Source organism: Folsomia candida, unplaced genomic scaffold (genome assembly GCF_002217175.1).
Source record: "Folsomia candida strain VU population unplaced genomic scaffold, ASM221717v1 Fcan01_Sc006, whole genome shotgun sequence".
In the NCBI taxonomy this organism is placed as follows: Eukaryota; Metazoa; Arthropoda; class Collembola; order Entomobryomorpha; family Isotomidae; genus Folsomia; species Folsomia candida.
This window is the reverse complement of record NW_019091198.1, coordinates 6,725,376-7,213,956: the sequence shown is the minus strand read 5'-3', so window position 1 is coordinate 7,213,956 and position 488,581 is coordinate 6,725,376. Positions and strand designations below refer to the sequence as shown.

Below are 488,581 nucleotides of genomic sequence, written 5' to 3'. Positions count from 1 at the left end.
AGTTGGTCTAATTGCTTTTAAATGTTTTACTCAATAATTCATGGAAAGAGACCCAAAACTCCATGTTTCCACTCGTAATTACTCACCAGCAGGCATGCCAACTTTCCCTCACATTTACGTACAGAAAACGATGATTTACTTTGAGACTAAAATATCTCGTCACATAATGTCTAAATTTAATTTTGATTTTGAAAATAAAGGTAGAAATATTATGTACACAACTTGAACTTCAAAGATATGTGTGCATACACTCGAATGATGCAGTAAACGATTGAGCAGAACACTGTCAATAATTATGCATACATGCAAATTCTTCTCCTACGTATTTCTCAAACGCAAACATTAATCAACTATTAGTACCGTCTGGTTTTGCCTTTTGTGCGTAATTTCTCTACAACTCTTACGTATTAATACTTGGAAGAAAACAATGAGGACGTCTTGCAGATGAAGGGACGAGAATAGAAATTGTGTGTAGTTACTAAAAGTAGAATTCCCTCCGAGCGAGTGTAGGGTCGTTCGTGGCGTGGTAAGTTTTCCAGGCATAAAATTCTCGTAAATCGTGAAGTTGGGTGACGTTTAACATAACAAATGGTGAAGCTGTGACTCTTCACTTATTTTTATGACTCTTTGAACACGATGATGACCGAATGGTTTGCACAGTGCGGACATAAATGCGTGGTTCCTTCTGGCATCTCGGGATTTCTCCTCATGTCACAACTCACTCGTGGACATTATTTAGCTCATTAAGGGAAGTAACTTTTTCACTTGATGAGTGACAGTGCCAATACTGCATTTCACTTGTTTGTTTGCTACTGGGATCAAGACAGGGAGAGGTCAACTGAGATATCAAAGTCTGGAGATAGAGATATGTACTTATCACAGTTCACGATCACTTACTGCATGCATCGCTTGATAACACTAAATGTGCACGTGTTGAAAAAGTGAAGGACAGAACCATAAGTGGATTGGGTTGTTAGTTTGATTGTTGCCAAGATTTGTTGAAAGAAAAAAAATATCATGTTGAAAATCGTCAGATTCTTGAGTGCAGATGCACTTTCTAATTTGATTGTTTCAGAAAATACTATGCGAAATTTCACTCCAATTTTCTGACACGACCCAAACCGCTGACAGATATTGGCATACAAATTAATGAGGCGATCCCGGTTTGATGGATACAAATATGAATACACGAGTCAAGTACTTTCTAATAACCCGTCTCGTTTGTACTTGTTGGTTGGTAATTGGGCACGACGAGGGTAGAGCAGGGAGCCTGAGAGAGTACGAGCAGCATATCGTGAGAATGGTACCTGAGGCGGACTTGAACAAAAGTCAAAGCATGCCAAAGCCAGAAATCAAAAGTAGACGGACGTCAGAAGGAGTAGAAAGTTGAAACGATATTCTCTGGACCACCACCACCACCACCACCGCTTCCACTTACCTTTGTTAGCCCGTCAACCAACCTGCCTCTCGCCCTGCTGTCTATATGTCCTAGGCGAATTAAAGTGGGAGTCAGGTCAAAGTTGAAAAGTTGGTCAATACTGAACTGGGTAAATAAATGTTTGGAGAAATTTGTTTTTATGAAGCAAGACGAGGAAGTGGATGAAAGGACTTTGTTCGTTAGGACCTCCAGCTCCAGCTCCGTGTTGTTGGTCCAATGCTCCTTTATTCGCTGACAGGGAGCGAAAAGCCGTTTAAAGTTTCTAAAGATGACTAAAAATGGGGAAAATCTGACGGAGAATGCGTTCCATGTTGAAACGTAAACTGGTGTCTTGGGGGCAGTCTCATCCGAAAGCTCTCATTCTCACAATGTATACCAACCATGTCGTAATACTTACTACCAACCAGCAGCAGCAGTGGTGGCAGTGTCACAGCCCTTACACCACTTCCTGTGTCCCTTGTTTTCCATGCCAGGCACCCTCCACCATGAGACAATGCCCGGCTCTCCGGCTGCCTTCGCTCATTTCGTCACCACGCCATTAATCCTTCAACTTGTTGGGGGAATTATCAGTCTTGGCGTTTGGCATTGACACCCACGAGAAAATGCATTTCTTCAAAACTCATATTTTACAAGGCTTGACTCCCCCCACCCAAGAAAGAAAATTGTGATGTGGCCACCGTTCATAAATGAACACACGCGCATCCTCCCCGTTTGGTAGCGGACAAAGCAAGTTGTGCTGCTTTTTTCAAGTATGCAGTAGAGAGTGAAAAGTGGGAAATTTCTACTCAGGCTTTTGTCACGATTTCCGCATTACAACTCTTTTCTCTCGTGCTCAGTGGGCGACATATGGACAAATCTGTTGACATGTTGGTCTCCTCTCGTTGATGCTTGCACCCAAAATCTGACTTCAGATGAAGGTTCTGATTTACTTTGAAATACATTCATCTCCTCCTTGGCTTCACACTCAGGATAAATAACGGCTGGTTCTAATTGAGCGTGAATTTTGCTTGTTTTTCACCCCGAATGCGGTTTGCCTTGTTTATATATTTACAAAAATTTAATACGTATATTGTGTGGCAAGTGGATAAATACAAGTATTCACGAGAAATAAATATGAGACGTAGTGACACATGTGACTTATCTCTTGAGGAATAACGTTTTAATAATCGTCTTGTTGTCGAATTCTTGATTTCATTCTTATCTAGATATAAACATTCATTTGCAGAATTGGCTACTCGGAATTTTGACATGAAGCGATCATCAATTTTAATTACAGATATTGTTTTCTCAAAAATGATTGCCCCCGTCTATCAACAACAACGATTATTAAAACTGTAAAAACACGTACTCAGATTGTCCTTGGACTTGAATTTATCCATTTTAACATGCCAAAGAATTGTATTTACTTAGAAGTAGATATTCTTTGAAGCCATTGAAGCACATGCACGCCTGACACCGCTTTCCATGTATGCATGTGACATTAATTGTATCTCCTGGAATTTTCCTCTCCACCTGTCAAGGATTCTAAATAATTGCTACCATTAAGTTATTAAAGTCGACCAGTTTGGGAAACAAGTTGGCGTATGGGCCACCACCCGTTCCACGAGTCGTCCAATGTGCAATGCGCACATACATGCATGGACATCACACAATTGGTAATCCTATCGTACGATGCAATGACTGGCCTCTCGGTTTAAAATCCTTCAAACACTGGAGTGACAAGAGCAGTTCATCACAGTAATAAATTATGACATTAAAGAATCGATATAATTGAATGGAGAAAGTTGGCTGGGACAACTTTCTCTTTTTGGCAAATACGTTAGTTTTGTGCCAAATTCTCTAAATGCATGTATGCAAAAAGGACTATGTATATTGTAATCGAGGCGCTGTTTGTTTAAATTTTCCTACTATTCGAATTTGTGTATTTTTAGGTTTTTCCATAGAATTGGATTAGAAGGCTAAAATTGGGTTATTACTATTGATGTTAATACCAAACTAAAATTTAAATGTAACCATTTTGGGTTTTGGATCGAGTATTTGTAGATTCTTTACTTTGTATCTACGACGAAGGGGTCATTGCAAAGTGAAACATTTGACAAGGTCAATTTCTTAATAAAAATACAAAAACCTTGCAGAATCGTCCTGCTGCATCTTTCATGGTGAGAAGAATACTTCACGTTTCAGAGAAGACATGTAGAGCTAAACTCTGTCTAGAACAAATATTCAATGAAATAAGAACACTGTATGTGGACACTTGCTAAACGACCTCCTGAGGACTGAACTCTCCCCGATGTGGATCCCTATATGCACACATCCGTACAACAGCAACGGTCCAGATATTGCTTTCTCTCCCCATTTTGCACCACGTTACACAATTTTCTCATTAGAAAAAAACTCCTTTGAAACAAATGTGCAGCAGCAAATATTTTTGCTGCTTCTATATATTTCACTGCAAGGAGAAGCTCACACGTTTAAAAGGAAGTGCAGAAATACGTTACTTTCTCCAAGCCTCATGGACACATAGTTGTGACATTGAGTCAGAGGACGATGGAAAGTAACGTTTTAGGTGACAAAAAAATGACATCCCGACAAACAATTTTGAAAACTTGGCCCAAACGACGGTTTGTCCACTGATCCAAGCTGGATAAAATCATCATCTATCCAGCTACAGACCATACACAAGTTTTCTGCCGCGGACAAACGCTAAAATTGGTCTTAACCATCGTTTGGACCAAGTTTAGCGTAAGTTATGTAGCATGCCAGCTTTGGGCCAGTTTTAGCCTAGCCGTGTTTACCGGGAGGAAGAGAAGGAGCGGTGGCAGTGGGGACAAAGTGAGTGTGGACGTGTTGATCATTGATATGAGGAAGGAGTTTATATGATGCATGAGTCTTCAGGTGACCATTCTGCTAAGCCTTAAGCCATCTAATGTCCTCCGTTATGGTCTTTGTCCGTGATCTTCTCCACAGAGAGATATTTCGAGGCCTAGGAACTTTTATGGTCATCCATCCATTGTTCCACACTTTGTTTCTGCACCTCCTCCCCGCGTCCCTCTTTGATTTATTGATTGACTTGCCACTGTATCAGCGAGGACGCCAAGTTTCATAGTTTATAATGTTTTATTTGCACTGGGGCCCATTTTACAAACCGTTATTGCTCTCTCCTCGCTGTTTGAGGAAAGCATAAAGAAAGAGACAGATGAACTCTGTGATTATGGACTACAACGAGCTGGTCGTGTTGTAGATGCGAAAATCTGACGCTTTCTAACATTCTACTGACAAGTGCAGCAGGCATATATTTAACCGAATGAATAAACCAGACCTTATTGTTCTTTGACATTCAACAACGAGGAGCAGGCAAACTTGATGCCTTATGCACAACCTTAATTGCATTTTGATACATGATGAAAGTACATAAAAGGAAAAAATGCATCGCACCATGATTAACCACCACCACCTCTTCACGAGCTCATTATAGATAAATCGTCGCCATTTTGACATTGTGAAAGTGAAATGTAAAAAGCCCAGGTAACTAACCGTCTACATGATGAAACATCACAGAGTTCCTACTCCGACCAGGAAACCCGTTTGTTATTAAGTTATAATGTAACCTTCCCCAAAACATTTTACTACTAAACACTGTAGGCTCACTACTTGGGGTGAAAGTCTTCTTGGTGAGTGGGGAAAGTGAATCAGGCGAAATAATAAGAAGGAGAGAATGCGATCCGGCTGCTGGGTGGTGGGTCCGTATTATGTAGTGGTGGTGGGGCTTAATTTATGATTTTTAACATCTTTCCCAACAGCAGCCAGCAGACTCCTGGGGATTTATCCATCTTACTTTTCAAAAAGGCACTTGCCCTCTCACACAACAACGCAGCTGGTCTCCGGAACACCACCTTCCACTTTCACCTTCTTTCTCTCCAAGATTCCCAAGACACCGGGGACATGGATGGTTTCAAACACATGGCCAGCCACCACACGTCGTATGCATAGTCTTTCACGTCCCCCTCCCCACTCGGCCAAAGCTAAGCTCGCCATTGTTAATATTTTAGTAATAAAACTGATTACAAAGTTGTTTCAGTTTAAGCATACATGAGCTGACATGAGGTGAGTTGGGTTACGTTGATCGGTGGCTTTAAGATATTCCAAATGGGATTGAGTTGTACGAGGTACGTAGCTGTGTGTATAAGGAGATTGAGTGATGATCCCGATCGACGAGGCCTTTTGGTATGTGGTGGGAAAGTGAGCCAGTAGTGGTGCTGGTGACTCTTTGTGCCTCTCTTTTCACTGTTTGAACCTCAAAGGAGAGAGTTCTGAACTTATCGCTTTCTCCCGTGTGTACCAGCTTTGTCCTCTTTCTTGTCTCTTCTCATTCTTGGTGTAAGCACTTCCCTTTTCTCAGCGGCAGTAAGCCAGCCACCACCAAAACCAAACGTCGGCATCTCATCGTCGCCCTTTCCTCCCAAGTCAATCCTCTCCCTTTTCTGGTAGACTTCAATTTTTTAGCGGATTAAGAAGACTCGGGTTTTGTGCATGCTTATCAAATTCAATGGTAATTTATTTTTTAAGGAAGATCTCCACACCAAATAGGCTAATACAGACACGTTTCCCTTTTATTAAGTAATGTGTATGAGAGAGTTGTGATACATAATTGTGTACTTCAACATTTTGAACTTTCCGTATACATATTTACATACGAGGCTTGTGAAGTCAGTTGCATTCAAACTATATGCAGCCAATTTGATAGAATAATTATATGCACCACTTAATAAAGTGAATTGATATGACTCCGTACCTACGCGAAATATAGTGAATTTATGCACGAGATGAGATTCTGTGTAGAGGGTTGTTTGTTACAAAGACATTTTTGTCTAGGGCTAACGTAAAAATATGGAAAACTTGGACGTTAGTGGGCAAAAAGTTGGTTGAATGGAGTCATCTGTTTAATTCAAAGGGAAAGTTGGTGAGAAGAAGATGAAACACTAAAACAAAATTAGAAGCATTTGCATTTCATGCATATAAAGAGAGTATGCATAGCAGCGTGGCAGGTTGGCTGCTCATCTTGTTTCATTCATTCAGCAGTTAATACATACTTCATAATTTTGATTAGGCCAAAGCAAACCCACTACTTTCCCCCTTTCCTCGCCGCCACCGCCTCCTCCTTTTGTGGTCAACACGAAGTGGTGCCCAAAGCTGTTGAGATTTGACTACCTGTGAGACGCTTAGTTTTCGCCGGTCGTTTCATAATCTGCTCAAGAACAACTTCTGTTCTGGGTCAGATTACGGCGAGATGATAAAAAAGGTGGTCCAATAAGTCGCCCTAAGTTTGCCTTAGTTCTTGGTGCTTAGTTTCTGGGTGACAATTTCTCCCTTCACAATTATCTCAAGGAGTGAAGAAATCTCTGTCTACCTTCATATTCTCACCTTGCCTTTCCAGTTTTAATTCTTGACCCACATAATAAACGTGGGCTGACTAAAGTAGCATATTTTACAATAAAGAATTAATTATGAATTTATCATCACACTAGAACTTTTAACATTATGAGCTCTAAACCTTTAACAAGAGTAGTTTCTTTTATGCAACGGTTAAGTTGGCAAGTTGGACTGAAGAACGTTCAGCACTTATTATCAGCACTGATAGAGCAAAAGCAGCATAGACGACATGTATTAATAATGGTGTAAAGGTTTGTACTTTGGTGAAAGTTTTGTTGTAAAATCTAAACACTGTGGAATACATTTGATCCTGCAGACTCTGGATCGGTACGAGTTTAGGATTTTTGAGAGGCAAGAAGAACAAGAAGAAGAACTGCATCAATAGTTCATACATACAACAAAATATTCGAGTTCTCAAAAACGGGCAGTTCGACGAACCTCGTTTGCCCCAACCTTCACTTGAAATTTATATAAATTCAATCTATTTCCCATTATGAAAATCACCCCCCATTCTTTGCAGCATCTCGAAAGAGCAGGGGAATCTAAGTGGCAGTGGATTATGTAGCTCTCCTCCGCCCGACATCTCCAAATACGCGTTCTCCATTATTAAATTGAATTCTTTTATGTTTTAAGAATACAAAAATTACAATTCAAACTCCAATTTATAAAAATGATGATATTTGTTGGTTTTCAATCTAGTCTCTCATTCTCCGTTTGTGAAGGAGTAACATGATCACAAGGGTCGTAGGTATTTGGGCCTTCTTGAGAACCTCTCGTACATATTGGAGTAATAACAATCTTTCCTCCTCCTCCTCCTCCTTATTTTTCATTCCCATTGAAATTTAGAGAATTGCTACTTTTTGCGCTATTACCTCAATAAAAGATGAAAGAGAGGGGAGGAGAGTGGCTTGATTTGGGCGAAATTGAAACTACTCCTGCTTTTTCATCTCATCTCATCCCCTCCTCACCTCAACAACGACGACGACGATGACGGCCACCACCACTCGAAAAATAATAGAGCAGCAGCCCGTCCTGTCAAAATGTTTGTGGAAATATTGAACATCGTTCTGGATTGGGTTTTAAAAAAGCCAATTATTTGCCCAATTCCTTGTCTAATCCGCTTAATTATAAATATAGAAAGGGAAACGAAATGGTATAAGGAGGGAATACTTATTATTGCTATATTTTTTTAAGTAATTAGCGGTTTCTGCTGCAATTCGAGTATAGTTGTAAACATTTTCGTCATTCATTCATGAAACTGCGGGGGAGAGAAAGGCAGACAGAACTAAAATGGATTAAGAAAATCCTTCCCTCCCTTTGATGAGGTCCACTTTGTCCATTCATAGAAATCAAAGGAAATCCATTAACTAGTGGAACTCGTATGAATAGACAACCACAGAAAGAAGACAAGCCAGCTCCTGGGAAAAACAACGGTGGTGGTCCACGCACCACCCACTGGTCACCACCGTACCGTAAATGTGCTCACTTTCTCCCTCCTTAACCAGCACTATACGATTACGATGGGAACTGAGAAGGTTATCATAATAGGCTCCATTATCTCAGGATGCGTATTACACAATATTGACAATCGTCACCACTCTCTCAATAAACTATAATTACTTCAGTTTATGAATCCCTTCTTGTTATTTCTTCTTCCTAGCCACGTCAGAGTTGTTTGGTTATTGGTTAAAAAAAGCCTGGATATCGCGTCACCCAAAAATTGACGCAATCCAAAATATGCTACCACACACAAAAAGTATATTGCTTACAAACCTGTTTGACAAAAGTGTCAATTGGTTTCTGATTATTTATCGGGGAGAGGAAGAGAAGGGATCTTTCTCTGGGAGAAAGTTGGCGAGGGGAAGAGGAGAAAGAATTGAAACAGATTACAAAAGCAGCTGTTTTTGGAGACACGACTGCCCAAGTGGATTGGTTCGTATTGTCACCAAAAGTTGCTTTACGTACACCGACGACGACGACGACAGCATGCCCCAAGGGAGAGGTTTCTCCTTTCTCAATGCACTCTTGATTAGCCACATCCCCTCGACGATGACGCGCTCCCCAGTTTTTTTTTATTGAAAACATTGTTGAAACCAATATATATTTGATTTCATGTAATTCTACACTTCACGATAATTCGTCATCTATCGAGTCGGATGGAGAGACTATTGAAATTCAAACCTGTTCGTGCGTCGTCTACATATTCATTCTGCATCTGAGGATCTGGATCTGTGTGGGATGCTACATGTTCTAAATTTGATTGGGCAGGGGTGAAACTAATTGCCAGAAAGATGGGAAACGCAGTGAGGTGGAGTGGCGGTGACCGTCAATGTGTAAAATCTTGTGCTTTTCTTGATTCAATCAATTCTGCGAGGGGCATGAGGAGGCTCACGGGTGAGGAGCTGGAGCTTTTGGAGAGAGAAGATTTCATTTGAAAAGGCCATTTGGATTGGAGCAAGTGATGCGAGTGTGAGACAACGCTTTGTAAGTAATGGACCCTACGTGCCTGCTTTCTCTCCACTTTCCACCCTGCTTTCTTTCTCCACCACGGCAGAAAGTCACCATCATCGGCAGCTAGCAGCACGGCAAGAAGGAGGAGATTTCTCACTCAAGTGGATACAATTGCGTGGGAACGAGACAAAAAGGTGCGAGTCAAGTGGAGTGAGGATTAGCCAGCTCAAAAATGTCCACTCCTCGAGGACGACAAGAAGACCGGGGTAATGGCAAAGGACAAAAAATAAAGTTTTACGGGACAAATGAATGGCCAAGCAGGGTGGGTCGCATTGTTGTCAGGTACAACAATGCTGTGTGGGATTAATATTTCGAAAATTTTGACAATATGCCCATGGTCAACATGAGATTTGCAGTTTTGATGAACTCGTAACCAGACTATCTCGCAGAGCTAATGTCATGAATCGTCACAAAGGTATAACCCAATTTGGATTTCACTTCTAGTCCCAAAAATCTAATTTTTTTAATAACTTAAATTATTACTTTTATATGTTATTAAGTAGCGTCAGCTACTTATTGTGATCGTTTTGTCCGTCCGTCTGTCCGTAAGCAGGATATCTCCAGAACGAGTCAAGATAATCAGACCCCGTTTTCGCCATTGTGCTTCTAATTTTTAGTTCTCGGTCGAGTTAAAAAATGGGGTCAATCGGACCACACCCCACTGCGCTAGGAGGTGTGGTCCAAATTAAATTTAACTTTAATTTTTAAGTGGGGTGTCATTTTAAAGGAAATTGGACCACGAATTCAATGGCGTCAATATTTTTGACCTCGTGACCGTGTCGACGAGGTCAGAGGTCAGAAAACATATAATTTTCATATGGGGTGTCATTTTAAAGGAAATTCCACCGCGAATTCGAAGACGATAGAATTTTTGACCTTATGACCTTAAGGACGAGGTCAAGGGTAAAAATATACATAATTGTCATATGGGGTGTCATTTTAAAGGAAAATTGACTGCGATTTCAAGGACGTTAATATTTTTGACCTCACGACCGTTAGGACGAGGTCATATACTGGAAAACGTTAAAGGAAACTTGAATCGCTCTGACGCTATTTATTTACATTCATTTGGAGGGTTTATCATTATTATTATATATTATTATATACTATATATTATTATTATTCTATATTATTATTAATGCACTGTTATTAAAATTACATTGCAAAATTAAAAATTTTTAGAAATGTCTATTTTTAGACTTATCTATTTTTAGACATATCTATTTTTAGAAATGTCTATTTTTTGACATATCTATTTTTAGAAATGTCTATTTTTAGACATATCTATTTTTAGACATATCTATTTTTAGACTTATCTATTTTTAGACTTATCTATTTTTAGAAATGTCTATTTTTAGACATATCTATTTTTAGACTTATCTATTTTTAGAAATGTCTATTTTTTGACATATCTATTTTTAGACGTATCTATTTTTAGACTTATCTATTTTTAGACTTATCTATTTTTAGAAATGTCTATTTTTAGACTTATCTATTTTTGGAAATGTCTATTTTTAGACATATCTATTTTTAGACGTATCTATTTTTAGACGTATCTATTTTTAGAAATGTCTATTTTTAGACATATCTATTTTTAGACGTGTCTATTTTTAGACATCTATTTTTAGACATATCTATTTTTAGACGTATCTATTTTTAGACTTATCTATTTTTAGACTTATCTATTTTTAGAAATGTCTATTTTTAGACTTATCTATTTTTGGAAATGTCTATTTTTAGAGGTATCTATTTTTAGACTTATCTATTTTTAGACTTATCTATTTTTAGAAATGTCTATTTTTAGACATATCTATTTTTAGACGTGTCTATTTTTAGACATCTATTTTTAGACGTGTCTATTTTTAGAAATGTCTATTTTTAGACTTATCTATTTTTGGAAATGTCTATTTTTAGAGGTATCTATTTTTAGACTTATCTATTTTTAGACTTATTCTATTCTTTTAGAATTCTTCATGTACAGAAAATTACGAAAATTTTAAGACCTCGAACTCGAAAATCGTTAGGGCGCGAAAAAAACGCTATAGGTATCTATCTTAATAAATATTGAGGCAATTCACGCCCTCCTTCGTAACTACGTAAACAGCGTAAAATCCGTAAACTTACAAACGTTTACAAACTTTTACAAAAATTGCCAAGGAAAACCAGTTTACAAACTTTTGTAAACTTACGCAGCTCACAGGCGTCTTTTAATTTTGTAAAGTATTTTGTAAACTCAATTTGGGGAAGAAAAAAAATTGTTCGATGCAGAAACTTGGCAATATATGTTGCTAGTGACTCCTAATCAAAGAATACGAAGTGAAATTGGAAAATTTTTCAAGCAGAGGTACCCGAGGGGGTGACCCATACCGGACTTTCAAAATCATCCAATCGAGCTGAAATTTCGTATAGAAGCTGCTAAAGGCCTCTAATGGAAGAATATGAAGTGAAATCGGTAAAATTTTCACATCCGGGACCCGTTGGGAGTGACCCATACCGATTTTCATAACTTGTCTCAAAAAGCTGAAATTCGGAACGGTGATACTTAATAGCTTCTCATCAAAGAATATGAAGTCAAAGATGAACAAAAAATAACCAGATGGACAATAAGGAAGGGGTACCCATACCGATTTCTAAGAAGTTATATATTCAGCTAAGATTTAGTGAGGAGTCGAAAAATAACTTAGGATTAGAATTTAGGAGGGTTGAAATTTTTATAGGAACAGCCTCCACTGTTCGTGGTATATATTATATCAATAAATGCAGCTCCACAAATTTCTTCCATTAATTTCCGTTTTCTGGAAATGATCGGCATTTTGTTTCAATTATCAGATAAATTTTTACGAAAATAATTGCAAAAGTGAATTCACGGGAAGCCGTTTGTAAACGTTTGTAAGTTTACGGATTTTACGCGGTTTACGTAGTTACCAAGGGTGCGTGAATACCCTCATTATCGGTTACATGTTTAGAAAAGAAATCAAGTGCAACTCACAAATCGAAAGTAACGTTGCCCCTTCTGTCCATAAATATGAATGGAACCTAGGAACATGTAGGAATGAGGAACATATGTAACAATGTTTCCGAAATTTTTTCAGGTATTGTGGGTGGTAATCCCACTCTCCACGATCTTCACTGGTCCAAGTGATGATATTTTTTAAAAAATGACAGCTTTAACACTATTTCAGCAATAAACTAATATTATTAACAGCGAATCTTGACCTAATAATTGTACCCTGTCCAAAATTGGGGACCTTTGAGAAAATCCCCACCACCTCAAGAAACTTAAAAACAGATAACCTCAAGAATTATTTCTCACAAACAAGCATCTTCATCTTATCGGAGAAAGAAGGCACAAGTCCAGTCATAGATAGATGATTCGACTTGTTCATATAAATGCAAGCACACGTAGCACGTAGGTAGGTAAACCAGTTTTCGTTTTCACTTTTACAAGGGAAATTGCTCGGAAGTTTTTCTTCCCATAACTACTTTTGCACCCGACTGAGAAAAAAAACGAAAAGGGTGCCTAATCTTCACCAATGAATATGGCAGCCTCACGCTTGTCCCTTCTTTCTCTTCTACCTGACAAAAATTTAAATTGTTTGCCTCATTTATATTTACCTCAGAAACACCCTCATAGAAATTGTTTGTAGGTATTCCCTCTGAAACCTTTGCCAAAAGTCACAGTTTAAAGTACCATGAAATAATTGTGTCTGTTTCGCATGATGATACACATCTCAAAGAGATGTTCTCTTGCTTGATCCAAACAAAAAAATGATGCATACCTTGACAAGTTATCAGTTGAGTTAACCATATCAGCTTAAGATAAGCGCTATATATGTAAGTACTTACCCCAATCATGCTACAGTACTCATCAATCACGAACCAATTTATTGATAAATTGCCCAAGCTGGTTCTTCGTGATGAAGCAAATAATCCGTAAATTTCGAAATTATCAACAATACGAGTTTATTAAGAAGATGATAAAGGAGTCAAATGGGGGGTGATCGGAAGAGGGTGGAGGTGGCGAGTTGTGGGGTGAAACTTTCAATCAGAATTAGAGGAGAGAGAAAGTTGTTAGAAATAAGGAGGAGGATTACCCTGACGGGTTGAATAGTTGAATAGACTTGTAATCCATCTTACTCCAGTAACGCTCATTCATCCTATTGCACGCCATTTCTCAAAAACTTTCTCCCCGAGTACAATGCAATATAAGTTTGCATTCTCGCTATTAATGTAGAAAATATAGAAAAAGTGGTCTGTCTTAAAAATGTAGAGACAATAATAACTTGTAAATTCTTATTACTGTAATTGTATTAATTACGTGAGTGTAGATATTTTTCGTACTTTCTCCCAGCAAATTCGCAAGCTACATTAAAAAATAGGTAATCCGTTCAATTCAGACAGACAGCATTTAAATTAAGCATACTTAAGCAAATTTAGCCACATTCATCATGAATCACGAAACTATAGTTTTTCACATAAATATACAATTCACACTACAAAAAACTGTATACGCCTAAAGTATATTGACGCCCTACGTAGAAGCATCGCATGCCGTATAAGTTTACATCAGTAGATCATCAGCAGTGTAGATCATCATCCAACATTGGATTCCATGAATGAGAAGAGAAGTTGTATATTTATTTCTGAAAGTCCTTTGAACGTAACTTTGATTCTGTTGGGCAAATTGGGAATTTAATTTGAGTCCATCCCTGCTGCCCTTGTGTTCCGTTGTCCAAGCAAAATAAACCTTTGGCAATCAGTTCATATTGGAGCAGAGAGAAGGCACATTCCGTTTAAAAACAACTTAGTTAGCTCATTACAAAACGATCTGGCACTGTGTTTACTCTCCACTTCCTTCTGAACTTTCCCCTCCTCTGCATATGATTAAATGTTTACTTTCAGGTCCAATGCAAACACTTGAGCTTAAACACAAAACTCTAAACACAAGGCTGACAGACAACTCTCGGGACATATCCCAAACGTAGATCGAGAGCAGTTCTTCACATATTATTCGATGGAACAACTCACCACCACAACACCCGCATAATAAGTACATATCCGTCCGTCCTAGGACCCCATATTTAGTCCCCCACGGCGACAGTTCCTCTCTCTCTCTCTTTGCAAACCACCACCACAATGTTTCTGCAAACGTATATACAACTCGAGGTGGATCTCTCTCTTGTGTCTGTTTGTAAGTTCAAATAACTTCAAATAATGTTCCAATTTCAGAATCTCACAAAGAGAGACGAGACTCAGCGAGCGTATAAGTAATCAGTCAGAAACTACCAAATATTGAATGTTATCTTTGCATCTTGTCACTCAATTGTCATGACGTGACTGCCAACTCTGTCATACATACGACAAGGTCTATTAAAACTTGAAAATTTGCGAGTTGCAAGCCTGACTAGAGAGTGAAAGCAAAGGAAATATATTTATAATAATATTTCCGGATTGACAAGTGGAAAGTGAATGTCCTGGAGGGAAGAAACTGGTTCTCGAGTGCACATCACTTACTTTCTCTGAAATTATACTCAATCCTAATCTCAGCTCATTCTCAATACATATTCAGCTAAAACTGGTCTAGAATCAGAAAAGGGAAGCCAAATCTCAAAAGCGGCCTTTTAATAACTTTCTTCCTGCGTTTCAGAACATTCAGAACGGGATGAGACGACGACACCTGAGAAATTATGCACGTGTTGAGAGCAGGATTAGAATTTGAACCTGTGATTCGTTCATTCATTCAGCCACTCTCTCACCCCCTCGCTCTCTCTCTCTGGCACTTTCTTTTCTACATTTAAATACTTAATGCAGTTCCATATACCCGACGTTGGAGGAGTATGACAGGACAATGCTCACTCTCCACGGCGTATTAAATACACCGAGAGATCTTGCGTAAATGTATCACATTTTTGGTTTCGCAATCTAATTACTGTACGAAATTCTAATCTAAATATTTCTTGACATACTAACATACTTTACATGTTCTGGAGCGCGTGTAGGAGGAGGAAGCAAGGCGTTTAATCTCGAATCTTTTGCATACTTTAGCTATCTTTAGCCAACTTTGGACTTTTGTGCTAAATACGTCCTAAATTTATGTACAACTCTTATTCTGTGCTGGTTAAGAAACGGTTGGACAACTAACTGCTAGTCTGCATAGTTTGTTGTGTTATGCATAGAACTACATGACAGTTGTGTCATGAGATTCAGGGGATTTTAGATTGTGTGGAATAAGTGGGAGAAAGTGTCATATGTGACAGACGAGTGACAAAGTCAGCAAAGAAATGTTGCAAAATTTTCATACTTGATTCTTATCTACCATTTTCGTGGTTTTGTATATTTTTAAGAAATTATTTTTCGTATGATGATACCAATATCTGCATAAATGCCTAATTACTGATTATGATCCCTCGATAAGATGATGATGTCTAGATTTTTCTGCAGATAATCAACATTTCATCCTCGGTATTCTTCCTTACCACTACATTTTTTTCTCAGAAAATATGACATATACTAATGTTGATGCAGTTTTTTCGTACGTGGTTTTCTTTTCCGGTATTTTTTTTGTCTCACATACTTCCACCACGGCACTTATTATTATGCTATACCGTGTGTATCTCTCTATCCAAAAATACAATTGAAATAATGGCTCAACTAACACAACCAACTGCCAAGACTGAGCCTTTCCCGTCCGGAATGAGAAAGGAGGAGGAAAACTGATCTAAATTCAACTCGCAAATAAAAAACGGAAATGCTGCTAACTCCAAGGCCCTTCATCATTTATTTCCTTTGGCCAACACACCACCACATACGCCAACATATATCCCCCAAAACTTATCCGACACAAAGTCTCTTTTGCTCCCTTGAATGCTCATACTCAGACATACACGCTGTCGGCAGAGTTCCGACTTTTACTTTGCAAGGGGAGAAAGTGTTCATGGGAAGTGCAATGTTTTCACTACTGGAGGCGAACTGGAGGTACTTTCTCTCGAGGTATGTACGTATAAGGTATTGCGCATATTGGGAAAAAACTGTGTTTATGTTGTTCGTGCGTGTACTTCGTCTCATCCAGAAGTGAATAGTTCTTTTGAAAAATGCTGAAATGAGTTTCCAATTCTTTTCGCTGTTCCTACATATACCGGATTTTATACCAGCCGACAGAGCCGTATTTATTTTATCCATTATATATCCCAGACTGAAGAAAGTATGTTGCAGAGAAAGAAATAAACACCCATAATTGCCACACCGATCTGATTTAAGAAACCACGATCAGAATTTTTAATGAATCTTTATTACTATCTACGGCACGATGAGGATATGCTCACCAAGTAATCTGTGAGTATGCCATGCAATAATTCAGCCTAATAAATGTTGTTCATTACATGTTTACAAATACTTTCTCATTCCGACAGGATGGAGCATGAATCCAAAATATTTCCTTGTTTTGCACCTTATTCACTAGTGTTTTTTTTTTTAAATAGTGCAGAAACTAGGTGTTAATTATTATTGAAAGTAGAACATACTTGCCAACTCACATATTTAGTCCAACATATAGGAGCCGGACGGTATGAACTCGTGCGAAATGTCGTGTCGTGTAGTCCGACCAGCACCAGCGTGTAAATAATGAACCAAACGCATGTCTTAGGACTTAGTTGGGTGGTAAGTTTTGTGGAGAGAATAAGTCTCTTTGTGTCAATAATAGACTAAAGCAGGAATCCACAAATTATGAGTGCTGCTCATGCTCACCACGATATTTTTCATTAAATACTTTTCCAAATATTTCTTCTTTTTTCTGAATCGTGAGTGGAATTCTGTTTCGCTCGGCTTTCTCCAAATGTGTTACTGAGGAGATTCAGAGCCATTCTGAGTCCATAATGATTCACCGTCTTCTTCTTCTCCTAATGATAATCCACTCCTTAACGTTATTATTCTTCTCCTCCTTCTCCTCTCCAAATTATTTACTCAAAGGAATGTTCTGATTTAATTTGAGGCTGCATTACCACACCAAATGGAACTCGTTTGGCTGACCAAGACTACGTAGGTACATACGTAGAACGGATGCTGCCCATTTCCTAGTAGTCTATACATTGTACAAGTTTGGATAGTCATCTTTTTGAGCTGAAAAATGGATCGGTATGATATTTGGATGTCATTAATCCCGTATCATGAAATGGTGTTGATTACCCTTGTTTCAATTAATCTGCATGTTTCTCATATTGACAGAATTGATCAGAATAGCAACCAGAGTTTATTTATTGTTACGACATCACCACGAAGGAAAGAAAACATTTCCGAATGCCAATACCTCTCATACCGAATAAATTCGATTCGTAGGCTTGGCGTGAAATTTTATGAGGGTGAAAACATCCCTGGTGAAGAAGAAGAAGTTGGACATTTAATACAACGAGGTATCAAAAAGACGAGGAAAGTGAAGATGCCTTAAACCAAACTCTGGAACGGAACGGGGATGGATGGATGGCAACACAAAGTGATTTTGAATTTCCACACTTCAAACGTAATACTAAGTGATAAATTTATTGACCTTTGAAAGAAGATTTTCCACTTGCTTTCACTTTACAAAAACTAACATGGATACATACGCACAAATACATAGAAATGTATAAGACTTATATCGTGAGGGTTGAAGAAGGGTCGTTGAAATTGCCTAAAATAAAATAAGAGAATCAGCAAGATTTCGTTCGCCAAGTCATCATGACTCGTCTCAAAGTCGTAAAAATATTCCGACCGAGTCGTAACTGATCAAGTCAAGAAGGTCAAGCTGACAATTTTCCAAAAAATTAGACAATCGTTCTCATCCAAAAGTTTTTCACAACAAGAAAAGTTCAAGAGGGCAAAAGTTTTTAGGAAGTAGTAGAAAATGCATTCAACCAAACAGTTTTAAAGTGAAATAGACACGAGTAGTTTTTTTTAGCACTAACAGCACAACCAACAACGAACGAGTCGACGACGACTTGTTTCCCAAAATCAGAACACTTTTGTCCTGTATTATTCTTATCCGACGCTATGTATATACAAATGTACGTAGGTACATTACCATACATCCGCCGAGAGAGCGAGAGAGTCCACAGGCAATGACTTTGTACTTTGTAAGAGAAAAATTAGGGTCATGAAATTTCAGATCTGGACAAAAAACTTTTTTTCGCGAAGCTGTAAAAAGCAGTTTGAAAGGAAGCTGAAGCTGTTTGATGTTGATGGGAGACAAAATGGGATGACATCCCATCTCAGGGGTTGTAAAGTTGTCTCTCCGGATGGAAGGAAAACTATATTCTTGCTCAAAACGATCTTAATTTCGTGTCTCATAGTAAGGCTAACAAACAGTTTCACCCTCTTGCATAACGCTGTTTTACCCCGTACTGGAATATGCTGTTTATACAGTAGATGCTGTTTATACAGTAGATGTATAAAATGTGACTAAAAACATTGCAACTTTTCCACGCATAATAATACTGGATTATTAAAAGACACTCGAGTCTTGTTGGGAATCTGAGATTTGTTTGTAAATAATGAACTGTCCACGTCATAATATTTTATCGTTTTACTACCAACATATTTTAGCTGAAAACTCATCTCGACGAAATCCATCCCTTAATTTGAGTGTACTATAAAATTAAGTGCTTTCCCCTTTAAATGTGGCTAAATCTGAGATGAGACGTTAATATTGACACCACCACTATTTTTTTCCGTTTACAATAATGATTTCCGAAATTATTCACATTATTCAATCCTTCAAGTTAAACTTCAAGATGAAAACCTATTTACTAGGTCTTTCAGCTTTTTTCCATATTTTTCTTATATTATTGTTCCCTACACATGAGAAGGAGGGTTTGAATAGGATCACTTCATCAGATTAGCATATGAACAGGCTCCTCCAGTGCGGCTGCTGGGTGAATAGGGATAGAAATATGGTGAGAAGAAGACGTCGTCGTTTTCTTAAAGACAATCCTCTCCTCTCGAGAGTGAGAGAGAGTGTCATTGATTAATGGGCGTCGATGTGAGCCCAGAAGCTGCCCAAGCAAGTGACAGGAAACAGGTCATAACAAATGGGCTAATGAGATAAGATTTAACGCAGGAAAACGAGCCCATGGCGATGATTGAATATTTTACAGAAAGGTTCGGGCAAAAGTGGGCTGCTTCCTATGGCTTCGATGACCCAGCCTCTGCTCTCGTCGATGTCACACGCACAATGATTTTATACCAACGTCAATGAAAAATCGGGGAAAAAATGATCTCAAAATCGGTGAACTTGAGACGCGTGGGGTGAAAGTGGAGGAACGCATCGAGCGTGCGAGCGGAGTGGGCAAAACTTTCACAATTTTCTTGCAGATGTTGTCATCACTCGGGTTTGGTCATCGCTGATCGATCATCGTTACTAAAAATTGGCTAATATTTTCCTATTTACTTAATTGTTAACAAATATCATCTAAAATTATTATAAGTTGTGATAAATCATAATAGTTTCAAGTCAACTTACTCAAAAGCTTTACATTTTCCAAGGTTTTACGGTACCGATGTTTATGTGATAATATTTAAATCATCATTCCATTTTGAACGTTAAGAAATTTTAAAGTGTACAAGATTTTTGAGGAAAAGAAGTATCACTTGTAAATTTACTATTGGGCAGAACAGAAATCAACTGTGTGGGCGGAGGTGGGTTGAGCAAGTGAAAGTCTAAATAACTGACTGTTATTGATTTTCTCGTTAATATTGATTATTTGGTTCTAATTAAAGGTATTTTCTATAATTAGGAGAATACGTTTTTAATAAGCTGTCCATGTCTTTGGTGACCCGTTAATCAAAATGAACATGATGAACTTGAACGTGAATATGGACACGGTGATCAACAAGTTGAGGAACACGGTGACTACTGTGACCAGCACCGTTTCCCAGTTGTCGGTCGTCCTCCCAGGAAATCCGGTCACGAGGGAGTACGAGGTCACGCAACATATCGCTAGTGGAGGGCCTGGTACTGAACTATCCTGCGTTTTATGTTTTTAATTGTAATCAATTTTGAAAGTGAACTATAGAATGGTCTTATATCGTTTGTGCCAGGATTATTGTGGAAGATTTATGCTGGTTACAAGAAAAGTACGAAACAAGAAGCGGCCATATTTGTCTTTGAGAAGAAGCAATTGGACAAGTGGAGTCGAAAAGACAGGGATAACATGGTTGATATATTGAAGAAAGGAGTTAACCAGCTGACGAGACTAAAACATCCACGGGTTCTAACGGTTCAGCATCCTTTAGAAGAGTCGAGGTTAGAACTACCAACCATAATTATATTTAAGCCGTTGTGGTAAGGAAGGTGCTACCCTCTTATCGCTGCTCTTCACCAGAGGAGAAAAAATTCCGGGTTTTTGAGTTTTTTCCTAGTTTCAACCTTCTCTCTCGCTTTGCAAAATACATTGCTCGCTATCTCCAAACTTCGCATCGACCTTGTGGGGGGAGAGGGGGAAATCGGGCAAAAAGAGCTTATTAATTGATAAAGATAATTTTTTTGAATTTTTCTACGTTGGTCCCAAATTTTTTCGTCCACGGAGAGTACCTCTGCGTAGATCTTAATAAACACATTGAAGCTTATGCAACTTTAAGATCTACGCAGAGGTACTCTCCGTGGACGAAAAAATTTGGGACCAACGTAGAAAAATTCAAAAAAATTATCTTTATCAATTAATAAGCTCTTTTTGCCCGATTTCCCCCTCTCCCCCCCACAAGGTCGATGCGAAGTTTCGAGATAGGCGAACAATGTATTTTGCAAAGCGAGAGAGAAGGTTGAGACTGGGAAAAAACTCAGCCCCAAATTCTCCTCCTTCTCGTCACACTCCCCGTTAAGAATTTTGTTAGAGACACTAGTAATTAATTGCAAGTCTACTGATTTTATAGAGATAGTTTGGCATTTGCGACGGAACCGGTATTTGCCAGCTTGTCCAATGTCTTGGGGGAGTACACCAACATGCCTGATGACGTAGGGGACGGGTCGATTAGGAAATATAAATTACAAGAAATTGAAATAAAATATGGACTTTTACAGGTGAGGATAGAACCTCGAACTTATCATAGGCTGGTAAAAGCACCCACTAAATACTAAAATTAAATAAAATTGTGCATTTAGATTTGTGAAGGTATCACATTCCTAAATAATGATGCAAAAATTTTACACGGGAACCTTTGTCCCGAGTCGGTAATCATTACAAAACAAAATTCGTGGAAAATATGTGGCCTAGAGTTTTGTATAACTGCGGTAGTATCTGGAGCAGAGGTAATAAATGTATTCATGCTCGCTCTGATTGAGTCTTGTCGTCACCGTCAAGTACAATACATTGTATACTTTTTCTCGTCTCAGATTACTTGGCCTTCGAAATCTTACGACAACGATGCACATCCTCTAACACAGCCTTGTTTGGATTACCTCGCACCGGAAATCACAACGTCAATGTCGTGCTCTCCAGCCAGTGATATGTTTTCTATTGGCATGTTGACATATACATCTTTCAACTCTGGAAAACCAATGTTTGCAAATAGAGGGGACTGGAACCGGCATCGACAGAACATTATTGTGGTAGTTTTTAATTGTCGATTAAACAGATTGTATTGTTGTTTAAACAAATTTAATCTTTTCTTACAGTACAATCAATTGCCTGATTCGAAACTGACTGAAATACCTCCAGAGTTAAAAATATTTGTTCGAAGACTGTTGAATTTCAATTCTGTGGAGAGGCCTGATTCTCATGAGTTTGCAAAGGTACATATAAATGACAATTTACTTTCATAAAAAAATTTCTTGAACTTAAAAAATGTATTCATTTATTCACTTTAGCTTGAATATTTTCATGATGAAGGAGTTAACACCCTCAGATATTTGGATTCATTGTTCCAATGGGATAACTTGCAAAAGAGTAAATTTTATAAAGGACTCTCTGAAATATTGCCCGGCCTACCCCAAAGAGTCCGACTGCTCAGGTACATAAGTGTTTATGTGCATGTGTGTATTTCAATAATTATAATTGTTTACTTTCTTACAGAGTTATTCCTTGTCTATCACAAGAGTTTGTTAACCCTTCGATGGTTCCGTTTGTCCTTCCAAACGTGCTAAAAATAGCAGAGTGGTCGACAAATGAAGAATTTGTGGATCATGTTTTACCATACTTAAGAGATGTGATGAAACTCAGAGAACCTGTTCAGGTATCTATAAACAAAAACTTAAATTTCAGTATTTTCAGGTTTCGAAATTAATATTTGATGTGTTGATATATTTTTATTTTCTTTTATAGGTGCTATTTATTTTTATGAAATACATGGAAGTTCTACTTCAAAAAACGCCACCAGACATAACGAAATCGGACGTTCTCCCACTGCTTTACGGTTCTCTTGAGTCAGATTCACCCCAAGTGCAAGAGCTGTGCTTATCCATTATTCCAAGTTTTGCTGGGCTAATTGATTACCCGGCAATGAAAAACTCGCTACTTCCTAGAATTAAAAAATTAGTGATTTCAACTCCAAGTTTATCGGTTTGTGATCAATAGTTGCTTTTATAAAAAAACTATAGCCTACAATTTAAACAATGTTTCTGCTATTAGGTGCGTGTAAACTGTTTAGTCTGTCTCGGAAAAATATTGGACCACTTGGACAAATGGATGGTAATCGACTACATTCTTCCATTTTTAACCGAAATTCCATCCAGGGTGAGTAATTATGATAATAATCAATAATTTATTAGAAGACAAACAATGCTTATTAGCAAAAGTTAAACACTTTTTACACCTTTCACCAGTAGGATTTTTATCTTCTTTCTTAATAATTGTATTATTGTATAATTTCATGACCAGGATCCTGCTGTAATAATGGGAATCATAGGTAATGACACATTTTAATTATCTTTCCGGAATATTACTTACTAAAATTGGGGCGTTTTCCATTGTAGGAATCTACAGACTGGCTGTGAACCATCGGAAATTAGGAGTGACAAAAGAAATAATAGCCACTAGAATACTGCCCTTCATATTTCCTCTCAGTATTGAAAACGGATTGACCACCCAACAATTCTCAACTATTATGAACTTTATTTATGATATGATCAAAACAGTAGAAACCGAGCACAAATCAAAGTTGGAGGAATTAGGGGCCATTGCGAAAGAACGAGAACAAATGTAAGTTTCAAATAGTTGGAAGTTCAAGATTACATAGCCACACCCAAGATATTTTAAAAGTATTTCAATGTCATATTAAATGTTGTTACAGGAAAGCAGAGATGAGTAGCCATCCCGTATTCAATAATAACGTGGCAAACTCGTCCAACGACATATTTAACGACTTTAGTATGGCCTCACCAGCTTTTAATTCAACTGGGGATACTGGCTCTTCTCCTAAAAAAGCTTCAATGACGCAATCTACAACGATGCCTCTAATTCCCTCTTCAAACACCAACTCCTCCTCCTCCTCGATGAATACACACACCATGAATACTGATCGAAGGTCTTCGTCGGGGATGCAGCCAGCAAGAAATACTACAAATTCCAGGAACGATCTGATGTCTTCCCTTCTCAGTTCTAATTTAAGTCAAATGGGTGGCGCACCTTCTACTCCCACTCAACCAGCAATGATGATGCCATTTTCGGCTTCGATGCCCATGGGTTTAAGTGGCGCAAACCGAGCCAATGGTTCAGTTCCAGTCATGAATCGAAGTCCTACGATTGGATTGACTGGGATGACACCTTCGTCGGGAACATCTCAACAACAACCGATGCAAAATATGAGCTTTCCCCAACAAACACGACACGCTACTCCCTCAACATTCCCAACTATTCCAGGTGGAAACTCGTCGTTTGGGGTCATGCAGCCAACTTCAAGCTCTTTAAATCCCGTCAAACCTAACGTAAAGTCATTGTCAAAAAGGGATATTGACGATTTACTGAGTTAAATGTCACACTTAAAAAAAATTAACATCACAGACTCACAACACAATACGTTTACTAAATAATTTCATATCATGTCAAATGCATTGTAACTTTCATTTTAATTAATCCCAAATAAAGCATTTATCAAACACTTTTCTAACGAGTCACAATCGCATAATTTATTATTTTTTGTAACGTCATAAGCCATCATCGTTAAAGCTAATACTGAAATGACAACTGGAACACAAAGGGAAGTCGTATATGTATACACACATTAATATATATATATCTTATATATATATATATATAAGCTAGCAATACGGTGGCGGTGGTAATAATAGTGTAAAAAATTAACCGATATAAACTCAGGCTTCAAATTTAGAAAAAAACTAGGACGACATTGGGAAAATTGTTGGATATACCAAAATTAGGGAATTATACGGTAGTGAATAGACGACTGAATTACATATAATATGCCTATTTTTCAAGTGGATATATTATTAGATTCATACTTTTTTAGCGGAATACGATAATGTTGCAAGTCATTGGATTGATGTGGGATATAGTCTATGTGTACACGCCGAACTGAACAAAATGTGTATACAATATACGATAATATTCAATCATAATTAGGAAAACGTGGCGCAATATATGGTATATAATATAACGATATACTATAACAATATAATATAATAGTGATGCATTGGCTTGATCAACTAACATCAATGACTAAGTGACTTTCTGTATTCAGACCCAAACCCCGTGAGGATTTTTGCTCGTGGGTGCCGCATTTTCCAACTGTCGTGGAGATCCGATCATTCGTCGTGTGCTTCCAGACCTGTGGTGCACAAGATCTATAAGGTCTTCTGGAGGTTGGATACTTAAGCTCTGAAGATTCGCTTCTTTCATGGCTGCAATCAGGCGTTCCATCTGCTTCTTCTTCTCATCCAAACTGGTCTCGATAGACTGCACTTCTTTGTCTAAGCTCACGGACAGATCCTTGGCCGTGTCAGTTTCCCTTCTCGCCACATCTAGGTCCTTCCGTAGTCCTTCAATCTCTGCGAGAGTAGCCGCCTCCTTCTCTAACCATTCTTGCTGTCGCTGGTTCATAAGGTGTTGGGTTAAGTGTAATTCTTCCATCAGAACACTAAAGGAGGAAAAATGGTTTAAATATCAAAATAAAAAAGTTGATATGTGGTGGTGAGACTGTAGCATAACTATTATTTACCTAATGCGTTGTTTGCATTGATCAATTTCATCGTCACATTTCTCAAGCTCTGCACGCAAATTGTTGATTTCAGATTTTAAAGCTACCGACTCTCTCTGCGTGTATTCACACTCCTCCTCGAGATGAGCTAGGGACAAGGCTTGACTTTCATGTTGTGCACTGAAAATATATAAACAATAGTAAAGTAAAACAGATATACAATGGAATTCAAAGATTGATGAAAAATTTCGAGTATTTAGGCACTTCAAATATCTCAAATTGCATAAACTAACCTGACGACCTCCAAGCGTGAGATTTCTTTGTTTATAAGATCCATGTGCTTCTGCTGCTCTTTGGACTTCCCCTCCCAGAACATTATCTCTGCGTCGTACTGAAAACCACATTACAGTCAAAAGTTAGAAACATTTTATTAAAGGGTAGTTACATATTAATTACTTTAAATGAATAACATTTAGCATATATAAATACAACAGAGGTAATTATTTGATTACTTGAGTCAGTTCGGCTTGTTGGGATGTCAGTTTTTCTCGTTGAGAATTTACAACTCGTATTAATTCTCGGTAATGAGAGTTAGTGTTAGAGGAGTAAGACTGGGGTGAGACTTTAGGGTTGGACGACCCATTTTGATTAGATGAGCTATCGCCATTCATCAAACTGTGATCCTGCACAGAGCCAAGATAATGACACAATTTTTAATAACATGCTAGGCAGCAATTTAGAAAAAATGACATACAGTGATGCACTTGGATTAATCACATTCAACATTCAACAATCTTTCGTTTCTGTGGTGCTTTACCTTATTTTTCCAGCTTTCTACATCATTTGAACTGACACCAGAGGAAAGAGAGTCTTGTTGCTGTGAACTAGGGGATGCATACTTGACGAAATCATTCTGACTGGGAATACTAAAGCCGTGGACACCACCACCGTTCATCACATTGTTTGCAGACATCATTCCACTATTGTTTCCGTCATTGTACCCTGCATTCGTCCCCAAGGACGACGTGGATGGAGAGTTGCACTTGCTGCTGTTGCTATTGATGTTCTTGACGGCAAAATTGGGGGGACCAGTGAGATTTGGTGGAGGAGGTTCTCTGTACGGAGGTAAGCTTTTCATCCCCACCATGTTCACAGTTTGAGGTGATGCCAATGGCGGGGTTTGATTATTATGGGCCGAGGAGGGACTTGGAGGTTCTCTATACGGTGGTGGACTACTTATACTTGATTTCTCACTCGGTTTGTTCCCATAAAACACGTGGTCAAGTGGTAATCTTTGAGTCGGTGCTCCACCCCTTACACTTCCTGAAGCGGATGGTGGTTGGGATCTTATATCATTAAAAGTTTCCGTATTGGGCAGCATAGTGGCAGAGGATCCATTGGGACCATTTTGACTAAAGGGACTCCACAATCTCGAGTCGTTGGAAGTGTAGGAGGAGGACGATCCGGAATTTTTCTTGGGACCATTTGGTTGAAGAGTTCCACCAATTGGTCCAATTAAGGTACTAGGAGATCCAGTGGTGGTAAATTGGTGGTTAGGTTTTGAGAGAGGCGATGGGGAATGGGATGAACTGTTATCACTGCAACTGCTCTCCACGACCCTTTGCACTTTCTGCAGAGGCACCTGACCAGATCTATTTGAGGCGTTGGTGGCAGATTCCAGTGGAGACCACTGTAGGATAAATTGCATGTCGTTCGAATGTTCGCCCCTACCGCCGTTCAACAGCACCTAGAAAGAAAAGAGACAAGGTAGATAAATGTCACCATTAATGAAGGATCGTTATATTTAATGGATGTCGTCATTCACATATTTGCATTGGCACATAAAGAGCTTCAATTCGTCTTGCCAAAGAACACAACTATATCATACGGACATGTTTTTTACGCAGATATAGAGTTGAAATACAGATTGTCTAGTCAGCCGTAGTACATACGCAGATAGAAGACTCCTCTTAACCAAGTCTTCAAATTCCCATAAAATCCTACAGTAGTTACACCTAAATTCATCTCATGTGTCTCATTTTTCCAAGACCAGCATGTCACTCAAACATGGTTTAGCTCCGGTTCGGTTTGTAGCATGAACGTAATTTGCCAAACCACACAGCACAATATACTTAATTTTGTTTTGAAGGACGTACCTTTAAAGGTTGCTCACTGGGTGCCAGCAGTCGCTCACTGTTACGCCATCGCTCAATTAATGTGAATCGTCCAGTCTTTCCGGTTGCGTGTGCCAGGGCGAACACAACGTCCTATTAAAAACAAATCCCAGTTGTCAATTACAAGTGTTACAAATTGGTAAAAGTAAGAATACTTGTAATTGGTAAATTGACTCCGTACTTGACATGTTGTTTTTTCGTTGACCCCACAAACAATGCGTTGAATCCCTTCAACCCAAACTTTTAGCTCCATTACGAACTGATCAAGTGGTGGCGGTTATTATTGAGATTGTCGCCATCATCATGTAGTTGGCGAGGCAAGAATGTGTGTACTCAGTCTAGAGGTTGTGGATTACTCGAAACTCGTACAATCTGTAATATAAAGTTAACTTATAGATTTATGGGTTAAATATGAATATGATTAATGTGAATCATAACTTATGCATGTATGTACATATGTACAATAGGGAAAATAGGCACATATTTAATTATGCCAAGCCCTTTTTTCTATGTCGACATAAATCTTCGTAATTATGGCTGGATTATTGGTTTGGCTACTCTAAATCCAAAGGAATTCAACTCCAAATATAAATGCAAAAGTCTGCGGCTCGTGCTCAAATTCGTCAAAATTACAATACTTGTTTGGTTCATTTTAAATGGCGTCGGAGCCAGTGATTTTTAGACAACTAGAAGCAGCCTAAAGTGGTAATGGAAAATAAATTTGGCAAATTGCTAATCAGCCAGAAAAACCTGTTGAAATGGGAACAGCGAGAACAAAGTTTTTTTTAAAGTCGGTCACATTACCCAAGGTTATGTTGCTAACATTTGGATTAATCCCACATATATAGTCTAGTCGCACTAATAAATTCCATTAGTCAATTAGTCTGCATATCATGACATCAAAACAGAGTTTGCCTTGCGGAATCCCTACGAATTTCATGTGCATTTTGAAAATCCAAATTCATTCATGCAGCAACAATGTAAAAGAGGAGTCAATAAAGTTGTAGCGTATGCATGGTATTTCGCATGTAAAAGAACAACTCTTCATTTTACCGGTGGTAAAATGTGAATGTAAGTTAATGGAAGAAACGAAATGAAGTCGGCTATAGCTTTATTTAATTTGCAGGAGGAAGAGAAAAGAGAGAATACAATAACAATACGCAAGTACAGGAAAGACGACCATCATCACACAATGTGTCCAAACAGTACAATCTACAAATATCATTGCTCACACAAAAGGACCTACACACCAGCACACAAATGTCGTACAAGTTTCTCGAGAATCAAATTTGCCAACGACAACGACGGCGGCTATCCAAGCCAAAGTAATGCCATCCTTAAGGTGGCATTTATTTTCTTGCTTTCGCATCTCACCGCCCCTATAAAAATAACATTGTTTCGCCCTGTTTCTAAATTTTCCGTCAACCATGTAGGATTAGACGAGTCTTAACTTTGTAAAGGTAAATTTACCGAATCTGCTAAATTGATTAGGTTTGAAAAGAAAATTCCCTCTACTGAACTAGATAAAATTAAAACAATACAAGAAGATCCCCCCAAAAAATTAGTTTCACAAAATTAGTATCCCAATTCCGCCCTATTTTTCCCACAGGATGAATGGAAACTTAAAAAGTATATTATTTTATATAGATTGAACAGCACAGAGAAGGAAAATCCGTCAACCAAAATTCAAGTATACAATGGCCCCTTAAGCCAAAGTAACTGTACTCTTTTACTACTCTCCAAAATCATGCAGGACCAACGACGAGTCAAAAACCTGCTTCAGGCTAAACATTCACTTGCACTTGACTAAACCCAGCACAAAATTAAAAGCAATAACCCTCCTCATCTTCGTAGTAGCAACAGAGTTATGAAGTTTCAGTTTGAAATATAAAAGCAATTCATATGTACAAGTCAATTCGCCAAAAGTCACATATGTTGTTCCTTCTTTTTCTTCTAAAGTTGCGACTAACTCATCTTCCTCTCAATGTCTTTATGAATCTGTACCTTCACACCAGAGCATGTGGCTAGTTTTACGTTACAAGTAGCTGCCACATCGTAAAAAAAAGGCTCAAAAAGATGTTTCTAGTGTTTCTACTTACTTTGCACTTCGCATTTGATGGTAACCGTTTCAGCCTTGGCTTTTTTCAAAATATTGCTCAGCCAACAGGGTACAGAATCTTTTTTTTTATTCGCACTCGTGAAGATGAAGACCGTGGGTCTCAGATGTAACTTTTTGCATACTTCTGACATGCTGCACGTAAAATATTATTCTTACTGGATGAAATGCACAAATTTTCTTTCGGGTGCAATGCAGTGTATTTGTCGCAAAACAAAATTGGGGCATATCTCACTCAGAAATCAACTCGTGTCTGTAATAATATTTACAGTCGTGTCAAAACCCTATCCAACAAACCTATCACAAACAGATATCAAATCGAAATCTCATGCAACCACACGAACTCAAGTGGTAGGATTTTACAGGTATATCATGCATGCATGCAAAATATCAAGGATTTGTTCAGAGCTTGATTACTTTCTGGTATATAGCAGGATGTTTGCATTCTTTAAATTCCAAGTGTGAACCCGAGCTCTCCTATTTACTATGGGGAGAAGAGCCACTAGAGGCATAAAGTGGAAAGTGCATGCATAACTCAAGGTAAGCACATGTCACAAAGGTACAAATTGGATATGACAGAATATCAATTATCTTCCTCTTCGTCTTGTGGGCTACTTCAGCATTACACTAATCTACAGTATCAAACGCTTTCGAGTGGAGCATCAATTATTCGGCATGTAGTTAATAATTCTGTCTCATAAATGCATATATCCGTCCGTATTGCATAATTACATGTTTTTCGTGATCTACACTACAACAGATGTATGCGCGTGAATGTCATTGGCCAGAAAATATAATGCACCTGATTAAACAATTAGCCATTAATGCTTTTTCTCATTCTGCGTCGCCGTTTTACCTTTACCTTCAATACCGTGCACAAATTGCAGACGATAAATGGATTGTTGAATGCAACTCATTCTATTGAATATGCACATAATAGTAAAATAAGGTAGAATAAGTTGTTGGTGGAAATGAAGGTCACTGGAATCAACTGAATGATCGACAACAATAGATAAATATGTGTGTACGTGTAATTTTACTAGTTAACAAATTTTCAAACTAGGTCTCAAAATACGACCTCAAAAACCAAACCCACGATAATTAGCTGTACTCCGTGAAGATTAGTTCTTTGAATTGCATCATAAAAATTACATTCACATTCAATACATATTTATGTAGTTACTTTTACACTAATCTTGAGCGCAAGGAATGTTGAATTATATGAATTGAATGATGTAGGTAGATACAAGAAATACCAAATTTTTACTGCTAGTTGTTGTAACAACTTGGTCTTTTTAACGACCATTTTCACGATTCTCACAACAAAGTTACTCACCAAAAGGCAAAAATTTCGAACGCCTTTCATCATCTTGTTTCCAACCAATTTGAGAAAACTGTGTGACATGGCCAAAAATCAACGGTTATGCGCTTTTGAGTGCCTTCAACTTTAACTAACCGATAAAAATTTCGCATTATTTAACAAAGAAAAAGTAATATCTATAAAATCTGATCATATTACGAAAATACCAACAGTAGTTCTGCTCAAGTATTCACCTGTCCTTTCCTTCGCAGGCAGTCGGTTGTGAAGAAATAACTCTTAAAAAGCATGAGCAATGTGGAATTCAGCAGTGTATAAAAGCAACAATAATAAACCAACAGTGACATTTTATTTTGAGCTTTATCCAAAGGACGACGTTGCCTTGTTAGCTAAACAACAACATGATTTTTTAGCCTTATTCTTAAGTATGTAAACTTGGAAATGACACAAAAGTTTTAAAGCGCAAAATGGAACACTTGAAAACCAATGAAACTGTACAGTGGGAATAGTACGTACGAAGAAGTAATAAAAAATAGAATAAAAACACTTGAACATATGTCACACAAAACTTTTCACCCCAGGGAAACGTCCACACGACAGTAGTCGTTATGATATTTACGTTATTGCACTCAAGAATTACACCAGAACGTGGCATTGCTAAATATTAGTAGACGTAATGTACACATATTCAGAAAGTAACTGCTACTGACAAAAGTAAATATTAACCAGAAGCAGCAGTTCAGTAGATTTAAATGCCTCTATTGCTTTCTTGAAAAAAACTTGACACAAAAAGAATATTGTACGGATTTTTAAAATGCTGAAGAAATAAATCGCTTTAAAATGCTCCTGCAGCAGCGTGAGCATTTCTCACTTTTTTAGGATGTCGGGGGGGAGTGAAATCTATTTTATTTTGAACAAGCTTTGAAAGCTGATCCAGTAGACGAATGAATACAAACGTGAACGTGAACTGAGAACACTTTGTTTCTAATTTATGCAACAGTTCAATCAAGAAAACCAAAAAAGCAAGAGGGGTTAAATGTTTAGACTCACTGGATTTTTCAGCCACACACAAAGAGAAACACCACCAGAAGAAGAAAGAGTGAGACTCCTTCATTTTCCTCTTTTTTTTTGGGGGGGGGAGAAAGAATTCATTCAATTACACTTTTAAATCCTCAACTGAGAGATTTCCCTGCTAAACCAAATCTTTGTCCATGAAGCTTAAAATCTAAATTGAGCTGATGTGATACGATTACTTTAGTTCACAACTTTAACACAATTAACATTCATTTCTCGTTTCTACTACTTTTGTCTTTTTTTCCAGGATTTTAACAAAAAAGACTTACAGAGCTGTAAACCCAGTGATGTTCTGTCTCAAAATAGGTATCCTTTATTTTTTGGTGTCTCTTTCTTCTACCAGCCGTCATCTTACGATTAGTTCACTCATCTTTCCCTGATGAAAATTAGATTTAAACTTGGCCAAAATTGTTTCTAAATTGGGAAACCCAACCACACAAAGTAATGGAAACCAAGTGACAACTCCTCAACCCAATTTAACGTGGCTATATATTAGAAACACCGGAATTGATTTTCAAAATAGGCTGAAATATTATTATTCTAAAAATATGAACACATAAAAAGAACCAAAATTGCGTAACGCATTGTCACAAAAGATAAGGACAACAACAGCGCATATCGTGTTCGACTTGAATCAATCGAGCGAAAGTATATTCCCAATTTTAACAGGCGTGAGAACCTACATTAGAGAAAATGATGAAGCAATGTAAACGTGGAGAAGCACAATTGCTTCCTTATACAAAAAACCAAATCGTCAATATCATATGAACATAACAATAATAATATCATTCCCATCAAATGAAACGTCACTTATTTTATTTTATTAATATGAATGGTTTCCTAATATTATCGAGCAATCTTACATGCCTATTAGCAGAAACTGCAAGCCACATTTTCATTGAGATAGTGCTAATAAAAACGTAAGTAATTTAATATTTTCTCCTTTGAACTCTGATTATTTTTTTAAACATATTTGAAACCTTATTAACTCCAAAGGCTACAAGTTTATTTAAAATCGTATCTTGTATTTAATAATTGTTTTTCATATCCCACGATACCGCACAAGAGTGACGAAGTCAACGGCATTATCTCGCTCGTTTTTCGTTACGTTTTGTCTTGTCCTTAAAATAGAAATAGAAAATAGTCCTTGCTCGCTACAATATTACCGACAATAATACAACACCGACCAAAACTAAAGGACAGTTTTTGAGAGACAATAGCATCGCCAAGATTGTAAAGCTTAAAATCGACTCCGTTTGACAATGACACACGAGGAGGAATTGCAACAAAAAGAAATATTGTTCTCACAAACAACGGGTAAATCCTCTTGATCCTTTTTTTCTACTTTTATCATCAACCTAAAACCAACTTGATTCTTCTTTTGTCGCATTACAGCGAAATAGCATTTAATAATATCTTCAAGATATCAACTTTAACTAGTAGTCTGTCATGACGTCCAACATTTGGACACTTAAAATTATGTAATACTCGATGAATAATCTGTGTCCTTTTACAGTGCATGCCAGTGAAATAGCTCATCAATTTAAATCATTTCAATTTCTGGTTCTTGTTCTGGCAGCCGTCCAATATCATTACACTTTACACTTATGCAAACTTCCACTAAGTGCACATTTTAAGATAGGGGAAGAAACAACAGTAAATTTATCAATAAAATGTCGCTAAACGCAAATGTAAAACGAAACCGATCTGGTCAAACCAGCAGATAACATGAAATAATTCAATTTCAACTTTAGTTAGATGACAACGCCTGCATTTTCAGTGCGACATAGGAAGCTTTGACATTTCGCTCATTTCTTGGATTTTGCAACTGTTCATTCAATCGAATGTGTGACAAACTTGCAGGCCTGCGTGAAACTTGAAACGTTCTACATTGAAAATATGTAGTTGAAATTAGCACACAAATATTTTAATTCTTGTGCATGACTAATTATCTTCTAGACTTGAATAGAGAGAGATGTAATCAGGACTATCTGAGCGTGTCACCACCCATTTTTCTCACCACCAACTCAAGTGAGTTACATGAAATGAAATGATGAATTAATTCCGTCAGTCTGCATAAAATCATCGACTAATGGACAATACGCGAATGGCGACGACGACGACAGTCCATTGTTCAGTATTCTCCGATTAAGAATCGATAAAGGATTTCTCAAGGGAGAGAGAGAGAGAGAAAAAAATAAGAATATGAAGAAACCACGACCACACGATAGATAAAATTTTATGCACAAGCTCCGAATTACCCTTAAACTGTTGTGTCGTTAAAACCAATAAAACAGGTGTCCTGTTTCTCAATAAAATAAATGATCAATCGATCCGGTCTTTGGTTTTAGTCGACTACTCGCCATTTGCTGTAATATCTTTCCCTTTCGTTTTATAGCTTATATTACCGTGATCACAGCTAGTTGATGACAATAAAAAATTACTTATCACTCACTCGCCAGCTCAGCAATCCTGCGACGCGAGAAATGTGTATGTAGTCATGAACTTGTTGCTCAATAAATATAATACCGCTGCTATAAATGTAAACAAATCACAATTCGATCCCCACTACGATGAATCACTGATGTGTGGTCAAGCAGCTTTACGACCGTGGTGACGGAATCCAATAAATGTTAAGCTTTTCAAAGTTGACCAAGGCATTCTTTCCTGTCTGAGGAGCTGATTGCCAATAATGTGTTTTTCCTTTTTCCATCATTTGACAAAGATACCAACTACTTGGACCAGAACACTGATAATTTTCCAACCCTCGTATAATACATTACCTGCTGCGACATTACTTAAGCCGGAGTCTTATAATGAATTTCTAAAATAAGTGCGAGTAATAGGCTCAGATGCATATTTCAATTAAATCTTGTAATACGCCTACTTTTATGGAAATTGTGTACCCTCTTATCTGATCATGCCATCCAAGACTAGCAATTCAATCAAAAACGAATCAATGGGGAGATAGCGAGATTGAATACAAAATAATAATAATGCTGTCTATCTCTTCTCTGGTACAAGTCATAAATGTGACAGGGATGGGATACGACATAATGCGCAGCAAAAAATGGTATATAAAATTCTATCCGTTGTTAATCCGTTGACCAAATCTCACCTTGCACTCAATAATAGCCATGTCAATTCCATTCAAATGTATAATTCTATCCTATTAAATCCTATGTATATGTGTAGCCGATAAAACAAACATTGACAAAAAACATAATGCTTCCGGTCAAACTCATTGCTCGACAAAATTTTAACAAAATCTACATACATGACAAATGCCAGATGATAATTTACCCACCACTATGCGTCATTTTCTCTCAACCGCTCAGTAAATAGTTGTAGAGAGAGAGAGATATGATATGGTGCAATGAATACTTCTCATTAAAGTGAGGAAACATGGTTTGCACATGTTATGTTACACCACGTTTAAGCCCACACGAGAAGGATTTCCTATCAGTTTCACTCGCAGGAACTTCCGGCGAGGGAGCATCAAATGTCACATCATGAAATGAAAATGAATGAAGATAACATAGTGATTGAACGAATGAGCGTAAAGTCAAGATAGATATATATATTTGTAATATCCTCATCTTCATTTCATCATGGGAACTATGAACTATTGTCAACAGCAAAATAATAAAAGTTGTCAATAGCAGAGGTTGATAATGCTGTTTACATTGTTTCCTTCCTATTACCACAGATTAACCGTATTCCTTACAATAAAACAGTGTGGACTTGGCTTTAAAGTAACGTTTTGCTAAATTGAAATTTCCGAAATAAATATTAACCTCTACTTACATGCACTTTCGCTCAGTTCGACTCAAAACGAATAACGCCATTCAGCCCATTCATACCAAACCCGCATGCATTTTTATTCGTAATAAATTTTTAAGAGAAAACCGGTAACAAATCCACTTTTAAAGGGAAGATTTAATAATCGCTGAACAAAATAATTTGCATGCAAGCTTTGAAGAAGACCTATCCATATTGTTCAACGAGCAAAAAACGATGACCACTTTTGTCACAAAAAATCTCAAAAACCTGTCTCATGCCTGGCGTACCATACTGGGTGTCACTGACTGGGTGTGGTTATAGACCATTTTATGGATGACAAAATCCGATTAGTTTAGTTCAATGGTTCAATAAAATGGAAACAAATCATGCGAACACACATATTTCGTGTGCATAGGAAAACCATTGAGGAAACTTATTTAGAAATGTGTTGCAATATAATAATCATTATTGGTAGTCTATGTATGTACATATGAATCATAAACAACTGAACATGTTGAATAATATATGTAGCGATGATTAAAAAGTTGATTCTTCCAGGATGCAGTGATTGATAACTTTGACGTGAGACGACATTGGCGCACACCGTATATAGCCATACTTTAAGGCTAGAAAAAAAATTGCCAAAAATTGTCCTTTTAGAGAATCAAGTGCGCAAGTTCTACGTCAGCTAGTTCTACTTGAAGATAAATCTCTTTACGTAGTTCGATACAATTTAATTTTTCAGAAATGACAAAAAATTGTATAGAAAACATCTTGCTCCTTCCATTTTATATAGAGCGGATCAAATTTGGAACTAATAAGATAAATGAACAGTTAAGTCAAATAATCAAATGTGACACTGGAAATTTCAGGGCTTGATAATGACTGATAATAAAATATTTCTTGGATGAGTGATTGCGATAAACAAACAACTGTAATAATACCAAGACTTGGTGAGTTCTTCTGAACGCGATCGGAATACCGTTAATTTAGCAACTCCAATCGTGACGATCAAATGCTTTTCATTAGCTCCAACTTCTAACTTTATACTATTTCAAAAAGATCTGTTTGCTCAATCTCCGTGTAAAAGTGACGTTAGTTAAACTAAATCTCCCCAGAAATTTGAAAATCATCTCTTTTCTCATTCTTAAAGCGCACCAGCGGAAAAAAATAATTATTTGATTATAGAACAAAACATCTTTTGTACACAACAGCAGCCAAATCAACCAAAAATGCCTACATAAATTATTACCACAAATATGAGAATCGTACCAACTGAACCGAAATCAAGACCATCTATGTACATGATACTTTCCAAGCTTGAGATTTTTTTACCCACCCAGCACAATTATCCTATAATAATATACATATGCATATATACTAATAATAAAATTAGCCACAATTTATATTCACGTATTATCAACCACACCACACAAAGTCCTATTGTGAAATCAAATCAAATGAGAAAAATTGTGAGAAAGCCAGAGTGGAAGTTGTTAATTCTCTGGTCGAGTATCTTCCACGCTCCCATTTTAATTTTCAACTCTATAACAATGTCCCTGTATTTGTTTGTCTCTCTATAAAATGATGATGGCAAAATCAGGCTAATTTAATTACGGCTCATTAAGAATCCAACACTCGTATCTGAGCTGACAATGGAATGGAGCAAACTTTCCTTGAGAAAATTAAAATCCATTCTCATCATTTAATATTCATTTCTCGCCACAATAAAAAATAAGTCATGCCAAGAAGAAGAAGTATGAATGAATGAAATGACGCATTGTTTTACCCTTTGGTTGGGATTGGGATGATGATGATGTGTGTGTGCAAAGTATATGTTACCGGAATACCGAGATAAATAATTGGTCATCTTCATCTTCTAGTTCCCATCGGTTGTTGCGATTTTTGAGATGTGATGATGACCGGTAATTTAACAGTCCGTAATTTCACCACGAACGAACAAGATGTATTAAACGGTAACCGCTTCATTAAACCGCTGTTTGTTAGATAGGAAAACATTATGTGGGTTTTCTAGATTTTTGGAAGAAATTGAAAATGCCTACTTCTAACCACATGCATAACGAACGACAGGAAAAATAATATCGATGGGAATTAAGCTTAACAGTTTTTAGCAACTGTACGACACAGTAGTAGAACAACAATAATTCAAAATCTCTGACCTCACAACAGGACAGACCAAAAAGGTCATAACATCCGTATTATTTTATTTCTAAAGGCTTAGATAACAAGTGATCTCACCGACAAACCGTAAATCAAAAGGGTAATGGAACTTAGACAAAATGAAATTTATACACAAACCATAACCATGCAAAAAATGCTTACCTAATTCGAACCGTGATATCTTGTGTGCATACATGAATGTACGTCGCTGCCCAATTGCTCTTCACACTTCCAGGATCAATTCACTTTTATTAACCATCACTCGTTTAAAACAACAAACAACATTAACCAATATTCACCGACCTGCTTGATAATCAATGATAAGGCCTTATCAACAGTAACATAATTACTTAACGGCAGGTTAATGACCGATCTTCGACTTAATCCCCTCTCTCCACTAATCCAGGGAATCGCCTTCTTAAAACAAGTTTATTTAATCGTTTACATCTCTCATATAGGAAATTTTGTCCAGTAATAACGACTAAATTAAAACAGTTTTAACTTTACTTCTTCCCAATTTCGGATCCACCCTTTAAAAATGGAATGAATGATGTATTAAATGTTAATCCTTTGTTATGTTAAAATCACAAAATTTTGGTTATTCGTCCTCCCTAATAGGAGGCTCCTATTCAAATTTACTGTCACCAATGCAAGTTCCACCGAAGCTGGCCATGCAAATTTGTAATCAGTTAATTATGTTGTTGTTGTTGTGATTGAGAATATTTAAATTAGTTGATATTATTTATTTATTTATGTGATGCTGTTGCTGCTGTAAAAGAGGGGCGACAAACAAATGTTCCTGGCTGTGAGCTTCCTTGATCCGTGTGCTGTGAGCAACACCGTCTGTGGTGGAGTGAAGAGAGACTCGCCACCACCACCATCATCATCTCACCAACAATACTCCTCGCTTATAGAAACACTGCTAAAAAACCACCAAGTAATAATAATAAGAACCTTTTGTTATTCTGCTCTGGCATACAATCTCCTTTACGTGGATTTCTTCTGTGTGGGGGATGATCATCAGTGGACACTAGGAAAATGAAATGACAAAGCGCCAGCTACGAACTCTATCGTTTCGATTCTTCCGGGTGTGACACGAGTGAGAAACCTTGTTCAATCTCCTTGATGCGTTTTGGATAAGGTGATGATGACGGCGAAAGGGATGCGAAAGGTGGTTAAAACTTGAAAATGCTTTTGATGACCGTCTTTATATTTATTCAATATTCATTATGGAATGTTCACAGTTTTTATTACGATAATGATAACAAGAAATGTTACAAAGGCGTCAACAATTACATTACAAGGTTGACAAAGTTATTTACGTCTAAATTTGTGATGTGGTAATGAAAATGTTGAATCTGGCGTAATTGTAGTTTTTGAAGTATGTAAAATGTTTTGTTCTTAATTACGATTAAAGCCGCTATCATCCAACCAAGTATTTTCTCCCGTAGAATAACGCCTTCTTTTCAAAAGCTGGACTAACTATGGGGGTGTTTTGTACGTAAAAGGGATTCATACAGTACTGTAATGTAAAGAAATGCACAATAAATACATGTACATTATATATTGAATATAAATTAAAATGAATAATACTCACCTTAATATACATTTCATACAACTCTAGGAAAAAATTTTTGATTCCATCATCATTCTTTTGATCGTGAAGTATCACAAATCGGATTTGTGAAGCGGTGACGAACCCCGAGACAAACCAATCATTAAACTTATCAACTATTTTCAAGTACATGTTGTTAGTTTTCCAAACATGTTCATCTATCAAGTCTAGGGCGGCATGTGCTATAAATTGATTAAGGTAGCTATGGTCCTCCTTCTATATAATAAAAACAAAAACACACCATTAAATCCTCCAATTATTAATAAACCTCTGCCGCTCAATCATTTCTAACACCGATTTAATCACTCACCTTAACATCCTTCGTAGGTGGAGAAAATTCCATCTCGAATAGCGGATTGTCATGATGTCCTACGACGACAAAGTAATAATTTCCCGACATTCTGTAATCCGAACACTTGACTTGACACACGACCACCGACTGACAACTGCTCAGATAATAAGAATATACTTAATCTCTCTCATCACCGGAACCGGAAGTAGTAGTAGAAAGCTTGCATTTTTTTGCTTACCAAGTTCTGCCTCAGGAAGATGTCAGCTGACCTGCTAAACCTTACTTACTCCTCGGTCGTGTTGACATTGACAATGTCGCCTCCTGCCTGCTGGGTGTTGGGGGATTTTATTGATCCGATTTTATTGAATTACTGCTTCTTCTTCTTCAGACAGGACAGGGAAATGGGGTTTTGCTCTCTAATACCGAATTCACCATGCCGAACCACCACCACCACCACCACTGCCAGCAGCAGCCTCACTGTTCTCGTTTCTCAGGGAGAAAGCAAATCCACATCCGCATCAGCTAATACGCTACACACTCCTACTTTCACTTTCACTTTCTCCGCCTTGCAAAATATGCTCTCTAATTTAATTCCAAACTGATTTGCTGACATCAGTCAAAAATAATAGAAAACCATCTGCTCACTTTTGCGGGTGACAAGTAGTGTGGTGAGTCGTCTCATTATTCTCATCTCTTGTTGCATGTAGTTTGGAAGAAAGAACCATTAACTTTGTAAATACGTTTATTTATATACATGACAAATTAGTACTCATTTCAATTGTTAATTTTATTTTCGCTTACAAAAAGTGGAATGAACTCTGAATAGTTACATGCATGTGGATTTAATTTCATAATAACTTGTTGACGTGAAGGTATGGTACATAGTACACAATATAGTGCAGAGTTTCTGGACGAATTGTAATTTTAATTGTAATTACGTTTCGTCTGAAATTTGTTTGCTATGGGATTGTCCATTAATTACGTTTATTTTTGGTATCTCAAGGAAAGGTTGCGAACAAAGGGGACAAAAGGAAAATGTCAAGCGAAATGTCAAATTCTACGGAAGGACGAAGGCTGGGATTCATAGTACACGCAACGACAACGACGATGTGATCCGTGTCGACCAAGCAATCCATTGTAACCTTTTTCCATACACAAATTACTTTCGAGGACTAATCGAATGGCCAGTTGGCTTCGAGCATCTTCTTTGTTACTGCGGCCAGATTTTACTCGTCTGTTCAAAATATCAGCAGCATCAGATTATTAAAACTAAACTACGTAACAGCCTGACCAGAATCAGTATTCATTTTCTGCCTAGTCTTGGTTCGACACACACTTTGCAGCCATTGTCAACTATCCGGCCTACTCTCTCTGTAACAACTTATCGGACCAGTTCTTCTATTTATCTATCAATGATTTACATTGTGTACACTTGAAGACAATTTTTTCATCCGTCGTCGTCGTCTCTTTTTAATGTTAAATATTGTACAAAAGAAAGGACAAACAACACAAGAAAAAAGAAACATTATGGAGACTGAAGAAGATTTTCACGAAGACATGGTGATAATTAGTAACAGTCTCTCTTCTTCCAAGAAAGATAGTCCCGAATCATCCTCCCTCTCGCCTTCCCCACCCCCACTACTAGGATCCAGACCGAGACGAATTGACTCTCTTGGGGACATAAACATCTCCTTGAGTAACCACAAAGTCATTGAAAATAATCATAAGTTTGCAATCAGCAGTATTCAAAATTCGCCAAGGGTGATGAGGGCCGCAGTTATCACGTATGACAGGCCGTATGAAAACAGAAAGTCTTCTGAAGACCTTTTAGCTATTCGGAGTAGTCTTGGAGGAGCTGCTTCCAGATCGCTGGACCCAAATACATGGGCTCAGGTTGCAATTCCAATTGATTTGGAACCATTCCTTCATCCAGAAAAGTTGTTCGTTTATCCTGTCGTGGACTCTCCAAAGTGAGCAACAATTTAATATTAGTTATGGAAAATTGGGACTCATTATGATTGTTCATATTTTTTTCATTGTAGGAAACGCTCTGTAGACTTTTTGCTGGACATTCCCAGGATTTTGCATAATCTAGAACACCATACGCAGTCGTCGGACTGGGATTGTGGCATTTCTTGTGTGGCGATGTGTCTAGGCAAGGAACAAAGGCACCATTTCCTGTCACATCTAAAGTGGTTTTCGTGCAATCCAGAAACAGGCTTTGAAAAAAGGTACAAATAATCTAGAACAGTAATATTTTTGAATTGTCGTAAATTAAGGCGTTTGTTTTCTCTGCAGCACATGGACAATCGATTTAGGTAAGAGAATATTTTTTTTTCACAACTCCTCTATTGGTTGCCAAACAATTGATTCAATGCTAATCACTTACGGTGGAGAAAAAAGCACTCCAACTCGAAGAAATTTAATGACCTCTCATTTTTTCAGCTTACATATTGTCCTATTACGGAGTAAAGCATGAAATGTTCACAATGTGCATGGGAGTCAACCCAGATTTGAAGAACGAACAGTTTTACAAAGGTGCTATTGATAAGGTAATATTAATATAATTATTAATTGTGATGGTCATTGATGATGAACAAATATTGAGATCATACATACATAATACAATATTTATTACTATTATGCACAGGATAAGTCAAGAGTGGTAAATCTTTTTCGAAATCCTGAAAAGTATGGAATCAAGGTCACACAACGATCATTAGCCATCGAAGACATTTTCTACTACCTTGCTAGGAGTGGACCAGTAATCGCCCTTGTCAACGCGAATCTGCTTAACTGTCTATCTTGCAGATGGAACTTTTTTATCGTGTGTCGATACTTGTGCTGTGATCAGTATCAAGGCCACTTCATTGTCTTGGTGGGGTACAGCGTGGAAAAGAAAGTGGTGTACTACCGCAACCCCAGTTTAAGCGATCGTAAGTAGTCTTAATTATTTAAGTTTTTGCGTAAGGGATCTAGTTTGATAAGTGGAGTGAGTGAGCGTGTGTGTTTTATTAATCCCTGTTTTACTTTTCTACTCAGGAATCTGTCAAATATCAGTTTCGGATTTTGAGGAAGCCAGAATGTCCTTTGGAACTGATGAAGACTTGATCGCAATTCGTCTAAAGTCTTAACAATGTACAACATAGATTTCGGAATTTAATAGATTCCCAATGCAAATTTCTATGTTCAACATCCTTCCAATCTTGGTGGCTATCTTTAACCCTCCATTGTATGACGATACATTAATTAATGTATGTACGTAATACCTAAATTTCCATGTAGACCTGCTTGAAAACTCTTCCTTGCTGAAAGGTTCAAATCGTACCAACTGAATGAATTTGATGAGTTAATGATGATCGCATGAATAAGTATATCTACATATATACAAGTATATACATACATATTACTCTATATATTCTACGAATTAGTCCCACAATTAATTCTTCAACTATTCCTTCCATTACGACCCTCTTTTCCCAATAAATTTATGCAAATCCCGTGTCGCGAGTGTCTAAACCAAAACATTGTTGATTGTTAAATAGCGTAAAATTGTTAAAGCTGTACTGCCTGTACCTATTTTCTAAACCTGGTGTGCAAATAGATTAGACCAATTGTATTGAGTATTTTTATTTCCATTATGCTGGAGATAGTTGATAATCGACCTCAGTGTTATATTTAATTGTGATTTATTCTGTGTGGCATTTTGAACAACCTCAGAACTGATATTTAAACGACTATATTAATATTTATTTATTTGATATTCCTTTTACTCGAGACACATACAATAGATAGATGAAGACTCCTAAAACCCTGTGATTTTAAAATTTGTTGATGTTTACTTTTGTCAAAGTAGTGTTACAACCAGACAGTGTATGTGTTTGCTTGAAATTAAATTTGCTTTATAATGAGCAAATTGTGTGAACAATTGTTTCGTGTTTTTTACGCAATCGTACAATAAAGTAGACATATATCCTGATCTTGATCTCTTTAATTATCATGTGCTATCAATAATTAAGTGTTTTTGCGTTGCCCTCCAACGCCACAGAGGTCATTCTTGAAACTAGATGGCTGAATCTTCGCATACATGCCTCAAATACCTCATACCCATATTACTATGTTCAAAATTTGGATTTCAAACTCGTTCCCGAGTTATTAAAGATTAAACGAGCTCACACTTAAAGGAGCCGTTCGCGGATTACTCATAAGATTTGAGACATTACCCAGAATTTAATCTCGCAGAATGTGTGTTTTTATGTATTTTCTATTATTTATTGAGCATCACAAACCTCGTCGTTTGATAGCTGTCTTCATGAGTTGATGACGCCAATTGGAATGGAGACAAGTTTTTTCTGATAAAGAAATTGGGTCATTTATACCATTAACCTGATTCAGCAGCAAAATTTATAGGCTGGTATTAAACTTGTATACAACTTACTTACATAAACGCTACAAACCACTCGTATCACTTTCACCCTTTTGCGGTGTGGTTTTCTTATATTTTAGCTGTATCGCTTCATCATAAGACTCTCGATTATCCATCAAACTAATAGAATTTGTCCCAAAACAGCACACAAAGCTGCTTGATGTTGCTATTCATTCAATATCTTTAACCAGTGCTTTCCCCGCTACCCGATTGTGGTTATTATGACGTTTGAAACGACACATAAAAAGTATATTCCTACTGTTGCACATAAATTTATATAAGTCAGCAGTTTGAGAAAGTGGGATTTGAAATCATTAAACCTCTATTACGATCAAACATCACAATCGGCCACTAAATCTCTCCTCGTCTCAATCTCCTACATATGACATAATACTTACAAATCTATGTAATATTGCATAAATCGAACAATAGGATAGACTCATACGTATGTACGAAAAAGGAAAATTGCGAAATAAAAATGCATACTTGTTAGAATACTTTCCGAGGTTTATCTCTGCGAAAGGCAATTAAATCTGCCTGGTCTGGCCTCATATGTCGTCCTGCTTGTATAAGCAACCTGCCATTGTGCCATCATCCATCCAGGAAAACGAGACTGTTGCCCAATCATGATTTTTTGTTGCAAATCAGCAACATCGTAATAATCTTGGTAAAGGAGACAGATAATGTCATTTCTAGCGTGCCGTTTCCCGCATGAAAAATGATGTTCTTGTCATCCCATACAATCCAAAGATTCTGGCAAACGTACAAAGTAAAATTTCCTGAAATGTTCTGAGCAAGATAAATTTTCCATGATGGATATTATTACTAGAGCAAAAAAATAAGTGATTCCCTTCATTACATGAAACACATTCGCCACCACTTTAGCCGTATTTATGTAAAACTCGTAATGAGGACCAATTACGGGAGAGAAGAAGTATTATTTTTTCAAACAACTATCTACAAACAGTTCTATTTGAAGTACAAACAAACAAGTCGCCTAGTTTTTGGTCCATGAAATGTTTGCGTATGTGTGTTCCGTCCGCGTCTCTGTGTTGTAACGAAACACGGAAAGATTGAGCGATTATGCAAATTGAAAGAAAGGACAATAATAATAGGATAATGTGCAACCCAGCTCTCTCCACGTCATGCTGAGTGCAGTTCTGTTGCATTATTACATGAAAAAATAACAGGGGCGAGGAGGAGGAGGATTTCGTACAAATTCGGTCTTCTTCTTCTTCCTCATTATTTATCCACATCTACATTTCGTTCGTATTCATTCCTGTTGGCAATCTCCATAAATGCAATGTTTATGTGCGTGCGTGTCCTGGTGTGCTCCATTCGCTTGATGGGAAACGACATGACCCACCTAACCAAACCATGCAGCATTTTTCCACAATGTAATTTTTTCATTGTGGTAAGCACACATTATTCTTGGGGGAGACAAAGTAATAGAAGTGGGCAGAACACCACACCACCACCTCAACCACCGTCAGGAGTATGTGTCAAGCCTTTGGTCCCGTGCTTTCTCTCAAGAAGAATACATACACCTGGTTGTGTAAATGTGGTTACTTTTCTTTTCTTTCGAGTAAAATATAGACTGGCAACACAGTCGTCGAGCAGTACAGCGACAACAACACAGTCATTCGCAGAAACACAAAAGTGGAGAGAGAGAGAGAGAAATGAGAGAGAAAGTTGTTGTTGGCTGCTCGCATGGGGAAAGTGACGGAAGAAGAACGGGTTGCCCCAAAACCCGAGAAAGCATAGGAGCACCCGTTAGTTGAACCGCTTGGTTGGTTGGTTGACTGGTGGATGGATCATCGCAGCCCAAGTTCATACCGTTTTTGGTGTAAAGGAGGCAGACAGATTCAGACATGGACTGCTGCTTCTGCTTCTGCTGCTTCTGCTCTTGGTTGTTGAAGGGAAAAGGAAGAATCTGTCGGCCGGGCTCAGATCTGTTCTGATCCTTGCAGGTCGCTCAGCTCAATAATAAGTCTCCGGCAGTCGGCGTTCGTTCGTACTCTGTCAACTCATATTATTCCTGCTCCCTTTGAGAACAAGGGGTTTGAATAGTTAACAATAACACAGTCAGAAACAGTGGGGTGCTCAGACATACATCGCTGTCTACAAATTCTCAATAATATACCGTTCGAAGGAGATGAATATTAGCCAATCTACCGAAATAGCAATCGTTGTGAATTAAACATACTGTAATACTCGTTTACACACATATCGTTTTAAGCCCAACTTGGCTCTTAGTCTAATCCGAGGTGCTGTTAAATTTGTGATTTGTCAATATGGACGGTTAAACTTTGAAGGGAAAAAGTGGAAGTTTTTTTACGTACATGGGAAAATCTGGAAAGGTATGAAAGTAAACTTTAGGGGAATTTGAGACGAGGTGGTGGGCGACGACACTTTCTTACCCAGCAAAACTCTTACATAACGGCAGGTTGTTTCTCAGACCAACAGGTGAGGATTGAAGGTGACGCGGTGGTAAGAAGAAGGTCAAGACACTGTTGGAGTTAAGGTCATCATCAAAGCGACCAAATACCAATGGACTAAACGACCACTCACCATTGTCCTTTAATTCTGACTCGGCCCAACTGCGACACACTCAGCTGAGGACGGATCCTGCCGGAGAAATTAATAATAGCATCATTATGGACGGCGTATCATCGTCTTAGAAAGAAAGAGCAGGTAAGTAAGCGAGAGAAAGTGAGCAGAGACCATACATTACAAATATGTGTGTAGTCACAATGAGACCACCTGAATTATTTACTGACACTTGTAGAACCCAAAAATCCATTCGCTCAATTGACACGCAAATAGGTATTGCTTTGCTGCTATCATTTACTTCCACCACCAAAAAGTATACATGTATTTTATGGCTTCGTGTATGATGGGCGTATATTCAGCAGGAGCGAGGAGGGGAGCGTAGTAGTCAAGAAGAAGCCTCTAACTCTTGTCGAAAAAGGGCAACATATAAATAAACTAGAGCAGGTGGAGACTTTTCCCCTCTGCTACTTTGCCTGTCAGGAGGAGTGCAATGAATTAGTACAGTCCAATACTTTCACCGGATATCAATTTCGATGGTTGTTGATCATCGTTCCCTTATTTATTTAACACACAACGACTTCCACTCACGCCGGAGTGGTGAATTTCTCCTCGATTCATCCAACAAATTCCACTTCTTTTCATACTTTCCATTTCACCAAAAGCAAGATGCATTTGACAAGCATTGTGCCCGTTGGGTTTTGGGGCAATGCGAGCCTGCTTTCACTTTGCCCAGTTTTATTATGTAGAAAGGCAGCAGGGAATGTCGTGAAAGTTTTCTTATTCCCATTACTCATTCTCCGTAGGCGGCCTCAAGTTTAAGGACAAATGGATTCAAAATCGGATTAATTGTTCTCGCCAGACACCTTTCTCTCTCCTCTTGTGTAAAAGTTTGCAAGGTATGCATTGCATTTTGTTCGAATTGCGTGGCTGCATGGGCTGGCAGCTTTGGTTGTATAATTGTATTATGCAATAAATAAATTGTATTGGCCAAGGCAGCGGCAGGAATGCTGCCCTATTCTTCGTATGACAGGAGCTGTTCTTCTAGTTGAAATGTTATCTGAAAGAAACTTGTGATGCATTCCTCCTCGACTGCTCCTGCAACTGCTGGCTCGTTGAAATAACACAGTTTAACTTTTTCTTGTCGTGGGTGGGTGTCGAAATAGTTTAGGAGAAAAGAGAGAAAAATGTCTCATTTTACACCGTGGTGCTGGTCAAAGTTATCAAAGTTGCACACTTGTCGAAAGTATTTTTTTTCTTTTGGTTTTGAGTTTTTTAGCCAATTTGTGGTTATACTTATATAAAATCTTAATGTGAGAGAGTCTGCTGAACGCAGGTAGAATAGTAATTGAGCCCATAAGCGCTTCTACATATACACTTCCCCACTTTCTCTCTAACTGATAAGTGTAGAAGGGATTTTTTATATGTGTCTAATAAACTTTTCTATACATTTTATGACCAAAAATCAATTAAAAACTATGCCTCTGAATAAATTTGAAGTTGCAAGTTTTCCTCTCGTATTTTTTCCTCTGTATTAATAATACTTGGGCAAAAAATGTGAAACCCGATACCGTAGGAAATTAAAACTTTGGACGGATTCTAATTTAACATTAACGTTGGGCTTTAAAAAAAGCGTGATCTTTGTAAGTTTTAAAGAATTCGATGTTTTTTGTTTTTCTCTCTCGAAACTTTTTAAACTTACGAAGCAACTTGTCACTTTCATTCCAACGTATTATTATCCCTCCCACGGAATCTACTATCTGCTATTTTATGCTCCTGTTAAAATGAAATGCTGTGTACTTACGTATGTAAGTTTATGAGCCCACATTTTGGTCGATTGACGTATGTAGCTTGTCCTCCTCCACTATTTTCAAGTTAATCGGCACATGGTTAAATTTTCTTTGAAAGGTGTGGTCAAATTTAAAATTTTATCTCACCGAATCGGGTAGCATGCCGTTGGAGAAGTTTTTGGTATTGGGCAAAAGCGGATGCATGAGATTTTCAAGATTGTGGCATCTCCAAAGCCAAGTATTGAGTATTGATTAGTCACTTTGTTTCCTGTTGCAGAATACAAACGCAAGTGTAGAAATACAGCAAAATATGTAAACATGGTTCGGAGTTAAGTCAAATCCGAAATCCGTTTGTATGCTTTAACATCCAAAATCGGCTTTTCGGTTTCGGATTTATAGTTAAAGTGTACAAAACGGATTTCTGATTTGACATCTGAACTTACGCATCATAAGATGTAATCCATAGATGTTACTTGGGGGGAGGGTTTCTTCCTTGAGCTTCCTCCAAGTTAGGAGAATCCAACAGAAGCGACAGTATCACGACTGAATTGAAGGTAATTTTGCGCATAGTTTTTTATGTAGCAATCAGGATGCTGTCGCCTATTAAAATTTCAACGTCCTGTCGAATGACGGACTTCTCTACTAGTTAGCTACATCCATACTGTATATATGTATATGTATGTATGTATATAGTGCAAGGTTGTTCATACAGATTCGCGTTCTCAGTGGGTGCTTTTATTTCCAATCCCGTTGTCTGCTATTCAGTTCAGTCTCTGAAGCAGTGACAGATTTTATTTCTGCTTTTTCATTATCTTTGTACGCATTAATTATACATATATTTTTGTGACTACTTTGTGTGATTACGAAATATTCTTCGTTGATAAAATATACGAACGTAATGACATGGGGTACACACATGCAATGCTTTTACTTCTGCGAGGAGGAAATAAATGATTTTCGTTAAGAGGAGGAGGAGGATGAGGGAGGTTCGAGATTAGCTCCATTACAATTGACATGATCTGTACATCGTCTTTGATAAGCTCGTCTCGTATCCCTCATTCAATCTTTGTCCTGTAACAAGGTATTCTAAAACCAGGACCATTCGTGGTTTTGCCGTTTGAAAAGAAATGATGCTAGAGTTGGGTAGATGCAGGATATTTGTGGCATAGAAGGATTAATAATGTCACAATGACTCCAACTCCAAATGAGGAAGTATGAATTTCAGATCGAATCGTACATATACTTTCAACTCCCAATTGTGTACCTCACATCACATGGGAATACGTATTAGATAAATAAATCGAGAATCGAGACTGGCGGATTCAATTCCAATTTGCTACATATTTTTCAGACGAGAATATTCCAGGTAGGCAGCCCGACAGAAACCAGCAGTCAGCCAACCAATTCAAGGCATTGCTGGCTTATTACTCGCCTGGGTGGGTCGCAAAAACAAATGCTAAATCCTAAAAGTCGTCCTTGCCACACTGCATACATAGTTTGTTCCGAAATCAGCTAAATCTCTGTAATTATACCTCGTCGCGCTGGGCTATCTTCTTTCTCCAAGGGAGGAGCAGGCCTGCTTCTCTCCATACAAATCGTCCTTCCCGACGAAACTCATTAAACTCAAAATTGTAAACTTGTCCTGCACAGCTCAGCGTGTCCATTGAGTGACACGTTAAATGGTTTCACCAGAGGCAGAACTCATTTCAAAATTTACAGGACAAGTCTTCTTTGTCCCATTTTGAAGTCCAAATCTTTGCACACGAGCGGAATTCCTGTAAATTCAATATCACAAATCAGTAATGTTTTCGCTCTAAATAACAGAGTCCAAAAACTCCTCTCATTATCTCCCCAGTCTCCTGCTGAACTTATTTATGTCCGTAAAAACAAATGAGACTGCCTCTCAATTCCCAAAAACTTACTTGGAGTCGTAGGCAATTACATTAATGAGAAGTAAATAGATAGAGTTGAACAAAGTCTTGTCTCGTCCCATTCGCCAAAGCCATGTTTCCATCCTTATTGAAATTTATTAGTTTATTTGGATAAAATTTATTGTAACATAAAATCATAATATGTTCTACGAAGTATGAGTTTTGAACGCGATCCTATCTCTTGCCCACAATATGTAAATACGTATTTATAAGCTACCCCTGGTTTCGTGCTTCTTTTACAAAGGCGTATTTTACGCGAAACTCGAGTAAGTTGATGACTTTTTATTGATAGAAATAAGAAATCCAGATAAGTTTGATGTGCGTGCAGGAGAGATTACTTTCTCGCAACATAATTTAGATTGCAAGTCCCGTTTCATCTACAAAACGAAGCGTTGTATCACGTCGTCCTCCTAAAGATATCTCTCTTTCTCTCTCGCCTCGCTGTTTTCTTCTTTCTCATTTTTCTCTACTTCTTGCACCTTCACTTCAAGAACGAAACGTCTTCGTCCTCTATTAAATTCGATCTCACGCCAAAGGGAGTAAATGTTAAGGAAATTATTATTGCATTGTCGGCAGCCGAGGCGTCCCATATTTTTGTACACTTGAAGGCTGCCAACTAAATCCATATACATGTTCTCGTACATATATGTATGTATACAGTGCAGGGGAAATATGTACTCGAGAAGGTGGATAGTCGCAGGAGCAGAGAGGACAACATGTGCTGCGACACAAAATTTTCTCTTGGCATCATCATTATCATCGTGACCCATATCAAGTTCACTTTTCTCTGGTGACCAACCTCTCTGAAAGACAATAGGAAAGAAATATAAGGAGCTACGTTGTCGTGCAGATAATTTTTCAGTTGTTGATACCAATACTGGATGATGCGACGACCCACCCACCCACGACTGTGTACTCGCCCTGCTTATTAGATACTGGGCGAGAGAGGTGAGTTGAATAACATAGTTGTTTCGGTGCTGAGACGAGCTTAGGGTACGGCCGCAACTCGGTGTTGGTGGTGGTTTTGTGATGGATTACAACGGGATTAAGTCGGGACACGGTTTTCTCCTATCTTCTACATACCAACGGAACAAAGTCATAACTTGCGAAACTCTTAATGATTTCTTTTTTCGGCGAGAATGTGATGGATGCAACGACGTGGCAAAGTATACTCTTGACTGACTGGATGGATGGGTGGCGTAGGGAAGTAAATATACTTGGTTGGTGATACGATTGGTGAATGATGATGGTGGTCGTCGCCGTCGTGGTTCGTTGGTGGAAGTTTGGGTCGATTATTCAGAAATTTAGGCCGGGATTTCTGCAAGCTGAAGAAAGAAGCGAGTGGACATGGTGAGAATGATTGAATGAGGAGTGTTGTTTGCCCACCACACAGCACGCTATCAGGGTGTCGTGCTTTTGCTTTCTTTCTTCCAGTGGGAAATGTGCACCTTGTATGGCCATGCATATGCTCAATCTATCCTCGCCTGGACTGGGACGGTAGGATTAATTCCATTGTACTACTTTTGTGTTACAGGAGAGCAGCCAAGACATATAAAAGAGAGTGACAGGATGGGCGGCGGAGCCAGTGTTCACAAACGCCGGGATAACAGCTCAGACTCATCCAACGACGCCTCAGCTCGTGGTGGAGGGTCGTCTTCAAGTCAGAAACAGTCAAAGTCCACCGGTTTCAAAATCCGCAGGAGGAAACAGAAAGAAAGCTTGCAAACCTCAGCTCTTCGTCGTTCCCAACAAGGCTCAATGGGCAAACTGGAACGGGGTGAGTTTCGTATATACTTAATCCCCACCACCCCACTTGCTATTTGCATTATATATTTTTTAAAGCATATCACTAATATTACTGCTCACTCACTCACTCCCACGCGACCAAACACTCTCAACAAAAAAATCAACAAACAATGCACACGGCACTCTATCGTTGTTTCGCATTATGGTCAAATGGAGAAAGATATCACTGAACAAGGAGCATATTTCCCTCCTGACACGCAATTCGAGCCTTTTCCTTCTTCTTGTTTAAAAAAGACCAACTTTATCCATTTTTTGTGCCATTAGCAAACCTGAGCAAAACTTGTTTTTTTACACGGGTGCCCAATATTTCTTGTAGTTTATTGTAAAGTTCATCTTCCTAGAAACTTATTCAATTTCCAGATTTTGAGCTAATTGAGAATCCAAGACAGTGGGAGGAAAGAAGATGAAGTTGAGGCGGAAGTAGGAGATGAGATCTTCCTTTGAACTTGTGAATGGTCCAGAATCCCACAGCATGGTGGACATTTGATAAATACATGACGTTAATCTTGCCCGTCGACTCGCTCACTTTCAACGTCACCTAGTTTCATCTTAGACTCACAAAGACTTTAGTTTGAAGTTGCAAATGAACAATTGAATAAGGACGCGAGAAACTAGAACTTGCGAGGACAAAGAGAAAGGCAATCCGGAATTTCGTATCTCAGGTCTTTCTTCCTCTCTCTTGCTTTTCCTTACTCGTCTTTGTGCGAGAGGATGTTGTAACTTTCACCTCTGACAGATAATGAAGGGACTAATTTAAAAAACAAACTTTCTCTCCAGAAATTACCTTTCTGTTCGTAATTGGGAAAATTGCGGCTCAAACTATCTTTTTCCTGTAGTTGCAGCACACAATAGGAAATATCAAAATTTTCTGGGTTTGCTCACCCCATGGAACAGACAGGCGTGTGTAAGAAATGAAATGTTTTCGAATAAAGAAAGCGAATAATTTGGTTCGGATCAACTGCGATCTAAGAAGTCACGTCTTGCACCACACGGAGTAATTAATGAGCATAATTAGTGTCTAACAAGTCAACCTGGGTAAAAACCTTCTCTGCATTCATGTAGCCCGAGATAGTGATGCTCCAAACGTTAACTCTACTCGACAGAAGTCAGGACACCGGATAAATAATTTACTTTCATCAGCCATTGTATATAAGCAACCAACTCGGGCTTACGATTAGCCAAACAGTTTTCAAAAACCATGGATGGTCATTCTACTGTTTTCATCACAACAAAAGTCCACAAATTGACTGCATATTGGACGGAAAATCCACTATGAATAGAAAATGTGACCTTTCTAGAATCAATTATAGAAGAAGTGTGGTATCATTCCGTATACATTTTTGGAAAATTTTTCTTAAATCTGCTCAGTAGTTTGCACTCTTTTGTGTAACGGAGGGACGGATGACATGACGACTGCATAAGCCTTAGATCGGGCCAACAAAAGCAATTATGCTCACTTTCAAGCACCCTCCTCGAAAATGGTAATCTATCGCCATGCACCCACCCACCTACCTGCGTGAAAAGTGAATGAGACAGAATAATATATATTCCCATAATATGGCCGCCCCACGTCTCTGACACTGCTAAACAGTTTGGTTTTAATTTGTATTCATGCCAATGAAATACACGTAGTGGTGAAATGTTGTCCGTCTAACTCCCGTCCGGCCAGCAGCAAAATTTGGTTGTTCCGTCCCTATTTTATTCCGTGGTTGTAATCATAATCGCTCAGAATATAATGGACTTGTTCCTGAGCCAGATTGGAAATGTGGATAGTGAATTTGTATTTTTATTGTGCACTTGCATGTTTACCTGTACTTATTCCCATCTGTCTTGCTCGGTCGAAGGAACACACATTCTTTTTATTGGTTTCCTACCAATTTTTTTGGTAAAAGTTGCACACTTAGATTTTTACTACCACCTTTTTCGTCTTGAGATATTTGAATACTTTTGGTCAAGGGTTTGGCTCAACTTTCTCTCTCTTCACCAACATTTCTTTTCGCATCGCATGATCCCAACCCACACCCACACACATAGAAACACACATGAATGCATTACCCTTAGTCAGCCCAGCAACGGAAGAAGTGTGGCAGCAATGCTTTTTGCCATATCTCAGTTCCAATCACTGTATGAAAGCTACTGTGTTCGGCAGTGGGAAGGACTCAGTCGTGCGTTAGCTGATCCTTCGCACTTGTGGGCGACGTCATCCCATCAGTATGCATCATGCATTATGCATCCTTCACCGACTTTTATAATGTTGAGCAGCTTTGTTGTTCTACAATCTTGATTTCCAGAATGGTAACCTTTCTCCCCTGTTACCATTGCATTACTGCCGGCGTCGTACCTGGCTCTTTCAACTCGGCCAAAGAGAGACGTTACTCGAAATTGAATAGTTTGCTCGTTTGAATTTTTACACAAAGCACGGCATAGCTCGGTTCAAATGTAATTATGAAATGGAAAAAGACCTGGAAAGGAAGAGGATTACAAGCATCTACGGAAGGGAGGGAAATGCAGAAGTATATAAATTGTGAAAAAACGCGACTTTTCCCTCGTCGGTATTATAAATGCAACGAGCTCAAACTTGTAGTAGGACTGCTCGTTTCCAATTCTTTGCCAAATTCAGTGTCGTCCTCGCCGCATAATATTTAAGAGCAGTTGGAAAGTGGAGTCAATGGTGGAAGTGACTGGGAGACTTTCTTTTATCTGGAAAGGAGAGAGAACAGCCATTGTCCACTTACTTAATATTCGTACTTTAAGAGACACAAAATTTTAAAATGGGACGTTTGGGAGTTTTTCAAAGAATTTATGTGACCGGCGAGATATTTACATTTTCATGACATTTTTCTCTCTTTGACTGTCAACTGAAGAAAGAAACATCCCAACGCTGCATTATGCGAGTGTCCACAGACGTAAATATATTTTCATGAAAAAACATTCCTTCTGTCCACCCTCTCAAAGGATGGACGAGAATCTTATAACACGTGTCAATAGTAAATGATTTCTAGGGGAATGGGTTTCTGGAATCCGAATCCATTTATTTTGAATTCTTAAACTAATTTTGATATCCTTTGAATCTCTCCAGGCTAGAATAAAATGTTGATACGATTCGGGATTTGTTGAATATTTGCAGTAATATAAAATCCATACTTTTTTTGAGTGAAAAGGTGCCCCCCTGCATTATTAAAATAGAATAGGAATGAAATACTTTTCGTCCCTACTTCGTGTTGCATTCTCATTAATTTTAGCACCTTGCCAAAAGTTATCCCATAATCCAAGCGTCTATCCAGCAGCCTATGCTGACCACGAAGAATTTTACCCATCGCTGGCCAGCTCATTTCGTCTAAATTTGTCAAGTAAATTGCTGTCAGTGTTCGTCGATCTTGACCACAACGTTCGTCCCTATACCTTCGTTTAGCATGCGACATTATCGCGTGTCAGACCGGAATGTCCCCTAATTAAGAGGCACACTTATATTCCGTATATTCGCTAATGAACACAATTTGCAACAGTACTTTAGCGTATTTACTTTGAAATTAAAAACACCGTATCCGAATTTCCTTTCCCGCTGTGCGAAAAGGACGAGTGGACATTCGAATGGAAAAGCACTCCAACTTCCAACATCTTTTATCAATTCATTCATTTACGAGAAGCTTTGGAGGTGTGGTATGGCCACAAATTCTATTTTATCGCAACTTCATATTCCATTTTCCAGTGCTATCTGGAGCAAGAGCACATTATGCGTTTTGCCCAACACCTTATCAATCACAGGCACCTCGAACGAACATGCACACATACTGTTGTGCTTGCTTGTATAACTTTATGTGTCCAACTTCTAGATTCGAGAGCAATCGTGATCGATACTGTGACAGCAAAATTGAATTATTCAATTATACTAACAGCAGTCGTGTCCCTGCCTCACAATTAGACAGCGAATTAATACTGGGATGTGGAACCATGCACATTCGGAAGAATTTGTTGCATGCTGGTTGTTTCCAAAGTCTCTTAAAATTATGCACTCGTTTTACTTAGGGGACGATGGCCCTCGGTAGAAAATAATCCTTGACAGATATTGATGTGTTAGGTACGAATGTGGATATTACTTTTGCGAAATTGCCACTGAATACATTTTCAAACTCAGCAGAAAAAAATAACATCAAGCTTGCACGTACGTAAATGCTCACATCAATATGATTTAGCCGTTCTTGCAACATTGGTTATGCGATTACTAGAAAATAAAATGCGGAATATTCGGGATGGAAAATCTGAGCTAAATTATATATACTCGACCAAGCAAAACGCTTACCAAAAAAATGCTTCTGAAGTCGTTCTGCGATAAAAATACAATGAATTTAAGTAAATCTGAAACTTGACAGACGTTCTTTGCAGATTTTATTTCGTGTGTGATGCGTTATGTAGTTGCACACTAGGAGAAATTCCATCAGAAAATATGGATTTTTCTTAGGTGATGCGCAAAAAGATTATGGAAGCAAAAAAATTGTTAACTATTAAAAAGGTTCACTTAGGTATACATTTAACCCCTTCTATCTTTTGGTGTGGCATATCTCTTTTTGGAGCTTGGGACACTTAAATTGTTATTGCCAATTTTTTGGGATGATTTTTTGTGCAAAAATAATTGCAATTCGTCAATCCGGAGTCAAGATAGTGAACTTAAATTTTTGCATGTAGTATAACCGTTCTCAAAGTTACCACACCCTTGGCTTGTTACAATACCTGTCACTAAATAACAGAGAAAAAATAATGACAAATAACTTGTTTGTCATTATTTTTAATAGTAATATTGATACAGTAATATTGAAATAACTAAAAATTATACGTGAATCGGCCACGCATGCATTATTTCCGTGAGAATAGAGTTATTTAGAAAGATGCTGATTTTGCTAATTTAAAACCCTGTGTATTTTAAAATCCCCAGAGTAAAATTTAAAATATGTACGTACTTATTTCAACCGTTTGGGAAACATTGAAGGGTTGGTGTTCATGTAGTGTGATGTGAATAAGCATTGCGATGTGGAAAATACTCGCCTGTTGAGCAAAAATTGAAACCAAACTTGAAATTGAAAATTATTTAATAATATTGATTGGTTCAATCAACTTGGACAAAAGCGGCACCATCGGTGATGTAACAGTTCACCGTAATTTTGACCCATGATAAATTTATTCCTCTACTTTTGATTGCTCCAAGTCTCACCTAAGTGACACGACCTTTTCGGGTTTGCATCCTTCGAATTTATTTATATTCTATATTTTCCAACCAAAAGGTTTTGTGCAAAGACGGCAAATACGGATTGAAGCAGATAACTACATACAAACCAACAGACTACAAAAACGACGTGGCATGAGGACATTGCTACTAATGCCGAAAATAGAAGGGGAATTTGCCTTTCTTCTTTTGTTAGAAGATGCAAAAGGGTTGAAACTGATATGGTCCTCAACTGTTTGTGGATGAAAATACATACGCGTTCTCATGGTTTCAAGCTGATAAGCAACTTATACATTAAAGAGACTGGGAGGACAACGTGGAGTGAAAGCATTCTATTTTTGCAGTTATCTTCCCGTGATCCCAAGGAGAAAAAATCCGCCCTTTTCATTCCCATGCTTTGATATAAACAAGCAATTAGTTTCCTGCTGGGATATTCTCATGTGAAAGTTTGGGCTGCAATTAATTAAGACGTACATAGGACTCATGCAGATTTGTGTTTAGCTCTAGAACACGCGAACCAACGAACGAACGAATATTTTGCTAACAAATGTTACAGCTAAATATTCTAGACTCGTGAGTTACTGGGCAATGTAGACACCATAAATTTCGTTTAATTACAAATACAAATTATCGAAATTTTAACCTTATTTTCTCGTGCAATGTCACAAATGTTGTTTATTTTCAAAAGTTACTTCACGGTGATAATCTCGCTTCTGCAAGTCGTCGAATTAAAATGAATCAATATCTTCTTCAAGTCTATTATTAGTTGGCGTGCTTGCTTTGACAGTTTCGACGGCGCATTAAAGCATCCAACCTTTGTATACTATTTCCCTTGCATAATAACAATTTCTCCAAAGTTCACTCACAATCATTAAGCGCTTACGTAAGAATTTTCATACAAATATTGCCAAAAGTACATCTTTTTGCTGCCACTTTTATCACTGTGTCACTACATGTTGAATGATTAAGTCGGATGCTGGTTGCATAACATGCTCATCAATATTTCTCTTACATACATAGCGACTTTACTCGGTCATGTGGTTAGTCTAGACCTTTGACGGCATTTATAATTAGCACAGTTACATAAACAGATATTTATAAATTTCAGTGACAATTACGAAAATCATGATGAGAAAAATGATCTTTTTAAAATACTCGTTTAAATAATACCCTAATTTTTGCTAGATAACACTCAAAAGTAAGTTTATATTCCCCAAGGCCGTCGGTCGTCCCAATCACTTGGCTGCGTAGAGTGGAATACGTGTGAGTAGAATTTATAGCTTTTGGTGAAAAGGATTTCCTCCTCTGCTACCAAAATGTGTATAGATTACTTACTCGCACAAACTTTCTCCACTCAGAACCTTCCTCCCGTTCTTCTTCTTCTTCTTAGCCACATCCGAGTTCTTCTCACACTTATTTCACCACCACCACCACCGCAACATTCTTCCACTTGCATCTCTACCCACCAGCCCACCTTCGGATGGGCATACATAAACTGGAGAGAAAAGAAATAAATCGTGTGATTGAGGCAGGATTCACATTCTATTTTACGTGGTTCCTGCCACCCCTTGAAAACATTCCCCATTCTAAATACTTACATCTCAAGGTATGCATTTTGTCCGTGTGTAACTCTGTTGGGAGAAAGTCTAGTCGTCTCGAATGAGGAACTTGCGTCTGTTCTGGGTCTCATTGTATCGTAAATACTTGTCTTGTGCCAGTCAATTGCACAACTCTGCGCTACGTGATGGTGAAAGTTTCTCTGGTTTTTGAATTGGCTGGAGGAATTCTTGTTAAAAAGTGGAAAGGAATTCAATTCGGCACGATACACTTTTAATAAGCTCAGTTTTTTAATGCGCTCTGATTAACCTGATGATCTATTTGATGCAATTAAATAAGTTAGCTTCATGAGTGAGTCATCTTTCTGGATTAAACGATATGAGATATTCTAAAATTGGATAACTTTCCCCTCCGTCATGAACAGGAGATCTTTAACCCATTTTCAAAATGGGTTGGTAAATACGTAACATGTAGCATAATTGGATAATAGGCTAATGTTGGGCTAATTTCATAATTGCAACACGCCAGCCATCACATTTTGAACAAATTTGACATCCTGAACATTAGAGATGATAGAGGAGCTGGAAGTGCTGAAACTCGGTACTAAATAAATTGAGTGACTGGACTGACTGCACCACCATCAATTTTATCCAAAGTTGGAGAATGGCAGGTTGTTCAAAAATTGCTCTACGTATGTACGGGTATACCTTCTTTGAAGTAAAGTATACACGTCGGAAAATACTTTACTTTGCTGGTACAAATTGTAATTCACTGATGTGTGCGGGTGAAAACGTGAATTTCGATGTTGATCGTGTCCTTTTATGTAGAGAAGTTTTTAGTCCAAGTCAATTTGTAACTTTTAACTTAACTTTCATGCCATGGGTTCTCTTCTGGAGAAACAATTAATGTACGCGACTGATACTTTGTGATTCATTATATCACGTTGATGATGAAGAGCAATTTAACTATTGTTTCGTAGTCTTGAGCAAGTGTGTAACTCTAGCTGCCCTTCCGCATCATGTCTCAAAACAGAGTTTGGATGAGGTTCAGCTTTTGTTTGGACTTATTTATTTGGACAAACGAGTTATTCTCAAAGTGAAAGCAGTAACAAAATAAAACAGGAATTTAGCTGTTTTACTTGAAGCTTTCAACTTCAGAGCAACAATTTAATTAAATATTTTATTTTATTTCTTTACAGCATGTTGCATAATCTTTTAATCTGGAAGGACAAAACTAAATTAACATTTGACGAGCGTGGCGCAAAAATAACTTTTGACAGGATTACTTGCTTAATTTGAGCTTTAATTACACCCTGCAGCGATTTGTGTCATATACCTCTCACTCAAATAACAAAGTGTTTTTGTTGGGTATAAATATAGCCTCTCATTCTATAGTTCTGGGCACTTTATTAAGCGGTGAAAACCACTTTATCTGTTTAGGGTCTGTCCATCCACACACAAGGGAACTAGATGCAAGTTTGCTTTTTAACGCTGCGACAAAGTAACGACAGAGTCAAAAAAGGTCACAACGAGTTTTGAATACGAAATACTTAATGTGATGTATCAATGCTACGAGTAATTTTGAATTTTAAGACGACAAATATTTTGAAGGTTCGGAACATGATAGGGATTACAATGCGATAACATTTATGATCCAACTATGTTTGAGACTATTTTTGCGACCTAGCGACGCGGTTGCAACACGGTCGTAAAAAAGTGGTGGCATTTTCTCTACAAAACATGGCATATGCGATATCAAATTAAAGCTATTCAATAGAGGTATCGTTGGGAGGTACTTTAAACTAGTATTCAACTGCGGATTAAATGAAGTTAAGAAAAATACATATTTGGTTTCGCCACTTTTTTATATTCCGTTTTTACAAGGATTTTATTTGTGCTTGTTTGTTTCTTGAACTTGCACTTTAGCTTGTTCCCAATTTAGCGACATCCGTAAATCTGTGTGGTACATTTCACCATACTTTTCCTTAGTTTGTTGTTCGGCAGTGAACACACAAACCTTGTTAACGCTTGTGTTTCTCTCACTCACTCACATCAACTGAATCGTAGGACGGATTTCTCACCTTGAACAGCAATTTTCGTATCCTAACCTGGTATGTGCATTCTATGTACACTCGCATGTCGTCATCTTCTGGCTTTCTCCTAATTTGGGAAACTGTATGCATAGAATGTAATTAGATTGCAATCACACATTGTACAACACGTCGTCCTTAAACATAAACTACTTATCTTCCCTCAGACCTAATCTTCTCCACCATTTCGTCGTCCACCTATTCGCATCCTTATGCATATTTAATGACCCATTCTTGTGGAAAAAGTGCATCACATTATTTGCAGAATTTTTTCCACTTTGTCTTATCGCCAAGTACACGTGACTGCAATAAAATATTTATTATCTCCGCAGGAGTCGTTTAGTTTAGTGCGGATAGTGAACAAGTTTTGAGTATGTCAGAGCAAAGCAAAGTGGGTTAAACATAAGATAAGCAAATGTCATGACCCTCCAGAAAGAAATATTAAAACTCATGAAAGTATTCCTCTGGAAATATGAGAAGCTGACGACAAACGAACAAAATATTGGATTCCCTGAATTAATTTGAAGATAAAATTCCTATAAATAAGTTCTAAATGGAAAGTTACATCATGCCGGGAATTTGTAGGGTTTAAGGTGCTCCAGTTCCAGTAGGTTGGTACATATTCTTTGAGAATTACATGGCTGCTTATTCATTTCATGTTGCAGCCGCAAAGTCTTGTTTGCAATTTCCGTGATGGAAGATAAGGTTAAAGTTAAATGTCTACTTTACATTGAATTATGGGCAAAAAAGAGACTTGGTATTTATTTCGTGGAAAAATATACATACATGAAAAATATGGAAACGGAAAACTACTTCTCAGAATGTCACATACTGGGTCGTGTCCAATTGGTAAGAATAACATGAAATGTACCCCACACATGCACACAAATTTTAGAAGGTTATCCCCAGGACTCACATTTTATGCCGTGAATCCCAGCAGAAACAATGCACATGATTTATTTTTTGTCACACAGGACGACATCTCTCCTAATTGTTTTTTACTTTTAATTTAATTTCAACCTTAAGATTCCAAATGCATGTCTCCTAATTGTTTTTACCTTTAATTTAATTCCAACCTTTTTAATTTCTCATGGACTAAGATTCCAAATGCTATTTATAAACCCATCATACCCATAAAGGAAAGAAACGAAACTCACTAATTTACAATGTATATAGTTGTTGACCTTTTCTTGGTGGTATTTTTATACCCTTTGCTCTTTCTCTGAACCAAATCAAAGCTGACTTATCATTAGAAGAAGCCAGCACATATTTGGAATCGTGTCTCACTGTGAAAGTGGTTCCTTTTAATGTGTGGCTTGTAGTTCAGCACCGGTTTCATCATCGTCCTCATCGCAGGGTGCGGACTTGAAGAGCTAAAACTAAACTAATCTGAGATAACAAAATCAATCCCAATCAATACTTTTAGACGGAATGAAAAGCGTATCCTTTCCGTCGTCTCGTCGTCGTCTCTTCTGTCGTCTGCTCTACCAATCATACAATACAATGTTTGTTCGATCGAGATATTTGTCTTCTTTTCTTCTGTTACGTCACATTGTTGACTCATCACAGAGAGTGCAGAGTAGCGCCGCGTGGGATGGTTGGTTGGTGGATCGGCTCCGGCACTCTTGTGCAAAAATTTGTCTATTTAATGCTTTGTCTTATTGTTTCGCCAGCCTACTCGAGCGAGATCTCTGCAGATAAACCTGATGACATTTAGCAACGCTGAGTTAGGCAAAAAAAGGGTGAAAGTTAGTGGAGAATGGTTTGCTAGGTAATTAGGTACGACAAACGGACACTTTCTCTTTGTTTCTGCTAAAAGTCATTAAATATGTATGTAATAATTCCTAAACAGATTGCTTATTCGGTCCCAAAGGTAGTCAGTCAGTCAGTCAGAAGGCATCATTATAAATTAATTAGGAGTGCGAACAAGTAAGAGCTGTTTGCCTTTCTAAATGTTTTGTTTTGACACAGTTTTTTTATGGGTCGATTGCTTAAAATCTTAGTAAAAGGAATGTCTCGTATTTCTTTACTTTTCAGCATCTCGAGTCGACATCAAGTTCTCGCTCTTAATCAAAGAAAAAGAATAAAGGGTTGAAGATTAATTAAAGTTGCTGGTTCTATAAATTATGAACTTTGTAAATGGGATACGATTTAGAGACAAAAATATTTAAGTTGCGAAAATAGCTCAGAGTACTTTCCCACCATAAATAAACGATGGAGTAAAGTATGCTCTGAGAAATATCGAAACGTCGAGAGCTTATGTAACTCGTGGATATTTTGGTGAAAGTAAAGTTAGGTTTTCGATGCTGTGATGGATGTATTCGCTGTAAAAATCAGAACCACTTCAAATGTTAAATTCACAATGTGAAGGGATGAGACGTCTGGTTCGGATCTGAGTCTCAGTTAAGCCCGAAAATTGCAATTCCTCGGGTTATTTGTCTAATTCTAACCAATCTCGATAAGAACACATTGGTGGGACTGCAATGCAACGCAACGGCTGACTGTTCGTATCCTAGGGAAAAATCAAATTTTGGTCCACCATTCAATTCACGTCTTCAGTACAAAAAACTATCAATTTGATTTAAGAACGTCATCGTCCAATCCCAATCCTAACTCGGGACGATGAGCTGTCTATGGACATAACGGAACGACTATAGCTTACTGGTTACGTGCAGAATAATGTATGTACTGCACATCAGTCTACCAAGTCACTCGAATTCTTGGCAAACTATGTTCATCGACTTGGCCAACCACGACAAATAAAATCTATAACACTTATTTTTGAACAATGATTTCATTGCGGTGTTTGCTGCTGGGGATGAGTGAAAGTCTGTGGTGCCGGACACTTCATTCCCCACAATTCATATCATCGAATTTAATACCCAACACTTTCACTTCAGTTCATGCTCACCATTCATAAATGCGAAATAATTTGGATAAATAACAGGTCCATCTTGCTTCTCAAAATTAGTAAAAAAAATATTCAATTGAGAAGCAAAGCGGAATTTACTCAACTTATTTCATGTTTATCAACATGAATACGGGGCATGCACTGTGGGAAATGAAATGTGTTAGGCACGATACGCCCTAAAACCGAGTCTGTAATCCTACGTACTTAACAATATTTTGTCACCATTCACAAATTCGAGACACTATTAATAGATAGTAGAGATAAGAGCAATCCGCAAATCATAGGATTTAGAGTCTGCAAATCATTACCATAAATGTAAACTGTTCATGTTGCTGTGCATTGCTGCTACATTTCCCAAGGGAGTAAATTCACCACTTTTTAAACTTCAACAAGAAAACGCCTCATAAAGAGCTGAACGAATACCGTTCAATTTTATAGTAACGATCACGATCCAATTTCCACCGGATGAAATCTCGCATTGATTGGACAGTTTTCTGCGTGTGACGGGTATCCCCCTGTCTTCCATAACTATTAACAACAACAACCAAGTTGTTTCACCTTGTTGTTTCCCTTTCCTCGCTAAATGTTTGCATTTTCGAGCCCTCTGAGAACCACGCCGGCTGAGAAAAATAGGGCATGCTTGCAATTTAATAGCGAAGCATATTTATTTTTAATTATGTTTAAAAATGAATTTTGTATGCCTGCAAATGCCGTGGCTACATCAATAAAACTTTAATAGTTAAGCACATAATTAAGCACACTCCAAAAACCCAGAATTTCTTTTGCAGGTTCTCTGCATATATTGTTTTACTGACATGCATGCCAATCTTAATTCTTCATTATCTTGCCTGCATACGTTGAAAAGTCGTATCTATATTGTTATAATGCAGCCTATCATTAAACTTGAATCGAATTATCAACGAACAATTGGCGAAAGCAAGAAAAAAAAGTTTCTAGAAATTTTTCATGTTCGCAAATTTATCCCCTTGAGTGGACGGATCCATCATTTTTTGATGAAGTTTTTCCTGTTTTTCTCACGAAGTCATTACAGCTTTACATTTATAATCTTTGGTCTCGATCGAGCGATCCACGGACAAGAAAATTTTTGCCAAAGTGTTGCTCACTATCTATACCGGAGCGGATTCCTGATTATCAGACATCATTGAAATACTTATAATGTAGTCCACCATACTTTCGTTAGTTACGACATGAAGGAGAAAAGTGTAGTACGTACGCCTTATTCTGGAGTCTGACATTGTTGATAATAAAGGCTTTATTAAAATGTCAATCACTATTTGCACATTTTCATTCCCTCACAATTTACAAAGCAATCCTACGCTGCCTGTGTCCCATCAGGAGGGAGTGAGTCATAGGAGGAATAAATGTTGTAGAGGAACCTCCATCACCAGAGAGAGAGAATTAGTGAGAGAAAACCCGTTTGTCATTATCTAGCAAAAATATCGTCTTCGCAGAAACACAGTTTTTCACTTTCTCCTCCTTTCTCCTCCAAATCTCGCACTTTCACACAATGCACGACACACCAGTGCTTCAAACTCGGTATGAAGAAATAAATGTTTTTCGATTCAATCCTATCGAATTTTGCAACTTGTCTAATTTACTTTGCCTGAATTACGGTGGTGGGTGAAAAAGTTGAGGGATTGATTGAAATTAAAATAGTTGGCTGTTGAATAAAAGACAGTGCTGAAGCACTTCAAAGTTTCACAGTTTACACGGATATGTCGTCTCATACATGTATTATTATGCTCTTTTAGCCATGAAGGCAGCCATCTTGATCCAGCGATGGTATCGACAATATCTGGCTCGCATGGAGATCCGTCGTCGTTACACGTGGAACATTTTCCAAACTGTTGAGTAATAAAAATATACATATATTCATATATTATGCATTTTATTAAAAGAAATTAAGTCATCCGAATGATTTACAAAATGTGTTCTCTCGACATTATTTTTTTAATTTATGTTAACTGTAGATACGCTGGGGAACAAGATCAAATGAAAGTGAGTGAGACCCTTTTCCCCATTGTTACGATTATTAAGATAGCCTCCCCCCCTGCTTATCAGTACATATTCATGTGACATTTATATATTTTTTTATCACACAGCTGTACAACTTTTTCAACGCGTTACTCACCCACATTCCGCAAAAACCGGTGATGGATAGTTCGTCAGGGAGAGATTCGGTGCTAGAAACGGCTTCCCTGGACTCGTCGGAGAATTCGACTGGAGGTATAAAAATTGTAACATGGCAAAAAATGGTGACTATAAAAAAATTCTATAGAGTTACGTACGACTTACTTATCCATGCCATTTGCCAGTAGCGATGAAAGAAGTGCTTCGTTCACCGTTATCAATTTCAATATACTTGTTGACGTGTGTCATTTTCAATATTGAGAGTGACATGACGAGTGATTTGATCATCAGAGGAATAAATAAAACAACCTGTTTCCGAATCACACAGATGTATCTGGACAAGGAAGCGGATCTCGAGGCAGAATGAAGCTACGAAAACGTAAAATGTTCACTGGGAGCGGAATGGCGGTAGAGTTGGAGGATATCATGGTCGAAAGTGATTACAGAGGACCGCATGTCAAGCTTCCAATGACGGTTCAAAATTTGCAAGAATTAATTGACGGGTTCAAAAGCAAGAAGGTGAGTGCACTTTCATCATGATGAGATTGTAATTTTAAAAATTGGAAATGTTATAAATCGGAAATCTGAATTTTGAAAACCGGTTTATTACGTCATACTTATCTTTGAGACCTACTACGTATTAAGGTCGTCTAACCCACGCAATTTGAACCAAGAAATGCGTTCCACACAATCAATACAAAAATCAAGCCTATCTTTAATACCAAATTCTAGAATATCGGCCAGACTTCAGACCAAAGAGAAAGTTAGTAATCAATTGTTCTTGTCAGGTTGACTGGTAGTTTTCCTCTCACTCTAATTTTAGTCTACGCTCTTCAGTCCAAGGAAACCAGTAGTGGAGCAAGTAACTCTGCACATTTAGTAGTCGTCGTACACGGTATGGATCGGAAATTAAGAATTTTATCCAGTAGACGAAGGAGGGTCATTATTAACCCTTGAAATATATTATTATTGGGGATACATAAACACTTCCCAGTTGACGGTTACGGCTGCGGAAATTATATTTACTCTCGCTCTATTTCAATATAACGGCTCGCATACATACTTATTTTGCAATCTGGTTATCTAGATTTATGTCAAGTTTAAAAATTAATCTTGACAGACAAAGCTTTCTCTACGTGACGATTTATACGTGTTGTTATTCTTGCCTTGTGAACACACAATTATTGCTTTCAGGATTGGAATTGGCATTTATGGAATTACGAATTAGTGCATGAGAGAAAGTGGTGAGTGGAAAGATGATTGAGAGCGATAAAATTATTCAGTGTTCATCAACTCCCGGATACTCCGTGCGACAGGAGAAATGTTGAGGATAAAAGGGCAAGATTAATCAGATTATTGGGCCCAAGTCAAGCTGAACTTGTTTGAAAAGAAACAAAATGGTACCTTGGGCCATGCCTTATGCACTCACTGGGACCGAAAATGTCCAAATAGTCAAGCGTCATTCTGCACAGGGTGCGGCAAGATTATGGTAAATAAAATTGTGTGGTCAATGCCTTTGAGATGGTTCCATCTATTCCAAATACCCCATAATTTCAGACAGATAATCGCGTGGATAAAAATCATTAATAAACTGCATCCCAAAACTTTCAAAAATGTAAAATTACGCTGATGACCATGCAGAAAAGCAGTTTACAATAAGTGAGAATTCTAGGTAGACTTTTGCAAAATTTGCACCATGAGTTCTCGTAAGAAAAGTGAAATCTGTTTCGAAGATTCTTACTTTTTTAAATGAAAGCTGATTATACGTCAATTTTTCATGGAGAACACATACAAATTATCAAAAATGTTATGGTGTGTGTTCTTCAAAATTTCCATTAGATTTTTACCATAATCTCGTTCCACCCTCTGTATTTAATGGTTAATAATTGTAGCAATAGCACGCCTTTGTTTTGCTAATATCTTTAGCAAACATAAAAATTTATCCTTGTTAGTCTCAGCAGAGTAAATTTTTCTCAAAAACGATGAAATATGCGTCATTAATGTATTGAATTGTTACATACTTCAAATGTATACATACAAAAACCGACGTAATAAATGACGTAATAATTTTTTTAGTTATTTACCAAGTGGAAAAAATTCATGTTTTAAAAACATTCTCAGGACTCATGTACCACGGAAAACACTAGCAAACCAGCAAATTTTTCCTTACAAACCGACTCTTATTCTATGCTTCCGAATCATTTACGCAATTCTTGTTTCGCCATGATATTTAATAACAACGTTATCATCACTGGGCCTACACTTTCCTTTACGTGAGCATGCCAGCATACATAGTTTAAAAATTTGTCACTTATTTTTATCACAACGCCCACCATGCCCATATCAACAAAAGTCAGGAAGAGTGGAAAGTAAATATGCAAATCGTTTTATGACTTGGAGGACATTGTGCGATGTGGTAGGTTTGGTTTAAGGGAAGTCGTAAACAAATGGAATCGTGTGCAGCCCCATTTCTTCTTTGGCTGCTTTCTCTCAGAGATGGCTTTTACTTCCATGGCCATTAATCATCATCACATATGAGCGAAGAAAAAGGGGGCGCAGTATTGAGACGGTTTCGTTCGTTGTTGTAGGAAATGCCACAGCCGCGTTGTAAAACTGGCAAATTTATGACTCTGACAAAACTCGGCTTCATTTAATGCTTACATGAATTTATCTTTTTCAAAATCAAACTTCACAATAACCCGAGTCGAGCTGAATTTTCTTGAAAAACATGGTTCATGCAAATGTGGGGATTGGGATCTGTTAAATCACTTGCAAAATCAAGTTTAAATAAAAAAGAACAGAGTAAGTAGTTTACGCAATAGGACTGAATTTCACTCCTCACTTTATTTACTTAATTGTAGTGTGTGTTTTGCCAATTGGTTTTTGCCATAAATTGTGGTTTCTAAAAACTTTGGAGTGGTTGTGGTTGTGGGGCGAATGAGTTTTGGAAGGGGAAGACAGAACAAAAGCTTTTCCATGTTGTCAAAGCAGTTAATCTGAGAGCACCTTTGACCTTGTTGTTCCACAATTCAGAGCCTGACCCATTCTCTGCCGTAGAATTGATCCCGATCCCGGTGGTGTGATGGTGGTGGCGATGGTGGGTGGGTGGGTGTAGGTAAGAGTAGAGGAGTAATAATGTCTGGTGAAAGATTGCTCTCTGATGAGGCTTGCACAGAGACACCATTCGTCACTTTCGAGCCCGGAATATATTTCCCTGAATGCGAGGAACATCAGGAACGTGATACAATGGGAAAGCTCTCCTCTTGTATTCAATCAGTTCAACACAATAACCACTTTCACGATCGTGTGCTGATGTATTTCATAATAATAACTATCACTCATTCTCGGATGAGACTACCACACGGTCTGCCCTGAAACAGTTGAATCTTGAAATTTCCATAATTCCAAGTGCTGGTGGGAGTTGTTGTTGGCATTGAATGATGGGCTGTGTATGTACTTGAATGATGCGACCAAGTTATTATGTATTTCCTCAACAGATACTCCACATCCGCTACGTTGCTCTAATACTTCGTGCTGCTGCTGCTGCTCTGAGGGGACGACCAAACTTCAACCAGCCATCGACAGCCCTTTCCAAGCAAATCACTATCTGTGGAGACCTACATGGCAAATTGGACGACCTTTTGGTCGTATTTTATAAGGTTTGTGTACTTCAAATTCTCACATGGCTATAAATTTAGGGCAAAATCGAGTATAAAATTATCGTGGAAAAATTGCGAAAGGGAAACAATGCAGCAGTGCACACCTACATACGTACACAAATAAACAGGACTGCAGGATTGGACGTATGACTTTCACTTACTGCTCCTAACAGAGAAACTCAAGAAGATTGTAAATATTTGAGTTGTAGGGAAATTGATGGAGTAGACTGATCTCTCAGGAGGGGATCATTTCGGCATTTTATTCCTGTTTTCAAGTCTGGTCAATTTGCAGGACTGGTAAAAAATTGACTTTGATCGCAATATTCAAAGGGCTAACCACTATTTTTATTTGCTCCTTCTCATACATACAATAAATACTTGCTGTGGGTCGCATGTTTGCGTTTCTACTTTTTTTTTTAGCTGAATATGTATGTATACATATTTTTGAATGCTTTGAAAACGATGCTCCTCAAGTCATCAAGTTATTCCCAGCTTTTCTATATTTTCGTTCGCTGCATATGGCATCTTTTCTCCCTTGGGAACCTTATTTGGAAGTCACTTGGTTCTTTGTAACATCATTTTTCTTTCGCAATTTCCTAAATCGTAGTTGTATAACGTATGAAAATTAAGTAGCATAAAGGGAATTTCCACTCAGGAAATAACTTGGAATGTTGTTTTTCCAAGTGCAATAATATATAAGTCATCTGTACATATGTAATGAGCGTACTCACATCAACCTTCTCGAAAATTGAGCATATAAATATAAGTTGCAAAATTTTGCAAAATTTTTGCTGGAATTTTTTTCGTAAATTTATCCGGCAACTGGACGTTTTCATTTCACAAAATTATCTTCAGCGAGAGAAATTACAGAAATCCGTGGAAGCAACATCAAAACACGTGTTTTATAAGTAGCTTGGCGAAATTTATGAAGTCATATTTTGCGAATCCCCTCACGACATAAATTTGTCGAGCTTCATAAATTTTCTAAACCAGTTACGACGCTAAATAAGACGTTATCGTGAGTACGCCCAATATTATGATTTCATTGAAATAAATATTTTCATTTCCAAGACTAATAGGCCACATATTCTTATTATACTTTAAAATGAATTTCGACGATGCCAGTCAGGAACCCAACCACCATCCATTTTTGGAAATATTAGCCTCCAAATCTTGTGCAAACGAGGCAATTGAATTGGAATTTCATGTGAATAGCCTCGTTTAAGGCAGAGGCGCATGAATGAATAAGCAATGCACAGCTTGAAAGAGTTCATTTGCTTCCATTCAAATCCTCCATGTACGAATCATCTTTGTTTAATGAATGAACCAACTGCCCAACTGCCCAAACCACACCGAGCAGTCAATGCGAATATGATGTAATGAAACCACCCAAATAAATATAAATTCTTGATTCCTCGACATGGCCGAGTTCGTTTGATCGCGAGAAACCAGGGGATCCTCGTCGTCCATCCACTTTTACCTACTTTTGCCTCGCCAGCATAATATTATTAAATATTATACAAGTCATTGTTGTCCTATCTCTACGCCCAGGCTCAAAAGGCAAATGTTACCAACATGCTCCAAATGTAAATGTAAATTATCTTCTTTCCCCGTTTCCCACTATTTTACAATCGCTTTCTCTTCATATGATTGATACTTGCATTTTGCATACACGACCCGGCTTGATCATATTTCCGAGCATTTGGCATAAAGTGGGCGTGACACCCATTTCATCCCCGCTTATGTAACTGACAGATATATTAATTTCTATAATTATTTGAAGCAGTTGACATACCAAGTGATTATTAGCTCATGGTTAGTTAGCTCGGGGAATGAGTCTTATCATGTAAATGGAGCAGCTAATCTAGCAAAATATGGTATCTAATCTGACATAAATATATTTGTCCATCCCAATAATTATTTGCAAATTCAATATCTGTGACTCTCCAGCCACACGCAAATGTCACTTTCCATTATATCTGCATTATTATTGCAAAATAAATAAGTGACACTGGGAAAGTCATTTCCTAATAAATGTTGAAAGTATTGGTGAACTTTAGCACATAATTCTCATCAAATGTGACGAACGCAGTTTTTATTGGACTGTCCGATCCGTCATGTAATTTCTAAGCATGCAACCCACGCAGGAGGAGATAATCGATACAATAGAGAAGCTTCGGCTTTGTGTTGTGGGTGCCTTCATTTTGTTTTCGTTGTCTAATGGGTTGGTCGTGTATTCAATATAATGCACATATTTATTAGTGTACTGCTTAGTTGGTTGGTTAGAATTAGGGCCACGTACTAAATATAATATGTATGTATTTACACAGCATTCGACATTTTAATTATACCGTTGTTAAGAATGTCGCTATTAAGTGGTTGTTGTGTTATCAACGCTGTTGGATTATTTTATGACACGAAGCTCATTTTATGACCCTGTAATATCTAGTAATTTGCATAATGGAGTTTACCATTTTTCTCGGCTTATTTATGCACGATATTATTTGGAAGGTTTTATGTTCACATTTCGGCATGCATACATTCCATGGTCTTTACAGGAATGCAGGATTTAATACGTTTGGCCCTTAGAAAACTTGCGATGAATTCGAATATTCGGTGAACAATAATTTGGTGGTAATAAGGAAGCTCCTTTTTAAATAAACCTGACTCACCGTTTAATAAACACCTAATGAAACCAATTCGGCCAAATAGACACGGCTGTTAAATCTCAGATTACGGAGATGAGGTCTCAAAAGGACGAAATCTGCTTTGCATAAGGTTTTCCCTTCGTCTTCTTCTTTTGCTGCTTTACATACTTTCAGGAAACATATTTTTCTTGTGAAGGCGGTGAATATGGCTCCATCGGATTTTAAATGCACGTCGAGGAAACTGTTCGAGTTAAGCAGTATGAATATTTAGTTCTTTTAGAGAAAGTGGTGGTCGTGGTTGGTTGTGGATATCTTTCATTAGAACAAAGCCACTACGACTACCACTTAATTTGCACATTTCCTCTCCAGGATTTCATCACTGGTTTTGTGGGATATAAACGTATTTGTACGAGTGAGAAGACAGTGTTTAATTGTGATTTATGCCTAGGAAGCACTTATCTACGATTAATAGCTAAAATACTACATACCTGGCTTGGCCTAGATTTAGGGGACTAACTCCAGCAGTAAGAAGGCTGCATAAACTCTCGAGGCAACGACGCGCCGGGGGAATTACTGTGGCACCAACCACTTTGGGTTATCTACCTTAGCAGGCTGAATGATGGGTGGTAAAGAATGCAATTTAAATCCAAGTTGTAACTTAATTACCCATAAAAATCTGACATCCTGTTGAGCCATGCTATTGCTGGTGCTGTTTCGTGCTTAATTAAAACTAAAATCTTACCTGGAAGACAATTTAATGTGTGCATTATGCAAATGCGAAATATTCTTGTGGAAGGATTTTATGTATCACACCATAAACGTAGGTATGCATTTCTTGCGGTGTAAACGCAAGGTAATAAGGTTATCAGACTGTGTAATATGCAAGGTTTAGTGCTATCTTTATTCATAGATTGCAAATTGTCTAACCACTGACAATCCTCGCTTTTGCTTAACTTTAATTGGGAATCATTGTATCATCCGCTCATTTTGTGGTGGAAATGTCGATAATTATGTCGGGAGAAAGTACGTAGGCGGTGGAGGTGAGAGTATAAAGTGCACGCGGTGTTATAATCATCTTGCATCATAAGTATTCATAAGCCAGCCTGGAGCTAGAAAGTCTTATAATAATCCTTCATGAGTATTACTTCCACAAGTCCATTGTAAAATAGGGTAAGGATAAGAGGAGAAGATAATGCATAATAATAATGTGTCATGTCCTTAATTTTTGGTGCAGAACGGATTGCCATCACCCGAGAACCCGTACGGTTAGTGGAATTTTTTTTATTTCTCATGGTTTTACTAAGAGTTTTCCACAAGTAAAAAAAACTTGTGTCGTGAAAAAATTGCTGAACGTACGTGTGAAACCTTTGTGAAAATTGCACAGTTTTCAACGGGGACTACGTGGACCGAGGTCGGAGGTCGATGGAAATCTTTCTTATTCTCCTCTCATGCTTTCTTCTCAGCCCTGACGCCGTTTATCTCAACCGTGGCAACCACGAGGATCACATCATGAACATGAGGTAAGGTTTGTGCGGTTATCCTCATTTTCCGCTGGCCTGAGTGACGGGGCTCATTAAAGTCTAATCTTGGACATTGCCACCCACCACCAAACTTTCCACCACGGCTTTCCTCTTCTTACACTTGTAATCTATTAGTTGAGCCTGAATTATTTAAATCCCGTCGGATTCATCTCTTGTACATGTTCTCACGTATATGTTCTTCCGACTTGAACAATTGGTGGAGATGCTTGTTTAAGATTATTGCACGCCTAGAGAAAGTCAAACCTCATGAATGTTATTCCCTATTCGGACCATCAAATGTAAATTATTCCGGAACTCTTGTTCAGTGTCAGCCCAGGGTTAAAATATGAATCCCGAGTCTCTTTTCTCATAATTTTGACAATGTGGAGTGGAGAGGCCAAGTTATTTTATTCTCTTGCCAAAAAGCAGCAAGCAGGAAACTGTCAAGGAGATATGCAATCACATAAAAGTGTGAGGATTTTGATCCTTACTATTTATGTAGCATGTACACATACGATCAATCTTGAAAGAAACCCTCGGTTTGATATCTACCAGCCTTTGATTTGCAATTTCCCATCTCATTCCTCACCCACTCACTCAAAGGATAAAGAACAAAGATCGTGAAAGTTGACTAGTTGGGGGGTTGTTTTCTGTTTGGTGATTACCGAGTATAAAATAAATTCAGTTATTTCCGTCCTTTGTAGATACGGATTCATTCGAGAGGTGCGTCTGAAGTATAAGGTAAGCAGCAAGATTTAATCTTCTAGTCTTTTACCTCTCTGGAAGCAGCAGAGGAAAAGGAGTTGGTTGGTTGGTTGGTTGGTTCACTTCCACTTCAATCACAAACCAACCAATTTTCCCTCTGGTGCAATTGACACAGAAAAAGACAATGGAGCAAATTTGTTGCCGTTGTATTTCCTTTGTTGACTTGAAATAACTAGCAACCCCACAAACCAACGGACCACAAAGAAGTTGCAAATCTCACCGTGATACTGGTGGTGGTTGTCGTTGTGATGTAATTGATAGGTTGTGCATGCATCCAGTAAACTACTTAACGCTTGTCCCCGTTAAGTCGCTCTTTTGTGGCAGGAATAATGCTGGACACATTTTTTAAGAGACAACGACAGATATGACAACGCGTAACTTATTACATATGTATCGAACAAAGTCAATTATCTTTCAGTTTTCCCCAGAATTTTATCAGTCAGAAGCATTATTCTTATTTTGTGCAGCAGAGAAAAGGACAATGTGAGACAATGTGTGTCCCTCTGCCAAATGACTTGAGGGGATGAACGAATTTGATTGCAAGACCAAATAATAGCAGACCAACTGACAATTGTTTCGCTTGAGTGAATTTTGTGTACAACTTCTCTCTTGAGTCAATTGTATCAGCAAATAACTTGAGTTGGAGGAGCTACTTGGCTCCTTGTGTCTCCTATTCAGCTTAAGCGCTGCTGCTGTCCACAAGAAAACATTTCTGGTGGACGACGTGTCGCTTTGGTAAAGTTCCTTCAAGTAAATAACAATTTGCTACAGAAGATTCGAGAGTGCGACATGGCACAAGTTGAACCGAGAGAAGAAAGTGAGAGAAATGGGAAACATTTTCGAACGTTTTCTATCATTTTCAACTTTTGACACTTACCACAATACTCTCACACTCGTTGATTTATCGACCTTGCGACGATTTATCCAACCACGCTGCTGCCGTGCTATGTACGTAAATACATATGTCTCCCTGCTCTGCCTTGACTCACTTTAAAAAAATACATATCCAAAGGAAACGATATTTCCAACTTGAGAAAATTGTGTACGCGAGTGACACAACAATAAATAATTTGTTTCGCTGATTGAACAACTTTTATTACAACAAGCTTTTAGTTTGATTTTATATCCTTTGTCATCCTCTTTGTTCGCTGGATATGTACGTATTCATTCCAAGCCTTCGTTCAAAGAGCATTAAGTTGATGTAATAATAATAAAGAAATGTAAAGAATAAGCTTATGAGGTCTCAATCCAGTTGTTCTCCTTGTTCCGACTTATTGTCCCTCAAGGTAATATTAAAACTTGGCAAATGTCACAACTTACTTCTTGTTCCCGTCATGAAATGGACTAGTGAAAGTAGACAACTGGGAAAATGTTTCTTCAGCTGTCGTATTCTAATTGAGGCCCAGCAGGAGTATTATTATTATTACGAATACTTACTCACTCACTTTGGTTGGAATCAGAAAGTTATTGTCTCTCTCGAGCGAAAGTTGATAACTCGGTTAGGCATAAGTTTACATAAACAACACTCACCGGAAACACAATTAAGTACTTCCCCATTGTCTCACTTATTATGAAGAGGAAGGATGCCCCATTCTCATTAATTTTCAATAAGTTTCTCGTCTTCTTATTACCTTGTTGATAAAATGAAGTGAATTGCTAATGAGAGTTGACGTATAGAGTTTAGGCAAACCACCTTTAAGAAATCCACTTGGAAACTACTTTGCACCGGACTAAATACGTACCTAGGCTACGTAATTCTTACTTCTACTTACCACGACGAGAGAGAGAGTTTAATAAGAAGGCTAAAGCAGCAGCATTGAGAAGTAACTGTAATTTTCAAATTTATGACTTGAAAGGATCTTGTTGTTGTTGTCTTTGGAGTGTCGTAAACTGGGGAAAGTCCTCTCTTGAAACAACACAAGGATTCTCCGACCTTACACATTCAACTGGCTCAGGAGTAATCACGAGTAAATTGATGGTACTGAATTTTCTGGACATTATTACTTACTTATAAGTAATGGGTCTCAAAATGAACTAATTTGGATCTGTCGGGTCGAGTTTGGGATGTTGCCGGGAATGGGGATGGATGTTGCCAATTTGATTAGAGTCGTCGTCTGGACCACTTAACCTTGGATGGCGAGTGGAGGCCTCGAGTTTTAACAAAACTCTTACAAGCCAGCAAAATTAAATTCTTTAGGCATATAGGTCAACCGAATCTAATATTATTACTGGCCCGTCAAGTGTAGGTTAATGTAGTTAGTTTGAAAGTATGTGGTATCTGGAGCATCTGTCAAAAGCTTTTACACAGCATTGAAACTTTTAACCGGAATTTTCTATCAGGGCTGAGTGATTCTTAGTGTTAGTTTGGTTGGATTTAAAAAATTGTACAGTACTGAGACTGACAGCATCAAGCAACCGCTTTTTGATCATCGGGGTTTGTTCTCGGCTAGATTTCCCATTAAAAGTGTTGTTGCGTAAGATTGTCTTTTGGTTCGGGGAGAAAAGAGAGACTTTCACTTCACAGCAAGATCGGAATATAAATGTCAAGTAAACACGGAAGCAAAGTCCTTGACCAGTGCGGCTGGCCGTGGTGGTGGTGGTGCTTAAATACCATATTTTCATTCTCAACCACCAACATGGATTAACTCAACGAACTGCCAAAGACAGGTCAGTCGGGATCATACCCTGGAAAAAGACCATCCACGTTTAAAGCTCATTGGAGCAATTCCGGAAAATGTCAAGCTATTTTCCCACAACGTAGCTCCATGTTGAGCAACTCGAGAAAATTAAACTCGTCTCGCACAGCTAACTCTCAAAAACTCCTCGAGAATCTTCTGCCTCAGTCGACTGCATTACGTATCCTGGAGAGAATTGGTTCTTCTTTCCTCTCCGAGGAGAGGAGAAGAAGTAGGAAAAGGAATTTCATGACCCGATTTGAATGTGTATCGATTGTCATTGTGGAATTTAGTCGCCGTCTTGCTTTAGCTCAGCAAAATATCCAATTTTCTTGGAAAAAGATGCCAAAAGATTACAATAAAGAGTTTGCAGCTGCATGTGACCTTCTCTCACATGATGTATGTATGTATAGGGCATAGGGTAATGGTCGGCATGCCGGTTTGGTTAGCTGGAATTTTATGTGAACCATTTCTAAGTACATATGGTTGTTATCTCTAGAACGACGACAGGTCACAATTCATAACTCATTCTTGCACTGGATATTTGAAGCTGTTAAACAAACCATTATTGTTCACTTGCCGCAATCAACTATCGAAATTGGGTATTTGAAGGAAGAGTTTATCTACTACATAGCCTTGATTTGTAAGCTGCATTTTATTTAGTTTCCTTCCATCTGTCTTGAAATTGAGTCGCTATATCGACGCCGACTTTCTCCCAGTGTTGAAGTAACGAAGCTCTTTTTATTGTTCGCTGTAATTGAGTAAAACGCATTTCCAAAAGAAGATAAAGCCTTTGTAAAACCGAAATCTGGGAAAGTGTTGGATTTTCTCTAGTGGTGGTGGGAGTTTAAGTTGTGTGCCTGGTAATAGGAGAAGCCTATTTCTTCTTGGGTACTTTCTCCAGCTTACCTTACTCCGCGGTTCTCTGTGGTCTCAGACTTTTAAAAGTTTATCCTCAGCATTTACGCCTTTGGCTTAAAGTGAGGAAAACTTTCCCTTCTAGAAACGTACAAAGGTCACATCTTCTCTTATAAAACCATGATTGAACTTTACGCTTGGGAAAAACTCATCGTTAATTAATTAACTCTTGGAGGAGAGATAAGCTTAGTTATTATTATACAAGTATTATCACCGCTGCTGATAATTCCACCCAGTCCCACGGGAATTTTACAAGATCGGGTGTTTCTTCTTCTAGAATTGAAAAAACTTAACCAGCACCGTCATCCTGCCGTTCAAAACTAGGTATTTTCCAACTAATGTGAGAGATGTTGTTTGAACACATAGTTAAGTTTATAAAGCTCACCAACCGTGTCTCGAGTGTAAATGTAGATATTACATAAAATGCAATACCCATTGTACATAATATGTATGTATACTTGTAAAAGTAGAATGAGCACACATTATCTTTCGTGGTTGTGTTGAATTTTGCGATCGTAAAACAGCAGAGCCATTTCCGACTTTCATTGTCATTTCGGGTAGATTGAGACGGTATATTCCCAAGGGAAGTGTATATATATCAGAGGATTTTGCATGGATGAGTCCCGATAACTCCGACAAGGCAGCTTTCTCTCTCCGTCTCTTTCTCTTGCGCTGTTCACCTTTAGCCGAGAATACGAATAAGACAATCTCACAGCAGGCACGAATACAACTTCTTAATTCAACTCAGATTCGCACGTCTCGACCTTTCATTGAAGCATCATTACTTTGCCACGCTCGCGCTGCGGCGGTGGGGGCGAAGAAGGCTCTTCATCTGCTTTTGTTACAGCTTGTTACGTCAGTTGTCGTTTCTGTAATGCTGAGAATGAAAGGTGATGTAAGTAAATTTCAATTTCGATGTTTCAGCAGTTTCTTGAGGATTTCAGTGGGTTAATAAATATCATTTTCGAGAGGGGAAAAAATCCTTGCCTCGTTGGTGTGTTTGTGACGAATAAGGCAATCACATTTGGGACCCAGGCTTATTGACATCATTATTTCGTTTGATATTATTGAGGTTAACTAAGTACTTGATGGATATGGTTGTTGAAAAGTGCATTATTGTGTTCTTATAAGTTATTGGTGCTCATATAATAATAATAACGATAACGATAATATAATGCTTGATATATACGTAGAGATCGGTCCTTTCATAAATGATGATTCTGTTAATAATTGAACTGTTCACTTCCCCCGAGCAGGATTTTTAGTTTAAATGCCCTCCCATGCCCTCTTAAAAATGATGTGTTCCTCCTCTCACTTTCCGCATCGTGGTTTCTTGTACTTCTAGGTTTTCGCCGGAAAAGCGCTGCACCTAATCGACCAGGTTTATCGAAGCTTACCTTTGGGAACAATTATTGACGGTCGTGTTCTTATCGTCCATGGAGGGATATCGGAAACCACGGACCTTAAAATCATTAGTGATATCGATCGATATAAAGTAAGCCTTTCCCCCGCTCGTTGGATTATTACACATGAAACAAAGTGTCACTCCAAGCATTTATAAATTAATGAAGCACGACTAGACGCATGACTTAATTTGCAACTTTGCAATTTTGTGTTTTAAGAAAAACAAACATATTGATTAGTTGACTCCTCGACGAATTGCATAGTCTTTCCTACTCATTATTACACACACCCTCTTGTCAACCTTGTTCAACTTTATTGACGACGACGACGGTGATGAAAACGGACTTTCTCAAAAGGGAGATCCTAAATAAATAATTTCATTAATGGAGAAGAAATTAGCTTGCTTTTGAATTTCATCACTCTGTGTCAATAGATGATTAGCGAATTCATTACAGTTGGGATATTATTCCATAGTTGGAGGACGAGGAGATATGGAAAGTAGCTCAATTCTAGAACTGCATGCATGTAGCGAAACGTCTGTGATTGAGACAGTTGGAGTGGTGAATATTTGAGAGAATCCAGCAGAAGAAGGGTGACAGCAGTTGATATCATGAGAGGTAAGTGGGAATCGTTGCATGTGAAGTAGTCGTAAAATGCGAAATCCATCTCAGGACAGTGTTTCCTCCTCGTCGTCTTTGCCCTTACTGGTTATCGATGCCCGACGAGTAGTTCTTCTCTCCGTGATCTACTACAGACACGACATTTGGTTTTCTCTGTTCTGGGGATTCCTTCCTCGGAGGAGGAAGCACACGGTGTGTTACACGACGACTTTCACTCACTCACTCTCTGCCTAAACCAGATTTAGTGGTGGCTAATATGCCAAATTACAATGCTCCTTCTATACCAGGCTGCCCTATGCGGTATACGTTACATACAAAAGGCGTTAGGACATGGTTTTGACGAATTCATACTTTAATTGCGGGATGGTTTTTAGTCGTAGAGATTTCTAACTTGTTTTATGTGAAAGCCCATGTCTCAAACTATAGGTAAGCATATCTGGCTTCCGATTTTGTGTACTCTGCGAAATGAGGCAAGGTCAAATTTGGAGAGGTGTCCTTTTTTAGTTTTCCAAACCAGTGTTCTTATAAAATGGCGTTGAACTAAATATTTTTTTCTTAGGTCCTGATGCAAAAATCGTCTTTGAGGGTGTTAAGGGTGACGAGGCGGAGTGGCAGAAATGCCGTCCTGCTTACCGTCCACCTGAGTGGGCTGAATGGAGGTGCTGGGTTCAAGTCCTAGTGCCTGCAGTGGGTTTTTCTCGTTTTTCCCCACTGCCAAGCTCAGGTACTCTTCTCCCTCCCTGGGTAATGGCCCATTCGTGGGGTCCAGTGGTTGTAATAAAGGTTTTTTTTTTTTTTTTTGCGACTATTTTTAAGGGACTTAGCATGCTTTTCACTATATAAAACCACGTTTGCCTTATGCGTATCTTTTAAGTCCGTTTTGCAGTCTAATTTCAAACTTGTCTTAATGGAATGCGCTCTTTAACGCAACTCTTCCACTTTTAAGGCCCCCACATTTTACGACTTTGATGCTAAAAATCCCTAACGTGGTTTTTATCCAAGGTACATATAGTATATTGCACTTGAAGTACTTTTGACAAAATTTTGATAAGTGGTTATACCCCACGGACTGAGTTTTCATCAGACCTTATAAAATTTTTGGAAAAGTTCCCGTCGTTTTCGATGTCGAACTTCAGAAATAATTTAACTAACCAAAACGCAATAATTTTATTATTTTGTCACTTGTACCTTGTAGATAAAATAGTTCTGCAGTAGGGGACACAAAAAGATTAGTAAAATTTATTTTCTAAAAAATTTGACCATTAATTTTCCAAATAAGTTCACGAGTTTTTTAGGATTCCGCGACAGCTGATTAGCTAGGGTCGTTCTCCAAAACTGTTTACACAAAATCTTCACTGTTTAATTTAATATTATTTGGGACACTTAGAGCTTTGCCCTCAATCTTCATTTGACCGAGTGGGTCCGCGTTCAAGGTCAGCAGGTCAATTTTCCTGTGCACGGTCCAATTTATCAATTTTCATGAAAAAGTATCAGCGACGATGGAGGCCCAACATTATGTAATTCATGTAGATTCTTTTATTATTACATGCAATGATTATCTAGGGTTGTAATATTAACAATCATTCACCTCTGACCTCTTAGGTTATCATGCTATATGAGTAATTCAGTTTGGAAAGTGTTTTTTTGGCTCCTTCCAACTCTGGGGGCACTGGAGGGGGCATTTATAAAGCTATCGGCCTAAAATTTTAAATATATCTTTTTGAGAGTATTATCTTACAACTGACCAAAAATCAGTTCAAAATTCAACTCCCCGCCAGAGATATTCACCCGCGAATTCGTCAAAACCATGTCCTAACGCCTTTTGTATTACACACATACATCACAAAATCACTTCCCTTTAACCTTATACTAATCTAGCTCCATTCATCACATCCCTCGGCTTATGGAGACTCCGGATACTCCGGAGGTGGATTGACGGGTTGTTATGTGCATACGCGTAGTTGTATGTCAGGCCCTGTTCCTTTAACTGATGATGATATCGGAGATAAGAGTCTGACTTCCGTTTCCTCTGTCTTGCAGTATGTCTCAATTCTAAGACCTCCGATGGATGAAGACGGGAGAATAATTCAACTCTCTGATTTGTATACTTCAACTACGAGCAGCTCCAGCGAGTGGAGACAGGTAATTGTCTCGTCGTCCTTCTTATTAAGGGAAAGGAGGAGGAGGAAGAAGTCTGTGGAAAACAATCGTCACACAAAACACGACGAGCTCATGCATGTAGCAGAAGCAGTCAGAGCCTCTGACAGGCTGACAATCTCGATTTCTTCGTAGGATGAGCTGCCAAGTCATTAAAATGAAAAATTGCAAGTTGTTCATAATTTACAATGAAAAACAAATTGCAACGAGTCATGTAGCCTTGTAAATATATCTGCCTGCAAAGTAATCTGCCTCGATGGTTTGTGTGATGAGCTTTTACAGCCACATTCTTCCACCTCTTTCTCCTTCTCGTATCAAAGTCGTTTCGTTTCATCATTAATGCGTTTAAGGTAGAGGCCTGCCAACTTTTTTCCCTCTTAAAACCCGTGTTTTGTGCTGTGCTTTGATGGGAGAAAACGAATTTATTCGAGGCATGCATCCTTTGATGTGTTACGGGTCTTTTTAGTGGTATCTAAATCAGGGTTATGACACCTAAAACTCCAAACCGTGGCGTCACTTCACATCACAAATAAACGTAGTCAGTCATACAGAACAGGGGCAGATTTATTATAAAGAACAACTCTGAGCAATACATTGGTGATGCTAAATCTAATATAATATTTAACGGTCAGCTTATCAATTTTTTACGATGACTGCTCCAGCTCGATGACAGTTGTTAATTTTGTAAATGTGTCTACAAATTTCGAATGGAGATTTAGTACCCGGATTTAGACCGGGCACTGATTAGATATTATGATATAAATGGAAACATATATATTTTCGTATGGGCAAATTTATAGCGGTCTAGTCGTTAATGTTTATTATCCGTAAAAGGTGCTGGACATTTTGTGGTCCGACCCGTCCAACGGGGTCGGATGTTCACCCAACACTTTTCGAGGTGGGGGATCATATTTTGGAGCTGATGTCACTGACAGGGTGTTAAAAAAGCACGGATTGCAACTTCTCATCCGCTCTCATGAGGTATGGATAACTCGAATGCCAAACAGATCTGCTGGAGCACATAATCATTCGAATGTTGTGTAAAGGAGAGAGATTTTTTTGTATGATTTCAGTGTAAGCCAGAAGGATACGAGTTCATGCATGATAATAAGGTATGAAATTATTATTATGTACCTCGTGCCACTTGTTTCGCTTCTCTAGACATTCTAGTGCCCTCGAAATCAAATCCAGGCAACTGAATATGTATCTGGATGCACAAGAAGAGAAAACTAACTTCAGAAATTTGGATTCTTTCAGAAATTTGGTATTTTAACCGAAAAGCTTGTGTACATAAGTATATGAGATTTTATTTCGTTATTTTTTCCAATACTTCTTGTCGCATCTATGTATGTACAGTGTTGAATTACCATCACAATTTTCCTCCAATATCCGACTTTCCCTCAAAGCTATGCACACGTGCACATATTACATATTATATAAATTTGAATTCTAGTGTCTGACAGTATTCTCTGCGTCAAACTACTACGAAGAGGGGTCAAACAAGGGCGCATATGTTCGGCTCATTGGAGGCCCAACGGAACCTCTGGAACCGTATTTTGTCCAGTTTAATGCTGCAACGCCAAAACTGAGGAACATGACTATTCGCCAACGTGTCGGACTTGTCGAAGCATCAGCAATTCGAGAACTTCGATCTCGAATCTGTGAAAGACAAGATGTTCTAGTTCAAGCTTTCAAAGCGCACGACCCAGAATCAAAGGGTGAGTGTCAAACGTATAACACAATAAAATTTGCATGCCAGGAGAAGAACCAAGTCGTCTGTAGTGTGCAAAAATGCACACCTTTTGAACGGGAGACTTTTTTATGAGATTTTTCCACGATTTCCAAAGATTTCTTATACTAGTTAGTCTGACTGAACGGATTGCTGTCTTATCTGATTTTTCGTTAGAAAAAAGTTCCTTGCCGTTTTTTTCAGGTCTGATCAGCTTGAACGATTGGTGTATCACGATTGAGCAAGCGACGGAGCTGAAACTTCCGTGGAGACTTCTTCGCCCTAGGTGAGTGAAGCTCGAAAATGTTTTTTTTTCTACACCACCGGAGAACTAAATGAACCTATACCGATACGAAAAAAAGAAACAATTTATTGACAGGGTTGCCGAGTTGGACCTACCCACCGGGTTTGTCAAGTATAACTCAACATTTACAGCGGAAACCACTTCAACACAGGTACCCAAATCAAATAAAAACTCATAACGGGAAGTATGAAATGATTGAAAATTCCTGGTATTCATAATTTAAACGCAAATGGATTCCTCACTAGTCGAACTATAGTAAATAGAAGAGCGTGAATAAATTAAAGGCTGCATTCTTTCACATAATATTCATAACTTGTAAGGAGGAAACAGTCAAATGCCAGGGCTAAAATCAAATCCATCCTATTTCCTCGATTGCGTCACACCAAGCATGAAGAAGAAACCGACAATAAATTTGACACAAATTGACTTCCCATTAATATATACGGTTGTACTTGATAGACGTTACGTACGTACGTATGAATCCTCTCTCTGAGTGAGTTTGACTCTGATAATTTGAAAAATGTCACGATGTGCAGGAAAAAAGATTGAATATGGAAATCAAGAGCTTTTGAACGAATTTCACAAAGATTACAATATACGTATACCTCGGCGAAAAGCTTTTCTGGATGCGATACAAGTGGAAATTCCCACGCACCACCGTTTGCCTGGGAGGAAAGCCAAGAGCTCTGTTGCATCCACTCCTCCTGAGTGAGTTGGCTAGCAGTAGTGGTGGTTTCCTTTTCTACTTGTATCACCGTTTGATGCCTTTCACTCCATTGCATACGATGGCACTAAACGGAGAAAGTAGTCGAATTTAGTTCTTCAAAAAAAAAGAATATGAGGAAAGAACAAAAAGGCCAAAGTTCAAAGTTAGAAGACGGTGTTACTCTCTCCTGTATTCCCTGTACATGCATACCTACGTATGGATGTCCCACTATTTGCATACCCTTACACTCCAAACTTCGTTAGTTATTGCATTTTTATCTTGTGTAGCAATTTCCTGAGAAATTGTATTGTTTTCATTCCAGGAGGATGTCACTGTTGTGGACGTTCTGTACAGGAATAAGACGAGTTTGGAATCCATTTTTCGTATCATCGACAAAGACAACTCTGGTAAAGGGTGTACAAGTTGGAAACAAAAAGTTTTATGTTTGAGAGAACTTTTTTTAATTCCACCTTTTATGTGAAACATTCATGATAAAAGTTTAAATTGTCTGCTAAATATTAATGAAAACAAACAGGTTACATATCAATGGAAGAGTTTTCTGATGCGTGTGATCTCCTCGGTCGGCATTTGGCATCGCCAATCCCGCAACAGCAAATGGCCGAAATGGCACGATGCATGGATATGAACAAGGACGGGAAAATTGACCTCAACGAGTTTCTGGAAACATTCCGCATCGTGAGCAGTGATCAAGAGGTTGACGACAGTTTGGAGTATGAAGAGTTGGAGGATTAAAAACAAACAAGACCTGATGCTTTGCTAAATTATGCATCCACTCACCGAATCGTTTTCTTGCCGTTGTTCTGAATTATGGTGTAATTATTATTATTTTTATCACATTATTCCTCAGTTTAGGTTTGTTTGCACGTTTTTTCGCTCTGCTAAATACATGTGTTTTAATAAACAGGACGTGCACAAGGTTGAAAAAATTATTATGGGTTTCGCTTTATCTAGTATTACAAAAAAAAATCTATAGCTTTAATAGGTCGACAATTACCTCAAAGTTCCATTGTAAAAGTTGTAAAATATGTAGGAAAAACAAAACTTTTATTGATTTATTACTTACTTTTAAATAAGAACACTCATATTCCAACCAATATCAATTGTGATCAGTTCGAGTATTATACATAACTTTTATGATGAAGGAAATTATTATAACAAAAAATATTGTGCCCAAGAACCGAGATTATTTCTAATGACTTGCCATTAATTCATGTGTCCAAGATTCGTGTTCTCTTGGGAAGAAATTCCTATTGTTGACCTTTTTAAATGCTAAGGTTTCACTACAAAAACTGACTTGAAAGAGTTTCTCTCAAGTTTTAATGAACATTTCAATGTAAACATATACAAATACCTATCTAGCTAACGTTACAATGTGTGCATAGTTAAATACTGTACCGTGTTATTTGTATACCTGTCCTCCTCCTATTAACCCACAATTAAACATACCTCTGTGCTAATGATTATTATCCCGGCGACGAAGACGATGACTTCATCTACGTAAAATATCATGATATCACTTAATTGACTTGATGAACAGTGTTTGATTAAAGAGACGAAAATGTCCCGTTGATATGTACCTCGTGAACTATATACATGATCCATTCAGTCATATCTATCTAATCCGGATTACCTAAACTACTTATATCTGAAATGATCAAAAATATCTCAACCATAAAATATAAGTTATAAATATATTTATCTCAAATCTCAAAGTTCACAATTTCTTACTGTGCTGAATATTATACAATAATGTTATATCACTTGTGAACTCTGTCTATATACTTAAAAACCTTATATCATTCATTGTATAAAAAAATAGTTGAGTTGCGTACAAAATTTCCCGTGTCAATAAACTTGGTTTGAAAATTTTTGTATTGATTGTGTCCTATTTTTTTAAGAAATGTCATGTCTCAAATTAAACCAAGATTGAGAATCTCAACTTGAGATCATATTTCAGGTTGAGAAATTATATGCAACTGCCTCCCACCGGAGAAAGCGAAAGAGCAGAAAAGAGAATTGGGATTTTAGGTCCGACTTGTGTCGACAGAAGGCAGTGGGCAACTCTGGTTGAAAATTAGAAACTTTCATGAATGCACATTTGAGTCTCACATTGTCTAAAAAATGAAGAAATAGTAATACTTTTGTCTACCGTCCAATTTATTGTTGTACACAGTTTTTAAGATGCGTTTCGTTTTTTATCAAAATTTTGTAAAGTTTGCAAATGTCGATAAATAATTTAAAATGTCATCCGAAATGTGCCCAAACGTCAATCGAGGATGAGAAATATGAATAAATTACGGACAAGATGCATTTTTAGACGTTCCATGGTCATACATATTCGTTAGTATTATACACGTCTATAATTAAATTTGACCAAAAATTCCAGGTGGGTCTACAATGCTGGAGAAATATTGGTATAAATATGCTCCAGTATTGCAACCCTTTATTCCAACTTTTATAACTCAAAGTGCACACATGAGGGCGAGTTAAAAGAGGGAGAATTGTTTATTGGGAGTAATTGTTCTCAAATATTTGACTCGATGGAGGTGGAAATTTGTGTCGGTTTCGTTTGTGTGGAACTAACTGGCTGTTAGTAAATTTAGGTAGTTGGCGAGTGGCGGTTTCAGGTGAGGCCGGACACGGTTGAACATTAATTGCTCATGAGAACACTTCTCGTCGTGTTATGGGCAAAGCATAATAAGACGCTCGGAAATTGGTGGTTGCCAACAAGCTGACCACAACCACCAACAACTGACGCCGGATTAAATAAACACCACGTTCAGCCACATCCGACCGATGCATGCTTCACTTATGTAGCCACGAACAGACATAAGTACATAAATGCGTAACATGAATCGTATATCTACATAATCCCATTTGCAAAATTGTGCTTTTACACAGACCATGATTATCGTTACTTACTTAAATATTTCCTCATTCGAGTACTTTTATTTTCGCACAACTTGAGCAAATTTTGCAAGATAATAATAATTACTTATATCCGATACTGCATAAAGATTATTTCTCCCGTGTTTCACTTACAGCACTCAATTATCCTTCCATTCATACAACTTTTTATTTTAAAAAGATTGCAGATTCTGCCTCGGTTTCGCAAAATTTGCAGAAAAACATGACTCTCGTGAGAATTGGGAAGAGGTGCAGCCTTCCTGTGAATCACTTGTCGGGCTGTGTGTACTAACTAATAAGATTTGTTCGGTGACTGAGGGAGGAGGAGGACCGGCCATCAAATACGCAAGAAGGCCAGGAATTAACCAAACTGTGGTTGCATGATTCCCTCATATTATTAGGCAACGTGTACTTTCCTCCTCCGAGAGACTGTCTCAAACTCTCTCTCTCGTCTTCCATCTCGACGGCCGAGCTAGGGATCAATTACGGTGAGAAGTTCATCCGTGACCAAATCCAATTCAGATCCAGATGGTTATTTTATGTGATTACAATTAAGACGGAAATATTTATTTAAAATTTGGGTACAGATATGTGGAGCCACAGATGAGTGGTTCGTCTTTGCAATACGTAGATACGTACAAATTCTCTCTCTGGTGCTACAGATAAACGGGTTGCATTCGTTTAAGAAGTAATAATGTGTCCAATTTAATTCAACAATGAGGCAGGACTCTCAACTCTCAACTTGTACGATTAGTAGGAGTCGAAGGAGTCGAGAAACTTGGGAAGAATGAAATAAATGATAATAATAATCACAGTGCAGTCGAGACGAGTGTGATTGAGGTAAACGCTGTTTGGATAAATTAAACGGTTATTAAATGAACAGTTTATCGGCGCTTGATTTGATGAGATTATCCATTCGTTGGATTATTCACCAACCAATCCGCCCAGACAGTATCTTACACACGAGGTATCGCTATGTCTCGCTGGAAGATTCCTCTTTTCTTTCTCTTCTTGCAGGGCAATCACATCCAACAAGGAGGCTTATCCTCCAAAATGACACTGCGTACATACTAGCGAGTGAAATACTTTACAGAAACCTAAAATCTCGAAAAGATGCATTTGACACAGGACATAATATGTTTTAATTTAATTCGCATTCATAGCTTAACCAATTTTTGGAAATATCTTCCACAAATTAGTTGAATATGTTGTAGAATGAAGTGTCTTTGTATCTTTGCTGTATTTTTTTCGGTACTGAATAATTTCAGATTGCACCTGAAAATGAAGACATTTACTACTGCACACTGTCTCATGTGCCGAGTAATAAGGGTGTATGGACGAATTGTGAGAATGACAACGATGATGACTATTAAATTAAGAGCAACTGGACCAATGATGCAATTTCCTGCATTTCTCATGTCGTACTCGGTGAACAATGGAGAATAGCGTGATCTTAGGAACTTGTGTCACGAGAAACCATGTTATCAGAAGAAAAACAGAGCAGCCATGAGTACCTGCACCTACCTTATGCATGCATGAGTGATGTTAATTCAATTCACTCCGTGTTTTATGTAAGGAATGAATTTTTATTAAGATTAAGATAAGAATATCTCAATTTTCGTACTATAATGCATTTTAAGGTCAAGTTTCGCATATATTTTTCGAATAATCGCATAAATCTACCCACTGATGAAAGGTCACCTTTAAGATGCAGTAAATCTCCCAATATTACGGAAATTCGAATTACGAATCACTGGAAATTGCCCCGGTTTTTAATAAAGTTCGTAAATCGTGATCAAATCAAATCATCGTTATAGCAGACAAGTCTTGAAATGTCGACATTTCCCAGGATTTCTTGCTTCTGGTTTCACATTTTTGTGCAGTCTCATGACCACGGATTCTGTGCATGATTATAGGGTTGGAGAGAAATGTGCTCATTCACACAGGTCAAAAATGATAACTGTGGTGCTTTATTATTATTTGGTTTAGTGGAATTGGAAATGAATTTCGTTGACTACCTGACCACTGACCGGTCAGAGTTGGAGCTAATCCCCTTAATTTGTTACAACGGGCGGGCAGGTAAATCACTGACTGCCGAGTTGGGCGTAATGATGAGGGGAGGATGATTATTTAACGTGTTGCAAGACCCACTCTTGTCACTCAAACCAAACTCATAATAAGACGCGAGGAAGATGAAATAGAAAAAAAGATGGTGATGAACAGTATCAGAAAATACAATGAGTTTTCTCATTCTTCGCTCTTATGAGAAGACACTCGCTTTTTTCAACAGAGTTTAACAAACGAGTTCAGATGAGCGTTGTCATCATGAACAATAAGGAGCAAAAAGACCTGCGCCGCAATATCGTCTACTACTGCACAAGATATTTACAAAATAGTGAATTTAATAATTTACAAAAGCCGCAACACACGTACGGTTTTACTAATCTTGTCAGTTTGTTCAATTAACTTGTACAAGAAAAATTTGTTAATCTCGTCCCTCTCCTAATACACATACGATTCTTAATTATAGACGAAAATTTCGTCACAAATGGCATTGTGTTGACTGCAGATGTCCACCCGAGTACTCTCGTCACTTTTGTCGTCTTCATAAATAATGCAGAATCCGCATTGCATTTTTACACACCACTCGCAAGCCAAGTTGTTTTGCAGAATTCGTAACAATGTGAGACAATCGAGTTTATGTTCTCGTACATAAGAAGCTCATATAAGAAGCTGATGATTATGATTGGGAGTGATGAAGCTCATCTCTGGGAGTCGTGGTGGACGTGGAGGACGGTGAGAAGGAGCTTGTAATTTGAGTGCGGCTGAGAAATGGAATCAATAAAGGATGATTATGATCATCTTCTTCTTACTTTTGCTACCATTGCTGCCTCTGCATCATCGCAGGCTTTGTGTGCATACCAGAAATTGAGGGGGATGGGAGCAGCAGCAGAGAAATGAGAAGTTGGTTGATATGTGTTTGAAGGTGCTTGAGCCATTGTGTGACCATTCTCTCATTATCCATCAGAGCAATAATGACACAATACAATGGAATAATGTACATTGAACTGTACTGGATTTGATTACTGCTTGCTTGCACTTACACTTTTATTATTTGACTTTGGCTACTTTGCTCAGAGTTGCTTACACCCATTGCTTGCCATTGCTTTTCCTTTGAGAACCTGTTTTTTCACCACACAAGTCCTTTTGTGTGTCCACCAATGCGCTAAACTTGTCGAGAAGAAAAAGAGAAGGATCATCTCATTATTATTACTACAAATTCATTGCTGTGTAATGTAAGGTAATTTAATAGACTTTGTAATCTTTGTATCATTCACCATGCACCAGAATGAGTCGCTATTTTATTTATTCTCCGTCCCATTATCCATCCACCGAGTTAACAAGACAAGCATCTTCACAAAAACCTTTACAGACACACGGTGCATATGGATGGATACCCACTCGGTCCGTTTTTCCGTCCATTTTATAAAATCCTGTTAATATTCTGTTCCTTTCAAGAAATATGATTCTCACTTGTCAATTACATTTCGTCTAAACCAACAGAGTTTTTATTACGAAAAAGTCCATTATATTTACACAGAGAGGAAGAGAGAGTAATTCAACGTACGTAGTGATCCACTGCTAAAATTTACACGCAGCAAAAGAGCAGCTACTTGTAAATTATCAAAATAAATGAGAACTTTCTCATATTATTCAAGCTATTGCACAAATTATGTAAATAATATGTACCCGTGAAAAATAGGTTTCTAAAAATTAAAAATTTTTACGACATTTTAAAAAAATTCAAATCTCTCTCCAATTCTGTAAAGTCTGATGTAACTACACTTTCTGAAAATTTGTTTATTTTCCTATCTTTTTTAAATGAGACTTGGAAATGACGATTCACTTTGCTGACGCTGCTGGTGTAAAGATTGAGTCGGATAGAGTACAAGCATTACACTGCAGGACAAGGAGAGGTGTACTTGAAAAGGGGGATAAAGAGCCGCCTAACCAAATAAGAGCTAATTTTCCTCTTTTATCGCCTCATCTCACTTTTAACTGGGCCGGGCCCTTGATCTTGGAAACCGAAAACCCCACCTCTAATAAATACAAGGGCCATTAAACCACTTTGATGAAAACCTAGTTTCTCCGCTCACTGGTCGCAGGAATGTGTTTTACGGATAATTAGTATGCGATCAAAAAAAACTATCGATTGCGTATCGATACGACTACAAAATTCTACCATTGGCTGTATACATACTTGCACTACAAAAATTAAAATGACTACTGCAAAGTCGAGGTTCAGCAGTGAATTATAAAATGTCAAGTGGTGGACAAAACATGAAAAAGTCAACCTTTAATCTGGTGAATATCTGGATTCCACCATAATAGTCAGCCCATCATCAACCTTTATCAACTCCACCTTTCTTGTTTGCGCTGTAACTGGTCAACTGATTTACGACCCCAGTTTTTACTTGGTCGTACAAACATCCTAAAATGTTTTTGGATGGTAACGTTGTCCACGTACGAAATTAGTAGTATGCTGAGGAGGCAATCATAGGATAGTACTTACGAAGTGGCTATGAAATGCAGATGCTGCACAATTATACCCTTTCATGCGATGCAAACATAATACTTGTTATTTTAGCTTTTAGACATGGCCACTTGGCAGTATTTAATTCAATTGCACAATTTTAATGGACTATACGTACCGATTTGAATACAAGGTAAAAATGGATAACTTTTGACAGGTTGTTCAATCTGCTCGACCATTCGATGAATTTGATTCGTTCCTAATCAAGTAAGAAGTTAAGATTGAATAATTTGCCAAATCTCGTCTCGAGAGATTGTGGACTGGATAATAGAGTGGATCCATTGCCAATGAGGTTGTTCTTTCTTAACCTTTTCATGCATAATGAATATGCATACACGGCTAAATATATGTATGCATCGTGGGCTGTGTAGGTAAATGAATGGACTCAATTGGAGGTAATGTCCAGTCCCACCAACAATACTACGTACAACAACTTGCTGCTCTTGATTCTTCTGCTTTTTCTTGTGCTTTTTCTCTCTGCGTCTGTTATTGATCTGTGGCCCGTTTGTTTTTAAAGAAGACGAACAACTTGCCCCCGACAGTCGACACGCCGAACAAAGTTGAATAAATGCCGTATAAGAGCAAAGTTGCTCATGATGATTACATAGCAATTGGATCGGATGGTCTCAGTGTCTGGACAGGGTTCATTAATGAGTGACTGGGAAAGAAATTGCATCGGACAAACAGAAACAGAGTGAGTGGATTGGTATTGATTGAAGAAAAAGAAGGGACATTAAAACTTGCTGCGTCTGCTGCTGCTGGTTGAGAGGGATTACATTAAGGTGATCTCATCATACCGAATAATAACACGACTACATTCGTATGAATCTGACTCAAAAGGGAACAAGATTTGGATACGAGAGAGTCAGGCAAGATCACGAAACGCTGGGTTTGTAATGATACAGCGGCGCCTTACTCTTCTCCTCTTAGCATGCAATGCTTAATCAACACGCCAACTTAATAGTTTCCCCAGATTTTGTTTCCACTCCTGATCTCAAACTATGTATCTCTCATGGTCGCCCTGTCCCCCTTCTCGAACATGCTCGCATCACTTTCATAAGCTTGAAAGGACACTTGAAAAAAATTGCGAATCTGCACCTTCAGCGTCAATCTTTGTCAAAATTTGAGAGCTACATGAGTTTCCAAATTGATTTTATATACCTTAATATTCACAATAATTGTGTCCTCAATTCGAATGCTATGACGCGCTTTGCAACAAAGTATCCACATTAGAAGTACTTACGTAGGTATGACATGACATTGCATGTTCTGGCTTAAATTGAGCTTGGTGAAACCTATGAGAAACTTCCGCTTCATACAATGTATGCTGCTTCTTATGCCTGCAAGGTTGGTGAAAATGTGTAATGAGCAAGAGATTTTAGACAAATTGTGAAATTATAGAACGTCTTTGAAAGATGAATGACGACGAGGGTTACATCTTTCTTGCGTAGGATGAAATCTTGTGTCGTGTGAGCAGCCGATTAAGTTATTCCGGGCATGCTTTCCGTGTGTCATTTGTTTCCATACCCATTTCTTCTTCACATTTTTGGATGGAATTGACCGTAGTGACGATTTACTTGATGCGATGATGGTGGGGATGAGATGTGAATATGATGCATGTCTTCTGTAATAATAATGTGATGAAAGGATTGCCGTCATGTCATCGCTTGATCTTATCGCACATCACTCCATTCATTTTTCATCCTAAATCTCTTCCCCATCTTCACCAAAGAAAAAGGAAATCATAGTCACTCATTTCTTAGAAGAAGCTGAGCTGCATAAGCTAAAAGCCAAAGCTTTCACCAGGTTGGAAACATCGGCAAAAAACAATGTTGTTTCAAGAGAATTTCTCCCAAGCGGAACCTTTGACACGGTGTTGACCTTACTCAAGAAGACTACTTGATCTAATCGCTCACATCATGAGTACATAACACAGTAGGCAAGCAGGAAGCAAAGGCTACTGACTAAAAACAATGCCCAAGGTGACAAGGGATGAGTCTGATTTAAAATATCAGCTCATTCATCTTGTTATTTGTGCCGTGCTTGCATTCAGTGATTGCCGATAACCAAGAATTGGTTAATAAATACGACTCTTCATTCTTGATATTGTTGATGAATCAATGCTACTTTGCATACATGCGACTTCAAGCAACCTATGAGCTACTACTGATTTCTTCTTAAAATATTATTAACTAGTGATTCACCACTCATAATTTATTTTAGGTTTTTTTTATAAATCAATCGTCATTGAAATTATGTTTGTGACAATGGCTGATGATACCTTATCATACAGATAAGATCACCACATGAGGATCTCATGATGCCAAAAAGGGTTGTTATTGTACCTGCATACGTTATTATGATAACTTAAACATTACCGAAAAAAGTTCAAGATGATATTACGTAACCAAGACGAACAGCACTTTTGACATGGTGAAGGTGAGTGGAGCAACCTTTCCTTTGGCCATCGAGACCGACTTGTCAAATCCATTCAGGTTTCTAATCCATCATCCCAAATTCCACCGAGCTTTGTTTTCCTTCTTGGAGAATGGGAGGTGAGCTGGGGAATATTAACGAGCTTTCGTTCCCCTGTCAGGCTTACCACTCTCGTTCTTTATTTAAAATCCTCCTCTGTAAATGATATGATAATATTACACACACCACCACCGCCGCAATCGGCCCAACAGTGGCCAAAGCTGAATTAAATCCATGTGGTTCATGCATGGCAATAATTCTTATAAATACATTTCTTACTTTACATCAAAGAAACCAAATCTTAAAAAAAAAGTTGCATCACAATGTCCAGTTGGGTCCTAAACTATGTATGGCATTTAAATCTAAAATGGTACCTGTGAGATCATCACAATAATCAAATCACTAATTAGAAACTTATTATCTTTCTATTTTTTATTGTTAAATATTATTTTCCTTTCCATGCAGGTAGAATTGGGTGTTATTGTTCCACAATAAGTAGAATGATGAGACAGGAATCCAGTCTAAAAATAAATAGTTGATGAAACGAGCCTTTTCCTTTATTGTACGAGTTGAGGCTACACATTTTTAGTGGCAAAGAGTCAGCCCAATTTATCAAATATTGTATGAACTAAACGGATTACAAGTAATTTGTTTGCTAAACACCTTTCCACAAAGGTTGTGTACCTGTCAGGGTGAGGACGCTCGCTTGATGGATTTCTTTTTTGGCCCAAGATATTTGTTTGGTGAATGGGCAAAGGCTTTCCTCAAAATGGGAAAATTCGATCAACACTCACTCACTGAGAAATGAATGGGTCCTCCTCGGGTGCAGTTAAACAAAGTGTCATCCATTGTCTTGTAACAATTGATTGAGATCGAAACGGTGGCCAGGCCACGTTTCCTTCCAACCAACCAACTTGTTACAAAAAATTAAATGAAATGTGCCATGCACTCTGATGCAAACAATGTTTGAGGGGAAAAGCAGGTGTCGCGTTCTCATGAACTTATTCAATAGTTAGGTGCCCTCAACAACTAATCAATATTAACAAGTTATTAGGTGGGCTCTTTATTCACACAATCGTATGCATTACCACCCATCAAAAACTTGTTGTATATTAGCTTTCTAAGGGAAACTACGTCTTTAACTTTGTTGCAATTTTTAACCCTTCCTCATATGTTTCAGTATATTAAAATTATTAACTGCCCAAAAGTGTGACCCAGATAAGAACACAATCTTATTCAGCTTGCATTCAGTTCCAGCATCTTTTCTTGAAGGTATCGTTGCAACTGAATTAATTTGAAGTGAGTGGCACCTGCCCTCGAAAGGCACGTGTACCGTACCTGGACTCCACGTCGTCCGTAAATATGTATAAAATTAGGGACACGACCCGTTAAAAAGCAATCTTGAAATTTATTACGGTGAGAATTTATAGCAAGGCAGCATCTTTCTTTTGACAAATATGCTGAGCAAGTATTTAACCAGGCACCTGCCCACCTACTACCTTTCTTTACGTGAAATGTGTTTTCTTGACCGTGTGTAATTTATTTTTCGTCGGTGGGTCGACGAGTGGACAGACAATTAGGCGAGACGAGAGGTGGGACAGATGTAACTTTACATTTTTGTCCGTTTTTCTTCTCCACGAGAGAGATGACAAGAAGCAGCGGTGACTGGACGATTGAATCTCCGGTTGGCTTTTCCTCACCTGCTAATCACCATTTCCTATTGAATGTTTCGCCTCATTGTCTTCCCAATAAATGACTTTTTCTTCGAGATGAGTTTTTAAACATCTTTCCACAACTATTTCTTCTACGCATTTTAGTATTTTTTTTACTCATTGTCAGTATTTTTATGTGGAGAAACTTATTTTTAAAAAATTCGCATTACTTTAAAATCTTGGTGAATTGTTTGTTTTTGCTTAACAAAACAAAATTATGCAATGTTTATAGTGTTCATAAATTTAAATCCATAATGTAACCAGGCAAAGTTGACAAAATTCCAAATTAATCGAGTTTCTTAACACTTGACAATAACCCATGCACATATTATACGACAATATACGTATATATACAAACCGCATAGTTTTTATTCCACAAAGATTGTGTAGTTGTACAACCGTAATTTTTTTATTTGATTATTTAACAGGGATTGTAATGCATCTTGGTGTGGCAGGAACAGTGAACGATTTATGAGATGACAGATAAATTGTCTGAGAAAAGTCTGTGCATTGTGCATTGTCACCACAAAACCTCCACAAAAGCAGCGGACTGAGCCAGCGGTACTTCTTGTTGATGCTCTTTGTATATTATTCAAACGTTTTGAATTCGGTTTTTTGGTTCCAAACACAAAAGTCACAAAGCAAGCACTCATAACAAGGATAATGAGTAGCATGAGCAGCAATGCAATGGCTTTAATTTCATTACGGAACTCGGGGAAATTTGAAACTGGTTGCATAATTGTTTCAATTTGTGTAATTATAAAAAGAAGTTCAATTATGTAAATTGTGATCTATTGCATTGCAACGCAGTTTTGGGTGTATACTCTAAAGCAGCAGAATTCATTTGTGATTGAGGTGTAAGAACAAATATTTAGTAAGTAAACGCTATTCGTGTTTTGGCTACTTTTGAATCTGTTTAAGCTGATGGTCATATATTTCTTACGAATAATATTAAGTAACACACACAAAGTTTAGTTCTTGGCTGACGATCTGATTTCTTCCCACAGCAAATCTGTCCCATTATAAATTACTTGTTGAAAGTGTTTTGTACCCGCCCTTGAGTACAAGTTGTCATGAAATATGAAGATTTACTTACTCCTAATTGCATTACATTTCTCTCTAAAATGCCCTTACGACATGAAGCTCCTTGAATAAATAAACCCGTATAAATTCCGAATCTGGGAGCAAGGAACACCTTACAACGACTCATTTACCACTTTCTCGTAATGCTTAAACCTGTCAATGTTCATGGCATAAAAATGTCTAAAAAAATCTTTACTGCAATTATTTTCCGTCCACTTTTCACTAATTGTTTCAAAAACTTTTTAAACTTTTAAAGTCCACGCCTGCCTTTGAAATTTACAAGATTGGCCAAACCATCAGTTAAATTGGGTACGTTGAATGTATCGAAGAATGAATGGACAGGGGCAAATTAATGAGTTTGAGATGCAAATTAATTGCTAAATTTCTCCAGATTTGGAGCATTATGTGCCGATTACAGCCCCCGCCATGCCCTCAAAAGAGTGACAATTCAGGTAATGGAATTAGTAAATTAATTTGACGGAGGCAGTAAACAGCTTGAAGACAAGAATCTAAATGCAATCGATCGTACAGGCGATAGGTAAGGGCAAGCACTGAAACGATCGAGTGGTGGCAACTTGCATGAGGCTACGCCTGTGTTAATTCCACTTGTTAATGACTCACTTTACTCCATAAGATGAAAATCTTTACCAGACTCCAGTCATAATTAAGTACTTAAGGAGTGTTCGAAAAAAAACTAGTTCAATAATGCCTTGTTAACGCTAGACGCATACCTGTCGATCTTTCAATAAAAGATTCCAAACCCAAACAAAGTATTTCTTCCTTGCATGCTCACGATCAAGGCATTTGCTTCATAAGCATTTCATTTTTGAGAATTATTTCAGAAAGAGATGGATCCGCACAAAATGCAATTATTTAAGTGGTGACCATTCTGCATTGAAATAATTAAAGTGTAATTAATCGTGCAAGTGAAATCTTATATGAAGTCCTACATTATAATTAATTACAGTGTCATGATGATGCGTAATGATTAATGATTACAAGTAATTTTGCAAAATAAAGCAATTATTGCGAACTGCCTAGAGTTCTGTGCCATTTGTGTGAGAACATGTGGATCAGAACGGCCAAGCAATTTCTCCTTGCTGCTGTTAAATTTAGAAATATATTTAGTTTTTCTTCAGTCACGATAAAAATATGGATCATATCGCACGGTGGAAATAAGCATGTTTAATTTGTCACAACGTTTTTACTCTGAGGTTCCAAACGATGGGCATATTTTGTAATTTTTGTAATTTTGATATTATATTATTTTTTTAATATCGAGCGAAATCTTATGTGAAGCATGTAACCCTCAACTTCTGTACAAAAACTGATCCAAGTAAGTAAGAAGCCGTATTGGAGGAATCCGACCTCAATTTCTTCAACAAATGTTGTTAATTGATAAATGCGATCATAAAGGAAAACCTTTATGGGATTTAGATATAAGAAAAACGCAGCCTTCTTATCGTTCATAAGTCCAACAAAGTTTTACAAGATGTTCCTCATTTTGACACGCAAATTGTCAAAGGAGCCGTTAATGGTGGTAGAGGAAGGACTGCATGTGTAGAATTTACTAGTGATCCAATTTACAAGTGGTTATTTTAAAGCCACAATCATCGACCTTGCGACACGAAGAAGAAGAATCTACAAAACGACTACACATGTACACAGGCTTGCTTTACCTCTAATTTTTATCTTTGGCCAAGCCAACCAGCACTTTATTCCGTACAAGACCGACAACTTCAAAATTCATGACATTTTCTAAATTAAGGGAACCAAGCATGCAAAGAACGGTCCTGCTTCCTTGTCGAGTGCGTCTTTAACAACCTCATTTCTATTTGTAGAATTTTATGAAATGATCTCTCTTAACGGAGAACAAGGTGAACGGAAAATGGGAGAATTTTTCCACTTTTTCTAAGAGATCTTATTCCACAAGCACAGCACATGCTATGTACACTTGCCATGCGTTATATTGATATCACCACGATTGAATCAGATTAAGATGGGCCATATGGTAGAAATTATCCAGTGTGAGTTGTACAAATCTAGAATTCAACTCTCGGACGAAAATGAGACACTTATTATCTAGGAAGCTAGCTCTACATTTATTGAGATGACGAGCGGATTTCTCAGACCTGATTACATAGTAGGCACTCACCAGCTATAAGTCTCATTTTTTGATCCTGTCCAGTATCATCACCATTGCTGCTGCTACCTGCTAATCGTAAATACTATCATGTCATGATTATTACTCTCCGACAAACTGCAATGGTGAGAATTTGTAGCAAAGTAAATTTAGTGTTGCCAACAAGCTCTAAATGAGTTGAAGATGAATTGGCCATATATGCACCACCTTCTGCAAAATTGATGTTTTAAGCATTTTTGGACCCCTAGATAAATTTGGGATGAACTGATATAAATTTCAAATAAAACAAAATTTATAATTTTGTTATTTGAGACCAAGCCTTAATGAGCCGTAAACAAGCTGGACCAAAAATTATGAATTTCAAAATCCTTACAATCCAATTTTTCAATAGGTGGTGGTGACTGATTGCACATAAGGCCAACTCATCTCAACTTATTTAAAGCTTGTTGGCAACAAATTTAACTTGTAGCTTTGTAATTAATGCAACTGTTTCTCAAATAGTTCCGTTAAGCATCGATCGTGATCATAACGAAATTAATGTATTGTTAGAGCAGTGGTTTGATGCCACCTAAGCTTCCTGTCTGAAAATGGTCAATCCTACCAAACAAATTATGGCATGTTGAACTCTGCTACAAATACACATCCTGAAAAAATGCTTTGGGCAAGAAGTCCCGGAAACCGTTTAGAATTATGGCACTCTTGCTTCTCATATTGTTCAATGCATCTCCGCATTGGAATGATTTGTTGAAAAATAAACTAGTTATTGAGGAGAACAATCCATTTACGTAAGGTACATATTTAGTTGAGGCTGTGGTGGGAGAGGATGTTTCAAAAGTCATCGAGTGGAAAAAAGCCAAGTATAATTTTATAAAGGGGCAGAATTTAACACAGTACCACCTGGCCACCTACGAGTCAACCCTTTGTTTGCTCCCACAGATCATTATGACAATATTTATGAGTCAATGGTCGAATTTTTGATGACTTTAGAAACGGGCCTCACCCAATATAGCATATTTCTAACAATGGCGCAGTAACTACCTGGCTCCCTGTCTACCTCCTGCGATATGTTTTATATAAGAGACGAACAATACTCTCCCTTCAAATAGAAATTGTTTGCATTAATGCATTAATTACTGTCTGTTAACACAAAGTCTAATTGGGGTGAATTTTATATTATTCAGAATTTTATATTAGTCACTGGCAAACCAGTAATGCATAGATAATTTTTGATTGACAAATTCTTTACACATTTTGTACGAACTATCAGTACATGAATTATCATGATATAATTTTGGAGTCGATTTTTGTAAATACTCATTTCTTTAGAAAAACATACAAATTTTAATTTTTCTACGCCTTGATCCAGAGGAAGTTGTCTTGTTTCCACTATTACTTGGCAGGGCTTAAAAACAGGCATTAGCACGAGTATACATATGAAATGACGATACAATATGGCAGCTGAAAAAAGTCGTCTAGAGACAAAATCCAGATAAATAATTCATGATGTGCAATAATATTATTGGGTTGACGACGACGCTGCCGGATTGGGGACTGAGCAGTCAAGCAGGCAGGCTCCAACCGAAACTGCTTGAACTTGTGTCATCCACTTTGTATTTTAATTTTCTAACAATAAAATGCAAATGGTTTCCAAATGCATTTCGGTATTACATCAGGTTCCCATGTCATCTCCAAATGTCAATTGTTCCCTTTTTGTTTTTGACATGGTATCATCTCTCCTCCTGTCAATTCCCACTCGTTGGAGCGAGTATTTATTGCCCTATGCATCCCATTATGCGGTAATTTGTATCCTTTGTGATCCTCATTTAAATATGTTGAACGCTTTTTGATATTTTTGATGCCAACATCCGGCAGTTTACGGCGCTCAGCTTCAGTCGTCTTGCATTTCATTTTGTGCAGTATAACGATTCTTATTCCAAACATAAAGCAAACACAATTCATTTATTAATCATTATTATTCAGTTTTACTCTCAAAAAAATAAATTTCATTTCAAATGCCATCCGCTCGTAGGTCCTCGACTCTAAATTTATTCCGATTTGATAATACCGAATAAAAAATAACACATCCGTTCGCCACCTACTATCACCTACACCTTCGTCCATTACTATGTGTTAAGCTGTTATTATGACAGTTAGTGTGTGGGACAGTGGCCGAGAAAGCCGTGGGGACATTGCCATTGAAGGATAGGGAGGGAGGGGTTTGTATAACGTGGGGAGATGATAGGGACATCGAACAACCGTGCGGACTTTGTCCCTTTGTCCCCACCCAAGCTTCTGCAGCCACTGTATTTAATGCAATTAACATGACAAGTGACTGAGCATTGTGATAACAAAAATTGCCGTAATTTAGGGTTATCCAATGTTCCCATCCGGGCGAAAGGGTCGATTTGGAAGATACCCTTGGTCGCAGTTGGTGGACTGAAGTGGAGGGATTACCCCAGAGACTATGTGGCCGAGAGGATGCTCATATGCTGCATTATTGCAGGTAATCATGTAAATTAATAAAGGCTATGAAATATTTAGTTACAATGGAGGTCCCCCAGCGTATGCTCTCCGATTTTGAGCAGCAAATTAGCGTAAATCGATGACAAATTTAATTAGTACGAAGTTTGACACGATCTCTCAATGTGCACGTTTGGCAGAGATATTTGCATCTGAAGAAGAGGAAACGCGTCCTAAAGTTGACAAATTTTACACTTTCGAAATTTACTGCGTGTTTTCTCCTCTTCGGATGCAAATATCTCGGCCACACGTGCCCATTGGGAGATCATGTCCTTTACAAATTTCGTCCTAACTAAATTTGTTATCGATTGACACTAGTTTGCTGAAAATCGAGAGCACACGCTGGGATCCCTCCAATTAGTAGCACCGTAACTTTTCCTAAATTAAGCTATTCAGACTCCATCCGCAAGATTTTCCACGAGAGAAGCGTGTCCTGTACAAGGATTATTTGACCTACTGGTTCCCAATTCGTTGAAAGTGGACTACTTTCTCCTCCTATTTTTATATTGGTTATCTATGAGCTACAAAATCTAAAAACATACCAAAATTCATTTACATTTGTAAGTCTCTTCTACGAGCGAAAATAAATTTCAAAACTTACACGTTTCAGTTTAATAGTAGAACAATTTTGTGATTTATTTCACTCTATTTTTTCATAAAAAAATTGACAATAGAAAAAATTCGATGTAAAGATGTACTAAATAAAAAAGCACCACTAAAAGTTTCAATTAATACATCAGTCTTAAAGAACTGGTCGTCCGTCAATTAATCCAGGGTTAAATCGCCGATCAAGTTCTCCTCCCCTTCGTCATCAACTGGGGGCTGGGTTGCTTGATCGCCCGTTTCTGCCGCCTTGGGTGGTTCCTCTTCCTCACCTGGTGCTCCTTCCAGGCGCAATTGATCAGGAACAGGATAGAGGGAATCCCCCACCTTGACGACACCTTGGACAAAGTGCTTCTCAAAGAACTTTTCCCACTCCCGTGGACTCATGTCGTCACATGCGATACTATCCACGTACTGAATCATGTCCATGTACATGTTTGACTCTTCGGTCTGTAAATGACATGAATTTTTGTACAACTTTAATCATATTACCAGTGAATTAATGTAGGACTCGATGATTCGACACCAAAATCGGCACATTTTTAATCATTTCTCGCCTTTAGGAATTTATTTTAAAATTCTGGACGACAAACTTGTAGTCAATGAGTTTATTAATAGAATGGCGATGAGTTTTCAAGCCAGTTTCGAGCAGTTCAAATTTTTCCGAAGGTTTCTTAAACATGAGATCTTCTCCAAAAAGTGTCAAAGTCTGGAGTGTTTATTTGTTAAAAATTAACAGACTTGCTCTACAAATTCATCGTCCAGAATTTTAAAATAAATTCCCATAGCCGAGAAATGACTAAAAATGTGCTGATTTTGACGTTACGCAAAAATTGATCATTTATTATTCACGTACCACTTTTTTCTCTGCTTCCGTCATTTTCTTAATGATATCATCCAATTCGTCCCGTTCGTTCATTAAGCGGCTAATCGTGGTTTCTATGACTTTTAAGTATTCCTTCTTGTTCTCGGAGTGACGGCTTGCCGCGCCTGTTTTCTGCCGTTCATCTCCTGCCTCGGCCTCCGCTTCGCCCCCGTCCGCGCCAAGGTCGCCAATCTCTTCCTCGTAAATGTCAGGCTCGTCGTCTGCACCAGGCAAAAAATCAGCTCAATGCTTAAAATTCTTATAATTTTGCATAAGTATTCTCTCACCACCTGCCCCATCTGGTTTTTCGGCTTCTTCGCCCTCCTGTTTCGGCAACATCGGTCCGAGCAATTTTGCCACAGCAGCGACGGATTCAGCATCCTTGGTCAAATGCATTTTATTCAAAAGAGCCTGATAGACTCCTACGTTCGTGTGGGACGCGATCAGCTCGGTCGGATCAATTGATTCCGCCAGACTTGTGAGGCGATTGGAGCACGCCTAAACAGAATCAGTAGAATTTTTTATTAGCCTTGATAAGTATATTGACAATATAAAAAAATCACGTAAAAATTAAATTAGTAACATACCGCATTCCAGGCGTTAATAGCAGATTCCTCCTGGATTCCGGAAGACGTGCTGGGTTGCGGTTGCTGTTGCTGTTCAGGAGAAGAATCCATTGTTGACACCCACAAAGATAATGAAACGATCTGGCTGGAGGAGGGAAAAAAAGTCAGATTAGACAATTGTACTTTCACACAGTGGTCGCGGAGGCGTGGGGACAACGTCCCCCCGGTTATTCGATGTCCCCATCATCTCCTCATGTTATACAAACCCTTCCCGCCCCTATTCTACAATGTTAATGTCCCCACCGCTTCCGCGGCCACTGCTCTCACACAGCCACCAAATCAAATTTATAGAAATTCTATAAAAAATATCAAAACTTGGATCAAAATCAAACCACTCAGAGTAAAAAATTGCAATTTTAATGGAACCAAGTATTAATGGAGAAAGATATCATTATTAACCCCTAATCAACCCCATACCTCAATCAAAAACCAATTAAATTTCACCCGAATTATAAAAAAAACGAAACGAAAAAAAAATCTAATCCAACTCCAACCAAAAACCATCAAATTTGAGTAAATGAACAATAAAATAGCTATACAAACCTAAACCTCAAATAAAAAGGATACCTAATGACTCTTTTTATAAAAAAACAAATTTCTAACCTTTCAAAATTTCAAAATTTTATGAAACACTCAAAAGTCTGAGGAGCGAAAGGAAGCACGCAACGCACACTACTACCACGAGGCGAGAAAGAAATGCCAACGGCCACTTTTTTGGTGGCATCATCGTGACTAATCGTGAGACACGGGAGATTCTGGGGTGAAGCGAAATTCCTTTCTGGAAATGTTTTATTCTTATCCACGATAACTTTAGAACGGATTCGAATTTTGACATGCGGTGTTCGCCAAAGTGTTTCTAATTTTTGAAGTACGGGCGATGTAGATCATAAGGTCACAGTGCCACGGGGATGAGACCAACGGTCAAACGTGTCGAATTTTTTGTTTCGACCGTTTTAGACGCAGTTGGGGGAAAGAATTTCAGAAATCGACGTAGTTTTGACATATGATGACCTCGTGACCGTGTCGCTTCACTCCTTTGCTATATCGGTTACCTTGCAACGGTTTATTTACCAATGCTAACTGTACACTTTTCCATATTTTTGTGGGCGAGATTCCAGCAGCATAGTTATTATGACTGATAAGTCAACAAAGGTATCAAACTATAATTCATAGTAATTTTCCACGGGAGAAGCGTTTCTTCCATTTTTGAGCATAACGACAAACAAGACTGTTCAAACCCAAACTTCCGATAACTGTTGCTCCATCAAAATCTAACGTCCTAACAACATAAAAATTTCAACCAGGAGAGAATCATCCGCAATGATGAGAACTATACAATCATTAATTCTTACATATTTAGTACGATACGTTTAGTAGTATATAAAAGTGGAATTTACAAACTTTCGTGATAGCCTTTTGTCTTGGGGCTGTCCAACCTAACGATCGCCTAAATGGGCCAATCAGCATCCGTTTAAAATTGCTCAATCTCGGTTGTGCTGCTTACGTAAAAAGTGATCTCAAAGATTACGCTAAACCGAGAGGAGAGGTTGATTAACTCTCAACTACTCCCAAGTCTCAGGCCTTCCTTCCAAGTTGACTCTCAATAATCGACTTTTCAGCCACATCCCAACCAGTCCTTCTGAATAAATTGTATTGTAGTAAATATTATTATGAAAACAAAAAAGGGGTGAAGAAGGCACGCTAATTGCTCCCAACTTTTTTGTCATAGGTGACATAATCCTTGTGCATACGTAATAACCCTTGTTTCTAATTTCTAATTGTACTATCACTTTCTTCAAATTGAGCCGGACAACCTTTTCATCCCAAGTTATGGCACAGAGGGAACATTGTCATTTTCGAGTACTATACCAATTAAAGGCCTACAAGATTGTCAAAGGACGACAATTTCAGAAACATGAATGACACCAGATAGAAAGAGTAGTTCTGGTGGTGGTGAATGCATCAACTTTGTAAATTGTCTCCTATTCAGCAATAATTAAAATCAGATCTTGTCCTCTGAATGAACGGGTCATGATGAATGAAAGAAAGGTATCTCTAACTGCACGCATAATAGGAGTTTCATTCGACACGCTTTTGTCATCAAATTATCTGACTGATAAAATTTCGATTTGCGATGACTGGCCACTCCACGACTTTTGGTGATGAACAATCAAAGAGGAAATTGTAAGGTAGGTGGTGGTGGTTGCCGGTGGGTTGCAGTTGGGTTGGGCTTCAATGAAAATGAAAACAAATTTACACTCAATTAAAAGTTACTTAATCATCGCAGTCTCAACTCCAGCAACAATTCATAATGGAAAGTCTTTGAAAATTGTTAGTCTTTAATTTCTATGATTTACGATGATGTACAAGTTGCGTATGCATGTTGTGGGGCCGAAAGGCAAAGTGTCATCTGACTTGGCAATAAATAACAAATCTGCTTCAAATGCCCGTAAATTATGATGATGCAGGCATTGACACTTTTATGACCATTCTTGCAACGACTTTGGTTAGGTTGGGTATTGTAGAAAGGAAACGCTAAATTACAATGTGCAGGAATTGCAATAGAATAGATTACAGAAGCTGAATAAAAAATACAATTGCTTAATTCTGGCTTATTTCGAAAAAAAATCTGCGTTTCTCTTTGGTTTTAGACCTTTCCCAAAGTGTCCAAGAGTTTGTAGAACGAATAAATAAATTGCGCGACGACGACGACTCATTATCGCAGCACAGCCAAACATCCAGTCAATCAATTCTCTTATCTAAATTCGTGACCAGATTGTGATCGTGAATGCTCAGTTGTACATGAACTTATTTGTTCTCACTGTAAATAATGGATTGCAGATTGTAAAATCTTTGTGTGGATGGTAATTTTCTCAAATTCGATCCGTGTATCGAAATACTTGAGAGATTGATTTCATTTATTACAACAATATCAAACGAATAGGCTCATGATTTGATTCCAACGTCATCTCCGGCTTTGCATATTATTCACCTTTTTTAAGAGGAAAGCTGCTCCATCTCATTATCCTCATTGTTCACAAAAGCTACTGACTTTAGCAGAGTGTTTAATCACGGATTGAGCCCCAAACAGCATGCACCTTTTTATTTCTTCTTTAACAAATCATAAATAGAAAACATTTCTCGTACCTGATTCTCCTGCACGGACTGTAAAAAAGACGGAGGGATGCAGTAGCCAATTGACTCGGTTTTGTACAACTCATCATCTAATTTCCTGCATTATTCTCTCGCATCCTATCCCCAGTTTTTTTTAATTGTGTAAAAAGAATTTAGTGAATATGTCATTGCAGTGATAATGTTCAGCTAAATGATCACATCTGCACAAGCCCCACGTCATCCTTAGTTCGACTTGTAGTTGAAAAATAGTTTCCGATAATGAAACTGAATCAAATTCGAGTAGGATTGATTCAAACAGATATTTAAGAAGTTAATATTTTAACGCTTTTTGTGCTCCGTGTAACCAATTGAAAGAACACTTGACACTCTTTACGTGGACATTTAAGGATCGTGGCTTGTGTCAGGAATCAAATCCATTGAGAGCAAAATTGAATGTCATCATTGTGCTTCGTAATGATGATCACTATTTAGATCAAATGTATCAAATGTAATCCCTGCTACCGGGCTTTGAGATTTTGAAACATTTTCTTTTGTGGATTATTGTAGCTTTGTCCATGAGATTGTATTACATTGTTACGCCAAGCACGCAGTCATGCAACGTCAACGTTAGATCGTCTCAAGATATGGGGCGCTTTGAGACGTAAATGTCTATTAACTTGCTGGATGTCAGATAAATGACATACATATGTATTTATTATTACACGAAACGATTGATTATATATTGGGTAAACAAAGAGTAGAGTTTTAAGAACAAATGCAATCATTATCATCATCCTTCAGACATTTATGTAACCTGCGAGCAGCAGCAGTAGAGAAGGAAATTTGTGAAGTTTTTAATCACCTAATTGTGCACCCTTTGCACTCTAGAATTACCAAGTGCTTATTCGCATATTGAAGCATTATCCTTCTGAAAATATGTTGTTTTTCATCATCCATCCAACACTTACTTGCACCTCGGACGGAATACGTATGTATGTGTAATAGCATTTCATCGCATGATGCGGATGAGGATTAGTAATTAAGACGTCGCGATAGTGACTGTAAACATTTGCAACCGTGTTATTATCTAGCAAACCCAATTTAATTATCAGCATATGGGAGATTTGGCAAAGTAAATAAACCGTGTGCGACATGATGAGAAGGGTGCAATTAATAATAACAGCATAATCACCAGGTGAATCAGTCTTCGAGGTAGCATATTTACAGAGTAATTAGATTAAAATTAAAAATCCATCTCCTTGCACACACTATTTCAATTTAGGGCATGCAGGATTAGTGGAAAAATTGTGGTACAACGTGTTGCATATGGATGGATTCTGCTGCTGCTGTTGCTCGAAATAAACAAGTTGAAGAAGAAGAGGGAGCAATTTGGGACGTCACAAGAGGGGATGCGTCTTATCTTTACCTCTTTCACACAAATGCATAAAATCATGCCGAGCTGGATGGGGCGAGTTTCCCCACAAGAAAGCAGATGAGATGTAAATATACCAAAAGGAGATTTATTTCATGCACCTTAATTAACTTAACGAGAGGTTGAGAAGAAGAAAGACTTGAAAAGTCGAAAGTGATAATGGTGCCCACTTATCGTCGTTTAATTCTTACTGTTTGGAGGAATCATTTCAAATTATTTCAAATTTAAAATGCATCAAATTGACTGCCTGCTTCGAGCCAGGCTCCGAGTGGAAATATATCATCGGTAATTTCACGATGGACTCGATTTTTTATAACTCCCGTCCCTCTTCCTGTGGTGTTTGTGAGTAATTTACGCACACACCCGTAATCAAGTTATAGTCGGCAGTAGACGTCGTCGTCGACCAGAGTTGTACACATTACTGACTGAGGTTGTTGGGGCTGGTGTTCAGCAGCGTGGGCAATAATTGATCGGTGCAATGAGAGAGAGAGAGCCTAACGACGCCATGTTCATTTTGGGTAAAAAATCTGGAAAATAATTTGACTTTAAGTGCAGTAAAAGCACCTCAGCCAACCTTTCAGAGAGCTTCGTGCTCTGGTGTGTCCTTTGTGGTTTGGATTGCGTGAGGTTGGCCGGTTGACTGACTTGGCGTTGGCTCCGGAGAGAGGCTTCTACTTTATAAAAAGACCTGTAAATAGTATCATCATCATGTTCACGACGAACGTCATCAATATTATGTATGTGGTGGGTTACTACGTATTTCGACGCATTTTGGTCTATGATACTCGTTCCTGTTTATCTTGATACGTAACCCTTTTTTCATGAAAAATATATATAATCAAAAGGATGCGCGTTTCCGAGACTCGTGGCAGTTTTTAATTACTCTGATACTATGTATTTTTACGCTCATCTTAATTATATTTAGGTAGATAAAAATTACTTGCATAATAGCAAAAAGCGTTACAGTCTCGAGTGTTAAAAATTAACATGAAGCTGGCGACTCTTCAACGACACAAATAAATTTTTCGGAACTAAATTTGTGCACACGACTCTTTTGAAACTTAATCAGAGATCCAACATGCTGAATGGTTGCAACAAAAAACAGGATATTACAGCAAATATACTAATTTTTTAAGTCGAACAATGTATCGTACCGGTAATCTCCTGTTTTGAAGTTACCTTGGTCATAATGTCATCCTCATGTGATGGCGAAACCAAACCAACTCTGAGGAGTATAATCTATGTATACGTACAACCCAATGTCTCAGCCCGTTTAATCAACTAAATCGGCTTTTAAAGCTGAGCAGATGATAAACAAGATTGATTTCTTGTTTACGAATTTGATAATTGACTGTTGTTGGTGAGTCACAAAACAAAAGCCAACTGTCACCAGAGACAGACTTGTACAATCTGTCATTCTTCTGCTGATTAGTAATACGTACGTGCATACTGCTTCATAAAATGTGTTATTCCACGCTGCATGGTCCATTTTCATGGCACCACAAAGTCCCTTGATCACGTCTTCGGAATATGATGAAAATTGAGCAAGAAATAAAATAAATGCAGCCTGGTAAAGGGAATTCCATGTAATATCAGAATTAATTAAGGCAGTAGAACAGCAATGAAGACATCAACATATCTCTCTCTCGAGGGAATAGAAAGTGATATGGCGTTGATATATAATTACCAGAGTCACCTGAACTGAACAGCGTGGGTTAGTGCCGACCATGGGTCCACTTCGTTCTTATCTTTGGCTCATTGAATTATGGCTCTGCTTTGAGATATTTCCAGATTCTCTCAAAAAATCACTTGGGCCTGCCTGCCTGCCCAACTACTTTTCTTACCAAGTTGCCTCCTTCTCATACCGAAATGTACACCTTGTCCCTTTCTTTTCCGTACTTGCTTCGGGTTTCCTCACCACCGTGTACTTGATCAATCACAAGTTTGATCTGCTTAATGTGACCCGTCTTGAGCGAGCGTCCTAATTTAATGACATAAACGAGGAGCCTCTCTCTCTCTCCGACGACAAGCAAGGTGTCGGACGTTTCTGGTTCCTCTTGGAGCGGGTCCATTGAGAAAAAAACGGGTTAATAGATTTGTCATTGTTTGTGTGCTCTGGCTACATTGTGTATAGACGGGTTGTCGCCCTGTAGCTCATTCAGCTCAGACAAGGAACACTACTTTCCCATCCAATTCTTCTCCAGCAAACTACGGCTTGAACTGTTGCAACCTGAAATTGTCTCGGTTACATATCATTAAGAATCCATTAAGCTTTTAGGGTGAACATTCAATGACCAAGTTGAGTCAGTCGCGGTGCTTTGTGTCGCTCACAATTGTGGGCCCATTAATGAGATTCTTGCTTTGATCCGAATTCCTCTACTCGTTATTAGAGGTACAAAAACAACAACAGCGACACACACACAGGGTCATCATCACGTATCAAAATTGATCAACTTACTTGCTACATAAGAAGAACAACATCCGCGAAACATATTTATGTCTTGAATCTTGCGTCTTTAATCTCAATCAGGATTTTGAACTAATTTCTTTACCCTTCTCATGCTAAATAACTTCTGAAACTGTGGGATCACAACAAGCAGGGGTACCGGTGTACATACATTGTAATAATCCATAATCTTGTTATTGCAGTTCTGTTCAATTGCTGAATGGAGAATCACTTAATGATAATCCATTGATTGTGGTTGTACATATTTCTTGAATGACATTATAAAACGGGGAACCACTGCCTATTTTAATCAAGGGCAATGCTAATTAAATAAGTGGTGGATGGGGTAGATAGATTACGCATTCCATAATTCTAAGCCAACTCTTTGGCACAATTTGGCTTAAACAATCATCGTCAGTCAGTCAGTTAATAATCCTGCATAAGCCAGCACGGGGCCGGGCTTTTATAATCTTATCCTTACTCTCAATTAGTTCCAGATGGAACTGACTTTGTTCTTTGGGACTTAATTATTTGGCATTGGCTGCCACACACAGTTGGTCGGCTCATGGTTGACTTTTATTTAAGAAGGAAATGTGGATCATCACAATCTATTTTTGAACTTTATAAACAAAGTCAATAATATGCAGCCATCAATAATTTAACACCGCAGAAAATAACAGAGTTGTTTTTCTAGTTAGTGTAATATGCCTTATTAAAAATGTCATAATAATAATAATTAAACACCATGCAATAACGTGGTAATAAATAATGCCGAATTGTTAGTCCTCCGTACAATTTTATTACTCAAATGGGGTGATGAGCCGTGAAAAATGTATTTGCCTCAAGTGGCAAAAAGAGAGGAGGAAGTTAAGAAGTAATCTCCAGGCGACTTGATTTCCCATTAAGACCCAATGATGCAAAGGATCAAAATGTCGATTACGCGATACTCCTCTCTCAAACTCTGATGCTGATGCGTTCAGACAGTTCTCCAAGATAAGACACAGAATGAGCATTAAACATACACACGTAGCAAGAAAGAAAGAAAGACGAGCCACCAATATCTCTAGAAATGAGAAGCACCTGAGAATACAGGTAGATTTATCCCACTGCTTCTGCTGGCTCTCTTTGTGCGAGGGAGCTGATTAATAGAGTAAGGAATAAGAAAACGAGTGAATAGATTTGGCTTGGTTTGGAGCGAGCTAGTCAACCAAATTTATCACTTGTCATCCCTTTTATAATTTTTTATCATTTTTTCTCATGCCAAAGCAAAAGCAAATCAAGCCAACTTTCATCAATATAATTATGAGCTCTGACAGTTCCATCGGGATAGACCGTGGCAAACGTGAATTAATTTCATGATACACCTCTTCTCATGCCATTGACACTGATGCCTCCTCCACACGTTTCCTGCCTTCCTTTGCATTATTATTACCACTGAATTACATTATTCGCATCTTGTATATTCACACAGTGTGGTGACTCTTGATGTTGGTGTCATAAAATATTTGTAATAAAGTGCAGTCTGCAGCATCATCGTTGAGAAGCTTTGACACATTTAGGCTCGGTTTTTTATTAATATTCTTTAACTATTGACGAAAGGGATGAAATGTGACTTATCTCGATTATGAATATTGTTAGAATTATACTAAATTGCACAAAGTTACTCCCAAATTAATTTTAAAATCCAAACCTACATTGTCTCATTTTCCCCAAACAATAAACATCCCTCAACTTTACATCTTCATCATTTCGCCCAATTTGCAAGTAATTGTCATCCCCTCATTGCACCTCCCACTTAATATTTCTTATTATAGAATCCACACACCGTGACACAATCAACTGAAATGAGAAAAAAACGGCAACCAATTTCCGCAAAAGCTTGCTTGGAAAAAGTCGTTACCGTGGGTCTCACCTCACTTAAGTATGTACATCGAGGACAATTAGCAAAGTCAGACTTTTGGTCGTGCAGCTGGGCGAGATAGAGATAGCGAAGAGGTACATTTTTAGGAATTGTAATCCAACACTTGTACATAGCTGCTTGGCATTATTTTCATAGCCTGACTGAAAAGGTGTATGAATTTGGTGGGAAAGAGTAATAGTTTGCAGCCAACTTTGATGATAAACGAGGAGAACTTGACTTTTTAAGGAGATGGAAATGGAGAGGCGAAGAGAACTCCTTTGCAAATTGAATTGGTTCAAAGGAATTGTTATTGTTGTCCATTATTTGTTGATTGAAGGATGACAGACGGGGAGTCGTGAACATCTCTTCTTCTTCTCCTTGTAAATGTCTTTTCTACTTGAGTGCTCCGGAGTGCTCCTCTTCCTCCTAGATTATTTTTCCGCACGATTTGCTACCACGGTAGTGACGTGTGTAGTAGTGGCGCTTTCCTATTTTCATCGCTAAACGCCTAACGAACAACAAATCCTGCTCCATTCATTCCTTATCAAATTGAGTTTGGCAAATTGCGTCGTTGAGTCTTTTTTAAAAAAAGTTTCAATTCGACAATAGACAAGTTGATGGTCCAGCCAGGGTGATTATGTGGGATTGATGATTCCAATGGCTTGTGATCGACAAAGAATATCTACACTTAAAATAAAGATTTCAATTTCTGCTGTATTTCTTTTATCAAATTAATACTTTTCAAAATAAACGATTACACGAATACTTATTCCCATCCGTTTCAATAAAAGATGGGATTGACCTATTCAATTTTAGCCTTTTCATTAAATTAAATTTAAACGCGATTGCTATGAAATGCGTGAAAGCTTCCACGCCAAAAGTAATGTTAACAGTGATTCATTATTTATATGGTCCTTATATTTCTGTGTACATTGTTGCGATGAGCGACGGAATGGAGAGCATTTCGTGCAAAACCATCATGTTTTGAGAATTAACAAAGATCTTTGTATCAAACGATCTCTTTTATGCAGTCACTCTTTAGGATTTGCAAAGTTGGCAGAAAAATTGCTAGAAAATTATTGACTTAAAAGAGCTGCTTAGAATTAAACCCAGCCCAATGAGACGAATACAAAAAAAAATTCCCGTACCTGTCTAAATTAATTTAAAGTGCTTTAACGTGAAGGTGCGGTCGCCGTATTCTGCATCACTGAATTTGAATGACCAGGTCATTGTTATCATTTTGTAAATGGTCATCTGCCACAGCTCTTTTCTTCGCATTCTCGCCCTTCTTATCATCCTGGTGCGAATTCTTTCTCATTTCCTGTCAGCTTATCCCGACCCGAATTCCACGAGAAGAAGCACTTAAACTTGGTTGTTTTTTTTTACATTTGCTAGTTTCAGACGAGGTTTCCTTTCCGCTAATCCAAATATATTTAGGTAGCAATACGTAATATGGAGTACGTATTATGTGTGTGTGTATAAACGAGTAACTAAGGATCAGTTTAACACAAGTTGCGCAAAACCCTTAAAAATAATGACCTAAAATCAGCTCTTACACACAAAGTATCCAATGTGTGAGAGGAGGTAGTCGACTTGCGGAAATTTTCAAGCAGGAAAACAGAATAGATTTTTAGAGTAATTGTCCATGCGTTGTTCAAGAAGACTATATTAAATAAGGGAAGAAATGATGATGAAAAGTGGCTAATGAGCAGCATCAAGAGGAATTTCTTCAACTTGTGATAACTCGTATTTAGATAAGTATTTACTTGATTCGATTCAATCCCATTTCCCTTCGTTTGAAGGAACGCAACTTGCCGAGAGGGTCATTTTTTGAGGGTTTTGTTGTGTTGTTGGTGGCATTAAATTGATAGGAGAGAAATGATTTCTGCGATTTCGTGCGTGAAACTTGAGACCACTTGTTTTATGGATTATTAAGTTATTAACGTCGCATCTCGAAAGAGTTGAGTTTTTAAAAGATGAGAACACAACTCACCAAACGAAACTAAATCGTAAGAATGAGACCACACCACAAGAAGAAGAGTGCCCATAAGGCACTCTTTTTTTACTGCTGGCCGACACTGTACTCACCTCGGCTCTAGTGCGTATTTGGAAACAGAAAACAATTTCGTGTAATAAGGTATAATTTTGTCTTTGATTTTCTGAATTTATGTTACGACATGGCAAAGGTTGCCTGTTAAAGTTCTTTTTGAGGCAGTAAAGTAAATATCTAATATATGTGCTGCAAGATTTAATGGTTTTATAACAATGTGTCTACGACTACTTACCTGGAAGAGAGTCGAGCAAGAGCATGTTTTTATATTCTACCATTGCTGACGTGTTTATGATTTAAATCTGATTCCTTAACAAATTTGTGACTAAACGCAAATATAAACATTGCAATTTTCATTAGTTTCATGGTTTCTGTCCATATTTTTGAATTTTCGAATCAAACTTTAATAAAAACTTGGGTTAATTAGGTTTAGTTAGAATTGAGATTGCAACTAAATGACTTAGGGATGGTTTACTCAAAAACTGAAAACGCTGCCGGGACTATTATGTTCATATCATAATTCGTAATGTGTAATTAACGTGCGAGTTGCATATGTACGATGTCAAATTTGTTGGACGCCGACTTTGACAAAGTGATTAAGTAGACTTCTTGCCCCACACGGTATCCTTAAATTTTATTATATTCCTCAAAATATAATTGCATACTTTCTTCACTCTCAGTTAAGTTTTTCATAAAATTTTCAACTAAAAATTTACAACTTCATAAAGTTTCCAGTAATTTTTACAATTGTTTTAATCGTAGCAAAAATTATGTGCAATGCAAACTCTGTTAACCTTGAAGTTTTAGAATCGCTTCGAGATTATACTATGTATTTAGCCAGCCAATAAAAAAGTGCACCCTTTCGTGTCCCAACTCTTTTGCTACAATTAATTTTTAATACTATGCCTAACTCTTAATTTTTTGCATGGATCGTTTCGATCTGGGCGAATTATAAAATGTTGCTGCTGCTGATTTGTTCAGCAATTATGGAAACCAATGGCATGATTAAAACACCCTTTTTATCCATATACTTATTTTAATAGGAATTAACCCTGGTGAAGAATATTTATTTAACTGATGGGGTTTATTATCTACGTCTTTGCTCGACTAGTGACTAGGGTTGTGCGCCTATGACAAACAACAACAACCCCCTCCTGATGCCAAGCCAGCAGTTCTTCTGATCTCTTTACAATCATGTAGCAAAAGTGCATTTGGCATTGTTAGGACGAGTAATTTTTTGGCGACTGGAAGAAGAGGAAGAAAGGGTTGATTTTGACAGTGTGGATGTGGCGGTGGTGGTTGGTGGGAGGGTGGAGCAGATGGGAAGGCTACACCTCCTTTGTGAAGGTTGGGCAACCAATAAGTTGAGTTTACCTGTGCCATGGCTTGATTGGGTTTGGAGGCGCAGGTATGCTCTAACCATCGTTTAATCTGACCAAGGCTGGCTGGCTAAGCTATTGAATCCACTAGCTCACTCACTCAAGATGATGATCACCTTCCTCTCTTCTCTGGACGGTTTTTCACTCTGCTATCAGATTCCCACATCGTATCATCCCCAATAAAAGAGCTCCGGAGAAATTCAGCACCCACTGCCAATTACCTTCTCACTCACAGGAAGACAGCACCACTCCGGCGTCTCCCACTATCTCAACTTTCTCAGGAAAATTCGTCTTATCGTCGCCTCTTATCTCTTTCCGGATTGCTCCCAGTGGTCTTAAAATAAAATAAATCCGAGTGCTTAACTTTTTCTAAACGACTCATTAATTACCAGTGATTACTTGGTCATAAAAAATCATTACCTTCGTTACGAAATGTGCAGTCAACGTGGTGAAAAGTTAGTTATAAAAGTGGAAATGATGTCGCCAACTTTCCACTCTTCTTCTCGTTGATCCTCTTGTTGTGCAGCCGAGTGTTGAGATTTAAGTGAACGCTATAAATGATTATCGAAACCAATCGGAGCCCAAGTAGGCTAGAGTTAAACCAGAAGAAGGGACATTTTTGGGACTCGATGGAATTCCCAGGTCAACTTCCCCCCAGCGCAACCCTACCCACTTCGGCAGGTCGGTACCACAAACATATTTACACGCTTGAATTCAATGACGAGAAAAAGTGAGGTTAATGAATTACTCAGGGTACGATTCATAAGCAAGCATGTTGTAACAATTAACAATGTAACGATTATAAAATGGAGGTAAAAAAATGAGTCTATTAATAATAGCGGTTCATATGCATAGCGCATTATCATATGATGTACAATTCCGACTTTGACACAGTAAACCACATGTTGCCATTGATTGCACTTTTAAATTAAATCTGGAATTTGTAAAAAGTTGTTTTTCATATGATAATCTGCGCATTGTTGTGGTTGCACTCAAACTCAGCGATTTTGAAAGGATTAGAAGGGCTAATCATTCAATACTTAATTATTTGCATGCATTTTATTTACATGGAAAAATAGATCTCGTTCTCTGTGGCTGTGTTTGTGACACCAATTCAGTTTGTAGCTCGTAATAATAACATGTAAATAGTCTAGTCTTGAGGCGACTTGTTGCACCAATTATTAAACTATTATGCATGCTCTGACATTGGCATTGTTTCCAAGTATTTATTAAACATGATATTTATCTCAGGTGACAAGCATACTTGAACAATGATTATTTTCGTGTAGCAGTGCTGACACGGAAAAATGCATGAAAATAATTTAGAGCATATACTCTAATTTTCAGAGTGAGTAATGTCATCGTAGTGCCAATCTTCTTGTTCGACAAGGATAATATAGTTTAGAATATCTTGTGTTTTCCTGGATTGGATACGTGCACATTTCCGTAGCGAATTGTCATGAGTGATGCTCTGGTAGAACAGTCTCCTCGGTTTGATATAATTTTTAAGGAAATGATTATTATGCAAGAGTTTCCATTAAAAGGTAACACACTTTTCCCATTGCGAATATAAATTTAGATTGCAATTATCATTTTACATCAAACAAATGCACTTTCGTTACATGTTTGACTTATCATTATATTCTTGAACATGTGCCTCAATAAAAGCTGCTTTAAGCTGGTCAGCTGTCCTATTCAGCAAATAATAATTGTAACACCACACTGTATACAGATGTGTGTATATATATCGACGTATGTAGTGGTCACACATTCACTCGCCCATTAATACAATGAGCATTTTACACACACACTAGTTTCCACATATGTGTTGTGTTAAAAAGTTGAACAACTGGAGGAAGGGTGAGAGGTTGCATTATTATGTTATGTTAGTGTGGGTCGGATTTCTTATCTTGATTAGTAACGACATATGAACAGAATTTGCAAAATTCTCGTGACAACTCCTTAATGCCGTGCAAGTCGTCATATCCATACGTATTTACGTACGTACTCCCATGGTTATAATGCGTGCAAAATAATGCTTGTTCTCTTGTGGGTACTTTACATTTTCTCATAAGGAAGAAAACTCAATTAATGTACATGTGCACGTTCTGAATGCACATTTTAGCCTGGTCTGGAGTTAATTGAGTTTAGTCGCTCGAGTCAAGAACCATTCACACGGATGTTTGAGTTTAAGCTCGAATTACATTTCTCACATGAATGGCGACGACGACGTGTGTTTATTGAACTGGGACGTACGTAATTTTAGTTTTGGATTATATTTTTAGGTGGAATGACTGCTCACCAACTGAGAGAACTGTACGTGGCGAGTGCGGCTGGAGGTGGGGGTGCGGGAACGCCACAATTTCCTCAAAATGCGGGAGGACATCATCTCCAGTCCTCGCGACTCTTGGACTTGTCACCTGTTGCGCCCCTCCGCTATGGAATTCGACCCTACGACCCCCTCCAAATGCTTCAACAACAAGGTGCAGTCAACAAATTGCTGGGTAAGGTGCTTGTGCCCAACCCTGCATTTTATTTCATTTTTTTTATTCGCATTGGTCAAATTGATGAGACATAAATATTATGACAAGGATTGAGATCTTTCTCCGTTAAGGCGATGATGATACCGTAAAAAAATGCGTTGATTCCAGTCAAAATCTCACCTTAAAATCAAAACTGAGCGGTTGTGATGCCTCAATTTAATTCGAAAAGGATGATGACTACGCCTTCACTTTTTTTACGAGGAGGGTTCCATTACGCTAACAAATGATTTCAATTTATGATTTCTGCTCAATGAGCCTGACCATTTTTGTTCACATTTACTCTCGAAGAATCACTGGAAGCAATCGAAACACGACACGACTAATTCCCTGACCTTCTCTTCACCTTTTTTACAACAACTGAATACAGAGCAAACTTCGTAAACTGGTAATGGGTTACCAGTTACTTATTTAGTGAAGGAAATGATGGTGTGGTTGTTGATAAGATATTTACGTACCCTTTCCTCAGATAAGGGTAATAATAAAGTAGAAACTCATTCACTCACTCACTCTCAGCGAGAGAAAAGTTACGATCGTATATTACACCTGAAGCGCCAAGATAGTCAGTCGTCTGTGACATTGACATCTCCAGTTCGTTCGGTTGGCCTGAGAAAATAAGAGTCGAAAAGTTATTATTGCTCTCAAGTCTCTTCTGGTCGTCGGGAAGTACGCTCCAGTTACGGAGAAGACCAAGCAAGCAAGCGAGTGCACTCAAGGGTCCTCACTCGGTTAGTGTCCATTGTTTGTTTTCAATTGACGTGTAAAGAGCGACATAATGGTCATTAATACAGCTCTTTCGGCTCGACCACTCTCAGAGCTTAAAGTGCTGCAAGACTAACTTCATTAATTTTTTGTCTCCTCCACTTCTCCTCCAGACGTGCCCTTTGAGAATTGAGAGTGTCGGATGGTGGTTATTAAGTAGAGTCGAGGTGACTTTTTCATTCATCGACACTCCTCCAGCTCAGGCATAATTTACGTTACGACGAGAAAAATGAAAATGACCTGGTTGCAAAAATATAAAATGTATTATTGACCAGGAGACATGAGATAGGTTGGTTTTCGGGCTCGTTTAGATTAACTGCCTACTTAGCTTTTATTATATTAGCAATTTAGGGGACTTGTTTTATAGCTTTGCAAAATTTAGACAAGTTCAAAGATTATGTACACATACACACACGCACGTTGTGAGATTGTACTTTGGGCGACATTTTAGACCCCGTTTCTCTTTTTGCCCCCTCCTCCTGGAGCTTGTCTGGACAAACGGGGAGCAGTGCATTGGGTTCGTTTATGTATGTGCATGAGACAGGTTGAGACGACTCTGCGAGAGAGTAATAAGAATTCAGTGTGACCTCTTTACAAGAGAAAATGGACTGATTGAATCGAAATGACAATTAAACTCCTGCGTCCGTGCTCTCTCTCGAACTAATAAAGATAACAGGAAAATACGGAGTTCACCTTTGACTGGAGGATGGAAACCGCACTGGAAACATGAACTTGTCCATACCTGCCCACTTTGTCTTCATTGTGACACTCGATCCTTGATATGTCATCTGAACAATTGAACAATTTTGGTTTTCTTGAGACTTGAAAACTTGTTGGGATAAGAAAGAAGAAACGAAAAATAATGCATTACTTGCCCACAGAGCGGAATTGAATTACTTTTTTTCTCACTTTATGTCCTCCTATTTTTGATGCCTTGCATTATTATTATTTCGTTTTTGCTGTAGACAGGGCACTTTGGCAGCCAGAGTATTTCGAGCATTTGTATGTCGCTTCCTCAATTAATAGTCTTAATGAGATAAGCCGACTATGAAGAACTTTTAATGGTTTTCATTAACCTGGGAACATACTGGACTAGGACGACTGCCGAGGTTGATGATGTTTCCATCTTCCTAAGGAAAGCATTCAGGGTCTCATATTTCCCTGAGGGAGAGGCCAATGGGAAAAGTGAGACCTGTGATGCTGTCTTGTTACATAAAATTATTAACCATATTATCCTCTCGCCAATGTTGTGACGTATCGATCACTTTATGTAAATTCAATAAGTAAGAATCCAACAAATTTTATTCCTGCTGTGAAGATGGATTTGGGAAGTGGAGTACGATGGATTATTGGCTTGACAGAGTGATTAGATAAAAAATGATGGTGTGTTTCGGTTCTGGGATGACTGCATGAGCACAAACTTGTTAATCAGTGTCTACCCACCCTCACTGCGTTAATGGTAATCAATCAATTATTCGAATCTTGTGATATGTGAGGATAGCAGTTTTAAATTAAAATCGTCTCCTGCGATCTTACTCCAGCATCGTAGGAGCACCAGCATTAAGAGAAAAGTCGAGATGGTAGCAGGCACTCTTTCTCGACGACGACTTGGACGATGGTCAGGAAAAAGTTTGCTTGAGGCAGCTCATTTCTTGTCGAGGTCTATTAATTGCAGCCTCGGAGCTTCCCCTTTCACAAAAGAATGGGCTGATGATGCGCTCCTATTTAAAGATAATGAATTTTGACGGCCAATAATTCAGAATTATAAAAAATTATTAAATTGAAATTGAACAATGAATTCGACTGGATTGAAGCAAACAAGCGTGGAGTTTCAGAGTTAATAAAGACTGAGAGATGTAGATTTGAAAGTTATAATAAAGCCTTTTGAAACAAGACTTGAGATAAACGTGACTATTGTTCGTTCAAAGGTAAGCATTTTTTAAACACGGGTTCAATCGTAAGCAGCGTCGTTTTTAAAATTCCATCAATTTCACAGATTTTAATCTCCTCGCTGTGAAATGAGTAAATAAAATTTACAAAACATTACAAAAAGAGTTGAGGGTGAGATATGCTCCCAAAAATGGTCAAGGAAGGAAACAAGCGTAGTAATGACCAAAAATATATAACAAATAACAAAAGTCGTAAATGTGGACTTGTGAGCGGTTTTAAATTTTTAAGTTTGCCGTCTTTCTCCCCAAATTACAAAAGAACTAATGCAAAAGCCCAGCTGACCCAACGATTGCATTTCTTTGTGTTCACCCTTTCTTAATCTGTAGTCCGATTGTATGTATGAAAATGCTGTTGGTGAGTTAGTTGGTGCAGTCCCAGAGTAAATTGGACAAATTCACGTCGTTGTAAAATGGATGGGAACCGGTTTTATCACTCTTTCCTCTCTCCTCCACCAAAATCATTTCAGAGTAATTGTCGACTTTTAAGTAAAAAAGACATTGTTAGGTTGTAAATATTGTTCAAGATAAGCGAATTTTTGCACACACAGACAGAGAGATGATGAATTTATGTGTATATACACTATACAAATCCTACATATATTTGTTCACCGTCCATGCAAAATCTCTTCCACCACACGAACTTAGTATTTCTCCACGTTATTCCGCGTCCATGTACAAGAGTTGTCAAAAATTAGGGATAAGTGGTCATTTCGCGTACAAAGAATAACTTTTCAACAAAACTTGTAAAATAAACATAAAACATTTTGGAAGTTTAATGTCTTTAAAGCTCAAAGGTTACGCAGTAGTTTAATTGCGGGTTCTATATCCCAACAGACTTTGGTTTGAAGAGAGAGAGACAACCCCTGCAATTACCCACCCACTTGAACCCTGCTGCTGATTACAAACCAGCGTCTCTAAAATTTCGAATTTTGAAACAAAATGCTTCTAAATTGCTCCATCTTCTCTTTCATCTTATAATTATGAAGATGCACTACAACATTCAAAGCTAGTGTGTGTACATATGTATATCGCGTACATTGAAAGGTACTAAAATCCTGTTTCTCATCACATGACCAATTTACGCATCCAACTGAAAACTGTAAATATGGAATGACTTGATTCAATTATTGTTATGCGTTAGAAACGAATCAAATAAATAATGTGTCCCATTGTGAACTTGAATGGGGAAAACAATGAAATTATCGTTATCAACATTATCGTTAGTCGCTCTTTCCTTATTCATTCTGCGCACACGGGGACTTTTTTGTTAAGTTGGTACCAAGAAGTTGATGCCTACGTAGATTAGAAGATGCTAGAAAGATCACAGAACTGTCCGGTTTCGCTAGAAAGGAGTATAATTTGGCCCAGTTTGCCAGTCACAAATAAGTGTTATTGCGTGCGAAATGATTTCAATTATTTATTTCAATCCAATTCAGAATTAGAATGGATAAGAAGAAGACTAAATGCCACGTAAAACCAGTAGCGATTGAGCATCAGACAAAAAAGACAGCGCGGAGAGAAGAATGAACAATAACATAATATTCTTCAAGTCAAATGAGAGCACATTCATTTACACGGCGATTACGGGCGATTAGTTAGTTCTCACAGAGTCAAATCTATTTACTCATGCACGAGATGAGCAAATCCAGTTTTCCCTAAATTTTCTTGATTGGATTCATTTTAAATTGTTAGATCAAGACAAAATCAACTCTTTAATATTCCTTTCTGCTCCCCACCGTCAGTCTCCATTAATAAGAGAAGCAAACGAGAGAGGGATTAGAACCGACCAGAAAAATCTCAACGATTGATGTTCAGGAGTCATAGTCAATTAGGAGCCAAGTTTGATGAGCTCATCCATCCATCCACCTTTCATTAATACTCACTCGGAGCAGGAGGATCATTCATGAAAGATGTAATTTCCAAAATATATGCCTAAAATATGTGAAAAGTTGTGTGAATCATGCACTCTGGGAAATGCTGCCTGTCGCATTTGAAGTATTTATATCGACTCCACAGACATCAGATCACTAAATTTCATGTTATCGCGACAATACTAAAAAAAGCTAAAGCCTGACTCCATTATATTTACTACTCCCTTTTAAATCGTAGAAAGAGAGAGATACATAAATTAGTCGACAAGTTTTATCAATGCAAGTTACCTGATGATGATGAGAATGAGCAGGAGGAATAAATATCTAATTAGGTGTAAACAAAGTGCACACATCACTAATGTATGACCAGTTTGGTACATACGGTAAGGTAATGCAATAGATGCTGTTAACTGGCTGCATTTTTAAGTATGGTTTCATCGTCGCATTTTGGAACTGGAAATTTTCAAGTGTGTTTGTTCCTGTCTTTCATAAGTAACTTTTTGGTCGTCGTGTCGTGTTTTTCCTGCGAAATGAAGATATCTCGGCAAGTCGACTCGTTTGTTATTCTTATGAGACCATCTCTCCTCCTCTCCGAATCAAGTCGCACGATTTATTGCTTGATTCAAACATAGCCAAGATAATGCTTAATTGATAAGCTAAAAGTTTTCCTCATAAAATTCCAACCTGTGCATATTTATTTATTTCAACCAGGCCAACTTTCGTGGTTGATACATATGGATGGATGTGCATGCATGTCGTAAGGTTGACTTTTTGGAGAAGAGGAGAAGAAGAAGACGTGTCAATTTACACCTGTTTTTCTCATCTCTTATTGTTACAAGTAGTAGTAGCAGAAGTAGCAGCAGCAGTGGTGGGTTGGTCGGCATAAGCAGTTCTCCATCGTTCTGAGACGGAATAATTTTAGCGATTAAAAAGAAGATTGTCGAGTGGCAGTTGCAAATTGATTTCACATTATTACGGATGTTTCTCTAGTGGTGCCACTGCTACTTACTCGTTCAACCCAACATGCTCATTTATTTTCTGGGTATCTTCACTAAAATCAACAGAATTGAAATGGTCATGACTAATCATGCATTTCTTGCTCACCGTGGTGGTGAAAATTACTTGACAACACAAAGATGGATTGTATTGCAAGTGCAAACTTGAAGGTTGATGCTGCTTGAGAGATTTATTCTCATCTTTGATTACCATCTGTCGTCGTCCCCTCATCTGTACGGAGTCGATTGATTTTTTCATATGATATTCAATGGACAAAGGATGCGCGTTATATAAGTACCTTCGTATTCACATGATCTGAACTCATTATGTTCAAACCGTTTGCACGATTTGATCAAGAAATTAAGGAATTAAAAATTGTACTAATTCCACCGCATGCTTAATTTTAATTTCTTTTTCTTGCCATGAATCCATGTTGTCGTTGAGGTGAGGTGACGTGATGAATGGTTTTAAGTACAACCTGGTGGTGTCAAGTTGCCTCAATAATAAAAGTCGGTAAATATTAAATATGCACGATGGATTTGCAGAAGGGACGTGGAAAGTATTTGGGTCATTTATTTAGGCACACAGAGAGTTTTTTTAAGCCAGCCATACACAAAAAGATGAATGTATTGATCTTTTATAAGTGTGTGTGTGCTTCTTGATACATTTATTGTCATGTGACCATCCCACAATTATTTATGAACGATGGTCTTAAAACGCAAACTAATGTTGTTGTCGATGAAAGAAAAACGCCAATGTGCTGTCCTACCATTAATAGCAATAGAATTATGTAGATGTGCAGGCGGTTGGGGGCAATGAAGGATAAAATTTTGGCTGACGTCGTCTGGTTAGTAAATATGTTGAACAACCGACGACGACGACGACGGTGTGTGTGGTAGAAAAAGTTTACTAATTAATTTGAGTCAGTCTAGTTGAGCAAAGGAAGGAGGTGACAGGCCTTATGACAGGTATTCACACATGAATAAACACTTTTGCGGTGGTCGCTTGTTGAAAGATCGGACATATAAATAATCATTTGTCACGGCGGCCGTCTATTCAGTTGGAGCATTTTATTCAATTAATAAAAGCAATTTGATTATCCATCCCCCTCTTCTGCCCGTTTCTTGATATTACAATTTTTCACCGTCTTCTTCTAAGGTGCTGATTAATATCAGTACAAAGTCCCGTTCAAGTTTATTGGTCGTCGTCATTTGCGGTATCATGGTATCATCATCGCGTGGAATTCATGAGATTATTGTGGTGTATGCATGAAAGAAAATACAAATTATGTTCTTGGCAGTTCAATTTTTTGACCGCATTATTTCTTTTTCTCTTTTAAGGATCCCTCAGACCACCTGGAATCATTGGAGGGAGCAAACCAAAAGTGGCGACGCCAACAGTTGTTGCAAAAATTGAGCAATACAAACGAGAAAATCCGACCATATTTGCCTGGGAAATTAGAGAGCGGTTAATATCTGAAGGTAAGAATTTAACAGGGTACACATGCACTTGTGCATGTAAGCATTGATGTGGATGATGCGCGCCTTGTTCACATATTTATTATTTATGCAATTAATCTATTAGGAATAGAGAAAGATTTATTAGCACGCAGTCATAAAAGTCTACTTTCCAACAACTTCGTTTACACGATTGGGTTTTGTCTCGAATCAAAGAGCAAGCAAAAGTTACGAAGCCACATAAATGTGACGCAGATATGCAGAAATGTCTCATTTTCACTCTGTCCGTATCACCTTGTCCACAATGTTACACACCTAGATTAAGATTTACGCTTCAAGAAGTGACGAATTTCTTTATTCAGAAATTGACTGGATTCCATACACCCAAAAGAAAACATGTTCAATTTAACCAACGATGGCTAAACAGCCAACGCTCTCCTATCTGCTGTCCCCACTTCTGAGAGTTTTAAGGGGAAAATAAGTGGGTTATTTAGCCAAGTGGTGGAGATGATGTTCAGCAAAAGCAGGTTCGGTGTGATGTGTACGTGTAGAATCAGATAAGTGAAGAGACGCGACTTTAATCTGTAAGCATTGGATGTGGCCAATAAATCAGACCAGCAGAGAGACAACTTCACTCGAGCTGGGTGTGGTGGTAGAGGAGCGGCGTCTTCTTCATCGTCGTCGTCTTCTTCACACTACCAACTTTTATTCCATTTTATAGTTCAATGGGTGACCAACAACTGGAAGGAACTAACCAACCGAGGCATACAGTCAACTCTTCTTCGACAACGACGACGACATCTCACTCTCACTAATAATATAATTTAAGCCGTCTTTTAGCTCGTCGTCATCAATCCTTGGTGCACCCTACCAGTTCGCATACGGTGTATCTTTATGCTATTGCATCCCCATTATCGCAGAGTAGATTGAACTTTCGCTGCTGAGAATTTACCTATTTTCGCGTCCAGTCAAACTGTCGCTGTTTTACGAAAAGTGTGATGCATTAATTACCCAGGTCTTTGTTTCCATCAGCGCTTTTCTTCTCTGTGCCTTTGGACTTGATGAAATTAAGCAAATAATGGGCAAATAACAACAGCAGAAGGAATTAGTAGTTGATTCATTATTCTCCGCACAAAGAACAAGGACACCTTTCCTTTCTAATAACAACCCTGTGGCAGTGTGATGTCCGACTTTTGCATATCGTCGGAAAAACAAAAGCAGAGGCTTTGATTTAAGCGTAATAAAATAATGTGCACATAAACGAAGGCATGAGAAAGGAGTTAGAGTTGCATGATTCTTAATTATGCCTTGAATAGAAGTGGTGTTGCGGTTATATTAATAAAATAATGCGCACAACCGAGTTGGTCTGCCGGCTTTGTTATTTCTTGACTGCTTCTTCTTCCTCGTCCCTTGTTTGACCAACTCATTGTTGCCCCACCAGCACCATCGCCGTCATTTCTCCATTATGTTATTCCTCCTCGTCCAAGCTTAATTTAGTTTGAGTCAACGATGTTTATGCTCAATGTTTACGTTACCGCCCAATATTTAAGCTTTCGGCGCAAGAAGAGACTCAAATTGTGCTCACATCTACGTACATGTGTAGAATTGTGGTATGCACGGCGTCGTAATAACAGATGCATACAACGCATGTAAGGGCAATGAATGCGTGGTAATCTTTGGTTGTTGAACTCACCGAGTTTATGAGCATTTGTGGTATTTTCCCCGGCTCACAGGCAGACCAGGTAACAATGAATGGTACACAATTGACGAGGCAAATCAAATCATGTCGAGATTGATTTGTGCTCTTCTATAGCTTCCATTCTCGTATCCTCTGGGCAATGACAACTTATTTTTAAATTTGATTCCTTCGTGTATTGCGATCAATCAGCGCAGCCATCCGTCCGTGGGTAGTAGTAGCAGGCATATATTTATGTATGCATATTTATGTATGTACAGTAGTGGTGGTGAGCAAATTCGATCATGTTACTGTTGCGTCGATCGAGAATGTGTAATTTGTGATGTGGAAGTGAAGCTACATATTTGCGAAGTGAAATATGACATGCACTCGATCTTTAGCATAAGCGAATTTGAGTATATGGCACCATTCCTATCTTTGTAATGAGGGGCTCTGAAAATAGATTATTAAATGTTGAAAATAACAATTGGCAAAGTGGTGCTAAACTTAGAAAGGGTTGAAGCCATAAAAGCTCGAAGGGCTTGCGTCGACCAGAGGAGTGAGTTGGCCAAATTTGCTGGAGGCAAAGGTTTCGAGGAGCGAGGACAGGTGTCTAAAGCCATTAATCAAAATTAATGAGATCCTTTCGTAACACAAAGAAATCTCATTTTGTTCTAACAAAGTTAATCCGATCCATTGAATTAGATTGTAACGCCACCACCACCTCCAATTCCTCCTCTTGTTCAAGAATCAATGGGCTTTTGTTGTTATTTTCGATGAAAAACTAACATCTCGCATTCTCAACGTTTTCCCCATTTTCATTCAAGAACTAGTCAGAATTGTGATGAGTGATGGCCAAAACAAAAATAAAAAGTGAGGTCGAAACAATTTTTTCAAGTACAATTTTCAAACGCACAATGCCAAATAATATCGTTAAATTGATTATTACATTCTCTAATTTTTTTAATTTAGAAAATATTTTTTTTTGTAGAAAATAATCCAACTTCAAAATTTGCATGCATTTTTTATTAGTTACACTATCCAATCGATCTCTTCTTATCTTCCTGAATGAAACTAGATGAACTCGAATGATTGACGATATCTACAAGGAATCTCAAGCATACTCAAGATCTCAAGTTTTTCTGGGTAGAGTTGTGAATGGATTTACTTTCTCTGGATGAATCAGGTTTCCATTTAAACGAAAAATATCCCACATGATAAAATGTATATTTGATACAATATCAGTGGTGACCAAGAGTTGTAACATAGTGGAACCGGTTTTATTGGTATCATGTTGCACTCCAGCAGCAAGGACTTGTGGTCATTTGTCAATTTGCGACTTTCATTCAAACTTTTCAGCATTGAGTAAATAAGATGCACATACGTGTAAAAGAAAGGAAGGTGTGTTTCTGTGATGGCGATGATTTTGAGAGATTGTATACAAATATTTCGCATAAGATGATCTACCTGATCGACCTTTGTGGATGCATTCTTCTTCGTAAATATGGCAATCTTCTCATCCTCCAAAAATAATTGGTTTCTTGCTCATTCGTCAATTAAGCAACGTGAATGCCTGCTTATGCAATATTATTACATAAGCAAATATTGAGAATGTCCTGCACGTATGTATAATTTGAGTAATGAGCGAGACCTCATGATGGGATTATTGTCACTTTTTGTATTTTTTGCATGTTATAGTTTTACCATGTGAAAACGAGTTTTCATTAAAGCCTCGCTCAAATTTGTATAGAAAACATGAAAGAAAAACAATACAAAATGTTGTTGTTGGTCATTGACAGGGGCACCAATTTCACGAGTTTGTCTTCAATTGGGTAGTAATAACCAGTTAATTGTGTGTGTGCAGTTAATTTGTCAGGTGTTGTGGTTAAGTGAGAGGAAGGATGCAATCATAATTTGAAAAAAGAAGCTAAAAATACGCATGCAAAACTTTTGATAATGCTTTTTCTGCTTGCTAAAAGTCCTCCCATTCATTCTCGCGTCGTGTGTGACGTTGTTGTAGAAATGGTGCTGGACTTCACTCCTCTTCACCTTTGGAAATTTATGGTACGGCGCAGGAAGAGAAAAGAAAAGATTGACTGCCTTAAATTTTAACAACGTTGGTTTGTTGTGTTTATAATTCGTAATAACTCGCATCTCATGAATGTCCATGTGGCAAGTGGCTGAAAAGCTGTGAAAGAAAATGCAGAAGCTGATGATAAGTCGTTAAACGGCCGATAATACAAGACCGGGTGGACAGAGGGAATGAAGGATGAGCAATAATCATTGTTTTCTGTAATGGATTTCTATTTTATGACGCACTCTCCCGTTGCCTCGTCTTATGAATTTCCAATCAAACCTTTCCCAACTCTTAAGTTGCAGTCGCATATTTAGCAGAATATTTAAGAAGCACACTTTGCTGCTGCTGCGAGTAAAGTGCCAAAGTATTGCCTGCCAAAGCGGTGGGTGAAAGGTTTTGTTATGCTTGACTCTGCTTACATTACCTTGATTTACAACCTCTTTCACGCTGTAGTGGTTCACAAATTATTTAAATTCAAGTGGTAGCTGGTGCAATTCAATTTGCGTTGGGCAATCTTACGGAGGTGCTACCTACATGTCGTCAACAACATCTGCCAAATTGTATTTGCACATGCATAACAATTGCATTTGGCTCTTATCTAAGAAGAACCCCTTCCTCAACTTGTAGTAATAAAGACGAGGCTTCTTGAAACTAGTACCTTTTTTCCTTATTAATTTGCAAATATTAACTTATAAATATGTAAATATATGTACATTATTGATGGGTTGTAGGTTTATTGTGATGAAGTATGTACAGCATGATTCTGATTAGCATACATTGTACTCATTTCCATGTTACAACAGCTATTAAATCATTTTTCTCAATTTTCACATAGGAGTCTGCACCAACGCCACGGCCCCCAGTGTTTCAAGTATCAATCGGATCCTCCGAAATCGGGCGGCGGAGCGAGCAGCCGCAGAATTTGCGCGTGCTGCCGGCTATGCGGGTTTGTATCATCCTTACGCTTTCCCCTGGCCGGCAGCAGCAGCGGCACATTTGTGGTCACCACTTGGACCCTCGGCGGGAAATCCAGGGGGGTCCCCTCACGCGGCCCTTGCCTCCTTAGCGGCTGCATCCGCCGTCGCCCATCCGCCCACGTCCACAACCGATCTCCCTCATGCGAGCAGCCACTCAGCATCGTCCACGCGACCCTCCTCGTCCGACAATGAGAGTCCCAGCATTCGCAACCACAATGGTAAGAAAAAAATGCATTTCGAATATAACCAAATTTCTTATAGGTAATTAGAATGTGAAATAATGCACTATTTAGAAACCGTAGCACGACTATTCTTCAAAGTCTTTTCACTTTGTGGGGTTTTCCAGAATGCACAGATAATAAATACTCGTTCATCATCACTCCGTGGTGTTAATCATATCTGGGCTACGGTAGCAAAAAATGTGTTTGCTCAAAAGTTGAACATGACAGGACAATTTGAAATTTGAATTCTTATCCAACCGACTTTTACATTTTACATTGGTGTCCGTCCATTATGCTGGGCTTGTTAACACCCTTGTACAAAACCATTATTAGCACAACAAGACTTTTTTAATGGATGCTTGAGGAAAGCGAGCAAGCAAACAAAAGAGTGATTAAAACGAGGTTGATAAATTAAAAAGAGTTTGGGCAACGGGCAAGAGAGAGAGAGATGGCTCGAGTTGGTTGGTGGATGAGTTATCGACAATTAATAAGCAAACGCTATATGTTCAAGAGAAAGACTCGTGTAAAAAATATTTGTTGCTTCTTTATCTCATAATGAGATCTGATGGTTATCTCTTGACCACACTTGACGTGCGTACTACGAAGCACACCACCACTGAAACAGAAAGGTATGCTAATCATAATTATTTTTACGCTGCTGCTCCGATATAATTTTAACTGGGGAAATGAACCAGGAGAAGAGCAATAATAGCATTAGTTAATTCTCTGATGGCAAGGGAGGCATGCAGCAGTTATTATATGGCGATGGACCGTATACACTTTTTCCGGCATTTTTCATCTACACCTTCTGAACTCAAAATCATTTGCATACCACGAGGACGGTTAAAAAATTGACCGGGAAAGATTGACCGGGAAGGAAGGATAAGTGATTAAATAATATCACGTTTATCAATAATGCGTTATCCCATCTCTCGCTCTCTTTCCTCGCCTGTAGAAGTTAAAATATTCACACTTTGTAAATCAATCAGCTTGGAATTTTGATGCGGAATTGCACCTTCGTCCTGATTTGTAAACCAACAAAACATATTTACATTCAAGATGGATATGTGTAATATCTCATAAAATCGAGTAAGTCAATCAGGCTAGTCCTCATGCATAACTTGGGAAGTGTAAGCATGAAGAAATTCCATTACAATATTTCACGGTGGAAAAATAGGTAAGGATTTTATTGAATCGCAGTAGTATTGCTTTGTGATGTGACAACTTGTGAGATTTTATCGGTAATCAAATAATGTGCTGGACCATTACTTGTCCCTGTCACCTCAGTCACAATAATAAAGATATTCTTGAGAGTAGGCGTTAACTGACAAGTCCACATTCACTGATTTTCATGGACTTGACTTCTACACTGCAGTTCTATTAATGTTTACTTTTCGCTGCTTCTGGTGGTACATGGCTACTATGTATTCTTAGTTTCTTCTTGACAAGTATTTGTGTTCTATTGTTGACTCTGTCAACCTCAACTATGTCCATATTGGTACTAAAGGATGTAGCAAAAGTTCGGTCACATTTTTGAAAGGCTGTTAATTCCAGGTTTCTCATGATTATAAGTTTAGTTTTTCTGGGACACCCCTTTGGGTCACCCAGGTCGGTTTTGTCCTTCAATTTCTGAAATTTGTGTAATAAATTTCTATACAGTTATACCGGCACATCCTAATTTATCTGCAATTTCTTTGAATTGATACTTATTTCAAGCTTTCATCCCATTGCTAGGATGCTTGTGATTAGGACATCTTCGGTTCACGGTAAAAATTTCAAGTAAAAATATTCAAAAGTTACAGCTAAATCTAGGCCTCGAGCACAAAAATAAATGGACTGAATTTTTGTTACACACTTTAGATTATTGTATAATAATAATGACATGATGATGATGGACGTGGATATGATGTCACTTGATTTGGTTTGATTAGTGAACCATTATGTTAGCATAATGGTGAGGTGCAAATGCATACGGTGCAGACAACGTTATTTAAAAAAGAAGCATATTTTGATACATAACCAGCCAATTAAAGTAAAATAATTTCTCGGTATTTCAGTTGAGGTTGAGAGCCGCAACTCTGAAGATGCATCCCTCGGAGCAATTAGTGGGACGGACAGCGATGGGGAAGTTCCAAAATTTCGCCGCAATCGGACAACTTTCACTCCTGAGCAACTGCAAGAATTGGAGAAGGAGTTCCAGAAATCTCACTACCCATGCGTTACGACGAGAGAGCGACTCGCCTCCAAAACCAATCTCTCAGAGGCCAGAGTTCAGGTAAACTCCTCTTCCTTATTGTCTCCTGTTTTGTCCAACTCTTGCCGTAGATATTTACGTACAAATTATCGCTTTCTACTCCGAGCAACTTAATTGATTAAGAGAACCGCAGCTCTCACTTTAATCAATTGAACTTGCCGAATTTGTGTGTACAATGAATCAGCTACAGGTACGAAGACCAAGCCGACGAGGTAGCCGTTTATCCAGTGTAATATTATGCACTTTTAGTTGATGAAGATGTACTCGTTGGATTAAAATTGGTGGTGTTTGTCCTTGCATGAGTCATACTCTTGGGTTTGGACATTGATAAAAGGTGACCCTTGGCATGGCAGTTAATTCGATGATTGGGAATTCCAAGGGATTTATTTGAATGTGAAGCAGAGTCCAACAACAGGGACAATCAGTCACATTGGATTGGCTTGTCTAGATAAACATTTTCATCATCGTCAGCATATCACGGATGGGTTTCGTCTCTTCTTCCTCTTCCTCTGTTTATTCGAGAGGAGGAAGAGTTGAGAGAGAGATGGAAATTGATCTCAGCATCATAATCATAATATCACCTTTGAAGGAGTCTCACTAGTGGATTTTTATACGGGGATGAAGGAGGAATTGTGTGCTTCTCCTGACTCCTGTCATTTGTAGGCATTAGACATAGTTAAGCACATTATTCTCTCTCCGAGAGATCCGATCATTTTTCACCCTTTCTTCAATTGCTACATGTGTATACGTACGCCAACATCATGATGTTCCGAAGTCTTTCCTCCCCTATAAAAATCCTACATGGCGTAAGATCACTACGCATACATTATCTGTGCGGCTTTATGGCAGGAGGATCTTATCAGTATCAAACTGATTTATTTCATGACACATTTTCATGCACTTCTCTCGAGTCATTTTTGTGGGTGGGAAATCCATAAAAAGTTTATTTGACGGGTTACAAGTAGAGATTCGCGTAATGACAGGTAATTGTGGGACATGCAGGCAGGGTTGGAGTCCATACCTAAATTAAGTAGTATTTTAGACGGATTAAACTCCTTTCAGCAAACAGACCATGTTTTTTGAAATGTTTAGAGCTGGAATTACTCAAGAGTGTATGTACATAGATAGTTGTACGTACTATGAATTATATTGACCACAATGATGATGATGACGATAAGACTTTTTGCATCAATTATTGGACAGCTTTTTTCAAAGAGTGCATAACGCAGTGTGCTGACTGAGCTTGCTGTGGGAAATCTTTTGAAGCAGGAGAGCTGTTTTATATATACGTCTCCAAGCGTATTACATCAAGGCAAAAGTGGGTAAACATTATTTAATTTGTTGTCACTCTTCTTCTTCTTTTACACGAATAATAAACTCTCTCTTGTCTCGAGATCGGACCTGGCTTTAGTTTGTTTGTTGGAGTCACTAATGAACACTAAGTTGATCAAACGGGCCGCCCACAATGTGCTCACCTCATGAATGATTAGGAGAAAATCTGTAATTTTTCATACCTTAATCCATTTGAACATTGTCCAGCATTTGTGACAAAGGTAAATTCTGTCGAGGTGTGAAATTAAATAATCCAGCGTCCAATGGACCGAATGGTGGACGGAATTGGAAGCAAAGATGGCGATGGTGGTGGTTGAAGGCTGCTTAATTACCTTTGATTCTAGTGATAAATAACAAAACTTTGGTCATCGTATTAGCATCATCCGTCGGCATCCGGCGCACCACATTTGCATAACACCACCACGGCTACCACGTAGTGGAAGGGACCAAGAGACGAGACGACTCTGCTGGGCATGGATAATGAACACTCCGGGTGTCATCAGGAGACTGAACTCGAGGAGTGTCAGCCTGTTAAATTCTTTAATTGGGGGTTGTTAACATGCTCTTACCGCACTCTCTCCATGAGATATTGCCGCTATTTTCATGCATCACATCCCAACTTTGAGATCTATTTTATTACAAATTACGAACCATTGTTGAACGTTTGGTTCTCTGCAGCCTTTCCAAGTTTGTCCTCTGGCTGGAGCAGCAACTTATGTGGAAAAGTTATCTGCTACTATGTACATACGTACTGGTTGGTCTCGCGTGGTGTGGTGGTTGGCTGGAAAAAGGGCTGAGCATGTAGTGTAGGGCATCGTTAGATTGAGATCTGGAAAATTACCAGATATTCGAATTCTCATTAAAACAAACCCTCCTCCTCCTTCGCTATCCAGGAACACCCTCGGCCAGAAACAAAACGTGGTTTAATAAGCGTATATATGTTCGTACATGCACACACTGTTTTAGTTGGAGCTGATGTGTGCATTATTCAGTCGTCATAATTGATACTCGGCACAAAAATGTTGTTCCTCTTTCCGCATGACCAACTCAACAAAGTGTTTAATAAACCATTACTACCATTATTTTACGCGGTTCGTGTCTGTCTGAAGCTGAATTATTGTAAAACGCTAAAATTGTCAAAATGGAGTGTGTATTTACTTTGTACTGTAGCCAACACAGGAAGCGAGCTAGTTGTTGGCTGCATACATAACTAAATATAATATCTGTATAATTGAGACATTGCTGGTATCCTTGGTAAAACTTGTTCCTTTTTCCCCACGAGTCATGACTGGGGGCAGTTTTAATAAGGTTACTCAGAAATGACTCCATGAAACGGTCCACAATTAAGTAAATCCCACACTCCATACGAAGACGACTATCTGCGTAATTAATGCTAGATAGACTACCACTTACTTCTTCGGGATCTGCGAAGAGTTTAGTTTGGGAAACTATTTGTTTGTTCAATTCAGGTTTGGTTTTCCAATAGACGAGCCAAATGGAGAAGACATCAAAGGATGAATTTGCTGAAGCCCTTCACAATGCGTTCTTCGACGTCTCCAAGTGCCGATGGCCAACTTTCCCCGGCGGTTTCTCCTTCCCCACCGCCGCCCTCCTTCAAGAACACCACCACCACTTCCAACAACAACAACAACAACAACCACCATCATCATCACAACCACCACCACAACCACCACTCGGCAAGTCGACGACCGGATTCACCCCACTCTGGCCGTACCCACCATTCCACCTCAAACCCCCACCACCACCACTCCTCCTTCACGCAGAAGCACGGCTCCACCCAACCTCCGTCGACCCTCCATCCACCGGCAAATATCCCCTTGCCACTGGTCATGGGTGGTGAACACAGCGCCTTCATTCGACCCAACTTCCATCATCAAGCCCTCAACCTCAAGCCAAGCTTTAACCAAGCGATGGACAGACTGGTCACGCCCGGCTTCTTCTTTAACCATCATCTTCACAATAACAATCGGCCAGGGTCCCCACAACCCTCGATTCCTAACTCTGAGTCTTCCGAGTTGGTCGACATGAGTGACTGTGAGTCCGAAACGTACGACCTTCGCCAGAAACACTACGTTCACAACAATAACAGTGGGGGAGGACGAGGAGGAGGAGGTAATAACCGTTCTTCCTCGAGACACACTCCGTCCCCAATGTCCAGATCTCCATCACCACCAGTTATCAATAAGGCTTCCAACAATCGGGAACGACTTTCTCCCGAAAAACAACTAGGTTCTCCAGAACAAAACAAGAAGCTGATCCGCAGAAAGAGTACCAATTAATTATCCAGTCTCTCCAGTAGGATTATCCAGTAAGATTATCTAATCTTATGACTTTATCGCTTTATGTATGACGACTTTTATTGGATACCTTTCTCAGAGGAAACGTATAATTTATTATATATGGTTATCAACCAAGTGGGGAATTATCATACCATAAATAATAGTGCAGACATTTGAATGCAAACATATATAAGAGAGGCAAGATAACCAACGATGTGAGAGGCAACTACGTAAATTTGCCATGTAATTCCATATCAAATGATGCAAGCAAGTAGATTTGAAAGGAAACAAAATCATCCGATATTTAGCAACCTCAACATCACTCTCCTGTCCATGAAATAATGGAGACTATCATATTGGTATTTCAACCATTGTTAGTAGCACGCACAAAAACCTTCGTCTTCTTCATTCTTGACTATCATGACTGAGCAGAGTTGCACTTTTGGGATTCTTTTTTCCTGTGTCCATTATGTTTACATCAAATCAAACCCAGCCTTCATTTTCATTTCACGGTTTCAAATGTCATTACCCAACTTTAAGGAAAGGAATAATAATACGTTCGATCGTACAAGCAGGCAGCGCATTCCTTCGTCCATCCGACACCACCACTATTTCGAGTTAATAAGGATGGACACTCATTCAGTCGTTCAATCACTTTTCCGTACTTACGTACGTACCCATTGTGCTTCAAGTATTCGGGTGCATTTATTTATAACGCTGAATTGATTTGATGCTTCATTAATGAAATACTCTCCAACTGAGATAATCAAGTTCAAAGTTTAAACTATAATAATGCAGAATCTGAAGCGTGGCAGGTGGAGATTCATGTGTACTTGGATACAAAATTACATCCTAAATATGCTTCAAATATTTCAAAAAGAAAATTACGATAGATATTCATGCTTCTTGTGCATTTGAGCAGTCAGTTATTTGAGGAATTACCATTTTTGTTTCCAAAACCGAAAGATGCAACTTAAAAGTAAGCACATGCGTGTGTGAACAATGATCAATCATGACTTAATTTAATCAAAGTTTTCCCAACTTGCCCCTATTTTCTGTCGAATGAACAAATTGTCCAATTCCAGCTACTTCTTAATAATTGGTTTATTTCTGTATAACTTAACTACCAACAATTTTGCAACAACATTCTTATTTATTTCTTAATACTGTTCTATTGGAAGAAATGTGTGCACGTAAATTTTGAGCGTGTCAAACTGATTTTTGTCACCCAGCCAGCCACCATTCTTCAGATACCAATTTCATTTCCATTATGTGAATTATAAACGCTTCTTATATAGCTTCGCCAACTGAACTTGCAACTGAACCTATTTTTGTGCATGCTAAGATCTCTCTTCCCATTCGAGTCGAGATACCCCTTTGGAAACAATGAAGTCGAATGATAGCATACATACACACGCACTGTACGAACCTTGCCGTTTGTGTGCATGGCAAAGTGCATAAGATTTAGGGGAAAAAATCTGCTTCAAGAGATCCATTACTTAACGCAACGCAATCTTCAATATTATGGTCTCGATCAGTCGTCAATGCAAATAAGGATGATTAGTTCGTGGTCAGGGTGCACATAAAATTTAAACAACACGCATAGAAATTGAAGAATTAATAATACTATACATGAGATTACCCACTTACATACATACACAGTATTTTAAAGCCTGAGCATAAAACAGCTCACGCAAATGGATGTAGTAGTAGTACGTAAAAAGAATAAAATAACGTGTAGGTGTTCTTCCTCAGAAAATGAGACGGACAAAACAGACGTATCTGTATCTCTTCTCTGGCCACAACTACTTTAAAAGGCCACCCGTGAAATGTTCCATGTCTTAGTGTAAAATTAAATTATGCCGATCAGCTAAAAAAAACATATACAAGAACAATGATACCGATGATTTAGTGTTAACGCTAAATAGTTGCATTATTTACTTATGTAAGCGCAGCCCTTATTGCGCGACGAGCCTCTTGTTTACCAATAGAGTTCCTTATTAAAAAATTGTTGTTATAATACTTATAAAGTAAAAAAATAGTTGGTGAAAATCCTAATAAAAGGGTTTCTTCTGGCGTATTATGATAAATAAATTGGTGGAGAAATGCTATTATGGATGATGTGATGGTGGCGTGGTAAAGCCGTAATTCCGGTAAAACATTCCCAGTGTCATATATAGTCTGCTGAAAATGCACCAAATATTAGGTTTGTGACATAAATACCAATTTAGTTGAGTAGTTATTTAAGAAGACAATTAATGTGTAAGTGGTACCTAATCTTTCGTAACTTATGCATACCTTTTGCTACATATATGTATCTCGAATTAAATAAGTAAGATAATATATGTACAAATAATTTAGTATCAAATTAAAGGCGCGTCTACTATAAATATCTAAATGATGACTGGATTTTTAACTTATTTTGTAGAATTATTAAATTAATGTTAATCATCAAGAAATTAAGTAAGAACGAACCAGTTGAAATTGTACTTCCACTTCCAATAAATGACAAAGTAGTAAATAAATAAATACATACCGTAAGTGATCGAATTAACCGACATCGAACCACAATAGAAAACGTACATACGGTCCTTGTCCAATCAACGTCCACAGAGGAGGCTAGCCCAATGTATGTATATACTATTCTAGAATTTCAAATTAATGGCAAAATTACCAAGATTACTCGAACTAAAACCGGGTGTAAAAAATAAAATGGAATTGTCGCAATTCAAATGAACGTGTCTTGTTGTTTCTTTCTTTTTTCAAAAATTTCACTCAATTACCACCTAATAAATCATCATCATCTAGATCACACCTCGCATGAACTAACAAGGTGTGAAAAATCAACAGCTAATTAACAGTGTTAGTTCCTCATGAAAATTAATCATTCCCCGAAGCAGCCACGCAGTCTGGTTGAACCCAAGAAAAAGACCCAACAACAACAAGACTTGGTTTGGAACACTGAGATGATTTCATTTCATACAAGAATCGAGTTGCTCAAGAAGAAGAAAAAAAATTAAAAAGTTTGATGAGATATTTCTTCCGAGGATGAAAGCGTGTGTGTGTGTGTGTGCTGGTGGTATGTAAGTGAAGAAGTTCTTGACGAGTGTTCAAGTAAGCATCAGAAGTAGTGGTTTTTAGTTTGTGTTGTAATAATCTTCAGGAAATTCAAGAAGTATTTAAGTACGTACGTAGATTTGGTTTAGGTGGAGCCTATGGAAGAACAATGCGTCGAGGAAAAGTATCTTTTAGGGGTGCAAGCGTATTAATGTGTGAGTGGATTAGAAGACGAAGGATTCTGAAGAGGTGGTGAAGAACAGAGGCGATGATGGAAGAGGTGTGATAATGGGTACGAGGGAGAAGATGAATGAGGATTAGTTGACTAATTACAGGGAGATGGATGGATGCGAGAACAGAGATAACATGACAGAAAGTTAATACAAATCAGTTCAAACTTTTGATTTTTAATCCTCGCTTGGATGAGCAAAACATGATTTTGGACGAGGCAGAAGAATTTAAACAAGTGCATGTCCATTTGTATTGTTGAGCTTGGGTGAAGGCTGAACGAGTCAGAATAGGTTGCATGTGTATGAACATGGTATTAAGGGGACAGCACCGCAAATTCGAGTTTAATTCCTACGAGTGGGAAATTGTGTAGGACCACGTTTCAAATAAATTTGTGGTTCCATTTGTGCATATTTATTTTTAAATGAGTGACATTGCGAAATTATTACTATTTATTTATTGCGGACAAGGGTTGAGTTGCATAATGGAAATAAAAGTCAGCAAATTCTGGAGTCGCGGTAGAAGAATGAGAATTTGAAGGAAGTCGAGGCGAGCGAGAGGCGTTGAATGTGGAGCATTATCTTTATTTAGAGATGGAAGGATGATAGGTTATTGTGGTGGTGAGTGGTGGTAGATAAGTACGAGCATAAGCATAAGCATAGGAAGGAAGAAGAGCCTGGAGAGAGAGAAAAAACGGAGCTCATCAAAGAGCAGACAATAGAAAGGTAGTTGTCGCGTTGATGAGATTTTCGCGCTGACTTCTCCTAATTAATCACCTTCAACAATTGAAAATTAATCAAAGTATAACGAGACAGGAGGAGTAATGAGGGTGTTTATAGAGGGCAATGCACATGCCAAGGAACTTTGGTAGCCCACTCCCCACTTCGCCTGTCTTTTTCTTCCCCTTTATCATTATAATATTATTATCCCCATTATTCTCCACTGAAAGGCACAGGGGTAGTCTTGGGACAGATCAGTTGGGGCTTGTTTGATCAGAGTCATGCTGAGGAAGTAATGGAGATGAGATAATGGGACTGCACTGACTTGCATCACCTATTCACACAACCTCTCTCTCCCCATCACCCATCGGAATTCAACCAATTCACCAAAACCACAAACAATGCCAGTCACTCTGAGCACCATTAAAACACCTGTACTCCGATTTGCACGCTGCTCACTTCATTTATCCAGCAGCCTTGTTACCCATAATCGAAAATACTTGAAGATAAGAGCACCACAACTACACATCTGATACCCAATTCACCGTGGTAGCCTCAACTGATTTCTCTCAGGTATTCAGTGGTCATCCCGATTTCGAGTAAAAGTCGAGCATTACATAAAAGCATTTATGTATTGAGTGAGTAACTCAATCCGTTTGGGTCTGACTTTCACTGTTGGAAACTAAAATCACTTCAAATCAAACAAGATTTGTTCCTCTTGAGAAAACCCCCAGTTTTCAAAAGCATGTCCATTCTTCCACCTAATCTTTTGTTCACAAAAATGCCACTGGGCTGAATTGGCCGAGATAATGCGTTTGTGGTAAAAAGTAAACTAAACACACTGGAAACTTGTCTGTAACTTCAATTACATTAATTTTACAGTGTGGTGTGAGATGATTTGTCCGAGGGAGAAAAATTGATCAAATGTGTAAAAAGAGAGAGAATGACGCCCAGGATCAGAACGAATTCTTGGACCAATTTGTCATGGGCAGCAGCAGCAGCAGCGTTATTGAAGTTATTTCAGATATCACTTTGGTCATGGTTGTTTTAAGTGGAAGAAGGCCTGTACAGGGAATACATACGTACATACGTACATACCCTGCACTGCGTATGTATTCAGGTAGGTATCTCTACTACTGGTGCTATTACTGTACTGCTCCTACCTGCCACAAAATCTCGAATATCATCCACCAAAATATGATTGACTATCAAGGGGTTTGACTGTTTGTGAAAATGCTTACCAAATGCTTACCAGCTCCAAGGCGAGTTAGTTGATTCAATGCGAGGATAATGATGATCCGTTAATGATCGCTTCGAATTAGAGATATTTTCTTTGCCCCCTCAAGAAGAGCAATGGCTTGAGTGACCATTGACCACCCTGAGTGGCCGAGCATCCTCGTGTAAAAGGTCTATTGGGAAAGGCCACCGCAAAAAATATTAAACTATCACGATCTGACCATTTTCAGAAACCATGGCAAATCCTTTGGTCAATCCCTAATGCAATTTATTTCCTGAAGAAGAAGGACCAAGACTTGTGCCATACTCATGATATGATACTCGCTCTATGGGAGGAACCCAACAAGACATTATGAAACGGACTTTACTTTTCTACAAAATTTAGCCATCACTCTTCTCCGTCTTCATTCCCGGTGTGAAGACAGACTTTTGCAAAAAGAGCAATTTTGTGTGAACTTGTAGTAAAGTAGAGATATCACGGAAAAGAGATCCTCTCACTTTTTACAAACACCCAAACTTCACGCCGAATGAAGGAAATTATTTAATTGCACTTCACGCTGTACTCGATTTCAGTGGAGAAAGATGCGCATGCGAGAGATTTGAACTCGGAATCTTGCAAATGAAAATATTTTGACCCAGGGGAAAATTATCTTTTTCTTTCTTGATTGATCACTGCTACCAATAAAAATTACTGCATGTACGTAACGTAAGAGTTGACGGTGGTGGTGTCAAAACAAACAACTTCAACTGGAGTAAGGAATAAATAACCAATTATATTAATACTCGCATCGCATCGGATTCTAAATTTTGAAACTGACAATGAGTAATTGCATCACTTTTTGCACAACGGATTGAGTTAATTGGTGGTGGACACAGTTGCAGCAATTAACAAGGTAATGTTGCTGTAAATTAGAAAAAGTTGTGATGAGAATCATTCATTGTGATTATTGCTGCCTGTATATTTTAGGCATCAAATTTTAGTAAATTGCATGATACATACATAAGATATGGGTACAGACCAAGTAGATAATTCCAAATTAATTCTGTATTCCTCAATTTCACTCTGTGCGAAGCCAAGTAAAATATTATTACTGAATTAGACGCTAATGGAGAATGCTCATCCAATTGTATAGTTAAATCATTGTGGGATTGATTATTGGTTAGTGAACTTTTCTGAGTCATCGAGTGCTCATGCAGGAACAATCCCTCATCAGATATAAGAATTTTAAGCTGTCCATCAAATTATGTCACACTTTACACCCTAACAATAGTCAATAGCTCTTGGATCATTACACTTCATATCTTCATTCTGTGTCGAACAATTGACCAGTGCAATTGCTAGAAAAGCTAGTCCTCTCGTGATTTCTGCTGTTTCATCGTAGCTCCAAAAGGATTACGTCGCATTAGAGTCACACTTGCTACCATTTGCGAGGAGGTTATAAATATGAGAATATTTCAAAATTTGCTATGCTCATCTTTAATGGAATAACAAATTTCCGGAATTATAAACTCGCCCAAAGACATAAACCCGACTTTGCGAATTTAACTTTTAGATACAAATTTATGTAGAAGATTGAAAATATATCAAAATGCATACAAACAGATTTAAGACATTGTGCATACATGAGACATGAATCACTGGACGAGTTGAGACGTGGCGCACCTATTATGCATATTAGTCAAGTATCCTTGAAATAAGGTCACCAATAAGGAACTCTGACTCCACTGCAATGACAAAAAACTACTAAGGTTGGTCTTAATAATAATGAATAAATAAGTAATACTGATTATTCCCCGTGCTGGATTATTATTGGATCAATGGACTAATGAACAATGTCCCTGGCGCAATAAATAACCTTCCTCTACACACATAATTTGAAATCCAAACCATGTTTCATGTCTCGACAATGCGTCTTCGTCCACACACCACACCACGAGTAGGAAAAGTACATATAATCCGTAGATTTAAGCCAGACGGATGGGTCACCGTTTATTTTTAAGATATGAGTAGCATTAAAACAGTTTGATTTAATGACTGCACTTATCCATTCCCAATTGTGGGTACACCAAAGCAACAATGTTTCAGACTTCGATCTCATTGATATGTGGTCTGCAGATGACGATTGATATTTAATGAATAACAGGTATGAATCTACAATGCTAGCATACATTTTTACGCGTAATATTTAAGACTCCTGCCAGTCTGCACGCGAACATTTTCTTCATGTTTCTCTTTAAAAAAGCATCGGCAGTTACAAAATATTACGACTGCTATTCTTCTTCATTACTCGTCTTGTGGAACTCCGCTGGAGAGGAGGCTTCATAAAGTGTGGAAACTCATCCACGATTATATCTGGTACTAAATGTCTCTTTTAAATATACGTTAATAGCATATTTTCACTTTGCATAACATATTTACTCAAATTTTCTAGAACTCAACTGAAATAATCTCAGTAAAAAATAAACCAGGACCATCTTTTCAGCTCGTCGTCAGCTATGAGGGAACCACAAAGTCAATTTTCTTTCATCTTTCCTTTGGAGGACGTATATATACTTTTCTCGACAAATAATTTAACCCACACTGCCTGCCAAGGAGTGACCAGAGAGCACAGAAGCTCACCTCGCACCCGCAATTCCATCCGTTGCAACAATGCCACAAACTTTTTTTTGTCCTACCACCATGACCACGAAGAGCGCTGTGGATTCATGGGAATCCAATTCGACGCCTTCAATTTTCTCACTCACTTCACGAATTACAGATTACAAGTAAATCTTCTAGCCTGTGTATGTACCAAACGATGGGTCGGCTGGATGGACCGCCAGTCCAGCCACTGAACTCTTTAATTAACGCCTTCGTTGTCACTTGACGCGTAGCTTTTTGACCCACCAACAACATTTGTGTTATTGTACCTTCCCATGCAGTGCTTGACGGAATGGTTAGGCGAATGTAAGTGAACTTAACATTACATACCGTCCTTTGAGCTTGGATGTCTATTAATCAGTGTGGTACGTGAAATTTGGTACTTTAAAATGTTTGATTTGGGAACATCATTTTTGTTATGCGATTCTACATAAATTTATCGAATTCAGGTTTAAGAGACTGAAATAATCTTTATGTTATATATTTCAGGATTGTATGCAACCATGATAAGAAGACTATTCGTGACAAAAAGGACAGTGAGAAGAAGGTATCAATTCGTCGCCGTTATGAATTTTTTCATAAAAATAAAATATATACATCACGATATCTTTGCCGTGAAGCATATCAAAACACCACGTGAAAAATACGCTGCTTATTCCAGTAAACTGAATTCTCTTTCAACTCAATTGAGCCATCCATCCAAATCATTCTCATTAACCTCTACGGTATTGATAACAATTAAGAATATGGTCAAAGCTGGGTTTGCTTGAGCATGATTTTTCAAAGCATTGTCGAGAAATCCACGTCAATCAATTACATTCCGATGCATTGTTAATTCATTACACTTAAGCACCAGGCTAACCATGACATTAGAAATAGGTAGACCATCATACTTATTAGCAATACTAACGTCCTAGGTAAAACAGATTTGGGAACTCTACATAGGTGAAAAAATATATTAATTGATAGTGATTGCATGCACACGCTAAGAAATAAATATTCCGCACGAGCTATGTAATATACCATTGCTCGAAATTGGAAACAATAGAATGCAAAAAACGAAGGAAGAATAGAAAGTATGATATCCAGATGAGAATCTCATTGTCTCAATATGCCCACAAACTCATGACCCAACCAACCAACAACAGCTCTGATAGAGTGAGACGAGACTGCCGACATGCCATCTCATTTTGGAAAACTCGGATCTGCGTTTAGAACTACTAACCCATATGTATGCGGTTGTCTCATTTTATCGGTTGAATTTCCGAACGATTTTAGGGACCGTGTCAATGGATTAATATTCATATACACTCAAACAGGATATGATAAATACATTGTTTTTGACGGAATGTATGTGTTGGCAAATAGTGAATTGGAGACTTATGTATTGACCTGCAACTGATGGAAATGTGGATAAGCTTGCGTACGTGGTGGATGGATAACTTGGAATTTGAAGGCACAAAGAAATACCGAGTTTTATTTGACTATTATAATTATAATTTATGCTCAATGTCAATTTTATTGGGTAGCCTTGAGGAGCGGGTATTCTTCTTGTTTCTTTCAAGTTTTGAGTGCGAATTGCTTGGACGGAGCGGCAGCGAGATTTTCTTCAATCAACTGGCTCTCTCTCTATTATTGCTAATTTCGCCGCCTCCTCTCTACTTTCGAGTCTGCCCTTCTTCTGTATTGTTTTTTCTAGTAGTCAGTTAATTAACTAACTATAACAAGTACTAAAGACAAAAATGGCTTGTGTCATTTGTCATGAGAGTTGTATTGACTTTAGCGAAGCCCCCTCCGTTCCGGCGGAGGAGGACGAGCTTTTGTCACTGTCGCCGTCGTCGTTCGAGAATTTGACCAAGTGGTCGTCAACGTCAGATGGTTTGACCAGGTGGTCGTCATTGTCAGAGAATTTGACCAGGTCTTTGCCGTCGTCAGCGGGTTTACTCAGGTCGTCGTCGTCAAAGGGTTTATTCAGGTCGTCGTTGTCGGCAGAGACTTTGCCCAGGTCGCCGTCAAAGAGCCAAGTTTCTTTACAACCTTCAGGCCGCGGAACTTGTTGCTTTTCATTTCTTAAACGCCGGGCGGTGAGGGCTGAAGAGGAGGACGAAAAGGAAAATGAGGAACCGGTAGTGATGGAGGAGGAGGAAAATGATGAGGAATCGGGAGTGATAGAGGACGACCCCGTCTACATCGAACCGGCAGTTGAGAGCCCCATCGTCGCCAATGGGTGTGGCCACGTCTTCCACCGATCTTGCCTCTACGCTTGGGCTCAGTCCTCCACATCAAGCGGGGACAATCGGGGGTGCCCTAGGTGTCATGAGCCGATGGATCTTGAAAATCTCACTAACTTGAATTTGGAACCGATGTCTATTATTAAGCGTGAGTTTATATTTATTTTGTAAAATTATGAATCTTGACATTTCATGCTTTGACTGTAAAATAAAATATATAATATATAATGGAGTTCCAATGAAACTGACCCACCATTATGTACTAAATTAATTGCTACAATCTGATTTTGATTTTGTTTACTATTTTTAAGGAAATACTGCATGTGGGCCGCTGATTTCGATGTCGTTGAATCAGTATTACTACTTGAAGGAGGGATCAGGTGTTGCAAAGCGGGTGTGCGAGGCTCAACTGGAGGAAGCAAGGAAGCAGTGCCTTGAGGATAAAAAACAATTAGAACGCAATTTTAAAGAAGAGTGCGACCAACAGATTCGCGACTTAATTGCGGTCCATGAAGCTTGTCTTCAGAATCTAAGGTCTGAATTGAAGAAGCAAGAGGAAGGAACAGAGTGAACAGACTGAGAATGCATCAAAAGGATATCTACTCTTCTAAATTGTTAATAAATAGTTATACATTTTTGGCTCCATGTAGCTGTTTTCCGATATATTAATGTCAGTTAAAAACTTAAAATTTCCAGTTTTGTTTAATTAGTTCAATGCTATGTATGTTATTCAATCTAAAACTATGTCAGTAATTATAATGAATAGATATAAGAAAGTGGATTGTAGTCCGCTTGTCGGCCGATTTCGGGGCCAACACTCATTTATATTACAAATATTACAAGTTTATATTTATTTAAATTTAAACACAAAATATTCACGGAAAAGGTTTATATTTTCGACTTGGATCGTAAATGCAAGATAATTGTAATATGATATCCAAATAAACTGTGTTCAGTATCGGTCTTCCACAACTTTGCGTATAAGGCAAGTCGTAGACTTTTGTTTTTAGTACTTTGTAATTATTTTTTATTTCATGTAAATTAAATTAGCACAACAAATCTGGTAATTTGTCATATCGTGTTTTCCTTCTCTTGCGACCGCCATAGTTGGGACACCACATGTTGCAACAGCGAATGTACTGGTATGGTCCGCAGCAGCTGCATTCTCGTCCGCCGCCAGGGTGTTGGCGCCAGCCCCACCAAAAGTGAAAGTCGCTCTCGTGGCAACCCAGCCTGGCGTTCCTCAACAAGTACGTTGCCTTCAGCAGGAACGGTCAAAGTTTCTGGAAAGAGTTATATTTAATTTTATTAGGTGGAAATGTTTGCAATAATATTTAACAGTATAATAACGTGATAACAAAATTTGTGTGGTACGGGTTTATTGGGATGTACCGATTTGCATAACAAAATTTACTCACCGAGTTAACAAGTCGCAAATCGTTACCAATGAGGTAAAGACGTATTGGGCCTTGTTAGTGACAATTTTGTACCACGTTATTTACAGTGATATGATACCCTTACCCCCAACGCTTTCCGCTTTCAGGTTTTCAGGTAATATCGCGAAAGTTACCAAAAATCCTAACACGACGAAAGAGGTCCTCATTTTGACTTGCTTTGTTTGCGAAAAAGGATATGCAGTTTTACGAGCTAACAATAGAGATGCATAAATGCTCGAAAAGTGTAACAATGAGACAACCTTGTTACATATATGTATGCAGAAATAAAATTGTGCATTAAAGAAATGCAAAGGCTGCAGCTTTATGCACATTTGACATTGGACTTAATAACATTATTGACTAATTCGAAGGAAATCTAATTACAGATACGCAAGTTTAAAATTCATGCCTTAAAAACAAACTCGCTTCAACTTTAAAAGTACGATGTATTGTTTACGTCTTGGTACGTACTGCCAATTTTTTTTTTCGAACAAATGCTTGGCTTTGCTTGCCAAGTAAAGTAATGGAGGTCGAATTATTCTCTAATATAATGGCGTGAGAAGTTTGCATTACGCGAAGAGTTATGGCAATATGAATAGTTAAATTCATATCGCATACTGTAGATTGTATTAATTTTGTTAAAAAACTGTCATTTTAATTAAATAAATGTGAGGTGAACTTTATTTATTTAAACGTTTAACACAAATACAGTTCATTTATTTGATTGTGATGATGTTTATAATATGATTTCCCTAACAGGTACATACTTACCCGTGGGCCTCTATAATTTGTTAGTTCAACAGGATATAATTTTTGTAAGGTGCACGAAATATTGCCAAAGCAAAAATGCTGATTAGAAATATGTTCATCCCGTTGGGTCGTTGGTTTATTTTCCAGTTGGGACCTTTAAGACATGTACCCGTAGGAAATTGGAGGTGGGGGATTGTACACCGGTTGCAGTGCCTGAAGACCGTCTTGTTTTGGAACAAGACGTGTCCTTCCATCCGGTGTTTTCATGACCACGTAGTCTCGCCCGTTTATGTTCTTCAAAAATTTGTCCGTGTCAAAGAAGGTAGAAGCTCCAGAAACTGAGAGATTTCCTTTGTAAAATCCAAGCGGCTTCTCAGCCGGTACAAGTTGTCCTTGCACTGCAAACAAAAATAGTATTGAATTCCCGTACATGTACACCACTCGTGAATAAAACCGGAGGAATTTAATAATAAACGACGTACGTTTCCTGTTGAATATCAACTTTGACAGCACTTCAAATATGAACGAGACGAATGCAAGGAGGTATCCAGACCCGCAGAGAATATAGGTTGAAGCCAAGTCCCCATTTCGAAGCTGTCTCTCCCTGAAGTCAGAGTCGGCGGAGCAAGGGTCTCTCACAGGCAAGTCCTTTCGTTTCCAGTAGTCAAATAGTCCAGCTTTGGTCAGTTTCTCCATTCTAGTATTAATTATTTACGAACAAAACATTTACAAAACGGACATGTGACAGACTTATAAATAAATGGCAAACTTAATTACATGGGTTCAAAGATAGGTCGGTATGTTGAGTTGACAGGGAATGCGAATCCGTATGGTACCCGTAATATCGGTTTTCGGGACATGATGAATGCACACCGTTTGTACAACGGGGTGTTCATTTCAGATTGTGCCCTGAAATCCTTGTAGATTATCCGTTCAATCCGACTTTTTTCGTCCAGCAGCAGATACCCTGTAAAAACATACATGGGCAGACACGTGAAAGCGGAAAAAGAGGACCAAATCCCATTTTATCATCAATTATTCTTAAATATGAACTCACTCTTTCGGCGAACCATTTCAATCATTTTTGGGTAGTCGTCCATAAATTCTCCATAAGACTCGTACTTGAACCTGACCTTCTCAAACTCGGGCCACCAGTATCCAGTCTGCCAAGTAATAAGTGTCATTAAATTATTGCACATCGAGGAACATTTTAATAAGCGCTAATAAGTAATAAATGCACCTTTCCCAGTGTTCTGTTATTTGTTGTTCCTGCTTTTGCAACAGATTCAATTGTGTCTCCCTTACGCGCAATCCAATACGACCGGTACCCAATCTTCTCCAAATTATCGTAGGGAATTGGGACCTTTGACAGAGTGAGGTAAGCTGTCAGATTTGCAGTGTAGAAAGCCGTCAAGATGGTCACAAAAATCCACCAGGTTGCAAACAGTATCCTTGTCGAGTCTGTATGTATGATTCATTGATTAAAGAAATTAAACTATTTATGTGCAACGATAATGTGGCAAAATGTAATATTTTTGTTAAGGATAAGTCACCAGCAATTGGTTTGAGAACAGATCCCTGCTTCATTAATGCTCCATAGACAAACCAGATGCACGAGCCCAGTGTGGATGGGGCAGCCAGTGTTGGGTGACCTTTGCACATGTAGCATCGAAATTTGATCAACCCCCAGCACAAAGGTCCCATTAATAGTAAGGACACCATCAGACAGTACCAAACCTAACCAAGTTGGAACATTTGCATGTTACTTCAATTAAAATTGTATTTAAATTTTGCATGCTGTGCCTGACAAAGACTGAAAGTTATCTAAAAATTTATGTGGTCGTGTTGCATATGACGCAATGGATTTATTATTTCTTTACTATTTCAAAAGTAAAGTCTTACCTCGGTTTGAAACGGTGCAACCAATCCGTCTCCATCCGTGGTTTCCCGTGGTCTGCTCATCATTATGTGCCATTGTTCTTCACCGAAAGGTTTTGAAAATTCTACATGCTCCACTCGAGTGTGAATCTGACTCATGTAGGTCAATGCTATGTCTGCTTTCTATTTATCAAATTTGACAAAGGTGAATTGCAATTATGTTAACTGGTCCAGTTTTTTAGTAGACGCATGAAAATTCTATGCAAGTTATATATTATGTAAATCAGTCTAGCCTTACATCTTCCAGTATCATTTTAATAAGCCCTCTGGGCTTACCATCGTCGCCCACATAGCCAACTTCGTTGTCGTCGGGAAACACCAGTTCCCAATTTATGCCAAGGAATTCCCTCAAAACGCCAAGAATCGTACGACCAACTCCTTCAAAGCTACCGTTTTGTGCAGAAATTAATTTTTCCACGAACGGTGCTTCCTGACAAGTAAGCGGAAAACAAGGCTTTAGTCAATTCTTTAGTTAACAACCCCACACCACATCAACTTACATTGACCATGGCCACCCTGATTTTTTGCCCGATAAGCTTACGCATATCGACACGATGAGTGGTATTCATGGTCCAATAACCCTTTTCATATTGTTTCGCATCGTAGGGATTTGTAGGGCTCCAAATACTCTTCAGTTGGTCTATTCATATGATTTGCATTAGTTTTTAGGAATTAACTTTGGGAAAACCTATCTAAAACTGCAGAAAATACTTACAATCCATAACCGGGGTAGGGTTTGGGCAATTCTTCTGGTACCCTGTAAGGCACCCAATGGCTAAAAGAAACGGAATCATTTTCCCTTCGCCTTATCAGCTTGTGTGCTCAAATTTCGAATATAAATTCCATGAGGTAAAAGCACCAAACTGGTGGAAAGTTTATGCACGTAGAACCTGAGTCGGGTCTACGGCTGAAGGAAAGAATTCTGATTTTCTAGCCAGTAATGGTAAAAAACTGAGATATGTGGGGAATTAGATACCGTCTTGATTCGGGGACACCGACGCCACAACTGAATAAAAAGTGGGAATGAGTTCACCACCACGATACATAATACCAAGATGTGTATATACCAAACCGTGGTAAGAAGTTTTACCACTCGACACTGTGACACCTTCCTCTCCCCCCGATAGCTGTTGTTTGACATTTAGTCCGACATTATGTCTTCCCCGATACAAAGAAGGCCGCACGTGGGAACGAACAAGAACTGGGTTTTATCATCATTTTCTTCGGCGAAATTGTGATGAGTTTATAAAAATAATAATTTCACTGATAACAGTTCGGAAGTTAATTTGATTTGGAGTTCATATCATCTCTGAACTTGAACTGTTCAGATTTTCATTGATTTGTTCATAATTTGAACGGACTGCATTCTCGATGCCTGACATATGCATGCCCCAAATCGTCACGGCTTCGTTGTTCCTTAACTGTTACTACTACCTACTTATCATTTGTCGGCGGAGGTTAACTACAGTTTGGATGGGATTACGTGTGTGGTGGTGTTATAGAAAAATATAATAATTCCTACACAGCCCACAAAACGGGGACGATCGCTTTTGTGTATTGTTGGTTTGAAGAAAGGCAGCTTTCTCCTTTATTAGACTGGACAGAAAGCTTATTGTTAATGACACAAGGCCACTATCCTATGCATATACACACCCATGTTGCAGCAGGTTGGCCAAGGTTTGCTTAAAATTGAAAGTGGCAGTACGCAAGAACCGTTAAACCAAACAAGCAAAAAAAGACACCATGAAACTCTGGTCATAAAAATTCATGGACGGCTGGACGTTCTTTTATCTTCACTTTTATCCTACGTCCTTTTGACACGATATTCTTATTGCGAAGCAAACATTTGCCTATTTGATATTCAGCTTGATTGGGCCTTTAATACCGCATGATGCATGATTGTGTTGAAGCACGTTTGGCTGATTTGAGGACAGAAATATTTAATATAAATAGTCCACACATATTTGTTCTTAAAACCTGTGCAATTGGCATAAAGGTGTCAATCTACGTATACGCTAGCTTAAACCATATATGATGGAATGCCAGGCCTCTAGATAAGTAAAATCAACGCTCTTTTTGCATGGTTTCTACTCTTGTTCAAAATTCTGACGCCGCTTTTGATTATTCGAAATTATTTTTGAAGGAACGGAAGTACATACATCAGCAGTTCTAGCATGAGTGGCTGGCATAAATGAAACGTATGCATGAGTTCGCCACTGTCTGATCCAGCTTCAACCTTTCTTGAGATAGACAACGCCCAGGGGGACTCAATTAGCAAAGGTGTAGTCACCGAATTGCGAATTGCAAAAATATGCCCTCTCATTGCACAATCAACATTTTATGTAAACAATTACCTTGACAAGGGTGCGGCACATTCTACCAAGTATGCATTCGTATTATGCTTCTCGGGGTTTATTTTTCTAAAAAGTTTTCGTCATATGAATTCTACTGTACTCCCACTAACAATAATTTATTTGTCAGTTAATTATTTTTTTCATGTCAAATGTAAAATCCGTACATTATATCACATGCATATGAGATGAGGTTAAATATATATTGAAAATGTTTCACAATCATTTACGTAGCAGGCATATCCAAGAAATAAGTTACATATTCAGTATGCATATTTGCATAAACATACCTTCCGTGATATTGGCTATACATACATAAGTAGAATGTAGCTCTGGAACGAATTGAAACCCAAACGTCATCCTTAAGCGTTTATCGAATTTGTTCTTCAATGTCGAATTAGAGCAATACTAAAAATCGATAAAAGAAGTTTGAAGAAGAAGTGCTTAAGACAGTTAAATAGTGGCACCAGCAGAACAAAGTATTATTGACGTGGCTATCTGAGAGACACGAACTTTGGCAATAACCCATAAATTATTCCGTGTCTCATCATATCCATTCTGCTAACAGGAAGGAACTATTTGCAAATGAAAAGGATAGCATACATTTTTCTTTTGATAAGAAAAACAAGTCCTCCTACTCGAACTAATTTGAGATAATGCGAATCCACGTTTTATAAATCGGCGAAGAGTATGAAGAATTTTTGCAAAATTGTACCGCAGTATGCAAAACTTTTCTTTGTTTCAACACTCGAGAAGAGTATTCATACTAAACCCAACGACACTATAATATGTAACCTAAATACACACTTATGGTTTGCAATATTACTACAGGAAATAATAATTTAAATTGATTTATACATATATTCCGTTTCTGATACTAAAATTGTTTGGTTATCCATGGTGTTATCCTTGAAATTTTGTTACGATGCAAATTCTACTTTGCGACCATAAAAATGGTAATCGAAGAAAATTAATTCCACGAAATCATTAAAATGTTGTTGTGAAGACAGTCAGCATGAAACAGAAAACTCTTTTTGCACGGAGATAAGTACCTCCATATGCAATCCTACACTCGCTCTCTTATAATGACATTCGCCCACAAACCATATTCCAATTAATTGTACAAAGCTTCTCTTCATAATAAAACCTTTTACTTGAATCCTTTTATTGTCTATTAGACAAGGAATTGCAACCCAAGTGAAAGCTGGGGAAACTGGAAGCTTTCATTTGACAGAAATTTGGTGCAAGGCCAACAAAGAAGAAACTCGTCAACATCGAAACAATGTATCGCCGCACCGCGAAATAAGACAAGAATATGAAACAAGACAAAGACCCAAGAAGAAGAAGATCAGATCACAAACTCGTCGTCACTCCCATCCTCCACTCGAAATAAATTCAAACCCCTCTTCAAACCCTGTGGACATAAGTAAGTAAATAAGTATTGATCCACCAGCTCTGAAGGAAGGCCGAGTCTTGATGAATTTTTCGCAACTTTGAAAGCGCCTGAAAATCCACCACGGCCACGAACCATTTGCACATTTAGGCAAGGAAGGAAGCTGATAGGATCATGATCGGAAATGAAAATAAACTCATTTTCTCTTTATCCAATCCTTGGTGGTTGGGATGACGTCCTTTTATGTTTCTATCCCACAGCCAGCAACATTATCCCATTAGCTATACGGGAGCCTAGCAATTCAAAAACTTTCTGAAGATCCGAGAGAGAACCACCAGCAACTTTTCCCGTCGTCCCGAACCAACCAATATGTATTCAGTAATAAGGATCTTGATGGGGAAAAAGAGAGAAAGTTGCTGTGTAACAAGGGTCCGACTGCTCGGGCCTCAACCATCAGCCAGCCAGCAGACCAACAGATGAACTAATGTCCTTTCCTCCTATGCCCACACGTACGGGATGCTGGAACCTCCACGGATTCGACTCTTCGACAACTTCCGCTCGACTCTCTTGCTTACGACACACGACCTTCTCCAGCAGATCTGCTGTGTGTGTATATCTATCTGGAGAGATGGTTGGTGATGAGCATTGTATGTATTGTGATCACATTTTTACTCACTTTTATCCACCACAACCACAACCCGGTCCTACATCTCTCTCTCTCTCTTTATCTATTTATAAAGGACCAGAGGCGAGGGCATAATATTTTCTCATTCACACTTTCCGTCCTTCCACCAGCAAACTTTCTCCTTTCTGTGGTAGTGATTTGATCGAGGAAAACACTTTAGCCAACCAACCACCCTCCTCGTCTGTCCGTTTCTAATCACCTTATTTTTTTCTTTTCCAATCCCATCAATCATTTTATTTCACTTACACCACCAGCCAACAACCTTTCGCCCAGATCAATCTCCCAATCCTCGCGACCATCATCCATCCTTTGGGAGTTGTACATTGATACATAAAAGTTTTTTTTTCTGAGGAGCAGTCCGTGCGTGTGTTGGGTTGGAAGGATGAGAAGTTCCAAAGTAACTCATTTTTCGCGTTTATTATTACATTTTCAAAAAATTCTTCTTCAGAATTCTTAGATTTTTTGAGTATTTCGTAACGTTTGAAAGATTGCGTTGCAAGGAAGGTCGTTGTGGGGCTCCTCACAAGCGAGGCGGAATAAAATGAGGAGATTTTCAGTAATAAACTGTCTTCTCATATTTTGGTTATTTCTTCTCCTCTACATCGGAGTGGCCAGCGAAACTAATCTCTTTCACAATAATCACCACAATAACAGTAACTTTAGTAATCCAGATGTCTACCAAATTGGTGGAGTGTTATCCAGTGAAGAATCCCTTGCAAATTTTACCAGCATTATTCAGGTTGGTTGGTCATTCTTTTACATACAAAAATATGCTCATTCTTTGCAGAGTCTCAATTTTCATTCCAATTTTTAACTTCAAAATGGATTGTTTTCAGCTTTTGAATTTCGATCAACAATATGTTCCACGGGGGAAAACCCTGGTTGCTACCTCTATAAAAATGGAAACGAATCCTATTCGTACCGCCATACGGGTTTGTGATGGTCTTATTAAGCAACAAGTAAGGTTATTTCTTTTAGATTTCGTATAGTTAGACTTTTAGATTCATTGCTGGACTTGAATAATGCATCGCATTCATAGCTTAAAAAAATTCATCCATATTTTTAGGTATATGCAGTTGTCGTGTCTCATTCTCCTAAAGTAGACTTATCCCCAGCCGCCGTCTCGTACACTTCGGGATTTTACCACATACCGGTCATTGGAATCTCATCCAGGGACTCGGCTTTCTCAGATAAGGTAAGTCAATAAGATTTTTTAGTGGTAAATATGCATGGTATTTACACTTTGGAAAAAAATTCGGTGCATGCAAAGTGTCAACTTCGATATTTTAACAATTTCTAAAGATGTTCAACTATTTGCATTTTTAACAGAATATCCACGTTTCGTTCCTACGAACCGTCCCTCCATACTCGCACCAGTAAGTTTACTTCATTTTAAGTAAAACCATATATGTTTTTTACTTGTATTAATTTATTGCTGTCTTTTTTTGCTCCAGGGCGGACGTTTGGGTGGAGATGTTGAAGCACTTTCACTACGAAAAAGTTATCTTTCTCCATTCTTCCGACACCGATGGGCGATCTATCCTGGGACGCTTTCAGACAAATGCTCAGAATCTTGAAGACGACATTGAAATTAAAGTACACAAACCTATTGGAAATTTTCGTAAAAATAGTGAACCTTATATGAAAATATTGAATTATCTACAGATTGAGATGGTGATTGAGTTGGAGCCTGGAAGTCGCAGTGATAATTATAAAGCAAAGCTCACAGAGCTTCGCAACGCCCAAGCCAGGGTCTACCTCCTCTATGCAAGGTACCGTTGTTGATAAATACAGTCATATTATAATGTCCTTGCTACACATGTTTAAGCTTTTTTATCACAATACAGCAACGAAGATGCTCATGAAATATTTGATGCAGCATCGTCACTCTCTTTAACCGATCCAGGACATGTGTGGTTCCTAACAGAACAATTACTCGAATCTCCATTTATTCCTCAAGGTTCAATTGGCCTCAAATTGGTGAACGCTGGCAATGAGACGGCTCACATCATGGATAGTTTGTAAGCTAATTTAGCCACGAAAATTATAATGCTAATTGTTTTTGTTTTTTAAAGTCAAATGATACTAAATTACTTGTATATTTAATCGCGTAGAAGAGTGTTAGCTGTATCGCTTAAAGAGATGGACAAAAATGAAGCGATTCATGAAGCTCCAAGAGAATGCAATACGTCAGGGACCACCTGGGAAACTGGGAAGATGCTCTTCGAGTGCGTCAATAAGTCTTCATGAAAAGAAACTTGAAACATGCCGAAGATTTCCATTTTTAACAAGTGAAAAATTATGTTTAGATACATCAAGAAACAAGAATTTCTCAACGGAGAGACGGGGAAAGTCGCGTTTGACGAGAGTGGAGACCGTATGAATGCAGAATACCACGTAATGAATGTCCATCCCGGAGGAAAGGTGGCGAGAGTTGGACAATATTTCTACTCTTCAGTAAGTTCGAGATGCAAATATTGTAGCAAAACCAGACTTGGTTTTTAGTGTGTCATTGGAAATTGTCATTGCTCAGGGAAAGAAACAAATGGACCTCAAAATAAACGATAGTGCCATTGTGTGGCCTGGAGGTGCACACTCCAAGCCTGTGGGATTTATGATTCCAACACATCTTCAGGTTCTGACAATAGAAGAAACGCCATTCGTCTTCGTGCGACGGGTTGAGTCCTACACCGATTGTCGCAGTGACGAGGAGCCTTGTCCACATTTCAATACAACAGAAACCGGTAATTATTCGACACGAATATTTGTGCGGTATTTTGAATATTTTTTTGCACGTGTTTACATATGCATTACAACACTGTTTAGTTTGAATGACGTCAATGGTATATTTTTGTGTATGTTACTCAACAGATTACCCTGTGATGTACTGCTGCAGAGGCTACTGCATCGATCTTTTAAAGCAGTTGAAGTTAAAGATGAACTTTACTGCGTCCCTTGCACTTTCACCAGACGGGCAGTTTGGCAGTTGCGTTCAAAAGAATGATACAGGTTGGAAATTCGAGGACACATTTTTAAGGAAATTAATATTCCAAATTTTCTTACTAAGGTTATAATAAAAACAATATTTTGTAGCAAAGAAAGAGTGGACCGGGCTCATTGGCGAGCTGGTAACGGAAAGAGCGGATATGATTGTTGCACCTCTTACAATTAACCCAGAAAGAGCACAAGTAATAGAATTTAGCAAACCTTTCAAGGTAATCATACAGTTTTTACTTAATATTATCCACCGAAAATAACTCGATCAAGCTGCTTTCCCCTCTTCAAATCATAACACACCACCTCAAAATTCCTAACTTCTTCATAATCTATTTCGAGTGAAATTCATTTATAACATTTTTAAACGTAAAACTGTCCTGTTATTTGTTTTTTCAGTATCAAGGAATCACTATTTTAGTAAAGAGAGTAAGTCATAAATACCTTTGAATATGTGTCAAAATTGGCATACAATTACTGAAAATAATCAAGTAACGTTGCCTCGCAGAAAGAGAAGAAGCCCACATTCGGCTCTTTTCTCCAGCCTTTCCGAGGATCCCTCTGGATTCTGGTGATGGTTTCAGTCCACGTCGTGGCTCTGGCCCTCTACCTCCTGGACCGATTCTCTCCGTTTGGTCGGTATCGTTTGGCGAATATGGAGGGCACTGAGGAGGATGCTCTCAACCTTTCGTCAGCCATTTGGTTCGCGTGGGGAGTCCTCTTGAACAGTGGGATTGGCGAAGGTACATAAAATTATATGTACTCTCACGAACACGGTCGTAGTTATTTAATCATCGCATCGAGATGATTAAGTTTATCCATCAAAAACAGTCATGTTGGTGCTGATGCATTGTCTCGCAGGATAATATAATACTTATTATTATTCCCGAGTGTTTGAGTATTCAAATCCGTTTCACTCAAAGTGAGGCTGCTTGTGCTTGATTGTTTTTCATGCATATATTTTCTCTGGATACGTAGGAACTCCTCGCAGCTTTGCAGCGCGCGTCCTGGGGATTGTATGGGCAGGTTTTGCAATGATAATTGTGGCGTCGTACACTGCCAACTTGGCTGCTTTCCTCGTGTTGGACCGACCGAAAACAATTTTCTCGGGGATTCATGACAACAGGGTACGTATCACTGTTTTATACCCTTGTGTGTGTCCGCTCATTAGGATTACGGGATAATTAATGATGGGAATGTCTCTTGACATTATGTACAGTTGAGGAACCCGGCAGATAATATCAACTACTCGACTGTCAAGGGGTAGGCACCTATTTATGTTCTTCTCTCGTTAAACTTCACTGCCTATATAACCTTTCCTCCTCTTGTGCCCGGACAGATCTGCCGTTGACATGTATTTTCGGCGTCAAGTGGAACTGTCCAACATGTATCGTGTCATGGAACGCCGCAACTACGACACGGCTCAAGAAGCAATCGATGCTGTGAAAGCTAGGTGAGTGAATATTTAATTTTCCAGAGAGCAGTCGTGGTGACATGGTGTGACGTAAGTAAAACATGTTCGCAAATTAAGATATTGAGCTATGAAACGCTGACTTGATTCAATCGAATCATCGCATCTTGTCTGGTTTTATGTACGGTCTGTGTGGCAATCAACCCACTCCTACGTACAATTCGGTCGGTTGGCTTACTCTCAGTCAGTCTGGTGATGCAAAGTTTACGTCTTACTTTGGGACACCATATTATTATTAGTGCACATCAACCTGATTAATTGCCATTTCCCTCTCTCTCACATAAAGTGAGTGATGATGCAATCGTATCCTGATTGCTATTGTAGATTCCAATTTCGATTTATTAACTGCTTCTCGTCTTCAAATCATGCCATGCAGTTAGTCGTTCGTCCTCCTTCTTGGTCACAACTGCTCATCATAATATCCAATTGCGAATGAACCCTGATTAAACCGGAAAGCGTGCTCGCATCAATTATATATGCAGATCATATGCGCAGATAGCATGCAAAATAATTAAAAATATCATGTACGTAGCATGTTCGCATGATGGTTAATTTTTTTACCCCTTGTCGATACTCCGCCACCGACCCACACAAAGTCAGATACACAGCATTTTCAACGAGTTTGCTAATTTCCTATGGCAAGGATATCAAAGAGTTGTTGGCTGTTGAGCAAGTTGGAATTAGGCGTCCAGTTCCTTTCATCGCGAAAGTGAAAGCGCAAACAGCGAAGAATGTGCACGCATAGGGGAGGAAGGACTGATAATGGTGGTGTAGACGACGTCTCATTCTCATCATATCTCATTACCACAGTTTGTTTTGTTTTCATATCTTGTTCACGATCCCATTCACGGCTCAGTGGCGCAAGTGGACTTGAGTTTTGTTGATAAAGCATGATTTCCCACTTAAATGATTCCCAGCGTGCTTATGTACGATCCTGTACTTTCTCCATTCTGCTTTCTCAGCACCTTCTCATCTAGATCAGACACAATGCAGTCATGACCACGGGTGGCATCTCACTCTCACTGGCGCTTTGTTTGCTACGTGTGTACAGCCCGAGTTGCTGCCCTCACTGTCAAACGACGCTCCTTTATACCCAACCTACATATTTACTGTAAATCATGTTTGTACTCCACCCACACTGGGTACATATATTCGTTTACTACTGAATCAGGACCTCGTTTTGAATGATGCATTAATCACAATACTACCTCCTTGTCCTCCTCTTCTTATACAATTTGGTATGATTTGGGCTCCGTAGTCAGACCAATTGTTTAGCCCTGGGAGAAAGTAGATATTTACAGTCTGCACAAGTTTACTACTGATGGGAAATATAATCATTTAGACAAAACGGTACGATTAATCGTTCACTGGGCTTATCCTCCTTCTCAACTTGGGTGGGATAGTTCTATTCATATGTTGACTGACCCAAACTTTTTGCAGCATTGTTGTTACTTTTCGCAATAAATACGACAGAATTGCGTTGTGGCGGGGTGGCGTTGTTGGTTTTTAAGAAGAATAGATATACAGTCTTCTGGAGATAAAATTTCCGTGACACTTGTGAAAAATCTCGGCCATGTATTCGCTTAATAATTTAGAATGCCAAGTCAAGTTATTTCTGTATGGGGAGCAGGCCCAGTCATTTGTTTCTTTGTTTCAGCGGGATGAGATAAGTCTGAAACGTTTAAACAATGCCTTTCGCTTCTTCTTGAGTAATAAGAAACTAGGGAAGAATTCCACTTTCGCTTCCAGCACAAGTACATACGAAGTACAGCCAAGGCTTCCTAAATCAGCATGCATACGCCACACCACGGCCGAGCGTCTGTTATGATGGGAAAATGTATTGTTGCAGATTTCCCTAAGTACCACATCTGCTCTGGCTGCGCACTGCATCTACAGGGATCGAGGCAATTCAAAGTCCACAAAGTGGGATATGATGCGGCGACATAAATAAATGAAGATGTGCTTAACGTTCATAGTCACATGAAAAATTCGACGGTGCACTTATCACTAGGCGAGATTGGTGTGCTCCATCCATGTTCTTCTGTTCTCGCTAATGAAATTTTTATGAGTTCACTCACGCTTTGCATAGGCAAGGCAAACAAAAGCAGAAATGACCAATTTTCCTCGGGATGATCATCAACCGAACCACAACGTTCCAGTTGTGTGCGACGACCATACGATGGTGGTATCGTATCGTGGAATGACAACTGCTGTACTACTTTCAGACACAATGTTGCACATAATGTTGCAAGTTTACCATAACAGTTTTAAGAAAAAAGTCCAAGACAAATTTCAGAATTAGCTAACGATTTGCTGCGGGAAATTCCATGTTAGAGTAGAATTTTTAAGTAAAAAATTATTCAGGGTTCTTCTGCATATATTTACATACGAGTAAGGAAAGTTGTTATGAATTGAAATTCTGCAAACTGTGTCCACCGCACGTGTTGCAATTTACTGGCATTTGGGACATTCTAAAACTTGTTCAAGTGACCAGTAAAATTGGGTAGAAAAGTAATAATTGTACTCCACTGCGGATTTGGCCGAGTGAAAGGCACCATTTGTTGCGGTCCGTCGGTTCGATGAAATTTTCATATTCATGCTGCACATTAGCCATATTTATCGTTATCATTTGATTTTACTCGCAAATTCCTGCTTTTAAACACCACCACATACCAACAAACCTAAACCAAGTGTGGGGCCTGTGAAACTTACGAAGTGACAAATTATGTAAATTAAAATGACATTATGCTTGTGGTAATGCGGTATCTGTGTGTGGTATCAGACCAGCTTCGCCGTTTGGGTGTTTTAAAAAATATGGAAAAATGCTGATATCGTGTAGCAATTGATGAACATCATTTATTTATTGTGACGAAAAAGAGAAAGCTTGAAGTATCCTGCTTCCTGGAAAAATTGGAAATTGTTTTTTGATTGATCGTACTTTATATAAGGAATTTTATTCATTTTTCATTCCAGCACACTGGACGCTTTCATCTGGGATAGCTCAAGATTACAATATGAAGCAGCTCAAAATTGCGATTTGATGACTTCCGGTGAACTATTCGGACGGTCCGGATATGCCATCGGGCTTCAAAAGGGTTCACCCTGGGCTAATGACGTCACTCTGGCCATTCTGGAATTAAGTGAAAGTAATATCCATCTCTCTTTTGTGTGCACGAAATTATAGCAAAATTTGATTTGTGAATAATAACGCATCATCATCATCAGAAACTCGACATAGTTTGGTCGTTGTCCTCCTTTTACAATGGCCTTTTTCACAAAAGGATGATGGCAGCGAGTCCACGCACACATTTTATTTAAGCGAAAATGTAATCCCAATGGGGGCTGTTTTTATACCCCGCGTTCGGAATTCTAAGCAGTAAAAACATAAACCGTGGCAGACTGCTAAGCTCACATAATTCCACCAACTGTCCAGAAATCGCACTAGCAAGAAATCGTATAGATTGTTAAAAAACACATCCACAACCATGCAATTTAGTTGAGCTTCGCCCCACAATTCTGCATGCTCTTCTTTCACACAGTCTCTGATTGTATGTATATCAGGGTGAAAATTGTTCAAGAAACTTCATCTTTATTGGTAGCAGTAGTAAGCTGTGGTTTTTCCTTGGTATGCGGTTTTGCTCAATTCTCCTGGCACAACAAGGCAACAACTCTCTGCTGCATATTTGCTACATCGAATAAATACGTGTAGGCATAGCTCAATACGAACCCAACGACCTGCATGTTACACCCAAACACAGCAGGTAGTCGGACAGATAGAAATGTTGGCATAATTCGTTAACATGCAAGAGAACGAGGCAGAGAGATTCATTTGGCGTCTGATCAACCAGGCATGTCCAAGTTCGCTCATTTCCACTTTCACTCCCGGATTTCTACTACTACAAGATCACAATCTCATTTATCGGAATATTGCTGCAATACATCTAAACCTCATTAATAGCTCCACAGGGACAGGGACATGGGTAGGGAGTAATGGCACATGTTGTAAATTGGTCGTCGTCATCGGAAACAAGAGGTCCGAACGATGTCTACAATTTATACGGTCAGAGGAAATTATAGGATAGGCGATGGCTGACTGACGGACTGAAACTATGCAATCTTTTGCCGTAAATGTTCCTCGATAGGAGAACATGTCTTGAACTGCTGGTCGAATTGCTCTGTCTGTCGGTCCATACGAGCAACAGCACAAAACACTGGCTCCTTTATGCCGTGAGGATAAATGGCATCAATTTATCTTCAGCCAAAGCAAGGAGACGTCCGCGTTCAAGCAGCAAACTTTCCATTGAATTGAAATGCGATTTGAACAGCATGGTCACAATTTATATGCTGCGAATTTAGCGTGGATGTAGGTATATGTAGGTTGCAATTTTCCGTGTTTTATTTCTCAAAGTGAGGTCCTATGACATTTTTGAATCGTATAATTTTGTAATTTCATGAATTTTTGTAAATATTTGTATTGCGACATTCGGACATTAGTGTCTCGAGTAATAGGAAATACGTCAACAATGAAATCACAAAACCATTACCCACACTCACGCATGATGACCCCACTTTTTGAGTATATACGGCCCATAGGAAGTCTTTAGATCAAACAGTTGTACATTAAATTTGATTGAACATAAAATTTTTATCCTGCCCTATGGACGGCAACAAACGCTCACATCCTCGAAAAGTACACAAATAAACTTCAGTGCTGTAAAAGGCTTGAATAAGGCGCGTGCTTTTAGTAAAGTCAGTAAATTATAATTCAAATTGCCCAGAATCAATAAAAACGAACTATTGTAGGTATTTATGTCCCAATAGATAGGAAAACAATTAGATTAATAGCAAGAAATTTAACAGCTCTGGACAAATTGCTTATAAAATGAGGCAGATTGAAACCAAATTGGCTACAAACTTTTATAATACGGGTTATCCAATGGTCCAAAATTCCAGAATAAATTAGATTCTAATTTACTGACTTTACTAATCGGACGCGCCTTTCTTTGGGAGTAGTGACGCGTGTTGACAGCCATTTAGGCCGCCATCAAAGATGTTGAACGAGGCAATTATATTGTCAATTACATATAATGTTTCTCCCCGAAATAGGTGGATTTATGGAGGAACTGGACAAGAAATGGATCATAAATCCGGAATTGATTACAAGTGAGCGATCCAAGATATGTCAGACGGAGGAGAAAATCCCCACAACACTGGGCCTGGAAAATATGCATGATGCTTTCTACCTCATTGCTGCCGGTATGTGTACCGTTTTTACTTCCTCAAGACACTCAAAACGTTAGGCGAGGAAATGGCCCATTTCTTGGCATCAAAGTCGCCTTGGTAATTCCTCCAACGGCGAAAGTGCAGTGGTCAATGTGTGGACACGATAATTTTAGAAAATTCCCCTCAAGCACACGCTCCTCCATTATAGCAACCATAATAGTACACACTTTTGATGGGATGGCGTTTCTCACAGTCCTTTGCGCAATCACAAAGAATGGGCCGAGTGTAAATGAGGTTTTTTCTGCTTGAGCAACGCTGGTCGTCATCGTCGTCGTCCGAATGGACAATTATCATAACTCTTTCCTTTCATTCTTATCGCACTAAAATTAGTCCATGCTTCTGAGTCCCATCAGAGGGATTTGTCACAACCCTCTTCTTTACTTAAGCTGACGTCGTAACAGTTTTGAACTAAACGCTACCTCATTACTTTCCATCTCCTCTGTCACTGTTTGTATGTGAGGAGACAGCCAAGATCAACCAACCTGCCATAAATCCCATTCTCAATTTACTCTCTCCTACACACGATGTACTCGAGTGTACTCTATTTTTGGACTGCAAACTTTATATTACATGGATGAGAAAGAATTAAAAGTCTACAAATGTTGACAGGAATCCTGGGAGGGTTGGTGCTCATTCTCATTGAAATCTTCTACAAGAAACATCAATTGAAGAGGCAACGTCAGTTGGAAATTGCCAGGCATGCTGCAGAAAAATGGCGAAATACCTGCAGGGTGAGTTACAATACATAATAATAATGTTGTAATAAGTTACAGTGTTTAGTTCTTATGTGTGCTTAGCTTATCTTCTTAGTCAATTAATATCCTTGTCCATTATCATCACCTCCTCCTTCACAAAATGCACCAACAAAAGCTCATGTTGTGAGTGAAAGCACGAATGAGTTGAAATGGAATTATTTTTTGATGAGTAATTTCATCTCTCCGCTTTTGAAGTTGTGGAGATGAAAGGGAAGCCTAAAAAATCTGGGTAATCCTTCCCCCATTATGTTATAAAAGGTCAATTATGAAAATAGGTTGATACGTACGTAATGTAGCGAATTACGTATGCGAGACTACCTGCAAACAGCTATCTTTCATCTTTCTACCGTTTCATCTGTAGTTCTTTCTCTCTTCTTGTTCAAACAATTACGTACAAATAGATGAGTTTAGGGCTACTTTTACTGCATGAATACTTTAATTACATAAAATGCAGTCTTTTTTTGGATTGTTTTGTGTGATCTTTTTTAACTTCCCTCTATTCTGCACTACATTTGCAAATATACTTCATTTATTAGTTCTGCTGATAAGAAAATTGATACATGTACGTGTATTCATGTAGGGTGTGGAATTGTGATTGAGTTGCACTTACAATAAATATCCTAGAAAAGACGGGAAATATGAGAACTATAAGATTAAGATGTATGGATTCATTTCCTAAATAGCCAGGAAAGTAGAGTTGGATGCAACGTGTATCATTCACTGCATCCAGAACGTACATAATACATAATACCGCATACCGTGACTATTCCGACCTCTTTAGAGTTAATTGAGTTAAGAGTCTTATTATATAAGCAACATTGGTTGTTGCACCACTTGATTCATCCGCGGCATACATAAAACTAGTCTGTGCACTATGATGTCTAAGAATTAAGTGGATGGAAAACAGGTCATAAATTTATCTTCACATAATTGGGATTCAAAACATGGAAGGAATTGAAAATGCGAAAATCCCTCTGCTCTTCTTCATTTGGGCAAAATCTAATTTGATGTTGGAAGGAACCCAACAGTGTAGTTATGCACATACATATATTTTGTAGCATGCCAACATTTACTGCATAGGTACTTTGGTTTGAATACAACTTATGAATTTATTACATCCGCATGCAATATCTCGTCCACAAAAGTATAACAGTAGCAGGGTGTTGGAAATGTGAAGTAATTGTTCGTCTCTCTATCTATCTCTCTGGCCCAGTAACCGTAAAGTAGTGTTGTTTAAAATGGCCAAGCTCTCAAGTATCTCCATGACTCGTCTCAAGTACGAAAACGGGAAAGTAGAGCAACTAGCAAAAGTCAGGTTGTACAAAAACACTTGAAATGTATGGTTAAGTCAACTTTGAGCCCATTTTAATCCTAGCAATTCTACTCCAATTGAAGACTAATGACAAAGACTGATTACTTGAATTGGGAAATTTAGTATTCCAAACCAGCCAAGGAAGCAGTTCCACCTTGCGGCAAGGTCCCTGCCGTACATACCTTCTCCGTAATAAGGTTATCTTTCGGGTAGGTGTAAGGCGTCGGAATTGGGCTGCACAAGGTGATTTTCAAAGTGAGCTAGCTGTTCGAATATGAAGCAATAAGCACGGAATACGGAAGCAGAGTAAGGAAAACTCCTTCCCTGAGCCAACAATGTCTTCATTTTAAAAATTTGAAGTGCAATGAATGAATACCATTACAACTTCCTATAGACGCTATTTTGGCTTTTGGTAAATCGGTAAACTTGCCGGTTTGGTATGGACTCGTGTCATTTAATTCTGATCATGTCCATGGACAGGCAAAACTGCACCTTTGGAATACAAATCTTGAAAACTTTACCACTCAAATTTTATTGGCTTCGATGAGTCCATAAAAGTTGCCCGGCGAGGGTGGAATTTGTTTAGAAGGAGTGAAGGTCGTCCAAAAGACTTTTCCTTGCGCTTCGGATTCTCCTCACAGGAAAGGTAACTCAATTAGGCCAGTGATCTATGAAAATTGGAAACAAGCTAAGTCAAGTAAATAACATGTGATATGTAGTGCAGGCTGCTTCAATTACCAATTGGTGAACTGGGCACGGAAACTTGATCAAACTTTCCAAGTAACAAAAAGTAGCAAATTACAACAACTTTCTTCTTGAGCATTATAGGTGTACATACATATATTTATTTATTAGTATGATCGGATTACAGAGTACAAACAATGGATAGGAATATGAATGCTGCAGAGTACACTGCTTTGTACATTCGAGCAATAGTTTTCTATTTTCGCAAGAGCAAGAATCATCATTATGAAAAGTAAGGAATTTCATTAATTTCTTGTAAAGAAAACTTGACAAATATGCAGTGTCTGCTGTTGTTTGTCAGTCCCCTGCACTGTATCATCTGGATCAGTCAGTCAACATGAGCCAAGTCAAGTCTTCTCCTTTTGATGAAAGCTCGACGATATTCATTTCATTAATTTCGTGAAACAATGCGGCCGCTACTCCAAAAATAATTGATACACCATCCGGCACATCCTGACGCTTTAGGAGGTCGTAAAAGTGTCATTATTTAGGGTCACTCAAGTAATAATAGGATTGCATAGTTTGGATGATTAAGGAAATAGTATAATGGCGTGATTAATTGCTGGTCTACGAGAGAGAGAGAGGCATTTCACGTTATATTTCATATGCTAAACCTTCTATTTTAGATATATGCACATATCTGCACGAGCCGTTCCATGCATTTTTTGAAGGAGAATAAGTGAATCACATTGACGCACCGTAATTTAAAATTAAGACGCTAAAGAATTGTACAATACCTTTGTCCTGTTTTCTATTCGTGTAGTACATGGACATTTGAGCAGTGGTGGATGTATTTTAGTGGTGGTAGTAGCATTATGTATTGTACGAATTCTATTGTGACAGAGCTATATTTTGCAAGAATGTTGGGGAAAGTAGAAGAATGTGTGAAGCTGGAGAGTAAGTTGGAGGTGAAAGTGCAAGTACAATGGGAAGTCGGAGCTGACTGGAATCCAGAGTGGAGATGATTATGTTAATGCATAATAATGAACGAGAAAACCAGAGGCTGCTTCTATAGGTGCATGGTTTGGAGGTGAGGTACTCTCCAGCCAGCCCTCATCTTCTGGAAATTTGAATTGTGAGAAACACAAGAATAGTTTCACACAAAACTTTCCACCGTCGTTCGTCGTCTTGAATTCGTCGTCGTCGTCGTCGTCCAATGTCAAAAGTGGAAAGCTGCCTTTAATCCCAAAATCAAGAGGCACAACCTTCTCTTCCATCCAACACGACTTGAAATGTTGGTGGGTGGGTTGGTACTTATATCCGCATGCAAAGCTCGAAAGTAGAAACAGGAGAGAGTAAAGTGATGGCGAATTTAATGATTTTTTCAAAGGAAGGAGGGGAAGGATTTTTCCGCACACACGGAGAAAGAGCAAAGTGAAGCTTTTTATGTACTTGACATAAATGGCAGTACGGGTGCATTTATACGACGGCAAGTGATTGCGTCGATAGTGTTTAGCTGTATCTGTGCTGTGTGGCAGAATTAGATCGTAGCGTATGGCAGCCGGCCGTCCGTAATGTCTGTAATGGTACTGAACATCATAGCATTCACGACTGTACTGGTAAATAGGTGGGTGGGTGTATCGGTCGGGTGCATACGTGTGTATGTGCCTCCTTAGTTTACCAGTTGGACCAACACCACCACCACCACCAGCAGCCGTCGTCGTCGTCGTAGTGCAAGATCAGGTAAACTTTTTGCTCACGGTCGGATTAAAGGGAACAAGGGAGAAAAAGTCAAAGTTAATGAAGTTTAGTGAAGTCAGTCATCCGGTAAATAAGTTCCTTCATTTTTAATAACAAAATCACACTCCACTAACAAAACCATCTTAACCAAATATTGTTGAAATGAGAAGAAATGAAATATAAATATATATGAAATATATATATAAGAAATAAAATATATTGTATAATAATTTCCATCTACTAATCCTCAACCCTCTCCGTTTTTGATTTTTTTGTTGGTTGTGGATCTTCCTCACCCTTTCTCTTCCCTGGCTCACTCAGCCAGCCTAGCTCATTGAGAAAGTTGACCGTGGCTGTGGTCATCTTGGAAAAACTCATTTCGAATTTAGCCCTCAGTCCGTCTTCGCAATTTATCAGACGCAGTTCACTTTTCTGTCCTTTGAATACACATTCTGCTTCAGTCCATCGTCGCATGGCGTATTTTAAATCATGACCAACAGAGTCGTCGTATCCATATATCTCAAGTGGAATTGCTTTCTTTGGGTCAAAGTCCCACCCTTTTCCCCCATCTTCCTCTGATCTTAAAAGTTCCGTGTAGGAACATCCAAGCGTAGTTTCTGAATTAATGTTATTCAAGTTCATAGAACGTAGTACATCAGCAGCCACAGTAACATCTCCAGATGATGTGTAATCTATCGAGATTGACTTTATTTTTCCTTCCTTCGTCCAAATAATAAGGTAAAGTTGAGTGAGCACACCTGGAGAGGAAAAGTATAAATAAGGTTAAATACATGCAAAATATTGAGGCATGTCATTACTTTTATTTTTACCTAATTTGTCTGATGGGGACCATTTTCGGATTGTAATTTTCTTCATTCCAGCCTGTCTGACATAAATGTCATCACCACTGGTAAGGAAAATGTGGTCGGCATTTTGGTGTCTATCTCGATTCCAAGGAATAGTGAAGTGCATGTCACAAATATCACACTTGTAGGGCTTGTCAACTAAAACATGAATAAATATTAATGAAATGTCGCAACAATTACTTAATGAAATGCACGGACATACATAAATGATCAGATTGGACATGATCTTTTGCTGACTTTTCGTCCCTGAATCCTTTATTGCAAATCTTGCAAAGCCACCTCTTTGTACCATGGCATGCTTGGTAATGTTGTATGACATTTGAAGGTGCCTTAAACGTTTTAGCGCATGCAGGACACTTGTTCGTAATGGATTTGTCCTTCCATCTAGCCCGTATCTCAGCTTCAATAGTAGTGTCGATGTTGTTTTCTTTTATGGAATTCTCTGGCGTAATCTCTTCCAGATCCGTTGATTTTTCGTAAAACTCCATCTACAAAGGTCAAAATCATCCCATGACACAATACAATATAAAAGATCACTGGAAATTACCACATTGCGATGCTTATTGATTTCTGAAGGTCTGATTGTGACGTTGCTGTCACATTTCGCAAAAATGTTTTCCAGCAACTTTTTGTACATGTCTCGTTGAAACTTGATTTTCAGAAATTCTTGATCCTCTGAATCACTGGGGTCACGTCGTCTAACTTTTGACAACGACATTTCGATTTTTTTAAAACACACGATGGATGTGTTTGTCGATTCCTATAATTCCTACTCTTTTCTTTTCCTGTTTTCACTCTATCTGTAAAATTTCTCCGCCAGTTCTTATCCAATTTTAATAATTTGTTATATACTTTTAAAATACGCAATGGATTCGATTAATCTGTTATCTGACATAACCTCTCCAATTTTGAGTAGGCATGTAAATTAATATGAAATTTTACAGAGAGAATGAAAACAGGAAAAAAAGCAAGCGAGGAAGTGGTGAGTGCGAGGGTGGTTGTGAGAAGGCGGAGTGGTTAGGTCATTGACTTTCTCAGAAAATATGCAATTTTTTCACCTTCAACCTTAAATAACTCGGCGAATTATGCACAATGCTCAAGTGCCAAACTAATGTATTGAGTTTGTGTGTAAAGATAACGGTAAATAAGTAATAGCTGGGGAGTCTACTTTAATTTCATACGTTTGCTTGCTCACCACTACTGTGCATCTCACTACTCTTATTCCTTATTCTTATGTCCTGGCAGCAGGGAGGCATCGGTCGGAGGTGGGTTGCTTGGTTTGTAGGCATTTCACCGGCTCCTTTTTATTTTAATATATTCATCGCAGAGTGCTCCCTTTCTCTCCTCGGCACAAATTGTCAGACCAGCGAGCAACTTTCTCCTCCTCCTCCAAAATTCAAACAGCTCACAGTTCATACACGAATTTTAATTTTGCATGAGATAACTTTTCCATTGTAGTGACGACGGAGAGGGGCAGAGAAGTGGGGCTGGGATTATTATTCCCACTCTTCGTTAGTTACTCTTTTTTCGGCCCAGAAATAAATAGCTCTGCCTTCAGCTTTCGGGTTAATATACGTTACCGATTATTTCTCCTGATATATCACATGCACATAAATATGTACATATGTCTGACTGCCTGCTTTGGCTACGTGGTTTCATCCCCTCCTGCGTCATGTACGTATCACTCGCTCACTCCTCGAGTGAAAGTCCAGTGAAAGGGAATATCTACCAAATCCATCCTCTTCTTCTGTCATCCTGCAAAATTCATGCATGATGCAGTTTTCTAAATATTCTATTTTTACCCAACACACGGTGCAGCACGAGTTCAAACTTTCTGTTGGGCCAATTTTAAAATCCGTGGGAAGGGAACGACGACGACTTCCAAATATATGTACGAGATAAATTACGTAGGCGGTCGTAAAAAGTAGGATGCATGGAAATGAGAGGTGGTAGTGATGGTGGTGGGGTTTTGTTGAATGTGGTTTTCAGAGTCAACTCAACTACAACTTTTTATACGTCTTTTTCCTCTTGATTAGCACACGAGGTTTGAATGATAATTACTCATTTTTGGTTCCTCTCCTTCACTTTCACTTTCCACCTCTTCTTTTTCTTCCAATCAGAATTTAATTCCGTTTCACCTTTCCGGTGGAAACTTAAATTGCTCTTCCAGTCAAATCCCACAAAACTGTCACTCATTTCACTCTCTCGCCCCATTAACTTGCCACTTTCCATGAAAGGCATGAGAATGATTATGGCTTCCGTCAGTCATTTTCTCCACCTCCATTTTCTCACCTTTTCTCCCGTCATGTCCATACCCCTCATACTCAGACCGGATGGGTTCCCATCCTTTCTTCCCTTCCCACAATTCCATATCGTTTTAAGGGTCGCATGAAGGAATTGTCCTCGTTGGGGTTATGTTTCTTCCTCTCAAAAGAAGAAGAAGAAGAGGAAAAAATGGCCCAAAGTTATGCGCTCAATGATTGACATTTTTATTGACACTTTTTGAAATGCATACTCAAACAGCTTTACGTACTCTTATTGTGCAACACGTTTCCCTTTTTCAGCAACGGAAGCTAGATCGAAGCCTTGAACGTCGCTTCAAAGAGAACGGACCACCACCGTTTTGGACGCCAGGACTGGATGTGAGGCAAAGGTCACCCATCGCATCAAAGGCAAACACAATTTTCGTTTAACAAGTTTCTCTTAACTCTTCCTTTACTGACGGGATGTCCGTCCCCAGCAGCATTTTCACTGAAGTACTACCTCTCTGATGACGGGACAAGTTGTTTCAAACCGAGAAACAGTGAAAAAATGGAACTTTTGTTCATTGTGACGGTAACGGTATTCAAAATTTCAGTTTCAACCGGAAGATGAAAAAGTGCAAGTCGATGGTGCTCTGAGAAAGAAACATAATTTATTACAATTCTACTTTTAACGGTGCTGAATACTAGCCAGGTTAAATTGAAGTCGGAAGAGTCAGAACTGCCGATGAGGGTATATGCAAATATAGATAAGTAGAGAGATAGTTGGACACGGTACGTACACTTTTACTACTAAATATTGTCAGGCAACAATAAATGTGTCATGTTTTAATGTATTGTTGTTACATAAATGTATGTAGGTAGACTTGTAGGTGTTGTTGTTGTTCTTGTTGTTGTTGTTGTTGAATGAACTGAAATAATAATGTTGTTCATGACAAATTTGTGGAAGAAGAACCATAATAATGTAATCCTCCGATTGTTACAAAACTCGTATAATAAGTACATTCATAACTCATCACACTACTCACTCGTTAGCGTCGTCGTTGTCGTCGTCAACATACAAACTCCTCCCTGACAGTGCAGGGATATAATATGTAGTGCATAAAAAATAAAAATTCTACACTTTTGACTCGAAAAACATAAAATAATAACTCAAAAATATTAATGTTGCAGGATTACTAAATAATCTTGTAAAGTTTGCAATTGCGTAGACGCACCAAAGCTTTGTATTCCAGTTTTTGATTAACAGAAAAGTTTAATAAATAAATATGCAATCTGTACAGTCGCTGCTGGTGTAAGATTAATACTTACTTGTAAGCGACGGTTGAGAAGAGTAATTGTGTCTGACTTGTGAAAACATTCATTTCAAATGCATACCACTTTCTCCTCGGTAATCGCGAAGCATACCGTCGTCTCGTAACCTTTGCACCAAAACCACCAGCAATCTGCAATGAATGGAGAAACAAAGAGAGGAAAATGTCGACTTTGGTGGCGTATTTATGTCTGTCTGCTGCAATAAAGGGAATTCTGGTGGAGAGTTTAGAGGGGAAAAAATGAGGGAATGTGAGGTCAAAAAATCTCGCCCAATTCTTGACTTGCACCACGAACAGAAGGGCCAGACGACGAGTTGAGACGACGGTTGACGTCGTAGTGGGGAAAAGTGGATAAGGTTTCTTTGTGGCTGTCGTTACCTTTTCATGAATCATCTAAATTGGATTCAACAACGGCTGCTGCTTTCTCCGTCGGAAGGCAGGGTCAACCTGAGATGGGAGGAATGAGCTAACTGTCCACTTTCGCTGGCTTACGATGCAAGTTGCGAGAACCATTTAAAAGGCTTATGGCTATTAAGAATTTGATTTATTTCCTAAAAGTTCCCCTTCTTAAGCTGATAATTCCGAACGTACTACTTTTTCCCTCCCCGTGTAAATACTAAAACTCTATTGGATGCTGGTGACGTAAAATGAACAAGAAATAAATGATTATTCAATTCAAGTACAGTTACAAGTCTTTTGGGTGTGAGTTTACCAGTTGCGAATATAGTAATCGCAGTTTATTTTGATATTCACTGGAATTTTGTGGTTATTCGCCAATACAAAAAATACATCAAGACAAAATTTTGGCTAGCTAATGAATTCTAGCATCAGTGGAAATTATACATCACGACATAAATTTTACATAATGCGTAAAAATAAAACGAGCGTTTCTGGGTGTGAGTTACACGGGGTTCGAAAATAGTATTGAATTAAACTTCATAAATTATATTATCATCTTCAAACTTGTATCGCATAATTTTCTGAGTCAATCCTGTGGATTCCCAACGGGTAAAGGAGGGCAAATCACTTTTCAGCTTTCCACGAATATGCAAAATGTTCTTGGCCCCAATCTCCTGATGATTTGTGTATTGTTTGAAACGCAACATAGCCTGGGGTTCTTCAACTATAACAACACAGTAAAAACATATCTGACTTTAAAATCCATCGTTAATTAAATTCTAATTTGTTTCGAATTGATAATAGCAATAGATCGAAAGTCAAACTTACACGTAAAGGTCATGCCCTGGATCATCAACTCTTCCAAGGACCTCATGTAGAACAGAGCTCCAAGAAACTCGTTACTGAATGGGGGAGCTTTGACCCCTTGAGATAAGGTGATCACGACACCCAAACTTCTGAGTTTCCGAAGGCGGCAGACCTCCAGAAACTCTTCATCGACAAAAGAGATATTACGTAAGGCCAAAACCTCCAATGATTTTGGAAGACCATCAAACTTTCTCACTCTGTTTTCCCACACGCCTAATGAAAAACAGAATTTAATAAGTAAACATGCATTTTATTCGATTAAGAGACAGTAATGAATAAATACGTACCCAACTTGGCCTTTAGAGACTTTGCGATGGTAATATGAAGTTCTTTTAGAGATTTGCAGTTTCGGAAAATATCCAGTCCGAAGCTACGTTGTCCAATGTCTCTATACTTAGGGGGAATAGCATAGTCCAACATGATCTTAACTGCCAATTTTGTCAGTGTAGTTTCGTTCATTTTGATAGAATAGGCGCAATGATCGTAGGGGATGTTGTGCATCAACTGCATTGTTTCCAGTTGATTTTGCTCCATGAAGAAACATCCCCACGCGAGGAAATCCACGTTATCTTCCAACACTGTAATATGACGGAAACGGGCATTCCTGGCGGTACGCTGAACGTCAACATAGGGTCTCAAAAAATCCAACTTTGGCTTCCCGGATCTGATATGTCTAGCCACCCTGCTCTTCACCCAAAGTTCTTGAAGGCTGGGATGTTTCTCCACAAATTTCAGGATCGCAATATGCATTTCTCGCGCTTCGTTTAACTTCAGGAAGGCAGAGACATCGATCTTCAACTTTACGATATTCATGCAGTAGCAAACTTCGAGGGACCACTGGACAGAGAGGTGTTGCAAACGTCCAGTTGGGCATAATTCCAAAAGCTTGCAGTGGTTCATAGGGTATGATCTCTTCCGAATCACATCCAGTTTTCGCCAGGACCTGTAGTCTGTAAGAGAATAAGAATAAAATCAAAACTACTAATTATCTATTCTATTGTGTGAACAAAATTAGGAGACAATTAACAAATTAACTACACAAGCAACAAACCTCTTTTTCGAAGATCATCCGTTGGAATCGGCTGTCGCTCACTGACTTCATGAGTCACTGAGATCTTTCGAACACCACGACATCGACCGAGGAAAGCGTCCATGTAGGGCATGCTTATCGGCCCTGCAAAGCAGAGATGTTGAGTATCATACGGGCGTTGAATCATGTCCATTGGTCTCAATAGGGGTTGACGGTAGGGTCCAACTACGATCGTGTCAACCAGTAGATCTCGCATACACGAAACCCCTGATATTTAAACAAATTTATCAATATCCAGTTTTCGAGGTTAACAACAACATAAATATAAATTGTATGCAATTCACTAACCCCAGTAACCTAGTTCATCGACCCTGGCTCCGATGCCAGCATAGATACGGATTTCATCTCGAATGCGGCGACACACCAGCTGCAACCCAGCTCGCTCCTTCGTTGTAATCATGTTGTAAATGCGGAGACGATCCTATTTAAATTAATAAAAAGAAACAAACATTTTACAAATACATATTTCATAACTATGAATGACCCACCCACTCCTTCTCAACTTATTATCCGTGATAGACATTAAAAAATATCTATGAAAGTATCAAAATTTTCTTACTTCAGTATTCAAGTCCATAAACTCCGTTGGTTTACTGGGATCTTGTTTCCCTGGGTCTCGCCACGAACCCTTCCTCAAGTGATTCCGTTTTGCAGTCTGGGCGACCGTGATTTTGGACGAAACCGTCGGTTTGGGTCCAGGTGCTGTCTCTGGTCGGAGTCCGCCTCGTCTCCGAAAGCCATGCACGAACAAGGGAGCCGCAGGGTGGGGAATTCGGTTTTTATTGAATTTCGCATTCGTTGAATTTGGGCTCGCAAAGTTCTTATTCCACTCGGCTCGATTTCGTTGAGCCATCTTTCTTTCGAATCAGGTCAAATCAGCGATACGCAGATTAAGTAGGTGGTAAATGTGAGAGGGGGAAAGTGTCAATTAAAAGTTTAGCCAATTTTTTAGGAAATATGGGAATTTACGAAGGAGGAAAAAAAGACGAGATGAAAAATCAACCACCACGGATGCTGGTTGAGCTCCAACTGAAGAGTTCAACTCCAGTCTCCAGCTCAAAGATGCTTCCTCGCTCGTTGGCAGATTTGGATTGGACAATCGCGAATTGTGGGCGTCGCCAGACGCACTTTCAAAATTATGCTGCATCATTGTCATGATTTATGAAATAAGATGCATGCATGCAAAATTATGACATGTTTTCATGAAATCATGAAATTATTATGCTTTTTTATTAAAAATTCAACATTTCACGAAATCAAGAATGCATGACTGACACATTTATTTTTTTTTGTAGTTAAACTGACACCCAATTTTATTCATTCTCTCCAAAGTAAAATATTTACATAATAATAACAGTGACGATAGATTCACACAAGTTAATGTTCATTTATTTCTCTACAATAATTTTTTTAATAGCACTCGCTTAATTATCAAGTGTGTTGTATTTATTTAGGCAATATAATATTAATAATAATAATATGCTAGAAATACTATGAGATTATCATTGATCGATAACAATGTGTACAACATTTTAAGTAATTTCACTTTTTTTATGTAGTTTTATACTGCAAACAGTACTAAAAACACATGTCACCACCACCGCCAAACCAACAATTCACACATTCAGAGTCAAGAAGATTTAATAAGTAAATATGTAGCTGATTAATTAATTAACTAACCATTAAGTATACGAGGGGTTTAAAATTTAAACTCTATTATTTTAAACAATCTAATAATTACATATTCCTCATAGCATCATCAGCATCACATTTTATGCAAGTTGGCAAATAATATATCATTTTTTTATGAATCACGCATTTCCTCACCATCAATATTTATCATCAATTAGTTTATATTACAAGGAGAGCATTTAGTTTTGCATGTATAATAATAATCATAATAATAATGGGTCCATGGATTACATTGATTAGATAGGATTTTTTCCGTCTTGCAACCACAACCTTTTGGTTTCAACATTTTTCTCATCTTGTTTGTTTACAAGTTGCGGAATGACTACTAATTTAGTTTTTTTGTCGATATACAACCGAACTAATTAAATGCTTGCAGTTCAACATGAACTTGTCAGAGCATTAAGTTTACAAATCTGCGATGGAAGATCGTCCAGGTGTCGACGAGAAATGTTCAGAAAAGGAGAAACAAATTCAAATCACTTTAGATAATTGAACAATATGTTGTTCTACTTGTGACGACTAGTTAGTTAGTTATGTAGTAGTAGTAGCAGTTAGTAGAACCATTACTTATTCAGTACAATTTATTATTTATGTAGCAAGCAATCATAATCTACTTCAATTTTCATCGATTTCGTCATAGTAAATATGCAAATACGCAAATACTACATACATTATTCGTAACTGTGTACAAGTACATACTTATTCTGTTGGTAAAGAAAAGGATGGAATTATTAAGAAGAGTGGATAAATTAATTTGGTAAAGTTTCCCTGCAACAGCAGTCGTGAAAAAGGGCGAGGACACTTTCAGAATGAAAATAGATGGGAAAAGTGATAATAATATTTACGCCGGGGCAGTATCCTCCCAATAACTTGGTGGTGAATCGTAATATCTTTTTTTTCCATACTCATCTGGTTTTAATGGATTTGATGTCGTAGAGATGTTAGGTTTGCAAGGGCTCAGTCCATTAAAACCCGATGTGTATTCCTACTTTTCCCTCTCGACGTGGATCTCCCCAGCAATAATAATCTATCTATCTCAAATTGACCAAGTTTTGCTGGGTGAAAGCAGTCAGTGAAAGTTGCTGCGACTGTTGCATGAGTGACTTGAAACCATTTGGGAAAGAGAGAGAGATGATGATGGAAACGTAAATGTTGGTCGTACATACACAGAATAAATAATATGTCAGTGAAGGAAGGAAGGACGAATCTAGAAACCATTTCATTAATTGTGTAGTAATGGAATATATGTATAGTACAGATATAAGTAGATGGATAATAATAATGCTACATTTGTTTGTTACACTCAGCCTCACTCGCCTAGAAGATAATGTATAATAGTCGAGAAGAAATGTAATTTAAGCCATCCTAACCCAAACTAATTAGAGCAGAAGAATAAGAAGAGTATAGATTCGCACGCATTCCTTCTTACCTTAATAATTCTACACTACTTGGTAACATTCTTTTTTCTTCTTGTATCCATATTGTAGGTAGTAGTTCAATAATAGTATGTATGTCGAGATCAATAAGTATAGATCTCGTAATCTCACAGGGTTTTCGTCGTCACATAGATTTCTCACCGGTATGTACGTGTCAGTAGTGCATTGTTGTTGAAGAATTGAAAAAAAACGCAACTGGTTGTGATAAGCAGAATGTACTTAACCGCGAAACATGACCATGAACCAAGTACCGTGGGAGTATATTTGTGGGAAACTACTGTTTCCCTACTATTCTATGAATGGGAGAGAAGAGGTGAAAGAAGAAAACGGAGGAGAGAATGGTGATCACGGAGCCACGAACTGAACTGGCAGTCATCAGTGAAAGTGCAAGAATTGTAGTTAGTAGTCCAGAGTTGTGAGTAGAATGGTGAGAACTAAAGGATAAAGTGATGGGAAATAGGAGGAGGTTGTGCAGGGGATTAAAGGCTGTCCTCTCATCTCACAAAGGGAAGGAGACTCCGAAGCACAATAAATGAGAAGCGCTACTTAATCCATCATTATCTCATGAAGACAAATTCCTGCAAATAACAGAAACACACAGACCTATAAGTTTTGATGGGTTGATAAATCACGCAATACGCAATTCAATTCCTACACTATACACAAAGCCGTTACACAACAATTGATGAACAACTTTCATCACGTCCTTTCTCATTCTCTCTCATGCTTAATTTCTTGTCCTACATATCCGAACACAAAGGGTGCAAGTCCGTCGCGTACATACCTCTGGTCTAGTTGATCCATCATTCTCGCATAAAGACAAATTCATTGTAATGATTCCATCTGAAAGTGAAGAAATGAGTAAACATTAGTCTTAATAGGTTGCACGATGAGGATTGTATAATGACTTTATTTATACCTCGACTCTTCAGGGTCCATGCCAGGCTTTAGCTCTGCCGATCCTCCGCTGGTGCCGGAGCCACAGGATGCCACGCACCTGCAACAAACAATATTTTAGCATCCATTCTTCAGAATCTTGCAGAGAGAGAGCTGGCCGGCTTGCCAACTGTAAAAACCTTTGATCTCTCTGCATACTACTTGTACATAAAGGGCTACTTTCTCGCATCGAAAGTTTCCAGTTACACAAGACACGGTCTGAACTACTGCTAGTTTTTGCCTATCCCGGATACAGCTCTGACATTCCGATGAAAGAGAAAGCAGGCCTCTTGTACCGCTCCTCCTGCTGCTACTCCATCAATCAATAATATTGCAAAAATATCGCTTATGAAACAATTCTGGTGGGATTTGACGACTTGAAATAGTTCCGCCGTGCTGCTGCTTCTGCTGAGATTTGATTTTTCTAAAAAGTTGTCTCTCTATAAAGTCACGGCCACTTTTTGTTGCAACACACCCATCCCAATCTCGTTGTCACCCGTCCCACTGACTGACTGACTGCAGCCTCAGAGCTTAGCAAAAGTTTGAGGATTTTCTAAAAAGTTGTGTGTCATCCTTGCTTTTGCGTGCAGCTTCTTGGGAGAGAAAGGGGAGAGAAAGTTTTGTGAAGAAGTGGCCACACCAGCACCACATCAATTGCCCTAATTGCGGATGAATAGAGTCAAAATCTTCTTCACTTACTTGAATCCAGCGTCTTGGAGATTGTCGAAAGCTTGTTCGAGGAAGAGATGCTTCAAAAAGAAGCGTCCGGTGTATCTGTCCATTGGGCCACGATCTGGGTCTCTACTCTCGTTCAGCGAGTCGCCAAACACCTGAAAAAATATATTGCTCACGTAATCTTTCTCCATCAACTTTTTATGCCTCCTCTTTCCGACATCACCAGTCCAATATCTCAAAGGCCACCGCAAACTAAGATGACATATTGGTTTTGAAAAGGCTCCACACACGGACACGGACACACACGTATATCCGACACAACGTATCCCCACATTTTTGTAATGTGCAGACAGACCAGGGCCATAATAAGGAGGAGGAAGGGAGGGGCAGCGCTTCGGGAAATGAGGATAATCTACAGCAGTAGCAAGTTGTGTCATAAATCTGAAGTGGCTCTTGCTTTCTCCCCCAACGAATCTAGCCATCGTCATCATCATCGTCCTATCAGTCTCACAGGGAGAAAGTACCACGTCGTTCACCCAGCTAAACTAAATGCTGCTGTACATATATCTATTATTATTATAGGCAAATGCCACCTCGTTTATGGACCACCCAGCAGTTCCATACTTTTATCGTCGGGTTTATAAATTGCGAGATTATTTGTTAACCATTGAACCAAAGAATAGCAATTATAGATAAATATGTTGTGTGTACAGAGAACATCAAAAGAGCGACGACGGCTTATAGTGGATTACGCAAAAATATAATAACTTTATGTATGCCTCACTATGGCCTATATTATCGCACCGACTACATTCCCCACAATGTGCGCGTTTACAAAATACAAGGTTTATTTCATAAGCCGGGCTCAATAATAATAATATCCATACAAATCAGACTTATATTTGGCCATTTTGTTGACGAGAAAAGTCCACAGTAGGAGAGATGAAAGGAGCCCTGGTTTTTAATATCTTAATGCCTGAATGCCCAAAAGTAGCAGTAGCAGCAACATCGCTCCTTTATTGATCAGAAGGCTTAATAGGAATCGTGAAGGAGATCGAGCTCTGTGAAAGTTTTCCTTTTCGAAGAAGGTATCATTTCATGCACGGCAGTTTTCTTTCTCTGAAACCCAACGTTATTTAATTTCAGATAATCTTCTCGTGACTATTTCTTTACTAATGGGAGATTCGGCAGTGGAGCAGAGAAAACGCGGATCATTTCTGAAAGACTTTCCTCATTTCGATCGACGAGTGAATGACTACGAGTGCCTACATATATCCCATCCAGCAGCGGAATATAGAAATAAATAAATGGAAATAAAGGCAGAAAGTGTTAGATAAAAGAGAGCAGAAAGTTATTATTATTGTCAGTTCCTCAATGACATATTTCATGAAAGGGACCACGGGAGAAAAAGAGAGCCAACTTTTTTTTATGCCATCCTCCCAACAACAACATCGTGACCTGAGCAGACGCTCTTATTGTATAAAATAACCACTTCACTTTATCGTTGGCTCGAGCTCTTTCTATTTATTTGATTGTGTTTGTTCATCGTTTAGGAAATAGTATCAATTATTTACAAATGCAACTATTACAAAATCAAACAAGTCATTCTTACGCATTGCTGAGAAACAGAAATAAAAAAGACAACAATTTTCACTCCTGATTTATAGCACTACATATGTATAGCAAAAAATAAGACAGATATCGACGTCGTCGGTAGGAAATTTATCGGTGTAACTGACAAGTGAGGAAATTAAAACAAGTATAAATCATCGTTATGTGTACGTATGTAGTACATATCGCTGTCTTGTTTGTCCGCTTAAAAAATACATTGCCCACAAACTGAACACCAAACACCACTAAAATTACAAATTATAAATTTAATTCTATTTTTATTCTGGGTAAACAGTCGCGAAAAAATGAAATGGAATGACGTACATATGTATCGTACATTCATTCGCCCAGTTTAAAGAAATCCATAAAATGGTTATCTATTGAAGTCATTCGAACTTTGGTCATAACCGTTCACTCATGTCGTAAAAAGTGCTGTTAAAAAAGTCCAAAATGACAGTCCCGAACCGAAATAGCGAGCAAATTGTGTCATAACCCATCTATTGTTGCAGACATGAATACCAACAAGACTGCTGTCGGTCGAGCTAATAATTGTTGATGACAAGAATCCCACACAGTTTTATGCTGTGCTCCTCGCTTTTGTAAATGTACAGCGAAAGTTGGGCTGACAGGAGGAGAAGAGAGGATAGAAAACCTGTATATTCCGGAGGAGGAGAGAGAAAGTGAAGGAATTGCGGTTCACATGCACAAAACTATGTATGAAACTATGTATTTTGTAGGCATAGCAGATAGCCGACTGAAACAGCAGCATTTCGAGTACACAACGAATTGATTTTCAAAGAACAATTGGAATAAGTGGACTGAGGAGATTGCACATTTCAACAACATTTCAATATTGGCAACTTTCCTCCCTCCTCCTTGTTATGTTTACCAACCACCATTTGCAATACCACGGGAAGTGAACTGGATTCCTGTCAACTGACATTTTCATCATCTTGAATCCAACCACAAGCGGCTCTAGTGTCTCTGCGCCCGTCCCTTCATTTGAAAACCAAAATACCAGCGATCAATATTCGGTTCAATCAAAACCCCCCTGTGCACAGAAATTTCTGCCGGCGTAGAGCTTGTATTTATTACGTAGCCGAATGTAAGTAATCAAATCATTCCTCCAAATCCACAACTTAATAACAAATGATTAAATTGATCAGGTAAGAAGAAGAGAGTTCATTTTCATTATTGGAAGTTATTCACACACGCATATATCTTGTTATACGAAACCATTGTTGTACTGTCGGCGGTGGGATACATAATGGATGGTGACATGCAGTAGTTTTGTGCCCCGTCTCGGGAACTGCATCACAATGGGATGTCAAAAACTAGTAAAGCGACGACGAGGAGGTACTAAATAAGAGGTCGATCGACCTGCACACGCCAGGCGTCGTCATCGTCCCCCTATGTCGCCGCTGCTGATCTACATGCAGACCGACTTTTGTAATGTCTCGCGCAATTCAATAAAGACGCTGGAAACCGCTCGACGAAGCTTTTGATAATATGCCAACAAGCATTCTTATTGTGTCCGATGAATGTCAACGAGTTGGGTTCAAGTTGGCAAGTCGGAATTAGTTTGACCCCAGTTCTATTGACTCTTCAACTTAAAGTCTGCAACTTTTCCCCCCCGCAACCTCAGCTATTTGAGTTAAAAAAACTTTTTGTCATTATGATCCATCCAGACGGAGCACAATCAGCTCCATTCTTGACGTGACACATATTCAGTTGCAGAAAAAAAAGTGGGAGGCAGTGAAAGATTTAATTTTATGAGACTGCTCATCAATTTTGACACTGAGGAAGAAAGTTGGTCGTGGAGAGAAAGTGACATAAAACAGGGAATTCAATATGTAGAGTGTTTGCGTCATATGCTAACTACATAAATCCCGTTACGTGATTAAAATTAACCCTGGAAAACGGCTAGACAACTTCCGCTTAATAAGGTTACAATTGCAAGGCCACTCAATCTTATTGGAGAATCTATGTACACAACTGTATGTCGAATACCCTGTTTACTTATGTACATACATATGTAGCTCCTCTGTGTAAGGAACGAATTTCAGTCTAGTCTACTTTTCTGCCATTTGGTATACACATAAATAGGACGAATAATTTTCCAACTGTCAGATTTCTGGCAAACAACGGATTCATTTGCAACGTGGCTATAAATATGGCTAATGAAACTTGTAATAAACTGAACGGAGGATGAATTGCAACCGGAACAGTAGAAGACCACAAGATTTGCTCAAGTGTCGCAACAGACGGAACCCGAACTCTAAACTCTTCTTCTCTTTTTGGCTCTCTCCTCTTGACGAGAGAGAGAGGATTTTACTTGCGAAACCATCGCGGTGCGAATAATTTGGAGAGCATGGTGGTTGTGAAAGAGGACGCGAATTTTGTCAATGTAGTAAATCATTTCCTTTCCAACAACACGAGTCGACCACGAGCTGTGTACTGCCGGTGCTGTGCGACTGAGGCTGTAGTTGTACTTTCACCGCATTACTTTTTCAGAAAGATGGTGAATAATGTGACCGAAATTCCCAGGGATGTCAAAAATTCAGAGTTTATCGTGCCCAGGGAAGTTAGCCAGGTCCTGGCCCTTTCGCTCCCTCTGTCTCTGCCTCGCTCTCGTTATTTACAACAGCGTCAGAGAGAGAGTGGCTGAAGAATATTATGCAAATTGACAGGAGAAAATGTGCTGTCCAATGGAAGGGATCAATAATTCAGTGCCACTGCGGTTATAGCAATTTCATCCGTCATTAGTCAAGGTGTCCCTGAAATATGTTTTCAGCGTGTGGAACTCCTACTCCTGTTCTATGAATAGACGACAGTTATTGAGAAAAGTTAAGAATGTGAGGGTCTCAATTTTTCCTCAAAGATAGCTTCCCATCCAAACCTGAGATTTAATATTTCTCCAAGAAAATATGCCACCACGCGGATTTACGATGACACACATACTTCAAATATCAATTGAAAATCGGACGCATTGTCAATCTGGAAAGAGATACGGCTACCAGTACCAACACTTGTTGTTGCATAATGCACCAGCACTTTCTAATGGTGTGCAGCGCAGGGGTGATATTGCATGCATACCCACTTATAAATATTCCTCTGTCGATACTTTGTGTGCATTGTGTGCATTGTCATTCACTGAAATTTGCCAAGCGCAAAGTTCACAAGACAGTTATTCAGTCAGGATAGAAGCACGTTCAGAACTAAAAATATATACATTTTTCGTGCTTGGGAGCCCCAAAGGATTTGATGCAATTCTTAACAATGGGCTGGTTTTCGGTACAAGAGCGACAAATTGCTCGGGGCTCTATTTCTGTTCTGCTGCCTCCTTTGCCTATGTCTGTACCTGTCAACAGCTCATTTCCCACGTAGCGCCAGGACGGGAACACAATTAAAGATTACCACACCCCGGTCAGACTAGGCACAAGTTTACATAACGCTGCGGGGATGTTGCTATCTCCTAAAAACCAACAAAACCCGTTACGAACTCCAGTTGTGCCTCCGATGTATGTGAGCTGCCTAAATATTGGATTGTGTAACTTAATCTATTCCACACCCTGCATTGGTGGTTAAGAAGTAGGCATGCTACTTGTGTCACGGGTGGCTAAACTGTCCCTAAACCCTTTGATGGCTTAAATCGCTTATGTACGTATCTCGTTTGCGAATTTTTCTCTATTTGCACATTGTTCAAGGGTACACAACGTGAGCCGTGTTGGTGTTGTACTGTAGTCTAGTCTGGGAGAGGTAGAAAGAGAGAGAATGAGTACAAATTTAGTCCCAAGATGAACGACACAGCAGTCAAGATTCATTCACCAAGTTTTGTACTCTGCTCATGAGGGGATCTTTTTGTGTGTTAAGCACCGATGTGATTCATATCAGTCTCAAACTGTGCCAAATTTACTGCAATTAAAACTTGACCATACAACATTATCCGTAAATTAAGTTTGAAGAATGTTACAAAAAGGAAAAGACAAAGAAAGTTGCAAAAATAGGAGATTTTTAATACATTACAGATCCAACCCTCCTCATTTGTGCACTTTACAAATCCGGCATAACATCGTTATTTTGTTGTTCGGAATCCTCAAATAGGATTTCAATAATCTCATAAAGATTTATCAAAAATAGAGCTTTCCTACAAAAAATCGAACAGGATTTGGGAAATACACAAATAAGAAGGGTTGAAACTGTATATGTTTCACATACTAAAAGTTTTTATGCATATTTTGCTTTTTGCTTTCTTTAAACTCAATCTGCAGATAATGTTCTATGGTATAGTTTTTCACTAGCAATAAACTTGGCACAGTTTGAAACTAACATGAAGCAAATCGGTCCTTGGCACCCGAAAAGGTTCCTTTGTCACCGTGGAAAGTGAAAGTAGAAAAAATGGGACTGTAGGTGGCAGAGGAGGTATATTAACGACTCAAGAATTTGGTTGTATTCCTGTTCGTCCTATGAAGTCGTTTCTCTTCATATAAAAACAGTCCGTTCTGCCAAGAGTTACTTTTCGTTGTTTGCCATAGAATTGCGTTTTGACATGTTGACATTTATTGCACCAAGTGAAAACGTAGGAAAACATGTGAGATTACATCTAATCCATCTTTTCTTAGAATTCCAACACACTACACCCACTCCCGCTGGCCACCACCGCCGCCTCGTCCACTAACACAATGCAACATCTCCACAAGGAGAGAAGAGCAGGATGAAAAACAACTACGGGTGAAAGCCAACAGGAGTTTTTCACCAAGATTACCAGAAAATCCCACTTTCTTCACCTCTAAATCAAAGCGACTAAATGGCTGGTGGCAGTCGTATCGATGTGTGTGCTCTTCTGCTTCAGGTAACGGGCTGCTTATTGTGTGGGAATGCTGTTGGTTTGGAAAGTCGCACAATTTTCATGTGTAAGTCAAAGGGCCAACTCACAAGAGGATAATCCCTCCCGACACGCCTTTAGCTACTGACCCAAACGCATTTCCTTGGAGTTGGGAAGAATTCATAGTTGGGAGTAAATAGGCTTAAAACTATTGACGTTTACATAACAAAGTCCACATAGCGTGTGAAATCTCATGAAAATAATCCACATTAAGAAGGAGAAACTTTGCAGAGTCGGGAAGGAGAAAAAGCATATTTTATGCGGGGCACAAGGGAGATGGGCGCAGTGGTGGTTTGGTTTCAATGAAAAAATCCGATGCTAAATCTTTCAGGACGACGACTAACATGCTCAACCCACCCACCCACCACCCTCCCCTCCGTACATGCTTCACCCACCGACTGTCTCAGAATAAGGGGGAAAATAAAGAGGTTTCTTATCCAAAAGTGGATAAAAATCCGCGAGAAATCGAGTAGAACTAAGTGATCCGGGAAAGTAAGAACACATAAATCACTCATTTGTTCTATCGATAAACCATAAAACCTGAGCAGATGGAAACACAGCAGTGCGATTATGTTGCTGAAATGACTGACACCTTTTATTCATTGCTGGTTTAACCATTAAGATCCAAATTAATCTAGTCCCTTTGAAGTGCTACAAAATAAACGGCTTGCTCCGCACAGTTTTCGTCCCAACAAACAATATCTTCTTCTTCTCGTACAGAATTTCTCCCATTACTTTCTCACACTAACTCGGGTCCCGGTCGTCCTTCTCGCCGTCTTAGCAGCAGACTTAGCAGGAGACTTAGCAGTGCTGCTGCTGGTGGTAGGGCTACACGGACGGATGGTTTCTCAACTCAACAGCAAAATCTCTCCGCAAACAAAGCACTTTCTCCACTCCTCTGGCCCTGCCTGGTTAGAATGGGTCCTCAACTAATAACTCTCCATTCTCCCTGCCACCACCAGATAGCTAGTAGCACCGACTTTCTCTCTCCCACCACATCACATCTGATCATTCCGCATTCAACTTCCATTACGTAAATGTTCCTTCCCTCGAAAATGGATGCCATAAGAGTACTGATTTTTTTTCCACGTGGTCTCTTGAAATCGATCCCTCGATCCCAAATCTCCGCATTCTATAACGTTATACTGTCTACATGCACCATGAAAAAGTCGAGATGATGGGGTGATGGCACATTACTCGATGGTTTTTACATATCTTTGAATATTTTGATAACCAATTTTACTTATCGCTAAGAAAATGCGCTTTAAAAAAAGGAAATTTGTTGCACTCACCTCTCGACAAAGAGCTACCCGTCCACACACTGTGATTCTGGCTAAGGAATAGAAAAATTGCATCTGATTAGCATCTCATCAGAGGGGAATGGATGCACTCATTTTGTGAATTATAAATAAAGTGGTTGGTTGTCTTACCCAACTTGCGGAATTTGACGTCCGACAATCCATCCCTCCCGAAGGCGAAGGTGCCTCTGTAGCCGACGGTGATGTAACCCGCTTGTCTCGACTCGGCTGGTGACACATAAAGAAAAGGTGTCTTCAATTCAACTCAAGTGCACAATTACCGTCAAGTAACATACGTTTCATTGTCTATTTGTTCAGCTCGTCTCATTGTCTCGTGTACTAAAACCGTCCACTGACGACACAGTGTGGCCCCAACACGTAATTTGTGTGTATCTCGGATCGCCTTGGATGGAGCTAAGAGATCAGATCGATTGATCGACCTAAATAATATGGATTGCAAGTCGGTGCGACAATGGAACATAATACACGCTTATATAAGCAATATGCATTATGAAGTTTGGGTATATGGATAAGATGAATGCATGCTATGTTAAGTATGATGAAGTAAAAATATGTGGCACAGTAGTTCAAAGCAGTTTGTTAATATACAAAAAATACCGCCTTTGTAGAATTATTTTTTTTCTAAAAAAATTTTGCTGGGATTAACAACGTTTCACCTGAAGGAGCAGCATGATCCTATAAATGGCTTTGATGAGTGAACTTTTCATCATAATGGAATTCACCATTTCCTCTGCAAATGAAATTTCAACTTTATCTGGAAACAACAAGCTGCAGAAAGAAATGGCTTTGAAGAGAGAACAAAGTTAATTCGAGTGAGATGGTATTCGTCCCTGTAACTCATAAAGTTGAGCCCCAAGAAAGTGCTGCAAGAATGAAATGCTCGACTTTGGGCAGATGAATGGCAAATTACTTGAGGGAAATATTCACTCAACTAAACTTGGGAGTAATGCAGGCAGTGCAGGGAGGCAGACATTTTGCAGGTATCCAACTCTCAAGATCTCCCCCTCCTCCCTCCCCCCAAAAACTTTTCGAGGAGGTGAGTGAGCCACTTTTCTTTTTGCGGGTGAGATGATGAAATGATGCCCTGGTTCACCTTTGAGCCACCCAAATTTGACTACTAAAGTTCAGACGGACAAACCATAACCGGCCGAAAAGTCCAATCCATCTCGCCCAGGATCAACTTGTAACTCTGTAAAACTTTATCGGCATCCGGTCCACCTGTTCCGATGGTCAAACTATCCTTCTTATTTTTCCTCGTATTTTCCTACTCTCCCAAGTTTTGAGATGAGAAAGAGAGAAAGTTGGACTCTGAGGAACTATTAACTTGGCCAAGGATGAAATTGCGGCAAAATAGCTTCATATCACATAAAAATTCACCCACATCATCTTTCCCAGCTCCTCCTCATGTTTCATAGGCCTCCTAATTCATCATTTTGTCGCAAGTAAGTACACTTTAGTTTTGTGCTAAGAGGTAAGAGCATCCTTATTTATGGTGACGTTTATTACTACCCGGCCCAGATTAATTGTTCTCTGTTCTCATAAATTATAAACAACAACTCGGGCGAAAAAGTTCAATGTTTAAAACTGATGCTTAAAAGTAATTATCTAGATAAATAGATGTCTAGCTGCATTTGAAAACCGCAACTTTTTGTACCCTACCGTACTCTTACTACTACCACAATTGCTAATAATGCTAGTTTCCTTACTGTCAAGGGATCGTAAAAGTCCTTCCAACTGGAAATATTCAGCCTCCGCCTTGAGACGAGATTTTTCATGAAAATTCTCCGGCAGAACGATATTTTGATTGCGTAGATAATCCAGCACGTAACGAAAGAGGACGCCATCCCGGTCGATGAAAATTTTTCCCTTCGAGTCCTTTGGAATTGAGTCGACACCTGAAATTTCAAGGAAAAAAGTATGTATAAAGCAATCAGCACGAGCATAATCATTATTTGTTAGGCAGGCTATAGAAATGTGGTGCTATTCTACACCCGTCCGGAGCAGATCTCGAAATTACAGTGTGTGATTGTGGCGTCTGTTTGAGAAAGCATTTCGGTGGTAACGTCCAGCTGAGCCATTCACTCGCTGTATTTTATTGCACATAGTGAGCAAGTATTGATTTTGGGAAGATACAAAATGTACCTCTGACAGAGAACGACGACGGGCTTTGCTGGTGGTTCAACTTGAACTGTATATAGTTCACTCACTCCTAGATTTTTATTTTCCCGAGACCTCTCTCTCTTCGTCTGTACCTTCTACAGGAAGCGGCAGCAGGCTTCGGGCAGAATTTTGAATTGGCAAGAAGGGAAAACCCTAACTCTCTCGGAATCAAGTGGTCGACATGTTGGGGTCCAACACGCCCCACGGAAGAAAGCTTTTCTAAATTAAGATTAGTATCCCTCTAAAAATAAGTAGCTTCATGATCTTCACAAAAACTTGAAACAAACTTTTCTCTCAAAGGATGTGCAATCAATGAAACGCAGTGATTGATCACGGAGTCCCAACTCTTCTAATGTCTTGCTTGTTAGAGACTGATTAAAGAAATAGTTTAATTGATAAGGACAGCAAGCAAATAATTAACTTTTAAGGTCTATTTTTCACAGAAATCTTGCACATTCCTGGGAAACAAGTCAGCATCTTGGCAAAACTACTTTCACAGCTCCCGAAATGTACATTCAAAATGTTTCGAGATCACAGGTTGTCCATGCAAAATTCATTTCTTTCCTGTACGTTCTCCTTCTCAAGTTTTACGGCTGGCACTCAACTCACGTAGTCGGGAGAATGGAGGTGGTGCAGAAATTAGCATTTCTTAGAAGAAATGTATGCTTTGCTTTTTCAAAGGTGAACAACCATTGCTTGCTACATAGTCCATAGGTTTCTGCTGCTGTTGCGATTCCAAAAATATCTTGCGACTCTATTCAACCTAACCACCTGAAGAGACCCTGCTGCTTACGGTACAAAAAAAAAGAATCAGAAACGGCTTTGAACCACCTCGTCGAGATTTTTTCCCCAGTCCTTAAGGTATTCGAACCAAAAAATGTGTTTTATGGTGGCCAATTTCTTAACCTTTTTCTCTCCCTCGTTAAATTCTAATCATGTTTATTACGTCACGAGCTCCTCTGGTGGTGCCACGATGAGATAAGCTTGAGTTGGTCTAATAAAAGCGCGCTTGGGTGTCATAGGTCATAATGTCGTCATTACATAATATAAAATCACGCTACGAACATTAAAATTTTATGAATGCCCAACACCTTTAAATTAATTAGTTTTCTCCGTCTTGATTTATGGAGACATTTGGAGCTAAAACTCCTCTCCTGCCTCGTAACTTTTTTTCACAAAACCACGCTACCTCAAACATACATATTCTCCATCAGTGGTTGGTAAAGTTGTAAATCAGAGAAGCTTACAAATAATTAGAATTTTGTTCAACCGATTAATTCTTCCACTGCTGGTAGAAATGAAGGTAAAGAAGGAAAACCTTGAGATTTTATGCTCCGTTCGAAACCATTAATTGTGAATGCTGGTACATACTTGTGTGAAGAACTTGACCTAATTTTGTGGCTGGTAATAACGCAGTGCATGGAAAAGAAGTATGCATATTATGTAAGTATATGTACAACAATACACTTTCACTGAGACACTTGCGTTACAAAATGTAAAATACAATCTACAAAAAATACATTTCCTCCGTTTTACCAAGTTTGTTTAGCGAAGGTGCAATATGCTCGCATTAACGTCGACAATTTTGAACACCGGTAAGAAAGGAGAGCAACGTCGAGCAAATGACAAAGCAAATCCCTGCTCCACACTCATGTAACTTTTCATTTGATTCGTGTGTTATGTTTTTCATGATGTTATGTACAAAATCACGAGAGAATGGAAATGAGAGAGAGAAAGCTTATGCATTCGAGTTAGAGTTTGTCCATAGTTTGTTCGTTTTGCAGTTGGTGGTCGGTCGGTCGGTGGGTCGGTTGTTGCTTACATTACTCTGAATGCATGGGAAAGTATTCTGCTGCCAGAGTACTGACGCTGGTTGAGTGAAGCAGGAGAAAGTTCATTTCTGTGGTTAAATAATCAATCTGCTCCACCACCTGGGATTGTCAACCTCCTTGCAACAATCCCTCCTCTCATTAATGCCTTAATTAAAAATTGAGTGTTTTGGCGTGTACTCATCCACCAGCTAAAATTACAACATACAATTTTCCACTCGGGGAGAAAATCACCTTACACAATAAATGCAACCATTTGCTAAAATTAGACACGCTTAATAACTGGGAGAGAAAGTGGTGGTTTAAGCGGAATTGCTGGTACGGAATTGCTGGTGGGATATGTATGTATGTAAAATAATGGGATACATGGTTTATGGTTCGTTTGTAGAGTGGTCGTCGCCATTAATTATAATTTCTCAAGCCACCTTTAACAATCTATGGAGAGAGATAAAAGTTTGGTGTAATCAATAGGAAAGTCTATATTCGTGCACTGTCTGAGGCAGCATAAATATTGTGTGCCCTTAATATAACGACCTCATCAAAAGAGAGGCGTCAATCTCAAAACTTTTCAGACGAGAACAAACCAAACCTTTGTGACGAAGCTTGTAATTATAACTTTCGCAGTGTTTGCTTTCTTCTCAAAATATTAAAGTATCAGAATATGTACTGCTCCTCGGCTTCATAATAATACTGCCTGCGTTTGATGTGATGCTGCTTCTGCTGCTGCTGGTAGCTATTGATACAGTCGATTTAGTTTCCGCTCCATTCCACCTCCGCCAGCCGACTACGTAGCACCTTCATCTCCAAATGAAAGCATAGTCTAATGAAATGTACGTGTTTGTTGAGAGAATCAGCTCCATGCCTCTAAATAATTCGGGTTAGAGGCTGGCTCAACTATGCGGTAAACCCGACCAATCATCCCTCGCGTTCAACAAATGTTCTAAATTTAATCTCAATTTGAACCAAACCAATCATCCAGAAATTGCACAGACGGGTCTAGAAAGCGGAGAAAAATAAGTAATAAAAATGACTAGTGTTTGCCCGTGGAACCAATTACGGAATGTGGTGAAAGTGAAAACACGGCTGTATGCAACTATTTCTGTCAACCGAGGCAATTTTGCTATATCTTTGATCTTTTCGACAGTGTCAAAATTTGTGTGGGGAAATGGAATGGACTTCAAATTGATTTGTCTTTAGTAGAAATAGAAAATTGTGAAAATTGCAAGGTATGCGTACATACGTCATGAGAACGTTGTGATTGATGTTGCTCCCACACAAAGTTGGTCGTCGTCACTTATTGAGACGAAATCTGGAGTTAACAACGTGTAGCATATTTAGTTGCGCATTGAGTGAAAACAATGGCTGATCATTAATTTATACATTGTTCTTGTGAAACGTATCCCGGATATGAGTGAAGCAGTATTGAGATCGATAAATAAAATATCTTGGTGGAGCAGGAATCAAGTGGTGCATGGAAAAAAGGATGCGTATTTTTCATACTTTTATTCCGTCGGGAATAGAAGTTGAGTGTTGAAGGAATGGAATTATAAAGGAAGTCTCGCGTAGACTAAATTCAGAATTTAATGGTGAAACGTCATCCTAACGCTTGTAAATCGTTGATTTTTAATGTGTAGCAAATATTTAGCGTAAAATGTAGTTTGATAATCTAAATATCCAGAATGGAATAAAATATTATTTTTTTGACAAAAATGGTGAAGGAACAAATTATTGAAATTACATAAAAATTCTACAACGTAAATTCATTCCATGAAAAGGATAAACTCTTTGAAAACTTCAACTCATGTTTAACCAGCGAAGTTTATACTAGCAAATTTACTACCCAATATTTGAATAGGAGGCAATATGAGAATTTCCGAATGAATGAAAGTCTAAGAAAAACCTTTCATTGCATGTTTATGATGGGAGCATAAACAAAAGAACAGAAAATCTTATTTCTGCCAGTTTTACTCGTCTTGATCCAAAGTCAAAATCCCTCCCTTGAAGTTTTCTAAGGAAATGTCACATTGAAATTGTACTATTTTTATTAGTTGGACTATTGATATGAACAAGAGCAGAATGTTGATTCAACAAGAACTTCCTGACTATTTTTACTCCATGTGAATATATCGTTCAACTACCCAACGTAGTCATGATGCTTCCTTTACACCCCCCAATCCGCTGAATGGTCCAGCGTATTTACTAGGACTGTAGAATCCCACTCTGAGACAGAGGATTTACTTAATAGCCTGCCAAATTCATTTCCTCTTCCCCGACCAACTTTCTCCTCCTCTCTGACTTTCATCCACCACAAAAACTCGGTGCTGCTGAGGTTGTCTGGATATTTCGGTAAAAGTTAACTCCATATAGTTGTCGGCTTTGGGCATAAAATAATACCTACGAAGGCGGATGAAAGACTTTCCCCCTGAAATCAGAGATCCATATTAACAGGGAGAGCAAAGCTTGACAATTATTTATTACGAATTATGGGGTTAGGACGAGTAACGACAGATTGGTCTTGATCCCAAAATTATTTAGTAAATACTTAATCGTCCTTTGACACCTTAACAAATACAATTTGTTCGCCAGGATTTATTATTTTTACCCCTCGCATGACACGACACTGCTACAAATCATAATTATCTATCTGTATGTGAAAATGCGTACTTGTGGATCTATAGATTTACCGAATCTCCCTGTGCAGTCTAACCTTTTAGGCTTTGCATATATCCAACATGGAGAATATTTCGTCGTGGATTTATATTTATCCCCGAACCGATCTGACAAGACATCCATGGGAAAGGAGTTTCTCTGCAGTTAACCGAAAAGGGAAAACACAAGGAGGAAGCTTCCAGAGCCCTCACATGAAGTGAACCCAATATACATCGCAGACAGACGAAGGAACGTTGTTGCAGCCGAAAATATATAATAATATGGATATATTTCCCCCTTTTCTCCACTATTCCGCATGGCTGAATTGAAGAAACCGGAAAAGAGAAGGAATAAAGGGCATTTTTGCTTGGCACAAAAGTTGGTAATGTTTTTATGAGACGTGCTCAATGCTGCGTTGCCACAATTGAGATTGGCTTTTGAAATTGAATGGAAATCTGAACCAAAATACCTCGTGTGTTCGGGCTTTCCAACAATAGATGCACTTATCCAGTATCTGCTGCAATATGTGCTGTCTAATTAAATTTTATGACAATGCGGCACAAAATATGACAATATTGACCAAGCAGTGAAAGTAAGTGTCAAAGTAAGTTTGCCTCGGGTCTGTTTATGTATTCAACTTGCAGAGCTAATGGCCAAAGTTAAATAATGTGAATTTGAGACGAACATTTTGTGTGGGTTGAGTATTTACACGCTTATTGTTTACTTTCATAATATGTCTACAATTGGTTCACGTTTTCTTCAATGGAAACTATGCGATGGAAATTAAAGCATATTTACATTCAGAAATGGCGTAGTTTTTTTTAATAAGGCGATTAATTGTGGACAGACTTCACTAGTAATTTAGCCAATAATGTACATAGTCTTTTCTAAAGTATAATTATAGACGCTATAATTCAGGCTAAATCACCCATTAACAAATCTTGATAATTATACTCCACACAGATAAACAAATTTCCCAAGTTAATCCCATTTTAATCCTTTATTCCTCCGATGGTGGCCACGTTCCCATTTCTTTCTGGATATTTTGCATCCAAATTCACCATCTCATTTTACGGCTGGCGAGATATGCAGTAAATTATATATTCTGTAGAGAATAGAGCTTGAGCCTCGCTGTGGAAGAAAAGAGTCAACAATTCGCCCGAAATGGGTCGACCACTGAAGGAAAGGAATTAGAAGATGCAATCTCCTTCATTCCATTCCTCTCTCGGACACACTCATTTGCTGCACAACTTGAAATATGAGCGTTCCCTTCATGGCTTCCGGTTTCATTAGGAAATCCTGTGCAGTGCGCACCCACGTCCAAGTGAATTCGCAGTCTCATTATTACCCGGACGAGCGTATGTACATATGCACGGAGAGAAAGAGCAGGGTTCTCTCCCGTCGCGGATTTCCCCATCGAAATACAGTCCACGACACATTATTTCTTGCAGCAGGTGACCCCGACGAGAAGGTAAAAAAAATCGTTTACTAATAAATACTTATCACGATGCTAAAAGAATGAGTTTGCGATTTTGCGACGATTTTGCGACGAAACAAACAAAAGCACTGCGTTCGCCCAAGAGCGATATCAGAGGAGGCGAGAGTGAAGTACATAGTATCAGAAAACCATTCTGCTGGATGAGCTCGTGGAATGAAAATAAGTTGCTCTTATCGCTTCAATTTCATCAGGAAGGCTTGAATTTCCTTCTGCCGCGTATCTATCTCGGCAACGGTGGTGATGGGACCAGGCTGCATCAATTCATTTTGATAATGGGAATTTTTATTCTCGAATGGATTGGAAAGGAATCCACCCAGCCTGACACCACCGCTGATCGAATTATTCCAGAGGACACACGACTTGAGCACAAGAAAGATGCATTTTCATATAAAATGAGAATTAGATTGGGGCTTCTGAAATTTGCTTTTTGAGGCTTGTTCGCAAAATGAGGAACAGATGTCAACTGTCGGAGTCGAATTGTTATTTTCGCAGGAATAGGCAGAGTTGTGTAAGGAGACGTATATACCATATTATACACAGATCCGATTATGACTGAGCCACCAGGAGACACATTTATTAGGATCACGTGACTCTTGCACATCGGACCGAGCTGAGACGTTATTATCGTTTATACTGCATTGTTACTTTTAATAAGGACTGATTCTGCTGCTGGAGAAGGACATTTGATTGGATGTCTGGCTGTGTCTAAAAAAAGTTTCATCAAGCCGAGCCGCCCTTTCGGTAGGGACAACAATTCCTGACTTTTCTAAGATTTGACACAGACACTTAGTTAATGAGGGGTAAACTTTGGTCACAAAGACATGATGATACGATGACAATCCTGGACGGGTTGGGTTCATTACTGATGATAAGATATGGGGAAATTCCTCATATCATTATGTACATGAAGATCTGCTGACTGCTTTTACAAGTCAGCAGATCTTGACTTACATGATGTTCGATATAAGAACTCTATCGCTCCCGCAAATCCCATCAAGCGCATTTTTTTGTATTAGTTTGAAATAATAGAATAGAGACTACGTCCCGCTAATATCAAAGTATGTAATACCAGAAATCACATCGTAAGCACTTTGAATTTTCTCTATAAAATTAATTCAATCTACATTTTGTTAACGTAATGCAAAAGTTGGAATTACTCGTCCAATTAATTCCTTGTCGTAGGCAATACAGCAATAAATAGAGAAGGATTTGAGCGAACACGATTAGGACGTGATCTGTAAAAGAACTTCCCCGAATACAAAATAAGTCTTCGTTTAGCTGGGAGAGACGTGGTGTTGAATTAAAATGGCTAAATTTTTATGGGGTATAATCATAAGATGAAATCAAAGAGAAATTCCCAGGTGCAATTACAAGCTAAATCTTTGCCAGAAAGGCGGTGCACCCATTTCGAGGAAAAAAGGAAGAAAATCTGGCCAAGTTAATACACTAAATTTTTGGGTAGTTCAAAAAAGTTGAGCATGTATCTGCACGTCTACGACCGAACCCGATCCAGCCATTCGTCGTCATCATTAAGAATTAAAAGATGTGAACAGCAGTATTTGCTGGCAAGCCAAATGTGCAACTAAGCAAATCTAATGGTAGCCAGTGTTATTCCCTCCCGTTTAAATAGGACGCGACGTTCCTTTCTTGACAGTAGACTCCGACCCAACTACGCTTCTTGGTCGTGTAGAAACTGATTGCCTCCGAATTTCAAATATTCGTCTAGGATATTGGAAGAGGATTTCAATGAAAACAGATTTAGATGGAGTGATAAGGTATCTATCCACTTACGAGCGAGACTCGGCTGGAAGTAGGAGGAAGTGACACCCATCACGAGGCGGAAGTAAGAGGTCGACTTATTCGAGACACTTATTTGTCCCGCTATTCCTACCAGAGAAGAGAGTTCAATTCAACCACCACACATCGCCCCCTCCTCCTCCTCCTCGTTCCCTGTCTACGTAAACAATATGGGGAAAGAAGTCGGTCGGTATGTGTGTTTTGAGTGCAATTCAATTTATAAGTCTGGCAAGAAAGGAGCAAGTCAAGAAGAGTTGATTCCCCTGAAAGATGAATGCGAAAAAGACATGCATTCTCCATTATTCATAAAGAGACTGCATTCCTCTCCCAATCTCTCTCCTCCGACCGATGGAGTGTGGAGTGTGGTCGTCGCCTTGCGTCCTCTTTTACTCCATGAGACTCCCACTTCACACAAACTTGTACAACTTTCTCCTCTCAATTGATGGGGCGTTCGTCCACTGCGAGATGCGATACGGAGGACGGCACCTTCTTCTGCTTTCACCACCACCACCACTTGATATAACATTCCATCCAATTCCCTCTTAAACTGATTCCTCGCGAGGCCAAGTTTTCCACAGCGGCTGACCCTTGGTAAATATCAGCCTATTCTCCTCTCTGACCAAAAGAGAACCATGAATCCCTTTCACTTCTTCTCGACCACATCACATTCTTTGCAAACATTAAGGATGAACGTGGCGATGGAAACTTCATGACACGATAATTATGTTGTGAAGAGTTTTACCAATTTGTGGTAGACAAGCTGGACTGGAATTCTTAAGAGATAATTTCCGCCCCTGTCTAAATAATATGAAGTTTTCCACCGCAGGATTTTTCCACGCGGTGAGCTTATATATTGAGAAAAAGCAAGGATTGTTGCGATACTATAGGTATGTATGACCTCTCTTTTCCTGCGTGTGCTCATGGATTGAAGACTATTCTACGAGCCAACAACAATGGCGAAGTTGCTCGGCGAATTCATTCATTTTCCGCCGAGCCGCATATTTTGGTCGTTTCTCCTCAGCTGCCTTGCTGCGTGCTGTGGCTGGATGATCTTGTAGAGAGTCTAAAACGGAATCGCCTTTCTCTGCTTCATCCTCCTCCTCCTATTATTCCCTTTCTTACCTCATGTTTAGAACAAGGAGAAGACTTGAGCTTTTTCATTTTGGAATTTTGGGCCAAAAAAAGAAGAAGGAGGAAGAAGAAGTCACTCTTTTTTTCACGTCTTTCATTTCCTCAACTAAAGTCTAAACTGTCGCATTACTCACACTTTGTGCTTCGGTTTCTGCTCTAACCTGATTTGTAGGCATTGCAAAACCAACGAGAGACGAAGGCTGTAGTTGAGGAATGAATTTTTAATGGAACAGAATGGCAATTTGTGTCCAATGAAGATGGAAAGCACTTGCAGACGACAGGTGCATATGTGTCATGTGTAAATACGTAATGCGATTTTCAGTCAGTGAACGTGTGTTTGGGTCGGAACCACCACCACGATGACGACGACGACAACGTCGACGGTGGCGATAAATGTTGTTGTGCTACGTAAGTAACTAGCCAATTTATAATTGAACTGCGTTTCAACGAAGCAAAAACGTATCGGTGGTTGGTGGGTGCGGGTAAAAACGTTGACAAAACACCCGTGTACACGCCCTGCATACACAACGGCTGTCAAACGGCTCTGAACTTTTGTGCCACAAGGTTTCCGTGCTTGAGTCCCCTTTGGTACTATTTATGAGTGATGCGTGAGGAAAGAAGTAAAATAAATCAAATCTTTATAGGTGACCACAACCTGCGCGACCTGAGAGCACAAGCAAACAAAATGTTAAATCGTGTCAGCCTTACTGAGCACCTATTTATTTAGTTAATATTCTCCACTGGACTAGTTTACTTTGGTCGCGGTTATCACTTTGACTCCTGATTAAGCGACTTTCAAAGTTTTACAATAATAGTGGTGTTATGCACGCTTAAATGCCTGTAATGGTGGTGGCTTACGTATGGCTTCGGTGTAGGCATGCTATGCACACATTTATATATTTATAGAGTGTCTCAATTTGTAGATCATTGCACTGTCAACAAATGTACATGTATCTGCACATATTGACAAAACAGGACTGCTTGAAACCACGAAAAAGCTATTTTATTCTCGAGCGTATGTACATATGCATGACTGGATTCATGAAGCGCTAACAATTGGAAATATGTAGCTGGCACACTTCACATCCCATATTTTATAAGTGAGCAAAGCTGCTAATCCAAGTCTTTCATAGGAATCAAATATGCGTCAACGTCACATTTCTATTGATTTTACATCATTGTCCCCGTTAAAAATAGGTTGATATTGAAAGTCTCAAAATAGAGAGGCACACTTTTCTCCACCTCTCTCGTACACACACACACACAAACAAAATTGTCGACCTCGTGCTTCTGCTGCTGCTGCTGGAAAAGAAGGAAAGAAAGCGAGGATAGGATGAGACTGTTGCTGGCTTACCGTTCGAAAACATGTCGGCCAATTTACCCGGCTCCTTGCGAACCGTGCTCAATCTGGCAGCGTAGATTATTCCCCCGACGTTCAATTCCACGACGGGGTCATCCATTTTGGGCACAAAATCACCAACACACAACACACCTTAAATATTTTATTCGATTGCACCTTGTCCACCTCTGCCGCTGGGTATATATATGTTTATATAATATATGTGTAACTATTGTTATTGGGCTATAGAATTCTCTTCCTGTGTAATGTTCCTATTTTTCTTGCAGAGGTGCTGTTAGGTCCAAAATGGGAGTCGGTAAATCAATTAATTTCCATGAGTCATGGAAAACAAATAAATTGTACAGACCCAATTTCTAATTGCAGTCGTGTGCGCTCAATCACTTAACACGACTTCCGCTTTCCTATCGACACATGACAAGACGGCGAGGGGTCCTGTTGTATATCGTTCTTGATACTCACTCCGAGTTGCAATTACAACACGAACGAATAACAATCATAAATCATCCCGACGTAATTATAGATTTGGTTCCATTCCTCCGTTGGAATTTCCCTGTACACACGGGTGAAAATGTGTTTAGATTAGAACATAAAACGGACGATTTCCACCACCATCATGCTAAATGCTCGCACAATTTGCAGCAGGTTGGCTCAGGAATGTTTTATAGTTGACTGATGGCGGCTTCTTGGGCTTACATAAAAATAGTTGCATAAAGTTGGCTATATGCGCATATCTACGTATACTGAAATAACCGCAGTATTCAATTCTTCTATTTCTGATTACGCTAATCTCGTTCCCAATAATAACTCAATTTATGTACGATCGTGATCAACAAGGAAAAGCATATATTTGAGATTAGTCCTACAAATGACTCAATTTGAGTGCAGCCTACTTACAAAATTTCACTTATTCATCTACATAGCTAGCAAGTTGGTCATTCATTCCAACACTTTGAATTACAATGAAGTGTTTCAACTCATTAATTGAATTTGGGAACTTTGCATACTACTTCTTGGTACACTTAATTCCTGAAATGGCAACTTTTCCTGCTAGCCGGCCATACAAAAGTGGATACGAACATACGTACTTACGTACCTACCTATTTATAAGTAGTCCAGCACCTTTTTTGTTTGTTGAAGAGGACGAGAAGACGACGTTTTGCTGTGTTTGGAGAGAGCCAGGAGAATGAAATAGGAGGTATTATTTCATTCCAGGTGACACTTGTAAATTTTGTCTAGTGCTTTTCCTTCGCTAGCTTTCTCTCTTGTGGAAAGTGGGGCAAGTTGAGTGAGCTAAGAGGAAATTTTGTGTCGCATAAACTTCTTGCATATACACACTTCTTCAACTCGTACTGCTGCTCCCTGTATGTTGCTCCATGTACATGAGGCAGTGCCGGTTTGTGTTAAGTATTGGGTGGGTGGACTACTGCTGAGCAAAGAGGAATGAAAGGAGGGAAAGGAAATTTCTCCTGTTTTCTCTCTTTTGTCTCCGTCTTCAAGTCTCGTTTGGAGCGAGATGGCGAGTCGTTGGGTGGGTAAACCGATGGAGAAAGGATGAAATGTTCAATAAGATCTTTGATCCTCCAATGAGCAAAGTTTGTGTGTGCTTCTTCACTTCTTGTGACTTTGCACCGTTGCAGCTTGTTTCTTATTCTCCGAGCTTTCTTCTTCCTCCCTTTTCGTAGACAAGGAGAGAGAGAGAGCGAGTGGGAAAGTCGTGATTTTCCAAGAAAGAAAGGAACAGAGACTGATTTGGATTTAGGTTAAGAAGTGACGAGAGAGAAAGGAAATCTGTTTGTTCTTCATCTCCTGCTCGGCCTGGGAATCAAATTGATCCCTTCCTGGTGATTTGGTCAAGTGGACTCCTCAGCTCTCCAGCAGACTTTGCGGGGGGTCTTAGCTGCTAATTTCTCCAACACCCAAGAATACGTATGACGACAACTCGACCCAATATAACCAGAAAAGGACCAGAAGTTCCCGGCTCCTCGCGGCTCACCAATCCATCCAGGGAAAGAGTGATCTATAAAATCAGCAAATACAAGAAAGTATGCGTTAGTCAAAGCAGACCTGGCTCTAAATAAGCTCCTGCCAAATTCCGCTCCTGGAGCAGAGACGGCAGAACACACGGCCCTTTGTGAACGTATTCATTTAGGAATGAAAACAGGTTGCATAATACTTGTGCGAGTTGTGACTTGCACATGTATTCCATTACTTGGATGAATGATCAGGTCTAGTTTGTGAATTACTATTCCAGAGTAACCATTATCGTAGCAGGACATAACATCATTTACCGTAAAATGCGACTCTTCTCCCATGGGATGGACTCTGTGAGTCTCTCTCTTTCTCTCTCTTCCCTTTCCAACCGAGTGAATAGCAAAACCCGATAATATCCTGTCCAACTCCTCCTAGTTCCAGGTGATGGTGACTCAATGCATATAGCTCTTGTTGTAATCTACTAACTTTAAATGACACTGCGGAATATTCCGAATTTGCGTACAGAATATATTACTTTCTCCAAAGTAAATAAGTTAGATCGGCATAAGAGCCTTGAACTCATCTACGCTTTTTGACTTTCGTCACTTTATTCGTACAAAGTTTGATATATTTTTCAATTACGCAGCTCACACGATAATGCTCTTGTTTAAGAAATTGAATGAAAGAATTCGCATAGAAACCCCAATGGCTAAAAGTGAGTGGCAATGATCATAAACATGAGACTCGCGTTTTCTTCTCGTACTAAGCTGACTTGTGCTGGAGAAAAAGAGAGAGAGAGACGAATCACATCTGTTACATCGAAACTCGTGGATTTAGCAAACATCAATCTCGCAGAAAGCTTGAACGGGTGCGGGAGAAGAAGCTCGAAAAAGTTGAGCCATCCAACAAACAGCGGACTAAATCCTTCAGCAAAATGCAATACGGCTAATACATACGCACTCCACTTTCTTCAGTTTAAAGTCATGGAGTCCTTGGGAGGTTAACTTTCTCCTGCAGCCAAACAGCCAACAGTGGAGTGAGTGCATCGCCGGCAGCGCATACGGCTCCATTTTCCCAACTAAATAGATCGTGCTTTTGTTCAAACGACCAATCCCATTACGTCATGTGCGTCCTCGTCCTCGTGTACGCCGTTCATATCTCAGGTCAAGTTCCTGGGGGAGTTTCTTTGTCGCACACAATTACAAAATTGTTTCCAGCTTATGCAACAGAAGATATTTTTAGAAAGGGCCAATAATCTCATTATATTTCGATTAAGTAAGATCGTAAACTATAAAGTTAATCAATATTTGGATAAAAATTACACTGCAAATTTATAAAAAGTTTTACAAAATTCTTCAAACTGCTACTTTTTTAAGTCAGGAGTTTGAAATAAATTGATCCCAACATGTTTCCTATACGTAACTACGTACCACCACCACCAGCTTGGTTGGTGGAGGGAGGATAGTAGATTTAAGGATGAACACACGCTGCACCGCATTACAGTGATTCTGAGGAATGCTCCTGACTTTGCGAATCTTGGGACCTGACTGAGCTCAAGGAGGAAGAAGGAGGCTGAGAAGAAGGACGTGTTGCTGTTGGAAAGCATTATTTTCAGTCCATATGCAGCAATGGGTTTCACCTCCTGGCTCACTTTGCTCTTTCATTTAATCGAGGCGTGACACACTCTACGAAATTAATCTTAGAAGCAATTCTATTCTATCAAATGTAAAATTCCATCTTGCTCTGCAATTTGGTTGAGCTTCGCCGTTCCCCTTCATTACTCCACAGAAGACAGAAGGAAATAAACCTAATGAACTCTAAGTAAACCGAATTTACAAATCTAATTCCTTTCTCGTGACGGAAGAGTTCGTAATTACACCGTGGAGACGGAAAAGTTGGCTGAATGGAATTATTCTCTCGTACAAAGGGAAGCCATACAAGTTGGTTGGTTGGTATATACCTACGTGAACATTTGAACAAGTAGCTGCGTATGTACATATGTACCTATGGACGAGGAGTACTTATTTGGATTGATAGTTTCACTTGCTATTAGAGGTGATCCGGTCTGGTCTCTCTCTCTCCTTCTTGTCCCAAGCATTTAGAGCAACAAACGACGAAATGAGTGACTTGGAACAAGAACAGCTTTGTTTGTCCGCAATCAATGCGAAAAAAGAGAAAAAGAGAAAGCATCTTTTTTGTGCTCATCCGCTATTCAGTGGTTTCAAGAGGATATCGCAGTTTCTCTAAAGTATCCCTTTAATCCACTAATAAGCCAAACGATGTAGTAGTGGCTACAAATTACAAAAGGATGTTCGCCATCTGTGTTCCTACTGCACCACGACCAAGGCTGCTGTTCAAAGCCATTTTTAGCGAACAAGTTAGCACAATAGCTGCACAATACCGGCTAATGAATACAACCATCCAGAGCAGAGCCCTTTGATGAAAATCTCGTGAAGAACTAATATTTTATCAAAGGTATCACACAGTCTTTTTATTAGAAGAGTAAGTTTTGGAGCAAATAAAGGTTTTCTTCTCAACTCTTGTCCGACCCAGTATCTCTTTAATGGCAAGTTTTTCATCCAGTTGCTTCTCCTTGGGAAGAGATATTTCACAAATTGTGACTAGAATTCTCGTCCAATTTTACCTTATTTCATTTTACTCGTCTCTCTGGAATGCAGAGCAGGGATACTCGAGACGACGAGAGAGAGAGAGACGGCGTGTGAAGAAAGTTTAGCACTGGGTCGTCGTCGAAGCAGCAGAAATGGATGGGTAAGAAAGAGAGTTGGTAAAAAAGAGAAAAGAATTCTGTTGCACAATTTTCGTTTGTTTCTCTTTCTGTGCAGAGAAAATCAAGTTTGCTCACTCACTTTTTTTGTTGAGAGCCTTGCCCAACTTCCTTTTCTAGTTTAATATCTCCCCGATTACATTTTCCAAGTTCCACCAAGCGACCAAAATAAGTGGAGGAAGCCGACGCGACTGACTGAGGTGGATCTATGGGTGCAGGCAGGCAGCACTTACCAACAGGCTGGCAATCGAAGGAACCTCCTCCTCCTTCTTCTTCTTATGTGCACAAGGAGACGACCTGGACCAGGTGCTTGCTCTGTGTCGAAACAGATTTCTCTACTTTGAGATTACAGATTGATTTTCGCAATCCAAATCCACCACCACGACGACTACTTTAAAACCTCACTAACATGAAACACGAGAAGACACCGGTGCATCTATGCATTACACGGTCACGTAATTGGATAGGTATGTTCCCTGCTCAGGGTGTGACGACTCTAATGGAAAAGAAACAAGGGCGGTTTCTCTGAGAATGACAACTATCAATTTTGTCAAATGTGATTTATCTGACTTTTATTTATTTTGTTTGTTTCAATTTAGAAGTCTTTCTTCTCCTAACCGCTCGAAATGTCTAGAAATGTGGCAAGTGTGCTGAGAAATTGTTGGGTCTGAGTCGAGACTGAGTGACTGGGGTTATCAAAGAATGTTTCATAAAACGAGTGCCTTTCCCGTGAGAATTTTTTTGCCATGATTAATATTAATGCCGATGTAAAGGGCTTCTCCTTTTAAGCTTGACGGAGAGAGTGAGAGAGTGAAAAGTATGAGAAATTGGGTGACGTTTCATGTACCTGTAAGAATGCGGCGAGGGAGACAAAATTCGAGTGAAAATGTGAGATTTGAGGAATGGTCATTAATTAGCATTACTGGGTGCATAGGAACGGGCGTAGAAAGTTGGTAGGATAATTTGCCACGAAGGGATCAAGAACGAAGAGGCCGGATGAGCGACACACTGATGAACTTTGAGACCTTCTCACATCAGACGGGAGAAACTTATTAAAAGTTGGTTTCCATCCAACATTCAAGTTCTACTTGAGCCAGTGGTGGTGAACTGCGACTAATGAAATGATGAAATATGATTCCGTGGTGGACGTCTTCGGATGAAAATAAATTGTTTCTTATGTATTTTGTTAGGCATAACTTACTCAGTTTAACGATGCAATTAATTAAATTCGCCATAGGACTGGAGCAGTCTGTTGTTGTATCAAAGATTATATAAAGTGAGATGGATGGATTTAGTGCAGTTTGGATGGGGCAGCAAGAAAGCATCATGGAATAAGTGTAGTATTGCTACTTATGTGCATGCACAGGTATGTATGTTAGAGGCTGAAATGTTTTTTATAGTGATTTCCAGCGCTTATACAGCGCGTTATTGGGCTCGATACATAAATATTGCAGAGATTTTCCGTGTTGATTAAAAGAGCCGAGTTTATTTTGAAAGCAAGTAAAATCTTCCTGAACCCTGATGCGTATTTTAAACATAAAGTTAACGGCTAGAGAGTGAGACCAAAAATAGAAGAAGGTTCCCACCTGCTGCTGTGCTTCAGTTCAGTTCCTGATCAGGTGGACCCCCGTTGCTCTCCGTGTTTCCTTCTTCCTTCTTTCGCGATAAGCAACTTTAACTCGGCTGACTGACTGATTACCCAGCGAGAAAGGTCCAATCGTGGTACTACGAATGAGTGCAAGCACGCAATCTTCCGATATACGCAAATAATTTGTCCCACTCTTCTCACCCACGCCCAGCAGTTAGCAGCAAAGTTTGGCTACTCCGGTTACTCGAACGTACGGCTTTCTTCCCGTGTGTGTGGATTAGTGGCGGTGCAACAGTCGTTTGCGAACCATGCTGCCAGTTGTGTATCGACGCCTAGGAAATGTATGTAACAAGTGCTCAATTTGCTCACACAACTGCTATTTAGACGACCTCCTCTTCTTGTCCCCAACGAGGTTGCTGATGAGTGGCTTTCAGTGGTGTGTGCGGGTGAGGAGGGGAGAGTGAGTCTAAGATGATGGGATGGATGAACTGTGATGAAATGACACAATAAACTGGCTGTCAGCTACATCCAGATCCACCCAGCAGCAGCCTCCAGACAAGATGAAAAAGGGTCACAATAGAGTGAGAGAAAATTGAATTTTTTACGGAGTGGTCCGATGATTCTGATGATGTCGAGGACTAGGACGACGACGACGACGACGACAAGGACGACCAAGATACAATGCTCTCTCGCTCAGACCGAAACCAACTCTGCTCTCAAGTTTTGCGACGACTAGTTCACTCTACTCCGGCGGTGGTGGTGGTAGTGGGTGAAGATCCAATGATCAAGTGAGTGGGTTATGGCAGAGAGACAGAGTGTGTGAAGTCTGGCCCGGTTGAATGCTTGGCAGGGAGTGGAGTTGTTCGTAGAAAGCCCGGGTATTTTCTCCTTCCTTGGGTGACTTGGCTCGGTTTGGAGTCTGAGTTGGCCAGCTATCGATCTTCACCAAGCTTTCCCTCTACTATACCACCGTCATCAGTGCGTGATGGGACAAACGAGAGAGAAAAAGCCAGAGAGAGAAAGCGAGAGAGAGAATAACCGTACTTTCCCCTGCTCAAGTGGATCCATGTGTTTATTCCACCAACTTTCTCTCTCTTTCTCTCTCCCTCTCTCTCCTGCTGCAGTGAAAGCAACCTCCAAAGGACCCCTCGTCCACTCACGGACCAAAACACTGCTCCTGCAAAGTGGAGGTTTTAAGAGAAATAAGGGAATCAAAATGTGCCATAGAAATTGCATGGAGTCTGCCAGCCAGCTTGGTTGTTGCAACAGCTTATTATGGGAAGCAGGATGAGTAAGTAGCCGTCGACGAAGAAGGACTCCTGCCCCGTCGCGTCTCTCTCGGCGTAAACCCGTCTTTGAAAGTATGGCCATCAAAGCACGGTCTCCTCCTTGAGGAAGTCACCTCGGAGAAGAAAAGGGGGATGTAGTCTTGCCATGGGAATGAGTGAGGTGGTTTAAATGACTCATGAATCGGGGAAGACGTGTCAATTACAAGTAGCAGTGGAACGAATATAGTGTCATTTAAATCGAACACGGCGAAAGGATATGGATGGACCAGAGGGACGACGTCGTGTGATATGGGCCTGCGCTTTAAGCCGTCATCATCCATGGGTCCACCAAGTAGCAGCAAAATAGAAGAAGAAAGGATGAAGAAAGGAGAAAAGAAAGCAACAGAGTCCGATGGTTTGCCTTAATAGGCATCCCTTCAGTCCTCCGCTGTCCTCTCGCTCCACCACCAAAAGTGGAGCACACATTACACTATAGTCTGGCTTCTGACTGGCTCTCTCCACTTACTCGCCGACCTTTTGTACATCACGATTCCGTTATTTTTATACATCCGTCCTCTCACTTTTTGCAGCCAGCAGATCTCTTGTGTGGTTTCTTATAAACTTTTTTTCAATCCATTGCATTGGTCGGTGGCCCAAATCTTGTTTAATTCAGGAATGTTGCTTCTGCTTCTGCTGCTTCTGCTGCTGCTCTTTCCCAGAGAAACCGAAATCTCGTGTCGTCTCGTCCTTTCCCCCATTGCAGCCCATACATATGTACATCCAGCCAAAATACTCTCGCAATAAAGATGTTTAATTCTAAACCCGAACAACCAACCAGCCAAATGCTGCAAATACATAAGTAACCGATGTGCTGACTGTGTTGTATTCTTACAAATCGTATTCCCTTTCTAATGATTTGAATCAGCTTGTTTTGGTTTCGGACATTGCAATATAAACCAATATGCATGCAAATGGCGTCACTCTCTGGTGCCAGAGTTAATTCAGGCGACACGCATAACCTGCCCGGCTGGGATGTGTCCCTTTGTCATCAGTCGTGGTCGTGGTTTCAATTTTGCACAGTAACAATGCTCCGAATTACATAAATTCAATCGCCAAAATCCTGTGAGGATGAAGAACGCGAAATGGCGTGAAATGTGGGATTATTGCAATTCGTATGTCCCTACGTAGTAGCGAGTGGCTCTGCTTGGAAAAAGGTGCAAACTTCCCACATTGCCTCGGGCATTGTTGGAGATTGTTGAGAATCTCTAATTGATGGAATCACCTGAGTTGTACACCTGCCGCATGTATGTAGCTGGCTGTTGTACTGCAGCAGGTTCATTCAAGTAGCCTACACGGCACGGGAAAGCGATTGAAAGATATTTATTTATATGACCGCTCCAGTTTAACCTGTTTTATTGTTTAATTTACACTACGTTGTGTGTTTATATATATAATCGTAAAACAACTTCAGCCGTTTTTAACGTGTCCAACGACAGGCTTAATTCTGATATTGAGTACACAAAATCGGCGAGTATTCTACGTAATAGCGGTTAGGACGTTATCGTTACAAGGTGTTTATTCAAATTATGTGCTAAAAAGTGTATAAATTAAAGTGTAAACATACGCAATGGGCAAACATTGAGGAAGAAAGAAAGCAGGATTATTTTAGATTTTATTAGTGCTTATTACTAGGAAATTTGTCGAATATTACGATTTGTCAGTAGTTATTATGTATGTATAAGTGAAATAAATGTGTATTTATTATGATCTTGGTGAATTTACAGAGTGTCCAATTAATTGAAGAGGGTGTACAAAGTATCTCAAGCCTTATTTTCGAGGATGCCCAAGTATCCGGAACTGATTCCCAAATATGCTATGTACACACACAAATATAGCATGACGATATAATGCCCCGATTGAGATTATTTACTATCCAGTGGAAAATGTATGTTCCAGGATGCGCCGTAGAGCACATTAGGCACGCATTAACATTTGATATTAATATTTCATAACGAGAGTTGGCCAGTCAAACACGTTCCAGATCATAAAACAAGTGCATTAATATTATTTAAAGCGAGGCAAATCTACGAGCAAAAAAGACCCAAATCAGAGCAGATATTTCCCCGAATACTCAAAACCCTATCCCAAATAATGAGAACGAAATGAGTGCAAATTTTCTGGATACGGAAATGTACAAAATATCTGAAGAGGACTCCCAAGACGAGGAGGTTCTTAACAGTTTGAGCACCACGGAAGTGTTAGTCCCTCTAAGCCTGCAAACTAATCATGGAGGAAATACTAATAATAATAACAACAACGTTATTCCCCCCCTCCGAGTGAAACCAGTTCCTCCTGTGAAGCCTGCCTTTCTCCGGAAAGCTCTCACCACGAGTCTCGGTGTTGGAAACAATTCCAATAGTCACGCATTTCCTCCTCCTGTGAATGTCACCAACATCACTTCCACCAGCGGTGATACAAGTGTGACTAGTGTTCCTGCCATCGACCGTTTAATCCCACCAACTTCATCCTCCTCCTCATTCGATGAGGCCAGGACACGAAAACCCCACCTCGTCACCACCACCACCACCACCTCGGTCACAACTGACCCAGATGACGGTCAATTGGGCTGGCCCAGCAGCACCGACACCCAAAGTGGTGACAGCGGTGATGACTCGGGTGAAGTAACTAGTGAGGATCGCAACAACTTGGAAACAACGACACGACATGCGGCAACAGCAGCAACGATACAGCAACCTCCTCCTCGAGTCGTCCTTCCTCATTCCTCGCACAGGAAAATGAAAAGGCATAAACGAAGAAGAGAAAGCTCCCGAGTTGCACAAAGTGAAAATAACACCGAAGACAATGAATCAACCCAGTCTGATCAGTCATACTGCTCCTCTTGCGACGAGAGGCAGCAAAACCATCACGATGGGCACCCTTCCGATGAGGACACTGGAAGTTATTACGACGACGACGAAGACGACTCCACCGACCACTCTGATTCTGGTTCTGATGACCTCGACTTTGATGACCAAAGTGATACCGTCCTCGAGGAGGAGGTGGCCTCATTGTTGTAAGTACTACTTGGGCGGTTTGAATACTGTGAAATCTCCATTATTCATTCATGTAACTTGCGAAATTCGATTTAGATTGGTGAGAGATTGGGTGTCACAAACAGATACTTATTTTACTTATCGCAAACATATCAGAAATTTTAATTTCTCATTTCAAAGTAACAAGAATACTGTCACATTTATGATTGGGAGCATTGAAACATGTTTATATTTAGCCGTATAAAAATGACATGTAAGTATACCACGTTTAGTAAGACGTCAAATTATCATATATGAACTAAATATGGAGTCATGGAGGAACTTCTTGTGTGCATGAAGCGGCATTAGTCGAAATGAACACAGCCTGTTCTTCAAATTAGGTTAAACTTATCACAAGTGCTTCAAAACTTTGAAGTGAGTTGGCTTACAGATTTAATCCTTTTTAGCCTACAAATAAGCAGACAGACAGTTTTCCTCGTGTCTGTACATACATAATAACGGGCAGGAGAGAGACACCCCACTTGATGGAAACTTGCTGGAAGCGAGCAACTTTCCCTGGCTGGCAATCTGCTGTATCCGCACCTACACATATATTTTGTACTCCAACTTGTTCGCCACCAAACTTTCTTTGTCATTAGAGCAAAGGAGGGACGGTGGGCGGAATACGTTTGATATCGTTTTCAGCATATTAAGTATGTGTGTGATCCATATTTATGGCTTAATTGCCTAAATAATGGTTCAATCTCTGGTGGCGTAGGGAAATGGATACATTGTCTCAATACGTCCTTTCTTGGGGAAGCAATTTATGTGAATATAGCACAATATCGCCCTAAATTGGGTGATTTACAGAGTCATCAAGTTTCAAATTATGGCGAGACCCTTATCGCGACTTTATCGAAAGGTTGCATAATCTTCTCAAACAATTTGATGATGATTGAATGCGTACGTACATGTTTATGTATCAACTCGTCATAAAATACAACACTGTACTAGATGCATTTTAATGGATTATGTAAGCTTGCCAGCCAATAAAACGTTACGGATTTGTGTCCAAGCTGACATTTTAGACCGTCAACATCCATCACTGCATGAACTTCAGTTTAGGTTCGCATGTTGTACGTTCATAAACAAAATTACGTTTTCCCAGATTTAATAAAGGTTTTTGTATGGCTTTGATGGATGTGGGAAACATTTTACTTGACCATTTTTTTCGGTTTTGATAAATATTATGTGTGCAGGACCTGCTTGTAAGCTATAAGGAAAAAATTATAAATGGGCAAGGATTTTGTTCATGTATTTGTGCAGAATTTTGCCTAGTGTTAATTGGAACTCGTGTAAAAATCAAATTAAGTCATCCACGTGTCACATATATTGTAAACATTTCAATGCAAACATCCGCTTCCTATATGATTACTGCGACCTTGGATAAGTGTATATTTTCCTGCTCCTCATTTATGTTGATGAGTCGAATCCCATATAATCATGAAATTCGATTTCACCAAAGTTATCCTCCTCGACTCGACTCATTTATCGTTGACTGCAGAGCCGGGCATATTTTGCAAATTGAATTCGACAAAATTGAGCAATATATTTTTATGTGTATGTGGTTCCTGTTTTGTGCAGAACGGAAGCCGAAATCCAGTCATGGGGTCGTGGGGATGGAAATGTGTTATTGTGTGAATACGTTTCCGCCACAAATGGTCCGGAAATATTGGAGTCAGCAAATGATAAAAGTGGACTGCACAGCAAATCCAAATCCAAGTCAATCCACCCATCACTTTACTCATCAAGCGCTCCAGGCAGTCTGGAGATTGGGTCTGGACTCCATCAACCCTCAGACAGCTCAAATGGAAACAAGGGGGCCAAAGGTAACTCAATACTGATTCAAAAAATAAAAATTGCTTTGGTCCCTGTGAACTCTGCACCACCAGCAAAATTTCATTTGATCAGGGAGGAAGAGAGGTGTCAGCAGCTAAATGAGCCAAAAGGAGTAAACAGTCCGTGTAGAAAATGAGATCAGCAAATAAATATAAAAAGTGCAGTGCAACCGCAAAAACAGCAGATACCACAGAAGACTTTGATATATATATTTTTGGATTTCCAATCCGATCTGTCTACAAGAATTACTCACTTGACTCTTTGTCACGTTAAATATTTAACCCTCTTAAAAGAGAAAGCAGGGAGAGGAGTCTTGTTGAATACATATGAGAGCAGGAGGAGGGAGAAAGCTTACTTACGTAACTTGGGCAGACGAGGCGTCTAGATTATTAAATGGGACAAGTCTCACCCAGAAAAAAAACCGAGTGAATGAATGAAGTATAAAGTCCTACATCATTTCTTATCTTTCTCTCCCAACAGGTAAAATATCTCGACTGCTGAAACGAGGCACGAAACAAAAAAATGAGCGACATTTGGAAGGGTCATCCAAAATGGAATTGAGTGCCAGAAGTACGACTACGAGCAGCGTTCCTCCACCAACAGCGTCAGAATTGACGACGACAACGACGGAAAAGGAATCGTCCAAGAACATACTAAAACCTTGTGGTGCCAATAAAGTGTTCCGCTTCAAGGGTGAGTGTGCATATAATAAAAATGTAATGGATAAATGTACTTAATTCATAAACTAGGGTTGAATGCATGCAAATCTAACGACACCTACAAAACAATTCTTACTGCTTGTTCAAAATAAACTGCAGGGCCTCTGGGTAAAAGATGAGGATAAAGGAGTGGTATTCAGCGGCATGCTTTCTTGCCAAATTGTAATCTTGTGGAGAAAGTTCTGCTTGCTTCTTTTTACTCGCTGAGACTATCATTCAAGGTTTAAAATTTATATAAGTTGAAAAATCCAAAATTCTTTCGTAGTTCTTAACTTTCGTAATTCTTAACTTTTAGTCTTTCCATAAGACAATAAAAAAATGAACAAAAAAATAAATGCCAAGATGAGGTTTAACTATATGACCGTAAGCTTAACTAGCTTGAACTGCTTTGCTCATCATTGAAACCGTGCTTATGTTAATAAGTAGCTTGAGCATATTACTGTAAAATGTTGCATCTTTCCACAAATTCTGGTCTATCTCAGGATTGACAAAAACACCGTTAATTTCTTTATGGATGTACGACGGACCTTAAGTCTCGTAGTCCATCAAAATAAGGAAATTGACGGCCAATAGTTTTGGAGAAATTTTCTTTTTCCACAATTTTCTATGCTCTGGCTTTCGCCATTTTCCACAATTTTCTAATAGATTCAATATTTATTAATAATTTGCTTAAGCAGTTGGACAATTAATAATTATTTTGCTTTCTGAACTTATAGGAGACTGGGGTACACGAGTAAATGAAACGGAGCATGAGGGGGAAATTCGCCTCGTGGACTTGTTCATCAGGTCGACCAGTAAGCACAACTTGGGGCGGAGAGCAACCATGGTGGAATCTTTGTTGGGCATCGTTCCCAGCAGATTTTCATCTAGAACTGCGAGTGACAGGTCGAATTCCTCCAGCTCGGTGAGTTGCAACAAATTTCACAACCGAAAGAGAGTGAACTCTGCGGCGGTGGTGGTTCCGTAGGTGCATTAAATTTTGATATGAATAATCACTGTGCGAAAGACGAAATCTTTCTTGGAGGAAACCCTTCCTTACATTTAGAATTATACTCGTATGTAAGCAGTACAATCATGACGATTCACCATTCTGCACGTCACAGCAGAGTTTAGAAGACTGCACTAAACGGATGAAATGGATGAATTTCCAAAGTTGATTATTTCAATTTCCTCACAAAAGAAAAAAACTAGATAGAAGGAGACATATTTACCCACGAATTTCTGACTTTGCGACAAACCTTTGCTTCTTGGGTACATATCCAGCTTAAAAAAATGAGTCATCGTTCGTTCCCTCGTTCGTATTTTGTAAATGTCAACTTGATCAAGGAGGACGACGAAGACGTCTAAAAGCTTGATGCACGCAAGGGCTGTCCCTTATTCTTCTCGTCTCTTCATCATGTTGACACATCCAATAGGACGACTCGCTCTGTTTAGGTTTTGATAATGACGGGAGTAATGTGACAACGAGGAGCAGCATGCGGGAGATAAAGAGCATGGTGCATTACAGTTGAATCCGTTCCCAGGCAATCTTACATACGAGCGAATATCATACATACACTCAATACTTTTTGGGAGCCGCCGCAAAAAAATATACGGCAGCGGGGAGAAAGTTGGAGAAAGTTAGTTTGAGCCTTGAGCAGTTGGAGTGATGGCAGGATGCACTTATCTTTAGTAAAATCCGGAAGCTTTGTGGTACACGTTTCTGCTGCTCTAAATTGCAGTAGATGAAACTCGTCAAATTCTTCTCTTTGCTGTGGTAATGGACTTCCTCTCCTATTGTCGACTCATTTATTAAAGACCTCGTTCCATCCTCCTCACTATATGTGCACTGACTGGGGCAGAGGAGGGGGAGGTTTTGGGCGATTAAATGCATACATGCAGAGAGATAGAGAAAGAGAGAGCAAGTCACACTTTTATGCCAAAAATTTGAACGATTCTTCCTTCCAAAAGAAGATGAATGACGAGCAATTCATCAAAACCATGTTCCTTGTGCAGATATAATCATAGATAAGTTCAAATCTATAATATAACCACTCATCGAGAGAGAGTTTTATTACTTCAAGTCATCAATTGAAATATATTCCAAGGTTTATTTATGTCACATCCAGTTTAACAATTTCTCCACTTTTACAGGTTGTTGGTATCCAGAAGACTGACGACAAGAGAATAATGGTTGCAGGATTCATACCGGATGGACCTGCTGCTAGGAATAAACAAATCAAAATTGGTAAGCATTTCCCACACGAGACTATTGCCACGTATGAACATGCATTCATTTCATAACGTCGAACTGCACACATCTTTTTTCAGTTCGTTATTATCATCTCAGCATAAAAAAGTATGCACGGTCCAACTGACAGAGAATGCATGGTGATCTATATGAATTGACTGCTCCACCGTTTCGTACGTACGACTCGGCCAGGAAAACTCGCTGTTGTGTAAAATCGAGTTTCTCGCATTGTAAACTTGAGCAATACTCTTTATCATTGGATTCAATAGCTCTCCGCCGTTGAAACTATGTCGCAAAACATTTCATGAGAATTGATTTTTCGAATAAGATTTGACGAAAACAATTGAGGCAAAATGATTTCTACGCTAGCATCGATTATTCGCGAGTGTCGCGATTCACCGAGTCGAGGAATATATTTGTGTTAAGAATTTGAATTTCAAATTTACGTTTTCACAGCTGAGAAATTTTGTTGGGTAGTTGGGAATGCGAAGGCTCTTCTTATCTGTCATTATTAATAATGGAGCAAATATCTATCTGGCGAAGCATCTTTTCATAATGCATAACTCACTCACTCACCGTTCGTTCGTACGGTTTTTTTCTTTCGAAGCAGTCAGTCTCCTCACACCTTTGGCGAGATCTTATTGTTGGCTGATATTTTATGTATTGCGGTCACGTCACTGGTCTCCAGCTTTTGTTGTTTTTTTCCATCCAATACCTTATTATTACTGTAATGAACACCCGTCTGAAGGCGTGTACAGAAATTGGGTATTCTTATGGGATATTCTCAATATTTGTGTTAATTAGCAGCGGATAAGGTTAATATTTTTCTTGCTGAACCCAGAGGAAAGGCATTATTTTAATGAATGCTTCCAGTGGATGGAACAACTTGATGGAAAGAGGGGGAGGCAAGCCAGCTTATTGAGCATATTTGGTAAATACACGGCACATCAGAGTGAGAAGAATGTACGTAATGGAGGACGTTGGGAAAAATGAAAGCAGACATAAATTGAGGGAGAAGATGGAAAAGTGAATTCCAATACTGCTCCTGAATATTACTCCTCTCCTGTCCTCCTTTTTTCAATCCGACTTCTTTCCAAATCCACTTCACTCAGCGACTCTGTTTCCTCAGTTGACACAAAATATTCTCACCCGTCATGTGTGAACTTTGTCTCATCCTTCAACGTCAAGGCGAAAAACGTGTAAGGGGTTGTCCACCCTCATTGCCACTCATACTTGTCTTATTGCATTTGTCAAACTGTTCCCAAGACGAAGGAGGTACGAGAGCCGGGTTTGAAATTCGTGTCCTTTTCTGCTTGCGAGAAGTGGTTTCTCCGTGAAATCTTTACCCAAACTTTGTCCCGACTACAAAGGACGGAAGGAGAAGAAGACGTGTAAAGTATATTTCTCTGGGTGAAAATCCTAGCAGGGAAAGAAGGGATTTGCTGCTTAATTGGCACCGAGCTATTGCACACCCCTCGTGTCGTCGTCGTCGCCGCTTTCTCTTTTCCACCAGACCCACCACCACCACCACCACCACCACCAAAGTGCAATATACGGGATACATACGACGAGCAACACAAGGTTCTCATCCCAATTTTGTTTCGATTATACTCGTCCTGTCGTGTTTTTGCCTTGTGTGTGCCCTCGTTTTTTTTGAGGAGGAAGAAGAAGAAGCGACCCTTCTTTTTGTCTCTCTCGCCTCCTTGAAAGATTCCAAGCTGTTTATGATTCCCAAAATTGCACTCTATCCATTCTTGCATATGGCACGGCAGATTTGTGTGAAAGAGAGGAAAGGGAGGATAAGTGAGTGAGTGTGTGTTCGACTGACTGCATGGGTGCGTAGCAGAGGAGGACGACACAAAGGTGAAAGGTGGCTGGCTGGCTGGGTGAAGAGGGAAGAGGAAATATTATACGAAAGGTGGGTCATATCTACTTCTTGAACTTATTCAAATCGAGAGAACTGCCAACGGCTGAGCTTCTTGATGACCTGGTGGATCAGTCGTGGATGTGGAAAAGGTACTTTATTTATTCGGTGGTGCCATTCTCACCCGTGTGTTGGCTGCGTTGTCTCTCTCGCCAGGATGGCAGTGAGGTATCGCTGCTGAGGAGGAGGAGGCAAACAATCTTAAGGCTTCCACTCGTCACATTTGGCTTGACAAATGTACAATAAAGAGAAGTAGGCAGGGGAAATTTTGCACATTTGTATTAACGCCGAGAAGCTATAAAAAGAGGTAAATGATAGACTCGTCGTCGTTCTCATCTTGTTATGCTTCGTTGGAAGAAGTCAAGTTGTATGCGAGTCTGCTTTGATGTATGTAGCAATATTAAACGAGTGTAACGAGCAAACATACATAAAATAGGTCACGTAATTTGGTACTGTTTTTTAAACGCCTTTTTAGATGCGCATGAAGCATTGGGCGCAATTTATGATTTATTCTTTCCAAATGTCTACTCCAGAATTGTTAATTTTCCCGATTCTCCCATCCTTTCTTTCTTTCATTAGCATTCAAATAATTTTTTGGCCATGTGAGGATGGCGTCGTTCATTCGTTATTGGCACATATTTTTCGATTATTTTCTCCCAATATATGCGGAAAGTGTGGGCGCCTATGTTATGATATTGTACCATTTTATGATAGTTGAATGGAGATTTAATTTTGATAGTGGTTGTCGACAAAATGAATTGGGACCTGGTTTGGTGGAGCATTTCCCTTCACACTCAATTACCTCTAAAATAATGACTTCTTTTCTTGTGTTTTGGCACATTCACAAATTTTATGATGTCGTTGTCACCGTACTCAATAATTTTATAGTTCTCCATTATTTGATTGCAGTTTTTATATTCTTTTTCTTGCGAGTCTATTCCTGCCAAGGACACACGAACCGAAAACCAGTCGCTCGATTCATATCGCATTCATATGACGATTGGCATAAATTTGGTGTCCTTTCTCAACAACAAAGCGTCGTACTTAATGCAGCTTGGCACGCCTTCACTACATTGCATTATTAAAACTATTGTTGTTTTTTGAAAATAGCCAAATATTTGCAAGAATCATAACCAGGGTGGTCAATTTATCAAGTGAAAGTCATTGGGGCAAAGTGAGAGAGAAAGTGAGTCTGCCACCTTATTTCTCATTTCTCGTCTCACGCACTGTATTATTGGTCATAAAGAGTTTACCCATGATCGTGCCGTGTTCCAGCGTGTGCGAAGGTCAGCCCAAGTCAATCGAGTGAAATTGGATGACGTAAGATCTTAATCTATAACTCTCCAGCCGGTATTTGACCTATTTGACGAGGAATGGAAAATCTGAGGAAATGGAAAAATGGGCTTTGTGTGTTGCGTAATCCTTGGGGATCAGAGATAGACAGGCAACATTTGATGGCTACTCAACAATCCACTCTACTTCCTTGATTGAGACAAATGTGTGCTAACTGGGGATACCAGAGGGAGTCTTCCAACACAATGCGATAACCACCGCTGGGTCTTTCCACCACGACCGCCCTGTTATCCTCCTGGCATGCCTGATTATTTTAAGTTCTCCTCCTCCTCCAAGATGTGATCATCAATTCTCTCCCACAGCACCACCACCACGCATTATGTTAGTTAAAATTGGAGTAATTTGTATCCTCTAGCTCTGTCAATTACTTTAGTGTTGGCTAAATTGGTCTAAATAGGGTCTCATTTATCAGCAAGTCTTTAATTTTCGTGTCACTTGTTTTCCTCTCCTGACTTGCACACATATGTGCATACGTTCCTCGAGCCGAGACTGGTGTGGGAGTGCAAGCAGGTTTTCCACATATAATTGGATTCTGAGTTCCTTTTGTAATATTCTCTCCCTCTCTCGTTCTCGATTTCCTCACATTCTAGTTGAACAATTCAGACCTCAAAATGTGCTCCTCTCTCTCTATACGTGGCATGTCATATGCTGTACGCACATGAAAATTAGCAATACGGAACATTTGACTTGCACAAAACCGTTGCTCAAGCGTGAAGATAAAGATTCTTTGTTGTTTACAGGAGACTGGTTGCAACGAGTGAATGGCATTTCAGTGGACTTTTCCAATGTCAACGCTACCCTCCTTCAAATCCTGCAGCAGGAATCCTCCGACAATTTCGAGAACCCTCTCAAAGTAAGTCGGCCAATAATTCCTATCCATAAAAGGCATGGAAAATATCTGGGGAAATATCATGGGAGCTCTTTGTACGATTAATTGATGATGATACGCAACTCTTATCACGAATTACAACGTTAGCTTTAAAATTTCAGCTTTTAGAAATTTTTCAAATTCTAGCCCAATTTTATGCAACAGGGTCATGAAATGATGACTTGTTTGAAATGCCTGCGGTTGAATTTGAGTGGTACTAAAAATCAGGAGGATTTCTCCTGATATCCACATAAGTATCCGTCATTAAGTTGGTAGGTTGGGGGGAGTGTTGCTTTGATGATCGTCCCGACCGTGATGATGGATGCCGACGTAGATACTCATTGCATTGTTGGTAAGCAGGATTTGCGGGTTGGAGAAAGCGAGCATTAAACGAGTGGCGTCTACACCGTGCCATTTGTGCCGTGAAAGTGATGTGCACAGCAGATCTCATCTCATTCCTACTCAATATTCTCCCTATTATCTGAGCCCATGAATGCTCGTCCGTCGGTCCGTGGGTCCGTTGGTCGGCCTTTCTTCGAAGAGGCGGCAGCGACGGTATATAATGCAATAAATTATCAAGCGGAATCGTCTTTGGGGAAATCAGCGGCTGATGAGTTCGGCCCAGGAATCTATATCGCAAGAGGAAACCCACTGACGAGAGACTCTTGCTCCTTCCTTGCTGCCTCCTCCTCCAGTCAGTCGGAGTAGTAGTATTTCCTTTAATACCGTAATTTCCTTGAGGGTACAAGAAGTCAGATCGGTGAAAGCCAACTGTTGGAGAGAGGAGATAGCGAGTTCACGCGCCACGTCACCTCTCCACCATCACCACGACACAAGGAATATTCATATTATGCTCGCAATAACTCACTCTTTCCGTGCCTGCCAATAACTCCAATTACTCTGCTTAACTCCCAGGAGGCATAATTCAAGCAAAATTTTTCACCCAAATTCTTGGATTCATATTGACATACGTAATATTAAACGCTTCTGATGGCTTTCTCCTTGATGCGTGAAAATTTAATATTTTCCCATTTTTCTACTTAAGAATAAACATTATCGCTTTTCAGACTTGAGCATAATTTTTTCATTTTCTTCTCCAGTATGAAAAAATAACACGGTGGTGAGGCTTCTTATTAGGGAAACAATAATATACTCTGGGCGGTTGGTTGGTCTTAACTACTCATTTTTCGGGTGGTTGGTGAAAGCAGTCGAGTGGTGGTGGTGGTGGTAAGATGTAATCAAACCATATTTTTGTGGTCTACTTATTGCAGAAAAGTTTTCTATATTCTGTCCGTAGTTGGCTCATTTTCCATCAAGAACTCCTGATCTTGTGAGGTAGGAGTGAGCACGTCTCACTTTCCTCGGGTTGCTTGGTCATAGCCGGAGCAGTGGTAGTGAGTCGTCTTGTTTCAATTAAACTTACGATCAGAATCAGCACTGAATTCCTCCACAGAACGCCAACCACCAGGCCAACTTTTGTATGTAAGAGGAGCTAAAACACAAGTCGAGTTAATTGCAATGAACCCAACTCCCTTAAATTCCCGTGAGATTATCTTCTCAAAAATTGTTATTGGCAGTCAAATATTTATGTGGAGAACAAATGTCTGGTTGCTGGCAAAGTAGTATAATTGTGGGCTTACTCACTTGTGGTAGTTGGGCAGTTATTTATATATATATTATTTAGTAGCAAAGGATAAACGTACGTACGTATCTACGTAGCATGGGTTACGTACTATGTACTGACGACTACTAGTTACTACTACTTTTCCTCGTCTTCCTCCCCTCAGATATATAACATATACATAAAAAAGTGGAGAAAGTTGGCCCCATGTATTTACGGCTTTCAAGGCTTAACTTCTTCTTTCACATGAATCGAAGTGAATAAACGTGGAGTGGATTTCTATTCAGGAAAAACTGCTGGGTTGGCTGCAAAAATAAATTGAATAAGGAAAGTCCGCGTAGTAATAGTCGCAGTGGTAAGGCAGAGTAAGTAAGTAGTAGGTTTCGGCCTCTGGGGAGATGAATTTTGAACTTTCCTCCAATATCTTGGGAAATTTTTAAACAAGTTCATTAATTTTTAGAGTATTTCCACCCAGCCAACTTTCCATTCACCTGATGAAACTCGGCGGCGACGACGGCGGGCAAGAAAATCAGATAGTGTAGATATGCTTTTAAGATTTAATGACGTTGTGCAACTTGGACTGGAGTTTGCAAGATTATTAAAAGTATTAAACGTAGTATGATTCAAAATTTAAGTAGATAGTTTGGAAAGTAGCAGGAGTAAAAACGGGATATCTGATATAAAAATAGTGGAATAGACAAGTATAGAAACCTAAACTGCGTAGCTGACAAAAATTATTTTGGTCCTAAGTTTACACACATTTGTATTTTTTTGTATTTCTCAAAGAAATACGTCAGATAAGGAAAGTTAATTTCTAATTCTGAATGAAAAAGTCCATCCTCCTCATCAATACAAATTTGACCCAAGTTTCCGACCTCTGATCGTGTATTGTGCACATTTTGTACACGTATAAGAGTGAGGCTGGGCAATAGGATGCAGTTGTGGCAGTGGAGCCGGATTTATTTTATCGGGAAACCTACATAAAAGCTAAAACTTGCTAAAAGTTTGTGAAAGTAAAACTCAAATACGAGATGATCCAAATGAAATTCAAATGAGTTTCACTTTTCTCCAGTTCAATCTCATCCGAATTCTCTCTCCTGCTCTGGGCCACCACTATCAACGACGCACAGTTGCCGACCACAAAATGACGAAAATAATGTTATGTCTCCGCCTTCCGATGTGCCACATCCTCTCATTTTTCATCATCTTCGCCAGAGAAATATAAAATGCTACTTCAAATCCACTATGCGAGCAATAATGAACCCCACCAATTCAACCAGCCTTTATCAAACCTTATTTGATGTCGTGTATAAAATATTTGTGGAGAAAGTCGTCCAAAATTAGACATCAAATTGACTTTTATAAACCAATATAAATCATGTAGTATGCGAAAGTGGAGTCATGTAAAAACGTGGATATTTTCCAATTTCAGGTGTCCCTTGAACTGCAAAGAGTTTCTGGATACACGATAACCGATACGCCGACAAAAACGGTGGTAGGTTCCCTCTCTTCTTAGCACTTATCCCTTGTTCATATTGAACTGGACGGTTTACAGGGAATTTTAGCTAATTTTGACGTCGTTGTACTTTAGACATTCGGAGACCTGGTGTACGATGGGAGTCCTTCCGAGAAGCAGCAGCCTTGTGGCGTCAAACCCACCACGGATAACAACGAGCTACCTATTGAAATTTTGTCAAAAATTGCGGTCGTTTATATTTCTGCTGTTAACACGTCGCCGCCGCCACCGCTGTCCGTAAATTCAAAGGTAGAGTAATTTTGTATGCCTAATTTCATCCACATTCGAAACATGAATGCAATTTTTTGTTGGTAGCAAAATCCTTAATTTACATTTATATGGCAAACTTTTCACATCTGTTTGAAAGGAGTTGCACAGATTCGAATTAAAATTTACAGCACACGCCACAAAAAAACCTGTGTACAGCTTTTCTCGAAACCCGAAAGCAATAAAAGTAGAATGTTCAACTATTAGTTCTTTCTCCTCTGTGCGACAACAAAATACGAGGTTTTCAATGATCTGGGCTTGGATGTTGTATCGCCAACGTGACATTTGATAAAAACTGCTCCATTGGTCTCGACAGAGCGATGAATCTGCTACGGAAGAAGAAGGGTTTGTGTGTTTGACGTTATGCAGGTCGAATCCAGGCCCCAGGAGACTCATCCGAATTCTGTAGTGCAGTGAAATCAATCGTGAATTGTGATTGCGGTTTCAGGTTGCAAATCTTCTTGACAAATCAAGTGGAGCATGAGACAACGACGAAGACAATAATGCGAAGGAAGCTGAAACATCGAGATACACACATTCGCCTACGTCCTTGACAATAAGTGATTCCAGCCAAATAAATTGTGTACAAACATGTATAGATATAAATTTGTAAATTGGGGTCCCGAAATTATTCCGGAAGGAAGATATTTGTACTTTGATACCAAACAGAGATATCATTTTTATAAAATAGTAGCAATAATAAATGGTCGTTTGCTGTATGTGTATACTTGAAATCCACAAATACTGAAAAGATGCGTGTATTTACATATCTAAAAAAATAAAATAAAAAGAGTCTAATCAGATTTTAATTCATTTCAGGACAAGACAAAAGACGTGATATTTTCATGGCCGTCCGACTCAGACTTTCGCAAGGTGAAAGCTCTCGTCGCCTCACATGGGATGTTTTCCACACTTTATAAACTGCTCAAAGATGTAACGGGATCGCATCCACTTGTGTAAGAATGCACTTTATCACTCATAGACACATTTTTATATCAACCACTTCTCGCATTTTTTGAGTGGCGAGACCATTAGGAAAAAATAAGATGGGCGTAACAAATACTGAGTTGCACAAAGATGCACAAGATAAAAAAAGTATAGTTTGTTAAATTTACTTGGCTCACTGAATTGTGCGGCATCCTTGGAACGGAGAACTATAGTTTAGGACAGGCCGATATTTATCCCCACGCCCTAAACTATAGCTCTATTTATACATTTTCTTAAGGGTTTTACTGGTGTTGATTTCTTGTTTCCGTAAGAAATTGTGTTTCGTTCCACCCCAAAGATTTAGTTGAAGTTGATTCAGCGATATAACGTTTCCTTGATTGATTGAATGAGAGAGTGAAAGGATTAGTCAGCCCATTTAAGGAATATATGTAGCAGACAGTGTTAATTGAAAGGAGCCCGTGTTAATATTCTTAATCCGTCTATATCACTGCCTATCTGGGTCACAGAATCAATAAACCTTGCAAAAGGATCACAGGCACTTGTGCTTAGCTTTATTGGATTCGACAGACCCGTCCGTCGTGATGTGACGTGATGATACGATGGTCTGCATGGGTCGTTAAATGAGAATGGTTTTACTAGACTCTGCGGCTCATGTCGTGTTGATAAGCTGCTTGTCTCTTATTACGTAAACAGTGCGAGGAGATGAATAATCTTGGTCGCTAAGCAGGCTGGGGGCAGAATGCGATTATGTAGTTCTTACGTCTCGTCTCGTGTAGTTGGATGTGTATCTGTATTCCTTACTACAAACAAAACGATGCGATGATGAGTGAATGGCTGTGTGAGATGTATACACATATAAGTATTTTGAGTTTTATATTATTATCCAGATCTCGGGTGATGATTGATGACGAAGAGATGGACGTCGTCTTCTCAAGTGACGATGAAGGGAAAAGTCTACTCCTCCTTGGCACGGCCACTGTGCTCTCAAACTTCAACATCTGCCACTCTGCTTCTTCTGGAGAAAGCAGCTCCTCCAGGAAGGAAAAGAAGCAGCTACGATGGTATGTACAAAACCATGCACTTTTCACATGTCCTTAGTGAAATGGACACCAACCATGGCATTATTATCACGGGTGCAACTAATGCGAGTCGTGAAGTGGTGGCAATCCAACTATTTCCCAGTATAGCACCAGTATGTGTATATGTACACTAATGGATATCTTTGAAACGGAACAATAATCTGTCTGACGGAGTGAATGCATTAGGCTGAGAGAGTTGCAGGAGGAGAGAGTGTGTGTGGTATTTGGATATTATGTACGTGCTGACACTCGCAGTTATGTTTCTCTCTCTCCAAGAGAAGCAGGAATATTCGGATGATTGTTCATCGGCTGGTTAACCAAGTTGCAAATGACTTGTTCTCATTTTACGAATGTTGGTCGTCGTCTCTTTATTTGCAGGAAGGATCCCGTGGATGGAGGCTTGGGGTTAGCGCTGCGACTAATGACCCGCGTCTCGACTCTCCTCAAGTTCCAATTTGGGAGTTTATCTAGGTAAGAAACTTTGTTCCGTTTACTTAACCACAACTACAAACTCGACGGGTTGAAGGACGCGGTGTAATCATTTGTTAAAATCCGGGTTTAACATGACAAAGCAAAGCGCAAAGGTTATGCTTATGTGAAATCTATTATTACACATGTATCCGTAAGATCCAGGGAACGTGGGCATGCAAGTGGAGCTCTTTTGGATTGGGAATTAATGAGAATTGAGATTTATGTAGGAGTAAGTCTCCTTCCTAGCAATCATTAGATTTCTCTCGGCCAATGATTGCGAATCTGTGCAAAACCAAAGCGCTACATTTTCTCATATTTCAAAATGAGAGAGTGAGGGAGAGGGAGAGGTGAATAATTTATACAAATCCTAGTCTAACAAGAATAATGCAATAGTAACGTCAGCGCTGAGTCGAAATTTAGACAGCAGAAGAGAACTTTCTTCTTTTAGTCGTTCATTTGGTGCGGTGGCGTTATTATGGTCTCACACTTTGTGAAATTAATTAGCAGAAGCCACAATTTGATATTTCAACTAGCGCATATGTACCAGAATAGATTCATAAGTTAATTGTTATGCAGCAATTTCCCCAACCACTATTTATGACCACCGGATAGGTGATTACATAAATAAATAAATTGAAAAGCACCTTGTACATCAAATTAATAAAAGTTGGCTTTGAGAAATGCATAGCAGGCAAGGAAAGAGGTGTGTTTACGGTGTAAAGCTATCTACCCTGGAAAAATACGCTGTAGAAAGAAACCAAATCTGTATAATAATGTTAAAGGTTTGAAAGCAGGGTAAGTGGACCATCAATTATTCATCTTCGCACCAAGTGAATGGACGAGGAGTGAACTACTGCACTTTTCGATATTTTTTATCATTGTAGATCTAATCAAGCGAACCACCATCCATCAACGTCTTTTTCAAAGGTTTGGTGGTAATTCATCATTGACTGGGGAAAGTTTTGTTATAAAATCCACTTTCACCTCAAATCATGCCCTCTCTTTCTCCCTCTCCATTTCATTTTGTACATGGTCCAAGTTTCGCCTGCAATCAGGTGGTGGTGGACTAAATTACTCATGAATGCTAGCGATGACATTTCTGAAAGTAGTAGCCGATTCAGCTGCAGACAGGAATCTTAAAATGAATCTTGGGCTATAATGCGTTGCAAAAAGTCACACAGAGAGAGGTAAATTCAGACTCGAACTAACCTTGCCAACTTATTTTATACAATTTCAGAGCTTTCCAAACTATGCCAGAGGAGAAACTCAATCACTTTTTTACATTAGCACTCGCGGGGTTAAACGATATTTCCGAAGACTTTTTGTTCCCTCAAGTGCCAGAATATTTCCTCAGAATTCCTCCATTAATTCGGGTAAGTTTCTGGATTGTTTGCCTATAACTTCCGCTTCATTTTGCTAACTTTTGTTTTTATGTTATTTTATATATTATTTCTCTATGTATCCAGTGTTGGATTGATGAACGACTATACGCTTTCGAAACATCCGACTCGTTTGCCCTGGTACGTATTGATCATCTTTAATATTATTAGTAGTATTGCTAGATATTGCTACATACGAACTTTGCTAGGAAAAAAATCATGTCGGGTAATTGAAGATAACTTTGTGCAAGAGGGGATCCCCTTTCTTCGAAGGAGAATAAATTCATACGAGAGCCTGGTTGCCTCTCCTCCTCATTTGTTTGTATTTCATTTTAGTGCTCCGGAAGAAACTCAGAGTTGGAAAAGCCTCTGTTCAACTGCCTCGGCTCCTGTTTATACTACAAGGTGAGTTACTTTCTTTCTTTGAACCCTCTTTTTCCGTATTCTGACTTTTTTATGAGAGACGTACACCAACTGGAAACAATGAACCCCATGCAACCAACCGAAAGCCCTCATTTCGCTTCAGAAATTCCGAAACTGGGAGTTCCGCTACTAATTAATCTTACATTTTTGGAGTAAGGTCACATAATTCTAGACCACGAGATAAAATCATGTCTCCCGCATACCTATTACATACCTGTCCTATTCCGAAACTAATTGCAGGCGGCATTTGTTAATAATGAGTTCTCTGCAAAATGCTATCATATTTATGGAGGAACCATGTAACTTGCAGTTGTAACCAATTTCTTTTTAATTGGGCTGCTGGTTCATTCGTTATGCATGTAGATCTGACTTTTTTTCCTGTACAACGAGTTTTTCTAACGGCAGCAGCAGCAGCCTGACGAACTGAGAAAACATGTGAATTTTGTCAAACTCGTGTAGTGACATGGTTGTAAACATGGTGTTTTATACAGGGAATGCCGGTAGCATCGCATTTGGAGCGGACCTTGGCATCTCATTTCCATGGCCTTTGGAGAACCCAGCTTGGTTACTGGAGTATCAAGCGTAACACGCTCCCGTACGTCTGGAAGCCGCTAAAACGCTTGCTTTTCTGCCAGGAGACCTTTCTCTACAACCAAAATGCAAATCTAGACCAAGATGAAGCTTTCTCCGCTGATAACAAAAACTGTCAGCAACCATGTTGGTCTGCCCTTGTTGGCATTGTAAGTCTATCTCAAGACGTCAGATTTATAACCCGTACCATTTCTGCATACTATACTTTCTCCTTCGCCCCAGTGATGTTGGCGATAGAGAAAGTTTCTCATTTTCCTTGATATTATAATTACTTGGAGTAAAATATTTAAAAATTCTGCCAAAAACTTTAATACAATTACTTATCGTTACCATAATCCGATGAGAATATTCAAATCTAGAGATTCTCAGAGTTTTTACTATGTTTCCTTTGTAACAGAATGCACTAAAAGTCAAGGAATTTTGGTATTACGTAGTAAAGCAATATGCAGCAGGCTTTAATAATTTACATTATTTCAGGGTAACTACATGCTTGGAATGATTCTCGAACCCGCAACCGTGGAGAACAAGTAAGTCGTTTCATTTACTGCAATTACTTCTCGCTGCCCTCGCCCTTCTTAGAAAATGAAATGAAATTTATGGATAATAATGCGAGGAGGATTTTTTAATGAAGGGACAAGACCCACAGTCGTCAAGTATATGAATCATAGGTTTTTTATTACATATTGGATATTTATGCGGACAAGAGTGCTCATAAAACTTGACGCGTGATATGGTATATGGTCTCATTAAATTTATATTATGCTAGATACAACTCTCCTACTTGCTACACTTTATGACGTGCATATCCAGGTCTATGTGCGTATATATCCACAAAGTACAAAACTGGCTACATGTCCTCAAAATGACAAAATATTTTCTCTGCCAAGAGATAAATAATATAATTGTAAATCAATGTTGGTGACAACATTTGTTACGCAAGAAATGGAAATCCATTTTCATTAACTATTTCTAAGTTTCCAAGTCAAAAATTTATAACTTTTTATGAGAGAGGTATTCACCACTCAGTCAGTCATGTTCCGGTTTTAGCTTGCATCAATGGATATGATTTTAATATCACAAGGTAAATATTATTGCGTGCTGGGAGGCACTGTACTTCAGAGGTTCGCATGGACATGGTTATTTAGTATCTAATATGAAATGGAATGAAAAATTGAATGGAGGAGCGAACGGAAACGGAGGGGAAAGGATAATAATACCCTATAGTTAGGCACACTCTGAAGATATTCTTTGCTTGCATGCTTACAAAAGTATTTCTTATCAAAAATGATCATGCTCATGTTGGATGACAGGCGAACATGAATGCAACTTTAATTTATTACTCTGCAGACTTCCCAAACCAGACCCTGCTTGGGTTCAACGCGGATTTAATTGCGTCCTCCGGATTCTAAAGAGTGAAATTGATCCTTCCTTGGAAAGATGGATACTCTCCCAAGAAAAAGAGTTCATTGAGTTGTACCCGCCCTCGGGCTCTGCCAACAAAACCTTTTTGGCTGGTAAAGAACATGGTTGCTTTGCCATAATTTTGCTAGAGTTGCAAAATTATGGTTGCATCGAGCAAAAAATACGTTATGTTGGTGGCGAAAATAATTAAATTATGACCATTTTTCAGGTACATCAGCAACAACGGCGACTCATACTGTTTTACCAACTCCGCCACCGGGTCCGAGTGGAATCCTGAAGAATGCAGAACCTCCAAATACGTCTGCGGAATTTAGTAGGACAGGACCTCCCATTTCGGAGAGCATGTCATCCATACCTCACACAATGATGGAGGAGAGAGGGCTACAAAGGTCATCCCTTCGCGACTACAGTTACCATTACGGTCTCTCAACTACTACGACTTTGGCTGAGCGACAGGAAATGAATTACGGGTCAAACGAAGAGGACGAGGTTGAGGAAACCACAACTGGGACGGGGAGTGATACCAGTTCATTGAAATGGGTAAAACTAGTGGTTTTCTAGGGATGCATAGTTCTAACTAATAGTTGGTCACATTTGTATGCAAATTTTGCTTTGTTTGAAAGTGCCTGGACGACTCGTCACGGTACAATGAGGGATATATTGACGAAGAGATAAAGACTATGAGGTAAAGGTCATTTTTATCGAATAATGAGACTGGTTGACACTTGGGTAAATTTCATAATTTCTGACTTTCCACAGTGTTACAAAGGGAAACGTACTGTTTGACTTTCTACAAATTGAAGCTGGTCGTTGTGTACTGCTGAGCTCAAAGGACATGGTAGAAGGTCCGTTTTCTGTCGTGGTGCACAACTTTCGCCAAAGTGTGACATTGACTCATCATATTTTGAACAAGGCTGCAAACGGGAGGGTAAGAAAATTCATACATTTGGACTCGAGTAAGGTGACTGTAATATTGTATTTGTTGGTCTAACTTGTAGATGCGATTAAGCCGGCAAATGAGTGATAAAAAGTGGGTGAGTAAAGCACTAGCGCCGATTTCGGAGCATGGCGTTCTTTTCAATTGTGATGCCGTTGATCCTCGAGATGTGCATAAAAAGAAGCCAAGACTACGCCAAGTGTCGTACTGGGTCGTCGGCAGAATGTATCCTAATCAAAGGGAAGTCTATCTTTGCTACCAAGACAGTTCAGTCACTCAAAACTTGATTGAAGTAGCCTTTAAACTTGCCTATTACACTGCGTAGGGTATTTTGTACACAAAGAAGCAGCTGCAGCAGTGATTTCTTATTTTATACGCAGTCATAATTAAGCCAGTACATTTTTATGCTAATCAAGAAAGATTTTGTATATTGATTTTTTATAAATGGATAAAGGATTCCCATTATTTATTTTTATATTTTAGTCAGGTAAAAGACAGTCAGGTCTATGTCAGAGTGGGAATATATTTGATATATGATATAAATGTAATATAGCGTTGAATTTGTCACGAAAACGAAAAACGAAAAATAAATAAATGAATGCTAATGTGATTGTGCAATTTCTGAGAAAAATAACAATATATCTTCTATTGTGAATTCTAATGTGATTTTTGCCCCAGGGTAACAACGGCTAATTAGACTTTCGATTGATTTGTACTGAACGATAAACTCTTCCTGCATCGCCCTCCAAACCACCTACACAAAAAACAAGTAGTCTTAAATATTTAACCAATATAAATAATGGAGTAGTATTATTACCTGAAGAAGACTTTCATCTTCTGATAAATGTTTTTCCACCTTCTTGTACAGGGATTCTAAGCCTTTTTTAACTTCCTTTGCCGGATACTCTTTGATGACTCGTTTTAATTCTGCTCTGCTAAAAGCCATTTGATATCCAATTTCGGATTCTTTGACACCTTGACTGACTTTGGCTTGAACGCCTTCAAAGAATTCCTGTAAATTCATAAATTGTATAAAGCTGTAATGTCTTTCACGTGATTGTAAACTAAGTAAAGGCATCATTTTGCATATGTTCATATGTTCACAAATGCATACATAGACACCAAGAATAAAATTTATAAACAATCTGTGTCGACCTAATAATAATAACGGTATTAATAAGCTTACGTTGAGCTTGTTCAATGGACGTCCAAAGTATTTCGTAACATAGCCATTTAAAGCTTCATTATACTTTGTCTTTGCATCTTTCTTTTGCACATCTAAGGCTGCTACTTTAAGTTGTGACAAATTTGCATGAAGACGATGGTAGTTTTCCATTCGGATGACTTCGCCTGGAGTTTTCCCCCCATCGCTTGCAAGTCGCATTATAGCGTCAAACATTGCACATAGCATTTTAACGTACCATTTTTCTAAATCACTTCGTCGTGCAGAATTTCCAAAAATTGACTCGGCCATCACGGCGAAATCCTACAAATAAATAAAATTATTCTATAAAATTTCAATTCACTCCTGATTTGAAGCAGAGAAATAATAGTACTCACCTCAAATTCTGTTATGAAAGGAAGAATTCCAGGTTTGGTTTTGCGTGGGAGACGACTATCATTAATAGCTTGGACGTACGAATTCATCAAACGATCAAAACTGCGTTTCTCTTGCACCAAGACACTCCCATATATCATCCCAATATAAGTTGATGTATTTTCTGACTTTAAAGCATGATTTCCCAGTCTGACCATGGCACCCATACAAAAGCTGTTGGTTGAAATAATCGAGTATTTGAACATTTAGTTATATTCAAATACAACATTGGCAAATATTTATAACTTTCCAGTAAAAGATTACCTTGATTCCATCTTCTCGTAATGAACTAAAAAGGCAACTAGCTCGGATTCAATTGAACCGAATAAATTTCCCATAATGCGACGGAGTTCTGCACTTCCACTACTTTTGGAAGGCGAAATGACAGAACTTGTATTTAATGAAGAGCTTCCATCAACATTGAAGAAACTGGTAATGAACTTTTCTTCAGAGTTGACTCCCGGTTCTAAGCCTTCCAGTAGTTGTTCCAACACGTCATAGAAATGCTGCCTTTCTGACGAATCAACAGATCTGCAGATCATGAGGTAAGAAGCATAAATTAGAATTAGCATAATATATATACACATAGAAACCAAGTAATTAATTATTTATACCCTTCGCCTGATCCTTGACTTTCTGTATCACCTTCACGATTAGCCAAACTCCGCGTTTTGCCAAAAAATTTGCCTCGAATTCTTAGGTCGGTTGAAGAGCCGGAAACTGAAAAGGCAAAATAATTGCAATTATTCACACGTATACGTAGTTTAAATTTTCATTCAAAAATATTTAGAACATTATTTTACTTCTTGACGAAGGCGTATTGTTTCCGGAAATTCTTACTCGAGCTTCCTCAAATAAGGCTTTGACGTTTCTCTCGTAAACTTTCTGTGTAGACATGGTATACTTCTGTAGCAACGACGAGTAACAGTCCATTTCAACCGACTTGAGCCAAATCATCAAGTCCGAATAAACAATTAACTCGTTGTGCATCAAATTTAGGGGTGAGAGGCGAAAATGATTGATGGAGGAAACATTATCAACAGAAGAAATATTTCCATGATGAATAAACAGTTTGGCCAAGTGTGATGTGAGGCCTTTCGCAAACTTGTCTCGGATTTTCTCCAATCTAGATCTCTGATGAACGACGGAATGCATCTTTTGTAGAGCTGGATGAATTTCTTCGTCCATATCAAGAGCCTTCTTAAGAAGATTTGCATCTCTCGCGGCTTTCTCAATGCCTTCTTTCGAACTCAAATCTGAATTTAAAATGTTGGATCCAGCGCTAAAATCTAAAGCTTCTATTAACGTGGAGAGTTCTTTGAGTAACAATTGTTGATTTTTTGAAGCTGTCCCCATCTGAGAGTTTTCCTCTTCTATTTTCTCAACTGCTGCTTGTACTACTACAACAGAATCTTCATAATCTGTGAGTTCAGATTCGATTTTCTCCAACTGGACAATAGACTCGTCTATTCTTTCCATAAGTACATTGACTTGCGTCTCTGAATCCATAATGCTGTGAATATTTTCCTGAAACCGATTGTAATTAATTAATTTTGTTGCATATTACTCATTAAAAACACATTGAATTACATACCCCGTCCAAAATTGACAACTCTTTAGCCAACTGCTCCATGAATGCTTCAGCATTCACGACCGCATTTTCAGCCCTGCCAAGCACCTTCTCTAAATCAAACTCTTCACGTTCCGTTAAACCAAATTCTTCTTCATCACTGTCCACCATTTGTCCATCCTTAGGTACAGCAACGATTGGAATGTTACTCGCACCCTCCGAGTCACCTTCTTCGTCCGGCTGGTAATTGATGAATTTAGGGGGCCTGTGCATTCTGGCAGTAATCTGAAACAACGATACAAAACAAATGTATCTCATCTATTCATCATCCAAAAATATATTATCCATCCTTCTTGTGTCACATACTTGGTAAATAAGTGAAAATAAGACATCCTTATCCTCGGTGGAAGTTGCAGTCCAATGGTAACTTTTTTCCAGCAATAAATCAAAATCAAGTGAGTCCTGGAATATTTCAAGTATTAAACGAACAATAGGTAAATACCACAATCCTGTGTATTTCAATGACTCGTTTACAAACCTTAGCCTTGTAATTCGCTTCCTTCAGAGAGGACAATGTCCATTCTTGTTTCCGCTTGAAACCCTTCTCCGTTTGCTTGACAAGATAAATGGTAAATCGGATGGGACGTTCGATACTCCCCGTGAGACAGAGGAACGACGGCTTCTTCTTTCGCGACGTCTTTGTGACGCCAACGACGCCGTGAAGACGCTCCTTCGACCCCTCAAACACCTCCTTCTGCAGCTCAAACTTGGCCCCACTCATAATGACCAATGCTAACTAACTAGCGCAAATTTGTTTACACGTTTTGACAATGGCGATATAAAATCATCATGTTATGTAAACTATTAAATTGAAGACAATTATCCGTCATAAAACAATCACATTAAGAACAATAATCAAACATTAAGTTGGAATGCATAGTCAATGTCACAGCACAGCACATTATAACAATTTCACGCCCCTTCTTCTCCAGAATAAATGTAGGTACAGTTTGTTTGACTTACTGACTAAATAACTTAACAGTGAAAGAATCTTTTAGTTCACGGATCATGTTCCTTTCCAAACGGGGATAATTATATTTAGGTTTGAATTTTACAAATATTTTTTAAATAGTACAGCTTTACCGTATGTCAGTCTGCATTTTACTCCAATTAAATTAACCGATGAGTAATTACCTGCAAGTTTATCTAAACAAAAGAGATACTGAGATTCTCAACTTGCCGCTACCTTCTTTCCTGTCATCCCAATTGTATAGTGATTTGAGATTGTGGTTTTTCATTCCACCTCAGACAAAGAATCTGAATAGTCTCTGAATTTCAATTTAGTACGTGAGAAAGATGCTGATTCTTCAGAATCAGACGACAATCTTTGAATAGAGAAGTAGTTGCAGTTATCAAAAATAAGTAGAAAAATAAATATACATATCAGAAGAATGTGGTGAAATAAGATGAGCCACGTTTTTTATTCAGAATTTGAGGATATCCCAGTTTTGGTAACAAAAAATATAAAATATATTTTTTGTGCAATGTAAGATTTATCACAATTCTACATATATAAATACATGTTATGTATGCCTATCTAGAAATTTAACAAAAGTTTCTTAAATTTGAAAAGGAATTTAAAATGTTTACTCATTTTCACGAGGTTCAGTTGCCATGCATACTTTCGTATTTTTTGTATTTAAAAATCTGTATAAATTAATAAGTTCAACAAATTATTTATTAATGCAGTGAAATTGCATGGAATGAAAAATATAAAATGCAGATTAATGGGGAAAATTGGGATTGGATCTGGAATCAGAAAACGTGTTAAGGCTTCATTGTATGTATGTTACAGCCATATTTTTATGTTGCAATCGTTACATGTTATGTTACTTATTTGCGTGCAAAACATATCGATTTACATTCATCAACTGATGATCCAATGAAAAAAATTGTCCTCAGTAATTGAGTGAAGCAGATAAATGGAATTGGGTGAGGAGAGTGAACAAGGCGCCTTAGCTTAGTGGTAGAGCGCTAGTCTAGTAAACTAGAGGTCGTGAGTTCAATTCTCACAGGTGCCTAGCAAACTTTTTTGCACTTTCACTCGGAACTTTCTCCCAATTTCAAGCAGAAAATAATATAAATCATTTCCGTATTTTCTTTTTTGTTTGACCAAATTGTTTTTGATAGTTGCTTGAATAGAGTAGAGGTGTAAAAGATAAAATCACATCATGTACAAATTTCAGATTGTATCTGTTACAAATTGAAAAACCTGACAATTTGTATCTATGGTCTATTACATGAATTTCCTATATCTACAACATCTCGTCACTCATAATTAAAATTGTGACTGCTATTATTTTCAGTCTTGCTCGAGAACTCTAAAATTTACATTTTCGAGTTATTCAATAGCCAACTAATATCCATACTATGAATTAATCGAGTGCCTCTTTTTATTGCAAACACGTTCACACCACGAGTGTTATATAAGTTTGCCAAACTATAGAGTGATGATGGCAAGCTCAGACAAAACATATTTGATTTTTTGCATTGCTTTCATATCATGTCATACCTAACTCAATTTCCAATAGTTTCGCGGAATAAGGTGTAAAGCAAGTCTCTAAGCATTGCAAAAATTACAAAAATATTTTTGCATCTTGGAGATTGAAATAAGTACAAATTGTCACAAAATATCTCCGTGCGAAGGAAAATTGTTGCGAATGTTGAACGTGTGCGTAAAACTGAGCCTCTGACCTCCTCACTGCACCAGCAGCCAGACAGCTTCTTCTATCTGCTATGCTTAGAAATACCTACCTACTCGATTTGCCTATGCACTATGCTCACTTTCTTTCTCAGATGCGTATTCCACTCTTTTCCGTACTCTCCTCTCTTCTCCCTTTTCAAAATGTCTTGAAAAACTCTCAGAAACTTATTTTTTTACACAATACGTAAAACTTGAACCCTTTCTAACTCTTCCTCATTAACTTGCACACTTTCTTACTCAAGGAAATCGAAATCTCAAGTTTCCACGAGAAAAGAAACAATAATTTTTAATTGTTTAGGAAAAAGGCAAATATTCTCTGTCCTCGTGTGTCGTGGGGAACTAATAGTCATTAAAAGACGACGTATTATATAATTTGAGGTTGTTTTGCGTATTGAGGTGAATCAAGAGTCAAGAGTGGCTGCTGAATTGTTATCGGTGAGTTTTTTAATTGAGGTCAAGTGAATGCAGGTTTTGTGGAGTGTTTCTATATTCTGGAGTTCTATAAATGTTCGGTTTGATTAACATAATATATAAATTGCAAGTTAGTTGATAGAATTGATAAGATTAATAAGATTAAGTATTGGGATGTACTTTGCCCTTGAGGTAGGAGTTGTCTAAGATGTTCTTAAGATATGAGAGGATATCTTACTAATTATTTAAGTTTAAATGGTTTCTTCTGCTATCAGTTTTTAGAACTTGAGTTTTATTTATATATTTTTAACCTTTCTAAGTACGCCAGATTTTTTTTTTTACTTTTTCAGAAGATTACGTTTATCTAATTTGAAATTATATTATTTGCTCATATAAATTGTGAATTTTAAAAATTTGTTTTATATATTTTCCAGCAGCAAGTCGTGGATCAATTAATGGGATAGTAGCCAATTTCGGGCAACGGGCAATGGAACATTTCCAATTTCTTGGTTGGCCGTCGTAATTTCAAAGAAGCAAACAAAAAATTCCTTCGATATCCTCGTGTTCTTCGTTACTAGTCATTATCACTACTACTATGAAAGAATCAAGGGCCATTAATCAATCTGGCCTTCTTCAACAATAATAAAAACAGTAAGATACAAATATATTCCATCAAGTAATGCGCAGTGTAAGAACAAAATATTTACTTTTTATAGTCAATTTGTGCCAATCGTAAAATCGTCGGTATAAACCAATCTCTCTTCACCAATGGTACTTGAAGCTATGGAGTTTTCTAGGATTCAAGACGTGAGTTAAGATTTTGTATTCGAGTGATTAATAAAAACTGAAACTAAGAATTGAAAAATAAACTGAAATTGCTTAACAATGCAGGCAACAATGTTCCTTAACGATGGAAGAAATCTTGTAATGTCTGATGGTGGTATGGATTACGACTTAGTTCCTTTACAATCATCGGAGCGACTTCTAATCCTTGATGACCATGGAGTCTTACGAGAAGCTTTCACAGATGTGTCGTATTTGCTCTCGCATAATTTACCAGCATATGTTGACGACACAGAGATACCGTTAGTTAAATTTTTCACGATTCTCCTCGTCACTACCTGATAAAAATGAGTTTAACGTCGTTTTTGATAATAACCTTTGTAGGCCTCACGTGTTGGATCATATGTATGCCAAGAAGCCTAGAGAACCAGGATCTGAGATGGCTCCTTCCAAACCTCGTCGAAGGGCGAAGCGTAAAGAACAAATCGTAGAACAATTCATTATTCCGGACAGTCAACCTCCAGCTCCAAAAATCAATATCATTAGGTTCTGTTTAAAATTAATTCAACATAGTTTATATCAAAATTAACTAGATATTGCATTTGTATATAGGCAAAGACTGCCAGCCACGACGGTATACAAGTCCTTGTCAGCGAGACCTAAGATACTACACGGTTCTAAGAAAAACAGTCCTGGAATTTCAAATCCACCTACCATCCCTGTCAAAGGAAAAACCAGTCCTTCGAAGCAAAACACACACATAGGCAGAGGGAAAGTAAAAGAAGACCCTTCGAAAACAATGTACGCTTCCTTCGATGATGTGAACAAGCTATTTAATTCAAGAACTTTGCTTGGGAGTTCAAACAAATATGGGAAAGATCAAGGGGGCGGTGGCAGTAAATTAAGTAAATCTAATTCGTCTAAGGTAATAATTTTTTAGCAAATTAGAAATTTATTAAAGTTATTATTTAATTAATGTTACATAGCGATATTTATTCTTTCTGTATTATCGTCTTTCAGAATGTCCCAAATTCAAATACAATCATTATGGATGATCTCCAGCGAGATGGTGCTGCATACGACGACGAAATGTTGTTTGATTTCGGAATAGCCGAAGATGATGAAGCAATTACTTGCACGTTGGGCACTGAGGGGTTTAGTGACGGAGAGTTTGATGAATTTAGTATGGATAATGTTTACAATAATTCAAATCAAAGTAGCTTAAATCCTCCTTCTGGTCCTCCTTCTGGTCTTTCCCCAAAGTCCCCTTCGGGCATGCTGCTTAATCAACGTCCTCAACTGGAAACTTCACAGTTACCTCCGGAAATTTCAGATGATGACGATTCGAACCAAATTATGGTGTCCATTCACAATAGGAAACCTTCTCAAGACTGGGATACTGTACAACTCTTTGAACAGGCCATCAAACACGAATCCGACATTTCTCAGTCTTCGAGTGATTTGTGTGTAGAACCACCGATAACGACCAAAGTAGAAAGTGTTTCTTCTCCTTTGTGCGAAGATCCAAAAAACGTAACTTTAATAGAATCTAAAATAACTTTAGAAGATCCGCAAGATGAAATCCATACGGAGGATGTTAAGGACTTGAATTTTTTGTTTGAAAATAAGCCTGCAGCTGCAGATTTTTCAAAAGACTCGTCACCCAATCCAAATTCAGTTACGACTGCAATTCAATGTTCTCCTACTCGTCGCTCCTCTCGAGTTGTCAAAACTCCAGCGTGGTTAGTTGATAGCGATAAAATTCCATTTGCAAAGCGACAACGCAAGTAAGCACAATAACATTATAATTAATCCAACCTTATTACTAAAATATTAACTCGTTTGTATGTTTTGGTTTTACAGAAAAAGTTCAACGTAATGTCACTATGACACAGCTATTTACACGAAAAATTTCGCTTCACTTGATACGATTTTATATTCAGAGGGGCAATTAAACATAATTGAAGAAAAAATGTGTGTGGTAGTTAGAAGTAGTGAGGATAGTGCATACATAAGGTGCACCAATGAATGAAAATGTTATTATTTTTGTTTAGCCAATTTTGTCGTAGTTTGTTGGTTGTAGTTTAAAATCCTAAAAAAGTATAAACTTCAGGTAAAAGAGAATCAAACTTGTTGGTCAAAGAAATTTATGTTAGACTGATTTATGGTATCTCAACGTCTTTAAGATGTTTGCTTTACTATTTGAAACATAGTTGAAAAACTTTAAAGTAAAAATGAGGTGAGCACTTCTCAAAGTTCTTCTACATTATCCGTGAACACGGATATATTTAACATTATATATAATGGGCGCTCTCAAACATCAGCACCTCTGACTTAAAACAATTCACAAGCATGCTTGTGATTAGATTGTAACACATACATATGCCCAACCAAGTAAAAGAAGAAGATCAAGATATTCATCTGTAGTCGTTTTAGCCCCGTTATTTCGTTTCTATTGTTGCCAGCCTTATAATAAAATATTGTTATTATACTTACATACATATTATGTATATCTACTAAATACATACACTGAAGGAAACTATTGATAATTTATCACACGCAATCATGAGAATGTTGTTGAATTCAAGAGCTGGAATAAAAAAAGATGCGTAACAATTTTTGTTACCTGACTTACTGTGTATTGACATTCTAATAGAATGATTCTATCCAAAAAATCATGAATCGCTCATGTTATTTGAAATTATTTGGTGAACATGCTAAATAAATTGCACCTCACATTTTCATGTGATTGACCACAAGCATGATATATACTTTTGAAATTGGATTTCTTTATTCATACTTGTTTTTCTGTTGTATAACTGTTCAATGCCTCGCTTATTTCCTAAATAGTTGAGTTTAATGTACAGTATTCCAGAATTACGGTACAATATAGTAATAGTTGGATTAAATTTATCCTCAGTTTCATAAACAGCGTACCCCTATTTATTTATTTTATTTATTTATTCAGTTATTCTTATATTTTTATAACAATTTTTATCGTATATAACAATAATAATAGTATTTAATAAGTATATGTAATATAGTAGTAGTCATACTTTCCGTAATAACAATAATGTACTTTTACCCTTGTATGCTTTTTGATCCTGACACCTCTGACTTAATTTCTTCGTGTAGTTTTTTATGTCATCGTCGACGTCGTCGTAATAACGGAGTAGTAAATTAAAAATGTTTCACACCCACACACACTCATCATTGATTCGCACAGAGAGTTTGCACACCCAACTTTTTTGTGGAGTAGTATAGTAGTCTTCGTCTCAGTAGTATATTTAAAATGCCACCCTATATTTCTGTACCTTTTTTCCATTGTTCAAGTTTTTTTAGTAGCTTATGGACTTGTTTTTTTTTATGTCATCATACCTCCTCCTCCTTTTTAATATCAGTATCTTGTTTGGTTGCGAGTAGAATCGTCTTTTGGAGTTTGGAGAAGCATAATGTTTTATTAAATGTAGTAGAAGTTTAGTTTGGGACTTGTATTTAGTAGCATTTTTTGCAGTGAGTAGCTCTGCCTACAATTTCTAAAATTTCGTTTTCTGATGATGATGATCCTATGCTAGATTGTTAAATAGAATACCTGCAGATCTACCTCAGGACATATGTATTTAACAATGACTGCTCTTTAGCGATTTCTGCGGATGCTCTACGTACAGGCCACTTGTACTATAAGTTGAGTAATAATTTCTGCAAATGAAGCCGCTATTTCTTTGCTAGTTTTTGACAATTTATGACTTTTTGGCTGGAGGATTTTTAAGATGCAAGTGTCATAATTAATTACTCGTCTTACTTTTGACCCATGTATTTAGATATACGTACACACACTCCATTCTATATCTGATTTTTTTCTGCAGAAGAGAGCTATCAAATTTTGGAAAAAATCGATTCGGATCAACAAGGGGATTCATTCAGAGAGACTGCTCCCTGAAATTCACTGCAGTTTCGTTGATTGTGTTGGTAGGCATCACTTACAAATTGTGTTTCATCGAGATAATGATGAATCTGCATAAGTAATAAAGTGTGTGAGGACTGACTATAGAATATCGTAATGGAGTGATGCATTACACGAAAAAAGTGTAGAATTATGTAGGATAAGAAGATGAGTGATATTTAATGTAGTTGTAATGAGTAATAAGTAGAATAATACTCTCCCACGGTGGAGATGGACTTTTAGTGTTCCTTCTTTGATATAAAAAACGGTGATAACGGGACAGCAATTATCACACCTTTTCACGGGTATCGTAACAAATTATTAGAAGCAGATTTTGATGTTTTTTTTATATAGTTGCAAGATAAAACTTTGCGAGTACAGGCTGGCAGATAGGCGATTGTTGTTTGTGTATTAGTTTTTAGTAAGTGGCATTTCATACTTGCTAAATGTCGAGATATACATATTATGTATGTATGTAACTTAGTAGACGGTATTGAGATAGAGATAGAGAGTGTAGTTAAGTATCGTCAATAAGTAGTAGTAGTAGGATCAGCTAAGTATCAATGGATAACAATAATATGTAAGAATAATAATAGCAGATCGAGTTACAATAATTTCATGAGAATCATTCTTTCAAAGTGTGTGGCATAGTAGTAAGTACACAAGTATGTAGTAAGTAGTAGTAGTAGAAATAGAGAAGATGAAGGCTGTAGCTTTAGAAAAGTTAGTTTCTTCAGTGTTTTTATGTATGTATGTATACGTGAATCCTCGACAGGACTTATGTACCTCGACAGCAAAGAGCTACTACTACAAGTTACGAACAGACCCTTGAAAAACCGAATCGAGAATGCCCATGATGGTTTTAATAATGACGCCGAATTAGGAAACGAGGGGAGAAAACGCCAACAGGAAACGGAACTGTTAGCAACAATCTAGCTAAGATCAGGTAATTGGTTAAATTTGAGTAATGCTGTGTGGGTGGGTGGCTGATTAAGATGCGGTGTGTGTCGTCGTCGTCGTCGTAATTTGTTTATGATGCAGTGCGTCATACATACCGTGTGAATAGTTTATAGAGCAGAACAATGTGGGCCTTGTTTAAAAAATGGTAATAATAATAGTGCGCCTGCTAATGGCTAAAGCTATCTGATTTTTTATTATATGTAGTTCATATCGAGTGTAGTGTTGTGTAAGGCAGAGTTATTAGAATTTTTGAGAGCACTCTCCACGAAAAGGCTGAAATGATAAGACATCAGAGGAAAGCTGATGTCCACAATTCAATTGCGACATATAGTGATGATAAGCGATCCAGGTAACCTTGTTGAGGAATTATGTGAGTGCGCTTATATAATGAATTACTGTACAGCATATAAATTCACAGGCTTGTATAGGGAATTTTTTTCAACGACGATTTTTGTGTGGTCAACAACAGCTCTAATGAACGACCTGCGACATTTTTCAACAACTTTTGATTTCTTTCTTTTTCTTCTGCAAACCTAACATGATGAATATACATATATCACAAAAACGAAAAGGGCAGTCTTGCACCTGTATGTGTAGTAAGTAGTAAAAATTTCATATGGACGCTTACTGAGACATCACCACCACCAAGATTGAGGACAATGTATTTTTTAACTGATATGAATGAATGTTACGCAATAAGCACCCACATTTGTTGCTCTTTCGTCTTCTTCTCTACTTTTCACCTTTTTTTCTTACTTGTTTAACGTATAGTATCAATTTTTTTAGGACTCTAAACTTAAATTTGTGAGGTTTTATATTTGAGGACTCGGTTTTTGAAACGGTAATAAATTTGTTTTCACCAATCTCAAAGTTTTTTTTAAGGACAATTAGCCACTTGATTAGGATCAGGTTAAAATATTTGTAATAAAATCTCGAGTATGACCGACATTAGTTATTTCAACTTCTTTTCGTTGTTTCCTCAACTTTAGAAATAAACGTTGATGTAAATGAGTAAAGTTGTGTGGAATGAGGTAGTAGTAAATAGTAACCACTATTGTAATGTGTGATTGATCACATTTGTTTGGTGTTTGACGATCATAGTACAAAAGGTACATGCAACCTTCCATAAATAATTTGCAATGATTTCGACTGGAACTGACTTTGTAGAAAACAACGCTTGACATAATATTTAACAATATTAAACTATATGTATGTGCTAATCGAATAAAATTAAAATTTTGGTTGGAAAATCCTAACTCAGTTCTCGTATCACTTGGAAATGTTTCACCGGTAAACCCGTTTCTCATATTTAAATTGCTGCGTTATAATCTAAATCTTTTTACAACTTTAAAGTAATAATACATTATTCTCATCACGTAATAATAATAACAATAATAAGTATGTAACCCCGCAAGCCGTCAACAGCTCTGGCCAACAATATGCTAGCACACGTTAATATGATATTTAACTTAAAACATACTTTTCTTCAGGTCAAATGGACTTTCTTTCAACAATTGGCAAATTATGAATATGATGATGATGGTGATGTCGTTCTCTGTTGCCTGACTGGCTATCCAATCCAACGCACCAAACTTCTTTATATATTATCGATTCACAAAAAGAATAATATCGTGGTCGGAACAATGCAACAAACAAAAAATTTGGAATTATTAAGAGAATTTTAGAGAGACGCCGTTGTGATCGAATCTTCTACAAAGCAATCAATATACTTTCTTTCTTTTTAAAAAAAGCTCAGAAATATGTCTGCTGAAGTGGCATATCAATGAATTTGTTTGTCATCATAGAAGTATAAAATGTTTTCTTCTGAACGTGTCGGTCAGTCTCGGATATTTTTTTGGGTGGGCGTGGAGTGGACATTATTTTTGAACTAAGAATTAACAATGTGTGTGATAGAAACGGTCAGGAGCAGCTTTCTTCCTCATGCATCTACATATTTAGTTGCAGCGTATGTCTTATTGTTTCTTGTGTATTGCGTATATTTATACATATATAATATTTATATACTCACGTTTAGAGTGGTTCACTTTTTTATAGTTGATAGTAAGCAGTTGATAAAATATAAGATGGGAAATTGTAACTAAATTATGTTGCTTGTTGTGTACTTATGTATCCAAGTGGTGGTTTTTTTTATCTCTCTTTCTCTCTTATACATCAAATAAAATTGGTCCAACCACACGACACGAATTAGATAACTTTCTCTTTTTTGCTTCCACACACATCCTCCGTTTTTTTTCGTAGAAGCGATTATATGAGTTAACAAACAGAAATAGAAAAGCGGTAGAAACCTTTACCTGTAAAGATAACATGTTATCATTTGGAATAATTGATTGACAAACGGTTGGAGTAAGTATGTATGTGGAGACTATAAAAATCAGGTAAATTGTTTAAAGCCATCCCTGGATGATTATTAATTATTCGCTTGTGTTGCGGTTTTTGCGTTATCTAAGGCTGTTTTTAAATATATTAATTTTTAGAGCTGATGAAAATTCCTAATTTTTTCCAACGTTGTTGAATAATGCAAAATTTTCGATGAAGTAATAAGTGTTAGTTAAAGATTTGTGAGTATATATATCATATCTATTATGTAGTAGTGTATGTAGACATTAAGCCGTTTAGATAGCTTGATACCTGCCTATGTTACATATTCGTAGGTGGTAGAGTTATTGGAATTTGGATGTGGATTGGATGAGAGCATACGCAGATAGAAAGTCTATGAATGTACATAAGTCCTACATTATGTCGTCCCTATCATAATGAGCACCACATTATTTCCTTATTACTCCTAGTTTACATAGTTCATAGTTCGTTGCAGTGAAATTCACCATCATCATACTGTAATTCGTCGTAGTGTTTTTTCCCTAGTAGTAGTAAGTAGTACGTTATTATGAGTTGGTTTACAATGTAGTAATACAATACGTTCTGATTTTGTATCAAATTAAGACTTGGTTATATAGTTGGAGAGAGTCGGAGAGCAGCTTTCTCAGTGGTTATTATTTGTTGTTTCTTGGTTTTTGGTGTGTGATCAGTGGTGCGACAGAGAACAAGTAGTTGAAGTATTTTTTAATTGGAAATGAATTTTGTATTTGGCATGATGGCTCCTGGTAGCAGGTCTTCTTCTTCATTGGCACAGACACTCGGTTGGTCGTCAGCAGCCGTCGTCGTCGTCGTCATCTTAACCTAGCGGCAAATGGCAGGAGAAAGTCCGACTGTCCATCCACGTTCCTCCACCCACCACAAGCACTTCCATTGCAAGCTACTTAGTTCACCCAGGAAGATACTGTTCCCTGCAAGACATAAAAAAAGTTTATATAATTCTTGCAATAGTTCACTTTCAAATTCAGACAGGAATCTATTTTTTAGTCTGCATGCGCCGTTTTCCTTTCACATATTTCATAAAACAATTCCCACAGTGTGTCAAGGACTCGTATCATCCAAGTCCAGACACGTATGAGTGCCATACATAAGTGGTGGCGTGGTGTCTCAACAATAATTCGGACGTTGTTTGGAGAAACTTCAAGGTTGTGGTTTTTATGTGACCGGTGGTGGTGGATCAATGGGGTGAAAATGAAAAGGGGTGATGATTTGAAGAATTTGTACAATACGTATATCGTGTTACGAGGAGATGACGATAGATCAGATCATCAGCTCTTTTTCGTAAAAGAAAGAAAAGAAGGAGATTTGTCTGACTTTGGTCTAATCGGAACCTGATGATGATAGCAATGTGCTCATTCCTCTTTTTTAACATCCACTAACGATAATAGTGCCTGAGTGAGTGACATAAGCGAGCCGGGTGAATAATTGATTATGTTTTCACGTTAGAATGACGCACGTGTTTCAACTCTACCAACATACATACGCTTTCTTCCATTCTTCCCACCACAACTTTCTAACGCAATCAGACAAGGACAAAGAGCACACGCTTCCAGGGATACGCTAACTACGAAACTATTTTGTGTATTTTTCTCCGTCAGATAAGGTGTCTCTCTGGTCTCGAGTTTGGTATGCGAGATGCGAAGTCCACCACTATACTCGGAACTTTGCAAATCTTCGCCTCCAAGAAGATGATGAAACAAGTGAGACGAGGATCGAATACTTGACTCCATTGGAGGAAAATTTTTATAAAGATTTAAAAATGCTAAAACTGAGAAAGTTTTTTATCTGAATATATTTACTACGCAACTTTATACTTTCCATGTCTCGCCCAACTTTGAATAAATAAAGACATTCTACTTGCATTTCATGGATTTAAGCAGACAGTTGCCATAATTCTTTGTAATTTTACGCAGTCAAAAAATGGATTGCTTCGTGTACGTACTAATATTCATAAATTCATCAAAGAGACCGGAATTGAAACCAGAACTTCCTCAAGTACGTACATACGTATGTATATATGACTGCCTGCAACAAAGTCTGAAAAGATGTCGTAGCATTTTATTTAAAAGTGGTGTTATCCACACAATGGTTCTGGTTGGAAAGAAAAAGACGAAAGTCTGAGGTTGAGACGACTGAGCAGGAAAGAGCAGCAGCACCAGCCGTTCGTACCAGAGGGGTCATTTCCTTGGAAAGCAGGCAAAAATGGGGATCTCGTCCGGATGGTGGAAGCGCTACAATAACTAAACTTTCCCCGTATTAGATTTGCCAACTGGAGTTTGTGGAACGGGACTCGATCAATATCAATGCAGCGTTTCGCCTTCGTCGTTGCACCAAAACCAGTCTCAATTCAGCAGAGTCGACTAGTTCCTCGTGGTACGAGGACACAAGAAGTGGACTACTCCACCAAATGCTCTTTCTTCTTTCTTTCCTCCACTACTGCCAGCTCTCCAACGTCATTCACTTTCTCCCTCCGTCGTCGTCCCTTCTTCTTCCACTTCTGCACTTCTCGTAATATTCTCTCTGGGAGCCTTCTTCTTCCCTTCTCCTTCGCTGACTTAAAATTCTACGTCCTCACGCTTTTCAACAAATGCTCATCTCTCCTCCTCAGCCTCCATTGTCTAACGTGGGCTCGGATGTGATGATGGAATAAAGCGAGTTTCAACGAGACAAAAGATTTGCACATTTTTTTAACAGGTCAAAAAAGAGTCTGATTATATAACATTATAAAATTGCTGAGCAGAACGAAGGATAAATTTCTGCTGCTGCTGAGTAATGAGCTTGCAAAAATATGGGTATTCTTACCGTGTGGTCAAACGTCTGTTTCAATCCGAGGCGTATTGCTATTTCTAGGCTTAGGATTGGCATTTCCCAGCTTTTTGGTGTACTCAACCTCGTTCAGCTCAATGATATCTGAAGACGACTCCGAAACTGAGGCATCATCTGCATTCTGATATCCTGTTACCAATCATCAAACATCATTACAACATTATTCAATTTGTATGGTAAGACAACCTCGAGGGAAAGCACAGCACTTGGTCTTCTTACGCAACAACCTATTGATTATGCCACTACTGACAAAAAAGAATTCAATCCCAACCACTGCACAAGGCCTCGTCTATGAAATGAACCTCTCTGTCATCACCTTAAGAAAAGTAGAGTCTGGTCGTATAACAAATTGTCACGGACAAAGGGTTTGAGCTTGGAATTCACGCCATGTCAGGTGAGGAGTGAAACCGTGCCTAGCGGTGATAGGTTCTGAACAACTTACTTCAAGTCGGACGGATCTATAGAAGGGATCAATGTCGACTAGAAATGAAATCAGCCTTCTTCTCCAGACAGAAGGAAAACCGATGGTCAAAATTAACTCTTCTATTATAACACGGTCGAAATTGGGTTCAATTTCGTGCCCATTGTGTGAATTGTAATGATATTTTCTCAGATGAGGATTTTCGAAAAATCAAAAAATAATCTTACAAAAATAACTATTTGGAAAAAAATGTCTGGAGATAATTGTACGAGAGATATACCAATGAACGAATTGGGGATGTGTATCTCGTGAAAGAAATTCATCCTGCGGTGGGAAACTGACATAATTAAGGGCATCCGAAGAGTTTACTAGACCAAGGAATGAGTAAGACATTAAACCGGGTCATCCGGTATCGATAAAACCAAGAAGATGGTATAAATTGGACACAGATAATGTGAATTAGATGGACGTGACAGTTTGACTTTTTTACAGAATCACAAAATCGCTATAAAAATAAGACTCGTCCCAGATCCTAACCTAACCTTCTTGCTTTCTCCGCCCGATACTATTGTGCGCTTTCACCCGTGGCCGTCCAATTTCAGCCAGACGGCGGATCATACGCAAACTTGGGCTATTCTCAGCTTGAATTATTAAAAATATATAATTCGACATCAATAAAACCCTGTTTTTAACTGGTACAAACTATTTACGATTAGAGAAGTGCACGGATTTGTGAATGTTCCAAGAAGACGAAGATCAAGGGTATTTCTGCTACGAGATGAGTAGTAAACTATGGTGGGATTAGATGTATCAAGTCGTTCAGAACGTACCTAATGTACCGGGTAGATACGGGCAGCTCGTGACGTGGTTGAAGTTCTGACTCTGCATTTCCTCTTGATCCGTTTCCCGATGGTAGAAATAGTTGAAATTGGAAACTATAACAGGCACAGGTAATGCGATTGTCAACACTCCCGCGATGGCACATAAGGATCCGACTATTTTTCCCCACACCCCCACGGGCCTGTTTTGATAGGCAAACATCAATTAGTTATTGTTCTCCCAATTTATTTGCACAGTGTGGTTCAAAACCATGTATCTCTCTCCCCACGGTTACCCTCGTCCAGGTTTCTCTCTACGAAATTGCGGTGAACAAACTATGTCGTTTCACATAACAACAAGAGTCGATAAAGTGTTTTACATGGACGGAAATTTGTAAATAGTGGGTTCCTGATACATAACTTTGAAGTTGATGCATTGATTTCTAACATTAGTTTGCAGTTTATGGTTCACTATGGATCGCACTGAGGTGTCAAGTGAGGCAAAGGTTGAAACCCTTACTCAAACGGGTACAGCAGTTGAACTAAAGTGAAGACATCACTCTTTCTCCTTTGGTCAAGTTTGTTCATGACAACTTGACCAAAATGCGAGTTATTTAAGTTATATAGGTCAAAAGTTATCTGCCGTGCACATTTGAGTATTCGTAGGTGTCAACCTTTGGCTCTCTTGGCACTTCAGGTTATCCATAGATAATTATCGAAATTAAGAAACAACGCAAGCCAAGTAGGTATAATAACATTGATAAAACACTGAGAAACTAAAACATTCATGCGACATTCTCATGCGGAAGCAGTGACTGTTAAATAAATTTAATGAAGAAGCCGCAATAAATATTAGTACACATGTATTCGTGAAGCGGCTTTGTGGCATACGCAAAGCTCAAGGCATCGGATTTCATACTTATTATTATTACTGCTAGTTTGTGTTCGTCATAATAGTAAACAAAAAACGTTAAGTTGCCAAGCTCTGAATTCTTACAAGTGGTGGGTGAATCTTTTTTAGTAGTGTCTAACAATCTAGGTACAATTTAACTCGAAATTAAACTACGCTACGTTTAATTGTTAGTTTGATTATTAGTTTTGTTACGGCCATGTCAAAATGCCCCGTGATCACATTCACCTATACAGCTTCTCCATAACTTTGGTATGTTTCCACCCAGGCGGAGTTTTATTTGGTGTAGTGGAATATATTAGTAATAGTAAATATGTATGTACGGCAATTCACTCATGTTTTACTGTCTCTTTCTCTGGGCATCCATGTCAGGTTTTGATGGTGTATCATTTATAAAGTTATATGATGATGAATTATCGAGTGACGCAGGTATGTGAATACATACACGTTTGTGTGCTTGGGTATGAAAGTTGATATGAAGAGGATATGTACATACGTGTAGTGTGAGTGAGCTACGTTTAAACGCGAAATTGCCGGCGACGGAATGGCTTTCACATTACTTCGTAAAATCAAATTACTTTACGGAAATCACAAATTTTGTGTGATGTGTTAAAAATCTTTTCTGACAGCTTGTTTTTGTAATGATTGAGTTTTTGTAAAGGTTTCGTGTGTGTCCCATGTTGTGCATCAATACCAATCAATTTTTCATTAAAGAAATTCATTCGTTGCGTCCAGTCTCACCAGCACCAAAGACATGCGATGCTGCTGCTACATACATATTCCATCCGCAGTCCAACCCAAACATCCGCATTTATCCACAATCCACACATTCTGCATTATTTGCCTCACTCACACGCCCTTCTTCTTCCTGGCTTTCCCCGGCCGTTCATTCATTCGATTTACTCGTATGCAGCAGTAGGAGTCATTCCGTATGGAAATTGTAGGCAGGATTGTCCTACTGAAGACTGATTGCCTTCCACATTTTTTTGCACAAATATGCCTCTAAAGCTGTTATGCTAGAGCCGATCATGGATCGTGGACTAACTATTCGTGATACGTGACTTAAAAGGGTCATCGTCGATTATGATTGGATGTGAAATGAATACTTTTTTCTGCTTCCTCGTCCATTACTACTACGCACGGTCAGAGTTTTTGGCGATAGGAGTGAATACACTATTAATGTACACTTTGGATGAACACCTGCTCTATCCATCCTTCCTCAGACTACGTATCTGTCCGTATGTGTATCTATCTATGCCTCTGATTCAGTTCGTCCTACGTAGTCGAACGAACGCATATGTATGAAAACCAGGGGGAATAGGAGTAAATATTGTAACTCACTTTTCTCCATAACTCAATCGACTTTCTTTGTGAAATGAAAATGGAGCAGCTCGCTCACGAAACTGGCAGTAAACAATTTAGTAATGCGATTTGATTCATACTTGCCGTTATTTGTTGGACATGTTTGAGTAAATAGGAATGAACGCCTCTGCTCCGTAGAAATGACATGAAATATGAAGTGAAACGGGAAGAAGAGGAGTGGAATTAATTTATCCTGCAAATATTTAATGTCAGCCGAGCACAAGAGGAGGACTAACTAGACGGGGACTGATTGGGTTGATTTGATTCTCGATGTACGTAGGAGGCTCTCCTTTTAATTCGGAATGGATACAACGCGAAAAGGGAGCTGAATGAGTGCCAAAAGGAAAAACTGGAGCAGCGCCCACCTCGACCTTGCCTAATTCCCTGGAAAATTATTGTGACAATCTGACAAATAAGTTGACACCCGTAACTAACTGGGAGCGATGGAAGGGAAATCTTTTGGCACCTAAATCTGAACCCATCAGCCAAGCCCTCCTACAAACAGGGTGTAGGACTCACTTACCACTCTGGAGGTACGATTATTATCACACCGGCTCCTTTCCCCCTCCCTCGAGTGATCTTTACGTCGGGTGATCTTTCCAGGAAATGTGTTAACTTCGCATTAGGATGAAATGATGAGACGCTTTTTTTGACCCGTACTTTTACATGCTTATGAACATCAGCTTCTTTCACACTTACACACACATCGTCGTATTGACCAGACGGTCAATTAATCCTGAAAAATATATACTGTGCGACTACTATTATTTACTACCTACTACGATTACGATGACCTACGAAACTGTCTAAATTATTGGCTATCATTCATACTCTCAATCTTTTATCTCTTTTTTTCATGAAAAAGCAAAGACACACCAACTATTTAGTATTTTCTATTTACTGAATTCGGGTGAAAACACAACAACACTTTCCTAACTCAACTGTGATTTATACTAATAAAAACATGGTGAATTAAGCAGTGGTGATATTACAATAAGAACGAAGAACGTGTGGAGTGCCTGCACATGTAATTAATTATAATAACGAACGGCGGCGAATGAATGAAATTAACACAAGAGTTTGTTTGTTTATAAGAATAATAATAATAATAAAAATGTCGTATAGAGTGAAGCATCTGCTGGTTAGTATTAGTAACAATGTTATTATTAGTGTATTAGTTAGTGGTATTACACAGAATTCAAAAAGTGGTTAGTACTCATTGCTGGACCGATTCTCAACTCAGATATTCTGGCTCATAAGGAAATTTAAGAGTCCGTTTAGACCTCATATTTTTTGGACTTTTCCCATTTTATGACTCGTCTAGAATATATCATGAGGTGTGAATTGGCAATGTTGTTATTGGAACAAATGAATGAATGAAACTAAAAGGTGGATTAGGTTGAAACACTGCACTGCAAAACCCTGCATGATGAAGAAGCAATCCAATATTGCTTCTTCATCACTCGTTTTTTTAAATTCTTGTTCAGAAGATAAGGAATGCAAAAGGAGGCGTACGTCATATCGCCATAACCCACTGTCGTCATGGTAACGACAGCCCACCAGAACGCGTCAGGAATAGATTTAAAATACGAATGTTCCGTTCCCGCTTCCGCGAAATATACGGCAGATGAGAATAGAACCACACCTACGGAAGGAAGAAAATCATAGATAGATAGATAAGTAGTGGGCATTAGACAACAGAGCATTAGAATTGTTTGGCATAGTCATTTTCTTTCCCCAACTTGGCTTTCACCACACCACGTCATCCGATATGGACCACACGAGCATAAATATTATTGTTCCACGGGTCCTCGTCGTCATCGTCTTTCAAATAATTACCTCAAGACAACAACAACCTCCTCCTCACACGTAATCATTCGTCTTCATCGTCGTCGTCGACTCTGGATGATCGGACTGTGTAACCAACCCCGGCAGTTCTTTTTTATTATGTGTAGTCAAGTGATCACCGGGGGATCATATATTTATATGATCTCTCGCAGTTTTTTTTCGCAGGGTACGTTTCTTACTCGTGTGTGGTCTGGTAGTCCTTTAGGCAAGTTGGGCAAGTTTAAATTATTAAGTCGAGTCTAGATCAACCAAAAGCACTTGTAAAAAGACGACGCTACGTGCGAGCGATTGTGTTACTTGGAGAGAGAGAGAAGTAGTCAGATAAATACGTACAAATATATATAGAGGAAGAGTATGTTTGGAATATAACTGGAAGCCCACTGATGTCGAGAACATCACAAGTAAACAACAAACTCAGTACAATAATGCGATACAGTACAATTACAGTACATAGAACAACAATACAGCGACTGAATATAACGACTCTGGCTGTAAGAGAATTGCCAATCAATCAATCCGTCGTACACGGTTGGGGTTGAACATTCTCTCGTTTTCTCGTACACACACACACGGACTCGTGGAGGAGGATGTAACAAGTGTGTGTAATTTGCTGCTGGGAAGACGTATTATTATTATGTCGTCGCTGTTTATTATCGGTACATCAACATACGTATTAAGCCACAATAACGTTTGGCACAATTCAGAGGCCGAGAAGCACAATGGGACACTTCATGATCAATGAATAATTTCGCATTGTAGGAGAGACAGAAGAAGTCAGGGTTAAACAGTATTACTTAATGGAGGATGGAACAAAGGATGGGGAAAAAGGCTTTCACAAAGGCTACTCCGAGTACGAACTTTCACTTATCAGCAGCACTTATCAGCGTGCTTAATAAGAATGGTGAAAGTGAGTGAAAGTAAAATGTACATACTTTCAACATTCGACTACTTTTACTGACTAATTCCTTAAAAATCAAACTAATTTAATTCAGAATATTTGTTGACCACTCGGAGAAAGTTGTGAAACCCTTTTTGCCCCTTCTTTCGAAATGGGTGAGGAGGCGGGTGAGGCGACGACAAGGAGAGAAATTACCTCATGTCACCGTAACCCACTGTCGTCATGGTGATAACCGCCCACCAGAACGCGTCGGGTATACTTCGAAACGAGGAGTCATATTCATTTGCATCTGCATGATAGACAATGGACGAGAATAATACTACCCCTAAAAAAAATCAGAACATTGGTTCCTTTCGTTGTTCCCAGGGTCCACGTTTTGTTGCTTTACTAGTAATTCTATGTATATATAGTAATTAACATATAGCTCGCTACAATAACTTTTTGATTTTGACTTGTAACAATAGTGTGTAAAATATTAACTCAAACTATGTAACAACTTTGAAGTCAAAGAGCTGACAAAATCACCTTTCGAAAACTTTCCCTTTTTAAACTATTATTAGAAGAGTGAAAGTTGAGGGGAGAAAGACGTCAAATCAGGCCAAGTCATTACCACCATTCGCACAGAGTTATAATTTTTATGGGCTGATCGAATTATGAAAAAGTTAATTAAATCTGAAATATTACCCGCAGAAATTGCCTATAATTTGAACATGGAAACATGTGTGCATCATACGTGGTCCTACATATTATTGATCACATCTATTTAACAACATGACGCAATCCGTATGTCCAGGCTCATTTAATGGTTCAATCAAATAACCTCCTCAGTGTGGTTGCCCATCTTTCTTTCTCTCGCTCACTAACGTCATTCGCTCTAGAGTTTCCTCAGAATACAAATATTGGCCCAAAAACTGGAGAATGCTAAAGGTTACGACTGTATGTACATATATTGAAGGAAATGATTTAGCAAAGTTCCTGGGCTGGGCTTGGTGGGACACACTCCGTGTAATTAAACGCATTACATGGAGATGAGATAGAGGAGGACGACGAGGCGGAGCGAGAGCGTGGACTTAATCAGGAAATGAGTATGCAAAGCACTTGTGTCCACAAAGAGATTATTTGCAAAATCACATCTCCCTTCAAACTCCAATTATCCAGTCGGAGGAGATGTTTCTCGAATTTCACAGGACCACGTAATGGACCGGCACTACATGCGAGAACCTCTCCCTTTACACCCTCCCCTTCAGTGGAAACGTTAAAAAGCCACTTATATAGATTTGTTAGGACGCTTTATTTTTCAATAGCTCGCAACCTTTCCCTTTAATCCGGCCCTGTCCAATTTACCATTATAAACTGGCCATTAAGTTGCGCAAGTAAAAGTACACCACTAATCAACCTCTTTCGCAATGGAATCCGTTCCTACGAGATGAAACCTCTCCTTCTATTGGTCTCCCATGGCATATGGACAAACTCAAGAGCATCTTGAATCTGCTGGGGAGTGTGTGCATTAAGAAAATGCGATTTAAATGCCAATCTGTCTGGTCAACATTCCACCAGGGTTGAGGGGATTTTGGGTAGAATTACAATCACTGAACTGCGTGTATTCCTGACCTCAAGTGTTTCCACCACTGCGGTTTATTTGCCGTTTGCTAAGAGGTCCTTCAAGTCACCGGGAATGAAATGAGTTAATGAAAAACTTTCCTCGTTCAACCCTTGACTGACTTACTCCTTGCTCAACACTTAAAAGCGTATCTGAGCGAAAGTTGAATTATGTACCTTTCACTTTTGACCTATTCATGTCTGCGTGAAAATTAATAGATCAAAAGAGTTTGGGCCAAGTTAACAATGTGCTCGGATAAAAAAGAACCTGATCCTCTTTCCTTGCCTTGATTATGGTCGCAAACAACAATCTGCGGGTGTCAGTTAAGTTGGGAAACTTTCTCCTTATTAAACATGTACCGATGTAATTTACAAAAACATTTTACAAGGAGAATTAACCTAATTAGTCGTTAATTTTTGAATGGCTAATAATTCTGCAGTAATTTTGCCGTAGTTGCAGCGATATTGAGAAGATATTTGATTAGATTAGATTATTGATTGATTGGGTTTTTGGTTCGCTTCTCCATTTGGGTAACGTTGGTGGTTGGCGTGTTACCTTGATTCCGACTTTCTCTTCGTACACGTACCATCATTTGCACGCGTGGAATTGTAAACACTTGGCTGGTCGTATCGCAGTGATGGTGAATATTACGAGTAATATTACTCGAGAAAGCGAAGGAAAAAGTTGACTCACCGATAAATAGGAAGAAAATGAGTAATCCCAACTCTCTCATGGAAGCTTTGAGAGTTCTGCCTAGAATCTGGAGCCCTTTCGAATGTCTTGAGAGCTTAAAAATTCGGAACACTCTGACTAATCGTATAACTCTGAGAATGGCGAGTGACATGGCTGAAATGCAGAAAAATAGTTATGTAGTTGTACATTTCATCATTATAATTTTATCACAATGCCCAATTCTTCGAATGATTAATTTTTCGCCCAAACTTTGTACTACGACTATCTATTTAATAATAAATGCGCATTCGTTTATGGACCAACTTTAGCGTACCTTGGTTCGACGCGGAGTCTTGCTTCGTCTTGGGGACGATCGGCTCGTTGTCATCCTCGGCGAGGACGGTGGCTGAGAAAAAGATTTATAATTTTTATCAATTGTGGGGCACTTCCAGACAGATCGAATTAAATGCATTGGCTGTTCATAAATAACACCAACGAACGACCACATGCACGCATATCATCATTATCACCGAGTAACAATAAATAACTCACCCAAGGTAAGAAAGTACGGAATGATTGCTATACGATAGAATAAAAACGGAGATGATTAAATCTCACATCATTCCTCCATGAATTATGGATAAAATTGAAATGTTGGTTACCTATCAAGTCTATGATATTCATGACGTCGCGGAAAAATAACAATTTATTGGGACAGGAGAGAAACCGGACAATTAACTCGAAGCTGAACCAAATGATACATATAGTCTCAGTTAAAAAGAAGGGGTCTGTTAAATCAGGCACTTCGTCTTCTTCAACAACTATAATATAAATAGCATAAAAATGCAATTACTAACTTACGCCACAATAATTTCGTGTTAAATATTCCAATAGTAAATATGTAATTGCAACTCACGAGTCGTATTGTTCGTCACCTGGTGAAGGGTGTAATGCTTGAACTGAAAGAAACATAATTAAATTACTAATTAGTTTGTACCACAGATTACATCGATTTTTCATTCCTTTTCCAGAAATGGCTTCTTTACACCTACGACAATTTCAAGCCTCCAGAACGACTTGTACAAAAAAAGCATGAAATATTTCACTTGCCTCGGGCAATGTCTCCAGACAAAAAATAACTATTGACAGAAGGATCACAAACACTGAAATAATCGCAACCACACGCGCTTGCTGCGAACTCTCGGGATACTCAAACAATAGCCACACTTTACGCTGAAACAGGTTTTCTGGAAGTGGCTTCTCCTCTTCCTTGATGAAACCCTCATCCTCCCTGAAAGCAAAAAAAACATTGGTTCTTTGTTGTACTACATGATGGTACATACATTCATATTGAGGCATTTCGGGTGCTTTCACCGTCCTCCAACTCAACTCAACTCCACATATCACTCACCTGAACTTATTCGTCGCCAACTCCCCAAGCTCGTAGAACTTGATCTCCTCGGCGAAGACATCCAGAGGCACATTTACCTAGAAAACACGTAACTTGTAAGGTAAACAATTCTTGGATTTCAACCACCCCACGGGCGGTAAGCGATGGAGGATTGGAAATAGTAGGCACTCACCGGTCGACGTAATCGACCACCCGACTGGTAGTAGTATAATATGGCATCGAAACTTGGTCTATTTCTATCGAAAAAATATTCATTCCTGAGAGGGTCGAAGTATCTGATGCGTCGGGCGGGATCTCCTAACAACGTGTCTGCAGTATTAAAGATTCAAAAGTTTAGTTGCACATAAAAACAATATGACATGTGCCTTCTGTTGTGCCAGCAGTGTGACCAACTAACCGACAAGAGGACAGACTAACTTACCCGGAAATTGGTTGAGGGTCCGCAACTGCGTCTCAAACCGCAATCCACTCACCTGTAACGCACAAGAAAAGTTTGTCCCATCAGCCAAACACATTTAAATACATCACCAACAACCGCACTGAACCAATAGGGATTTCAAACTCGTGTATTTCATCTCGTAACATAATTTCGTAATTATTTAGAGCACAAACTTTCACTCTTACATACAACATCCTGGAAATCATTCATTCCTAAATCTATCCAAATTTAGGACCAATTACGTAGTCAGAAAAAATTAAAGTTTTTTTAAACCAGTCTGAAACCAAAGTGTGGCATAACTCGCAAATTATGCTCATTGGCCAAGTATTCTACAATACGATTATAAAAATGGTATCATAAAACAGAGGAACGGGGTGAAAGTGGAGTGGTTTTATCAGTCGAAGAGAATCCTTTTCTCGCGAATATAGACTTTGGGAGGAGGCGAATATGCATGTCTGATGATGGAAAGCTGAATAATATTGCAGCTTGAATTTCATCTGAATGTTGGAATACATAATAATATGTTGAGTGGAATAATAAAATGCGAGCCGAGTTAATATCTTTGGACTGCTTGCGTGGTACGGTTTCCTGGCTGAAATGAGTTTATGATGCAAATCCACGGCTTAATGTGGTGGATGGAAATGTGTGTGGAAACGTGGGAAATGGGTAAAATGGAGCCTATTACGATACCACGGGTCAATTCTTGTGGAGAAAAGGGGGAAGGAAATGGTCAATCATGGATATACGGAATAAATAGAAGCTTTATTCCTCTCCTCGACGGTCTTCAGGATCATTAGTTATAAACCGGATCATTTTTTCAGACTAGACGATCAATCCTCTCCTGAGAGAGAAAAGCGTGCATTTTAACCTAGCCATTTCTCCTGGCCTTTTGCACATGTTCTGCTCTGATTATGAAAACTAAATCCTTACCTTCAAATTAGCAAGTTATGCACATTTACCTAATTGTTGGTCTAATTACTTCTGATAGTTTTTTGCAAAGTTTTAGCAACATTATAAAATATTACGTAACGTTAAAGCGTTACACAATTGGGAATGAGCTTAGTTTCTGCATAATTAAAAGAAAGAGTAAATTCTGTATCATGTTAAACCCAACTTTGTTTCAGCTTTGTTTATATGTCAAGTGGGTTACAAATTGTGAACGCATTATTGGATTTTTGTCACGAAGTTGGTAAAAATATGGCGTCACTCACGTTTATTACGACTCGCTCGCAGTCCTGATGGTTGTGTGGAATTGGCTCAAAGTGCCCAGTTCCAGTAAGATGTAGTGTTTGAGGTGTTGGACCTTCGTCGTCTTGGCTGCTCAGTTTGGGTAAGGACCTGAAATCAGAATAGGGTAAAAATTAAACCGAGATTCACTTTTCCCCAATAACAACCAATAAGCAGTTCCAGCTTATCTTATCTTTTCATCATCATCGACTACTCAGTTTATACCCAACATTATTTTCACTCGGACTGAATGAAACATTGAATTATTCCCACTGCACGACGACGATACAGGAACTAGAACAGCAGCGTGGGACATATTTCCCCGGATACAATAATTTTCAACCAACACTCTGCAGCCCTATCACCTCAATAATAATGTCTTACAACAGCCCATTTCTTCCGGAAGCAGATTGGCAATGGCGATTAAGATATGCTTGCTCTGCTGGACGTGCTGGGCGAAGGGTGTCACACACACAATGGATCTTGTATAACATGTTCTGAACAAATACGTACATATGCTGAAAAAATTCATCCATACTTCTGTCACAAATTCGACTGCCAGAGGAGCATATCCATCCATACATTATTCTGTCGCCCAGGAAAAATTCGACGGATTATTATACGTATGTACCTACCCTGCTGCTGCACGGCCAGTATGGGCGACTACAATGCATACAGATGGTCACAGTACTCTGATTTTATTATAGCTGCTGCCACATATTTCCAGTCGCATATCTGTAGCGTTTGGTTTTCAAAGTAACACGTTCTAGAATTGCGATGAGGCCTTCTTCCTCCAAGGAATGGTGTGTGTGCATTAACAGAAATTCAGATTGAGGGAAATTGAGAAGCCAAGACGTAGTGTCTTGGAGTCCGGCCAACATGAATAAATATCATTTCGGTGAAGAAAGGAGGAGGCAAGACCCATATTGCCAAAACAACATTGGAATACATGAAACATCATTTTCTCAACAACTAGTTCGACACCGTGCTCCATGTCAATCCTCGCCCTGCTCCTCAATTTACTTGCAAAAATAAAGATGAACCATCAAATGCACACCTCCTTTTACTTAACCTTATGCTCATCACTCGTCGATAAGCCTCCTTTGACCCTGACCACCTTGGTCATGAGTTGAAGTGATGCACATAAAAAGCATCTTTCTGGACATTAAGGAACAACAATCTGTCATCTGCTGGGTCATTAATTTCTGCCCCAGTGGAATTGAAGTAAATAAATAAATTTACAAATCGGAGATCAGAGGCAATCGGATGTGTTTTTTAAAACAACAAGCAAATTGGTTTCTGCTGGGCGCCTTCCAAGGTTTTGCAAAACGCACATTTTTTTTACTGCAGGATAAGCCAAAACCTACGTTGCATAGTGATGATAATCGGTCGGCGATTTGCTTCTGACTCATTTCGAAGTGAGGAAAAGCAACAGTATCATAAACCCATCATCGTCGTCCGATATATGTGTCACTACTGAATAGAAGAACTGCTTCTACTACCCGTTACTTTTAAATAAAAAAATACAGAAAATACTCCCTGGCAACTCTGGTATTGCTCATCATGCACATCTTTATCTTCATATTAAACCCATCCGTCTCCTCATCGTCGCTCAACCTGAGCCATAAACCCATTTATTTGCCTGGCTATGGTTGAGAATTGAGTTGCCTCTTAAACGGAGGGTGGTCGTGGGATTACAGCTTTTATGACATGTTCGCAATGAGTGAAACAGAGCAGACACATGGAGTCAAGATCTCTCAAGATTCCATCCTCGACACAAGTTCAGATAAACCTGTCAGTGCAACACGACCCTTAAATTCAATCCGACCAATAGAATAGTTGTAACCCGTCGTCGATTCATGTGCTGCTCTGCTGATTTCAAAGTGCAAAATACCAGTTTTGACCAGAAAGCCCAAAACTGGAATGTTGGAGAAATCCTACCACATCCAGCGAGCGAGATAACCACAACTGGATACACACATGCTAATTAAGTATTCCCAACGAGCGGAAGAGCACACATTGTTATCATTAATATTATTACATGGTATGCCACACGAGGGAAAGATGTCTTTCCCAGGTCTGCATATGGAAATGGAAATCAGATGAAGTAGACGGATGATTGATTACCCATTGAAGTCCTGCTTCCTGGCCAATCGATCGACTGAACACTTGAAGGATCGGTTGGTGAGGAGGAGAGAAGGGGAGTTAAGTGAGGGGGAGCGTGAGGGAGAGCGGAAGGGAAATTGGCCTCTATCCCCACCATCCCCAGTGGGCGATAGACCCCACCCGTCCAGGCGAGAAATTTTGAATGTTTCTCTAAAAACACGGTCGAACGACTCACCACACCCACCACCCACAATTTATCACACCACGAGCTTCCTCCAACCAACAACGAGGAGGATGGGTCGACCACGATGATAATGACGTTGTTGGCGTTGTCGCGTTAGCTTGGAAGCGATCAGGACGACGACATGGGGGACGAGAAGCTATATTTATTTATGTTTTGGGGGTGGTTCTGTTTCATGTGACATGTAATAATCTCAGAGTGAGGAAGGTGAGGTTGTGTTGCAAGTGGTCATGGGGTTTTATAGGAGAAATGAGTTGGACGATAAATAACACATATTATTATGTCTCATCATACATATTTAAGTCAAGTCGTGTAGTGTGTCGCCAAGAGTAAGCGTACTACAAGGTGATAGAAAGGTTAAGAAACAATTAGAACGTGTAATAACTTAATTAGCATCGTAATTTGCACACTTTTGCACCAATTAAAATTAATCTTTGGTCGTGTAGATGAATTATTAATGTGTATTTAATCTCACATTTATTCAAATAAACTCTGTATGTCTGGACGAAAGCAGTCAAAACTGGCTGGATTGGATTTAATGGGAATTAGTCGAGATGATGGTGATGATGATAATGATGAGTTGTCCGAGTGACATGTTCATTTTTGAAAGGACGACAAGATTATATTTGTATGAAAATTACAGACGGAGGGAGACGGAAAATGTTGCTTAAAATTAACCCGCGACATAATGGAGGGTTGTTCTTTTACTTAAAGATTTACTTAACGTAGTGTAATGTAGTTGAGTAGTGGACATTGTCGTAGTGTAGACGGTATGATGATGAGTAAGAAGGATGGCTAAGCGTTGTTTCCCAGGCGAAGAACGAGTAGATGAGACGAAGCAATAATGTTGGTTGATGAGGATGAGACATGAGATTACGCCGCCGCCTTCGCCGCTGCTGATCATCGACTGATAATAAATATTTTATTCCAAACGTCTTCTCAAACAAGTGGGATTTCCTCTTCTTCGACGTTCCTCCTCCTCCTCGAGTTGACGATGATGTTGAGTATAAAAGGCTTCAAGTAGAAAAAATTTCAAGAAGTTGCATCCCATTGGTTCTCTCTTTTTCCCTTCACTTCTCGTCCTCCTCAAGAAGATAGACTTAAGTGGACTACATGATTTTCACAAGTTTTCCTCCTCAAAAACAAGCAACTCTGACAGCAAACAAACTCAGCAGACCAGTTCAAGTCTCTTCAGGGGAGGGATTCTTGTGATGGAAAAAGTTCCATAATCCGAAAATTTTTATATAAAAAATGCCTCCAATTCTCCGTACAGGGTTTGATTGTTAGTCTCGGGCTGAATCGCCTCTCTGCTCTCACCCACCGTGTGCTTATATTCACAGGTCAGTCAGGCAAACTTGAATCAATGATGATGGGATTCAATGAGGTGTAAACAAGTTGTGACGAGATTAGGACTGAAATTGAGTGGAGATTTTTCCTAAAACTTATACTCTTTTTTTTCACCCGAAATGGCAAACATCCGATTTCGGAGAGAGGGAGGAGGAGGTATACGAAGGCAGGAGGGAAGTCGTATCATGTAATGTCAGAGGCTATCTCATGATGTGATGCATTGAATTGTAATGTTCTTTTTTTGGCGATGAGTTCAGCAGGTATGTGAGGATAAAGGTGGTCGTATGGGGGAAAAGAAGGTGGATGTGGTGACGTGGTACTGGTTCTTGTGGAGGAATGCTGCGCATATAAAGGAGTATCTGGGGGATTAAATATTAGCTTAATGTCCCGGCTTATCCTGAGGGATGAGCGGATATAGAAAGATAATGATGGTACAACGTGGTCGGGGAATCACTGAATTTCGCTCTCCTTGCCAGGTTCTTGTAACTTAATAAATGTGTGAAGAATTTGAGAGAGTGTTGAGAAGACCGGTGTTCCGTCCAAGTTTCAAGAAGTTGATGGTCGTGAGTGTCAGGTTTAATCTTTGGGAGTTTCCCGTTTGTTTGTGTGTGCTTTCTTTCACTGAGACAAAGACTTTCACCGGCTTAGGGAGGACCTCGCATCCTTACAACTCGGGAAGAAGTTGGTGTGTGGTGAAATGTATATCCGTATCAGGTTGTGTGTTGGGAGATGTGTGAGTGATGTCTTTGCAGGGGTGAGACGTGAAAAAGTAGGTAGACAACGCTCTCCAGGAAAAGTGGGGGATCACAGGAGTACGGCAATTATGCGGTAAAGGCAGATTTCTTCCATACAGGGAGAGAGAGAGAGGAGAGAGAGACCTAAAGTAAGTAGATGAAGCCCTGGGAAGTACAAGATCTTGTCTTTTGATGCCACCGACAACTCGACGGACTTTTCTTCCTCTGCTGCTGCTGTATATTCACCAGCACCTTTGCTAATGTCCACAGCATATGTGATACACGTAAATTCAAGTGGGCGTCCGCCGATCCATTCCTTCTCCTTTGATGATTTTTGTTCACTTGGTCGTCATTTTATTTACACAGACGCTCCTGCTGCTCGTCTCTTCTCTCCAAGTTTTGTCCATTTCATTTTATTTCGACATTTCACTCAATTTGTACACTTAAAATCCATCCTCCTCCTTTTCCAGACTTTTCTCCACACACGGTTCAGTAAATAGGGTCAAACTTATTTAAACGTGTTTCTCCCACTTTCCACATATTTCTCGCCGCTTTCTCCGCCTCACTCGGGTTCCTCTGCTTCTATCATAGCTTCAATTTCAAACTAATTTAATGTTCAACTCTTATGTTGGTTTATTGGTTGGAGCAGAAAGTTTGCACCAATTTTCAAAAGCACCAATTCACCAGCACCACCACTGCTCCTTCGCTCACCCAGGAGAAAAACTAGCAGGATTGGAAGGAAAGAACAATTTTCTCCGCGTATTTCGCCCTTACTTCTTCGTTCTTCTTCCTCCCATGCAGTAAAATCATCCTTGTTTTAACTTTCACTTTTGTCGAACTAGAAGAAACTGAAGGAGGGGATAGAAATCGACTACTTTTAACTAAAAGTTGATTGCAATGGAAAGTTGTAAACTTGGTCCGAGAAGTGGAAAATCGGGAGATTACATAATAGTAATTAACACCATGGCGAAATTTGAGTGGGGATGGACGGAAAACTGTGTGACTTGGAGGGTTGGTGATGAGTGGCGAAAATTCGACGACGACTTCTTAGTTTTTGGGGGGAGGTGGTGGGAGGAGTCATTTTGCTGCTGGCACTGGTGGTGGTGGTGGTGAAGTACTTGTGGAGGAGCGACTTGGTGAGTCGCACCGGTCGTTGGTTGGTGAGGTTCGTGGAATGGAAGTCGTGGGAGAAAGAACAGAAGAACTTGTGAGCTCTCTCGCTCTCACTAACTCTCCAGCAGCAGCTCTCCCTCTTCTTTTCTTGGTGCAGACAATGTTTCCACTCTCACTGCAATATGACGATTTGGTGGCTCAGGCAGCAGTGCCGTCGATGTCAGGGATTCGCCGGAGCACAGCCCCCACTCCGGCTCATCCTTTCCCTTTCTCCAGCAGTGGTACTTTCTCTCTCTTTTTCTCTCTCTCTGCTCTCCCCACAACCACCGTCTTGGTCTCTCCTTCTACTTTTACTCCTGCTTGTTGGATCTTCCTTTTCTTCTTCCTCCTCCTCCTCCTCCTCCTCCTCCTCCTGGTTAGTTAGTTACCACTGATGGCCTCTTAATTGATGCAGCCGCAGTTTTCTCTCCCCTCGTAACACTCGGCGACCACGGGAGTCAAGATTAATGAGTGTGAATCAGTATATTACCCGTTTGGGAGAGACTGACTTGGTTTTCGGAGAGACTTAGCAGTGGACGGCAGACCAATTTGAGATTGTTGTTTCCAAGTTAATTACTTTCTCCGCGTGTCGCTCGAATTTGGTCGGGCTTCAGTTGGAGATTTAGATCTTATATGTATATCAGATATCACGTTCTCACGTCCTGATGCACTCACTCACGACTTCTTGTTCTTGTTTTACATTTTCATCCTCCAGCTTAGCTTCTTAGTGTGCCTGGAGAAAGCAGCCTGTCCAAGGCATCACTCACTTTCACCACACTCCTTAATTTACCCCGGCGTGGTTTGGCGTACGTACGTGAAGCAGGAGCACACAAAGTTGATTATTTATTTGGACGAGGAAGAAAACGAAGAAGTATGGACACGTGTTTTATCTCTGGTGTGTACCGTGTGTGCATGTGTGTGTGTGGGTAAGTAAAGGCAGGGAAAAAGAGAGAAACGACGACGACGAGGCGGCTCTGGTTGCATGCAGCATCGTGTGAGTGAAACTCGGTCGTGGTGGTGGTGGCCTAGTAGCGTGAGGCAGGGCAGAGAATACCCGCCGGTAGGACCAGATTCCAGAGAAGGAAATGTTCATGATCGAAGTAAAAGCAAGCAGAGTCGCCGGCGCACAACCGTCCCGGTGTTGCCCTTGCTGGATACGATACCACGAAACCAAACCAAACCACAGTCACTACTTCATTGAGGAATATTATACAAGGCTCCCAGAGAGAAAAGGTGCCCTAATAATGTGAGGTATGTATCTCGCTGATACACCCACCCACCCAGGAACACAAGTGACAAAACTATGCCAAATCTTGTACCAACGCCAGATGCCAAGTACACACTATAACATGATCCTTGCCACTCGAGCATCAATTGGGTTGTGCACTACTCGCTCGAGCCCAACCGCAGCCTGATCCCTGGACTGCTTAATCCAGTTTTGAGACATCGCAGATATCCACAACGACTGATACGAGCGAGAACAAGCCAAAAGCTACATGCATACAGACAAACATACTCGTTCGAGTGGAAAAAGTTGGTGCATGGTTATAATTCATGGGGAGGAAATTAAGGGCGCTTATAATAAATGTTGTCTGTCAACCTATATCTAAAGACATTGGGTGAAAGTTGTCGTCGCAGTGGTGTCTCCTCATTGTTGTTGCTTTGCCTTGTGGTGGTGGTGGTGGTGGATCAAGTAATAAACACATTTGCAGGGCTGGCTGGGAGCGTGTTGTAATATTTACCGTCGTCGTCGTCGTCCCGTTGCACAGATTCGTTATATATTTGGTCTACTTTCCGCATATTCACACCATCAGCACCACTGCTGCTACTGCTGCCTCGTCTGTTGTGTTAGTGGAGAATCCACAACAATGCAGAGCAGGCAGCAGCAGCTTTCACCCTGACCATTCTTTCCCGTCGTCGCCTGCTTGCCTGCTCTTGTTCTTGCTGACTTTATGCTGATGCATGTAGCCCATTTTCCGGCATATGTTGGCTGGCTGACTCTTTTTATGGATGACCAAAATACTCACCACTTTCCGATATATGGAGCTCAGTCAGACCATTCAGCCAGACCTTGCATTGAGAGGAAACAACAACTATGGACGTTATTATCATCACTAGATCAGCAACGTGCCATCCTGCATTATTGTGCTGGCTCTCTAAATGAAAAATTCAGATATTCCTCATATTTGCGCGTTCTAGATGTTGTGTAATTTTTTAAGAAATATATATTATAGTCTTTTGTCACATATGTATGGTTGGAGGCCATGGGTTTTTATGGACACTTTGAATTGCCCGACAGACGATAAATAAAGTGCGACGTTTTTACCGAATCTGAACAAACGAAATGCTGTAAAAGTGACAAAATTTATCAAGCTTAGAATTTATAGACACGAAATATCCCACGTGTGAGATTACCATCACCACTTAGATTTGTAATTTTCCAACTGTGCATTTGCCAAAAATGGTTCTGCATATAAAAGCATTAATGGACTTTGGACACACACATACTCGTTCAATGGGCAGTGTCACGTGCATCGATTAGACGAGGTGGTACTTAATGGTCGGAATTACAAACAAAAGGTTGGTATGCTATCTTTTTCCCTGTGCGTGACGACTACAAACAAACCAGAGGCAACAGTAGTAGACTAACAAGAGATATTTCCCAACTGTTTGTCGTGTCCAAGGTACCCACTGCATTTTTAGAATCTTGGGTCCAAGGCCCTAGATGAACGAGTCATTCATATTTTGGTTTAGAACTCATATTTGGCGTCATAGCGTGGCACCAAACTTAAAATTCAACCAATTTCAAATCTCCATAAGTTTCGAAATTCAGGGGGATTTTCAAAATTTTTGGATTGAGATGATCCCAAAAATCTAAATTTTAAGAAATAAGTTAAAACAAAAATAAAAAGTTGCAATTTTTTGGGAAATTTTGAAGATTTTTTCGACCGATCTCGACCGATCAACAAAAAAATTAACAAATTATGTTATGCTGGAATCTGAAAATTCAATAATTTGTGTTCATCTTAGTTGGCAAATTTTGAAAAACCGTCAAGGATTTCAAAAGTTATGTCAGTTTTATAAGAAAAAAGATGCGAATTTGGCCCACCTCACGGCGCCAAATATGAGCTTCATACGGAACGGTGAATGGATCCTTCAACTAGGGTCCTACTAGATTATAAAAAATAAGGTACCCTGAACACGACAAACAATCGGGAACCACCCCTTGTAAGCACAGTCTCCGTTTTAGTATAACGGCAGCTTTCACTTTTCCTCCAGAGTGGGGACACGCGAGAGAAATCTGTCGTTAGCCATTTCATTTCATTAATTCGACGCAGCCAATACTGATATTGTGATTATTGGCTGAGCAGTAGATTTCTGTCTTTATTGCGCGTAAACAAGGGACAGCTTAGCCACGACTGCACACCTCTGACTCCAAATATTAGCCGTGGTCTTTCTCTCTAGTTTCAAAAACGTTATGCAATGCTCCAGAGCAGCATTGCCGAGGTGAAGGATGAAAGCGCACTCGCAACCTGATTGCACCACTGGGAAGAAGATGCTGATGCTGATGCTGTAACCACCGAGGAGCCAGCTACCATCAAAACATCCAACTTCAGACTCTATTATGCCGCATATTTGCATGAGGTTTTTTTTTGCAGCAGTAGTAACAACAGCGCTAAACAATTTTCAGTGACGCTCACTCCTCCTTTAATCCACTTTCTGAGGCTGCAGTAAATTTGACATTTTCCATTCTCTCGTGTGGCCCGTTTCGTCGTCAAACGGACAAACTACTTTCGGAATCACTTTTTTTCTCTCATGCAGAGGCCAGTGTATGTATTTTTTTAAGTGGGCACATACATATGCGGCGGTTTTCTATGTGCTCACTTTCAAATAAAATTGTACTCGTTACGTAATTTCGTGACAATGGAGCCCTAACTATGCGAGTTCCAATTACGAATATGACAATAATCTCGTATGTACTTATCGGGAAGTAAATTACGGTCGGATATGACAATCTCGATTCTATCTCGAATGTATCTTTGTGTAAGACGGTGTGTATCATCCGGAGCCCTTGTTTATTTGTTTGTGACTCCTTGTGTGGTGGTGATGATGATGATGATGATGATGACTTTCCGCTCAAAATTCATTCCACGATGAGCAGCGAGATAAGAAATGAAGGTGTGGTGGTGACGCGAGGTTGGAGGGGGAGAGAGTAATCCTGAGTAATCCGGAACACAAGGTATTCCTTCAACACAGTGGTGAAAGTTGGAGTGCCCCTGGGTTCTTCCCATTATGCTCCCTTCGTCCACCTGCTGAGCTACTCCACTACACTACAGCCCCACCAATTGTATACACTTTCCCCCATCTCCCATCTCTCCGTCCACATAAGAACAACAACAACGTCGTGCGTGTCGTCTTTGTCTAGGATTTTTTGGAGAAAATTTAACCAGGCTGAGGAGGAAAAGTCTCGTGGTGTAGGAGAGACAAAAGTGGTTTAGTCACTGAATTTAATGTGAGCAGCCACTTTTTTCTTTCTTACAATTCCAAAATTCAAGTCGAAATCCAATTTTTAGGAAACAGAGGGTTTTTATGTAAGTAAGCCGGGCGTAAGTAGAAGATCAGGATGTGTTACGGTGGGTAAGATGAAACCTATCGTGCGAACGGGAGGTGGATGAGCCGTATTTTCTCCAAATCTTAGGTTACTAACTATTGTGAACAAGGTGTTAGAAGAACCACGACCCACTCGGCAATTGTACATCATCTTTTTTTCCCAACAACTACAAGGGACACACATATCCAGCAATACCGAGATACTCATATTAATGTGGAACTCCTGCCTGTGAACCGACCAATTTTTTCTCTTGTTCAACTTTTTCAAAGTTGGAAATCTCAGTTGGTCCGGGTTCTGGGATGAGAATGAGAAGTGGTATCAGCCAATAAAGAAGGAGAGAAAGGCTACGATGCGGATGTGTTCTTTGATAACTTGCTCTTTCCCTGCTCCCTCAAGATTATTTTCTTAATGCCACCGCCACCACCACCGCCAACAACCAACGACCAAAGTTTTCCTTGCTATTGTTTCCAGATTCTCCACTGCTCGACTGCTCCCGTTGATCATGAATTCATTACACAAACCACCAGCAGCTTTCAAATCAACTTTCTCGACATAAAGCCCCCTTTTCATACGGAGACGTATATGCAGAGGAGAGCTGCTTTTTCCTCTTCTTTCGCTCATAATTATAGGTGCATCCTCTCCAACGAGACATACGTACGATGGTAGCAGCGCAGCCATTGTTTCGCTGTGTCCAATTAGCCCAAAAAATATTCAAATCTTATAATTAAACTTGCCATTGTGGAAATATAAATAGGATATTCTTCTCACAACCAACTTCGCCAATAGCGATCGGCTCCAGTTTCAGTAGACACATGCCAATCAAAAAGTTGGGAGAGTATAGCCATCCAATATGGCAGATTGCATACATACATAGCCACACGATTTGGCATATCCCATCTCAATTTATGCTAGACGACGCCGACAGCGATGCATCATAAATATACCCAAAGCTTACAACCTACTCGCTACCCAATGGTTTTTTGTTTTATATAATTTTCGCCGTTCAAATCATTCTGGTCGTAAAATTTACGATCGCAAAAGTTAAAAGATTGAGGGTAAAATAAATCTTGGGGTTGGAAAATAGATGACAATTTTATTGGTGTGGATTTTTGTAGAAACAGGAAATTGAGCCGGATGAGAAACCATTAAAATCCTTGTCGTCCACTTGTACTTCATTGCGGAGTGAAATAAATCTACCACAATCTGCTCGTCTCTCACACGTAAGTAAGCCACCCAGTCAGCCAGCCACAGACGCGCGTCAGTGCTCCGCAGATTTGAGAGACCGTCCCAGATAATTTACGACAAAATGAAATTCGATGCCGATCCGCGACTGAGCATTTGCATTTGCTATTCCTTCAACAAACGGAGAGTTTGAGCTATTTGCATAGTTCGCTTTCCTGAGCACATACAAACACACGGTTTGATTAGGCTTGAGCTTGCTTATCATCTCTTGACATCGTGAGGGTTTACTTTCCTATGTAATTTCGAAATTAAAGTGTAAGGAGTGACTCAGTGTGCAAATAATAAAATGGGGAAATAATCAATAAGTCTTAAAAGTACATTTCGTTAATCAAACTCGTCGGGGATAAATTTGGCATAATTTTTGTATTATCTCTCTCCTGAAAAAAGGGCACGTGTTCATTGTTCGAGAATGTGGTGGGTGTTGTGTGGGTAGTGCAGGAATCAGAGGAATGTATTTATGTAGGTAAAAAATAGCTCTTAAATAATCCATCCAAAATTATTCCAATTTGGTTTACTGCCGCAATTATCAATTAGCTTTGATCCTAAATACTCCCTCCTACGTATGTATGATTGTTGATTGTATCATCATAAAGCTAATCCGTACGTATTTATAGTTCAGCATTGATTCATCGCTGGCTCATTTCCGGCCTATTCCGCAATCAATCTTTGCTTTTGGGAAGCTAATTTAGCCTGCGAAAGGTGTCGTGTTGCCGTGTCTGTTTGCAAAAGGGGTAGAACCTCGAGAGCCCAAGTAGAATAATAATTTATGTTGCACAGCCCAAACCACGGCAGTCTGACACCCTTTCACCACTTTCTCTGCAGTAAGACACAGATTTTCTGTGTTGAAAGAAGGTAACAAGCACTCCGACCCTCCATCCTTCTCTCTCTCTCCTGTAAATGCTGCCAATAATCGAGCAACCGAGTGCAGATTGAGTGATTAAATATTAAACAATAGCCCCGTCTAAATTCAAAGGCTCACATTTATACATACACAAACCAATCCAAACACACTACTTTTTTCTCTTAGGTGATTAGTTTATCAAACAAAATCCATAACTTTTCTGATTAATTTATGTCATAAAATTACCCTGGTGGAGGAGAACGATAAATTAGTTTTCATGTAAACAATGTACTCCACCACCACCGCATCATGCATGCATATTCTTCCTCGTCGACAAGTATTGTCGACGAGGAATGTGCGGTGGTGGTGGTGGGGGTATTTTTCATGAGTAATGTCGGCAAGACGTTGTACATGGTACGACGGTCGACTGTGTTACTTGTTTTATGCAATGCAGTAAAATGCGGAGAGTTTCTGAGCCGACGCGAGCGTGCCAAGTTATACACACACACACACCACCACGGAAAGGAAGGCTAGGCCAGAGAAACGGCGGAATGTGCCCCAATGAGTTGGCCACAGAGGAAAAGTCAGCCAGTGATAAGGGCAGAACAACGAGAAGGAATTCACCAGCCTAACTAATCCTCATCTTCATGTGTTAGACATGCATTTCGTCGCCTAAACGTATATCTATACTCTCGAGGAAGGATGACGTAGGCTCCCTGGTTTAAAAAACACGCATCTAAAATTTAAGCTAATCCGGATGATGCGTCGTGAGACTCTGATTTGGGAAAAAAGTAGGAAAAATTTCCTACCAGCCCCAATTACTTGGTCACCTATCCATTCTTCTAAAAGGTTACTCGTCTTTATCCAAACATTTATATTTATTATGTCGACCAGCAGAGTAGGAGCGAAAGACTGTGGGAGTATCCCACTAATCTTGCTGGTGAGAGAGAGAGCCGAGCAGGAAAAAAGTTTCAATCGCTCAGAGCATTTCCACTTTCTCCTTGAGACTCCAGCAAGAACATCCAGAAACGGAGAGACCAAATGTGCTTTGCATTGATCCGATCTGGTGCCAGGAGAAAGCACGTCTGGGCTACGAGCAGAATGGCGAGAGTGTAGCAGCACCCGTGTCTGCGGAACTTGTGAGCAGAGAAGAAAAACCTCTGCGGATTCTTACCCTCAAACCAATGCGTCAGTCCAATGCAATACGCAAGTACGAGTTTGTTCTCGTGAGCAAAAGTCGACCGGGACGAGATCTAGAATTGTTGGGGAAACTTTCTCACCGAAAAACCCTCCTGGTTTGGGAGAAAGTTGAGAGTTCGGGCCTAACGGTGGCGCCAGGAGCTGCTCGAACTGCTTTGTGGGGAGGAGTTGAAAAAACTTTCCGGTTTATTTATGACGGGATATAAAATCAATTCCTTCACCAACTATCGGCCCCTTTTCTACTTCCTTCAATGTCCAATTTGCTTTATGTCGGAGACTTCCTCTTCTTAATAAAGGAACCATCAGCGGAATGAAGTGTGGACGTGGAATGGAGAAAGCACTGCTGCTACCTCATTTATGCTGGTGCACTTCTCCTCTCTAGCTAAGCGAATTCCGGAGGGTTTCTACCCTATAATTAAATTGAAGGAGGAGGAGGAGGAGAAGCGCTTGTTAAATCTAGTGGAAATTTGAATACGGTTTTCCCCGAATGTAAACAAATTTTAATCTAGATACGGAAAAGATTTTATCTCTTTGCGTACACATAGAAATCGTAAATAAGTACGAACCAGCTCGTGCACTTGTTTATTTGAGAATGGTGGAAGAAACAAGTCCTTATCCAGCCAGAGTATGAAATATGTATAGATTTAAGAATACAATACAAATGTACGTGAAAGCTTTCAGGGAAGATTTCGGATTCAGAAAGGATTATTATTTGAAACTGGGATAAGGACGTGGTGCCAGGGAGTAGATATTTTTTTTGAATTTTCCAACCACAAGATCTCCTACCTCAAGTTTTGTAATCTCGTATCAGTCCAAGCATCATCTACAAATCACGGATTCAAACTTACTACACAACTCAAAGTCTCTTTCTCTCTTTTCTGCTGGTTTCTAGAACCTCTAATCTCTAACAACTCAGGGTTTCAATTTTATATTCATACGAGGAAAGTATAAACTTTCGTATGAATGCATAGTTGATTCCTGCTCCTCGAAACTCTTCTCTCTCTGTGGCCTCTAAACAGATAAAACTTTCTCCTCTCCAGAATTTCCATACTGTTTGAAACAATTATTCTAAAAATTGTTAACCCGCCGCGTGCGCCTCATGCAGATGCCGAGTGAGATAATATTTTCCAAATTAAGGAAGCAATTCCCTACTTATCTGAAAGTTTAATTGGAACTTGGTTAGGAATTTACGAGCCCGAGTAAATTGAGCAGGTCAAAGTTGAACTTTTGCAGTAAAATATTTCATCATGGCCTCGAATTTGCTCGCTTTACATGAGACCACCATTCCAACTGCTGCTTATCTCCCTCCTCCTCCTCCTCTGAATATAAAAACAGCCTTTTTTCCCTTAAGGAAAACCGTGAGGTATTTTTACAGTGAATATTATATTTCCTCTCGCAAGTATTCCACCAGGAAACACAATGAAATGAAAGTCTAAACTGTATGCCTTCTCCACCGACAGGATGACTTAGTTCACGAGGTAATGTTCAATTCCAATTTTTGAGCACGACTCTTCCAACTCCTACTAAAAATTGCATGCCCATCACCACAGGGTTTGTGCACACCAACAACAATGAAGAAGCAGCAGCTCAAGAAACGGTCGTCGTCTCCTCTTTGTTTCTCTCCACGGTTGCTGTTGCTTTCTCTTTTTCTCTCCTGGAAAAGGAGCCCTGCTGCTTGTTGGCAGAGAGGAGGAAGAGAAGACGAAGAGGATATGAAGAATGCAGCAGGAACCAGCAGCCAACCAAGCATCTCATCGTCCCTACGTAGTCTTCCACTCCTCGCAATAATAATACTTTTGCCTCCTCCTCGCACTTGCATTCCGTTTCCTTGCCAGAGTTAGAGCTAGCTAGCGAGAGTGAGAGGAGGGTTGCATGTGGCTGTTGGGAGAAAGTGGGGAGAAAGTATAAGCGGCGCTAGTCTCCAAAGCAGCCCTTTTCCCTCTGAAGTTCATCTGCAGTGCGGCTGTGACTGCCCCACATACCCGACTCTAACCACTCGCAAAAATACCAACCATGCCATCCATCGATTCCGCAACTTCATGCTGTTGGATGCTTTTATGAACCTCGGGATGTGAATCTTCTCTCCGCTAGCCAGCCAACCAACCAAGCTGATACTACTCTCGTGCTGTTACTTCTGCTCTGTGATGTGATGACGGCGCGTGGAAACCGGCTAAATACCTTCCTTTGAAGGTTCACTTATTCTTCAAAACCTGCATCATCATAACATAAAACACATCATCTAGTAGCACGTCTAGTAAAGTGAGTGAGTGAGTGAGTGAGAGGCAGAATTGTGTTATTGTTTCCACCAAAGAAAATTACAATAGAACTCACTCGCTCCTCTCTCTCCAGAGTTATTTATAGATTGGTGAGACGCAAGCAAATCATCCTTCACGATATTAACATTTAAATACGTGTCCCACATGTACGGAGATATGCTCAACTCCTCTTTATCTCGTCTTATCTCTGCCTCCATCGTCTCTCTCATTTAGCTAACAGTATGCGGTGCAGTGTGCGGCAGACCAGGAGCGAGTTGTAGTATGACACAAAAAATGAGAAATTTATGTGCAAAAAATCACGTCTACATAAGTATAACGACTCGAGAGAAATTGCCATTTTCTAACTGTTGTCTGACATCACTGTTGCAATTCGTTATGTTTCAGCGTGAATGAATCAATTGAATCAATGAATCAATTGAACTCTCGGAGAGTGATTAATTGGCTGAGGGGCTGAAAAAACGAGATATTGATACACCAACAGAGACACACCAGGAACAGTGAGAGGGAGATATTACAACGTCTCCCTGTTAACTTAACCTCCTCTACACGTCAATAGGATTAATTTGATCCAGTGAAGGAAATCCAAACAACAAGCGAGGGATTGTTTGTGTATGTACTGTTTGTTGTCACTGTTGGAATGTAAACATGACATCACCTGCGTAGCAAAGCAGCTTGCGATAATTTTTCTTCTGCTTTCCAAGACCAAGACCAAGACGACAAAGTCTCAAGGTTCACTGAAGCAGAGCAAAAAGGATGTAAACTTTTCCTACCAGATTCTTTTTTCCTCGGCGACTTCTTACACTTTAGTGGACTACGACTAGTTTGTGTGATTTATTTGTTTGGTGCTATCAGCCAAACCGGCTTTTTGTATGGGGTTGAGCCGATTTGTTGTTTGGGTGGGCGGCCCATCACTTTATTTTATCTCTCTTAATGAGATTCCTTTCCTTGTAGTGGTAAATAAAGCCGGATGGAACGCCGCTAATTACGACATTAATTACTATGTATAAAACTTCTAGGCTGAAATGAGCGTTAATTGCTCCTAGAGTAGAAGGACTGGCGTTTGAATAATGAAAAGTCAGAGGTCGAACAGAATTTTTTCTGGTGTGGTTGAAAATGACGGTTTGATGAATGTGAGACGCTATATGAATAATATTGGAGGTCAATTTTGGAGCTCGCTCAAAAGGAGAAAGGTATATAAAATTACGCCTTGAGCAAGAAATTAGGATTTAATTTGAAGGGAACATCTCTAATAAAAGTGTTCTTGATAGTCATCACTCTTGGAAAAATTATTACTGGAATTTTTAAAAACTTTGGTTTATAATTTAGCTAAAAACTTATAAAATCGGTATAAAAGAAGGCGCACGTCTCTAAACTGTCATAAACTGACTACCTGCTACCGGCTATAAATATATTGATTTCAGCTCTCTACAAGCTTACTAGAAGCTTAAACCAAAATACAAGTCCATACAAGACTGCTTCAAAATCTTGCCATGAATTAAAAAGGGAAATTATGAGTACACATGTAAATATTTGGAACGTTGTCAAACAGCATGTTAATAAGGATGGAATTTCTTCGTAAAATCTACAGTTTGACATATTTATGTCAAAAATATTCCTCCCCTTCAACCAGGGAGCAACTAATTCTTAGAGAAAACTTTTGCAAACCAAAGTTTATGATGATATTTACTATGTGAATGAAGCAAGATTTCGTATTTTCTCATGATTCTCCTCATGTCTGAGGTTGTTTGAAATCCACACAATAAAAGACCAAATTAAATCATATTATTTTGGTGGCGGTCGTATTGCGGTATTTTCGTGACTCGAACATTTTACCAGATTGTTTCAGACCGTGTTCTCCACAAGATTGCTTTTTGAATTATGAATGGGGAAATTATTTGTGTTTACATCATGAATAAATGTATAGCCACCCAAACAACCCCCACGTCTTTCTAGCACATAATTGCATTTTTGTAGATTCCCAAATGATCCTTTTCCTTCGTCTAGTGCACACTGAACTGAAATTTTGCAAAAACTTGGAGAGGTTTTTTTTTTGTTTTGTAGGCAAGTAGAATGAATGGTTTTATGAACGAGTTTTTTTCTAGTATGAGCTAAAAAAGAGTACATACATACATATACACAAAATGGGCAAATATTGATTTGGGGGAATGAATTGATGGGGAATAGCTACTTAATTACTTCAAATGGTGAAAGTGGGTAGAATATAATGGTGATTAATGTACCTTGTCTGCTCTCCTTTCCTTAAGCAGCATTTGGATACAAAAAAACTTGTAAGTTACACATTCATGATGGATACAACCTGTTCTCATTTACACTCGAGGATTTGCTTGCTGAGCTCCACGGGAAACACCAAAAGCAATAAATTTCTATAAAACTTGCGAAAGTCATGCGGCAACCAAAAAGTGTGGTTAATTTGCTGTTATGTACAAATTTTAAGGTAAAATACACCGAAAGTACAGAACTGAACTGCGGTTTCTTTGTGGATATTCTTTGGGGAAATAAACGTGGACACAAAAAATGCAGTACAACATATAGTTCATAGTTATTACAGGATTAATAATCATTATTATAGCGTATTGTTAATTCATGCTACATATCATGCTTATTTAGTACATTACATTACTAATTCTACTGTTAGTCATGTTAAAATTGTATTAAAAGCCAATCGCGACAGATAATTGAATAAATTAGGAGATGGCGGAAAATGAGTCCGCCATAAATTAAAGATTACATCCAAAAGGACGTCGAGATTGTGTTGCTAATTCTTGAGAATTTAATCAAGGTAATTAAATACCATCGACCCAAATGCATAAGTAGGCAGCTTTCATTTGGTTACTTTAATTATCAGGATTTCTAAGGAAATTTATTCATTTCGACGTTGCGTCAGACAAAGTAATGTCAAATACTTTCCAACTCAACGGTTTTCCGAGTAGTTTCTCCCTGAACGATGTTGCACGTAAGCAAACCCTGTAGTTTATTTATGCGCAATAAAAACGATCCTTTTTCACTCCAAATCTTCTAAGATTCTAACGAAAATCGTTTTCTTTTCTCGAATTTGTCATTCATAAGTTTTTTTAAGTTGTCACAAAAACAAATTCTACTGCAAGTTCAATAAATGTTTTATGTGCGTCATTAACGCCACGAGAGGTGAGACACCAACCAACCAACGAAACCAATCATGAGCCACATGCTAAAGTAATAACGAATGTTACAACGAAATGCAGAAAGTATATTTGTAGTTGGAAGAGGAAAAAGCGTAAAAAAAGTTGGATTAAGACCACTCCCAAGAACGTATAAGTTTTTCCAGGAACAATTTAGCATGTCCAGGAGGCATCGTTCGTGAAGGGAAGTGGAATAAAATGAGACCAAAGTTGGTCGTACGGAGGAGGAGGAAACCTAATTCCCCCACTTTTGGGAAATTGTCTAATAAGCACCAACCACAGAGTCATCAGCACAGTAAATAGCACCATCATGGCGACTTAATACTTTGGGTAAAAGAGAAGAGGACATGGACAAACGGCAACGACTCTCAGCAATATTTAATAATACGATCACAAGAATTTAGACCAAAATTCGCCCTCTAATGTGTGTTGAACTCACAGATTTTCTTTTTCTCCTTGTTTGTCAGAGGAAGAATGGTGGTGATGGAACCGTTCTGCGTAGTGCCTTTGATTTTTCCCTATTCCGAAAGGGTCATCAGTCATCCCATAAATTCCTGCTGCCACGGCTGCCATTTCGCTCCTCGTTTAACACAATTTCCGTTCTTCGTTTATCCCTCGTTTTCACCCATCATCTCCGCCTTTGTTTATACACACATTAGAATCCAAAGACGCTCATCGGCTAATCGGATGAGCCCAGCACTGCCATCACGAGAAGAAAAACTTGTCGGCTCTGATGTAGTGGAGAATTTTCCCAAACTCACCACCACCACAACCTTCGCCCAATGCAGGGGATTATTAGTTAACGCAGATTTCAGTACTGGTGCAGCTTCCATCACGTCTCATCATGCCACACCGACATAGAGAGTGAAAGAGCGTCTTTGATGCCGAATTATTGAACGGTCATTCCATGGTTTCGCATGTAAACCAAGTCGTCGTTTGTATCTATTCAGCAGGTTCGGAAAACTTGTTGACAATAACGTGTCAATAATTTGAGCCAGTGATTACGTGCAACTTATTTAGCACCGAGTGCATGTCACATTTTGAAAGTAGGGTGATTCACTAACTATTTAGTATCTGATCACCACCGTAGGGAAAAGTTGCATAAGTTTGTTAACACCATTTTGCTTCTCAACAATGAACGAGAGCAACAAATTGTTGCACTCTTGCAATATTCAATGATTCCGATTAAACATAAATTTTCGTATCTGATCACCAATCTGATCACCAATTTCCACCCAGTGAGCAAGTACAATTGCAGTCCCACAAACAATGTTTAAATTACACTCTCCTCCTCTTAATAGCAGGAGTAGAACGAAAGTCAATTATTATTTCATGTTGTGATGCCGCACCAACTTTCAAGCTTGATGACGACTCATTCTCACTTCGCGTCATTTTCTTGGACCGAAACATTATTTTTATTGTTATTGATGGCACACAAACACGCTTGAGACTGGAACTCTTCCAACTGCCCCCAATGACTGCCTCTCTTGCTCGGCTTAGGAACAGGGTGCAAAAGGAGAGTCGAGTTTGCAAAGATTTTTTACGGCTCACGACCCAACAGGATATGAGACTCCGGAGCAGTCGAGGAATTTATGACGAGCCATAAAATTACTTCAAAATTTCACTTTAGTACATCAATGACTTGAAACGTAATCAATCACATTTAAATAGATCCGATATCACTGGGAACGAGAGAGCGAGAAATGCCACCCCCGACACCAGCAGCATTATTCAGATTATTCGGAGAGGAAATCTACTCAGAATTCGTAACCCAGTTATAGTTGACTTCCCGGCACAGCTGGAGAGGCCACAATAACAAATAGTTACAATAAAAACTAAATTGTTATATATGGAGCTGGTACGACTCTGATGTAGGCTGTTGCCCAATTTATGTTTGTTTCTTCTCGAAATGTTGCAAAAAGAGGGAGGAGGCGGAGGAGTGAGTGGGGAGAGGAGTGGACACGGAATGAGAGAAAGTGTGGTGGCCAGTATCCGATGTCGGGTGGTCCTTGGCGGCAGAGATAGGAGAAAGTGTCACAAACTCATGCAGCAGAAGGACGCCTATGGTGAACACATGTTGGCCATTACCATATCCATCCGTCCTCATGAAGGGATGGTTGGATGAGGGAGCGGAGCTATGTGACGTGCTGTTTCATAGTATGCCAGCGACTATTAACGGTAAAATAACAACGACAAATGTATCTTTAAGTAATGTTTGTCAAGTCAGATTTTGTTATGGTTTCGTCTCAAAGTTTGAGTAATTTTTCACTACGGTTTTTTAAAAAGTCTGAGCAATAGTTCAGTGGTGGGTGGACAAAGAGAGAAGAATGTTTCACGTGGTGTGTGTCACTTAATCTTTGGAGACGAACTTTCACTTGGCTTCAGGATTCACTGGGAATATTTTCCACCTTCACAAGCCGCACCACCACCACCACCACGCCACGGTATCCAAACAATGACTGCCCAGATTTGCTTAATGACCTTTAACTCCTTGCATGCAGTTCACCAAACAGTGCGAGTCCCAACTTTTGTTTAATTTGAGACGACGGTGGAGCACTACACCGGGTATATCTGCCAAATTGCCTACCTCGGCAGAGTCGTCCCTCCTAAATGCCAATGGTAGTAGTCGAAGCAATCATGTCACGGCACGACGGTGAGCTTTATAACAAATGTCATGAGCACGTTGGCCAACAGTGAGTCGGAATATGGTTCCACTCTGCATCTTTTCAGTCACAACTTCCTTCTACTACTTGCTTGCATACGGAGGCACGACATTCCATTAACATTCAACACCAAATTAGCTCTCCCTCTCTCTCTCACAGCTTACAATACACGTCGTCCAATAGCCGTTCGATTTACTGGGGCAGATTTCAGACAAGCCGCATTGTGTCTGAAATGAGCCGGATGGGCGAGAGGAGGATAAATGGAATGAAAAGTGGAGAACAAAGAGTTTGCAGATGATGATGGATGAGCCACATGTAATTGCTTCCACGCTAAAAAAAATTAACGCACTCTCGAGATTCTCTCCGAGTGAATAAGTGAAATCCTTGTATCAACCCGACTCGTAAAACACATCAACTTAAATGACTGAGGTACAGATGTACAATGCGCCATAATGTGCGACCAGACCAGCCTAGGCTATCTTGTGCACGGTGGAGTCACTCAAGACGGACTGGGATAGGATAGAGGATGGGAGAATATGCGGAAAAAAGGGAAAGGAACAACTGGGGCACAGCACTTATTTCTTCTCAAATGTCACCAATTGTTAGTTTTGAGAGAGAGAAGTACAGAAGCAGAGGAGCGAGGCCGACTTATTCGCTCGGTTATTGGATGACAGAAAGTGGTGTGGGGCTGGAAATGGGATAAGAAACTGCACTGATGAAATTCAGCCCTTCGCCTTTTTGGTTGACAGATGTTGTTTTACATTCAAATTCAGGCAGCAGCAGGAGGACGACGATGAGGAGGACAATAAACAACAAGTTAGCCAAGTGGTGGTCCGTCTTCTGGTCTTGTGCACTGCTCAAGCTCCTGGCTTCCTTTGCGAGGCGAAATTTCAGAGTGAAAGCGAGCATCACACGATTTGTCAAGCAGAAAGAAGACGAGAAGAGTCAGCAGTTGGTTGGCGCAAGATTCACCCAAACACTCTGTCTGAAAACTTGAGGAACATCGAAGGCGGCTCAATCCAAGCACCCGGTTAATTTATGGCGGACCAAATGGCCTTTTACTATCCGAGCAACCTTTCTCACAATGGGAAGGAAGTCCGTTCAATCAAATTCCACCACCACCACCACCGGTGGAGGCATTGAACAAATTCTGCTCATGTCCTCCTCACACTTTCCCATTGTTCACCAACCAGCGTCTACCTGGTGCCCATTGTGTCCCTTCCTTCTCAGCAACACAACCCTTGCAGTTCCTTCGTCGTCCTCTCCACGACAAGATTTGCACGTTTCTGTATCTGGATGAATTTCCAAAATCCGAATCAAATCCACTTCAGGTGCTCACATACTTTCTCCACTTTCTCAACCCCGTATTCCTAATTGCCCCAAGGCCTTCACAACAATCAGAGAGAGCTAAACCAAACAGCAGTACAAAAAAAGAGCTGCTTCCTTTGTGGTCGAGTATGTGATAGTGATTGGAAGTAGAAAGTACCCAGAGAAGGAGAAAGCTTGTTACTTTCTCAAATAAATAATGCCCACGGACGAGATAAGTCAGCCATTAGCTCTCCGAGAAGTTTTCACCACCACCACCATCCATGAAATAAAGAGTTTTAGTTGTTGGCAGCGGCTGCCCCTCGCTTCTTCTTCTGCTGCTTCTAATAGTAAGTAACCTGTTCGCTGCTCTCACTGACTCACTCACTAACCAGCATCTCTCTCCCTCGAGAGAAGAACAAGACGAAGGGTGCGAAGTATTTACAAACGCGACTTTTTGGAGCTGGATCAAAATCAGGGAAGAAAGTAAAAGATGGACGGGCCAGCCAATGCTTCTAGATCTGTGTAGGTAGCCAGGGAGTTAGTCTGTTAATGCGATGACGTGTGTGTGTGAGGTTATTGGAACATGTTGGCCGAGATAAGGGGATAATAGCGCGAAAGAGAGAGAGAGGGCAAACAATTGCGTGAGGATTTCTCCAAAAACTCCTGGGCTCAATTGTAAATTTTCAATATAATGTTGCCCACATTTCGTCCGTATTTAGAAGAAGTAGTAGAAGAAGGAGGAGGTGGAGGAGGAGGAGAGGAGAGAGAGATGTGGCCACAACAAGCGTGAATAAAGAACTCACAAGATTTTGCAATAGCAACCGCTTCGTAAAGCGATGGAGAGTGAGAGAGAGAAAGAGAAGAACTTTTGGCAAGCGCATTTTCATGCCGTCTCCAGCTCTGGATACTCACCCGGAGATACAACTACTACTCCGGCCACTTGGCTTCACTCTCATTCCTGATCCCCACTTATCCTCCGCCACAGCCGCGGCCGCCGACACAGAGAGAAAGCATGGTCGTCGTAGCAGCCGTGTATGTAGTACGGGTGGTGATGATGATGGTCCTCCTCTCCAAGTAATAATGCACCACCACCAACCAGCACCACTCATGGCTGGGCCCTTGGTCCTTGTGCTTTTGAACACACCCACGACACAATATGTCCACCCAAGTAGTCGTCCCACCAACCGCTGCAGATCTTCTCCAGTGGTCGTTGTCATCATTCAAAACAATCATATTGTCCAGATAGTAATAAAACCGGAGGAAAAAACAAGCAACACCGCAATCAGCAGACGCCTCGATCGCTTCTCTTTTTTTGCCAGAGTCATGTTTTCTTTCAAGCCTCCAATTACCAGACCCACAGAAAGGTTGCTAAGTAAGCCAATGAGTTTCTCATGTACTGCACGACTGGATCTCGTTTGTGCCAAGGTGTCATTGTTATCTCGACTCGTAAGTTTTAAGCGCATGAATATTACATATTGGATGTACTTCCATGAAGTGGGCCACTCGAGGGAGGACCAATCTTCACACCACTATGCACTGCCTGCAGAAAGAAAGGGCAAGAGTCGTCTCTGCTCTGCGACAAACGCTATAAATATTTGAAAGTCACTTATCCCAAAAAATCCACTTTCCACTCGGAATTTTTGCTTTGATGTCGTTTGCGAAAAAAAACGTATTTTTATATTATTTAACATGTATCAGTTAGACTCGCATTGGGAAAAGTCTCAACGACATGTGAGTGTACGATACGATAGGATTGCACCCTTTCTCAAAACCTACACATGTCGTTGATGATGTTACATTTCTCTCCTCTTCTTTCTCCTCATGGTTTACACTCACAGCGACCCCATGTAGCTTTGATTTATTGCCATAATAATTTTAAGACTTTGAGTATGTGTACTAATCGTTTTTCACACACACACATGAGACACAACAAGCACTCTGCACCAAGTTGAGCGTGGCTCTATAAAACTACTTTCCTTCACAACTAGTGTCCCACTGCACATTTGTGACTTTATTTTTTGCGCAAAAGAACAACCCAGTAGGAGCGAGTGGTAGCCTTGGATGAAGTCGTTCGCAAGGAAGGATTTCAATATTTTTCTCAAGATTCAACACTTTCCTGCATGTGTCCTGGGTAGCAAATGAGATTCAGACGATGGAGAGACCGCACGACGACACGACAGTATTATGGCACGCAATCCACGTTTATAATCAGTTTTGGTTTGATCCTGTACCTTAATGATCACGGCCAGCGACCCATGAGACACAAACAAATTTCATCATATTAGCCAATTTTGTACTGCGTCTTCTCGGGGCTTATCTCATCTTTTGAGGAGGAAACAATGCCAATTTATTTACTATCTTTCAAACGAGATTATTAGTTTTGCAATAAAGGAAAGACTGTATCGAGTAAGGAAAAAGTGTGAGGAAGACACCCACCGCGTTAAAGAAAAACTTGTTTAAAAGTTATCACCAAGTGCAAAATTTCACCCCTTAAAAACCCTACATTTCTATTAGAACGTAATTAATTGACACAAAATACTAATCTTTTTCCATCATCTCCATGATTTGTTGAGTGATGCTAAACTGTGACATATCCTGGAAAAGTGTATGTCATAACAATGGACAACCTTGGTCGAGTTGAAGAAAGTTGGTTTTGACCAAAGGAGGAGAAAAGTATTACTCTTCTTGTCTACTTTTTCCCAGTGAAGGCAAAATCACGACGTTACTTTTGATTCCTATTCCCACGGGATGCGAGATGTCTTATTTGGTTTGTGTGTCCTCGCTATAAAAAATATTGCTCAGCGTCTTGGCTCAAGTTGGGTTATGCAAGTCACGTTTCCTCTTTTTCCCCTTCTCTCTTTCTCGGTTATGAAAGTTACACGAAAGTACCCACCGAGTTAATACCGGGGGAAGAACCATGTTGAGTCAGTTTCGCAACAAAGGACGGGATATTCATAATCTTTCGTCTCATTTATTTTATTCTTAAAGTTTCTTTCTCCTTTGAAGTACAGAGAATAGTTTTTTTCTTCTTCTTTGAGACTGGACGCACTCGCAAGTAGCTGATTTGGTTAAGGAGCAAAATCATTCAAAATATCTGCAGAAAAAATCTCTACTACGATGTTTTGTATTCTATTCTGCGTCAAAATTTATGAAAACACTGATAATGTTTCCCAACCGTGAAGAAGAGTTGGAAATGGGAAATATTGTCCAAAGAAATTTTCACCATCGACCTTGTGTAGCCTTTTGAAGACTAAAGAGTTCTCGTACAAAGTCCTTTCAAACTTTTCCAATCTGATGACTTCCTTCCTACAAACCAGTCGACAAGCCAGAAACTAGAAAAGTTGTTGAGACCCCACTAAGCATAAGTATAAAATCTGTTTGTGGTGGAATCCTTTGGAAAAAAGTTTCCCCTTCCCTATGTTGAGCATATCTTTGTGAAAGAGGACATTTATTCCTCTTCAAGCATAACTTCATAACGTGACAATTAAATATGAATTAATCTAATTTAGTAATTTAGCCGTTATACCCATTTTCATGTCGTGTCATGCCCATTAGATTTGATTTTCATAGTTTGAATATTGACTTAAGATTGTCGAGATTTAGGGTAAAATGGGATCGATCAAATCTCTCCCGATGTAGGAAATATAAGTGCTTTGTTCTATTCTATTCTGTCAGATGCCTCGAGTCGAACTAATGAATGTCACAGCAGTGCTGGCTGTCAAGTGAAATTCAGTTTTCTACATTTTTCTCAGAAAAAGGATGAAAAACCCGCAAATTCGAAGGAAAGCAGATCTACACCGACACTCGCTCAAAATCTGCGTTCTGCTGGTGTCCACAAGAGAGATAAAATGGAATTTGGTAGAAATCTCGACTCAGGTTTGAGATGAAGAGCGCAAAGGAGAGAGGGAAAAGTGGAAGAAAGAGAAAGCGAGATTGAGAAGCAGTTTGTTTATTGCAATGAAATTCCACACTGAGACTTGGCCAGATACGAATTGATCGGCAGAGATACATACGCACACATACGGCTCAAGAAGAAGTGATGGAAGGAGCCGCTTTCTGAAAACATGAGTAGCAGCAAGCGAAGAAGATCCACTCCATGTTTCCAACTGGTCTGATTTTATTTTTATGTTCCAGCCTATCGAAGAAAGTCGAGATTTATTATTCCGAAGGGGAAACAAGGCCAAGGTAATTCCACGGTGGCGGTGGGAGAGAGAAGCGGCGGCGGCGAGATATAATACGAACGAACCAATGTACATATACCGGCGTTGTCCCAATCCAGCTGTCAAAGAACGATATGCAAACCCATTTAGCCGACTTGACTTCCTCCTTCTTCTTCTGCTTTACCACCATTTGTCACACCAACAACTAATCAGTCGGCTTTTGCGACATTTGCCAATATCTTGAGGCTCAATTTGATTGGCAATCGATCACCCGGCCGAGCAAGTTATATAGCTACGAAATGATAAATAGTATAAAAAGATAAAATACTTTATGGGCTGATTTATTATTGCTGGGTGATTATGGTTGCAGTGCGTCAAGCGTTTCGTACGTATATAATTGTACAGAAATATTTAGGTACACGGTTGGTTGCAGTGGGAGGTATACATTGTTCTTGGTAAGCAGTTGTAGTTGTCGAGTAAGCAGGAATTATGACAATCACGAAGGACTTACCCTCCCGCTACGAGGATCATTTGCATCTTGAGAGTCTGGTTTTAAATCGTGACAATTTTTAACTTTTGCACGCGAAACTGAGGTAACGAACGGTTAGCTTGATGACAACAAGTCATTGTCATGTGTATTACTGCTACGAGCCATGATATGCTTGCAACGCCGCTTATGCATAGCAAGGCTCGGGAGGCGTCATTGTTCGTAGCACTTTCTCCCAAACCGAGTACTCAAATTGATTCATTGTTAATTTGCACACTTGGGCTGATGAGAGTCCACTCGACACATTTATCTAGCCACAAGTGTCAGTGAAATATTTACACAGTCTGTCCTCCATGATTCCCTGACTCATTTTAACAATTGCTTTAGCGTTGCGACCAGTTTGAAATATGAGACGGTTTGACTGAGGGGTAAAAAATGAGACTTTTCGGTTTTTCCGATTAAGGTTTACATAATTTGGTAAAGTGTCCAACATAATAGCTGCTGGAAACCTTCAACCTTGAAGTTCATTCTGAAACTTGTCATTGAAAATTGTACAGATAGGAAATATTTAGTAGGCCGTGTTTTATAAGAACGTAATGGAATATCGAGTGCGGCATGTGGGCAGCCAAGCATTGCCGTTGTTACATGGAGAAGTCACGCTTGTGATTCTGCACGAAGGCGACTTTCTACGACATAACGTTTCCCATGTAAGAATACCAAGCAAGTTGAACTCAAATTCACCCCTACATTTCTACTTGATCCGAATCCGTTCATATCAGCGACCTTCGGTTACGAAATGAAAACTGACATTCATTTCAGAAATATTTTAAGTCACGAGTAATGTTTCAAAAATAAACTAGGTTTCCATTTCGTAACAACTCCCATTAAATTGCAAACTGGACATCAAGAGACCGTTAAGCGTAAAACGACCAGCATATATTTTCAGCACCCTTTCCATTCCCCACGCAATGGAACCTGACAGATAATAAATTCCGGATTCAAGTGTCTGAATCAACAACGGCGTGTTCTCAACAACAGCGTTACCGTTTTTTGAGAGTGCAAATTTTCTTCTCTGGATTAGAAGGAATATTTACTTATTAGAAACTTGCATGACCTGTTTTTACACGCTGCTGTTGGTAGTGGCTTGCTTTCTCTCGCGTAGGAACACAGCAACAAGCAAGAATTGTGTGTCCTGGCCTGTGTTCCTTGCCTGGGTTCATTTTGGTACACGCACATTTTGTCTTAAGCCTGGGGTCCCCTGTAGCCATTCTAAAATATGGTCGGAGGGTGAAATTGCATTCCGGGTTCCTTATCAAATATTTAATGCCTGTTATGCGCTAGACCGAGGCAGGGCTTACTCCCTCCTCGTGAAGTAATGTGATGTGAGCGAGTTTTTTCAGCACATGGACATGAAATGAACTAAAATTATGCACACCGCTGCCTGCCATCACCAACCATGAACACAATCAATATCCTGACCAGGACTCTCTCCACTAAATGAGAGAGCAACTGAGAGAGAGGAAAAAACTTTAAACCAAAACTTTGCATGATACATGTGTGTGTAGACACAAAATCGATGAATACTTTCTCCCCGTACTAATAAATGACATCGAGCTGATTACTATATTAAAATACGTTCAACAAAGAATTGGACATGCGAGTGACGGACTTGATCAAAAGCTGAAAAGAAATCGAGCCTGGAAAGAGTCTTCTTTTCTTTGTGAGCTGAAAAAGAGCTCGAGAAGACTAATTCTCAAAGTTGTGAAGGGAACAAATGCGCTTGAAGAGAGGGAATCAGGCGACTGCACCTTCTTCTTACTTATCCACTCACTGAATGGTGTAAGATGTGAGTGGGCACGGGAAGTATTTTACGAGGGAGAGAAATGGGTGATATAACAAATGAAAACATTCATTTCTTTGGCAATCCTCCAGAAAGAATGGCTCTTCTGTATTAAATGGAATCAGTGCTTTCACCACAGGTACGTACGGACGACCGACGTAAGACGTTCTCAGGGATCACCACTCCACTTGATGAAGTGCACTCGAAAAGAACAAAGTCACATAGAAATATGAAAAGTCAGTAAAAATCCGTTATGCTCAAGTTCTTTTTGCAATTTGAATAATTATTTATGTGTGACAACTATTTAAATAATTAGAACTACAGAATTCTTAATGATTCATTGGAATATGATGGATCAAGTTTTCAAAATTATTATTAGTATGCAGAGCACGGGTTGACCCAGTCAAGGACAACTTATTACGAGCATCACGGGAGTCCCTGCCATAAGACAACGAAAGGGCCACCTTTCGCCATCTTGCAACCAGCCTACGAGATGACGCTTTCCCTTTCTTATTTGTACAAAAGAAGGTTAACAAAGGAGACATATTTATGATTACGTTGACATTCCAGGGTAACAACTTCCGGTTTGCTTGGTTTCTGTTTCTTTTGTGTATTCATCTATTTTTACTACTTCTACTACCACTACTACGACACGGAAAGTACTCAGACGACGAAATCAATCGATAAATAGTGTCTTATTTACTCAAATCGTGATATCTTGGAGCATTATGTTACGACCGTAATATCCAGCCAATTGTGTTTTCGGCTCAACTCTAACAATCTAATGTAGCAGAAACCCACACTGAATATGTATGTGTACGAATCAATCAAAAACTCATATTCCAAACTGGTCACCATTCACTGTACGAAAGAGTGCTGCTGCTTTCCACCTACGAACACACGCTATTAAGTATACGAGAAATTGGACACGTGCAGGTCAAGCCAAGTCAAATCCGGAATTATGCTATAAATATTTTAAAGTTTCCTTATCGCATAATTCCGTCCTTGTCGATGTGGATGAAAACATTGGCACACAAGTTTAGATTCGGTCGGCCAGTTAGAAGGATGCGGAAGTAGTGTGGAAGTGTAGTGCTGACAAGCATAACCATTGATGAAGATGGATGACAGGAGGAGCCCTGAGGCAACGGCTGGTCGAATTATTGCTTTCTCCCCAAAATCATCATCTCGAATGGTCAGTTTTTTGCAGTAAATTTCTGCTCAGATCAAAATTAGAGCAAAACATGTAAATTATTCGGAACCCAGTCTAAGGACGGTCTGCCACGTATTGAGTGCGGTGTAAGATCAGTGCTCCTCATGTAATCAGTTCCTTCTTCAATGAGTAAAAAGAATGGCTGTTCGAATGGACAATCGATTTATTCATATGGATGAAATTGTCCCATCGGTTTCTTCGCCTTCGTTTTCTTTCTCCCATTTCCATTGATTTTGCTGTCAACGTTCCAACTCTGCACTTTAAGTGAAATGAAATTCACTAACCCGTCCCCATTGCACATTATCTCGTATGAAAAATCCACAAAGGGCTCTCAAACTTTCATGTGATCAAAGTCTGGAAGGAATTTTACTCCAAAAAATATTTCGGTTATCGGATCAAGATTACATTGGCTTAAAAGTTACAAAACACTTGACTTGGCGGTAGGAAAATTAACAGCACCCGGTGAAAGTATTTACTCATGTAAAGTTATTAAACATTCCAGATGAGCTGGATTGGAACCGATGCCAACGACATGATAAATGACCGGAAGAGTGTTGTGACGGGTTGGGATTTCCTCCTCACATAATTCTCACATTATGTGTAATACGGTGAACCGTACAATGTCGGATCGAACGGTTCACATGATGCTACTCGTATTATTTGTGAGGAGGATGTGGATGATGCCAGACAGTGTTACCAGGTCAGTTTTTTATCCAGCGACCTCATCCTCATTGGGTGAATATTGCTGGAAGACGGAATTATTTTGACATATCGTCTTGCCGTTGGCTGCAGTCTGCATGTAATTGCACTGCAACTTTGCAAACATGCACGTGGTAATTGAGTCGATTAAGTGTGTGTTTCACTAACGAATGCTGCACTCTCACACCGAATGTCTTCAATCTTATACGGAATCCACAAGGTTAAGAAAGTACTGAGCCAGGTATGTACAGCAAGTTGCTTCGTCTGGACTTTGAACATAATCTCAACCTTGTGTTGTGTACAAAATAAAGACGACGACGGCACAACCGATCCTGTTCCAAGAGACAGCTTAATTGGTTTCGTTTATTTTTTAAGAGAAAACAGTCGTATGAATGAGTTTGGACGCGATGTTGACAAGGTTCGGAAAAATGAGAGACTGGCCGGAGAGTAAGTTACACTTAAATGAGGCGACGAGTCAAAAAATAAATTCCGTATTGATTGGACTCGTACTTTCACCAACACTGTCGTCCGAGTTGAATGGGGCCAACGAGCAAACTTCTTGTCGCATAACCCCGACAGTCCTACTGCTGTTTTTGTTATCGTGCTTTATGGTTTATCGCAATGCCGCGATGGTGACACAACCAGCAACACGAGTAAGTCTAATCCACCGTGGCTGTTGACTGAGGAAGGGAGAAAGTAAACTGGGCAGCGTAGCAGAGTATTAGCAGGGCAGGTGAGAAGAGTCAGCCAGACCGCTATTCCACCACTATACAACTCACTTAATAAGACGGTCGGTCGCGGTGGAAAAAGTTTGCGTACAAAACACAAAACCTACACACACAGTCAGCCCAATAATCAACGGAATTAAAAAATAGTATGGTACGCTCGCCCTCCGAAACGCAAACTCTGCCGCCCTCGCTATACTCGTATTGACGACCCACGATGATGATGGTGATGATGGTAATGGCAACAAAGCAGCCGTACCGGTAGAGTTCACATGCACGCCACGAGCACAAATTTCAATCTGACAAATCCAGCGTCCGAAATCCCTCCATTGAGCCCTCTCACTCTTATTGTCTCTCAATTAAGATGTATACTTTCTCGGGTCTAAGAGTGTGTTTTACCACGGCTCAAGTGGGTGGTGTGTGTGTGGGAGTGCATACAAGTGTCCAAAGAAGGATGATGGAGATGAAGGAGAGAGGACCGACAGGAGCAGTCGGTGGACTGGACGGGTGTGAGAGTCACTGTGCGCCATGTGGTTTTACGGAGGATATGGTGCCGCAGTCGGGCTTCACAGAGCAAGGAGGAGATAGCAGAGGGGAACCGGGTCAAATTACTGGCGCAATATCCACCACCACCCAGCCATCCCTCCACGACCGACATCACCGTCAAGTGTCTCCAACTACTTCAGCAGAGAGAGACTCGAAGGATGCCAAGCAAGGAGTTGGATGGTGTTGGGGTCAATAAGTCTCAAAAAGCCCTTCCCTCCCTCTCTCTCACTGAAATCAAATTGCCCTTTAGTGACCTATGAATAATATAAATTACGCCGTGTAGGGAGCTTAAGCCCGTTTTTTAACCACTCCCACCACATACATACATACATTTTTAGCATTGGAGGCTTTTAAATGTTTTGTGTCCGCTTGTTCGGCGGAAGTGAAAATGGAGGCAGGAGGAGCAGCAGGAGGAGAGGCGGTTGGGTGAAATAGGAGCGAAATGATTTCATTAACTTTCTCCTCTCGACTTGGAAGCCGAGAGAGAAAGTCTCGTCCTCTAGGTCGTCGTCTTCCTTCCTCCCTCTTGCTCAATTCAAGTCTCAAGAAGAGCACTCACCAGGGAAGACTTGGAGATGGATTTGGGAGAATAGTGCTGGCCCAACATCCTCCTTCGTGCTGAGGGTACCAACTACGAGGACGGGATCTCCTCCTTCGCCAAAAACTACACAACTATGTACTACCAGCAGGTCTCAAACTCAGCAAAATCTTAAATTCCTTCTCACCATGGAATCCGATTTTCGATAAAAATCCTAGAAAACGATCCCAGCCATTCCACTTTTCTTCATCGCGAGAGCCAAATATTATACTTTTAGAGACCTCGAAAGCAGCTATACACATGTATGTGCAGTAGGTTAAATTCATGTTTCAAATTTTCAAGCCATCAACATCGTGACTATGTGCTATTGGAATTGCATATACGAATAACACCATCTCACAAAAAAAAATCCGCATTCGGTTGCATTTGGCAAGAATAACAAGTCACAATTAATGGCATTTCGGCACCCGAGACGACGTATAAATCCAAAAACAACAAATAATACTGCATAATACTTCCAACAACTGTTGGCTTTGGGTTAAAATTTGGTGTGTATGTAAAAAGTATACATTTCGTTTATTTAACGCCAGTAGGAAATTTCTACTAGGAATTGGCTATGCGAATTAGGATCTTATATTTTAGGGGTTTTCTCCACGGTATGATTATACGCTGTTAGTCTAGACATGACAATTCAATCGTTTGCATGCGCAATTCAAGGTATATGTGTGCGTGGACCGTTTGTTTGTTGTTTCCACGCTTTTCATTACTTATATAACTTGGCCAGCCAGCCTGCAAACGCAGTTGTTGGTGACCAAAGTACGTACAATGTATGTACATCACGAAGCGAGTGAGAGCGAGGAAAGCGAGAGCTGGATAAATTCCTGATTTGCTTCAGCCATGTATGTACCTAGTGTTTTAGGTTGGCTTAGTTTTAATATGTACAGCGCCCAATTTCTCCTATTTGCATGTGAGCTCTATTTTATAAATTCCAGAGCATGATACCAGACCAAAATTGCCCACTTCGATCCCAACGACTTGCATCAGCAGGTTATATAAATGTATGTACATGGTCTTTGTAGTGGAGCATAGTACATACACAGATATAAAGACAGATAGTGACTTGAGGCCAAATATCCAGCCTCAAGCGTGGCGATAATAATACCGTAAAACAAAACAACTTTCTTCTCTGTAGTTGGATTTCCACTTCTTTTCAACTTTTGTAGCATCACATCACAATTCCAACAAGCTTTTAAACTTGTTCAAAGATTCGGTCGATTATATAAAGGACATAATTTTATCGCAATTCTGGAAAAATGTGACATGACAGCCATGGAGGGGAATAATTTACAGCTATTAAAGTATTTTTAGAATGCGTCACAACTAAGTACGTGGAATATGGCAGGTCTGTCACTTAGGAGAGCAACCTCTTTGCGTCCATGTGCTGGTGGTGGGTGGCAATATTTTAACTAGTCGTGTGAAGTGAACTATTTCCTGGCTCTGAATCTCTAAAACGACCAACCCTCTCCCGATCACGAACTAACTTTCCCAAAATTGTGTAGCTTAAAGAGAGAGAGAGCGAGAGGCAAAAGTCAAAGGACGCAAAATGTGTTATTCCATCTTTTTTTGAAAAATACAAAGTGAACGGCTGCCAGAGCGAGTTGAAGCACTTTCTTCTCCAACGACCGACAAAATAAATGAAATCTCAAAATCCCTCAGCTGGCTTTGAAAGCTTTTGATAAGAACTGACATCACGCGTGGTTCGTCTTACAAGGGAACATACCGAGGTGTCCAACGAGTTAAGGGTCGACACCTATACCAAAATGCCCACCATACATGACTTATTAAACAAACTGAAGGAATTTCCGTGTAAAATTCACTTTTCGTCACGTTGTGACGATATTTGTGACGAGCGCATGACCATCAGGTTGCCAGAGAGGGAGAGGTCGGCTGCTGAACGATTAGGTCGGCCACAGAGAAGCGTCGTCGTCTTCACGTCGTCTTCAGAGATTTCAAATTCTTTCCAATTTTGAAACCATTTTGAAATTTTGAAGAAATTTTGAAGAAATTTTGAAATTTCGAAAACAATTTGAAATTTTGAAAAAGTTTTGAAATTTTGAAAAAGTTTTGAAATTTTGAAGAAATTTTGAAATTTTGAAACAATTATGAAATTTTGAAAAAATTAGAGGTTTGTAAGTTATTTGAAATCTCTAAAGACAACATTTGGTCGACCTGACCATTGAGTGGCCGACCTATCCCTGGCTGGCAACCTGATGGTCATGCGCTCGTCAGAAATATCGTCACAACGTGACGAAAAGTGAATTTTACACGGAAATTCCTTCAGTTTGTTTAATAAGTCATGTACTGTGGTCATTTTGGTATAGGTGTCGACCCTTAAGTCGTTGGACACCTCGGTATGTTCCCTTGTTAGTCGGACGTGACCCTTAGCACCAACAACTTTCTCTTTCTTCGTCTCCTTGCATATGCATGGAACTTCCGCTTCAGGAAGTTGGGCAATCAATTTATATAAGTATCGAATTGGCCTCGTCTGCTGGCAATAAATGTGCCTTCAATAAAATTCCCACAAGAAACTCAACCCAGAAAATGTTCTTACGTATACGTAACCTTGCCTTTCTCTCCTCAAAGACTTTCTCCACCACCACGACGAGGCTTATTATTACTTTGTTTGGACCGAGTGCGTTATCATTCTAAATAATTGATACTCGGATTCTCGAGTGGTGTGTGGATTATTAATGGGAGCTATAAATAGTGAGAAACTTTCCTTTCAGTTTCACTCAGCAATGCTTTATCGAGGTGTCCATCATCATTAACGCTGCATTACTAGAAAAGTGCCTGATTAAAGTTGTCGCAAATTTTGTCAGCTCATTAGCCCGGAACAACGTTTATTCATCGAGAGGCTACTTTTTCTCAGAAATTGTGTACGTACATCTCGTCTTTCCTGGGAGTCAGAATGTGTACAAGAGTACACTTTGGCCAAAAATAAGTTTTAGCTAATCGATGCTAATGCATGCTAAATGCGGTGGAATAAGAAATCAACAGTTTTTTTAGAATCGTCTCTTTAAGAGAGCACAACCATCTTGGAGAAATCTGTCCTTTCGCTAGAATGAAATCTACTTGTATGATTATCTCGTAGGTATGAAAGCACTGTTCAGCTTTCACTGTTCATCCATCCCATCTGAAGGTGAAACTAAGAGTCTAAAAATACCCTCTTCTTGGACCAAACCGGTTAATTAACTTACTTAAATTGTGTCATTTTATATCTAATTACTTAGTGCGACCAAATTGCATTATTCTCATAATTATAGCCTGCTGCAAGCACTTGAGATATCGATTCCTTCCTATCACTTCCTACTTTCTCCGTTTGACCTTCTCCGCCTCCTCCTCCTCCTTCGACTTGATACTTAAACTGAAAACTTTCTAGGCATGTAAATATCCTTCCGTCATCTCCATTTTGTTCGCAAGAACGATATACGAATTCCCTTGACAAGGTTTTATGACTTGATTGTTTATTAAACGTCAGACCACGAACAGATCCCGTTTGGATGAAGGTTCCTCCTCAATACTACTCCTCTTACAAAGAAAGGCGTCTAAAATTATCCTTGGCAGGGAGAATCAAGCCACGACGTACGCTGACGAGGATTTGATCACGTCTGGTTGGAAGCTACCAAATACGCTGATGTAATTTCGATGAACCGGAGGAGATGATGATGCCGATAGGTTGGATGGATGGATAGATATCTGAGTAATAATGTTTCATGAACAAATCTCTGCAGTATCGAGAGATTCCTTCGGCAAGTGGAACGCGGGTGGGTGGGTGGTGGGTGCAGTTGGGTGGAATATATACGCAAATAATGAGAGAAGAAGACGACTTGCCTGGCCATTCTGTGATGCCATACATACTCAGGGATCGTCCACTGACAAGAGCCTGCGAGAATTACTCCAGCCATGCCAGGACGACGGGAAGAGTAACGGGAGGAGAGATAATTGCAACTTCATATCATGACGTCTACGCTTCACTGGGATCAATTTGTTAATATGAGACCGCTTTGTTCTCCCCGCACAGACAGAGTCCTTTGTTGCTCTTCTGGTTTGTCATAAAGTCTTCTTCTTTCTACAACAACGGCTTAAAATTCTTGTACTAATGACTCATAAATTCAGTCCTTGTTATGTGGTCGTGTGTTCTGAAACAGAGCTGGAAACTGTTCCCCGACAAGAATGGGTAAGTAGAGACACTCGCTTTCCAAGTCATGGTTCAACAATTCCGCAAATTACATTGTTTTGAGATCTTTATCATAGATCGTTCTCCCAGGGAAATCAAACTTTGCGAGTTGTAAGATTTGAAAAATTTTGTTTCATGAAACTTTATATAAATTGCAGTGTTTCGCTGTTCGCCACTTTTGTAACTCGTTAAGAGAACACTATCTCCAAGCACGGCTACGAAGGCGGCTTGAACAATGCACATGATTTTTTTGAGCACTCGTACATAAATCTAAAGACTTTTGTACTCGCAATGTCCAGAGAATTGTTTAGATTAGAACACAACCCACACAAAAAAATACACTTGGGCCTCGATAACTTTATGAAAAAACTGACACTATCAGCAGTACCCTTGGTGCCTACCTTTTTTGTACCAATGCGATAGCCTGCACAGACAAAACTAAAAGCAGTCCGACAATCCAACGGAAAAGTGGAGATTTCAGCAAACACAAAAATATCCTTCCCATTTGCAACTTTAAATTCTAATGTTCCGTTTGGGGATTGTAAAGCAATAAACAAAGTCAAAGGTTCCTAAATCCCATCCAACCTCCTCCTTTTCCTACTTTAGTAGACAACGGCTGTGTTCTGTACGGAAAATACATCAGTTTGTTCCAACTACACAGTTGGGGTCGCCTCGTTAAGCTGTGTTCTGCATGTAATGAATGTCGGATCAAATGCCCAGAGTAATAATCAAGACATACATGAATACCTTTGGTGCATTTGATTTAATTCCCATATCGTAATACGTATGTACATACATAGGATGGTGACTCTTATGCGTACAATATATGCTAAAGTACGTACATATGCATACTGGGAGAGAAGGACGAAATATGGAGCCAACTACTGGAGGAAGCAATGTAAAGAAAGTGCAAAGTAAAGATGGATGATGCAAAACACATTTATTACGTACACCAACTTTCCAACGACCAGTATAGCAGCAACATATCTGGCGATGAATAGGATCACTGTTGTACTAGAATTAGGAAAAAAACTACAAATTTACAACTTATTTTTATAGCTTGTAGCAGCTTAAAGTTAAAGGACCCCCTGTGCACATTTGATTGTAGCTTTTGGCTCCAGACGGATGTAACGGCGTTCAAAGAACATTTGGAGATCTGACTGATTTGGGAGATAGATTGCACTGGAGAAAAGGAAGGAAAGCAGTGCACGCCGTTATCGTTCTACTGGGTCCAAATTGCCATCCGGTAAATTCTACTGATATTTATTCCTGTTTTTCCTAAACTTTAATTTAACCTTTGTCCCATCTCGGTGGTGTGCGTTACTGAATTTGCTCCACTTATGGCATAATGCGAAAAATGGTGTACATTTGACTAGGATTTACTCATTTTTGAACAAATCTTTCCAGACTACACGGACTGAATACGGTATGATTTCTCTCCCGCACATGTAGCAGAATAGAATATGTACTTTCCAAGGACATTAAGGCACTAGATCAACACCAACGCCCAAGCATGTACATCTACATTGGTATATTTAGCTCTGTTTTGATATTCGCAACGAATCTAATCCATTTTGTAGAATGCAATCTTCTTTCCCATTCCTATAAATCATGAAAGCATCGTCCCAGAGATCTCTCAGAGAGAGAGAGTTAGACAGACAGCGTTAGTCCGCGAAACTAATGGATAGAGATAGAAAGAGCCAGAGAGAGAGAGGACAACACAAGGTGTAAATAAGTACGAAGGAGATGAAATTATCAATTGAGTGAGCGGCTGAGTGACGTTTTAGACGCTAAATAAATGGGAACTTCAAAGGAGAAGAAGGAGGAGATGAAAGAGAATGGTGTCAAAAGCAGTCAGTTTTCCGACTCGTCAGCCAAACTAAGAACTTGAATCATAGTCACAAATCTTTCTTGCATTTAAAAAGAGAAATTGGGGAGATTATCTCCTCCTCGGATTCTAAATGGGGTTACAATTCAAGAGCCAAAGGGAGTAGAAAAGGAGGATTGGAGTGCATAGCATACTGGTTACTCAGACTGGTTGCTCAGACCTCGCTCAAAGTCAGAAAGTGTAATCTCAATTTTTCAACCTTACGAGAAAACCGTGTCACACATCTAAGTAAATATTCAACTGGGCAGTAAGTTGGATAAATTGTAGGATTGACATTATTGATATAGTGCTCAAACAAATGAGTGTCACACACAAATGAATAGGCTTATGTGGCTTTAGGTGACCGGTTTCTGGTCGACTGACCGACCTACTGACCAGACCAGTCAACCTCACTCTCTTTCCGTTGCACATATAACATGACGCCTTTCACACTTTCTCCAAAGAAATCCCATTTCCCAAATTACAAAGTGGAGAAAGTTGGAAAGTCGGTGTGAGAGGCGAGCAAAACTATGCAACCCGTCACCAAGTTTCCGTCCAACACACACCGTCACTCACATTAAACTATTATAAACTTTTCCTATTTCCACGTGTAAGATTGGATGAATCCCATCTGTGCGTTTACTGGTCAGGTACGTTTAACTTTGCCATATTCTGAGCAGTAAATTTATTCCACGCAGATATAAATTACAGGAATAAACTTCCCTCTTGCAATTGAAGACGAATTAAACCCCATGCAAAACTAGGCACATACATATCCAATTTTGAACCTGAAGAAGAAAATTAAATTTCAATCCTGACAAGTTAATCAATAATTCTGCTTTTGGGTGGGTACAACTAAATAAATTAAATTTTACTACTTGATTGTTTTTGACAATTGAAATGTTGACTGCTTCAATTTAGCCGTAAGGTGGGAATAAATTATTTATTTTAATGAATCAGTTTTCATGTTGACTACAATCGTCTCATTTCTTCCTTCACTGCGATACACTAATGAATTGAGAGTTTAGAGAGAGAGAGCTTAATCAATTCAAAATTGTGACTTGGCCAACAATCAGTAATTTCATTACCAACGGCTGACGTCATGACCCAAATTCTACAAGAATATGCACACCAATCCGAATTTACAATCACAATCCGTAGGAATGCCTAACAACTCTTTCAACATTTATTGTTAGCCTGGCTGCCTCATCATCAAGTGTATTAGTTCTCCTAGTCGACTGTGCAGAGACCAATTTACACATAACACCGCCGTTGTCGTCCGTGATCAAACAAAGGCTCGTTAACTCGTCCCGAGTCTCATTTCCTTTTTATTTTTCACATTACCACATGATGCGGACGCATTTGGACTGGCGAGGAGAAAGCAGGAGGACGAGCTTGGACTGTTTGAACAACCATTATTACTGTCCATATTCAAACCTGGTCCTCCATTCATGAGAGTTAAGGGGTTTATTGTAGTGCATTCATGGAACATATTCTTCTCGCCTATGAATTCACAATGCTGGGTTCTATTAGTATTCCCTCCGCATCGAGAGGCTGACCGACTTACTTCCCCTTGACAAATTCTTCCTCTTCCGCTGATCCCGAAATTTACGGGAAGGAAACGCAGCCACTAGGAGACAGATTGACAGAGAGAGAAAAGTTTTTTAAGAAATGTTGGAAATGTTAGTGCTTTATGAAATACAATGCATTCATAATTTGTAAAATTTGATAAAAATTTGGACCTCATCAAGTTTGCACATCTCATTGACACTAAACGACTATATTAGTAGTAAAAAATATTGTCAACTTATGAAAAAATAAATACAATATAATCATACGTGCTTGCAAACTGATATGCCTGAACTTGCCCCTTTTTCCTGAAAATCGTTTGCTTGAGTAGATTGGGAAAAGCTCAATACTTTCGTTCAGATGAAGAGAAAAGCAAAGCTTCCAATCCGCCGTGAAAACAGAATCGCGTGCATTCTCGTGGAAAGCGGGGGTAATTCTGGGAGTGAGTCTGTTTCGGAGTTTCTCGGTTGGCGAGCTTGTGAAACCGGTGCAAATGCGGATACCCTGAAATGTACTGCAGTTTTCTCAGATCGAGGGATTCTTCCTGCCCAGAGAAGTCGCATCTGGTTTTGCTTTTCTTGCTGAGGAAGTTTGGATTTTGATAACCGTCTCAAAATTTGTAACTTGTATTGCTGAGATTTTAGTGAATAAATGTGAACTCCCAGTGCTACAAGGAATATGGGTAAAGGTTTATTTTATCTCTTGAGGATAAATAAAATGGTAGAAAAAAATCATAATAGTATGAAAAAATTATTTGGACAGGTCAAGCTCCGCCGTCAGATTTGGCATTTTTTGAGAGGTCCGATGGTCCGATCTTAACCGCCGTTCTTCTGATATTGGATACAAGACTGGCATCTTAGTAGGAGACGAGGAATTCTGTGAACTTGATGATGTTGTGTTTTCAGTCTCATTTGTTTGGCGACTCGCTTCACCATGCCAGTCTTACAGCCGGGGCATGTTTTCCACGTTTTTATATACTTCTCATGACAAGCCTTGTGTACAAACACGCTGCATTTTGGACACTGATGTCCCTGCAAGTTTGAAAATATATTTAAAACTATTGTATAATTAATTCAAAAATATAAATACGTCAATGTTGACCATAAAAATTATTACGTGAAGCATGGTCATTTTGCAGAGATGGCAATTAGTCATCACGTCGTCATAAACTTCTCTAAGGATGGGTTCAAACTCGCGAATAGTACGAATTCCAATCGTAATTTCGTACTCTGGCCCCTGCTCGTACAAATTTTAATGAATTACATAGACAGAAAGTTCGAATTTATTGGTTAATTGAACTTTAATCATAAATTATACAACATCTTTATTATCTATCTACCTTTGGATCCAAATAATATTTAGCAAAGTAATGCAACCCTATCATTTTTTGCACGAATGCTTCAGCCATTTCGATGGAAAAGTCGCGAGCATTAATTTCTCTAGCCATATCTTTGCAATCCATGACCGGTACAGCAAAATGCTCGTACTTCCGGAGAACTGCGGTCATAATCTTTCGAAATAATTCCAATTCTGCTTTTGAGAACAGGGTTTCCATTCTGAAACGGAAGCAAATATAGATTTTTGATTAGTTATTCCTCCCCAATTTGTATTCTATTCAAATGTGGTCTAACAAATAACACTTACCTCATCGCTGGAGTTTCCATCATGTCCAAAAACATGAAAAATTTTTCCCCAGTGAGTTCACAAGATGCTGACATAATCGCAACATCGTATAATTTAATTTTTTCATTAATTTCTTTAAAAACTCTTTCTATTGCCAGCATGGAGGTCCACTGCTCCTCATCCACTAAATGAATTACCAAAATAAAAATTGTTAGCAAATGAAATGCAATCAATTAATTAAGTACATAAAATATAGTTATTCGTACAACTTAGAGCATTAGAAGCCCTCCAGAACAAAGTTTTCACTCTGTGAAAATCCAACAATCCTCCGGATTTCATTCCTTGCAGCACGATCTTGTGAAGTACTCCATAGCCTTTCTTTTCCATGTCTATTTCAAGAATTGACAATTTAAAAAAAACATTTTAAGAACCAAACTAATAGAGTAATAGAAAATTTGAAATTTAATCATCATAGAAAATTACCTCAAAATAATTTGGGTCCAAAAAGTAGCTTGGGGTTTTCAATTGGAACAATTTTTTCCTGGAGAAGAGCGGAGAGTAACCGTCTACCTAAGCTACCTACGCTACAGCTTCCTAGTAACCCATGTGCCGGCAGAAATGATAGCGCACATGCATATTTTTCACCGCTCTGTGTTTTGTCTCGGTCTCATTCTCCCACAAATTCACGGCTTTTCCACTTTGTCGTTTTTCCTCATTTTATGCGAAAGTCATTGCAAACGGACCATGGAAATGCACTCCAATTTAGAGCACAGTCAGTTTTTAATGAGTTGCCCCTTGAAGAGGTGGAACTACCCATGGACAACGTATTAATTGTATTACAATTGCTATTGCTATTTTGAAACCCATTTTGAATCAGAATTAATCATTTTGGATTTCAAGTTGACATATCTCGGTTATATTTTGAGAATGGATAGAAATGCGCAAAGTATTTCTAATATTTTATAGAGTGCATGCAAAAAAAGTTGAAGGAAAATCATTGCAAGTAGAAATTTTAGCTCTACTGAGAATATCGTTCAATTTATGTCAGCTCTAGGGTGACATTTATTTATTTCAGATACACATTTTTATTTTGAGTCCGAGTCAATAAATGTTGTATGCTTAAGCATTGCAAGTCCTTTAACGTGAGACTCGTGTCGTCACTACCAACGTCATAATAATGACGTCATAACCCTACATTTTCAATTATTTCTCAGCTACCAGAAGGAATTTTGGAATTCTTTCTACGGCTATTTTAGATAACTCCGTTGTGGTCATACTCGACGAAGAAGTTCAATATTTCGATCGTTTTTGAAAGCTGAGGTACAAAAAGTATGTAAAAAGCATAAGACCAAACGTTATATAAAATTTGTACCTCAGCAAAATTGGCCCATCGAAATTGAAAATTTTCAAAAGAATCTTATTAATCAGCTAATTATCTACAATAGCGGTAGAAAGAATTTCAAAATTCAATTTCAAAGTCTCAGAAAATAGTTTTAAAAATTGAAAAAATTGAAATAACTGGTGTAACCCAGACTTGTTGTGCGAGGGCCGTCCACTAACTGTGTATTGCATTGGGTTTTAGTGAATTGAGTAAAAACCTGAATAAAAACGGTTTTACAAGAAATGCAATACAGTACATAGTGAATGCGTGTCTCCCCACTTTCCTTTGTAAACAAAAAACGTATGGGTTTTGGGAAAAGTAAAGCATGGTGAAAAGATTTCGCGCCATATTTTTCCTGTGAATTTTTTTGACACAACTACGTCATCGAAAAGGAGCTTAATGCTACTCTTCTCCTCATAAACTCCGTTTCAAGCTGTCTGAGTTCACCGCCTTGAAGACATTAGATTACATTACCCGAATGAGCCGAATTATTTTATTATTTGACACCACTTATTTTTATTTTGGCGTTTAAATTATTAAATTTCGTGTGATTTCTACGCCAGAATTAAAATAAGTGGTGTCAAATAATAAAATAATTCGGCTCATTCGGGTAATGTAATGTAATGTCCTCAAGGCGGTGAACTCAGACAGCTTGAAACGGAGTTTAATTATGGGTTTATACATACATCCATTTTATGGAAGCAGAGCAGATTATTCCATGAATAACAGAGAGTGAAAACCAAAATAACCATGTAGCGAATCCCAGAATCATTCTAATATTTCATTAAAACGGTTGTACTGTTATTACAAAATTGTAGTTTATGCAGGTACCAGTCGTATCGCATTCCGTTCGTGACAACAAATAATGCCAGCACAAATCCTCCAAAGTAATATGGCTTATTAGTGGTGGTTCATGTTTAGTCAAGATTTGCTCGCAGGTTCAAAGTCGTTTGCTATCGATTACTTGCTGGATATGCACTACGTACCCGTTCCTATTTAATTTCAATGGAAAGCAAACAGCGAAAGGAAGAAGTGTAGGTAAATAATGGAAAGAGAGAAAGCAAGAAAAGTGACCTACATAGGATAACGGCCGAGTCCACCCAGCCCGGTCAGGTCCCCCCCAAAGTAATCCGTCATGGCAAACATGGTGACCGTTGATGTTTCCTGATCACTCACCAGGACAAAGTTCTCCAAATATTTAACAACAACAGTACAACACCAAGACTCAGTCAGGGGTCACCTCCATCCATAAATATATGCGCATTTTCACACAAACAGAGCACAACGTACCACACAGTACGACGATGACTACCCACGACGACACTTCACCAACGAGGAATTTATCTCACATTTTGTTGCTTGACATGGTTATAGGATTCCCCACTTTTTTACCTGTCCTGCTGAAAGAGGAGAAAGGTTCACTTTCACTCTTCCTCTTCATTCCACCAGCACCACTTCATTGTGCGCGTCACATTTGGGGACGAGCGTCACACAATTTTTCAATTTCACCTTGGCATCCATCACTTCATTCAAATGAGTGTATCGACCAGTGTTCGCATTCAGTGATTAATCAAATGGCACCTTTTGACCTGCCACCCGGCTGTTTACTTCCTCCCCAAAGTAATGAGTCGAAATCCGGGCTACATTTTCGCGTGGCGCCATCAACAGTGTCATTGATGTAATCTTTACGTTTACCCCTCGGTGCAGGCCACGACAGTCTAATGCTGTTCCTACTATTACGACGGGAGGGTGGGGGCGTTTGGGTTTTGTGATGCTCTCGTTATGTTTCCGTGGTAGAATATATTTATACGTGGCGAGCTTATATAACAGCCATGAAGATTCAAAGTATTAAGAAATACCTACTCAGTTTTGTGTAACATTAGGCATGGTGGATGGCTGAGGGTGGGACCAATAATTTATTTTGGATTGGTATGATTTATCCCTGGCTGAAAGCATAACACGGCTGTGGATGCAAAACTTTGTTATTTTCTGTGCTTATTAAAGATTAGAGAATTTACGAATTACGAAAATTTTGTACGGTTCTGGTGTCAGAGATATAATGGTTTTGAACTTTATAAGCAGTGCTATCGATAAATACGTAGCTTCGTACGGAATAAGATAGTGCTTAAACTACTACGAAAGTCTGATGGTTCCACTCATTTAGAGATAGTGGAGCAGAGGGCTTAATAACATAACACTAATTGAATGGGGAATAGCAAGCCATAAAATTGTGAGAATCAGTATGAGGCGTTCCTAGCTAAATCCATGGTGCAATGTGAACCGTTCCAACTAAATGAAAACCCCAGAATGGAGTTCATGACAAGAAAACTTTCCCACAATTATTTAACTAACGAAAAGGATGCAACTTCTCTCGTTAGATTGGGATGAAGGGAAAGAGAGAGAACGGACCTCTTTCTAAGCTGGCAATTTACGATACGAGAGAAAACTAAACCTGTTATAAAAGACCGTAAGCAACTCCTGTGCTTAATGAATTTACGGCTCAAACGTTCAACAGTGATCGTCCCACCACATGATAACTTTCTCCAGTTTTTCTCACAGGATTAAGTCAAAATAAACACACTTATGTACGACCCAAAAAGCAATAGGGTTCTTACGTAAGCATCAAATGGATAATAATACTGTTCAGCAATTCATACTTTCCTTCATTTCAGAGCAAATTTTCATGAAAGCAACCTGGATTAGGATTTAGTAGCACACCAAAATTTTCTACACACCTCTTTTCACCTTTTCATTCGCTCCTGCCTGATTCTCAGAACTTTATGCGACTCTTAAATTACTTTCCATAACGGAGGCCACTTGATTGAACAAAAACTTTTCGCAAATCTGATCACTTTCTCATGAACGTCTTAGCGAAATATATATAATGCCAGATTAAGAATAAGAGTGAATGAGCATAACAAAGCGTAAAAAGAAGTCTGGCTTTTACTAAATAATACCTTTATTTTTAGAAAGTTCTTCAATGTATGCACTTCTTAAGCACCAAGACGACGAGCTATATCTAAACTTGTACCATAATCTGCTGCTTTGAACCTTCGAAATTCTTTTGAACTTTTCAAAGGCATGAGAAATTTCCTTAAAAACATTTAAAATAGTGCAATCTAAACTGTGGTACATATTTTCTTTGGTACAATCTTGATTTAATTTAATTTATTTGATTGATGTTTTATTCAAGTGTCTAATAAGTTGGAAGTACTAAACCATTATCCTCCATAGCTTATACGCATAATGAACACTTACATGTCTACAAATATTAAAACAAGTGCATAAAACTACTAAAAATGTCATTGTAGCCTAATACACAAATCTAAAATGGAACGGTAAAAACAAATTGCAAAAACGAGCATGTGTAATATTTTTGACAACAAGATCTTATCTTGTCACCTATTACATAATCTGACCAATGCAAATTGTAGATTGACTACAATCTAGAAATAATCGCTAAGAAAAGTATTATACTAAAAGTTTCAGCTTAAGTCATCAAGAGTTTTTGCCTTATTTATTTATTTATTTTGTGAACAATAATGCACTCCGGATAAAAATGTTCCCAACAGAAATTCGGAGCACACATTGGCTAACGTAATCCAATTTTATCATAAACCATGTTAATGTGTAGTGACTAGCAGTGCTCGCCATTTGTCAATCACGAATTTGGCAACCAAACCCGGTCTATTGAGAAGTTGGAGCTAAACGTATTTGTGAAGCTTCATTAGTGCTTCGTGGATACACTTTATCAAATTTTCGGACGTTTTAAAAGCATTCTGATAACGTGATTTGGTCACCAGCCAGTGTTTTATGCTTGCAAATTACACAAAACCCGAATTTAGCCTTGTCCCGTTCAAATCATTTCATGAGATTAGACAAATCATTTCACCTTTTCCCATTTGTCATCAACTTTCCGCTGTTGATTCCCACTTAGGGCACTCGAAATGTAAAATTCCCACATAAAACGATAATAGTGATTGAATTAGGGGTTTGGCGACCCTTTTAGAGTTTAAACGCTAGCGGTACAAGTACTGGCAATACAAGTAATAACGATTATCGAGGAAACTGATTAACCTCGGCAACTTTATAAGGGAAACATGAGTCGAAGTGACATTAAACAAATAGAGATTTACTAGTTTTACAGTTTTTTGGACACTTTTCACTACTTAAATTTTCGGGATATTTCCTCACCAGCCTTACTAAACTTGCGTTTATGCTTTTCGGGACCATTTTAGCTCATTAATGTTGTGTAATGTTTGCAACCACGTTTCGTGCCAACAAATCTTAATGGAAACAGCTACTCAGTATTTATTGCATGGGTTTCATTTCATATTCAATGGGTTAAAATGTTAAGAAATGGCACCACCACCGTCATCCAAGCCACCAACAACGTTAACACACAAACGTCACCATCAGCCTAATGCCCCCTTTTCTAAATGTCTATTCGTTTTTGGTCCGGTTACGATTTTTCATTTCTTTTCTTGTGCACTGCTAAATCCTGCTGATATGTGAACGCATGATTGTGAGTGAGGCCCTCCTTTTCTTTTCCACTTTACCAGCCAATTTCCTGAACGATGTGCGTTAAACGGAGTAATTAAATCAACGTCATTTGCAATACTATAGCTCATTTTTACGAGTGTGTGTTACATGCCTATTATAATCGTGGTGGTGTTCCAAGCTCGTATTCATGCGTACATAAATAATGTGCACAGTAGATTAATTAAATTTGATTGCACAAGAAATGCTTTAGTACACGCAATAAGTATTTACGAGAGTCGAATAGAATTGTGTAGGGCTTATAATTTAAACTGCCAACAAGGAAAATTGAGTTCATGAAATTTCGTAAATTTTTGCATAAAAAAATAACATGAAAAAAAATAATTCGCAAATATGACGACCAGAATTTAAAATTTGAAATTTAAATTGAGCAATGAGTGAAAGTTGGGTAGGGATTTATTTTTTTGCAAACATTGTGATAATGAACCCCTCGCCGTGCGAAATATTGATAAATGTCATTTCCCCGATCCCATCTGTTATATCAATTTTTCTCACATGTTCCCAAAAAGAATGTGTGTCTTTAGCCATGCCAAGCTTTCTACTCAGATGTTGCTTGGATGTGTTATCGCATTAGAAATACAAATCTGTGAAATTGGATCAAGATTAGCATAGGAATAAGCCAAGAACGTGAGTGACACGAAATGATGAGACGCAGTGAAGCACATGGCTGTTGTTTGCATGGAATAAAATGTTCCTTGTCAGAAGAAGGTGGTAAGACTAGAGGAAGGAATGACATAGCCCGTCTCGTTTCCATGATTTAGTGCCAACGTCAAGAAAACCAAATTTTCCGTACACTTTTTTCCATTATGTTGTACATCTCTTGTGTGCAGCGTTAGTGTGCCCTTGGCGATTCGCAGTGCAAACTCTTCCTTTTCAGCGTGATGATTATTATTGCCATAATAATAATAATGATGCTCGTGTGTATGAAACCGATTCAGCCGCCGCGCCCAGACCTTCCTTAGAGACACAAAGTTGATAAAAATTAATGGAAGCCGGCTCAAATTTGTATATTTCATGAAACATGACGCTCAACAAGGAATAATTAAATGAACGGATCTACTAGCAAATTCCTATTTATTGTTTGGGCACAAAAGCAACGTAGGCGATGATTTTTTTTACTGCGGAACGGAAAATCATTACCAAATAGGTTATGCCAATTGTAAAAAATACGATTAAAATGGGCGGCTCCTCGGAAAATCTTTATTTCGAAAAACCACAAATAAATTTTGAAGATTTAGCTATGCTTCGTGGATTTGTGTGGGTGAGAAAGTCACCCACCGTGGATATTTATGCTGGAATTGCACATTACTTTTCCCTTGGACTCATTCACGGTCTTAACTTTCTCTGGTCTACTGCCACGAAACTAAGCTAAATTACGAGCTGGGCGGTAGTCACCACCACACACTACATAACTAGAAAACACTGCATGTATATTTGATTTATCACCTGCCATACAAAAACCACCACCACGTCGGCCTTTGTTCTTCTGGGCAATGTAAAGTGTAATAAGCCATTGTGTTCCCTGCCCTGCTTTGTGTTTGCCTTGATTAGCTTGACAACAGAAATTCTAAGCAAATTTGAGGCCCTGCTCCCCCCTTGCTCAATTAGTTCAAAGTCCACTAAAGGACTAATTCAATAATCTTGTTGGCCTAATTTGCTTTTGAATTTGTCTTTGCATACTCGATCGTCATTCAGTTAGATGGGATATTAATAAGTTTCAATTAATTTTTGTACTAAATTCGAAGAGCATCACAAAACCCAATTTTGAAGAAGTTCTTCTGATTGCATGACACTTCATAACGCTTACCAATCATTGTACGTCCCACATTTGTAGACTCTAATGCATAAGACGACTAAATGTCCAATGCTATGCTACATTTTTTCACTTCACTCGATTACAAATAATCTAAAACATTTAAAGAAATAAAAAATTCTGAGTTTCAAGTTACTTTGAAATTCAAGCACACTTTGAATTTATCAGGTTCATTTTATCTTATTTTTAAGAAACACATATTAAAACTGGATCCCAATCTCGAGTGCAACTCACTGCACAGAATTACTTATGTAGAATATATAGGAAATGTCCTTTGATAAATTTCTTATTCACTCCACCGTTTTCGTCGTTTCTTAAAAATTTTTAACTCACAATTCACAACCAACTCTACAAATCGGAGCCATGGGCTAAATCGAAAGATGTATAAAATAACATCTATCGCGAATATGAGACGATGACGAGAAGAGGAAGAAAGCTCTCAAGTTGTTGTGCTTGTACCACGCAAGAAATGCCGTCTCGCACTCCACAAGACCAAGTCAGCGTGTAAGTGGCAACTCACATGATGGAGGAATGCGATCCCATCGTACCACCACAGCCAGCGTCGTCGTCGTCTTTGCCGTCGTCCTCTGGTCTCAGCGACGCTGCCTGCACTTTTTCCTTACCACTCAAGTTACCACCTCCCTCGTGGCTGAGTCAAGTACGAGAACGAGAGCATGTAAGTGAGGTCGGGTGCCGGTTTTGTGGCTGACTGTGTGTGTCACACGAGAGGAGAGTGCTTTATGCTCGAGACCTAAGTCATCTTGCAGAAGTGGGTGCAAGAGGGATTATAAAATGGTCATTGTCTCGTCGCACAATGTACAGCATTCGTAACTAACAAGAAATTTCAAAAACAGACGAGATACATAGTTTAAATTATGAAATGCATAACTTCTTTACATTTCTTTTTATTTAGGTCAACAAAAAACTTGCTACATCAAAGACCAATTTTTTTAATTTAAAAAAAAGCTTTGTAACGGTATAAAGGTATCTAAGAGGTGTATTTTCTTAGAATTTCGGAAATCAAGATTCTACATATACTATTGGATGGTATAGTATATGTACATATGTACATGTGGCGTATGTATATACTGATAACCATTATATGTCTGCCAACAACTATCTATGCGCTATCCGGTTAGTTAGTTAGTTTGGCAGATGACGGTTCTCACTGCCCTGCTAAATATTTATTCGTACTTTCGGTTCAACTCCAATCTTCATCGTAGTTCGTTTGATGGTGAAATTGGCTGTGGTATGTAGGTTTGGAATAATGTTTGATGCGAAATGTGGCCATGAATCAAGGAAGGTGGGTCTTTAAGTCAAAAGAGAGTAGTGGCAAAAGTTGGATAGAAAAACATGAAGGTAATTGGTAATAATGATGTGCGATTCTCAAAGCAGACTTGAAATTGCAAATCTACTTTGCAAAAAGTGAGTGACAAAGTATCCCACCAGTCGATATAAAATGGACACTCTAATTTTTTAACGTCAAATTAGATAGACCGAGTCGGGTACACTGGAGATAAGCTGCTCATCTAGTGTACATGTTATGTATCTACCCAAAGAGTGACATCGATTCCAGAATTAATAAATATTCAATTCTAGCCAGGAATTAGTAACGGCTCAACTGTCGTATTAAACTCGTAATTGAATAAACACCTAAGAAAATGACGAGCAGGAGAAAGTGACCTGACAAATGCGTAACGAGTACGACAAGAAAGTTGTTACGAGTCGCACGTTGAAATGAAACATGACAGACAGCAGCAGCACCAAAGAAGAAGAAAGTTGCGGAAATGGGCTAAATAATGGATGAGATCTCACAGAAGGAAACGGCTGAACAAAGACAACAACCACAGAGTTTGAAATCTACCCCTGAATAAAATTAGTACTGCCTAATTCACCCTTGGAAATAATTGAAGTGCAAATAACAGCCTGCCAGTGTAAACGTACTGTTATTAAAGGTACCATTTCATCCTTATTAGTATCATACATAGTTACACCTCATGTTGAATAGGAGTTCTCGAAATCTGCTAAACGGGAATTCGATTAACTCGCACTCTGCTGACTCCACCCATAATTAGAAACACATTAATCTTCCCAACGTAAATTTCCGACATTGGAATCGAATTGGGGGAGGGGTCGGCCATTTGTATAGAGTCGGAATCATATCGATTTGTTTGATAACTCTGACAACACAATAATTCCTGGACGAATTGGTCTAGATGGATGGCGAATTTCACGATAAAAAATAAGTGCCCTTACAGAAAGAAGACTTCTCAACTCTCAGTCGCATGTATAATTCTTAGGAAGATTTTATCTCAAACTTCTCACGCCCTTCGAATATTTGGATGGACGTCTTGAAATCAATATATCCGTATTCAAATTCCCATGAAAACATGACCATTTTCCTACACGTGTCGATACCTTGATTGAAGACGACTACGCGTGTCGCCACTACCGCTACGCTGCGCGTATATATTAATCGCTGTCACCAAAAATTATGAATGAGTCAAGCTGAGACGACACATAACGAATTTCTTTTAGGTGCACGCAATCTGAATGCTTAAATTTAAACGTGTGCTGCTTCCTATGTAGGTCGCATAACGTTGAAGCAGAGGAAATGTCATGAAAGCAACAACTAAGTCTACGTAGTAATCACACAAATATTGGAAAACCAGCGTGAAGCACATTATACTTGGAGAACAAACGCTTGAAAATTTCGACTGGTGAATTGCTTATGAATTGTTGTTGGTCGGCTGATAACAACGCCTGACTACGAATACTTCTTTCTCTCTGTTCGACCAACAACGCGGAAGTTGGTTATAAATAATGAAATATTCTGGCTGTTGTATCTCGAGAGTCTGGAGGAAATTTATGGGGTTCAAAACTGGAGGCATTTATGAGAAGACATTAACGCTAAATCCGCCATTACAAGGCCTTCCGTTCAGCCTTATCTCTCTGTTGCCCTTACGTTTTAAAGGAGGGATCAGGTCGGCCTCAACTGCAGACGGGCAGACTTGGTGTGAAGTTAATTCAATTCGTTTCCCACTTTCTTTCACCACTCACCATTGTTATAAGAGGAAGTAAAATAGATTTACGAGTGGTGCAGAAGCTGCTGAGAAGGAAATGTAACGCCTTCTGCTCCTCATCCCAAGTCTCATGCACACGAAGGAAAGCAGGTAAAGTAAAATATTGTGAAATAATACGATTCGAGTGGTGGGAGGATGTAGGATTTGCTGGAATCAAGTGCATTCCAGATTCGTGGATTCCATAATTATGAGGTTTACTTATTTCAGAAAACATTGAAGTGAGTACACTAATTATAATTTATTGCGTAACCAGAAAAAATCACCTGGAAGAAATTACCTAAGAAAATATCTCTATAGAATATTTGCTTATCTAAAAATCTATAATTTGTTTGTACTATTATCTGAAAATTTAGCAATTTTTGTATAATTTTTTAAAAATTTGTGATTTTTTGTATCACTTTCTAAAAATTTATCATTTCAAAGTCCATAACAAAACTCAATAGTGTTACAAAGGGATGTGGAACATACATGCATACATTTTCACGTACTGAGCAATAGATTGGTGGGGTTGAGCCTTGCAAATTTTACAACAATCAGACTTGTGTATTTTCAGCTTGTGCAGGAAAAAAAATTCCGACGGTGAAAGTTACGACTAAAGAATAACGAACTTGCAGGAACAACACTTGTTTCGCATTTCGCGTGAAGCAATCCAATCATTTCGGCAAACCATCCGATTTGAATGTTTTTACCGTGGCGAGTAGAACGTCTGCCCCCATTCGGAGGGTTTTCCTTACGCGGATCTATATATTTGGTTTGTAAAAGATTTCCCTCGAGAAACACATTTATTTTGTCATTCTGCTGAATTCGCAATGAGCGAATGTGCAGTAAAGGTCGACTCGAGTCATACATTCGTACGAATTTGTCCTCTACCATCCAAAAACTCACAATGTGGATGTCAATGAGATAAAGTGGGGTGTCTGTTATTGGACCTTTAGCTAAAATTTATACCGTATTGCGTATATTTTACAAATGTCAAGGAAGACGGAAATTGTTATCTTTTTCTCTCTACTTTTCGAGACGGCATGAATTATACATTTCATAGATTTAAACATATTCAGTCAAAGAAGACAAGATATGTACAATGCACATATTCCTGAACAATTCATACGAAATGGCAGGAAATGCATCCAAGTGAAGAGCTAATTTTATTGTAAATGATAAAAGAAAGTAAGGCAAATAATCGAATTGACAGAATCGGAGAGTTATTACTTTAGCTGTTCTGCTATTTCTCCAAGAACAAGGAGTTTCTGATCGGGACAAACCTTCACCTTTCTCCTCCGTGGTCACCTCCTTTGCTCCATCTACTTCGACCGAATCCTACCATCTTGGCTTCGAGCATACCGAAGCAGTTATACTTGAGAAAACGAAAACCCGGGTAGTATCCGAAGAAAGAAAGACTTCAGTTGTGTACATTGCCTCGATCTCAAATAACATTTTGTCGTATTTCAAGCTTTATCTCAGTGAAAGCCTGCCTCTGATACCCCATCCTTTCACAAAGACATTTTGATTGGATCTTTTTTTATATTTGAGAATGCAATAGATTTTATGCGAATGGTCCAATGACCCAAAAAATGACAACTCTTACTTCATTATCATCAATTCAGACTGTAATTGCATTTAGGACTCTCTTTTCGACGGCATTGACGTATTTACTAAAAGATCTGTGCAATAAGATGAGATTCTCATGTAAAGGCTTCAAAAGTCCTTCTACAAATTAGCTGCATACTTTATTTATAAATACTTTTTGGTGAATGGTTGAACATAAGTTCATAGAAATTTGGATGGGATGCATGCGCATTTTAGTAAATCTTCATCTCTTGGATAAAACTTACTTGAATCAATACCGAATATTTGGTAACGAAGTATGTATTTCTACCAACAGAAGCGGGTCGTTTCAGCAGATTTTTTTGCACTTTTTAGTATCACGTAGTCAGTCAGGAAAACAATGCCGAGAAAATCATACTACTTACAAGACATACATTCATAAAAGCGGCGAAAAATGAACTAATGCTAAGTCTTCAACTACAGAATTTATACCGTAACATGCATGCACATTCCTTCCACAAGACATGCCCAAAGATGCTCCTGCTGGGCGAATGGATGCGAGAGTGAACAAGATCATGCACTCACCACGGTCGCAGGACACGGTCATAGGGTGTTACTAAACCCAAAGTTGTAGCCCAACTACTTTGAATTAGATTCTGCATACTTACCTGTGAAAAATACAACAGAATCATCAATTAAACAAGCCATTCTTCATGATATATTCATTTATTAAGCCCATCGGCAATATTGGCAAACGTGTTGTATAAGTGATACACAAATAGCCCGGTGAAAGGCAATAAAGTGAAATTCAAACATTCGTGAGTGATGACAATGTGGGACGAAACATTGCATTTATTTACAACTAGCATGTGCCAAACGGCCATTAACGCATTCGATTTATTGGAGAGGCGGATAGTGGATGTTGAAAGTGTAATAAAAATTCCATCTGGCTGTAATTTCAGCACATTTCCAATTGCACAAATTGCATAAATACTCAAAGTGAATTTTAACCACCTCAAAAGGCTGGGTAGGAACGGGGAGGTGCTCCTCAAATAAGCAGAGTGTAAGTACTTACATATCCATGGATGAAACTTTTATAGAACGGGATAACTCGTGAGCTCGTAAGTAAATAGTTCTTTTACCATGCTGTCAATTGTTAGTAATTATCAATTGTGCGATAAAAAACGAAACCGCTTGGTGATAAAATACCGAAATAATTCATATAAAATTATTATAGTCTTAGGTCAAAATGTGGGAACAATTTGAAATCACGCATTTCTTCTTGCATCTCAATTATTTTGGGACGTGGTACATAGACGAGTCGATCTGGAGTAGAATGTAGGAGAAAGGTCCGATGCCCACAAAAAACAAACCACTTTTTCTAAGGATTAGGTCCATCTGAAGTTGAGAAAGTCCTTCCACTCCACCGCAGACTGCGTGCATGGTAGAATTAAAACATACATGATATTGGATTACCGCAACAAAAAACCCGGAATGATTCGAGTTCTTATTATAGTTCTTTCCCGAGACGTTCCTATTTAAGAGTTTTATTGCAAAATTTCTCGGATGGGTAGTATCACATTCAAGGAATGATTTATCATGACCACGATTAAGTAAAAAAAAACTCTGAGTGAAGTACGATTGTACCCAAAATACTACGAGATGTTAGTATGCATTCCTTCTTACGCTTAAGTTTCTGCATAGGTACGTATATTGTACACGTATACATAAGTGCTGCAGAAGAGGAAGTGGGTGTTCCTCACACCACTCAGTTCACCACCAATATTGACAAACTATTTATCACAGCGACCAGCAGTAAGTGGTTGGCTCCCAGTCTTCCGCCCCAGTGTCATCAAAGGCCTGATAAATGTTGGAGACAATCACTGCACTGGAACGGGAACTCTGTCGGCTCATTTACGTCACGATAAGGCTCAAGTACTGCTTTCTAACCTGGATTTAGACTTTGGCATTTTGGAGGCATGTCAGATTCTTAACTAATTAAAAATACCTATATTTATTGCATTTCCTAAAATGTATTTAATAATTTTAATTGGCAGTAGAGAATTATAATTTGAGCAATGTTTAAATGACCAACAAATCATTAACAGAAGATGACTTAATAATTACACTTCCTGGGGAATAAATACCCTTTAAATAAGCATGACAGGAAATCCAAATGATCTGATAAGGGAACATTAATAGTTGTTTAATAGAGAGCGGACCACAAGGGGACATTAAATTGTCAAGTTTGTACATGTACCTTTGTAATTGCGATTGGAAAAGACCCCAAAATCAATATGACGTGAATCGATGGGGATGTACCTAAATATGTACGTATGAATCATCTACTTGCAAAAGCATCTCTACCTACACATGTCTCTATATAAATAAGCATTACTTTTGTACACATATACCAATCTGGAGATCAACAAGACGAAAAATATTTACGTAGGAGTATCCCACTCACTCTTAGAAACTTTCATGTTTTCCAAAAGTCATACGTTTTTCAGGGCATTTTGTATTTTCAACTTTCTCCCACATAAATTCGTCCCTTATAAATTTTTTAATGTATGTCAACAGTAAATATACGTTTGTTTGAATGCAAGGTTATGAAATTACAAGTTACCATAAGGTCAATTTAACTTGGTTCGACCTATTTTTACATATTAAAGGAACGTCGTATATTTAATTTAATAAGTTAGCGCAAACATATGATTTATGAAGCCAAATTAAATATTTATACTCTCGTGTACGTAAAGTTTAAACCCACGCAGTCATATTTGGTATGTATTACTCAACTGAACCTGACCTCCAGTGTACGTATATGTATCGTCACGGCTTTTTTTAAATTGTAACAAATTATTGACAGTCACCCGATGGCATTTTGTGGATCATAATGAATGTTAAAGGCCACAATGGCGGGCCACTTCCTGTCAAGCTATTCGCACTATGGACTTTTCCATGAAAATGCCAAAGGCAACTTTACATATGTACATACATAGATGATTCTTGTCCATATTCTTGTTTCATGGACATGAGATGCCTCTCACCTTAGCAAATTTATATCCACAAAGTTTTCTCCTCATAAAATTCTAGTCATAAAATGTAGAACTGCTGCCACGAGCTGCGATTTCACAGCTTTCTTTTATGTTAGAAATACTCAAAATTTTCCAGGAGTGACGTAAAGAAATAAAAAAGACATTCCTTTAATTTCTGACATTAGCCTGAAATTAGTGTTATGCAATGATTTTTATTAGCCATAACTCTGACTTGTGGATAGTAGGCAGGTGATCCTAAATATATAGCATAGTTTACGTCTTTTGGCCAGCACATATCGCCCATTTACATACATATGTATGTAAACTACCCACTATCATCAACATTCCAGTCGACATATGACATTTCATACCCAATTAAAAAAATCTATTGTACAGGGCTGAAAGAACGGTCAAAATTTCACAAGCCAAAGTGGCTTGCTTCGCTTCCGTAATGTTCGTTCATTTTCATTCGTATATGTATGTACATGAACATGAACTGTATTGTTCCCTCTGATATTAACTGAACAAGTTTGCAAAGTATATGTTTCAAATAATCGATTTCAAATTATATAAAACAGATGGCCAATCGACGACTTTCATTTCACAACATGAAGCGGTTTTCCCTATATGAAAATTTCAAGTTTTAAATTATTTTATCTTAAAACTTGAACAAAGTGAAAACAACCGCACTCGAACTTAATTCTACCTTATTTCAAACTTTTGATAACCTGGCGAAAGTAGAACTCGTGTAATAAGCATCCAAATAATTTCGCAGTTGGTGGGCAAAATTTTGAGAAAAACTTTCTCCCACTTAAAGGACAGACCGCACATGTCGGAGACATTTATATACCAAACCTCCCATTCGACCCAGCATGTTGCTTTGCTGCTGCTCATGCTAACAAGCGAGATGCACGTCTGGATTATAATATTAAAACCGGCATTTCTTATTCATGAGAAAGTTTAAAGTTCCAAGAAAGCCAAACGTCTCGAGGCTGGTGGTTACAAGTTGTGTAAAAGATGGACAAGTTCCTTTGTCCTCTACCTTTCTCCACCTCGAGTCCAAATCCATTTCCATATTAAATCGGGCTGCTTCCTTGGTCTGATTGTCTACGCGCGTGCTAAAGTCTTTGCTTTGAATAAAACATTAATTCCAAAAAATTCCACCCAACATGATAAAAAAGCTGAAATTTTTACATTTCCATTTTTTGCACTTACGTTCAAGTGATTGATTGATCATAATAGTGACTAATTTAAGTCGCTAAGAACTCATTTTTGACTCATCCTACCCACATCGATGTTATGTAGTGGTGGATGTTTGCATTATTAAATATTATTGCTGGAGTGCCTCAAATGGAAAAGGCTGGGTTTTATCAGGGTTTATATACTCCTTTCCATGACTTATGTAAAATTGTATCGAGCAAAAAACCACTATTCTGCATGCCGAATTTTTGCGTATTCTCTGTCATTTCAAATATAGAAACTCCACCAACAACGTCACAACATACAAAAGAAAGACGAGTTTGTAAACCGAGCACGATGTGCTGGAGAGTATAATATCTATCTAGTAAGAACTATGTATATACAGGAATGCACATATGCACGTATGTTGTACATACACGCCTTAATTGGACAAGTTTAGCATTGGATAATGAATGACAACAGTATTGACAGCTTTCCTTGCACGAGGTTCAATTTCCTAAGAACCAGCTCCATAAATAACTTGTAATGAAATATGAAAGCCGGGAATTTCGCGAAAGAAGCAGAAAACACGATAGTTAGTGTAATGAGCGTTTTCGAAACTATTGCCTAAACGTTTTCGAAACTATTGTCTAAACTTCATGGTCAGAATTCCTTCTCAACCAAAGAGTATAAACCTAATTAAAAAATTACATCAATAATCGAATTTCGCAAAGAAATAAATCAATTAAACACAATTTTCACGACCAGGTTGATACGGCTGTAAAAATTATACCGAAAAACCACCCAACCCCGTGTGTAATTGCCCCAGTAAATGTAATATTCGTTGAATAATTCAGTTGGGTGTTGTAATTTCATGGCTGCTTGTTAAAACAAAGCCCTCTCTGCTATTTGAAATGGAGATGCCTATACAAATACAATACAGGTATCGCTCGTATCAAGGAGGAATGTCTAAAAAATTTCTTCAGCAGGCAATGTCAAGTGTTATCATCACGACACGCAAGCCTCGAGTGGAGTGAGCCGTCATTGTGCACATGGCTTTTCAAAATTATTTTGCACACATGTTCCACTTTTGAACATGCATGTATGGTTTTGTTTAGAGCAATCTCACGTTACGAACAACTTGTACTTTGGTGAAATTATTGACAAACCAAGTCAGAGTTATTTATCTTGCAGGGAGAATAATGAACGAACGAACGGTTAGCGTTATATCGTCATTAGGCGCATTACAAGGAGAAGTTGTGTAAAATGTAAACTAATCAACGTGTCTTTTAAACTTCTAAAATTATGACTGCATTCCACAAAAGAGTTGAGCAAGAAAGAGCACATTGTAGCCCAAGTAAATATGTTTGTGACAAGTCTGCCAGTTTGTTGTCGGCTCGTTGCGTGTGTTGGTTGGTAATACATATTTTTGAGAGAAGTAGGTTTTCATGAATATATAACCAACCAACCAGGCGATTCTGAAATTGATATGAGTGAGTTATTTAGTTTCAACCAGGTTGAATTTACCTGGTTAACTTGTAAGTATATAAACTACCATGTTTCACCACCACTAAAAGTAGAACAACTTTTTTGTGTAAATTTTCTGCTCAGAGAGAAATTCAAGTAATATCACACCACTTCCATTCACATTTACTTAAAGCAACCCCAAATACCGGTCAAGTTGCTGTAGAGTTTATCTTGGCAATCTCAGTAATTGCGGGTTAGGGTCCCACAAGCCTTAAGTAATTGGCTGGGATTAGGTTTGGCCCTTTTTATTTTGTCTGCAATGGCGTGTGTGCTGCAAAAAGCATGAGATATTTATTTTCTAGCTTTGCATGCAATTTATTGCTGGAGATTAGTTTCGCTTCGGTCTATCTGTGTGGGTATGTATGCCCTAAAAAGAAAGTGATCACGGGGTATGGTAAGCTGGTTGGGTTGTTGGTTTAAAATTTGCTCGGAAAATCCTGAATAATTGAATGATCATTATTATTACATTTCCGAAATTTGGGACGTTTCTTGGTTGATAAAGATTTAAGTATTTCTGAGATTCGGCAGACATGTACTCTGTGCATGAAGGAGTTTGACAACTCCGCATAAGTCATAATTAAGCAGAGAAAGGGCGTGTGCCTTGTACCAATATCGAGAAAACCTCCCTCCGCACACCTGATCAACAGATTTGCAGAATTCGTGATTTCAGTGGCGAGCTTGGTGCGTGTAGTATTTGTGCGGAATGATTTAGACAACTGCGACACGGACGACTTTAATTCATTTAGTCGTGGCTTTAATAGAAAGGAGCGAGCTGGCTGCGAGTGGGGAGGCGCAGAATTTATTGCAGTGGATTGAATTGGGTGCAAGAATAATGGCGTGGCGGATATATGACGGTGAAGTGCGACGGCAATAAGTAGGCTGCGAACAGATTTCGCCGTAACAGATTTTACCAATTGCCTCTCCCGGAGGATGGTCCCGGTTTCGTGAGAGTGGAAAGATTGACAAGCTTCTTGTCTCTACCAGCTGCCCCTGCGACGGCCAAACCTGGCAGAGAGGACTTTAAGAGACCGAAATGGTAGTTAGTGAACATCTTCCAGAGTCAGATGAGGAGCAGCATCATCATCTTCCATCCCTTCCGATCAAGAAAACGGCCACCATTCCATCACAATTAGTTTCTCCACTTCCCCTGCCTCCGACTCTCATGATCCACCACCACTCCTACTCGCAATCCGGAATACTCCAATTAAGTAGAACTGCATATAGCGGCGCTAACGAGCTATCTATCCGCACTATCGAGTATCGCTAATGGGGAAAGGTGAAAGTTCACGAAATCGTACTTTTCTCTGGATCTAAATATTATTTGCGGCATAAATCACTTTGTGTAATTGATTCAAATTCTAGGTATGTACTTGTGTATCATTTCGCGAAATGCACTACTGACCAGAAATACCACGACCATGTTTGTATCAAGGTCACTGTTTTCTTTTTAATTTCTAAACTACAAATTGAGAACAATATATATATTTAATAACCATTCTATAATAAATACTTGAAAAAGGGTCATCTAACAACTCTACGATAAGAATATTAACACACACAGCAGTTCACACTTTAATAACTGCGAATAAGGTCGACTTACGAGTAAATTTGTTTTAAATTTTTGAAAACGTTTTACAAATTCAATCATTTAAGCGGCGAAAGTTGAGAGCAATATAATAATATGCACATTTAACTTAACTGGCGTCCTACTATCCAAGTTTTTTGTACTGAAACATTTTTGCACTTTTAACCACCACCATGCACGTCACAAACATGTTTTCTATTTTTATGTCTCGTTATGTCATCAAGAACATTTGGCACATTTGATATTCCGTATCCACCACCTTGTTCAGAATTCAATATCACAAGACTATGTATGTATGTAAAGCTATTTTATGCACAAGTTTTGCATTTGAGCCATGCCATCGTGTTGACATCTGCAAGTGTGTCGTTTCACTATTTGTAAAAGTACGGCGTGTTAAGACGTTGTATTTTGAAGGTTTGAATAAGTAGAATGCGAGTCTTGCTATCAAATTCTTAATAGCGTCCTTTCCCAGATACGAAATTGTTCGAAAATGAGCATCCGAATTTGATGATCACGACCTAGGCCGTTAAAGTTAGCACATTCTGCTGACATAAAAATGAACCTTTTCCATCATTTTACACAGTGATGGAAAAGTTATGGTTTTCACCTAAACCCATACAGAAATTTTTTATCACTACAAAAACACTGGACACCATAGCTGAGTTGGAAGTTGGCATTATTTCATCCCGAATATGTTTTTTGTCTGGCAGTCGATCGTCGGACATTTGTGAGATTTCACATCACAGAATGACTAAAGATACACGTACGTAAATATGTCAATCAAAAATCACGCTAACCTTTCCTCTCCAATTTTATTCAATCCTATCAACACTACTCCTAAAACTAACCTAACGGGATTTCGTATTAAATTTGAAACTCCTTAAAATAAGGCACAACTTTTAATTTGATAAAAAACCAGAAAAGTTCGAGCAGCACTTTAAACGAATACAACACATCGTTTCCATGTCCATCTTCTTCTCTTTCATGAGATTTTGCTGTCAGTATAAAACCGAGAGATTGCCGTGCACAGTCTTCTCGCGGAGGTGGAGAAAACAAGGAGGAGATTCAGTTGTTATATAATCTCACGCTCAAAGAGGTATGTTTTTTCTTCACCACGACAGGTTGACATGCAATCCGGAGTGATGCAGAGAATCGACATGCCATGCGATTTTGTCAATTGACTTTGCCTTCCTCGCTGGATACTTCGCACTTTTGTTTAACCGATGAACCCACCAACACAATCACGAACAACTTTTATACGTAACATATGTACAAAGAGAGAATGCAATGCAAATTGTTTACGGTAAGTCTGCAGTGCAAATCATTCCTTTGTCCCCACTCACCCACTAATTTGTGTCACTCGCAATAATCGCGAATTGAATATTTAAACACGACCAACCACTCGTGGCATCCAACCTCACCGCCGCACTCCTCCGTGTGACGTTACATGTTCACGCTGTCCTCGACGACCCGTGTCTGGGGACAGTTCTTGCGGGACGCCAGCGATGATTGGGAAGATGCGGAGAGCAAGTTCCGGCGACCGGGCTGACTTTGTAGGAATAACGAGTTCGAGTGTCGAAATGAAACTGAAGGTGAATATCGAATTGACAAAGACAGAGCGGTGGTGAGAGTGAGCATGAGGAGAGAGAAAGAGAAAAGCAGCGGTTCCTGCCACTAATGGAATCGCTTGAACCTTTGTTATTATTCCTCCACTGTTTCCCTCTGCCTCCGATTACATATTGCGACTGCACCACTAATAAACTAAACTCTGCTGAACCATTTATTACACTCCGGGGCTGTTGCTACATCCCACAACGCACACAAAGTTGCATACATTACACCATAAGCAAGCAGAAACACACGCTACTTCGTTCCGATACTGCTTGTTTGCCCCACCAAAGTAGTTGCCTGATTCGACGTTTCGGTCTATTTGGTTGGTTGGTTGGGTATTAGGATGGGTGAGATAAGCCACAAACAAAACTTGGTCTTATCCTTTCACAAGGGTAAGACGGTGGCTATAAAAATTTACACGATTTCCTACCGCAGACGGGAGTTTGATGGATAGAAGAAAAATGAATTCTGCTTTATTGTACGGGTTCCTTTCGGCAGAGTAGGTCGTCGTGTTTGCAGAGACATTTTTTCACCTGCAGCAGCTACCTTCGCATGCTTTCCACCTAATCCTACACGATTGCCAGAAATTACCTCCTCCTGCCCAACAGGGGAACCTTTCAGGATATTATGCTCGACTAAGAAATGCCTTCGTTAAATGGTATTGTTATTGCTGCTTGGTCCTGCTCCGGCTGGTCTGAGTGGGAGAAAGTTGAGACATTTTGTCTAAAGTTATTTCGTGCCGTGCTACATATTTAGAGGCAGACATGGGTTGCTCGAGTCAAGTGTATGTGCATAGGCTCGCAAGAAATTAGCCCTATATGCACGCACAAAGCAGTATGTATGCAGTTACGTGAAACACTATTAGCATAACGATATTGGCAGTATTATTACCACAGAGCGTTTGGCTTGTTACGTCTCACGTAGGAAATGGCAGGAGAAACGTTATGCATACAAAGTGAACTATACATTGTGCAATTACTGACTAGTGCTCGTTTTATTATTAACCAGTGGAAAGGGTTCAAGATAGTTATGACGTGAAGGATTTGTCCGTCTGTCTGGCTGCGAACGCGATAAGTCTGGAAGGAGAAAACTTTTTGGATTTCTGTTTTCGGATATCGACATGGAATTTGTAAAGTAAAGATAAGTTTGTTGGTAAAGCTTTCTAGGTCAAAAGGTTACGGAGCCAGGTAATGATACTTTAAATATCAAATGCCATGTCCAGAGGCAAATTTATAGACATATTTTGTAAGATCTGCCTAAAAGAGATATGAGTTTTAAGCTGCGATGACCTGGTGACCGTGACAGAGAGGTCAAAGGTTAAAACTATCGAAATTTTAGTGCCATCGTTCATCACTTTACGTCCGGTACATCACTACATCCGTTGCTTTAGTTTAGTGTGGAGTTGGACAGGATTGAATTTGATTGCACTAGTATTCTGCAGTAATGGCAGCCTGAATCCTTACCCCCATAGTACAACTGACACTAGCTAGCCAACGAAGCAAAAATTCGTCAACTTCATTACCAAAAAGCATATATGTATGCATGTGCAGGTTCATGTGTGCGGGGTTGTTATAAGGTTTGGAATTTGAGTAGGCCAAAAAGTGAAACTTTTTTATCCCTTGCACTTTTCCATCTAGTATTTCGTTCCGTTTCGTTCCAAGTTATGGAGCCAGTCGCGGTATGGATGGCATACACAATCAAACACTGCGACGATTGATGACGAGAAACAATTTTCAAAGGGCGTTGAAAGATGCACACGTTTGTGACGAATGATGCAACATTCATGAGTTCGTTTTCGTTTGTTTTGCCAACTCGAATACATGCATAAAGTCGACTAATGGATTCTCGCCTCGACATTTCCTTCTTTTTAGTGACCCAATATTCACTCATTTTTACTTTCATTCGGAATATACATTTTCTCAAATTTTCTAATCTTTTGATCTCCCTAATTCTGTTTTCTACACGACTTTCTTCTTTACAAAGCTGACTAAAACCATTTCTCCGCCACATTTATGCACCAACGCATAATTGGGGAATTTAATATGCAGTGACAATTTGCCTTTGCAGGCGACACTTTCCTGCCTATTTTTATTACGAAACGTTCAACGTCTCCTTGTGAAATGTACTTTTGAATTATGTTAAGCGTTTTAAAAAGCCTTTTCACCGAGCACACGAGGCAAGCTGAATGCATTTAGTGTGGCAGTGTCAGAGCCCCTGCTTGCCTGCCCGAGTTTTCATCTCCTTAATGGAATTATATCGCTGCGTAAACTATGGATTCTTTCTCTCAATAAAAAATCCAATAAACTTCATCCTGAATTTTCCATCAAGTGCAAAATATTCGACAGGGTTTTACCCAGCATTCATGGCAGTGCATGTGCTTGGATTTATCACCAAATAGTCGTCGTGCTCGTGTCTGGTTCCTCGAAGCCACAAATGCCACGGCACGTTGTTGTCACCTCAAACTCGATCGGGTTCCGCTCAGTGAGTTCTTGGTTGATGAGTCTACTTCTGAAATTCGACATCTTCTCCGCAGCCCATGTTATTACTTTGGGACTCGCCAATTCCACCGGATTTTCCTAACTCAGCGGGGAGTTATGTATTTTTCTCTGTGTATCTCCCACTCGGTTGGATTTCTGGGCACGAATTCTTTAGTGGTTGCTTTCGCTTCTTCTTCGTATTATTTGTTATTTTACTGCAGTTCCGCGAGTCTTTACTACTCAGATTTCACAAGGAGAGCTTTTTTATCTCTGCTCTTAAATAGTACAGAAAGGAGTTGAAGAAAGAAATAGCATAACCCAACAGCGAGCAAACACTTGCTTAAATTTATTACGTTTTCAATTGTTTCCTTTCCGTCAATCAATAAAAATTCAGCATTCAGTGAATATGAAATAGTTACGAGGATGTATTTTTTTAGGGCTTGCTTTCAAGCACAAAGTATCGATCCAAATCGCAACCAAGAGCCTATTAATACTATTCAAAGATTCGTATTTGTTTCACTGTTTTAACATGGAAAACCACTCATTCTTCTTCAAGTTAAACATTGAAAATCTCTAAATAAACTCTGAATAAACTTTAGACAATACTTGTCACAAGCAGAGAAACAAATCTCTGAAACTAAATTTAAAGCTGGGGAAAAAGCTTAAGTGGAAAGCTATATTTATGCTTCATGTTTCACTTATGTACTCTGAGGAGTGGTGCCTATTCTTCCTTGCTAATAATTACAAAAGGGAGATATGCATCGCTCTAATGGCGAAATTAAGTGAAACATAAATAAGTAGTAGATACATTAAAGTTATTTAGACAGAACTTAATTGAAGTTAAATTATACCATGATTTAAATAACTTTCAACAGAGTATCAAAAAATAATTAGACACAGAGTGAAATGGCATACCGTCGTTAACGGTGCATTATGTGCTATCTCTCTTTTTAGCCGTTTCATCCCTCCCCCATCCATGATACAAATAAGAAAGCACGTAATGCACCTTCAACCACGATGTGAATTCATCATTAGAGAAACTGCGTTGTTCAAGTTGAAATCAACTGAGCAGAGCCGTGGTGCATGATAGGGAATACTATTCTTACAAACTGAAAGCCCTCTGGAATTTTCGTAATCTTTTGTTCATCAGTTCGCATATTGTACGCGGATATATGTGTACGAGCACAATAATGGAGTTGCTAACAGTGGGCCTGCATAGTTCAGTTGCGGTTCGGTTTACAGAGAACTTTCATGTGCATAGTAGTGAAAATATTCACTAATGTCGACGCACCCTAGCATTATTAATGCCCAGCATTTGCTCTACCCTTGTTGGCATCTTGGAAAGTAGAAAGCACGGAAATCTGAATAGTGATAGCAGAACGTCTCACGATATTTCACTGGATGCGAAAGTTCCCCAAAGACGAGATTCTTCTTACTCTCGGCCTCTCGCTGTGTGTGTCTCTCCGCAATATAATTTGACCAAATAATAAATTGGGAAGAGACAAACATCAAACAAAACCACTTTAACTTGGGCTGTTGGTTAATTGCCCGGGAGGGAAGCAATGTCAGAGAACTTGAGGAAGTAAAAGTAGACGACGTGAAAGTATGCAACAACTCCATTTACCAAACAAGAAGGAAGGACGAGGCGATAGTTATGGGAAATGATCTTCCTTGCTCGGCATTGTTATTACGCTGACACGATGTGCATGCACGAGGAAAATCGCGAGTTGACATTTCTTGCGTTGGCCCTAATACACACGCCTTAAACGCGCACCTGTACATGCTTTTGCGTCATTTTAGCATCAATTAAACACTGCCTAATGCTCCAATCATCATTATCCGGACCATTTCACGATTTGAACATAAGGTTTTAGAGGAGATAGGAATGAGGTGGAATTATAATGATGGTGCGCGTAAAAAGAGGGAAAAATGTACAATCTGCGTAATTACACTTGAAATTAATACGATGGATGCAAAACCTTGGTCGTGTATGTACAAGTTGAAATAATGAATTGCAAAAAAAGAAATTGTAAACATGACGCACGACCATTGTGATTGAAAACATGTCAGAAATTGACTTACAATACAAAAAGTCAGAAAATTGGCAGATATCCCGAGTGGCACAGTCAACCACTGTTATTCCATTGTTTATACGCTCCCAGAGAAACTTGTTTTCCAAGATCTTGTTTCCAACACAAGTTTTTTTGTTTCGCTGAGAAAACCAACAACATCGCCATTGGTGATCCTGCTGCCATTATTACGACGAAGGGAAAACTTTACAAAGCAAATATTGTGTCTTGGATAGTTGGAGGGGAAATCAGCAGTCTCTTTAATTTGGTCCATCTCTTCTTCTCTCTTGCCGGATTTGTCGGGCATATTGGCACCTACGAACCAGGAGGAAGGTGACAATGGGTGAGTTGGGAGTGCTTATATATTACCAATGAGGACACGGCACAACTATAATTTAGCTTTATGGTCACTACATTATTATTATCAGTATTATTATTAGTAGGTCACAGACACTAAAATATTACACAAATTGGTCACACCTCCTCCAGCGTTTTATCAAGGCCCAACTAACCGCATATTTCACCACATTCCGTGAAATTGCAACTTGCCCCATTTCACAATTAGTCGTAACATTGATGTAATTATTATACTTTTCGATGTACAGTTGTCTCGCGAGCTTAGGAGATAAGCCGGCACATTGTTTATTACGGGATAACAAGGACAAGTCGTATATATGAAAAATGTTATTAGGCTACACTCGTCCAACAACTTGGGCAACATTCCACCACATTGTTTGTCTGCTGTTCTTCCGAGCAGGAGAAAGTTGTGCTGGTGTTAAATAGTACATTGAGTAGTTGGGTGGGTGCAGTTGGAGAAAGGTGAAACGGGGATTATTTGTTGGGTTGTGTTGAGAAGACAGATTAGTCCGTTTCCTCCTTTGACTCATCAGTCCCTTTCCTTACAAGTTCCTTTCCTTCCCTTCCCTTCATTTCATTCCCACCTCTTCACTTGAATGGAGGCATTCCTCCATCCGTATTTATTTTGCGCCATGTCATGACCACTTTCACATCCTTACAACAAAAACCCTCGAGAGGAAACCTGCTTGTTTCTGGTTTATCATGCCGAGACGGAGATGTTGAGGACGAGGACGACGAGAAGGATGACAGTGAAATTGTCCTACGATAAGAGGAGAGAAAGTGTGACTAAAGGATGATGCTGGTAATCCATCAGAACGAGGAGTTACAATTGGTGTGCGGTAAGAGAAGCCCACGTCTGGACCAGGCCTGTTCAAGTGTTAGTTCTTACGTCATACTTTCAGCTCTACATACGCAGTATTTCTCAGGAAAAACTCGCCTCGGTTTATGGAGAAAGTGGAAAAGTTATATTGTTGGAAAACTCAATTTTGAAATTTAAAAACTATCCGAGGCTATTATGTATTTATTTATTTTTCTTTCTTTCTTTTCGTGAATAATCCCACGGGTAGTTTACACAGTAAACAGCGAGTTGAAACGAGCTGGTTATTTGCAATTTAGTCGGGGTGGATGAATGGTTTTACATGTTGACCCTGGAATGTGACTGCGACTCTTTGCAAAATCGGCCTCCGTTTTTCTCAGGATGGTTCGCATTTATCACAGAAGAGCCACAAACCAAGATTAATGTGTGTATTAGGGAGACTACGAGGATGTATGGGGCCGTAGTAGTCGTAATAGTAGTAGCCGTGTGGCGTATCGGGCTTGTTGAGCTTGCTTGGTCGAGATGATGATGACGGGAATGATCTTTTTATTATTAATGGAGCGAACAATGTCATTTCACTTTTGTCAAGTTATAGCTATCCATCTTCCTCTCTCGGAAGAGATGCATGTATGAAGTCGCTGCTTTATATGTGCGTATTCTGATAGGATCCAAATCTCCATCCGTTACGAACGCTTTTCGATCGACGATGAGATTTGCATTCTCTCCTCTTGGCGGTTTTGGACAAATCTGATTACACAAATTTATGCTGACGTCTCTCTCGTCTGGATCAAGTCAATTTTTTATTTAAACGTTCACCCGACGCAGACATTTTATTTTGCTCGAATGTATGCAAAATTGTGTAGCGATGTTGATTCAATGGCAGTTATTAGCCCACCGCTGTGCCAAGTTCGTGTCCATGTACTAAATCTGAACACCCATAATGTGAGAAAGTTGGTTGTGAGAGAAGGAAAAGTCAAGCTAAGGAATGAGTCGTGGTGGGGAGAGTAGTCGAATAGCCAAACTTTGCACCCATTTGTCTCCGCATCTCTTCTTGCTTAAACACTTTGAGTTTCTTCTTCTTCATCGAAAGCATATGCCGGAAAATGTACTTTTCCTTTCTCTTTCGACTCTATCAATTGGCTCAGGTGGTTGAAAAGTAAAGTTCATTTAATGAGTTGGTCGTCTCGTTAGTTGGGAAAAGATTAACTGGCAGGCGGCATGAAAGTCATGACAAATGTGTGGCGGTTGGTGTGGTTATGCTTGATTTCACGTCGCCATCCTTTCCCTCCCTCCCTGCCTGCACCACCACCACAGCGAACATATGCTGTCTCAAGTCCACTGGGGAAGGGAAAAAAGTCCTCGTGTTTAACACCGTAGCACGAGAGTCAGCAGTTGGGTCGATACGTTAACCGTTCAGCCTGAAAAGGTCAAGGTTCCACTTCACCAACCAACCACATCACACATCCAACTTTAAGAATCAGCTCTTCAACACTTTTCACCCCACAGCAGCACGAGAGAAAGCATCATACTAATCAACAGTTAAATGGTTCAAATTCCGAGTAATTCTGGTCTGGTCGGAGGTTCCAGGAGGGAAAAAACTGTGGTTGCTGCAAGTGAGCTGGATCGAATTTATATTTACAGAGTTTGGGCCGGATTAGTGTGTAATAAGCGAAAGTATGGATGCGAGTAGTGAAGTGAATGCAACAACAAAGATGAGTGAGTGAGTTTTGAGTTTGTGATTATTCTTATTTGGCTCCTGACACGTTGGACGGACTGCGGAGGAGAGTGAGTGAGATGAGGAGTATTTCGAGTCGTGCTGCACCGTCCCCGTTTGTCCAGAAAATACTAATGAGATGAGATGACGGACAGGCGAGGAGGAGATGACGACGAGAATAAGGACGCAAGGATGAAACGAGAGCGAGCGTGGTGGGTGCGAGACAAACCAGCCTAGGCGACTGAACCGTGGTGCTCCCTCATCAAGGGAGAAAGTCTTCCGCTCCTGCTGGATCAACGGGTTGTAATATTGGCTCGTTCGGCTGCATGCATCTCAAGTCTCTTCAAAAGCTCATGGTAGTTCTGGTGCCCTAGGGCGTATCAACATTACGTCGTTCAAAGTCAACTTTCACCCACCCTTGGAACACAAATTTCTTCACATATTCCTCCAGTCATACCAACTCAACCCTAATGCTCATCATAACACGAGTGGAGTAGCGAAATGCGTTTAAAATCACGCGTTCCGCATTGCAGGGAAACTTTTATAAACCAAGTTCAGATTTTACTTATCGCATAATTTCAAACTTTCCCCGTAAAGCGTTCTCCCATCAGACGTATGAGTGGAAGATAAGGTGATTCACTCAAAACCTGGCTCCTCACCAAGTCCGCGGCATCCCGTGTTATCTGTCCCTGCTGCCGTCCGTGTGGGGGGACAAAATCTATGGACAGGATGCAAGCGAAGGTCTGCTGAAGAAGAAAGCATCGCCAAAGAATTGGAGGAGCGGGAAGCCGAGAGACGGCGGAGACTGAATTTCTCCTGCTGTTCATACGGAGAAAGAGCACGTCTGGCGTAGCCGAGGAGGAGAAAGTTCTCCACACGCAACTAAACCAACGGGCTTGCCTATTGCTTTCTCGCTCCGTTCTTTTCAACCTACTTCTTCTTCCACGTAGCACTAATTTACCCGTCTGATTTATAATTTCAAAAACTAACTTTTCGACAATAGGATGTCATCTCTAGTTTTGATTTAGGCGCAAAGTTCTACTTCCCACCTCGAAACTAGGCTAAACAAAACTTGGGGATGTTAATGTAAGTGGTTAAGCTGATAATAAAAAGGTTACAAATCTCCATACTAACAAGTTGCTAATGCTATTGTTCTAAATTGTTCGAGTGGGTTAATCACCTCCACATCTGGGAAGGGAGACTTTATGATACCAAAACAGATTAAGGCACTATTTTGCCAAGTTTGAATTTAGTCGTGAGAAATTGTCAAAGTTCTGGAGGTTAATGTGGTTCGCTAATTCTTTTATTGTGTTATCATCCGTCAAAAAGTACGTAGAGGATTTGGCAATAATTAAGACAGGGAAGATAACACTTGTGCCAAGGCTGATGAGAGACCACATAATTTATAATATTCAATTTGAACTTGGAATACGTACAGAATAAATAAGTGACAATATTAAGAAAATATGAGCTTATTCATCGAATTTGTTTAGCCAGGTATCAGCCAACCGCTCTCCGTTTGCTCATTTTCTTGCAGCTTTCTCCGCACGCTTTCACACGTCCACAGACTTTACAAAGATTGCAGATCCAAACTTCAGACCGATACGCCCTCAGTTTAACGGCCAACTGCCAACTTCCTACATGGTCATCATTCGATCTCCTAAAAGGCGTGCCAAATAAACTGCTGCAAGAGAAAAACGCATCACGGGTAAATGTGCTAGATGAGCAAGCAATATTTTCACCTTGGACCCTTCACAATTTGCTTGAATGGAACACGATCAATTTTTAAATTTCTCATAGATCCCGCGTCTAGATAATTTAACTTATCCGTAAAGGTTAAACTATGCCCAAGGACCTCTCAACTCTTAAACGTTATTGACAAGAGAGGAAAATTCGTTGTTCTAGGTTAATATTTTATGAAAACTCTAAAATACTAAATGACAGCGTCCTGTCAATCCTTTGAAAGTTAATTAGTGGCTAAGAAACGTCGGAAAACAAATGCGAAACATCAGCTCACCTGGTTAAATTAAGTTGGACTCGCGTTAAAATAGGTATTCGACCTTGACGCCATTACCTGGAGATATATTTTGTAGATGCTTTCTAAAATGTTAATTGCACGTCAACGTAAAGTTTCCGGGCAATAAAATACATCAATTTGAGTCGTGTCGGTTCTTGCCCAGTGAAAGGTAGGCAGTATCCTCAACAGTTATTCATAAGCTTGTTTGCTACTTATGTATGACCACCAAGGGTAACATTCTTGGTGGTTTGTCCAACAATTTCTAAAGCTTCGGATTACGATTGCATCATTGCGACAGAAATTCTATTTCAGTTTGTCAATATTAATATTACGCAACTTTAGAGTTAGTGAGAGAGCATGCTGAGCCATTTTGGACAAATAAGGATAAAACTGTATATATATAAGTATGTATACAGGTTACATAAGTCTGGCTTTATTTAAGTTCAAAATTTCCCTATTTTTATACTCTAACAACCGACGAGGTAGTAAAGTACAGCGAGAAATTGAGGTACTTGTGAGTTTTTTCCTAAATAAACAGGCTAAATTCGCTCATGTCCTTATCGACTACAATCCAGGCTAAACCGATTGTATAACAGCTCATATATCCTGGCATCAAGGAGAATACAACTCCCACCTACAGCACAAAAAGCAGTGGCAGCATTCTCACTTTTTTAGTCACACGCTTCAACTACTACAGTAGCTCGCCACTTCGACAACCACCAGCTCCCGACCTCTCCGAAACTCAGCCACAACCGCTCCGAAATCCGGGTTTCTTCTTGAGAATGGATAACCTGAACGCAAACAGAGGGCTCCGACACGATCCTTGGACGACTGTGGGAGGAAATTGAGAAAATCCAAGAAATGGAACTCGCCACCTCAAGTCAATTTCGTTTTTGTGGTGTGTGCCACTTGATGTCTGTGTAAGGTCATTTGTTAATCCAAGTAATCTTGTCCGTTTGTATTGTGTGAATGAATACACGTACTGATTTGGATTATTAGATCGTGCTGAAAGGAGCTGGTAACTCCAGGGACGAAGTATTGATTGAAACACTGCAGTAAAATTATGCGAAAAATTGTGGTACTTTGTTGGAAAGGCAATTTTACTGCGGAAATAGACAGCGATGATATTACACGGATAACGGCGAATCGTCAGCATGGAGACTTTCTCAAACCAAGCAATCAGATTATGAAATCCATGCCTTGCAGCAAGCCAAGCAACAACAATATAGTTCATCGATGGTTATCAAGTCTAGTGCGGAATGGGTGTCGTGTCAATACGTCGTGTGTCATTAGGCGAAAGTTACTATTATTAGAGTGTATGTAATAGCCTATAATTAGCAGCACACAACATGCGAGCCGCACCTCTGTCTCAATTTTTCGTGTGCAACTGACCTACACAATATTTTCGGTCGAGACCATTGCACTGCAGCCAGTATTTTAAATAGTTGACATCCCACACCGTCATCATATGCACACACGTATGCATTGCATTACATAAGGTTGTACATATTGTTGGCAGCTTTTTAGTCCCGTCTGCTTTTGGGGAAATAAATATGTCGGAGTTATTCGTGCAGAATTTGGTGCTTCCTTCGAAATTTATTATTATTTCGTAAAACATGTCCTCTGGTCAGCAATCGAATGTCACATAAATAAATGAGATGTGTTGGTGATGGGACGATATCAGGTTGCTAATGCAATGCCCACAGAAGAAATTATACGTGAGAGATGTGCGAAATGTGAGCACTTCGTCCATCTCTCATGAACCTTTATGGCAACCCGTCTCCATTCCATCTGATCCAAACAAACATTATTTTGACCCAAAAATGCCTACAAAGCAATACTTATACGGTTTTGTGATAAGTACAAATGCACCACAACTGCGTCAAGCTACAAAATTCAGCCAAATTCGGAGCAAAGTTTGTACTAAATATTAATTTTATTACTTTTGTAACATGGAATAATTGTGTCCATTAGGTTTGGCCAGATTTTATCTCTCTCTCGTATTCGAAACTTTTCCTTGTGAAACTGAGTTTATCCCTTTTAAGACAATTTGGAACATGTATTTTTAATGCAGTAAAACCATGCAGTCACAGAAATACTACAAATATTTGTGCGAAATCATCTTTTTTGCATTTTGATTTGCAAACTAATTTTTGCTGGAATAATTACAAACTACAAGCTGTTCTAATGATAATAAAAGTACTTGTTTTCTCCTTTATGCCCGCATATAGTAGTTTTTGATAGTCTGATAGTTTATTTCTGGATGAATGAATCTCTCTTAGTTTTCTACCTACCGGTTATTACCTTAAAGTCATAAAAACTTGTTTGTGAAGAAGAAATTCTTTCCAGCAAGATATTGCATTTTCAGCGGCTTGCTTTCTCTTTCTAGAAAATAGCCTTGGATAATATACGTAAGGTCTCTGAAGCCGTGCATTTAAAAGGATTCGCATGTTTCCAACCTATATGTCCTACAAGTCTCGGAGCTGTTGAGCACCAACAAAACTCTCGCAGTTTTTTGTTCCTAGTTTCAAAACATCATTATTAATTTTGAGGGATGTTAAGGAGCCGAAATCTCGAGAACTAACAATGGCTTTGTAAGTCTAATCTAATATGATTATATAACCGAGTTTTTCCAGGGTTTTGGGAATTCAATTCTTGAACAATATTTTAACATTGTCTATCCCAAGTAGGTTACAGTTATGCCCGAGTTCTCCTCATCCCACCCGACCGAACCATTTTTATTCATTCACGGGTGTGCAATCTCCGTCAAAACTTGCAGACCCAGACATGGAGAGATTACTACGGGTTCACTTTAGGTGGTTCTAATTTTCACGGGATCTTATTAAAAAGATGTCTTTATCTGGGAGTGAAGAAGACCGCCTCTCCGCAGTCCCATAAGGCATTAAATGTTACAATATTATTAATTTAGAGCCTTCCAGCTCTCTCCGCTCTGCATGAAAAGTTGCCACGAGGAGCAGGAAAGACAGAGGAAGTGGATGGTGTTTTGCAGGAATGTGCTAAGTAAGCTTCTTATGACATTAAGTAGGGAAAAGCAGGAAATTGAGCCAGTCCAAACGAACGCTTGCTCTCTCTCTCCACTTTGGCGGAAATGCTTACTTTCAACAAGACGCACCGAGACACAGTTATTGTTGAAATGTTGTTCTGGAAGAGAGCAAAAGTGAAAATTCAGGACTAGAGTCCCTCCGTGGACATTAGAATTCATGTAATGGCGAAGAGCTCGTTCGGTGTTTAAAAGTGATCTTTTTCAAGCATTCTCCATGTGCGGTGGGAATGCATGGGAATATATGCGAGCCATTTCGAACGCTACTTTTGGACATAAGCATAGAGCTTTGTTTGTATAATGTAGACATTGAATTCAAGGATGAAAGGATCAAGTGTAGGTAGCACGGCTCGTGGGACGAGGCATCCACGTTGACTTGGAATTAGAAGCGCTTACTTGATTTATGTATCATCAATTTCCAACTAATGACAAGTTCTCATCCTCCCTTAACCTTAGCATAAATACGAATAAATAATACCAAGAAATTAAATGTATGTATGTCATCATGACGAGAGGGGATTTATCTCCATGTACGACTTTCTGCAGCTGTTCGACCCGTAATAATTCGATCTGACATGAATTAGAAGACAATGAGGCTTTCCATCACAAAGTCCGCGCATTCTTCCAATTTCCTTTTGTTTGTTAAATCCTTAAGGGATAAATGATCAAGGCCATGTTTACCTCTGCACCTGCCAAAGCTGGGCTAATGCATTATCTGCAATTATGCAGGCTTAAGCAGGATAATAATGTAATAGCAAACAACTAAAAAACAATCAGATCCAAACCAAACAGAAATTGGTCGGCTTAGTTTTGCAGCAGGATTAAATTGTGCCGTATTTTACCATTGCTCGTAAATTGAAGCATAGTTCCATTGTTTATTTTAGAATTGTCCAGATATTCCAGGGCTTGGTTCATTTCTCACGGATCAATTTGTTCAACTTGGATATTCACCCTATTTACGTTGCTGTTTAAATACCAATTTTGAGCTGCAACTCAGGCGTAATCTTTCAATTATATAGGTCATTAGTTAGTTTTCCCCTAGTTAATGTTCAACGGAACTTTCTGCACACGTACGAATTTGCACAGACGTGAATTAGCCATACATAAATCAGTCAACAAATAAGCTATCGATCGGAGTGGTGCGATAGAATGCTTCATTTTGGCATTTACTCTTGTAGAATAACGGACTTGATAAAATCCCATAATTTCAGTCAGATCTTGTTAAAGTCCACAAAAATAAAGCATGATCTCATTTGGAGAAAAAATATGCATAAAACTTAAAAAACCATTATGTTTAACAATTAGGACTTTAATTCTGCCAAATTTTTTTTGCAGTCCAATTTATGTAATAGATTTTCCTTGGACCAAATGTGGCTCAAAGACAGTAAGTTATTTCCGAGTGGGATGACACTTACTTGTAACATGGATCGTATATCGTTGTAGTTTTCCTAGTTTCCTAGTTTGTGTACTATCCATGTCACATTTAGCTCGCAGTTTTTTTCCAATTTAAGCCTCATCGTGTCGTTTTCATCCAGCATGTGCGTAGCATGAAAATTAAGGGAGTCCGCTTAGGGATGCTGCTACCAGTGTCTATTGACCGACTTCCACAAACGACAACGACGAGTTTAAAAGTTTCAAGCTGGGTTGACGTGAAAAGCTTGGCAACAGTTACAAACTAGGTCTTTCTATACTCTGCCCGGGCATAAATGGCGGAGGCGGATTACTTTCTCCACTCAATTAATGTTAATCGTTAAATTAACAGTACTTGGTAATAGGCGGAGAGGAGCGAGGACTAACTGAGCTGCTACTTTTACTGAGGACCGAAGCGTATGAAGCAGTGTGACAATGGCACCCAGGTTTCCCTCACATCTCAATTCATCTTCATGCCAAAACCAATTTGGGCAGAGTATCGCCCCTGTTTTATTGAATTGTTCCCCTATTTTATTTCTCAATTTGCATAGAATTGGGAGGAGGAGGAAGGATTAATCGATTTGAAATACTGCAGTCGACTGGAGTCGCAGTGACGCATTGTCATTGTAGTGAAATTACTTGAGCCCATCCCTCCGATACATTTCCCAGAATCAAAATATTTTTAAAACAGTTCCGCCGCCGCAAAGCTGTCGGTAATAAAAGTAGTTTGCTTTACTAAACTAAATGTTACTAGAAAAACAAGCCCGAAAGTGTATTTGTACGTACGTAATGAAGGGATATTGATGTAGTTTGATAAATGAGTATGTTACACGTTGGCACTCTCAGTCGTGGATGTTCGTAAGATGATGAAGCTCGTGTCATTTTCACCCACCCAACCCATTTTCGAGGATAAGATGGAGAAAGAATTGAGATTCATGAATTCTCCGCAGAATATTTACCCTCTCACTATTTTCTTGTATCGCTCACTTGGAGGCAATCCGTCTCAGTAAACCAGACCACGAAATGATTTAAAAGTCATGGACCACACGAGAGATCCAATTTTTGAGCTGGGTAAAGTGCCAGTACCGCCAGATTTGGTCATGTTAACGATACAATAACAAAAAATACGAGGTAGTAAAACTATTCTGGTGAAAAACTCAAGTGGAGGATGTGCATACAGCGGAATGTTGAATAGGGAACCACACAGTACAATAGTTGTCACCTTGTAGATAAAATATGGCACTGCGGAGAAAGTGATCCGACGACCGAGTGCACAGGATTTCTAAAGATTTCACCATACTCTTCTTCCTCTTCCACTTCATCAACATGTGAATTATTTATACAGTAGAATATTCATAAATTTTTTAGAGAGAAAAATACCCCAAATATTTACGAACCAGACCACGGGTCACATCATCACACTAAACATGTGTCACGAGTTTAAAATCCTACCCAAATAACAATTCATGTCTGCACGAGTAAGTATAAACCATATTGCATGAGGAGGAACACACTCATGTCAATCATGTCACACGACGAGAAGTAAACAGCAACTTGTCCCCAGGTCAGAATACAGTAGACTTTGAAAGATCTGTAAAAGTGGAAAAGCTGGCAGTTGGATTAGTGAAAGTGAAATATTGTGTTGGCTTGACTTTCATTCAAGTTGGGAAAATCCATCTGCAATGCCGGCGAGGGAAAATGGCTATCCTGCTGAAGCTCAGAGACCATTATCCATTCAGCGACTTCTTTATTGTGTCACGCTATCTGTATGGCATTATATGAAGCGTTATATTCTTCTGCTTTTGCAACAATGTGTACATCTTGCTATGCTGACCACCATCAGAAGAGCCATCAGAACCCCTTAATTATTTCATATTGTATTCTGCACACTGCATTGAATCCTCCCCTCCTGTCAAAATAACGAATGGCTGACAATTTAAAGCTGGTGAACTGCACGGTTTCAAACTTTGGATCGTTCGTTCGTATTCCGTGACGAGAGGCGAGACTGTCACTATTCACTTGCAGAGAAACGTTCCAAATTCCAAGGCGTGCTCGCAAGCCGCTCCACGTAAAGGCCGCTCCACATAAATTAAAAAGCTGCTCAAAGTTCTAAAACTTGAACTTAACAAAGTGAAATTTTCCGACTGCACTAAATCGAAAATTACGCATAACTTGAGGAGCTTGTCGAGACCATAGACTACATATTTAGTTAGTCTCATATGAAGTTCATGCTTGTGAAGAACACGTCATGATGATTATGCTGCTGCGATATGTATGAGGCTCTCGAAGAGAGTCAAAGTATTCGCTGCTGGGCAAAGTTCATTTTAATTTCATACAAATTTAGAACTGAAATTACTCTGAGGTACACAAGCGGAAGAATTTGAAATTTAATATTAAAAGGGAACCAGCGACATAATGAGAGCTCAACAACAAACCTGAAACACAATGGTGGTCTCAAACTTGTAATTTTAATTGGCCTGGTTCTACCCTTGACATTTAAAATAATTGCTGATATTGCTTCTTCCCAATTGTGAGGAGATTGTTGAAAGAGCATTACCAAAACTTGTCTCAGTAATTGAATACGGATGGATGAAGGCTGGAAATTAAAAATTTGCTGGGATGTATTCTTCCAAATGCGGACTGCATTGAGGGCCTGCCAGACTTCTCGTTTCCGACTATATCGCAAACTCAAGAGCCACTCGAGTTCTATCGCAAAGTTAAAATCTCTTTTCGCGATATTGGGGAATTTTAAGTCAGCAACTATTCTCCGCTTTTATTAAGCTGTTTCAATTTCATTCGGCTTGGATGGAAAAAAATCAGTCCTTATTTGAAGTGGAATTTATCTACTCGCACAATTTCTAGTGATTTGTGGAGGATAACGTCAAAACGAAATGTGGATGCTGAGTCAGTTTGATATATTTAGTGCCGTGTCCCTCGTGACGAGATATTGCCTTCACGAATGAATGATTGTAATTTGATTGCCATGCGAGTGAGTCGACGAATTGATGATATCAAACGGAAAAGAAAGGACTTACGTGTCTTTGTCGCCGCCGTCGTGGCGCGATGAATGAGCCGCTGCTGCTCTGGCCGTCCGCTCCTTGTGGACGATTCCTGTTTATTATCAGGAAGCAAAAAGTGAGGGTTAATAGGGCCAAATAGGTATTTCCGTGGGAATGAGAGTGAGAAAGTGGCAGATAAGTGAGAAACTTTGGCTTTCTTACCCATTAACTTCATCCATGGGTTGTTCTGGCCACCATGGCCCATGCTCCCACTCCAAGCCATCCTCCACGCTGTGCTCCTTCTTCACTTGAGGGGAAGAACTAGCACATCACATTTTTTTCGGTCACATTCACTTTCACTCATCTTGTCCAGGGTCTCCGCGTCATTATTGTTGCAGAATTGATAAACTATTTATTACTAAAACTAGAAGGTTATCTGACATGTCAGCTCCTAATTAAATTCTTAGCACTCAACTAACTACGTATGTAGAATACTCACAAAGTCAAAAGTTGATTTTAAATAGATATCTAATTGCGATAACTATTAGAGTTTCGCAAATTTAATATGTTTCTTGAAAGAGTCATTTCGCCATGAATAAGGGATCACTTAATAAAGCTGAGGATGAGACGTGTGTGTATAGTTCTTGATGATGATGCAGGGATATTTGGATAACTTGACTGTATCCAGCTTCTTGATAATAATGTGAGTTATTAAATCTTGAGCACTAAAACATATCACTTACTAGCATTTAAGTACAAAAAATAACAACTGATAGCACCGTATATCTAATTATATAAGTTTTGCATTTTCCACGAATATTTAATGATGTAAATAGTTTGAAATTAATTTGAAAATTTTTTCAATCCTTTGTTTGATCTTGTTTTTCTCGATACACGTTCCGTCCTACAACAACAAAGGAGTATAAATTAAAAACACATTTTATAACATCACATAACGCAATCATGTACATACATAATGGTGATTGGAAACTAATTCAATACGTTGGAGGAATCTAATTTTGGCCATAAATATACATATAGCAGCAGCCCCACGTTTTTACCAGAACAAGCAGCCATGTCCATGTACAAAGTCCTCGTTCCGGCAAATTGAAATAATTCAGTACTTTTCCTTCTTTCCAGTAAACTCAGCAGGACATTGTCTCAAAAGTGTGCCAAGAAAGAGACCGCTTTCTAATAAAACTTAACTTTTCAACTCAATTAAAATGTTTAAAACTTGGTTCCTCATTGAGAGAGAGCGTGTCCCTTTGCGAAACCAGGGACGTCGACCCTTGGGACGTTAACGGCAAGTGAGCGAGTTTCGACTTTCACTTACCCAACTTGAGCCAGCACATAGTTTGCCTAATTTAGTGAGTGGGTAAATATACAGCCAAGTTAAGTGAACATTTCAACGTACGAATCCCATTACGCTTAGGATTTCCCTACCCTCACACTTGTAGCAACCAACAGACTAATAAATTTCGGAAATGATACTTTCAAACGATCGTTTTATCATTGGCTGGTTCTCTCTCTCTCTTTCTCTCTCTCCGTGAGAATATGTTGGTCTGATGAACTCTACACACTCTGCCCGCACGTACTCGAAAACCTATGACTTCTCAAAACCCAGACAGGTATTAAACCCCAGCTCGTAATTAAATATGAGTGACATAACTTTGACTCGCCATAACTTTCACTTGTAAGATTTCAGACACAATGGTGACAACTTATAATGGAGGCGTAACACTGAACAATAACATCAATAAGACCAAATTTCTCCGAAATAGACACAGCCGTTTTGACGTCATTTTGTAATTTCTCCCCCTAACTTTTACTTCTTCAAAAGAAAAAGTGTATAAAAATTTGTCATTCAACAAAATAAGGGGAAAAAATATGGTCGCCATAAAAGAGCACCAAGTTTCTTCTCAAGTCAAACCAAAAAAGTGTTTACACATTCTTTTTTAATCAACAAGTTAGCCACAAAAAGTTGGGAGGCAGGATTTCTCCTCTCTTTTTCTCTTCACCACCGTCGTGGTTTTTGTGTTGCTGCTGCTTCGTGGTCGTCTCCCTTTCACTCTCAGAGACCATTTCATTCTCCTCTCTTCTGTTTGTCAGTTAGTCGTCCTTGACATCACATTTGTGGTTTTCTACTAAAACCATCAAGGTGGAGGAGCCCGATTGTTCATGCAGACGTCTATTAAGCTCATTTAGTAAATGGTAAATAAATATGAGAGGTGGAATAAGTAAGCTTGCCGATTCACACTTGCCGTACATACCTCACCACCAACCAAGAGTTCCCTATATAAATATTTTGTCCTAATTAGTAAAGTAAGCGTGGGACTGGGTAACAGCAAATTTACAAAACTGCCAATCATCCCTCCATGGTGAAAGTGCTTGTCAAGTGTAAATACGCATCCAAAATTAGGAGCTAATTCTTGACAGCGAGTTCAACGCGGAGTAGTCTACTCTTCAGGACTTGAATGATTTAATGGAATCAAAAACCACTTCCCTTTGTAACTTGTGTACTGTATATTTCACAGATTTATTTCATGAGTGAGGCCTTGCGTCATGCCACGTAGGCGGACAAATGTTTTTTTTGTGGGGGTGGATACAAAAAAAACTTTGACTCGACTTAAACGGGAGTTGTTGTAGTGATAATGTTCGAAATTAGACAGGACAACAAAGCAGTCACAAAGAAACTGTTTCATCATCTGCGAGTGGCATTCTGAAAACGCGACGTCATGTCAAGCGGTCTGATATGCATGGCGGGGAGCGAGCGAGCGAGATCGTACGCAATACTACTCCACAATCTCCGGAGGATTAGTTTTGCAAAGTACTCTCATAATATAATAACATATGATAAGGGATTTCTTAAAATTAGGTGGAGCTTTGCAAATCCCTCTTCGCGTGTGTGGTGTATATTGTGGTAGTTTTATCTGAGCAAGATGGATGCTGACGCAGCAGAGCACCCCCAGTCACCAGTGCAAAGAATGGTTGTGCCCGTCGTTCCTTCGTAATGTAACCGTCTCAATGGGAGCGTCGTCTTGGGCTAAAATGTAACTATCCGAGGAGGAGAAAAGAGAACATCTGCTGGTTAAGATACCACCATTGTAGACGGCAAAACCAAGCGAACTGGAGCGAATCTGTGTCTGGAGAGGAAGGGTGTGCACCGAGCTACGTAAAGAAGACGAGCAAAATCCAATATGCTTCTTGACTCGAGCAGCGATGGTTTCCAGAATCCAAATTTGTCTGAAATTGACTGACACGTAAAAATGCTCACAAATAGCCCAAAATAGAGGCTTGAAATCCATCTGTCTGCTACGGATTGGTTCACTTCCTCCATCATTTTGTCTCTCTGTTTTTCTTTGTATTTACAACTTTACATCATATCCCATCCCATTGTCTTTGTGTTCCTGATTTTATCTATTATTTATCAAACAAGAGCGCATCCTTGACTCTATAGGGTAAACATCATCAATTCTCTCAGATGGAAGGATGGTGATATGGTTTAAGACAGACAATCCAACTTTCATCCTCTCTTTCACCACTAATATTTGTAAGTAAGTAGTGGTGAAATAAAGCCTAGTACTGTCTTTTATTTCCTGTTTTATTTGCTCACACAGTGACCTTCTAAGAACAAAGTAAATAAATAACTCATCAAAAGGTGCAATTTTATTGTAAGTAATCATCCAAGATTTAAGTACAACTTAAAATTCATTGTTCAAATTCTCTCGTCAATATTTAACAACTCCATATGCATTGAAGATACTGCAGCAATTACGATGCTGCAAAGCATCAAATTTGAAATTATAGTTTTCATGCACCAACTACAATACCATGTGTTCATACTTAATCGTAAAGTACAAATGACAATATTTGCAACAGGAATTGTGCCGCAAAAAAAACTCGAAACTTAATGACGGCGGTCTCTGACTCCCATAATACGGCTCAAGATGTTAATGTTGGTAATCACAACTTGTGACAAGATCTCTCTCTCTCCAACTTGGGATAGAAAGTAAAAGTCAAGAGCCAATTTCAGACAACAACTGACACTGGCACCAGTTAATAAGAGCAAAAGAGAGAGAGGCGGGAGAGAGAGAAGAAATTTCTGCAACAAAGTTGGCAGAAAGTCTTTAAGGAGGTTGGTATGAAGAAATTTGGGAAGTCATGGAGGACAAGAGAGAGACCATGGCAGGACGGAATAGAGAAGTGTTGGAGATAATATCGAAAATCTAAATGATAATGGAATGATGATCGTAAACTCGCCCTGTTCTTCTATGCCGTTCTGTATTTGATCCAGGATTTTAGGAAACTTCTCGTGAAGGGCGGACTCGGTGATGATGATGATTTCAATACATTTCCGTCTTAGATACACTCGACAAGAAGGAACCCTTTTCTCACTACGACTTAGATTAGTGCTCAAGTGGAAACATAGAATGTTACTAAATCCGACAGATTTCGCGTAGAATGCAAGAATGACTGCTATCTAATCCGTGGTGGAAATAAATGCGTCTACACATATCCACAATCAGTGAAAGCACAATGCTTTATGTGCCATGTATTCCTTCCACGATTGCCTCAGGTATACTTTTTCCCTTCCGTTGCACTGATTCAATTTCCGTCCTTGCGTTGTTGTGTAATAAGAAAGGGACGAAAAATGTTGGAATTTTCTTGTGCAACACACCGAATGCAAACAGAACAGCATGGAGTTCGACATGATCGTTACGTGTACGTAATAGTGTTGTTGGCGAGGAAAATGTTAGCTGACTCGACTCGAAGTTTTTTTTTGCGACAAGAAAAACATGGTACATGCGATGGCTTATTGAAACCCAAATTTTTAATTTTGTTTCAATAGAATTACAATGAAAACATGGATTTTTTCTAGGGAAAAGTTGCGCGTAAAGTTCAGTGACATAACGATAGAAATAATGTGCATATGTGTTACTAGAATAATATACATAACTTTGAAGACTTTTTGGTGGAGTGTGGCACGTATGGGCGAAGGAGATAGTGAGGATGTGGCAGGAGAGGTAGTTAGTTCGGCGACAGGAGAGAGGATGAGGAGCTGCATGATCTATATTTAAAAAGAAGTGGATGCAAATTAAGTAAAGTATCAGAACGGGACGTAAAGCTGTACACATGTCACATTTGTATTATGTATATGTTTCTGTGTCACCCATGAAATATTTATTCCGTGGAAACAAATGCAGGATAAAAAGGTCGGGGTCTTTCGTACGTTGTGTGTGGGGAGCATCTGCCGTATGATGTGTACCCCTTTTTTTAAAGGCAGATTAGCCACACTACTCCCAACATCATCGTCATCAGCAGATCATCGTCATCTTCACATAGCTCAAGTCCAATAAAATCGCGTGGGTTCAATCCAAATTTCTTGTCTATCCGATCTCACGTGCTTCGATCGTCTCTCTAAATATTGGCTCCATCTTATCCAACCAACGTCACAATTTCATATCAGCGGCATATTTCGGTATATGATTAGGTATTCCGCGATTTTCTACTGTACCTAATTCCAACCAACTCTCTGGCGTGATAATGTTTCGAATTTTTACAAATCGAAATGGAAATTTTTCGAAAAAATGTGTCAATTTAAATTTCTGTCACTCAAGATTTGAGTGTGAATCTGAAAATTCCTGATTCCTATCAGTGAATCCAATGCATAATACACAAGTACACTTTCCTCCATCAGAAATGCAACCCTTATCAGCCATGCACCTCTTCCCCTTTGGCATTTTCTTCATACTTGCTATGGGCAACACACGCATGGACATAATGAGATTGGGGAAACACCTCTCATCCCTCGTGCAATCAACGATTCGACACGTCGACTCTCATTGTTCAAAGTTAACCCAATCAGTTGTCAAGAAAACCTAGTTTCCTCAACATTTGATCGAATTGTTCAGAAAGTTCACACATCCACAGAATAAATTTGTAGAATTGTAGATTTACGATAAGCAAATAACAACAATAATACACTCAATCTCAATATGCCTACGTATGCACATTTCGTCGAGATGATGGGCTAGAATATGAGATAAACCACTGCCAAGCCCCTCCGACTATCCGAACCATTTGCGACTATATCGATATGTACTCAACACATTTGAAGTCAGAGAGCCAAAACCTCCATAATATTGCAAACTAGCGGTGACGATGGCAGAAAAGTTGCGTGTGCAATCAGCCCATTCGTGTCGTCAAAATTGGGACTACTTTAATTTGAAAAAATGATTAATTCGTGAAACGCACATTGGTTAATGATCAAACCAAAATTTCGCGGTCAATATATTTTTCAAAATTTTCAAACCTTGTTTTCAACCTCTCTGGATAAGAGATATTAGCCCAAAATTAAATCACAATTGTCACCCACACATAAAATCACTGGAATTTCACAATTTAAATACCATACCTTGCACGTATTTAGCTGGATAAATATTAAATAAATGGTCCCACAATTCACAGCAGTTCTTGTCCCACACAGAATAAAACGACCGTTTCGTAACACATCCAACAACCCAGACATTAAAATGCATTCAAGCAACGCGACCTGGATTTCCTCCTCTGGAGAGAACGGGGGTAATTATTTATTAATCCGACCCGGTATTCGTCGCACCAAGTTGTGGGGTCTTACTTAGGCCGCGGTTGAATAAGAATGAATATGTCATGTTATTATTCACGGGAGGTACAGGTTTGAAATTAGAGTTGACAAGGACGACTAACTGTGAATAAGTGAGAAGGAGGAGGCTGATAATGCCACTACATTCTTCCAAATAGGATAAGGATCTTCTCCTCCAAGGTGAAATAAGCGCCTAGTAGGAAAAAATATCCTCTTTGAAGCGACAAATTTCCACTTCACCAGGACTTGGACGACCAAAAGGAACAATTATGCAGCACATTTCACTGTATTTTTCACTTCACCTTTTTTCTCCTCCAGGGAGCCGAGATCTCTTCGTCGATACCGTAATGCGCGTGTAATTTGCAGAAATCAGCAGATTCCATGAGAGCGAAGAATGCTCCGACTCACATTTCACGGTATTCACAATGCAACTGATCTTGAGCCGGTGATGGGGTAGTGGTACTCGTATGGTGGGATGGAGTGCATTTGTGTAAATATGTGTGTATACAGACTAGTGACACGGTGGGAAGGAAGAAATGGACCACTTTCTTATTCGTGTGCATACTTGAAACAAAATCCTCGGGATGAGAAAGGAGTAGGAAGAAGAAGAAGACGATGAATCAGAGTGAGCATGAAAATTAGCACACGTCTACCAACCTTCGTCTACTACGATGAAAATGACGATGACGGCATTTTGTATTGTTTCTCGTTTGATGTTTCACTACCTGGTTGTTTCTGCACCGCGATTGCCTCAAGGCACCCACCACACTTACTTTCTCCACTGAACGAGGAAATTTCCAGCTCTGCTTTTGCTATGCGAATAACAGGACTAGAAAACGTAATACATTCCCTCTCTCTCTCTCTCTCTTTCGGTTTGTGGTTGATGGTGGTGGTGATGATGGTGAGTCCTGAAAACAGAATTCAAATATATCTGCTTTGCGACTTGGTAGAGTTTTTGAGAGTTTTGAGCTTTGTGAGTTGATATGAGAGACACAAAGTTGTTGAGCACAAGCTACGTCGTCTCAGCATTGCATCGAGGAGTTATCCAAAAATAAATCTTGTCCTGCTACTCATTCGAGAGGCTCTCAACCAAAAAGCCTTGTCCGTCCAAATCAAATGAATATCTATGTGCTTCACATTAGTACTTCGTTAGCTTTGTGGGTCTGTCGTCCTCCAATGCGGCATCGGCACTGTGACAGCTCTTCCTGGCACTCACACCATCGTCGTTCGCCGAGATTACAGCTTATGTACATTCAGCAAACGTGGTGGTGAAGCGTCTTTTCCTCTCCACAAAGGAAGACGGAAACGGATTTTTCGAAACATACAGATACACTTGTATTATTATTGTTATTACGTATACTCCAATAATTATCTGATGTGTGGTTTTCCACTCGTGCTTGCGTGTTCCTCCAACTTGGTTGTATGTCGAGAGCACATCTAGAATTGGGGGAAATGGTGTCATCATGCAGGGGAAAAATTGTATTATGTGTTCAAAACGACTCTTTCAAGGTTTCCTTGTTAGTAATTCATCACATTATGTCGTCTGAATTTCCTCTGTACCAGCATGTTCCAACTCCGCATACTTCTTGGTCCGATTTGTACGTACATGTGTGTGACCGGATAGGGGTGCCCAAGAAGAAGACGGTTCGTTGCGGAGAGAGAGAGTGTGTAATGACTACAACTAGTAGACAAATAATGGTCGGATATGTATGTATGTTGCATGGTGTGTTGTGTCCCTTTGTTCAGTGCAGTGGTTTTCTTACTTGTTTGTTCCAACAACTTGGGGCAAACAAGGCAAACCACAATGTAATATCTACTCTTTTGCTCCCCACTAAATGCCCGCAATACAGAAAATAGAGAGAGAGAGAAGGAGACGCGGCCTAGCCTATAAAAATCCCAGTTCAGCGTTCAAACTGCCTGCAGACCGAGCTGGGATTAGGTTGATGGTTGTAGAAAAAGTGTGAGCGAATAGTGTATCGTAATAACATCAAGTGAAGTACATCCTCCAAAACGGTTCCCCAGACAATGCACCAACGCTATAATAAAGCTATGGCTGTGCTCCACTCCGATCCTTCAATTAAGCATAATCAATATCCCTCCAGTTTAGCGTGATACGGATTGCTCAAGATTTTACAATTGGAATCGAGTCCAACCCGAAATTGGTCTAAACGACAACCGCCCAGCTCGTCGTCGTCTCCACTAATTGTGAGATGAGGAAGACAGACACCGACACCGTGGCTGGATTTCGCTTAGAAACTTTCTTGTCTAACTTTCCCTGCCTGCCTGCCTGGGATGAAGGAGACTGAGGCGGCTTGACGTGGCAATTTAGAAACATTTTCGTTAGCTATTACTCTGTCGGATGAACTGGATCCTGTGTTCGCCGGAAAGATAGAGACGAGGAGAGAGTGAGAGAGTTGCCTAGAGGCTGGAAATTCTCCTTATTTGCTTCAATTGGAGATACAAATTTGAAACAAATAAAGACAAACAATCCAAGAAAGTGAGCTTCCTGTAACGTTTTGCTATGCATGGGAGGAGGTGCCCGTTCCTTTCTTTAGTTCGAGGTGTCAGTAAAATTCCTTTGATTCAGTTCCACCCAGTTTTAAGGGCAGTATCATCTCACAGACATAGTACGATACTTACGAATATGTATGTATGCATACACAAACGTACGTACATACATATACGAGCTATAGGTTACCATGAAGTCAATTGGCTACGGGTGTTGTAAAAGCTATATATAAGCTGGGCGTTGATGCTGGGCGAAGTTCCACTGCTGCAGAGTGCATTAAATTCCTTTTTACTTCAATAAATATAAATCTTGTGCATTTGAAAGCTGCACAACTACTTTCTTCTGTTTTAGCCTCTGCTTGCTTGCATAAGCATTATTCAGAGGAGGAGAAGCGTGAATAAAAAAAATAGAACGGCATGGGAGCATCCGTCACCTCTCGCTTTCACTACTTCTGGATTATTTGGTGTTCTTACAACCTGAATCATCCAGACTTTTCTCCTTAAGTCTTGATTATCCGAGTCCAAGTCACCATCACAATGGCTTAGCATTCTCTCACTTCTCTCTCTCTCCCTCACGCCTCCTTTCAACTTGCTTTGAAGAATGATTCACAAATAACAAGACTCGAGTCAAGTTGTCAACGTCCATCAAACTATAAAGGCGTCGTTTGCGATTTTCACTTTCCAGAAGGAACAGTGGTCCAAAGACGGGCATAAATTTGGACCAGAACGTCCAAAAATTTGGGACAAACAGGCATTTCAAAGACGCACGTCCGTTGTGAGTGGACGACCTTCCCCTTCAGAATTTTCACTTTCAGTATCATTCAGAAAGAAAGGAATTTCTCGTTTCCTGGACAATTATTTGAGAGAGAGGACTTGTTGAGTATCACCATCGATCTGGAGGAAAGAGCAGTAATGATATGCCGCCTTCCTCCTTCTTGGTTCAAAAGAAGTCGAGGTAGAGATTCCTAGAAATCTCGTCATTTTCTCTTCATTGCGATTCCACAGTCACGGAGACGGGAATTCAAGCCTACTTCACAAAGTACAATTTCTTCATCTCCGTTGGACAAAACTTGGCCCCTCTCCTTTGTCCACTTTAGTGCTGACAATCTTGGAATTTATCATATTGCTCTCGACACTGATGAGGAAATCTCAACAATCTGGTTGAAAGAGAGGTCGTCATCGAAGAGTGGCCGGAGGAGATTATTTTAGCTCAACACATACACATGTACATTCCCCATCACATTCCATTCTCAATTTAATTAGTGTTAAGAGCAAATGCACTAATCACTCATATTTTATTATACGAACCTACTCCTCATACCATTTGTACGCATAGGTATACCAAATCTGCGCTATTATTATAGGAAGAAGCTAATCATACAAATCACGCTCTACATACTTCTCTGCACGAACCAGGTACAAAAATAACCACACGCCGGCTATGTGTACCACGAGAGAAAAGATATTGTGCTGCCAAGGTCAATTTAAGTAATTTCCTGCTGTCAAAATAAAATATTAAGTAACCTGTATTTATACACTGCTGAATTCCACGACTACTTCCCAGGAACACGACATGCTCCTCGCTCACCTTAAAAGAAATAAGATTTGCTCACTGTTCCATTTATTTAAAAAATTAATCTGGCCACGAAGTGAGAAATGTATTATTCCAGCCAAAGTGAAAGCAAGCGTGCCGTTGTGGTTGTTTATATTAGACTCGTCTCGACGCTCCTGCCCCTGCCTGCACTCGCAGATATCTGCTACACAGGCCAGACTTTACTGAGAAACCACCATTTATCAAAGCAGTAAAAACTGGAGAAAACTTTTACCACCCTTTCGCCCAGATTATTAGTTCTTGTTCACCCAGCTGGGAAGGAAGGATTTTGCGGAGGGGAAGAAGAAAGGGTTATATAATTTGCAAGATTGCGGAGTCTTTTATTTCCGTCCGCCCGGGATGAAAAAGTTTTGTCATATTCTCATGACGAGATTGAATTTCGGTGGGAAAAGATGTACTAAAAATCAGCGATAAACTTGAAATTTGTTATACATACAGGAGTACTTTTCTCTCAAAGGGTGCATATTTTACTACTCAGGGGACAAGCGGGGGTGAGAAATAATTGGAAAAAATATGATGTCCACAGATAAAGATTATACTGACCAAGAAGCATGAGCAGAAGAGGTATTAGTGTCACACGTACCGGTTATGATGTTGAATCCTGACAGCTACGAGCCGATTTGGGTTTGATTGACATTTTTTTTCACACTTGCAATAATATTTTGATCACTAAGTTTTGGAAAATTCTTCACTGCTCCCTTAAAAAACTAGAGCTGTGTGTTTTTGTATAATATGATATGATTTCAATTATGGTGGGATATTTCGTTTTGCATATGATATGATTTTTGGATAGATTCCAGATTTTTGATGAGAAGTGTGATATTTCGCTCTCCTTCTTTTTCTGACCTACCATTTATTCACCACCAGTCTCACAATGACAATTCTCGTGCGGCTGAATTTTGCTAGCCTTTAGAGGAGCACAAGGGAGGGTAAACGAATGGGTGAAAGTAAAACCACCGCCACCGTTCCTGAGGTCAGGTCGAGTAGAAGGGTGCTTCACAGAATACTGAAATTTAGTCGAATCTCTGAAACTATTACTTTAGTCGGTCGGAGGTGGGTGAGAAGGTCCCAGAAGTGGTTTCTTCGGGATCAGGAGAGGAGCGACGAATGTTGAGCTCCTGAGTCCTGAACACCAAACTACAGACTACAGGGCCACACGAGAAGTCCAACTACTTATTCCATACCGAAATTCCGAACCCGGGCGCTGCTGCTGCTGGTTCTGCAGTCCTTCGCTTTCCCCTTGATCACGTTTCAGCAGTACGGACGACAGCGATGACATTTCTTTTCCAAAGGGACGAGACGAGTGTGTGCATCACTTTGCAAACTTTCACCAACTTTGGGCAGCCAGCAGTCTCACTCGTACTGCAAAATCCCCGAGTTGTGATGTGATGACTTGTACTATTCAATCGAATCTCGTCTACTGACTGCTCTTTCTTCGCTCCTGCTTCTTCTCTCCCGTGCCCAAATCTCGCCGATATCCGGGTAGTGAAAGTTACCGTTTGCGGTGTTTTGGTTTCATGCGTGTATGTGAAAATGTGTGACTCGTAATCGTGCGAAAGCCACATATTTTTCCTCTAAACACATTTTCAAGTGGCCATGGTGGATAGATCGCTCGAGTATCAAAATCATTTTCTTGCGACGCTGTTCAATCTAATGCGGAACGTGATGGGCCGAATACTGGGCTATTTTTCAAAATAAATTTCATATTCAAAACATAATAACCAATAGAAAATGTGCTGATGTTAAGAATCGCAGGATGGAAAATTGGGTTGAGTAGGTTGGTCCTTGAAAAATCGTGTCGTAGTGGGAAAAGCGAGAAGTGGAATGTAAAAATCCAGCCGGAGAAACCCTTCAAACTCTTTCGGGAATAATATTGAGGAGGAGAATATGTCACAATGAGTTTGGTTTGGCAAGCCGAAGCTGTCTCCTCCGATGAAGTCGTTCCAATTCGTCACCTCGACTCAGGATATTGTTGTGATATTCGGATTGGAATTTGGCCTGGAGTTGGCAATTTGTTTGAATTTGTAATAAAGTTATGAATATATTTGAACTGGAAGTGGGGGAAGGAGGAGGGGTGGTCTACTTTCTTGAGACGAAATTTGGTTCCGTTGAGTCTAATGTGATTTGAGTTTACCGAGTTTTCACTTTCCCCACGAGGATTTCATACTGCATCTGCCACCACCACCACTTTCATACCAGAGTCTGCATCCAGCGGTACAGATTTCACGATGCAGAGCACAGCTCATCAGCATTGAAATTATAAGCAGACCTTCAGCCCGAGTGATGAGTGTTTGGGGCGTGTTGGGTCGAATAAACCAAGTGCATCATGACCGTCAATTGTGTGGGGCATGAAAAAGTCAAACCAACCAAGCAGCCAGAGTTATACACATATTCGATGAATGTTATTGCCACCATGGAGCACCGCCTGCAAAGAACATATAAATCGGATAAATACCTTAAAGGACTTCCACTGGATTGCATTTACATACTTTTTCCTTTCACCAAATTCTTAGCCATCCTTTTATCATTTTCTCATACTCGACTACATCTGTCTCATCCGCACAGTATTAAAGAGTGCTCAAGCATACGCCACCACATGCCTGCTTTCCTCCTCACAAAGAGGATTCCACGCCCTGGTGAGTGTTGTATACGTATGTAGATCATGCACTACAATACCCACCCGCACCGTCTTCGTCACTCATTATACTTTCCCAAAAAGAGCTGTGAACACTGAACACGGGGTGAATATTTTTTGTCACAGTTCCCGTCCTGTCATGGCCTCTGGGCGAAAGAGCTCGATAAAAATGCATGAGGTGATGAAAAAGTAGTTGTCCTGCTTTCACTCAGACCTGTCCGTTCACCAACTTTATTACTTTAACTCGTGACTACTCCAACTTGTATAAACACACAAACAAAACAGTGTGAGAGAGAATGGTTCAGTCCATTCCATTGTTCTAAAAGGAGACAAGTTCAATGCAGGTGAAAGTATTTTTAGAATTTCTATTTGGGACAGTCATAAGAACAGAGCGATGGGGAATATGTATGAACATTCAGGGAAGGCAATTTTAATATTTTAGGGCGGCATTATCATATCATTACGTTATTCTAGGGCAATATTCTCAATCATTATTTACCAGAATGTTTAACCTTGGAGGTAAATTCCTCAGTTTTATTTATGTAGAGCTGCTTCATGATTTTTGTACGACGATATTTCATGGCAAACACGTAAAGATGCGGGAGTTGGAGAAATTTGATGTCGCATAACTGAAGGAATCAGGCAAACGTCAGAGTGACTTCATCTAGAAAGTTTGTGGAAAGTCTCTTGTCTCTCGCACAATTCAGACTGACTCGTTCTCTGAATTTCGAACGAAGCCAAATGGAGCTGGTTCAGTTATTGATATTCCAACAAATGAGATTGCATGCGAATCGAAAGTAGAACACCGTCATAATCCGACCGAAGAGAAACAGTGATGCGGACTGATTGAAGGAGACTTATTCCTCCAATTGTTTCATGAAAGTTGCCGCTTTCAGGAGAACTCGTTCCGATTTTTGAGCCCCATCCTGCTCCTCCTCCTCATCCCATGTGCAATCTGCAAAAGTAGTCAGTTTGACAAATTACCATATAATTGGATGATTTGGTAGAAAAATCAGTGGAATGAGCGCGATGAAACATTTGCTCATGCTCAACACCTGGACCATATCGTGTACTCGTTCCTGTATGCAAATTTTTTCCTGAACTTGATTTGCTAAGAATATTTATTTCACTTAGTTGAACACCACGAATGCATGGCATCTGCCCGTCCTGCCTGGTGAACCCACAACAACACGGGAAAAAGGAGGATGAACATGTGCGCTTATGTCATAACACGACGATACCCTCATTAGGTTCAGAGTGGCTGCGATTTCTTTACGTTTTTCTACACTACAATTCCTTCGGCACGTTGAAAAGGAGTCAAAAGACATGTAAATAGTAGATCAAGCCGATATAGTTGCTGATCGTACCGAGTGAGTGTCATTCTTTATGATTCCATGCTATTTTGGGGCCAGACCGAGTTCATTTTTAGAGTCAGGTGGCACTCACAGGATTTTCTGGCACTATTTCCGTCCCCCCTTACGCTACGCTAACTTCTCATTAGATCGCACAATTGCGGATTGTGGAGTGGATCACGGATTTTGCATGGGACATTGTGCCAACTCTCATTCACTCTCAACCGTCATTCGAGCACGTTGCAGTTCGGAAGTGAAATGCTCGTGTAATGAATGTGGTGCTGCTAGATATATGTGTGCATATAAGTAAAAAAAATTGATATATTATTTTCAGCACTCTTTTGTCCTTCCTATTGACAATCGGGTGTTATCATCAATCGGAGAAGAAGTTCATGTTTTTTGCTTCTCCTCCTTTGTATCCAATGAGTCATCTGCTGCTGCAACCCGAGAGTAATATGTAATATGTACATATTAATATTAAAACTGGTTAGTGGGAACTCTTACTCGATTTCATACACTTTTTGCGTGCACTCTGGAATCTGCAAGTTTTGGATTTTATTCCTCAGAATGGAAACATACGTATGTATTGGTTTTGGCTCTTCTCCTGAAAAACGAGAGAATACAGCAATTTCATATTTCATTTTCCTTCCTTCCTTCACCCGTAGTCTGGCTAAACCGTTCATTGAATTGTTGTTGCGAAATCCCAACTTAATAAGCCAGGCATAAAATCAGTTTCTAACAGAGGAGAGTAGTTTCCGTTGTTGTTCCTGCTGTGGCAGTTTTGCTGATTAATAGTTCTTCAATTTTAAGGTCATATTGTTTCCAATTCCAGAGCGAGTTTGCATTATTCATCTAAACCCATACATCACGCTCTCCCGGACCTGTTTTCGACCTCAATGCATTTCATTTTCATATATCGGATGGATAATGATGATCCCCTCCTCCGCCAACCAACCAACCAACCAGTAAGTAAATACAGTAAGCAGTTATGTGGACATGTAAATAGATACAGAAATTTATCAGCCACGCCAGGACAAAGACCGCAACAACAATTAATACCAGAGTCGTGCATGCATAGATGCGTAGCGTAAAACTGGACAGGCGTGGATCATAAATAAGTAATTTGTGTGCTATGGATATATGCGTCTGATGAAAGAACAATGGAATCGGAGGATGGAATCAGTTATTGTTTCTGCAAGTGATGGGGCTTCTCGTTCTGCTGATTCGTTTGCTACATATGTACAAATTGGACGAGCTAAAGCAAAATTTAGGATATAAATAATATATTAAAATTGCGTTTATTTTACTGTTACATACATGACCCAGTTTACAATTTATTTACTAAATATTACAAGTTTTTTGACTTGATAGGAATTTCTAATTGTCTAATTTTTTCTAATTTTTTGACACATGCACTAGTTACACATCTTCTCGCCTAACTTCACCGTAACTTAATCAATGTTGTTATATCTTAGGTTGGAATGTCCCAGTGATGTTTCCCATAAATATTTATCCTAGAAAAACAAAAGTTTCAAAACAGTTTCATTCGATGGTGACGTAACAAGAACAATAAGGGGTTTCACACAACATACTAATCACTAAACTTTACACGGCATCAGCAATCTATGAATATCAAAACAACTGCAACAACATTACTTAGAATCATTCTTAAGAAAGCAGGCACAGATTAAAGTAAATTGGACGCTTGCATGCATCCAAGTTCAATTACAGAACACACCACATTCCTCACTCGTTCCATACCTCACATTGAATTAGCATGTCTTGTGAATTATTATAAATTTAATTTAACGGAGAAAAAAAATCGTTGCTTAAAATGTTCAGTCTGTCATAAATATTATAATTATTTTACAACGGGGATATTAACTTGCACCTTGTAAAATGGCATATGCTTCGTCTAAACGTGTGAACGAAATCAGAACGAAATTTCAGATCCACTGCTGTTCACCCCGACGACGGACTTTGGGATGGAGAGCGAGGTGGGCGAGTAGACGGAGGACGCTGAAGCACTGGGGGTTGGAGTACTTCTGTAAAATGCGGAAGTCTCCGTGTCCGTGTCACTGTTGAGGATGAAATTTTGTAGAGATGAGAGACGACCCGTGTCACTGGAGCTGAGGGATGACACGTGATGGAAACAACAAGGTTGCGAAATCTCTGACTTTTTCGGTTTCACAAATTTGGTAGGTTTGGCTGATTTTGAAGATTTTGCTTCCTTTTTATTCTTCTTGGAATTCTAGGAATAATTTAGAGTATTACATTTTGCATATTTAGATATGAGATGTTTAGTAAAATAACCAATATTTGAATGACCCAAATTTTACCCAAATGAGAGATTAAGCTCCCCTTCATACCATCGTATTGATGGACTCTCATTATGAATATGTTATACAATTATACAAAAATCAAATACAAGATACTCTCCTTTTCCCACCCCAATGCAAACCAAAGTGGAACCTCTTCCTGGCCTCACTGATGGACTCTCATTAAGAATTCGTTATGCAATTTGGTGGTGGTCAGTGTGTTCAAAAGCAAAGACAAGGAATATTCTTAATAATACTCTCCTCTTCCCACCACATTTTGTCTTATCCTGGAGTATATTTCTCCAATTTAAAAGAATCAATAAAGGGCGAATAATAATAATTTTCAATTACTTTCCGATACATTACATCAATCATAACTTTAGTCTAGTGTAGTGAGTAGTTTTAAATTGTAACGTGGATTGTTATAATCCAACCTAATTGTTTAATAAACCGGTTAAATTTAACGTAGTGTTCTGTTTGGAAAATGTAAGTATGATTATGTTATTATTATTCATTATTTAATAACTAATTTAGTAATTATGCAGATAAATATGCTACCTAAAATAATGAGAAAGGAGGGAAATGAAAGTGATTCTTTCACTGATGATGATGATAACGAAGGAGAAATTAGTAGCAGTGACAATGACACGACCCCCACAAAGAGAGCTCGAATGTCGTCATCAAAGTCATCGAACTCATCCGGTTAGTGTCCCGTATTTGCATGATTCTGGAGAAAGTCATTTCTGAATGATTGTGAGATAATCATGTGTCATTTTCGTGCGTAATTAGGATATCAGTCCACTCCACGCAGGGTCACTCGGTCCATGAAAACGGGGGGAGGGACAAGTTCAGCAGCAGCAAATAAGGAGTTGAGAGGAGCATTTGATGATGATGACGATGACGTCACGGTTGGTGAAAGCACTGACGATGAGGTTGATGAATTAGAAGACCCTGATGAATTAGTAGAAAAAGAGGTTTGTTTGTAGCCCAAGATTTATGATATGACATGATTTACTATTATGATTATGAATTTAGCAGGTGGATTTAAAAGATTGGAAACTTGGACAAATTGACGATATTTTTGAAAAGATCAAGGCTAAAATGGATGAGTCAAAGGCTGGAAGGAAAAGAATGGCATTTTCCACTCTTCGGAGTTTCATAGACAAGGTTAAATTGCACAAAAATATTAAACTATACAATTATGTTAACAGATCTATATTTAATTTTAGTATGAAAACGTTAAGCAAGCCACAGAAGTTCTTCCTGAAATGCGCATCAAGGAATATTTTGTCAAACTGCCTCCTCCAACTGACAATCAGGAATACAATGATGCTGTTGCAAATTTAGAGGAACAGGACAAGGCTCGAGGAAACCGAAATGTCAAATTAAAATGTCCTTTGCAACCCTGTCCAACAACTTTTGCTACTATATGGAATGCAAAGACACATGTGCTTGCAAAACATTTGAAGCTAATGTTGTTTGGTTGCCAAAAATGCCCACTCAGGTCATGGAAAGATTATCCGAACATGAAACATCATGTTATGTCCAGTCATTTTGGTAAATTTAATATTATTTTATACAAACGAACCTTATCCTGAATTCAATTTCATATATTTTATTATTGCAGATGTCAAACATAAATGTCCAGATTGTCTCATGTTGGTAAAGAAATTGTTCAATTTGGATCTTCATGCAAAACTAGGTCATGTCACACCAACTGGAAAAGAAATATTTTTCTCTCCATCACAGCGTAAAATCGACAAGAAGCCATTTAAACCTGAGTATATAACAGGTAGTTTACATTGTCGCTAAATATCCAATGAAACTCTAACTTAATATGTGGCATGGTTTTCTAGCCAAGTTCGGATGCACGTATCAACTCTATGTCATCCCATGGGTGGATAAGAATGGGAAGCTGGTTGATATCAGTATTTGTTTTACCAAATTTGATGATATCAAAGAAGTAGCTCGTCAATTGTGGACGGACATCGTCAATGCCTGTGAAAAAATTGTCAACGAAGTCGAGAATGACGAAGAGCACGTGAGTGAAAGTTGGGTTGAGATGTGTGGATCAGCAAGAGCAGAACGCGCAAAGGGTCATGAAATGCGTCCCGACCTGGCTTTCCCCCTTGAAGTGTATGGAGTCTCACTCATCGTGGCTTGTCAGCTAAAGTGGTTTGCAAGACTTTACTACGACTGCGTCAAAATCATGTCCACCGGAGAAAGCAAGTATTTTTTCCAAAAGTACAACCAAGAATTGAAAGATTTGTTCAATGCTGCCCTCACGAATGTGAATATGCCCCAGAAGAACATCGATCATGTTAACCTGACTGGAGCACAATTTAATATGCCTGTTGATGAGTGATAATTTGTTTTTGTTTTATTAATGAACTAGTCTATTTGTATCGTTGTTACAAACTTAATAAACTTAAATAAGCTCAACTTCTAATTTATTCAGTATTTATAATTATTTCCTTACCTTGGACCCGGAGAGGCTAATGTTTGCAAAATCAGAGGTAAGTTTGTCCACTTTTTCCGAGAAACTCACAGCACTTTCCTCATCATCAAAGCTCAACCCAATTACTTTGGAGTGGTCTAGGGAGAAGTGGAAGGAGTGGAAAGTGTTGGATCCTTCCATGACTTTATAACTGGTCAGGTTATCGATAACATCTTTCCACAAGGCGAGCCCCGAGCCCAACTCGGCTAATACGATCTTGATTTGTCGCTTGTCCCTGGATTTGGTCTCGCCAGAGTCGAGGAGCAGGACTGGGACGCCTGTATATTTGAGGACCCAGTCGTCTGAAGTTCCAGTCCTTTGTGACCTCGACCCCACGACGGATTTCTTCATGACGTACAAGTTTGCGAGCGAGTCTGCCACAAAAACCGTGGTTTTCCGTCCTTTTAAAGCGTACTCTATCTTGACTCGCTCCTCACTTGTGATCTTGGTTGGAGTATCCAAACCACTGTCTGCTCCTCCTTCTGTAAAACATTAGAACACTATTAATATTTTGTTACTTACGTAATAACAAACATGTGCTCATCTAAGACGATTATTTGCATATGCTAATCCGTGCAAGTGAAGTACCATAAATTCAAAAACAAATAAATTACCAGCTCTGTGGTCTTGCTGTTGCTGCTGCTGTTGAATATCTGGAGATGGACTTTGTCCTAAACCCTCCGCAAGATTGTAGTGATCTGGATCCGACCCCGCCGAGACGGATGAGTACTCCTCACTGCAGCTCGAGTCTGGTATCGGGAGTGGAATGTCCTCCGAGCTTCCCGCAGTCGACCCTTCATAGTCAGGCTCAGGTATTTCGCACTCGACCTCAATGTCACCGTCCCCCGCGCTGGAAATACTTACAGAACCAGACACGCGACTAGATCTCCCAGTGTGATGACTTCTCCCACTTTTGTGACTTTCACTCGTACTCTTGAGTGTTTGACTTCTCTGGACACGACTTGGGTAAAAGTCGCTGTTGCCCGTGCCAGTGCCAGTGCTCGTCGTCTCGAACTTGTCAAACATGACCTGCCTCCCAAAGTTTTCTGCATCCCCTTCACTCCCATTTCCCACGGCGTAGGGATAGTCGTTGTCATCACTGTAGAAAGTGAGGACTTGTTGGCTTCTGTGAAGTGACTTGGGAACAAATGGGTCTTGCACTTTGATTCGATACTCTCCAATGTCACTCACTTTGTAGGGGTTGGGATCATCCCGGTATCGGAGGTCCGCATTGGAAGATTTGTGGCTCGCAAATGTGGACATTGTCGTTTTTGGCATGTATGAAGGTGGCATCAAGTTCAAGTTGCTGCTCGAAGCGTTCAGTAGAACGGTTGATTTGTTATTATTGATTTTGGGGTTTGGAGCTGTCCGGTACTTGTCGAGGTGGGAGGTGGATGGATAATGGCGAATAAACGTTTGTTCATCCCCACTCAAACGGTGGCTCGCCATGGTTTTTATTTGTATAAAGTTGTCAAAACTTGCACAAGTAATGATTATAACTTACATGACATCACAGTAAATAATTTGCTGGTGACTGGATGAGGTTAATTTTACGACTGTGTTCACAAGTCTTGCCCAATGGTCTAAGAGTCTTTAGAATGAACTAAAATATATATGTTCACCTGCACCAACTGAGGGTACCCTAAGACACGGTCAGTCAATTTCTACCTCTTTTAATCCGATTTCAAAGTTTAACACAGTCCACTCGTTGTTGTTGAGTCGGTTCGAAACAAAAAGAAGACACGACGATTTCGTCAGTGGGTGAAGAAGCTAATTGCACAATTCGATGCTCTATCACAACCAAGTGCGATGATGATAAGGTAAAAATTTACGAGAGGTTCCAACCCAGAAATTGCTCAAGGGTACGACACAAATGGGAAAAGTAAGTTACGTACACAACAACAAAACAACGCTGCTTTTCACCGAAGCAATCCCGTTGTTTCCTGTTTCTCGTTTTGCATTGCTTCTCCTTGCTTCATGCACCTTTTCATGGTTTGAAATGTTTGCAGTGGGAGTAGCAGCGGAGTCAAGGTAAGTTTTCTTTACTTGAACACATGAATGCGTACAAATAAAATGAAAAAAATTGTTCCACGCTCTGGTTCCTTTTTGTAGGTCACAAGTCAAGCCGCCTCTCTGGGAATTTGTTCACTGCTGGTGTTCCTCGGACAGTAAAAATAATATGTTTCTGTGAAGAAATTCAAACTACTAAACACACAAAATAAACACTTGTATCATCCACCCGATAGTCCTCAACGGTCAACAATTGCAGCGGTGGAACAGGTGTTGTTTGATTACTTAATAATGCAGTGATTCGTTCTTGGGTAAAGTAAAGCGTTGCTATCGTCGTGGGGGCTTCCGGTCAATTAAGCCCAAATTTTCTTCCTCTGCAAAAATAGTTTACCAATCCAATCAGCTTGATTCAATTATATAAGAGCCGTTTGCCGTTGGACGCGCGACCGCTTGGTTGCTAAAAGATTTTCCTTGATCTCTTTTCCACAAATCATAAAACGACGCAGATATTGAAACGTAATCGCAAATTTTGCCTACCGAATCCGACTGACTGACTGGCTGACTGACTGACATTCATTAAATTATTTATTTGTTGTACAAGGATGAGGAACGGGAGTGCCAATTGTCAATAATATTCTTTCTTGGTTCTTGATGCGGAGCGTGACTGACGGCTGATGGTCAGAGTCGAGAAGGAGCGTCGTTCTGCGTTCTTGAGTCGCAAATGGTGTTGCCAATCTGAAATACGTAAGAAAAGAATGTGAATAAAATTAAAATCAAAATAAATGTGACTCAAATGTTCCGTTTCTCGTTTTAATTAGATTCTTTTTAAATCTAGTATGCGGTGCAAATAATCATTATTTCTATTATTATGGCGTCCTTGCAATGCCAGATGCCTATTTCTTGTCAGGACACGAAATTCATAGATTCACGCACTTTTAATCATCGCACACTGATTTGTCCATTTGGAGTTATCTATTATTTTGGTTAAAATATGTAGTATTGGTTGTAATATTAAGTGGTCATCATGTTTTGTTCAATCATTTCGACACGATAAATTGTTGTTATTACAAGTATTGCAATAACAATTGTATTGTTAATATGTAAATGTTTTTTTAGATAAAAAGAAATCAAATTTGCTAAAAATTAAATTCCTGACTTTTTCTTTTATCGTGAAAATCGTGAAAATTGATAATGACAAAATTTGTAAATTTCATAAAAAAATGTGTAAAAGGCACTTGGGCAAACATTTAATAAGGCAGTGTACATATGCCTGCATGTCTCACTTTCATCGAGTCAAACGACAAATTCATTTAGCAAGTCTCACTTGAAAAAAGTGTCAAAATAAAATGTGTGTGTGTTCAAAGAGAGATCCAACAGCAAATGTTTGAACGGTACAAGATTCGATAATAATTTACTTTAGGAATTAAGCGTGTGTCATCATCCTTATTAAAGTGGTTGTGGAAAGTGAGATTAAAATCGCACGAATTGTTAATAATTTTATTATGCTAAATAAATCATCCCAACCAACCAAACATTTTAAAGTTCAGACTATGAATGTGCACATTTTTGACAAATATAGATTTACATATTTTTTTGCACTTTGCTAACTAATATTACACAACCTATGAATGAATTAAACATATGACAAGTCCTGCAAAACATTTTTCAAGCCGTGTAAAAAAAGAAACGACACAGCTAAGAACAATCAATAATGTACGAAAACAAGCTCTACTCAGAAACTTTTGTTTGTTAACCAACTCATTAAGTAAATAGTCACCTTTAAAATGGACTGGATGATTGGGTATTAAATTTATCGTTGAATTGTACGATGATGGATGCGAGTAATCCATTGATTTGTTTTTTGTCGATTGATGACCAAATTTCCCGTCTCACGGTTTCATATGCATTATGCAGCCAAGAGGAAAATAAAGTGGGAGGATATGGTCATATTCTTCGAGGGATGCAGGATTGCTTGTCTTAAATTAAATTGTCTTTGCTCAAGCAAGCATAATGATGCTCATTATAAGCCCCGTCTTATGGCAATAATCCAAAAAAAGAGATGTTTAAAAAACGTCAAATTCTCATTTGTTTGCTATCAAAATAAAATAATCTAGTTTCTAATTTTGTAACTTAGAATTTTGCAAATTTACGGAAATTAAATATTCAACTTTTGCATAATATAAATGGAAATTTTTCCTGTCATACTTTTTGCATTTTTTGGCAGATGTATGTTGACTAGAAATATTTTTCTCACATATTCAGATCCAATAGGTCACGGAGGAGAGAAACCCCACTGTAAAATTGCATTTTTGGCAGAAGGCAATAATCATTAAACATAATCGTGATGTATTTGCACCTTATTCTATCTGAATCAAGTCAAGTCACGTACATAATAAGACAAAATCGGACACATCTCACCCTCTGAATGTTCACATGTATTTTAGTTCTGGGAATCGAAATACTCGAGCAGATATCGACTTGCAGTCTGTCCGACGATAAGTATATTATATTTATTTTATTGCGATAAAAGAAAAATCGAGCAGCGTGTCTATCAAACCAGACAAGCATGGAACTTATGAGAACATGACGACGTGTTGGTGAAACCCGAATCTTGTAGTTCACAAAAACAATAAAGTTGGGTCTCAACCTTTTTACTTCTCTTTGTCTTATCGAGCAAAACTGATGCCTTTATGAACCTGCCAGACACCAGAAGAAGAAATGACTCATCACACCACCAACCAAATCCACTTATGGCGACTGCTAAACAGCTCGGTAAACTTGATCATCCTCACCTCACTTTCCTCCTTCTTTTATCTTGGACAAATTCCACTTGACTGCCAGAAAGGACGAATGATATGAATATTCAGATCTTTGGAATGACAAAATAATATAATGCGTCTTTTCTTGCTTGATGTACTTCGTGACCATATAGGAATTTTAAGAATGGTGAGCTTTTCTAGTTATTATGCAAACAAAACGAGCTTATTTTTATGAAAAGTGGTCAAATGCATACGTAAAAATGTGCAATTTTATCTCCAAGACAAGACTAAACAGTTTTTTGATATCCGTGATAAATTACCTTGAAATTGTCTTGAAAAGGCTCCAGTAAACTACTCATTCGTCTACCAACCAGTTGAAATGGAGACTATTATTTATTTAAAAACTTGCAACTCGTCCTTTTCTCGTTAGCCGACACCAATACTTAAAAATGTTCCCATCGCATACTTGAACTACAACTTTTAATGGTCACTGCACCAATAAAATATTAAACAAAACGGTTTGTTTATAAATACGATGAAACTTTGCTTCTCGGCTCTGATTGAACTTATCACGTACACACTGAAAATGTCTTCCTGATTAACAATTTATTTAAAAATTTCAGCTTCATTTTCCACGTAGCCATTATTCATTTGCATATGTAATTCAACAATCGAATGCCGTCGTAGACAATCAGTTTCTATAAGTACGACGAAAAACATGACCTTATTTCCTGAATAAACTTTCCAATGTCACAATATAAATGTATTTAAGCACTGGAGAAGCCTAAGTATCAATAGACGATTTGTTGAACAAAATGGTGACGGGAAATGTACAAATTTCTCCCTTACTAACACTCGTGCCTGGCGAATTGATAGTCAACCACTGTTTGCAGGCACTTGGCTACTGTGCATAATTCTGTATGGCGTTGTTCTACTCAACAAAAATTATTAAAACCACCACATCAGGCAGGAGAGGGGTTGATGGTAATGAGTAATTCAAAACTGAACCTATGTTGCTGCTATTTAACTCTAAGGTGGGCAATCCCACGCATCCTCATAATTCTCACCATTAAAATCGCACATTCTACAGAAATGATGTATGTCTGTATGCACACATTGCATAGGAACGTTCGCAGATTGTAAGATTTGTAACCACTACCACAGGCACTTATTCCTAAAATTAACCATAATTTCCAGATCATTAGGACGTACTTATTTTCAAAACTTGTTAAATTGCAATCCAATATTTCTCAATATATATCTTAATCAAGTTTACATATCATCAATAATGAATGGATACTCCTGAAACAGCAAGTGTCTCAATTTTCACAAAATTCTTAAAGTTTCTCACATAGCTAAGTGCAAGATGATTTTTCCGTCACAAATCCAGCATAAAAACAATTATCAGCACTATCAAGTATAGAAACGGGAAATATGTTCTACTGCGTTTTAATAGGAACAAAATGCATAACACACTATCAAGTTAACAATCCAGGGTTCCAATCATGGTCTACAATTGTATAATGACACCACAATTTTCCATTCGCAAAGTGGGGTTCCCCAGATACTTCTCACTACTGCTACTGGAACGATGGGAGAAAAATTGAAAACCTGACACGAGTTAGCCAACGTACGTAAAAATATAGTAACGCATAATCACATTGAACTGAAAACAATATTCAACAACAAACAAGCGATCGTCATCCAAAATCACATCGTTATTGTACAAACATACCACGTCAGACAGATAAGACTGACACACAACGCATGTCGCCGTTGTCGAGCAGTAGTGTAATATTAAAGGAGTACAAAAAGTATTTGTTTGTTGGTATGTTTGTCATGTAACACGGCGCATTGTTGTTGATAGCGAGCGATATCCCTCATTCGTGGAAAGCCATATATATGAAAACATAAAGGATGCTTGGTGGTGTTTGGAATGCATTCAGCATAACTCCATTAACAGGAACAGATAATTGTAAATGGTGGCAACGCAGCACTTGTTTAAATCAAAAGAGGAAGTGAACAGTTATTACGTTCTGCTATGATTTTTTGAACTAAAAAATCCTGCACCCAGCTATCCTGCCCTAGAAAGAAGGCACAGACAACTGCGAACTATTGCTCTTTGGTGTTTGCTACCTCAATCCCCCCAAACAAACGATATAATAATAACTTCGCTGTTCAAAATTAACCTCTTGCTACCTACAACAATGCTGCACATATGCCATATTTAATGCACAATGTAAAGTCACTGCCAGCAGCACGGCATTTGCTAATAAAAACCACTACTAATAATAATAACGCACCGATTGATGCGCTTGTGAGATTGGCAGAAGAATTGGGTTCATGGGCAGTGAGCATACTAATCCATGTGCAACAAGGCGTTCATCATGTCAGAGAGGATGTAAATATGTATGGATGGCAGACTGTGCGGTGTTTTAATTAATAATTTTTGACGTTAATGTTGATTCTTCTAATGCAAAGTCTGTGTTAATGAATAGCTTATTGCATCATTGGGCCGTCGCCGGTGGAACAATGTCCATCAGATGCATGGGTTACATAGACGTGCCATGCGTCACCTACATTTTTGTTAAAACAATAAACTCCATTAGAAATCGAACGTGACTAATTTGACGATCATGAATACAAAATAAATATGTTATTTATGGGAGCTATAAATGGGCAATGAAATTTTGTATGTATGCTGTACAAATTTGCGGTGTTAGTCTTCATGTACTCACAAACTTGTGAATCGTCCAACATTAATGAAATGATGTGTCCAAGTTTTGACAAATCTATTGAAATGGGTGCCTTACTTTTTTTAGGGATATGAAACAAACGAAAACTTATTATCCCAACTGTCCGAAAGAAATTAGGGATTTGCTTAAAGCGGAGAAAACGAAGAACGACGCAGCAGTACCGCGAATGGATTGACAACTGTGTGACCAATTGTGAATGGAGACATTGCAATTGGGTGTTTTTCGCGTATTTCGCGTACAATGCAAATCGACACATTAGTTCCAAAACAACTCTGATAATGCTTGGTTGGTTGGACCACCACCACTGCCACTCACTCGCTCATCTGTGTAAAAGTTGACCACATCACGCGTTACAAATCCGGAATTTACCAATTAATTGCATATTGTACTATTTTATTGTGGACGGTGTGCATTGTTCCAAAATGTTTCTTGGCCAACAATTAGCATAACGTGCGGGCATACATACACAAATGAGCCACCTGACGTTGAAATCTTCAAATTGATGATGCACATGTTTATTTTAAATTAATGAAAGTGTAATAAAAACTGGTCTAAAAAACCTACATGAAATGTTCCACTTCAATTTGCATCAAGTCGCGATCAGTGGTACACGAACATGTGACTTCAGTCAGGATACCTCACAGCCAAGTGCTTACATTTGTACAACCGAAAGTCAATTCGCCATAAAGCTCCGATCCTTTTCGCCAAAGGAATACGTTTGACAATGGTAAAAGCTAGCAGCGTTGGTGAGAAATGCAGAAATATGTATGTATGTCACCAAGCTGGCTGGTGACAAAAAGCGTGAATAGACAACATGCAGCTACAGGCAATGAAATTCGCACTTAATGAGAATGTCGCACTGCACTCCGTCGTCGTCAACCGCTTTAAAAAGTTTCTGCACCAAACCGCAAAGTAGATTTTGAGATGATTCCGTACATTTGTGAATAAGACTCGGTCATGTCATCATTTGTATAACCGCAACTTTTCACCAAAAACTTTGGAAACAGACCATCCCAATATGTACGATTTTAAAAGCGTTTTGACAGTACCGAATGGGAGTATCTGTTCTACTAATGAGAACGACGGATGAATAATTTTCTACCAAATTGTAGAGCACCATCATCCCTGGGTAAAAAAAAATATATAAAAAATGCCTTCGAGAGACAGTGTCATTTGCGTATATCATCTCAATGTGTTGTGCCTCCGCCAATCAAACGAAATGATCATCGTTACTAACACAATTTTTGGAAATGGTCGTCTAGCATCGCGGAAAAATCACATCTTCGCATCCCTACGGCAAATTTAAGAAAGTCATTATGACACAAAAATTTAGACTGTCAAATTTTGCAATTAATGTTCTCCCCAGAAGAAAAAGGGATGCAGATTAGACTTGTCTACATCGAAGAGTTTATTAGATTAAACCAAGTGAAGAGTAGATTAGCAAAAATTAGGAATGAGTTGCACTTCATTCAAATAATACTGCTTAATTTCCACCAAGCATACTTAGTCGTGATACGAATAATGCTTCTGGGGTGGTTTTACTGATGGTGTGGTTTCAAGAAAAAATGATAAAAAAACATCAAACAATTGGAGCTGATCATTGCACCAAGTCACAACAACCATCTCACGCAGCAGAAATTGTCATTTTGTTTGTGATTACCATACAATTCTACGACTCCGATCCACATAGTTCGCTTCGTCTGATTAAACATTAAATGATACGGAAACACCATTAGGTTTTACTTTTTTCAGTCATCTGGCCGGGCTCCTACATAAATTGGCTGATGTGCCTCTAATTACCAATCCAACCTACAATTTTACTAATATGCAGTACAATTTAATAAATTTGACTCATCACTCCAATATTTTGGGGTGAATTGAAGAAATGTCATGACAAAACGGCCATGTTATCCTTTTCGTGGCCAAGTAATTATGTTTAAGACGTAAGGAATCATGAGCAAGATTTCACTTGCGGTGATCCCAAAGTATTTACGCAGTTTTACTTGTGGACTGTTATAATTGCCTTCGTCGTCGCATCCATTGCACTTCCGTACACAGAAATTCAGGATAATATTCACCCAGCACACAACAGTCGCACACAGGATTATGTTATGTACGACACGAATATTTTTAATGAGATTGCACTCATCTCAACTACAATTATGGAGCGCTTCGTGTTTCAAATAAAAAATACTGTGTCTTCAATTACTGCCTTCGCTAAGAGAATGATTTCTACTTTTTCTCATCCCAATTCGAATAATCTCATTACGACATTCTGCTACGCCTGCGGTTCAGTTTTCAGCAAAAATGAAAACTTGTATTCGTATTTCGTATTCTATGCGTTAGTCTAATTGAATTTTAATTTGGGGAAAATGGAATTGATTGTGTAAATAAACAAATAAAAAGAATCTGCGGCTGGATATTTCTCAAATAATATAATTAATTCTTGATGATGTTTGCAGATAAAATTGAGTGCGTTGACACACTCGAGTGGATTTAAGTGGTTTTTCTTACATCAACATAACTACTTGAGTATCTTACGTATGTACTTATAGCGGATGGATATAAAAAACAATCAGCAAATCAAATCAATGATCAAAATCAACAGATTCCGTATGTATACACGTCGATCACGGTGTTTAAGACTCGTGGTGTGAATTAGGCTAAAAAATGAAACAGGACAATGAGACAGTAGTTCACGCATGCATGGAGATTGCGTATCGCCAAAGCAAACAAATAGTTACATATCTACGTTACCACTTGACATTGTGGTTTAACAACAAAGCTGAACTTTTGCTGTGGAGAACAACACCAGTCGAAATAAATTGTTATCACTTCAATTTTGACCCTTGCAAGTTAATGTGGGTTTCAATTTCTAAAATATTTCCGGGGAGTGTCCCTTCTCGTTGTCGATCAAGGAGGAGACTAATTACAAAATAGAGTAATTAAAAAACTAAAGTTACACACCTGTCAATAAAATGAGTTAAGAGGTGAATCCCACAAGAATTTTTTCATACATGCATAAGTCATCTAGGAGCGTTTTTAAATTGCACAAATAGTAGAAACAAAGAAATAATAAAGTTATTATTAATTAGAAACAAATGACTAGACAAAAGTACTATTGAGACAATTGAAACTCTGCACATTGGTAAGCACAAAATGATCAACGACTTGATATCACCACACATTCGCAACATTAATTCGCATATCTTTATTCAGCAGCACGACCATTTTAAATCAGTAGCTAATAGAATAGAACGTGCTTTTAGAAAGGCGTGGGACGTGGGATTCTACAATCACAGTTCATTTTAATCTTTGTCTTTGTGCGAAAATTATTAACGAACTTTGCACTTGTAAGAAATGCAACAACAAATTTGTACCACATTCATGAACATTCATGAAGAAATTTGATTTATGATGCACATTTACCTTTAAATTTCCACTTTTCCCAACCCTTCTCCCCGCATGCGTTTTTATAGATATGTACAGACGCATACACGTTGCAGGTAAGAAACACTAATGCATTTTATGATGCGTATGTAAGTACAAGAATTATGCTATACTGACGGAATAATAATTAGTAATTTCATTTTTGTCATGCTTTCTGGCATTTCCAACTACATATTTATATGGGACATTTTAACCGGAATTAATCAGTGTCCTGATAAAATGTCAGTTCAGCAGGCGAAATCCACCACGTTCTTCGTCATAAAAATGGCGAATGCATCTGCATCTGTGAAACAAATTACACAGTTTATCTCTCGAGACGATAAGATGTTGATATTATGACACCCAACCAAACCAAGAACTGGATGATGGGAACGAGCTCCTACATATCATATCGTGTTAGAATTCAAGTAGTCCAATTCCCTTCAGAAAATTGCTTGACCTTTCCCCACTTTTGAGGCGAATTAGATTAACACGAACATATCTCGTTCGTGATTAACTGACCAAACACAAATTAGACGTGCGACCGCCTCATCAGTTTTGCTAATCTAATTGCGCCTCGTTTTGTAATTGGTCATCAACGGCTAAAAGAAAGGATTTTATACGCATTTTATACACGAATCAAATAAATGAAACATTGAGACACTTTTTCGTTATTGCGTAGAGTTGATTACGCTTTTCAATCTTAATTATAGCGTTGCAAAAATATTTACAAAACATTTAGAGAATGATCTCTGTATTTCTTCTGTGTCGAAGGTTGGCACTGTCAGGAGAATCAGTTGATTAATTTCTACACACAAGCAACAACTGGTGGTGACCAACTCGCATTCTGTTGTGACTCTGCTTTATTGGCTTGATTTGATTAAAATGGATTGTTGCCAGATGAAAGAAAACGATAGTGATGATAAATACGAGCGTGACATTCTCAACTCATCAGCCCAGTGAGTGCCATTGTGGTGGCGATTAGGCAGTGACTGAGATTCTTCAAGGCCAGTATTATTACGATCGTGAAGAAGATGATCATACGAAGAATCCATCACCAACCACAGGATAATCAACCCAACAAGTTTTTCATATTTATCATTTAACTTTTATGAATTTTAGCTTCTTTATTACGTAAAAGTTCTAACAAATTGTTCGATTGAGCTCATATTTTTAAGATTTTCCTGGCTTTTTCCAGTTTATTTTATGAGTATCTTGGACACTTTTGGAGATAAATCATCTAAAGAATTTTGCCTAATTATGCATACCCCTGATATCTAAGGACACGACAGATCATGTACAATGCGCCTTTCAACCGAAGTTACTTATCAATGCCTTAGTGATGAGCTGACCATCCTCTCCAAATACAGCAACAGATTCACATCTTAAATGATTGCGCAGGTCATCAGGTCAATGGAATTATACGACTTTGTTTACACTCTCTGCATACGTGCGAACGGATGATGTCATCGCCTGGCTCTAATCGTTTTTTCAGACAATAACCAGATTCATCATTCATTATGCCCATACAGTAGTCAGTAGTGGCATGCTACACAAATATTATTATGTCGCCATTACACACACATTCAGCAAATACATAAGGGACAACTCTGCACATTCACATTAATTCAATGTCACAAGAAGAAAAAACAAATTAACAGTGTCGTATCAAAACATTTAAAGAAATGATTCCATACTCGTGCTAACATAGCCCATTGGAACGTTACTACGTATTATTCTTTGAAACGTTACAGGCACACATTCTGGTTCAATTGGTATGACGGATTCGCAAATTATTTTTGCAAAAATGCTGGCGCATACTATTTGACAGTTTACATACAAGCACAGGAAACATGGAAAGTTTTTTTGCCTTTGTTTGCTTTCCGCTTAACATTGATAACAACGCAATAATCTGCATACTCACTAATTGTCTAGTGTCACTTTAGTAGTAACAAGACAACAAATACTCAACTTTGACTTTGGCCGAGATTAAGTCACAATCAAGAATTGTCATAATATCCCACCGACAACAATCGACAGAGTAAATTTATACTTGCAAAATATTAATAAAACTATTTTCATAGGTATACAACAAACTTCTTGTAAGAATTATCTCACTCACTTAAATGGTGACCAATGGATTTCCTTTCGTCATTTACGCCCTAAAATCTTTGCCTGCACATGTTTGACAACGACGTGTTTGAAATTCTTACGAGTAGAAAATAGCATTTTCCATTTGTCACGTTGTGCACTTTGCCATTAGAAGGAGAATAATATTCAAATAAAAGAACACAACAATGGAGGATGGAATATTTGAGCCAAGGTAATAATGGCGAAGCAAAGGTAAAAGTGTGGATCATCTCGTCGTCGTGCCTTTTGCTGCACACCTCCTGGGCCACGTCTTCCGTCGTAAAATATAGGTACACACGTCTGCAGATTGCTTATTTGGGAGCCGGCTTATGTATGTAAGGAATGCGACTGTTGAAATCAACGAGCATACATTGAATTGCAAATACCTATATAACAACTTATCTCCCACGGAACAACAAGGGGCAGGCTGTGCGAGACATAATACCCCTTCGGTCATTGATTGGTTATGCATTTTCGCAATATATTTACAGGATTTTAGATGTACAAAGATAACGCAGCCGTCGTAATTACATAGATGAGTGCAAGCAAGTCAGTCTCCAAATTTATATTCAAATTTACACAGTACACAAAACAGGGAAATTTTGCAACGGATTAACCAGAAGTTGTGGTAATTTGACTATGAGAGAACATCGCTATAGGATTGATGATATTATAATACATTCGCCTCGCAAAATTAACAAATTATCTGAAAATTGTGCAATAATGAGAGACAATCCGTGATTAGGTATCATCATCAGCAGGTAGTTTGCTTAAAAGTTGGGTTTATATTCAATAGACTTGATTTTATCCAAAAATTGTGCAATTTTTGCATGAATATGTATGCATAGTTATCGTGAGTATGCAGTGATATTATGGGTACTAAAGTAAATTCCCAGGTTTTTAGAAGGAGGACCATACCACAGATTCTTTAGGAGCACACAGAGCAAGAAGTTCTTTGAACAAACAATTTGAGAGGAAACAAGAGTCCATTGTGAACACATGAATCAAATTCATCATAGCACAGCGTGATAATGTAGTTGTCTTTCTTGAGTCGTCCATTATTTAATTTTGGTATGCAACAGTAGACAAAGAGGGAAATAAGGAGTGGTTTGTTGCGTTAGGAAGGAACTCTGTATTTTCCATTGATGAAAACCAATACTGCAATAGAGTTCACTCAACAATGCACACACAACAGTGTGAGTAATGCATGTACGAGGCGACTATTATGGCAAATAAAATTGAAAGTAAGCAAGCAAATCCTGTGTGCCAAAATTAGGATTAAAATTGCAACTAAACTAGTCATTATTGTAAATTGCCGGATAAAGAGAGAATAAGCTGTGTTTCCACTCCATTGTTTTGTGCATATTGAATCCACGAATCTCGGCACATGTTTTACTCCTTTGTCTTTTTGACTGAGAATACAATTTTCTTTTTGTAAATTCAAACATACAAGCTTAGGATATAAATAAATATCCATGTGTTTGAACATTTTATGATTACAAATTGCTTTATTTTTCTCATGGGTTCAGCTCCGAAAAGGCATTCGTCATATTATTGATGGTGGAAAATTCAGTGATTTTTTTTTTAATCTACGTTCATATGTACATACTTCTGCCAGTTTCCATTAATATACATGAAAATCCATGTACCACTAGTTTGTCCATATGCGTACGACGCTTCTATAAAAAATCTAATTTCGAATCCGCATGACTAAGAGATTTATGGAATGTGAATTCATTTATTTCTCGATTTCAGACACCCAACAAAATGTAATCGATCTAAAATTAAAATTAAAAAAGGGCTCTTGTTTCATATTGTATCCTTTTTAAACGTTAATTTTGTCTGGTGACTGATGGGTGAAATAAAGCACATCCTTTCCTGGTCTGCCTGCACCGTCAAACGAGACTGAAGTTTGAAAGTAGACACGTTTGATGAATAGTGAGAGAGAAGAAGAAATCCTCAACATCAAGCCATACTCGCTTATCTTGCGAGATAATCAGATAGTTTGTAAGGTATTGAAAGAGTTGAGTTGTCTCGAAATGATACCTTAAAGCAGTGATTAATAAAGACATGATAACAGTTCAACTCCTGTGCACGAATGAAGAAAAGAATGCGAAACACATTTTTGCATCCGTCATAATAATATATTTTTATGCTTTAGAATAAATTGAGGGTTGTGTCAGCACATTCCTCACTTTCACTAGGTTTCATTATTATTACATAAAATCACAAGAGAGAGAACTCACGATAATTGTTTGTCATCAGTTCAAATTAAGCTTCTCAACGAACTTGGACCTCAATATTAATTGTAGGATTCCCAACTAACTCGTAAGTAGCTGGTGGCCTCTTCAAATCGTGAAAACGTGAAAATCAAGTCCTGGATGGTTAGGAATAAAATTGCGAGTACTTTGTTGTTATTGTAGTAATTTTAAATATTTAGAATGCCATATTTCATACGTATTATTTTAGAGCGTACAAAGTACAAATTCGTTCTTTTTCTGATGTATGATTTATACAACTTGTTTCATACCTACGTATTCATGATCAAGGTAAGGTGATTGATGCTCAAGGTATGCAGATGACACGCAGCAGCAGCAGTAGCAAAGTCGGCGTCATAAAGGACGTAGCAAAATGCAAAACATTAATAAAACCATAGTTCCTCTTATCACATCACCTAGCTGCCTCGCATTATTATTAAACATCGACTTCTTCTTGAGAAACATTGGTGGATTTATAGCATGACAACAAGAACTTCCTGAAACCACATTTCCCACAACCTCTGTCCTGCTAATATTACTGCTGCCATTTAAAATAGGAACATAAGCCAAGTAACAAGTTGGGTTACCTCGCCTCGGTTGGAATCTATTAAACTCATCACATTTTTTGAGTACGTCAATTGTTCAAGTATTATTCAGCCGAGAGGGTGGGATGAGAAAATGCAAAATTGCAGTCAAGGTTTAATTTTAGCTTCATTTAATCAATATTTAACACCGTTACCGTGTTCGCTGGGGTCGTCTGGTGCTGTTATATTTTGTCAAATATTATTATTATTATGAGCAGTATGCACGACATGGCGATTAAAACAAGTGATGTGAGCAGCAATCCAGTTTCAAGTTCGTTGTCATATTCATTTTTATTTACGGAGATTTCACTTCCGTTCTTATTTGCTCATGAGGAGTGAGCATTCCACGAGGAATGGATTTTCATGTGCGAGATAGAACAGTACTAATAATTACTATTCATCCATCCATTACAAGTGATGTAGTTTATAATAATACACAATTTATTAAGTTGGTTTACATGCATTATTATCAGGAGATGTAAGCTTGTACATAGATATTTTTCTGGGGCATGAGGACACTTAATTTTCTCAATTTAACGACTGTCAGCAAAAACTGAGAATTGGTTGTTGTCAATGTCTTACATATACCAAGAAGAACAAGTCTTTTTATCATTGAGAATGTCCTCTCATTTCCAGCACTACTGGGCCGTGCTGTACAGTTGTATTAGCAAATCATGAGAAAATCGTGACGACAACTCTGCCTATGCAACACTTATTCAAAATATTTTAATGGAACGGCACGAAGATGTGCTATAATTCAAGGCTTATTTAGTCATGTTGCCGAAATGGTGAAAATTTGACAGAAATGAATTGTTCGGCAACTACCAGTTGTGTCGTTGTTTTTATTGTTTACTTGTCTTTTTTGTTACCATATTATTATAAAAGCCTAACCAAATGCCACACAGTTTGCAAATACATATATTTACATTATTACGACGAATGCGAATCAAGTTAAAAGTGCAAACAGAAATTTAAATCCAAGTAAAAAACTATTTAAATTTAGGGCAACTACATGTACTTTATGTGTACGAACAGTGATCCACAACCATAAATTTTGCCAATTACCAGCTATTAAACTAACCTCCAACACCACAATAACATCATGGGGACTGCTTTTAAGAAGAAAAACTCACTTCATCTCATCCCTCCCCATAATCTCGACTTTTTTTAGATAAATACACAAATTCTGGTGTCAGACACCTATCATTCATCCATTCAACGACATATTCAACCTCAATAGTGACAGAGTTCCTCCTGCAAACTTTCGCTGAGCAACTCGGATGACATCCTGCCCTCGGTTGACTGCCCTTAAAAAAAGTCGAAAATATGATTGCATTGCACTATAAGTTCAAAGCTAATTGAAGCTTTCGACTCAACAATGAGATCGTTTTGTTTGGAAAAGTGACGAGATAAAAAGTAACGGAGCCTTGCACTCGTCTTCTGATTGAAGATGTGTGTGTACGTATGTAGCCTGTGGTGCAAGTTAAATAACTGCAATTATTTAACAGCTCCTTCTCCAACAGGGCAGATCCGTACGGATCAAATGTGAGTAAGTAAATAAACGGAAAATGGTGTAAAAAAACGATTTGAATAAAAGCGTCAATTAAGTGCATAAAGAAAAGGAGGAAGAAGAAGCTCAACACACATGAGTTCACTTGCTGCCAAAAAAAGACGGAGGATACTTTGTATGAAAACGAGAGTGGATGAGTGAGCAGATCCATCCACACGGAGCTACATATGAACTTCACAATTGGTTCAATGGAATTGAGAAGAGATGTTTTTTTACTTTTTTTACCACCAGTTACTTTGTCAATTGCTGAAACTGTCTGTTGTACGTACGGCAATGTCACAGCAGTGTCCTGTGCAATTCCAAATCTTAACATGTTGGCATGAAAGGCTTATTCGATGTCTTATATCATTCACAATTCAATGACACCGAGTCCAAATCAATAGAATTTTATAGAATGCATTGCACAATATAAGTAAAAAAAACAGACAGTTTAATTTAAATCTGCTAAAAGAACTTGTTGAGATGCATTGTATGGATGGTTGGCTAGTTGCAGCAAAGGAACAAAAGTTTGACCGGAAGTTGTGCATTTGTTTTAAGTTGGGTCTTAAAGAATTTGTTGCACACTACATTCGGTGAGAGAGGCCAAAAATGTGTGAAAATTAAACTTCCTCTGATGCTAGGAAGACGAAACTTCTTCGGACTCAAGCAACTTTGTAACAAGTTCATGGCAGTTTTCAGCTCCATATTATTTTCAGTATTGACCATAGAATTTTTGTTGAGCAGAATTTTCTTGAAAGCCTGAATGCAGTAAAAAAACCACTTAATCTTTGCCTGAAATGACCCTTTCAGACGGAGACAAATGTGTGTGAAACCGGATCATTAGAGTTTAAAGTGTTTCCTCTCGTGCACCATGGATCTCAAACATTTCCTTCAACTCGTCCTCGTCGGTGTGAACGTGTACGTACATCGGAGAGCAGAGAGCGGAAGGAAGGAGATGCGACGCCTGTGGTTAGCCGGTACGAATGAAAAGTGAGTTTGGAACCCAAATAAATAATAATAAGCCATGAAACGGCACAAAGACCATGAATAATCGAACCTGCCAAATGCATTGACTTGTATCACGATTTCTGATTTTTTACCCTTTTTCTTCACCACCTCTTGAATGACTGGCAGTAATCACCTCAAATCTTCGTCTCCGTCAACTAGAGTACAATAAACCGAGGCTAACTCTTGCACGGTGTCGAAAAGTGAGGATGAGGTTATGCAAAAGCGAGGTGAGATATTCGAAATGATGACTCTTGAAAACCGGAATTGATCTTTGCCACCCACAGTCATCATCATCATAAGTAAGTAGCAATAAAGTGAAGGGCCAGTTAGTCTCGGATACTGCGTCACAACAACAACAAAACTACGGGTTTTTATGACTTGAATGCAATGACCGTGTTGTATCATGCTCATTTGGTCGTCGATAGGCCACTGTTTAAGTGCTGATTACGTGATCCAAGTTTAGGAGACAAATTTTAATAGTCATGTGCACAGCATTACACCAAAAAGTGAATGTTTGCGTACCAGATATCCCTTAAAATCGGAGAATATGTCTGGACCATAGACTCAACATTTACGCCCACACAGAAGCAGATCAGATTATACATGTGAACCATGTCTTAAACAGTATCACACATTCCGGTTGCCATCCAGCATCGCTCATTTAATTGCCACTCGGATATACACAAATATTTTTCTTCTGAAATGTTTCCATTACACAATTAAGATTTAAATTAAGCCTGTCACCCTATGAAACACGAGTAAGAAATGACAAACATAATTATGTCCTCGTAAATTCTAATAGTTGTCGTACATTCGAATTATCCTCGGAGTCTGGTTGTTGATTATGGGATGGTTCACAAGCCCGTTATAATACCTTCGACGTCTCTAATTACAACATATTCCGTTACAAATGCTGTAATTTCTGATGACGCTTTAATTTTATGACACACTAAATCTCCGTCATTAATCGATCACGTTAAATTAAATCTTTGCAGTACATTCACATACGCTTTTTTTGGGACAGTAAGCATCTCAATTGGACACTACCAATAAAAAACACAGTGCCCAATAAAATTATTATAATTGGTCGAGGATCCAAATTAGTCACAGTATTTTGCCCATTTGTTGTACAAACATGGGACAAAAATCACTTTCAAATTATGAAGGTGAAAAGGTATAATTTCTAAAAATAAATCACCCCTCAAATTGTGACAGACGAATTAAGAAAGAAAGAAGATAGGCAGCAGTATTGCGCAAAAGTTAGATTTGTCAAGGTAATTGTTGATTGTACAGTGAGGACTAAATATTACTGATAAAAACCATTTAGAAAAGAATCGTTTAGTAATAAACTAGCGCATTTAATACACACACGTACATTTCACATAAAGGGATTGAGAAATAACATGAGAAATTTAATTTATACTCACAAGCGTCTAAAGTTAGAATTAAAACCTAAACTTCTTTCTCAGTCCAATTCGGCATGCCATTTCATTTTTGAGATCACGAAATCCAGAAAATTTACTAAAGCGTTTAAAGCAGCTTTGGCTTAATAATTTGTTTTGAATGGGAAAAAAAGGATAGAAAAACAAGAATTATACATAGTTCCGAATGAAGATGTTTCGATTTTGTGAGTGAAAACGCAGGTTTGAATGGTCACAACAATTGACGTTCACCTTCCCATTGTGCCATGGAGAGATTGATTGTTACACATTTAACTTCAAATTTACACACTCATCCTTAGCGGAACAATGTTTTCATCTCCAATTGGAAATGACGTGGTCATTCTCTGATGATATCACACATAATCAATCAGAGCAGTAAATTTCTTCCTGCAAATAATCGCTAGAAAAACATCTCTGTCTTTTCCTACCATTTGCCACAGAGAATAACAAGGCACATCTTCACCCTTCCATAAAAAAACGGCATGTATAAAGTGTTATACATCTAAATAAAATAAAACAGGTCAACAGAGTTTGAATTATTTGCAGAGGAAAAAATTCAAACTTTTTTATTTGAAAGGTAAAAAAGGCGATGATGTAATTCTGCTCCCAAATTTAAAATAAATCCTCTTTGCATAACAAGATGAAACAGTATTTCAAACTGGTTGCAATCAGTTAGTCCCATTTTATTCAATTATTGTGTTCTTGAAGCTGTGTGTCATATATTGCAAAGCGATTGATGTGTTGTCACACTATAAAGCTATGAAATTTTGGTGAGTGCAATTCAACTTGCTCTGAATTGATTGCGTGTTTAAATAAATACTGCAAATAAATCATTGTGGTTTCCCTGAGATGTCCATTTGTCACTGTTCCTCTTTTCTCAATTTGTTATGAAAAGGTATAAATCTTGTTGCGAAATAATGAGAGATGTTTTGTGCAAACGGTTTTTTGGTATTCGTCGTCGTCGTGCAAGTTTAATTTTAATAGAGGAAAAAATACAGCAAATTTACCTCACGTCCAGCAGAAATCAGGGCGAAGAGAAAACCCCTTTTTTGATAGGACCCCAAGTAGATATTCCACGTAAAGGTATGTGCAAGTAAGTTTCTGAAAATTTAAAAAAAAAACAGAATAAGTACGTACATCTTGTAAAATTGACTAATACAATAATACTTAAACGTGCAGTCACGCATTGCATGCAAATGTTCAAGAGATGGAAATGTCAATAGTAGATCCAAATAATCCTATGACATTACTCCAACAAAAAATAAGAGGATCTTCGCAAAGAAACGATTAATGGGCTTAATGAGCTTGAAAAACATGGTAAGTATCAGCTAATGACGTGTTTCGTTAGTTACAGCAGAAACGTACATAGATAATAAACTAGATCACTTTTCAATACTTTTCTCTGTACATGCCTGGACTGATGTAGCATATGCTAACACGTCATGCTCGACAAGATGTCGTTTCTCGAAGCAGAATTTGTAATTATTAATTCTGTACAACAATTTTTGAACGACTGATTGTCGCCGTTGAGTCGTAAAACTGGGAACATGACACCTATTCTTGTATTCAAAGAAGTCAATGAAGTGAAACATATTAGGCGACACTAGTGCAGAAACTTACAACATTTACGTCTTAGATATGAGCATAACAGGAAGAAAGCCCTTTAATACTTGAGGAGATTTTCCCACAAGTAGGGTTAAATTTTGAGCCACATTTATCCTGGATATTCCCATGGAATAGCAATCCGTATGGAATGATGGATACCCAGTTTTATTTCCAGGGGTCTGGTCCCGAGGGAAGAAAAGACCCAAAAGAGGTGCACTTGGCACTAGTAAGACACTGAGCAGGGAAGAGGCATTGGTGGTGGTGGAGTGCCGGCAGCGGTGGTCGTAGATTAACATGGGTCAGATCGTCTAGTGGCTAGTCGTGTATATATACAAGATCGCTCATATATGGGATATTCCAAGAGAGTAAAGAAGAAGAACAGAAATGAAGCCCCCTTTGTGTACGCGTGATACTTCATGGAGCAATAATAATACTTCTACGGAGAAGTCTCTTCTAATAAGCTGCAGAACCTACTCGTAATTCGTATGCATATCGAAAAACAAAAAAATTGCAGAGCAGGTTTTGGTTTTATTTCTCTAGTTCCATTCCATTGCATGATTAGTTCTGTACCAATCTCCATCTCGCAGAGATCACCAGCAGCGTCACAGCAATATCAAGCAAGGTGAAGATACTTATGCATGTACGAGAAAATGAGAATCTTAGCAATTTTTAGCGTTTTTTACACGAGTGTGTTGTGTTCTCAGACGGATTTGCTGCGTCAAGTTAATGCATACATATGTGTGGGCTATCCATATTTAGTGGGTTAGCTTAACTCCAGTCTTGCAGTAACAATGCACAATATCGTCTCATAAAACTTGCAGTTTATTCCTAGTCAAATTAAGCACAAGAGAAAATGCTTCAGGTGCATTTGTAAGAAAAAACAATTTTTTAATACGTGTTCATAAACACTCGAAGACTGCCATAATGATAATAATAAGGTTGGTAAAGCCTTAAATAAAGATGACGTAGGGTAAACCATAACAATATTTTAAGAGCTTCAATTCTACAAAATCTTGCCAGTTTATTATTTACAAAAGGTTGCTAAAAGCTAGGAATACTTTAAGAATGGAGGCAGACTAACAAACACATTACGAAACTACGCGTCGTACACAATGCACAAACGAAATCATACAAAATTATTTTAAAAATATGCTGAATAAGTTGAAAAAACCTAAATCTTAATTCGATAAAGAAAGTCATACCAAAACCGCAGCATTCAATAAATATTAGTTTAATTTTTTAAATAAAATTCATCCAATCCTTTTCCGCTTTCTTTTGAATAACGCTTTTCTACTGCTTCTGAAGAACATGAAGAATGCAAAGTTACCATTTTATTGATTCATCTATGACTTCTTTACGAGCCGAGTCGGTATGGAAAAGTTCGTCAGTATATGAAGAGCATCTTAATCATAGTTAAAATTATGCATGCAATGGATTATTTCGAGCAAGAATAAAAAGACCAGCCAGCAATGCATCCAAGACGAGTACGAAGACGGAGAGCATAATAGAAGAAGAAGCAATTTACTTAGAAAAACTTGAACCTTCAGTTCATCACTCGTCAGCACCGTACTGTGCAATAAACATGGAAAGTGTTAAAATCCACCGAGTCACTCAGGAGCCATAAAAAGGTTTAAAAAATATCAGCTACATGAGAGATCTGACTTTCGTGCTGCAGTGCAAGTCGAAAATCAAATGTGCACAGAACATGTTAAAGCTCGCAAGAAATTAAATATTTGTGCGCGTTACGACTTTTCGATTAATTGCACCTTCTTAAAAGGACTATATTTTTATGTATGTTAAGCATCTTCATACTGCGTATGTAAGATGTTAATATTTTAATATTTTCATTTGGATGGCTAGTTAATTTTCGCTCAATTTATCACTCATTTGGAAATATCTTTTGAAAATTGTTCAAGCATTGTGTAATAATATGGTCATAAATCTATCAAAAATGTATTCTGGAGGCTGATTGAAGGTCAGGAAAATCAGGGAGTAGACTCGAATTATACTGCATTTCCATATTTACGCTGCATGCATGAGTGGCCAGTGACATGACACTGAAATGATGATGATGATGAAAATTCAAGAATTTGTACATCCATAAGGTTTCTACGAGTCTTATCAGATCTAAAAGTTCGATTCATGATGTTCATTGATACATGAGAGAAAAATTCTTCATGCATTATTTCACGCATTACCATATATCGCTTCAAAATGGAAAGTAACGATCCTACGTACAACATCAACCTACCTCTTCGATCTTCTGTAACAAAGACATAAATGACTCCACAGTCCGACGAGATTTATTGTTGTGTCCGTGCTCATGCCGTGTGGAATATTTCTTCGTACGGCTTCCATCCCAGGTCGGAAGGAAATCTTCTAATAAAGCTCAAACTGCTCAACATCAAGGCTGTAAACACGCCACATACGCGTTACAAGAAGAAGTTAAATACGACCGACCGAGAGAATCTGAGACGGAACATGGAAAAGGTTGAACAGATAATCACACTAATTTTCATAGCTTCATTTTCAAGCGAGTCTTTGCTATCTTTGTACGTATTTTGGTATTTTTGCTCAGCAAAATCAGTATAAATGTGCTGCTTAATTTCACTATAGTTCACATTAAAAGTGACATTTAAGTTGCAGTTCATTTATTTTTTCACTATCTCCGCTAAATATATGGCATCTTAAAATGGCAATGCATAAACTTGTGCAGGTGGCAGATTTTCTACAGCTAAATGTCTTTTCTGTATAACAAATAAGTTTATTCACACTCAACTACTAACCTAAACCTGCTTTTGCAAAAAAACGTCTGGTACAAAAACATCTGAATTTGCAATCAAATTGCACACCCGTACCTGGACATTCTCATCTCGTTTGAGTCTGATTTATGGGACAGTATATCAATATACTTACATAAATACAAGGCAATATGTGTACGAGATAAGAGCTAATGGGTGGACAGGAGAGTTGTCAAAATACTGGCAGGTTCAATTGAAGCAAAGAGATTTTGGACAGACTTTTATCCTCTGCCTTTAATCTGCCTTCGTCTTGAAAGGAAAAGCAGGTGACATCATTAAGAAATATTGTTCTGCATCGCATACATATTTTAAGAATATGATGTACGTACACACCTTCAGTCAGCCTCTCTTTGACGATTCAGCCAAGTCAAATCGCCTGAGTCATTATTCCTAATCAGTTGATGAAAAAGCTTAATAAGGCTTTAAATTGAATAAGTTTTGTGACTTATGCAACTTGCGGCTCCTTACTTTGCATTGCTTCGCTTTATTCTTGCTCCTGTTATATAAGACAAGTGAGAAAGACCAGAAGGTCAAAATACACCAGGGTCACACGTAACAGAATACATAGCAAGACTTGCTTAGTGCATATCTTTTTATATAAATCTTAAAATTTACTTATCTTAATTGGAGCACATATCATATCAATCGCGTAACTTTCTGAAATTGACCAAGTCCACGAGTGCAAGTGCGCCATTATTACAGGCTAATCAATGTAATTAGTTGTGGTTACAATGGTACAAGTGCGCCTTGATTATTGGAAAATCGTGAGTTTTAACTCAACTTGAAAACAACTAAAATACATTAACCACAATCCTCTGTGTTTGTAAGTAGCAGTAATACACGCAAAAAATGACCTTACTATTAACATCGAATGGAAAGTTCAAAAATGCGAGTACGGAAACTATGTATGTATACTAATTCCAATTATTGGTTGATATTTCTCATTATGAAGACAGAAGATAGATAACAACAAAGAAGTTAATAAGATGTGTGGGGTCAGTGGCTTATGAATGCACGTAATATGTGGCCTGTATCATATCATATGTACAAATCATTAGAGGGTGGATATGTATTTGCCAAAAATCGCGGAAATATGTATTTAATATTTACAAAAAAATGCAAAAATATTTACGAAATATGTACAAAAAAATGCGAAGTTTCTAAAATTTTGTACTTTAGAAGATAATACTCTGGATTTTTTATGATTCATTTTCTTTGAGTACAAAAATTTGGTCTAAAATCGTTGAAATACTTGAGAAATATACGTATTTTTTACAAAAAATATCTAAAAAATTTCAATTATTTTGAAATAATAGATAAAAATATTTATAAATACTTAAAAATGTCTGAAAACCTAGAAATATGTAACAACATATTTTTAAACTTTTGTGATATGTAAATAAGAGTTAGAGAACACACCCACAAAGTTTATTATCGGTCATGATCAAATGAAAAAGTTTTTAATAAATACACATCCACCCTCTGACAATCATGTAGTAGTAGCCATGTCATAATTAATCCAGCGAATCGTACACAGCTCATTCCTACGTACGTACATATGTAGATATGCATGTCTTACACACATTAATTGATAGGCTTATTGTAATCAGGAATTAAACTAAACTTGCATTAGAAAGCTGAACGGCTATGATTTCCTTACAATGCAATGAAATGAAATAAGACAGATCGTTGTTACCATAAGTGTTGGATGAATGAGTTGATACTAATTTGAGAGAGATTTTTTTAAATCGTCGACCCTTCTAATAATGTCACACACACAAATATGTCTGGAAACAGTCATTAAATTAGCAGCTATTAAAAGAAATGAACTTGACTGTTTGGACAATTAGTTAAATAGTTTAAACATGAGATCACTTCATCCAACTCGCATCATCATGAGTTTCATTCATGTATCTGGCTGTAAGGAATTCTGTATTTTTTATGACGTAAGCGTGTAAGAAGACACACGGACAGAACAATGTAGAAACATATTCGTGCAAGGATTCGACTGGACTTTTATAATTACTTACTGCTGAATTCCTCCTCGAATCTAATGTCTTTGCTTTTCAATTTGCTTTAATTTCCTTCCAAGGCCTCTGGGACCGTCATGCATACAAATAAATTTATCAATATCCTTCCTCTCCTACGTAAATTATTAACGTTCCTCAATTTATGTGTGTAATGAAGTAGAGTTTTTTTTTGCTGTGCATCTTCCTTCAAATAATTTATGTAGATCTCCTTTTCTAATCAATGAAAAGGGGAGGAAAATAAAGATGCTCTCGTCGACCCACCACATCGCTCTGCATCATTAGGAGAACAAATTATGGAAATTACATAACTTAATCTATCCCAAAAAAGAATGAGTCTAATATTTATTTAATTCACCCCTCACTGATTTTCCATGCATTGGTTTTCTTGACGTGATATCGGCTAATTGATACGTTGCGACATCTCAATCCGTCAATCAACCCTGCATGAGCACAGTCTCATTATACAGGTACAAATTACCAGAAAGGACACGGCGACATGACGGGTAGAACAATTTCATAAATTCATATAATAAGTATAACAAAAAGGTCTATTTAAGAACTGCATGTTGCACAAACAAGTGACTGACTGCTGAGAAAACGACAAAAGTTCCATTGTCCTGTCCGTCTCTGAAACAATTTTGTCCTTTCGTAAAAAGAACCCTAAGGAAACGATTCTCATATTGGCTCATATTAATTGGAAACTGAAATATGCACACCGTTCAAGAAAGTGAGAGCCTTCAGGTTTGCTACATTTACTATTTAGTAGAACGACGGCCCATAAACTAACCACAATCATACACTGAGGAGCGTTTACTATTATTCTGTGGGTTCCAATAAGTGAAGTATTTTTCATAACGGCATATTTTTAACCCAAGACAGCCACGAAGGATTAGCGAAGATTCTTAAGGTTTAAATGGACATTTGTTTCAAGGACGGGAATGTTTTTGACTGTTTGCAGGCAGTCGTCAGTTTCAATGTCTTTTCCTTCGTTTCTTTAAATACTTTCAAAGATTTGCATAAACCATTAGGAACACACTCGTCGCGTTATTTACGGTGTGTGTGATAATCGTTAAAAACAGAAGTATTATTGCTATTCATAATAATTTATCAAATCTATTGAATGCCATGCCATACATAAACTGACAATGAACACTGAACAGAAGTACACACACATGCACGTCACGCGTGTATACAGGTATCTCATCTCGGGCTTATTCTCTTATAATAAAGATGACATTAATCAATCCACATTACGAAAAGTTCATTTCAACTGAGAAATTTCAATGCAAGACGTCTCCATTTATTTTTTTATTATAGTGACCACGCAATTTTACCAATTATCGTCAGCGAGTGCAATTAGTCACTAGATAAATACAAAAGTTTTTTTCTGACATTTCCACTCATTCATTAATTCATTGTGGTGCATGGGGTGCTGTTCTGCTCATGTAATGAAAACCACACGATGGTATAAACATCAATAATAGAATTACTCAATGAATCACACCTCCCAAAATTTAATTTTATTATACTCACACGTTGAGGTTTCTCATATGTGAAATGGAATCCTGAAGAATGGAGGTGATGGCGATACATGTAATTTTAACAAAGCACGCCTTGTGCAACTTTTAAGCCGTGTTTGGCTTTGATGCTTGACTGACTGGCTGTCGTATGATTTTACTGGATATGCAAATTATTAAGCAGCAAAACAAGGATGACTTGTGCAGCCGAGAGATACGTAGAATGGAGGGTTGCAGATTACATTAATTAAATGACCATCTACTTAATTAGCATGGTCGACCTGCTGCCAATCAACAATTATTGTGATTGAGAGATGGATGAATGTTTCTCTCTCTCTCTCTTCCTTAATAATCTTGTAGCAAGAATTCAAAGAAGTCCAATATCTTTAGTAATTATCAGAAGTTGTGTGGTAATCTGCAGTAGTTGTTGTATCCTCAGCATATTTGGGCAAGTTAGCTAACTCTGACATTAGCATTATTTTATTAAGATAATAATTTGTTACACACCTCATCTATTAAAAAACAATGACACAATCGGGCACAGATCTAGACAAGATTTTCTTGAAAAGCTTTATCAGTCAATGTGTGGCGTGGTCATTGCTCTATGATAAGAAATATGACATCGCAGACATGAGCAACTTATGAGTGGGCGTGCTTCATCAGTTTCTTACTGATATTGACAAATTCATTACGGTACAAAAATTAAACAACTCGCTTGAAATGTGTCTAATGATATGTTATGGATGGCCGTAAAGGTATTTTGGAAATACCTCTAAATACAATTCCTAATGAAAAATACGTTCAAAAGTTCAGCAACTTTGTGTGAACTTTCGTTTGCAGAATTAAGAACGTATGAACACAACTTAAGTCGAAGGATCGAATCCAATTTTTAAGATTTCACAGTCCATGTCTAATACAAAACACTACATTTTTATAAGATTGCACTGATAAGAGAGACATGTGTAGCATTTTATTGTATATGCATTTGATTCCTGCTACAGTTACTCAGCCACACGATCTTCTTCCTTTTGTGTGAGGATAATCTAACACTCATCCTTTTTGCAATGCAGATAGGATTTGAAACTTGGTTTGTGGACGAAACCATTGTTGCGATTGAGTGATTAAGAAGAGTTAAACCTAATTTAAAATTAGGAAACTACTGATCTTCTTATTCGACAAGATTTCAAAATATTTTGGACTCTCGAATTAAAGAGATCATTATTCTTACTTAAAAGCTGCAAAATGCTTGCAGGTATGAGTCTATAACAATTTAAACAACTTTGACCAAGGCATGTCAATTATTAGTGATAGCTTCGAAGAGTACCTCAGTTCACTCACAGGTGCAGTACATTCATACTCTTCAACATGTACGATCGAGTTACCTGTCGCAGAGATGAGCAAAAAAAAGTGACGATCGAAAAGTTTGCAAGTAATTCAATGAAGCCGACGATGATATATAACTGCAAAATAATTTCATTTTCACACGCTCATTCACAGGCTCATTTGGTCATTCGCTGGTTGCAGGCTTCTTTGATGGTGCTAATTAAGCAAGGAAAACAGTTTTATGTGACAATTAAAAGTGTAAAATGTGTGCATTACCATCTTCTTTACGTTGCGTAACACAAACAAACGAGAAATTAGGGAAGAATAGAGCCGCTGATGGGACGAAGGTGAAATCGAGCTAAACTCGACATTAATTAGGAATTTATTTATAAATAAATGATGCGCACACTTCAAGAAGTTATCAACAACACACTTGTTAAATGGACCTAATCATAGGCATTGCCTAAAAAATGCTCTATTCCATCCGTCCACATGACAAGTTTAAGGATAACCTTCAGAATAATAATCATCTTCATGGCAATTTAGGGCCCAGGTATGACTACCACACAATGCTTCAATCGATGCGTAAATAAAATGTCCCAAAAATTGACATCATGATAATTTCACTGATTCCGTCGAGTGTCAACTGCAAATTATATGGGTATCGATTTATAGCCGCACATTATTGCCCATTATAAATGTCAGGATTGAGCGACTATAAAGAAAAGTTGACAGTCGATTTTTTTCGACACTATGGACACAATTGGCAAGGAGAGTGACCCTGAACTGTGGCAGCTACGAATGGCACAGCTCAATATTTGACCCATATTCGATGTACGCAGTATACATACTTGGCTATTTTTGACCGTCAATCTGGTTAAACCATGATTGATCGGCTCAAATTGAATAATGTATCCGAAACCATGGGTAAAGCTATCATAGTTGAAGTTTTAGTAAAGAAAAAAACACTTCCCATCTATCTTCATATTTATTTTTAAGTGTTATCCTTCTGTTTTGCAAACAGCTTTCAGACGCAAAAATCAGAAATGTCCAATAATCAACAATAATTTATGCTCTTTGCAATTTTGTTATTGATTGTAAACACGTATACTTGGAAAAGTATTGCTATTCCTAAAATTAACAGTTTTGTCACACCAACTTTGAGACAATGCAATTTTTAGTACCCTGTAAGTAAACATCCATATTTATGCATTTATTTTGCGCATTACAATATTTCTCACAGTACTGAACGCAAAAGTAAATAAACCTCGAACTTCTCCATGAACTACATAATACGCAGTCCAACCCTTTCCGGATTATGTGTGTATTACTTCAAAAGGTCACTGAGAATATCAAAACTGAACATGCAGACACCAATCTATAAACATATTTCCTACTGCTAAATGCCTATTTATCAGTTTTTGATTGTACCGGAATAGGAATAAAATAGTAATAAATCCGCCCCTGCGTAATCTCCCTGTCATTGTAGGACAAGGGTACACAATAGATATCCCTTTACGGAAAGGCGTTGCAATTTAGTAATAAAATAATGCGTGCTCGCCATATGCGATACAATTAATGCGCTAACCTCACTAAAGATCAGCAAGCAACACTTTATTAAATAGTTGGATGATATGTATGACAAATCTGGCTTCTTTACAGATCTCTCACCACTTCTGCGACAAGGCTATTGCGATAACACCCACCGCCGTGAAGAGGAGCGTGAACTTGATGACATTCAAATATAAGCAATAATCATAATGTGAGCCTTTAACTCCATTTATGCAACTGGGCTCATTGTTTCAGGAAAATTTAACAACTCTAATTGATTAATCTCTAATAAATGCACTTCCTCTTCGCCTGGTCAGTAATAACACAAGCGTCACTATTAAGTTGAATAGGTATCATTTAAACTGTGGATAAAATTCTAGGTAAACATACTTTGTTTAAACAATGGAAAATTTTAGCTGGAAAAATGCACCGTAAAAACACACATTTACGTACTTACTTCCTGCGTAGCCTATTGAATCAACATATAATCTCCCTTTACTCACTGGACAATATGACCCTACTGCACTCGTAAAACTATATGCAAATGGATAACATCACTCTGTCAACGTCCAACCACAACCCATGTCAACATGAACAAATTGCAATAACCAAACCAAACTATGCGTCCTAACTTTATAGATCACAATGATTGATTTGATCTAGTTCGGTGCCCTCAGTCGTCAAACAAAGTAAAGAGTAGATTTCATGAATTTTGACAATATGTACGCTTTGGGCGATAACTAGATGTGGTAGAACAGAGTGCGAATGCTATAATAAACGGCAGCGATGCATGGTTTTATCCATGTGTACATATTTTATGTTTGCGTAAACACCGCAAGCTATCTAACCTATGGTCGCATCTATCTATTTGTTTATAAACGTTGCCATCAGTCAGACCAAACCAAGATACTTAATCTCAACAGTTTTCCTGTTGCGCGTTACACTGGAAATAATTGATTCACATAGAGCACTATTACGCAATAACGCGGCTTGGATACGGTGAGATGATCAGCATTCGGGGAAATAATTCGCTTTATGGTAATCCTTTTTTTGCAGTAAATTTATTTAATGTTCGCATAATATTAGGTGTTGCAGTGCGAGGTGTGGGTGGAAGTAGAATGGTTATGCTAATTGAATGATTCATCAGTCCTCGCAGGAAAAAAATAAACTTTGTGATCTCATGCAAAGTCACAACAACTTCATTAAGCGTGATTTGGGGGACATTATTGTCCAGATTTTGGATAACTTATCATAGCGTCGTGGGTAAATTTAAGGTACAAATTTTACTCCTGGAAAAAGACATGCATACAAAGTTTGGTTTACCTACCGTCTTAAAATGTATTATACTCCAGCAGATCTTCAGCTCAGCGTTGTAAATACGTATCCCACAAAGTAAGTATATTTTTATATGCGAGTGCGTCACACCACACGCAAGAACAATGTTCTCTTTCAAATATGCATGAAATTCACAGTTTACTCAGAAATCGTTGAACAATGAAAAACTTGTACTTATTTAGCAGCTTATGATGACGCTTATGCACAAGTGGTTCCCAACAATTTAACGTGTTCTCATGCCCAAAGCTCAGAGCATACTAGTCAATCAGCTCGATTCAACACTCACTTTCCTCGCACTACATAACATAACTAGATAACTTTACAATGCTGATATTTTACCGTGATGATGATGCTGCTTAAAGCAAAGCAGTCATTCATGGGATGTTACTTTACTTTACTTCAGGCCAGACTAACAGCTACCACATGCACCACTACCAATAGTTATGTTTGTTAATCTATGTATGTAACTATTCCTTAGGGATGAGTCAACTTTAAGAAATGCAACGCAGTTGAATTCAAAAAATTTTGTACCCGAAACTTTTTGATAATATTGTGTAACAATAATCCGTCGTCAACAATCGGATTTGAAATACCTGTAAGCATTTAGAGGTCCCTGAAATCATCTCACCGTAATTTTCGTTAAATAAACCATCTTGTATACGCGACACTTTTTGATAATATCGCGTAATAATAACCCATCACGAACAATCGGATTTGAAATACCTGTCACTCATTAAACATTTTCAGGTCCCTGAAATGATCTCACCGTAATTTTCCCCTCAAGTCGGTCGTATTAATACACATTTTAACTTCCTCAGGGTCGAGGTAATATAATAATACACAAGAGAAACAAACATTCCAATTCAGTCACCAAAATAAAACAGCCCATTGTCAAACTACTATAATGCTCCGTCGCATTTTTGCATTGTTCAATTTCCTTCGCCCTGAAATTATAAATTGTACGTGGAATCGTTAAAAATAAATGTGCCATTATTACCGACTTGTCAAGGATATTGGCATATTTTGAGTCGCATGAGGATAACCCAGAGCTTATCACGAGGCAATTAGCAGATTTTTTATTTTGCATACGGGGAGAAAGCGGAGTTAGTCTCCTCAACTGATAGCCGACAGGTATTTCATGGGATCGAGTCGCGTAGCCCCAGCTGGGCAAACTGTGAGCGAGGCTGGTTTGAGACGCAGTTAGAATAGGAATTTCCTGCAAGTTAATTGTTCCTTCTCCTTTGTAAATTAGAACAATAGCCTTGCTGGAATTTGAAAGTTAATTAATTACCTCCGATATTAAGTTATAGCTTCGTGGCCTCCATCCAGTGGTGGCCAATGATGTGATGGTGGTCCCCTGACACGGTTTTGTTTCTTGTGGGTGAAAAATTTTATATTTTTCTCCTGTGTGTTTTAAGGTCATCATATCTAAAAGGTAGTTTTGATTTATTTCAGACCTTTCATCCTGGAGACTGTACGAGGTAGAGGAACTTTAGCCGTAGTTTTCGGATTAACTGCAAGTTTGAGCTTTCCTACTTTATTTATCTGAAAAGATGATGCGCTACGGGAGAGATGATGAGAGGTCCCCGGAAAGTCCGCCACCTTATGATTCTTATCAAGGAAGGTGTTTGTACACTTCCAGAACTAAGATTCGAATAGAGACGGATGAAGAAAGTTTTCAATATTCTTTGGATCGGAGTGGCTATGAAACAGGTTCTGGACGTCAGGATAATAGGGGTGATTTTGAAGATGTGGGAGGATTTTCGAACTCTCCTGGTTCGAGTATTCGTAGGGATAGAATTCATGAAACTGGTAGGGATACTGGTAGAGATAAGGGAGGGTTTTGGTCGCATGAAGATCGACCTAGGTCTAGAGGTATTACCATTAGTCATGAATCGCACTCATCACGCCAATCAACTCAAGAAAATTCATATCGTGATCGAAGTAATAGTAACAGTAGCAGAGATGGGAGACCTTTATACGATCTTGTAAGTATATACACATGTTGCTATTGAAAGTCGTCTTATTATTTATTTCATAACTTAATCAAATTAATAGGAGTCTGGCATCTCTGGTATTGGGATGTCATTTCGCACGGCTGCAGACTCTGGCGATAACAAGAGACGTGGGCTAATCACGCCTCCACCCCCACGACCTAAAAACTGCTGTTGGAATTGCAAAGGAGATCACATGATTACGGAATGTACTGTGCCGAAAGACCCGATGCGAATTGCTGTGAATCGAAAAGCGTTTTTGGCCTCAAAACCTCAGCGCACCGATTTCAGCGGTGGGGGACGTCCGAAACGATACCATGAAGAGCAACCTCGTAGCAACACAAGACCTGGAATACTTTCCGACACTCTACGATACGCTATGGATCTTGAACCTGAAGAGGTCCCGATTCACGTGTACAGAATGAGGATCTTTGGATATCCTCCTGGATGGCTGGAAAATGCGATGGAAGAAGCAACGGGTGGCCTCAAGTTGTATGGAGATTCCAGTAAGTCAAACTCATACCCAGTTACATTAACTAAATAAAGAGCTAAACTTCTTATTTTAGTTATGACAACTTCAAGAAAAGATCCTAAAATCGATCCAGATAATATAATTCGGTATCCTGGCTATAATGCTCCGATGCCATTTGGCCAGTCAGATGTAAGCATTTAAAAGCTAAGAGAATGAGTAATAATATTGAGCTTATACTTTAACTGAAAAATAACTATCTTACAGAGAAGCAAAGATTATAATTGTCCACGCTATCGACCTGAAGATTCGGTTGATAACATGATTAGGAAATTAAACTCAAAGAATTTGGTCAGCCAAGGGGATGGAATTGTTTCTCAGACCATGCAACCTCCGCAATTCGATTCCCTCTTGGGTTTGGACCGACCAGTGCTAAATGACGGAGCTAGTCACGGAGTTGGTCGAGGCCGGTTTGTTGAGGTTGATACGCTGCCTCGACATCTTCAACCGGGGGGTCGAGGGATGCAAAATGCTAGACCTGTATTTCAAGGAAGAATTGACCGAGAAATCCGCCCCATGTCACGACCTACGCAATTGATCGTTGAGCAAGAAATTGATAAGCGATATCTTCCTAAGCCATCAAGACCAACAAGTCAAAAAAGATCCCGTCGACACACACGGTCCCCTTCGCCCTCATTGTTGCGGGATGCAAACATGTTGCATTCTATGATTCCTAAACCTTCGGGTAATTTTGGTAGATCCGACAGTCCTGTGATAATGAATCTTCCTTCTGCTTCTGGGTCCCAACGAAACGCAGCTACTGGCAATTCTGACGATGAAAGTAGGGGAGGCTCATCGGCGGGTTCTACAGGCTCGTCAAACGACTTTGTGCCAGTTTCTCCTGTGGCAAAGCGTAAGAAAGAGACGAAAAAATCAGCGAGTGACGACGACGTCATAATAATCTCCAGCGAAACAGGTATAAGCATTATACGTTGTCGCTAATATGTTAATAAAAACCATTATTTGGGTGAATTATTATTTGAATGTATTAAATACGGTGTAAATCTGTAGAGTTGAAATCTACAGTTGATTACGATTCCGACTGCCTTGTAATTGACGATAAATCAGTCAGCCCTAGTAAATCTACAAGTAGCTGTGCATCACCACAGAAGAAGATTGTTCCAAACCGAAGTTCGGTTGCCAAAAAGAGTAGCAGAGTGATTGTGGAGGATTGGGAAAATGATGATGATGAAAATGGAAGTGACAATAACTCGTCAAAATGTAACTGGCTTCATTATCTATTTAATAGAAATAGAATATATTACTTATGATTTAACTTTTAATATTTAAAATTATTATAATAATGAAATATTAAATGGAATTATATTTATTATAGTTGTTACAACCAGCAACCAGAGACCTGCGTCCCCAGGATCTTCAACTGGAGATGAAGAGACCTTTGTAGTCAACCTTGATTTTGAAAGTACCTACATATACACATCAATCGATTTTATAAACTAGCTGCATTATGTTATTATATATCTTATTGATTTACTGAATGCACAGCAGCCGCTCGCGCAAAGAAAGCCAGAGGTTCAGGATTTCAAGAAAAATTTGATGAAGATTGGGAGACAGGTAGCGCTAACAGTGATCGCTTAGTTATTGACGAAGGTAAATTTTAAAGCGTCAACCAACTTGATGTCTTTATTATTTTTATACCTCTAACAATATAATCAATGAATAGAGCACGAAGATGAGGAAGAAGTAATCAAGACCAATGATACCCAGTGCAATGTCAGTGCAATAGAGGATCTAGAACCCGAAGTTACCGTGGTTAATACTGAAAAGACAATCTCGCCTGTACGTGAATTTATTCCATCCAATCCGAGTAAGAATAATTTCCAATTGTGCAATTTGTGCCTGAAATATGTCATATTTTACAACGCCATTTTTACGTAGAAAACGAAGTGATTAAAGAAGTGCTCCTTGCGCAACTTGGAGAAGGGGACCGCACGGATGAAAATGAAGAGTCCTTTACATCACTGCCAGCTTTCGAGAAGTTTGCACAAGGACTGCCGGAAATGGTATTTGAAGATGCCGCACCAAGGATCGGTCGTCTAGATAAAGTTCTCCAGGTTCTGAAGACACGAAAGAGTGCTGGAAATAACATTATCTCACCAGATCAGCCATAGCCAAGTACTTACCGTTAATTAATTATTAGTCACCTTTCCCATCATCGTTATTATTAACATTATTCATTATTCGAATTTTTAAAAAATAGGTGGCTACTGTTATTTATAATACACTTAGTTTTAATTTAATTGATTACAGAAATATTTACTCCGCCCACCTAAGCATGTACGATATAAGGGTTTCTGTACATATTGCGGTGTGTGTACAAATATTCCATGTATATTATAATTTTTAGTCTCCTGATGCGCTAGGTCTTACAAGTTGGCAGAGCGAATATATTTTTGCATTGAACGTGGTACCTCGTATAGCTTGAACTATTCAAGCTCAACGGAATATCAACTATTATAATATTAATGTTGTTCACAGAATTATTGGTGTTGTCAGTAAGGGAAGAAAAAACCGAGAAAAAGTCTGTTTTAGCAAAATTTTATGCTTGTTACGAAATAAATTTGATACATTTGTTACTAAACCCTGTCCACTTTGTCAAGTTATTAGTTCAATTTTGGAAAATTACTAATTTCATAAAATACTTTTGCTAACGAATTTCTACAAAAGGTAGAACATTGGGAAAAATGAGATGGAGAGAGACCGACTAGCGAGGCAACCTTGATCGCATATGATACATAATTAGGTAGATCATTTTGTGTAACTGTCACATAAAAGAAGTCATTTTATTCATTTATTTTGTTCGCAGTTTACATTTTATTGTTTTAGTCACAATTAGTTAGTAAACCTTAACGTTACAAAAATATAGCGTCGCGTAGAGAATTAAAAGTATTTTCAAATATAAAGTGTCCGAATGTTTGACAGTAAGGAATATCAATTTCGTAAAACTGTTTTGTTTTTAGTTCTTGTTGATCAGTTAGTTTGGACGTAATTTGTTTGCTGACATTTTTACTGTGATTCAACAATTTCAACATGGCTTGCTTTGTACAAGGAATAACTGCATACATTTCCGGTCTGGTGACGGACATTCACAACACGAAAGACACTGCAATTTGGTATAAAATCCAAGTTGTTGTCAAAGATGTGTTTTGGCATGTGGATCGACGATACAGCGATTTCGAGGCTCTGCATAGAAAACTTGTCGAGACACAAGGTCAGTTGAATATTTGTTTATGTTTAACTTATAATAACAATGGTTAATTTAGGTGTTATTATTATGTTCAGGCATTCCAAGAGACAATGTCGTCCTCCCTCCAAAGAAATTGATTGGAAATAAGGATCCTGAATTTGTCGAACAACGTCGAGCGCAATTGGACATCTATTTAACAAATGTATTACAACTGCTGGGCCGAAATCCCCCCGATGATCTCGCACAGTTTTTTAACCTTCATGAATACGAAATCATGTTCATGTTAAAAAAGTTAGCTGTGGATATATTTGAAAAGGGAGATCAGATTTTGTGCTCTGGAACACCTTTTATACTATCTCCATACCAGGTATGAAATTTTAAGGGCGAGCAGAGCGTCTTATTTTAGACTAATTATCTTCAATTCGGAAATAAAAACAGTAAACGTTTTGGTTTATTGCTTTGCAGATTTTTGCTATAAACGAACGGATGAAAATGGCAGTACCATTTTTGGATTCGACTGACAAACGGAATGATTTTACTCACATTGTGGATTTTTGTACAAACTTGAAGCAGTTGCAAATTGTGGGTAGCAACATACCATTAGGCAGAAGTACCATAATCCCGAACCAGTATGACGTCGACTTGTCCCCATTCAAGTCTTTGGAGGAAATTTCCTTCAAGATGGCAAACTTTAACAAAATAGCTGCTGTAATTAAAATTATATATATAAAGATAAAAATATGCAAATGTATGCTTAATTATTTTATACTTGTATACGGTTTTAGATTGGAGTGGGAAGAGAAACAGTCCATCGGATATCTGTACAAAATTCGCATTTAGAGTCCACGAATGAGCTATTGTTGTGTGATACCGTGTATAAGTCATTCCGTGATGCGGGTCCTTCCCACGTCTGGCCTAATTTACGATCTTTGCACTTAAGTAATAATGTGATCAAGGTGAAACATTTTTCTTGTCACCAAATAAGTATTCCTAAACTAAGTTTACCATTTCAACACTTGAAACTTGTGTCTATTTCACAAATTGGAACTATTTCGTCCTAAATTAATCAATAATAATATGTGTTGCAAACTTTCTTTCAGAGTGTGGAGGATATTGGGAAACTTGCTCCAAAGTTACGATTTTTCGACTTGAGCTTTAATCAGCTCCATACAGTATATAATCTCACATCCTTGCCGGAGTTGGAACACGTTTCTTATAGTGGAAATGTACTATCCTTCATCGGTTGTGATATGAATGTTTTACTGGGAAATGTAACAGTGTTAAACATGTCACAAAATCAAATCGAAAATCTCAACGTTTTCAGCAAATTATACAGTCTCACCGTGCTCAACTTGAGTTGCAATGTAATCAACGATGTGGATGAGGTCCGTATTGTATTATTTTTAACAATGTACCATTAGCAGAAATCAACTACAAAAATATCGTTAACCTCTTTTTACCATCATGAGCTTTTCGTATCTAATAATTTTCACCTGTATGATTTTCTGCCCTTTCATCCTAGAAATCTAAAAGTTTGGATAACGATCCTTTATCATTATTTTCCAATTCCTCCACGTAGAAAACTCTAGCGTATCCTTAAAATTAATTGCATCACAGGGGAAAGAGTTATCATTTTTGTTAGTCTTTATACTTCAATATGTGAAGAAAGTTGACATTTAATTGATGATTTAATTTACAGGTCGCACATTTATCAGACCTACCATGTCTTGAAGTATTAATCTTGACTGGAAATCCGGTAATGAAAAATATTTCAACGTCAATATTATTATAAATTAGATTTAATCCTTTCATATGCTAATTATTATTAAAATTTACATTTTGTTGATCTTATTTCTCTTTAGGTCGCTTCTACCGTCGATTACCGAGTTCGGGCTCTTGCATTTTTTAACGAAAGAGCGAACGATATTTCTCTCGACAATGAGAAAGCTTCGCTGTCCGAAGTCGATCAAATTTCTATTCTTCAAGCAATTGAACAAGCGCGGAGAACTACTTTAATCAACCAACCTCGGCTCGCATTTTAATCGTGTTTAGAATTTTTAATTAAAAATATTATAGTGCAACCAAAAATTTTATTATGATCAATTTTTATGGAATAACTTTATCTATAGAATAATGTTGCTGTTACCATCAACTCTGTGTGCTTTAAAAAAGCTTTATATATGTATACGCATAATACTAATAAAATAGCTATGTTTTTTAAGTATTTACCCCAAAAACAAATGCATAATCTCAAATCAATTCATCTGTTACGCACAACTCTACTCATATCGCAAAAGAGCTGACAAAGAAGAAGCCAAAAAGTAACACCCCTCCACCTTGAAAGACGGAATTATTGAAACCCCCAAAAAATAGAAATACAAATCCACAAAATTCCATTTGAGTATTCTCCTCATATTTCCCTGGAGTCCCCGGATTTCATCCATATATATGCGTAGTATAATTCATTACTCCCATTGTGAGAAAATCCCCCAAGGATTTTCTGGGCAGTGACACAATATTCTTACGAAACTGGTACTGATCAAGTAGGCTGAACAAAATGATTAGTTTGCTTTGGAAATTATGGAGTACTTTACAGCATCACGTAGTATCAGGATGAAATCTTTCTCCTCATTTTCTAGTAATGATCGGATCAGCCAGTAGTGAACTCTCTTTTTGGCTTTCTTTCCATCCACTCCACCAAATTCTACTTATCGAGAGAGACATATTTCCAGCCCGCTTTGCACGCATTGCAGAGTCGACGTATTAATCTAATGCAGCGAGTCCTCATCACTAAATGCTACGAGGAACCTTTCCAATTTGCAGGTGATTTGATTGATAACAAGATGACGACGACGACCCAGGAGCAGAATGTCGCTTACGACTTTCTCTTCTCCCATGCTTTCCAGTCATATTTCTCAAGTTGAGCCAGCTTCTGCCACCTCAGTCCCCGTTGGGTTGAGCCACGAGCAAGAGGGGTTCTCCAACTTTCTCCTGCCCATTTGCTCCTCCATTGTCTCATTTTATCAGCGTAAATTCCGAAATCCTAGGTGAAAGTCGACATTTTACAACCCCCAATTGTACAACTGGGTGTAAACCTGCTCCCAACAGATTCATAAAATCGAGACCATTTTACGATGTGTCCAAGCTTCTGATGGAAAGCGTCTAATTGAAATAAATAATCAGAGTGGGCGAACGAATTCATGCATTTTCGCTGTGGAAGTTTACCTGATTTGATTAGAGGTATGTACTTACGTGTGTAGGTTATAAGTATGTTTATGTAATATTATACTTGGGGAAGTACCATATATGCATCTTATTTACTTCTGTTACATAATATATCCTATTGTCTTTGTTGATTTGAAGAGCTACAAAGCCCACATAAATTCGCACCTTTTTGCTGTTGAGATCATCGGTAAGTTTTCCTCTTTCTCTCACGACTTCATCACTGCATGTGATTATGAATATAAAAAGTTTTGTTAGTTTGATGATGAATCTTTTGTTGTTTTCCTGCCGTATGTACTAACCAAACTACGCACTTTGCAACAGTAGAAGTACACAGTTGACATTTATAAATTTTATGTGCCACCCAACATCGTAAAAGTTTATCCTTTGTAGATGAAGATAATTAGAATGTGACGGTGAATGTATATGCGTTGGGTGAGATGAGAGAGAAAGCTTTCCTTTTCACCTGGTGGAAATACTGCTGCTTCTGCTTCTGATGATGTATATATTTCCAATGTTGATTGGAGGACAGGAATAAAATTTTCTTTGATGTACAAGCAAATGATATAAACTTAATCTCACCCAGGCAAGAAAAATTTATCGGTCTCATTAGGCGAATGAGAAAGCTGGGCGTGGGGCGCTCTGCAAGATAACACGCTTTCTCATGAAATAGAAATTATAACGGATACCTTCGTCTGCAATGGCAAGTGCTCATGGGCATAAATTTGCTTATCCTCTTCCTGCCATCTTATCGCCTAGACAGGGGTGAGGCTTCTCTTTTTCTCCTCTTTATAATAACTGACGATTGTCTCCCATGTTTGGATTTCTACTTCACTCCATGTCATGAAATATGAAAGGGTTGGTGGTGGTGGGTGTTCCTACGTACGTATTGATGTATGTGGAGTACTTCCTCCTCTCATGTTTTTTCACAGGGGGAGGAAGAAGAAACATTGTTATTACTTTCTCTTCAAGTCTTCTCACGAGGTGAAAAGTGGTGGACGCGGAAGGCTTGTTATTCTTGGCAACTAGAATTGCAACTCTTGTCAAACTTATCGTCCAGAATGGTTCTTCTGTTTCTCGTTGATATCCACTCCTCATTTTAATACCGTTGTAAGATTTATTTCTCAGAGGAGCAGTTCGGCAACTTTTTCTCAACCGGTTCAGGCCGATTTGTGACACTCACTCAATAAACTGTCAGCCGATTCGACTGAGCCCCATATGCACGTCCATTTGTCATGATCCAATATGTTTACCAAAAGTATGCATATGTAGTCTGCTGGATAATTTTTCAATGCATGAGTATCATTGTATGCATGGTGTTTAAATGCTTCATATATTTCATGAAATTTTTTGTTACCGATGTGTTTTAGTTTAGTTTAGCAGGTCGTTTTCTGTTCAGAAGGCCTAATCGCATTTATGTAAAGTGAATGTGTTTCCAAATTTTAACTTGTTTCATTCTCCACGTTTGACTTATTTTAATTTCTAGACTAATTTAATTATGTACCTTCTTAAAACCATATTTATTAACTGTGTGTATCTCAAACTCATAGTTAAATCAAATTATGCATAACATTATGGCTCTGAGTTTGTCCCCTTGTGGTTTTCCTCTCTGACTTGACACAGGCCTATGCGATACCAATTGCACTCATAGTTGGTAACCCCGGCCCGTGGGCAAAGTATTTCTCACTTATGTGAGGTTTGGTTCACTTATATAAATATGTGTTCAATTGTATGGGTCAAAATTGGGAGTCAATAACGAGGACCTTTTTTCAACTAAAGCGAAGCAGTTAGGGTCACTCTATTATTTCTCACTCGATCTCACCTGCCCCATTTTAACTTGTATACATTTTACCAGGGGCAAGTAAGCTCTAACTTATTGGAAAATCTTGTTAGTACGAATTAAGTCTCATCTTCATCGACACGTAGTTTCCAACTCTATCATTTTCCAATGAGGGATTGGAGTGAAGGGGAAAGATTGTCTTTGTTTGGTAAGAAATCATACACTTTTGTTATACTACTTAAACGAAGGGGTCCTTAATTACTATGAAATTAATATTTCCTTGTTGATTGCTGTTCTCCAGGAGATCAAACACGAGTAGATTTATTCAATAATGCCCCACTTCATACTAATTAGCAGTCTTTATAAGCAATGTCTTAATAATCCTTTCCAATCTTGGTACATATATTATGCATTTGGTTGAAATAAAACCATGCTTTGTTGGGTGATTCAATGATAAATAGGTCCTTTCGACATTATTCTTGTGAACTTTCTCCGCTGGAAGTAAATTGGGAGTATTGACACTAATTGTAAATTATGGAACATTTTTAGGGCGTCACGCAATGATTGGCTATATGTTCGTATCTGTTAGATGTCATTTCAATTTCTACTTCCTAACTAGTTAAATGGACTAAAATTGCAATTCGCTTTTCAGAAGCGTTTAATTGATATTTGAGTATCGAATTAACATAATAAAAATCCGCATGACAGATTTCTCCAAGGCCTTTTAAGTAGCTGGCTTGCTTTCAATTTCATGGTATAAATGCTTATTGTGCCATTTGTGTAATTAAGTTTCCTGTTGAACGTCGTCCTTTGAAGTACCAATATTGAAAACATGTTGTTTGATTGCCGTCCTTGTCGTGCTCTTATTTCAGAGACAATTAGTTAGAATAAGCAGAATGGGACAATAGATATTTAAACTCCAAGAAGGGTTGTCCTACACGTTATTAATTCTGGGATGAGAATTCGTGTCGTCGAAAACAATTTGGAAGAGGATTTGATCAATTGTTGACGAACTTGTGAGTTTGTCGTAGTCTTAAACTCTTTGAGATGATAAGACATTTCAGGAATATGGAGTCTCACTTTCACTCTTTCTACAATGTACATATCACATTTAGTGTGTATACATACATACCTATCTCAAATGAAAGTACACATGTATACATACGCATGCTAATGTGTACATAAATTATGCGCATAAATAAAATAGAAACATTATGAAAATGCTTGCATTTGTGTTTAATTCAAGCCAAAATATTTCATGCACTGATTAACAGATGGGGAACAATTCTATGATTCTTGTTATAAAAATAACACGCCAATGTGTAACACGTTATCTGTCTGAGTCACAATTTGTGACTCAGAAATGCATATGTGTACCATTTGGAAGGTCATAATGTCCTTTAAAAATGGTATATCCGTTTTACATGCTTGTTATTTGCATCACACCAAAATAGCATGAAAAAATATTACTTTTGTACTTGGAACGTTTCATGTATCTTAAATACCTAAGTCGAGTGAAATTTCCCCTGAACTTGAACCAAATTGTATACATTACTTAACTGACAGACGATTTTTGCACGTGCATATTAATAGTTTTACTCTTTCCAAATTCATATATTGCATGCAATTTTCTATCATCAATACCATACTTTTGCGACAACTGTCACTCCGTCAGTGCAACAGAATTTTCAGACTGGTAAGATTAGCTTAGCGTTAAATCATACTTAATAATTAAATACGTTTTGATTTATTCTGAAGGACCCATTTCAATCAGCATTTTGATCAATTCAAATTCCATGACAAACATTGCATTGTATAACGAATATCGTGTCCTAGATAGCGGCATGAATTAGGCTTAGTATGTAGTCAGCTATGAAATCATTTACTGGTTTTCAACCCAACGGGCTAGCACTTCTGCACGATTTAGAGAAGATACGAATTTCCAAACTCGACGAAATCGCAATTTATACAATTTTTTAGGTGACAGTCGTTGTGTGATATTAGACTTCAACTTCCAGTGTGTACCGAGATTGTGCGTGATGCATGCAAATACGCATTAAGAGCGACATGAAAATATGTAAAATTTTAGTTGTGGGGTAAAAGGTTGGCACCCCACGGTTGGTAAATAGAAAAAGGAGGAGGAGATACCTGGTCAAAGGTCAAGCTCTGTTTGCTCTAATGCAATGAGGTGTCCTCACACATTAAAAGTTGCTGCTAAAGATTCTCCTAAGAACGTCCAATTTTAAGATATTTAGTGCTGGCTTCTTAGACACGTTTCCATTAGTAAATCTTCCGTGTAGGTGTATAGGTAAGTACTTATCATTTATAGGCAAATATAGCTAACATTTGCATATAAAATTGTAAATAGCATGTGTGTAAGTTGGATTAAATCAATTAAAAATGTTTAAGTATGGTCACCTACGCTGAATATGTTAAGTACTTATCTCTCTTCCTCCTTAGCCCTTGCCTTTTAACAACAACTTCATAATCCACCCTACTCGAGACGACAATAGGCATTTAGTAGCCTGCCTACCTGCAAATAGCTCTATTATATTTTCTCTCTCTTATGAATCCGCACAATCATTGTTTGCCATGCAAATACACCAGCATAAATAAATAAAGAGTAATTTCACATAGTGTATTCGAAATAGAATGAAGTAGTCCTGCAAATGGGTGTAGACAGCATACAGAGTATTCTGACAGTAATGAAACTATCAACAAATTGTCTTCAAATTTGGGACCATGGAGGCAAATATATAAATAGACAAATTGGTGTGGAGGTTTTTACAAATGATGATGGAATTGGTATGCAATTGCTCAAACTTTTAGCTATACGTATCCACGTATGTAAATACCACCAGTACAAATTATTGCCTTTTGGAATGGCCGTTGGTCAGTCTGTCCATCAGCTTCCTACTGGAGAAGCAATATGCCAACGTATTTACATGATGGATTTAAAAATACTTTGTTAAACGATTTTTTAATAACCATCCAATAATCCTGTCTTATTGCACATGACTTTCAAGAGTTGAAATGACGAGGTGACATGGCAGATCGTGATATTCAGCACGGCCATATTGACGCATGGATATAGTCAAACTACCGTGTGTGCAAAGCTGCACGAAATGCATATGTATGTCTTTGAAAGGGTCATCCCACATATACACTTGACGCAGTATATGTAGACATATATGCGTATGCAGCATGAGTTGCCCTACTCACTCACTCACCTACACCTTATCAATTATTACCTAAATTTGTTATTTGCACAACTTTATCTGCCCTTTCGGCACAAATTTTTCCCTCGTGCTGTTCTTCCCGATGTTACAGCTAAACACGACTCCTCGTCCTTTTTAGTGAGCAAATGCAATAATGCGAATTGATTGATTCAACGTGTGTAGGCTGGAAATAGGCATACACACATATTTTCATTTTACACAACGTCGTCGTTACCTTTTATACGCGTATTACAAGTATTACAAGCACTTTAGACTCCCAGCACCACTTGTGGAGATGAGGAGACAGCATCACTCATCCCCACAGATTGATTAATTTTTCTGCATGAGTCAGTCAGTCAGGCTGGCAGTTGCATGCCCTTAAGTTTTTTGTCATACATAGATATGCAGTGCGACTAGTAATGTATCTCTCGGATATCAGTCCTCCTTATCTCGACTAATATCGGGATATCTTTCTCCCCGTGAGCATTTGGTAAATGTGGTTTCGTTCGTTTGGTGGGGTGGACTCGCACTTTTGATAAATAGTCAACAGTCGGAGTATGAGAGCACACTGCCGTCAAAGGAACGAGGTCCGAGAAGTGAGACTTGCTGCAAATTACTCATTTTTCCTCTCTCTCTCTTTCCTGCAGGTCGTTGCAATCGCGAGTGAAAGCTGACAGCAGTCTAAACGTATCGTGAGTGAGCAATCATGGGCAGTTTCCTTGGCCATGTTGTCCCTGGCACGTTTTTCTTCGCGTTCGCCTTGTGGTGGCTGTACAATGTCCTCAACCGGTAAGTAAGCAAATCAACTCGGGTTCCAATTTACCATTAATATAATTGAGGTTACGCTGCCTGCCAAACTGTAATGACTTGCACTTCAAAATAGTCACGGTTGTGTTGTTCGCTTACTTACTTACTTCATATTTCTCAGGTTTAAAAAATTTGTGGGAATTGTAGATAAAAAGTGTTTTGTTGTTGTTGGGATGGATGTAAAGGAGAAAGTAGGGAACAGGAAAGTTGAGCATGGAGGTTGATTTCGCACAGGCAGCTTCCGTCCCTGTCATTATGAAAGTGCGGAGAAAGCATTTATTTTCCAATTGTAAGTCCCTACCGACAGTGTAAATGCCCAATCGAGAAAGTGACCAGAAGTAGAAACACGCGGAATTCGGGAAGGTGAAAGCTGTCTCATGCATCTTGATATTGATCAATTTATTCAATAAGCGTGAAGCGTAAACACACAAAGTCGGCAAATATTGTTCATTGGAAAATAATTGAGTTTCGTCGTCGTCGTTGAGTATTATTGGAATTTCATTTTTGCCAGAGAGTGATAGCTCTACCACGTTAGTTGCAGATTGCAGGGGACGTTTTATTTTAATGAGATCGATTTATGGGAGCAGCACCAGCAGAGAAGCAGCGAGTTGAGAAATTGAGTGTTGCGAATTGTGTAAATTGGGAGAAAGCAACTCCTCCTTGGTTCATTGGCGTAAGAGAGAATGTTCCGTTGTGTGTGGCTGAATAGGGTACATAGATTCGATAAAAAGTGGCATACGTGTGATGGGTGGACTTATTAAATTATTCAGCCAAAGTTGAAGAAACACGAACCAGGACGACAGCACGGTCACTCCTGAAATTTCTTATGCATGTACAAGCAGCAACCTCTGGCTTGGTACTTTTTTTTTGTGGTTGTTAGCTTAATGTGACAATGGATATATCCGCCATGTCTGGAAATTTATTATTCTATGGCAACTTTTCACTTTTACCTTAATGTGATTTCCTCAGTTTCATAATGTTTAACCCAATAAACGTTTAGAATTAAGTGGTGAAAACACAGTTTAGATAGTTTATCAACTCAAAGGCTTTTGTACACATGTAGCTTACAAGTTTCATACGCATGATTCAATTAGCACAGATAATTTCATGTTGGGGAAGTATTTTGCAATTAATAAAAAATCTCAAGAGCATCCATCATCCTCGTTCATTTGCTCATTCCTCTCGTAGAAATTGTATCACATTCCTCACAAGTACATAAAAGTACGAAATGTCAATTGGCGAAGGTGTTGAATCCATGTTACTTACGAGCAAAAATACAACTTGCTAGGCAGACATAGCTTGAAAATAATAAACTTTGGGCTAAAGTCGCCAGTACAATTGCATTAAGAAAGCTGCATGCAAAGTCACATGGAGACTAGGTCGCTGTCCCACTCGTCAACCAGACTCAACTTGAGTCACTCAAGTGACGGCGGAATAGTTGTAAAATATTGATAGCATTTTTCCAAATGAACATTTATTCCGTAATTATTGCAGCCATGTTACCGTGGCCGTTTGTCCAGGATATGGTGAATGACTGCGTATGTATATGTATTTAGAAGACTGAATGGCGACCGACGTTTTCATGACTCTTCACCCATAAATACGTAACGTCCTTCTAATTATTGTTACAGCTACCTCCTCTGCAGACGGTTTAAGCCCGACAGTTACAGGAACTCGAGCACTTTTCGCTGTGCATGCAGCAAAAATATTCCAATCGAGTCAATATTGAAAGTTGCAGCAACAACGATAGGAATTTTGGGTAACATCCGACGACTAAATGTCTCACCTCTTCTGCCCAGGGGACTCGGTCAGTTAATCTGAAAATTGCTCTGTCTGTTTTGCAGGAGAATTTGCGACTGCTTTCGACAAAGGAAAGTTTACTCACTGGGGTAAGTCTGAGGAGGAATCGATGACATTCTTCGTGTTCATGCAAATGCAAAGTGCAACTGAATTAAATATAAACTTTGGTTGATGACAGGCAACGCTCAGCACATCACAATGTTTGCATTTTTCGGGCTCAACGGTGTTGTAGACCTACTTTTGCATAAGGGGTGGTTACTCCCTCCCAAATTGGACTATGTCACTGCCGCGTTAGCCTACGCAGTCGAAGGCTTTCTTTTCTACAATCATCTTCACGGTATGCACGCACATTTGAGCAAAAAAAATGACAACTTTTTTGTTGTTACTTCCCACACGATTTAAGGATGTGTCTCACTCGTATGAATTTTGATTGTTGCAGGACGGACTCACATGGACATTGCGGTAAGAATTTGTACTGATAATCCTTTCATAAAGAAAAATGGAGTTGACAGTCAGTTTTTCTGTTCACTCGATGAGTATATAAAAAAAAGAGGACATAAAGGTGTATATTTTGTCTCTGGATGATTGGTGACAACTCGTACACATACTTTCAGTCAGACTGGCATAAAAGCAGTTGATTTGTTTGTCAAACGATGACAAAAGTAGAAGCAAAGGCCGTGCTAAAAGATTGGATTAACATTTGAATTATTAATTTACACTCTATTTCTCTCCATCTGATGAGTGAGTTACTACAGTTGGTTTAATTGAAATGTGGATGTATGCAACAGGTTCACATGTACTTGTTCTATTTGACGGTGGCCTGCGTGGTGTCCATCTTGGCTGAAATGTTCCAACCTAAAAATGTGATGCCAGCACTCTGCCGAATTTTTTTCACGTTTCTTCAAGGCACTTGGTTCTACCAGATCGGTTTCATCCTCTACCCTCCAAGTGGGGACAAATGGGACGAAGAGGACCACACGCAGGTAAATACCGATAACAATTGTCCAGCATTATGTAACTTATTTAGTCATCGTATTACTCACATTTCGCCATTTTTGTACCTCTTACTTTCTCTTTGTCATCGCTTCATCATCATCATTTTATCATTGATTGAAGTGCATGTCCTAAAAATAATTTAGACTTTGAGAGGCTACATACAATAAAATGGGGCGGTACATGATAAGCAGTCCAATTTTACAAAAGTACCTAAAATATGGCGACTTCTGATTATTGCAGATAATGATTATAACAATGATATTTACATGGCACATGGTTGCCATTCTGATAATGATGTTGGGGGTTGGATCATTCATGTGGTTGCGAATCCTGAACTCATCCAACGCTTCGTTACCAATGTATCAAATGGTCGATACGAACGATCTTCCTTCCTCGAAAGAAATTTATGAAGGCAACGGGAGCAGCAAGCACAAGTTTACTAATGGTCATCTTCCGTTCGACAAGTCTGCTTCCATCCAGCACATCCTGGACTCGGACAGTGAAGAGGCGTAAGAAGTCAGCGTGGCGGAAGAGAATTTTCATAAGTTATTTCCTAAGCTATTCCATTCGACCATCCAAAAAGAAAGAATGCATTCACCTTCAACCCGTCATTTGCACAGTGAAGAATGTCAGCATTATTTTACCCCGAGAACAACAAATTCATACAATTTATTTTTTACGTGAAACCAAATTATGCTAAACTACCCTGCCCGTAGGTTCGTATTCTTGATAAAATGTTTTCACCCTCAGTGGAAGTGACCGCTGCCACTCACGGTCAAAATTATTAATCGAGAATATGGCAGTAGCTTTTTACTACGTAGAGTCGAATGAAGAAGAAATATACAATTTTTTAAATTTATCAGTAAAATATAACGTAATTGGAGATCAAACTTACCCTGGAATACTCACTCAACAACCTGTTTGATTGATGCTCCAGAGGAGGTTAGAAATTGACTTCGCCCTGATTCTCATGTGCAACCAAAGACGGGGAGGAACAAGAGGGGTAGACGAAATTAGTATGCAAATGTGCAAACTAATCTTTGGTTAATTAATTAATTAATTGAGTAAACGTGTAGTTTTGCTATGTTTTTTTTGCTTTACCGTGTGCAAATTGACAGCCAATTTCACAGAGTTGCCAATTTGAAATTCATGCGTATTTTATAGTCCGACATAGCCATATTTTTTCTCTCATTAAATACTACATATCTAGTTAATTTTGTTATGTAGACGGAATATTTTATTTATTATGGACCGCGATTATGTTAATACTTTTAATCTTGTCAATTCTAGTTATTTGCATATGTAATAATTTCAGCGGTATTAACTGAAATATATACACGACTTATTTTTATTTACTACTTTAGCGATAATAATGCTTGGTAAATAGGTTGGGAAGAGTAAACTCTGCTGGTCTTAGATAAATGTTAACGATATTAGATAACATTCTACTTATTACGTGTAATGTATGTATCTATGTAACAATCAGGAAAGCAATGCTTCATGAAACTTGTCGTAATATAACCTGTGATCAGACCTGATAAATATGTACATAAATTCGTAGTCAAATGCCAAATTAGATGAAATAAAGCCCTATAAATATTTAGGAAACGAATGTTACAGAAATTTCTGACTTGACGTTGTCACTCTCATGTTCTTTGCATGGATTAATTTCATTTAATACCTGCCCATCAATATGATTAGTCACCATTTCTCTTATTTTTTATTGGCAGCATACGTCACTAGAAACTAGGTACAAATTAGTCATAGACACTTGACTTCGTACACCTGATGAACTGTGTACAAATGTATCATGAATTACTCACTCATTCGCAAGTATGACACGCTTTGTTTGATTGATGTACAAGTGACAAATGCTGCTTATTTATTGCATTCGAGATAAAAACATGGCATTGTTGACAAAATTTTGATTACTATGAAGTTATTGCGTTACTCTAAAGTAAGAAGAAAAATGAAGCAAATGCACATGTCCACTTGAGAAATATATGTATCATCAACTACGTATGCATGCATGCATTTAGCATGTTTTGTTCGAGTAGACGATGCGAATTGTTTACCAGAGTGGACACAGAGTAGCAATAATCATGAATCAGATACACTTTATTAGACGGCCAAAATGTGTTGTAAGTACTTTGAAGTTATTATTATGCAGTAGTTTAGTCGTTCTCGCCCACACCGTACAAGCCAAGAAAGACCAATTGCAATTTCCATATTTTCCATGCATATCTATTCTGCCTCGACACACTCATTATTTTTCGCGAATTTTGGTAATATGGCGAATCTTGATGCATACCAACTTTCATTTTCATTTATCTTTGCTGTTGCTGATGCTGTTGTTCATTCAACTTGACTTCTTCTGAACCCTTCTTGTGCCTTTTAAGGATGTCCCTAGAACAGTAATACAAAATTGTTGTAGTAGTCATTGACACACGCTGTTTGCACCTTGATCATCATTGTCGTTGGGGAAGAAGTCTCGAAACAATAGTCCAAGTTAAATAAAGTTATTACGTATGTATTTTCGAGCAATGTTGCCAACCACCACAGTTGCACTTTGTCTCATTTTGTTTTTCTGGAGTGCTTCAGCAGATGAACAACCACCCTCTGTTGTCCATGTCGCGTCCAGTGACCCCCATCTCAAGGGATCTTTAGGTAAAGTAAAATTTGTCAAGAACAAATACTCGAACTGATACTAAAATTGTCATTTAAAATCCTAATACGTAGTAAATACGTACATATTTGGCTCAAGGCTAGACTTGGGAGTATTAAAAGTTTGGATTTTTAAGTAGAAATGGTTCCCGTTTCCTCTACCGTGATCCCGATCCAAAGTTTGTTTGGAACTCAAAGACCCTCATCGTCGCAATCCGAAACTACCGGAGTAGGAAGCGTAGGCCAAGCTACGTACCCAATCTTTCGGCGCAATGCTTACTCAAGGAGATCAAACTTTTTCCACAAATCAACCAAACCAGGCACACCTGTTCGACTTATTACTACGAGAAGTAAGTATTGCAATGCTGGTAGTTCAAAAATGTCACTTTTGAATTGAACACATTATGAAAAAACTTTCTCGTCTTGACTGACTGAGTTTTTTCCCATGTGGGCGTGGATGCATGGGTTAGTAGATAGCAAGGCAATGCGGAAACCAAAAAATATACACACGGCTCTTTGTAAGGATAACTTGGCTCAGGAATCGATTGTGTAAACGTTCCTTTTCATTCTAACCTTAGAGAGCGGCGTTTGTTTGGATTTGTACAATATCGCAAAACATGCTAAATGTTTCTGCTGATTTTTTAAAATTGGTTGGAATCAGAAATTGGGCCCGAGTCTAATACATCATAATCAAACCATCGCCACTCGTCGCGTAGTAGCTTGAATAATGCCTGAGAAGAATTTATTGATTTCATTTCATGCGTTATATCTGATGAGACTACTCCGTGCGTATTGTGGCACTCAATAAAAGATTGTTTCGTTTTACACACAGGCAATAGAGCTCGAGTTGAGGCGTATGATGGATGACCTGGCGAGAAGGAAAAAATGGCGACAAGAAAAATGGGGATAAAACTGTATAAAAAGACACGATTTATTGTTATACATAGTTCGTTATGCTAGGATTATTTATTGTTCATTCAAAAAAATCATCAGATCTAAGATAATGGAACTGTTGTGACAGAATTGTGACATGTAGCACACTTTTTAGTTTCCTGGACTGAACGGTCCATAATATTAAAACAAAAGGCATAGAAAAGTTTAGCCCAATATTCGTTTATAAGTTATTTTATTTCATGTGAAAAGAAACGTAATATACAAAATGAAATACAAGTACATAATGCGGTTTTTGGACGGATCACACTTAAAATTAAAATATCACAGGTCAGCTCTGTCAAGGTTTTTAAGATTAAGGTAAATCAAATCGACTAGGTATATACATACACTAATCGACCGCAAGAATAAAATATTATTAGGAATCAATGGCACGCTGGATCAATGATTGGCGAAGAATTATTCATTAAATCTCAACTGTCAGAGAAGAAACCTCCCTTGCGATTCCACACAAGTTTGATCCAATGGCGACGTATAAATACCCGTTATCACCAAAGGCCGTGCCCCAAGAATTGCGGACAATATAATGTGGTGGGTTTGCAGTCTTATCGTAACCAACAATCTACAGAACAATACAAAATACGATTAAATAACTTATAATAATACCACACTAAATAATCCAGAGGTCTGAAGAATGCATGTACCTGAATTGCGTGGTTATTGTTTGCATCACAATTCCATTGAATAACACCGCCCACATAGTATTGCCAATTTGTTGCATCCACGGCTGCTGCAACCGGACCATGATGGGCCAACACCGTTAAAAGTTGATCCTCTGATCCCTCATAACTTTAACAAAAATATATATCATGAACACGCTGAGTAGTTAGTCCATAAATCTTGTATGTAGCGTATGTATTAATTACTAACCTGTCACATGTGTAATTTGAGTTTATTTGAACACCAGTATTTGAAGACTGAAGTCTGCACTTTGCATCCTCCAATGTCAAAGGGTATTGTTTCGCAGGGACCAATTTAGTGGCTTCCATCCAACCCAAAGCACCACAAGTGTCCCCTCCGTTGCATCCAAGGTTTCCGTTAGTGGCACAATCAATTACGTACTGAACACTTAGCGTTTCAAGTTTTCCCGTCTGAATGGCACGCATACTTTCTACGGTTTCTACAGTCGAAAATGCCCAGCAAGCCCCACAAGATTTCTGGTGAAGGACTGGTGTAATCACACCTTTAGTTCTCCAGTCAACTTTGTCCGGAAGGTCTCCAGGAAATGACAATGCTCTACGTTTTCGAGTAACAATAAGATTGTCTTTAAAACCATCATCTGAAACCTTGATTCCGTGTCGGCCGTGGTAGTGATGATGGTGATGTGGATCTGGGTGATTTCCATGATGTTTTTCACGATTTTTAATTCGTTCATGAATGTCAGGACGCAAGTACTTTGCCTTAAATTCCTCAGGACTCAGGTCAGAAAACTGGGTTAGTCCCCACTCTGCGTAACCTTGATTTTTGGGAGTTCCATGTCTCCACTTTTTCTGCAGCAAATATTTGTGTAATATTTCCTTGTCCTTTTCCAAATCTGGAAATTTATTTGATTCCCCATTGCTTCCTTTCAAAATGGGATGCATTGCAAGTAAAATATTCTGATCTTCGAGAGTATTTAGTTCGTGAATTTTGTCCAGCGTGTTCTAAAGGTGTATAAATGCAAAAATTAAAAATTAAAAAAAAACTAAGGTAAGTTCAACCTATAACTCTGATTTTTAAATTTAATCCTTAAAAAAAGGTTATACGTAATTACCTTGAAATGTAACAATCTTGTGTCTGCCTCTGAATCGCCATTATAAGTCTTGTTAAAAGCTCTGGAGTAGTTGCTAAATGCCAATTCAAGATGTTCCCTGTCTTCACCCTTCAAATGGAAAGGGATCCCAACGAAACAAAGGCAAGCAATCGCAGTCCACATAAGAATTGTTTTAGTTCTCGCTTCCATTCTGAATTCTTGCAAAATTGCGAAGTCCTTAAGAATGGATTAAAACTGTAACATACGAACAGCAAGTATCAGTTCTACAACTATTCTGCAGAGGTATTACAATTACAAAGTGTCAAACTATTTTATGCCTGACCTTGCTCAACAAACAACTAGAAAATTTATAAGATTATTATATTTACCCAGAGAGAAGTACATATATACACATGGATAATACAATCACACACTGAATTCAATATCAAGAATGGACATGCATGCGTTATTGTACACAAACTGTACAGAGGAACTAACTACGACACAAAATAAAACAAATAACAGATTCTCGTTGTTCTTGAGTATTATTATTTTTTCCTTTACACATCAAACCAGAGTAGAAACAGATAGCAACTTTTTTTGCACGGTCATATCAAGTTCCTTTTTTTGCATATTATTGTCTCCTCTCTCGCTTGATATACAAGTGAATCTATGTATTATTTACCAAAAACCTGTCCAGCTACAACAAACCACAATTTAGTTTAAATGCATGCATGGAGTATGGAGTTTGCAAATAATATATTTTGTGTGTATGCGGATGTGCACCAAATGAACTCACATATTAAAGTAAAACTTATGATATAACCCTCAGCCAGACGTGTCTTTATCAATCGTCTCGTCAAAGAAAATGGAAGTGAATAATGTGATATGCAAATGATCGGGTCAGTGACACATTTAATAGATAACAACTATACGTGCATTATACATATTCAGCATTATATTAAGTATGACACAAGAAAATAAATTCCTGTAAAACTTATAACTAGCATATGGCTTATCATATCAGAAACTAAAGCTTCAAAAATGTGCATTGCCTTTGAAATCCTTGTGTATCCTGAAACTCATCAAAATAAACTTTCGAGGTTTAAAATACTTTACACATCAATACAAAACATAGTAACACTCAACAATTCCTAAATGTGTGAAGCTCTGCTGATAACACAATCACTAATCACTAATCACATCACATGCTCTTTCTCTGATTTAAAGTAACCATATGACGGACTAATCATATTTGACTTTAAATGTCAACATTGTGACCAAAAAAAACTACCCATTCACCAATACATAATGAAACCTAAGATTCGAATTAGATGCCAATTACTTAATTGTTCGTAATATGACATATGCAAAAACTAAACCAATCACAATTAAAATCTCATGCAAAATGCAAAAGTTTATACGCACATTAAACGAAAGACTAAACTGTTAAAACTACATGATATTAATCAGATTCAAGCTTACCTTCTTAAACACGCCAACAATTTTGAAACTTTAGGAAAATCCTAATCCAGCAAATACCCACAAACAAACTTATTTACTAAACTCTGGATAATAATCCAATCACAGTCTCCTCTCTTATTATGTCCCTTCGTAACAAGCACCACGCATCGTGAGCCTTAGCTTGTTCCTAAAATTAGAACAAGCTCGAAAACCTTAAAACTATAAAAAATGATGAAAATTCTCAAGCAAGTTTCTCAACTGTTTTTGTCAGTGAAATAAAAATAATGTCGGTGTTGCAGACTGGTCACCTGTTTCTAATGCTTTGAGAGAGAAACGAGAAACCGCACATGGAGAGGCAGCAAATCTAAACTTGGTTTGGCCGCAAGGTTGACGAAAGAGACGCGAGCGCCACCTTCCCCACGAGCTCCACTCTCCAACTGGACGACGTGCTCTCACACTTACACACTTACAGCCTTTGCCTGCACATTGTCAGTCTCACTCGCCGCTCTTCTCTCCCTAATTTTCCTTAGCAGTGCTTTTAAAAACTAAAAATATGGCAGAAAAACTGCAAATTTCGAAAAAACGAAAGGTAAGCAAGGTTCCCCTGTCCCTTGGGTGGTGCGGGATGGTACTTTGCGAGTTGTACTAATTTGTTCTTGTCTATTCTAGTTTGTCCGCGAGGGACTTTTCCGTGCAGAGTTGAACGAGTTCCTTATGCGAGAGTTGGCCGAGGATGGCTACTCCGGACTGGAAATTCGTGTGGCCCCCAACCGCACAGAGATCATCATTATGGCGACGAGGACACAGAACGTATTGGGAGAAAAGGGTCGCAGAATCAGGGAGTTGACGTCCGTGGTCACCAAGCGGTTCGGATTTGCTCCAGGTTCCATTGAGCTCTATGCCGAGAAGGTCGGAGTTCGTGGTCTTTGCGCCATTGCTCAGGCCGAGTCCCTTCGTTACAAGTTGGTGGGTGGTTTGGCTGTTCGACGTGCTTGTTATGGTGAGTGGTGGATAAGCAATGATTTTATTTAATGGCCAAATGAATGAGATTTGTTAGTTATTGTACATTTTAATATTTTGGATACTTTGCAATATAATAAATATGTATTATTATGCTGATCATTAGGTGTGTTGAGATTCATCATGGAATCTGGAGCCAAGGGATGCGAAGTCGTCGTGTCTGGAAAGTTGAGAGGTCAGCGAGCCAAGTCGATGAAGTTTGTTGACGGACTGATGATCCACAGTGGTGACCCGACCAACCACTACGTCGATACCGCCACTCGCCACGTGCTGCTTAGGTGAGAATGAATAAATGCAATTTTAAAATCATGGACTAATCAAGTGTGCGATGAAATAAATTGTTACATATTATTTGTTCTTGTTCTTCTCCAGGCAAGGAGTATTGGGAATCAAGGTAAAGATCATGCTTCCGTGGGATCCCAACGGCAAGATCGGACCTAAGAAGCCACTACCTGATCACGTTAACGTTGCTGAACCTAAGGATGAACTGTCCTTTAAAGACATCCCAGCCATCCCTGTCAAACCAGTAGGTGTACCAGATGTGCCGGGGATGGTTGCGTAAATAAATATTTACATCTTTATTTACTGAAATTGTAATGCGCGACGACAACAGGATCATCCAGTTTTTGAATAAAATTTAAAACTCGAGTTTTTACTCTTATTGTGTGTGCACAACTATTTTCTCTATCCAGCAGCATGATGCGCCTTGTAGTTTGTTAGGTTAAAAGTTATAGAATTTAAACTCTTTTTAACCGAGACTTGTTTTATTTACCATTTAAAAAATTGTGTACATAAATACGTTATTGGCATATTAGTTAAATTTTGTAATTATAATGGTCTATCTACGTATAACTAGACGTACACAAGCTTTTTAATTGGATGCGGGTGCGTTAGGCGGAGCTAATTTAGAAATCAACGAAATGCCAGTGCGAACTCCATTCCCGATGAAGGAGGGGCATTTATCATTCATCGCCATCCTCTCGAGCAGTATCCGGAACTCCATGAACATGGTTCGAGTGTAGTGATTTCGCCGCGAAGAGTACCGGAAGGTGAGGAACCGGAAATACAAGAATGGAGAGATCAAGGAGTGTCGCCCACTGAAAAATAGGAAAAGCCGGTGATTAGACCTCAGTGGGGCACACAAAATTTAATTTAACAGGGCTTCATAATAAAGATCAATCAATAGGCAATTAATAATGCATTGCTAGTCCAATCGATTCATTTCGTTTGTATACGAAACAAGCCGCCCATCCCATAAAATAAACATTAACTGGATTGGGTCGATAAAAAAATCCTAAATTTTAGGGACTAACTTTCTTGCTCAATATACCAATTCGACATTGACTCAAATATATCGCAAATAAAAAAAAACAATACTTACGCTATTGCATAGCAGACCAAGAACCACATGATGCAAATTTCTGACCCAGCTGCCATTCGCAGAATGTTCACAGATTTGTATTCAATCAAGGATATGAAAACCCTAGCAATCCATGCTGAGTTTCTGCCGAGCGCCTGCATACAGATTAAAATAAATGAATATAGTCCACAAATTGATACTAAAACAATCAAATACAATAGCTTACATCCAGCAGAGACAGTGAGAAACTGGCGAAATGTAAGATTGCGAAGAGCACGCTTGGAGCCAGTGCCACTAAAACAATATAACAATTTAATTAACCTCGTAATTCTCTACAAATACTATTATTATCGATATTTAAATAGATTTAAAGACATACATGTCATTGGCGTTGCATACAGAAAGATGAGAGCACAGAACAAGTAGTGGAATGAATCTTCCAAGACCATTTGTTGAAAGAAGGCACGTGAAAAACTGAAATTTGGTAGGCGTTGATGCAGCCGAAGCGCCGAAGTAGCTGCGCTGGCCATAAATGCTTTGTAGTAGTATTGGACAGGACTTCTGCTCCAAACAATTCATAAAATAAAGAAGAAAAACATTAAGTCAACCTTGCTAAAGACTTGCCACAGCTTTTAATGATTCATGAATTATATATACTCACCCGAAGAGCGGTAGTATGTATCCAGCTGCAAACATGATGGTCAACAATCGTGTCAGCCACAGGGCAAAGTCGATCTTGCGTTCGATGATCAGTGCTTTCAGCCTGGACCAATTTAATGGAGGACTAGGTGGAGGGGGAGGAAGGTCCTGATTTGAATCATCAGGTATTGGACCTTGATTCGTGTCAACCATTTTGATATATCTACATAAAAACAAATATGAGTATATAAATACAATTAACAGAAAACTATATATGATCCTTGCATAATAAGTTACTTTCACTTGCCTACAATCTAAAAGTTTTATATAAACTTTTCTTATTTGTGTGCCAGATTTATACTACAATTTAGAACTCTTCGCAAGTGCTTGTCCAATTACACTACTATTTTTACTATAAATTTTTCAAATTGGACACTAACAATTTTTAAATCCAGTCGAAGTTCAACTGTTGAACTTTTCTGGGTTGATGAATAAAGTTGAATGTTGAGAAGAGAGAATGACGACGAGCCACTAATTTCATGTATTGATTTACTTGACGATGGGATGTTCTCGAATACATATGAGCTCACGGGTGCATCCAGATAAAATATGTCAAAATAGGTCACCCCCAACTCAAAATGTTGGCATCTAAGAAAACCTTGGGTGCAAATTTTGACCAGTAATTTTGCTCGATTTTTTAGTCACGGTCATTATGCGAGAGTAATGTTTACTCTCTCACTTTCTGGGGCATGACGAGTCAATACAACGATTGGAGTTATACTGATGTGTATTTTAATGGCGACGAAATGGAAATGTCGAAAGTGGCGAATATATTGACGACTAGGGTTGAGTATGGCAGAGTTTTGTACGATTAAAAGCATTGCAAGAGTATCCCCGTAAATATAAATATAAATAAAATAAAAATTCATTATTGTTTCTTCGTGAATAATTGAGGTCTTGATAGAGGTACATTTATGACCATGAAGAGAACTAAAAAAAGAAATAAGCATCGACTTTCTTGGTTTCACTGCGTTAATAAAATTTACATGTAAAAATTTTGCAAAAAGATTAGACGCCAAGGGCACCCGGGATTCCCAAGCGGTCACCCATCCAAGTACTAACCGGGCCCGACGTTGCTTAACTTCAGTGATCGGACGAGAACTGGTGCATTCAACGTGGTATGGCCCTTGACAAAGATGAATGCATCTTATTATCAATTTATGTCATTTCAAGCAGAGAAACCGGTCACAGATTTCAATCATCCATGAAAATTTGCAACTCTGGCTCAGAAACATGCTAAAATGCATGCAAATAATACTGTCTCAATCTCACACCATGACATTATGAGACTCATTTTATACGACGACCCAATATGTAGCATATTTACGACCTTCATGAAAATCAAGATTGGCGATCTACATACCAATAGGTTATCACTAGAAGTCTACAATATGCAAACTAATTTGCAAACTCCGGAGTCGAGATAAAACTGAAATGCCTTCAATCCACTGAACGCATTTCAGTGCAACTTCTTTGCACTGATTTACTTACTTACCTGTCTATACTTTCGAGATAAACTATGCAGTTATGAAGCCATATAATCTGATTTCATTATTGATAAGGGCCATAAGTGTGTCTAAATTACTGACATGTTCATAACATGGTCAAGCCACATGCTCTCACATCACCCTGTTCATGCACATTACAAGTGTATGGAAAACTTGGACCAGCCAATGGTATCTCCATTACGTCAGAGTGGTCGATGGTGGCACGATTTTGCAAAGTCACAAAACCCGATACATCATACGGCTAGACCTTCGCAGTTTGGTATCTCCATGCAAATAGCAATAATTTGCAAAAGCATTGCTGTGCTGTTCCGTGCTACCATCATCACCCTCTCGTACTTTTCTTTAGCATAAATAATATTACATTACAGGAGAGGAAGCTTATACTTATTGGTTTTAACCTCAAGTTCAATTTCAAGGAAAGCTCCAACGTGTCCGATCATTCGTGGTATCGTGGTCACTATGTCAGAAGAGCCTAGCAAGAAACGAGGCAAAATGGGATCCTCTCTCGAACAATTGAAATCTTACACCACGGTTGTCGCCGACACCGGAGACTTTGAGGGTACGTCGGTCATCTATTTTTAGCAAATAAGTATACATAAATAAATAGTAATACATTTTAACCGATATACCGGTCTTCGTTTATTAATTTCAGCAATCAAAAAATACAAGCCTACCGATGCCACCACCAACCCATCCCTTATTTTGGCAGCTGCCAAGATGCCGCAGTATCAAAAGTTGATTGATGAGTCAATTGCGTATGGAAAGAAAAATGGAAAGTAAGTATAAAATAATCTCATTAATTTTGTTTACTTTTAATGTAAAATTATATTGGTTACTTGTTTTTTATTTGTAGGACCACGGAAGAGCAGATTGAATCTGCAGCAGACAAGTTGTTTGTTTCGTTTGGCATCGAAATTCTGAAGATTGTTCCAGGACGTGTCTCCACGGAAGTTGATGCTAGATTGTCATTCGACAAGGAAGCAAGTATTGCGAAAGCCAAAAAATTTATTCAGCTCTACGAGGAGGCTGGGATCTCCAAGGATCGGATTCTCATCAAGTTGGGGTCCACATGGGAAGGAATCCAAGCAGCAAAGTAATCATGATGAGATATGAAAATGCGATGTGATTTGGTTTTGTAAAATTTCAAAATTTCCATACAAAACTAATTTCTTTACTCAGGGTGCTAGAAGAGGAGTACGGGATTCATTGTAACTTAACCCTTCTGTTCTCCATGGCTCAAGCGATTGCATGCGCGGAAGCTGGCGTTACTCTCATCTCACCATTCGTGGGCAGAATTTTGGACTGGTATGTGGCCAACACTAATCAAAAGACGTATGAACCCCAAGATGACCCCGGCGTCAAGAGTGTCACCCAGATTTACAACTACTACAAGAGGTTTGGCTACAAAACTGTGGTGATGGGAGCCTCCTTCAGAAATTCTGGTGAGTAAACACATAAAAAAGCAGTATGATAAATATGATAATATCGTCGTTGAAGGATGGAAAAGAGCCATCTCCATTTTGTGTTAAATAAGGAAAGAGCCATCTCCATTTTGTGTTAAATAAGGAAAGAGCCTTCTCCATTCGTCGTCAAATAAAAAAGGGGCCTTCTCCAAACTCCGAGTTTTTCCAGGAGAGTGAGAAACAACAAGCAATCTGAAAGTGTGAAATCAACTCTAACAAATATTTATTTCGAGAAGTATATAATTTGTTAAAAATGATAATAATCGCGAAATAAATATGTTAGCTAGAGTTGATTATTATCATTCTTAACAAATTATATACTTCTCTAATTATGACACGACGTATATACAAATTAGGTATGTGGCCACTTATCATAAATGATAACTTTTTCGGATCACTGATTTGAGATTTAGGAGGTCTTTAAATTTTCTTAACATTATCTTCTGACTTAATAATTTATAATCAGGCTTAACAATTGACATCTGCTGATTTTTCTTCTATATGTTCAGTTTTCCTCACCGTTTTTATGCCCCAATGTTTTTCTTTCAGCCAAGCCATAAATTGAAGTCATTTATTCTAATTTTCACTCAAGTATATTTTTCTTCTAATAACTGGTTGGCGACTTGGTAATTTAAATGACAGCTTATGATTTAATAAACAACGCTGCTCAATTATTTACTTCCCTTGAATTGGAAGAGATTCGCTCGACTCGAGTCGGGCGGAATCATAATATGTAAACACCAAATGCATCAACTTTCCGATTTTTTTCTCGTCGATAATTAATTTAAATAAATATGTGTGATATATTTTCTGATAAATTAGACCATGAGGATTCTGAATTTTCAAAAATCGCAGATTGCCCCATAAGTGGAGAAGGCCCCTTTTTTATTTGACGACGAATGGCAATAGCTCTTTCCTTATTTAACACAGAATGGAGATGGCTCTTTTCCATCCTTCAACGACGATATGCTGTTGTATGGATCAATGCATTATCGTGTGTGCAATAATTTGTAATAAATATTTTTTTATTTATTTGGTCAATAGGTGAAATCAAAGCTCTCGCTGGGTGTGACTTGTTGACAATCTCTCCATCTCTGTTGGAAGAACTGGATGCAAGTCAAGATGTCGTTGGAGAAATGATTAGTGAAGGGTCAGCCAAGAAATTAGATTTGGACAAGGTAGAACTAACTGAAAAAACTTTCCGTTGGATGATGAATGAAGATCAGATGGCAACGGACAAATTATCCGATGGAATTCGGAAATTTGCAGCAGACGGCGTGAAACTGGAATCGATGTTGAAGGAACGTCTGCAGAAGGTTTAAGAATATTTTTTTAAGCGTCGGTCGTCAGATCAATCAATCAGATATCAATAATCATTCCATTTGGCTCTCATTTTCTGTGTTACGTCGTCATATCATGCAACACAATAATTCTTTTCCAATAATAATCGTATGTTATTGTTAATTAATAGTTCTACTAAATAGCTACGATCTATAAACAATTAAATCAGTTCTCAACTACTTTTTCTTGTTCTTCTTGTGTGTGCAAGTGTGTACTATTATTTGTTGTTGTTACAATTTTTTCGATTTATATTTGGTACTGATGAAACAAACAAATAAGTTTGGTGATTTCATTTGCCGCAGAGTCAGAAATGCAATATAGATATAATATTTATAGGTGGTAATAAGTCAGATTTCAGGTTACGAACAGATTTTATTTGGCACGCGTCTATATTTAATTGAAGAAGTGTCCTTGCTTCATTGTTTCATCACAGTTTAGAATCCTCTTTCTCCTGTGAATACATAAACAAACATTATATCACGGCAAGTATATTTACTAAACTGCTAATGCCATAAAATTCCTTACAAAACTGAAGCTGCGGTTAAGAGAGTGTGGAGTATTGTTTTCCTCTTCAATGGTTTCCATCGGATCCTCTGTGGAAATCGCCACTGACTCCGTCTTAACCCCCTCTTCCTTTTTCTTTGCTTCCTCCTGGACAGAATTTATTTAATGGTTAAATAATGTTATAGTTAAACACAAATTCTCTCAATTTCAAGTCCACCTTTATCACATTCATCCAGTATCGATGGTTGTCCTGCAGGTGCTTCGTGTGCAGACAAAATATTTTTCTCTTTGATTTACTACTATCACTTTTATTGTCGTCAGAGTAGGATGACTCTTCATTTTCATAATCTGCCTCCTGAAAACTCATGGTGGAAATCTCATCCGCCGTGGTCTCGCCCTCACCCTCGTTCTGGTCATCCTCAACCTCGTCCTCCCAGTAGCCAGGAAGTAGCCCTGCTTCCGCACATGCCTTGCACAATGGGGCGACCAAATGGTTAATAAATGATTCTTGCAGTTTAGCCAGTTGAGGATGGTAACGGTCCATAAAGGGAGAAATAGGGAGACCGAGACGCACCTCCTCGTCACCTAGAAAAATACGGTTTCGCGATTAATAAATTTATTAGTAATAATAAATCGGACGGTATAAAACGAGTGGTAGATTTACCTTGCTCATAAAACTCTTCCGCAATCCTGTAGGTCCACTGAACGTGGATATCATGATACTTGCAAGGTCCGTTGATATCGGCGAGCTTAATACAAATCTCCATCACGAGGAGCCTGTCCTCCTCTGATGTCCAATCTATTCCAGGGGACTCTTCTTCATTGACTTTTGAATTGAATTCGGACATAATTTCAAAATGGCGTTTAAGATCCGTGGCCAAAATTGCTTCGATGACGAGGAAACGGAATCGTTTAAATTCAGCCTTATCCAAGAACTTTAAAAAGTTGTAATTCTCATTGTTCATAAGCAATGCCCATGCCGCAGCAGCATGATGATTTTCAAGCACCGAACGATCATTGTATAAAATCGCCTGTGGAAAATGAAGGACATTTTTTGATACTTCATCCATGAACATGTGATTGATTTATAGTTTTTAAAAGTGACTAAATACGATGGTGTTCAACCTGCGGGGAATTTGTTGTAACCAAGAAAGCGTTGGTCCGACCAGGATGATCATAATCATGCATTGCAGCTAAAATTATTTTAAAAACCAATGTTTTTAAATATTTTGAAATTAATATGGTCACAATTTTTAGTGTACGTACCCGCAGTGTACAATGCCATAAGCTCAAGACCTGGCAAATTTGCACCCATGATCCCATACGAGGCTTCATCCACATTGAAGCAAGCTCGTTGTCCAGACCAGTCTATTTTTCATGTACGCATTGTCAACATTTAGTTATTGCAATTATTTGTAAAGAAAACTTTAGTAAATGATTACCGGGATGTTTCGTTAGTTTACCAGAATTTGGAGTGTCAGGGTCGGGCGGAACCATCTGGAACCCTGGGATTGCTTGGGTCGTGAAATAAAACACGCCTTGCAACACATCCGCCGCATGCATCCGATTGTGATCTGTTAACAAAAACAGTATAAATTGCTGTGCAAATATTTTCTTTTTAGAAATATATAAGAACAAGAAAGAGGAGAAAAGTAGGTACAAGGTTTATTTCGATATCCCATTTCCAAAGCGTGAAAGTAGTTGATGAACTCCTTAATCGGTATTTTGAAGGTATCGAATAGCCCAGTCTCGAGGAACACTTTATACGTCATCTATACAGGGAAGAAGATCGTGTAGCGCATAAAAAATAAACCACATCGGATTGTTATCAATGTAAAAATTATTCAGAAGGTGTTTCTTATTATTCATGGAATATGAGAGAGGAACGTACATGACTGAGTATTTGGGTCTTGGAGTTGCGTTCCAGATCGAATATTGGGTAGTCCCACTCGCCCAAGCGACACAGATATGTGTTAGCAGCAATTGTGGGGAGATGAAATTGGAACCCGTCCGATGTCACAATAACTGCGTCGCGGAACTGTGTCAAGTAAAATTCATGCTTCAATTTTAACTTCAAACTGTCAACCGTGCAGTGTCTGTCAGCCTAAAACTCAAACAAGGTCAGCCTTCCAAAAAAGATTGGATCGATCAGGAATGATAAATCATAAGGCTTCAGATTTTTTATTAATATTAAAATATTCGCTCCTGCTCCACTTCCTTGGGGTTTATTATAAGTCTATCAGGCGAGAGTGCTGCTGAGGTGATTGAGACCTGACTGACAGTAATTTGAAGACGAAGGAGATGATGAAGGAAGACGATGATATCTTTCAAGTGGGCTTCCTCCAAATTTTATATTATAATGGCATTAGTCCTTCTGATGTATTTATTATTTTGTCCTCATGGCTCTAATAAATAATAAGGCCTTCAAATTCCTCCCATGTACACGATAGTACTATAGGCGGCCTACTATCTGTTTGGCGTGGCTTATCCTTAGTCCATGCACTACCCTGCTGCTGACGTGGACTTCACGACAAAGGTGAAGAAGGAAGGAAGGATGGCCGAAATAAGATAAGAAGACGTGGTTAAAATATAAATTGAAGACGGCAATTGAAGAATTTTTTGGTCACTAATACGCGGGTTAGGAGGATATATGTAGTGTTGACGACAACGACAAAAGGTTGTCAATTAAGTTGGAGGGGAGACCTTGAACGCGGAGAACAAACATCTCGGAACTCGAGTTATTAAGTTAGAATTGAGAATCAATTACGAGAAGAACAAGATTTGCTGCCTCTTCATCATTCTCACTCGAGAAACCTCCGCGCATTGTCCTCGTCCTTTTCTTTCGAGACCACATTTTTGTTGGACCAATTCGAAAGTCATTGAAGGTAACCACTTCAAAGATGAGAACAACGTCGTGTTACACGGAGCATTACTCTGATAAATGTCTGATATGTACGGTCCAAAAAGTTGGGATGAGAAGAGAGTGAAGCTGATTTGAAGTAGGTACTATCCGAAGAATAAGACGAAGAGGAAGCCACATCGTCTTAGGGATGATGAAAACAAAGAAAGTTTTTAAAAGAAGAAGACGAAGAAGACGACGAAACTAGCGGTGTATGAAATAGATTGCTTGCAAAGGAGTCAAGTTCGAAAATCAATATTAGAAAGAGGACAGATAGAGAAAGTGGCCACAATTTCCAACAACTTCACAAACAACTTGGAATTACTTTGTCCAGAGACTCAAGTTTGGGCTAATAATCCGGACTCGCCTGACTTCTACTTTCCTTGTGGCTGCTTCTTGGCTCTTCTTCTTGTACACACTATTTACGGCGTGTGTGTGCCATCACACCGACGACCGACCAAGTGAAAAGCTGGCTTAGCTTCCAAAATTCAAGGAAAAAGAAAGTTGTGACAAGAGTGAAATGACTTAAAATGTCATTTCATCATACTGAAAGGAGTTCATTATTTCACTAATAATCTATTTGCTGCCCGTGTACACAGAATGATGAAACATGTACGTGACTGGAATGCTCGTCATAATCACGAAGGATGAGACCGTATGAGGAAGGCCATGGTGTCAGCCAGCCAGTAACTTTTACTTTTGCACGCTCTCTCTCTCTCTGTCTCTACTGGGACAAAATGCATGAGATACGAGTCAGTCATGTACATATGCTTATTTGTATTCCAGCGTTGAACCTAAAATTATTTGACAGAGTTGCGAAAATACTAATAAAATAGGAATCAAAAATTTTGATGGCCATTCCTGAACTTATTCAGTAAACTACATCTCATGCGGACTTCCTTCCTGCACTTTCTATTTTTACGATTTAGGATATTTTTGATGCCACTTTTTATGATGGATGTTTATTGGATGGTAGTTTGAAGTAAAAGAAATCATGGTGGACCACCATCCGTCACAACCAACCATCGCGTATCAACGACCATCTTCGAATGAATGGCGATGGATGTTTTTAAAAAGCAAGGTTATCTTTTTCCTGAAAGGAGAAGAAAATGATGACTTACGTCTTGAAGTTCATCCTCCTGGTCATTATTATCCGTCGGTTCTTGGAGCGTGAAAGTGACGGGACTGAGTCTCACAGAGTTGGAATTGCCAGAAGAGCTGTCAGGGGGGCCTGGACCATCTCCCAGGGTGCTCGCATTGCTGCAATCCTCGTCAGGATTGTCCAAGTATGGAGACGTGGACAAGTTCCTCCCACTGGGAGGGGACGAAATTTCGTTAATTTCAACCAAACCGAGCCAAATATCATGACGACGATATTATTCACTACCTGAGAAGCCCCAAAGAGTCTCCATCATTCGTTGTCCCCGGCCCCGTCGGCGTGGGCTGTTCCGGCTGAAATATCACCTTGGGTGGGGAATAGTCTCTAAATCGACTCTCAGACGCTGACGTCGTGGATGTCGGTGGTAGATTTACGATGGACAATGGTTCCGGTTTTGGATGGTCAGAGGCTCGCCGGGCTGAGAAGTTGCAGGGGGAATGGTCCCTGGAGGGGACTGGGGAGGGGATGGGAGACGGGATCGGCGTTCCTGCAGGACTGCTACGGTTGGACCCAGCTGCGGATACGGAGGCTGACTTTGTAGTAGACGAAGAAATACCCGTCGACGCTGCCAGAGCGTTAAGATGAGTGAGGTCTGAGGGAGATAAAGGATGTAGGCTACAGACTGTTTTCCTCTGGGCGGATTGTTGCGGGGTGGGAAACTCTTGGTGGCTGAATCGACGACGACTATCTTTATTAGCACACATGAAAGTCAGACATATAGAACGTCATCACAAAACACACGAACATTCCGCATTCCGTATTAAACCATGCGGTTTCCATAATCCAAACAATTCCGTTCAAATTATATTTTAGTAGAACACATGCATTTCACAACAAAGTATGAATATACAATTAGTAGTAGAACACGAGAAAAAATGCGACATTAATATTTTTATCGTGAAGAAGAAGAGAAGTGAGTTCGAGAATGGCATCCCATCAGATCAGACGAAGAGAGAGAGAGACACATTATAGAACCACAGCAGGCGATGTGGATTGATTCCCACAATTAACATGAAAATAAACAATCAATGAAAGTCAATGAAAGATTCAAGATTTTTTGTTAGTTTTCGTTAGTGCCCAAGTTCTGTTTTACGATTTCCTCTTAAAATTATGATTCGTTGGCTCGCTGCTCATTACCACCGTCCTATCAACTAAATTTAATTAGGGGATTAGTTAAAATGGAGAAAAGAGACTCGAGTGAAAGCAACTCGTTTTATAACTTTTGATGACTCGTGGAATTAATTATTCATTCTGCGCATCAGTCTGACTCAATTCAGATGTACATAAAAGTGCTATGGCATAAGTTGCATGAAATGGAAATAAAATTACCATTTGACTTTTTAATGATGGAATTCTCCCACTTTGATTCCCAACTATTTTCAAGATATCAAATGGAGATATCTATCTTTCAGGTCTGTTATGCAACACAAGAAATCAAATACATCCACTTCATCTTCTATTTGGTGAAAGTTTTCATGGTCAATTCAGTAATTTATCAGCAGCGATTATGACGTCTTGTTCTCGCCTGTCTTTGTTTATATATAAGAAAAGGTAGCCGTTTCAGAGGCTCTGACATTGAAGGTTGTAAAGAAATGCGATGATGCTGACCAAAGTAGTCTTTCTTGATGCTTCTACTTGTACATACTCCGATATACCAAAAAGCGTCATCTCCATGAGGAAAAAGAGAAAGAGGGACGACGACGAGAAGAAGATCTCCAATTCTAAAACCGAGTCCCCAAGGAGTATCCGACGTCGATGGTTCGACCGACGACATGGACAAAATATGTTGTTGAACAATTCATCACTCTTCTCCATCTTTCACAAACAAGGACCCGCTTGCTTTTCACCACGACCAGCTAGCTCAACATCATTTATCCTTATCTCGCACACCACACAATGTGCGATCCTTCTCTTTGTTCTCATTCAAAACCATGGTCCTCAAGGACAAGGAAAGACGTATTTGAAAACTGGCTAACTTTAACCAGTGAAATATATGCTGGTTGGTTGTTGGTTGTTGGTCGTTCCATCTCAAATCAGATCTTTTGTTGACAATAAGAAAATGGGAGCGTCCGTGGTGTCGTGGATAATGATGGTGGTTCATGTCCACACAGCTAGGAAACACCAAGTACCAACCAGGATATATAAAACCCTGCTGCATAAATGTTGGACATGCGACCTGCCTACAGGAAGTCTACAAGAGGAAGGACAAGAACAGAGAGCGAAATGTGAGAAGACGTTACAGTTTACGCTTCCAAGCTAGTTAGACGGGCGACTCTTTTGCTTTTGCCAACTTATCATCTTGATAAAATGTGGACGAGTTTGTGGGAGTTTGACTTTTCTCCAATTCTTCCTCTCGTAATACGTAAGAAGTACTTATATGAAAACCCTTCGTCATTTCGTTTCTCATTTCCTGCTCTAAAATATGTACTTTGCACTCGAACAAGACATGTCCACTTCCTACATATGCCACCACCCCACCAACAACTTTGTGACAAACACTTGAGTATTTCCGGACTTTTCCTTTTCCCGATAAATATTTCATTCAGTAAGAGCAAGAAGTAGTTTGGAAAAAGTATTGTGAGCACAAATGCTCTCATTGTTCACGCGGAATTAGTAGAACCACTCGTAGAACCAGACCTATCTAGTTGTACTTAGAAGAAAAAGAGGAGGAGGAGGAGGGAAACTGATAGGGTTGCCGATCCTATCCTATCCTATCCGATCGGATAATCCGAGATTATCCGACACTTGTTATAACATGCATCCTATCCGAGGCTCGGATATGATAATTATCCTATCCTAGTGTCGGATATCCGTCATCCTATCCTATCCGATCGGATAGGATAACGTCGGATAAAAACGGCAACCCTAGAAACTGAGCTCTGATAAGGTTTTGGCAAGCCTAAAATAAATTTGCATAAAAACGTGCCCTTACGTTCTTACTTACCAAGTGCAAGTCTCGTAAAATTTGGCAAATGTGCCGCAATAAAATGACACATTTAAATGCTGTGCAGCATAATAAACGCCTCTGTTCTATTTATGTATTGCATTTCTCGTGAAAAGGAAAGTAGTGAAAAATTAGTTTTCTTTTTTAAGTTTATTTTGCACATGAGTTTGTCATTTCGTTGTGAATGTCAAATTTGGTGTTCAAATTAATGTATGTAAAGACTTGTAACAAAATTACCACCACCGCCGCCACGGCCGTGAAGGGTTGCATAATCACAAGGTTAGAAGGTTCAGTCTATTAGCTGCTACTTGTATGAACTATAGTTACTGGGAGAGTAAAATTCGATTTATATAATTTGCCGTTACGAGTGCACTTTGTTACGTCGGCTGGCTTAATAAGCCATCATTTCGAAGTAGCAGGAGCCATGTATACTTTGGAACTTTGGTCGCTAAATGAATCCTATCATGTGGTTCTCTGGTTTTCATGTGGTTCTTTGGTCTTCACCAAAGGGAAAGTAGCCTCGGAATAACATGTTTTTCAAGTGAAAACAAACTGTAAGAAGGTATAATAAGCTTGAGGCGGTTTGACAGGGTAGGATCTGGATCTCTCTAAAAATCTCCTTGGTCCTAATTCCTATCATCCTTCCGGTAATGAGCTCATCATTCCCAGCAATGCTGAGTTTATATAGGCTTTTCTCATCATTATGGTGAAAGGAGTGGAATCCCATCTAGCTCTCGCCCGTCACCAACCAGCAACCAACAGAATCCCAGTTGTCCTTTCAGTCAAAGTATAATTGGCCACGACCACTACACGACGACAGAGTCAGTCCAAAATTCAAGGGAAATGATTGCGGGATAGAATTAGTGGTGCTTGTGGCTGCCTTCGTGCCAGGAAACAACCACAGCCAAGGTCTGCATTATACCCTTAATATAGCAAAGTAGTCGCCCTCGTCGTCGTCGCGCTGGCTGATTGGGTACTAACTATGACGCTGATGATGATGACCAATAACTACTATATAATATTATGGCAGAGTGAGCATTATAATTTGGGGACAAACGAGCCGTCACTCTGACGCACTGACTAGAATGGACAACGACTAATGCAAACATAGTTAGCAGAATTACAAATTAATCACTTGCTGACGTTGGTTGATTTGCAGCGGTATACGAGTCACAGATTGATATCTCTCTCCCTCTGAACTTCACATGTGGATGGATACACACACAAGTGTGCACACATTTTACTCATACGTGTGCACATATGGGAGGTGGGGAAAGTAATTTTTGAGCCGTTGAGCAGACCACACTTTACCAAATGATCGAATCCATAACTTTCTTCCGTGTACGTACATATGCTCGGCCGTGGACTGGACTGACAGCCATAATTGGAACGAATGAAGGAACAACAAGGCCGGCACTGCCATGTCGCAATGCAAACATTTGTCGAGTAATCAAGGCGGCTATTAATACTTGATCACAACTCCGCGGCCGTCGTATACAAATTAAAATTGAAATGAAAGCCAACCTGTGGAAGCATTTACAGCGAATCCGCATGCGGAGAAACTACGAGCTTTATGAGAAGCCTGTAACGCTGCGTTTGGAATGTGTGGCGTGGAGGTGGCGGGTTGTTGTTGTGACATCAGCCCGGCAATGGAACCCGTCAGCGGCGTCCCCATCTTGAAGGTGGCGAATGCGGGCGTGGTCGTCGTCGGGAGGAGAGAATTGTTCTCCTTGTTGTTCTCCAGCAGGGTGATGGGGATCAATCCGTACTGTTGCGTCGGACTGCTTCCGGGCGGAGTCCCTTCTGTTACAACCATAGTTAGCATTCCAACCCTTAAAAATGTATCAAACATGCATCTTGCAATTAGATGAATATGTTGATGCAGGTGAGAGTCACAGGAAACAAAATGCAATTAGTGGGAACACAGATTCATTAGTCAAGCTTGGCATGTTAACGTCATCACATTATTATTACTTTTTATGGTCATGCATTATATGCCGGCAAGCAAATATACATAAAATCTGTCCAGCATCAATTACTTACTTGCACACGCTGGTTCAGATCAGGCAGAGAGACAACGATAACTGACAAGCATAGGATCATCATGACAAGACAAATGCATAACACACATACACAGATACGTACGTATGTACCTTGTATCACGATGTTTTTAGTCACAGTCAGAATTACTGGTACAAGACAAGAGAGTAGGAAACAAGCTGAAACACCAATTCCAGTACAATCATGCAATAATGATGAGATTTTTAGTTTCACAGATGGGATTAGGATCCGTTTTGAATCACCCCGCATTCAAATATGTACATAGATATCTACACATCATTCATCATCAGCATAATTGGACAACAATTACATGCAGAGTGCTCGAGAGTCCCGTTTGTGGTTAGAAACCGAAACTTGTGGATTAGCAATGCAGGGAGACACAAAAGAGGAACCTGACTGACGAAGGGAAGACGATGTTTGGAGAAGGACACATTAAGACGGCAGCACAAATGACTCAAGAAGAAGGGTTAGTTAGTCAGGGAACTGAATGTCGTAGCTTAGAGAGAAAGACGAGAAAGGACAGGGCTTGAGGTGGGGTTGGGTCAAAAGTGTGTGTCTGTATATACTTAATATTTACTCTTAAATTAAAAAGAAAAACTTACCCATTGCGGATCGAAAGGAAGCAGATCGTCTTCTTCGTGCATGCGGTTGAGGTTCTAAAGTTGGCTGTAGATTAACGAAAACAAACACGGGTTTGGTTGACTCATAAGTACAGACGACGGAAATAAAATTATCATAATATTAAATATTACGGAGAAAGCATGACTACATATTTAGGCAGCCGACTGGATAAATAAAGCTGCTTACCATTCCTGTGGCTGATGTGGTAGTGGTCCACGTGCTGGTGGACATTCGGCGGAGTAGATTGGCTGAAACACCTTTCTTCCCAGCGCCAGAGTTCCGCTGTGACACACATGACACCAAAGACAAAACTTTATTAATTTAAAATCCAAAGCGATATTTTATTAAACATTCTTCTCTCCTGGCCACACTCTCCACATCAAAGCAAAAACCCACTTATTCGCCGACTTCCTCCTCTCCGCCGACCTAATTCCCATCTCATTCGTTGGACATTCACGTGTGCATATGTTGTAAAAGAAGTTCCTTGTTGTGCATGGCAGCCGTCTACACAATCCACATTCAAACCCTGTTACTTTGTAGATTAAAGACAAAGCAGGGACCACTCCCGTTTCGAACTACATACTTCAACTCGTGCAGATGGGAAACATAAACTAAATATGAGCATCAGGTCAAAAAAATTATGGTCTAGTCCTTCCACCAAGAGGAGGCGGAAATTGGGGTAAAACTCTTAATAAAACTGTGGCCACCACCACCGAGCCCAACAGACAAACGACATAGAACAGGAGGAATGGAAGTTTTTATTTTCATTCATGTATTTTTGATGTCTTCATCATCCATGAGCAGTCGACTCGAACTATAAAAACAAACATTTTTGCATGTCTGGCCTTGGTGGTAAGTCGCGGTGTTGCACCATCGTGCATATATCTGTCACTTTTGCCGTTGCTCAAAGCCCGGAAAGAATTGCGTCATACTTATGGCAAAAAACTTGTCTAGCCCGATACTCATCCAAATATTTTGACTTTACCTAGCCCAAGTATTGTACGACGCATAGACGATCCACAGGACAGAACGTAATTGGTCAAACTAAGGAAAGTAAGAACTTGTGTACTACACAAGATATTTTTCATTTATAGACTGGACTGGACCTACCTAATTCTTCTCTCAAGTAGTGAGTAACAGTGTTTCGAAATAAACGAGGTCCTCCTACCATTAATGCCACCTGACCTAACCAACCTTGCTAAACTGCTCCAGTGAGCATTGTAATGACCAACGGAGCAAGAGAAACTCTAAACAAACAGTTGTGTGAAGTGAAACTTGAAAAGTCACCAAGTACCAAGTGCGGACGACTACAGCGATGAATCGAAATCCACCTGCTTGCTCGTGCTTCCGATGAGAATGCCATCTTTTCAAGCAGGAGAGGAAACTTTCCTCCCAATTCAATTCAAAAGTTAGCTTTTAGTTAAGTTTAGACAGCTTATTTAGTTTTTTTTTGCTGGTTGAGCTAGAATTGAAGTGGAGAAAATTGGAGTGAGATCACAAGTGAGCTTTCAACGGTGAGGTTGGAGAAGTTCCTCTCCTCGCTCGTTCCCTCTCTCTCTTGAGAATCCCACAGTCTCTTGAGGCTCAAACTTTCACTCCACCTCACCTTTTGATGGACGCACGAAATAAGCGACCATTTTTGATTCCTTTCGGTTGCCCCACTTTCTCCTCGCCTCTTTGCAACATGTCGTTGTATGTAAGGTCAGATTTTAGTCGGTGTGTGGTTACTTAATTATGAGACCAGATTTTCGGGCTCCTGCATAGAATTTGTATAAGTATTTGAGCTTATAGAGACCAATTAGGAAGGGATTCGGCTACAATACGTCTCAAAAGTGCCCCAATTTATTGATGTACATAATTTACCCTTATGTATGTAGAAACAGACCTTATTACCATTATGCAACCTTACATAAGCTGATTTTATGCTAGTGACGACTATACAAGTATTTAATCTGTACAAGTTAACGCGAAATAAAGTAGCTAATTAAGTGAAAGTATGTACATATGTATGACGCAAATGCTCCTCTGAGCCGGAATGTGTATGCGTCAAGGAGCAACCTCGAATTGGTGCTGGGAGAGACGAAAAAGGAGGAAAGAAGGACAAAAGAGAGAAAGAAAGTGGTCCATCGAAGGTGATCTCGTCGACATATTATTCGAAATGACGAGGCTTAAATGAATTGACCAAAATTCGAGTCGAGTCAGCCATGATGGTGTTTTCGTCTCCTTTATTTCCTCTCCTCCTCAAGAAGACACGAGTTGGACGGAGAGGCCGAGAACCAATTTTTCAGCCTGTTTGGTGAAACTAGAAATGACTCCTTCGTGGCTGAGATGCCCTTCTTGAGTCGATTGCCCAAATATAGCGTCTCCCAAAGGAGTGCTTTGTGGCAACTGAAGACGGCTGATAATTTATGAGTCATAATGAAATAAGACAACGCTACATCGATTCTCTTTCGCTGACAACAAGGAAAAAATCCTCCTCCTACTCTTCTCTTCACGACCACAATTAGACGACAACTCGACGACTCAACCGGCTGCATGTCCACGCACGAAATACAGACAATTTAATATATAACAATATGTATCATACGGCTCTGTACCATCACCCAATGACTTTTTTATGCAACAGCTTTCAGCCATAATAAAAATGTCTCGACTTATTATAATAATAACTCCTCGGCCACCAGGATGTCCACTTTTTTATACTATTTTTCGCTGACCTTTGGCATTGTAGAGAGTTTCTCGCCCGTGTAGGGGATTTCGTCCACGTCGGACGTGTACTCCGGGTCTGTGGTGATTGAGAGGGGGGCCGGGCGTGGTCGGGAGGAGCAATGCATGGGGGTGGGCGTTGGTTTGAGCAGCGTCGCCAACGCCTTGAGCCCAGCCACGATGTTCGGGGGGAGGGAGGCTTGGTCCAACAACATTTCCGTCACGAGGCCATGTGCCTCGTACAGCAGCGCAGTATCCACCACTCCGCTCCCCTGCAAAAATACAATGGCAAAAAGAATGTTGGTTAAAAAATTGGAATGCGATGCAAGCGAGCAAAATACACTAAATATTTGAGGCGTGCAGTAATCAACAATTAATACTATTACGAGTTTACACTTGGTTTGCTGCATTTTAAGCAGTCTCCTCCGAGTGGAAATGGGAAAAAATTTTGTGTCGCTGGTTTCTTCCAGTCAGTCAAGTAAATGATTTCTACTTTATCATCGTATTCTATTGCATTAATTTGTGTTTTCCAAGAAACAAGAAGAAAAATTAGGCTGGGAAGGATGTCGCTGTCCAAAGTTGAGCAAAACTGGAGCATTTCTAGCGGAAGTAGGGAGAAAACGTAATAAAGCTGCTCAGAAAGTGGAAACAATTACGGGAATTGAATATGTGTATGGATGTATGTAGCTGGCTCAGAAACGGGGACCAACTGGTTCCAATCTTTTAATTAGATATGTCAAATTTATATAAGGGAGATATTTTACACATCGACAAATTTGAGAGTTGGAACATTTTCTATAAACAGAAAACCAAAAGGAGATGCTAGATTTCCAGTGTCAAACATTGTTTATTAGGAGAAATTCTCAAGGTTGGCAACAACAAAAAGTGAAGTTGGATTGTCGTTGTCGTTAGTGACTAATTTAAGTTTTCCTCTTCTAAGAAGATACAATTAGAACTAAATTGGCAATTATATCATCATGAGCAAACATGATAGAAAACTCTTATTTTTATCATGCTACTTATTTTTAATTAATTGATCAGTAACATACAACCATAGCATTTTAAAATTTGTATTCGTATACGGACAACCAACCGAGAAAGGCCCTCTGGCTGGCTGATTGTTTTAAGATCACGACTCATCCTTCATCTCTCGGGTATTTATGTGCCTCCTTTAACTATGTCAGTTGCATAATAGGCTGAGCGAGTTTAATAATATTTTGAATTTCTGGAAAACCTTGCCCTGATTTAAACACGAGTAGCAATGTTGATGATGATGTCGCTTTTGGATGACGGCAAGTGAAAGCGACTGTTTTTCCCTGGGTGAGAAAAGTTTCATGCTGAGATCCTCCTGATGAAAGGCGACGACAAGGAAAGTAAGCGTCCTTTTATTGCGTGGCAATGTTCACTACTTTCACAATGTCTCCGTCCCTGGATTCCATTCATTTTGAATGTTGACATAAAATAATGCAAAGTAAGGGTGGAAAGTCATCTCGACTGGCTGAGTGAATTGTGCTGTTTCTCTCTCTCGTGCATTCTTCCTTCTTTTCGAGGGGAGAAAGTTGAACAGAAATCCTCTCCACAAATAGCAGCACCAGCCACGGCTCATTTCACTGGACACCCATTTATTCTCATCCCATCTCACTCTTCATGGGGAAAAATGCACAAATGTGAATAGAAATTCGGAGCAGTGGTGCAGGCAGTCAAGTCAATTCGCACCACCGCAACTACCGAATCCTCGAGAAGAGAAGAGCAATTTTCACGTAAATCCAAACTCTTTTTCGCGAATAGAAGAATACTTTTATCTGGACGAGCCTTTATTTTATGTGAATTCACAGGTTTACGAGTATATGATTAGGCAAAAAGAGTCATGGTAAATTAATGGAGATATCCGATTCCCATAAATAATGAAGCCTGTTAAGCAGATGAAAGTCGTTTTGGAAAAAGAAGCTGGGACTGATTGTGGCTGTAAATATTAATCCCTGCAATTTGCAAAGCTGCCTCAAAGAAGAAGAGCGAATGGGAGAGAATGGATAGACTCTGAGGTATCCCACTCAATGGCCTTCAACATAAATTATTCCTCGACTGGAGGAAGAACGAGACAGGAGAGATCCTGCTAATAAGACTGAAATTATAACACCGACAACAAAACAATGGAGTCAGTCTGTCGGGGACGGCGGCAGCGATGATGATGATGATGTTGGTTTACTTGGTTGGTTTTGTTGCTGTGAAGTGAGTGAAGCTTGTTCATTGTGCAGGAAGAATCAGGCCAAGAAAGTCCCGACAACGAGATGGGGAAAGTGCGAGGCAGGGGATACGCGTCGTAGATGAAAACAACATTCACATTAATGTTTAATGAGCTAACCTACATTAGAGGAGAGACATAAAGCCTTTTAATCCACGACTAAGTAGATCTGTCAAAAGGAGAACATTTTATTGTGAAATGCATCACTTGGTTCTTGAATTGGAGAGTATGGGAGGTAATAATTCCGCATTTATGGATCAATATAGGTACTCCAACCTTCCAATAAAATGTGGACAAGGTTCTGGAGAAAATTCAATGAGAGAAGTCGTCATTAATTCCCATATAATAAGTAAGTACTCCTTCTCCTTCCGTTGATGTGGGGGACGAGATTTATTCCCGTGTGAGTGAGCACATAGTCAAAGAACAGAAAGATTTAATACGTCAAGGAAAGCAATTTTGGGCAAAAATGAATGTTTTAGTTCACCATCTGCAAATGATTGCCTTTATGCAATCAGTTTTCCGTGTACTTACACAACTATTAAACGACACTTACGACGACCTTACCACCAATTTGCCTAAAGTACAGCCAGAGGTCGACTCATAGTCATAACTTGAACTGCTGCGGAACAATTTAAGGAAACCATTGTGGTGGTTGGTTGTTGGTTCTTTGGTATGGCGGCAATAAACCAATTTCACGCTTTCCGTAATTTCCGTTATTTAAGACACTTTTTATTCTTCGCATCGTGTTAGTTACGACCCACGTGGCAAGCATATTAAAGGTTCGTATGATAAAATGAAATGACATCTCCATCTTCAATTCTACATATACGCACTCCTCGCCACTTCTACCACATGCAAACTAAGGCTTTATGATCCGTTTATTCCTCCACTTGCCAAAACTTTGCTCGCAAAAGTCCCATTTCATTTTACTCTCGAGAAGAGAGAGCTATCGTTCCTGCCCACACTACACGAACGGCCGGACTTCTTATCAATCAAAACTTTCCTCGCGTGAAAGAAAAAACCGATGTGAACTTTACTTTACTTTGTTTGCATTCCAAAAGCCGGAAATATTGCACAAATATCAAAGTAAAAAAACTGGAAATACAATTTAAAAAGAAGTCACGACTCGTGAGTCGTGAGGTTGAATCTGATTTACAATTTTACAATGAACGAATTAAAGCGTGAATTACATATTCGAAAATGAAATCCCTTCATACCTATCAGATCCTTATATCACTATATTTTAATTAAATTCCATCTCCTTCCATCCAATTCAAGCTAGAAAGCACACAAGTGCGTAGGTATTTACAAAAATACGGCCTCCGTTTTTATATAGTTTTCTTGAGAAAGTAATTAAAATCCTGCTCAACATATCCGCTACTTAATATAATAAGCATTCCCTCCAGTCTGCTCATAACAGTTCGCGTCACGACATAACTTGTCAACTGCCAGCAGGAATGTCCTTATTCTCAGCACGGACCGAGCCAAGAAAAGCATTTTCAACGGTCGGTCACAAAGGAAACTGCAGAGAGAGAGATTTCTGGTGGTGGTGGTGGTGGTGGAAGGGCAAAGTGATTATTTACATGGCATCATCTCGTCCTCAACCACCGACCGAGGACGGACAATGGAGTCCAAGGAAAGGAACTTGCTTCGGGAGAGTGGTGAAAGTGACCTGCTTCACTGGAGCAGAGACGATGGCCGGCCAGACCTTCTGCCGGGATGATGATGATGCTGACGAGTCCATCAGTAAGTGGTGACCACCACCATGCCCCCGCTAGAGGAAGAAATGGCAACGTATGGACACCAGCAAACAAGGGCCTACGACACGTGTGAAAAGATACTAAAAAAGCTGGTGCTTATTGACTCGAGGAAAACACTTTTGGTACAAAATTCCAGTTTTAATAAAATGAAATGTAGGGAAGAGAAGGATGAGTAAACGATTGGTCAGGAGACAAATTTTAGTGGATTGTGTGCGGTCGGATGATTATATGTGGACATGATGGTGGTGGACGGAGGAGAGGAAGGCATAGAGTGTAGACAAGGTTGAAGAGATCCAATTCAATTGCATCCTGCAGGATTTCATTTACCATTCCATTCCATTACTCCAATTCTTCTCCAAATCTACTCCAATCTCTCTTGAGAGCGCTCCTCGATACCTCTCTGCGGACAAATTGTCCGTGTCCAAGGCATCCAATCAGTGATAAAATCCGAGATTTTTATTATCTCGCTCTCTCCCTCGCTCGCCCGCCTCACTTCCATTCCAGTCTGGAATGTCAAATGTCTCTCGTCCAAATTAGCAAAAATAAGCTCCCTCCTCAACACCTGCTGATCTTATAAGCAGTCCTCACTCAAATAATCCCCGCTTATTGATCCCTCGTCGATGCCCCATTACTTATTTACCACTACGACTCAGCATCATTACGTAAGGAGCTCCACTTTCGAGAAAATGTGCCACATTCATCACCCATTAATTAAACGGGAGCTGGTTACGGCGAGGGAGGAATTTATTCTTACTTTTCACACCTTTTCCTATTCACAACCAAGGAGTGTACAGAATGAAAGATTGTTCCGTTCGATTTCGCCAATTTTTTTCTGGCACTTGGTTTAATTGGCTTTTCAAAATTCGATGAGTTTCCTTATCATCTTTCCAATATGATTCACTCATTACCGGAATTTTCGCATATTTATTTCCTGCGAGGCTACGGGGCAGACGACCGAACAATGGAAATAACTCTGTAACCAGAGAAATGGGAATAAACCACTGCTGGACGAAGGAGGAGAAAGCAGCGGGATTCAAACTCTGCATGCTTCACTCTGACCTTTGCTTTGATTAATGTGAAATGAAGGCCAGTAGTGTGCCAGGCATCTTATGTTTGCCTCTGAAAGGTTTATTGAATTGCAAAGACGCGTAAGGAATCTGAACATGTACAACCAAGATATTCGGGAATATTACGGTGATAAACTCTGCTTTCTCCCATACGACCGTAGTTTAGTTGGGGAAAGCACCTTGCGTAACAGAAAAAGGTCATTCCTTTCGTGGGGCAGAGAGGAGAGTCACTAACACACTGCAGTTGCCTAAAATGATTAAATTATACAACTATCCTGCCCAAATGGACAGTTTTGTTTTGAATCTAGACCTAGAATCTAGAATCTGCCACGCCCAAATTGCACCCGACTGTATATTCATAGACGTGATTATTATATTTACATGAGAGCAATAGTAGGCTATCTCTCTCACCTGTGTTTCTCCTCCACAAATGGATAAACCATTTTGACTTGAATGACGTTGGATGCGTGGAAGAAGGTTGATCCATATTCTAATATTTCAATTTGTACTCGGATGTGTGTGTGTGTGGAAACTTTTCACCTTGAATGCTCCCCGCCCTCTCTCACGCCAGGCTGAGATTCGACGAACATTTTGACCTTAAGCTCTTTCCCAGATCTTTAAATAGTTTGATAATTGGCATAAATATTGTATAGTTCAGAGGGAACTTTTTCCAAATAACGAAACTCGCAAGCATACATTTCAATCAGTTCTGAATTAATCCAACTTATAGAAAGGATACCAATCTCAACTTTCTCCATTCTGCCATTTGGCAAGACTCCGCTAAATGTAATGGAAAGTGTGCCAACTAGTTTCACGCATCTTCTCTCCTCTTCCTTTTGAAAGTGGGAGTTTTTTTTTCCTGCTGGAAATAACTTTAACCAAGTTCCATCCCCCAATTTACTATAACCAACTCATTGTTGCGAATCTTACACTGTTAGTCAACCAGTCGAGCAGAACACAATGTTGATGATCACTCAGGCAACGCATGCATAGCAACTTTTATGCCTTCTTCTTTGTACAATATGTGATTGAAATAATGTGATTCATGACTCGTAGAGAAATGGGAGAGTAGAATCTGTGTCCTCTTCGTGGAGCGAGATTTCGCTAAAACTCCATGATCAAGAAAAAAGCCATAACAATACAACATTTGGAGCTGCATACTAATGTTCTCCTTCGACTTCCTCAGGGACCGATCCATGTGGTCTAGTGTCAAACAACGATGTTGCTCTTTGATACTGTCTAACCCAGGCCAGCAGGCTCGCGTTATTATTAAGGCGTCCATCCACCAGACAGACTGGCAAACAGACGAGGGAAGAGCATCGAATTTCTCCAGCAACCAGCTCTTCTCGGCTGAATTTCCAATAGAAGCAACTTCGCATTCGTTCTTACTCCATCTCCTCAGGCTGGCTGCCTGGTCTCCGTGCCAAACTTCCTTCTCAGGCAGAAAAAGCAGCAGTGGTGGTGGTGGTGGGAGATGAGACAATATTTGCCTCCATACCACATTGGAGGAGATTTTTATGCCAGGGGTTCACAAGCAAGGAGACATTATGAGATTTCGGGCAGTTGGGTTCTGTCCTACTGCCTCATTTCGTTATAATGTGTAAGGCTTGATCGCAGCCACTTTCTCTCCACGGTGAAACCCTTTCGCAGAACTCTGGACGTAACTTGCATGTGAGTGTGTCAACTTTTTCAATCTCGGATACAAAACTTAACCATGACAGTTAGTTGGTTGGGTGGTTGGGTGGTTGTGGTGGGTGGCAACTGCTTTATTAAAGATAAGACGAGCTCATTTTTTCTTGTAAGTCATCCCACCTTGCTGTCCAACGAAGGGTTTTTGTACGACCTCTCCTCGTCAGAAATAGAAAAAAAATCTACGGTGCCTGATCAGTTTTGCTTAAAAGGAGACAAAAAGTCGAAGCAAGCAAAAGCTTTCTCCTTCCTTCTCATCTGCTCCTCTTCTAAAAGTCGGCTTGAACGAGAACATTGCATTGTCTGCTGGTGATGTGTGGCCAAAAGTGTCCACCAGCTTTGGTTGCTTGTACTCTGACCGAGCGACCCGGCGAGACTATTACCGCTCGCGACTACTGCCTCGGGACAGGAAGATACGCGATATATTAATGACTCCAAATTAAATGTATCTTGTTCATTTATTTATATGTGCCCAGAGTTGGACTTGGAGTTGGAAAGGAGGAGGCGAGTGATGAAAGAAATCGATCCTCACTCACAAAACGGGCAGTTCTTTCTTCTTCTTCCCTCGGAGCAAATAGCAACCTGGTCTTTAAATCCTGAATCCATCCACATTTCGAACCCTATTAGGTAAAGGACACCACCGTGGCAGCCGTGTGTCTATGAAATGAGATTGAGTGAGAAAGAACGAAGGAAAGAAAAAGAAAAGCGATTTTTATTGCGGACAGAAGGCCGTGATGCAAGTAAGGCTCACTTTCACCAACCAACCAACCAACATGCAACGACCAACTAAGTGGGACGCAGATGGATGGATGGGAATGGAAAGCAGAGAGTAAATGACTCAAGGTGGACGGATCTCAGCGAGTGGAATGATATGTAGATAATGGAGAGAGAGAGGAAAATATTTTACCAAACTTTGCCTATTCATCCTCCTCCCAGTTTTTGTAGATATTCACTCCATTTCTGGTACTTACTAACGGATTGCGAAACCAGGAGGAAGTTTGACTCTCATGTTTTCCACCGAATATATAAACGGACGGTAAGCGGATTCCTGCTCAAATCAATATTAAACAGCACAATTTCCAATCATTAAAGTTGCATGAATGCGAAAACCACTGACGGTGTGACGGTAAAAGCATCGAGCAATGCAAGATTAGAGTCAGAAGACTGTCAAATTTTAATTCCTTTTGAGCAACTCTTAATGAGCAGAGTTTATTATCCGCTTTATTATACCCGGCAATAAACAGGGCCGATCAAATCGCGAAACTAAAAGTTATATCTGTGCGAAATGGTGAAATTCAGTCATGCCATTTATTTGCAAGTCAAGATGATGGTTTTGTCTTCCTCTTCTCAAGCGTCTCAGAAGAATCGGGTCGAGTCACTTAGTAGTGGTTTACTTTTGTTGGGAGCTCACTTTACCAAAAACTCAAAATTGATCAGATTATTGTACTTGGGATGACGGCAGCTGGCTGGAAGGACGTACAAGCTTCTTATTTTTGAGCGAGTTTTGAAGAAAGTTGAGAAGAGTTAGGATGACTGTTGTGCCGATGGTGTAATATTATTGATGTCCTACTTACATTTAGATTGGTTCTTTCTCTAGAGAAATCTCCAGAGGAGACACTACCTGATCTAGTCCTTCGTACTACAAAAGCCACCCATTATTCCACTGATATCATCATCATACCCCGTTCTCGTCGTAATAGGCAATTCGAAAATTCCCAATTTTCATAATCTTTTTCCTCTCATATCCAATCTTATGACTTATACATTACCCCATTACGTAATAAATACGTTGCAAAACCAAGCGTCAAAAAATTAGTCAGATTCCTAATGACACTCCATTTAATCAGCGCTACATGTGGACGTACTGAAGAAATGAAAAGCGAGACTAACTCATGCATAGATTTACTAACTCATACCACGCTCTCAAGTATGCCATGCAATGCACGTCCTTTCAAATAACTAAATTATAACAAGAGAGAAATCCCCTGTTCTCATTTTTGAAACATTCTCCCCTCGCCCATTGTTTCCATCCAGGAAGGTCTGTATTAAAGAAATTGGAATTTTTAATTTAATTTTATTCTGTTGACTTACCTGTGCTGAAAGTGAGACACAAGGAATTGTGAAATTTGGAAAATTCCTGCTCCCATGCACATGCATACTTAACGAGCAGGCTCCCTTCTGGGTCATGACGAGAGAGAGAGAGAGCAAAGAGAAAGTGAGATTCTGTGGAGAAAGTCGGGGAAAGGGGTTTTTCCATGGAATATGGGAGTGTGTTTTACGTCATAGAGGGAGCATCAGCGTCACGACCAAGTCTCCAAGACCAGTCTCACATAAAATAAAACTGCTTGATATGCACTTTCCTTGCTCCCCATGTGCTTTTCCTTCCCAGAGAACTTGCAATGGCAGCAGCAGAGCCACAAGAGCACAGTCACATCTCGTGAATAATCCTGCTCACACATCTCTCTGGCATCTTGTGCTATCTGTTTCCATTATCTCCTCCCGCAAACTACATCCGCCAGCAAATGAAACTATATAATTGAGTACAATGCGCAATTCTTGTATTGAAATGGCTCTGGCGAACATTTGTGTAACATTTGATGCAACTTTTATTAGCTAATCTATCATTTCAACAAAGTATTTCGTCAGAGGGAACAATGCGAATGGGGCTGAGGATCCACTTACAAATATGAGTAAACATATAACTAGAGCTGTAAATATCACATCACATACATGCATTTATGTTCGGAATCGTAAAAATTTCTCAATTTTACTCAAGAGCCCTTCCCCCCTAAATAAGTAGGTGCACGGCTCTTATTTATATTCCGCTACTTCGTAAATAATAATTAAACATTCGGTTTAAAGTATGTGCGAGGAGGGAGTAATTGTGATTTACTTTTATTTCATTCGACTAATCAAGGTCATGAATCTCGACCAAGATGGGGAAGTAATGCCACATGACACTAGTTATGTATGTATTTATGTACGTGCAAAAATAATAGTGTGTTTCGACTTTTCACGATTAGCAATAAAAAAGAAGGAGAAAAAATGAACTTTTCGTGTATTTTATGCTGTTCCTCGTATAACAAGGAGTAGTTTGGAGGAGGCCGTAAATGGGAGTGGCTGATGTGAACATATAACAAAGACGTTAGTTTCGAATTTTGTTGAAGATACTCCAAAATGAAGAGCGGATTTTCCTCACGTTCCACTCGGTCATCAAGCGGAGGTCGTTAAGCAAAACCACCACCGCCCTTGTATTCAAATTGTGGAATTAAACGAATAAATATCTCCCTCTTTTATGACTTGGAAAAGACACAAAACAGTTTTAGTAGGCCACGTTTTAGTTTCGGTGGTTTATACGCTCTGCTCCAAATTTTACTCGATATGCCACCAACCAACCAACTTGACTATGTACATATAGCCGAGTTTAATCAATCGATATGGATCTTGAGCAGCACAGGTAAGCACGTAAAATATTTTGCTCACTCAGAACACTCATTACCTTCCTGCCCTACCTACGTAGGTTTAGATACTTGAATCTGTTCCCCTCATTCCCTTCGTGGAAAAGGGAAATCGCATGTACTTCAAAATCCGACGAGTAATGGAATTGAGTGAATGTTATAAAACCCACCCTTTTGACACTTTGCACTCTGTTTTATCACAAAATACTCGACATTTAAGTGTTTTGGCCAAAATATTGCTAATTATGCCGTATCAAAGGGAATATATTAAGCCAGAATTAATGAAAAGCGAACCCTCAAATTAAACTGGGTTCTCTGTTACATCTCAATTTTCATTAGCACTTAACCAAGTGGAAACACTAAATTTCGTCAAGAGGAGAAATTGGCAATGTTTCATACACTTCTTCTTTCTCTCCAAATGTGGGAAACACACACTCAACTTCCAACCCATTGCGTTGCCACTGTTTGCAAAACAAGCAACAACTTAATTGGACCAGTGTACGCGTACCTGTTGAGTTTACCTTATTCCTGCCTGAGCAAACAAGTCACGATACTTACTCGGACTAATTCTGCGGCTCGATACGAGGCTACAACAGTTATGTATACGCGGCTAATATTTTCTTCACTAGTTGCAATTCCGAGGTGGACCAACAAATGAAATTGGCTACGATGCGGATGAAAGTTTTACAGATATTAGAATCCGTAAGGTATGTACATGAATAGGTTTCCGTGTATCAATTAACCCCAAAACTACCTTTCTTGTAACAATTTTAATTAAACTGTACCCGTTTTGCGTACACATTTTGTTTATGGATCATAGTCAATTTGCTGAATAAAGGAACGGTTTGCATGAATTAATACTTACTGTAGAGAAAACATTAGTAACATGATACAGAGCGAAGAAGGAAAAACCAATAAGTCAAACAGGCACGAGTATGTATTTCTGGCGTGTATGCATAAGTGGACCAGCAATTTCTGGGCTTCCTCTTCAACTGTGTCTAAAGAAGACAAACGAGTTCTCTACAAAGGCTGCTGTTTCAGAAAGTGAAACAAATTCGACAAAGTTAAGCTGAGCGTATGCAATTAATATCTTGTTATCCAAACTCGAATTCAATTACGTTTCTTTTGAAGCTCAGGTTTATCAAAGCATCTTTTATTGTTTAGGGTGAACTGGAGGTGAAAGTAATCCAGGTATGAGGATACGACGAGTACAATCGAAACAGGACTGAGACCAATTCACTATTTTTCTCACGTTATGCTCAAAACACGGCCATGAGCTTTAGCTAGCTCTTACCCAAGATAAGTATCTCTATACGTACTTTGGTTTCTAGTTTTTCAAATTGGAAAATTATATATATATAAGTTAAAAAGCTTCCGCAAAGAGTTTTTTTTCGATGGATGGTTCTTCTATAAGTCGATCCTTTCAAGTAGCTGGAACAGTTTTAAATTGGGATCTATGATGTTACCCGGTCAGACACATTTACGTGGAAAAATATGCTAAAAGTTTTCAAAGTGAAATGCTCTATTGAATCAGGAAAAAAAGTTCTCTCAAGGGAAGAAGAAAAAATCAGTAGAAATCTGTTGATTCGTAAATTGATGTCTATTTGCATGTGAACATGACATTATCACGACTCTTGTCAACTGCTCATCTTCGTATATCACATCAAATTAATTTAACTTCGACTTGTTTTGCAAAAGAAGAAAGTGAAATTTTCCACGAATGGTGACAGTGTTCAATGAGGCCTGCTCCTCATTAGGCGACACAATAGTGACAAGTGTGACATATTCCAAAAAGTAGTACGCATTTGTTACATTTTCGTATGGAAAATGCTAAAATGATGTCGGTGTAAAATATGTGTATAGCAAAGGCCAATAAGTGTCCCGAGTAGAATACATCATTGTGAAAAAATGTAAAGCCAGTCCATATGTCATCCTTATCTTTTCGCTGTCAATACGTGCTACAGATGTACAAATACGTACTTACAAATTCGAATTCTTTGCGAATAATAAATTCCCCGTAATTTAAAATATTCCCGAAAAGACGTTCTAATTTCTTCTCTTTACACTCTCACACTTTACTGAAAGATTTCACCAATTGCGAAATATGCAGCCAGTTCAAGTAGTTTTGTGCATGTGCATAGAAGCGATGATATCGGAGAGAAGAAGGTAATAAATAAATACGCTCGTGTTATTACACGGCTCAAATTTTCTCTATAAAAAGTTTGTTCTTTTTATCATTGAATATTCCAAGATTTGCGCAACTTGTTTGGTCTCCCAGTACAAAGGGAAACCTGTTGTATGCATGTTGCTAAAAAATAGCAGGTTGTAATGGGATTACGAGAAACTTTTACCTTACCTGGAACTAAAAGCCTTTTTCCGCCAGAAAATCATTATTTCTCGATAATATAGAACTACATACGATGGCCTCGTTACCTTCTTTTATACTTTAATACCTTGGCTGAGCTTTTATGCACAGCGTCACATTTGTGTCTGCTTTGAAGAAATATTATAAGTTGAATGCCTCGTAGTTTAATAATGTCTTGGATAATTTGAGAATGACAAATTTTCTAATTTGAGTATGTACGTAGGTGTTTTATTATTGATTTTCAAAAGGTATGTTCCGCACTGTTTGTGACCAAACTTTTGATGAAATAACAAACTTCGAATACATTTAGGAGGTTGTGATTTTTTTCAGTTCTGTAGGTTAACATGAACACTAGAAATAAATCAGCAAACTTTACCTCGACGGAAAAAAATTTCAGATTTGCAAATTAAATATCGTAGCGTGATTTAATTTTTAATGCTGGAGGGGCAATACGTGTCGCAGATTTATGATCGAATGCTTAAAATTTACGATGAAAACTGCCCAACACAAAACACAAATTCAATTGCGTCAATAATTTCAAATGATGGCGAAAAAAAGTCTCGGACAAAAAGCCGCTAGAACGCCCAAAATCTGTTTCTCCCACAGAAAGGTCCGGAAACTAGAGGAACCAATAATGAGAGATCCGCGATTGAAACTGCCCTATTTAGCAGATGAGATGGGTGTTCCAAAACCAACAATTTGTTCCATGTTAACTGAAGTCTTCGGTATGAAAATGGCTTCCTCCCGTTGGGTACCAAAATTGCTTTCGGCATCTCAAAAACAGGATCGAATCGACTTTTGGAATGAAACTTTTGCCCTTTCAAATGAAACCTGGAACTTGATTTATATTTTAATAGTTGGATATGATACTTGGGTTTACTATTATGACCCGGAGACCAAATAATAATTCACACAATGGAAGCACGGGGGGTCGCCACCGCCCATGAAAGCAAAAGTGCAAAAACCTGCCAAAAAATTGATGATTCCCATTTTCAAGGATACCAAAGGTCCCCTCCTTATTACATTTATTGGTAAAAATACTATGATAAATGGGGCAGCCTATGCAGGAATTTCGAAGGAGCTGTGTGCTGTGGTTGAAGAAAAACGTGGGGTCAAAAAAAAGAGTTGGTGCATTTTTAGCACGCCAAAGCGCCACCTCATACCTGGCTTTTGCGAGGGCTGCTGCAGACGGAAATCGCTTCACCTAGATAAACCACCTCCTGTACAGTCCAGACATGACCCTTGGTGATTATTATTCGTTTCGAAACTTAAAGAAAGACATCAGGGGGAAACGGTTTTCTGATGATAACGAAATCAAGTCGTAAATTTTGGCATATTTTCGAGGTAAATTTTGATGAGCTATTGCTAGTGTTAATGTTAACCTACAGAACTGAAAAAAATCACAGCATCCTAAATGTATTTGAAGTTTATTATTTCATCAAAAGTTTGGTCAGAAACAGTGCGGAACATACCTTTTGAAAATCAATAATAAAACACCCACGTAAAATCCGTCCTTTTATTCATAACGTAACGTCATTCACATCCATCACCAGTAATAAAAGGCTTCATGGGCGGAAAATAAACCAGAAAAAAAGAACTCCTGATGGAAATGGGAAAAGAGAGACGGGCATTTTTTTCTTCTTCTTCGAAACCTTACCTCCGTCCGCTCGTATTACTCACTTGAAATAAATTCTCAACAAAAACCAACGTTTGAAGCAGGTGTCACCAACATGAGAGCTTAGATACGTACCAAATTTCCCTATTCTTATTGTCACCCAAGAAATATCAGTTAAAGGAATTTATTTAAAGTCAAATATGGCTGTGTTCACTGGGAAAAGCTGCTCGTCTTCTTGGCCATCTTCCAAGCTTATTTGATATCTTTGCAAAAAAAAAATTGGCGAAATATTTACAGTTTACTTGTACATGTATACAATGCAAAAGTCGATTTTAGCCAGCATGATTCGATTCAATATTTATGCAAGCGCAACGAGTGTCACTCGCTGTCACTGCCGGGTCTGCTTTTAGGGACGAATAAATTCAAAGGTGTATCATATTCAATTTCACGTTCACCTACTCAACAGCAGAGAGAGAGGAAAAAACGGGATTTGGAACCAGCCGAGATTGAGATTTGGGATCGGATGTCAACATTTGCTCTCGAGTGTTGAATGCTGACTATGAGAAGACATGAATAAATTTCATCCCATTTCTGTCGTCGAGAAATTGAAACTATGTGTCACGGCCAGCCAAAAACGGCTCAAAACTGTATCCAGACAGCTCATTCATCTCGTGGTTGTTTTTGAACGTGGACGAGGTGATTTGTTGCCTACATAACTTGCATGCACGGGGCAAAGTCAAAGTTACGAAAATATGTGGTATACAAGTCGACGTTATGATAAAGGAAATAGCTCAAGTTTTTCCAACCAACTGATTATTATACTTGTTACATATTCCAATTTGCTTAAAAATGGATTGGGTTCATGATCAAAGAATTGGATTTATAACAAAATTTCCATCTGAAGAAACCCTTGTTAGGATAGATATTGATATCGCCATTTTTTTACATAACTTTATAACAATGCTTGCCTGCTCTGGGTGCTCATCCAACTAGAAGGTTTACGCTATCTGTACACTCCGAGATAACAAATGAGAAGGAATAAAACAAGCAAGTTCTATCGAATAACACTTTCAACGTTGCACATTCTCTCCACATTTATTCATTTGCATTATTGTTGTCGCATTTGGAACAAAGTTGTTACGCTGTTCGTGTTTCTTCTTGTCTGGAAGACTTGCTACACTGCATGTGTGTGAAGTCTAGAGTTGCCAACTGGCTGTAAAAAGGCTCAGACGAGTTATATTTAAAGGAATTTAAAAAAACTACCATGTCCAGAAGTGAATTTTGAAGCATTTTTGGATTCTCAGATAAACTTGGAGTGGTGCAACGGTATAAATTTCAAATAAATAAATTGCTTGGTAATTGGGAATTTTGACATCAGAAGCTGCAAATAAGCCGTAAACAAGCTGGGATAAAAATCGCCACTTTACAATTGTTTTTATTTTGAGAAATTTATACTGATGCACCCAAAATTTGTCTGATACTCCAAAATTCACTTTTCACAAGTCACTTTCCATTTCTAATTTATTTAAGGCAAACTCATCTTCAGTTTGTGTACAGCTTGTTGGAAACTCTAGTGGAGCCAAGAGAGAGAGAAAAAAAGATGAGTGTAAAGCAAGCAAACATAAATCTTTGTTTCTTATTTCTCCGCTTTTTGTCTAGGCACAAGTTTAAAGCATACAAGAATCTGCCTCTGTGTACACGTATTCGTTAGAACATTAGATATAGAGACAAGCGATTCGAATGTCCCGTACTTGAGAGCAGAACCGCTTTGGCAATGCAGGAAACAAAAGATAAAGAGATGTCGATACTTATTTACTATCACGACGGTAATGCCGTTTTCTGCAAGTGCTTTCGAATTGGGTGCACCTACTAACTCACCAACTTCAACTTCAATCATCGGTAGGCGATAAAGTTGGACAAATAAATGTGAGTGAGTGAAATGAAATGGCTTTCGCCGGATTTTTGGATTTCACATGAAGATTGGTTTGCTAGTGGTGGGATTCTGTAAACAAAGTCAAGGAAAACGCTTTTCTTTCATCTTTGCAACGTTCAAGTGCAGAAATTGACTCCAGAGAGAGTTACATACACACAGCAGTACGTTGGTTCGGTTGGGATTGAACGGCTTCAAAGATTTGCGTCACTTCCTTCCCTTTAAATATTCATTTCTACTTAGTTTATCTGCTGAGTGGTAAACGGCATAGTGTTCTTCGTGGTGGAGAGCTGAGTTTAAAGCTCTCTCAGTCTTTGACGTACGAGTAGAACAAGAATATTTCATTGCCCTACAAAACACACCTCCCTCCTGGACTTGGCCTTTCCACTCGAACGTTTGCATTAGTTGTATCAATTTGAGTATTTATGGGGCGAAATAAAGCATCTCACGCTATCTTACCACCACTTTGTTGTCTCGAACATATATCTGATCCGGAATCTTGAAAGATCTCATGCCGCCGCCACCGCTCCTGCTGCCCAGATTTGCCTCAAGTACGAGATGAGGAAGAAGAAGACGAGATCAAGCAAGGACTTGATGAGCAGATACACAAACCTCGTCTCGTGACGTCAGTCAGACTATTTCAGAATGAATGTACCTTTCACTCCATTCCTGGAGCACGGTGAAGAAATGAACCAATTCCATAAAATAAAAGTTGGGTCTCTAATGACTCTTGAAACAAAGTCAATTTCTAACTTTATCTATGACAGCCGTCAACATCAAGTAAATCCTGCTTTCACAAAGTGCCAAGTTATTATACAAAACTCAATTTGTCTTTCTAGCACGAGTCTGGGTTCAATTGTAGTGCAACAGGAATCGAATTTGGAGTAAATCACTTTGAAAATATTCATCAACGTCTGTACAAAAAGAGAGTGAAAGTTGTTGCGTCAAAATGTCTTTTAAACTTGACTTCTTAATTCACAGTTTATGTTATGTCCAAGGAAATTCTGTTTTATAAGCCATGCTCAAATATACTTTACAATTGAAATATTCACAGCACTTAACTCTTTCTGTGTAACTTGTCATTTATGCATTTAGACTTTCCCGTCGTGTACACAGTGAAAGCAAATTCAACAAACATTGAGCAATTCTTTGCTCAAATTTAGCCCGTTAATTAAATATGAATGCTCCGGGTAGAATGTAACGAGATTTGTGACGCAAAAATGACTGGAAAGCAGGGTTGAAAGCAAATTACAATTATTAATTGGTACATACATCACATTACTCAAACCAGTGCAGACATTTAAAAAAAGAAGGATTTTGCTGTACGAACTTTTCTACTTAGAATAGAAATGCTACATCGACAAGAGAATGTATTTATGGGACCCACGTAATAAATGTAATGCTAATGTATGTACGTGCATATTTAGGTAGTCCGTCAGGTCTTCTATTCTGCGAGAGAGCAAGAAAACTAATTTTATTCTCCAGCCCAGAACGAGAAAAGTGCAGAACTTGAGAAGAAGCCTCTGTGAGAATGTGTGTAATTGCCTAAGGCTGATGAAAAGTAAGCCGACGAGAAAGCAGATGGGATCAACTCTTGCTTCGATTGCCCATTATTATTACAGCCTGAGAAATCAAACGATTGCTGAATCCGAAGAAGACTCAAGATTGTTACATCATACAGTTCTGGTCAATCGAAACGATAGAGTTACAAAGATTGTTGGAATAACAAGAGAAGAGAGATCCATCCATGCAGAGAAAGGAGTGAAAGTGCGAAATGCAAAAATTTGAAAAAAAATCTCTGAAAAAATGTTTCTTATATGTGAAAACGCTATTCAGTTCCAGTATCCGAAAAGCACAATGTAGGTGAATGCACGAGTCTGCATATCAGTATGAATGCCACGAAATATTTATATCCGTAGATAGTTAATGGCTTTCGCCTCATTACATCGTGTTCTAGCCGACGTTGTTTTTCCCAGCATGTTGTGACAGATTGTTTTGCTACTGCCATTCTGCTGGGAGGAAATTAACTGCACAAATTATTATAACCCACACATCGTCGCTCGCTCGTTCAATATCCATGCCTCAATTTCAAAATTTGCGATTATTATGACGGAAATCTTAGTTTGGATGTGAGGAGGTCGATCACCGAGCACGAGGGATTTTAGTTTTATGACATTTTCCTTTCTTTCAAACTGCGCCAGACGGACGAAGAGACGATGTTGGTATAAGAAGTGAAAGGTTACTATGCAAAATGTAATGCCCGCTTTAAATAAATGAAGGTTACACACACACACACACCAGCCAAACTCATTTCAATTGAGAAAGTGCTTTTATGCAACAGCAGACGTAAGACAAACACGAGGTCTTCTAATGAAACGTAGTCAAAAATGAGTACATACTCAGTCAGTCGTTCTACGAAACAGTTTAGCTCTTTCTTCCCCCAGCAATATGCCAAGGCTTTCTTTGTGCCGTAATTTTGGTGGTGGTAAAAAATGCCTCCAAGTAAATTGTCAACATTGTGTAAGAAGTAAGGAGGCAACTTTCAGCTCAGTTCTAATTTTCTTGTGAATAAACTCCGTCATCCTCCGCTCAACTTTTATTTAATTCGTAATCAATCATCAAAGAAAAGTTTGCATACACGTTTTCTGACGGTAGCAGAAGTGACAGCTGGATACCAGGGTGGACCGAATATTGAGTTTCTGTGGCTTGTGGTTCTGCCCCACATTAATCGAAGGCTTTTGTCCCTCAACCCAATCACGCTATGCATACTACCGAATGATTAATTATGTGCTGCTTGCTCCTACTTCTGCTTTACTGGACGACATTGAAATGGAAATGTGGAGCCAAAACCCCCCAAACTTCCTTCTCCCCACAGAATGTCGCCACTTTCCAAATATGTGCACAAGGAAAGAGATTTAATATAAATCCGTAACTCTGAAAATATTTGGGTATGAGAGAACGCATTAAAAAATAAATAAATATTTCAGCAAAATATGTCAGTCAATATTAGAATTTGTCCCAGATTTATTTCTGAATATGGGAAAAGTTCCTTGGTCACTTCCATTTGTCTCCATTTTTCTTTGTTTACCCACAAGTTTGTATCAAAAATGATGTTTACACACTTTTTGCCCAAATGCTAACCAACCAACCGCACAGATGTCAATCTCACAAGAGATGAGAAGAGCGGAATTGCTTCCATCCAGGAGGAGAGAGATGATGGTAAAAGTGGTCGGAAAGGAACCTCGCATGGAGATCTGAGAGCCAGCAAAAAATCTCGAATCCACAGTAATGTCTTTTTCACATCCATCCCACGCGAACCCAAATGCTTCGAGTAATTTGACATTTTATTTCACAGTTTTCTAATCTAAAATCAATAGTACGATAAAAATTTAGTATTGCATGGTCACTCTGCAGATAGCTTCCCCCCGAAGTAAGTACTTACTATCAAAGTATATGTCACATTCGCACACAAATGTACTGCACTTTTACTCCCCTTGAGGGACCACACTTACAGTAATCATCGAAAAAGATGACGAGATTCTAAAACTGGCGCCCCCCCCATTCTGTTACATCATAAAGTTTGGTTGGTCGCTTTCCCACAATTCAGTAGTGAGTAGTGGTCTCACGGAAGTGACAAAACTCTGGGTGGTGTTTATCGGACGTGTAATAATAATACGGTCGTACAACATTTCAGTTTAAACCCGGCAGCAGTAATAACGTGGCGGCTCTCTCACGTTGAGTACCCACCAACCTGGGGAGGAGGGCAAGCATTTGTGGTAAAGGCGTTTGAATCGATCTCTTCGCTCAATACTTTCACCTGAATTGAAATTCTAAATCCTCCAACGTTTGGAAATCGTCGCTTGGCTCTCTCTCCAATAAAGCAGAGAAAGCAAACACATTTTCTGTTTACAAACCCTGCAATCTTTCTCATCTCTCGAACGAACAAACCGGATTGGCGAATACAATGCCTGCTGCCTCCTCGATGCGAGTGAAATATTGGGAAAGACACACCTTGCTGGGTTGCGAAATAAATTTCATTTCCGTCCCGTACTTATTACTTGGTACCGCCTGCTTGTCCATCATGATTATTACCACACACACCACCACGGACGACTGACTCTTACTGCTAAATGTGGAAAATTAATATGCAAATATTGCCGAGTTGAGTAACAGAAAAATGTTGCGAGGAAAAGAAATGCACACGAAACACGGATGAAATGACGAATGTCCATTTCTCTTGGATTTATTTGCCTTTTATTACGGACGAGGAGGAGGAGGAGGCAGATGCATTTGCTAATTACTTGGCCGTATAAAACCTACTTTCATGAAATTCCCCAGCTACTTTGGAACTGGATGAGAGCAGGAGGAAAGTACGGGTTAATTACTTTTGTTTACGTGGTGGAGAAACAAACCTCTCTCGAGTACTGACAAAAATAATTTAAGTAAAAGGAAAATACAGACGAGCGCCGCTTGGAGTTGGGCAGTAATTAATTCATCTCAAATAGAGAAAGAGATCACTCGGACTTATTACCGAGCTGCTGGGATTCAAAGGAACCAAAGTGGTTTTGACTCGGTTGGACTGGCAAATTTTGATGACCAAGCCAACTTTCGAACCAAGGTGAATAATGAGGCGAGCAGAGTGGCATATCGATTTGGAACGCCTGCTAATGCCAGACGGGAATCGTGCCTTATCAGCTCGATCGAGGTGGGGGTGCTAATCGGTTTATGTGTGGAGAAACCTCAGTGTTTCGCCACCACCACTAAAAGCAAGCAGTATTTCCAGCTAATAACCTAAGTGGGATTTGTCCAGAAAATCTGTGCCATTGTTTTGCACACAATTCTTTAGACTGTTAGATTCCGAGGTAAATTTCGCCATGGCAGGTGGAGTTCGTCAATCTAATTAAAAAGAGTACTCCACGAAAAGTATTAAACCCCGCAAATTTCCATCCCCTATAAACCAGGCATTGTGAAATAATGCAATTTTAAAGGAGATTTACTTCACCCTAGAAATATTTATACAAGCGGAATACTTTCATCTCATCTCATCGATGCCTAATAATTTCACCCGTCAGCACGTACGGAACGGATAAGTGCAAGAAAAACGTGTGTTTTACATCCTCCGCTCTGGTTCACAAATCCCATCAGTGTGACAGGAAAGCAACGGGAAAGTAATTCTAAAGCAAACAAAACCAAGGCTAATTCCCACTGACACTACACGTTTGGAAGGGCACAGGGAGGAATGGAGGAAGGAATGGGTACAAAAACAAGCTGTACATCGAGCAGACCCTTCACGTGGAGAATCCTGGATGGAAGAGAGTGGCAGATTAGTTTTGTAAACAACAAGTCATGTCGATCTCAGAGGAATCAACGATTATCCCACTGATTCGGGTTACTTTCTTCACCAGAGAGAGAGCAAGAGAGAGAGATAAAATAAAATAGAATAAGTTGCTACATTTCGCTTTTCTGCCTCACGATCCCGCAGCACCAGCTCTTTTTCCTATGTTCGCGTTTCCCATCAAGGGTTTTGGCAAATCTTGTACATCTCGCGATAAAAAGAAATATTTTGCCAGTGCATAAATCTTACTTTTCTTGGCCTTCCCTGCCACTCGTCTGATGTTGCAGACAATGGCGGAATAATATTACCACCAACCAACAACACCACCCAGCCAGGACGGTGGAGCGGCTTATTTTCACTTTCTTCGAGGCTGTACAATGAATTTTTGAAAAAGTATGTAAACATAAAGGACGAGTGTGTGTCTGTCTGTCTGGCTGGCTGGCTCTGGAGGTTTGGTTAAAGTTGGCGTGAGCCTTTCATCAGATGTTTGTTGGCTAAACTTAATTGAAATCGCGTCAGGGGGTCGACCCCCAAAGGTTTCAAACAGAGCGTTTATCAGCTCCTTGTGACTCGATATTACGTACTCACGGCCACCTTCCTTACTCTTCACAGTCGGAGAAAGAGACAGTGAAAGAGCAGAGTGATCAAGTCCAACTGTTTATCATTTCAAGTAGAGCTATTTTAATTGTGCAAAACAGGAAGTAATGGTTTCAAATGGTTCAAGGCAGACCACATTCCTTGGTACTTCTAGCATGGGAAAAGTCGAGTTTAATAACGAATCGGCATTGCAATTTCCCCTCTGCGAATAACTTTGAAGGTAATACACGTGTCGGCCAGTCGTGCTGACCGAAACATTCTAACTTGGAACACATACATACATTCACCACTGATTAAACTGACGAACGGAAGCAAATTAAATTAAATTAATGTCAATGCTAAACATCACAAATAAAGTGGGAAGAGTTTGGTTGGATTAGATTAAATATTTGGCTGCTAGAAATTTAGTGAAAAGTAAATGTCCATCCCTGAATTACACAAAACTGTGTGGAGCAGTATGTAATTATTCGTCAAAGCGGAAGCAAAAAGGTCTGTTTATGACATTGATATTTGGTCAGATTTTGGACTGATAAGTCGAAGGACATCTGAACATAATGAAGCAGTACGGGTACATACTTATTTATGCTCTGACTACTGTTATTACTACAAAATGTGTACAAAGTGAGTTTCATAAATTGCGTCGGACGATACTGCTTCCTTTCACTTTTATAACGGAGAGAATACTGCCTGGAATTATTCAAGTTTCACAAACAAATCGTACGTACACCAAGGCCACCAACCTTGAATTTTATTCGGATATGTATTTAACAGCATTATGGGAGGGAGAATTAGAGTTAATATCGACGAGGCCGCCTCGTGGATAGGATTGATAAGAAATTGTCTCCACCCGTCGCGCGTGGAATGGATAAATTAGCATAATCCTCCAGAGAAGCATTTCTATTATGTAATGACAGTAATTACCTCCCTCTCGCTATCTTCCCTCCCTCTGGATTCCTTCAGTTTCTCTGCGTGGATATGTAATTATCATCATCAACGTTCCCATCTATTTCTGTTTTTTTAGGAAAATGTGATTTCGTTATTATCTTAAAATTTCAATAGATCGAAATCTACCAAATTCAGAGCGAGTTGAAATTATTGCTAAGTGTAGCCTTCTCTCTCGAGTTATCTCCCATATATGTCCACAAAGTGTTTTTAAACAGTTTGCTCTCCCGTTGGCCATCTTTGCCAAAAGGTTAGACGTTGATATCCCCTCTTAAGTACAAAACATCATTGCATTTCCCCCGGATCGATCCTGTGATTAATGGAACGGTTGTCCGGGTCTAGTTGAGTTATTGTGAGACAATTCTCAGGAGTTGAGTTGTGCCGAGTTTCATCTGCCCCTGATTCTTGAGCTTGGATTATCGGAGAAAGTGAGTTGGTAAAGACTTGCTAATAAATGGAAGAGTCTGAGCATTTCACCTCTTCTTCTTCCCCCTCATCCTCTCCACATTGTATCCGCTGTCTGCCTGCCTTCTTTTACTCTCGGTAAAAAATGAGCCGTGGTGGTGGCCTCCTCTTAAGTAAGCTTCAATTTAGCTTAATTGAAAAACTTTTTCCTTTCCGCAGTCCAAGGAAAACAATGCACAGCCGACAAACCACTCCGGTATTGGATAAAGGACCGAAATCAGTAGTACTTTGTTCCCGAATACATATGTATTGATTTGGAATAGCTAAATAATAATACCCAAGTCGTGGTCCTATCCTCGAGAAAAAAACTATTTGCGACCTGCTCCATTTACAATCTGAAAATGGGGATGACAAGTTTTAAGCAAAAGTGCTGTCCACTCCTCTCATCTCTTGCACAGTTTAAAAGCTCGGAAAAGAGGCATACATAAGCTCGACTACAAAGTTGTTTGCATGCACTAGGGGAAAAAATGGGAGTGGATTTGCAGTACAATCATTCATTCAAATGCTCGCTGTTATAGCTTTATTTGCTTTTCTTTCTTTCTCGAATGTTTGCATATAAGGGGATAATTCTGGCGTTTAAAAGACGGAGATACGTAGCTGTATGTGCATGCATATCGATGTATATCTCCACGTACACGTACATATGCCTGTGTACGTATGTGCTTATCTGTCGGTGGGTGATCACTGTAATGGAGGGTTGAATTATTAATGCGCTTGGACACCTCTCTCCTTAGTCTATAACTTTCTACGAGACCAATCCATTTCACTTTAGCAGTGGTCGTACGTGTGTATAAGACGTTTGAAACAGACCGAGCATGGAGACACATCTAAGCAAATTACTCCATCATTTAATTGTGGATTTAATGCCCTCTTTTTTCTCGGTGATCCATCACAAACCTGACAGACCCACATTATTGATTGATTTTCTCCCTTTCTCGTGAATTTGATTTTGTTTTATGCTCCCCTTTCTTTCATGAATACCAGATGACAAAACTCGACAGAAATCAACAATTATAATTATAGAGGAGGAAAAAAAGGACATGACTTTCTCTGCGTGAGATGTATATATAAATAAAATGTGGACTAATAATAATAGAAATCTGTAAAGTGTAAAGTATAAATTGTCTCGTCGAGTTCTTCTCGAGAAGTGTCAAGCAGACAATGGTGGAAAGTTTTTTTTTTTTTACTTATGCATTCTATAACCGAAGCGGATTGTAGACAGTTTCTGAGTCTGGCATTATTTCTCTGTATGTGCACCAACTCGTATTATTATTCCAGATTGTGTGCGAATGTGTGTGTGTTATTTTGTAGTTTCAAACGAATTGGAGGCATTACAGAAATAACGGGCTTTGAAGTGACTGCTCACACATAGTTGTGTGCGCCCTTCCTTTTTGCAATGCTTATTGCTTGCCTGTCGCCAATTAGAAAATGGAAGTCTGCCGCCGTCGTCCACACCCAGTCACAAAGGAGATGATGCTCATCTCAAGTCCGAGCACGTAAGTTTGAGAGCAAATAATCATCACGAAACTTCTAGTAACAATGGAATCCTTCAGATCGGGTGATGACATAGAATGCCAGAAATATATTTATGTAGGAGAGAGTCGGAGAGCATCCTTTCGTCGGCGCGGCCTCCTTTCTCCACTTTAGAGAAAGATACTTTATTTTAAGTTTTATTCAATCTCAAAATTAAACTGGGACTCGGAGACTCTGAGAAAACACAAGAAAAATGAATAGAGAAGGAAAAGTAGTTATAATAAATGCAAATTATTGAGTTCAGGGCCATACCGCAGAAATATGTATCGACCCAGTAATTATCGGCAGGTTCTTTTAAACCAATTTGTTTGAGGAGGTCTTTTTAATGAGTTTGATTTTGAAGTAAATGTGGACCCAGCAGTTGAGTCGCGTACGTTTGTTAAATGACAATGATATAGGACGAGATTGAACAATTTTATCTTCCGAATTCCACTCCACCCACCCCTCTCGAAGTAGTGCTAGGGAACTCTGATTCCGTATTTTTAGTCCTTTATTGTTGGGAGAAGAAGAAAAGGGAAATGAGTTCAGAAGGAATACAGATCACGTTCTCCAAGATCAATTGTACTCAAAGCGGATATACATCTCGCTCGGTCCAGCATTTTGAAACATGCACGGCAAACAAACCTTTTCAGTATTATCCAGCCCAGCAGGAGTCATGTCCCAAAGCAAGAAGAAGGAGGAAGAAGCGTACCTACGTATCTCTACACTTTGGACTACGGTCTTGACTTTGTGGTGTTCAACTTGGCTGTTTGATTCCCAAGGCATTGACCAAAATTTGACATTTACAACCTTTGCTAGAATACCAATCCGTTTGGCAAAGGCAGACCCACGTATTTTATAGCCTTTGCAGAACGCAATTCAATGCTCTCTCTGGACTAAATTCCAATTCTGCTGAGTATTTACGCGAGTCTACGAGTCAAATGAGTTGTATCTGCTGCTGGGGAAACCATCTTTTATACATTAAGTTGGACCAAATTTCAAAGACAAATCAATGGAAATCCGCGTTTCATTTCCTGGTAGGATGACCAACTTTTACATTTTCACCTGTGTAACTAAGCACAATTGTGAATTTCTAAAATGACTTTTGGAGCTTTCTCAAGTAAGTTTTGATCATCCGAAATCCATTCGACTTTTGTGTCCCTTCTTCCAATAATTAGAACATAAACGGACAAAATATATGACCAAATCCAGGGATTTAACAACCACTTTTCATTACAGCATTAAAACCCAGGTATGAAAACATGCACTTTTGTGCATCCATGTTTTTATTAGCTGGAGAGAAAGTAAGTAGAGTTGGATTATATGATGGTTTAAATCAAACTTTGAAAGGAGGACAGATGGCAGGATATTAGAATCTGCATACAACGTGAACAAGAATTAGGGAGAAGAGCTGAGCTCTTTTTGTTTTACTTTCTCTGTTGGATGAGTTTACTTTCGTGTCGTACATCTCCCTTGACAATTATTTCGAGAGCAGTGGTCGATTTTAATATAGATGAGCAAATGGCTTAACACATTTCAGTCCTAGCCAAAATTTATATGAGGCTCCACGTTCATTCATCCCTTTTTGCCTTTCATTTCATGTTGGGAGCAGCTCAAAGTGTGGGCAGAGGAGAGGATACTTAAATAAATTACATTTTCTGCTCGTGGTTTCTTCACATTGCTTGCTTATGATTTCACCTGTTCCATCCGCGGACGGACGCGGACGAGAGAAAACAAAATCCTCAGCCTTGTCGGTCCATTATCCATTGGTCTTTAGGGACACCCACACGTAACACATCTCCACTTCAATTTCATGACAATCCGACATTAAATCTTGTAAATTTGGTAACAACCTATGACCACCAACTAACACAATATGGCTCACTCGTGGATGTCGTGTATTAAACTTCCATTTGCATTATTATATTGGGACGAGGAGAGAACGAGTGATTAATTCCCTTGCTGGTCCGAACGAGATGCAGTAAAGCTCCTCTTTTTACTTGGCCCTCCTTTGCCACCCTGTTGGATCTCAAAACTTTGAGGAAAATTGAGTTTCGTTTGTCATAAATGTGTGGGATCACATTTCGGTCAGCCGCCGCCTCACTTGGTCATTCTGTTCGTGTCTGCATAGGGTTTATTTATTTACTCTGAGGCTCGCCTAATAGACCGCTTGTGATGTGACCTCATCCGATATCAAATTACTCGTGCTACCTGCTCCGGCAGACTGGTTGTTGGCTCTATTGGACAGAAATATCAATGGGACATGAAATAAAATATGGGACAGAGCGGAAAGGAGAGTCAGTCGAGCTCGAAGTATCGTTATTATTTTTGAGCGGAGAGAAACTCTGGTGGAACAGTTTATTTTTCCTGTTTCGCTCCCCTCACAGCAGTGAAAGCACTCGTGTAAGTATGAGCACTTTATAGCACACCGAAGGAGCCATGTCCGCCATGCATGCAGTCAGCCAGCCAGTGGTCACTTCATCTCTTTCGACTCAAGAGGCACACTCAAGCCTTATTTCACCCCAGAAACAATTTTAAGACCTCAGACTTCCACCGAGTTCATTACACCCCGCTTTCAAGATATCCCGACCCAACACGACCAATATGTGTACTGGCATCCGATCCAATGGATTAGAAAATTGCACACTACGTACTGTACTAAATTTTTGCAAGCACAAGTACACGTGGAAAGTTAAATTTTTAAATTAAATTTGCCAAGTGTTCGTTATCGTGTTGAAATATGCATACGAATAATCAGAAAAAAACTCATTATCAGAAATGAATGAACTTCGTTTTCAAAGGAAATTTCCAGAAATATATGGCATTCAAATTGGAGTGGAGTGAAGTGGAGTGGGGCCTGATTCAAACGAACCTAGATATACTTTTATACGTACGTATGCGTGAAATGTGGTTACGAGTTCAGGGTGAAAGTGCAGCTCAAGTCGATATTCTCGCTCCACGTCCACCACATATTTTTCCAATGAGGAAAGAAGTTTGCAGACGTATTTCTTGTGAAGCACTCTGGAAGGTCCCAAATGTCCACTTGCAGGTCTAATCATGGCAGTTTCCATGCAAATGAACGAGCGTTTAATTCCACATTACTTCCTTCGTAGGCTGCACAGTCCCCGCCGTAGCAGCAGCTTTCTCTCCTGTGAATTAGCTTTTTGCTCGAACTAATTTCTCAATTTCTCTTCATTATTTCTTGGTTTGCTGGTGATATTTTGACATGTACGCATAAAATCATAGTGGCAATTTCTTTATTACACATGACACAGTGGTTAAACCTCGGCAAGGACGTCAGTAGTCAGAGGGAGAGTAAAATCCTTGATGAATAATCCGAAAATTAGACTCTGACTGAGCCTGGTAGCAATAAGATGGAGGCATTTATCAGATTTATTATGTCACAAGAAGGTCACAAGGTCAGGATGCTTGCACGGAAGTGGTTGGCATTGTATGTAATTATAAAGATGTAAATCTTAAGCTTTACTGACTTTGAATGTAGTGGCTGCTGAATTGTCGAGTAATTGGGGAAAATAACCTAGCTAATTAGTGCTGCCAGACTAACTTAGTGAAAGAAAGGGGGCAAAAGGATAGTTGGAAATCGTGCTGGAGAGCAAAGGATAATGAATTTGCCGAGATAATTAAAAGGGAAAAATTAATAGAAATAGAACTGCACGAATCTTTGACCTTGACTTTACTTTAGTGCCAATCTTGCCGTAAAGCTTAATTAAAATTAAAGTCTGCATCATACATAATGACAATTACAGCGAGTGATTGCGATGGACAGAACACAGAACTGCTCACTAATGAGCTCAGCCAAACATGCATACAAACTAATCCCAAGTCGGCCAAGTTGACAAATCTTTCCACATATTGGAATAATATAATTTGCTTTCTCTCTTTCTTGCTCTGATGTCATCGCAAGGACGATGACGATATCAGGACGAAACTGGTTCAAGTAAAATGTCATTTCCACATCTTCCGTTCCGATTACTCGGATTATATTTGCTCGCATAATCCCTGCTTACCCAAGCATTCAATCATTGATTACAATAGGTGAGAAATTGTGAGGTTTTCTACGTAATGATTAGAGCGAGAACTAAAAGTAAAGAGTGTCCTTGGTTAGTTGGATAAAGTGCAAAGGTAATGCATAAATATGAAGAAGAAAAACAGAGGTGCCAGATTTCCTAAATTTCCGGTCCCTGTCTCACACCAGAGATCAAGTCAAGGACAAGCTCACCTTTGGGGAGAATATGAGACGAGAGGAATTTGATTCGAGCGAGAGATGAGTAATAATCAAGCGGAAGTGAATATAAATTCCCTTTTCCCACACAATTTATTTAATCACAGTCAGTCATTCATCACCCAACCAACTCATCAAATTTCCTCCACCTCCTACACTCGATCCCATTCCTCCTTCTCCTCTGTCACCGACACACACACGACGACGACGATGACGGTGACGTGAAATGGACGTGGAGGAGGAAGAGGGCAAAATAACCAAGCTTGGTTGGTCGCATCGTCGTCCTCATCATCTTCCAGACAGGATACCCGATAACTTAATCATGTCCCCAGTGTCAAAACACGGTTTGGTCCTGCCCTTTTTTCACCGGAGAAAGATGAGGAAGAAAGTCAGGGAGAAAATGGTGTATTTACGGATGAAGTTATGGTGGTGATGGGTCTGGTTTGGAGAGAAACGAGACGCAGGTTGTTCTCTTCTCGAGTTATTATTACGTCCGTAATAGATTCTCTAACGAGAACGAGGATATTGAGTATCGAAGCTTGAACATGGCTTGCAAATAGTTGACTGTTGTTCACAACGGTGAGGAGATGATGATGATGGGAACCATCCTGAAATCATCGCCTCCTCCTCCCCACTAACTAAACCACTTGAATAATAACTCCGACATGAGGATTGAGGAACCAAAGGAAATAAAATGAGGAAAAACTGCGTCGCAAATTATATGAATGAGGATGAGCAGACGACAACGACGGTCTTTTCCATATTTTCCTTGTACTCGGAAATGGGTTTAACCTTTTTAGAAAAACAAGCACATGGAAGAATTAATTTGCAAGGCGGTGATAAAACCTCGACACAAGGAAGACACTCCTCCTATCGGTGGCAGGATAGAGAAAAACCTCATTTCAATTAAAATGGAAACGTGCTTTTCGGAAAATATTATTCACCTGGTGATAACTTGCGGCGGATTCTTTACAGCCCAAATTTATCCCAGAATAAAAAAGTTACCAACTTTATTTAGGCGTCGTCAAAGTTGTTGTCCAATCCTTGAAGCAAACTAATTCAACGAACTACATAACTCTCTGATTCATGGTAGGCTGGTTACTTTGGGGAATCCGATCATCGACTAGACTTACTTATCCCTTCCGTTCTAAATACAAACATGCTTTTGGTCCTCACCGGCAACAAAGGGTTGACGCTGGATTGAATCAGCTCAAGAAGAGACCCAGGTTGACGTCATTTCAAGATTAGCATTATCCTCTCATAATATTACATCCAATATGTCATACGTCCGAACTTGAAAAGTAGGCCGAGCACTGAACTTACGTATGTATGTACTTATACGACGCTGGCTGAGCGGATCAGTGCAAATGAACCAATCACAGTAGTAGCAACTATGTAACTTGGTAGAATTTCCAGCCCGAAATTCTCACCGCTCGACTTTCTCCCCTGCTAGATACATAAATTTCGTGTGCTAGATTTCATGCTTGGCCAAGTACGTGTAGGTATGTCGGTAAGTTAGTTTGAGATAGTGGGAAAGTACGCCGTAAAAGACTGTGTTAATATTAATGATAGGGCTGAACATGTTTTAAATATGCAAACAAAATTATACAAATGTTGTCGAGAGTTTATTATTTGCATCACTGATCGATGAGTCGAGTTTGGAAATGACTGCTCCTGGGTATTTGCGGCCAGTGTAGCGAATGAGACCAACATATCACAATTAACAACCCTTTTGGATCAGGAGGAATCACGCTGAGGACAAAAGTTGTGTTTTGCGGGTTGAGTTGACAGACAGATGTATTGAATCTCGTGTAGTTGATGCTGGAGTTGAGCATCAAAGAGATTTAATTTGAATCAAATTGTCAGCGTTGTTTGTTTCAGGGAGAGAGAGAGGCCAAAAGAGTCCCACATTTGTTGTTTGATTATGAGTTCCACCAACGAGGTCCCCCGCCAAGAGCAATATAAAATGTCGAAACAGATACTCTCAACAAACAAATGGGCAAATTTCGAACTGTTCCTTTTTCTATATTTGCTCATTTTGGGCCCACATATTATTTTAGATCTGCGTATGTAACTAAATAAGTATGTGCTCTTCTTTTACCTTCCTTTGTCGCACAATACCTCATCCATGTTCCCTTTGAGGCAGATAACTTTATTAGAATAACGCATAAAGAGCATGTACTATATATGCATTCATCGAGAAAACATTCTAAATAGCGTAATTTGTTTAACCTTTATCAAAATTTGGCAATCTGACTGATTAAATTCGTAGCTCGCTCTGAGATTCACAGTTCGCAGAGTATACGTGGCTTTTCATGTTCCCATTGCTGCTTTCACTGTGTGTGGACTGCTGCCGAAAGTGTGTCGCGTGACTTTTTGGGGAAAGAGTGGAAGATTTGCAAAGATAGAAATGCGATAAAATCTGGTGGCCATGTGGAGGAAAGGCTTAGAGGAATGATTTATAGTGACGTAGTGCAAATATTTGTCCTGTTCTTTCAATTGTAGAGTTTGGCAGGTGTGGGTAATTAAATTTTCCTCTCTCTCTTATTTTTCACCACCACTCGGCTAGGTGGTTGCCAATCTTTGAAAAAAAATGAGTGCTGCTGCTGGCTCCAATTCGTTTCAAGAAGCCGATATATATTCGACGGAGCTTTAAACAATTCGGGTACACATGCACTCCTCGCATCTTTTTACTTCATCCGAAAGCTGCTCGCTCGTCGTGTCTCTATGAAATATATGAAACTGTTCTTTGTGATTACTGACGAACAAGGAAGGGAACGTCCTATTCGACTTTATCCAATGTGATGCGTAGGTAGGTGGGTGGGTTCGTGATGTGTAAATTGGATTAATAAGCAGCAGATCGAGTGAACTTCAAAGATGTACCAGAAACGAACCAATGAAGTTATTCCAACAACCTGAACCAACCTTCGAAAGCAGAAGAGCAAGTAGACAAAGGTCCATAGGCATTTGGTCGAAATGAAATCAAATTGATCTCCGATGGTCCAATTAATGTGCGTATCATTCCTCATCTAAATGAGATAAGAAGCTCATAATTCTTGCTACATTGTGTGTCCGTCTTTGTCGGGATGGAAGTAAGCATAATTGGGAGATGAAGATCAACCAGAGACGATAATCTTGCATTATTCCGTATCTACTACGAACCGTGTATACACACCAACTTTGAAGAAACCGTAAAACAAATCCAACTTTTAGTTCGCCGAGTAACAAGGGGGAAAACGCAACGAGGTAAAATGCCAATTGAGTCTAAATTTAGAAGCCTTCTCGCTATAAATATAGAGACGAAGAAGAAGAAGATGAACACCTTTTTGCAGCAACATAACCATTATCCGCCAGTCAGTCCTACTCGACAACATGTGCATCATCCCAGACGTAAAAATGGATGACGTCGTACATATGCATGCATGTGTACTACTGTTTGCTCCATAACTTCCGGTATGGCAAGGTTTGCACAGGCCTCCCGTAGTAAAGAATTGTTGTGAAAGAATGAATTTTTAATTGCATTCTACCAGAATAAAGGCTAATAGCGTACGCGAGTTACACGAGTTACGAGTTGATGTCAGCAGTCAGTGGTGCCAGATAATAATTGAAATAAAACTCTCATGTTTGGCAACTTCATCGTCACAGGATTCCGATAGAATGATGCGCCGCACGTGTGTCAAGCTTAATTCCCAGTGAAATATATGCATATATATAAGCCCTCGTTCCGTTGGGGCTTTAAAGAAGACGCACCGACGTAAAAATTACTACTGCTTGATGCGCACGTGAATATATGAGCTGTATGCACATCCGTATGTACACGGTTTATAATAATAATACTCCTTTCCTTGAACTACTGACTGGTATCATTTACTACGGCAGCTTCTGCTGCTGCTTCTGGTGCTACAACTGCCGATCTGTCAAACAGAGACTCTCAAGTGGTATCATAATTTGTTTCATTCTGGGCATCAAAAAAGCAGCAGAGAAAGAGTCAGAGAGTCGTCTTGTATTCTGAACCTCGGCCAAGAAAAGTGTGTTCCACTCACTTTTTGCAATCTTCTCCTCCTCTGGCGTAATAACCACTACGACTACGCTGCGAGTGAGCCTATATATGAGCAATAAGTAGGAAAGGAACCAACGAACATGTCTCCACTGGGCAAATAAATTTCTCCTTTTGCTCTCTGTTAATATTTGCTTCAGTGTAAGTCATGTTGCCATTCCTCGCGAAGCAGAGGCAGCAAGCATCACCAAATGGGAACAAGAAATTGGAAGCGAAGCGGAGTCATTTTGCTCTGTCAACATTCCGTGGGGACACCGAAAAATGCTCGTAATCGCAACTTTCCAGTGAGCTCATAATCACGGGACAATTCACTTTTACCACATCAGACCATCATGGTTCCTCTCCTCTCAGTCAGCTGCCCTGTCCCTTCGTTCGTCTCCACAATTATATATCGCTCGCCTACTCGACCTTTAATAAATAATGGGAGACGCATCGTCCTAGACTCGAGAATAGCAACAAAAATCTATTTCAATTTCCAATCTCGAATTCCTTCCCCAACAATTAACTCGAGACGTTAAACACTGCACTGGACTTTTCAGTGCACTTATTGAGACGTGTTTCTCTTCACCAGTGGGTTCTGCCTTGCGTGACTGGAATGCAGGCAGGATGAAGAAAGGCTTTCCTACCCTCAAGCCCTCACTTCCCACTATGGACGATGAATGTCGCTAATTTATTATTAAAGAAGTAAACAAGCCTGTCAGGACAAAAGTGAGAGCTTGGTCTGGCTCGTGGTAACTTATCAGTTGGGAGCGTTATGCAATGCAAAGTTGGGTGCAGAGACGGAATGCATAGTGTAAAAACCAAGGTGCTGACTGCAACGAGGAACGAGTGGTATAATTACGTGGCCATGTGATGTGTGCCACGTAATTGCAGAGAGAGAAGATATGCAACAAACATTGAAACAAAGAAATGAAACGGTAGCTCACACTCACCAACTCATCGCTGCTTGCCATCGTGGTCGTCGTCGAGCCGGAGAGGTGGGCAGCTAGAAGTTCCTCCAAGCAAGCCAGCCAGGCTTTTATCGCTCACTTATTATTCCTATGCTACTAAGTTCTACTAGTCTCTTCCTCTCACTGAGAATCCGAAGAAGGCGACGACGGAGGAAAGAAAGACAGAAAGAAAGAAATAAAGAAGGAAAGAAAGAAAGGAACGCACTCGTCGTCGTCGTTGCAAAATCAATGTGCTGATGCCAAGAGGAGGCAGGCAGGAGTCCTCGCGTACTCAGGAGGACAGCGGAGAGAGGTGACGAACGGTGGGTGGAATTTCCAAACGCTCACTGATCTACATATTTGAGTGGAATTTTAGGTGAAGGAGCTGGGACCGAAAATGTGGGAGAAAGAAGGGAACTGAGAACTGACTGACATGCGATGGAATCCCACAGCACCACCACGACTGCTGCCTACTCCGTCCAATCCTGGCATTTCCCAGCATCCAAGCAGTAGCAGCAGATCAGTTCGCTCGCACTCCCCCCGAAGCTCACTTTCTCCACCGAACTCCCACCATAATGATCCCTAGCCTAGCTCCCTTCTTGCTTACTGCTTGCTCCCACCACTCCGACGGCCTCCACTCCTGTCTCCAGCCAACAAAAAGATGAAACTTCTTGTTTCTCGACCACCACAAATCACGGCAGCTGCCTATATCGCACGCACTTCGGCCTCCTCCTCTTCCACGTATCACCCCATCCACGTCCACTTCTGGTGCGTGCGAGATATTCTCACCAGTTCGGTTACATCACTCTGCCTGCACACACCCAATACGCATAATATTCATGTCCACATTTTGCAATCAACAGCAAGAAATTTTTAGGACGAGAGAGGAATAAAAAACCCCAGACTAGACGGCCGCCTACCACCACGAGAAAAGAGAAGATGAGTTTAATTCGCCAGCGTTGGTGGAGGAACAACTTTGGTTTCCTCCGACCCACACGGCTACGTAGGCAGAAAAGAAAGTGAGATGAGCCACCAACCACTAGATACGTCAAGTTTTGTAGAACAGAAAGCGCTTAAAATACCATCCATTATTATTCCGGCCTGGAAATAGGCAAGAAGAAGAAGCCAGACAATTCCTATGGCTACTGACTGGGTTTTTGGAGTGGCTGGTATTGATCGTGAGAATCTCGTCTGACTGTACATACACAGGGTGGACACTGATCTTCTAAATATCCCTGCCACCACGGCGAACGAACGAACGAGCTAACCTGGCCTTCCTTGCGGATGAAGGTTTGCAACCCGGATCCAAATTGGAATAAATTAGGAAGGATAATTAAAATCTGAAAGCGCGTGCCGTCTAGTTGTGCACACACACAACCCACGGCCAACTAGATGTAGCGGATCTATTAACTTTTGCCCTCACTCTCGCTCATTCTCTACGCGGACTGAGGACGAACCCATTACTTGGCTTCCGCTTTCTCTCCTTCCTTCCGACCCACCGACTCAGGATCAGAGTGTGTATGTAGTTTGGGTAGATAATGAAGAAAGATTTACTCGCTGGTCTGGCCGTCTTTGTTTCATTCGCATCCTGCTCAGGTGGGTCTAATTAGTGAACCCACTTGAAACCCCTGGAGCAAACTTGCATGGAAGCAGGTTTTCGGAGTCGCGGGATCAACTTTATCAATTTTTCCTCGAAAATAGGCCAGAATTTTGTGCAGTTCGCCAAGAAGGAGGAATAATGAAAGTGGAGCAGTCATTAAAATGGTTGCGAAATTCGAAAGCGTGTGCATGGACAACTTTATCAGATTTGCAATACGGGATTGGCGAAACTGGGGTGTTTCGATTAGAAGTTCTAGTTCTTAGAACTAGATATAAGAAATTGGGATGGCACATGATATCATTAAAGCAGAGATTGCGAAACGACGCATACAACAAAACTACACGCCCACGAATTGAATGGTGTACATGTATGTATGCAATGGTATTCATTAGCTTGCAATCCGTGGGGAAAGCGGAAACCAAAACAACTTTACCTCACTTTAGGTTACGTATTAATTTGGGGGTTGGCTTGTTGTCCTTGCCATGAGCTTACACTTTCGCAATAGAAATATCAATGTGACACTCGCAACTTTTCTTGAACTTTGATGACATCCCTGAGATAGTGACAGAACTGGCCATTATTTTGCTCACGTAGGTGTTTTGTGCCATCATAGAAGCCATCCAGAAACACGGGTTTTCCAACTTTATCAACTTTTACGGCTTCCACAGTTTCATTAACAATTTTACTGAGATTGTCAGTCAACTGTGGAAAAAGTTGTTGGCAGGCAGTATCAAGTCGCAACCCCAACGCCATCCTGATATTCGATTAGCAGTTGTGTAGCATTTAGTTGTGTGAGAAATGTGCAAATGTGGAATCGATCCAGATCCAATGCATGTCGCGTTTTACTTGTAAATTTTGAGGGATTCACTACGCATACGCTTCTTCCATGCATCAAAAACTGCTTATTATTATTCAGCCTGAGCTGTTTTCCATACATACAAATAATAAACATCTTTATCTGAGATTGACAAATTAAGGAAACTTGAAAAGGAGAGGAGACGAGTTTTATTGAACGATAATTATGCGAACGTCTCTCCACATTATGCGCATTATTATTATTATTATTGTTTGATTTGATTTGATTTATTCACATCAAGCTTGATTTACAAAAAATCTTGTTACGCTTGACGGCTAACACAAAAAAGTTTTACACAAATGTTTGTCACATGTATAAGAATTCGAGTGATAATAATATAATTTATAATTGTGACTTAGTCATAAAGAGCAGAATTAAAATTATATGTACATATATTTTAGGATAATAAAGTAGAGATAAATTCATAATCATAATTTAAGAACAAGGTTTTAAGATTTGTTTTAAAAAGTTTGAAGTTTTGTGTTTCCTTTAATTCAGTAGGTAACCTATTCCATGCAATAGTAGTTGTGAAATGAAGACTTTTAGAACTCATGCTATTTTTTGGACAAAAATTTACTCTTAACAGATTAGATGAGCGTGTTGGATAGTTATGGAAGTCAGAATTTTTTTCGAGAAACGATTCAAAAAATGGTATAGGATTTTGTCTCGTTTGAAAGAAAAAACAGAAGGCTTTGAAATAGTAATTATCTTTAGGGAGGAGCCATCTGAGTTTTTCTTTCATCTTTTTACTGACAGAATCATACTTCTTTACATTTAGAATAAATCTGGCCGTACGACGAATTGACATTTCTAGACATTTTAAATTTACAGCGCAGCTTGATCCCCAAATAATAACCATATAGTTGAACAATGAAATTAAGCATGCTTGAAATATGAGGATCAAACTACTTTGGCTCATGACCTTTTTTAGCGGATACAGTGATGTAGCAACCATATGAAACCGTCTTGAAATGCTATTTATATGCTTCTACCAGGAAAGCTTTGAATCAATGATGAGTCCGAGACTTTTCAGTTCATTTTGACTCAACAGACCTCATACATCCAAAACTTGCAGTTAATCTGACTCAATTTCTCAACCTTTCATCACCGTCTTCATTTCATCCACAATTTTTATGACTCTGTCTCCCCTAAAAAATCCGTCATAATAATGAAGAGTAGCAGGAGCGAGTAATTTATTGAAGTCATAACTTTTGACACCCTATTAAAATATTTTTTGCATGCATGCAAGATTTATTCAGGTCAGCTCTTCAAACGATCTTTTGTCACATCAATTTTGCAATGTCGAAACGCACTTGTGAAATTCAATTTTCCTCCCAATTTAAATTACATGCAGAAAAGATCCAGCCCCCGAGAATGAACGTGGCGAAGGAAGAAAAATGAAAAGCGAGCCTGCATTTCTTCTCGGCTTGGGCACGTCCATTCTCTTTATCGTCATCATCCTCTTGCGGTGGACTCAATGAAAGTGTACATCTTTTCGCATGCAACAAGAAATGTTGCTCTGGTGCGGAGAAAAGCTATGATTAGTCGACTGTCAAATTAAATGTTCATCACCAAGCACATTACAAGCTCTTTTTTGAATAATAATCAAGTGGGCTCCTATGTCGGACTGCTGTTAAATATATGCTGATGAAATTGTGGACTTGCTTCCTTCATCGATTTGAAAGGAGACGGGGGTAAATCTGCATATTATTCATTTGTACATCGCCCAGCGCTTCTTTGTGTGTATCACTTGTGTCTGTCGGACACAGAAATTTAATTCGGCGTCGGGGAAGTGGAAGGAGAAAGAAGGGCAATAAAAGAAGAAGAAGCAGCTCATCATCAACCCTTTCAACGGCATATCTTTTATAAATTCATTCACTTGTGTCTTGGCTTAATCTTGGCTGGGTAATCATGGCTGTTGGTTGTTTATCTGGGGATAATCTTCCGTCTACAAGTCATCCAAGTGTAAAAGGGTCAAAGAAGCACAGCAGTCGTCAACTCGACTAAGTGCTGTCTTGTGTAGAGAATCTGCCATATCCAGCACTGAACAGCATGGTCAATTTGATGATAATATATTTAAGATAAAAAGACAAGAATTAATGATCCGTTGGAACTTGAATGGGTACAAAAAATGCGACTAATTCTTTTGTGTTTTGTGCTGGATAAGAATTCCGACCACGACAAATAAATACGAATGGATTCCCATCTCATCGTACAATAAACCCAATTCTCAAGCTTCAATTACTTAATTGCAGACGTATCTAGACTACTGGAGCCAAACGACAGGATGAAGAATGCAGATTGCTCAACGGATAATGTTTCCAGTGAAAAAAAATCGCATGCCAATTACAATGGTGCAAACAGAGGTTTGGTTTTGCTTATTTGATAATTATAGTGACCAAATTAGCAGAGTGGCAGTAACTTCATAATAGAAAAAGGGTAGTAATTGTTAATGCAATAAATAACAAGGCTGTCACTTATGTGTGGAGAAACTGGTGTCAAAATTACGCAGCAGGAGGATAGCGATGATCTCTGAAACTGGAATACAGATATTTTCATCTCACCTTTTTTCTACTAGGATTTTAAATTGGCTCATATAATACAGAAGCGTAGTCGTCCAGCCCTGCTGTAGTTTGGACAAATTCAAGTTCACATAATTAGCATAAATATGTGTTGGTTGCTCCTCTGTTTTAGTGGACATAAGATGAAGAAACTTTGAATCAAACTGGTTTTTCACTTTCGAATGGATGAGGTACCCAGCCAGTCAGCGGTGCAGATGATGTTCAAAGTCGTGGACATGTGATGCTCATTTAAATGATAATTCAACACTCATTGAGCCGTGTCCAGGGTTCAAATGTTGTTATAAATCAGACTTAATATATGGATTCCCATGCTTTTGAATGCAAACTTAGTGTTCAGAATAATCAAGTGGATTATAATTGTTGTCGTGTTAGCTGTCCCCTCTCTCTCTCACGCTGGTAATTGCAATGAACTCGACAACAAAAAGTACAGCAGTGATCAAAAGTTAAGTAATCCTAAATGGTCTCCACAACAGCTTATCCACGCTCTCAAACTACCACCACCAACAAACCAATTAATTACACAGGAGCCGATGAGCTGTATTTTTTTCTTTTATTTTGGTAGTGGCCTAATAGCAATAAGTGCGATGCCTAACAGAATACAAACTGAGGTAGCAAAGGGAACGCAGATATATTGACCTGTCTACTAGGTTTTCAATCATGCATACCAATTGATCAAATCAGAGATATGATGTCAAGAAATTGGGCTCGATTTGTAGGCTGACCAGTGTTTAACTGCACCCACCGCCATGCAGACGCACATAATATGCATGCAATACTGTGGTAACATTATTTCCCTATTTTCCTAAAATAAGAAATTTAAATAATAAATAATTTCTTCACAGACAGGAACTAAAAATCAATGATTTTGCTTTTGCAACAGTGTTATTTCATGTTTAACATGCTATTACTGAGGAGCATCGTGTCTTACGAAATGGCGACATTTTCCATGCAGCCATAAACTTGTTTGAGCAGACAAATCATAAAGTTTATTGTGAAGGTGTTTAACTCTCATAAATTAATGAAAAACGATGTAATGCTTGATTAGAAAATTACGGCAAGTACATAAATCCAGCAGAAGCCTCCTCAGGAGCGTCACAGAGAATAACTGCGATAATTCAGCTGCTACCTTACTTAAATAAACCACATGTTGACGGACAGTATGCCCTGCGTGAATTGCGAATTGAGCAACAAAACAAAGGTGAAATGACGTTGAAATAATTTCAACTTTTGAATGAATGATGGGAACATTTAATCAATAGTTTGAGTGGTGAATAGTTAATAAGTAAGTCTGCTTAAAAGAAGGGGAGACCGTCTTAAATGGTTAATCGATACGAATCAATAAATAAATATGTGTACTCGTAAGTAAGAAGCCTTCAAAACACACATGGATTATGTGCTAATAGAAAAATCCTCCCTCGAGAAAGAAGGATTCTTTTGATACAGTGCAACAAAAGACCATCCATTCACAAAACTTGACTTTTCCTCGCCAACATAAAACACATGCATAACACGGAATCATCATCACTCATTATGACACAATGAAATTGCACTCACAGATGCATTAAGCGATCCGTTTAAACCATGAACTACTCTGTTTTTCTGTTCCTGGAGATCCTGCTCTTTCCAACGCATTTTTTATGCCATTCATTTATACACGTTACTCGTACTTGTCTGCTTTCTAGTAATTTCTTTTATATCCATTACATAACTGTACGTGTACTTCTCAAACAGAGCAAACTGAGGAAAATGCTATCCGTTCGTGCAAAGGTGTTTCCCCTCGACTGGTAACGAAACAATAACGCCACAAGGAATAAGGAATAAGGCGTCAGGTAATGCAGTGCAGTAAATAGTGCGGATAAAAGTATTATATATGCGATATAGCCATATTACGTACGTCCGTGCACCCGCTAACCATAACCTCGACATTTCTTTTGACAATAAAGATGCAAACAGAGTGTCTTTCATCTTTTCTTCCACCACTTTGTATGTCACCTGATTCTTAAAAAGTGAGGAATTTGCACGACAACCGATGTCATATTGGATATTTACTACATAATATTACATGCTTTCACAAACATTAAGAGACAGTAGTGCTTGCTTCTCAGGTTATGTAAATGTTGGCAAGGTCGCCCTCGACACAATATCTGAAGAAGAAAAAGGAGCCGTATAAAATGCTAACCAGTTGTTTGGCTAAATGTTACGCGCTGATCCTGTACGTTTCGAAATTAGGTCGTACATATTCCACAGTGAAAAAGGTTGCATTCTTCCTGACAGGTTCGTCTTCTTGGTGGTATTCGGGTATTATAATGGCACGTAAAAGATGAACAATGTTTGGCCAGCTCTTTCTCATCATGAGCGCCGTTTCATTAGGAAACTAAGAAGATGCACATGGCCGGAGCCATATCTGAGTGAGCGCATATCTGGGAAAAGGCTGCATAAATTAATCAAATAAACTGGTCCGAATGTAATGGTTTATTTATCCATTTTATGACCTAAACAACACTTTCAGGCGGCCAACAGCTGCGTGAAAAAATATTTACTGATCCTGCCAGCTCCCATCCATCCTTATCTGAATTGTCTGCTTGTTTTCCATCTCCAAGATTCTGATTACAGAATAAAAACAAACTTTTCTTGTGTGAGCATTGCGTCTCCTCGAGTATGTTTCCAGCTCATGTTTAATTGCCTAATGGTTACTATTCAATAAATCAACGGGGATCAGATGTAAGCACATACCTACTCTTAATACCGAGTTTAACAGCATATGTTTCACCCCCCGGTAACATGTTGCAAGTAAATCTAATCCGTGCAAAAAAAGTGACAAATCGACACAATTCTGGATGCAACTTCATTTATATCATTTTTATGCCAAACTTTATTATCTCGTAGTGAAAACCGCTTCTGAACCAGTTCCAGCAAATCCAGCAAAATCGAGTGGAAAGTAAAGTATCAAATAAGTACATATCTCTAATAACTGGCTGGTTGGCATATTGGCCTGGAAAAATAATTTGAAAAGTTTTATCCAAACCATGTATTATTATTTTACTTGGTGGGCTGTATTTACGATCAGAATGTTGCGTCAAGGCCTGACCAGAGGAAACAGCGTATCGAGTTATGCTGTTAAAGAGAAAGGTGGAACTTATAAGAATTGCAGCATATTGATCAATACCACCATTCCGCTCAAGCCAGTTGCATGTTTGATGAATTATTAGCGATTACTAATAAGTTTTCCCCTGTACAGTTTAGGAAATAATGTGCAGAGTGGTGCTGGTGCACCAAAAATTTCAAATGCAGGTTGCAAATAAGTAGTTTCCTAAGCTCAAGCCACCATGATTACACATTACTGACGGACGACGAGGACTTGTATTCTAGAGACAAAAATCACTAGGTTAAGTGGGTCACCATAAATCATCATCACTCCCGTGAGTTGCTGCTGGTCTGGATTAGTGGAGACAGAGCCGGATGAATCGGATGGCATTTTTGATTAGCAGGACAAAAAAGCGTCAATTTACTTAAAAGCTGCAAATGTCAATGTTTAGTGCTGTTATTGAACATCCTCGCATTAAAAGGACATGGTTATTGATTTTTATGCCCAGAATTGTGTTATGCCCAATATTAAAAATGCTAAGCGAACGATATATAATACAAAAAGTACAATACTAGCATAAAAGTCAACTAGGTTTATTATTCTGCTCTTTAAAAGAGGAGGCAGCAGTAAATAAACGCGTCCTGCTCTGATTTGCCAGCTTTCTCCTGGATGAGATTCTCAGGATTTCCTATTGTCTCGATCATAACGCTAAAATAGTGATGGCACTTCATTCACGCCCACGTTTATGATGGACAAAACGGATACGAACAATGCCAGCGTATAAGTATTGGGTTTGTCCATTTGGCTACCAGAGTACAAAAAAATCAGGTTACTTAACCTGTTCAGAATGAATTCTACTCAATAAAATAAATCGTAATGTCAGATGCTTTAATTACGATTTGGACTTTCCATGTTCAGAGTGATATGCATGTAGACAGAGGTTGGACTATATATAGAAATATTTATATATTAATTTGAGCAGGGAATCAAAGGAGGGACGCGGTCAAGTGAAAAATCGAAAACTTATGAATACCTACATGAATGCGGTAATAGAACGAACACGGCAAGGATGACGGGATTTTCCTTTTCACCAGTATTAAATTTGATCCAAAGGTTTCAGAGAGCGGACGTCAGAGACTATTCGCAGCATGTAAGCATGATGTTGATAATCATGGTCTATCAATGGTGACCTTTGATTTTGCCTTGCTCGTTGCACCAGACCTAGTCCACTGATTCGTGAGATTTTGATTGAATTTCTAAAGGAAAGCAATCGCCTGGAACTGTGGAAATATGATCTCAATCATAGCAAATCCCTTTTGTGAACTAGTCCTGAAGGATTCCGTTCATTATCATCCCCAGCAGCAGCAGATATCCATTTAATCAACATGGGCTTCATCTGTTGACTGACTCGGGACCAATATGTTCACCAGATTTTTTCTAGCACTCATGTCACTGGCCGACATTTTTATTAATTTCGCTCAAGACCAGATCCTCTTTTTCGTCTTTATGCAATCCGAATTACATTTCTGCAACGGTTCATGCAGCACTAGGAAAAAAGATTTGAGCACACCGACCAACTTCAAACAGGATAGATCGGGTTTTGAGGAGAAGATTTTTGCAACAAGTACATAAGCATATCAAATTGAAACAACAGCAGAACCAGCAAGCAAACTCTGCGTATGTATATTATTGGAAATGTCTTAATTACAGCAACAGGACTGAAATATAGACATGTGTATACATACATACGTCTCAAACATGAATACCATTTCATTTACTTGAAAATACTCGTAAAAAAAGTTGAAACTAATGTACCTAGAATACGAAGCATGTACATATTTTGAGTACGACAAGAAGTTGATTTGATCCCCGTCATGCATGTTATTTAGCCCGAGATATAGGCTATCTCATGAAAGGAATGCTTCATATTTAAGAAAAGCTGCATCATAAATTTGTTATACGTACGTGTTAGTTCCGTATCTGCAATTGCAATACACTCGTCTCCTCTTTGCTCGTTGGGGTCAATGTGACGCGCGAGCACGATATTTACATTGGACCCCGACGACGACAATGTCATACTCCAGTTCTGACTGCTCATTAAATGTAGCCGTGTGACAAGATGAGATGGCAACAGGTCATTAAGTCGCTGTCTCTCGTGTTTCTGATTAATTTCTGAGTCGCTTTCTATACGAAACTTGCTGCCTTTGCGTTTGTTAATTACTTCGTCGTCGTCCAACAAAACACAAACTCGAGCGAGGCCATCGTATTTATTTACTATGCGATTGACTTTGTAGCAAAGGCGACGATGAGAGTCAAACAAATGGTTTATTTCTCGGTTCAGATACTTATTTGCCAACCTGAAAATACGTATTAAATCCTTTGCATTGTTTGCAAAGAGCTGAATGTCACAATGAATCACTTCCCGATTCCGTGATGACGAGATTACTTGGAGGAGATAGTAAACAGCAGCAGCAGTGGTGGAACAAGAGCGCAAAATTGTTTCGTTTCTTCCTTCCTCTCGTTAGCAGGAGGATGAGCATCGCATGCAATCGTATTCATTTGAACATCACTCAAATTGCTCGAGAGAAGATGAGGAGGAAGCAATCTGATGACGGTTGATTTTATAGTCATGGATGGCATGTATGTATAACTGGTAGAAGAACAAGCTACTACTTGTATATGCACAAGTCAGCAGAAACAAAAGCCCGAAATACCTGACAGTTTGACAAGACTTATTTGCCAACGTCATTTTATGAAAATGTTTACACACTTTGTTCCTCGTTCATGCTTGCTTTCCGAATAATTCGGGAAAACTAAGGTGAATCCCGTTTACAAGATATGAAGACAAAAAGTACCCGTAATCGTATCTTTAATTCATTATTTGTGTTGCGAAAAGTTAATTTTGCACAGGCTCATGAAGGCAGGAGTTGAATGTTTCATGTCGCCCCAAACCTTATTTTGCTGTTAAAAACTGCATGGGGCGATAAGGAAAAGAGATTTTGAGCAAGATAGCAATTTGTGAAATTCTATGGGGCGCAGAAATTTTGGTTGGAGCAACACAATTTATTTAGAGGATGTTAAAACTCTAGGTCATCAAAAAGTGAATTGTCAGATTTTTTCAGAACTCAGATTTTTGCCAGCAGCGCCTATAAGCAAGTAGGTGAAGCAGCTAGTTATCAGTATTTGTTGTCTGCTGGCGTGGTTTTCTGGTTTTCTCATGATCCACCTGGATTCCTCTTTAAAATATAAACTGCATGCTTGTGCCTCAAGCTGAACTAAAAATAAATAAAAAATCATTCTCATCTTACCTGGTGAATGGAGGAGTAACGCTGAGCTGGCAGTGCTGCTGGGAGAGATGTTCGTCTCATGTTGTTGCCGTGAAGTGAATGTCGATGAAAAGCACCCTTTTTTGTTGAAAATCCGTTATAAAACTGCTGCTGGTGAAAACTTTCTCCACCGTGAGCGTCACCACCATCAAACTTTTCTCTGGTCAATGGAATGGAATTGGAATAATAATAGTAAGAAGAATGATCATCATCATCGTCATTGTACTCTGAACAAGCGGCAGCAGTATCGTCCCTCCTCCCACCATAGCACGCCTTCTCGTCCTCCTCCTCCTCACAATCTCGTACAACAATCGTACTACTACTTTGGTCACGTTCACTGCACACGATTCCAGCAGGAACGTTCTTTGAAGATGAGGACGACGCGAGTATCACATTATCCCTCGTCTCATCTGGACTTGAGTCAAATGACCCCGGTTGTGACGCTGAGATCCCACCCACAAGAAGTGGTCTTCTCAGAAATCTGGGGATAGAAACTGAGGAAAAGTTTGTGTTTCCACTCCGTCTCCCTTGACGTTGTGGTTGTGATTGTGACGGTAAGGACCGAACAATAAGTTCTGAAGTAGTGTTGTCCTTCTTGTTCTCTTGTTGTATTCCACACAGTAGAAATTGTCCGAAGAAAAGTCCCAAGATTCCCAACAGGTGGGTCAACACTGGGAAACTTGACCAAACTAGAGAACCCAATCGTCGAACTGTGATAAAGTAGCAGAAGAGTGAAAGGGTCACTCGACACGAAGCGACAAGCAGGGCTTCTTCTTCTGGCGTTGTCGCAATTGACTGATCCAAAGTCCGAAGTAGTTGAGGAGGAGGTCTAAACTTTACGCCGCCGTGGTCGACGTTGACGTTGGGGTTTTCAAATGTCAAAGCTGTATTGAAATGAGTTCGATGGTGAAGATAGTTGAGGGCTTTGAGAACGATCCAGAGAAATAGGGCGTGGAGGAAAGTGTTATTATCGGACCAGAGGTCAACTAGGACGCCTGTCCAAAAGAGGGAAAAGAGTGGGCGATCTGTGACCGGGGGACCAAACTTTTTCCAGAAGTACCCCTGCGGAAGACGACTTCTCAACAGGTGGGGATGGTCAGCGTTGGTGGGGGCAGCAGACTGAAGATAAAGGTAGAACGAGAGACAAGCAGCGCTGCAGACCAGCGTGCAAGAAACACTGAGGGCGAATGAGGACCAGACCAACAACCGGACCGTTAAAAACTCTGCTTCTTGAGCGAAGCAGAAAGTTCCAATACAAAAATCTAGACACGAAATGAATATACTTTAATTTTCTCTGATGACCCAACGACTTTGCTTTACAAGGGAGGAATTTGACACAATGTGGATTTAGCTCAGGAGTAGGTTGCGATGTCGTCTCCTCTACTGTCGAGCAGACACTGCTTCTCAACCAGCAAAAACTCTGCTTCTCCGTTCGGAGAAGCAGAATTCAGCCAGCTAAACTGCTTGGCTTGAGCAACACAACCAGCACGGCAAGGTATAACAAGCTAGCGTTCGTGATGGTAACGCAACAAGCAAGGTGAGATGCTAAGCTAAACCAAAATATAAGCAGTTTTTAAACTAATCTACATACACGCAATACAATTCTCAATTAATTTGCAAGTTATTATCGCTTTCATATATTATCGCTTTCATATATTTCTTAATTCATAAACACTCTATAAGTTGTACCGTTCTTCTTGCATTCCTATTCTTTCTCATCTTGGTTTTCTTTCTGTCCTCGCTTATTTGCCCTCTTCCGTTTTTCGCTTTCCCTTCGTTTCTTCAACCTCGATTTCTTTTCCTCCTCACGCAAATTCGCCCTTCTCTGTCTTTGCTTTTCCCTTACTTTCTCCAACCTAACTTTCCTTGTCTGCCTGCTTTCATTCGCTATCCATCCCCAACAGCGACCTCATCCCCACCCACGTCACCCTCATCGCTCTGCGCCTAAAGGAACTTTGGCAGTCCAGGGGATGATGGCGGCGACGACGACGACGACGCCTATGCTACAACTACTACTTTCTCTTTCTGCTATGGTATACTATTTCTGCTGATTGGGTTGTAAAGCGCTATAAAAGTTAATAAAGTAAGAAACAGCGAGTTAGATTGTTAGTGAACTTACTGCTTTAAGCGCGGCTAAGCGGTCGTTGGTCATGATGGAGGTTGGATGATGAGGAGAAAGGAGGGAATGAGAATGAAGGAATAATTTCGAATTGCGAATTTCTCACCATAATCTCCACCACTGCTCTCTGCTTCACCACCACTGCTGGTAGGAGGACTGCTCGTATTACCAAAGGCAAGGAGGAGCAGTAGCACAAACGCGAAGAAAACCATTAAACTTCCAACCACTAGGACACGAACCAAGTCAAACTCTGACCGGGCGACACGGCCCCATGACGATAAAATCCTCTCCGTCGCCCAGTCCCACTCGTAAAACAGTTCTCGCCAAAATAGGTCCCTCTCACCACTAATCATCATCAACCTTCACGTCCGAAGGGTCCGAAGAAGGAGAAGAAAAAGGTACAGTTGATTGAGTAAGTCATTAAACGCTTAAAAAGTTTCCTAGCATGTACGACTAATAAGTTCCAATAATAATAAACTGTACGATGGTCAGATAAACATGCAACGGCGTCCATCCATGATGATAATAGGAGCGAGCAGTAGCATCATTTTGCATTCTGGGAAGACACGTCCAATTCAAATATCTGTCTCGCACAAAGGTTGACACTCATGCAGAGAGTTGCGTTGTTGCTGGATTTGCCCCGTCTTCCGGATGAATATTCCAGGCAGAGACACGTCGGATGGAAAGTTAACGGGACACGAGGTGGTTGTGACGAGGGCGCAAAAGCTAGCCGTCAAAAGGGCTGAAGTCGACTCACGAGTCTCACTTTCCCTTCTTCTCCTGTTGTGTGAATGGCAATTTGTCATCGCCAGATTTTGTCTCACGTCCAATTGCTCATCAACTCAACCCTCCACAACCGCGTCTTGATTGACATGCTATCTTCTTCCTTCCCACAGCGACGATAAGCCTTTGCGACGAATAACGACACATTCTGTGTACCATTTACTTTTAACAACCTTGCAAATCTATACACCAGGTATACTGGATTAAAATACTGGATTAAAATAATTCGCACTATGCCAAATATCAACCACTTGAGAGCGTCAGCGTTTCAGTTTCTACATTCGAACGTAAACTAACCATATAGTGAAATAAATAAACCTAGTGACCCACAAATTACGTCGAAAGGGGAGAAGAGAAGGAAGGATAGCACAACGCAATACTGACTGACACAAACCTCGGAAATGGACACCAAACAAAGATGGGAGTCGTTTTCTTCTTCTATTTCTTCGGATGATGAAACCATTTTCTTCGCATCTTGGCAGAATGTCGAAGGAAATAGTTTACGTAATAGAGTTAATGCTGTCCTTTACATATACATACGTACAACAGCGTGCAGCACGCATTCAGTCATATATTTTGGACCGTCGGTGCCGTCTATTCCTAGGTAATGGCAAGTAGCATGCAGTTCACCAGGAACACGGGACGGCGACGACGACGACGATGCTGCTGAATTTGGGTTGGCAGAACATTAACTATCAACCACTGATTTAACTTCGTTTACTAAACTGACAGGAAGCTCCGTGGAGAGTATTGTAGCAGCACAAGAACGAACGCTCTGTTCTTCCGACTCGTTCGTGTTCCTGACCAGTTTTAGGAGGTAGGAGTCTGTTCAATCACAGAAATCATTCGCCAGACGACGGTTCAGTTTTTGGCACCGAGTTTTTGTGTCCAATTGTATTTTCAAGTTTGTAGCACCCGACGTTGTGATTGATAACATTTCCTGCAACAATAATTTACACAAGGTTTTCAATTATGGTTCCAAAAAAAGATAATAATGACAAAAATTATGTTTCAAAACACCAGCAGCGACACTTTCCAGTAATACAAAAATATTTACGAGTCATGTAATCTCACATTGTATACTTTATGTAAACTTTTTTTTCATTTGATCCATTTATCATCTGCCCTGTCATAAAAATATGCCAAGACACCAACCAAATTGCATGCCTACTATGCAATTGCATAATAAAATTGAACTGCGGATTGCCTGAAATACCTGCGTTGTACTTTTGTAGCTGTAATAATGAGAAGACAATAACAAGACGATCTATCATGAAAACAGAGACTCGCAAGAAATTGAGAATAAGTAGAGTTTCAAGGTTGACTGGATAATCCCAAGTTCCACGTCAATCTGTCCAATTTTCTACTGTCGTCTTTTTACCAGTGGATTATTATTGGTTCACACTGATTGT

The 488,581-nt window shown here is 39.0% G+C and overlaps 26 protein-coding genes, 2 long non-coding RNA genes and 2 other non-coding genes across 76 annotated transcripts; 16 read left to right on the top strand and 14 right to left on the bottom strand.

Moving 5' to 3' along the window:
• The first annotated feature begins 19,709 nt into the window (after positions 1-19,709).
• Positions 19,710-24,443, top strand: LOC110850775 (SCY1-like protein 2). The gene is made up of 14 exons (XM_022098334.2): positions 19,710-20,044; positions 20,143-20,360; positions 20,447-20,651; positions 21,278-21,425; positions 21,507-21,653; positions 21,738-21,953; positions 22,020-22,136; positions 22,212-22,354; positions 22,417-22,576; positions 22,666-22,902; positions 22,972-23,076; positions 23,221-23,248; positions 23,316-23,541; positions 23,633-24,443. Exons 2-14 carry the CDS (start codon positions 20,195-20,197, stop codon positions 24,309-24,311), a joined length of 2,577 nt encoding a protein of 858 aa, XP_021954026.1. The 5' UTR covers positions 19,710-20,044; positions 20,143-20,194; the 3' UTR covers positions 24,312-24,443.
• Positions 24,444-24,445: 2 nt separating this feature from the next.
• Positions 24,446-39,002, bottom strand: LOC110851427 (ras association domain-containing protein 8). 3 transcript variants are annotated; one of them, XM_022099199.2, is made up of 9 exons: positions 38,445-39,001; positions 38,304-38,369; positions 27,851-28,041; positions 27,652-27,762; positions 26,313-27,242; positions 26,008-26,178; positions 25,789-25,886; positions 25,517-25,675; positions 24,446-25,435 (listed from the first exon to the last, which is right to left on the bottom strand). In XM_022099199.2, exons 3-9 carry the CDS (start codon positions 27,920-27,922, stop codon positions 25,036-25,038), a joined length of 1,941 nt encoding a protein of 646 aa, XP_021954891.1. In that variant the 5' UTR covers positions 27,923-28,041; positions 38,304-38,369; positions 38,445-39,001; the 3' UTR covers positions 24,446-25,035. The 3 variants fall into 3 exon arrangements, with proteins under 3 accessions (XP_021954891.1, XP_021954892.1, XP_035708458.1); XM_022099200.2 differs by lacking the exons at positions 38,304-38,369; positions 38,445-39,001 and adding an exon at positions 34,633-34,863; XM_035852565.1 differs by lacking the exon at positions 26,008-26,178 and having other exon boundaries at positions 38,304-39,002.
• Positions 39,003-39,330: 328 nt separating this feature from the next.
• On the bottom strand, positions 39,331-40,517 carry LOC110851125 (trafficking protein particle complex subunit 2). The gene is made up of 4 exons (XM_022098768.2): positions 40,287-40,517; positions 40,067-40,202; positions 39,739-39,972; positions 39,331-39,663 (listed from the first exon to the last, which is right to left on the bottom strand). Exons 2-4 carry the CDS (start codon positions 40,154-40,156, stop codon positions 39,565-39,567), a joined length of 423 nt encoding a protein of 140 aa, XP_021954460.1. The 5' UTR covers positions 40,157-40,202; positions 40,287-40,517; the 3' UTR covers positions 39,331-39,564.
• A 60-nt stretch (positions 40,518-40,577) lies between these two features.
• Positions 40,578-44,033, top strand: LOC110851124 (protein GUCD1). Of its 4 annotated transcripts, none has more exons than XM_022098766.2 (7): positions 40,578-40,716; positions 41,052-42,018; positions 42,091-42,279; positions 42,347-42,366; positions 42,494-42,600; positions 42,699-42,984; positions 43,091-44,027. In XM_022098766.2, the coding sequence occupies exons 2-7, from the start codon at positions 41,522-41,524 to the stop codon at positions 43,180-43,182; spliced, it is 1,191 nt and encodes a 396-aa protein (XP_021954458.1). In that variant the 5' UTR covers positions 40,578-40,716; positions 41,052-41,521; the 3' UTR covers positions 43,183-44,027. The 4 variants fall into 4 exon arrangements, with proteins under 4 accessions (XP_021954458.1, XP_035708459.1, XP_021954459.1 ...); XM_035852566.1 differs by having other exon boundaries at positions 40,595-40,716; positions 41,057-42,018; XM_022098767.2 differs by lacking the exon at positions 40,578-40,716 and adding an exon at positions 40,744-40,920 and having other exon boundaries at positions 41,057-42,018; positions 43,091-44,033.
• A 1,956-nt stretch (positions 44,034-45,989) lies between these two features.
• Positions 45,990-87,477, top strand: LOC110851011 (serine/threonine-protein phosphatase rdgC). 2 transcript variants are annotated; one of them, XM_035853064.1, is made up of 20 exons: positions 45,990-46,834; positions 46,933-47,168; positions 52,280-52,522; positions 66,099-66,198; positions 66,318-66,345; positions 66,450-66,573; positions 66,806-66,996; positions 69,975-70,136; positions 74,019-74,049; positions 74,169-74,304; positions 75,009-75,045; positions 80,008-80,157; positions 82,727-82,828; positions 83,678-83,824; positions 83,917-83,955; positions 84,297-84,561; positions 84,777-84,858; positions 84,952-85,027; positions 85,905-85,989; positions 86,118-87,477. In XM_035853064.1, exons 3-20 carry the CDS (start codon positions 52,315-52,317, stop codon positions 86,333-86,335), a joined length of 2,181 nt encoding a protein of 726 aa, XP_035708957.1. In that variant the 5' UTR covers positions 45,990-46,834; positions 46,933-47,168; positions 52,280-52,314; the 3' UTR covers positions 86,336-87,477. The 2 variants fall into 2 exon arrangements, with proteins under 2 accessions (XP_035708957.1, XP_035708958.1); XM_035853065.1 differs by having other exon boundaries at positions 46,921-47,168.
• A 14,970-nt stretch (positions 87,478-102,447) lies between these two features.
• On the top strand, positions 102,448-103,619 carry LOC118436097. The gene is made up of 3 exons (XR_004835198.1): positions 102,448-102,820; positions 102,886-103,020; positions 103,426-103,619. It is a non-coding gene; the product is annotated as an uncharacterized LOC118436097 (long non-coding RNA).
• Positions 103,620-103,641: 22 nt separating this feature from the next.
• Positions 103,642-105,846, bottom strand: LOC110851446. Of its 2 annotated transcripts, none has more exons than XM_022099221.2 (5): positions 105,735-105,846; positions 105,093-105,216; positions 104,793-105,003; positions 104,497-104,726; positions 103,642-104,090 (listed from the first exon to the last, which is right to left on the bottom strand). In XM_022099221.2, exons 2-5 carry the CDS (start codon positions 105,180-105,182, stop codon positions 103,803-103,805), a joined length of 819 nt encoding a protein of 272 aa, XP_021954913.1. In that variant the 5' UTR covers positions 105,183-105,216; positions 105,735-105,846; the 3' UTR covers positions 103,642-103,802. The 2 variants fall into 2 exon arrangements, with proteins under 2 accessions (XP_021954913.1, XP_021954914.1); XM_022099222.2 differs by having other exon boundaries at positions 104,796-105,003.
• A 10,737-nt stretch (positions 105,847-116,583) lies between these two features.
• Positions 116,584-148,947, top strand: LOC110851009 (paired box protein Pax-6). Of its 4 annotated transcripts, XR_004835149.1 has the most exons (7): positions 116,584-118,133; positions 119,738-119,956; positions 126,911-127,051; positions 131,615-131,974; positions 134,035-134,252; positions 146,234-148,123; positions 148,287-148,947. XR_004835149.1 is itself a non-coding variant. In XM_035852965.1 (6 exons), exons 1-6 carry the CDS (start codon positions 118,010-118,012, stop codon positions 137,422-137,424), a joined length of 1,437 nt encoding a protein of 478 aa, XP_035708858.1. In that variant the 5' UTR covers positions 116,586-118,009; the 3' UTR covers positions 137,425-137,561. The 4 variants fall into 4 exon arrangements, 3 of the variants coding, with proteins under 3 accessions (XP_035708858.1, XP_035708857.1, XP_021954327.2); XM_035852965.1 differs by lacking the exons at positions 146,234-148,123; positions 148,287-148,947 and adding an exon at positions 137,050-137,561 and having other exon boundaries at positions 116,586-118,133; XM_035852964.1 differs by lacking the exons at positions 146,234-148,123; positions 148,287-148,947 and adding an exon at positions 137,033-140,600 and having other exon boundaries at positions 116,588-118,133; positions 119,738-119,935.
• Positions 148,948-150,063: 1,116 nt separating this feature from the next.
• LOC110851006 (glutamate receptor ionotropic, kainate 2) lies at positions 150,064-153,113 on the bottom strand. Its single transcript, XM_022098631.2, has 10 exons — positions 152,815-153,113; positions 152,600-152,739; positions 152,338-152,529; positions 152,064-152,222; positions 151,715-151,898; positions 151,402-151,622; positions 151,219-151,324; positions 150,939-151,128; positions 150,644-150,858; positions 150,064-150,559 (listed from the first exon to the last, which is right to left on the bottom strand). Exons 1-10 carry the CDS (start codon positions 152,891-152,893, stop codon positions 150,318-150,320), a joined length of 1,728 nt encoding a protein of 575 aa, XP_021954323.1. The 5' UTR covers positions 152,894-153,113; the 3' UTR covers positions 150,064-150,317.
• A 3,324-nt stretch (positions 153,114-156,437) lies between these two features.
• Positions 156,438-175,232, top strand: LOC110851005 (glutamate [NMDA] receptor subunit 1). Of its 2 annotated transcripts, XM_035852928.1 has the most exons (21): positions 156,441-157,267; positions 157,365-157,487; positions 157,595-157,723; positions 157,858-157,904; positions 157,983-158,124; positions 158,194-158,300; positions 158,376-158,549; positions 158,643-158,756; positions 158,838-158,985; positions 159,062-159,272; positions 159,400-159,537; positions 159,622-159,743; positions 159,922-159,951; positions 160,031-160,265; positions 160,501-160,649; positions 160,742-160,785; positions 160,862-160,975; positions 163,967-164,139; positions 166,100-166,249; positions 166,886-167,007; positions 174,198-175,232. In XM_035852928.1, exons 1-21 carry the CDS (start codon positions 157,070-157,072, stop codon positions 174,324-174,326), a joined length of 2,799 nt encoding a protein of 932 aa, XP_035708821.1. In that variant the 5' UTR covers positions 156,441-157,069; the 3' UTR covers positions 174,327-175,232. The 2 variants fall into 2 exon arrangements, with proteins under 2 accessions (XP_035708820.1, XP_035708821.1); XM_035852927.1 differs by having other exon boundaries at positions 156,438-157,267; positions 157,983-158,300.
• Positions 175,233-175,908: 676 nt separating this feature from the next.
• On the bottom strand, positions 175,909-178,597 carry LOC110851404. Its single transcript, XM_022099171.2, has 6 exons — positions 178,123-178,597; positions 177,852-177,984; positions 177,525-177,770; positions 176,761-177,423; positions 176,435-176,686; positions 175,909-176,330 (listed from the first exon to the last, which is right to left on the bottom strand). The coding sequence occupies exons 1-6, from the start codon at positions 178,414-178,416 to the stop codon at positions 176,137-176,139; spliced, it is 1,782 nt and encodes a 593-aa protein (XP_021954863.1). The 5' UTR covers positions 178,417-178,597; the 3' UTR covers positions 175,909-176,136.
• Positions 178,598-178,845: 248 nt separating this feature from the next.
• On the bottom strand, positions 178,846-209,750 carry LOC110851317 (BTB/POZ domain-containing protein KCTD12). Of its 2 annotated transcripts, XM_035852816.1 has the most exons (11): positions 209,491-209,750; positions 208,884-209,217; positions 203,639-204,558; positions 202,536-203,091; positions 191,824-192,012; positions 190,229-190,324; positions 190,091-190,131; positions 182,327-182,457; positions 181,611-181,688; positions 181,476-181,534; positions 178,846-181,269 (listed from the first exon to the last, which is right to left on the bottom strand). In XM_035852816.1, exons 4-10 carry the CDS (start codon positions 202,639-202,641, stop codon positions 181,495-181,497), a joined length of 681 nt encoding a protein of 226 aa, XP_035708709.1. In that variant the 5' UTR covers positions 202,642-203,091; positions 203,639-204,558; positions 208,884-209,217; positions 209,491-209,750; the 3' UTR covers positions 178,846-181,269; positions 181,476-181,494. The 2 variants fall into 2 exon arrangements, with proteins under 2 accessions (XP_035708709.1, XP_021954745.1); XM_022099053.2 differs by having other exon boundaries at positions 203,635-204,558; positions 208,884-209,750.
• Positions 209,751-211,453: 1,703 nt separating this feature from the next.
• LOC110851002 (protein inturned) lies at positions 211,454-233,442 on the top strand. Of its 2 annotated transcripts, XM_035852829.1 has the most exons (21): positions 211,454-213,226; positions 214,830-215,074; positions 215,565-215,777; positions 216,520-216,707; positions 217,937-218,030; positions 222,051-222,163; positions 225,232-225,294; positions 225,391-225,564; positions 226,402-226,538; positions 227,418-227,591; positions 227,988-228,080; positions 229,318-229,453; positions 229,547-229,600; positions 229,796-229,864; positions 230,374-230,622; positions 230,951-231,000; positions 231,821-231,987; positions 232,104-232,435; positions 232,519-232,580; positions 232,655-232,823; positions 232,894-233,442. In XM_035852829.1, the coding sequence occupies exons 1-21, from the start codon at positions 212,316-212,318 to the stop codon at positions 233,155-233,157; spliced, it is 3,957 nt and encodes a 1,318-aa protein (XP_035708722.1). In that variant the 5' UTR covers positions 211,454-212,315; the 3' UTR covers positions 233,158-233,442. The 2 variants fall into 2 exon arrangements, with proteins under 2 accessions (XP_035708722.1, XP_035708723.1); XM_035852830.1 differs by lacking the exon at positions 211,454-213,226 and having other exon boundaries at positions 214,939-215,074; positions 215,157-215,777; positions 232,894-233,437.
• LOC110851251 (exocyst complex component 1) lies at positions 233,263-237,240 on the bottom strand. The gene is made up of 10 exons (XM_022098954.2): positions 236,538-237,240; positions 236,366-236,461; positions 236,024-236,284; positions 235,233-235,956; positions 235,044-235,149; positions 234,694-234,960; positions 234,393-234,603; positions 234,019-234,318; positions 233,650-233,844; positions 233,263-233,586 (listed from the first exon to the last, which is right to left on the bottom strand). The coding sequence occupies exons 1-10, from the start codon at positions 236,778-236,780 to the stop codon at positions 233,434-233,436; spliced, it is 2,556 nt and encodes an 851-aa protein (XP_021954646.1). The 5' UTR covers positions 236,781-237,240; the 3' UTR covers positions 233,263-233,433.
• Positions 237,241-238,008: 768 nt separating this feature from the next.
• Trnat-agu lies at positions 238,009-238,080 on the top strand. The gene has a single exon. It is a non-coding gene; the product is annotated as a tRNA-Thr (tRNA).
• A 760-nt stretch (positions 238,081-238,840) lies between these two features.
• On the top strand, positions 238,841-242,598 carry LOC110851474. Of its 4 annotated transcripts, none has more exons than XM_022099253.2 (8): positions 238,841-239,198; positions 239,612-239,825; positions 239,891-239,981; positions 240,066-240,259; positions 240,342-240,503; positions 240,570-240,882; positions 240,978-241,744; positions 241,821-242,598. In XM_022099253.2, the coding sequence occupies exons 3-8, from the start codon at positions 239,943-239,945 to the stop codon at positions 241,834-241,836; spliced, it is 1,491 nt and encodes a 496-aa protein (XP_021954945.1). In that variant the 5' UTR covers positions 238,841-239,198; positions 239,612-239,825; positions 239,891-239,942; the 3' UTR covers positions 241,837-242,598. The 4 variants fall into 4 exon arrangements, with proteins under 4 accessions (XP_021954945.1, XP_021954944.1, XP_035709102.1 ...); XM_022099252.2 differs by having other exon boundaries at positions 239,609-239,825; XM_035853209.1 differs by lacking the exon at positions 238,841-239,198 and adding an exon at positions 239,473-239,493.
• A 126-nt stretch (positions 242,599-242,724) lies between these two features.
• Positions 242,725-354,288, bottom strand: LOC110851000 (potassium voltage-gated channel protein Shaker). 10 transcript variants are annotated; one of them, XM_035853199.1, is made up of 18 exons: positions 353,657-354,288; positions 342,554-343,235; positions 342,368-342,443; positions 279,678-279,695; positions 261,671-261,797; positions 260,442-260,493; positions 260,193-260,329; positions 260,021-260,097; positions 259,720-259,900; positions 259,526-259,568; positions 259,272-259,430; positions 259,162-259,188; positions 258,944-259,015; positions 258,631-258,783; positions 255,107-255,236; positions 251,332-251,522; positions 250,057-250,209; positions 242,725-248,165 (listed from the first exon to the last, which is right to left on the bottom strand). In XM_035853199.1, the coding sequence occupies exons 2-17, from the start codon at positions 342,612-342,614 to the stop codon at positions 250,064-250,066; spliced, it is 1,650 nt and encodes a 549-aa protein (XP_035709092.1). In that variant the 5' UTR covers positions 342,615-343,235; positions 353,657-354,288; the 3' UTR covers positions 242,725-248,165; positions 250,057-250,063. The 10 variants fall into 10 exon arrangements, with proteins under 10 accessions (XP_035709092.1, XP_035709093.1, XP_035709091.1 ...); XM_035853200.1 differs by lacking the exons at positions 255,107-255,236; positions 353,657-354,288 and adding exons at positions 256,533-256,662; positions 348,747-349,598; XM_035853198.1 differs by lacking the exon at positions 353,657-354,288 and adding an exon at positions 348,747-349,594.
• On the bottom strand, positions 303,134-305,914 carry LOC118436079 (non-structural maintenance of chromosomes element 1 homolog). 2 transcript variants are annotated; one of them, XM_035853210.1, is made up of 6 exons: positions 304,572-305,914; positions 304,355-304,477; positions 304,110-304,272; positions 303,805-304,021; positions 303,582-303,701; positions 303,134-303,496 (listed from the first exon to the last, which is right to left on the bottom strand). In XM_035853210.1, the coding sequence occupies exons 2-6, from the start codon at positions 304,473-304,475 to the stop codon at positions 303,281-303,283; spliced, it is 837 nt and encodes a 278-aa protein (XP_035709103.1). In that variant the 5' UTR covers positions 304,476-304,477; positions 304,572-305,914; the 3' UTR covers positions 303,134-303,280. The 2 variants fall into 2 exon arrangements, with proteins under 2 accessions (XP_035709103.1, XP_035709104.1); XM_035853211.1 differs by lacking the exon at positions 304,572-305,914 and having other exon boundaries at positions 304,355-304,562.
• Positions 354,289-358,326: 4,038 nt separating the features above from the next.
• On the bottom strand, positions 358,327-394,230 carry LOC110850741. Of its 4 annotated transcripts, XM_022098273.2 has the most exons (6): positions 393,955-394,226; positions 382,808-382,901; positions 364,423-364,620; positions 362,490-364,259; positions 361,858-362,357; positions 358,327-359,311 (listed from the first exon to the last, which is right to left on the bottom strand). In XM_022098273.2, exons 4-6 carry the CDS (start codon positions 363,322-363,324, stop codon positions 358,994-358,996), a joined length of 1,653 nt encoding a protein of 550 aa, XP_021953965.1. In that variant the 5' UTR covers positions 363,325-364,259; positions 364,423-364,620; positions 382,808-382,901; positions 393,955-394,226; the 3' UTR covers positions 358,327-358,993. The 4 variants fall into 4 exon arrangements, with proteins under 4 accessions (XP_021953965.1, XP_021953964.1, XP_021953966.1 ...); XM_022098272.2 differs by having other exon boundaries at positions 362,490-364,620; XM_035852778.1 differs by lacking the exon at positions 358,327-359,311 and adding an exon at positions 360,196-360,329 and having other exon boundaries at positions 362,490-364,620; positions 393,955-394,230.
• On the top strand, positions 359,438-361,827 carry LOC110850742. Of its 4 annotated transcripts, none has more exons than XM_035852781.1 (7): positions 359,438-360,080; positions 360,168-360,352; positions 360,414-360,545; positions 360,608-360,935; positions 361,006-361,040; positions 361,128-361,170; positions 361,235-361,827. In XM_035852781.1, the coding sequence occupies exons 1-7, from the start codon at positions 359,918-359,920 to the stop codon at positions 361,741-361,743; spliced, it is 1,395 nt and encodes a 464-aa protein (XP_035708674.1). In that variant the 5' UTR covers positions 359,438-359,917; the 3' UTR covers positions 361,744-361,827. The 4 variants fall into 4 exon arrangements, with proteins under 4 accessions (XP_035708674.1, XP_035708673.1, XP_021953969.1 ...); XM_022098277.2 differs by having other exon boundaries at positions 359,439-359,864; positions 359,924-360,080; positions 361,006-361,170; XM_035852780.1 differs by having other exon boundaries at positions 360,417-360,545; positions 361,006-361,170.
• A 909-nt stretch (positions 394,231-395,139) lies between the features above and the next one.
• Positions 395,140-399,087, top strand: LOC110851399. 3 transcript variants are annotated; one of them, XM_035852734.1, is made up of 11 exons: positions 395,141-395,339; positions 395,418-395,443; positions 395,516-395,950; positions 396,021-396,462; positions 396,523-396,617; positions 396,693-397,401; positions 397,497-397,706; positions 397,822-397,908; positions 397,992-398,096; positions 398,170-398,313; positions 398,385-399,087. In XM_035852734.1, the coding sequence occupies exons 3-11, from the start codon at positions 395,516-395,518 to the stop codon at positions 398,615-398,617; spliced, it is 2,460 nt and encodes an 819-aa protein (XP_035708627.1). In that variant the 5' UTR covers positions 395,141-395,339; positions 395,418-395,443; the 3' UTR covers positions 398,618-399,087. The 3 variants fall into 3 exon arrangements, with proteins under 3 accessions (XP_021954855.1, XP_035708627.1, XP_021954854.1); XM_022099163.2 differs by having other exon boundaries at positions 395,140-395,339; positions 395,418-395,950; positions 397,995-398,096; XM_022099162.2 differs by having other exon boundaries at positions 395,418-395,950.
• Positions 399,088-399,234: 147 nt separating this feature from the next.
• LOC110851121 (nischarin) lies at positions 399,235-401,930 on the top strand. The gene is made up of 7 exons (XM_022098760.2): positions 399,235-399,717; positions 399,789-400,060; positions 400,159-400,401; positions 400,479-400,649; positions 400,794-401,078; positions 401,393-401,449; positions 401,556-401,930. The coding sequence occupies exons 1-7, from the start codon at positions 399,537-399,539 to the stop codon at positions 401,733-401,735; spliced, it is 1,389 nt and encodes a 462-aa protein (XP_021954452.1). The 5' UTR covers positions 399,235-399,536; the 3' UTR covers positions 401,736-401,930.
• Positions 401,931-402,724: 794 nt separating this feature from the next.
• Positions 402,725-413,139, top strand: LOC110851369 (transmembrane protein 45B). Of its 3 annotated transcripts, XM_035852735.1 has the most exons (9): positions 402,725-402,933; positions 403,057-403,105; positions 408,561-408,702; positions 410,352-410,479; positions 410,565-410,609; positions 410,699-410,857; positions 410,960-410,982; positions 411,309-411,503; positions 411,757-413,139. In XM_035852735.1, exons 3-9 carry the CDS (start codon positions 408,620-408,622, stop codon positions 412,027-412,029), a joined length of 906 nt encoding a protein of 301 aa, XP_035708628.1. In that variant the 5' UTR covers positions 402,725-402,933; positions 403,057-403,105; positions 408,561-408,619; the 3' UTR covers positions 412,030-413,139. The 3 variants fall into 3 exon arrangements, with proteins under 3 accessions (XP_035708628.1, XP_021954804.1, XP_035708629.1); XM_022099112.2 differs by lacking the exons at positions 402,725-402,933; positions 403,057-403,105 and adding an exon at positions 404,752-404,903; XM_035852736.1 differs by lacking the exons at positions 402,725-402,933; positions 403,057-403,105 and adding an exon at positions 408,268-408,403.
• Positions 413,140-413,719: 580 nt separating this feature from the next.
• LOC110850894 lies at positions 413,720-415,281 on the top strand. Its single transcript, XR_002548015.2, has 3 exons — positions 413,720-414,183; positions 414,321-414,530; positions 415,013-415,281. It is a non-coding gene; the product is annotated as an uncharacterized LOC110850894 (long non-coding RNA).
• An 8-nt stretch (positions 415,282-415,289) lies between these two features.
• On the bottom strand, positions 415,290-418,665 carry LOC110850889 (cathepsin O). 3 transcript variants are annotated; one of them, XM_022098488.2, is made up of 5 exons: positions 418,349-418,665; positions 416,885-417,118; positions 416,002-416,774; positions 415,776-415,920; positions 415,290-415,693 (listed from the first exon to the last, which is right to left on the bottom strand). In XM_022098488.2, exons 2-5 carry the CDS (start codon positions 417,071-417,073, stop codon positions 415,538-415,540), a joined length of 1,263 nt encoding a protein of 420 aa, XP_021954180.1. In that variant the 5' UTR covers positions 417,074-417,118; positions 418,349-418,665; the 3' UTR covers positions 415,290-415,537. The 3 variants fall into 3 exon arrangements, with proteins under 3 accessions (XP_021954180.1, XP_035709064.1, XP_021954182.1); XM_035853171.1 differs by lacking the exon at positions 418,349-418,665 and adding an exon at positions 417,207-417,683; XM_022098490.2 differs by lacking the exon at positions 418,349-418,665 and adding an exon at positions 417,253-417,683.
• Positions 418,666-418,756: 91 nt separating this feature from the next.
• Positions 418,757-420,002, top strand: LOC110850893 (40S ribosomal protein S3). Its single transcript, XM_022098493.2, has 4 exons — positions 418,757-418,916; positions 418,997-419,327; positions 419,454-419,625; positions 419,720-420,002. Exons 1-4 carry the CDS (start codon positions 418,881-418,883, stop codon positions 419,907-419,909), a joined length of 729 nt encoding a protein of 242 aa, XP_021954185.1. The 5' UTR covers positions 418,757-418,880; the 3' UTR covers positions 419,910-420,002.
• An 87-nt stretch (positions 420,003-420,089) lies between these two features.
• LOC110850891 (transmembrane protein 33) lies at positions 420,090-421,889 on the bottom strand. The gene is made up of 6 exons (XM_022098492.2): positions 421,654-421,889; positions 421,369-421,569; positions 421,087-421,268; positions 420,934-421,001; positions 420,729-420,862; positions 420,090-420,444 (listed from the first exon to the last, which is right to left on the bottom strand). Exons 2-6 carry the CDS (start codon positions 421,557-421,559, stop codon positions 420,219-420,221), a joined length of 801 nt encoding a protein of 266 aa, XP_021954184.1. The 5' UTR covers positions 421,560-421,569; positions 421,654-421,889; the 3' UTR covers positions 420,090-420,218.
• Positions 421,890-422,419: 530 nt separating this feature from the next.
• Positions 422,420-422,538, bottom strand: LOC118436120. The gene has a single exon (XR_004835221.1). It is a non-coding gene; the product is annotated as a 5S ribosomal RNA (ribosomal RNA).
• A 488-nt stretch (positions 422,539-423,026) lies between these two features.
• LOC110850890 (transaldolase) lies at positions 423,027-425,897 on the top strand. 2 transcript variants are annotated; one of them, XM_035853172.1, is made up of 6 exons: positions 423,027-423,082; positions 423,331-423,473; positions 423,567-423,690; positions 423,768-424,007; positions 424,094-424,356; positions 425,422-425,897. In XM_035853172.1, the coding sequence occupies exons 1-6, from the start codon at positions 423,042-423,044 to the stop codon at positions 425,697-425,699; spliced, it is 1,089 nt and encodes a 362-aa protein (XP_035709065.1). In that variant the 5' UTR covers positions 423,027-423,041; the 3' UTR covers positions 425,700-425,897. The 2 variants fall into 2 exon arrangements, with proteins under 2 accessions (XP_035709065.1, XP_021954183.1); XM_022098491.1 differs by lacking the exon at positions 423,027-423,082 and adding an exon at positions 423,167-423,246.
• A 154-nt stretch (positions 425,898-426,051) lies between these two features.
• LOC110850999 (cGMP-inhibited 3',5'-cyclic phosphodiesterase A) lies at positions 426,052-487,756 on the bottom strand. 8 transcript variants are annotated; one of them, XM_035853165.1, is made up of 17 exons: positions 486,493-487,756; positions 484,250-485,529; positions 438,624-438,884; positions 436,093-436,188; positions 435,888-435,951; positions 434,749-435,027; positions 430,509-430,968; positions 430,243-430,435; positions 428,114-428,260; positions 427,883-427,994; positions 427,686-427,796; positions 427,489-427,590; positions 427,348-427,415; positions 426,887-427,253; positions 426,440-426,807; positions 426,244-426,369; positions 426,052-426,169 (listed from the first exon to the last, which is right to left on the bottom strand). In XM_035853165.1, exons 1-17 carry the CDS (start codon positions 486,740-486,742, stop codon positions 426,146-426,148), a joined length of 4,308 nt encoding a protein of 1,435 aa, XP_035709058.1. In that variant the 5' UTR covers positions 486,743-487,756; the 3' UTR covers positions 426,052-426,145. The 8 variants fall into 8 exon arrangements, with proteins under 8 accessions (XP_035709058.1, XP_035709057.1, XP_035709059.1 ...); XM_035853164.1 differs by having other exon boundaries at positions 427,665-427,796; positions 486,493-487,751; XM_035853166.1 differs by having other exon boundaries at positions 427,665-427,796; positions 430,509-430,872; positions 486,493-487,750.
• Positions 487,757-488,581: the final 825 nt, after the last annotated feature.

Bases quoted from the DNA above. Each gene is read 5' to 3' on its own strand.
- LOC110850775 (XM_022098334.2), top strand. From the start codon at position 20,195: ATGAACATGATGAACTTGAACGTGAATATGGACACGGTGATCAACAAG. The intron at 20,361-20,446 runs GTACTGAACTAT...CGTTTGTGCCAG, and splicing joins TATCGCTAGTGGAGGGCCTG to GATTATTGTGGAAGATTTAT. The intron at 23,249-23,315 runs GTAATGACACAT...TTTCCATTGTAG, and splicing joins TGTAATAATGGGAATCATAG to GAATCTACAGACTGGCTGTG.
- LOC110851427 (XM_022099199.2), bottom strand. From the start codon at position 27,922: ATGGAGCTAAAAGTTTGGGTTGAAGGGATTCAACGCATTGTTTGTGGG. The intron at 26,179-26,312 runs GTAAAGCACCAC...GGCTCTGTGCAG, and splicing joins TAGAAAGCTGGAAAAATAAG to GATCACAGTTTGATGAATGG. The intron at 25,887-26,007 runs GTAATCAAATAA...TGTGGTTTTCAG, and splicing joins AACAAGCCGAACTGACTCAA to TACGACGCAGAGATAATGTT.
- LOC110851125 (XM_022098768.2), bottom strand. From the start codon at position 40,156: ATGTCGGGAAATTATTACTTTGTCGTCGTAGGACATCATGACAATCCG. The intron at 39,973-40,066 runs GTGAGTGATTAA...TTTATTATATAG, and splicing joins CACCTACGAAGGATGTTAAG to AAGGAGGACCATAGCTACCT. The intron at 39,664-39,738 runs GTGAGTATTATT...TTTACATTACAG, and splicing joins TGTATGAAATGTATATTAAG to TACTGTATGAATCCCTTTTA.
- LOC110851124 (XM_022098767.2), top strand. From the start codon at position 41,522: ATGTTAAATATTGTACAAAAGAAAGGACAAACAACACAAGAAAAAAGA. The intron at 42,019-42,090 runs GTGAGCAACAAT...TTTTCATTGTAG, and splicing joins CCTGTCGTGGACTCTCCAAA to GAAACGCTCTGTAGACTTTT. The intron at 42,985-43,090 runs GTAAGTAGTCTT...TTTTCTACTCAG, and splicing joins CAACCCCAGTTTAAGCGATC to GAATCTGTCAAATATCAGTT.
- LOC110851011 (XM_035853064.1), top strand. From the start codon at position 52,315: ATGGGCGGCGGAGCCAGTGTTCACAAACGCCGGGATAACAGCTCAGAC. The intron at 83,956-84,296 runs GTATGAAATTAT...TTTGAATTCTAG, and splicing joins AGTTCATGCATGATAATAAG to TGTCTGACAGTATTCTCTGC. The intron at 84,859-84,951 runs GTGAGTGAAGCT...ATTTATTGACAG, and splicing joins TGGAGACTTCTTCGCCCTAG to GGTTGCCGAGTTGGACCTAC.
- LOC110851446 (XM_022099221.2), bottom strand. From the start codon at position 105,182: ATGGATTCTTCTCCTGAACAGCAACAGCAACCGCAACCCAGCACGTCT. The intron at 104,727-104,792 runs GTGAGAGAATAC...TGCCTGGTGCAG, and splicing joins AAAACCAGATGGGGCAGGTG to ACGACGAGCCTGACATTTAC. The intron at 104,091-104,496 runs GTACGTGAATAA...TGTCATTTACAG, and splicing joins CGGAAGCAGAGAAAAAAGTG to ACCGAAGAGTCAAACATGTA.
- LOC110851009 (XM_022098635.2), top strand. From the start codon at position 118,010: ATGATTATCGAAACCAATCGGAGCCCAAGTAGGCTAGAGTTAAACCAG. The intron at 131,975-134,034 runs GTAAGAAAAAAA...TCGGTATTTCAG, and splicing joins CAGCATTCGCAACCACAATG to TTGAGGTTGAGAGCCGCAAC. The intron at 134,253-137,032 runs GTAAACTCCTCT...TGTTCAATTCAG, and splicing joins TCTCAGAGGCCAGAGTTCAG to GTTTGGTTTTCCAATAGACG.
- LOC110851006 (XM_022098631.2), bottom strand. From the start codon at position 152,893: ATGATTCCGTTTCTTTTAGCCATTGGGTGCCTTACAGGGTACCAGAAG. The intron at 151,129-151,218 runs GTGAGTTCATAT...ATGTTTTTACAG, and splicing joins TGAAATGGTTCGCCGAAAGA to GGTATCTGCTGCTGGACGAA. The intron at 150,859-150,938 runs GTAATTAAGTTT...AATTAATACTAG, and splicing joins CGACCTATCTTTGAACCCAT to AATGGAGAAACTGACCAAAG.
- LOC110851005 (XM_035852927.1), top strand. From the start codon at position 157,070: ATGAGGAGATTTTCAGTAATAAACTGTCTTCTCATATTTTGGTTATTT. The intron at 160,266-160,500 runs GTACATAAAATT...CTGGATACGTAG, and splicing joins GAACAGTGGGATTGGCGAAG to GAACTCCTCGCAGCTTTGCA. The intron at 160,650-160,741 runs GTACGTATCACT...CATTATGTACAG, and splicing joins CGGGGATTCATGACAACAGG to TTGAGGAACCCGGCAGATAA.
- LOC110851404 (XM_022099171.2), bottom strand. From the start codon at position 178,416: ATGGCTCAACGAAATCGAGCCGAGTGGAATAAGAACTTTGCGAGCCCA. The intron at 177,985-178,122 runs GTAAGAAAATTT...TAATTTAAATAG, and splicing joins TTATGGACTTGAATACTGAA to GATCGTCTCCGCATTTACAA. The intron at 177,424-177,524 runs GTTTGTTGCTTG...ATTCTCTTACAG, and splicing joins GGATGATCTTCGAAAAAGAG to ACTACAGGTCCTGGCGAAAA.
- LOC110851317 (XM_022099053.2), bottom strand. From the start codon at position 202,641: ATGGATGACCCCGTCGTGGAATTGAACGTCGGGGGAATAATCTACGCT. The intron at 181,689-182,326 runs GTAAGTGAAGAA...TGTTTGTTGCAG, and splicing joins CTCCAAGACGCTGGATTCAA to GTGCGTGGCATCCTGTGGCT. The intron at 181,535-181,610 runs GTATAAATAAAG...CTTCACTTTCAG, and splicing joins ATGGACCCTGAAGAGTCGAG to ATGGAATCATTACAATGAAT.
- LOC110851002 (XM_035852829.1), top strand. From the start codon at position 212,316: ATGAGTGCAAATTTTCTGGATACGGAAATGTACAAAATATCTGAAGAG. The intron at 231,001-231,820 runs GTAAGTCGTTTC...ATTACTCTGCAG, and splicing joins CCCGCAACCGTGGAGAACAA to ACTTCCCAAACCAGACCCTG. The intron at 231,988-232,103 runs GTAAAGAACATG...ACCATTTTTCAG, and splicing joins CAACAAAACCTTTTTGGCTG to GTACATCAGCAACAACGGCG.
- LOC110851251 (XM_022098954.2), bottom strand. From the start codon at position 236,780: ATGAGTGGGGCCAAGTTTGAGCTGCAGAAGGAGGTGTTTGAGGGGTCG. The intron at 235,150-235,232 runs GTAAAATAATGT...TTGCCTTTTCAG, and splicing joins CAATACGCCTTCGTCAAGAA to TTTCCGGCTCTTCAACCGAC. The intron at 233,587-233,649 runs GTAATAATACTA...TTTTTTGTGTAG, and splicing joins AAGATGAAAGTCTTCTTCAG to GTGGTTTGGAGGGCGATGCA.
- LOC110851474 (XM_022099253.2), top strand. From the start codon at position 239,943: ATGGTACTTGAAGCTATGGAGTTTTCTAGGATTCAAGAC. The intron at 240,260-240,341 runs GTTAGTTAAATT...TAACCTTTGTAG, and splicing joins GTTGACGACACAGAGATACC to GCCTCACGTGTTGGATCATA. The intron at 240,504-240,569 runs GTTCTGTTTAAA...ATTTGTATATAG, and splicing joins CCAAAAATCAATATCATTAG to GCAAAGACTGCCAGCCACGA.
- LOC118436079 (XM_035853210.1), bottom strand. From the start codon at position 304,475: ATGGAAAAGAAAGGCTATGGAGTACTTCACAAGATCGTGCTGCAAGGA. The intron at 304,022-304,109 runs GTAAGTGTTATT...CTTCCGTTTCAG, and splicing joins ATGGAAACTCCAGCGATGAG to AATGGAAACCCTGTTCTCAA. The intron at 303,702-303,804 runs GTAGATAGATAA...TTGTACGAGCAG, and splicing joins AATATTATTTGGATCCAAAG to GGGCCAGAGTACGAAATTAC.
- LOC110851000 (XM_035853199.1), bottom strand. From the start codon at position 342,614: ATGGCTTGGAGTGGGAGCATGGGCCATGGTGGCCAGAACAACCCATGG. The intron at 260,330-260,441 runs GTAAGTTAGTCT...TTAATACTGCAG, and splicing joins GACCCTCAACCAATTTCCGG to ACACGTTGTTAGGAGATCCC. The intron at 259,431-259,525 runs GTGAGTTGCAAT...TTTATATTATAG, and splicing joins GGTGACGAACAATACGACTC to TTGTTGAAGAAGACGAAGTG.
- LOC110850742 (XM_035852779.1), top strand. From the start codon at position 359,918: ATGCAGATAAATATGCTACCTAAAATAATGAGAAAGGAGGGAAATGAA. The intron at 360,353-360,413 runs GTTTGTTTGTAG...TTATGAATTTAG, and splicing joins ATGAATTAGTAGAAAAAGAG to CAGGTGGATTTAAAAGATTG. The intron at 361,171-361,234 runs GTAGTTTACATT...ATGGTTTTCTAG, and splicing joins TAAACCTGAGTATATAACAG to CCAAGTTCGGATGCACGTAT.
- LOC110850741 (XM_022098272.2), bottom strand. From the start codon at position 363,324: ATGGCGAGCCACCGTTTGAGTGGGGATGAACAAACGTTTATTCGCCAT. The intron at 362,358-362,489 runs GTAATTTATTTG...AATGTTTTACAG, and splicing joins ACAGCAAGACCACAGAGCTG to AAGGAGGAGCAGACAGTGGT. The intron at 359,312-361,857 runs GTAAGGAAATAA...AATTATTCCTAG, and splicing joins TTAGCCTCTCCGGGTCCAAG to AATTCCAAGAAGAATAAAAA.
- LOC110851399 (XM_035852734.1), top strand. From the start codon at position 395,516: ATGATGCGCTACGGGAGAGATGATGAGAGGTCCCCGGAAAGTCCGCCA. The intron at 396,463-396,522 runs GTAAGTCAAACT...TTCTTATTTTAG, and splicing joins CAAGTTGTATGGAGATTCCA to TTATGACAACTTCAAGAAAA. The intron at 397,707-397,821 runs GTAACTGGCTTC...TATTTATTATAG, and splicing joins TGACAATAACTCGTCAAAAT to TTGTTACAACCAGCAACCAG.
- LOC110851121 (XM_022098760.2), top strand. From the start codon at position 399,537: ATGGCTTGCTTTGTACAAGGAATAACTGCATACATTTCCGGTCTGGTG. The intron at 401,079-401,392 runs GTCCGTATTGTA...TTTAATTTACAG, and splicing joins TAATCAACGATGTGGATGAG to GTCGCACATTTATCAGACCT. The intron at 401,450-401,555 runs GTAATGAAAAAT...ATTTCTCTTTAG, and splicing joins TAATCTTGACTGGAAATCCG to GTCGCTTCTACCGTCGATTA.
- LOC110851369 (XM_035852735.1), top strand. From the start codon at position 408,620: ATGGGCAGTTTCCTTGGCCATGTTGTCCCTGGCACGTTTTTCTTCGCG. The intron at 410,610-410,698 runs GTAAGTCTGAGG...GGTTGATGACAG, and splicing joins AGGAAAGTTTACTCACTGGG to GCAACGCTCAGCACATCACA. The intron at 411,504-411,756 runs GTAAATACCGAT...TGATTATTGCAG, and splicing joins ACGAAGAGGACCACACGCAG to ATAATGATTATAACAATGAT.
- LOC110850889 (XM_022098488.2), bottom strand. From the start codon at position 417,073: ATGGAAGCGAGAACTAAAACAATTCTTATGTGGACTGCGATTGCTTGC. The intron at 416,775-416,884 runs GTAATTACGTAT...ATACACCTTTAG, and splicing joins CAAGATTGTTACATTTCAAG to AACACGCTGGACAAAATTCA. The intron at 415,694-415,775 runs GTACATGCATTC...ATTGTTCTGTAG, and splicing joins ACAATAACCACGCAATTCAG to ATTGTTGGTTACGATAAGAC.
- LOC110850893 (XM_022098493.2), top strand. From the start codon at position 418,881: ATGGCAGAAAAACTGCAAATTTCGAAAAAACGAAAG. The intron at 418,917-418,996 runs GTAAGCAAGGTT...TGTCTATTCTAG, and splicing joins AAATTTCGAAAAAACGAAAG to TTTGTCCGCGAGGGACTTTT. The intron at 419,626-419,719 runs GTGAGAATGAAT...GTTCTTCTCCAG, and splicing joins ACTCGCCACGTGCTGCTTAG to GCAAGGAGTATTGGGAATCA.
- LOC110850891 (XM_022098492.2), bottom strand. From the start codon at position 421,559: ATGGTTGACACGAATCAAGGTCCAATACCTGATGATTCAAATCAGGAC. The intron at 421,269-421,368 runs GTGAGTATATAT...TGTTTGGAGCAG, and splicing joins TACATACTACCGCTCTTCGG to AAGTCCTGTCCAATACTACT. The intron at 421,002-421,086 runs GTATGTCTTTAA...ATATTGTTTTAG, and splicing joins GTATGCAACGCCAATGACAT to TGGCACTGGCTCCAAGCGTG.
- LOC110850890 (XM_022098491.1), top strand. From the start codon at position 423,182: ATGCAAATAGCAATAATTTGCAAAAGCATTGCTGTGCTGTTCCGTGCT. The intron at 423,247-423,330 runs GTACTTTTCTTT...TTCAATTTCAAG, and splicing joins GCTACCATCATCACCCTCTC to GAAAGCTCCAACGTGTCCGA. The intron at 424,357-425,421 runs GTGAGTAAACAC...TTTGGTCAATAG, and splicing joins AGCCTCCTTCAGAAATTCTG to GTGAAATCAAAGCTCTCGCT.
- LOC110850999 (XM_035853164.1), bottom strand. From the start codon at position 486,742: ATGATGATTAGTGGTGAGAGGGACCTATTTTGGCGAGAACTGTTTTAC. The intron at 430,436-430,508 runs GTAGTGAATAAT...GTCCCCTCCCAG, and splicing joins GACTCTTTGGGGCTTCTCAG to TGGGAGGAACTTGTCCACGT. The intron at 427,591-427,664 runs GTAATCATTTAC...CATGAAAAATAG, and splicing joins TAAACTAACGAAACATCCCG to ACTGGTCTGGACAACGAGCT.